General features: G+C 39.2%; 1 protein-coding gene across 3 annotated transcripts; it reads right to left on the bottom strand.

The window, feature by feature from the left end:
- Positions 1–4,951: 4,951 nt before the first annotated feature.
- FMNL2 (formin like 2) lies at positions 4,952–371,292 on the bottom strand. 3 transcript variants are annotated; one of them, XM_036743440.1, is made up of 27 exons: positions 370,499–371,292; positions 160,395–160,478; positions 126,424–126,504; positions 120,730–120,806; positions 111,289–111,372; positions 107,881–108,033; positions 77,598–77,706; positions 75,304–75,380; positions 73,000–73,093; positions 49,428–49,502; positions 45,962–46,072; positions 43,756–43,905; positions 39,026–39,127; positions 36,997–37,315; positions 34,458–34,649; positions 28,725–28,849; positions 27,750–27,952; positions 25,116–25,350; positions 23,801–23,869; positions 23,569–23,649; positions 22,601–22,730; positions 19,998–20,161; positions 18,332–18,433; positions 15,255–15,353; positions 14,303–14,426; positions 9,415–9,461; positions 7,060–7,185 (listed from the first exon to the last, which is right to left on the bottom strand). In XM_036743440.1, the coding sequence occupies exons 1-27, from the start codon at positions 370,613–370,615 to the stop codon at positions 7,147–7,149; spliced, it is 3,243 nt and encodes a 1,080-aa protein (XP_036599335.1). In that variant the 5' UTR covers positions 370,616–371,292; the 3' UTR covers positions 7,060–7,146. The 3 variants fall into 3 exon arrangements, with proteins under 3 accessions (XP_036599333.1, XP_036599335.1, XP_036599334.1); XM_036743439.1 differs by having other exon boundaries at positions 7,101–7,185; positions 9,368–9,461; XM_036743438.1 differs by lacking the exon at positions 9,415–9,461 and having other exon boundaries at positions 4,952–7,185.
- Between the last annotated feature and the right edge of the window lie 102,432 nt (positions 371,293–473,724).

Raw genomic sequence — 473,724 nt, 5'->3', positions numbered from 1 at the left:
TATCTTTCTGAATTTCTCAAGGATATTTTGCATCAACTTAACTCATTAAATCCCTGCTAGACAATCTGTATGGAATTTTCTAAAATGGGAACTGTTAAGTACCCCTAGTTTCTCTTTCTAGAGCTTATATCAGCCATGGAAATTATGTAAGACTTAAAAAAATAGTTGTGTGTAATTAAAATTAATATTATAATTGAAAATAACCCTGCTGCATCCAGCTCCAAAACACTGGAACCTCACTATTCCTTTCCATAGCACTGAGGTTTTAATGACCAGAAATTATAAGGCCCTGGGTAGACTCTAACTAGTCCTGAGAAGAATAGTTAGACAAGCCAAAACTCACTTAAGCTGGTTTTTGACCAATATGCTCAAACAGTGAAATTATGAATGTGGAAATTAAAACTCTTCAATTTACCTTTGTAATCTTGCCTTTATGGGAATCTTGAATATTGATTCGAGCGTTTAAATTTACTGTAGCTTATTAAATACTGCATGTTTGTTTATTTGATCTACCTCTCCACTTCAAAGAGTTAGCATTAATTTGTCCTCAAAACCACTAGTACATTTTTATATTTGTTATTGACTTAAATACTGAAGCATTTCTTGTTCTTGAGGGAAATGACCCTCCTTGTCATTAAATTCAGTTCTTTTATAAGAAAACTGAATTGGTTTGAGAAGTGAGTTATATTTCATTAGGAAACATAGTAAAACAATATTGCCATGCAAGTAATATGTTAAGAAACATTTCATCTAATTTCATTTTATGTGATTTAATACACTCCTTAAAATTCTTAAATAAGAGTGCCAGCAACTGAGGTTTGTAAAAGCTCTAGACAGCATTGCATTATCATTTCTTAAAACAGCTGCAGATGTGATTCTCTATTTGCTCAGTTAGGAATTTGTTAGCATTGAATAAAAAGAGTACCCTTCTTTAATCAAACTGATATAACTGTTTTCCCCCTGAAAGGCATGCTCTGCCACTAGTTAACTGTGTGACATGCAAATCACTTTGTCCAGGCCTCAGGTTTCCTCAACTATAAAATGGGGTGGGGGGAGGGGGGCTGAACTTACAATATTTTTAAAAGTTCCTTCCAGCTATTAAGATTCTGTGAGTTCTCAGTGCTGGCTAGGTAATTTTATAACTGAATATGAAAAGGGAAAAGTCTCTTCACATAGTGACTGAGTCTTGACTATTTTTAATGAACTTGATAAGAAAATACTTTTCTTAATCAAATGATGGAAGCAGGACTAAGTTTTGAATTATTTTAAAACAGGATTTTTAAAGTACATAATATAAGTAAAATATGAACTGCGTAAGTAAAGAAACAAGGTTTTGCAACAAAATAAAAGCAAGGTAGGATGAAGCACATTAATTCTTCCTGGTTTCAGCTTGATGTGGGAACTTTCATTTGCCTGAATATAAATGTAAAGGCATACTTTTACCTACACCAGGGATGCTTCTCCAAAACCAGCAATACATACATATTAAAGTACATTCTAATATGTGTTACTGTCATGTTTATCATTCACTGGAATAGGTGACATTTCACTTATTTTGCAGAAGGGAAAAATAAATCATACGAGTATGCCTTTTCTGTGTTGGAAAGTTAATATCCATCATACCCATTAGTAATGCCTCTCATTTCAAACTATGATTAACCTAGTATGCAGTCTTTTTTCACTAAAATATTTTGATTGGAATTTATTTAGTTTTGTGTTGGTTTTGAAAAGTGAAATAAATCTTTTTCAGTATCTCCATCTAGCTTTCATTTATGTTGCCCAGTAACTTAAATTGTTGAAGGGTTTAAAAACCATTAGTGCAATAAATCACGTTCATAAATGTTTAAAACTTAAACTCTACTCATGCCCATATATGCACTACTATACTACCTGGTTTAGGAGTATTGGCTTAAGATAATAGAGTTGTACCTGAGGGACATGACCTACTTGCTCTGCCCTCTTTTCTGGACTGTTATTCTTAAGTCACTTAATGAGAATAAATGCTCGGCTCCTGCTACCTTGTGTTTGGGTAAAGAAGATAGGAATGGGTTGGAAACTTCATAAACATGGCTTGGAATCTCTCAAATAATAAGTAATTTTTCTTTCACACTGCCTTCATCGTACCATAAAAATAGAGGTCAAATCATTTTCTAGGTAGATGTTGCAATGGATCAGTCCAGCCAGGTCTCAAAATCCACCCAACAAAGTTCAAGCTTCAGGACTAGTCAAAGTTCATTTTTCCAAGACACCACTGAAGTGGAAAAAATCAGAACAAAGTGGAAGTCTTATTTGCCCAATTCACAAAGATATTTTACAGAATGTTTTGTTACCATCATCACAGTTACTTCCTTCATATTTCCACTTAAAAATCCCCGTATAGAAATGGAGTATTAGGCTGTCAATAGAGTCCTTTTACATTCACAATCTAGTGTTTAAAAATGGTATTTTGTCTTTTGTAATTTTTCATAGGACCCAGTACAGTGCTGCATAAGCAATATAATATTGGTGATGAATTGACTGCTAATATCACAGCTGACCTGGTAAGGCAGAACTTGAGGTGGCTTTGTAGGAATCAGCCAAGCAGCTAGAATGACTTGAGTAGCTGCCCATAGCTACTAAACAGGACCAGATTCAATATGACCCTTTAAAAAGCAAACTGAGCCATTTCCTACTGCCAGTCTCTACTTTCTGTTGTTCCCCGGGGATATGAATGTGATTGTTTAAACTTGCTTTGCAAAACCCCACTTTAGATAGGTGGTAGTCTCACCTGATAAAATTGAAGACTTGCTTTAAAGAAAAGGCTGAGTTATGGGAAAGAGTGGTTTCTATTTTCTGTGTTTGTAATTGCCAAATTTTCTGTTTATATATTGTTCTGATGTAATTAATTTAAAAGCCTCATAGTTGTTAAATAAAATTAGACCTTTTGTAAATAAAAATAATTTATTAGAAAAAGGTATTGCAACTTTTACTAAATAAAAAGTGGATATGCGTCTTTTTCTTTTCCTTCAAAGACCTTAAGCCATTGCGCTACCTACTGGTCACCCCAGTTAATCTGCACCTTTTCAGTGGATTTGCTTTTTTTCTGTTGAGTGCAACTATTCAAAGCAGAATGAACAAAAAGATAACCTGTGTTCCTGTAACTCCTAGAACTGGATAGACCACTCCTCTTACAGAAGAGGAAACTCAGGCCCAGATTAGTGAAATAAATAGAATCCTGTGAGGAGCTGGGATTATTGCCTCCCAACTTCATTTCTTCCACTATACTATGTAACTTAGTGCTTCTTTGTGGTAATAAGGGCAAAAAGATGACTTTAGTTGTTGGGATACTTCAAACAAGCATGAACCAAATACATGACTAAAGATGACAAGAAGTAAAATATTAGTGTTAAATGAATAGACTGGCATCCTGTACAGTTGGAACTGCTCATAAATGTAAACATGTTTTGGTGACAGTTTAGTAGCCTCTGTAGTAATTCCAGCCAAATAGCTATTTATTTTAGACATTTTTCATGGGATAATTTTAAAACATTACATCTTAGCTTAAAAAGTATGAACTTGTATTCCTCAGGCTCATTATTAGCCACACGTCTTCGAATCTTTTTTTAAGGGGTCTTTTTGCTCTCATCCAGCAACCTCTTCCATTTTGTCACATCTCCACCCCATTTTCTTTAACCCTTTGCCATGTGACTTCTGCCCCTCCCACTGAACTACTTCCATTTCATCAAAGACCCACTAATTGCCAGACCTAATGGTGTGTTTCTGCTATTTAAAACAATTATCTCCATATACTAGACATTCTTCCCTTTACTTTAAAGGCGCCACAGATAGTCCTATTTTTAAGTAACTATTCTTTCTGGACAGCATTCTCTTCCTGACATCCTAAAATGGACGTGGCCGAGTTTTGTCCTCTAAATTTTCTCATGGTGGTCTCAATCCCTCTCACAATTGTCAAATAATCACAGAGATAATATACATCCCACTCAACATGTCCACAACAGAAGTTGTGTTTCCCTTTGCAGTTGCCTCTACAATGTTCCTGTTTCTATAAATGGCACTACCATTTTCAGTAATTCAGCTTCAAAAATCAGTAATCTTGCTCCTTCCCTTCCCTTTCTCTTACCTCTGGTATCCACATCCAGTCTTCCACAACCTACTGACTCTACATACATAACTATTCACACTGCCACTATCCTAATTGAGGTTTCATGTTTTGCCTGAACTACTGTGCTAGCCCAACTGGCCTCCCTATGGTGCAGTGTCCCATCTTTCCCAAAGCTGCCAAAACATCTTTTAATGTTCAGGTTTGATCACATCATTTGACTCTAAGAAAGTTTGAATGGCTTGTTAGGGATAAAAAATCTTTCTGAAATGCACTGAGCCTCTTCCATCTTTACCTGTCAAAATCCTCTTCAAAAAGTGCCACCTCTACAAAGGCTCTAATCTCAGGTAAATGTGTTCTTTGCCTCCTTGAGTATTCTTTGATTATTTGCTATTTCTTTGTCTCCATCATAGCAGAACTTGAGTTATACTTACTAAATACATTGTATCTATCCTCAGTAAAGTAGAAAATCACTGCAATCAAAGGACTCCTAATCAGGACTCATTCACTGAAGTTTACATAATCAACTTCTTGGAGTCCTATTTTGTAACAGTTTCTAGGTATGAATTGCTTTTTGCTCACAAGTTTCCCATATGCACAAAACACCTCAGTACTTCTTGTGTCTTTGTTTGAGAGAAGTAGGTTGGCAGGTGACAGATGAAAGGGTAGAATCAACATTTTTAAACATGAGGTCACAAAATATCACAAAAAAAACACAGTAGACAGGCAAGAGACTAGCAACATCCTATGGAAGCTGTTTATAAGCTATGGGCAGCAGTTTGACATTGGAAGGGTGAGAGGACTTGGTGTAAGATGATGCTAATGATAAACTGACCAATAAAAAGCAATGCATTGCTGTATAGTAGTGTAAATAGTTTATTTGCTCATATGCCATGAACAGACCAGAAAAGTAACATGAACTGCTTTATAAAACACTTCTAATATTGCTAAGAAGCAGGCCCATTACAAGAAAAACAAAATAAAACAAAAAGAACATGCCAACATTACAGTCCATTCTAATTGTAGAATAATAAATACAGGTGGTATGGAAATTTATTTGTATGCTTGTTAGCACTAAGCTTTAAAACACTTGTGTTGAATATAAGCCAATAATTTGGATTCCATTTCATAGCTAAAATCATTGCTTTTTAGGCACAGTGTCCAATCAATGTCGACAGACATAGACACAATCTTGGCATGTTCTTTTGAGAGCATGTAGAATACACATTTCTGGAGATGTGCTAGCAGGTGGGAGTTTGAAATGAAACTTTCTGCAAATAGGTAAGCAAAAAAATGTGACAACTTTGATCCCTCAACTGTCCTCATAGTTAAATATAAAAAACAAACTATAAGTTAAAATAACATTCAGATTGTATAGCACAGGCTGATGCAGTTTTTTAAACAATATTTACAATATTACCCAGAAGCTAAAGTGGGAATTAAAAGAGGTGTAAAAACCATAAAAAACGGCACCAATTTTGTAGCAAAATATCTGTACATTTAAAAACAGATTATCATATAACTACACATCATCCAAGGAAAATGAGACCTTCACCAGGGATTCACTTAAGCACAACATAAAAGAAAAGAAATTCAGTGGTTAAATACTATACAATAAATTTTACAATTAACATATTGATGAAATGCTACCAAGAAAGGTAAGCCGGAAGCAGAATTTATCTTTCAAAATGACAATTTTAGCTTCAGTCCAGGTTTTGACTTTGGACTAGATCAAGTGCCCTGCCCTAGAAGAAGCCAAGTAAAGCAATGGCTTGCCCTGTACCTGCAGAGTGAGCTTGGCTTGCCTTTCATTCTCATTTTGCATATGTCTTTCCCTCGCTTCATCCAAATACAAATATCCCAACAAATCAATTCCCAATTTCCCCCCCAGGAAGGGAGCATTAGACTAGCCTTTAGAATTTTTTTAGGTCCAGTGGTCAAATGCACCCCTCACCTCCAATTAAAAAAGCCCAAAAACTCAAATGCGATTGTCAAAGGAGAACAAGGCCTACTCAAATCAGCACTCTGCCGATAAAAGATGAGATCTGAATACTCGTCAATGGGCCTAGAAAACTTCTTTCTGACAAGGCACATGACTATTCGCTGTGCTCAGAACTGAACCATAATGGTCCTTGAAGATTTTAATACTGATTACTGAGATGTTAATAGCTTAATGCTAATTAATAAATATATTTTGTGTTACCTATAAGCTGCCTCTCTCTGAAGAACATGGAATCATAAATGTGTCTTGCATGATATTCCCATGATTTTGTGTAGCACTGCAGTCTTACCCTTCAAACCATCCCTCATAGGGCATTGCACAGAAAAAGTCATACATGAAAATGAAGACTGACTGGGTGAATCTTCATGTGTTAATGAAATCACATCCTCTTTATACTTCAACAGGGTTTGGCTGTGACTAGAAGGAAAAGTCTCTGAGAATGGCTTCCCTTCACACAACAACAAACCTTTTGATATATAACCTAGAGAGAATTGCTATTTGAAGCTCAAAATAAATTCCTTATTAGATAGCACAGAGACATATGTAAAAGCCAAAAGGGATCCACAGCAGATCTCACCCAAATATTTGTTATTTACAACCTGTCAAGAAACCAAGGTGGGCCATAAGACAATCATTAAGTTGCAGATAACAAAAAGAAGATAACATGACATTTACATTTTGGTTAAAAACACTGAATAACATATTGGTGTAAAAAGATACCCAATCAAATCAAGTCCTATTGCTTTGATTAATTTGAGCAGGTACTTTCATCTTAGGCACTTGTTAACTACAGTTGAATGGAGAGCCCATCTTTTTTATTTTATTTTTAAAGTTCCTATGCAATTTGGGGGCCTCTTGGCCCTTCAGAATGTAACTGTATTCAAGGCTGCATTAAATGGTAGCCGAAAGAGTTCCCACAGACATGGTTATCACTGAAGTACACCCTCCACTTTACACATGTAGGCAGGTCTGGCTCACATGGTTATCTCAGCACCATTAACAGGGCGCAAATTCTGATCATCAAAGCGTCGCCGGACACTTCTCCTCACCGCATCGGCTCGTCTGTACGGCTGGTTTCTAAGATCTGTAAGAGGGAAAAAGCCAGTCAGAGGGAGGTGTTCTTCATGCCTTGTGTCTACTAGACAAAACAAAGTCCTGCTGGCAGCCAATCAAAGCAGCTTGTGTAGAAAGATTAGACAAAAAGCTTAAGTGAGGCCAATGACAAAATGAACGGGTTCTAGTTTAATACTGGTGGGTTGTGGGCTTTGAGGAAGGAAAAAATTGTAGGATACTTCAGTCACTGGCTGGAAAGTCTAACTTTATATTTTGAAATGTAGCAACAACTGGAAACAGTTGAGGCTTTAAATAAACAATCCAAGAAGCAGATAATCTGATTACAAGTCATTGTAATGAGGGTAAAGGTGACCAAAAATAAAAAAGAAAAATTGTCAATTTCCCCTCTAAGATTAGAATCAATGGCAGAGTTACTAGACAGCTCAGTTTGTAAGCAATCTCTCAGGCTTGAGTTTCCCAAGTTACCAAAGATCACTGGACAAAAAAACTGCTTCCTATTCTGGGAGGCAGCTTCTGCTTGGAAAATGAATGTTATGTGATAGAATTTGATCTTTTAAGGCCTGAAATCTGCCCCAACCCTAGATTCCACCCTTTCACAGGAGGAGGAATTCAAATTTCTTTAAACTGATCAATTCTGAAGCTTTATGATGACCATATTCGGCAAAATCTTGATTAACCAGAACCTTAGATTAAATTGAATTTTCCCTTCATACTTAATTTTAGAAGAATAAAAAGGCCAATGAGAAGAAGAGACTCACGTCAGGGATATATTTTTAAAAAGAAAAGGGATGGTGCAAATTCAGCCTGATGTGCTACGTCCTCTAAGACAAAAGAACATGTTTGCGCCACTACTCATCTATAAAATGGAAATAATAATCATGTTACCTCTCAAGCTGTTGTGAGGATCCAATGAGATACTAACTGTAAAGTGCTTAGCACCACATCTGGCACACACAAAGCACTTGGTAAATGTCGGCTCTCATCATCATCATCATCACTATTGTTGTCTTTGCTATATTGTAATAAGGCAGGAAACTGATATTAGGAAGATATTTAATAACAAAGCTTGATATAGAAAAAAGTTGGGGGAGACTGTCAGTCTTCAGTTACTCAGAAGATTCCAATTAATACCAACATTCTGGTTAATCAATGGTTTGCTACAGCTAATGATCTGCCAGCCATCAATGTTTATTTCTACATATATGTATGTGGGGGTTATCAGGCTAAAAAGGAGGAATTTATGGGAGCATGCTCAGAATTCGGTGATGTGACAAAAGAGGTTCTGTATCTAGGCTACCACTTTTGGACTGAGACAAGAATTAGGGGAATGAATGAAGTAGGTTGCAGATTTTCATCTTTTACTTCTACTAGCTGTTTTGCTCTTGTTGGAATTGTTCACTAATGGCTCATGTTAGTTAAGACTAATCCTCCAAAGGAGAAAAAAACAAAACTAGAAGAAAACATTAGTAGAAAACTTCATTGGGGCCTTTATATCCCATCACCTACCTCCTGTCTCCTGGGGTTATGCAGGCAGTACGTACATACGTACGCATGTACGTACGTACGTACACACACACACACACATACACACAGACACACACCCCTGGACTGTTTCCCACCCACCTACCCAGCTGCCCTCCCTGCAAACTGGCCCTATTTTCATAGTCCCACAAGGGCAAAAGCATATAGAATAAGCTGTTTTTAAGCTTCATTGTGCAGAATGAGAACAGAAAGAGATCTGACCCCTTTCTTTTGTCTAGGCTGGATCTTATCATTGGTGTCCAAACCACCCAAGTTCTCAAAAAACCTTGCACCATAAAGTGTTGGAGGTGATTTCTCTAGTCATGATCTTTCCTTAATTAATTGAGATTTGAGAAAGAGATTGGGAGAGGAGAAAAATTCAGGAGCATAAAATAAGTGGCAGAGGAAAGTGGAACCCTTGTACCCAAAGCAAGTGAAACCACCATCAAATACCCTCACCCAAGCCACCATATTATGGAAGTGTAGTCTCCATAATAAGTATTTAAGTATAATAAAAGTAAAGGAGCAAATAAAGGCCACATCTTTAGAAAATGAGATGGGATGATTTCTCATGAGATAGACTGTCCCCAGCATTACCCTCAGTCATATTAACAGTCATTGGTCTGGCATATACAGAGAGAGGAGGAAGCTAAGTAAAAAGTGATGCTTGCCAGCTCTGTGTATCCTCCACCACCGGTGTGCTAGAAGAAATCCTTACCCTCGAGTGAACATTTGGAAATTTAGTGATATTATTCTTCTTTAAGGCTAAACAGAAAAAAAAAACAAAACAAAACACAAAATGATGGTTAAGTAAAAATGGGATGAAAATGAAGAGCAACTCAACTCAATGTTTAAAAATCCCAGGCGGGTTAGCCAACAGAACAAGAGAGTGGTAGAAGGTCACCACTGTGAGCTGGGGTTAGATACAGCAAGAAAAAGGTGAGATGGACTTCCCACCCCCTTGATCTCTGACTACCCAATTCCAAGCTGCTTTGAAGATTGGCTCCAGGAAAATAATCCAACAAATTCACTTGACAGAGCAAACAACAGCCAAGCAGATTAGAGTCCACAAAGTGATTAATAAGCACTGGGGAGTTAGGTTCACTACAGAGCAAGAACACAGTTGTTTTTGGACCCACCCCCACCCCTCACTTGTTGCTTCCTCAAAGACAAAATGGAAACACACAGAACACAGGTTAAAATGCATTCTCCAAATAGTTAATACAGCCTAATACACATGTGCCCAGCTCCAAGTCCATTTTGCTAGGAAGCTTCCCCTGAAGACATGTACACTGAAAAAAGAATGAAGGTCACCATTTCTCCTTCTCAGCCTATATGTTTTATCCATTTTCCATGGCCTATATTATCTGGCATCCCAAAGAACTACATCTCTTCTGTGGCTGAACACCAGTGCAGACTAAGTCACTATTGTGGGAGGTTGAATCATTTCCTAGGGACTCCCACAATGCTGATGTTTCCTGGGATGCACTGGGAGTTCATTCTCACCACCACTCCTACCACTGCCTTCTTCAATACTTCAAAAGATTAGTGATTTCATTGGTATGGATAAATAGTAATCAGGACTGGTACCTGCTGGGTACTTTGAAAGTTTGCAAAGCACTTCATGTATAATATCTCAGTTGATGTCTAATGTATCAACAAATTGAGAAGTCAACCCCTTTGCACTTTTTGTAAACAGTTTTCATGAGTTATTATAGCCAAAAAACTTCATCACCCAATGGCCAGTTTTCTGGTGATAAGACCATGATTCTTAGCATTGCCACCCAAGAAATCACCATGAAGCTGATTTAGCAGAAGTATTCTGGATGTGGCACGGGACTGGGCACAGATGATGGCACGATGAATGACATAACCAAGACATTTGTCTGATTTCCCCTCTTCTAAGGACACTCGTACATGCACATGCTGGTTAGCCAGGCAAGACAGTACACATGACACTGATGAATGGGAAAGATCTTGGATGACTCTCACGAGGCAAGTAGGGAACCTGTATATTGTCTCTGACAGTCCATGCACATAACTGGTAGAGGGGGCTCATTTATTCCATGCTCTATCAGATCTACTACACAGAATTAAATACCTAAAGGCTGGGTGAGGTAGCCTAGGAAAGCAAGTGAACTGTCACAATTTAGAACTAGCCATGGCCTCTTTTGAAAGTGAGGAAAAAGAACATTTAATAACTCCACAGCACTTTGCCTTCTAAAGTATACACAAAAAAAATCTTCTTTTACTGTCAAAGCATCCCCAGTAAAGTGTGAAGGAACTAGTATTATTCCCATTTTTAGGGGAAAGTCAAATAGAGAAAGGTTAAGTAATTGCCCAAAAGTTTTAAAAGGGGTTGGTTAAGTCAGCACTGAAACTAGATATCCTGATTTGAAGTCAAGTGTTCTTACAAACTTTCTAGTTCTCAGCGTTTCATCTATACAATGAGAATGCTAGAGAATTTTTAATGTATGGCCCCTTCCAACTCTTATGACTCCCACAAACCATGATCCTGGCCTCCCTTTTCCCCAATGAGATACTTGACAATTTCAAAACTTGCTATTCCATGGCTCTGTCACACAGACCAGAGGCATCTCTGGAATGTGAAGATGAATAAGGTCATCATGAGGGTGGTGATGGGGATTTCAGAGGTGACTGAATGCAAGTCCGTGCAACATGGGAACAACATGAAACAGAATTCCACATGGACATCAGATACATGCTATCCATTTACAATTCATCTGACCCTGTTTGATATCCACACAGATAGAGATAATGGGTCAAAAATCTACGGCAACCTTTTAAGAGCATCAGGTGTGAAAAAGTAATAGTTTAGTAATGGAATTCCTCAGTGAGAACAGGTTCGCAGAAAAACCGAGAGCCACGCTTGGCCGTACGAGCTGTAAAGGGCACAGTCTTCAGCACTGCATGGAAAATAACAGCCAAACAAGACAAACAAAATAGAACAGAGTAAGAAGCAGAGATTGACTGCATTAGTTAGTGCTTTGTTAATGATTTGGGTAGGGGGGGCAAGGAGTACAGGGGATTACAAAAGGCCAGTGGTCAGCTACTTAGGGACTGGAAGATTTGCAAATTCTGACATGGGATGAAGAGGTGGTTAAAAGGCAGCTATTATAATTAGAGCATTTAAAAAATCCTTTTAGTACTGCCTAACAAATAGGCATTCAACCTCTTCACTGTGGTAAATGATTGATAATGCCACAGGTGAATCACAAATGCACATTTGATTCATTTCACCATTTATCAATTGGAGACTAGCTCTTATTTTTCTAAGTTTGAATCAGTTCCTTATAGATCTCAGAAATGAAGCCCTTATCAGAAACCTTGCTGCAAAGATTTTTGGTCCTCTCTATCCCTTTTTTGGTCATGAGCTATTCCTTCTTCTTTAGATCCTTGCTCCTCTAATCTGTTTAGGACATCACCCCTTTATGTCTAAGTCATACAGCCTTTTGGATCTTACCTTGGCATATGGTGTGAGATGTTGGTCTAGACCAAGTTTATGCCAGACTAATTTCCAATTTTCCTAATAATTTTTACTGAATAGTGAGTTCTTACCTCAGCAGCCAGTCTCTTTATCAAACACCAGGCTTCTGTATTGTTTTGCTTCTATACAGAATGTAATCTGTTTCACTAATTAATCTCTCTATTGCTAATCAGCATCGAATCATCTTGAAGACTTACTGCTTTGTATATAGTTTAAGATCAGGCACTGCTGCAGCATGAGCACGTGTATATGCACGTGTGTGCGTGCATATATGTGTGCATGTTGTGTATGTGCGTGTATATGAACATGTATGTGCACATATGTGTGTGACATGCATGTGCACGTGTGTGTATGTTCATATTTTATAGGATTTAGAGTCAGAAGGAACATTAAAGGTCATCCAGTCTAAGTTCCTCATTTGAAAAATTGATATCCTAAAAGAGGTGAGGTCACTCCACTAGACAAAGTGGGATTCGAACCCAAGGTCCTGTGACTCGGTGTGCTGCTGTGGAAAGGGAGGCTGTTAGGTGGTGCTGTGGATAGAACACTGGGCCTGAAGGTCAGGGAGCCTTGAGTTCAAATCCAGCTTTAGATACTGACAAGCTATGTGACCCTGGGCAAGTCAGTTAACCCCTGTCTACATTAATTTCCTCAGCTGTAAATTAGGGATGAGAATAGCACCTATTTCCCAGGGTTGTCATGAGGATTAAATGAAATATTTGTAAAAGTGCTTAGTTCAGGGCCTGGCACATAGTAGGTGCTTAATAAATGCTTGTTGCTTTCCTTTTTCTTTGCAGTGAGATAACCTAGGTTTCAATCCTGGCTCTGTGATCAATCACTTCACCTCTCTGAACCTCTTCACCTGTAAAATGAAGGGGTTAAACCAGATGTTTCTAAATCTATAATCCTATGATTCCAAATACGGTGCTCTATTACACATCACCATGGACACACAACATATGCCAACAGAATGTGAGCTCCTTGAGGGCAGGCCCATTTCATTTGTTTTTGCATGTCTAGCACCTAAGCACAATGACTCACATACTAGAGGCACTTAAATGTTTGCCTGAACTACATATACAAGTTTTCCCAAAAGTCATAGCACAGTTTTAAAATGTAAATAGCTCATCCTGTGCTAAGACTTTTAGAACATCCTGTCTGAGCCTTCTCTTGAGGTACTTTTGCCTCCCTACCAGGCACAGTGATGCGGAAGGGGGAGTAAACCCTGCCGATTAATTTGTTTCTTTTTCCTGCAAGATTTGGGGGCAGGGAGTAGAGGTGCAGAAGTGACAAGTTTCTGTGAGTCTGTTAGCTAGGGGCGCTTATTTATAGGGTGGAATTTGTGATGTCAAAGAAACAAAAGCCAGAGAGTTGATGAACTGCAGAGTGGGAAGTGAAGGAAAGTCTCTTGTCACCACCATAAAAACGGGTGTTTTTTCTTGTATATGGAAAAGGGAAAACTTCTAAGAACTTGGGGCAACAGGAAGAGCACAGATTAGTCTGCAGGGCTCAATCTGACAGGAACCACTCCTAGAGGTAAATCATTGAAATCTGACTGAAACCATCGGTCCCCAGCTGTGTGTTAGTTATGGGACTAAAACCTTGTTAGTGTATTTTCTCATCCAACAACAGAAGAGTTCTGTTATCTCAGGCAAAGGAAAGAGGCTTTCTGCGAATGTCCTGAAAGGCATGCTGGGATACTGAGGAATAATCTGTTTTCTCTTCTAGTACTTAGAAGGTGGTGGAGGGGAGAGGTGCTCATGATAACTCAATGAGAGAAACAGAAAACCATTCTATGATGGAAAGAGCCCCCATTAAAGGTTCAGAAATAAGAGAGAAGTCAGAAAGAGGGGGTGAAAGTAGTTTGGGAGAAAGTTTGTTGGGTTCAGATAGGTGGGCTTGAGATTTGCAGTATATAAACACTGCTGCACACCTGAGGAGCCACTGTCCACAGGTAACACTGGAACATCATCAGACCCACTGAAGGACGTGCAAACACCAGGTACGTATGGCAAGAAGGTCTGCTGCATGCAGTCGAGTGAAGGTGGACCCAGTGGGGGAATCTCCATTGGTTTAGGACTAAAAAAGGCTCATTTACCTGTAATAATATCCTCAATAGCACCATCTTTCCCTTCATATACATGTCGGTTATCCTTGACTTGCCGCCTTCTTAGCTCTGCAATTAATTCCTGCTGTTGCCTCTTGGTTTTATGAGAAGGAGACTGGAATAAAAGGAAAGAGATCAGTGGGACTCCATGGCCTACAGGAAATTCAGGAGAATTCAAAATACATAAAGGATTGCTTGCTAATCAAAGGCAAATGGCCCTATTCTACCATCTGGAACTTAAAGAAAAGAAACCTCATTAGATCACTGGAAGGAAATGGAATCGAGAGGGTATTTTAGGAGAGGGGAAGGAAAAATACAATTCTGGATTAAAATTTTTTCTAAAAAGGTAAAAAAAAACCGAGCTGGTCCACCAAGGTACAGAGTCTACACAAAATAACCGATAATTCCTTATACTGGGGGACTTCAGAGATCGATGAGGAGTAATCTGCCTCCATACTTTTGTTCTTTCTGTTCTTCCCAACTCAAATGTCCTCCCTGACCTCTATGCCTCACGCTGCCTTGTACTGTAGTTATGAGTGTACAAGTCTCATTTTCCTACTCAACTATGCAAGCAGGACCCAAGCCTCACCAGGGCTTAGCATAATGCCTTGCATACAGTAGGCACTCAATAGATGTTTGCTTAATAATTAAAAACATCTAGCTATAAGGATTTTTAGACAGCAGAATGAGTTTCCAGGGAGGTTAAGCAGTCTTCTTCCAAGCAGATTATATATGGCAGGAGAGGGGCCTGTTAAGTGGGCTTAGCTGGCCACCCAGCAGGGTAGGTAGATGAGATGATGTCTCCTTGCTCTCTGGCTTCATAACTAGGAGAGGTATGCAGCATATTCAGGGCAAGATTTTCTATAACCTTCCATCAGGGGTGGCAAGGGGTCCTCACCGCTCATCAGGCACCAACTAATGAGTTCTTGCATGGACTCCATACCTTTGGGTCCTGCTGCTCCATGAGTGCTTCCTGTTCCAAGAGCTTTTCCATGAGGGCCTGCTCCTGCTTTTTCCTCAGCTCATTCTCTTCCTCAGCTTGCTGTTTAAAGCAAAAGGACAAGGGAAGTGTGTCTAAATAGCACATGACTGGGGGCTAGATTTTGCTCGGCAATGATTTGAGAGAAGCCTGGCCCAGAAACTGAAAGCACAAATGAAGCTGAATTCAGCAGCTTCCACACTTTCAGCCCAGGGTTTACCACTTACTCTGTAGGATCTCCAGTCCAGATTACTCGCTTTTAAAGCCTAATGCAAAATACATGGCTTCTAGGAAGCCTTCCTGCCTTGGCCTGAATTCACTGCAATCCCTCCCCTATTCACATGGTTCCACAATCACATATGACTTTTGTACCACTGTACATTCTTTGCATTTACAAGTTTGGGGTTCAGCAGAAACTCTCACGCCATTTTAGAGGCAAGGAGCCTTATCTCCCATTCACCCTGATCTCCTCACCAAGACTAGGTAGCCCCTGAACACATGCTGTGCTTTCCCATCTCCATAACTCTGCTTCTTTTATTCACAGGATCAAAGTATGATAGCTGGCAGGGAACCCAAGAGGTCATCAGGCCCAACCTCACTTTACCCATGAGGAAACTGAGGCAGAAAGACAGTGTGCCCACGGTCACACAGTTAATAAGTATCTGAGGTTAGATTTGAATCCAGGCCCTCCTGACTCCAAGTTTGAGACTCTATGTACCATACCGCAATGTCTCTATGACAGATTTCCTCTGCCTGGAATGCTTTCCTCCTTCATCCTTATCTGGTGAAATCCTGAACACTATCCAAGACCCAGGTCAAATGCCACCTCTTCCACGACACCTCTGATCCTCCTGAAGACCTCAATTTGGAGACTGGCTCCCCTTCCTACACTCTCTTTGAGGTCTTTGCAGCTGTCCTCTAGCATACCTCACAATCTACCTTGGATTAAAGTTCTTTGTGTCTTTGTCTTATTTTTCACCTGCTAGATTATATATTACTGGTAGGGAGGGACTAGGTCTATTCCTCTGTGTCCTTTTCACAGGACCGAGTATGATATGATCCCCTATACGTAAAGGAGCTCAGTCAATGGGGGTGTGTGTGTGTGTGTGTGTGTTAGAATTTGAATGATGAGAATCAGCGAACCTGGTTCAAGTCAAGTCCCAGGTCAGTCATTAAGGATGCGTGTGACCCTCGACTTCCCTTTTCTGGGCCTCAATTCATCTATAAACCAAGAGCGGATGGACTAGATAATCTTTACATACTTTCAAGGTATGGAATTTTGTAATTTCATTAAGTCTATTTTGGCTCCCTAGTTAGACTGCGCGGTCCCTCAAAGCAAAGAAAAATGTTCTACTTCTTTTGTGTCCTCCCCTAAAGTGGTACCTAGGACAGTGCTAGGCATACTATGGTTGCTTTCAAATTTCTCGTGAAAGTATCCAGAAAGGTGAGAGACACGAAGATTCTGCCAGAGGTGGATTGACTGAAAGAACTGAGATCATCTCTGTGCCCCTAGCCCTAAGATGAGTGCTCAGTAAACACCAGTCATTCACTAAACATGTGTAATGCAGAGAAGTTTGTGGGGGTTTTTTGGTGGGGGTGGGGCACTTGAAGGGGAAAGTGATAGCTGTCTTCAAGTATTTAAAGGACTATCATGAAGAGGGACTAGATTTTCTGCCCCCTGCTTGGTGTCAAGACCACGGAACTAGGAGTAATGAATAAAAGTTCCAGAGGTTTGATGTGAGAAAAAGCTTCCTAACAGAGCTAATCCAAAGTGGAAGTCTGAATTCCAGCAAAGCCTGGCTGACCACTTGTCTGGGATGAGGCAGGGGTATTCTAGATCACAGGGACTGGTTCATCTACAAGGTCATTGAGATCTATTCTAATTCTGAGTCTCTGTCACTTACACCTCGGGCAAGTAATAGGAGCTTCCTACTATTATCACTATGGGGCAGCTAGGTGGCACAGTGGATAGTGTACTGGGTTTGGAATCAGGAAGACCTGAGTTCAAATCTAGTCTCAGACATTTACTAGGCACATGACCCTGGGAAAGTTGTTTAACCCCTATTTGCCTCAGTTCCTCATCTGTGAAATGGGAACACACTAGAGAAGGAAATGGCAAACTACTCCAGTATCTTTGCCGAGAAAACCTCAAATGGGATCAAAATGATTCAGACATGACAAAATGACTTCACAACAACAAAAGTGATCACTACAAGACAAACATCATCCTAACACACCTCACAAAAGTGGCCAAAGGCGATCTAAGAGGCCCCTAGCGGCCTAAAGTCAGGAGAACCTGAGCTCCAATCCAGCCTCAGCCACTTCCTAGCTGTGTGACCCTGGACAAGTCACTATCTGTAAAATGAGGATAACAAGAGCACCCACCTCCCAGGGATGCTGTGAAGATCAAAGAGCACTGAGCATAGAACCAGCAGAGAGGCACTTAATAAATCATTATTCCTCTCCCTTCCATTTCCTGGAACTAACTGCCCTGGGATGAGAATACTTTGGAAAGCAAAAACGTCATCGGTGACCACATTCTTCTCCTCTCAGCCCCAAAGCCACAGCCATCTCCGGCCTCACATCACCCCCGCCGAAACAATGTCCTTAGCTGGAGTGCACACGCTCTTTTCAGTCATTAGAGACAAGTTAGCAATTGTTTGTGCCTGAGCTACAGAAGCGGCCACAAGGTGTCACCGTGATTGTCGGAGACTGCGATGCTGACGGGGGCTCACCAGCTTGATGTCTGACTCAGTGGAACACACCCAAAGATACACCAAAGAACATCTATTTCCTAGTAAACCTCACGATTAGCTTGTTGGTAGGATGCCGCTCACCCTTTGCTAAAAGCAGCAGGCATTCAGTCCAGCAAAAGAAAGCGAAACTGCCTGGGAACGTTTAACCCCACGAGTCAGGGCGCGCAAAGTCTCTGCGGAAGCCAACAGATCTGCCTCCTGACAGGATTCTGGATGTCCCTGTGCCCCAGGTCTCAGCCAATCAGACAAACTGTACAGAGAGAAACACCAAGTATTCCTATTTACCTTATAAGCTTTGACAAACCGGACAAAGACCGGGAAGAAGACGGAAGGTGGCGTTGTCTTGGGATTTTCCCCAAAATATTTTACAGCATCATCAAAGGCATCCTGCAAAGAGGCACATTTCGAAGTTTCATGAATTCCAGGATTTGCTGTCTTTTTAAAAAAATATTTATTATAAACTTCTGAATATCAATATAGTACTACTTACTTCACAACGACCTAACAACTGAATGAATAGAACTTATCCCATAAAAGTCACTGCAACTTATATTTCACCCTCTCAAAGTCTCCACTGGGATATTTTTGGCATATTCATTCCCATTCATTTTTTTTCCCTCTCATATGACCACAGTGAATTGCTTTCAGTGTTCATCTCTGCCAAGGAAGGTGGGCTGACTGAAGGAGAAGCAATGAAGACATAAACTTCACTGGCCACAATCTGCTGTTCTCCCTTTCCTCTATCTTTTTTCCCTCTAGGTTTTCTCACAGAGATCCCATCCAGAATATTCTGAACAATGCAAAAGAATATACACGAAACCCAGTGGGAGCAAAGAGAAAGTGAAGTTCCAATTAAAATAATAGTTAAATAAAGACTGTAACAAAAAATAAATAGATAAAATACTGGAAAGACTATCTACCAGGACATACACAGGAACTATATAAACACAAGTATCAAACATTTTTTAGAGAAATAAAGACAGATTTAAATAACTGGAAAAATATTAGCTGCTAGAACCTGGAAGGAAAAATCACACAAGGATTATGGCCTAAACTTTCCCCATCTAATCTAAGTGACTTGAGTCTGAGAAAACACTCTCAGGACAATATTACAGGGGCAACTCGTTCCACAGGAACAAGAATGTAAGTGGGAATTATGCTCCTAGGCAGTCACAATTCATACAATCTAAGTCCTATCTAGTCTTCTGGAGGAATGAACTTCAGCAGGGAATAACTGTCCCAAGGGTGATCTGAGTGGAACAGGGCCTGGGATCGGTGGAGGAGTATCAGGCAGAAGGCAGGTACGGGCACTACCACTGCTGCAAGCTCTGTGGATGAACCAAAGCCATTCACGTGGCTGCATTCAGGGGGGAATGTTTTGGTTATGTTATCCCTCCACCTCAAGGGTCAGGGAGCAGCAGAAATGAGAGGGGAGCCAAGCACCTTGACTGAGTCCCCAAAGACGAAGGGGCCAGATTGGCATCATCTGTGAGAGAAGAAAGGCAAAGAATTGTACCACATCAGCCATCAAAGGAAGCTGCATGTGGTGATCAACTTCCTGGAAGTATTTATCACAGGTCACAGGTTTGACCACATCAAAGTATGCCTGCAGAGTCAGGTGGTAGAAAAAAATCTTTTACCAAAAAAAAAACCTTTCATTGTTTTCAGTTGATTATAAAGCATCATTCTGATTTCTCACTCTGTGTCTTTGGCAATTGGTTGAGGGGGATGACTTTATGGCAGGGCTCTGTAACATTCTGTTGGACTTGCTTATGACTAGTTTGGGGAGCGTCATCCATCCTATCTACACCTTCATAGCTACTCAAGTAGGTTAGCCACTGGGCAAAGACATAAAGATGGGGACCAGAGGAGAGAGGGGAGCTACGAGGAGGGAGCCTTCCATATTTTAGGGGAAACATTTGGGGGACAAAATGGGAGTCACGCTGCATGCCTGTGCAATCTTGGCATCATCCTGTAGCTTCTTGAGCTTCCCTTCATTGTTGTGGATAAATTCTTTCAGCATCGTGTTGTGGTCATGCATCGTGTACTCTCGTTTGGTCAAGTCCATGCCTCTCTGGAGCTCCTTGACATCAAGAAGGACATTCTCCAGAGACACTGAAGTAAGGGAAAGAAAGGGAAATGGGCCATCAATTGAGATCAGCAAAAAACCTGCCTTGTGAGATTCTCAATGACAAATAATTAGTTGGGGCTGAAAATGTTTTCCTTAACATGGGCCTACCCTTTGGCATTCTGGTGAAGACTGGATTCCTTCTCAAAATCATACTTCTCAAATGAATAAAATAAAATACACAGTCTATGTCAGATAAAATAAATTGTACTAAAATACAGTTATCAAAATAATATGTATATATTTTAAATTTTATTAACCCCAAGTTAAGAATTCCTAACTTAAAAGATCTAAAAATCCAGTGACTGGCTTTCAAGGCAGCACTCCCTTTCCGGATCACATGTGATTGGCTGAAAGGTATCTTATTCCCTAATTAAAAAGGGCTCATACCTAACCCAATGGATCCCATTCCCACAGCTGTTGAAATGTTCAATATTTGGTCATTTTTCCTAGGGTAAATTATGAATCTGGGCATAATGAGCCTTTCAGGGAAGCTCCTGAGATTACATCAAGTCTATGTTACTTGGCATGGGGGGGGGGGGCAGGGAGAAGCCTGGGTCTGATAGTATGTATTTATTTTGAATATATTTTGTTTCTATCTATTGATCTATCTACCTATCTATTCTTCTCCTCTCTGCTGACCAGCTAAAACTTAAGCTCCTTGAACACATAGGCTATTGCCTTTCTCATTTGTATTTCCAGCACTTAGAGTAATAGATAGACTACTGACCTTGAAAAACAGGAAGACCTAGGTTCAACTCCTGCCTCTAATAAACATCACCTACATGATACTGGGTAACCCTCACAATACCCTATGCAGAAGTAGCAGATAGGGTGCCAACCTGTATTAGTGTAAGGAGTACCCTAACAGAGGAGTTCTCTATATCAGTGAAATCACAGATCTAGTGCCAGTCCCTGTCTCTCACACCATCATAGTGCCCAGCACATAGTAGGTACTTAATACATGAGAGATGAACTGAACTGCTAAACTGAAAGACTTTGTGAAGATGACCTCAGGACAAAAGGCCACATGCATGGAACAGACCATGGAACACCAAGAGGCAAAGGCCACCACTAGGGAGGCAGTCAATAAATAAAGAAGCTCAGCTGGGGTGTGGCTCCTAGGGGAAAGATTGCTATGTGGTAGCTTTCCATTTTGATTCTTGCTTACTAGGTGGTCATCTCAATTACTTTTACGTGCTCAAGGAGCACAAATGTAGATCACCCCACACTACTACCGAGGGCTGGTTACACTTCTGGGCCATGATTTCCCTGCTACCTTCTGGAATCATGAATCAACCAATCATTTGCTTTTTAATGCATACTCCTAGCACTGTTTCCCGGTTAGGGACACCATACTAAAGAACAGAGCCCAATTTGCTGCCATCAACAATGACTCTCAAGTAAGAGGACCTGGATTCAAACCTCATCTCTGATGCTCACTACCTGTGTGACTTCAGGCAAGAAGACACTGTGTCACCTGCCTGGGCCTACAAAATGAGATGAGGAGGCCTTCGAGGTCCCCGAAAGCTCGAGATCTATGGTTCTAAGATGCAAGAAAAATAAGTAAGTGACCAAATAAGTGACCAAGAAGTTTTCTTGCTAGAAAATTTCAAAGACCAGCAAAGAACAAGAATGGTGTCCTGTTAATTGGATGGAAAAGTAAACAAGACTCAAGCTTCAGACTGGTTGGATTAGAATTAGATGGTCTCTTATGTCCCATTAACTGAGATTCTGTGAGCTTTATACACAAGACCTCAGAAGGGTGCCGTTTTCATTTCTACAGTATCCCTCTGAAAACATTTTGCTACCTGAGAGTAGACAATGCCTGTTCTGATTTTACAGCAAGGCGGCACAACAGATATAGCACTAGGCCTGGAGTCAGGAAGGTCTGAGTACAAATCCTACCTCAGACCCTAACTAGCTGTGTAACCCTAAGCAAGTCACTTAACCTCTGCCTCAGTTTCTTCAATCCAATATGGCAATTTTTAAAAAATTGTACCTACCTCCCAGGGTTGTAAGGAGGATCAAATGAGATATTTGTGATGTGCTTAGCCCAGTGCCTGACACATAGTAGGTGCTTAATAAATGCTTGTTCCCTTTCCATCTGACCCTGTGCCAGTCACTTAACTTCTGCCTCAGTTCTCTCAACTATAAAATAGAGATTAAAAAGAGTACCTATCTCCCAGGGTAGTTAGAAGGATTGCCTGACACACAGTAGGAACTTAATAAATGCTTGTTCTCTTCCCCTTCTGAATTTGTCCTTTTGAAAAAAAGAAAGCACCTGAAAACCCTGCTGCGTAAGGCTCTGGTTAAGTAAGCCCTGGCTAGCTAGTTGTCTGAGCAGTGACCAATCCCCAGATAATGCAAGAAGCCACATCACATCAGGTTATAATCCCAGGACACAATCAAACAATATCCTTTACCTGAAGCAGCTTTCTCCACATAGTGAAGTTCATTATAAAAGAGGGATACTTGATGATACTTCTCTCTTACAACATTGGATATATAGTGCAACAGGGTTTGCTTTCGGTCTGTTGACTTGGTGTCTAGGAGCTGAAAACCAAAGGGAAGGGTTTTAGGTTCAGGTACAGAAAACCTGGATCATAAGAACCACACTAGCTCAGCACAAGTGTTGTTCTTTCAGAACTGAGAGAAACACAAAGGAAGGAAAAAGCGGCACAGCAAGGTGACCACTCTCTTGGGCATGTCCAGATGAGATCTGACAAGGAGTTAATATGGAAGCCAAATACTCTTTAGCACATGAGTTCATTGGTTTTAACACACAGAACTTCCCCAGCCAGTGGGTATTTTAACTTAAGTGGCTGATTCTGATCCCCTCTATGTACTTCACACATCTCTGCTTTGTTTTGATTTCCCTTCCCATTTACCTAGGATAAAAACTGAAATAATCCAAGGTCAGCTTTTTTTCCCCCAAAAATAACAGCTAGATGACCCTGGTTCAAGCAGATAAGGAGGAAGCAGGCATTGTGCAAGCGTCCCCCACTCAGCTGTGCTTTAGCACCCTTCAGTTCTGACCTTCTGACCACCCCCGGGGCCTCCTCGGAGTTGAGGGTGGTAAACATACTGGCCCGTGACAAGGCAGAGCTACAGCAGTAACAGGCAGCGTCTCACTCACTTTCAAACTGACGTTTCAAAAGACTCACATTGCCTTTAAATGATCGCTTCAGCCTATTGCTAGATTCTATTTGCCTGGCATCCATCCCGTGATCCCAATGGAGAATATGCAACATGAAACCCGTCCTAGTCCTGCTCACATAGCTCAGGTGACAATGAAGAGCGCAGTAATTCTCCTCCTTTCTCACCCCACCCCCTTCAATCTCTGCCACCTGTTTTCCCTTTGAGATGATTTGTTTTCTTTTATTCCACTTACCAGATCTAAACTCTGGAGTTTAAATCCATAAACTGCTCCCCGTTTACTGCTATTCATATAGTTACCAAGAGCCAAGATGATCTGCCAAGTAAATTAAAAAAAAAGAGAGAGAAGCATGTTGGTGTGGTGCCCCAGGCATTCCTATATACAGGCACATTAGGGAATGTGACTGACAGGCAGCTTTTTAGATACATGTAAGGAAAAAAATAGGGGGAAAAAATCCTTCACTTGCCTCCAGAATTTTCTTGAGTTTTTGGGATGACTTGATCGAGACAGATGCTGCTATTATTGAGTGCAGTTGCTAGATTAACAACAAAGAAGGAGGGAAAAAAAAGATGTTACCATTTGCAAAATTGAATTGGAATCTAAAATTTGACACAGGAACCTGGACTTCAATTCAGCTCTCAGAATCTCAACGCTGAACTTGCATTGGATCTGATTTCAACCTGTATGTTTTGTGTCTACTGCAGCTATATCATTATATATAAACACTGTTTTAAATCACTTTCTTTAAAAATTCAATTTTCTCAAAATATGGAACTAGCTACTTGGAACACTCCCCACGATTGAGAGTCAACAGTACCATCCAGGGAGCCCTCATCTTCCCAGCTTGGCATCTCATCGTGCAATATTTCTACTTGTAAACCAACGGAGAAGAGAAAGGATGGAGAAAAGGGGGAGGGAGGGGCAAGGTAGATAGGATTCTCCTTAAAAGGCAGAGTCATATTGCAGACGGAGATTTGATTTTGGAATCTGCAAGGCCTAGGCTCAAACCCTGCCACACAACTGGTTTGACCTGGGCCTGTTTCTTCATCCGTGAAATGGGGATAATAATGTAATAACCACAGTACAGGATTGGTGAGGGTCTCAAATAAAAATGATCTATATCAAGCCCTTTGCAAACCTTGAAGCATTGCACGATGGTCAAGTGTTATTCTTTTCAACAGAAAGATTCCCCTTGGCAAGCAAGTAATGTTCAATTTTGAATTAGAAAATGGTTTTGAAAAACAATCTACAGTTTTTCCTACTACGCAGGTGACCTGTTTGTGTTAAATTACTCTATGCTAGACTATCTGAGTTGGCCAAGAAATCAATGGCTATATGTCTAATTAGGCACAAAGAGAATTTAACAAATTCCTACTTTTAAGATAATTTTAAGAATTTCAAGTAAAATGCCTATTTCCAAAAGAAACAGGGTTGTAGTGGGGGACGGGAGGGTAGATGCCCATCATGTTTTCAGTCTGGTCAATCTAGACAAGAGACACGGTTGTTTTGGTGAATTTGACAATAACTGAGGAGTCCAATCTCCATCTGCTCTTTCTCCTCATTGCTTTTAGGGCTACCTTTGAAGTCCAAAGGAGTTTTGTGACCACAGGGAAAGGTATCCCATAGGGGGAATTTTATTACCAACGAGCAAAGGAAGCTTATCAATTGATTTGATTGGCTGAATAGGCAAGCAGCACGAGAAAAGTTGCAGTTAACATTGAAGTGCGTTTCAGAGGACTTCTACTGTTTAGGGCTGGCACCCAGCCTATTGCCCCACTTACAGGCGTGAGCATCTGGATACTTTCCGAGAAGTTCCCAATGAAGGCCATGATGGTCATCTTCTGCATGAGCCTTTCAATTTTGCTGAACTGCATCATGAATCGATCCTCATCAGACAAGTTCTCCAAAGGTTTTCTTTCCCTCTCGTAGAGCCGCAACACTTTCACTTCATTTTCAGTTGGCAGGAACCTCATCAAACACTCCACGAAGTCTACCGGCAAGGTCTTCAAGTCAAATCTGTGGCGCAGACAAATGTGAAAGGGGCAGCGCTGAGAGAGAATGGGGAAAAAAACCCAACCTTCTCCTTATTTCATGACCTCTGCTAACCCTGCCTATCCCCCAGGACTCCTAAATGGGTCAGTCTTTAAGCATTTCTGGAGGTCTGAGACTTTGGAACCTCCAAACAACACAAATACTGGTAGAGATACCGAGGGAACTCAGAATCAACCTATCCCAATCCAGCAACTGTGCACAGTACACTGGGAAGAACGTAAGACTTGAAGTCAGAGGAACGAGGCCCAAAGTCTCACTCCAGACCTTACTACTGTGAGGTAATGAGCCAATCAATCTCGTCACCACTCTATGACTCAGTATTCTCATCTGTAAAAGGGAGACAATAACACCCAGAGTGCCTACCTCGCAGTGGGGTGGCACCGTGAGGAAAGGAATCTGTGAGTAAAAGACTCTGTGAACGACTATAAATGTGTGCTATTGTTAGGAACCCTTGATAAAAACCTGAACCATACAGAAGGCCCTCATTCTCAGTTCATGGGATCACAGATTGAAAGCTGGAAATAGAGGACTTCAGATCACTGACTCCAAACAATTTATTTTACAGATTATAAAATTGAGCCTCTGAGAGGTTACATGACTTGCCTACGGTCATAAAAGCAATAAAGAGCAGAGCCAGGATTGAAACCCAGGCCCTCAGATTCCAAATCTATTGTTCTTTCTATTAAACCACCACACTGGCTTCATTTTCTTGGGAGGTCAAAGACTCTCTCTACCAAGAGCACATTCCAAATGACCTGCAGGGATACGGCAATCAAATTTATTTTTAACATGGTAAAGACATCCAAATAATTAATTTCTTTGACTGAATTAACTAAGACTAGATATTTTGGTCTAAGAGTCACACATGTCAAGCTGAAGGGATTCACCTCTGTGAATATCCAACTCAGGCTCCAATTTTAAATCTGAACTACCCTTATTTAGAGAAACAATGAAATTATATTTAATAATCACTACATACCCGATTCACATTTTTTTTTTAAAGAACAAGCCTAAATATCAGACACTAGCAAACCAAAGAAGAGGTAGAACTTCTGTTGGACAAAGAGCGGAGAGATAGGACAATTGAGGTAGTTTTTCTAGGGATTCCTAGATGTTAATGTTTGTAAAAATCAACACTGTTTACGTGATATCAGAATCCGTGTTAAATTCAGTAAAATAGTCCATCAAATTTATTTTACCTTGATAAAGACATCCAAATAAGTGAATTTTGTTTTGACTGAATCAACTAAGACTAGATATTCTGGCCTAGGAGTCACACATGTAAAGCTGAAGAAATTCACCTGAGTATTCAATGTGTCCTTTAATTTTAAATCTGAACTATCCCTGTTTAGAGAAACAATGGCATTATATTTAATAATCACAACATACTTCAATCACATAACGTTTTTTTTTAAAAAAAAAAAGCTTAAATATCATAAACTAGCAAACCAAGGGAAAGTCTAGAATCTACTCTTATTCAGCTGCAGGACACTGAATTAGATGAGGCTCCTTCTAGCTCTAAAAGGCTATAATGATACACAAACAAGATGTTATAATGGCATCATATAGTCCAAGTCCTGAGGACTTTTTAATCTCACAAAACACTTTTAACAAGTGTCCTATTCCCACATTAAAGTCACCATGACCTTCAAATGACTGGTTTGATGTTCTTAATAATCAAGTAAATTAATGTGATATATTCAATGCAATCTAAGGCCGAAAATGAGCCGGGGTTTAGGTCAGCCTAAAATGTGTCAAAGAACATCAAAAAACACATTCCGCTTCTTACGAATTTTCACAGATGTCTACGTCATATTTGCTTCTGGTACTCAATTAGATCATTCCAAAGACATCAGGTAGCTAATGTTCAACAAATCTGGCTTAAATTCGGACACTTTGGAAAAAACTGACCACTCACCATTTTTTCCCTAATACATGCAATCCTTATATTGCATATGTTTATAGAACCACTGTACAATACAAACATAAGATAGCACATTCTATATTAATTAATATAGTAATATATAAATTAATATATATAATTGTACATACTAATAAAAGAATAAATATATTTTTACATTAATATAAAGAGAAAATAATCCAAGAGACATTAATTACCCACTTCAATTCTCTCTAAGGTAATTTTTGCTCCACCTGCTTAACGTTAGGATGTGATACGACTCAAAAGTTTATGTTTTGTTTTTAAAGGAAATCTGTTATTCATAGATACCAAGAACAGCTGAGTCTTCTTATCCCTATAGAATCATTTCTGTTTTCTGCCAAGCCATAACTGTTTTATATATCTTTTTGCTTCCCCTACACCTACTTGAATGTGTTTTTACAGAAACATGCCTTTAACTTACATGTGAATTGCTTTGCATATCTCATCTGCAGTCTTTCCAGCTTTTCTCAAGGTAATGGCAAGATTTTTGGCCCGATTTGCTTCTAGTAATGTTACTTTGTTTGATCCTTTCTGAGTTATCTTCTGTTTGCTTGAAGTAAGATCAATAGCAGGACCTTGGGCTTTTGTCTTGAATATTTCCTCAAATTCATCCACATTTAAATCCTGAAGGAGAAAAAATTAAATTGGAAAATTGGTTCTATGTTTTTAATTTACTTAGAAAACCCCTGGAGAGTTTTTCAAGTATTAAACATTATGCTTATCAGAGATCTAGGAGTTTCTGCTTAATATTTTGCCTGCAAGTGGGGCCTTGGATCTTTTCCTAGTTTAAATTAGAATGAGACTTCAATCACAAGTGCATTAAAAAATAGTGACTATCTGTAGGTAACAACTGATTATTTCAAAAAGCTGATTTAACTGACGTAACATGGCCACGACTATGAATTTTGATTATCCAAAGTAGTTGGTTCATATTTGGATATTTGGATCCTTATGTATTTGCAGGATGGATAAAGGAGGCTTTTCATGTCATCTTAAAATTTGTGAGAAACAAGGATTATGTCATACGTATGCCTGACACAATATATTTCAGGAGCCTAATGAATAATGAATCCTATCACCTGAAAGAACACTGGCTCTGGAATCAAGGACTGGGTTACACGGATTAGGATAAATTCCTGCCTCTGAAACTCACCACCTGGGTGACCTTGAATTAAGTTGCTTAGTCTCACTGAATCTCAATTTCCTCAACTGTAAGAGGAAGAGGTTGGACCAAATGGCCCATGAGTTCTCTTCCAGCTCCAGATCCATAACCCTATTTCTCCTCTGTGTAACTGGAAATATCACATCCATGGTGACATTTATTTTGGCTGAGCCTGTTATTACCTTGGCTGGGCAGATGAGAAAGCAAAGCTCTACCCGCTAAGGGCATCATTACCTCCAGAATTCTTTCATCATCAATTTCATTGAAGACTGTCCCATTGATCTGATTGGGTTTCAGAGCAACCCAATTAAAGACGGGCATGCGGAACTTTGTCTTGATTGGCTTCTTGATTTTCACAGCTAAAGGCATCAGAAGGAACAAAATTAAAATTCTGCAAAGAAACTGGGACCATCTGGAACAATCAAACAACAATCCTTGCAGATGACACTTCATCACTGGAGGAAAATGGGCAAGAGTCATCCAAAGCTTTAAATCCTGAAAATAGGATGTGGCCTCAATGGACAAAAACCAGAGGGATTTTTAGTTCAATTTTCAGTTGGCTGATGGGCTCGAAAACTGTCTAGGAACTAAAAAGTTGTTAGTTCCCCAACCCAACCCCCGATTCAAGTTAGGCAATTGGATTACTGTATTATATTGTGAATGAATAAATTCACAATAAAAACAGAACAAATGGCATTTTTTTTCCTCTGAGTCCAGAAATTACTGCCAAAAGTACTGGACAGGAGAAAATGTGAGTGAGCCCTCTATGTGACTGAGCTCTGCCTTGCCAAGTGTAAGCTGATTTGTAATGTTAACTTCCTAAATCTTTGGTGCCAAGGTTCAATTTTCCAAGCTAATCTTTAAAGGTTTTCATTAAATATTACAGATAAAGCTGTCCAAAATGCCAAGGATGTACACTCAGGAAGGACAAACCTTCAGCCAAAGCCATAAATTCCTGTGGATTGTTTGCATAATTTGGATTATACTGATGGAAAGATTAGTTTTGTTTCTGAGAACTAAATTCAAGGCAAACTTAGCTGGAACAGACTAAGTCCTATGAAGTACTGAAAAAAAAATGTTTAAGCTCACAAAAAGCACCAAATGACCTTTACCTCTCTGGTCCGGGGTTTTCTTCATTGTTAAAAAAGGGGTTAAGGTGCTTTCTAACTCTGTAAGAGGCAATGCTCCTCAGATATTAAAGAATGAGCTAGGTTCTCAGGAAGGGATTCCATACTTTCTTCCTCATTTCGAGAGCAAATTTTCAACAGGATGTCAAGTATTTTCCACATATGACTATAAAGTTTTAATAAAAATACTGATTTTCATTTCTTCTCATATGAAGAGGGGAGGTCAATCCAAAGAAATCAAATTAGTTTTTCTCAACTGAGGATAGACTGTGTGACCCACCAAAGATGCACTTAGTTAATTAAAAAACATGAAGACTTTCAGCTACAGTCTTCTTCTGAAGTGTGTCATCTGAGGCACATTTTACTACCGGGCAGTTTCAACATTTGTCATCATCAATAAAGTAGGGATGGCAAGCTTGAATGTTCCAGGGCAGAAAATTCAGTATACAGACATCTGAAGGATGGTTGTTGTTTGTTTTTCCTTATTAGCCATTTTCCTTGCTTGTAGCTAATGGAAAGGGGGAGAAAACATGCGGCCTCTCATTCCTCCAGTGTCACAAAGGCCATATAAACAGCAGGAATGTCATATATAAATCATACAAAAGCATGCAGGAACACAGACACAGCCTTTACCAAATCAGGCCATTATACCACAAAATCTATCACTATCTCCCACCAGTTCTAAGTCCTGTGAACTTCAGTTCTCCTTCCTTCAGGGACAGAAGAATTTAGGCCCTGCATGAGGGTGGTATGGTGGTGGGAGGGGAGGGGGGAGCAGAGATGGGAATTCCACTCAAGTTATCCCTTGTCTCTTCTCTGGAGTGTGAAATTTTAGCAACCTAAGAAAAGCTTACCCTCTCTACTCGGGGTTTTTTTGTATTTCAGTTTCAAAAATGATACTGTTTTTAATCCTACCTCCTCATGTCGTCAGTGAGGGAAAGTCACCATTGGCCTTAAGTCTCTTATCCCTCACAGAGGTCCTCCACATGAGTGGATCTTTATAGAATGTAAAGGAACCACACTTTTGCTGTGACAGATGCCATTTCCAACAGAACTGACAAGAGGGTGGAGGCGGGGGTAGAGGGAGGGTTCAGAGAAATCGAAATACTGTTACCACCCATAAACTTTGACCCCTGCCCAAGCCAGAGGGAGAAGCTTTGCTGGTCTAACAACTGACAGAGTAACAGAGCAGTAGAAGGGTGAGAATAAACATATGCTTTTTGGTGTGTCAGCATATCTTGGCACTGCCAGCAAGTCTTCTCCTATGCTAAAAGTGTGTGACCCTCTCAGAAATCAGAGGCCTGGAAATTCAGGGACTCAAAATGGCTACATCTAACTAAGAACACTTCCTTTTTTCATGAGGGAGAGAGTCTGCCTACAAAATCAAGAAGGACAGCCCAAGAAAGAAAGAGAGAGAGGGAGGGAGGGAAGGAAGGAAGAAAGAAAGAAAGGAAGGAAGGAAGGAAGGAAGGAAGGGAGGGAGGGAGGGAGGGAGGAAGGAAGGAAGGAAGGAAGGAAGGAAGGAAGGAAGGAAGGAAGGAAGGAAGGAAGGAAGGAAGGAAGGAAGGAAGGAAAGGAGGAAGGAAGGAAGGAAGAAAAATCTTATCTACCAATTCAGTTAAAGAAGTCTGGGGCAAAACTGTGGGGAAACAGTAAGCCAACATAAGGACTCTCCTCAAACACAATGTCAGAATGTAATGAGTCTGTCCTTAAAATAACATGAAGTGGAAAGATGTTAAGGCACAGAGCAACTGACAGGAAGACGTGGATAAGTACTTAAAAACACTCAGTGAGAAGGAACCTACAGAAAAGCTTGATTGGCCCATCTTTTGTGGAAGCAGAGGACAAAGGAAATAAAACAAAAATTAGACATGGTTAGAGTCATCCAGTTCATCAGTTCATGCACTCTTAGTATTGTATACCATGCTTATCCTGACACAGCATTTCACAACTAAATGCTGAGTGAGCCAAAATTGATGAAGGCCTGCATCAAATTTTTTTTTTTTTACCTTTTCTTCAGTAGACTCTTATTAGGAAACAAACAGACCAAACACTTAATTGTATTTCACAGCAAGGACCTTCAACAGCTATAAAACTATGAAAACACGGGGTTGGGGACGGGAAGGATGCTATCAGTCCTATAGGATATGAATAGTCTTTTGTTTTTAAACAAAGAATTCAAATGAAGTGAAGCCCACATTTCACATGAGGCCCACACAGTACATTCATATATATGTATTTAACTTTATAACTTTATAACCAACTGGAGAGCTCCAGACTTCTAGGCCAGAGCATTAATGTAGGCTCAATGCAGATGCCTTAGCCTGGGAGAAAAAGCCAAATACGTTTGGTAGGTGATGCCCAAAAGGCACTGGAAGTTTCTTGTCCCCTCAAAGATTCACAGATTTATGGAGTGAGTCTTTCACTTAGGCGTAAGTAGTACTAGTATCATATCTGCAAAGGCAAATAAATACTCCATATATGGGCTTTTATAAAAGCCTTCTTCCAACCCAACCTGGCCTTTATCTAAAAGGAAAACACTCCACTGTTGCTACATATGAGGGTATGGCCTGCTGTTTCCTGTGCTGTCAAAGTCCTAATGAATTCTGAGTTGCCACCAGATTCACGATAGGGACAAGTCTATGCCAAACAGTCCAACCTCTCTGCCTCTCATCATTAAGAAAATTTATTCTGATAGACCTCCAAAACACACGGAGAGAAATGGGTAATGAAAACGCCAGCCACACATACTACAAATCTAATAAGATGCCACCAGTGCTAATGGACACTATTACCCACCAGGGCATTGGGCATGGGCAATCAGGGGTTAAGCAACTCCTTAAGCAATCTCTCAATTCCACAAGCTAGTGACCCATAATTTGGAGGCCCTGCTACCCGTTCACATCCTTCTAAATGACAACTGGCATAGTGGAAATAAGACTGATTGTAGCAGCTTTGAAAATAGCTGTGCCCAGACATGAAAATGGCTGAGTGAGAATTAAACTCATAAGGGGCATCTGTGCCCCATGGTAGTATCAAGGAAACTGAGATTACTGGTTTAAATTCTTTTTAAATCATGGGAAGATCAGAGATCACTTAGAAAGTCAATTCACTGAGCCAATGGTCAGCTGGAAGGGAATCCTTCATCTGACCCTCCCTGCCACCAAGCTCATTTGTTCTATCACTGCAGGGCTGAGTGATAATGTTAGGACAAACTCAGGAGGAGAGAGAGGTGAATGTCAGCACATATGGTACTGCATCACACTCTACTAGCCAGAAAAGATTCAGAGCCAAATCAGCAATTCAACAACAGATGCCTCTCACAACTTGGGTGCTCTTTTCATAATGCTCTAATGGAAAGCCTAATTAGGAAGCTCAGGTATGCATGAGGGGTTATAGTATTTCACATGTGATCATTAAGACAGGCCTGTCAGCTAAATGGATTCCAAGGGGCTGGTTCTGGTGGAGGTTTTGGAGGCTGTCATTCTTAAAAAACATTCCGTCATCCACCAGGTCCGTGATGAATCAGCTTCTCCGTCCTTTTCTCTTTCAGAAGAAAGAAAAATTCTAGGAGAAAGTGGTAGATTGGAAGAATATGAAGAGGAGAAATAAGTCGTGCATTTCTTATGAATATTTTGGGCAAGGTCCTCCACCTACCTCTTTAATAAAAGCTACATAAAAGGAAGGGTAAAACCCAATAGTAGTGGTCTGATGATGCCCGAGTTTGGTGGTAGCAAATTTGTGCTACCAAAAGGGATGAGCCAAGTAGTCCTAATGGCCTCCTGGTGACATGGTTAAGCACTTTTTAAGGGATTAGGAGTTTGAACATGCACTGTTATGTGTATGGCTTTTCCGGGATACTGTTGCCTTATGGGCTTTGGGCAGGAAATTGAGAGATGGAAGCTAGGGTAGTGAAGTTTCATCCTCCAGAAAAAGCCCAAACAGGTGCAGATGGCCAGGTGGGGAAAACCCCAACAGAGCCAGGTGAGACAGGCCTATTTGTCAGAATAACGTCCAACCTCTTGAAGCTGATCTGGGCGGGAAACACTCTCTTATTCTACACAGCAGGTGAGGCTCAGAGCAAGTCTGAACACCCAAATGTGTGTGCACCTGTGAAAGGCGTGCTGACTGGTAAAATAGATTCCATTTCCTAAAGAAAAACAGTCCTGTGAGTCAAAATTAAGGATTTATATTTCAAAGCTTAAGGGTAATCTATAGAAAATATTTCTGATAAAGAAAGAAGCATAGAATTTACTTTTTTTTTCTTACTGCCTCCTGGTAAAGCTACATGTAACATGAATTCTTCTAAGGCAGCTGAAGGAGCTGAGAGAGGCTGCTTATTGGCAATCCTTGATCCATGGGAGCAAACTCTAATGCACTCAAATAAACTAATGTGATGCCTAAGGGTCTACAATATGCAATTACTGTGAGCTCTTTCTTCTCTGAAAGCACCTAGATAGGCTTTGCAGGAAGTAGCCACGCAAAAAAAAAATATATTTGCTATGTGAATGAACAAAAGTGTATTCACCTCTGAACCTGGACGTTATCCCCTTCCATTGGCTTTGGCCATAGCAGTTGGGGAGGACTTGAACATCTGAGAGGCAGACTTATGAGAGTTCATGGACCATCTAGAAAACAAATTTGGCCCTAGAGAGAAGAGTATCGCTTGGGAATGGACAAAATAATAGCTAATGACATTCTAACAGCAGGCATTTTCATTCCAAGCCATGAACTACCAAGGTTCCTTCAAATATGACTCCTGTCCTCTGGGAGAACACATCAAAAAAAAAAAAAAAGCAAAGCAAAGGGATCCTCCTCTAGACTAATTCCACAATCTTACCTGCTAATCCTGAGTTGAAAACCACTGTGGGGGAAGCTGTGCCAGGCAGTGGGGGTGCCGATGGAGGAGGCGGGGGTGGTAGAGGAGCTGGTGGAGTGTCAGCAGCTGGTCCTGGGAGAGGAGGTGGTGGAGGTGGTGGTGGGGGCGGAGGAGGGGGTGGTGGCACAGGTGCTGTCACTGGGCCATTTTGTACTAACAGGAGGAAAGAAGAAATGATTTAATTGACAAGGTGGCACACAAATGAGAAGGTTTACTCTTCAGGATCTTCTCTCAGCATGACTGAAAGCAAATATCTAAGGCAGGAAGTTCTTAATCTTTTTGTATCAAGATCCCCTTTGGCAGTCTGGTGAAGACTATGAATCCCTTTTCAGAAGAATTTTTTAAATAATCAAAGGAAATGCAAAATTTTCAGTTAAAGGTTAGGGAAAATAAAGATATAATTGTTTCCCCCAAGTTCACAGGTCCCCTGAAAGCTATTCATGAACCCCAGGTTAAGACAGTTGATTTAAGGAGGATAGCAAGTTTCCAATGGATTCTCACTGCATTAAAACTTCTGAAGTCAAAGAGTAACAAAAAGAGATGAATTAGACAAGCATTTTAAAGCCCTCAAATGTAAGAGGCAAAGAATATGTCCCGTATGTGGTATGACTACAAAACAATTGGACAGTTAATTTATCTTTAACACACTCTGCCACTTCCAGGACCATTTAAGTCAAAATTGTACAATTCTTTGTGATGTGCAAGTTCTTAAGGGCCATGATGTCTGCATGTAAACTGTCAGAACCTACAAAGCAGGAAAAGTTCTGGGGTGGGCCTGGCGGTACTGATTGGTCTGTTGTGCAAGGATCAGCCAAGCTAAATTCAGAGAGGCACACCCCTGGGGTAGTAACCAAGTGAGCTGTTCTATCTAAAGCAGCTCATTAACACCAACCGTCTACTAGGCCACAGAGGAGGTTACAGTCTGCACCGACAAAAAGCATCCCCAGAGCAATGAAGCTTTGAACAAGTATACCAGAATTTATATATCCAAATGTACCTGATGAAGTGGTCTTGGAAAACCTACACACTTACTGCAATGATTCCGCCACTGTTTCATCCCTCCTTCATTCTGCCCCCCTACCCCTAAAAAATACTCCTGAAACTTCCTCCTGGAAGCTGCCCAAGAACCAGTTTAAATTCTCCCACCTCCACACATTCTCTGATTGCTGTGTAATAATAGCTAGCCTTTACATAAGTTTGCAAAACACTTCAAATATTATCTCTTTGGACGTTCAACAACCTTGGGAGGTAGGGGCTATCATTAGTCCTATTTTACAGATGAAGAAACTGAGGCTGAAAGCAGTTAAGGGTCACACAACTAGTAAGGGTCTGGGAAGGGATCTGAACTCAGGTTTATCCTGACTCGAAAGTCCAGTGCTTTTACACGCTGTACTGCCCAGATGCCTCATTTCTGACACCAAACTGTAAAAGCAGACCTTAAGTATCCAGTTACTTATTAGACTTGACTTTGAATTATTCTTGGCTATTTCTAAATATAAAGAAATTCAAGTGCATGATGTGAAAATATCAAGGGTTATCAACGAGGAAGATATTCAAAATAACAATAACATTATTTATATATGCGTACATATATTTATATAGTGCCTTAAAGTTTACAAAGTACTCTTTTTAAAACAATCCTGAGGTAGGCAATACAAACAAGATTGGCCTCACTTTATAGAGGAGAAAATTGAAGTTCTGGGAAGTTAACCACCTTGCCCATGGTCATGCAGGCACTAAGTGGGCAGGCGGGGATTCAAATCCAAGGCCTCCTTAACTCCTACGCTAGAGCTTTCTCCCAGCTGCACCACAAAGCACATTCTGAAGATAATTTTAAAAGAGGAATTCAAGAGGTAACTCCTGTGAATGGGGCCAATGGTTAGATGGCTATTCCTATTCAGTTGTTTCAGTTTTGTCTGTCTCTTGTGACCCCATTTTGGATTTCTTAGCAAAGAGACTGCAGGGATTTGTCATTTCCTTCTCACACTCATTTTACATATGAGGAAACTGAGGCAAACAGGGTTAAATGCCTGACCCAGGGTCACACAGCTACTAAAAGTTTAAGGCTAGATTTGAACTCAGGAAGATGAGTCTTCATGACTCCAGGTTCAGAGCTCTATCCACTGTGCCACCTAGCTGTCCTGGTTAGATGGTTATGATCTGTTAAGTTTCTTTTCCTTCTTTCTTTTTTTTAAAATCGGTCACATTACTTTACCTTTGCCAGTCATATCTTGTATGTGCTGCACAGTGCTCAGGGCACTGTGAACATTCAAATATTGCACAAGATTTTTATTTTTTAATTTAAGGCATTCTTTACATGAGAACACAATAATAGCAAAAGAAAGACCAAATTTTTAAAAATGGGGCTACCTCTTTAACCCCTTGCCCTTTAGAGGCTTGCCAAAGGTGAGACTATGAACTCTCAAGACTGTTACAGATAAGAAGTCCAGCAATGACCTTTCTGCTCCTGCTACTAATTTCAGTTCTTGGGGCTTCTTACCTGTTTCTGATGCTGCTGTGGATGGAGGGAGCGGTGGGGGCGGTGGTGGTGATGGTACTGAGGAAGGGGTTCCAGAGACTTGTCCCACGTAAGCATTAGGATTAGTTGTTGCCTCTGACCCTGCCGGCAATGTCCCAGAGGCTACAACTGGCAGGATTGAGATGTCCCCATCCCCTTTCTTCTGAATTTTAATGGTCCCTTGTTTCTCCAGTTCATGAATCTTTTTTTCCAGGGTAGACTGCCTTTGAATGGCTTCTTCTTTTTCTTTGACCATTTTTCTCAATGTGTGAACTTGGGTGTTTGCATCTTTGTAGATTTCCTGCAAAAAAACCAGTCAAGAACCTGTGACAGGAGAACCAAGACTGCTAGCAGCATTGCACTGGGGAACAACTGAGAGGGTGGCCCCTGTGAAGGAACATTTCTAAAATCTGAAGGTGAAGATATAGATGCCAATATAAATTATGTAGAGCTCTACAAGAACAAGAAAAGTGCTCATTACTGATATTCAATATGCAGCATATTTTAGTCCAGTGTTAATTTGTATGTAATAGCACTATACACTACAACAGTCAATTGCCAATTAGCCATGGGTGGAAAAGAAGCAGAGCACAGATCATCCAAAAATAATTACAAATTTTCGGTTGACTTTGGAACAAATCGTATGATTTTCTTTTTTCAAATACCTAATTGTCTTTCCTAATTGTGCTTTGCATCAGTTAATTATAAAATTAGGTTTCCCTTCCCAGGATTATACTAGGTGAAAAACGAGGGAGACGGCCCAAGAAGCAAGCTGGAGGGAAGCCAGGCTGGATTCAAAATATACCCAGGGATATCGCACAAAATAGATCATCTGTTCATGAATAATCAGAGGTTGACTGCCCTTGGTTTGTTGCATAGATCCTTATAATTTCTCTCTGGCCAAGATTCAGAGCTTACTGTTGCTTATCCTCATTTTCTACATGGTGATGTAGATAACAAAGTAATTCAAAGACTGTCATTTCTAGAGTCCAGGTTTTAAACAGAAAAGAAAGTTCCTACCACTTTAAGCAAATGAAACCCTTCTCCCCCAACTTCAGTGCCTTCTTAGGGGGGCCTGAAGAGGGCCCTGGGAGAAAGTTCATCCCTTGCACAGATCTTTCTTGCAGGGACTTGCATGTGTGATCTCTTAGCCTAGACCTCCAGCAGACAGTCAAACATTCTTCACACCCTGTCTACTATTAACAGTGTGGGGATCTCAATGTGAATTAAGTCCATATGTTAAAACTTGGTTTCTATGGTGTGCCAGAAAGTAAACTTGCTGGAGTTAACTACAGGACATATAAAGATATATAGCAAAGTACCTAGACTTGATAATCATTGCATAAGACCTGTGTCATTTTATTAACAGTGGTGTGTGTAAAAAGCAGGCCACAGACTAGAAGCCTTTGACAACCTTTGTCTTTGTATGCTATGCGTAGCTCCAAGCACACAGCTAGCACTTCAGAACTACTTAAATCACCATGGAGAACAAAAGCAATGCCAAATAAAATATCTGAGGTTGTTGATAATAAAAGGGATTTATTTTGAATTTTTTGGTAGATGCCACTGTTATTGTTAAATCAATGTTATGATTTCATTGTTTCCATGGCAGCCAAGAAATCTGGTTTCAAACGGAGTTAAAGAAAAGCAATGCAAAGAAACCTAAATCCTAATAAAAAACAAGTGGCGTCAATCAGATTCACATTGTGTTTATATTTCCAACCAAATGCAATACTGCACACAACTGGCTCATGCCAGTGCCAGATGGGAAAGGAGGGCTAGTGCCAATCCTTCGATAAGAAAATACTGAACTCCTAGTACCATGTTTCACACAGTTAGGTATATCAGCTTTTGATCTACATTTCCACTTACCTGTATGCCATCTCATCCCATAAACATATTATATTATTCCATTCTCTTGAAGATAATTTATTCTACATCCAACTGGATGAAAGCTCAAAATCACCCCCTGGAATTTTGCATCTGGGCAAACTGTCATTGTCACACTTACTCGGACGACATCCAACTCCTTGTTCCTCTGCATAAGCTGTTTTTCCAGTTCCACAATCTTGGCCATGGCTTCATTCTCTGTGTCTTGCAACTTTTCAGACAACTGGAAGAGTTTGAAAAGGAGCCACATCACTATACCACATGGTCAAGATACACAAAGAGTTACCTGCTTCTTACTATGTTATCCTGCCTTGGGACAGTGATTCTCAAAACGTATGATCAGTAGACCATGAGAGTTTTCCAAGTCATCATTGGATTATCACAGATTATTAAGATTTATAGTATGACTATGTCTGTTTTTTCTATGGGCAAGTATAATCACTTATGATAATTATGAATAGAAATGCGTTCATGAGTATTTCATCAAAAGCGGTCTTCTTTCTATTCGTTCTGATGAAGAACAATGACCTATGGGGTTTCCTGCCCCTACTAAAGTGGGCCAAGAGGTATTTGAAAATTGTTGATTTGGGAAACTTTTGGCACCTAGAATAACAGTTATCGTAGCTTAGGATCTACCCAAAAACTAAAGTCATACTTCTGGAGGGCGGCCCAGATAAAGGCCTAACTTGATGAGTCTAGACATAAATGTAGGTTCACCAATTCAGCTTAATAAGCATTCATGAATACCATTAGCTACGAGGTACTGTAATAGGCACTGAGGACACGATGACAAAAACAGAAAAATAGTCCAACTCAACAAGCTTTCATTTTTCTGATGGGGAACAAATATACCTGGATAATCAAATACAAAATATATGCCAAGTAATTCTGGTATAGGGGATGCTAACAATGAAAAAGGTCATATGGCATGACATTTGAGATACAACTTGAGTGGAAGATGGGATTCTAAAAGGTGGAGGCAGGTAAGAAATGCATTTCTGGCATGAGACCTATGCAAAGATAAGGAAGCAGGAGACTGAATGCTAAACACATGGAAAAGCAAGTAAGACATTCTGTACAGAATGCAGAGGGCCATGGGTTATCTTAAGGATACAGAGTAAGTGATGCTAGCAGCAGTTTTATAGGAGGGGGGGAGATTCCATCAGTCAAAGAACTGCTTTAAAATGAAGTACTGATAGCTTCTTTCAGTTTCCTAGGTCTCCCTGCTAATGAAAAGTATGCCACCTCTCTTTTTTAGACTGATTTACAACCCGAAAATTAAATATGGAAGATAATGATTGGAAACAAAGAGACAGACACAACACACACAGACACAGAGAGAGCAATGGGAAGAGGAAAGAGAGAAGGAAGAGAGGGAAAAATGAGAATTTACAATGCTACTCTTTGGAATGGAGGTCTTTCAGGAAGGAAATACTGAGACTGAATTCACATTCTGAGGATGGTGTGCCAACTAAGTGACTGTATCATTTAGATATATAGGGAGGTGTTACTGACTCATCTACTTGGTTTAAATACGAGCAGTAAAGATGCCCCATTTTCAGCTTGCTTTGATGTGCTGTAAGGGTGCAATGGTCGGAGGCAACAGTATTCCTGTAAGGAGGGAAAATGCTTCAGGAGAAAGAAAATAGAACTTTAATTTGCATAACATTGAAAGAAACTTCACTTCTTGTCAATAGCTCATATTTACCCATGAAAGGGTCTCATAGGGCTTTTAGTTAGGTTCCAATTTTCCCCTAAACGTAAGCAGTCTGAGATGAGTTGCTCTCCTCCCACTTCTAAAAGGATATTTCCTTCTCATCTTGAAGCAATCAAAACAGGCAGACAAACATAGCATCATAAGATCGTAGGTTTAGAGATGGAGGGGCCTTTAGAGACCATCGATTGCAATCTCCTCATTTGACAGATGTGGAAGCTAAAGTACAGGACCAGGATCATCCAGCTAGTAAGTGTCTAAGAGTGGGATATGAACCCAAGAATTCCTGACTTCAAGACCAATCTCCAAAATATTACACACTATGTAGTGCCATGGACAGCTAGATGGTACAATGAATAGAATGCTGGGCCTGGAGTCAGGAAGACTTATCTTCCTGAGTTCAAATCTGGCCTCGGACACTCACTAGCTGTGTGACCCTGGGAAAGTCACTTAACTCTGTTTGCCTCAGTTTCTTCATCTCATAAAATGAGCTGTAGAAGGAAATGGCAAAACCACTCCAGTATCCTTGCCAAGAAAACCCCAAATAGGGTGATGAAGAGTTGGCTACAACTGAAATGACAGACAATTACAACAAATATAGCACCTTATACATCAAAAAGTGTTTCTCTCACAACAACTCTGTGAGGCATTGATATTACAAATATTGTTTTTTCTATTGTGGGGTAGGGGGAGAGCTGGGACTTGGACTTCTGATTTCATTGTTAAGGCAAATTCATGAAGATTGGCAATTCATAGGTAATTAAGAGTTTTCAAGTTTCCTGAGGGTACTAAGAGATGAACTCGACCAGAGCAGACACAATTATTTAATGTCTGAGGCAGGTCTTCAATGTAGGTTTTCCCAATTCTAAGGTTGGCCATCCCCATTTTACAGACAAGGAAGAAGAGGCTCAGAGAAGCTGTGAATGCAAAGACTAAATTCGAACTCAGGTCTTTTGACATCAAGCACAGGACTTCATTATACTACATAGGTTCTCAAAATTAAGCCTTGCATTTTAGAGGTCCTAGTTTGACTCCTCAGTCTGCCTGCATTCAAATGAAAAGCCACCTAGACTTTCTCAAACTGTTTCTGCTTTAGTGCACATGTTCGTGCAAGAAGCCACAAGAACTCCAAGTACATTTGTATACAACACTAAATGGTGCTCTGCCCTCCCATGAGGAATTTGTAATTTCTACACAAATGAGAATTTCTGGTCCATAAGACAACACTTTATGGCTCAGGTTACCAAGTGATTCCAGCTGGAGCTTCAAATTAAATGAAACAAATAATGTGGGGCCCATTCACATTCTCATCAAGTTAACTTTAGTTAGCAGCAACATTGCCTTCTGTGAAAACTCTCAGCCTCAGAAGGGAGAGATGGTCTCCAGTCCTGGACTTCATCCCCATGCCCTCTGGACTCTCATCATTCTACAAGATACATCAGCCCTGAATCTCACACCTCCCCAGTACCAGCTACTCTTCCTTCCCTCATGTCAGAGAGGATGGAGAGTGATGTGGAGAGCCTCTCCCAGATCCTCCACTTAAGGTGGGGGCAGCAATCTTATCATTTCCCCCTAAGCTACACTCCTAGATTTTCTCATGCCCCCTCAGCAGGCACCCTTCCCCCCTTCCTCTCTTTTAGCTTTTTTTTTAATGTGTTGGCTTTCCAATGTAAATTGTGAGCTCTCTGAGGACAGGAACTGTTTTTTGCCTTTCTCTGAATCCCAAGCACTTAGCACAGTGCCTGGCACATAGCAATACTTAATAAATGTATGGAAACAGGTCAATTTTATCCAAAGAAAAGAATCAAGAGACGGGCCTATTGATTTCTTTGAATATTATATCACTGAACCAAATCCATTCATGTCTTAAAACAAGTGCCTGGCAGAAATGGGAAGGTGCTCAGCGTGGTACAGATGATTTGTGATGTATGCAGAATCACAGATATAGAGCATAAAGGTAGAAGGCCTTCATTTTAAGATAGAGGAATCTGAGTCAAATGACAGGTAGCAGTACCTAGCACAGGTGGGATCTAAAGCCAAGTCCTTGACTCCAAATCTAGAACTCTTTCCACTAACCCCCATGCAACTCTCTTCATAGACTCTTATGTACAAATTCATGGGACTGTGATTTACAACAATCACATAAGTTCATACATGAGTTGTATTTTTTTCAGTCTTCTTGGTTCTATCACCTCCCTCTCCTACAGCTGCCATCAAAGAGTTAAGATCATAGAATCATAGATCCAGAGCTAGAAATCACCTCAGAGGTGATCTAGTCTTACCTGTACTTTTTATCAATGAGGAGAATGAGGCCCATTAAAGTTAAGTGACTTTACCCATGATACAGAGACACTAAGCATCAGAGGTGGAATTTGAACCCAGATCCTTTGATTCAAGAGCCAAAGCTCCTTCTACTTGCTGAACTACAGCTCTTGCCTAGTCTGCCTTGGTCAAAGTAAGCCTATTTCAGAATAGGAAAACTTGCCTACTTGGAATGAAATCCCTGGAATCTTTGTTGTTCTTGTTCAATGTGTACGATTCTCCATGACCCCATTTGGGGTTTTCTTGGCAGAGATACTGGAGTACTTTATCATTTCCTTCTCCAATTTAAGGCAAACAGAGTTTAGTGATTTGCCCAGGGTCACGCAGCTAGTAAGTATCTGAGGTGAGATTTGAACTCAGGGAGAAGTCTTCCAGACTCCAAGCCAGTCACACACTCCACTACACCACCTAGCTGCCCACGGCACTACAGAAGTGTGTAATAGGGGGCAGCTGGGTGGTGCAGTGACTAGAGCACTAGCACTGGAGTTGGGAGGACCTGAGTTCAAATATGACCTCAGACACTTGACACACTTACTAGATGCGTGACCTTGGGCAAGTCATTTAACCCCAACTGCCCTGCCTTCCCCCCTCCAAAAAAAAAAGAAGTGTGTAATATCTGGAATCTACCAGAATGGTTTTCAGTGTTCCCCCTCAGATGGTCCTGGGCCCCAACTACCCTTCTACTCTCTTCCCTCACTCTGCATGTTCATTTCCTGGAAGATCCATCTTGTTCCCAATTTTAATCACAGTGAAACATGAGTGAGGCCTGTTTTTGTTCCTCTTCTTGGGGAGGACGGGGGGGGGGGGGTATTTACATGAGAAATGTTTTCTTCCAGTTCTTCGACCCTCTCCAAGGCTGCATTCTTGGTTTCTGCATCTTCCAGCAAAGCTCCCACATCAAACACATTGTCCAGGTAAGCCTGAATCTGCACCTGCAGCTTGTCACTTTCTGTATGTTTCAGCTTCTGAAATTCAAAGCACATAGTCAGCAATATAGGCTTGGAAAGAGAAGGCAAACAGCGGGCACCCATTCCACATGTTTCGTTTGTTCTGTTGGCCTTCCCTCAGCCCCTCCACATGAGTTACACAGGGTCATCTCCAAGGCCATGTGGTCATTCCTATAGGGATATGGGGCCTAATGAATCAGTGCCCTTCACCCCAATCTGGAATGCTTTTATACAGGTGAAGCAAGGCTAAGATGAAGTATCAAAAACAGCATCGAAGAAGGGGGACAAAGACATCAAAATGGGTAATCCGGAATCTAAGGACATTTTTGTATTGAGCAGGGGTTTCTGGCTGAGTGAAAGGCGGGAGGTTAGATGGCTCGATTGTATATTAGATGAACACCCTCTTGATTACCCCTGAGTCACGACATGGCACCAACCACTACGGTCCCTCAATGCATGGTTCCTAGGAAACTGCTACCAAAGTCACCACAACCAACGGATGCCTCTAAGACTAAGCAAAAAGAACTTGGCCGTTCTTTCCCATACTCAGTGTAAACTATTCCTTGATGCCAATGAGGAGTAAAGAGAGTACTGTATAGAGTGCCGGACTTAGAGGCAGAAAGACTCAAATTAGAATCCTGTCCAGACAGCGACCAGCAGTGTGACCCTGGGCAAGTCACTTAACCTTTCTCAGGTCGGTTTTCTCATCTGTAAAATGGGGATAGTCTCAGAATAGTACTTCATTCTACCCCTAAGAGACCAAAGTCATCAGATGGAGAGTGAGATAGAAGTCTTATACTCTAGGAAAATCCATGCTTCTGGTCCACAAACACCTTCATTTTGTTTCTAAGGACAAGGGGGAAATAAAATTAAGGGAATGGCTACTGTAAGCATTTCTTCCATTCCTTGGGTGTGACTAGGTTCTAGTCCTGCAAGCTTCAGTAAAAAGAAAAATTGCCGAATTAGCTCCTGGCAATTTTCAATTTTAATTTCATGTGTGAAAAATACATTCAACACTAAGGATCAAGATCTATGACCTCTCTGCACTGGGTTGCTTGTATACCCCCACTGGCTTAGCTTGCAGTCTTCTGCCCCTTTGTTTAGAGCCTATGTAATCAGATTAATGAGTGTATGACTAGTAACCAAGATTTAGACAGTTGCAGATAGATGAGAAATCAAAAAGGAAATTTGAGTTTGGGAGCAGTGCTCTAGACTATTCATAAATAAAAAGTCAATACAACTGTTGGGAACAAGCTGATGGCATAATCCACTATGCTTTATAAGCAGATTCTGCAAAGTTATACCCTGTAGATATCCCAGGGGCATTTAGGCTCACTGTCTCAGCCCATTTGGGAAGTTTCAACCAGATTTTCTGAATCAGATTCCAGGAGAATCTAAAGTCTAAAGCAGGATATAGGAACTCCAGGAACAAGGTGGGCACTTTGCAAAGGAGCATGAAGTAATTAAGATATGGGGACATGCATGCCTCTTCACACCCCAGCTCCCAGAATGAAAAACTTCTAAAGCAATAACTGCCATCTAAAATGAAATGTGTTGATTCCTGGATAGGTTTTCCAAGTCACTTCCAGCTTTATCTATATGATATAACCACTTACTATCCACTTGCAGTAGTCACAGTCTTTGGCTTTTACTTCCCAGAAGGTGTCCTGGTGTAGCTCACAGCTTGCACAGTCCAGTAGTCTGGGTTCAGAGTGAGAACAGAGGCTGGACTGGGCCCTTAGAAGCAGCTGCAGCGGCTTAGGGCATGTGTGGGGTTAGCTAACTCTGCTACTAAGAGGCTGCTGCTGGCAAGAGACAGTCTGAGGTCTCAGGAGCTCTGAAAAGGATCCAGCTTTATTGGCAGAGAAACTCCCAGAAGCAGAAGTTCACGCAATGCCCCAATTCGATCCCTTTAGCCAACATGGCAGCAGTTTGCTGGACCATACTGAGGTCCTGATTGGCTGATTAAGAATTGGAGAGTCATCAAATTCCTTTCACTTTGGAAATATGCTAATTAGAAGTGGTCGCATAAATCAAATACCATAGTACAGCCTGTGGTCTCAGTGATACTCACGTCCAAGTATTCATCCAGGCCTAATTTGGTAAATTCATACTGGAGATGAACTCTGAAATTCATGTCTTCCACTGAATGGACTACAATGTTAATGAACTGCATAGATGCCACCTGAAAGGAAATGAACTAGAGGTCAGAAGCACTCCAGCCCCAGCCCCACTATATGCCTTCTCCACCCATTCCTGTGGGGAAGCTTTTCCAAGAAAACAATTTCCCATCTGACAATTTTGCAATCCTATTTTCATTCACTTCTCATCCTTGCCAGTGTATTATGCTGAGCCCTTTAAGCTATCTCCCCCTCTTTAATGAACTCCTAACCACAACTTCATATAAGAGATGATTTTAGTCCCAAATTTCCCATCCGCAAAGACACTTTCTAACCCTAAGACCCTCTCAAAATTAACCAGATCTCCACTGTGGAAAATGCTGTGATATGCTTCAATCAATTCTATTTTCCTTTTGTAATAAAGAAAGATATTTTTACAAAACATACTTAAAGATAACTTGCTATTATTCCCAAGATTGTCATGTAGCACCTTTCTACCAAGAAAGCTTCAGCCCTGGAGGAGAACTTACATTTATTTTCCCTCTAAGAATGATTCTCACCTTCTGGGTTTTATTAATGCTTTCACTGGTACATATTCTTCCTGTAGGTTATACATTGCTTAGTTGTAGTTGCTTTCCTTTAAGGTACATAAACAGTCTCTCAGGCCACAAGGGTACTTATTAGTTGTATAGAATACTACGGAGTAACCCCAGGGCCTAGGAGAGTCTGGTTCCCCACCTGCAAAATGAAGGGACTGGACCACATAACCCCTAAGATTCCTTCCAGCCCCAATAGTCTGCATTTAGATCTAGGCTATTTATTCCATAACTGGTTTGTTGCATGTTTCCACGCTGAATGTGGACAAACCAAGAGAATCTTACTCTACTCACAGAAATCAGAGCTAAAGGGGAACTTGGAGGTCAGTTAGATCAAGTCTCTCATCTTACAGATGAGAAAAGTGATGATCAGAGAGGAGGAAGGACTTGATCAAGGTCATCAAGGTAGCAAAAGGCCAGGATTTGAACCCAAGTTCTCTGACTTCAAATCCTATGCTCTAGATTGTACATGTATGAGCTCTATCAGATTGCTTGCCATCTTTTGGGAGGGCAGGGGGAGGCATGGAATTTCCCAGAAGGAAAAATATCCGGAACTCAAAATCTTATGAAAAATGAATGTTGAAAATTATCTTTACATGTAATTGAAAAAATAAGATGCTATTTACAAATCCTCTGCTCCTTGCAGTTTATACTATTCTAAGGGAAATGATTTTGCATTATACCTTGTAGGAAGTACTTTCTGGTGCTGATGGTATTTAATTAAATCTCATCACCAAGGCAGGTCATACAATGTCCTATTGCTGGAAATTTTAAAGAAAAGGGTCAATAGGTTTAGGGGGTCTTCTCATTGTTCTGTGAATGAGCTCCTCCTTTTTATAAGGAGGTTTAAATGACCTATTGAGGATCCTTCCCTCCAGCCCTCTGATGAGGGCAACTGGAGAAAACAAGAATCCAGCTGCATTTCAGGAGCACCCTTGACTTTCCTTTAACACAAGACTCAGGCTTTCTTTCCCAAAGTGATTTGTTACATACCATTTTAAATAACATGTAGCTCTAGTTAAGACCAGATGGTGGTAGCAGGATTTCAAATGTTCACCTATTTGCTATTAACCATGTACCGCTCTGCACAGCAGAGCTGCCATATTTTTAGTAAGCTCAATGACAAAAGGAAACAATCCCACTAAAGAGCAGAATGAGAAACATAAATTCATTTGTGAGTGAAGGTACAAGCATGCCCTTGGAGATACACATTTCATAGCTTTATGTGAGCAGCTTTCATTCACACAATGCCTGCATATGTACACAATGGAAGGGATGAACACTTTTCTTTTTGCAAGCAAAACAGGCAATCTACTGACATGTAGATGTTCAAACATCCCTAATATAATTAACAATTTTGGCCCAATTAGGAAGGCTCAAAGGGGCTTCTGAATTGGACTAAGACCCCAAACTACTGGGGTGAAATCCAGAGTGTGTACTCTGTACCTCTTTAGAAACCAATGCCAATATTGTTAAAAATTCACTGAAAAGCATTAAGTCATCTCAGTAATTTCCACAGATTAACAAAGAAACTCAGTGTATGGTGAATCCTATCGTCATGTTATAGAAAGGTTTTTAAAGGAGAAGCACACATACTATCAGATTATATACCTTTTCGAAGCTTCTCTTTTCCTCTCTGATTTAGAGAAGTGATAACAGCAAGAACACACGTACAAACACACACATGCACAAAACTGAGGAACTTTAAGCGGCGAAAATAAAACTATACTATTCTGGAAGTTAAACATCTGTGATGCAGCTTTCCCATAGTTTGCTGTTAACAGTACAAACCACAAGAAATTTCACTAAGGTGAATTGGTCCTTTGTCTGATGTCTCATACCCAGGAATGAATAAAGTGGTGACTTTCCACATGAGTGACCCCAGGTGGCTCAGGGGCTGCCTTGGGGAGTCAAGCCCAGACAATGTCATCTCTGGTCCAGAAGTTTCCCCAGAAGAAACCGAGCCAGGTCATGGAGAATCTGGCAGTCTGGGGCTACTTCTACTCTGAGGTCCTTTACTTTGGAAAATTATGCTCAGTGGTTAACTTATGAGGATCAAGACATTAATTAATGTGGTATCCTATTCTTTTACTGCCTGCTGGTGACTCGGATAGTGTTCCATTATACGTTCTTTCATGTGCACTGGCCTGTTAGAGAAGCCTGGTAAATGACTGATGCCTGAGTGAAACTATCCTGTGTGTATGGAAAAAGGAAGGGGGAAAGGGAGAAGGGGAGCAACGCAAAGCTATTTAAATCTTCCAATACCTTCCAATAAAACTGTAGTCATTGGATTATTAAGAGATGTCTATCAGAAGCTCAAGTTACAAAAATGAATCCTCCATTTGAAATGTTTATCAACATATCCACCTCATATGCCAATGTATTATATCATTCTTTACATCTCGTGGCACCATGATTTTGACGGTTTATACTACCATCAGCTTGGCTAGTACCAACCAGAGAATGCAGATGTTGCTAGATGATACCAGATCTTGCACAAGTGCCATGTCATGACAGATGTAGGATCATGCATGCCTTTGTAGGCAAGAAACACTGGGTCCGAATTCTCTTTTTCCTAACTGTGAATCTTCCTCCAATATGCTGCAAAGTTGCTCCTAGAGTCCTTTTTATGATATCATGCAACATATATGAAACAGCAAAACATAACCAAAGGAAACCGATAAAACAGACATTCTGGGGTCTAACAATAACATGCCGTATTCTTGTTTCATGATGTTTACTATGAATACATCATCTACATGTTTTCCCAAAATGCAGAAACTTTGTGTAACAATACATTCAATTTGTGGCTAAAATAACTTACCATAAAATCTATGTTATTATCTTCATTTCTGAAATGTTCCATCAGCTTCTCAAAGCGCTGTTTTTCTCCACAAACCTGAAAAGACACACATATTTTCACCATGCATGTAAAAATCTCTTTCCCAGGAGTTCCAAAATCACATTCAGAAATGATTAGAATTAACAGGCCTTTCCACAAAGTTGGTATTTTTTCTCTTTTCTCATACTATTCTTCTCTAGGCTGCCCTAACTCCCATATCTAAATGTGGGCCAGGTTAAAAGTATCACAAAGCAATATTAAGTTTTCTCTGCATGTTGCTTTGATATTCCAAAACTCTTTTTCAATCTGTTTTTGTTTCATTGGCTGCCTATGTGGACCACCTAATTCTGAAATATGTGCCTAGACCCTAGAAAATTGTTACATGGTAGAAAAACAAAGAGCAGAAGTGTTTGTAAAATCATTTCTAAAATTCTTGCTTCTCAAAATGCTCAGACTCTTAGGGATGACTCTGAGACGGATTCTCCCAGGAGGAGTCAATTAGGCATATTTGAAAGTGTATTAACCCTTTTAGTCCATGTATCACTGCAGTACAGGAGAGCACTCCACTAAGTATTATCCCTAAGTAGTAGGGGCTTGAAGTGTATGCACATAGCTCAATAATGAACATGTTAGAGGACTGTATTTTAAAATTGAACTTCTCATGATAGCCAACTATGTCAGTCAGCCAATCAATAATGTATTAAACATTTTGTGTCCCTGCCCTCAAGGATTTTACAATCTAGTAAGGGTAACATCACATAAATCAATAGATATATGTAAGATACAGAGAGTCGATGGCAAATGATTTCAGAAAGAAAGATTCTAGCATCTGAGAAGCCCAGGAAAAACCTCCTGCAGCAGGCAAAACTTAAATCTTGAAAGAAGCCAAGGATTCTAAGAGGCAGAGGTGAAAGCAGAAAGGATTTCAAGTATAGTGGATGAGTCTGAGCCAATGCAAAACTAAATTATGGAAGGGTGGAATGTTGAGTTCAAAGAACAGACAAGTGGGAACAGTATGGCTAGCTAGATCACAAAGCATGTGGAGGGAAGAAAAGCGTAGGAAGACTCTACTAAGCACCAAGATGAGATAGAGTAAGTGGTTTTGCACTGCAACCTTACAGAGACCTCCTCTAGTCATCAAAAAGCCTCTTTAAAAGTTCAAATGAAACGTAATGGTTCTTTTTTTTGTTGACTTCCTCATATCTCCTTTTTCTACACATATCGCATCTCTAAAAGCTGATACTAACGGATATCACTAATAGCTGTTAACAGGTCACAGATTTAATCCGAGGGTTCCTATCTGTAAAGTGAGGAGGACCTCCAAGATCCCTTCTTGATTTAACATAAGCCTATATTAAACTGACACCCAAACCATAGAAATTGTCACCTGGCAGAAAAACAAAGGATTCTGGTTAGAGCATCCCATTTTCTAATTCAATTTTTTCAATACTTAGAGGATCTCTGATTTTATCTGCATGAGGGTGCCCCCCTCCACTGATGCAACTTTTGACCCCTCTATACTTCAGGAGATGCCTACTGTAGCCAAAACATTCATTATCTATCTGTGCTCTCTTTGCATGATATTTCCTTTATAATCTCCCCCAAATCTTCATTTATATAACACACTGGATCTTTGAGTTTGATGCTACTGGATTATGAACTCAGAATAGATTCTATCTTTCTTTAGGGCAGGGACAGTCTTATTTACCTCTGTTTCTCCTTTAGTAACTAGTAGAGTGCACTGAACTCAGTAGGAATTTAATTTACATTTGCCAATTGAAAGAATGGTCCTTTGTTGTACAACATGGGACCTATATTTAAAGTTTGTCCTAATGGTAAGATTTGCCAGAACTAATGGGTCTCACAGAATCTAGGGTCATCTCCCATGCTACAACGAGGCATTGTTGTAGGACTTCAGCAAAGAAAACTCAGGGATATTATGTCTTTAAAAGTCATACCTGAGGAATTCTCTACTGAATATGAACTCTGCAGTGATACTTTATTGCTATTTATTTATTAAGTTAGGAAGTGAGGTTATATAGCTTAGAGAAGGGACAGCCAATATCCAATAACCAAGTTCCCCAATGGGGGACTTTATAATTACCTTAAAATGTATGAAGGACTTATTACATTGGAGGAGGAGAAACTGCTAGTCTCCATTTTTTCTAAGGTTGTAACAATGCTTACATTTCAATAAAGACAAAATTAGCGCAAAGACTATTGGACACAGGAGTGGGTTACCAGAGCAGGTCATGGGGTCCCAAGGACCATACATAGATCTAGAACTGGAAGGAACCTTAGAGGCTATCTAGCCTCATCTCCTCAAGAGAACAATTTCCTGTATTAACATTTAACAACAGATAGATCCATGCATCTAAATTAGTTTAGGAATGATCTAATATCCTGATCCCAAATCCGAGGCTTGTCCTTCTATTCTGTAACCACTGGCATGCAGCATGTGTTAGATCAGTTTTTTCTCACCACCAGATTCCATCCCCAAAATGCAAACCAAACAGCCCCTCAAATGAAACAAGAAAGGAGTGTGAGGCTGGCACGCAACAGGGTTCACCTGAAGGTAACATATGCAGAAGCATTTGGTGCCTTTGTCATCAGGCCCAGCAAAGAGTAAGGAAAAAGCACTAAGTCCAAGCCTGAGATTGTCATCCTGATCAACACCACCCCTCCCCTCACCAAAAAAAAAACCCCGAAGCAAAATTTATTATCAAAGCTACCTTTCCAATAGAAAGTAATGCTTTATAGTCTATAATATATTTGATAACTTCCAGCTTTTTCCATAAACATTCCAATGATCTGATAAATTTAAAATGTGAATACTCCAATAAAGAGTTTTGTATTCCAATGTGAGATGACGTGGTCTAACAGAAAAAGCATAGGACTTGGAAGCAGAAGACCTTGGTTCAAGTAAGGACTCTGCCACTTACCGTCCATGGGATTCTGGACAAGCCATTTACCCATTTGAACCTCAATGCCTTCATGTGTGAAATGAGAGTAATAATATTTGCTCTGTCTCGCAGTATTGTTGTAAACTGAACATCAGTTCTTATTGCCATCCTCTTCATCACAGAGCAAATTTCCCTGGCATATGATCTGCCTTAACCAGCTTGCAGTGTTAGAGGAAGAAGACCAATTAACTTTTTTGATTAATTCTATGCTATTAGTATAAATCAGATTCATCACTAGCAAAAAAAAAATACTTATGACATTCTAATCCCCCAAATGTTAAAATGTCAACTTATTAACCAATTAACACTAGCTAATTTAGGTTAGGTATAAAAATGACTGATTGTTAAGTGGATAACTAATCACTTTTGCTCGTGGTCTAATTAAGGCAGGATATCCAACTGTCTGGGACAGTCTAAGCGTTGTTTTGTCTGTACATCTTTTCCAGGTCAATAATTCTATGAAGCAAGACTCCTTTTCAATTGCTTGCTGCTTTTGTTGATTTTAAACTCATGCTCTCTTCTAATGCCAACAATGAACAAATCCCCCTGCATCAAAGGACTCCTTCAGTTTTATTTCGAAGGCTAAGGACATGGTGTAAGGTAAGGACACTGTTTTCATCTGGATGGTAGATAATAATAATGGTGTCTATTATATCTATATAAACATTGCAAAAGTTTCCAAGTGTTTTTCCTTCTGCTATCTCACTGGATTCTCACAACAAGCCTATCAGATAGGAAGGGACTCAAGCTGTTGTACTAGAAAGGGCATTGAATCTGAAATTAAGTGATGTGAATTCATATATCCTGGTTCCAATAATTACTAGCTATGGACAAATCAACTTAGCCTAAAAAGCTTAGCTTAAAAGCTTCTCTTTCCTAGAATATAAAATGGAAATAGTACTTTATATAAGTTATATAAATATGAATCATTATCTCCATTTTACAGATGAAGAAATTAAGGTTCTAAGAGTTTAAGAAATTACTTCTCTAAGGTCACCCTTAAATAATCACACAAGTCACCAATCATGGATCAGAATTGATACTAGCACAATATATACTGTAAGTTATAGAGAAGTTGTTGACTTGCAGAGGGATTTTCCTCATCATGCATTCCCCAATACCTAGGAAATTATTTGTCTAGACCAAAAACAAATAAAATGCCCCCCACAAAACAGTCTGTATTTCTACCAGTCTTTTTGCTAATTAACTGTAAAATAGTTCATCAAAGCCCTGTATTCCCCTCTCAGCAATGTAATTACTCAAAACAGGCATCACAGGAGCTCAAGAGAAGCTGACCTAACTCTAATGTGTAAGCACACCCAATAGAGAAACTAACAAATAATCAAGGATCCAGTCCAGAAGAGTTCATAAAACTGATTCCATATGGATAGTCAAAGAAAATGTTGACAAAAGAAAAACAGCAAACTATTTATAGCCTGCTAAACAAATTAAAAACCATCCAACCCCAGGGCAAGTGATGCCACTGGCACAGTTCACACTAGGTGAAGTCAGTAAATCACTGATGCTAGCCCAGTGGAGTGAAGTCGGCATTTAGCAAACCCTTGGCTGTCAATGTTTCTTCCCAAATCTCTCATTCTGTCATCAGATGAATCAGTGTTAGGAACATGTGTGTTATGAGAAGCAGAAAAATGCCTTTAATCTTCCAAAATAAATCGGATTGTTTCAAATAGTCTGTAGATTTACAGATGATTGGGATTTTATGAAGTGAATCCTCACTGCATGAAACCATATGCTATCACTTAGGTCTCAATGCAATTCCAGGCTCAGGTGAATGAAAGAATAATCTAATTGACTAGTATCATTAGGTTTCCACTGGGAAAGGGTTAAAGGGGCCCTAATTAGCTCTCCAAATTGTTTGTCTATACAAAATTTTATATTGCTGTACAATCACTCGTAAGTAACTGGCATCTGAGGACCCTGTTTGCTTGTACTCATTCATCAGAACAACCCAGTTTCAAGAACCACCCACCACTTTTCAAGGCAAAGAAGTATCTTATCAAGATTCACATTTATACCCACATTACCTCAGTGTTCATTAGATAAATGTATTATGTAATGCCATAGGAAATGGCAAGATATATTTAGTGAAGGTTGGTAAGAGACATATCCCACATCAAAAGAAAACAATATTAGCTCATATAGTACACATCTGGACCACACATAGTTAAAATAAAGCAGTCATTATTAAAGTGCCTCTTTTTACTTTTGCAGTTGATTAATTTCTTGAAAACTGGTCAGAATGAAAGGAGTAAAAAATGTGAATTTTAAGTGGTTTTCAGAATCTGAGAAGTATTTGATCAGTGACCCTCAGGAGGATTTTCCCAAGGGTCTCCTCAAAGTATATAATATATTTCTCCATATTTTATAGATTATTTACATTGCAGGTCCCACTACCTCTTACAAGTTTTTAGATTAAAATTTTACATAATAATGTTACTGAACGTGGTCATTTCCCACTTTTTAAATTTTCTTTTATCTTTCCCTCACCACCACCCCCGCCCCCCCACATACAAACATATTCCATCTAACCATTGCTCTAGAATCCCTTTATCAGCTGGGTACCACAGAGAAGGGGACTCACAAGGAAGGCTGGAGGGCACAGCTTTTGCTGTGCTGGAGGTCCTCTCAAAAAGCAGAAGTCTCTCTTTTTCTGAGGTCAATATATTTGCAAAATTTGAGGTCCAGCAAAGTAGCACAGTGAATAGTGTTGGCCTTGGAGTCAGTGAGACCCAAGTTGGAATCCTGTCTCATTTATTGTGTGATCGTGGGTAAGTCATTTAACCTTTCAGCCTCAGTTTCCTCAACTGTAAAACTGGGACAATTATAGAGCACCTACCCCTCAGGATTGTTGTGAGGAAAGAGGTGTGGAATATTGACATAATAATGTTAAGCTCTTTACAAACCTTAAAATGCAATACAAATACAATTATTGTTATAGAGATAAAACTGCTGTTGGTAGGAGAGATGACTAGAAATCAAGTGAGGAGGTGTTAATAGCATACCGTTAATATCCAGCTATTCCAGTGAGGAGAAAAAGAATTAAATGATATGCTCATACCTCCACACAGGCATGGAAATACACCAGAGTGCCTCCCAACAGACCCTCAAGGAAAAAAACACCACACGAACCCGACTCAAGAAAGAGGTTTAGCCATGTTGGCTAAGGGTACAGAACACAGCTGCCAAACCACTATCTCCTTCACATCTGGTACTCTCATGCTTATGAAGCTGGGAAATTCTGCCCTGCCCAGATAAAAAAGACCCACTCCCAGGAAAAACAAAATATATTTTCACTTAAAGGAGAACTGAAGTAAAAAGCAAAACTGTTGCCAAAAAGCAACTGAATTATTTTCTCAAACATCTGTGGAAGAAATTTCTGAAGTCTCCCAAACCATTTTGGATCAACCTCGGGCCCTTACTGAATAGGAATTGATGTTTTAAAGTGCCGCTAACCCAGAGACCAAGTTCAGAAGATGAGTCTTCCTACAGCCAAGATGAGTCTGTTTTACAAGGCGCCCTCAATAAAGACTATCATTTTGCTGGCCAGATGTGAAAATGAACAACAGAGTTCAGTGCCCCACCCAGCCCTTCCCTCAAACACATTTCAGGCCCTGTGCTTTCTAGGCCCTTCCCAGTAAACTCTAGCCCTTGGCTTCCCTGAGAACAGCAGTTACCAATGGCACCACCAAAACCCCACTGCTGAATTGAAGGCTACCTCTTGTGAGGTGGATTATAAATATGCTTCTGGGTCAGTTGTATAAAAATTAAAAGGCCTCTCGCCTAAATGTTGCTTCTCTGCTCTGCTCCCCAGCTCTCCTGCCACAATACTGTCTTTTTCCCTCTCTTACAATAGGCCCCTGTGATCAGCAGGGCTCCCAGCAGGAAGGCACTGTTTTAGTGGCCTAGTCTGTTTTGATTGCTTAGACTGCCATTCTTAGGATATGTCGGAGAACAAAAGTTCAATTTTCTTGTGATGGCCTACTTAGGTAAATAGTTATTTCATATTTAGTCCTAGGTAGGAAAAAAAACCTAATATATCTTTTACCTTTTATTGAGAAAACTAGCAACATGGGGATTACTGACGCCACCACAAAACCCTTTAGGGCTGAGAGAAGTGGGGAAAGCTTTATGAACCCTGAGGAGTTGTTAGCATTTTTCTCCTCCAAGCTTTTCTGTAGTTCTTAGAAAAATAAATGACTGGAGTGACTAAAGGGCATCCTTAGGACTTACCGCTGACAATAAAGTCTTCTTGTGATTTAAATGCAGGCATTCTAATCTAAATGAAGCATTTAGAGGCAGAGGCTAAATAACCTTATCTTACTCCAATGAAGCAAATATTAATGAAAGGTAAACAATGGGGGTTTAATCGGAATGCCATTCCCTTTTAGGTCTCATTAAATAGAACACAGGATCAATCCTGGCACAGTAAACATCCAATTAAGACAAAGAGGTTGTAAACCATATAATGCCAAACCATCTGATGAAAAGAATCACTCATGCAGATGTTTCAAAATATCCAGATGTTTGGCATCATGAAAGCAAAATATCCCATTCAATTCAGATCATTTGCAATAGATATACACTGAGTGCTTATTATGGCAGAGCCCTGGGCTCTATAAGTACATAAGAACTGCAGTAGTTTTTGGTGTCTTAAATACAAGAGTCTAACTTAGTAGTCAAAACAAAATAACACCGCTGCCCCCCCCCAAAAAAAAACATCTAAGCTATCTAGGCTTAGCTTTTCCAATAAGTGGCTATCTCAGGCCTTTTCTCCTAAAGGCAGCTAGATAGTACAGATACTACTTACGGCACTAGCTGATAGAGGGCTAGCTGATAGAGGGCTAGGCCAGGAGTGAAAAAGACTTGAGTTCAAATCTGGCCTCAGACATTTACAAGCAGTGTGACTCTGAGGAAATCACTTAACTTCTGTTTGCCTCAGTTTTCTCAAATGAGGATACCTACTTCCTAGAGTTGGTAGGAGGTTGGAGAGCCCAACCCATAGTAGGCACTTAAAAAATCCTTCATTCCTCTCCTCCCTCCCTGGCTGTTGCACGCATTTCTTATCTGCTCTGTAGAGTGGGATAGAACCCAAGTATGCCACACTAAACAAAGGGAGTGACCAGAGATATTAAGACAGGATGTCAAAGTAAAGAAGACGCTTCTTCTGGATTCTTTCTTTTTCCTCTTGTCATTTGAAATCAACTCACCTGGGTTGGTTGTCTTTCCAAAGACTGTAATCCAGATATATACTTTGCCTAGAACCCACTGTTCTACGTCTCTTTCCTCTTGCTGCTGAATGTTTCAAGTTAGGTCTCATGCCTTCTCTTGCATAAATTAAAATACACTGAATAATGACTTCTTGCTTTTAGCATCATTTAGTACTTTTCTCTGAAAACCTCTAAGTCCTCCAAACCAGCTTCGATAGACTGGGACAATATCCTCCTGAGCACAGGTGTATTTTAATTCTTCAGGGGGATTTCTTGGTACCAGAAGCATCCAAGATCCAAAAGAGGAATTTGTAGTAGCAGAATGAGAGGTGGCACAGAATAGTGAGTGCCTAGAGGCACCTGACCTAGGAGTCAGGACAACCTGGAGTCAAGACCCACCTTTAATAGTCGGGCAGCCCTAGGCAAGTCAAAACATTTCAGTGTCCCATGTAGCTCTTAGGACAGCAGTCGTAGTTAATATTGCCTCACAGGGAGCTTCCAACACCAAAACAAAAAATCAGAAGTTAAGATACATTGGGTAAAAAATTATTAACACAGAGATAGTCACTGTCTATTCGATAATTCCAGTGTTGCTTTTATCACTGAGGTGTATCATAGTGTTGGTTCTCTGACTTAAGGGTCATAGAAAAAAAATATAGGATATTAGAACTAAAAAGTCTCTTGGAGATCATCTAGTCCAACTGCAAGACAGATAAAGAAAATGAGGCCCAGAAAAGTAGGGTGACTTGCCCACTGTCACACAGTTTAAGGCTAAAGAGTCTCAACTCAAGCACAAGGCTTCTGGCTCGAAATCAAGTGCCATTTTCATTATGCTAGGCTACCTGAGACAAAGACTGGGCTTAATTCTCACTCCAAAAGGAATCTTCTACATGATTACACTAGGCAGGGGAGAAAATCTCTCCCCAGCAGGTAGGTATAATCTATTCTGCTCTTACGTTAGGTGTTTAGGGGCTATGTCTAATCCTTGGTCTTAAGGCAGCTATTAGCCACATTAAATAATGTTTTTCTTTGTGACTCTGAAAGACGTGCAGAAAAACCAGCGAATTTCTTTCAAAATTCTTTACAGAAACTCAAATTTGCCTAATGTGAATTTACGTAAAATGAGAACTGTCTGCACATTAAAACATAAAACCTGCTGGGTATCTACCAAAGAGAATACATTATTTATTAGTTATAGTGGAAAATACTCTGATATGTTAGATTCTGTTAGAGTTAGGCAGGGTGTCAATGAATCTAGATGCCTCTTAAGCTACATCGGAAATTGGCAGGAAATTGATAGGAAAGGAGCCCTCAGCAGCAGCTGCCAAAATCCAACCGTCAAAATGCAATAGAGCCGAACACTCAAATTACACTGGCCATTTCCACTGTCTGAGGAAAAAGGCTGTCAGACAGCTCAACTTCAGAATGATAGGTGACTGGCAGTAATTAAGAGCTGCTGTGACACTTTCTTCTATGGACTACACTGGAGTAAGTCACCAGGAATGAAAACAACATTATTGTGTATCTTTTAACGGGGTAGAATATAAAAGGAGGGAGCCCGGAATGAGCCACATTCATTCCTCTGGGCATGTGTAAGTAGGCATATATAGGAATGAAGAAAAGGATAAAGAGCAAAAGAATGAAGAACAGCGCTCTGCCCACAGTTGGCAGGATGGAGTTTGGGATCAATCACGGGAGTGCGGACATGAAGAATCTAAATATTGAATTTAAACCAGGTTTACTCCTAAATAAACGTGGATTTGCTGGCCACCAAACACCTGGCAGGGAACTTGGTTCCTGCATTTTCAATTCACTTTCTTATCCTGTCTACAAAAGCAGAAAACTTGGGGGGAAGGCAGAGGAATACACTTTAAAGGGAAATAAAAGAAAGACACTTAGGCAAATAGCTTGATTTAAGTGACACTGGAGGCAATGTGTTGCAGTAGAAAGAGTGCTGGATTCGGAATCAGGGGGCCTGGGTTCAAATCCCAGCTTTGTCACCTACTATCTGTGTGGCCTTGGATAACTCAGTTAACACAGGTGATGTGGTGAACAGAATACTACATTTGGGATTAGGAAGGTCTAAATTCAAATCCTGCTTCAGACACTTACTAGAAATGTAACCTTAAGCAAGCTACAGCCTCTACCAGCTTCAGTTCCTCATCTGTATATGGGGATATTAAGAGTTAATAACTTCTCAGAGTTGTTGAAAGGATAAAATGAGATGATATTTGTAAAGTGCTTTGCAAATCTTAAAGCACTATAGAAAGACTACCTATTATTATTACTCAGCCTCACTGGGTCATGGTTTCTTCATCTGTAAAATGAAAAATCTGAGCCAGATTCCCTCTAAGGTCCCTTCTTTCTACAATTTTATGATCGAATTTGATTAAGAGGTGTTGAAACCTCTACCCTCATTTATATCTGTGGCTCTTACACTCTCCTTGCTTTCTAGTCACATTGTTACTACCTTCATCCTTGATTATTGCAGTAGTCTCCTAATAGGTCCCCCTAAGGCTCTAACCACCTCAGTCCATGCTACGTGCTACCCCCAAAGCAGCTTTCCTTAAGTACAGACTTAACCACAGGACTCTACTAAAAAACCAACTCCAGAGTCTTCCTGTTCCCTCCAGAATCAAATATAATTCCTACGTATACCTTTGAAAGCTCAATACAACCTGACTATATACCCTACAAATCAGTTAAACCGGTATTCTCTGGGTTCCCCACACGTGACATTTCATCTCCCACCTTCATGCCTTTTCACTGGCCATCCCTCATGCCTGGAACATATTACTGCTTTACCTCCTCCTCAGAGAGTCCTTCTCCCTTTAAAATTCAGATCAAACTTCATCTTCTGCGTAAAGCCTTCCCTAATCCTCAATACTACTAGTGCCCGCCTTCCCAAACTACCTTGTTTGCATATTATTTGTATTTATCTGTTTTATCTTGTACATCTATATATATGTGCTTTTCGTCTTCACAGCAGAACGTAAGCCCCTTGCTCCTTGAGTTTGTTCCTTTTTTTGTACTTGTATCCTTGTAGCATCAAGCACCTTAGCACACCCAGCATGGCCTGCTAGCACAGGTTCTTTGATCTGCTTTTCTAGGAAAGACTGCTCAAAAAGGGGTTAACAATCCTACTTAGCAGAGAAATTAGCGTAAAGACCAACAGACAGGACTCTGACTGCCTGAATCAAAGCAACATTGCTATACACTTTACATACAGGGCTTGAGAGAGCCTCTACATCTGAGCAGTAGGGGAATTCTGAACATACAGCTACTCAGAGTCTCGATGAAGGAATCACAAGACATTTCTCATAAGTGAACCCCCAAAGCAAAATACCAACTAAGAGTATATATACATCTGGCTCATAGGTTCAGAGCCAGCAAGCATTACAACCCTTGTGACTTAGTGCCTAATTAGAAATTAGCGAAAGGTGTAAAAGCCTTCCTACAAGCAAGCTTCTCTTAAGCAAGCTTCCCTTAACAGGCTCCAGGTGAGGCCTATTAATGGGAGGGGAAGATTTTACATCCCATTGACATTACAATCCTTAGTGCCTAATACAGTGCACAGTACTTAGAGCTTATTAAATGTTCTTTGATTGATCACTCTGAACTATTTTAAGTCTCCTACTTGTTCTCTCTTCCCTGTTCCAATCCATTCTCCATATAGCCATCAAATAGATATTCTGAAGATATAGATTAGATGATGTCATACCCCCTCACTTCAAAACCATCAATAATTCCTTAGAAATACAAAATCCATAGTCTGTAATTTAAGATTTCCTATAATCTAGTCTCAACCTAAGACCTATTCAGTCTTATCTCCCATTCTTCCCCTTGTCACACTCTTTATTCTATTCAAACTGGACTACTAGGTGCCCTCATACATAACGGTCTAGCTCTGGCTTCCTTGCTGTTGCTTAAGTGTTCTCCTCTGTCCAGAATATACTCCTCCTGCATCTCCAACTCAGAAAATCCTTGGCTCCTTTCAGGGCACAGCTCAAGTGTCACCTCCTACCAAATGGCTTTCTTAATCCTCTCAGTTTTGAACACTCTCTGCCTCTCACAATTGCTTGGTACAATATTTTATCCTCTTGTATTTATTTATCTGTGTATCTGTCGTATCCTACTGGTAGGATATAAGCTCTAGGAGGGTAAGGACTGCTTCATTTTATCTTTGTATCTTTAGCCCAGCACACAGCAACTAGTAGTCACTTAATAAATGTCTGCTGAACTGAATTTGAAGTGAACAACTTTGAACTAGGCACCAAAACAATCACTACCGTTTGATGAAATGAGCTTTGGCAATAATACTCTGGTGACCATAAGGCACCTATAGCCTTAGATCTGAGATATTTCCTTTCTATATCCTTCAGGCAGTTGATCTGCAAACGGATAAAATGATGACTGCCTTTCTTAAAGTTAACTATTTATACAAAAATACACATCTATATGTATAGTCTTGGGTGTGTAAAGAGCCAAGATTTGCTTTCCTATGGTTTAGGATCATAAATTTTGAAATGGAAGGGATCTCAGAGGCCATTTATTCCAAATTTGTCATTTTACAGCAGAAGAAACTGAGACCCAGGGAGGTTAAGTGACTTGCTTAAGGTCACAAAGGTAATTTGAACCTAGGATTGGAACCTAGGTCCTCTGAGTCAATGCTTTCTTCAGTCTAGCTGGCTGATTATTAACGGAGAACACACCAATGCAGGGGCTTATGTACTACAGTAGTTGAGGCTCAGTCCCTGAAGTTTCTCTGAGAGCAATAATTATCCCTCTGGGGACCCAAATTTCTAGCAAGTTATAGAATGGGTGCTGTATTGTATTTCCACATTCAACAATAAACTTGCCAAAGGCAAAGACAGCATATATTGTTCTTTTTTTCAAACTCTCAGTATATGTTACAGTGATCTTCTTATGGGCCCCCATAAGACTGAGAAGTTAAAAAAAAATTTTTTTTAATCTGGAAAAGGAAGGGTTCAATGACTAAGTATCTTCACCAGTGAAGGGATATTGTACAAAAGAACCTGAATACATACTGAAAGAATAAGAGGAAATGTCTCCCCTGTACCCTGAAAGGAAAACCTAACCATCTGAACCGGGAATCCACTGTAATGCACTGCTGTTTGAAGCTAGGAGCCCCTCTCTCCCCCAATAAACTTATTTAGTGGAATAAATATCTTTCTGGAACAGTTAACTTCAAACCTGGGGTCAAGAGATTAAATTAGTTGACTTCTAACTAGATCTTCTGATTTTGTGAATCTCTTCTTCCTCGACTTATTCTTTGGCTGTCAATAGTCTCCATTTTCACCCTATATAAAACTACTTAACAAGGCTGATAAAGCAGATTAAGCATACTACACAAGGCAAATCAGTCCCTGTCTCCCAAAGCACATCTCCGATTTTACACAGCATCCTTTGATGGGGTCAGCTGGAATCAGGTGAAGAAGAGTAGAAAGTGGGTTCTTCAAAAAGAAGAAGAAAACCAAGGGGATGTCAACACAGGTCTTCAACATTTAACTGCTGAAAATATGAAAAGGTCTTAGAATCTGAGAAAGCCAGCCAGAGAATTAAAATGTCCCCCTATATGGGTTTACTTTTTAATCTTGATAATGGCATTGCCATGGTTATTACTGCTTTTTTTTTCTTCTCAGCTCCATCCTCATGTGCCTTGTAATCTTTAAAATACATCTAAATGTCAAAGACAACAGCTTCTGGAAAGACCACTTCTAATCTGAGGCCCAATGCCACGCTTCTCTGTTTCAGATTCTCTGGGGCTTACATAAAAAACATTCTGATTTTTCTTTTCATTCTCTTCAGTATTTTTACTTTTCCTTTGTCATCTCTTAAGGATATGAAAGGGAACAGCAGACACCAGATAAAAGGAACATTCTTTTGGTCCCTTATTTTGCAGTTGGCAAAAAGCTAGGGTTTTAAAGAGATCCTTTTCATACATACAGAAATAAAACAGGATGACAAAGGAAGCACCTTCTCCTAGAAAAACAGTGGCTGCTGTGAAATAGACAGAGAATGGACCTCTTTGTTTGTAATATAAAATTTCACAGAGGCTTGAGGGCAGAGGGAGGGATATAATTAAAGTGGAGTTGCGAAGCAAAGCAACCCCACAGATGCGAATCATGATAACATGATCATTTAATCTATTCCTAAGTAATATTTTTGCAAGGCACCATTATCCCTTTGTGCCTTGAACATATCTATTTTTTTCCACATCAAAGAGGGCTCTGAAGATTATTAGAAGTGAATGAATATAGCAGCTGATGGAGCAGAATACGATCAGTAGAGGAAGGGGAACCAATGGCATTTTGCATACTTAGGGAAAAATTACTATTATAAATATAAAACATTGCATCTATGCCCTCATCTGTCAAAGTAACCTCACTTTATGCCCATTTGACAACTAATGGCTGCAACAAAATTTACTCCAGTTCATGGCTGGCAGAAACAATCAACTTCAAATGACCAATGCTATAAGAAGTTTGGAGGGTGTCCTTCCTATCAGCTTTCCTCATGGCCTTGATGCCACAGAGTCACAGCATTAGGGCTGCCTGCAACTGTACCAAACTGACTTTCTCCTTACTAATCAGAAGGGTGGGAAAATCCAAGTTGTGCAAGAAGTGAAGGAACCTTTTTCTTTTCTTAACCTGTGCCTGGCTATCCTGGGGCAGTTCTCCTTCCTTGGGCTTTTGGACATATTACTGATTACACAGTAGCCATAAAGGTGGCCTGTTTTTCTAGCTTTTTAAAAAGCAAAGTTACAACACTCCTAGGTAAAGTTGGGAATCCTGCAGGTCATGTGATTAAGTAGATGCCCATCGTGCTCTTTCTCTTCCCAACTCAAGGCTCTCTCCCCGTAATGGTGGCACACATAGGGTTCCCAGGCAGATCATTTACCAAAAGGAGCACAACATTTTTCTCTATGCCTTAAGTATATGCATCAGCTATTCATCTCAATTTTTCTACTTAATGTCACCTGTACCCAAGCACATAAATGATTTTTTGATGATGATGAAAGAGGCTAGATTATCACAAATGAGTGAAGCAGCTGTGATGTAATACATAGAGAACTGACCTAGAAATCAAGAAGTGCTAGTTTCAAGTATAACCTCTAACACTTTTCATTGACCAACTCCAAGCCTGGAATGCACTCTCTCCTCCTCATAGAGTCCCTTTCTTCAAGACACAATTCAAAAACCAGCTAAGACAACCAGAAACTGAAAGTAACAGATAAAATGAAGCTCTAAAATTTAAAAGATTCTACACCTCATTGCTGTAGTAGTATATATTGGTGGACTTTGATTTGTATAATAAATATGTAAGTATATAAAAAAGATGCAATTCAAATACCACTTCCTACTTGAAGCTTTTTCTGTTCCACCAACTGTTAGTACCCTCCCTCCACAGCTACTGTGTATTTATTTAGATGTATTCTTTTCTTTTTTCCTATTTATTCTGTGTGTGTGTGTGTGTGTGTGTGTGTGTGTGTGTGTGTGTGTGTGTACACACTTGACTTCTCCATTAGAATGTAAGCTCCTAGCAAGGAGGGATTCATTCTTCACATTTGAATCCACAGCACTCAGAACTGTGCTTGGCATACAGCCGGCACTTAATAAATGCTTGATAAATGATATATTTAACAAACACTGTGGACTAGGCAAAGTCAGTTATTTTCTCACCACTTTAGTTGGCTCTCTAAATAAAGTTGAAGACTAGCTGTTGATCTGTATTAACAGTGACTTTCCTCATCAGGCATTCCCTATACCCATGAAACCACTGATCAAAAACATTCAAAAAGTCATAAAAGGTGACACTTACAAACTCTGGATAAATGACCTCATATCACCCTTTTTTTGGATCATTGCTTATTTTGTTACTGCTAGGAGGTTACAGTCCCATCCAATAGTATGAGGGCCAGATACGCTATCAGATGCGTATACTAAATACCTCAATGGAACAGCCTGCCGGAACAGCTATCATATACTTCAGGCTTTCCTACGGTTAAGTTTGCAAAAAAGGGTTCACCCTTTGGGGGCCTATGAGTGGTGTATTTTGAGAAATGTCACAAGGAGCCTTGCTCTAGAACTGAAGGGATGAAGCACAATGAAGCCCTTTATTCCTATTTATCTCTACCCCTGGCACTCCCTTCCATGGAGTTGTCTATTATTGTTTAGAAAAAAACTATGAATAGTCTAATTCAGACTCCACACTGTGTAATTAAATCATATAAAGCACATTACTATACAATGCAAATATGAATTAATCATCTCAATCACTGAAACTATTTCCTGGCTCTTAGCTACAATGGTAAAGGGTTGAATGTCCTATCTTCTGTTTTGTCTAATATAAATAACAACTAATTCCCTCTATGGACTTGCACACTTATCATTATCTATGAGTCTTGCTTGATGGTACCTAAAAAAGGTGAAGTCTTGCTTTTTTTAATGACATAGATTCATTTAAAAACGTGCAAACCTGTGCCATATAACGGTCAAGTTTTAATTTTCCTCACTACTGAAATATTAAGAGAAATCTCCCAGAGATCTTAATTAAAATCAAATACTACGTTTGCTTAGTGATTACTTTTTGAAATGTGAGGAAATTATTCCAACAGTAAGTTCAAAAGCTTCTAAGGATAAGGAGAAACTAGATAAAAGGTTTGGGGACTGAGGAAAAGGTGAAGGAAGAGAGAACAGAGATCAAAAGAAAAATTATATGAGTTCTGGCCAGATCTAAACAACAAGGGAGAAATGAGATGGGAATCAATACAAACTTCCTTAGGAGCTATCTTAACACCACCCAAGTGGTAGGGCTGGTGTTTAATGAGCCAACAGTAAACCAGGCTAATCAGATCCAAATTGGGCAGTCATAAGGATGTGCATTTTTCTCTTAATAAGAGAAATGTACCTCTAAACAGGTACATGGTGTGGTTTTGAGAATGAGTCCCTAAATTAAAGAAGTTCTATAAAAGCATGTGAAAATCATTCTTCATGCTCTTCATATTCAAAGTCATGCGTGACACTGAAGCAGCTGGCAGGGCCATCCTGTGCCAGATGTAATCCTTCTATCCTGAAACATTAGAGAAGCTGGATTAGGTGGTATTACACTCCAAGGGATGCTGGAACCAAACCACAATGTCTGCTCCCTCTCCTGCCCAATTTGGCCTATTGTAAATTAAGCCTTACAGGCTTCTGAAATCCAGTTAGGAAAGTGTAGCACAAGTGGCTTCTGATGCCCAACTGGCAAACCATGTAGGAATTCCCAAAGAAATCTTCTGTCCACGGAAGGAAGAAGCACTGGCCCCTTGTGAGAGGTACTATAGCTGGCAAGGAAAACTGTGACCTTGGGAGACATTTCACAAGTTTTTCACTATTTATATTGACAGAAGAAAAGGAGGAGGGAGGTCAGCCTTTAAAAACCAAACCTGGTCATTTTACTTTAAGGCCAGATGTTAGCATTCTGGAAGCAAAGGAGTACAGTGAATTGTACTACATCCTGATCAATTCCAGGTGCTTCCTCAATAAATCTGGACAATCTGGTAGACTTGGAGCTTCCTGAAGATATTACTGGTGTCACAGGAGGCAATTTGGTGTCAAGGCCATCAAGCTGCAAATGATTTTTCCTCATTTTCATTCTCCCTACCCCCACCCCCCACCCAGATATAGGAAAAGACAAGATGTGAGGTTTTTCCACACACAAGGAGAAGAGACTAGGACAGGCTAAATGAGGAATGGGCAGAAAGAAGCCCAGAGTTTGGGGTTTTTAGGCACCTAAGGGAACTGAGAAGCACTGAGACAGGACTGGGGAACCTGTGGCCTTTAGGCACACATGTGGCCCTCTAGGTCTTTAGGTGTGGCCTTTTGACTGAATCCAAATTTTAATTTATCAAATTTAATTTAATTTACTTAAAATTAATTTTATTTAATTTCTGTAAAATTTGGATTCAGTCAAAAGACTGCACTTAAGGACCTAGAAGGCCACATGTGGCCTTAAGGTTGAAGATTCCCCACCCCTGGACTAAGTGATGTGACTACTTCAGGCTAAGGTTGTTTTACAAAGAAGCAGGGGTTATCATAACTATGATCCTATACCAGGGGTGGGGAACTTGCGGCCTTGGGGCCACATGTGGCCCTCTAGGTCCTCAAGTATGGCCCTCTGACTGAATTCAAAATTCACAGAACAAATTCCCTTAATAAAAGGATTCGTTCTGTGAAACTTGGACTCAGTCAAAAGGCCATACCCAAGCACCTAGAGGGCCACATGAGGCCTAGAGGCTGCAAGTTCCCCACCCCTGTCCTAGACAGCCACCATGATGATTGCTGGGAAACAACATCATGTCTTCCAGGACAAGGGAGACATTTTCTAGGTTTGAGAGATGCTATGATAATTGGGCAAAATTGAGACAGGCAATAATCTAAGAGCTAAACCAAAGATATGAGGAGAAGAAGGTTTGGGGTTTGCACAAACCTATGAACTTTCAGTAAGATCTATTTAGGAGAAAGAATGGTTCTGATAGCTTAAAGTCTAAAATTTTATGCACGATTTATTCATTTTGTAAAACATCTTTCCTCACTAAGAGGCACTGTTTATCTTTACAAGTTAACATGCCCTTTTGCTCTTTCTGAGACTATCTAAGATATATCTTGACAGTGGAACTTAAATGATGACACTTTCTTACATGGCGTGAGATGAACGTTGCTTTTTTTTTTCTTCTACAAAAATAACTGATTGAAAGGGAAAAGATAAGATAGTGGGGCAAGGCTGACGTGTTCCCTGGTGGGAAGTATATGTGTGTTTGTTTTTTTAAGTGCTGTGATGACTGGAGGCACCCTAGTCACACAGAGGAACTAACACCAAGAGAGAAGACTGCCACATAGATGGGATTATGAATAAGGGGCCATCCTGCTGGAAATCCATCCCTAAACTCTTTCTATGTCAGTGACTTTGAAACTCTCCATAAGATCAACTCCACATATTTAGAGCCAAATGCCCTAAAACTTCAGCACTGAAAACTAACTCAAGACAGAAGGAAAACTAGAAGAAAAAATGGAAAAGAAAAGACTTGGTTTCAGCAATACAAAAAAAAATATATGGAATGAAGAAAGGAAGAGAGAACTTCTAAAAAGTTTTTTTTTGAGTTTTAAAAGTTTCTAAAAGCTTTCTGATGCCCAGGAGCCAATTCACGTAGGAATTTCCCAGAGAATCCCAATGAACAACACTAACCTTATCCTAATACTGAGAACAGCTTCATCAAATAGGAGAGAAGAAGTTACACAAATAAGTAGTTAGAAAGGAATGAAGGGGAGGTAGTGGTGGTGATGGGGGAGGGATAAGGAGGGAAACTAGGCCTCTCTAATCTGACTGCAGGAACTAAAAGACTCTGATGATCTGTAAAAAACAAACAAACCAAAAAAAAAAAAAAACAAACCCAACCACATAACAATGTGCAACAAATCAGAGATAATGACAAGATCCAGTAAAAAAAAAATTAGCCTTGGTCTCATCTTTTCAACAATAAACAGTCATTAGAGTGGGCATTACAGAGCATTATGAGCTCACTTGACAAATAAATTGTCTTGTATAAATACCGGGTGTCCCAAAAATCTTCATGCAGTTTTCTGCATTAATAAATAATGGCTATGAGCTTACAACCTTTTTGAAAGTTTAATTATTTAAATTTATTTTATACTTATTAAGTTTTCTGAATTTTGAAGAATAAATTTTTAGTTTTAATAAGATGGGACACCCTATCACTATGCATTGTTTGGGTGTGACAGTTTCCGAACGACTCTTTCTCAGACCAATGGATCAGTAGAAGAAGGCCTCTTGCTTGGCCACTGTACTCTTGATGTGTCCCATTAGACTTTTTTTTGTGGGGTAACATCAAAACTGTCACATATTCATCTAAACCTCTTCTTTGAATGATCTTTAAGCCTGGGACTACAAATGCAAATCCTTTCAGTCCCTGAGCAGCCACTGGTGAAAGTTTTTACAAAGTTTGAAAACTGACAAGAGCAATGTATAGTGCAAGACAGTCATTATGTTGAACTGTAAAAATCATATCAATATTTTAAAATTTTATATAACTTTTCAAATGCTGTTTTTTTTTGAAGTTTGTAGCATTTATACTTCTGAAATTAATAAAGTTTAAAACTACACTAAGACTTCTGGGACAATCTGCATATGCCTGGCCAGGTCAGGTGATCCCTAAGTCTTGAGAGATGCCTCTGTGACATGTGATGTTTATTGCAATTTTTTCCATCTAAATCCACGTAATTAAATTTCATTTACCATAATGCATAATGTTTCATAAATGCAAACCAGGGAACGCTAAGGCTCAGCAAGGAATATTGTGCCCCTAAGTGACATCTAGGTTTAGCACTCTTTAAAATGTCAATAGACACTGTTCTGAAAGCACTCTCTATTATTAAAAAGAGGATTGCTACAGATATAGTAAAAAAAAAACAAAAAAAAACACCTCTGGTTTTAGTAAGACTCTCTTAAAACAATAGAAGATTCTGCCCATTTTGCCTTGGAATATTAAATACCTATAAGAGAATGATGGAGTCTGGTAGAGAGGACAATCTCAGCAAGGACTGGAAGATGCCTCCCTTAGTATTCCATTTTGAAACAATTAGTGGTGGGTCAAATTAGACATGAATGATTAGTTTGTTGGCTCTACTGAAAGAAATGCTGAAATAATTGCTAGATGCTTATTTAAGATCCAGAGTCTCTAATTTCCTTTGAGCATCTGGTACCAAATGTCAGCAGTATGTTCCTCTGTATTATTACACTGACTTGGGAACTAAAGGTTTCAGTCCCTTGAAAAAAGTTGCCTTACTGGGGAAAATGGGCAGCCATCTCTGTTGAACTCCAGGTTCAAATCTGAGCATGGATAATTAAGTCTTTATCCCTCTGAGACAGAGTTTCATCGTAATGGAAGAGGTAAAAAAAAAATTGAGGAACTGAAGACTTTAAAAACTAAGCTTCTCAAGAATAGTGTTTGTTCTTTTGACATCTCCATAGTACAGTACTCTACACAAGATGACAGCCAAAAAGAAATGTTAATGAGCTCCAATGTGCAGAGATACAGCAGGCCTGGTAGAGAAGGGTTTCCCAACCACTGGGTAACCAACTCCTAAGAAATATTTTTTACAAACCTTCCAAGTTTTTAATAATAATAAACTAAAAAAAATTCTGAGTATTCCTTCTCTCTGTAAACTGCTTCTCTCAGATACAACCTCCTCTGTCTCCTAAGTTCTAGACCCCTGCCCAGAATTTCAATTTATTTAAATGCTGGCCTGGGCTGGGAAAGACTGTTACATAAGACTCTACGGTCTAGCACCTCAAGGCCATCAAAGCCAGATATATGTCATGCCTTTCATAAAAGGGCTAATGAACACTTCATTCCCTTCATGAAACAAAATCTAAAGAAAGATAATGTAAAAGTTCTTTGTAAATGAATATTATAAATGACAGTAAGACATAATTTCAAATATAACAAAGTAAAGAAAAGTGGGGTGAAATGAAATGAACATCTTACTTATATCCATATGCAGAGTTTCTTAGAGAAATGAAATATTTTCTGCCCTCATTCTGAAAACTAATTATTTTTCTCTTTCTTTGGCACACTTGTACAAAAGTTCAGAACTAATGGAAGCTAAGAACCCCTACAGAAACAAGTTCTGTCCAGGCCTCTTCTCATGGATAGATGGCTTCTTTTAGAAGCAATACTTAGTTTCAAGGAGGATCAGCATCTAAACAATCTTCATTCACATTCAATTATTTTAAATGAGTCATATTTTACTTACATGTGTATGATTAAAAAAAAATGAACACTTAGACTGTTCAAGAGATGATGTGGATTTAATTCAGCATCTTAAAACCCACATGAGTTTTTAGGAGTATTTTTAAATCTAAGACTATAATCTGTTCCATAGGGTTAGACTCTGAAGTTAGGTAATACACAATGGAAATCCTTTATAATACTCATGTTGAGAGATAGGATTAATGCCTGTTTTCTAAGTTAGCAATGTCATATGAACAATATTTCCTCTATGTTGTTAATACTTCTGCAGACCATAATTTGTCCTGTAGTATGTCCAAACTCAGGGAAACAGAGAATCATGAAAAGGAATTAATGGAGTGATGCTGCAAGTGCTTCCAGAGTGGACAGTACCTGGTTTCTGACATTTTAAAGTCTCATTTTATCAAGTGTTTCAAGATTAGGAGTTATGTTAGGCACACATGCTGCACTTTATTTCTCCACATCGATATTCTTGGCTCTAAAAGTTCTGTTTAGAAGACACAGTATGGATTTAAGGACTTTCTGTGATTCCGTATTGGAAAATGGGAGTTCTCTTCATGCTTCCTAAGCTTAAACTAGAGCTGAGATCAATTCAATGGTTACTTCCATAGCTATGGCTTGCCATTTGGACATCATTTGGGCTCTTGAAACAGTAGAAATTACACGTGAAGGGCATAGAAAAAACACCTTCTGCTTCTACATGTCTACCAAAAAAGGCAATATGCCAAACTGAACATTTAAAAAGCAGAATGGCCTGCCACATTTTACCACCGCGAGCAGCACTGTGTCATTTGGCCCCCTCTGTACTCCTACCCTTCTTCCACTGTGGAGCCTTAATATCAATCATCAGGCCACAAGGCTCTACAGCTCAACATCTCAGTACTGAAGGGAAATGTAAGCTCCTTAGGGACAGGGAATGTGCTATGATTATTGAAGGCTGCTTTTGTCTGCAGTTACCTACGAGGAATATAAGGCACAGTATGTCCTAAGGTCATTTATGGCATGAAGTTTTTGGCACTGAACTATTTCTCTAATCTCCATTCTTGCTCATACTTGCGCGCTTTCTTACAGTTTGCCTATGACAAGATCACCTGTTTTAAATTACAAGCTCCTAAAATCAGGGATTGTGTTTATTTTATTCATTTTGTCCAATACCCAGCAAGACCATGTAATAAATACTACCTGATAATGACAGCAATGATGAAAAGGGCTTATAAAATTTTATAGAGCAAGCCATCAAATATGGGTCCTAATGAAAGCCACATATATCAAACTGGCTATCCCATTCTCATGCCACCTGAAGGTAAGTTAATAATATAAGTATTCTGAATCACGGTCTGAAGTGTAAAGGAAGACTAGGAATCATTGTTCTGTCGAACACATCCTGAAGAATATTGTAAAATTTAATTATTTATATAAATTAATTATCTTTAGGCTCCAAAGCAAGGGAAAAGATAAATTGTTTAGCATTGTTCATACTTAAAAGAGACCATTGCATGCACATTCCACACCACAAATTTGGAGTCTCCTACCTCTTTAAAGTTATCAAATGCTGATAAAATGATTTCATGCCCTCCTCTTACAAGACAAACAGCTGCCAACAGTTCTAACACAAGGGCTTTCGTTCTGTCAAAACAACAAGAAAGAAAAAAAACCCAAATCAATGAGAACATGATTAATTAAATCCTCCTAGGAAAAATGGACGCAGTGATGTGAAATACATGTCTGTGTTCTGAGCATGTTTTTAATTTTTACTAGCTTACAATTCTCTCTATGATTTGTCTAAGATAGTAAATTTATGACCCATTTGACAGACCTGCCCCATTTTCACTAACATAGAAATTAGATATTAATGAAAAATCGAGAAAAGAGTTACACTCGTTATTAAACTCTGGTTAAGGACATTGTCCCCCACTTTTAATGTTGAGTGATAACAGTTCTGCTTGGCTTTAAAGTAAACAGATTTATGAGCTGAACAGCAATAGGAAATTTGGAAACATTAGGAAAAGAAATCATTGGTTAAATATTTTCTCCATGGTCTGGAAACAAAACTATTTCATTTGTCTAAAAAGTTCAAAATCAAATTAAATAAATATTCTCATGCTTCAAACGTGCTCATTTGCAGATGGCTCTGAATAAATCCTCTGTGACAATGTGAGCTTGTAACAAGCTTACTTTTCCTCCCTATGTAGGTGACTTGGAACTAGCAAATAACAGCTGTGCTAATATACAGATATTTTCTCTGTCCCCAGAAACAAAAATAAAACTACATCTGAAAATATTATTGGAAGGAAAACTTGGAGAAAAAAAATTCTAAACTTTCAAAGTAAAATACAACAAGGGCGTATCATATGCCAGCTACTGGTGCCAATGTATAATCTGGCATAGCATCCCTTAGAGAAATGCTCCCTCACAGCACTTTAGACAAAGGTTCTTGTGACAGCCAATGATATAAAAAAATCTTAAACAAAAACAAATGGGATTTTGGGGCATAGAGGCTAAGAATGTACCAGTAGGATCATACTCAATTTTAATGCAAATGGAGGAAGTGAATCTGCCAACTCCCAAAGCACCCCTCACTTGAAATAAAAAATGGTGATCCAACTGGAGAGGATCTCATTTCAAATTAGATTCTTCAGGGGGCAAATAGTTCTTAGGTATATGATCTATTTATATCTATCCTTAGAAAACTGACAAAATAGAATGTAACTAGGAGATATAAAATATTCTACTGGAATATTAATTATCAGGGGGGAATTTGGAAGTAGATAATTAAGAGATCCTTCTGGAAATAATCTGTGATTTAAGAACACATTCACATGAATTATACACACACGTGTCCAAGACATGCATTCAGACATATGCACATACATGCATTGCATATAACAGGGATAAGGATGGGGATTGGAACTGGGATTTCATTTCTATAGAGAATGCTAAGGTGTCCTCTCTACTGATGCATCACATCAGCATCTTCTCTACTATTTACTGTTTTCAAGAACTGCCAAATGCACTACCAGGTTGAATGATTTCTCCAGGGTATGTAGCCAGTATATGTCAAAGGAGGAACTTGAACTCAGGTTTTCTTTGCTTTTATGTTATGTTAGGCCAGTATGTTATGGTGCCTCTCATAATAAGAGACACACATGCCCACATGCATGCACCGGTGGAAAGAATACTCATAGCAATGAGATCACAGATCCATTTAAGCATACATATGCATATATACACATATATAGACATATACCTATGTACAAAGTTATTTACATTGATACAAATATACACACATGTGCTCTGAAAACAAACTAAAAGAACATACCTTCCTTTTATTTTCCAAGGTTCAAGACTTTAGACACATAGCCCTAGTTTCCAGCCCTAATAAAAATTATTCCATGTAGACTTTCTTGAATAACCCTAATATCAAAGTCCACAGGTCTCAAGGTGATATAATAGGAGGAAGGGAGTGCTCTTTCTGTAAAAGCATTCCCATTTGAGGGATGACACTATTAAGTGATGACATATACCAAAGGCAGAAGTAGAGATTCCCAAGATTCTACCCACATCATGTTCTTGGATCTCCCCACTACATCCAATAGACTTGAAGATGAAGATACTGGGGGGTGAGGCCTCATGAGTGATAAAAACTAACGAGATCTAAAAGTGTCACCATTTAACTGTGCTATATGCAATTGCTACAATAAAAATTTTTAAACTTACAGTATCGTGTTTCATTCTAGAGAGAAATATAGGTAGGTTCCACAATTTAACTAGACCAAATAGAGTTTAAGTCTATGACTTAGTTTGCATTAGTCTTATATATCACATAATAAACTTACCTGGGGTTTTTGTTGTTCAAACTTAGTGCAATTTCATTAACAGCATGTGGATGTGACATGACCATATTGAAGCCATACTGAAATCAACAGAAAAACAGAACATCTGCGGTTCAGTTTGAGGGCTGCCAAATGTTTATTTTTTCAAAAGAGAAATTAAAAAATTTAAAGCCTATCCTGTTTCCATGGAAACCATGACCAGAATATCTAAACACTAGATCTGGCAATTTTTGTAATTTCTGTAAACTTTTTGTAACTTCTGTAAAATCTGAATGATTAAGAACATTCTGGCCAAATCACAGAATTAGCCAGAGGACTGGGAAGTCACCACTAGCTAAGTCACAGTCATAAGTTTTCAAATTTTGACCCCTTTTGTCATCATGTCGCCATTTCTTCATTTAGCCATCCTTATAGTAATTATAATAAAGTGGCTTTGATTATCATTTTTATTGTATACAAGGGTAAATGAAGATAAAAGGATGTTAAGGGTTATAACTAAAGGTCCCATAAGCAGCTAACGACATTAGTGCTAATTTTTAGTCACAGTTTTTTATCTCCTTTAATTTTCTCAGGATGCCTTCCTTTTTTCCCCTTTATTTTTACTTTTGCACAATTCTTCTTATTGGACTTCTAAATTTGTTTCTCTACAAATCTTTTATGTTTACCTTTTGGTAGGGTTTCAATTTGATGTCATCAGTTTGCCATAAAAAACAATTACATATTTCTAAAGAACTCTTAGTTGGCTATACCATATCACTGTTTAATCCAGGAAAAAATAAAAGCTCTATAAACCTAGCTCTCTATTACCAAAAGATCTTGCTCATCCCTTTTATGACTGCATGGCATTTTGCTCCTGCCTGTCACAACTATGGATATTTGCCAAAGACTCTAGCTGGGTATCTAACTATAATCACAGCCACAACCACCCATGGAAAATCCTGCCTTGACTGGGGAGCAGCACTGCCCTTTACCACAGGCATGAAGGAGAATACATTGCTTCTGGACTTAAATGATATTCACAACGTCTCTATCCCAACACATTTCTCTGTCTAGTTTCTTCTGCCTGATTTAAACCCTATAACCCAAACCTCTGTTCTTAGACTTGGACTCTATTTCTGCTAGTGCTCTGTTGCTCATTTTGTATCTATAGAAACTGAACCTTGTCTATGTAGCCCAGTTAGATTCTCTTGCCTAGTTCATGTCTTTGGAAACTTAGCCAGAGTCACCTACTGAGACCCTGAAGCTTGCCTATTCCCTCTAGTATGACTTAACCCCCCTAGACTGTGACTTCCGCTTTGCCTACATTAATGGGGCTTGCATGCCCATTCATCATACTTGCGTTTATGCTAGCTGATCTGCGGGATAGGAGTTCTTGGCTATACATCACACTTTCTACTAAGTCCCACAAACAAGACCAAGGTCTCAGTGCTTACTACTCTGTTTAGCATCCAAAGCCTTTTTATAACCTGATCCCTTCCTCCCTTTTCAGTTTTATTACACGTTAATCCTCCTCCCTCCAAGTACTCTGTGATCCAGTAACACTGGCCTCCTTAACGTTTCTTGCACAAGACATTTCATCTCCGAACTCTGGGCATTTTCCCTGGCTGTCCCCCAATCCTTAAATTCTCTTCCTCCTCATCTCCATCTCCCAGCTTCCCTGGCTTCCTTCAAGTCCTGGCTAAAATCCCTTCTTCTATGAAGTCTTTCCCAATTCCCTGAATGCTACTGCCTGCTCTTTGTCGAAAATATCGAATTCATCTGGTCTTTATCTTATTTGTACATAGTTGTTTGTGTATTGTCTCCACCATTATCGGACTATGAGCTACTTGAGTGCTGGAACACTTTGACTTTCTATGTGTCCCCAGATGCTTAGCTCAGTGCCAGGCACAGCAAAGATACTTAATAAATTCTTATTCACCTGACATCTGGCCTGACCTTTCCCACTGCTACTCATGTCCTGACAATGACACTGCTAATTTCAGAGACAAAAAAAAAAAATCAGTTTTTTTTAATAGAGGAAAAAAAATGTTCCCCATTACTTATTTCCCTCCAGATTAGTACATAACATCAGAATGAGAGGAGAAGACCAAATTTTAAGCTTCTAAGTCATTGGAATTTTCTTTCTGACCATAATATCATATTAGAAATTTGAGGACATTTAAAATGGAAACAACATAAAGAAGAAAATTAAAATATGATCTAAGTTCAATTTGTCTAGATGGTCAAGAGGACCTTTGGGGGGGGAGTGAAGAAGGCAGAACAAATCTAGCAACAGTTCCTAAAATAAGAATACATACCTGGTAATTCATGATGGCACGTAAACACATGATACAGACGTGAACATCATCTTTTTTACTCACTAATCTTGAATTTTTCAGCGTTCTTCTGCTTGGCAAAGTATTATAGCTGCAATTGAAAAGGGCAACTTTTATAAAACAACAGACTACTTCCATTAGTTGGGGAATATGTAACTACAGAAATGGATTTTCCCTACCTTTTACCAGCTAATGACTGGTTTTCATAATGTACATAACATGATTATCCCAGTGCCCAGTGCAAAACAAGTACGAAGTGCAAAAAACCAATGCGAGAATGGCCATCACAAAGCCTTCCTTCTAACAACTGCATTGTTTGACATAATGGCTTAACACCTTGACATGCTCAGTTGGTTATGCACAAGACACTAAAATGCATCCTACATTGATGGTACACATTCAATGGATGCAAGAAGCCTTAAGACCCACATGAGCAATGTTGGACAGCTACTGGTTCCTAATGAATAAGCTATGTTAGCTTTGCAGAGGTGACCTGAGGCAGGATGCATGCCATCCTAAATGCAGCAAAGAGGTGAGAGGCAAGAAAAGCCTTAGCTTCGTGACTCCATCACTCTTTGAACATGTGGCACATCTTAAACTTGCCATCTGTGCCATCTAGAAGCTCCTGTTGTGCTACTGCAGACCTAAGCAAAGCAGCACATTCAGGCAGGACCAAAGACTTAATGGTGCCAGGCCCTTGAACTCTTAACACTGTGCAAATGATTCTGGGGGCAGTCACTCACCTAAAGGCAGGTACAGTAGCAGAATCTTGGATGAAAATATGGAATGTGGGGGCAAGGAAGAGAGAGAGAGAGAGAGAGAGAGACAGAGACAGAGAGATTTGCCCATGTTTTTAATATTGGACTTCCCTCTTTATCACTTAAAATGAGAAACTTTTCATTATTAGGAGATGTTGAAGAAAAATAGCCTAGACAATGACCTTATATCAGGGACACAAAAACAACTCTGCAGGAACCACACATCACAATTCTATGATTTAAATGCTGGGTGTGCACATAGGTTCTCAGGATAGAAGCATAGAATTCTAGTTTTCTTTCCAAGACCAAGACAAAAACAAATATCAAAAATGGAAAAATTATTTCCTGAGAAAGAAGTCGATGGCAGAAATGCCCTCCCAAAACAAGCTATATCCCCTCCCCTGCCCCACTACCATACTAAATTAGAACTGTAGATGAATATTTTGTGATTAACATTAACATATTTCTCAAAAAAAACCTAACAGATGGTTAACGATTTAAAATGTCCATGGGTATTTTGACAGGTAGATGATTATCTAAAATTCTCTTACTGAGCATGCCAATTGATTTCAATTAATGTTCAAAAGCTATTGAAGGGAGTAGAGGAGAGAGCCTTAGTCTTATAAACAAGCCTACTATTTGGCCAAATTAATTTCAGGAAAGAATTGCCACAAAACACCTTTTTCCAGATAGTAAAATTCTCAGCTATCAGACTGTCTTGATTCTGCTAGTGACTGTATTTCAAAATTTCTTGGTTTGTTTGTTTGCAATTGGAAATAAAACCTCCAAATTTCACCAATTATGCCATATCTTATTTCAATTGTTTATATGAAAATAAAAGAAGCTGAGGTTAAAGAACCAGGTTCACTATATTGGGGTGGGAGGGGGGAGGAGGAGTAGGAGGCAGAGAAAATTTGGAACTCAAAAACTTGTGGAACTGAGTGCTGTAAACTAAAAATAAAAAATAAACTAAAAAAAGAAACAGGTTCAATATATATATATGTGTATATATATATATATATATGTGTATATATATATATATATACATACACAACTCAATATCACTACCTAACTTTTAAATTCAATTATCATCTCACTAGGACACATCATTCACAAAGAGCAGCTAGGTGGCACAGTGGCTAGTGCGCTGGGCCTGAAGGCAGGAAGCCTCATCTTCCAGTGCTCAAATCTGGCCGTAGACACTTCATAGCTGTGTGTCCCTGGGTAAAGCCCGTCACCCTGTCTGCCTCAGTTTCTTCATCTGTAAAATGAGCTGGAGAGGAAAATGGCAAACCACTCCAGTATCTTTGCCAAGAAAATCCCAAATGGGGTCATGGAGAGTCGGACGTGCCTGAAAAATGACTATATCACTTCACTGTAACCACAACAAGAGCACGATTGCTAACACATTTCTTGGAAGTCTCACAGAAACTGGTACTTCTTTAAACAATTACCATGCTGCCAGTCTGACCCAACCATGTTTAATCTGCATAATCTACAAGTTTCTCCTTTTCTCCTACTTTCCTTCTGTTGTTTTTCCCCTAAGTATTTATTTTCTAGTTGAACTCAGTCCTTTAAGTACATAGTAAGCAATGAACTAGTGAGATAGTACTCATCTCTCTGATTGAAAGCACTTCCTGCTACTTGAACAAAAGGCCTCCAAAACCACCAAGAAAGGAAAGTGCATTTTTGATAAAAGCCACTTCCAGTTGTGAAACTCTCTTATTTTTAGCCATAAAAGCTGAAAACGTATTCAACAATGTACAAAAACTCATCTGTGGATCCAAGATATGTCATACTAGAGAGCTTCATTTACCTCTAGTCCTTCCAAATAAATGTTAATTATTTTAGCAAGTGGAACAAGCTAATATATTTCATGGTCTTTCCCAGCAATTAAGCAATTCACTTAATAACTATGGATGCTATATTAATTTTTATTTATTAATTATTATTAACTTTATTTATTAATTAATTTTTTCCTTTATTGCAGTTCTATCAATCCAATACTAGGGATGTATGCAATAAGTACCTTTTTATAAAGCCAAGATGTGTTTGTAATGATTCAAAAGGATTTACAAGTCATACTTGTGTGGCTTATATTATAACTTACATGGTTTAAATTACAACCTCCATAATTTATGCTACAATGAAGATTCTTGCAAAACTATTTGACCAGTATAATCTCATAAAACTACATGTTTAAATAAAATATCTCCATTCATACCAGTAGTAAGTTATCCCCAACTTTATTTTATATATCATTTAAAACAGAAGGGCAGGCTCATGCTGATAGAAAATTGGCCCTGAATCCAAGTTGACCTTGGGTTCATGTTCCAATTCTGACACATACTAGCTATGTGACCTGGGACAAACTACCCAACCCCCATGCAAATCTTTAGGATTCTAAGTTGCAATGGTTCAACCATTCTGGAGAACAATTTGGAACTATTCCCAAAAGGCTACAACACTACCCATACCCTTTGACCCATTAATAATGACACTAGGTCTGTATCCCAAACAGATCAAAAGAAAAGGAAAAGGAGCCACATGTAACAAAAATATTTATAGCAGCCCTTTTTGTGGTGGGAAAGAGTTGGAAATTGAGGAGATGCCCATGAAGTGAGGAATGGCTGAACGAGCTGTGGCTTATGATTGTGATGAAATACTATTGTGCTGTTATATGATGAAGGGGATGGTTTCAGAAAAACCTAGGAAGATTTACATGAGTTGATGCAAAGTGAAGTAAGGACAATTAGAAGAACACTGTACATAGTAATAGCAACATTGTAACAATAATCAACTGTGAAAGACATGGCTACTCTTATCAATACAATGATCTGAGATAATTTCAAAGGACTTGTGATAAAAAATGCTATCCATCTCCAGATAGAGAATCAGTGAACTCTGAGTGCAGACTGGAGCATATTTTTTCTACTTTCTTTCATTTTCTTGCTTTTTTTTTTTAGCAACATGACTAATACGAAATTTATCTTGAATTATTTCACATGTACATTAGGTATCATACTGCTTGCTTTCTCGATGGATAGGAGAGGGCTGGAAGGAAGGAGAGAATTTAGGACTGAAAAATAAAAATTTCTAAAAAAAACTGCACTGCCAAAAAATAAAAAGACTCTAAGTTGCAGAAAAGTTGGAAATCTGAAATGGCAGAAGGAATTTCCTTATTTAGGGATTTCCTATATCAATGAAATTATAGGTCTAGTCTTATCCGATTATTTAAAATATATACTATACATTAAAACCCATATGAATTATTATCAAAGCAAATATTTAAGAGGTCAATACATTCTATATGTACAAAATGTAACTACGAAGTGATAAAAGTTGATTTTGCTATCTACTCAGACAAATCAGTTTCATTAATTTATACATACACCCTTCCCCACATATGTATATATGTATACATACTGAATAGAGTGGGTATACACACACACACACACATACACGCGCATGCGCTCACACACTCACACACCCACACACACACACGAGACAGCAAGTCTGAAATAATGGATACAGGGTTAGTCTTGGAGTCAAGAAGAGCTAGGATTAAAGTCTCAGAAACCTACTAGCTGCGTGAAGATGAGGAAGTTAACTTTAAACAAGGAGCATTTATTAGGCATCTACTATGTGTGAGTCACAGGAGAAACAGTATCTGCCCTTGAGGAGTCTATAGTCAAGCAGAGGGAGACAATATGCACATAGACAGGTAGACACAAGATGGACAAAAGTTATTTGGGGAGCGGGGAGTAGATGTCAACAGCTAGAAAGATCAGTAAAAGTGGAACTTGAGCTAAGTCAAAGGAAATTAAAGCTTTCAAGAGACAGAGGTGAGACGGAGTATATTTCAAGGAGGAGGGGAGGGATGGAGTAGGGAGGAAAACACCAAATAAAAATAAAAACATGAGTAACAGCCTTTAGTAGCTTACTTAAAAATGACACTTGGTTGCTAAAAAAACAACAATTCCAAGTATTTTCTTTTTTCTTTCTTTCAGAAAGAAACTGGGTTTAAGTCACTCACCCAGGGTCACAGAGCTAATAAGTATCTGAGGTCATATTTGAACTTAGAGCCTCCTGACTTCAGGGCCAGTGTTCTGGCCAGTGTTATAACCACTGTGCCACCTAGCTATCCCTAAGGCCAAGTATTTTTAAGGTGTACTGTATTATATAATTAATCTATACTGGGTTAGCCAGAATTAAGGATAAAAAAAAACAGGGTTGGAACTTGACTCAGTAACAGCCAATCAAGTTCTCATGTTAGAACCTTACTGCCTGCAACCATATGTGCCAGCTTGTTCCTTGCCAAAGTGTTTATTTCCTGTCACACAGAAATAGCTTTTTTCTTCAGTTATTTATGGGTGTCATTTTTTTTCTGGCCACCAATTATTTCAACCACTATGGAAGCTCTGCTTGCCATAGGAGCAGGGGTTTTTTTGGTGTTCCTTTTATTTTTTTCCTGTATTTTGTGTCAGAATGCAGAATGATGAATTTACTTAGCTCATCTGAGGGGATCATTTTAGATTTGAAAGACACAGTGCCCTGCTTAGATTCCTTTGTGAGCTTCTCCCTAAATAGAGGAAGCCACTTGTTTCTTATCAGCCCCACTCATTTTGTGTCTTCTTAATGACAAGAAATGTTATTTTAAAAAATCTTTTCAGGTAGATTTTTTTCTCACTAGTCATATGATAAAGAACTAGACAGGGACCACACCTGTAATTTCTTTGGTATAAGGAATTCCTGGATAAAGAAACTCTCCTGCCCAAAGTCATATCCAGTATGTGTCAGAAATAGGACCTGAATTCAGATTTTCCTGGTTTCAAAGTCAGCTTTCTATCTAGTACACCAAGTTTCCTCTTTTATAGGACTCAATATTAATCAGTAGGAAATTCTACACTATATTTGGGAATTCTTATTCTAAAAGCATCCTCTCTCCACCCCCAATATAGAGGTATCTCAATTAAATGCCACAAATCTTTCTTTCTAGCCAAACAAGAGGCCTCTAGAGGACACTCAATAGGGACCTCATTAAATCCAGCAAGCTAGATTTCACTGATCATTGCAATGGTATGAGGAATATATATATCCCTTGTACTCAGTGGGCACATTTTCTTAAGTGTGACAACTTTTGCACTTGTGTATTTTGTTCATTTGCTTTAATTACCTACTGTCTGTACACCCCTGCTTTTGTCCGACTAACATACAAACAATGGTAGAAAACATTTGGTTTTCTTAATAGCTGCCCTAATACACTGTAGTCATTAGCTTGGAATACCTTTAAACATCAATCAATATTACAATGATTATTTAATTCATCTCTTTACAATTCTATCCTAATTTATTGGCATAAGTTTATAGACAACCAGTGTTTTTGTAAGGGATCATTTAGAGCAGGTCAGCCTGAGGTCCACAAAAGGGGTCTGTTGATACATTTCAGGTGAGGTCTGTAAACTTAGATGCAGAAAAAATTATATCTTTATTTCAAAATGATTGGTTTCATTTGTGATCCTATGTATTTTATGAGATTATTCTGAGATGGGGTTGATAGGATTCACTAGGCTCCCACAGGAAGGAGCTTTAGAACCCCTAATTTAAAGTAATGAAACATGTTGTTGGAGTTTTCTAGTGTAAGGTACTTTCATATGTGAATAGTTTGGCTGCTGAAAAGGGACAGAAAAAAGAACCTGTGTGTATGAAAACCTGACAACATCCATATGTAAAGAAATACAGATGGGTAAGAGGGATAGAGAAGTGCCCATCAGATGAATAGACCGGGAGCAACTGTTGGAAGGGACAGAAATGACCCAGGCTGCAGGGCACTGTATAGTCTCTCAGCTCATTTATAAGTGATTGTTTTTCATGTTTAAGAGATTAGAAGTGACAAGGTGGTAAATCAAATAATGTTGGAGACTATGGAAGATTAAATAAAGACCATGGGTCTCATAATTGACAGGTGGATTTCATTAGTTTTACCTCACAAGGGAGCCTCTATGAACCTCTGATTTGAGGCACGAACAGTGAAGAAACCAGTCAGTGGAAGAAACAGCTGTGATGAAGCAAAGTAAGAAGCAAGAAAGAGAACAGACAGAAAGCAGACAGAAAAGTTTCAGCTGCTATGCTTGTAGTAGGGTAATAGGAAGGGAGTCATTCCTGGTCATATTGGCTCAGTAAAAAAGGCACTGATCATGCTGGAACACTCTCGTTAGTTGAGCTATTGCTCTCTACTGCCCCCTCAGGTTTTAGAGGGGAAAAAAGAGAAAACTGGATTCCTATTTGTTGTGCTAACTAAAAAGAACCTTGCTGAATGAGGAGGTGGCTTCGCTCGTTTTCCTTGCACAGTGCCAACCTGAGGAGTTTTGTTATAAGCTCTGCTTTACTATAATATAATTATAATATTATAAACATATTATAACATTATAAACATATTATAAATATGTTAAGAGGTGAATGGACAGCCTAGAACCTTGTTGCGTGAAGCACTGGCTCGATCTGTCTACATTGTACAGAGAGCCAACCAGAAACATTTTAAATATTCTCTGACTTAAGGAAACTGCTTCTCACTTCTCATTAGAATATTGTAACACGATTTTGGTACCTTTTAAATGGCTAATTTTGAATTGAAAGAGATTGTACTGTTTCATCAGTTCAAGGAGTGAAAAACACCAGATTTGCTCAGCACAGCAACAAGGACCAGAAGGGAAGCAGTTAGCAAATAAAGTTTGTGTAGTGTATATTGAGGGACCTAAGGATTATCTAGGTCTGAAGTCAAGAATTGTGAGTTGTTCTAAGGAAATGGGTTTCTGTATCTGTGCTCCCTTTTCTCCCAGGAACGGTGAATTTGTAGGTGAGTGAGTGTGACCCAAATTTATGTGCGGAATGTGATATTTTGGTTATTACCGATTTGCTTTGAGTAAGTGTGATGTTATAATTATCATCGCTTTTGTTGTATCATATATAATAAATGTTAAGAGCTCATGATGTCATGGTGATTCATTTTGAGTTAAACATAAAACATACCAGTGGGTAGTCAGAAGTTTCAGTGGTAAATAGCAAGAATATTCTTTCCCCTCTGCCCTCAACAAGGTTATTCTTTTCCTTAGCATTTAAAGTCCTTCAAAAATCTTGTTTGAGCTTATCTTTGCAGGCTGATTACACATTATTACATTCATGCCCTCTCTGCTACAGACAAAATGTCTTGCTTGTTGTTCCTCATAAGATATTCCACCTCCATTACATCTCCATGCCCTTGCTTACACTGTCCCCAATCCCTGAAATGTTTTTCCTCATCTCTACCTCTTGAAATCCTTAGTTTCTTCAAGACTCAGGTCAAGTACCACTTCTTTTCAAGGGGCCTTTCTTAATACTGCAATCACTGTATTCATATTCTATGGCATGTTTAACTATTTCTGAACTGATTGGCACATATTTTATTTTCTGTTTTTTGTTATTGCAAACAATGCTGTGATGAACATGTTGGTACATTATGTATTTTTCCTGGATGTCAACAACCTCTTCAAGGTATAATCCCTGTAGTGGAAGGCCTGGGTCAAATGGTATGGCAAATTTAATGCCTTTTCCAGCATAACTGGGAATTATTTTCCAGAAGAACTAGGCCAATTCACAGCTATCCCAACAATGCATGAACATGCCTGCCTTCCCACAGCCTCTCCACTATGGAATTTTCTTATCTTTACCACCTTACTGATTTAATGGATGGGAAGTGATTCATCAGAGCTGCTTTAATTTTAATTTCTCTGAATATTAGCGATTTTGAGCAACTGTTCAGAAAGTGGTTAACAGTTTGGAATCCCTTAAAATCCATTATTATAAACTTAAACAACATTAACAAATAAGAAAATTTCAAAATTTAAAGGGAAATACAAAAAGAAGGAATTATTGAACTGGGAAACTTCTGTGATGCAATTTCCTCACCCCCACACCACCCTATCCACACACTATGTATAATTTGGGTTCAAATTTAACAATGCAATTCTAAACATTCTCTATTTTCCCATATCCCCTCTTCTGCACTTCTTTCTGCTCTCTTGATTATTAATTTTTAAATGATTCATTTATACTCTTGTCTTTGTTTTTGTTTCTTCCTTTTTATTTTTTTAACTGTCCTTATACTTTACCCAGCTATTTATTGGGAAATGGGGCTTGCTCTTATAAATCTGTGTCAATTCCCTATAGATTTTAATGTCAGACTTTTTTCCTGAGTTACTGAATACAACTATTTTTTTTCTCCCAGTATCCTTTTAAAATGTTTCCTAAAAGGGGGCATCGATCAGGAGTTGAGCCTGATGTATACTGACAAAGCAATGCAGATAAACTGATAAAATTATTTGAGTAATTCAGTTCTAAATGCTAGGAAAGCAACCAATGCCAGAAATTGCCACGTTACTGCAGCTCCAAAGACCTCTGCCCAAAAAACCTCACCCACTGAATCTGCAGACTCATGTTTGGATTTCCCCCCAAGGTTATATGGAGTAATTAGCAATTTTAAGAGTGAATTTCCAAGAAATGGGATGAGGATTACACACCTTATCAAGGATATGAGTCATTTTATGACATGCAGGTAAGAGCTAGAAAACACTACAGTAATCCATAACTGATCAGAAATTCCCCTAAGGATCAAATAACACCCATCACTCCAGGCCAAATATGTTTAAGCTATCATTGTTCTTCCGAAGCCACAGGCTGTCATAGACAAACGAAACCAAAACTAAAAGAGAAGATACGCTTGGGCTTTATGCCATTGCCCTTTAGGCTGTACCATCATCACTTTTTATAAGTCATGATCACACTAAATTAAATGTTTGAATAGTAAACTTCCTGTAAGACTTGAGCTCTGCAGGAAATAATACTGGTGACTCAGTACATGGTGCCAGTGCCTAGGACTTGTAAGCTAATGATCTTGGTTTATGTTCTGTTACTATATTACATAAAGTTAAACTGACTATAATACTTTGTTCCTAGAACTATTCACTGAGTTCTATAGATGGCAAAATCTATCTAAGCAAAGCCAAAATGGGAGGATTCAGTTTCTGCAATTGGCCTCACTTCATTAAGGGGCAACACCAGCTGGTTTTTAAATGCCCACCTTGGCTTAATTTAGCTACATGACATGTTGGTTATGTCTAATATAGTTTATTCATTTGTAAAGACACAGCTTCTGATCTATAACCTTAACTTTGTCTTTTTTCCTAAAAGCTCTTTAAAGTTTAGGATTCTTCATTTAGTGAGAACAAGGAAAAAAAGGCACAATAGGCGCCGCTTACTTCTGTTCTTGAGTACCCACATTCCCCATTTGCTTTGTGCTTCCAACATTTGTTTAAGGAAAAATAATTTTGATTGTGACACCATTCTTTGGATGCTTCATGGGACTAAAATGTTACCTTGTGGCTGAATCAGATCACGTGATTCCTTTCGTAGTACAGCTATTCAATGCTTGGCCATGAATACATTTTTTTCACAAAAGATAAGCCTTTAGAAATTATCTTATGTATAAAATAACATAAAGGAGGGGAGGTAGAAGAGAACTAGACCAAAACTACATAAATGGGAAAATGTGTGCATAAATATAGAGAGATGAGTGGACAAAAATAAAATGACAAGGAAGGAGGTACTAACTTGTAAGTTGTTACAGACATTTCACATGATAAAATTCATGTAATGTAAACAGAATTACAGAATTTTAGAACTAGAAGGGACCTTGGTGGCAAACTAGTCCAATGAAGCCATCCCCAAAAAGGAACACACATACCCCACCCCACCCCATGTAAAATACCCATTCAGTGTGCTTTCCACCCCCTGCCAGAAGATCTGTAAGGAACACAACCCTACTACCTCTGCAGGCAGCTCATTCCACTGTTACTAGTCAGGAAATTTTTGTAGATTTTAAACCTAAATTTGGCTCTTGGCAGTTTCCACACTGCTGCTGGGTCAAGCAGAGAAAAATCAAATCCCTTTTTCACATGATAGCCCTTCAAATATTTGGACTCAGCTATCACCTTTCTGTTTCGCCTCCCCGACTCCATTCTTTTCTTCTTCAAGCTAAACCACCCCAGTATCTTCAATCAATCCTCAAAAAAGACATGAACTCAAACCCCATTCATTGACAAAAATACTGATATTGTTTTTATCTGGATGATTTCTAGTTTACTCTTTCTTGAACTACTGAACCTAAGACAAATACAATACCCCAGACGTGATCTGAGTAGGACAGAACACCGAGAGATTGTCAGCTCCTTAATGCTAGAACATATGCCTCTCTTAATGTACCAAATTAGCTTTTTTGCCTACCCCACCACACTGCAGACTTACACTGCTCTTGTTGTTCAGTCGTTTTCAGTTGTGTCCAACTCCTCATGATCCCTTTTTGGGGTTTTCTTGGCAGAGATACTGAAGTGGTTTGCCATTTCCTTCTCCGGCTCATTTTACAGATGAGGAAACTGAGGCAAACAGGGTTAAGAGACTTGCCCAGGGTCACACAGCTAGTAAATGCCTGAGGCCAGATTTGAACTCAGGTGGCACTTTCTCCACTGTGCCACCCGTGCTACCCAGTATTGCGCTTACAACTCATTAAAACCCCAAGACCTTTTTCCAAATGACCTGCTGTCTAAACCACATCACCCCAATCTAGTTCTTGCAAATTTTTATTAGAAGCCAAGTGAAAAAATTTGCACTAATTCCGCTGAATTTTATCTTAATAGATTGAGATCAATGTTCTAATCTGTCAAGACCTTTTGGATCCTGACTTGGTAATGTGGTACGTGAGCTATCTCTCTGCATTTATGTCATCTCTATGTTTGATGAGTGTGTCATCTATGTTTTTTTTCAAGCCACTGATCAAAATGACAAATAACAGCTGACTGAGACATTCCACTGTAGATCTCCTGCCAAGGTGACTCTTTGGTCTAATCAATCAATAACCCCTTGCTAAGCACCCCCTATAAAGCACTGTGCTATGCCTTGGAGATACAAAGACAAAGGTGAATCACTCTAGGCCTTCAATGATCTTGCATTCTACAGGGGCAGACAAAATGCTTGTGTCTGTTGTGTGTATCTCACACAAAAAGCAGAAATGAGATAACCTTGGAAAGGAAAAACCTCATGCCAGAAAGTGACATGACATGTGAGCTGAATCTTGAAGGCAATAAAAGATTTCAAAAGGTGGAGTTAAAGTTCATTCAAGGCAAGGGCAAGAGCCAGTACAGATATAGCAACAGAAGATGGAACATTGTGTGTGACTGAACAGCAAGGACCAGTTTAGCCGAACAGAGAGAGTATGTGGAGGAGAATAATGCAATAAGGCAAGGAAGGTTGGGAGGGAGCCAGGCTGTGCTGAAGGTCTTTATATGCCAAATAGAGGAGTTTGTGGATGATTCTCAAAAGTAACAGGAAACCACTCAAGTCTACTGAATAGGGGTATCCAGCCATTCAGTCAGTTAGAAGGTACATTCAACCGATTGTTGAGTTGTTGATATTTTAAGTTGTCAATAATTTTTTTTTATTTAAAAGCATTTCACATACAATAGGTTAATGTCAGAAGCATAAAACCAGTGGCTATAGGAATCAAACCTAAAGGATGTCATCAAAGAACTAAGTTTCCATAGTGATTAGGCAAGAATTCAACACGCAACCTCACGTTGGGGTGTGGGAGTAGGAAGTCAATGAAAGGCTCTTAACCCGATGCTCAGGTTACTTAAGATGTTTTCCAAAAACTGTATACACCACTCTCAAAAGTCTTTCAGCATCCTCATGGCTAGAAGACCTGCTGATTCCCATCACTTGAGTTTTAGGCAGTCTATATACAGAAAAAGTGCATTCCCTAGTCTGTTCTATACACTAAGGAAAGCAAGGGAGAAAATGCAGAGCTGATAGTTACTAGAGTTCCTGTGGTTTGGAGGTGTGAGAGTAGGAATATAATTCTTGAAAATTATACCTAGCCAGTAAGTATCTGAGGTTGGATCTGAACTCAGGTCTTCCTGACTCCAAGCCCAGGACTCCATGTACTGTGCCACCTAGCTGCCCCACCCCAAACCTCTAGAGAAACCCAGTTCTGTGAATAGTTATTCTGTGATACACATATACACAGAGTGGGCAGTTTGGTGGCACAGTGGATAGAGTGCTAGAGCTGGAAGAAAACTCAACTTCCTGAGTTCAAATGTAGCCTCAGACACTTACTAGGTGTGTGACCCTAGGCAAGTCACTTAACTGTTTGCCTCAGTTTCTTCAACTGTAAAATGAACTGGAGAAGGAAACAGCAAACCACTCCAGTGTTCTTTGCCAAGAAAACCCCAAATGGAGTTCCAAAGAATCGGACACAAGTGAAAAATGACCTACCAACAATATACACAGAGTACAGGAGTAATACAAAGCACCAAATTATTCAGTCAGTAGACTATTCATTATTTTGTAAAACATTTATCTAAAACTTATTCTATGTGATACTATTACTTGGTGATGAAGCTGTTCACCACACATCCCAGCTTCAAACAAGATGTTTGCAAAGCTCAACAAAAGCAAAGAAAATGAAGGGACTGTACACTTGTAGTTCCTTATGGGGCCATATGACTTATGGTTCTAGGCTGAACACAAGCCTATTTTTATTCATATGATGTAATTTTACATTTGTACTTAACAATTATATATGTGTGTGCATTTACATTGATCTATATAGATATAACAAGTAAATGAGAAATGATTTTTCATGGCTAAGCAGTAATCAAAGATATCCATAATCACAGTGAAAATTTTGGAGTCAGAGGACCTCAGTACAAATCCTGACTATGCAATTTACTAGCTGTGTGAGTTTAGACAGATCACTCAAATGCTTTGGTTCCTCTCTATTCTCTTAGGTGCCTTCTAGCTCTAAGCCTGAGGCCTATGAAACACTGCTAAGCAACATAGGATTGCAGATTTGTTTCTGGAAGGGATGCAGGGGTAAATAAATTGACAGACAGATAAATAAAAAGATGTTTTATCCACACACACATATAAATATACATATACACACACATATAACCCTTTTTAATAATCCCTTTTCTAATAGACTATTTGTACATATAGCTCCATATCATAGCAATGGGGGCTCTGGGAAGTATAGTTTTCCCAGCTGGAAGGAGAGACTAAAGGATCTTAAGAGATGGGAGTCAAGGACTTTGGAGCTCTAAAGAAAGGGGCAGAGCCAGTGGTGGAAGCCAATTGAAAGGGAAGGGTATTGCTATCCTAGGTTGCCTCTAAGGATCAACCATAATGGCGAGCATTTGGATTTATTTATTTTTTTATTTTTGCCTTGCTGATCTGCTTAAAGAATGATTTGTCCACACAAAAAATTTGCTGTTTGCCTGAATGTGCCTGCTGCATGGTGCTTCTGGGGTCTTTATTCACTATCCATTTCCTCTCTCCCTGCCCCATGTCAATTCAAATATTTATTACTCGGGAATTTATTAAATAAGAAAATATCTAGCCTCAGACACTTACTAGCTGTGTGACAATAGGTAAATCACTTAACCTGTCTGCCTCAGTTTCCTCAACTGTAAAACAGGGATAATTAATAACACCTATCTCCCAGAGTTGTTTTGAGGATAAAATGAGATTGAGATGTATGTGTGTGTGTATGTGCGTTCATATATCACTTAGCACAGTTGTTTAATAATTGCATGTTTCCTTCCAACTATCTATGTATACCCATTTCCAGAAGCCTTACTGCTATGCTCTCTTGCCTCCACTTCCGCCAATCCCTAGCTTTCTTTAAGGTGCAGAGCAGGTGCCACCTTTCTACATGAAGGCTTTCCTGGTCCCCACAGCTACAAGTGCCTTCCCCCCAAAATGATCTTTCATTTTGTAAACAGTTTTCTATAACTGCATATGTGTGTATTTTCCCCTCCCTGATAGATTACAAGCTCTTTGACTGATTCACTTTTCTCTTGTCATTCCCCCCTGCCCCTACCCCCCGCCACCAGAGCCTACGATAATGCCCAGCATGTGATGGGTTGTAATGTTAATGGAATACGAAGATCTTCCCCATCCATTAATAGGTCTATGTGACCACATGTGTTCAATCACAGATGTCTTACTGCTTTGAGCACCAGCCCAGCTGTGACACATCCTGAGTCACATAGAGTCCATTGGGGGAGGAACTTGCCTAAAGGGAAGCTTGCTTGGGGAGGCTTGCTTGTAGGAAGGCTTTCACACCTTTTGGTACTAAGCTTATTCAGCAATGAGTCATGAGTGTTGTGATGCCTTCTGGCTCTGAGCCTATTAGCCAAAAGTGTGTGTGTGTGTGCACGCACATATATATATATATTCATATTCTGTAGTTGGTATTTTGCTTTGGGAGTTCGCTTATGAGAAGGACCTTTTGATTCCCTGGATGAGACTCTGAGTAGCCATTTGTTAAGAGGCCCCCCAACTACTCAGATGTTAGTGCTCTCTTGATCTGGTGGTATATGTAGCTGGTTGTATTACTTTGTTCAGACAGTTGGAGCCCTGTCTGTTGATCTTTATGCTAATTTCTCTGCTTGTATTTTCTCCACATTCAGGGTGCTGACCTTTCCTTTGAACTAGTGAATGTAATTAAAGTAAGATTGTTGACCCCTTTAAAGTTGCTTTCCTTTAGAAAAGCAAATCAAAGACCCTGTGCTAGCAGGCCATCCTGGATCTGCCAGGGTGCTTGCTAATACATGGGTACTTAATAAATGCTTGATGGACAGGTACATGCAACTGGGGGAGATAAAGATAAATAAGATATAACTCCTCCTCTTAAAAGAAAATATTCACATGCCACCTACTTAAGACAACACAAAACATGATAAGTGCATAAGAAAAAGTACCATGAGAAAAAAGGCAATAGTACTACTAGCTTAGGCAGTAACCAATCAATAAACACTTATTAATGATTTCTGTGTACCAGGCACTGTGCTAAGCCCTGGGGATACAAAAAAAAAAGCAAAAGTACAATCCCTCTTCAAGGAGCTCTACTCTAGTGGAGAAAACAATATGCAAACAACTATGGACATAAAAAATATTTTGTTGTTGTTCAACTGTTTTAGTTGCGTCCGACTCTTCATTTCCCTATTTGGGATTTTATTGGCAAAAACACTGAAGTGGTTTGCCATTTCCTTCTCTAACTCATTTTATAGGCAAATAGGGTAAAGTGATTTGCCCAGGGTCACATGGCTAGTAAGTGGCTGAAGTCCAAGGTCCAATTTGAATTCAGGTCTTCCTGACTCAAAACCCCAAGATCTATCCACTGAACCACCTAGCTGCCCTTTTAGACATATACAGGATAAACTGGAGGTAATCTCAAAGGGAAGGCTCCAGCATTAAAGGGGACCAGTAGATACTTCTTGCAGAAAGAGAGATTGTAGCTGGGGCTTGAAAGAACTCAGGGAAGTCAGGAGGAGGTAGAGCATCCCAGGCATGAGGGGCAGTCATTGAAAACTGAGCGTGGGGAGACAGATTCATGGAGAAAGATGTCTTTTAGCTAAGGGCTGTCAAAATTTCAACAAGTAGAAGTTGGGGGTAGGGAAGAAGGAAAGAATTCCAGGACTAGAGAATGACTCGCAGAAAGGCAGGAAAGGATGGAACGTGCCAATTATCCTGTTTGGCTAAAGTATAAAGTGAGTGACAAGAGCATGAGATAAAGCTCCAAAGATACTTTCCCAGCACCAGCTTATTGGAATGACAGTGGCTCAAGATTTCAGGAGCAAGTAGTGACCTAAGAAACAGTGCTTGGATCGGATGGCTGGTGACATTAGATGTGCAACAAATAGATAGACAGAAAGACAGAGGGACAGACAGACAGACAAATAGATAGCTGGGTCTACAGACAACTCCTTCCATCACTGGCCTCTCTTCTAGTGAATAAATGCTTTAGCTTCCATGCTGACCTCTCCCATACTCCTAGACCATCGCCCACAAGATCATTTCCATGTGGAAGCATAAATAGGAAGCACATCTTTGGAGTGCATGATACTGCTGATTAAATCCTTCTGAAAGTAACAAAAAAATCATACACACAGGAAGGCACCAAGAAATCTCATGCACCACAACTATCCTCACACCCTGGGCATGAGATTATACCCAAATCTTGTGCAAATAATTTTAAGTTATTTCCAAGTCAGCACTTTTACAGTGCTGGGGGTCTATACCCTGCCATTAGAGAAGGCAAGAAAATGGAACAAGCATTTATATAGTGCCTATTATGTATGTGCCAGGCACTGTGCTAATTTGATCCTCACAACCACCTTGGGACATAGGTGCTATTATCATCCCTGTTTTATAGTTGGGGAAACTTGGGCGAACAGAGGTAAAGTACTGTGGCCAGGGTCACAGAGCTAGTAAGTGTCTGAGGCCACATTTGAACTCAAGTCTTCTTGACTCATAGCCCAGAACTCTATCCATTGTACTGCCCGGGTACCTGGATCATTCAATCAATCAATCAATCCAATTACTGCTCCCCGCCTCTCTGGAAATAGAATTCTTCCAAGGTATCTTCCCCCTAAATAAGTACCTATGTATAACTTGTTGCCATTGAAAACAGGGTTTGAGTCTCCTATGTCCTTTTTGCTAATGGGATGGTTTTGATGCCAGGTGGACTTCATTAGGAAGAAAATGGGGAGCCTCAGAAAGTTTCTGAGTAGGGCAGTGACGTGGTTAGTGTTTTAATCATTGTACTCCTGCTACGTGATCAGCACTGTACTATTCACAGAGGGCTGTTACAAAAGTAATACTATTTTGTCCAGAAAATGTTGCCACGCAATCCTTAGATACAGCTGTTAAGAATCCATTTTCTAATAAGCTATTTATGCAGCAACACATTCAGTTATATTTACATCAATTTTGAAATCCCCTCAATGATGTCATTAGAATCAGATACAACTTTTTTTTTCAATGTGGATGAAATAATAAAATGGAAAAAGACCTAATCCTATACAAAGAGCTGATTAGGATACGAAGAATGAACAGAACATGAAGGAAAATGTCTTTGACACTTAGTAGCTCTCCCTCCGCTGTAGGGCCCTGGTTTTCTGCAGATTACATCTATTTGATATTCACTCAGAGACTCCTGAGAAAGAAATTTGCTCAGGCTGTTAGCTCACCTGCTGTCTTAATTACTCATGTACCCTTCCAAAGGCATAATAAAATCTGAATATTAGCAAGCCCTGTTAAGAACAGCTAGCTCAGAGCTCAAGATGCCTGTGGTTGAAATAACCCTTAAATGTACACTGGTATTCCCTGAGAAGGGAAAACCTTTCTTTGAAGGTCAACAGCTGCAGGCAACAGGTACAAAACCAAGATTGCTAAATGTGACAGAATTTGACTCCGTACCAAACAGAATTGGAGTTGGAAGGTCTCTTCACAAGGAACATTTTTTCTGAGACGGAAAGACCACGGAATTATGGAAGGAAGCAGTAGGTCCGGAAATAGGTCCCTTATTCCCTTTCCTTCCATGGCCAGAAATCTTCCAAAACTCTGAAGCTTTCAAGTAAGTTCTTAAGAATTAGCTTTTGTTTAATTTCACCCTGGGCATTTTTCCTTTCCTAAAATCAAAACATTTATCTGATCTTTGCTGTGAATTCTTTACCATCAGAAACATGAATGGACAGCAAGTAAAGTCATGTAAAGAAAGGATTAAATGAGCAGTCCTGAATATCATTCATAGTTTGAAATTTAGTTCCATCCTTGCCTTGGTAAATATATAAATACATATATGTTTATGTATGTATATATGTGTATGTACATGTACATGTACGTGTGTGTGACACCCAATGGCTATCATTTTGCACAAAATTGAGAAAAGAGAACTCTATTCTATCTTGAATCTGGTGAAGACTAGATTATGATTTCTCAATAAGAGCTCCCTCTAACAAAGCAGATTTGGCACCTACTCTGTAACCAACAGTGTTATTGACTGGGACAGCTGCCCAGGGGTCACACAGTCAGACTGTGTTAGAAGTGGACTTGAATGGAGATCCTGAGGCGAGTTTTCTATCCACGATGTAACACTGCCTGCCTCTCTACCTAATTACATTCTGGAAAATGTTGGTCAAAGTTTAAAGTTGATATGTGGTCTTTCTTTGATTTTAAGGCACTGAGTTTATGATGAATTTCTTTTTCTTTTTTAATAGTTACCCATCTATATAATAACTCAAATTTATATAACTATCCCTGTAAGGCTTACAGAGTGTCTCCTCACAATCCTATAATAAAGATTTGTGACAGTATCATTAGCAAGCAGTATTTCACAAATGAGGAATCTGAAGTTTAGAGAGAGTAAACGATATCCTGGAAAGTGTAAGCACCCATGAATACTACTCTTTTTACAAAGAGTGACGTCTGCAGCACCACATTTCTGAAGAGCAGTACAGTCATGTACGTTGTAATAAATCATTGACCGCACCTTTCTAACACCCTGAATAAAGGATTTCGTTACAGAATACTCTCTGAACCTTACACAGAAGGCCTTATAAGATTTTCACTCTTGTTGTCATTATGTTGATTTTTAGTCACATCCTACTCTTTGTGGCCCCATTTGGGGTTTTCTCGACAAAGATACTGGAGCAGTTTGCCATTTTCTTTTCCAGCTCATTTTGCAGATGAGGAAAACTGAGGCAAACAGGGTTAAGTGACTCGCCCAGGGTCATACAACTAGTAAGTGCCTAAGGCCAGATTTTAACTCAGGAAGATGAGTATTCCTGACTCTAGGTCCAGCACCTTATCCACTGTGCCATCTAGCTGCCCCTGTACCTTTCTAACACCCTGCATAAGGTTTTCTTTACATAATCCTCTCTGAACTTCCCATGGAAGGCCTCACAAGATTTTCACTGTCTAGGTCCTAAAGATACCAAGAAAGAGAGAAGTCAACTTGTATTTTCAACTTACAAAGTAAACTGAAATAATCCAATAAAATTATCTAAGAATTGAGAGATCAAAAATTAGGGAAAGACTGACCAATAATTAGGCATAAAGATTAAAACCTCCCTTGGAAGATGATGTTGCTGCTCAAGCCAAACTAGGTACCTGGCCTGCAGAAAGAGAGGACATCACATAATTAGACTGGATTGCGTTAGTAGTCCCTTTTTGTTGCCAATGTCTAGGCTGAGAGGAATTTTCTAAGGATTTTGGATCTGGGCTTCCCTTCTCCTACCCTGCAGACATTATGTCACCTAAGCCATATTTAGTCTATCAATTAAACTCATAAAAGATCTGATCCTACAAAATGAGGTCTCAACTTTTTTTACTGTCTCTATAAGCCAAGAGAAACAGAGTTGAAGTGGATGAATCCAGATAATTCAGAGGGGAAAACTCCAAACCGTTCTTGTCTAAACTACAAAGATCATTTGGGTAAAAAGTAGGTCTAAATTTCTGTCTAAATTTTCTGGAAATTGGATTCAACTCTCGATGTCCCAGTATTGCCACTGGGGACCTGATTTCATAATCTAGGTAAATTAAAGTTAACACTTACTTTGAGGAGACCAGACACAGCGACATCTTTTCCAGAACAGTAATTAGCATCCTTACAATTCTTGGGTAGCCAGGCGGTGCAATGGATAGAGTGCTGGGCCTACCTGAATTCAAACCCTGCCTCAGACACTTCTTAGCTCTGTGGTCTTTGGCAAGTCGCTTAACCTCTTTCAGCCTGGTTTTTAATCTATAAAATGAGAATAATCATAGCACCTACCCCACACTTACTGGGGTACCTGTTGCGTATTAATAGAGTACAACAAAGAACATGACACGGTCCTGCTTTCATGACACACAAAGGACATGTTGTTAACCTGGGCCCTTTGGATGTCTTGGTCCATACATTCATTGGAGGAAGCACGGCCTCATGGATAGAGCATTAGTCTTGAGTCAGGAAGACCTGAGTTTGAATCCCACCTCTGACACTTACTAGCTACATGACCCTGTCCAAGCTTGGAAGCTTGTGGCTTCCATTTTCCTTGTAAAAACAAGGGAGTTGGATTTGATAACCTCTAAAATTTGAGCCAGGATGACCTGAGTTCAATTCTGCCTCACTGTGACCCTGGGCAAGCCCCTTAATTTCTGCCTCATTTATCTTATCTGTAGAACAGGAATAATGATTGCCATCTACCTGGAAGGACTGTGGTGACATATGTAAAGTACTTGACAAATCTTAAAGCCTTCATTATCACGCCAGCTCATCATTACTGTTGTCGCTGCTGTTACGGAAACCTGTGTTTAGGTCACACTAAATTAGTTAAGCTGTACAAAAAGAATCAAAAGAAAATATTCTTAAACATAACACTGAGAGATTAATCTTCATAATTGCTTCCTCCTCTACAATCCTGTAGCCTCGTATTATCCTTTGGTACTTCACATGAGCTATTTTAGAATCACTGAAGGTGAGGCTCAGAGGAGACCTCAGAAATGTTCTTGTCCAATTCTCCCAAATACACACGGAGAGTTAGGGCCAAGATAGGGCTAAAATTTGTTTCTCATTTCCCAATCCAGCACCCTTTCTAAAACAATTTCCTCTCCAAAAGCCACGTTTTACAGATTTATGAGGTAACAAAGGCCTAACGAGGTTAAATGACTTGCCCAGAGTTCACACTGCTTGTTATATAAAACAATGTCTTATGCTTCTTTGTATTCCTGCACACCGTAAGGCCCTGCACACAGTAAGCACCGACTGAATGCTTTGGTGACGAGCATGGCCCAGAGGAAAGAGCACTGGATTTGGAATCAAAGGATCAGAGTTCAATCCCTCATCTGCCATCTCTCGTCCGTATGACCTTGGGTAAATCATTTCATCACGGCCTTCTTCTTCCACAAAATGAGAAGGCCGGACAAAATGGCCTCTGAGGTCCCTCCCTCCAATACTAAATCGATGATCCTGTGGGAACAGAGCAACCACAGGCTTGGACAACCAGGATTCGCCAACTCAACTCCTCTGACACACTGCCCAGCCCCACCTGTGGGAATGAGTTTGGCCAAAAGTACAGTTTCCATGGTCATTCCAAGCAGGACTTGCAGCTCTGCCTGGTCACAAAGGGGCTTGAATTACAAAAATCATTCTGCAGAAAAGACCTTCAGTGAGATGAATAAGAGTCCAAGGGTTAGCATCCTGTGAGTTGGCGCTAACCTCATTCTCAGACCATCCTTTTCCTTCCACGTGGAAGTTTTTCTACCCCTGGGTACCCCTGGGCAGACCAAGTATCGATAAAAAGTCTCAAGCTTTTGAAACGCTCCTACAACACCTCTCCAAGTTGCCCCAACAAGCAGGATTTCAAACTTCTCCAGATGACTTAGGAGAAAGACTGCAAGCACTCTAATGCCCAGGGTAGTTGTGTTTTTCCTCCACTAGACCAGTGTCTCTCCTCTCTGATCTCAGGCAGTTCTGCAGACAGGCTTGGGAGGGGAACTATAAGGATTTGGAACAAGTGAAAGATGACCTTTCTCATTCCAGGAAGTTTTGAAAACCTGTGAGTAAGTGGTATATACCCACAAGCAGGCTATAATTAAAGCCTATCATCATTTTCATTCTAACTGGGCTGTAAAAATATGCTCTGAGTTGAAACTTTGGAATGTACATTCTTGGTATGGATGCATCTTTTCCCCTTTTTTACAATTCTTAGACAAAAAAAGAAGCATATACAAAAAACCCAACACTTTCAGTTGTTTCTTGTTATGGATTTGCTAAAAAAGAAAACCAGAAGGTCATAGCTTATAGAGTGTTGTGCGGAAGTTTTCTGAATTTAGAAAAACTTTGGTGTTTTATTTTTCTGGATAGTTATGGCTTTTTTCTGAGACATAAAACTTCAGGCCAAGAGTACAGGATCTCTAGCTCCATAACCTTACTCCCCCCAAGATGGAAGAAATAACTTTTTGACGTTCGCTTTGTTCCTCTGTTTCCTTTCTGTCCACCACCTTTGTTTTTTCTCTCCCCTCCTCTTGCACCACTTCACTCTCATTTTCTTAATTTGGGGTCAATGAAAACGTTACAGGATCTACCATCCCATCACCTAAAGAGATAAATTCAAATTTTGTGAATCTTTGTCATTTATGCCTTTCTCTGTCATTTACATGTGGGTGTGCATGGGTGCGTACACGTGTGTGTGTGTGTGTGCACGCACGCGTGCACGCGCATGTGCAGAAATATTGACCAAGGAAGTTGTCAAGTTATAAGGATAGTGAGGAAGAGAACCATATGAAAGTAAACTGATATGCCTTTTCTAGGAGAAATGACCGTTGATTTGACTATGGTTCAAGAACTAGAAACGGGAAGGGAAGTAGAGGGCATAAATTCAGTAACAATGTAGTTGAAAAAAAGATGATCTGGGACTAAAGTGAGATATGACTGGAAACAAGCCTAGATATAGTAAACTGAGGAAAAAACCAATTATGACAGTGGAACCACAGGGCAGGAAATTCTGGGAGTGAAAAGGTTAAGTCCTCCAGGGCATGGTTTCACACTAGTGCTCCCTACACCATGAATAAGGTCCAGTCTTATTCCTCTTGAAAACTTAATACTGAACATCAATGCAACCACCTAATCTGTTTAATGATTGCTTACAGCCGAATTTCAATTAATAAAACATCATTACTTTTCTCTATGTCTGTTACCACCCATCAAATTGCCTTATTCTCCCTCAATACCAAATAGAAATATTTCCTCAATAACAAATATATACATATGTGTGTCTGTGTGCACATACATAAACATGCATGCATGCACACACACACGCACACACACGCGCGCACACACACACACACACACACACACAATACACTGACCCTGTCAGTGGATACCTGTTGTTTCTGTACCCAGAGTACATCACTGCCCTGCCACAGAGTGAACATATGCTTAATCCTCAATCTTTTTCAAGTCACAATTGATCAAAACCTTTGGTCCTCTCGGAGCTGTTTTGTTTCATATTCTCCCATAAATTGTTCTGGTTCTGCTAATTTAATTCTGCCTGAGCATCACAAGTCTCCATCACATCCCTCATTTCTTAGGGTGAAATAAAATGCCACAATTTATTCAGCCAGTTCTTTTTACAACAACAACAAAAATTGTTGCTATAAATATTCCTGTACACATGGATCCTTTTTTCCTTCCTTTACCTCCTGGTGCTACAGGCCTAATAGAAGACTCAAAAAGCATGTGTGGTTTAGAGATTTGGGGGGTAGAGATCCAAACTATCTTCCAATATGGTTGAACAAATTCACAACTCCACCAACAGTGCACTAGTGTGCCTGTTCTGCCATGATTCCTCCAGAAATTGCAACTTTGCTCTTCTGTCACTGTTTTCTATCTGATAGGTATGACAGAAAACCTCACAGTTCCTTCAACTTTCATTTCTCTGCTTACTAATAACTCGGAGCATTTTTTCCATACGGTTATCAATAGCTTAATTTGTTCATTTGAAAACTACCTGTTCATTTCCTTTGACCATTTATCTACTGGAAAATGTCCCTGGTAACTTTCATATCTTGAAGAAGAGGACACTATTTTCCAAATCAGTTATGCTCGAGACCTCTCTGTTGCCTCTTTAACCCCTTTAGCAAGCCATTCAATAAGTGCTGTTCATCTGAAACATCTCTCACACCTCTGTCTTCCTCACCATTCTCACTGCCACCACTGGCATTATCATCATAACTAGCATTTATATAGTGCTTTAAGGTTTTCAAAGTGCTTTACACATGTAACAAATACACATGTATTTGATTCTTTCTTTCTTTCTTTTTTTTAATTTTTGGAGGGGGGAAGGCAGAGCAGTTGGGGTTAAGTGGCTTGCCCAAGGTCACACAGTTAGTAAGTGTGTCAAGTGTCTGCGGCTGGATTTGAACGCAGGTCCTCCTGACTGCAGGGCCTGTGCTCTACTCACTGTGCCACCTAGCTGCCCCCTTTTTCTTTTTAATCACTGTATTTGATTCTTACAACCCTGAGAGGTAGATACCATTATCTCCATTTTCCAGACAAGAAAACTAAGGCCAAGAGAAATCATGTGACTTACTCATTTCTCTTTTCTTTGCCCTATCCTATTTCTCCTTTGAAAGCTATTCTGAACTAAATGTAAATACACACACACACACATATCTATATCTATATCTATCTATATATATATATCTACATCTATGTATATCTACATCTATATATATATAGACAGATAGAGAGACAGATTGATTTATTTATTTATTCCACTGCAACAGAATTCAACCTGAGACACTTTTGCAAGTTAGAATTAGAACTCAATTCCCAGAAGACTGTGAGGTGTTCTAGATGTTCCTGACCGTGGTTGACATTATATTGACTGCATCAGATCTCAAGACATTGGACAGCCTTCTGGAAGAGATCTAGAATCACTTAAAGGAGCCTGGCCTGTCCCAACACAGTAAAGACAAATGAATAAAGAATGTCTGCTGCCCAGATTTCAAATGAGTCCTAAGGGGAACCCTACAGAGCTTATCAAACAGTATGTGTACTTGGAACAGTTAAGGACAATGAGGCAAACCTAGAGTTGAAAAATAGAAGAAAGAGCTGGATTGATTTTGGAAAACTGAAAAGCACTTTTACTGACCTCATATTTCCCATAACAGCCAAGACTCATCTTTTCAATGCAAACATATCAGTAGTGTTGCCATACTGTTGAGACCTGAATCACCACTGCTTCTGAACAATTAAAGATGAGTACCACACAGCGGGTATATGGTGGCTCTTAGCAGGCTGCAGTATAACCAAAAAGGAACTTCAAAGAAGAACAGGGGCAAAGGATGTCATCGAAGAATTTTATGATAGAGAAGATGTGGTAAAACGAAAGGAATGAGAGGTAGATGACCAAAGCATTCCCTCCACTGCTACCCTTGTGATGTTGGAAGAAGGTGAGGAAGGTCTCTAGAACTGGGTGGAGGATGCCTGTGGCAGACTTTCAGAAGGAATTAGATGAGAGTTACAAAGGGACAAATGGGTTATGAAGTGCATCTTTGGAAGGAACTCCTGAACTGATGAAACGACAGATCCACCTAAGTATCTGAGCGAGAATTAACACACTTTTATTTTCACATTTCCATAATAAAAAATTTCCATGTTATATACACATGTAACCATATCCTTTGTGTATATTTAATGCATTTGATTAAACTAATTGGTTTTGTGTATGTTCTTCATTAAGCACAAAGATATTTTGACTGAAGATAAAATGTACTACAACCTTTAGGACAGGGCCAAATCCATATTTTCTATAGTAATGATTCAACATTTTAAGTAACAAGAAAAAAAGTAGTTTTCATGTACTTATGATACAAAATGATACATAATTACATGTTACATAATAATATACCATGTATACTAATAAAATATATAATAAATGCAAATGTAAAGATTAATTCATGCTTCAAGAATTCATATAATAGAGGTACCTGATATCATAAGACAAAATCCTTTTCCACATTATCATTTCCAAAAGCATTTCTGTTAAACTTGAATTTTAATGTATTTGGATTCTCTTGATATCTAGTGTTTTAGTCCAAGTCCTATCAGTCCTATGATACAAAACATTCCCAAGCTATATTTGATTATAATATTAGCTGTTAGTGTGGATTAGAAATTCAATTAGAGAGACTTAGTAGAATGTAATAAAGTATCATTGTCTCTTAGACCCTAAAAATGTTTTGGATATAAAAGAAATAAAGCCAATAAAACATACGTTAAAAGAATAAATTAATGCTTCTACTACAGTCACATGATTCATTAAAGGGTTTCAAAACATAAACTGAAATGTTTATAAAAACTAAGCATAACTAATAAGGACATACTCCGTCTCCGAATGATGCATCTTTGGTCCCTCAGATGGTGAGTCTTTGGGTGATGTCCCTAAGTCATGTGGTTTTTATATTATAATTGGATGAAGAACAAACTAAAATACCCTCCCCCATCATATACCATCAGTTCTTCTCAGAAGAATTTTATGTTCCTGATTAATGAGGTGTTTTTTAATTTGAAGCTTCATCAACACCATTTGAATTGAATCTGCTTCAGAAGCAAAATGTCAAAAGCAGCTCTTACGGTATTTTAACTAAAGATCTCTAGGCAGAGAAACCAATCTGGTGGTGGCATAAAAAATGAATCAAAAGAGGGTAACAGGAAGTAAATGGGTTAAGAGAGCAAATAGGGAAAGACAATCAGAATGAGGCAATTGTGAAAAAGAAGAAAGGGTCACAAAAGGAAAGCATAAAATGTCAAAGAAGCATAGAGGACAAAGAAGAGAAAGGAAGATGACAAGAACTCAAAAATCAGTTTATTCTTATGTAAAATTCAACATGTAATACATCTATAATTCTGATTTTTTTCCTTTTCAGTCTCAAATGCTGTCAAATGGCAAAGTCCAAAATTGACAGCCAGGCAAACATCTGTGGATCATAATTCTTGGACTGGACTCTAATTTATATACATTGTTTAAAAGTCTATCATATAAACCAGCAAGTAGGCCTGCTCATAGCAATCCTCATTTGCATCATAAGGTTCCGTGAATCAGTTTCAAAAGAAATTCAAGAATCACCCCTGAGCTTAAGCCTTTTCTGCAACACATTTTTTTAAAAAAAATAAACCTAATTGGTTTTTTTAATTTTTGCTAATTTCAAGTACAGCTGCCTCCAGGAAGCAACATCTTGTTCTCCTGTGTTAACTCTTTTCAAGTAAACTGAATTTCTATTATGCTTGATTTCTAGGCAGAAAGAGTGTTGACTGTAGAACCAGAAGACTTAGAATACAGTACTGGGCCTAAAAACCGGAAGACCTGAGTTCAAATGCTGCCTCAGACACTTTCTAATTGTGTGGCCCTGGGTCCTCGTTGGCCAGTTTCTTCACCTGTAAAATGAGATAGCAGCACCTACCTCCCAGAGTTATTGAGAGGATCAAGTAAGTTAATGTGTAAAGCACATCTACACATCTTAAAGCACTCAACAAATGCTAGCTATTGTTATTAATATTACTTCACCTCCCTGGGCCTCATTTAACTTCTCTGGGTAAATCGGACTAAATTATCTCTAATGATCTTCTCATTCTTTTCTTTCTGACTTAAGAAGTTGATGTAGCCCTAAATAAAAAGATGACTAGGCCAAACCAAGCTTGACCTGTATTCAATGTTTTGTTAGACTAGGTGCTTGCATGAGAACAAAGGGCCCTTTGACTTTTCTGAGAGGGGAAGAGTGGAGAGGGGTAGTAAAGAACTAGATATGACTCAAATTCTGATATTCCCAAGGGGAAACCCTGGATTCGGGCATGAAGGAAAAGTGAAGGCAAAGGAGAAAGGGAAAAGGCATTTATAAAGTGCCCACCTATGTACCAGGCACTGTGCTAAATGCTTTACAAATATTATCTCATTTGATGATCCTCACAGCAACCTTGGGAGGGAGGTGCCATTAAATTATTCAGTTGAAGAAACTGAGGCAGACAGAGATTAAGCGATTGATCCCAGATTACACAGCTAGCAAGTACCTGAGGCTAGATTTGAACTAAGGTTTTCCTGACACCAGGCCCAGGGCTCTATGTGTTATACCACCACAGCCCAGATTATTACTGAGAAGCCTTCAAGAGTGAACTTCAAGGTATGCAAACCTGCAGCTTTCATTCTGGGCTTAGATTATACTTCATTTGACTTCCCTAAAGTCAAATAGTCCATATTACAATGGAAATATATTGATTTGAATGTCAAAACCGTAAGATCTTGATTTAATTATTAAGATCCTCTCCTATACATAACCAAAAAAATCAAGAAAATGAGAAAAAAGACAAAATAAAGAGGAAGAAAAAAGAATTAGTAGAATAATGAACATCCAAGAGTTAAAATTCATATACCACTGACACAATTCAACCATCTTGACTCTGCAACAATTTGTGAAACTATGTCCTAGACATGACCATGCCTACAACAGTATCCAGTCATGCTAGCTTATCAGCTCTCACAAGTTTGATGACATGGGACTGGTTAGTGAAGATTTTTAGTTCAACTCAGTGAACTCAGGAACAGTCATGAATGGGGTAAATATTTCAGCTACTGCTATTGCTCATCAGAATTTTTTTTTTCTCATGGGGAAGAGGAGACATTAGTCATTAGTTTAATCTAATGTTTCGTCAGTAAAAAGATACTAGAACTGGCTTCTTTTGAAAGAACCATAAAGCACGACATTCCTTATCATTAAAGACAAAAACCACTCAAGGCTAAAAGACAGAACCTACTGAAGGCATCTCCTTGTAGTTCATTACCTAAAGCTGACAAATCTCATGAATTTACCCATTACACCACCCACACACACACACCCACACACACGTACACACACACCCCCGAGTTCCCGTTGAGTGAGGGGAACCAAGCAAAGCTGAAAATGGGAACAGAAAGCTTTCTTAATTCTCAAGGTACTTCCAAAATTCTCCCCCTGATAAATTTTTTTTAATGTTTCTGTATCATGAGCCCTTTATCTTCCCACAGATCACCCTTTGTTTCCTTTTTGTGCAGAGTCTTGAGTAACTGCTTCAGAAAGCTTAAAGAAATTTAGCTGATGTGATGCCAGCTTAATATTGTACACCATTTATCCAAATTCATCTTCTACATAGTACCCCAAGTGATTTTTCTAAAGCCCAAGTCTGATCATCTCATTTCACTACTCAGTCAACTCTGGTGGCTCCCTACAAAGCTGAAATTCAAACTCCTTTTTGGTATTTATAGCCCTTCATAATCTGGTCCCAACCTACCTTTTCATACCTTATTATACATTACTTCCCCTCTCACTCTACAGATCACCCAACCGTCTTTTTTGTTATGCCATAGCTACCATCTCTGTGACTTTCCACATGCTATCCTCCATACCTAGAATTTCCACCTCGCAATGCCCCTAGTTTCTTTCAAAGTTTACTTCAAGCATTATCTTCCATACAAAGCCCTTCCTGATACCCCATGCACTAGCCCTCTCCTCAAATTTACTATGTACGTATTTTATACATTACTATATAGGTATGTGTTGTTTCCTTCAGTGGATTGTAACTTCTTTGAGGACAGAAACTATTGCTTTTTCTTTTCTTTTTTTTTTTTGAGGGGGGTTGGGTGGTCTTTGTATTCCTGTTGCCTAGCACAGTATCCTGGCATATAGTAGTCAATTTATAAATCTTTGTTAATTGATCAATAAATGCCAACTCTGACTTATGGTTTGATTAAATGACTGTATCTCATTTCTTTCTGTTGAGTAGAGACAGAAAGAGTGGTAGCTCACTATGCTTCATAACGTGGGTCCCTGGAATGGCAGCTATCTCTGACAGGAAAAAGGACTTCAATGAAAATGGGCAGTACTATTTTATAAATATAACAGTCACATTTCCGGGAAAAAAAAATAAAAAACAAAGCAAGTACTCTGCATACCCAATAGGCTTTTAATAAATGTCTGTTGAGCAAATGCATCAGAGTACGGATATGTCCTTCCTGTCTGCTTCCTGTTCCTATGTTTGCTGCCTGATTAAAAGGTCTTACCGTAAGGTTGAGTGTCTTCCAGAGCGAGAGATGCTATTTCCAACAGGTGAGGGTAAGTTGCTTCCTCTGTGCAGGTCTTCAATGGACCTGCTCCATGGTTTAGATTTCTCCACTGAGTTTTCCACATTGTTCTCCAAACTTTCAAAGTCAAAACTGAAAAGAAACAGATTATTATCCTGGAGGCCTGCAAAGTGACATACAAATACACACATAGATGTGCATAACTTCCTCTTCCTATTAAAAATCTATCCTTCCTTCGTTCTTTCTATACATTTTGATAGGAACAGTAGTAGTATGTTGCATTTTGTTGGCGTTCAGTTGTTTCACTTTCGCCCAACTCCTCCTGACTCCGTTTTGGGGTTTTCTTGGCAAAGAAACTGAAGTGGTTTGCCATTTCCTTCCCCAGTTCATTTTACAGATGAGGAAACTGAGGCAAACAGGGGTAAGTGACTTGCCCAGGGTCACACAGCTAGTGTCTGAGGCCATATTTGAATTCAGGTCTCCCTGACTTCAGGCCCAGCACTCTATACCTTTGAGCTCCTGACTCCACCTAGTTGCCCCTATATGACATTATATAGCACTTTAAGGTGCAAGGCTTCCTTTACAATATGCTATGAGGTCAGTAGGACAAACGTCATCATCTCATTTTACGTAAGAAAACTGACTCTCGGGAAGGCTGACTTGTCCACAGTCACAAAGAGATGTTCAAACCCAGAGGGCCTAACTCCAAATCCACAGCTTTTTCTACTATCCCACATGGTTTTCTTTACTACACTAAGTCCCAGCTGGAGTGAAATAGCAAAACAAGTTATCTAAAAGGAGTTCATGTGAACTGCAATAGGGTATTAGTTTGAAAAACAGACTGTGGTAAATAATGAACCTGGACAAAAAGCTAAATGAACAGTCCAGGGATACAATCTAGGAACAATTAAACACTCGCGTGTTATTTTTATGTTTGTGTAAAAAAAAATAACAAATGCTGATTTGCCAAGTCATGACATTGCCATAGTAGAGGGGGAAAATATAGATCTTACAGCTGTCTTCATTTTCCTTTAACAAATCAATACTTTGCGTTTGTACTAATTTATTCCTACCCATCAACTGTGACTGAGTATTTCTCCTGGTGTGCTGGCAAAGGGACTCTCCAACCATGTGTGATACATTACCATCATAGTTATAGATTCTCTTTGATTTTTTAAAAAACTCTCCTCCCAATGTGTTGCTGTTTAAAGTAAGAGACTGTTGTTTCCCTGACATTTGTTGAGGTCTTTATTAATGTTAGCCATGTTGGAATGAATGGCAAGTTAACTTGCTCACACATATACCATTTTAGAAACAGATTTTTTTTTTAAAGAGGCATAGTTTTGTATCTAATGCACATTTTCTAAATCTTGTTTCATTAACTGTTTCTGTGTGTGGTTCTAATCATTCCATTTTACTAGAATGAGTATAACTGTTCAAAAAATATGATCGCCCTTCAATCACTAGAAGCCTTCAATGGATGGGACAAACTGAGTGGGCCTGGTAGAACTCTGAGGCAGTGTGCTCACAGCTCTAAAAAGAGGGATGCTCTATGGCTTTTCATCATGCCACTGATGTGGCTCCTCTGAGGCCCTGACACTGCAAAGACCTCTCTCTAAGATCCTTTCAGCTGCCAAAAGAAGCCACAAGTATCAAGGTCAAAGGAGCTCTTCTCTGTTCCAAAAAAAAATGGGGCATGCCACTGATCATAAGAAATCCTTTTGCACTCAGATTCTTCTTGTTACCTACATTTCAGGGAAGAAGCTAAAAGTATGCCTTCTATATCTAACAGGAGTAAAATATAAAGACTCCATGAACAAAGTTCTCATAATACACAGCACATAACTTCTTTAAAGCCAATAACGCTTTTTTTTTGTCTTTGTATCCCTAGTACCTGATACCATACACAAAGGTATTCTGTAGGCACTTAATAAATGGTTGTTGAATTTAACTGAATTAACATAAGATGTGGAAATCTTTAACTGAAATATTATAGGAAAAAAATAAGAATATGAGATTGGAAACCAAGATTTCAAATTTTATTCCTTTCTCTGCTATAAGTTCAATAAATAGCTTAGAAATGTGGTACTAGGTGCCCTTGTCCATCATACGTAAAGGAATATATGCAAGACAGCGTGGCATAGTGGACAGAGAGGGGACCCTGGAATCGAAGTAATTTGTGCCTCTTATATATATAATGGTTGTGTGACCCTGGGCAAATCACTTCTCTCTCAGTGACCTAGGTAACTAAGACTGTAAGTTGCAGAGTATCTGCTGGCTTACACTGGTAAGGGGAATTCCCTCACCAGTATCTCTTATACCAATGAAATAACTGTTCTGGTCCAAAAAAGGTGGGGAGGGGTGGAAATATTTGTGAGAATAATCAAGTAAGTATGGCAGAGAAGAACTATTATTATACACATAAAGAGTTAAACACAATGTATACATAATATATAGTATGATATATTAAAAAATGTGCCTGGACCTACTTAGTCCTTTCTTCCACTCCATAAACATAACCCCAAATTTAAAAAATATGGACCATACATAAGAGGGTAATGTTATTTTGACACAGACATGCAGTGAGAGAAGAGGAAGTTGGCAGCTGGTTACAATGGAAGTCGATAAGAAACAAACTTTGGAAATGAAAACTATGAAACATGGCTTATATTTTATAGGATAATTTCTCAAGAGAGCAACAACTTGCTCATTTGTTCTTCTGGGTCTGTCCCATATGATTCGTGGGAGGCATCAAAGCTGAAACTCACTAAGCAAGTTTTGGTATTTCAGTTTCTTCATTTGCCAGGTAGGAATAATTATAGCTTTCTCCAGACTACCTCTCGGAGAAATTATGAAGATTAAAGAGATAACATTAGTTAAGGACTCGAAACATCACACAAGGCATTGTTATTAAAAGTAGCATTAGGAAAAAAACAAACTACCATCAAATTCTAGATGAAAGTTCTTTCAGTGAGGATCAAGATGCAACCACATTTCCTCCCTAATTTGTGCATGTATATATTTGTACATAGAGAAAAAGATCATTTCTCCTTCAAATGCGGCTTTGTTGAAAATCTTACCAATAGTCCAGGTAAAAGGAGGAATCTATAAACTAAAACACAACATATTTAGCCATAATTTTCAACAGTATTTTTAAAGAGGAATGGATCCTCCTCCAAGGGCCCTTTTATCACCTGTTAGATTCCAGTCTTGAAGTCACCTATAATTCCAATTAGATAATTTGTTCCAAGCTACAATAAACTTCTTTAAAAACCACCACATCTGCTTCTACATTTCCTCCTCCTAAAGCAGTACAGAATTGTGCCACTGAGTTTCTTCTTCTGTAACCACATGAAATCCCAATGCATACAAGCTTATTGTACTTACGTTACCGCGTACTGTGCAAATGACAAATATTCCACCAGAACATCAAGACCTTTGTTCTCTTCATTCAAAAACTCTCTGACCCATCTGTTAGAAAAATCATTAGAGAGCAGTTCACTTTATGGTGTTCTACTGAAGGAAGGGAACAGTGGAAAACATTTTCTCAGAAACATTCATTGTATGAAAGGAAATGTGGAATAAAGCCCTTAATCTTTCACATGAGTTAAAAGTAGCCTTTTACTTATGGAAACCAAGGCAACCAAATCATGACACATGGAAGGGTGTAAAATTTATACTCGTGCCATGCATACGTTTTACTGCTTGGAAGGCTTTAGGAAACCTCTATGGAACTTTCTAAAAAAAGAAACCTGGTACATGTACTTTTTTCTACCACAAATTGATCTGCAGCGTACTTGGTGAAGGGGCCAAGATTATATGGGGAACTCAGCAAGCTAGTAACATGACGACACAACCACCAAAGTACAGGCCTTGTTCCAAATCCACACTCATCTCCTTTCTGGCACACCAAGCTGTAGAAACCACCAAACTATCCAACGTCAGGCCAGTGTTTATGGGCTTCTTGAAATTCAATAGGCATAATGATTTGGCTTAATTTTTTCCATGAACATGAAAAGCTTTGAAAAAGTTACAGGCACCACATAATATTTGCCAGGATATGACAAATATAATCTTTCTTTTTAAAATGTATTTTTAAAGCATACATTATTTTTCTCACTGAATTCATTAGTATAAGTTGGCATGATCATCATTCAAAGAAGTAGTCAGAGAAATAAGTAACTAAGTAACTAAGCAAATAGTGTATCAGATCCATTGTGGTTCAGTGCTCCAATCCCTCTTGTGTCACTGGCTTTAGGGTTAATCCTGAAGGATCTGCTCAGGGGTTCCATGTATTTATTTTCTCACCATCTTCATCTCTGGAAAGGGGATGACTTAGGATGCTTGGATGAACCTTAGCCAAAAACCAAGACCACAAAGGTTAACTAATGAAATATCTACTGAACTGATAGCTAGAAGTCATTACTGCAAAATGGGTTCCAACAGCGTTGCATTCCCCTTGTTATTAATCTTCCTAAGAAGTCAGGGCCCTAGTTACTATAGTGTGTAGTGATATCTTCTGCAGATGATGCAGGCCAACGACATAAGACCTTTCATTCACCCAGAATGGGAGTAGGGACAAGAAGATAAAGAGATTGCTTAAATGACTGATGGATATTCATGAGTATAGGCCCGGCCTCCAAAGGAATTCTACTAAGTCCTGTGTTTTGCTTTGCCTGAAGTTTTCAAAGGTAGCTGGAGTTTGCTCACCTAGATTAGAATGTCCAGATGCTTTTGTCTACTTTGGTATAAATCTCTATAGCCTCTAACATCTGTAGGCCATCCGGAACCAGTCAGTGACCTAAACTGAGCTTGTTGTAGGGACTTTAGCTAGACATAAGTGGCTTCCCAAAACAGGTCAAAACAAGGGTTTGGGATGGCCACGAAGCAATGAAGCAGAGGGCCCATAAAGCTCATTATGAGTATGTGTTCCACTGATGGTTTTTATATTATTCAATAAATGCTGTCAAAAAAACAGTGATGTGAAAATGTGATAAATCCATGGTTGACCTTGAGTATAGACGAATAACAAAATGACTGAGCTTCCTACACTGTAGGGTTCCCATCTATGCCTGCTGAGGGAGGAGGCCATAGGGGAAGCCTGGAATCCGTCCTTCCCATCTTCTCTTATCAGCCTTCAGCTCTAGCCCATCTGGTTCTATCCTGCCCATTGTCTGGATCTAGGCCTATGGCGACCTCTAGAAAAAGAGGTTGAATTTGCCTCTTATTTTCCACTTAAGCTATTCCGAATAGGCCCCCTGTGATGCTCATAAGACTACAGTATTAGTGTGAGTCTCTGATGTGTACATGTTTGTGTGAGATGTGAGATTGTGACATACTCTAAGAACATCTAGGAAACACCATTGATTATGACTAATGATATGACTTTGTCATGAGAACTATACCAAACCAGATCAGCTGAACAACCAGTTATGTGATCTGACAGTATCTATTGCCAGATTTTTTTTTAAATGTAATTTATTGCAACTGTTCCTCCAGTGATTAGGCCTTGGGGCACATGGACAACTTTTAAATGTTGATAATTAGAGGTTTAGAAATCACACACACACAAAAAGAAAAGAAAATGGCAAGCAAACTGGAGACAATTAGACTAACTCTCAAAATCTGATTCTCAGTTTGCTCTTTAAATAAAACCTCTTGGCTTTCCTACCATTCCTACTGATGGGCTGGGGAAAAGAAGATTTGCATACAGATTTCAGTCAAAGGTGGACATTTAAAGCAAAGTACCAAGGCCTTCAGCCCTTCTAGAACATCTAAATCTCAGTCCTCTGAAACCGCACGGCAGAAATACTGCCAAAGGTTACCAGGACCCTCCACCCACTTAGTATATACCTTATATATACACATGGCTATTTATACACTATCTCCCGCGTTAGAATATGAGCTTCTGGATGGGGGAACCATATTTTTGTCTTTCTATCCTCAGGATTAGCACAGCACCTAGCACATGTTAATTGCTTAATGAACGCTTTCTGACTGACTGTTGATGTGACACTTTCTAAGCTCCTCCTGGGAGGGTATCTAGATCGCAGAGCCACAGCTAGTGAGAGACCCTCCCCACCCACCCCAAAAAAAAGCATAAGGTGACAGAATGACACTAAAGAAAGAACATTGTAGTCAGAGTCAGAGGACCCCAGTTTCATTTCCTGGTTCTGTTGCTTACTATGCTGGCTACTATGTAACCCAGGACAAATCACTTAACCTCTATGATGCTCAGGTTTCTCATGTGTAAAATGAAGAAGATGGACTAAAAGATCTCCAAAGTTCCTTGAAGTTTCGATCTTTATGGTCCTCAGGAGGAAAAGATAAAGCACGCTGACTGAGGAATACTATGCAATCAGACTCAAATGTCAATTTGTATACACTTTTCATACATCTGCATACCAAAGTCCTCACTCTTTATAAGAGTTAATTACTTCTAAGTGGCATTCTTGGTCCTTTCCCACCCTTGGGCATCAGAAGTCTAAGTCTGAATGAGGAGTCTCCCCCAGGTACATTGTTGTGTTGTTGTTGTAGTAATAGTTCATCCTTAGTTCTTGAAAAGGACCAATGATATCGGCAAGGTGGTGTCTTGATTTGGTAAAGTGGATTTGAGTTAGGCAGAGCTGTGCAAAGTCATCAGCCTCACTCTCTCCTCCAGAGTCATGGGAGTCCAGTGGCAACACATAGGTCAGGACAACTGTCAAGGGCCCTGGATGCAGTGGAAGACCTTGGCCTTTCCCAGGTCTCAGTTTGTCTGAGGTAACACCCATTCAGTAATTAGAGGCTGGGTAAGAACTGAGGCAAAAGATGGCCTAATTTGCCTTCACAAAAGAATCAACCTAGGAGAGAAAGACCCTCAGAGTTCCAGGCAGAATAAAAGGATGGAGGATGTTCCTGTATTTCTAATGGGCATTCATGCTATGGGTATGAATGGGTATGCATGCTATGTAGACCAGGGGTGTCAAAAAAGAAATATATAATTATGTGTAGCTTTCAAAGTCAGTAAGCAGCCTGCAAAGATCCCTACGTCCAGTTTAGTGATCTCCATTTGTACTGGAGCTTGACAGCACTGGTATAGATTACAGGAGATGGCTGCCTTTACTGCTCAGGTGTAGTTCACAGTCCCTGCTCCACCTCCAATCCAAGATTTACCCACACTGCCCTGGTACTGTGGCCTTTCAGTAACCAATTCTAATCACCATATGGTAGAACAATGACCGGGTCCTGAAAAAGAAGCCACAATTTACAGTGACGGGGGATTTCAGAATGACTGCTGGAGCAATAAAGGGACTGTTACGTGATCAAGATAGAAAGCAGTTTTCCACTTTTGCCCTTCATCCCCTGAGGGTGCTCAATCCTTACCTCACTTCTTCTAGTGTATGACTCTAGGGTGTTTGGGGGTCTTTCGTTTGATTGCTTTATACTGAACCTTAAGTGCCACTTTCTTTATGAAGCCTTTCCTGGACAGTCTGCATCCTGAACTAGTACTCATAAAATGTCAAGAGACCTAGATAAAGGCCCCTTGCATCCTAAGGAGACCTCCTATGGAAAATTCTGAGAGGACACATACAAGACTTACACAGGTTCGAAAGGTGTGGGTGGGTTATGATCTGAATGGTTGGAAGGAGTACCCACTTTGATGAAAGCAGATGCATTAAAGTATTTAAGTTATTGAGTCTGTTGAGGGAGGTGAGAAGAAAGAGGGAAAATAAACAGATAAGATACCAGTCACATACTACTTTATTGAATATAAATATATGAGGAGAAGTTGCCTCGCTTTTGCAGATCTGGGTAAATGATTCCTCCCCAACTAACACCATACTCCAATTCTTCATGGTAACCCACAGTAGGGAAGGAGGAGGGTTTCTTAGGCTATGCCAGAGGGGATCAAGTTCAGGCAGGTTCTACCAAGTTGCAGGTCTGTTTCTAAAGAGCAGCCAGGCTAAGTTCAGAGAAACTCTTCATCACAGGGTTGGCCACCAAGTGATTCATTTTCTTTAGCCAAAGCAATTCATTAAGTATCTACTAAGGCTTGGTGGGTGGAGGGGCTGTCATCTACACTGGTGGAGTCATAACCACATGGATGAAATCACACATCCTTGAAGTACCGAAATATGTAAATAATCATGCAAATGACTTAGCCATAAAATCAGGGTTCCCACAAGCAATTGCTTCTTTTTTTTTTAAACCACCATGCATGTTCCACACATTTTCCTATACATCTCTCTTTACAAAAGGATTAAAATTAGGTAATTATACATTTTGGAAACTAGAATTATTCCTGGCTCTGACGGCACATTATTTACTCAATACCTCACAGCTTCAGGGTAATTATCTTATGTCATAAATTTGCATTTGGGCATGTCCCAACTAAAAGAGGGGTTGTCAGGAAGACATGAGGGACAAGAGAAGGGGAAAAGGAGAATTAAAAAATAGCTGGGACAAAAAGTAGGAATGTGGGGCGAGTACAGAAGCCACTACTCATTGTTTCTGAATGGTGTTTAGGCCAACATTCCTCAGTTGCTCTCTCTATGACCCAGGAAGGGATAGTAGAAGCATAGAGCTGAAAGCAAATTCTGGACATATTCTCTCCTTTGGAACATATTCACCTTCATCCAAGACTCTACAGGCACCAGTGGTAACCAAGTCTGCTGAAAAGACATGGGCCAGAATTAATATCATTATCATATTGGTGGCCAGCATTGGACATTCCTCTCCTTCCTTCCTCTGTCCCAGCTATGGTTCTCATTGCAGCCTGTCAGAGAAGGCGGGAACAGGCTCCATGGTTACCTTCTTGGGCTTGCCCTCCTTCAGCTAGCCATGGCCCCCCACAGCTGCTTCCTTCATCTCCCTAGAACAGGGGCAGCTGGTAGCAGAGTAAATAGAATGCTAGGCTTGAAGTCAGGAAGACTCGAGTTCAAATCCAGTCTTGAACGCTTACCAGCTATGTATCCCTGGTCAAGTCAACCTCTCTTTGCCTCAGTTTCTTCAAATGTAAAATGAAGAAAATAATAGCATTGTTGTGAGGATCAAATGAGATAATATTTGTCAAAGTGCTTAGCATAATGCCTGGCATATAGTAGACACTATATAAAATGCTTATTCCCTTTCCTTTTCCTCTTTCGCTCTGGCCCCGGCTGTGGGCTATGAATAGGGAAGAGGGGCCAGAAAGTAATGAGTGGCTTCTAGAACTTCCTCAACCTTTAGCCCAAGTTCCTATAAAATGAATTTCCCTCATCTGTTGTTGCAGATAACTACTTAAAAAAATTTAATTCTCCCTGAGGAAAGAGTAGTTTCAACACCACAATGGAAGAATCATATGAAACAGCAAGGTGGCCTAGTGGATAGAGAGGACTGGACTTGGGAGTTAGAAAGACTGGGAATTCGCATCCTCCCTCAGACATTTAATAGGCTCTGATCCTGGGCAAGTCACTTAACTTCTGCCTCAGTTTCCTCATCTGTAAAATGACAGGTAGGCAACTAAAACTTATAAAGCTCTTGCTGTCTGCCAGGCATGGTGCTAACCAGTGGAGATATAAGTGCCCTACCCCCCCCCCCCAAAAAGTCCCCACCCTCAAGAAGCTTACATAATAATAGGGGAAAGCGAAAAATAAAAGCGAGCTGAAAAATCACATGAATGGGTGGGTAGAACCCTAACTGGGTTGTTGAGAAGAAATATAGCCAAAATGCTCTGAAAAATTTTAAGTGCTATATGGACGTTCATTGTTATTATTATATCATCATCTGACTCATTACATTTACCTATTTATACTGCAAGGCTTTCATGTTAACACCTTTTGGTTTGGTTCAGGGGTTTTTCAGGACACATCAAATGCTTTTGTGAATTATAATCCCCTTTCTTCTCTACTATTCCTAGGCCCTAAAAAGAAGGGAGCAGCATTATTTCTAGCCCAATTTCTATTAATGTAATTTATCAAAAGGGAAATTGACTTCTTTTCTCAAGAATCAAACCCATCTTAATCCCTGAGATGTAGAGTCTCAGGTTTACATATAAGCACCAAAGGGATCTTCCCTTTTAAAAATCTGCCACTTAGAGCTGTTAACTCCCAAAGTCTCACACCACCAATTGCAAAAATCCTCCCTCTTCGTGAGTTTAAAGCACAATAGGAATATTAAAAGATCTGTGATTTTGTCAGTGTGGGGAAATTATTCAGCAGAAGGAACCTGTCTATGGTTTAGCAGATAAATACAAGTGAGCGGCTTGAGGCACAGATGTACAGGTTCAGTGATTTGCCCAAGTAATCACAGCTAGTTGAATGTCAAAGGAAGGATCTGTATTCAAGTCTTGCTGACCTACACCAAGCACTCTATACAGCAGGGCATAATTCCTCTATGCCAAGAATAACTATTTCAAAACAAGTATCCAAGAAAGCTAGCTTTTGATTTCCTCTTTGGGGAACCATAATCCCTCAGGCAAGTAGGATATAACCAAGTAAGATGCTCTACTCTAAAAGAGTCCTGTTGCCTGTAACTTCAAAGCACCTGACAGCTTTCTTGATCCTGGAAGCACTTTGAGAGAAGTCTTTTCTGTAAGATGCAAAGCATCTTACATGCCAAGCATAGACATGCGAGACACTGACACAGGACCGCCCAGCATGGCGTGCCCACATCAGAGAAGGTGCTGTGTTCTACGAGCAAAGCAGAATTGAAACAGCTCAAAGGAAATGCATTATGCACAAATTTAGAGTATACACCCCAAATGTTCACAGAGACTATTTGTGTCAGACCTGTGGTAGAGTATCCTGAGCTTGTATTGGTCTGATCAGTCATAGTCAAGACACATTGAAACTTGACTCAAGCACAGTGATGTCATTTTGGTCCTCGAGAACAAAGGACAAGAACCAACCCCTATGCCACCTGGCATAGGTGATGGTGCTAAAAATGGAGGCAATTAAAAAAAACTTTAACCTTTCAAATTAGATATCAAAAATCCAGTTCTCCCTGGTCATGTTAAAATATATGTGAATGTTTCCTTTTTCTTTTCTGTCTAATTGGAAAGTGAAATGCTTTTGTCATAGTATGCCCAGTCCGACTTCATGTATAAGTATCCCTGCATTTGTCTGGACATGATTATTTAATTCACCTTCATTAATTTCTTTGCAATTACATCTGAGACTTTTGGAGATTGTTTCACATGGCTGAAGACTGCAGGGAAATTGCAAGGATGTACACTGGACAAAGTCTGCACTTCTTCTGAAATGCCAGCTCTCTTTTGAATAACCAACCATACCAATTGCTTGCAGATTGTTCCAGCCTCATTCCAACCAGAGCCTCTTCCATTCTGCTAATTCTGCATTAGAAATGATGGTTTCGCCTTGGTATGTGATGGTCAATTTCATTCCATTTTAGCAATGTTTGAGAAATACATTCTGACATTTTGTGGAAATCCTGAACTCAACTTACTCCACCATACTCTGTCAAGGAAAGATGCCAACTTCTCAGTCTTGGCCCGCAGAGTAGATTGCTGATCCTAATCCACAAATAGCAAAAAGCACATGAATTCCCTGAATTTAGACTATTGGACCCATCAACTCACAACCACTGATACCCCACAAACATATCTCATCATCTTTGTTCCTCAGCACTGGTATCTCAGTCCTGTTCAGAGAAAGAGCTTAGAGGATGCATGCACTTCCATTCCTCTTCATCACAGTCTCTCAGGATAGAGGTAAATGAACAAAAACTGAGCCGGACTCAGCCAGGCTTCTGAACAGCTCAGTAGATGACATACTGAGGAGAAAGGCAATTTTCAACTTTGCTCCACCACTTTAAAACAACCCTTGTCCTTTAAGGAAGCTTATTATAAAGGTCCCTATCTTTTAGAATGTCTGTATAGTTAAACCATTTGTAGTTTCATAGGCTCAAAGGTTCAGTGCTGAAAGGGACCTTTGAGGTAATGGAGTACAAGGTTCCTTATTTTACACATAAGGTAACTGAGGCACGGTGAAGTTTAAAACCATCTTAATTTGATTAAATTGAAGCCCAGAAACCTACAGTCTACCAAGGTTGACTCTGATCATCAAGCCAGAGACCTCAGGAGGAAGAATCAGGCTTAGAACCCAGGTCTCCTAACTTCTAGGCCACTACTCTTCTAATTATACCATGTCACTTCAGAGTCTTATTTATGTCAATCACCATATTGTTAGGAACAAGTATCACCTATTTACTAGAGGAAAGCAACTATGCTGTTACATGGTAAAATTTCCCATGTTGTTTAGTTCAGGGTTCCTAATCTTTCTTTATAAGGAGGGATCCACATTTTGGTGTCACTATAGGGCAGGATCTGATAGTAAGTTTATAAGTAGCAGCAGGGACGATTTCCTCCTCATCACACTAGGACTCCATCAAACTGGGGAAAGCAGTAGCGCAGCAGAAAGAGGTATATGTCATCTACAACCAGGCCGGGGAGTCAATAAAGTTTTGAGATAAGCCAGTCTACAGATGTGAGGCATCTACTGCAATTTGGCACATGAGATGACATACTCACCTTGAGCCTAATTCTTTTTGAGTTGGCTTTATTCACAGCACCCTAACATAGGATTGTGGAGTCAAGATTGCCCTTGATCGACAAATCAAGGGCTACTGACCCTGCTTCTTCTCTTGATGTTTTTACAGGAAACAAGAAAAGAGTTCATTTTCCCAAAATAAACTATTGGCGCCCTCACCACCAGTTTTTTTTTCACTTGTAATGACCAGAAAGGAAACTATTTTATTCCTTAGAATTGATGGTTTCATTTTTACATAATGAAGATTCATCACCGGAAGGTCTCAGACGAAGCTACAGAGTTAAAATATGACACTTACCCAATATGATTTGTTCTTAAAGAAATTTCCAGTTCTCTTAGCACTTGTGTAGATTCTTGGACTCGTCTCCTGAATTTCTACAATTCAAGCAAAAAAACACCCTCAAGAAACAGACTTATATACTTATGCAGATTGCCAAAACTGTAGGTTAATTGTAACAAGACTGATGCAGCATGAAAAATATTACCACTTCTAGAGTGGATTTTCTCATCTTTGATTTTGTGCAAAGAGTATACTAAATCTATCTTTCAGTAAGTATGCATTTTAGGTTTCTTTTTTTCTTTAAAGGGAACATCAAGATAATGGGGAAACCCTAATATTTATTTTCATGAAAAAAGTAGTTTCCAGGCCTACCATAATCTAACCCTATGTAAGCTCTGTACTATTACCATCCATGATTCCAAAGGACTGATGATGAAGCATGCTATCCATCTCACGACAGAAAGGTGACGGATTCAGAGTGTTATGTGTATATGTGTGTGTATGTGTATGTGTATAAATAATAAAAAATTAGCAATGGCAAAAATGGAAGATATGAAGGAATAAATTGTGTAAAAACTAGAATTCAGCAAAAAGTAAAAGTTATATTTATAAACAATTTTTTTCTAATTCTGACAATGTATATTTAAAGTCTTTCCTAGTCAAGCCAAGATCCTCAATATTCCATAAAACACACTACACTCCCCTGTACTAGCCAAACCTTTGCACATCCTTCAAGGACCAGTTCAAATCTCATGAAGCTCTTCATGATTATGCCAGTCAGTGCTTACCGAACTCCTTGTCTTCTAGATTTACATAACATTTATAGCTTGTATGACTTAATTTTGCACTAAATTATAAACTGTGCTATATTCTTTACTGTGCTTTTACCTTTTTACCTTTTCTCCTAAGGCACAATGGAAGTTCCCTCATTACATACATTACATACATTACATACACACACACACACACACACACACACACACACACACACACACTGATTTTGTTGTTGTTTGTACTCTCCAGTCTTACAAACAAAAACTTGGGAGGAAGGGGGCATTTCTCACACAACTGAAAAGCTGAGAAAACTGATGTTACTCAAATACAGTTCTGATCATGTAAGTCCCTTAGTCAAGAAGCTTTGATGACTTCCTGCAGCCTCTAAGAAAAGACAAACTCCTCTCTCTGGAATGCAGAGCCCTTCATAGTCTGGCTCCAGCTTAACCTTTCTGGGCTGATCGCACATTACTCTTCCTCACATACTTTACGATCCAGACAAAGCATCTCACTTGTTCCTTGTACACAGTATCACATCCCCTGCCTCTATGCTCACCTCATGCTTTTCCATGTCTGTAATGCACACTGTCGTTTCACTGCTGACTCTGTGAATCGGCTGACCAGAGGTTCTTAAACTTTTTTATGTTATGGACCTCTCTGGGGGAATGGTGAAAACCTATAGATCCCATCTCAGAATAATGTTTGGTAATGCATAAAAATACAAAGGATTACAAATAAAATCAATTATACTGAAATACAGTTATTGAAATATTTTTGAAGAGAAGTTCACATACTCCAGGTTAAGAACACCTGTTGTAGAGCCATCTCAAGAAACATCAGATACATAAAACCTTTCCTCATCCCCCACTTGTTACCCCCAACTCCTAAAAAAACTTTGTATCATTTTGCACATCTTGCATTTATTCATTTGTAAATCTGTTGTGTCCCCTTTCTATATCCTTCCCTCATTAGTAGTCTCCTCCCCAAGAAATCATTTTGTAATTCTTGGTATGAAACTTTTATGTATCTATACCATTTACTTATCTATGAGCAATTACTTGACCCTCCCCCACCACTATTAGAATATAAACCCCTTGAGGTCAGGGACTATCTTTTTTTTGTATTATTATTTTTGTATTATTGCATTTTTTTGTATTATTTTCCCCAGCACTGAACAGTATATAGCATTTAATAGGTGTCTAATGAGTGCTTAATGACTGATTGACTGATTTCTCTATAATCTCTAGCCAGGTCTTCTTCTAGACTTTGTATCGTAAAGAGTCAGCCTTAGGAGTCACTTGTCAATGAAATAAATACCAAATAATAATGCATTCCATTTCTATAGATCACTCTTCCTAGTAAAAACTCAAAGTGCTTAAAGGACAAATAGTGAATGGCACAAGAAAGTATACGCTGGGATTGGGAGGCAAGATACCACACTCCAGAACAGCCCTTGTTAAAGGAAGAAAGGTCCACTGGGATACTTTTGTGGCAAAAAGCAAGGTATTGGAGGGTAGAGATAACAGGTTTTATTTCACAACTCCCAAAACTGCAGCTGCCCTTAGAGAACCAGACTCAGCTGGTTTGTGGTTTGTGGTCTTTTTTTGGTGCCAGACATCAGCACAAACCTCAATGCACAGACAACTGCCTAGTGCATGGGGAAGCTGGCTTGGCAAATTCTGGTCACTGAGATATTTAATTTGGCCTCTTCCTTCTCTGCTCCAGTGGGTTTCGTTTTAAGCCATCAAAATAAATTACAGGAAAATATCTAAACAAAACTTCCTTAGACACATTTTCTTTTTCCTAAAGAGAATTAAGTATCTTCTATTTGATTTGAACCAAAGATTAATGAATGAAATATTCTGTGACTCCAAGGACAGTTAAATGGAGGCAGCTCAGCCTAGACTGTCTGGCTGGGATTTAAAGCCCTGGTTTGAAATCTTTTTCTTTCTATTTTTTTTCCTCTCTCTATAACACAGCTGAGAATCTTAAACTCATTTTAACTGCAAACCATGCCTTATTCCAAACAAAATCTCCTTCTTTCCTGGCTTTAAGCATTACAATTAGGTTGTGTGGAACTGAGTGTCCCCTGCTGCCAGATCCTGACAGAAATCTTTCTAAAACCAGGGAGGTTTGATTCAATGTCTATTTAATTTTTTTTTTTCACTGAATTAATGAACAGGGAAAATGGAACACAGACCAGCAGCCACAAAGCATTTCAGGGTGAACAGACAGCATCCAAGGAGGTAAATTCAAGAGTAAAGGTCAGCTCAAACAAACCCTCTTTGTTGTTGACTTCTGGATTTTATTTGTTAGAGAGGAAAAGTTTGTTTTTTGTTTTGTTTGCTATGTTTTGTTTTACAGTACAGGCAGGAAGCAACAATTCCAAGGAGTGTCCCATGATGAGGCTGGGAACCAGATGGGGATAGCCCCACCCCTCAGAGCTTCTTCCTCCCTACTATGGTTCTGGGTAGAGAGCCAAGTGCTCCTTAATGGGTTTTCAATTCGAATGTTGCAAGAGTATAAAAATGTTTTCACTTGGTAAAATTTGTAAACCATTGAATTATTAGTCTTGAGATCTGATTTACTCTGATCTTGGGGCTCTGAGAGCCCAGTCATAACCTTGGAAAGACCACAGTAAAGGCCTCTAGGACGACAAGGTTTAACTTTAGATACAGCTACATGACATCTCACTCCAAGTTCCCAAACTTCAGTTCCAGATACTGGGCTCAAAATGGTCTACTTTTGTGTATTGCAATTTAGGTATTGTTTACAATTCATATTTAAATGTTCAGCCCTAAGAAAATACTGTTGACAGCTGTCAGCAGAAAAACTGTACTATGCCAGTATGTGTGTTATTTGTGGCCTTATTCAATTTTTATTAACATACAGCTTATTTTAAAAAATAAATTTAAAAAGGCAGAATCACCACTGCCCTGTCTATGTCTCTTTCCTAGACTTCCTTTTGACCTCTTCTATATATGTTTAAATGCTTCCCTGTTGCTTGCTTCTTCCTTTTTTCCATTCATGTCACTACCCCCTCCACCCCCCCAGACTCTATACTTCCCAATAAAAGTCTTGGTAACAAATAAGCACGGTCAAGCAAAACTAATTTAATTGTATTAGTTGTGTCCAAAAATGTTTATCTCCTACTACACCTACAGTCAATCTCCTTTTCACCCAAAAGATGGGCACTATGCTTCCTTGTCAGTATTCATGGTTGGCCATTGCATAGATCAGAGTTCTTGAGTCTTTCAAAGTTGTTATCATGGAAAACAGGGGTGAGGAGGTTCCCCACATGTGGCACGATTCAGTCAAAGGGCCTCACTTGAGGACCTAGAGGGCCACACATGGTCTCACAGCCACAGGTTCCCCACCCCTGATTTAAAATATTTGTAACCTTAAACTCTTCAACTGTCTGAATTCATGCAGCTCCATGAAAAGCTGGCAAAGTAAATTAGAGAAGGAAGCAAACCACATACGTCACTCATCAATTTAAGAACTGAGCAGCACTCACATAGTGGTCATTTAAGGAACCAATTCAGCAATATGTCCATACCTGATCTACACTACTGAATGAGTGATACCCGTATGCTATAGTGCCTGCTATGTGCCAGGCATTGGGCTAAATGTTTTACAAATATTATCTTCATTTGTTTCCCACAACAACCCTGTGAGGTAGATGCTATTATGAGCCCTATTTTACAGTTGAGAAAACTGAGGCAAAGTGACTTGCCCAAGGACACAGAGGTAGTAAGCGTATGAGGCTTTATTTGAACTCGGGGCTTCCTTGACTCCAGACCTAGCGATCTATCCCGTGTGTCACTTGCCATGCCATTGAGCTGCTGCATAACGTATTCTCTCAGATGGGCATCACTGTGCCAGGAGTCTCTTAAGAACAGAACTTAGTACATTATAGACACTCAATAAATTTTAAAATGTACCTAGTATTTTTTCTCCCCTTACTAATCACAAGCCACTCTAAAAATAAAAGTTCAGAAAAAATTTAGAAGGGAGCAAAATCTGATCTCATTTGCTAGCCTTTTTTTTTAATTATTAAAAAGCACAAGAACAATAACCCATAGAGGCAACGGCCCTTAAGCCAATAACAAGTGAAGTTTTTCTCTTTTTTTTTTCTTCTGGGTCACATGTGGCAACAACAGAGGGACTGTAGCTGAAGATATTTTCACTGCAGCCTTGACAAGAAAGCAGGGGCACTAGGTCAACAGGAAAACAAACGTTATCTGGTGTAAAGCCCTTTTGCCCATCTTGATTGAGGCCAGCTTTGCCCTGAGACAGCCAGGGATTGATCCAAGGCCCCAAGGGCTGTGCCAGGCTACACACTTTACCACAAGGCATCTGCCCAAATCAATTGTGTGGCTGCAACAAAGCAGGGCTTGTTTGGAAAGAAAGGGAATGAGTTGAGAATGGAATCGGACATTCTCTCCTCACCTTCTTAAGGGAGGAAGAGGCTGTTAAAAGTAGCAACACAGGATATGAATACACAGCTGGGCTGACAAAGCCCCAGTAATTTTCAAGGTCTCTGGAAGCGCACCAGTGCATGACAAACATCTTTCCTTTCTGCTAGGCACACTTTTCTCATGTTTTGCTATACCTTTGGGTTCTGCCCTTTGCGCATTGTAATGGGAGCAAATGGCAATAACTGAATAGCCTTTCTCTGCCTGGCTTCCTTCCTTCTCCACTAAATACCACCCCACCCCCCACCCCCAAAAAAGCCAAACTTCCAAGGTGATGGGGATTGTCAAGGGAGGCGGATTCTTTTCTCTTTGCTCCCTTCTCATTTTTTCAATTTCAAAAGACTGTTTCCCGGAGGATCTGGCAGAGGATTTGTGTTTGAGGAAGGAAGGCCTTTTCAAATATAAGAGGATTCTGGCTGCTGATGAGGATATACCATAACAGCCATCACATTCATCTTACCTTCCTGGTTACAGCTGGATCCAGATAGCCTTTTAGCTTCTGGATGTATGTGTGGGGAGGATTCTTGACTTGAAATCTTTCCTGCAGGGAACAAAAGAAATCAGAAAAATATTTAAGCTGTGAAGAATGACGCATCCTCTCACATTCATAAGGATAAATATCACAGCTCAACACCAGAAACAAGTCTATGAAAGCAATCCTACAAAGAGCCAATTGGCAAAAGTGAGAAGCAATTTTTGTTTGGTGTGAACTGAAGCTGTAGTTAAGGATCAGAATGCTGGAAAAGCCCTTAGAGATCTTCTTGTTCAAATCCTTTCATTTTGTAGATAAAGAAATGAGGCTCAAAGAGGGTAAGCAACTTTGCCCAAGCTAATCAGCTGTAGACCTCTGATTGGAGCCTAAAGCTCCTGACTCCAGGGGCCAGTGCTCACTGCAGCACCCATTTTACAGTGTGTGCAGTTAACACACACACACACACACACACACACACACACACACAGGCTCATCAAATTTTAGTATAGCAGTATGGACATACATCTCATATATACTATGTGACTATGCATATATATGAGGAGAATGTGTGTATATGTATGTGTGTGTGTGTGTGTGAATTTATTGTAAGCCAGCCAATCAGCAAGCATTTGTTAAAGACCTACAATGTGCCAGGCATTGTGCGAAGTTCTCTAGTGCCTTCCCTCTCTTAATTATTTCCTATTTATTCTGTATATTGCTTGCTTTGTATATATTTGTTTGCAAATTGCGTCCCTCATTAGATGGTGAGCTCCTTGGGGTTAAGAATTGTCTTGTGTGTCTTCTGTATCTCCAGTAGACACTTAATGAATGTTGATTGATTGAGTGAAAGGCAAAAAACAGCCCCTGTTCTCAAGGAGCTCACAGGCTAATGGGAAAGTTATTTATTATACATATTTCAATATACCTCAAGCTAAATTATTTCCCCTCCTCAACTAACTACATACATGGCTAGCATACCCTGAAAATAATGAGACTGATTCAAAAACAAACATGGCAGAATTTATATATCTAAAAGAACTCCATCCCTTTCAAAGTAGTGACCTCTGAAGGCATGTGTTCTAACAGTCTTTGATTTAAAAAAACAAAAGCAAACAAACAAACAAAACCCATTCTGGAGTTTCTCTTTTAGAAATGTCCCTGGAGATAGTTGTGAGATACACCAAATCAAGCATTTTACCTTGATAGTCACCCCTAATTTTTTCCCTCCTTTCTTCACCAGACTTGTTTTCAAATGCCTTGGAGATGTTTTTAAAAGTCAAAATTACACTCACAGGTTAAATATGTGCCACCCCTAAGGATGTGAAAGCACGCGCGCGCGCACACACACACACACACACAGAATTGGCTCTAAAGGCATTTCCAAAAGGGATGTCCCTTCCCTCAAAAAAACAACAGTTTTTAGAAATGACAGCGTTCTTACAATAAATGTACTAATATAATGTTTTCTATTCCTTATCTGAGGGAACTTAGAGATACTCTCAATAATAAATACAACAAACACTTATCAGGCACCTACTATGAGTGTATTACTGTGTGAGGCATTGGGGAAAGGTACTCTGGATAAGACATGGTCTTTAGTTTATAGTTTTGTAGGAACACAAACACAAATAACCACAATATACAATATCTCACAATAGCTGCAAAGCAAATGCTGAAAGAACTTTGACTGGGAAGGTCATTACCAACTCAGGGTCCAAGGGAAGGCTTCTTGGAGTAGATTTCTTAGGGTAAGGGGGGACAAGCTTTAACAGATGGGTTAGAATTCACTGGGAAAGAAGATGAGTGAGGACATTCCACGTATAAATAGGGAACAACAAAAGGCATGAACATGAGAGAATACCATAGCTTCCCTGGGTGGCAGAGAGTAGTAACATTTGGCCAAAGCCAAATGAGACAATAATAAAAATGTGAGATGATGCCAGGTTATAGGAGGTACCTTGAGCATCAGGTAAAGGAGTATGAACTTCACTAAGTAGATAAGAGGGAGCCAGTGACAACTGCTGGAGAGAAAGACAAGCTGACACCTAAACATGAAGAAGATACATCTTGGCAATGCTATAAAAGGCAGATGGATTCAGGTAGGGAGGGAAGGTAGAGCCCTATTAGAAAGTTCTATTAAACATGCTGTTAAAATAGTCAAGTTGGGTGGTAATGATGGCCCTACTACAAAACTGAGAAGGCAATATATGTAAGACATAGTGAAAAATTAAAATTGATAGGACTTGGTTACTGAGTGATTAGAAGAAGAGTCAGAGGCGTCACTAAGGTTGGGAACATTGACTTCTTTGTCAATACTTTCAGTTACATTTTCTTGAGTGCTCAAAGCCTTTGAGGTATGCCTTTAAGTTTAATAAACTTTTAACAATTGTATTGTAGAAGCCATTCCCCAATTGATTAAATGGTCAAAAGAGATAAAGAGGCAGCTTCTAGAGGAATAAATCTAAGCTATAAATAACCACTTGAAGAAAATGCTCCAAATCACCAATAAGGAGAGAAATGTAAACCGAAACAACCTCATGTTTATCAGACTGCCAAAGTTTACAAAAAAGGAAAAGGGTAAATGCTAGAGGGGCTATGGCACCATGATGAAACATGGCCTCCTGACAGAGAGGCAATGGATGGACTCTTGGACCAAATTGGGGAATTTTTTTTTTTTTGCATGTGGACAACACAGAAATTTGTTCTGCTAGACTATCTATATTTGTTACAGGGTTGTGTTTTTCTTCTGTTTTTGGTTTTTTTGATGGTGTTTTCCTCCCTCCAGGAGGAGGGAATAAAAACAGATTATTAATTTTCAAAAATTAAAAATTACATATCTTATAAAATGCCTAGAATTTGAATTGTAAGAATATATTTCCTTAACTGATTTTGAATTTTTAAAAATTTATTTCTATGAACTAGAAAATGAATGTTGTTAAGCATTTAAAAGCATGTAAGTTTACCACCAGGTCTTCTGATCATTATGACATGCTTCTCTCCTGAGAATCGAATAAAGCTATTGGAGGGAAAGAATGAAAAGCTCCATGAATTTTCGTATTGCTTCGGACTGTCTGGCTAATCTCACAGGAAGCTAACATTTTGGGTTATAAGCACAGCACTTGACATGGCAAACTCTATGGCTAAAAAATTTTTTTTCCTGATCAGTGTGAACAGAGACAATGGATACCAAATCTACTCCAGCTAAATGGTTAGTATTTGGAGAATTTCAGCACTACTCCCAAAAGCACTCAACTTGAAGCAATTCTTTTAAGCTTTCTTCTTATTCACATTCACAAGGGTTTTATCTCAGTTCCTGAGGTTCAAGTTTCTCTGCTGAAATTCAAAACTGACATTTTCTGGGATAACTTTTTGATCATCCTTTCTTAAAAAGCAGCTTCACAACAAATATGCCCTTATCATCGCGCCCTATTGCCCTTTCTGTACACTCAGAAGTCATTCTTCTTGTTATCTGTCTATTAAGCATCATCATTACTACCCCTGGGGTTAGACCCCAAAGCAAATCTCCTCCCCGCCCCCACAATCCTCCCCCCACGTGGGTTGTTGCAGAGTTAGCCATACTTTTTTATTCTGATGATTTTCCAACATGAATAAGTACATTATTGCAAAGGACTTTTAAAATGTAAATTGCTGTAGAAATTTAGAGCAGCTCAACCACTTGGATATTGTGCATAGTCAGATGAAATCAGTCTTATTTTGTGCCAGGCCCAGTGCTAGATACTAAGGATACAAATACCAACAACAAAACAATTTCTACCTTCAAGGACTGGAATGAACATTGGATTTAATCAGAAATCCTAGATTTCAGTCCTGACTCTAACACTTAATAGCTGTGTTGACAGGAGCATTTATATTCTGAATCTATATTTCTCATTTGGAAAATGGGAAGAAGGAATGTTTGAACTATTTGCCTTTGAGGGTTGTGATGAGGAAAGTACTTTGTAACTACTAAATATGTTATTATGATTGTTTTCCTGATTAAATCCCATTCTGATAACAAGTTTGGTTACTCTGGATTCTCTGAGGCTCTGGTACTGAAGTTCAAGTGCTGGCAAATGTCACCAAGGTTGAAAGGCTTTGAGTACAGCCTGCTGAAAACAGGATCACAGATTTATATATCAAAGGGGATGAGGAATCTATAGAGTCCAGCCCTTTAATTTTATAGTTGTAGAAACTGGGCTGCAGAGGAAGTTAATTGGTTTGCACAGGGTTGCACAGTAACTGAGGCACGAATGGAACCCAGGCCTTTCTGACTCCAAGTCCGGAGCTCTACCCACTGCTCCACGCTTCTTCAACACAGATTGTCGATGCCCTTGTCATACAAAAACCAACCTAGCTAAGGTAGGAGAGCACCAGGAGAATGGATACCAGGTGATGGAACTTTTGGCAACAGCAATTCATAAAGACCATCTACTAGGAGGCAGAGGACTCACAATCTGTCTGCATTCACTGAAGGTACGTACTTGTCTAGGCTTGAAGTATTATTAATATTCCTATCATTATGGCTGATAGGTACAAAAATGATAATAAATCAATAATCTAGGATCTTTGCGTGTGAGAAATGACAGAAAAGTCTTTGTTAAAGAGAACTGCCCACATAATAAATGAAAAAAGAACGGGCTGATGACTCAAACGCTGTACTGTTATCCCTTAAATAATACAAGCACCAGAAAAAAAGAGCCTCAAAACATACATGGCTCTTCTGCCGGGAGGATTTGTAGGAAGACATGAACGTAATTGATAAGGCATGGAGAGGCTGAAAATCTTGATTCACATAAGTGGAAAAAGGCAACAGTACTTTCAATGCCTTTCATGGAGAGTTAAATTAGTTATTTTCGTTGAAGTAAACACTGCTTATAATCCTAAACTTCAAGGTAGTTGCATAAGTTTTTCTTCTCCAATGTCAATGATGTTGCTCTTTTGGTGATTCACAATCCTCAAATGTCCTCTGTTCCTGAGAGACCAAAATTGATGAAGATTAGAATGTTCCAAAATAGTCACAAATAGTGGTTTGGAGGCTTCCCATATTCAAATGTGATGCTTTTGAGGACTCCTCTATCATAGCAACGTAAGTTTCAGAGTTGGAATGGACCCAAGGGACCATCTAGTCCAACGCTCTCAACTTATGGATGAAAACAGCGAGGGCCAGAAAGGTTAAAAAAATGCCTGCAGTGACACAACGAGTAAGCATCAGGGAGGGCGAGTAAGCACACTCCTCTGACCAGGCAGTCTGTGCTCTTTCCACAGAACGTTTGATAATTATTCTGTGTGTACACTTCCATCAGTATCAAAATGATAACCATAACTGATTCACTTATACTGCAATGTACTCAATAAAAACAAAAGCTTCACTACATCATAAATCTTCTGATTTCAAAAATGTTTCAATTTCCTATTTAATTGAAACAATGTTTTCAAAATTTCACCTCTCAAATAACAACCTACACTTCAGCATGCAATGGGTTCTGTATGGTTCATACACCATCCTTTACAAAGAACTGCAAATATTCAATTCAATGAATTCTTCTTACTAAAATTTACAATTTATATTAACTATGCAAAGAAGTCACTTCAGGTCTTTTTTTTTGCTAGAATCCACACTGAATAAAGTTGTGTTTCGGTTCAAGAGAAACGTGAAAAGGAAATGATGGAGGTGATGGTTTCTGAGAATACTGGGAAGATTTCTATGAACTGATATATGAGTGAAATGAGCAAAACCAGGAGAATAATTTTAACAATGACAACAATATTATAAATACAAAAACTTTGAAAAAACTTAGGATAATGCAATGACCAACCATTATTCCAGAGAACTAATGAAAAAGCACTGGAAACAAGCTATCTATTTTTTTTTGTTTTGTTTTGCTATATTTTAATTTTAAGACATGCCCAATGCAGAAATTAGCTTTCCTTGACTATAGATGTTTCTAACAGGGGCTTTGTTCTTTCTTTTTCATTTGGGAGAAAGGTAGAAGGGAGAAAAGGCAAATTTTTGCTGACTGGAAAAACTAATCTACATTTTAAAAAAACTGGTTAAGGGTATTTCTGTCTTTGACAACATAATTTCTGCCGAGAGAAATAAAAGTGGATGAGTAAAGACAGCATGAGATTCCTTCCCTTCAGGCACAAGTTCCCCATTCACTAAATAAACCGAGTTAGTACTTATTAACATTGACTTAAAGTAGAATTCAACTTAACCATGAAGAGACAGACTTTGAAGCTTTTAGATTTTAAAATGAATGGACCCTTGGCATCAAGTTCTGAGGTATCCGAGTTATGAACATAACTTTATAGTTCAGGGAGACCAATGCTGGCACTACTCCTGTGGTGGTGGTGGTGGTGGTGGTGGTGGTGGTGGTGGTGGTGGTGGTGGTGGTGGTGGTGGTGGTGGTGGTAGTGGTGGTGGTGGTGGTGATGGTGTTTTGTTTTCTTTTGGTTTTTCGGGGGGTGGGAAGGGAGGAAAAGGTCAATTTAGTGCCCCTGACTGCAAAATTCTCATCAAAGAGAAGGCAGTCCTAAAGCTCCAGTCTACACATCCTGTCATGAGCAGGATAGGCTACCTACATAGACATGGCTCATAAAGAGAGAACGGGGGAAAAGAGCTAGATCTTATGGCTACAATTTTAAAATCTATTTTGGCCATTTTTCAGAAATATAGTGCTCTTAACATGACTAATACAGAAATATGCTTTGCATGATTGCACAAAAAAACCTATATCAAATTGCTTACTGTCATAAGGAAGAGGGAAGAGAGAGAGGGGGAGGAAATCTGGAACACAAAATTTTATTAAAAATGAATGTTTAAAAAATTAAATTAAAAATTAAAATATATATATGTAGTGCTCTAAAAGTGGCAAAATGTGACTGGCTTAACTGAATGAGTCATAGGAAACTGAAACCACTAGCCATATCATAATGCAGCTTATCTTTGGCAAAGAAACAGAACTTTGGCCTCTTTTTAATCAAGAATTACATCATAATTTAATTCAGGGCTTTCATCAGCTATTTCTGTACTTGTACATTAACCCAACACACACATACCCCCCCAAAAAAACCTGCTGAATCTTTGGATCAGCTATATGTATGTGTATATTTACATGGGAAATTGCTTAATTGAGGCTAATTTGATGTTAATTGGAACTGCTGCTAACACATTAAAACAAGTATAGCTAGCTGCAAATGAAAGTAAGGAGCTCAGACTAATTCTTTATGACCCTAACAGAACTTCCAGACAGGCAGCCCCCTAAACTCTGAAGGGAAATGGATACTCTTAGGTTCATTTAAATGAGCTACAGAATTCTGGTGTTCAAATTAGGCAAACTAGAGAGAAGACAATCCAAGAGAAGTAAGTAGAGGAGATTTCTTTCTCCCTCCCACACTTATTTAAATTGTTCCTGGCTGTATTTCAGTCATATATTAACTGAGTTGGGTAAGCTGATTTGACATTCTCAGGGATAAACTGGATGTCATCCTCACTCTACCATTATGAATGTTTTACACTTTTGTTTTTGAAACAGCTATTTTGGATGTTTTCAGTTTTCACAGGGTTGTCTTTTTTCTTTTTTTCCTCTCAAGTGAACCACCTGAGTTTGTTTTCAAACAACTAAATAGACAAACCAAAAGTAAATAAGCAATCATCATGATCATCATGGTGAACACAATACCACTAGTGAGCATTTACTTTTCATGACATCACAAGCTCTTCAGAATAAATGTGAAACAAACCCTATGCTCAAGAAGTTGACTATCTGGAAGACAATATTGACACAGACCTATAGCCAACATATAGGGGTAGGGAACTGTAAGGGCAAGCAAAGTGAGACTTTTTACTGTTTTTTCTTTTGGAGTGCTTCTCAGCACTAAGGCGATAATCAAGTGCCTTTGATTGAGTCTTGCCTTTGTTTGTAGGAAGGCCCACACCCTTTTGCTAATTAGGTCAGGAGAGGTGTGAAGCCCTCAGATGAAAAAAGTTATAAATACACAGAGGATAGCCACTGAACCCAGAACTGAGAATCAAGAACTCTCAGAACTGTGGGAGGTAAGGTATTGTTTTGGGGGCTCACTCATTAGAAGAGTGTTGGTACAGAGATTCTGGGTAGCCATTAAGGAGCCACCATCCCCCCAACCCTGGCTTTGAAAAAACAGATGGTGGTGCTTCTCTCTCTGGTAACTATGTATGGAATGTCTTGGTCAGATAGCTAGAAGCCCTGTCTGCTGATTTGTGTTTATTTGCTCTGCTTATATAATTTCTGCTTGTATTTTCTCTTAAGTTCAGGGTGCTGTCATTTTCCTCTGAACTAAGTGAATGATATATGTATGTTTAATTAAAGTAAGATTATAAACCCCTTAAAGTTGCTTTCCTTAGAAAAGCAGATCAAAGAATCTGTGCTAGTAGCCCTCCTGTGTGCTGGTGTTATTGGCCTTGCCTCAAAGCCACATATGGCCCTCTAGGTCCTCAAGTGTGGCCCTTTGACTGAATCCAAACTTTACAGAACAAATCCCCTTAATAAAAGGAGTGTTCTGTAAAACTTGGACTCAGTCAAAAGGCTGCACCTGAGGACCTACAGGGCCACATGTGGCCTCAAGGCCACAGGTTCCCCACCCTTGGACAAGAACCTAGAGGATCAATAAGACTTACAGATAACAAACCCTGGAAGACAATCTGTATAAAGAGATAAAAGAATCAATTTATTACTATTGTAGGAGGATATGAGGATAATTGAGGGCAAAGACTGATTTATTTTTCTTTGTATCTGTGGCCCTAGTACAGGGTTTTGCACATAGTAGGTGTTAATAATTGTTTTGTTGAATTTAATTCAAGCAGCGTCCCTGAAGCCAAGGGAGGGCAGAATACTTAGAAGAAGTGAATAATTAACAGTGCTCTATGCTGTGAAAAGACAAAGAACAAAATCTCAAAAGTGGGTCAAGGGGAATTTTTAATCCTCAGTAAGTTTGAGATCAGTAAGTATTTATTAAGCACCTACTATAAGCCAGTCATATTTGAGGTTGGGGATTTAAATACAAAGAATGAAATAATCCTACTCTTAAAGCACATATATTCTAATGAAGGAGGGAACAAGTACATACACACTCACACACACACACACACACACACACACACACACACACATATATATATATATATATTACAAAGCTAAACAGAGGAGATTTCTTCTTCTATGACCAGTGGGAAGTTACCTACTTGATGTCATTGAAAGAGCAATGGATTTGGAATCAGATGACTTGGGTTCAAATCCTGGCTCTGTCTGCTCTGGCTTTCAGTTTCTTCATCTATAAAATGAGGAACTGGACTAGGCTGCATCAAAAATTCCTTCTAGCCCTAAATCCTACAATCCTACATGTATTATGCAAGGAAATAAGAAATGAGTGAGAAAGGGAGAAGCAAAAAAATTAGAATAAGATATTCTGTCTCCACAGCATTGCAATAACCAGAGAAAGTCAGCTGAAACCTTCATATCTGAAAGGTATTTGCTATGGTGACTAAATAAGGTGGCTTCTAGAGTCATTACTATTTGGATATGGTCCCCTGAATAGTCCCTTGTCTCTAGACACCTTAAATCATATCATTTTCACTGAACCTTTCATTGCCCTGTTGCCTGACGAAGGCCACTGTCATTTTAAATCTAGGCTCCAACAAGGTATATGCTATGGTACATGTGCACTTCCTTTCCCCTCATTCCTATCTTTAAGAGTTGGCTAGTTGGCCATCCCTGTACTAAATTGTGTTTCCTCTCAAAAAATTTAGCACATCAGATCCATTCCATGGGCACAGATTTTTGGAACATCGTGTAGCATTCTTTAGCTCTGAAAATAAAACACTTTTCCTATTCAGGGAAAGGATGAAAATTTCCAAGTGTTCCATTACAATTCTCAGTCTGAAAATAGCTTTTGGTGACACTTTTCCAAATGATTTCCTTCTATTTAGACTAGGAAGAATATCTTATGGTTAAAGCAGGTCTTTTCTGATCAAAACATCCTCCAACTTATTTTCTAGTGAAGTAGTATATATTAACTTGAATTCTCTAATCCCAGGCATAGCTTTCAAAAATTTCCAAAACAGAAAAGTGTTTAATTTAATTTTGAAGTAAATGTGCCAACAATATAGTATTTCATTAGTTCATGAAAAGTTTTTAAGCCTCAGCTTTTAACCTTTTGCTGTCAAGCAAAGATTTTAGTCCTTTTAGGATAAACTTTCCATTTTTTATATAGGAATCACTTTCTTAATCAACCTCCAGAAGAATGGAAAGAGGCAATGCAAATAGTGCTCAACTTAAAGTGAGGAGAACTAGGTTAAAATTCTAGTTGTGATATTTATTACATGTGAGATTACGGGCAAATGACTTATACTCGAGGCAGCTGGGTAACACAATGGATAGAGACAGCACTCCTCTCTCAGGATTGCTGGGAGATCAAATGAGAAAATATTTGTACAATGTTTATAAAGCACAGAGTCTGGCACTTAGTAGGCATCATATAAATGCTCATTACCTCCCCTACTCAGTTTCCATATCTGTAAAATGGGGCTAGCAATATTGGCATTGCTTTTTTTCAAAAGACTGTTGTAAGGAAAGCATTTTGTAAACCTTAAAATGCTATATAAATGAAATATTATTATTACTTGGTAAGTGAATGATATTGGAATTTTTTTCTATGTTACTTAGAGGATAAGAAGGAAAATATGTCAAGCTACAGGGTCACATTCACGCCATCATACAGCTGTGTGGGATTTTCCTAAAGCACAAGTCTGACCACATCACTCCTTTACTAATTAAATTCCAGTGGACCCCCATCGACTCTAGGATGAATTACAAACTCATCTGTTTAGTATTTAAAGACCTTCACAACCTAATTCGAACCTATCTTTTCAGTCTTATTTTATACTGCTTTTTTTCAATAGGCTCTATGGCCCATTCTTGCTCACCTCACAGTTGACAACCTTTGCAATGGCTATCCTCTATGCAATCCCTCCTCACATCCATCTCTTGCAATCCTAGGTTTCCCTGAAAGATCAGATCAAATGCAACCTCCAACATGAGTCCTTTTCCTGATCCTCTTTGGTGCCAGTACTTCTCACTCCCCAAAGTACCTTTTATTTCTTTTGTATTTCATTTCTGGTTGTTTTTCAGTCATATCCAACTCTTTGTGACTCCCACTTAGAGTTTTCTTGGCAAAGATACTAGCGTCATTTGTCATTTCTTTCCCCAGCTCATTTTACAGATGGGGAAACCAAGGCAAACAGGGTTAAGTGACTTGCCCCAGGGTCGCATAGCTAGTAAGTGTCTGAGGACAGATTAAATACTCAGGTCTTCCTGACTCCAGGTCTGGAGCTCTATCGACTGTGACACCTAGATACTTGTATATGTACATATTACCTCCCCTCTGACAGAATATGTTTTGAGGGCAGGGAAAGTCTTCATTTTTGTCTTTGTATCCCTAGCAGTAGGTATAAGCATGACTCACATCAGAAGGTATTTTTAAATAAGAGACACTAATCAATGGATTGAGAATTGGGCAGTGAGACTTTTCAGTCACAAAAGCACAGCTGGCTTGAGAAAGTCCCTTAAATCCCAGTTCCATCAGCAGCAGAATGGCTATGGTTATCAAGTTCCTCTTTAATCTTCACCCCTCTATACATACACACCCACACAAACTCATTCATTCTCTCTCTCTCTCTCTCTCTCTCTCTCTCTCTCCCTCTCTCCCTCTGAAAAGTTATCATGAGCTCAGATCCAGCCTGAGACACTTACTAATGTCTGCGTGACCCAGAGTAAGTGGCTTGTCCCTGTTTGCCTCACTTTACTCATCTGTAAAATGAGCTGGAGAAAGAAATGACAAACCATTCAAGTATCTCTGCCAAGAAAACCCCAAATGGGGTCATGATGAGTTGAACAAGACTGAAAACAACTGAACAACGGCCATAAATTTTTTTTAAAAAAATTATATCCCCAAGTCCTGGCTTAAGTAGCTAAACTGACAATTCAAAAATTTCCCACCTGTCATTGCTACCGCTTCACTCTATTTGGCCAGTCGCTCTCAGGACAAAAAGAAAAAGTAAAATCTTACATTGCAACATTTATTGACAGGGACAGAATACAGCATACTCTTTCTTCTTTGATTTTGTCCTTGGATATCTACAAACTATTTCAAACCAACTCTCACTTATTAAGATCATGCTAGACAGGATGATAACATAAATAAAGCACTTTGCAAACCTTCAGTGCTAACAGTTATTAGCCATTATTACTCCAGGATCTCACACTCTACTAAGAGGACATAACATGTAAACAAATAAGTCTAGGCATAATAATTTGAGAAGTAGAAGAAAACTAACAAGTATGGGAAAGCTTTCCTATAGGCCATGGCACAGACCCTAACACTTCAAGGAAGCTAGCAACATTAAAAGGCAGAGGTAGAGGCAGGGAGAGGAGGCAATACATTCCAGGTGTGGGAACAAAGACTACAAAAGCGTAGCAATGGGAGATGAGGAACTGCTATGTTAAGAGTAACTGCTGTGTATACACACTTCAGTTGGCTTCTTTTCAAAGCTTCATTCACTCAAGGTTCATATATACCAAAACATTATAACAGAAGTTTTTGTAGTAGCAAAGAATTGAAAACACAGTTGATGTCCACCAGCCTGGGATTGGATAAACAAACTGTGGTACACGAATGTAACAGAATATTATAGTACAAGAAATGATGCACATGAAGAATTCAGAGAAGAATGGGAAAAATATATATGGTCTGAGGAAGTAAAGTAAGCAGAATCAGGAAAATAATATATACAATAATGATTATAATGGTATTAAGAGAAAAAAAATTAACTGAACAGCGTAATTATGATCAAACTTATTCCCAAACAATAGATGAGAAAATAAACCTGATTCCTTTCCTAGCAAAAGTGGACTATGGGTCAGAATGATCCATATTCTGTTAGGCTACACTGATATGATAATTAGTTATGTTGAACTACTTTTTCTCTTTCTATTTTTTACTCTTTATCAAAGAATGAATCTCTGGGGAGGAAGTGAGAACCTGAAAAAGCCTTAGCCTAAAAGGGCCAGGTTCTCCCAATGCATCCTGGGCCATCTCTAGTCGTCCTGATGAACATCAGGCCACTGAACTCAGGTGGCTCTGGAGGAGACAGTGAGGCTGGTGACCTTGCACAGCCCTCCCTCCCTCAAATCCAAGTCAACTGCAAGTCATGTCATCGTTTCCCTGATGTCATGGTCCTCTTCAAGAATGAAGGACAAACACACAGCACAAGAAGGGATCTTCAGGGAAACCCAGACAATGTAAAAATAAAAGATTTTTTTAAAATTCACCCTAGCACAAATTCAGTGATATTTATTGATATACTTTCAGTATGAAATGAGAAAACTCAGAAGAATCTCATTTAGGAACACCATTTAACCAACTATGTCTTGAAAATAGGCAGACAGGGACTGAAGTGAAGAAGCTAACTTTAAAATCCACATCACTGCTGTAGGATAATCAACAAACTCCCAGTAATGTTAGCAGGTAATCTAAAATATGGAAGGAAGACAACCTTTTTTTTTTGGGGGGGGGGGGGGAGGTTAAAACAAAAAAAAAATGTCCAAACAATTGTGCCCTTCTAACTATGCCACTGTCATTGACTCTGATTTATTAGTGATACAGGATCCCAATGGTTCTGATTAACAATGGAGGCTACATAAAGGCATCTGGTGGCAAAATAGGCTCTTCATACAGTCAGCTCATCCTCCACCACGCAAAGATTAATAAAGAATGAGGTCATTCAGATAAAATCAACACTCCATAAAACAATTGTTTTGGCCAAATTATATTAAATACATTGTAATTGAGTGTGCGTCTTGATCTTATTCTTGGCTTAACAGGGCACAATTAAAAATAAAATGGCCAAATACAAGCCAAACTGCCATTCAAAGTCGGACTAATAATAAACATCCCCCGCCGAATGGTACCATAAATTCCTTTTGCTTTCACATCCTTCTAAAAACTTTCCCATAGTGAGTCATTTATTCATTATATTTTATTTCAGGCATATGCAAATGGGACCACCAGACTTTTCATGAGACTAAAATTTTTAATCAACTTCTTTCAATAACAACAATAATTCACATTTTACATAGTGCTTCAAGGTTTCCAAAGGACTTTCCTCACAGCAACCCTTTACAGTAGGTATTGAAATGATCATCATTCCCATTTTACAGAACAGAGAACCAAGCCTCAGAGAGATTAAATGACTTATCCCCACAGGTTAAGTCACACAGAGTTTCACCCCCCAATAATGCCTCTCATCTGTCCAGAAGTAGAACCTTTAAACCTCTCCTTTCTAGAATCACTCATCAGTTTCTTCTGTTTCTTAAATCACAAAACTAAGTAAATAGAGCAGAGAGTCAACAAATTTAACAATCGCGGAGAATTTTTTAAGCGCAGAGCACAACACTAGGCACTCAGATCCTTTATTATTCTCATCGGCTGTCTCCTTGGATCTTACTCACAAGCAAATGAATGAAACAGAAGAAAATCAGGAAGCTGATAACTGGGCTGTCTACCAATTTTGGTAATCTAATCTCAACTGGACCCTCACAGTGCCAGGCACGCAGCAAGTGCTTAATAAATGCTCATTAACTGACTGAATAGCATATTGTAAATCAAATGCTATTTGCCGAACCTAGAAAAGTACTTTTTTTTTTTTTGTCGTTCTCAAAATTAAATGTTTGATTTGCAAACACCCTTTTTTGCTGGCCAGAGGAACTCCGCATAGACACAGACTGGTACACAGACTGAAATAACAATAATTTTTTAAATATTCATAGGGATTTTCAAATGTACCTTACATAGGCAAATAGCCACCATATGATGTACAGAGCCTCTGTAACACATAGTTTACTTATACAACATCTCTTTTATCCAACCCTTTCTCTCCACTCGCATGGCCCTCACCCCAGGTCAGCACTATCAGCCAGGACTCCTGAAATAGTCTCCTCCTTGTTTCCCTCAAAGTTCTTCCCTCTCCAGTATATCTCCACAAAACTGCCAAAATGATATCCCTAAAGCACAGGTCTGACCGAGTCACTCCTTTGCTCAATAAACTCCATTGCTCCCTCTCACCTCAAGGATCAAATATAAACTTTTAGAATGAAATAAGATTAGATCAGATTGGACAAAATCAAATTAAATCAAACTAGAATTAAAAGCATTTAAACCCTTCACAATCTGGCACCAATCTACATTTCCAGTCATTTTGTATTACTCCTCTTCACACATACTATGGCTGAGTCAAACTGAACTTCTCAATGTTCTTCATACATGACATTTCATTTCCCACCTCCAAGTGTTTGTATTAGTTGTTCCTTGATGCCTGAAATGCCTTGCCTCTTCACCACCCGCCTCTTAGACTCCCTAGTTTCCTTTAAAATGAAGTTTAAATACCTCCTATATCAGAAAGAGGTCTGTGCTGATCAGCTAGTAGTGCACCCCACCAAAATCTTATATTTATCTTGTGTTTACTCAAAAAATTTGCTGGTATTTGCACATTATCTCCCCGTGTTGGAAGGTAAACTCTCTGAGGATAAAGATTGTTTCCATTTTGTCCTAGCACTTGGCTCACAGCAGAAGCTTAATAAATGCTCACTGACTGATTAATCTAGATATGCCATGTGTAAAACTGTGGCCCCCCAAAGGAAAAAACATCCGTACTTATAATAACCTGGTGAGTGGGCAGCTAGGTGTCTCAGTGGATAGAGGCTGGGCCTGGAGTTAGAAAGACTCATCTTCGTGAGATCAAATTCAATCTCAGACACTTACTAGCTGTGTGACCCTGAGCAAGTTGCCTAACTCTACCTCAGTTTCTTCTTCTGTAACATCAGCAGGAGAAGGAAATAGCAAACCACTCCAGTATCTTTGGCAAGAAAACCTCAAATGGGGTCACAAAGAGTCAGACTGAAACGACTAAACAACAAACCTGGTGTGTCTATAAGGAAAGCACCTGTCCTACCTACTAACACCAGCATTTCCATTTGAATCTGCACTGTATATGCAGTGTTACTACTTCTATGCTGTTTGACTTTCAGACCTTTCCTTACTTGCCACTACATGACCCATGTATGTAAGCCTTCCCTAGACTCATACAAATCAAGACCCACCTCCATCTTCTCATACACTGGGACTTTTGGTCAGTACTTCAAGTCCTCTACAGAGACTCTCCCTAATGTCCTGGAGACCTTCCTCTGGTTCTTAACATTTTATAGGTAACAGGGTAACACTATGACTGTCCATCTGTTTGTTATTCCTTGGTCTCCACTTATTTTTTTTTCCCAGTCCATATGTGTTACAGATGATTTTTTTCCTACTACTTCTTACACATACGCTCCAGGTTACTTAGAACCAAATCATAGCTCTTCCCCTTGTTCTTTGGGTTACTTGAAATTTAGACATTCTACCGTGCATGAATTCATACTTTACACCTACAGTTACTACTGCAGACTACACAGAATACGTGCTGATTTGAATGTTTTGCAGCATTAAGCTGTGACAAGGCCCAACAGGACCACTCAGCATGGCGTGCCCGCATCAGAGAAGGTGATGTGCTCTATGAGCAAAGCAGAATTGACACAGCTCAAAGGAAACACAGGATGCACAAATTTAGAATACCCACCCCAAATGTTCACATGGACTATTTGTACCCAACCTGGGGCAGAGCATTCCAAGCTCACAGTGGTCTGATCAGCCACAGTCGGACACAGTGAAACTTGACTCTAGCATAGTGATGTCTTCGAGAATGAAGGACAACAACCAACCAACCATTTAGGATGATAGAATCAAGAAGATTCAGGCTGGAAGAGACCTTGGAGTTCATCTAGGTGGATAACCCCTTCGTTTTACAAAGTAAGGATACTTGGACGTAGACAGGGTAAATTATTTGCCCAAGGTCACAGGGAGATAATGGCAAAGCCATGATTAGAACCCAGGTCTCCTGACTCCTTGTATGGTGTTTTTTCCACTACTTACATAGTTGCCTCAATAGTGATTTGGTAGAAACAAAACAAACAAATATTTCTTGAGGAAAACAACAACCTTGATGCTAAACCACTGGTTTCCATGATTGAAATAAAGAAAATACTGCTTTACAACTTTGGCAGAAATATAAATCAAGATACCTTTGTCTTCTACTCCCTCAACTCCTCTCCTTCTTTCAGGAAACAAGTATTATTGAAATGGTTGTAATACAGACCATGTTTCCAGCCCCTAACTGCCACGCCTCCTCCTTAAATCTGGCTTGTATGAAACCTGAGTGCCTACTATAATTGGCCTCTTAGTATACAGATGCTCACAGCTGCAGAGGCAGTTCCTTGGAAGTCGCTATGGAAAAGTAAAAAGGAGTTGGGGGTGGGGAAGAGGTATGGTGAATCCAATGGAGTAAAAGGTTTCCAAGCTTTGCAAATAAATGAGTGGCTGCCCCAGGAACAGAGCCAAGGAAGGGAGGACATCGAGGGCAAATAACAGTGATCCATCTGTGCTGGCCTTAGCCTTCTCTCTCCTCACTCCTGAAAAGCCGATAGGAATTCTTCAGCACAAGGACTTTCCATCTTCAAAACTAACATAGGAGCAGGAAGCTTTTCAATGGTCCAGGTGTGGGAAAAGCATTGTCTTCAGACACAGAGTAGAAAAGCAAGCTTTACACAATAGATATTTACAGGTTCATGTACAGTCAAACCCCTTCCATTCTACAATGTGCATGGAAATGCTTTCATTTGATATTTAAGTTCAGAATTTTTAAAAACTAAATAAAAATTCACAAAGAGCCCAGATACCAGCCCAAGCTAGGGAGGAGTGAAGTGAGATTAGGGTTGTTTAGAGGAAGCGGGAGGAAGTTTACAGTAGATCCCACAGCTCAGGACTTTGCCAAACCCATAATGGAGATGGCAGGATAAATATGGCACTGCAGGTTACAAGGATGCTGTGAATGACTGCAGAGGGGACAGGGAAAAGAGAGAAAGGGTGAGGAAATGCCATCTGTTTCACCACCATAGTATAGAGGGGGGCAGGGTGTCACTATCAGATGGAGGGGAGAAGTGGCAAAACATTTTTTTCCTCCACATTAGCCATATTGCCAAAAAAAAAAAAGGCAAGAAAAATAAAGTGAAAAAATATGCTTCCATCTGCACTCAAGAGTTCATCAGTTCTCTGTAGAAGCAAATGGCATTTTTCATCTTGAGTCCTTTGGAATTGTTGTGGGTCATATCAATCAGAGTAGTAAAATCTTTCACAGTTAGTCAATTATATTATTAGATAATTATATAGTCAAAATATAGTCAACTGGTAAAATATTGCTGTTTCCATGTATAACATTCTCCTACTTCTGCTCACTTGACTGCATCAGCTCACATAATTCTTCCCGGGTTTTTCTGAAGCCATGCCCTTCATTGTTTGTTACAGCACAATAATATTACATCACAATAATATATCATAACTTGTTTAGCCATTCGCAACTGATGGGCATCCTCTAAGGTATCTTCCAAGTGGGAAGAATTTCACACTACAGTAATATCACAGTTCCTGGATGAGGTATTTATGTATATCTTGTCATTTAGCAGGAAACCTCCTCAGTCTCCAGTTATGTTTCTAAAACAATATGCCTTCATGTATAGTGCCAGCCACTCTCAATAAGCTATGACTGATATGATTAAAAAGACTATCCCTTAGACATGCTCTCTTAGTGCCTACCCATTCTCTGATAGTAATAAAGGCACTTTTGAAAACTTCATTAACTTCTCCAAAGCAGCTAAGTACGAGTTGTAATTAGCATATCAATTGTTTGTATGCAAACATACTTCCAAAGGCTTAAGGGTGCTTGAAAAAGTTTGTTCTCTAAATAGTTTAACACTGTTCTAACCAAAATATTGTTTACACTATCTGCTTAGCAAACAAGTTCTTCAAAAGGGAGCACAAAATAAACCAGCCCATTCGAAATGCTCACAAATTTCGAATTAGCAGAAGCTGCTTTAATTAGACATGGTTCTCTTCATTTTCACTAGGAGGGCTCCCAACCTTCCAGGAAAAGCTCTTACTTACTTTTATAGTTCTGCTAAACCATCCAGTTTCTTTTGACAGCCCATTTGCCTGTGTGTGCATTTGCGTGCGTGTGTATTTCTTTAAAGGAAAAAAAACTCAAATTCTCCTTCCAGGGCCAGATGGGCAGGCACTTTGGCAAACACAGCACATGGCCTGAAAGACACAGAATTTGACTGAGCTCTGGGCTTCTGCTCAGTCTGGCTGTCGCTGAGAAGCACGTTTGACAGACCACTTACTTCTGGCTGCCAAAAATGAGTTAAAAAGGGAACACTTTATTTCTCCTTTCTTTGCCTTTTGTCTTCTGTTTTTTTCTTTTCCTCTCTGTAGTACTGACAGGCTAGATCTTTTTCTACTATAAAGGTTGCGTGACAATGGGAAATCGGTAGAAATCAAAATATGTAAAATAAAGCTAGTTTTGGAGGTTCAGCATCAACCTTCCCACACTCTACAGACCACAAACATGACATAGCCCACAGCCCAGTCATTGATCTGTCTGATTGTTGTCCCGAATTTTAGCCTGGGACTGGAGTCTAGTGGAGATCAGAGACTTCTATTTTTTTAATACACAACTCTCGGTAGCCTTCCTGGAACTGATAACCTTCAGTTCCCCACACCTTATTTAATAAGGAAAAGAAAACATGCCATTTAAAATGCTAGTTACAGAGCATATGGTATTTGAGGCAAACAAAGTGTCTGTCATTTTTAAACTTCAGCAAAAATGACATTCTTTCTCACCAATTTCCTATTCTATCCCAGCACACAGTACAATAAAAAAATAGCACATGATTTTTGAAAACCTGGATTCAAATACAAATTCTACCACATACTGCCTGTGTGACCCTGGTCAAGTCACATAACTTCTCAATTTCCTCAACTGTAAAATGAGAAAGTTAGGCTAGGTTAATCTTTAAAGTCCCTTTCAGCTCTAAAGGTATATGTTCTTAAATCCACAGCACACTGCTGGCAAGTTTCATATGGATACTCTTACAATGAAAATTTACAAACAGATCCATATACAGAAATAACCAAGAGATCTCCTCTCTTCCCAGTCACTTCCTAAGCTCACCCCCAAATTAATTAACAAGCATTTATAAAGTACTTAAATTGTACCAAGGACTATTCTCAGCACTGCTGCTACAAAGAAAATTTAACCAAAAAACTCAGTTCCTACCCCACCAAAACATATTCTGAAAGAAGATCTATATCTACATATAGATATCAATATCAATATATGTGTATGGATATGTTGTTATTCTTTGTCCCTCATTTTCAAAGAGGACCAATGACAGGATATAGATACAGACATACAGAACTTCACTGAAGGGCCTAATTCCTTTGCAGCCAAATACAAATACTTAGCCTATGCTTTCCTACTCTCTTAATGTTTTATTACTCTGTTGAATATCTGTAGCCATAAGGGAGGGTCCAGAACAGTCATGGTTCAGATCTGGGAATACGGTTATTGAACATTAGTGCTTGTTAACAGCACAACAGCAAAGGTAAGAGAGGATAAGAAGGGGTAAATTCAAACTGATCCCCCAAAATCAAGAATTATCAAAAAAGGAAAACCTCACCTAAACAATATAAAATTGATTTTTTCACAATCTTAACATAATTGGAAACAAGATCAAACATTAAAAAAAACAGTTACTAAAGGATGGGGCGGGGAACGATATGTAACTCAACAGCTGGAAACAAAGAGAACAGATTTATATGAAGTCAGAATTTGAGAGTCTGGAGGTAGTTGTGTTTAAGAACTAAACTCTAGGGCTGCAAACATAGCCAAAGAGGGAAGAGCTAGCTGAAAACAGGATAGAGCAGTCGTGCTGAGGTCAATTTGAAGCTATAGTCCAAGTCACAAATTCCAGAGCTGTTCGGGATCTTAGCATGTCCTCCAAGCCCCTCATTTAACACATGAGAAAAGCAAGGCTTAACCAAGAGAAGTGATAAACCCAATGTCAGACAGTGGTAACAAGAGGCAGAATACAAACCCAAGACTTCTTACTGCCAATTCCATGCTCTTTCCATTACAACATGGTTTGTCTTCACTAATGCTCAGTAACCTTTATAGCTTGGACCAGACTACAATAAGGGAGACAACTAAAAATAAAATTACCTAAGCACAAAATGCCTACTATTATTATAGTTCAGTGACAGCAGATGGACCGTGAAAATACTCACTTTTTTTTTTATAGCTCTAAGATTTACTTGCAACTGAATCTTTTGGATGAGTGTTTCAACTGCAAAATCTAGATTAACTGTAAATAAAGGCTGTCTACAAGCTCTTTCTAGTGATTACAGGAAATGAGGAGAGAACATTTGATGACTATTGATCAAATGAGTTAATATGTAAAGCGCTACCTATTATTACTACTACTATCAGAAAATTGTGAGCATGGCTGCAAAGGCGCTAAAGGTCCCAGACCTTCTGATCACAAAGTTACCCTCTTGTCTTTCTTCCCTTTTCCCTCTCTGACCTCAGCTACTGTTTCAAATCATCAATAAACTACCCCGCTCAGGGAACTGTCTGCTCCATCTTTCTGCCTCAGCATTTCTCTACCAGCCTTGGTCTTTGCCTGAAACAACCAGTGAAATAAAAATGCAGAGTTCTCTTTACAGTCATCAGCTATGGGTATTCTTCCATAACCATAGCCTCCAGTCTCAACAAAGGCACCAAGCACAGTGCCCTAAACTGCAGTAGAGGCTTAATAAATGTTAATGAGAGAAATCAGATAAGCACTGCTAAGCACTTGCCTTCAGTCTCCAAAGATCTTATTCAAGGACAGCTCTAACTTCTGGTTCTCAAACACTCTCACAGTTTCCTGGGTTTTCTGACCCAATTTCACAAATGAAAAAAACAACCAAACAACAATAACTAGCATTTGTATAAGAGCTTTAAGATCTGCAAGATGCTTTGCACATATTAACTCATTTGATTCTCAAAAAAATCCTGGAGATAAGTGCTATTCTTATCCCCATTTTACACATGAGGAGACTGAGGCTGAGAGATATTAAGTGACTTATTCAGGATCTGAGGCAGGATTCAGATTCAGGTCTTCCTGACTGTAAGTCCAGCACTCTAAACAATGGAGGACAGAAAAACCAAGGCAAAGTTGTTACTGTAATATAAATATGGAAATGATTCTGGGTGAAGTAAAGATTGGCTATCTGCCATTGCCAGACAAGAAGGAGAGTTTAATAATTAATTATAGTCTTAATGATTAAGTCATTAAAAGGACATGGGTAGGTCTTGTTCCCAAAGGAAGGAGAGAACAACTCTTTTTGTTAGAGAGGATCTTGACACTTACACAGTGTAACCCCCTGACTTACTTCTTGCTGCACCAAAATGGCAGGGGGGGGGGGGGTTCTCACCTTTCCCCCTCCCAGGCAGAATGCCAAGACTGGAAGGGCAGGAATTCCAATCTCTGAAGGGTTTGATACAGGAAACAAAATCTGAAACAAAATTCTAGCCACCTCTTCATCCTGGACTTTATAAAAATTTTTTTTTCTTTTTCCTCTAAATCATTCTGTAGAAATGAAGTAAAATATACTCTTCCCCTCTCCCACAGCCATCACATCCCTCTACATCCCCCACCCTGGCTGCAATGCAAAGTCAAAGTCAGCCATTAGAGGGCAGGGGAGAGCCATGTGAGGGATACCCCCACAGAGAAAGGTACCCCTCCCACACCTGAAAGACCTGATTTCTGAGATAAGAATTTTCTCATTCATTCATTCGTTAATTCAACATTTATTCACTTCTAATTGCAGGATAAGTAAGACATGGCTCCTAATCTCAAGATACTTAAAATCTAAAAAATCAGTCATCTAGTTTCAGATCTCAGTTACCAGAGTCCACATCAAACAACACAAGAAATTGGTGAATTTGTCCTGTCCCTCAACTTAAAACTTTCTGATTTCATGCCACTTCCCTTCCCCAAGTGGCTAACCTTTTCAGGTTTACTTCTCAACACAGGCAAGCTACTAGTCAAATAGCTCTGGGAAATTCTATAGAACTGAGGCTGATGGGATGATAAGAAACCAACTGAGAAAACTTGGTCAAGGTTCTAAGGAGATAGCCCCTTATTTACTCACAGGTCTTCTTACTGAACAAGGGATCTCTCCATATGCAATATGATATATTAGAAAACAGCAGTGGGACTTGGAATCAGGAATCCAGACTCCGAGATCTGCCTAGTGTTTGATAGAGTCCTTGAGGAAGGGACTATACTTTATTATTCCCAGCACCTAGTACAATGCATTGCACAAAGCAGAAGTCTAAAAAATGTCTATTGAACAAAAATGAAGACCTACCTATAGCCTAATCGCACCTTTTACAGTAAATATTTTTCATTGTAAAACTATATGAACCTTATTCCAAAAGGGTAAATTCTTTGTAGTGCCAAACAACTGAAACTAAAGAGCTGCCTATCAATTGAGGAAAAGCTAAACAAATTAGGGCATATGAATGTAATGCGATACTATTGTTCTATAACAAATAATGAAAGGGGGGGTTTCAGAAAAACCTGGGAAGACTTGTATGAATTGATGTAGTGAAGTGAACAGAACCAGGAGCACAAATTATGCAATAACAACCATACTATAAAAACAAACAACTTTGAAAGACTTAAGAACCTTGATCATTGAAGTGATGAGCCACAATTCCAGGAGACCAAGGACGTTTCATGTTATCACTTCCTGACAAGGGAGGTAATATACTCATGATGCACAGAGACATATTTTTGGTCATGTCTAACATGGGAATTTGATTCTGCTTCACTATGCACATTTATCACAAGAGTCTGCTTTGCTTTATTCAGTGGAGTACGGGGAGGTGGGAAAGTAGCCTCCATGGAAAATAAACGTTTGTTAAAGGAAAAAGAAAAAAAAGAAAAACAAAAAGGAAGACATATGGAACTCCATGTAAGACTTAATCTACTCAGCTTTGGAACTCCTACCCTGTTAGTGAAACAAGCATTTACTAAGTGCCTACTACATGCTAAGCGGAGGGGATACAAAGAAGGGCAAAAAAATTCTCCGTCCTCAAGAATATGTATTCTGGTAGGGGAGACAACATGCATAAAATTGATTACATAAAAGATATGTACAGCAAATGATAAAATTTGCTCTGATGGGAGAAGTGACTTACAGCTGTGATGACCAGGAAAGGCCTCTGGCAGAAGAGAGGATTTGAGTTGATTCTTGAAGGAAGAGAGGGAAAATAAGGGGCAAAGAAGTCAGAGCCTTCCAGAGCCAGGGAAGGCCAGTATAAAGACACGGCAGCAATATAACAAGGAGAGCTGGATTGTGTTTAAGGAACTACAAGAAGGCCAGTGTAATTGAATCACAGAACGCATAGAAGGAAGTAAAGTGGAAGAAGATCATAAAGGTAGGAAGGAACCAGGTTATGAAAACCTTTAAATGCCAAATAGGTATTTATAGTTGATCCTCAAAATAACAGGGAGACACTGGAAGTCATGGAGAAAGGAGGAGACTATGATATAGTTGGCCCTACAATTTAGAAAAATCACCTTTGGCAGCTAAGTGGAGAATGAATTAGGAGTAGGGAGAGACCACCAGTTAGAAGGCTTTTGCAATGATCTAGGCAAGAGGTAATGATGGCTTAAATCGAGATGGCAGCTCAGTGAGAGAGAAAGGATCCATACAAGGGATGTTGTGAAAGTGGAAATGTCAAGATTTGCAAAAGAGATTGGACATGCTGGGTGAGTGAGAATGGATAGTGAAGGATGACATCGAGGGTGAGGACCTGAGTGACTGGAAGGCTGAACTGTTCTGATTGGTGAGTCAGCACTGTAAGACTCACAAGGGATCTCTCCATATGCAACACAATCTATTAGAAACAGCAGTGGACTAGAATCAGAAAACTGAACAAGAACAGCAAACTCATCAAATTTACTAGATCTAGCCTGTCTCAGAAGAGACCAAACTTCACCATCCATCCATTCTTCCTCTCTATGTTCTTGCCATCCACCCTGCCTTTCCTACCTCATTCTATGAGGACTATAATCAAATAAACAGCACCAAGGCTTCTTGAAAGGGGATAAGGGTGTGTCAGTAGACTCCCTTTTGGCTCCATTCACCACCATTCCAGTGACTTCAGGGCAAAAAAACAAGGACCTCCCTTCTCAGGCCATGACTCCCCTATGTGTTGTCTTCTCCATTAGGATCTATCTTGCTTTTTTATTTGTATCCCCAGAATTTACAATGATGCTTGTATATGCTATAATATACCTTTTATAGTCTCTACCAAAAAAATGTTTTATTGATACTGCCTTGCATTAGTCTCTTAGGAATGTCATATATATACAATTTGCCTGAACAAGTAAACTAGAAAGTAAATTCATGGAAGTCAGGATATTCTGTACCTCTTCATAACACTTTGAACAATGTTGAGCATTTAGTAAATGTTTATAATTGACGAACTGAATGAACAAAGGTACAGTTGCTACCTCTAACGTCAGCAAAAGGACCGTTCCACCTCTAAATTCCTTTCCCTGCTATAGTTGGAAACATCATCATCTTCCTTATCCCTTAAGAATGATGATTACTTTCTGTTTCTGCTTCCATCACAGAGCCTGTTGATCAGTTTTCAGATTTTGTATCCATATTTCTTCAACTTAATGCTTTCACTTTCTCCATGGATGCCATGCTAGCCCAAGCTCTCTTCCCATCACCACCAAGGAACTACCATATAAACCTATTCCTATTCCTGGGACCCCTCCTTGCCTTTAAACTCGCCTTCCCTCACACTTCCTACTTCTGGTAAATCAGTTAAATCCTAATTACCACACAGCACTCCCTATGTAAACATCTGCCTCTGTCCTATAGGTTGAATATGTACTATGCCTTCTACACTGATTTGAATTTTATATTATCTTTCCCTTTATTCAAAGATCCAAGTATTGACCTGGGAATATTTTCTGTGAATAAAATTTCTTCATTATAAACAACAACTTTTTCCAATTTTCCTGGATTAAATTAGAACTGTCATCATCTTAAAAGTACATAAATCTGCCGTTCCCAATTAATTAGAAAGTATAATCGCATTATGCACACGGACAATACTTGATCAGTTTTCAGATATGGTTCACCCTTTAAAACTTCAAAAGTAATAATATCACTTTAAGAATTGCAAAGTATTTTCTCTGTCATCATTTCATTTCCAGAATGAAATGGTATGATTGAGAATTGCTTTCTAATGGCAAACTAAACCTGTCTAGCGGAGGAAAAAGAGAAGAAAGGAAAGATGAGAAGAGGAAAAAGTCAGAGAGGGGGAAAAAAGACAGAAGGATGCTCTGGAGGCCAAACTCTTGGTGGATTTCAAAGTTCACCATAATCTCACACAGCCTTATCTATTAGACAGGAACACTCAGCCCCAGTGAAATCAGCCTCCTTACTTTTTTCCACAAATGCTGTGCTAATTTCTACTGTGTCATTGTATATGTTAATCTTCCATTCAAGGAATGTTCTTTACCTATTCAAATTCTGCCAGGCCCTGTCTGCTCAGGTACTCAGTGGTCTTTCCTTTGTCTTGACGCCACAGAATTTGTACCTCAACACTTAGCATTCAATTATACACAGCCATTTATTGGCTCAAATTGTTTTATTTTTCAAATCTTGTGTCCACTGCAAAATCACGTAATTTTCTAAAGGGCAGGGATCTGTCTTTTATACAGTTCTGGGGCCACAGTAGAGGTTCAACAAACACAGGCCTATTGATTGATCAAATACATTAAATTGTCAAGAGTTCATGATTCAGAGTATTACTCAAAATTAACCCAAGAAGACACAGACAAACCACTAGGTGTTCACAATTTGATATAAAGATATAGAGCAATACAAAGGAAAAAAATGTATACAAACATATGGGAAAGAAAAGGTGACCCCTTACAAGGTAGGGCCTATGACATTTTAAAACTTTGTGTCCACGGTGCCTAGAACAACACTTTGCACATAACAGACAATTAATGAATGCTTTATTATATTGAATCTGCTGCATCTCTAGGCCATGGGGTGCCTAGAGTGTCTTGTCATAATGGAATTATGCCTTGTTATAATGGAATTCTTGGAAATTCCTGTGCCTAATATAGAGTCCTACACCTGGTACACATGAAATCAATTCGCTGCTGTTGATGAAGATGAAGAATGTCTCATACTCTAATACTCAAAACTATGTCTCAGACTTCCTCACTGAAAACGCATAGAGTCATTACATTCATTTGATAATATAGGAACACATGCTGTCGGAAGATTTGATGAGAAGGAGGTCCCAAAGGTAGATATCTATATTGTCTTAAGTCCCAAAGACACTAGCATTTATCTACTAGTATCAACTCTTCATATGACTGTGTTGTAGGGTCTGTTAAACTATGACTCTCATGATTCATTTCACAGTATCTAGGGTTTGTGGTTTCTATGACTATTCTTATTATATGTATGAGGATGTGTTTGCTTAACTGCAAGTACCATCTTCGCTCTAGGGAATGTAAATGAATCAATACTGCTTGCTGTAGAAATACATACATATAAACACGCATTTAATAAATAACTATATTAATTATTAAGAGTTTTTTCCACCTATTAGGACCTTTGTGTCTTGGGAGGTTATCCATAGAATTTGAATTAGCATTTCTATGTAGAATTACAAGGAGCACACTGATAAACACATTTAATTCTCACTTGAGAAAATACTTCAAACGCCATATCCCAGGACTCCCCCTGAACTTCATGTGTATATCATGGGATCGTAGACTGAGAGCTAAAAGGCACTTTAGAAGTCATCCCGTTCAGCCCCCTCATTTCACAGATGAGGAAAATAAGGCCCAGATAGGTTAAGTTACTTGCCTAGGGTCACACAGCTAATAAGTATCTGAGGCAGGATTTGAATCCAATTATTCCTGATTCTAAGTCCAGCACAGTATACTACACTGCTACCCCAACAGCAAATCCGGTTCAAAATCCAGTTCAAAACCAAATGAAGAAACCAAAATGGAGAGGAGAAACTGACCAAATCTCCTGCTTTTAAATGCCTCAAATTCAAGAGTCCTCATTCTAATTTCAGTTTTGACTCTTACTTTAAATAGACAAGTTAAGCTCCCAAATGCGCAGGCCAGAAAATGCACATTACCTACTCAAAAACCTTCGGTGGTTCCCTGTTGCCTCTAGGACAAATTATAGACTCCTCCAGTTTTCTGTAATCTGGCTCCGATCTGTCTTTCCAGCCTTATTTCTCTAGATCTTCTCACATAGTTTACAATCCAGGCAAACTGGACTACTAGCTTTTGCCTGATTTTGTTCTGAAGACCCCACCTCCATGTATTTGTACTAACCCCCGCTGCCACCTCCTCCTCTTCCTCCTCCTCCTCCTCTTTCTTCTTCCATCTTCCTCTGTCTCTCTGTCTCTGTCTCCCCCCTCAAATGTCTGGAATGTACTTCCCCTTACACATCTAATCCTGTTGAAATTCTCTTCCTTCAAGGTCTGAACGATGTGCCTTCTCTTCCCTTCCCAGATAAAAGTGATCTCTATGCTCTCAAAGTTTCTTTTCTTTCTTTCTTTCTTTTTTTGGAAGCAATTGGGGTTAAGTGACTTGCCCAAAGTTATTTAAGAGTTTATTTATACATATACCTATGTACACATACACACACACACACACACACACATATTTAAATTAACAGTAAGTGTCTGAGGGCAGATTTGACCTCAGGTCTTCCTGACTTCAAGGCCAGTGCTCTATCGACCGCACCACCTAGCTGCCCCACCTCTCCAATTTTCTTAGAGCACTATGCCTGCATCTTTACCCCCTATCACACTCCACCTTGCATCAGACACATTATGTGTACCCCTTTCTACCTAAATAAAAAGAGAAAGAGACGAGAGATTCCTTGCAACAGGGACCATGTCATTCTTCATGTTTGTATCTTCACTTTCTAGCAGAGTACCTTACATACAGTAGGTGCTTAATAAATGTTGTTGAATTGAATTAGACTGAATGAATAGAACAGAATGAGCTAACTGATGTTAGTTATATGATAATATTATTACAGATATAAACTAAGGTAACACAGGGAGAGGAGAAAACAACACATCAAGTACCTGCCCAGGCCACTGCAACAAAGAGATTATAGAGAATGAAAGCACAAAAGCAGAAGCCCACAGCATATGTTTTCATTGTGACTAAGCACCAGTCATCACTGTCAGATGACAGGAGACTGGAACAGCAGTCCCCGAACTAAGGAAAAATTGCTCCAGCAATGCTTCGTGTCAACAAGGCTGCTGATGAGAGAGTGAAAGAAAAGGCATTCTTTTTTGAATGTGTTCTGCCCAAGTCTGGAGATGACACAGCAGTGTGGGCAAAGAATGAAAACTCGAATGATTGTATGCTGATCAAACCACTCCCTGAAGAGCTAAGAAATCCGAGCAGCCAAGCCCGCTGAAATATTAGTTTACTCTTTTACACTGATTCAGAATCCACTAGAAGCAATAACTGACGGTGGTAAGCATCTGCCAACACGATTCACATGTCTGTAATTCTTTAAAAAGTAAAAAATTCAAAAATGACACAAGGTAGATTAAATGTCACTCTCCTGAAGTGAAATCTGGTTGCCTTTTCACTTACGGGAAAAAAAATGTATTTAATGAATCTTTCCAGATAGGATTCCATTGTTGTATCTTCTGTGTTTTTTTTCATTTCCTCCTCCCCCCACAAACTTAACCTGCCTATCCAAACCCAACAGCTCAAGTCCAACCTTGTCTGATAAGACTTCCTTGGTGGCTATACTACGTGTATCACTCATATCGCCATTTAACACCATTCATTGCTATGTAAATTGCCTATGTGGTAGAAAGGCAGCAAAGTATACCTCAGAGGTCAGAGGTTCAGGTTTGAGATCTAACATATAATGGCTATGTGGACCTTGGACAAGTCACTCAGTTTCTCAGTGCCTCCAAGGCCACTGTACTATAAATACCGTAAATTGCATAGCATTCCCTGATCTGCATAGGTAGTTCATAATTAGAAGTTAATGACATCTCAAGTCCACTTCTCTCTCCCCCTTGAAAAAAAAAACCTTTTGTAATGTTTATGTCTTAGTTTCTCCCACTCAATTATAAAGTCTCAGAGAGCAGGCAGCATTGGTGTACTAGGAAAATGGTTAGGATTTGGCATTAAAGATCCAGGTTTCACAATTCAGTTCAGCCTCTTATAATCTGTAAAATGAGGGCACAGGGTCACACTAGATGTTTTTTATGTTCCTTTCCAACTCTATGATCCTTTAAATGACTAGGAACGCTCAAAGGACATGAACTAGCAGCAAGACAGAGTTATTTGATGCATCAAATGGACAAGGGGAAAATGTATTTCTACTGAAACTTCATTATCAGAGAGATTTATTTGAAATTAGGGACATGACTATTAGTTTCATAATGTATCATGTCTATGTTAAAACTTTTGATTTTGCTATTTCGTATTTATGGAGTCTCTCTTCTCTACTTCTCTCTCTCTCTCTCTCTCTCTCTCTCTCTCTCTCTCTCTCTCTCTCTCATATTCCATATCTGCTCAGACATAAGTATGCCAGGTTCACTGCAATTCATTTATCCAATTTCTAAAGCACTAAAATAATGTGGGCACACTGTGGATTCACTTCTGCTCTCAGATTACAGAGTTGTTTGAAAATTACATATCCTTTAACAAAATGTCATATTTTGTTTACATGTACCTTGCATGTAATATGCACTCTACAAATTATATTTGAATTTAATTGCATTATCTGGCAAGTAAATCAACCAAATGCACAAGAGAATCAATACAGGGTTCCTCATCAAAATGACATATATCAAAGTCAAAAAAGCATAGTCTAGTTCTTCTCTCAAGAGAATAGGTAAGAAATGTGCCATTTGGCTGAAGTTTTACAGGCCTGAATGTTTATGTTCATACTTTTTAGCTTTGTTTGCTCCTCATTAGTTCAATTCAGTAACCATTTAAATAGGCAGCTAGGTGGGGCAGTGGATAGAGAGAGCAGCCGGCAGTCAGGAAGACCTAAGTCCAAATGTGACCTCAGACACTTACTAGCTACGTGACCCTGGGCAAGCAGCTCAACCCTGTTTGCCTCAGTTCCTCATCTGTAACATGAGGTGGAGAAGGAAATGGCAAACCACCCCAGTATCTCTGCCAAGAAACCTCAAAAGCAATCACAAAGACCTGGACACAACTGAAAATGGATAAACAACAACAATAACCATTTAAATACCCACTCATGCAAGGTGCGATAATTTTCATATGTAAGCACCCAGGTTAACCACATCACAGGGTCAATCTGAGGAATTCAGCCATGCATGAAAAGTTCCTTCTCCTGACTCTTTGTGGGAGACAAACTGACAAGACAGAAATAAAGGACAAAACTGTTGGCTCAGCATCTTCGCCAAATGTAGTGTCACAGGCTCTTAGTACACTGGCCATCATTTACTAATGTCTTTCATTCGATTACTAAGTATGTACTGCATGCTATAGGCCCTGGTGGCTGTAAAGGTGAAAAGGATGGTCTCTTCCCTAAAAAGACTTAAAATTTTGAGTGAGAAATAAAAATAATTCAGAGCATGATGATGATGGTTAGCATTTACATAGCACCTTAAAGTTTGTAAAGTGCTTTACAAATACCATCTCATTTTATCCTCACAATAATCCTCATGGTAGACGCTATCATTTCCCCATTTTACAGATGAGAAAACAGATGCAAGCACCAAAAGAAATTCAGTGGCCCACATCACTTCAGTGACTCGGTCAAGGTCGCATAGCTAGTGTCTAACAAATTATTTGAACTCAGGCCTTCCTGACTCCAGGCCTGGTACCCTATCCACTGCATCACCTGACTCAACATTGTAACCACCTAACTATAACCCCAAGGTCGTATGAGATAAATGCCATGAAGTACCACATGAATCCGGAGAAGGAGCAGAATAGATGAAGAGCTAGAGGTATCATGATCTAAATAATGAACCAAATTTAATCATTTTCTTTTTCTTTTTTTTCGGGCAGGGCAATTGGGGTTAAGTGACTTGCCCAAGGTCACACAGCTAGTACATGTGTCTGAGGTCACATCTGAACTCAGGTCCTCCTGACTCCAGGGCCGGTGCTCTATTCACTGCACCACCTAGCTGCCCCCAAATTTAATCATTTTCACTGAACTCAGTGCCCTCACATTTCTTCTTTTAATCACTGTTATCTTTCCCTTACTCCCCTTACCATTTTTATGAGTTTGCATTTTTCTGCTTAAAAAATGTTCATTCCTAAAACATAAATAACATGTGTATAGGCTATGACATATGTGTAATGTTGTCTCCCCCAACAGAATATATGATCCTTCAAGGGAGTGTGCCATCTTTAATTTTTGCATCCTCAAAACTAAGCACAGTGCCCAGCACATAGTAGGTGCTTAATAAATACTTGCTGATTGGATGATTAATTATAAAGTCTCTCAAAAGCAATGACTGAATGCGTACTCATTTTTTTTTCTATTTCCTCATCCTCTCCAACTAAGTAGGTGAATAATAAATGTGTTTCTTACTGAAGAAATACATTTTTATTTTGGACAGAATCTGATTCCAACAGTGTAAAGAGCTGTCAGGCACACTATGAGGTTAAATGACTTGCCCAGGGTCACACAGCCTGTATGTATCAAAAATAGTACTTGAACCTAATTCTTCCTAACTCCAAGGCCAGCTCTCTACCCACTACAACACGCTATCACTACAGGATTATATACTATGGAAATTCAATTGAACAAACATTGACTGTGCTAACTACTGGTGATATAGAAACAAACAAACAAAAAAATGAAGTCCCAGGCCTCAAAGTGCTTATATTTTACCTCTGCATGCTAAGCATGCAAAGATTGAAAGATGGGTACGTGTACACACACACACACACACACACACACACACACACACACACAAATCCTGTATGGCCTCCACAGAGGAAGAGTGCTATATGAATTCAAAATGTGTAAGAGTTTTAAGTCTCTCTGCACCAGGGAATGCATGATTCCCATTCACGAAACATCAAACCTTTTTTATTTTTTTACATCCCTTTGGCATTCAATCCTCAAAAGAAAAACACAGGAAATTGATCTAAGGAGCTTTTAGGGGCTATCATTTTGTTCCCCAGAGAATTTTTCAAGCAGTGTGCACAACTTGTGTATACCCTCCATGTAACAGAACTAAACAGATATAGAGCGTTTCTTTCCTCTGCAGGTTGATGGGGTAAGGCAATTTCCTTCAGAAATCTTCCCTCTGAAACCTTTTAACAATCCAACTGACCAGCCATACAAACAAGTACCCAAAATTGAATTTGTGTTTTTCAATGAGAAAACCCTCCTCAATGAAGGAATAATGGTGGTAAAGACTTACTCCATTCATACAGCACAAACTACTCTATTAGGTACATGGAACCATAGACTCACTGTAAGAACAGTAAAGGTCCTCAGAGAGTAACTTGTCCAGCACTCTCATTTCACAGAAGAGGACACTGAATAACAGAGTGGTTAGTCAAAAGCTGACATAACCACTAGCTCAGGTTACCTAGGAAGTATGTAACAAGTAAAAATGTCTAGAAAATTTTCCATGATAAAGGAAAATCCAAAGCCAGGCTGGAAAGAAATGTTATTTTCCAGCTTTTCACAAGTCAAGCCCAATGAAAGGTCAAAAAGTCATAATACACAAGAATTCATACTTCTTTTGATGTATCACTGACATATTCAATGAAGACATCTGGCTTTTCCTTTTTTTTTCCCTTTTCCTCCTGACAAGAAAACACTGAGCCACTCCTTACCTGGTCACATATTAGTTCCCATTTCTTCTCGTTATCATACTGGCGAAGCAATCTGGCTTTGTCAGGAGGTAGGTTCATTGCATTCTGTAAAGAAAGGGAAAACATGCTTCAGATACCACAACAGACTAAAAGGTCAGAAGTGCAGACCAAAATAACATGATTGCGGTTGTTTAAATTTTTTTTCCTTTGAATTCCTGGCAACTGAGTTTGCCCAAAGCACACTCTCCCCCACGAGGAGCTATTTAAGCATCAAGTGGCCTCAAATGGAGACAAATCCCCAAATTCCACATTAGGACATTTGAGGAGTATTGGCTTGAAGAAAGAGCCAGATGTTTCATACAATGGAAATGAAAAGCTCTTTCTTTTAAATGGTCAGCTTTTGCCACTGGTCATTAGAATGTCACCCCTTGTCGTGCTAATGTTACCATTCCAGTTTTGTGTGAACGTGAGACAGCCTTACAGAAAGGCAATCACCAAAGGAAATTCAGTGGCCCAGATCTCTTCAGTAAGCAATAGCAATAAAAAAAAATTAAGTGACATTTAAGAAGGAATTTAAGAGAAAAAAAGTGCCACTAAGAAAATTATTTAAAATATATTATTTCCCACACAAATGAAACTCTGGTATTAAATAAAATATATGGGCTAGTCATAAAGGGAGAGCAGTGGATAACTGAAGGGCAACATCCAAATGATGGACAGGCTCTACTGAAATTCACACAATTTCAAGAGAATGAAAGGAAAGTCCTCAGTATTTTGGGTGTTTGGACCCCTGTGGTAGATCTGTGGGAGGACATGTATAAGAGTTGTACAGACTGAACGTCATTTGGCGAAAGTATCCACATCACTGAGATCACAAAACCATTGGAGAATTGGAATATAAATTAAAATATTTCCCTTAGAATGAATGCCAAGAGAAACAGCTACTATTCTCTGCTTCATTGATGACGAGGGTTGACATTGGGAATCAGTCTACATACTTGGAGAAATGTACACAAACACTGCTTTTATACAATAACACTGAAGCCATCTCCTAACTCCCCACCCCTGATCATTCAGACTGATTTTTTTCTAATGGCAATGACAGATTTCCAAAGATCCATTCATAATCTCCCACACATTTGCAAAATAGCCAGATCATACTGTAACTGCAGACTCTGGCCAAACATAGATAAAGCTCCCTTGCTTAGTCTTTCTGGGCCTTAGTTTTCTCATTTGTAAAATGAGGGTGAACTCAATAGTCAGTAAGACTTGTTCTAGCTCCAGATCAGGGGTTCTTATCCTAGGGTCCATGAATTGATTTAAAAAAAAAAAGAAAACATTTTGCCAACTATATTTCAATAGAATTGATTTCCTCTGTAATCTTATGCATTTTATTTATACATTTAAAAACATTATTCCAAACTGCCAAAAAAGGTCCATTAAAAGGATAAAAACTCCTGCTCTAGACACTATGAACATAATATATAATATATGGTCCCTGAAGGTATAAAATCTATAACTTTATAAGATTCTATACTCTAACTGACTAAGCTAAATAACCATCCATTGGATGTTTTAATTGTACTCTTTTTGTGACCATTTAACTCTTCACTACACACATATATTTCTCCCCATTTTTCCTTCTCTGGGCTTTCATATTCCTTAATCTCCACCCCCACCTCCCATACTATCAGTTTAATCTTCCTAATGCAGAGTCCCTCATGATGTTCTCCTCCAGATCAAAAGCCTCCAATAATTTCTACTGTCTACAGAATAAAGTCTGAATTGCTCAGTCAAGCATTCAAGGCCTTCTACAAGCAGGCTTCTGTTTATCTTTCCAAACTCATTACCTACTACTTCACCATTATATACCCTAAGATACTGCCAGACTAGACTACTGGCCATTCCTTGAACACACACCACTTTCTCCCTCCACATATTTGCTGGTGTTATACCTCTTACTTGGAATTCAGTTTCTACTCATCTCTACCCATCATTCTTCAGAGCAGAGCTCAAATACTACTCCCCGTAGTCCTTAATCCAGAATTTATCCTTCCTTCCTCTAAACTTAAATAAGACTTTAACAGTAAGTGCTTAATGAATGTTTGTAAAAGTAATTTTATATTTCTGCCACATTATTACCTATAACCAGAAAACGCCTTAGATTCCCTATTAGGTCATAGGTAGCTTGAGGGTATGGACAAATCTTGGTCATCTTTAAATTCTCAATGGCATCTAGCACCATATTTTGCTAATTGTAAGTGTTGTATTGTAATATTTTTACTTAATTTACTTAATTGTAAGTTTCTTTCTTTCTTTCTTTCTTTGTTCCTTCCTTCCTCCCTCCCTTTCTCCCTCTCTTTCTTTCTTTCTTCCTTCCTTCCTGTGCAAGAATGAGATATTCCAAAGGCAGTAAATGTGAGAAAGAACGCTATAACTTGGAAAGAGCTTGAAAAATTTTCTCTATTTTTGTATCCTTGTCCATTAGGAGTGTGACCATTCTATGGCTAATGCTATGGCAATTTTCTCAACAGAAACTAAGGGCAATGATTAATAATTAACCAGACAAGTCATTGTGGAGATAATACCAACATACATAACTGGATGTCACAAATTTTTTTTCCTCACTCACCAAATCCTCACAAGGTGTGAATGTTGACCAACAAAAAAAAGCCCCACAAAATTTCAAATACTTAAAGACAAACTTCCAAAGGTCCAGGGCCTATTTTATACTCTTGTTTTCCATAAAAAAAAAAAAAAACAGACTTATGATCTTACTGCCCAAAATTCTAAATCTCTCCTTCTGTATAGTTTTCCCCTAAAGACATAGTCAATTGGTAATCCTGCCCCATCTCTCTGGAAACTAATCTAGTGACACTCTTATAATCCAATAATTCCAATTATCCCACCTCACTGTCTAATTTTCTTCCTGGTTAATGGCCCTGCCTTCCAGGTTGTCTATCATCTTACCTTGCTCTAACCAGTATAGACCATAATCAATCTGGCTCCCTTGCTAACACATTTTCAAGCCCTCTTCTTCCATTCCATTCCAAGCCTTCTTCCTCAAATGGAACAGACAAAGAAGCTCATAAATTTCCCCACCATAAGATGCTGGACTGATATGTTGCTGCCTAATCCAGATGAGCTGGGCTGGACTGATCCTAGCAGTGTTAGTCATACAGTAAGCACAGAAACACATAATCACCTGGTGCCAAAAGCAAATGGATGCATCTTCTTTGGCATCATAGCAATCTAGAATTTTAGAGGTAGAAGTAACCTGTCTTCCTACTATTAGATCCATAAAAGTAATTAATACATGACAAGAGCAGTGTTCTTTCCACTGCAACAATTTGACTTCCAGCCTGAGTATGGTCTTGATCAGAATTGTTAAAAACTGGAAGCCCACAACACTGCTGAGTACAGGAGAATCAGATTAAAATGTAATTGAGAAATATTTAACAAAATAAATCAAAATACAATAAAACATAGATAATGTTAATGTGTGGTTCTCTAACTAAATATGTAGTACGTGGGGATCCTTATATAAGGTTTAACAGGCCCATTTCTGCTTGACTTTGACACCACTGGTCTTCATAACACCTTCTAGTGCCCATTCACAAGTCCACCAACAGTATACATCAATGTGCCTGTTTATCCCCAGCTCCTCCAACATTTATCTTTTTCTTTTTTGTCATCTCTGCCACTCTGGGTATGAGGTAGAATATAAGAATTGATTTAATTTGCATTTTTCAATTAGTGATTTGGAATATTTTTTCATATGGCTATAAAGAGCCTGGACGTCTTCCTTTGGGAATTGCCTGATGGACCTGTGAATGGGTAAAACCGCTCTGGAAAGCAATTTGGAACTGTTGATGGGCAACCCAAAAGAGATCAAAGGAAAAAGAAAGGGTCATTTATGTACAAAAATATTTTACAGAAGCTCTTTTTTGTGGTGTCAAACAGGAAACTACGGGAATATTCATCAATTGAGGAATGGCAGAATAAGTTTTGGCATGAGAATGTGATGGAATACCATCTGTAAGAAAATACTATTTGTAAGAAATTAGGAAATAGATGATTTCAAAAAGTCTCATGGCCTATGATAAAACATGCTATTCATACATGAAGTGACAGATTTAGAGTTTTCACACACGCACACACACACACACACACAAACACATACACACACACCTGTTCATTTCAGTCATGTCCAATTTTTCATGACTACATAGACACCTATGTGTCCATGTATGTACATATACACATGCACACATGTATATTTATACATGTACATGTGTGTAACATACTGCCATTAAGGGGATTTGTTTTGCTTGATTCTGCATATTTGTTGCAAGAAATTTATTTTTTCAATGGGATAGGAAGAGGGCAAGTAAGTAGAAGGAGTACTACAGATGTGAAATGTCACATCAACTTTCAGAAAAGGTCACTGTAGTATTTGCTTTACTTAACTGTTTTACTTTGTTAAAGAGACCTCTTAACAAATGGACTCCCCTTTGTAAATGTTTGTGATATAAAAACAAAACATCAATAAAACTTCCAAAAATGTTACAGTGACTAAATATTTTACTGAAATATGGTAGGGGAGGGAAACAAATACACGTAGATCCTGATTTCTCAATCCTCCTAAATGGCTTTAACATCAACTGTCTAAAAAGACTTAGCTTTCAAAAAGTGAGCTCCCCCAGAGTCAAGAGTTATTTAGGCCTTTCATTCGCTTATCTGCCCAATGGCACACTCGGTATAGGTAAAGATGAACTATGCTCTCAGACCCACTGCTTTCATCAAACAAGAACATAATTTACTTCATTGGAACTCAACTCCCTGGCATGATCAATACAGAGTATACTAGTACCTGAGATGACTGAGACCAATGTGATATGATAGCTTTATAACATTATGTTATATGTAACATACTATCTAAATATTCATGTGACACAAAAACATGAGGGAAAATTTGAACGCAAGGTTAGACAACATTTCCACTAAGCTTTAATCCCTAGAATATTTAGATCAGAAAGACTACTTTCCCACATCTAATCGCTCCATTAAAAACAGCTTTAAAAAAAGAAGAAAATATCTGGTAAAATTCGTTTATTGTCACAAGTCCAAGAGACCAGCATTATAAACAATTTAATTGCACCTTATGGCTTACCACCTCCGAAATGTCCAACTAAAATACCCAGAGTGAAAGTGTTCATTTCCCCTTAATTTACTAATTATTATGAGTTTGATCACATCCATAATAGGAAAGATTATGGAGAGAAGATTATGGCAGTCTTTATAATTTCATTAATCTTGTCAGATGTAAGTAGCTGATACTAAGTAACTCTGTTCAAATCACTTTTTGAGAGTCTTCCTTTGAACTATGTAAGAACATAAAAAGAAATAGGTTTGACTGGCCCTTTGCTGGGGGAGGACCCTAAGAATTCAGTATTAATAAAGACTGCTAAGAAGCAAAATACCTAGAAAAGTCATCAAGACAACACCAGAAGTGAAATTTACCTGACACTGTCCAAAGGCTTATTTATTTAAAAAAAAATCCGCCCTTAGTAATTCATTTCTTAAGAAAATGGGATGGAAATAAATCCAACTGGGCAACTTGGGATTAACTATGATAGACAATAACGAACATAGATTTTGATGTGCTATTAATGATAACACTTTCCTCACAACAACCCTGTAAGGTAGGAGGCATAAGTCGTAGTATCCAGCTATTGCCAAAGACAGCACTTTTGCAAGAACAACTAAAGCAACTGCCTCTATTGAGAAGTTGTTTTCTCTCCATTCTACAGTCCTGGGATGGTTCCTCCATGTTCTGTAGATCTCAGAGCCCTTCCAAATGGAAGCCAGTAACTCTAAGCAACCTAACATACCTGATCAATAACTCATAACTTTTAAAAAAAATACCCTTAGAGATATCCTGCCAGCAGATTTATAGAAAGATACTGAATCTGTCTTGTGTGGTGTACTCTAATCCTTGACAAACAATTTATCTTAATGAATTTTAAAATGTACTTTCCCCTAGGACAGACAGAAATGTGGCCTACACTATTTTTAAAAAGGTAACTCTTCCCCTAATTAAAGACTGACTAATTTGCTGGTCATCCCTTTAATATAGTATGCTCACTTTCCCTTCCCTTTCCTCAAATTGCAGAATTGCAGTTTCCTAATTTTTATCCTGACTGGAGAACATTTGGGTATGAGGCACAGCCATTCCATGACTGATCAGTTACATAATCATCTTCTGTTTTCATGGGGAAAACAGTTAAGAACTATTTGTGCAACACGGGGCTTGTGTACACAAGAAAGAAGGAGATAGGTGCAGAAAAAGCTGGATTTGAATTAAGAAAACCTAGGTTCAGATTCCCATTGCACCACTTACCTCTGTGACATTGGGCAGATCATGTGCCTTCTCTGGGACTCAGTTTCCTAATCTGTAAAGTGAGGGGATAGCCTGGATGACCTCTTAGGTACCTTTCGGTTCTGAATCTATGATCTCTGGGCCAAACTGTAGAATCTCAATATAGGTCAGAAGCTACTTTTTAATGCTTCTTTGAAATCTGTCTAACAATACTAACAAGATAGATGTTATGACCAGATAGAATCCCCACTTGTAAACGGTGGGGTAAGCCCCAGTTCCCCCTCTTTTAATTTTCATCTAAACAATTTAGTGATGCTTTCACTATGATTGGAGGCGTGGTTTTTTTTTTTTCTCTGCTACAGCAAACAGGAAGACAAAGATCCTCCTTTAGGATACTGACAGTTCTATTATGTCTGACTAGCAGAAGCAGCATGGCCCAGTGGGTGGTAGAGTGTTGGACTTGGGATCAGGAAGATCTGAATGTGAATTCGGCCTTTGACTCTCACTAGCTGTTTAACCATAGGCAAGCCAACCTCAGCTTCCTCAACAGGCCTATGGGACCTCCTTCACAGAGTTTTTGTGAGGTTCAAAGGAGATGTCAGTAAAGAGCTTTGCATACTTGCTAGTGCTATTCAAATGTCAGTTATCATTAGAAGCTGTCTTAAGATGGAATTGAACTTGTTGGTTAGATACTTTCAGCAGTTCAGTAGCATTTATGCCTAAAGGAAAACTGTTGTACTTGGAAGAGGTTTTAAATATTTAAACAAACAGAACTGTACATAGTAACTCCACCCTGGGTCACAGTAGTGAGCTAACTCAAGATTGTAGGAGCCAACCAGGACGTACTTAGACTCAGATGCTTCTCATTGATGGTATTGAGGTTTCTTTGTGGATCAGGTGATCTGTTGGTAATGCTTATCCTTAATTTTTCTGGTTTCTCTTTTATGTTGTGAGTTTGGAGTATTCAGTCAAATATAATGTAAGGATTTAAAAGGATTCAAAGCTTTTTTGGTAAGAAAATACAAATGAAACCTAAAAGGCCTCCTCACCGCCACCCCCCCCCCCCTTATTCTGCCTGTATCCAATGCCGAAATAGGTTGCCTCTCCCTATGGGCAAGAATTCTAACTATACTTTGAAAATTTCACAACCAAATGACAACTCTGTTTGCTCATGCCTAGCATCTAAAGCATTTGGTTCTCATTTTTAACCAGGAACTAAGAATATCTACACTAAAGGGAGGGAACTGCTAGGAAACTAAGTCATTAAAAGAGTGAGATTCATCACCTGCCAAAAGTTTGTTTTAGCTATCTGATAAATGAAAAAGATAATCTAATGGGCATGGTTATTCTTCTAGATCAGAAGTTTTCAAAATTTGGTCTGAGGACCTGTGGGGGTCCACAAAGTCAAAACTATTTTTATCATAATAATAAGATATTATTTGCCTACTAAAATACTGCTCCCTTTCCAAACCAAATATCTGTGTCAGGCCAGATTATCTTATATACTTTCACCAAAATAACAGATTGCAACAGATTGCATGCAGAAGTAGATAGGAGAATTCAGCTGTCTTCTATTAAGCCAAACATTAAAGAGATTCACAAAAATATGCAAAACAATACCACTCTTCCCACTAAATTTTGTTTTGGAAAATAGTGTTATTTTTCACAAAATTATGTCATTTATGTTAACATATAATAGTCCTATTGCTATTTTAAATGAATTAATAAATATTTTTAAAATTTTATGAGCTTTAATTTCTAATACAGAAAATATAGCTAACTATAACCTGCATAAACAACAGCTCTTTGAGGTCCCCAAAAAATTTTAGGAGGGTAAAGCAGTCTTGAGACCAAGAAGTTTGACAACCACTGTTCTAGGTTCTCTAAGCCATAACTTTAATTATGTTAGAACACCAGAGAGAAAAAAAAATTACCATGACCAAATCGACCCAGCCCCCTAGAAAAATTCCTCACCAAGCATTGATTTAATGTTATGCCTTCAGCCTTAAGGGAGTATTCATAAGACGCATACATTCAAATAACACTTTATGATTTTTTCAAAAGTATACTTAAAGATGTCCACTACATTACCAAAAACCCCTATAAGAGGAACCAGGTGGTAAATTTCTCCTTGAGCTTAGTTCCAGAAATAAATTCCTCTTGGGTTGTTCCTGTTCCCCTTCCCCACCCTTTTTCTTTTACCATAATTATATTCCCTTTGAATTATCTAGAAATTTGGATAATTGAAAGTCTACTGTTATTTGTTTGTACTTTATATTCCTAATTCTAAAATTTTTTTATAATTTTTTTTTCAAAACTGTACCTTAAGATGTCCACGACATTACCAAAAATTCCTATAAAAGGAACCAGGTGGTAAATTTCACCTTGAACTTAGTTGCAGAAACAAGTTCCTCTTGGGTTCTTTTTTCCCCATCCTTTTTCTTTTACTATAGTGATATTCTCTTTAAATTATCCAGAAATTCGGAAAACTGAAGATCTACTATTATTTGTTTCTACTTTATATTCCTACTTTTAAAAGGATTTCAGATGACTTAAAATCATAAGTATTGGGTAGAACTAGACAGTTATACTGGTAAAAAGAAAACATATGTTTTGAGGGTAGGGAAGAATAGAAAGAGTAGCCCTGGTATGGGGTGAGCTAATTGCTTACTATAGTTGGGGCACTAAATTTAGCACTCCCGAGCAGTTTAAAGCAAAAGGATAATCTCCACATGTGAAGCTGTTCTATAAATCTGGCACTACAGTTAGCATGCCAAGATCGATTAGCTCCAGATTCTGGAGGCTCAGTACGTTATAATGATGACCCTCAAGACTACTACTATGCCTGGAAAGCTATATACTCTCTGCCTATGCTACTCCCCACGTATCACAGAGAAATGCTCTTGTTTTTTCTTGCTTTTCCTGTATTAGGTTACTTCTCAGTTTCTGTAAAATGACTGACTGTTGCCAAGCTCTGAGGACACTCTTCTTCCTGGTAAGGGAATTAAACAGTCGCAATTCTGAGTCTTATTTTGTAGTTGGGACTGCTTCTTCACCAAAGAACTTTGTTTATTTCTGAGCTTGAAGTCTTTGCATACTTGAGGCTATTGGAAGGTGTGATTCCGGATAACCATGGCTTTATTATAGTTCAAAAATTTCAGCTACATTACAAGGTAAATAGACTCTTGTGGGTTGGCCAAGGAGCTTAACCACCACTAACAATGTTGTCTTCACAAGGGAAACTGTGCTCTGAGTTCTAAACAACTAAACAAATGGAATTTTGTCTCTTTCAAAGCTGGGGACTTCCTATATGTATTTGCTTTTCTTCATACAGGAAGATGACATGTTACTATTGGAAGTGAATGCTTTCTGAGTTATTTTTCCATTAGTGATACTATATTTTATACTGGTCAATCTACACTCCTGTTACCCAGTTCCTTTTGGGACCAGTGACACAGACGGTCCAGATTACAGATTACAAATTCAATTCATGAATACATGATAGAAACACACTATCTGGTCTAAACAGGATTAAGCCCATAACTTTGGCCTCATTAGAAGCATGCTAACTACACTAGTCAGAAAGAGGAGCACTTTTGGAGAGCAGTCAAAATATGGTCATGAAACCAATACAGACTCCCTGTCTCTTGTATCCTAAATTCCCTTTTATCACAGAACTTCATTGTGATGCTCAAAAGCAAAAACAAAAGTAAGTTGTCAAAGTACATATGATGTAAAACATCTTTGTGTTCATAATCCCTGAATTAAAGCTTTTAAGCATTCAGTCACCCACTTCTACAATAGGAGCTCTTCTATCACATGGCTACCTATTTAGAAAAAAAAGGGAAGGATGGAAAGCTTTCAAAGAGAATTGGCTGTTAAGTCAAGGCCAACTATATTTGTCATAGAAAAAAATACTTGCGCAACCCTTCAGTCAGGAGTCACACATTGATATATTCTGAACTATAATAAGGGAAACTAATCAAAGGTTGGGGCCAGTCAGTGTGTACTAAATATGGATACTTAGGGTCAATGTCAAGCCAAGTTTCATTTGAAGTTAAATAAGAATGATGTGTTGACCTGAACTATTTTGCCTTGGAGCTGAACAAACACTTTGTTTATGTCTTTGGAGGCTCAGCCTCCAGAGTGTCAGTGTAAACAAGATGCCTTTTATCACATATACATTAAAAATATTGATTCAAAGCCTCAGAATACTGAGTGCAAACAAGGAGGCTCATAACTCTTACAGGGGAGAAGATCAGTGTATCAGATTCTTATACCATTTATAGACCTAGCTACTTACTAACATCACTTTTATCACTCAATGGGGCTAACTGATACCTTTGTGGAAGAATGTTTGTTTCTCGGGGATTCTCCATTTATTTTTCTGTCGGTGGCTATATAGTGCCCTCCTTTTGCTCTTTAAGCTTTCTTTGGGCCTTTACAGCAGGACTCTAACTAGATCTGCTTTCCATTCTCCAAAGCTTCCTGACTCACTCCCTCGATCAAAATTTATGTATCGTAATCATTGTTTCTTGAAGGTGCTGTAGGTGATGATGACAGTACGTTAACCCTCCAAGATGGCATACTGGCATATTAATAACAGCTTTAAACCAAAGGTATGACAACAGTGGTAGGACACTCAGGAACTAGTGAGGAGGTATCATGTGACATGTAAGTCTCTCAGGACCCTTCGAATCACACTATGGAAAGAGAATTATCTAAACAATCTACGCAAATGACAAGTTCTATTGTGACCTAACAAATACAAGTGATCCTGTAGTCACTGGTTGCACTGTTAGAAGGAACAATGACTTGGAAGATTTGGTAGAGTCTGGGTGACTTGGTAGAATGACTTGTTCATTTGACTTTAGACAACTTTACTTAGTAAATGTATTCTTTACCATTATTACTATGACAACTATTAGCTGAAACAAAAAATCTATCTACTTACCCCTTCACATTGTCGGCTTTCTTCTGTGGGGCAGCTATTAGTTCTATTCCATTCTATTTCATTATTCAGAAAGTCACCCCAGTACCTCTTGAAAATCATAAGCATTTTTAGCTATCACCCCCCCCACCTTTATCTCTCTAATCAGCAATGAGGAAGTGAAAGGCTACTTTGTGAGGCACTGTCTCTTTCATTTCAAATCAGAGATCAAATCTCTCTTCTTCTGGTTCCTTCAGGTAAATAGAAGTTAAGATCTTTGAAACCAGTGACCAAAACACTCAGTATTTCAATTTCCTCCTTTATAAAATAGGATTACACAATTTGCATTATTCTGCCTCATACCAACCCGTACCAACCCTTCTCTCTCCTACACGTCTCCATCTTCTTTAATCCCCATGTTACCAAGCTAAAAGATAATGCCCACCCACACCAAAGGGAATTCCAGGGTCACCCTCCTTCCCAAGATAAAGATCGAAATTAACCACAAGCAAGAAGGGATCAAAAATGAGACATTTCACACTCAGTTTCTTTCAAATCTACTCTCACTTTCGTTGTGCCTTCTTTATTTTTTAGGCTTAAGATACCAAGCAATAACTAATTATTAAATGCCTACTGTATGCTGAGTACTACAGTGAGTACTGAGGAGTACATAGGAAAAGGATAAGAAAACCTTTGCTTTAGAGGCCCCTCTCTATTGAGGGCAGGGACAGGGGAGGAAGAAATATACAAAGCCATTGAGAATATTCAGGTGTAACTCTATGTCTCACACATAAAAGATGTTTCACATCATATCAAAGAGCTAGAAGGGGCCTTCAAGGTCAGGGACTACAAACCCCTCACTTCACAGATGAGAGCAAGAAGAGAGGCTGAGTGCTCTGCCTAAAGTCACACATCCATTAAGAATTAGAGCTGAGATTTGAACCCAAGCCCTCTTACTCCAAATCCCACCCTTTAACACTATATAACATGTTTGTGCTTTTTGCTGAATACATGCTGTTTGTTTTCATGGTAGATGTCAAGCAGCTCCATGAGAGGAAGAATGTGCTAAAGTGGATAGAACACTGGATCGCCAGTCAGAAAACCTGGATACAAGGCCCAATTCCCACAGTTCCCACTTGATGACCTTGGGCAAGTAACTTATCCGGCCCTCAGTTCTCTCCCCTTCCCACAGGTAATAAGACTGTTAGGAGCTACCTTGTATAGAGTTGTTGCAAGGACCAAATGAAGTGTGGGCAAAGTGCTCTGTAACCTTTAAGTGTGTAAATGAGAATTATGAGAAAATTATCATCACAATGATGAATGTGCCTTTTTGAAGATAAAAGTTACCAAAGAAGCAATGCATATTTGGTGGCATATATCTGGACAACCTTAGAGGAAATGGATGGTAAGGTGAAGTTATCTACCCCTCCTTTCACAACAAGGCCCAAGGTCACACAGGCAGTAAATGTCAGGGGCAGGAGTGGGGTTTGGTTCCTGGTCCTATAACTGCAGAGCCCATGCTTCCCACAGTACCACTATTTGGATCGCCTGTTTCTGCCATGATCAAGTGACAAGATATTGATTTCACAATCACAGAATGGTAGAGTTGGGAGAGACTTAACAGAAATTGTCTAGTTCAGACCCTTCACCTTTTAGATGAAGGAACCGAGGTCCCAGGAGGCGATGGCCTGCCCAATATCATAGAACTGATGAGCGGCAGGGCCAGGATTAGAACCAAGTACTCCAAGTCCAGGATTCACTCCACTCCACTATAGGACAGTTTCTAAAAAACAACCCCTCAGGAATCTCCTTAGTTCATAAGACTTGTTTCTCTACAGGTCTCCATCAGACTAAATTTCTACCACCATCAAAAGTCCTGACATTATTTCCTGTTCGTTCAGTCCTTTGACAATCCTTTCACCAAAGAAATAAACAAAGTTTAAGAAAAAAAAAATAAGTCTTCTTCCACCTTGGCATGTTTGAGCTTTTTACTATAGATGTCCAAACATAGCTCCAATCTAATTTCTGGAGCTCTTGGTTTGAAAATTATTGCATATGTACACTACAATTCGCACAGGAAGACTTGCTAACTATCTAGTGGCTCATACCATAGGTCATGTTCCTCTTTTGCCCAAATCCATATTCCAAAATTATTCATCTCTGCTTCTTGCTGACAAGGAAAAAAAGAAAAACTGACATGGTTTCCACTTCACATTTTCTAGATTCACAATTATCAAATCTAGATCTTAATTACTATACTACTATCATAACAAAAATTACTGAAAATTGAAGAGCTCATCAAGGAGACATACTTAAATAAAATTCTACTCTATCCAAAGCAACACACTAATATTGGTACAACTCTTCTCTACTTCGACACTGCCACCAACCTGATACAGGCCCTCAGTGTATCACACCTAGACTACTGAAATAGCCTTCTAGCTGTTTTCTCTGCCTATTCCAGTCCATCCTCCACTCAGCAATCAAAACGATCCTCCTAAAGTGCAGGTCTGACTATGTGACAAACACTACCCTTCATCCAATAAATCCTACTGTCTCTCTACTCCTCCAGAATCAAACGTAAAATCTTCTTTTTGGCTTTTAAAGCCTTTCTCAATCTGGCTCATTCCAACCGTTCCAGTCTTTTAACAGTTTACTCCTTCCTCTCCCTCCCCAATGTACTCCATAATCCAGTAACAGTGGCCCCCATGCTGTTCCTCAAAGAAGAAATTCTACCTCTCATTTTCATTATCTGTTCCTCATGCCTGGAATTCTCTCCCTCTTCACTTCCAGCTCCTGACTTCCCTTATCTTCCTCCCAGTCCAGTTGAAGTCCTATCTTCTGCAAGAAATCTTTCCCATCTTCTTGAATCTTAGTGCCTTGTCTCTGAAATTATCTCCAATTTTTCTTCTGTGTGTGTATGGGGGGGGGGGCATTGTTTGTACATAGTTGTTTCTGTGTCCCCATCACTGGACTCTGAGCTCCTTTAGGGCAGGGATGGCTTTTCCCTTTCTTTGCAGACCCGAGGATTGGCACAGTGCCTAGCACATAGTAGGTACCTAATAAATACTTGTTAAATTGACCTGGTACATTTTAAAGCTTCATTTCATACCCACAATTAGTTGGGCTGGGAGCAGGGATGTTCTGGACCCAGCGTGGACCAGCTTTGCCAATTGTTAAATTTTTAGCATATTTACACCTCAAAAATCAGCAAACATTACAAATCAGGGCTTAAGTTATTGTTTTGTTGATTGTCTAGACTTACCAAAGTGGTGGAAAAATACTAGTGATGCAGATTAAATTTAAAAGCTTATTATGTCTACACCCCCCCCAATCTGGTTGTTAAATATTTACCTGCACCCTCCTGGCTGGGGGAAACTGTACTGTGAGAACTATAAAGTCTGTGTTCATAAACAAATCCAACTAGAAGAGAAGCAAGAATGATCAAGCTGAGCAGGAAAAAAAAAAAAAAAAAAAACAAAGCATGGATACAGTGGCTTCTGAACTCTTCTCTTAGCTCTGCCTGCTCACTTTACCATCTTGACACTCAAAGGAGACAGAATGCCAGAGATGGAAGAGACCCCTGAGATCTCAGCTAACCCTTAGTTTTGCAGGTAAGGACATGTGTTCAAAGCACTTAAGGGACTTGACAAAAGTCACAGTGTGCTGGAGGCAGCAAGAACAAAAGCCCAGCTCTTGGTGCCCCGGCTTCCACAGGGCCTCATACTTATTTTTTTTCCTGTTACCTACTTTCCCCAGCTTTAACCTAAAGCGGAGCATTTTGATCCTTACTTATCATTGGTAAGAGGGATTAAAAGGCTAAAATTCACCACCTGCCTTGCTGTGTGACACATGATGGATGGTGCTGGAAGCACTACTGTTTCCAGTACCCTACTGTTCGGCAATCAGCAAATGAGTAGAAGTTGATACTTGTGATCCCAAGTGAAGGATGTCTTTCACTGGCCTCTTGGGAAAGCTATGAATACTCTTTCCTAGCAACAACAACACCCCCCCCCCACCCCATACAATTTCACCTACAATTTAGGGACCACAAATGGTTTACCATTGGCAGTGCTGGACTAATAACACTATTGATATATAATTAAATGACATTATATATGTAAAGCATTTTAAACCTTAAAGTACTATATAAGTGTTACCTATTATTATCTTTTAATAATCCTGGCTGTGCTTTAAATGGCCAAACCATTAAAGCTTTGAACAGAAGTGTTAACATAAGTATCATCTACTAATTTGTTAGTGCTGGATGGCTATATCAGCCCATGCTTCAGCACTACAGTATAAAGCTTTCCTTTGACTTTTCTTCCTTGACATTAGTGGTCATAAAAAGCATTTTCTAAAATACCTACACCATCTATCCAACCCCATCCAAAACCCATCATTAACGGCTCAGTTTGTTTCTCCCTTCTCTCAGAGTAGGCTTCTCAGCCCCCTGGCTATTTTATTTTCTACAACGTTCAATAGATTCAATCCCACTCATTCAACAACCAATTATTAAATCCTATAACGTGCAAAGATAATATGTTATTCTCCAACTGTTTCATTTATGTATAGTATCTCCCCAGTGAGATTATAAATCATTTAAGTGCTCAAAATCACAGATTTAGAGCCCAAGAGGATCTCACAGCAAGGGTTCTTAACCTTTTGTGTATGTCACACACCCTGCCCCTTGGTAGTCTGGTGAAACTTATGGACTCCTCAGAATAATGTTTTTAAATGCATAAAATATAAAATAAATTATATGGGATCATGAAGGAAACAAATGAGGTTGAAATACAGTTATAAAAAAATTTCGTTTTAAAAAATTTTTTTTAAGTTCCTAGATGCCAGGTGCTTTAATCTAGTCTAATCTAGTCTAACCCCATCTTTTTACAGAAAAGGAAAATGAGACTCAGAGAGGTAATGAGCCTTGGCCAAGGTCACAGGTCTCCTCAACTGCAGGCCCAGTGCTCTTTGAACTCCACCACACTACTGCTGTGGAGGGTCCCCCGAATTTGTTTTCTGGAGTAGTGACATCTCCAAAACATTCCATCTTCCTTTTTTGCCCCATCATAGCAACAAGCACAGTAGGTACTTAATAAAAACTTGCTGGATTAAACTGCTTAAAAATAAACTACACAATACTAGCAAAACAAAAACCTTTTTTCAATACTTTGGTCCAGACAGTTGCCAGATTTACTGAGTATAACATATAATTTTCTCAACCAACTAATTGCTTTATTTCGGCACTTAAACCCTTAGATACATAGTGATAAAAAGAAGACCTTTGTTTGTCTTCTTGTTTGATGCACGAAAGGGTTCAGCCTTTGTTGTTTGCAACCACCCTGTGCTAGGATCCACAGGAAATCAAGTGAATGTCACTTAACTCACCCCCATGTTTTATGTTTTCCCTCCTAGAGTGTTCTTTCCACTGACCAAAACCCTGCAAAAGTGCATGTTCTGTTACTGGCCTAGAGACAAGGAAGGATGGTCTCATTTGTACTGCAGGGGCCATCAAAGGGCAACAGGAAATAACCACAGCAAAGAACAAAAAACAAACTCTTTTCCAGGGTGAGTGCACACCTATATTTGCAGGGAGCCGGCTTCTCAGAAGCAAGCCCTGGACTGAGAATCCTTCAGTTCCAAAGGCCAGGTTTGGCAGAATGCAAAGGGGAGTGAGGGTCAGCTCTGACCATATCCAATCACTTTTCTTCTCAGCTGGCCAAACCCAGACAGTGGACTGTGGGGACATGACCCTAGGCTGCTGAAGTTGGTCAACCCACTAGATGCACTCAGGATGGAAACACTTGTTCTGTTTTCAACAAAATAGTATTAGTTGTCCCTCTCTGAGAGAGCTCTATGTATTTGGAGAGATGCCAAAAATACTCCAGTGGCGATTTAATTTCTGCATTCTGATATCCCTCCACTCCTTCATTCCCCGATCCCTGCTCAAGCAGGGAGGCAACACACCCAAACTAAGTGAACGTATTGCCAGGCAAGCATAGTATCAAGTCCTATCGCAGTCTAAGGTAATACTGGACAACACTCCCATCTACCTGGTGCTTATTTTGTTTCTTCAGGGCTTTCTGTCATCCGAACTCTGACTCCCTAACTTGGATCAGTCTTTTTCCTTCTGCTAGGAATTTAACCACAAGATGCAAACAAAACAAAATTAAGAAATAGCTAAAGGTCACACTAAAAGGGGAAAATGACAAAGACTTTACAATTTACTTGAAAGAAATAATAAAATAAATAATACATAATAAACCTGTAATACTCTCACTCCTAAAAGTGACTTTGAAACCTGCCTCTAAACTGGGCGCTTTTTTTCCTCCCCTGTTTCATCTCACAGATTCTCTGGCTTATTTTAGTTGTTGGGTTACTATACTTAGCATATGTTGACAAACAAGTTGTTTTTCTTGAGAGGAAGATAAATAAAACTATAGTTAGTTCTCTTACTTTGCATGGGTGAGAAATGAGGTATTCTGCTGAATAGGGAAATGACTTGGTTCAAGGCTCTATTTTCTCTCCTCTTCTCACTCCTTTCCTTCACAACCTCTCTATACAATCTCTCCCACAGTGATTTCATATATTCTCATGTCTCTGATTATCACCTCAAGAAGAATGACTCCTAAAACTCTCTCCAGTTCCTTGCAAGATGTCTCCACCTGGATGTGGAATACACAAACAGGTCAAGTTCATAGGATCATATATTAAAAACTGGGAGGGTACATAGAGACAACTAGCTCAACCTCTTCGTTTTAGTTCAGTCATTTCAGTCGTTTGTCCAACTCTTCATGAACCCATGTGGGATTTTATTGGCAAAGATACTGGAGTAGTTTGCCATTTCCTTCTCCAGCTCGTTTTACAGATGAGGAAACTGAGGCCAAGAGGGTTAAATGCCTTGCCCAGGGTCACACAGCTAGTAAGTGTCTCAGTCTAGATTTGAACTCGAGTCTTCCTGCCTCCAGCCTCAGCTCTCTATCCACTGTGCCGCCTAGATGCCTCTTCATTTTACAGAGAAGGACACTAAAGCCAGAGAAGTTAAGGTCACATAGGTACTGAGAGGTAGGGCTGAAATTGGAACCAAGTTCCTCTGACTCCAAATCTACTACTCTTTCCACAATATCACATTGTCTCATGTCTAAAGCAAAATCATCTACACCCTCAATCATCGCCTCCCACGTTAGAACCCTTGGAACCATCCTCAATGTCATCCTCTCCCTCATTCTCCATATTCAGTCACTAATGGATTCCTGTGCCAAATATTTCTACAACATACCCTTGTCTTCATTCCTACTGCCACAGTCCAAGTTCTGGTCTTCACTGCATTACCTCTTCCCATGACTACTGCACCCCCTAACTAGATTTTCTGCCTCTAATCCCCTTTATTCCATCATATACGCCACTGTGAGGGGTTCTGAGGACATCACTCCCCTGCCCCCAAAACTTCAAAAGTTCTGAACTACCTATCTAATCAAGGACAAACGCATCAGTCTAGCAGACTCCATAATTCAGCTTCAATCTATCTCATCTAACTTTCTAGCCTTACCTCCCCTCCAGACTCTTTATGATCTGGCCAAGCCGGACGCCTCAAATATTATAAACGTATAATGTGCTAAAGAGGTTAAATGACTTTTGCCCATGGTCATATAACTTTTTAAGTGGCTGAGCTGGGGCTTGAATCCATTGCTCTTTCCACTGGGTCACATGCCTTCTTTCAATATTTCTGCTGTTCTTGAACAAAATAAAACATTTACTGTTTACTATGTGCTAAGTTCAGGGGTATACAATTAGACAAGAGAGTCCTTGATCTCAAGGAGCTCACATTCTGATGGGTGATTCAACACATGGGAAGTTTCAACAGCAAGTCAGATAGAAAGGTCCCAACATCCTTATAGTACACTGACAAAGCAGATGATAATGTCTCTTCTTTAGTGTCACCTCCATTGACAAAATGCTGAACCATTTGACAATGCCAAGTGCATCTGTGACAAGGGCTTTCTTTTCTGGGTCTTCAAAAGCTACAGCTGTAGCACCTGCGGGAGGAGGTCCCAGGCTGCATCTCCACAAGGGTTGCTTCCCTCACCTCCTCACAGAATCTATTATTGCTTTTTGCATATCACATATTTATCCATGTCTTATCCACCCCATCATTCTATAAACGCTAAGAGTGAGCATAATGTTAATCTTTTAATCTTCCATTCAAAAGAGAAGAAGAAGGGGAAAAAACTGCCTTTATATCTTGCCAATCAGTATTCTTATACTACACCCAATAGTAAGAAGAAAAGTATGAACAGTAGAAATGGGCAGCATTTCATTAGAAAATTACCAGCCATTAAAACCTAAGGCCCCAAATGTTAATACATAAATGTGTAAAATAGAAATAATAAACAAGGTGAATTAGAATTGCAAGACATTCATGGGTGGCCCTCTGGTCAGCAAAACTCTTGAGTGCCTGGGAAGCCACATTGTGAAGTAATTGAGAAATGTTTAACAAAATAAATAAAAAGACAACACAAAACAGATAATGTTAATTTGTGCTTTCCTAAATTTCTGTTTGAGTTTGATACCACTAAGCTAGAGAATCTTAGTGTAAGGAGGTAAATTTGACCTCATAGTTAAAACTGAGAATTAGTGAGATGAGACTCATGATTAGAATACGGTTCCAGAAAGGTATACACACTATTCAAAAGAGAAGCATTGTATATTAAAAAGAAATAGTCAAATAAGGAAATTCAGAAATCTGAGGATGGAAGCACAGCAAAAAGCATTTGGGTGAGAAACAGAAGCAATACTGTCAGGGGAGTAGTCTGAATACTTGTACAGAAGGAGGATACAGGTAAGTAGTTTAAAATACATCACAAGCCAGGTATGAAGACATGACATAATAGTAATCAGGGCTTTCAATTATCTGAACATCTGCTAAATTCTGTCTCTGACCAAAGCAGAGCAGCTCATAAATTATTGGCTTACTTTGATGATAATTTCAACCTTCAAAAGGCAGAGGAAGCAGCAAGGAAAACTGCTATTCTTGACCTGTTTGATAAACAAGGAGGAAATGATAGCTGAAGTAGAAACAATGGGAACCTTGGGGGGAAATGGACACTATCTTAGAATTCGTGACAGAGAAGAAGCAGGGCAGACATAGTCTGGCATGTACGCTAGATTTGAAATAGAATATTTCAAAGGGTTCAGAGGAAGGATAGGATTCCATGGACTAAGTTTTATAAAATTCAGGCCAAGAGTGATGGGAAATTCTCAAGAATAAAATTATGAAGACAAAAACAATTTCAATAAGAAATGGGGAAGCTGTCTAAAGACAGATGTAAAAAAAAAAATCAACCAATTTAGATTTTGAAAGACATATACAAAAAATGGAAACAAAGGCAGGTAATGAAGAATGAATACAAAAGTTTAATTTGGCACAGTAAGAGAGGTATGAGTACAGAAACGCTGGTGTATTGTTGGTGTAGTTATAGGGCAGTCCAATCATTCAGGATATCTATTGGGAATTATGCAAAGGAAGTGACTAAATTGTTCATACAGTATGACCCAGCACTTCTTTCTGTGGATAGGCGAAAAGAACAAGCCTCAACTGGTCAGACTGGAATGGGATATTAGAGGGGTAAAACTAGTCCCAGCCTTTTTTGAGATAGTAGTTCTGAGCCCCCCTTAAGAGTATATCCTCAGCATAGCACACAGGGAAGAAGTGAGTGCCCTTAGAATAAAAATAATGGTATTATTAAGGAAATAGTGGTAGGGGAGAGGAAAGAAAACAGTCCCTTATTAAAAGAAAAAAAAAGTGTCTAGGTCATTGATCCTATGACCCCATCTCTTCTACTGACCTTACTGTTTTCAGGAAGATATTTTATACCAAATACCTTTAATACTCTAAACTTAAAACTTAAGTCAGTATGTGAAAAATACATTTAAGAGCTTGTTAATAAAGCCAATCTAGATTCTTCATATGTAAAGAATCACTGATAAAATGAGAACCAAAGAGGACCTTATAGGTTTATCTTGCCTTTAACCCCTTTATTGTAGAAATGAAGCAATTGATGCCAAACTCACACAGCCAGTTAGGAGGAAGAAGTATATATATTCGCAGTATGTGTGACTTAGAGCTATCATAAGACCAATGAATCTTCCTCTAAGCATTTGCCAGACACAAAAATATCACCAGTATATGTACTAGCATCACCAACTAAATGTACGATAGCAGACAGTTCTTTACAATGTCTGTAAATGCAGGGTAATTTTCTGTAATTTGTTGAAGTAGGGCTCCAAATCAAAATCTTTAAGCCTAAACACTTAAAAGGCACACTCATGTTTCAAGCACAAACAATACTTGGATGCAACGAAGTCATATGATTCAGAAGCTTAGACTTAAAGGAAATTTAATCTCTACAAATCAGGAGAGTATTAGGCTTTTATATTCTCTTTACAAGCAAATAGCTCTTTCTTGAAACCTAACAGATAACTAGGTTTGAGTTTTCATGTTTCTGAAAGTAGACTTCCCTTCTAAATTAACATTTATTTTCTTAATAAACCCTTCCAATGCAATTACTCCTTATGTAATAGGTTTCATTTTAATTCATAACTATTAAACAGGAAATCAAATGGCTCCTATTCAAACCCAGAGGAGTGAATTTATTAGACAACTTCTTAAGTTCTCAGTCATCATCTTGGGTTTGGTTTTGGTTTTTTTTTTTTTTTGCTCATGCTGCAAACAAGGTAAATTTGATGACATTTAACAGCACTAACTTTAGCCTCTTATAAGCAAACTACAGGGATATATAAACCAAGAAGTCACTATCATGTTAAGTTCTATGAAAAATAAAAGATTTTTTTTAAAACCTCATTAATTTGGAAACCACTTAGTCAAAATCTTCATTTCAATTAGGGCACTGTCATATAAGCCAGAATCAGAGGTAGTGTAGCTCAGGATGTAAGCAACAAGGGTCAAAAGGAGAGAAAAAATAAGTTGGCCCTACATTTCTGAGATTCTTATAAATGTGTTGAGTAGATAAGAATGACCCATAACTAACACATAATGCTAGGATCATATTTACCTCAATATCATTAGTGAGTTCTCAGCTATTGTGTAAAGTATAAACAGTCTTGGAAGTAAGGAGTGTTGTCTACTTCGCAATGAAGTGGAATAAGCTTTTTTTCAAGAACTTTTAAGAGTCTTTCAGTAGCAATTTGCATACCAAATTGCAATTAATGTGTGAACTGTATGATTATCTATTACTTATGGGAGTAAAATTAAGCAAGAAAAGCAGCTAGTGAATGCAGCTTACTTGTTTTAAAAGTTTGTTTTTTAAAAGGGGGGAAAACACTAACAGCATTCTGCAATTCTTTTAAAATATTTTACCATTCTGACTTTTCCTCAATTCTTATAGGATTTTCATCCCTATCCCTCCACTACTATTTATTTCCCAATCAGTAAAGTTTTCATTCCTTTCTTCATTCAACATGCACTTAATATTAAACAATACTGTACTTTCTTCCTAAGTAACTCAGTTGCTGGCCAGTTTTCTCAAATCCAACATCAATCTCCCTTCAGAAGAAAAAAAAAATTATACAAAGATTTCCTTCTCATAAAGTCCCCAAAGAACCAGTCATGTGACAATGAAGGGGGTGGGGAGGAGAAGAATGTATTCTACTGCCTCAGCAAAATCCAGTCTCTTAAGGAAAAAGAATAAAGATGTTTTTGCTTAACCTTATATGACCAGTCACGACATAGAAATAATTGTGGTTTTAAAAAAGTGGATATCAGCACATATGATATAGACATGGGCAGAGTGAACCTCTGACATACAACTTCTGGGTCACTGTTTCCACAATAACAACATCACAATAGAGAATGGTTTCACCTTAGGAGAGCTTGGCTTCTTTAAAAGAAGAGCTGAGATAGAGACAAAAAGATAGAGATAAAATTCAGGGGAAGAGGAGGTGGAAGAGAAAGAGGAGGAAGAAGAGGAGGAGGAGGAGAGGGAAACCTGCATGATAACAGCATGACTTTAATTGTCCTAGCTGTTATCTATCACAATCTTGGGAATTAAAGCTACATGCAAAAAAAAAAAATGTGGTTAAAAGATATTCTCTGAAGTGGTTATTTTACTTCCGAATCTGAGTCTCTATGTCACTCATCTATATGTGGTTCTCTACAAAGAATGAAGTCCTTAGAGACCCAACTTCTCACAAGACTGAACCAAAGTGACTCTATGGACTTGGATGAGAAAGCAAAAAAAGCAAAGGTAGACCCCCCCCCCCCCCCACCCCTGAGAAAGGGTTTGTGCAGCAAAGGTGAGTTAGCTGCAGCTAGTGGTCCAGTGATTTCATCAGGCTCACTGGTTTGTTTGATCAGCAGATCATAGAGTGCCAGGCTAAAATAGTCATTCAATCAAAGCAAAGAGGACAGAATCCAGGAGGGAAGTTAGTTTTATGCCACTGGCAGAAAAACACTAACCTGTTTATATCCTTGCCTTCCTCAACCTACCAGTCAAAATAAAGTAGCCCTCTGACATGAATATAAATAGGTACAAAATATAGCTTCCAATGAACTATGATCTTGTCTGTGATCATTTGCAAAAGTGTCCCGTCACGTCATGTATAGTTTATATGGTCACATACGTTTGCAGTGCATTCATATCTTTAGGCTTATATGTAAGTTCACCTACCATGGACCTGGAAGTATGACAACAAACTTTATTTCTGCTTTTTTTTAAACTATCTTATAATTCAGATTAAGTCAAACTAGGAAGGAGTTGCTGAGGTATTTGTGTTTTTATGAACCTCATTAATATAGAAAATTGTTCTATACCACTTTATCCAGGGAAAGGTATAAGAGTATGAAAACGTGCTCTTTTTTGTCTCTTTTTTCTTCAACAATATATGGTCCATTACCAATGTCTTTTCCAGGGACCCCACGACTAATGCAATTCACGTGACCTCGAACATTGTGATCATGTCCTAGGTAAGGCATCTGGCAACAAGGGTATGTTACTAATATGTATCTCACAGCAAGGGACATAAGACTGCACTTAAGAGGCAGTTTAATATTCTCATTCAAAAGACTTTCTTTTTTAAAGAGGACACTTGTGAATCCAATCCCATTACCCACAGGCACAAGAGCCTTGATTTGATCTGTTTTTAACCTGGTTTGGTTCCACCTTCCTTAGGCAGCCCACAAGGACTACACAGTGATGGTGTTGAGCTTGGTAAAGATATCCCATCAGCTTAGCCCACTACATCTCAGAACTCCAGAGCTCAACCAGTGACCAGTCTCTGCCTCTCTAGTAGCAGAGTCTACAGGCATGGGCCACCATAGGGTCCAGAATTTTTTTTTTTAAAGAAATCTTGATAAACATACCTGACAAAACACAAAATCTGAGGAGGCTACAACTGGAATCTTTTTTGCATCATGCCCTATTACTTCATAAATACTAAATACATAAATACTAAATCCAATACAGTACTCTCACTCCGTTGGTGGTTAAGGAAATTTCCTTCAGCCTGCAGTGAGACACGACCTAAATGAATTCCTATACCAACTTTTCATTGGAGACAACAGAAAATGGATGGTTAGTTTTGGATAGCCTTATGTTCCATGAGGCTCTCTTGAGTTCTTTCTGATGTTAGCTCAACAGAATTGGATCAGCATAGAAAGACAGAATAAATGTCTCTTGCAAAACTGAGGCACATTTCTGGAGTTGTTTTGAGCAGATATCTTGCAAACTGATATAAATAAAGGTAAAAGCAATCATAAAGCTTCACAAATTAGATTCACTGGCTTAAAAAAATCAATTTGAGGTAAATTCATTAAATAAATTACTATTAATGAAGCAATCTTTGGAACATATATTAGGTTCCTTTTACAGAACAAAAAAAAATCCTCAAAAAACCTTAAGTCCAGTTCCTGATAAAATATGAAGCTTGCTAGAGACTTATTTTTCCCAATGTATTAAACTGAAGAATGCACATTAATGATGACCAGTTGGGCTCTGGACTGCTAAGAACAGCAGAAACATCCTGCTGGCGTGTAACAATTGTCCATGAAGTGGCTCGCTTGAACAAAGCTGTCACGTAGCTGGAAAGAAGACCATATCCTGCCACCTGGACTTGGGTCTGGACACAGAAAGGAAAAGTTAGTAGGATATACGCTGGTCTCTTCTACCACACTGTTTCCTTAAGTCAGGAATACATTTTTTATGATATAAAGCATATGGAAATGTAAAGGGGGGAAAAAGTCCAAAATAGAAAAGACTGCAATTAGAACAGCTCCCTGTGGAGCATCCTGAGAGCCTTTGCTGAATAACATGCATCAGAAACAACAAGATGAATTTAGTATACAGTCAATCTCTCTATTACCCAGGGTCTCTTCTAGGTGAGATTATCAGTAACAGCTGGGTCACCTAGACCCCTTCAGGGAGCTGAGTGGTAAGAAGACCTACCACCAGGGAGCCCTTCCTCCTTGACCTTCCTTCTTCCTCACCATTTCCCCCTTCTGAGAGATCTAATGGGGCTGCAGGTTAGGAAGAGCAACATGACTGCTTATATAACATCACCTTGATGAGTTTAAGGTGACAAATTCTAAGCCTTTTTATGTGATGGAGGACTAACAAGACTTAGCATTTGCTCTGCCATTGAATCCGAAAGTTCTCTAAGACTTCATGTCTTCATTAACTCTTTACCCACCAGATCCCCTGGGCACTGTCATCTAACTTAAAGATACATTCTAAGGACCCCTCTATCATGCTATCATCCTTTCTACTGAGCACTGAGGGCTTCTGGGCCTTTCAATTCACTCTACAGTTTAACTTTCTTTTCTGTATCATTTTCCTCAATTAAAGTATGAATTCTTTGAAAACAGGGAGTCTTTTTCTATTTATATCCCCTGCACTTAGCACAGTACTTGGCACATAGTAAGCATTTAATAAATGTTTAATTCATTCATTCATTCATTCCAAATCATTTTACATATATTATTTCATTTCAGTCAGTCAACTAGCATTTATTAAGTGCCTACTATGCGCCAGAATCTGGGAGTGCCGAGATTAAAATGACTTCCCAAGATCATTCTGTCAGTATGTGTCAAGAGGTGGGGCTTGAAGCCAGGTGTTTCGACTCCTTACCAAATCCAACTCTCTAGTTACTATTTCACATTGCTTCTTTTGTGTAATTAAGGTCTGTAATTTAGAAAATAAACATATCAAATTAAAACAGAGGATAGGAACCAAAGTGGAACATTGTTTGTTCTATCACATATAGGCATACTAGCCATTTCACATTGGGTGGGATGGGGGGGGGGAGGGGGGAGGGATGGACCAAATGCAACCTCATAGTAGAAATAGTTAACTTATTTGGGGAAGACTGACACAAATTTCAGACTCTGACTTTTTAGATTTATTCTACCAGCCACTATTGAAAAAGAACAGGACTTTTGATGAAAATGAAATAAACACTCTTGAATTCGAAACTAGATTCAAATTTGCCCACCTCAAAGCTTTCTACCTAGAGAGCCTTCCACTTCCATGAATTAGGGGAGTGGTGAATGGGGAGGGAAGGAGTGGCCTGGAAAACCCACACTGTCAGCCACTATTTAGAAAATGGTGAAAGGAGATCAGCTTTCCTTCCTAAGTATATCAGTCAGAGTGCATCCTACATGATGGAGTTCACTCTTCCACTCCTACTATCCCCTGCAGGAGATACTTGGCCTGTGGGGGAAAAATGTCAGTGGGAGTGAGAAGTGGAGGAGGGGCTATAAAAGAAGGCTGGAGGAACCAGTCAGTCACCTCAGTTCAAATCCCTCCAAGGGACAGCCCAGATTCTCTCACATGCATATGACCAGCTAAAAGCCTGTGCCTTAATGCATGAGAAGAAATCAAACTGATAAATCTCTTAGTCTTCTTGGGGGAGAAGGCGCGCGGCCAGTTTGGGGAACAATTTAACAACTTGTTCTCTTAGTGGTGCATAACAATCTAACAAGTATGATCTCACTTTTCATTTTATCTCTGGGTATTGACTATAATAACATGTGACCTATCTTCAGGGTTATCCTCCTCTCTCACCTAACTTGTTCCACAACGTAGCACTGCTTGATTCACATTCGGATGCTTTGTAATATTGGGCGAACTCTTAAAAATTAAATCTAACATTGCTTCGTAACTCAACTTTGTTAACTCCCAGCCCTGTGAAAGTGAAAGCAGACAAGGGCTCTTCTCCTGGCTGGAGGGAGCCTGAGACTGAAATTCAGACAAACTCTTTAGTGGATCCAGGTTTATTTTTTGGCAGCATAATGTACCTCAATCTTTCCAGAAACCAGTATTGGGAAAGCCAAACACCAAATTCCCAAAATAACAAAAACAGGAACTTGAAACTGAATGTACTAATAGCTATTTATCTCTCTCTTTATTTCCACAGATATACATACTCTGAACTTCCTGAAGAATAAACTTGAACTCCTTAATCAGGCAAAGTCCTCCATGACCTGGCCCCAACTTAACTTACCAAGCTGACTTCACACTATCTTCATTTGTACACCTTGTGCTCCAGTCACACTGTTCTATATTCCTTACACATGTACTAGGTTCTCCCACTTATTTGTTTTCACTCACATTTTTCCTTATATCTGGAATGTGCTCCTACCTCTGTTCCCGCTATCCAATATCTACCTATGAACACTCTACTTACCTTTCAAGGCCCAGCTTAATCTCATCCATGAAGCCTTTCTCAATCTCCCCTTAATACCTTCCCTCACTATCATTCAGTCAATAAATATTTATTGTGCCTAATATGTAGGCTTTATTAAGCAAGGCACTGTGCTGGGGTTATCCCACTCCAAAAAAGGCTAAAGAAAGTCAGTCCCTGCCTTCAAGGAGCTTAAAATCTAATGGGGCAGAAAACAACCAGACAAATACGTAAACATGAATTATACAACGGATAAACAGACAGTAAAGGGGAGACATTAGAATTAAGAGAGGTTAGGAAAGGCTTCCTATAAAAGACTGGATTATTAGTTGGGATTTAAAGGAAGTCAGTAGGCAGAGATAAGGAGGTAGAACACTCTCAGCATGGTAGACAGTCAGAGAAAATGCCCAGAGCTGAAAGATGACGTATCAGCCAGGAGGCCATTGTCACTGGATCAAAACATAGATGTTGTAAAGTATGTTGTAAGGTATAAGAAGATGGAAAATTAGGAGGGGGCGAGGTTACGAAGGGCTTTGAATGCCAAGCTGAGGATTTTTTATTTGATCCCAGAGGTAGGGAGCCATTGTAATTTATTGAATAGGTGTATAGGGTGTGTGTGTGTGTGTGTGTGTGTGTGTGTGTGTGTGTGTGTGTGTAAGACAGACATAGCCAGACCTATCAACAGGTTACTGAAATAGTCTCTGCATGAAGTAATGAGGATCTGCACCAGAGTGATGGCAGTGTCAGAGGAGAGAAGAGGACGCACTGGAAAGATTTTGCAAAGGTAAAATCAACAGGCTTTAGTAACAAATTGGATAGGTGGGAGGAGGGGAGGGAAGAGGGGAGAGATAATGAGGAGTCAAAGATGACTCCTAGGGACTGAGAAAATGGTGTTGCCTTCAACAGTAATAGTGAAGGTAGAAGTTGAAGAAGGTTTAGGGAGAAAGATAATGAGTTCAGTTTGGGATATATTGAGTTTAAGCTGTCTACTGGACATCCAGCTTGGGATGTTTGAAAGGGAGTTGCAGATGAAAAACTAGAAGTCAACAGAGAGGTTAAGGCAAGATAGGTAGATCTGAGAAAAGTCAGTGTACAGATAGTAATTCATGGGAGCTGATGAGATCACCAAGTGAAATAGTATAGGAGAAGAGAAGAGGGCCCAGGATAGAGTCCTGTCTGGTATCCTCACTGGAAGTGGATTCTTCGAACTCTCAAAGTCCTTGTATCTTCTTATGTACTTATCTTTGAATTATATTTTCATTATAGCTATTTGTACAGATCTAATATCTTGTAATAGATTCTAAGTTCCTTGAGGGGAGGAACCATGCCTTATTTGTCTTTATGCCATCCTTAGAATCTAGTAGAGTTCATAGGAGGGAGGGAAGAAAGGAAAGAAGAAATGATTATCACTGAGTCTCTAAAATCAAAGGATTAGAAGAGCAATCATTTATTCTACCTATGAACCCCCAGACAAGAACCTAAACACATCCATCACATTAATGAGGCCTGAGTCTAATTTTAAAGGCCTGCGGCCTTAAAAAAGTTTATAACCTCCATTGGTGATCCATTTCAGTAATTAGCAACACTGCCAGGAAAGTCTTCCATATATCTAGCCTAGAACCAGCCGAGGTCCTTTTCTCATTTCTTTCTTTTGTATTCTTTTATATTTGTTTTAGAGATTTATTGTTCCTTTGGACTGCAGTTCCTATGGAGGTCTGCAGTACTTGTTAAAAACTCTACAACTAATTTATAAAAAGTCCTACAAGTCAGTCACCTCAGCAATTAAAGTATCCAATTAATTCCAAGAGCAGAAAGTATGAAAACGAAGAATAAAAAGTGCATGTTTCCATACAGTGTGTCTTAGTGCTGTGCTAGGGGAAGAACACATGACGTAATGTTCAATATGTTCCTACCGACTGACAGCTAGAATCCCTCCCTCCCTTTGTCTATCTGTCTCTGTCTGTCACAGCCTCCTTCAGCTATCAACTAGCTAGAAGAGAATTCCCAAGAGTGGACCTTCTAGTATCTGAAATCTCTGTGCCAGTTCTTCTATTGACATAGACCAATGCACAAAATCCATTCTCCAAACTCTTGCTCCTTTTCACCTGGGGTCACAACTCAACAAACTGCAAAGAGGGGGATGGCTTCACAATCAATTCTAATTTTCTGATCTAGCTGCTTCCACTCCAAATAACATGAATCCTGTCCAGTTATATAATAAGGAATCTCTACATATCTTTTCCTTCCATATATGTGGCATCTATTGACTAACATGTACCTCTAACATATACGTATATGACCCTTTTTATAAAAGACTTCAAAACCCTTAATTAATCAGATGCAGGAAACTTTGATATTTCTCAACAATCCTCACACATGGAAAGGCTCTCAAAGTGTAAGAAAATCTATATGTCCTAAAATTCAGGTTACCCAACATTTTTAAAGATTCCTGGCATCTGAAAACATCTTACCTCTCAAAGCATCACCACACCAATGATCTTCTAGGAGACAATGAACTTCAAAACCTAGAGCTAGAATCTAATGCATGTCCTATACTCCACCTTGACTTTCACCCACATAGCAAGTATGGACTTATCCACAGGCTTGGTCTAGAAGTAGGGAGAAAGAAAAGTGTGTGCGCTAGAGGCAGTTACTAATTTACAAGGAAACAGGGCCACAACTGAGGAGAAGGACTAAGGACCATACTGCTATCACAGACTCAAGAGAGCTAGACATCTATCTGTCTATAGCTGGCATCCATATCCTGGCATCAGTCCATTTAATACAAACGTTTTGTAGCACTTATCATCTATGCCATTCATTTAGAGGAAAAAGTAGGGGACCTAGGTTCAGATCCCAGCTCCAACACTTAGCTGTGTGACAAGAGGTAAATTATTTAAACCTAAGACCCAGCACACTCATTTGTAAAATAGGTATCACAACAGTTACACTATTTTATCTACTATTTTGAGGAAAGATGCTTCAGAAAACCTCAAGCCCCTATGCAAATTTAAGGTAACATTAGTTGCTTTTGATTCAGTTATTATACTTGTATCCCCAGACCTATCAAAATGTCTGGAACATAGTAAGTATTTAATAAATGCTTGTTGATTGACTAATATGCTCTCCTACGGTATTTCCTATATTACACTGTATACTCCTTGAAGGCAGAGGTAGTGTGTTTTAGACTTTTTAATATCCCTGGGGTGGCAACCAGATGTTCTCGCCAATTTGGTCCAGAATCTGGGGAGTAGTAAGGTGGGGGAGAAAGAAAGGAAAGGTAAGGAAATCAGGGAAGGTCTAACTGAGATTTGGCGGGCTGTAACAAATATCTGTGGCTCAAGGACAAGAGTCATGGTGCTGCTAGGTTGAAATCCTGGTAGACACCCCTTTCCTTCCTCTATGAACTTTCACATCTTCGTGATAGTATCTATGTAAACTCATGGCTGAAAGGCCAAGGACTCTCAGGTCATTCCTCTAATAGACAGACAGCAATAAAGTGAGTGAAAGTTTCTCAGCAAAAAAAAAAAAAAAAAAAAAAAGAAAAAGAAAAAAACAACCCCAGCATGAAGACACAGACCCAGATAGCTGATTCAACCTTCAACAGTATTTTGTTGATCTCAAGAAGCTCCTTACCTCAAAATACGTGTAAATGGCTAATTGGAATCATTATGTAGTAATCAGAGCCAACTAGGTAAGACTAAGTTAAGTTGGTCCATAGATCTTACAGGCAATCATAACTATTATATAGGAAACCTCTGGGCAAATAAAGATCTTTGTGCCCTAGAATGTTTATTTAGAAAGTCTAGTACTAATTAAAAAAAAAAACAAACACCAAAATCCTTGGCTCCATTCTCTCTGCTTATTAGACAAAAGCTAAACATAAACACAATCTCATCATTATATTATTAACATTGTAGGATCTTGATACTAAAACTGTATTTTCTTCTAACTCTACTCCCATCTCATTTTCTGGGAGGCAAAGGATTACAAACTGCGTAATTAGACTCCTTTTTCATTTAATAGCTTGTTGTCAGCTGTGTCCCTAGTTACTCAAAAGCTACTTTATACTTTAGGTCAGACCCCAAGGCTGAAATATGAAGTACACTAACACATAGGTCAAAGGCCTTTTAAAGTTTGAGTTCAACAAAAAACTCACTATATAAAAGGAGTATCTCACTGCTTAGAAAAAATAATCAGCTCCCTGCATTCACTATTCCAGTCATATATTGCATGAGGATGAACACTTCAGTCCGAATTAACCATCTGTATCAAATTGTAGTTTCCACATCCATGAACCAACAATGTTGGACAAAGGGTAAGGGAACTGGATAGAAAATGATGCTATGCAGGGATTACAATTCCTGTGAAGTACTGAAAAGAAGGAACAAAGCATCAGTCCCGCCAATACAATCAATACACTTTAGACAATGGGCAGTGTATTTCCTTTGGTAGCATACTTGCCACCCATTTCCATCATTCAGTATTTGCACAGAGAAGCCCATAAGATTCTCCATTTTAAAGCTAGAAGGTACCTTGCAGATCCCTCACTATCCTCATTTCACAGATGAGGAAACAGAGGCCAAGAGAGGTAAAGGGATTTGATCAAAATCGTACAAATAAGTAGTAGCAGAAATGAGATTTGAATCTAGTGCTTCTGACTTCAAATCCATTGTTCCTTTCACTACATTAGGCCATATGCATTAAAGAGAGACTACCAAACTAACAATGGTTCCAATTTAAAAGAAGCTATGATGTCATTGAGAATGCCCATTTCATCACCATTTTTAAAATTTTTTTTTCCTCTTCCCAGTACTAATATTCTTTTAGAGAAGTAAGGCTAATAATAAATAACTTTTCCAAAAATGATCTTCTTAAAAAAAACTCAAGCATCCAGGCTGATCCTGATAGTCCTGTTTACAGTCCTGTTTACAGAGTCAAAGGATAGCATATACTTTGATAACTGGAAGTTACCTTAGAAATTGGCGAGTCCGGTCCTGAAATTTATTTTGAGAATGGGGAAGAGATGTCAAATATTGGGTTATCAACCTGACTGCAGTTACCGATTGATCTAGGACACCATAAATTATTAATTCCTAAAATAAAAAATGGATTCTAGTGAGAAAAATATTTTTATTTTCCAGACTGAGTCCTAAGCACCCCTGCCTTCATGAAGTCTTCTGTCACTACTCCCACTGCCTGCTCCTCTGAACTCTTTCCTACCTCTAAGTGTTTAAGTGACTAACCAACCATACTGCATACTTTAGTTCTTGAAAATATTGCTTTACTTGTCCATTAGCTTCATATGTGTATGTCTTCTTGGCTATATTGTCTATATCTGTATCCATACTGCCTCTAGCACCGAGCGAGAGTATAAGTGATGACTGACAAATGCTTTGGCATTGATTATGAAATTTACAGGATAAGCCAAAAAGAAAAAGGAAAAAAAAAGGACTTATCTAAATAGAGATAACTAATGGAATTTGTTGCTGTTGTTCCAACCTGTAAGTTCACTGTTGTACAGAAGCTCCTAGTATAGAAACCCTACCCCCATCCCCTAGTAGATGGCCTCCATCTGTCTGTAACCTGAGTCATAAAGAGGCACCTGGGAAACAGAGATTAATTGACTTGCCCAGGGTCACACAGTTAATAAGAGTCTAAGGCAGGATTTAAATCTATGTTGCCTGACTCCTTTATCCAGTACAACATGATGCCTCTTAAAGGAAAATAATAACTCATACGCTAACTGCATAAGATCCACAGCTTACATGCAAATACCCTATATTTTGCACAGGCACTGCAGATGTACTATAAACTGGACCAAACTAAAGACAGAGAAGAGAACAGGGCTGGTCCATATCTGGGAAATCAGAAGGCACTTCTGACAATCCAAGCTGCTATCTGACATAAAAACCCTTCTTTTTAACACCAATTCTCTTCCAGTGATGCTAATGGGAAGGAAGCACCTTTATCAATGATCACAGATAGACAGGTGTTTTGAAAAGTGGAAGGAGATGTCAGTGTATAAACAAATTTATCAGCACTGCTTATGAGTCTAAAATCAGCTAGAAAGGTCAACCCAGCCACAGACAGATCCCTTCCCTATTCTATTTATTACTTGAGAGAAAGGGGTAGGGGAGAATAGTTTGAAAAGGAGCCAAACAGAAAATTAACACAGAAAAATACTTAGGTACCAGATCTCAAATACCCACCAATGAGCACCAGATAATATTAATACAAACGCAGAAGAAAATGATGAAAAATAGGAAAAATAATTCAAAGTGAATGTCACAGGTTTCAAATCACTCTATGGATGCTCGTTTACTAAACATGAGATAAAAGTGGGGGTGGGTGGGAGTGGATGGGTGGAATTCCAAAGCATTTGACCTAAGACTGCCCTCCAGCTGATAAAAGCAAAGCTGTAATGACCATACCACATTATCTAGTACTGGATGTTCAAAGATGACAAAGCCAAAAATGTTGAACCAATTTCTCTTGTGAAAAGAACTTTCCTGAAAAGATATGCATGGATGCTATTATTTCACTGGGAAAAAATAATCCCTACCAAACCTTTCCTGAGAGGGAATTATTTTTATAGGCAGACAGTTGGTCATGATATAATCCATCAGAGGGCAAAAAATATGAAAACAGAAATCACATGTGAGGTGAGGGAAATAGATCTTTAATATACAACATTTCATCATAGAATCAGAGCTGGGAGGAAACCCTGAGGTTTTATAATCAGGAAGAGATCCACTGCAAAAAATCAGTTTACTACCCTGTCCTTTAAAACAGGCAGAAAAGGAAATACCATAGCAGTTCTTAGGGAGGTATTTATCAGTGTCTCACAGTCCTAAGTTCTTCCTAATAATTAACCAAAATATCTAATTACTTCAGCTTAGCTGAATCCCCTGTATTCCTGTTTTCAATAGGAAAAGGATAGTCTCTCATCATAATAATCATTAATTAACAATAACAACAAATAGAAATAGTTTAAGGTTTGCAAAGTACTTTACAAATATCTTGTTCTATACTCAGGCAGAATCTACTATCCATTTTGTGGCCATTGTTGTTCAGTCTTTTCCACTGGGGCTAACTCTTCATGACCCCATTTGGAGTTTTCTTGGCAAAAATACTAGCGTGGTTTACCATTTCCTTCTCCAGATCATTTTACTAAGGAAGAAACTTAGGTAAACAAGGTTAAATTACTTGCCCAGGATCACACTTCTATTAAGTGTCTGAGGCTGAATTTGAACTCAGGTCCTGACTCCAGGTCCAACACTCTGTCCGGTGGGCCACCTAGCTGCTACTGCGATACTCTGAACTGTCACTAATAGCGTATATAATGCTATATAAATAAGACAGCCCTTTAATTTCTATATCATAGACAACCTTGTGGAGATCACTTTTCAGGAAATAATTTATGCTTATGGACCCAATCAGAGATTTTTTTTTAAATTAAAAAAAAAACCTATTTCAAATAGTTCAGACTCTGGAAATAGTTAAGATTGTCCTAATTCAGATTTTTTAAAAACAGCTAAGTGTCAGAAAAGATTCAAACTTTGATTTCCTTTTGGACTCAGTAGCTTAATCCCTACTCAGAGAACCTTTTCAAAAATTCCAAATGAGTTTTTCTCTGTATGGATGTATAATACACATGCGAACCATGGAAGCTTCACAAAGTAGAAATCAAATAAAAGAGGATTTTTTTTTGAAGGGTAGGCAAGGGAAGCAACCCAAAAAAACACAGCAAAGTGATTTTTGGACAAATCAGCAAAGAGTTTGGATTAACCCTTATAAGCACAACAGCTTCTAGCCAACAATTCACACCCACTGTTCTTTCAGAAAATTGCATTAGGACAGAAAACAACAGCATCCCTGGCGGTTGCCACTGCTGATTGGAGCTGTTTTTCTGGCTTAGGCAGCAGGCCCAGGGTGGGCCTCTCCCCACCCCATGCACCCTGACCCTGAAACAACTGAGCTGCACATCTCTCCAGCCAGTCTCTAGTTTAAATTTGAGCAAAAAGGAGATCATAAATTTGGTGAATTTCCTCTTAAATCAGGATAGTTTCTTGACCAGATGTTCATTTAGAAAAGGTTGGGTTTTTTTCTTCACATAACAATGGAACAAGAGATGAGAACATGTCCATGACAGGCCAGTAACTCATTCAAGGAATTTGTTTAGTGAAGCTGAGACTCAAATCAAAGTCAAATAGGCGTTCAACAAGACCCCTTCATTCTACTCCCCACCAAAGAGGGTGTCCTGAAATGCCTCCCATTTCCAATGTTAAGAGGACTGAAAACAAAAGGCCCCGTTGGAATAGGTCATAAGGGAAGATATGGTGCTCAAGAAGAAGACACTGTTCTAGAAACCGAGCAGAAGGGGTGGGGGCGAGAAGGCACATAGCTGCCTTTGAGATGATTATTTTTCCTCAATTTTTTTTTCTCCTCTACACAGCCAGGCATTGTTTGGCAGACTGTTTATCCCAGCATTTGCCTAGACATTCTGGCCCATCTGTAAATCTTTTTCCATCAGATAGTTTGCTCACACACATACTAGTGTGTAACAGACTTGCTCTGACACTGATACCATGCAATGCCAAGCAGGAAAGTTAAGAGGGAGCTGCTTGATTTATCAATTGATACGAGGTATTTCCAAAAAGCAGCTCTTATTTCCACTTGATGGACAAGGTCAGGTTTTTAGCCTGGTTCCCAAATTTGGACCAAGGATCACACATACTTTACTTGGTTAGAAATCACTACCTAGTTGCATATTCTAAGCCAATTTTCTGTTTATCAGTTAGAATTTCTTTAAAAAGAAAAAAGAAAGAAAGAAAAAACAGGGGAGAGCAAAGAGTGAAGAAAAGCATCTGCAGTCTCTGCATGCAGGAGAGTTGTTAAAATCTTGGCTCATACACAAGGGAACATAGTCAGAACAGAGGCCAAGATCTTCCAGGAAACTTAAGTTCAGTGTATACAGCATCAACTGTTAGGGCAGTAAACCAAAATATGCACAGAGTCTGTCTCTCTCTATAATTTAGCTGGAGCATGTCAAAATGAAACTTTAATTGTGACATAGTCAGATGACACAAATGCCATCAAATAAGTGCTTGAGTTCCATGCCCTCATCAACAAAAATAAGGATTCACTGAAGTATAAATAAGTGCAACTTGTCCACAAGAAATCCTCCTCTGGCCCCATCAGGTCACATCTCATAATAACCCAAACCTAAAAAGTCACATTATCTACAACTCCACATATTTTTTTTTCTTCATGTCCCCGAATCTTTCATTGATGTTAACAGGAAGAACCCTGTCCATGACATTTGTCGACTATTTCAAAATTTCCCTCAGTGAAAAGCAAAAATTAAAGACTTAACTCTCCTTTTCTCCAATCATGCGGACAGTGAAAATATACATGGAATGCAATTCATTTTTCCATTCTCCATTTAATAAGTAACTACAAAGAAACCGGAACAGATTCTCTAAGTTTTGCAGTTTATCATAAAAACACAGGGAACCATATTTTATATTCCTGGTTATATTATTTCTATTTTTGTTAATGTTACTGAGAAAAATTCTCAAAATGTGTTCTGAAAGGCAGTAGAAAGAACAATGGCTCTAAAGCTAAGAGGCCTTACATTTACATAGTGACCTTGGGCAAAACACTTAACATCTCAGAACCCCACAGTTTCTTCATTTGTACAACATAAAGGGTGCATTAGATGCCCTTTGGAGTTCCTTCCAGTTCGAAACCCATGATCTCAAGAAAATTGTATTCTTGGAGAACTGAGAGCAAAGCAATGTTTCAAAGCCTTGCCTTTGTGGTTCTATCTAATCATACCATAGTAAGAGCTATGGACTTTTCTTCCATTTTAACAGATGCCAGTGTGCAATGCTTTCTTTAGGTGAAGATGGCACTTGAGGAACCACTGACACTTCGAATACTTTATCCAACAGGGGACTGCCTTTGTGGAGCCACTAACACTCTGTTCTCTGTTCTACCCTATGAGTCTCTGATTGTTTCACATCAGCATGACCTCTTTCAAGGCAGCCACTACCATGACTATGCTGCTTTCAATGAACATCCTGTCATCCATCAGTGGAGCACTTGAGCTTGTGGTCTCTCTTCCCCTCTCCTCTCAGTTCATACCTATTCCATTTTCATAGAAGTTTGCATTACTGTCCTTGATATTCACTGTGCAGCAGCTACTTCTGTACTTCGTGATGTTTGTATATAGGAACAGAGGATTATAATATTAACAGCTAGAAGACAGCTTAAAGATCACCTAACCCAACCCCCCTTCACTTTATACCTTAGGAAACTGAAGCCCATAGACGTTAAGTAACTAGCTTAAGGTCACAGAAAATAGCAGAAGCTGGATTCAAGACAGTCCCTTGGACTCCAAATACGATATTCTGCCCACCACACCACAAAACTTCTATAATTACAGTAATAATATTAATAATAATAAATATAAATAGTAGTAGTAGTAATAATAATAGTAAGAGCTCGGATATATATAGTACTTAAAAGTTTACAAAGCACTTTACAAATATCACATTTTATCTGCAAGACATTATTATCCCAATTTGATAGGTGAAGAAACTGGGGCAGAGAGAGGTTAAGTGACTTGCCCAGAGTCACACAGCTAGTAAAAGGAGTTGAACTCAAGTCTTCCTTACTCCAGGTCCAGTGCTCTATATACTCTACCACCTAGCTGCCACTAAACCAAGAAAGAAGGGAAAGAAAAGTTAGAAATCACTTCTATGCAAACAGAAGCCAAAAAGAGACATCCTTCATTTATTAAGTTGTTTCTTAACAATCTCAGTTCTCAGTGCTATTTACCACCAATAGAAGACAAGTCACAAATTCTCTCCTTAGAAAGTGAAATAAAGTTCTCATTGACATTTCTGGAAATTGGGGCTAGATATTAACTAACTTAAAGGGAAAACAACCCCAAACTTCTCACTCACTTCTCCACCTTATGTTTAGAGAAAATACCCAAATTCCTAAGCCACTATATTTTGTGAAGAATTCCTAAGTGCATAAATTAAAAAAAAATTAAGCCTACAAATAGGTCAAAAGTAAGTGAATCAGTGTTGCTATGCCTACTATCACTTCAGATTCCATCAAGGACAAATTTCTCTCCCAGAAAAATGAGCTATGTATGCAAAGGTTATTGGAGAGTGATATAGTCTGGCTATGACAATAAAACTATCATGTAAAGAGTAATACAACTTATGGAAGACACAAGCCCAACTTTACAAACTAATGTTATCAAATTATAATACAGATGTATTACACAGGATGACCCACTAAAGGAATACTCCATGGCTACCATGAAAAATGTAAACTTCTGTTAACCCAAGCAGTTTACTAAATTAGTCATCCATTAGTGTTGTGATCATTCATCTGCTTCAAACACAGGCAAGTTTTACGTGATGAGGACTCAGGGTAAGGATAGAAGGGAAGGGTAACATCATCCATCTAGCTATATGAGAAATATACAAATAGAAATTAAACAAAATGGCAACAGGGATTTCTCAACAACAACAAAACTAGTTTCTGCTCTGGGAGAGCACACCCTCACCCAAACCTCCTACACATTCTACTTACATTTGCAGCTCTGTAATACCAAAAGATGCCCTTCAGACACCAGAAGACCCTCATTCATCAAATAAACACTTAATCATGTGCCCTCTGCATATGACTTGGGTAAAGTTGGAAAGTAAGAAGACATTTCAAAACAATTTCTAACACTGCTGAAATTGGGGGCAGGGTGGGGGGGGAAGTTGCAATGGTTAACCTCCAATTCACTAGAAAATTCAATTAACCCAAACACCCCATTTTTCTCAGCATTCTGATTAAAGAGGTTTTATTCTGATGAGAAGTCCACCGCTATTTAGAAAGCCATGATTTTCTAGTCCAGTTTGGTAATCTTCAGCCCAGTCTTCCAGGGCTCTGTTATAAAGTAGCTTCAAGATTAAACTGTCCAAATGCTTCAGAAAGGTCAGATTTTCATTCCCCAGTTCATAAGTAGTCAGAGGATGTGAGCAAGCAGTTTTCAGACAAAGAAATCAAAGCTATCTATAATCATATTTAAAAAATGCTCTAAATTACTATTGATTAGAGAAATGCAAATTCAAACAACTCTGAGGTGCCACCTCACACCTAACAGATTAGTTAATATGACAAAATAGGAAAATGTTGGATATTGGAAGGAATGTGGAAAAACTGTTTGTTGGTGGAGTGGTGAACAGATCCAACTATTCTGGAGTCGAATTTGGAACTATGCCCAAGGGCTATAAAACTGTGCATACCCTTTCATCTAGCATATCACTGTTAAGTCAATATCCCAAAGAAATCCAAAAAAGGGAAAAGGACCTATTTGTATAACAATATTGATAGCAGCTCTTGAAGAGATGCTCACCAACTAGGTAATGGCTAAAGAAGCCATGGTATAAGATTGTAATGGAGTATTATTTTGTTATAAGAAATGATGAGCTGGATGACTTCAGAAACACCTGGAAAGACTGATGCACAGTAAAACAAACAGAACCAGGAGAACACCGTACGCAGTAACAGCAATATAGTTCACGAACAACTGTGAATGATTTAGCTATTCTCAGCAACACAATGATCCAAGACACTCCCAAAGGCCTAATGATAAAGCATACTATCTGCCTCCTAAGAAAAGAACTGATAATGTTTGAATACAGACTTGAAGCATGCTATGTTTCACTTTCATTTTTTCTTTTGTTCAAATCTTCTTATACAATATGACTAATATGGAAATGGTCTACATAATTGCACATGTATAACCGATATCTGATTGCTTACTGTCTAAGGGAGGTGGGAGGGGAAGGACAGAGGGAAGGAGACAATCTGGAACTCAAAACTTTAAATAAAAAGTGTTTAAATTGGAAGGAAAAAAAAAAAAAGAAAGGTCAGACTTTGTTGCTTTGAATCATGAAAAGTTTTCCTCTATTTGCAATGACAGAGAAGGAAGGATGTGGGGGAGTTGTAGTGGTGAACAGTCAAGTGTGACTGACTCAACAAGCATGTATTAAGGATGTACGTGCAAGGCTCTGGGGACACAGAGACAAAAAGGAAACAATACCCTGAATCAAAGAATTTACATTTTCCCTACTCTGTTGTACTAGTCAGAGACCCAGTGAAGTGGAGTGCCAGGCCCAGAGTGAGGAAGACCTAAGTTCAAATCCAGCCTCAGACAATTACCAGCTGTGTGACCCTGGGCAATTCACTTAACTTCTGTTTGCTTCAGTTTTCTCAACCTAAAACAGTAATAATATTTCATTATTAAATATTATTATTAAGTAATAATTTTTTTTACTAAACTCTGCTTTGCAGCGTTATTATGGGGATCAAATGAGATAATATCTGTGAAGTGCTAAGCACAGTGCCTGGCGTAGTAGGTGACATAAATGCTTATTCCCTTCTCCTTCTTTCCCTCCCCTGGACTACTCCATCTTGCCTCAGAAGCCTTTTCATCTTGCAAGATCACTTCAACCCTCCAACTCACACTTCATCAAAACCATCTTCCCTAAAGTCCCTCCCTGTGACTGGGAAGGTGGAGAGATCCTCCCAGAACCCCCCTATAAAGAGGGGGCCCAAGCCAGCCATCTCTTAATTTCCCACCCAGCTGGACTCCTCTGGATTTCTCCATCATTTCTCCATCTCCATCTCCCCTTTCTTCTCCCCTCACCCTTTTCAGCTTCCTTTTATGTACTGTATTATCTAGGAGACTGCCAGCTCCTAGAGGGCAGACTTCCTTTTTTGTATTTGTATGCCCGTTTGGCACATAATAGGCACCTAATAAATATTTATTGACTAACATTCTTCTAACAGAAAGCAAAGATGAACACAAGTAAATAAACAAAATATATGCAAAGTAAATACAAGTCATTTTCAGACTGGAAGATTAACGTCTGGGGGAATCAAAGGTTTCCGGAATGTCATGCACAGGGACGAGGTAGTAGGCCAATAACGAGGTAGTAGGCTGTGTGTGCAATAAGCTTGGAAAAGTGGGCTGGAGACATCATGAAATGCATTACAACTACACCAGCAACATTATTGTAAGCATGGTACAGCTGAAGAATATCTTACAGGTTATTTTAATTTCACAACTGTTTCTTTTATCAAATCAAGAGATGGAAACAAAATGAAATAGAACAGAGGAGGACCCTTACATGGGTCTCAGGATAATGACAAACCACTTGAGTTTGACGTTATGAATATGACAGTGGTAACCATGGGGACCAGCACAATCCTTTGATATGTATTTATCCTGAGGGCTTCCAGTGATCCATGTACAGTCCTCATGCTTCAAAATTGTACAATTACTAACAGAGATAAAGAATTTGCCAATTATGCAAGAGAAACCTGTCTGCAATCCCGTTTTTTTTTTTTTCCTGGAATGTGTATACTTCATAAGTGCAAGCACAGACACAGCATACCAGGGTTTGACAGATACCGTCTATTCTTCTAAAGGTGTAACAGTGCAACTTAAGACCTCGTAACAGATGTCATACCAGAACTTTGCTGTCAACACATATGCACACAAGGCCAAAAAGAGATGTGACCTTCTGAAAGAAAACAAAGTTTATGCAAATCCACACTTACAAAATAGTGAGCGATTATTCATATTTTGGGAATCTTTGCTTCTCCGCTCCTCACCTCCCCAAATTAACTACTTCGCAATCCCTTTAATTAACAAATTCCCCTTTCCAGAAACACCTATTATATTACGTAAGGTACAACTGTCCTACACTTGAGAACTCTTCTCCCAATGAGCACCATGGATTCTGTGAATAGATAGCAACCATCTGTTTCTTTTAGTTCGAATGCTACTTTCCTAGGTTAGAGAGAGTAAACGAATCTAAAATGCTTTGGGCTTTTCTGGATAGGTGTAACGCTGGCCATCACACCCAGTTCTTCCAAATATAAAGGCTACACCGAAAACTAACCACACTGTTTCTGCTAGAAAACTGGAAAAGCAGCTAGGTATGATTCACTTGGTACAGAGGTTAGCATGTTGGACTTGCAGTTAAGAAGAGATACAATTCAAATCTTCATTTAGTCACTTTATGCCTCCATGTTTTCATATTGTATAATGAAGATAATTCTATTGTAGTACCTACCTCACCAAGCTGTATATATTACATATATTATATATTTAGGTATATATTTAGGTATACATAGATATATAGTACATATATTACAAACTGTATATATTATCTCAAGTGAGATAACATATGTAAATTGCTTTGCTAAAGTTAAAAGTATCATAGAAATATTAGCTATAGTCAAATACAAAGTATCCTAAAAGTTTTCAGAACATCTGGTATAATTCAATTCAATAAATGTTTATTAAGTACCTACTATGTGCACAGAGCATTAAGCTATGTGGGAGATATAAAGTTTATTTTAGACACAGAGAACCTACAATCTAATGATAACAGCTAGCCTCTATATAGTTCCTACTATGTACTAGGCACTGTGCTGAGCACTCACTTAACAAATATCATCCCACTTAATCCTCACAACAAATCTAGTAGGGGGATAAGAAACAAACACAGAATTAAAACACACAATGTGTGGATTAGTGAGTCAACAAGTCCATACCTGAGCCCCAATGTATCTCAAAGACCCTAAGATATAGTTTCAAGTGGAAGTTTAATTCATTTTAAGAGTGGAAAAATGCAAGTTCCTGAATATTTCTGCTTTGCTGCCTGTAAATTAATAATACTGAACCAAGACCAGCACCTGGTAGGGTGAGTTCTTGCTTGACCTGAGTGAACAAAGGAAGGAAGGTCTCTTTCCTATTTGCAGCACATACTTCTGTGCCACAACACTCCAGTAACCCACATGAATGTGTATCTGAAAGGAAGTAAGGCCTGGGATTGGTGAGTTATGTGTTAACCAATTCCTGACTTCTCGCTCTGTGGCACAGTATATACTGGCTATTTAAACATTGTACAAGCAAAGACTGAGAAGAGGCTTAGCAAAATTTTCTCTCAGTGACCACTAAAAACCTAGTGCACAGAGACAGCTAGCTCATTCTCCTTCCTCTTTAGCAAAGGTTAGATTTGAGGGAAGAGCGGAAAAGTGGGCACATATGGCTACAAAAAGATAAGGAAATCAAATTGAGTAACTTACATATCAAAATGCAATTTGTATCAGGGATGTGGAGCTAACGACCTTTAGAAATTCAGTTACTGGCTCTCTGACTTACATAGCAGGCAACCTGGAGGGGCAGAAAGAGCATCCAATTTGGAGTCAGAGGATCTGGATTTGAATTCATTCTGGTTTCCTGTCTCTGTTACTTACCACCTGTGTGACCTTGGGCAAGTCATAGAATCTCTGAGTCTCAATTTTCTTTACTCTGTAAAAATGAGTGCTCTGGACTAGATTTCTAAGGTCACTTACAGCTCTAAAGCCTATGATATTGTATGGAATTCTAACTAGAAATTCTTTTCTTTGGGGTTTTGGGGGAAGGGGTGACACAGAGAATTGCTGGTGGCCAGAGGATGTGACAGCAGAAGCACAGATCAGCCTAGGCCACCAGGAGAGGGCTCCTGTGGCACTAGGATCCTCTGGGTGGGGACAGGTGATGAAGTATGGTTCTACTGCCCAGAGCTGGGAGCCTGAGGTCTCTGAACCAATGTGATAAGAAAGATCACTCCTTAGACATTGTCATTCTGGGTCAAAGGGCCAATAGTTCTTTTGCCCTAGTGAGACTCTAATGCCAGGTGTCCTAAATACACAAGTAGTTGGGGAGGGAATAGATTCCCTGAACCCTGAAAAACAAAAAGCATTTCTGACCTTCCTTTTGTGGAGTAGGGCTAGGATGAAGAGAGGTAGCATATTTTAGTAGAGGAAAGGGGGAAGGAAACCTTATTTCTTGACAAACAATAACCATTTAACAAGGCTGGGGTGTTGGGAAGGAAGAATATATTTTCCAGAGAAAACAAAAACAATGTCTTTCAGTTAGGTTAAGCAGCTTTGTGCTTTGGTGATCAACCTAGGCAGTAAGCATAATTTAATTCTTTTTCCCCTATGGGAAACGGTCCAAACAAGTGACTTACAAATGAACTTTTGTAACAACTAATTTTTAGTTTGGAACAGCCTATATCACAATACTTGGTAATTCTAGAACAGCATTGCTCAGAAAAGCAAGAATCCTTTTCAATTAATATCCCTAGTCTGCTGAGTGGTTAGTAAACATTCTCAACAAATGTCTATGTTTCAAAGCTTTCAGAGGCTGTCACACAATATCAACCTCTTTTTCAATCCCCTAAAAGGCTAGAACAAACGACCTCCTTTTCCTAACTGAAACAGTTATAGATGGGCCTGGAATCAGGAAGAACTGAGTTCAAATTTGACCTCAGACACGTACTAGCTCTGGGACCCCGGGCAAGTCATTTAACTGCTGTCTGCCTCAGTTTCTTCACCTGTAAAATGGAAATAATAATGGCGACGACTTCCCACAGTCATGAGGACCAAATGGTAATACACATAAAGTGCTCAGAACATAGTAGGTGCTATATAAATATTAGCTATTATTTATTATTATCATTATGGTTGCTATTCACCTGGCAGACCAAAAGATTACTCCTTGGGCATTGTCATTTATTTCTCCTCAAACCACAGATACTTTTTCCCTCACGTTTACACATTGCAACATATGACAAGAGATATTCTTCAAACACAAAAGAGAGGACAGAATAGATTTGCTGCCATACTCTGGCCTTACATGAACATTTAGAGCTACATTGTGACCCTGAGGTTTCTAAGAGAAATACCAATGAGACCCTTAGCCACACACTCATGGTCCCTGTTATAAGTCAAGACTTGAAGGAGGAAAGGCTCAAGGAAACCACACGTGGAGTACTCTGGTCATCATGATGAAAACTCTGCTCAAGTGGGAGCTTCTGATAGCAGAATTTAATTCATTTTGACAGAAACCAAATCTAAAAGCTCCTTCTTTTAGACCCTGTCTGTTTGCAGAAACATTATTAGATTTAGAGTCAAAAGATCTAGACTCCAGTGCTGTTAGCTTTGTGACAAAGGCCAGTCACAACCTTAGTGTGCCTCAGTCTCCCCACCTATGAAATAGGAATAACAGTATTCGTACCACCTACTTTACAAAATATTAAGGATCAAATATCCAAGTTACTGATTTAAAACAAAAAAATGACTCAGAAATGTGATGAGAGAGGCATGGGCAGACAGCAATTTCTAAAAGGATTTAGGAGTTTTCAGGGATTATAAGCTGAGTATGTCAACAGTGTGATGTGACAGCCAAAACAAGTGTGTTTGTGCTGCAGTAAGAGGGACACAATTACCAGAAATAAAACAGTGACAGTCCCACCACAGTACTCTGCCCTCATCAGACGCCATCTTAAGAATTGTGTTTGGTTCTGGGCACCACTGACAGGTTACAGAGTGTCCAATAGAAGGCAATCAGGATAATGAAGGACTGAGAGAGGTGTATGAGGGATGGTTGAAGGAAACGGGCATCTTTAATTTGGAGAAGACGAAGCAAGAGATGATCTTTGTCTTCAAGGGCTGTCATGTGGAAGAGAGATTAAAACCTCTTTGTTCTCAGATGTCAGAACCATGTGCAATGTTCAAAATTTTCAGAGAGGCAAATTTAGGTTTGATAGCAAGAAAAACTTCCTAAAAATTCAAACTGTCTAAAAGTGGAATGAAGTACCTGAAAAGGCAGTGGGTTCCCCCTCACCTGAGGTCTTCAAGCAGAGGTTGGTATGTTTATAGTGACCTTAGGCAAGTCCTCTACTTGGATTTCCTCATCTATAAAATGGAGCACCTATCCCTTAAGGTTGTTGTGAGAAACAGATGAGATAATACTTGCAAAGCACCCTGCAAACCCTTATGAGCTATATAAATATTAGCTAGTAGAAGTAATGATAGCAGCAGCCACAGTGGTAGTGGCAGTAGGACTAGATAGCTGATGACAGCTCTACTGACTCTCAAATGCTGCAATTCTGTAAAAAGTGATATACTTTTTTAAAGTTCACATAAAGTATTTAGTAACTTCAAAGAGTTAAATAAAAAATTATCATGATATATAGCACAACAGAGAGTTGTACCTAACACAAACAAGCCTTTTGTCCACAAAAGCAGGAACCTGAAGCTTATACTTTTCATTTTTAACAGTGGCCATTTGTGGGTGTGTTTCCATTTTTTGAGGAGGAGAATGCTACTGATTAGTCATAACCCGATGGCTTGGAAAGAGAAATACATCATTTTATAAACATGCGTGTAGAGTTACATCCAGAGCTGCAGAGGAGCTCTGGCAGGCTCTGTCCCAGACAGGGAGGGTCTCAGAGAGCTCTCTATCTCCCTACAGCCGGAACTAATGAGCAGCCCAATCCAGATGAAGTTGATTTCAGCAGAAGATGGTGGCCTAGCCCTTTTCAGCTCCAAAGCATCACACCCAAGGGCTATTGGTATGTGTTTGAGAAGGAGATGGCAGACATGTGGGAGGGGGGATTTCACTCAACTCCACAAACATTTTAATCAGCATCTATTATGTAAGAGAAGAAAACCATTCTTTCTCTCCCCACTGGCTGGATGCCCATTTCCAAATATCTGTATCCTTGGAATGAACCAGTTGTTCCACTCAGTATATTTTTGTGTCTCCTAACCAAGAGACTTTAGGTAGCTAGATGGTACAGTGGATAGAGCACCAGGCCTGGAGTCAGGAAGACCTGAATTCGAATCCAGCCTCAGACACTTAACTAGTTGTGTGACCCTCGGCAAGTCACTTAACCCTGTTGGCCTAAGTTTCCTCATCTGTAAGGTAGCTAGCTAGAGAGCTAGAAAAGGAAAATGGCAAACAACCACTGCAGTATGTTGAAAGGAAGGAAGGAAGGAAGGAAGGAAGGAAGGAAGGAAGGAAGGAAGGAAGGAAGGAAGGAAGGAAGGAAGGAAGGAAGGAAGGAAGGAAGGAAGGAAGGAAGGAAAAAGAAAGGAAGAAAGAAAGAAAAAGAAAGGAAGGAAGAAAAGAAAGAAAGAAGGGAGGGAGGAAAGAAGCAGAAAAAAAAGGGGTAAAAAAGAGTCAGACATGACTGAAATGACTTAGGAACAACAACCAAAAGAGAATACTCTTAACTATACACCCCAACGCCAATTTGACAGCTCTACCGTGTACTGCTCTAGTACAACAGTGCCTTGTTCAAGCTATTGGAAAGAACACCACACTTAGAATCAGGACGACCTGAGGCAAATCTTGCCCTAGACACTTACTTATAAACTATGTAACTCTGGGTAAGTTACTTAACCTGTCAGCCCCGGTTTTCTTCATCCGTAAAATGGGGATGGCATTAACAGCATCTACCTTATTAGGTTTCTGTGAGGAAGAAATGATACAATATCTGCAACTCTTACAGCACTATATAAATGCATGATGATGACTATATAAGATAACTCAGACAGTCCTGAGTCTGATTAACAAATATGCTATGAATAAGCCCAAAAGGGAAGAAACTAAACTTTACGAAAGTCAGCAGTGTAACGGAGGAAAGAGATAAGAAGTTTATGCTCTATTTAAATAATTATGTGAAATGATACACATGTTCAGACTTTGTATCTTCTCTGCATTAAAACTGCATATTCATTTATTTAAAATATTTACCTGTCATTAACTATTTACACAGACATCTGGCAAAGCAAGGTAAAAGAAAGTTACTTTTGGACTCCTTCACAAGACTCCACTGTGTTCGGTGTTACTGAGGTCACTGGTACAAATCCACTTGGGACCATCCTCATAGTGGTGGAAAGTTCACAGCGATTTAACTTAAAAAGTTTTTATAAAGTTGCCTGAGACAGTGTGATTTAAGAGCATTCTCCAAATGGCTAGAGTCATTTGGAAGAAGGTCATCTCAAGGCTAGCATTAAGGTTTTATTTATAGAACTAATACTACTTTTTTTTTTCATTAGTCCAAAGAGAAAGATGCTAAAACAGTTTCCTGAAAATAGGCAATTAAAGACTGTTCCTTAAGGTGAACAATGCAGTGGAGATTTTGCCCTATGTGATCCATTTCATCGACATACGTAACCCAAGTGGATCTCTCTGGACCGAAGGTAAATTTTTATTTGAAGCCTTAATTATCTAGTTCAGAAAATTTATCTATATGTATCTATATGACGGGACGGAAAAATCAACGCCAAGTCCATGCTTCTAACAGCTGCAATTCATTTTATGCATCTTGAAAGAGGAACTATGGCATAATGAAAAGAGCACAGCTTGGGTTTAAATCCTGGTTCCAATATTTACTGTGTGAGCACCAGCAAGTCACCTCGTCAATCTGAGTCTAAATTTCCTCATCTGTGAAATGGGGATAATAATCCTTACTAGTCTCAGTGCCTGTTGTGAGAAAAGTATTTTCTTAACCTTAAAGTACAGTGGAAAGTTCACTAGACATGGAGTCTCACAGAACCCAGATTCACTCCCACCTGTGTGACCTTGGGCAAGTCACTTAACTTCCCCGGGTCTCAGATTCTTCATCTGTAAAACAAGGGGCCTCTGAGGTCATCTTTCCAACTCTGGATCTGTGATACAAATTTTAAATGTGATGTGTTTTTTAGAAAAAAGTAATGCTATTCAATGTTGATCTCATCTACTATGAAGACGAGAAGTTAAAATATACCAAAGTGTGAGATCACACTCTACTTTTAGTATTTATGTTTCCCAGTCATCACAAGATAGCATGCAAAACATGTATGTATGTGTATAGATGTATTAACATATATAATATATAAAATGCTTGTTGACATATATAACACATGTTTACATATTATATATGTTGATATATGTCATATATAAGTCAACAAGCATTTTAATCACCTACAATGTGCTATGTACTGCGCTAATCTATAGAGATACAAAGGTAAAAACAGTCCCAGCCCTAATGGAGATCAAAATGATCAAATCAGGGATGCAAATAATTATGTAAAAACAAACTATAACAAATAATACAGGGAAAGGCTGCTCATGGGAGGGGGGATTTTTAGTTGGGACTTCAAGGAAGCTAGGAAAACCGAGAGGGAGGGCGTTCCAGAAGTGGAGTATATGTACATATATGGCATATCTACATAAAGAGATTGATTAGACACATATATTTAATATTTACATGCAAATGTAGGATGGGGCTTGTGCATGTATCTGTGCATACATCATAAAAGTGTAACTGGCATGTGTATATATATTTTTAAAATATCCCTACTAGAGAGGTCCAAATTTTGTTCCTACTATAGTTCAAGAATGAGTCATCCAGTAAGAAAACACAGGCCTTCTATTCACAGTCTCTATGGTGGTCTCACTGGAAAATGAACAGTTCGTGCTAGGCTGGTGATAAGTTTTTTACTGCCCACATCTGGTTTCCGTGGAAGTCGTGCTCACAAGAATACCTACTGTAAAGAATGCTAGGTTACTGCTGGGGCCATTTAGCCTTGGGTACTTCGTACTGTAACCAAAGTTCTTTCTTAAAGCAGACCTTGTCTATGTGATCTGTCCTGGTGTAGCTACTGTTTCTGCTGATTCTGACAAATGAGAAATAAAATAATAGGCAGGCAATTGTGGTGTAGGAATTGCAGCAGTCAGATGCTATCTGCTGTGCCAACAAATCTGAAGGCCTGGATTTTTCCACAGATTTGTGGATATACTAATTCTTAGAATCCTCCTTGGGAGCAGAGACTAATTCCATTTTGTCATTATATTCCCCCATACCCAGCACAGTGTCTGGCACACAGTAGGAATGTAACAGATGTTTGTGGACTGATTAAGAAAATACATTCATGGGACCACTCCATAAACCTGCCCTTCCTCTAATGAGTCCAGCGAGCTCATATAATTTCTTCTTTCTAGATCATCTAGATAACTTGCTAAAAAAAAAAATCAAAATTTGGGCTTTGTGAATGAACATTAAAATGAACTGAACCATAAAACCTCAGAAATGGATTGCATCTCCAATGCCATCTAGATTCAGTTCATATTAATTTTCCCCCCACCTAACTTAAATGCTTTCCTGGCAATTAATCAGACTCACTATAAGGTTGGGTAACTTGGTTATTTAAACTGCCAAAAATATTGGCTTTTTTTTTTAAGTCTTGTGTTTAATGTCTAGGCTTGAATATAAGCACAGCTTGGCTATGATTGGCTTTGAACAGCTTAAGTTCAGCCCCAAAATAATTAATAGTTTTTGGTGACATTTTTTCTCTAAAGATCCAGCAATAACTAGTTTCCCAAAAGTAAGAGTTCTGAGAAATATTCACCCATCTTTACATTCCAGTTCAACATTTTTTGTCTCTTTAAGAATCTTTAAGAGAGCACTAATTTCTTGCTTTGAAGTCAATTCTATACTTCTTCAACTGAAGAGTCTTCGCCATTGGGTGTACATCCTTTGCTGTTTTGCCTGCTTGTGGTTCTACCTGCCTTAAGTTTCTCTCCATTCCAACCCACCCTCCATTAGACCACCAAAGCAACTTTGCTAAAGTGTAGGTCCAACCATGTCACACTCCTCTACTCAATAAACTGCAGTGGCTCCCCAGGGCTTCCAGGATCAAATATAAAATTCTCTGTTTAGCATTCAAACTTCTTTATAACCTAGACCCTTTCCAGTTTTCTTACACTATAGTCGCTACAATATGCTCCAATCCAATAACACCAGCCTCTTTGCTGTTTCATGAACAAGATACTCCATCTCTTGGCTCTGGGCATCTTCTCTGGCTTTCCTCCATGCCTGGAATATTCTCCCTCCTCAGTTTCACTTACTGGCTTCCTTGGATTCCTTCCAGTCCCAATAAAAGCCCACCTTCCTTTCTTAATTCTAGTGCCTTGTCTGTTATTTCCTATTTATCCTGTACATAGCTTATTTGTATATATGTATTTGTTTATCGGTTCCCCCACTAGACTGTGAGCTCCTTGAAGGCTGGGACTGTTTTGCCTCTTTTTGTATTCTTAACCCTGTGACTGGCACATAGTATGTAGTTAATAAATATTGACTGACTGCTACCTACAGCTTTCGCCTTTATCTAGCATACCCAATCTATCAAAAGATTATGAAGAAGACTCTTTTTCACTTTCTTATGGGATCCTCATTTAAACAAATACCCAAGTTGCCTGCAATGTGTCATTTTGAAATAAAAACCAACCTTAATAGATTTGTCTAGAATACTCAGAATGAAACATAAATGAAGGATCTTTTCAAACAGAATCTGCAAAAAAACAGACTCTATATATAGTTTTTCCTCTTTGTGGCTACCTATGATAACAAGGAATAGTGAACAAGAGGCTTTACTTTAGAAGCAGGAGAGATGTGAGTTAAAATTCTGCCTCTGTACACTTATTTGTTATATGATCATGAGCAGCAAATCTCTTAACCTTTCAGTTTCAGCTTTCAAGTCTATTGAATAGGGATGATAATAATAGGTGTTGAGACCTCATGGAGGTAGTTGTGAAGATGAAATGAGATAAGGCACGTAAAGAACTTCATAAACCTTTAAACATTATATAAAGGTCCGATATTATTAGTCTGAACAAAATAATTAAAATAATCTGTAATGTTTAAATAGATAGGATCTTAAAAACCAGGTGACCTTAGAAGTAATCTAGTACAGTGTCTTTATTTTTACAAAGAAACTGAGGCTCAAGGAGATTTACCCAAGGTCATTCAGGTAATAAGTGGAAAAACCAGAATAATATAGCACTTTCAGGTTGACAAAGCTCTTTAAAAATATTATCTCACTTCATTCTCACAACAACCCTTGGGAATAAAAACCATTATTATCTCAATTTTACAATTTTGGAAACTGAGGCAGAGATTGACTTGTCCAGGGTCAGACAGCTAATAAGTACCTGGGGCAAGATTTGAACTCAGGTGTTCCTGACTCTGTCTCCTGCACTCTATCCACTGCACCACCTCACTGCCTTCCAACTCCCAAACCCAACACTCCAATTCCAGTGCTTATTCTTCCACATCCCACATAGACCCAAGTTTCTTGATTCCTACTTTTGGATTTCCTAATAACATGTCAGATACTCTAGTGATACTAACTATCCCTTGTGTAAAGTCAATGCTTTGGGGAAAAAGATAAGGGCATAGGGTTGTAATACAAACAGTACAGTCTAGGAACCTCAACTTTTATCTTATTACTTTAGAAATAGAAGGAATCTTAGTCAAATCCCCTTACTTCAGAGATGACATAATAAGCCCCCAAAGAGATAAAGAGACTTACCCAAAGTTACAAAGTTCCAGCCGCAGCTGGAGTTCCAGTCCCAGAGTTCAAGGTCAGGGACAGATATTAGGTAGTGCTTTCACACTTCTGGAAATTCATAACTTTTATAATCTTACATGAAATCTCTAGGGAATAAGTAGGCAAAAAGAGTATTCATAGTAGATACACTAATTTCACAGATAAGAAAATTTGCCCTAATGTTTTTGGGGCCTGGAAGCAAATGGCAGGTGTTCTTGCTGTGTAGTTCTCATTTGTCTTTATTTCTCATCAGCTATGGAATAATGGCCCTTGGGATTAACTGGTCACCAATTACACCTACTATAAATATATAATTAAAGAACACTTATGGAGCACTTAGAATATATAAGGTATTGTTGTCTTTCTGTTCAGCAGACCAGAACAATTTAGTTATTCATTAGCCGGTACCCCCAGGTGCTAGTGTCCAGAGAAAACGAATTACACAAAGTGCTTAATCTACTGCTATATACCAAATCAAGAAATCAACAAGAATTTATTCACTGTCTCCTACGTGCCAGGCACTGTGCGAAGCACTGGGGATACAAGTTCAACCAATGAAGATCATGATGATGATAAGCATTTATATACTGTTTTAAGGCTTGCAGGGTGCTCTACAAATATGATTTTATCAAATAATCCCTACTCACAAAGAACTTACAGGCTAATGCAACTAGTACATACATAACTATCTATAGAAGAAAACACAGGAGATACACAGAAAGAAAACTGACTGCATCCCAGTTATATAGTGAAAGTTACTTATCTCCTCCATTTAATTAAAATGTTTTATGTTTAGGGCACAGCTCATCTTCAGCCAGAACTCAGACTAGAAGCAATCCTCACCAATGAAACTAATGGGCTTTCCTGACGTCAAAGTAGAGTGGCATTGAATCCAGATTATTTGATAATTGCCCTGCCTTCAAGGCAAAGGGTGGAGACCACTGACAGCAAATTACACCACTGCACTGCAGCAGTCACTACTGCAATTGGGTTTAAGTAAATTTTGGCCTAGGATTAAACTGAAGGAGGTGAAAGAGGGAGAGGGAAAACTGGGGGGAAGGGGAAGGTTCCAACTGCAAGGAGTTCCATGAAATTCAATATGAGCTTTTATTTTAGCCAGGGTTTTCCAACAGAAGGGCATTGTCAGTATTTTCTATGGACAGTTTTAGACTGTGCCTATATATGAAATATGAAGTAGAGAGTTGAGTCAACCACTCAGATATTTAGAGCCAAAATTAAACTGCTGGTCACAGTTGCCTGGATGTCATAGCCAAAAGGTAGGTTTGTTTTGTTTTGCACAAATTAGATAGCTATCTATTTTCCACTTCCTCTTATGAATGCAATCAATACATGTGTGTATATAGCCTATTAACAACAACTGGAAGACTGTAATGGTTGGAATGAATATTTAGGAGGAATTTCCCATTTGAAGGAACCTCCCCCAGCATCCCTTATCCATAGCATATTATGGGTGCATTCAAAAGATAGCAGTGCTCCTTTACAACACAAAAACAATTTCTCCTAGCTTCTGAAAGCTACTCAAATTACTCCTCTCTCACATTAGGTTTAGTAAAGCCACACCACAGATGGGAGAAAAAGGAGAGGAGTGGAGGAAAAAAGGAGGGAATGGGAGAGAAGAAGAGAGACAAATACATAAGGGCTGAGATTCAGTGACCATGCCAAAAAAATGTGGATTAAGGAACCCTCTTAAAGCATCGTGACCAGAGTAGCACCCCGTCACAACTTAGACATCTTCGGGATACAGGGATCAGTTATTATTATTGCTAGTAATTCAGAATGTACCACTCTAAGAAGCTCGTCACATCAAAAGGAGATTTCTTATACCAATGGATAATTACAACGTACCTGGTTAATAATGTCACACGTTATACTGTGCTTGGGCCAGGCTAATGTGAGCAATAAAATCATCACTTCCCATACTAATAACATAATAAAAAATATTCCTGATGCAGTGCTGCCCATTTGAATTTAAAAGGTTAATCATCTTCCCTTCTTTTCTTTACTGCAGTTGCTACAATTCTGCTTAATCCACTTCAACTATGAAATGTTAACAAAGACACTTGCTGCCTTGCCTCTCTTCACCCAAAAGAGATGTTCTAACTAAATGCCCAGTGAATAAAGTAGCATGAATTCACAAAGATCACAACAGGTAGAAGTCCTGAATTAACCAAATAAGTGGGATTCCAATTGAGCTCATATAATAAGAGAGTACTATTTAAGGACTGAAGTGGGAGGAGACAGGGTTAAGAGTTTCTAAATCCAACCACAACAAAACAAGAATTAATTCTAGCTCTCCTGAGCACGAGGCTGCTGGGAGCTGCTCTCCTTCCTTTTCCATTTCTGTCCTACCAGTGGGATAGAAATCCCCACCTCCTCAAATTCAGCTGAAGGATTATACTGAGAGCTTATTCTTTTGCTTATTTTTGGTCCCCTGCTTATATTAAGCACCCTGCAGACAAGTGTTGGGCACAGGAAACTGAAGAACTTTCTGATTGAATTGGGAAATAATTTAGCTTTCTTTATGAAGACTAAATATATTTTACTAATACACCAAACCATCTTTTACTTCTAAGTACCTCCCAAAGAATTTGAACAAGCCTACTTTGTTTTGTTTTTTTTTTAAAGTAACGTGTCTATTTTCAAAAAGAACCATTCTCAAAGAGTTTCTTACCTTAAACCGTTATTGCTAGAATTACTGACAAGCTCAGACAATGCTAAGAAAGGAAATGTAGATTGGATCTCTAGCTTCCTTCTACTACAAGTAGGTCAGAGAAAATCTTTCTGTTTTTATTTTCACAGCATGTTTCTGAAAACTAAAAGTTTAAAATGTTAAGACTAAGACACAATCAGTTGCATTTTCTCCATTCCTTTCGAAAAGAAGAGCAGGAGCATTCAACAGAGAGGATGGGAGAAATTCTCTCAACTTTTAGGGCAGCTTTTTTTTTTTTAACTACACACACAATTTTTGAAAATCTCAGCTGATTCCCACTTTTAAATGGATGGTCACTACTTTCTCTTAAGTTTTCATTTATGTGATTAGACTAACAGGTTAGCTGAGTGGGCTCTTTATCCTGTTCACATAAACAACCAGAACGCATGATCACTTGTTCCTGGAATTGACTGTGATGATTAGCATGGCTTGATTCTTACAGCGTCAGCCAAACTCTAAACACTGTCTGGCATCGGCAGTGCAAAGGGAACCAAAGACTTGCGCTTGGCCACTTTGAGGTCTTCAGCCAACGAAAGTTGAAGACAGCCAGTCACAAGGGATATTGCTGGCTCTCTGGTAACCTATAAAGGCTTCTAAGTTTTCTTTTTTACTTTGTCTTAATCAAAGCAAGGGCAATGCTTGTTTTAGTTCCCCTTTTCCCATTAAGGTAAGGAAAAAAGAGATGGTTTGGATAGGCGTATCATTCGAAATTTGTTTTTAAAGACCAAGGGCAGGCATTCTTAACCTAAGATCTGGGACTAAATTATACAAGTTCCATGAGCTTGGATAAGAAAAAAAATTACATTTATTCTAACTGAAATTTAGCACTTCAATTACGAGTGTAGGCAAGAAATTATTATTCTGAGATGGGGGCCCATGGGCTTCAAATTAAAGGCCAAAGGGGTCTCATGACACAAAAAAGGTAAAGAACCAATGACCAAAAGTAAAGGATTTAGGCATATCGTTAGAAACAATCTGTCCAACTTCTCCACTCTTTTTCTTATTTCCCAATTATTAATACTAACAATGATCATTTTAATCCTCTACTAAAGTCTCAAACTAATGATTTACCCTGGGTTCTTAAGTATTACATCAACATTATACAAATTCTGAAAGACCTTACCAGGCTCAACAGCCTCCAAGTACAGAACTGGTGAGGGACTGTAGATCTGCCATTTAAGGAAAAGCTTAATTTTTGAGATCATCACCAGGAGATTGACTAGAAGGTGATCAATTTTTCAAGCCCCAAAAAACTCATAAGTCTTCTCTAAGACACAAAAGCACTGGAAACATGGAAAACTGATGTAAGAGATAATATAATAACAATTTGCAAAGCACTTTAGAGTTTACACACCCTGTGAGATGGGTATTTAATTCCTTAAATCACAAAATTAGCATGTGTAAGGGCCAGAATCAAATGAAGACTCTGCTTCCAAATCCAAATGCTTTTCAATACTACCTGAGATGAGTAACAAATTACACCCGTTATGAACCCATTATGAAAGACCGCGAGTATGGCTGAACCCTCCCCTCCTCCGGAGTCAAAAAAAAAAAAAAAAAAAAAAAACAACTCATTTGTCAGATACTGGCTGTGGGACTGCCTGTGGGGCAGATAACTTGATATCTCAGTGCCCCAAACCACAGTTTAAGACTCGATACATTGCAAAACCATTGATGATCCGAGAATTCTTTGCTACAGTAAAATGCCGAATCAAGTCCCCCACCCCTCCTCCAAAAACAATGCGCACAAAATATTTACAATCATTGAATCTTAGCCTGAGAGAGGTCATTAAAGATCTTGGACAACCATCACACAGAGATTAAGCAGTAGAGATGGGTAGTGGCAAAGCCCAAATTCTGATTTCATATCTGAGGCTTTTCCCACTATGCTCCCTGTGCAATCTGAAAGCCAGGTGGCTCTTATCTCTTGCTGGAGACACTTGCTTCAGAGTTAGTGATCTTGTGCTCCCTGAATACTTCAAAGTGACAAAATTCCAAGGATCTTATAAATAATCTAATCCAACTTCCTCAGTTTACAGTTGGTGAAACTGAGCCCCAGAGGTTAAATGCCTTGTCATAGGCCACATCAGTAGCTAGTGGAAGAAACAGGATTATACTCAAGACTTATAAATGAAAATTATGGAAGTCATAATTATTTACTTCCAAAATTATTACCTTAGTCCTCTTCTCTGAGCAGAAAAACTTCTAGTGGGGAAAAGTAACATACGTGTGTATATGTATGTGTACTTGTGTGTGTGTGTACATACATAGGCATTGTTTGTGTTTATAGGTGTATGCATATACACATTTATATAGCACATATATACAGGCACATATTAGATTCATATATACATGTAGACAAAGATAGACACATGTATATATGTGTATCTCCTAGACAAATACCAGACGTGTATATGTATGTAATGTGTACATATACATAGAGTATATGTGTGTATCTAGTTTTCAATACTAATGACCTATGTGTATCTAACAGTATTTATGAGCTTCTATACTTCAGAAGAGGGTCTGAAGGCTCTAGAAAAGAGGAAAAAGGAAGAAGGGAGAGAAAATGCAGCCACAAGAGATTTGAGTTCCAGGAAGATAAGACCCACACTGTACTCATTATAAAAAGGAAATCTGGGTCAAATGCTGCCTTTACAATCATACTTGGCTCTCAGATAAGTGATTCATCTTCAAAGAACTTTACTAAGAATTAAATCCCCTGAGTGTGGTCCCTTCCTCTCTTCATGTTTGCAAATCTAGCACATCTGTGAAATTTAGATTATGAGCCCAGTGGTAGAAATGGCAACTAATCTGAGGCTCAGTTTCAAGCCTAGGATGTTGTTAGTACTGCATAAATTTAAATGTTTTTAGTCATTTGAATATTAGACTCTGCTACTATGTAGCTTTGAGATCTTGAGTAATTTACTCTGGGCCTCAGTTTCCCCAATTGCTGTTATAATTTTAAAAAAAAAACTTCTTTAGAAGAGTTCTGGAAGAAAAGAACTGTTTTTACTTTACATATGGAACAACTAAAGCACTAAAATATTAAACAGTTCTTCCAAAGGCCATCACAAATATGTCATTATCAAAGACAGGATTAGAACACAGATGTTCCCTGGATATTAATCCCAAAGTTGGTTTCTTATATAATCAAAGGGCCTTTATTTATTACATCTAAGGGATCAGGCCACAGAGGAAAACATAGAATTGTAACTGTTATAGCAGCAAATAGCACTAGTTTGACCAGCTGATGATGGGAAGTCCAGACAGAAAAGGACATTATCTCAGTGAATGAGTCACTGGATCATGGGATATTAGAGGCAATCTAGGAAGCAATGAGATGGTGCAGTGGAATGCTAGGTCTGGAGTCAGGAAGACCTGAGTTCAAATTCTGCCTCAGTCACCTGCTACCCTGGGTAAGTCACTTCACCTCTGCCTGAACTGGTTTCCCCATCTGTAAAATGGGTGTCATAATAGTACTTACCTCACTATGTGGCTCAAGGGATCTTCCTGAGTTCAAATCTGGCCTCAGACACTTCCTAGCTGTGTGACCCTGGGCAAGTCACTTAACCCTGTTTGCCTCAGTGCCCTCATCTGTAAAATGAGAAGGAAATGGCAAACCACTCTAATATATTTGCCAAGAAAACACCAAATGGGGTTGTGAGGAGTTGGACACAACTGAAACAAATGAACAACCACCTCCTAGAGTCGTGGTAAAGATAAAATGAGATAATATGTGCTTTGCTAAGTTCAAAGTACTATATAAATGGCTGCTATGGTGGTGGAAGAGAAGGAGGAGGAGGAAGAGAAGGAAGAAGAGAAGGAGGAAGAGGAGGAGAAATCCACCTTTTAACACCCAGTACCAATACAATTCCAGAACCGACACAGCACTTCCTCATTCACTGGCTGTGCCTGAGGGACGGTCCAACTTCTAGTCCATGTGCTGAAGTCATATTCATGAAGCCAATATTTCAAAGAACGACGAGCTCCCTGGAGAAGACACCTGTGGCAGCTATAGCTTTATTCTGGAGAGCTTGGCAGATCATTGTAACCCCCACGGCACGGTGATCTGCTTGCTCCTGTAACAAAAGAAGCTAATGATTCCTATCTAGCTGCCTTACAGGACAATGTGAGTTACTGCTGGCAAAGGCAATGTAAAAAGGGTTAGCGAGCTAGATAAGGTTGCCAAATCTGGCAGGATATCACAGATTTTGTACTTTATTTCACTTTTGTCTGTGTCAGCATAAATAGTATAGCTCATAGTTGAACACAGTGTTTCAGTCGGAATACAACCCATAGTCTCCAAAATGGAATCTGGGGTCCCTAGAAGAACTATCTTCCATGTTGTTACACTCCAAAGACTCTTCATGGCTGCTCAGGGCACCCAGTGCGCTGACAGAATGCTTCATTGTCACAGCTTGAAGAAGAATGAATGAAAAAGTATGCATTAAGGACTGTGTCGAGACTGCTAAATGCTGGGGATACAAATACAAAAGAAAGGGACCTACCCTCGAAGAGTTTATACTCTAATAATTGGAGAGACACATATGTGAGAGGTCAGCAACAGGGTGGATGGCAAGGCCCTGGAATCCACAGGGGTACAACAGTGTTAGGGAGTATTGTGCACTGTTCCAGAAGGGATACTTCACTAAGATTCAAAAAACCTAGGGCAATTCCCTTTCCCTTTAAGAACCAACCCCATTTTCCATATTTGTAAAGTGAGCACGTTTATCATACGACCTCCTTCACAGGATTGTTCCAAAGATCAAATGAGATAATGAACGTAAAACACTTCATAAATTGAAAAGCACCATGTAAAGTGCTATTTAAGGTATGAGCTTGGGGAGGAAAGCTATACCTACACCTCATGAAGTTATTATGAGAAATTAATAAGATAAAAAAACACACATATATATTCTACAAATATGGTTTATTGCCATTATTAACACACTAAAATGTGCCACCACCTTCCTCAAAAAGTAACTAGGCTCCAATAGTTCTATCCATAGGGTTTACCTTCTAGCCGATCCTATATAATAGGCTTCATCTCCAAGGCAATGAGAGCACAGATCAGTTAGAACCCTATTTGTCTACACTCTGGGAGCAACATAAATCTGGACTCTTAAGTGACCAACACTGGATACAGGAATCTCATTAGATATACCAGAAAGATTTGGTTTTTAATGAATAGGTGTCAAGGGAAGTAATGAAGTCAGAATTCCTCAGAATGGTTAAAATGAAGATATCTCTGGTTAAATCAAAGTTATTGCTTCTCTGGGCTTCCTCAGTTAGAGAGTTAAATAAATCCCTGAGATGGTAATTAGGTTAAACAGTTTCATCAGGCCTTCTCAGAAGCAAAGTGTGGCATGGAATGAGAATGAGTGCCTGTAGGGATTGTATACAGGCTGGCTCTCCCTCTCTTCCCTTCCCTGTTACCTACTTCCTCTCCCCCCTTCCCCAACTCACACACACACACACACACACACACCCCTCTCTTCCCTTCCCTGTTACCTACTTCCTCTCCCCCCTTCCCCAACACACACACACACACACACACACACACACACACACACACACACACACCCCTCTCTTCCCTTCCCTGTTACCTACTTCCTCTCCCCCCTTCCCCAACTCAGACACACACACACACACAAACGCAAAAGCTCTCAGGCAGCCCATTATGAAGATGACAAGCAGAATAAATCCTACAGGAGATCACTGTTGCCACCACCTCAGCCCCCAAGCCCGACTAAATAAAACATTTGCACAAGACAGCTCAATAAACAGTTCACACTGTCTAAAAAGATGGCATAGGTTTAAAAAGATGTAGCATTATCACTCATGTACATGCAACCAGAAAAGCTAATAATGTTCATAATAGCAATGCTATTACAACGGTTTATTTATAGAACGTAGGGGCAAAGGGAAGAAGGGGACATAGGGAGAGCAGTACAAAATAGGATAAACCAAGTTCTTACTATGAGCACATGTGGTATTTATTAAGAGTGAAGGTTCTGTTTCCATCTATTCTGGGAGGTTTGTGTTTTATTTTGTTTTGTTTTTCCAAAAGGAGTGACTGTCTATTAGAAAGTACGAACGTGCTAGTTATTCATGTAGAGAAATTTGTCGGCACTTCTGGTAAAAAGACAGAAATACACACGCATCCAGAGCCTAACCTCTCCAGGAAAGAAGAGACCAAAAAATATGATTCTGCCTAGGAGCAGCAGAGCGAAGTGTAGTGGGTCTCAGCCCTGCTAACAGAAATATGGAGCAAGGCCCCATACTTAATACACAGGGCTGGCTTCAGAACTGCATCCTCCAGCCTCACACTGTCCCTCAGGCTATGGCAAGTCTTCTCCGTTTCTGGAAGAGGGAGGAGAAGGATGAATAATTATCTACAATGGAAAAGCTTCAGGGCAGAACACTCTGGGCAGCCTGGGTGCTTTGCTGGCCCAGCAGCAGCCTCTGTGGCACCAACCAAAACCATGTAAGAGCTTTGTTATGACACTTCTCCCAGAAGCGAAGGGAACCTCAATGGGAGCAGGGGCTTTGTTTGGTTGCTCTTCTTCCAAGGATGACTTTCTGGCTCTGCCTCTGGGGGCAAGAGGAAAAAGTCACTTGGGCTTCAGTCTGAGAACTGGAAGAAATCTTGGCAGTCATGCAGTCCAACACCTTCATTTTGCAGAGAAGGAAACTGAGATGAAGAGAGATTAAAGAGGACTTGTATCAAATCACTCAGGTAGTACACAGCAGAACCAGGATTCAGACCTACATGCCGGGACTCTTACCACTGTGCTTTGGGTTCTCAGATCCTATTATGGCTAGTATAGGAGTCCAAAGACTCATGAATTAACTGCTAAAAACCAAGGCACCACAAATTATGTGAAATTTATACTTCCAATCATAGAACTGCAAAGTTAGAAGGGCCATCAGAGGCATCGAACCCCACCTCTATCTATGAATCCCTCTCTAAAATATACTAGAACAGTCATCCAATTTTTGCTTAAAGTCCAGTCACAGGAACTCATTAGTCACTGAAGTGGCCCATTCCCTATTTTTTTTTGAAGGTAGGGGAGAAGACAGCTCTATAATTATTAGGAAGTTTTTCCTTATGTTGAGTGAGGGAAAAATGCTTCCTTATAATTTCTACCCCAGTGGTTCTCACTGTGTCTTCCATCACCCCACCCTACCCCACCCAAAGAAACCAAGTCTAATTTTTTCCCCCATATGACAACCCTAAATGACAGATAACTCCCAAGTCCAGCACATGTTAATACCCTAATCAACATAACTTGCATCTCTCCCAAATGGTCCTGAAGAGGTCCTGGGATATAAATGTGTTTTCCTCCTTTGCTATGTAAGTACAAAGCATCAGGGCTTATATCCTGGAAAGAGTCTGCTGATATCACTCTTCCATGGAAGTAGTCTGACTGTTCTAAAGAAATGCCCCAGGAAGGAAGCAATTCTGTCAACAACACTGAGATACTGAACCATCTGTTCCCAACCCACACCAACTGTTCAGCCTGGGGCAGACTGCTGCCAATGTCTGAGAGTGGTACTGGAGTCCAAGGTGGGACACCTAATAGTAACAAATCCTGCTAGGCACTGGTGTAGGGAAGAACCACAATACCGTATCTGCAATTATTGCCCCCAAAATCTTCCTCTTGGTCTGTCAAACCAAGCCTTTTATTCCTACCCAATTTTGTTTGATTATAATAATAGTTGCTTTTGCATATCACTTTAAGGCTTGTAGTTTTTACATATAATATCACAATTAACCCTTACCACAACACTCTGAGTTTAGTACTACAGATAATATTAGCCTCATATTACAGACGAAGAACCAGGTTCAGAAAAAACAAGTGACTTGCTCATGGTCACTGAGCTAACAATTGTCAGAGAGAAGATCTAAAAACAAGTCTTTCTCTATGTTAAGCGAAGCACTTTTTTTTTTTTTTTTGGTGCAGTAGACAGTGCACAGTATTTACCTTCTAAGTTCCCTCATTTTAAAAATAGGGATAATAACAACACTAGGGCAGCTAAGTGGCCCAGTAGAGTGCTCTAGTCAGGAAAACCTGAGTTCAAATCCAGCCTCAGACACTTAATAGCTGTGGGACCCTGGGCAAGTCACTTAACCGTGTTGGCCTCAGTTTCCTCAGCTTTAAAATGAACTAGAGAAGGAAATGGCAAACCACTCCAGCATCTTCACCAAGAAAACTCTAAATGGATTCATGAAGAGTCGGACATGACTGAAATGACTGAGCAACAACAAACACCTATTTCAAAGGATACTTGTAATAAGGATCAAATAAGTTAATATATAAAAGCACACTTCAACCTTAAAGCATGATATAAATATTAGTTATTATTATTATTATACTTTAACTTAGAATTCCTGCCAAATTCTACCTATCCCATTTGTGACCTTGCTGAAATCCAACCTTCTTCATGAAGTCTTCCTGAAAGTTCCTGAGTAAACACCAAAATGTGAACAACTGTCTCTACTTTTACTACAGGTACATTACAATGTACAGACAATGTATATTACAGTGTACAGGTACATTAGGGTCATATTCTAGTCAGCCACATTCCATCTGTTTATTTTCTATGGAAAGTCAGAAACTTGTATTAGACGTATATACTATCATATTATAGTTTCAATGTTTTAACATTTCTCCAACTGGACTGTAAGACTACTGGAGTCAAGGATCACGATGCCATCTATTTCTTCTCTATAGTTTCAACTTTCTGGTTGAAATATTCATTACAGCGGTGCGTGCAAACACACTTGGCCCCCAACTAGGGTTACTGCCCGCAGGAGATGGAAGAGTTTACTACGAAAGAGTTTTGGAGGCAATGTAGTTCTCGTGTCAGCTCTGTCACTAAACAGTTTTGTGACCCTGGGCAGGTCCCTTGGCCTTTGTATTTCTTAAGCTTTTTTCATTTTAAAAAGAAGTTGGACTAGACGATCTCCAAGGTTCTGTGCACCTCTAAGTTTCTGTGATTATGAGAGGTTCGGAAGAGAGCTGTTCCAATGTCACAGACCTTGGTGACACAATAACAGCATTTATAGCTCTTTAAAGTCTACAAAGCGCTTCACAAAAATATCACTTAATCTTCACAATCTCCCTGGAAGATAGGTGCTCTTATTAACCTCATTTTACAGATGAGGAAACCGAGGCAGACAGCTGTTACATGACTTGCCCAAAGTCACTCAGCTTTGTAATACCTAAGACTGGGTTTGACCTCAGGACTTCCTGACTCCAGGTCCAGCACTCTATCCCCTGTGTCTCTAGGTATCTTCACTTGAGAACTCTGCTTACATACTAATCTGTTTCTGCTTCCTTTATGCTATATCATTTTATATTCAACCAATTCTAGGCTAAGAACCATGGTGATACACAAGGGTAGCAGGGACAGTGAAAGGAAAACCATGAGAACTTATCAATAATATAGAAATGCTAGAAGAAAAGGCATTTTCAATGTTATCTATTTTCTTGTTCAGAGCAATTTCATTAGTGTGTATAAAATTCAGTTCAACAATATAGAATTCTGGGGAGCAACAGAAAGATTCTAAGGGTTACAAAAAGAGAAATGGTAAATCAAACAAGGGTTTTGTAAAGAAGCCGCTTGTATAACAAACTCACCCACAGCTTCCTAATTCCACCATGATAATGAAGTCCCATCCTCCCAACAAAAGCCTGAGGCTGTCCTTGGAGGTTGGCCTCTAAGAGCTTAGTCCCAGACAGTCAGGAAACCAGTACCTCTAATGTTATTAAGCAGACAGAGTAAGTACTAAATCCCATCTTGAAGATTTTCCTTAAGCACAGAGCTGAGCAATCATTCCCCCTACTCAATCAATTCCAGTGGCTCCCTACGACCTCTAAGATCAGACACAAATTCAACTGGCTTTTAAAGCCCTTCACAAAACCTGACCCCAACCTATCATATATTACTCCTGCTCTTGCACTCCCTGGTCTAGACAAACTAGCCCCCTCTCTGCTCTTCCAACATAGCCCACCATAGCCTATTGTGTTGACTTTACAATCTCTATGACAGAAGCAGATTCTCTCCTCCCCTCTACAGCACAGAATCCCTCAATTCCTTCAACGCACAATTCAAAAGACCATCTTCTACTCAGACAGTCCAGTTCCTCCAAATGCTAATGTCCTCCTCCCTAACCTTGCATTTAACTACCCTGTATTTGTTCTGTATGTCTTTATTTTTTATATGTACAAATCTATAGAATATCCCAAAAGTCTTAGTGAAGCTTTAAGCTTTAATAGGTTATTAACAGAGATGAGCAATGCAAAAGGCAAAGTTTTTAAAAACTTAAATTTTTTTAAAAAGATAATTACTAAATGGCCTTCTTATGGAAATAGCATTTACCATCTTAAATTTTAATGATCACAAGAGCAAAGGCAAATGTGTGACTCCACTTCCACAGATGTTTTTATAAGAAGGTAGGCTTTGGACAGATCTTCAAGGGGATGTTGGGGTGAGATCTCTCTCCAAGGAAAGAGAAACTGCTTCCATTTAAGGAGCTTTAAAGACACTTGCCCTAATTATATCTCTTGAAGTTATGAAATTATAAGAGGTATGAGAGCTGAGCAACAGCAGGCAGGGCAGGAACTCAGGTCTCCCAAATCTTAACAATGTTCTCTTAGAGGACCATTAATCATTTTTACCACAAAAACCAAATTGTTGTTGAGCTTTTTTTCTATATATCTAAAACAACAACAATAACAAAAGAAGCATTCTTTGATTATCAGGACAGGGGCTCTATTGTGAAAGGGGTGCGGAATGCATGCCACAACTGGTGAAGGCTGGTCATTCTACTGCTGTTAGGACATCTTACCGCTTGTTTGTTTCCTTCTTCCTTTGTGCTTTTTAAGAAGTAATGTATCATATAAAAAACAGATCCTAGGCAATGCAAGCTTGGACTGATTTTGTTCATGCTGTATAATTCGTAATGACCTTCCTCTTCTCTACCTGTCCAATTCCTATCGATCCTTTTATCTTACGTTCTACTTCCTCCATGAAAACTTTGTGGGCCACTACAATCTACCTTTATCTCCACCTTCTCCAAACTCCTAAGTCCTTTTAGACTCCACCACACAATTTAGTAATGAATGGCCCTTCAACTGTGCTCCAGATGTTTGATGCATGTTTGCATCATCTACAAATACATTATAATTTCCTTGAGAGTAAGGGACATGAAATATTTATCTTGTATTCCCTTAAAACATTTAACACATTGCTGGGTACATAAAACATGCTCAATAAATACTCTTGAGTTTACTTACTACCTTAATGGCTCCTGAGTCTGAGCATACAAAACTAAATTACTGATTTTGATTTCTAGAACAAATTGCAGATTTCCATCCAGAGGAAATAAAAGCGAAACTGTAGTGATAATGTCAATGGTCCCTTTCTTTCCAGAATTTCATTTTATTTAATTTGGCAGGATACTGCATCACATGATAGTTGTTAAAAAGAACAAGCATATGAAACTAAAGAATTACTTAACTATCAAAATCATTAAGTTAGATCTTTAAAAGTACAGATTAATCGCAGCTAATTCATGCATAGAACAACACTCAGACCCTGTTGATTTTGCATTAGTTTATACTAATTCCTATGTAATACGGGCCTTACCCCTGGTAAAAGAATTGGGCCTAGTGAAAAATACGCATCTAATTGATTACTTGATAGCTGATTGCTAGTCATCACTGAGGAGAGTACCAACAAGTTGAATGAAAGTGAAAGCTATTTTTAAATTGCCAAGCACCTTAATCTCACGCTAGATCTTTCCCTTTGGACAACTAGAATAATTGCTTCTATAAAACATGACTTTGTTTTGTTTGGTGGTTAGGGTGTTAGAAGGAAACTTTGGTGCTTTCCAATTCACACGTGTTACCATGGTGATAGCTTCCTACTTAGTAGAAACACCTGTTATCCTTAAGCTAGTCTTTTCTTCTGGCCCAAACTTTATACCTTTAATTATTTAAAACATGTAGAAATTCTGTCATAACAAAAAACAAAACTTCTCTCCTAACAAAAACACATGATCTGATCTGCTATCTCCTGTAAAGTGGATTGGTAAAAGAATAAAAACTTAAAAATATGAAAAGAAAAGAAAAAAACCAAAAGTACTTTTTTCAGAAGGGCTTTCCTCTTACTAGAGCTTCATATTGATGTTATAAGACCCTCACAAATATGAGAAAACAAAAATAAGTTTTCAAAAAGTTAGGCAGTTGGGCCCAAACCCCCAAGGGATCTAGAAAATAATGAAAAATAATAGTGACTTGATTCCAAGCTTAACAAGAGAAGAAATAAAAAATCATGGCATATTTATGAAAGGTTGCCTTCCAAAAACTGCTTTGGTTCAATGGGAATTCAGACTTTTTGGTATTCTCTGCATTCCAGTCGTCACAAAGAACTAGTAAAACGATCATAACGAAATCTGAAATTACAAAGTTCCTTCTGAAGGCGCCTAAGAAACAATGGGCTTCATTTTCTAAAAGTCTTCAAATCCTCCCAATAGGATTCCTACAATTCAGATCCTTTAAGTTGCAGGAAAAATGAAAAGAGACAAAAGATCAACAAACCACTATAGTGCCTCAGAGATTTCACCTTCCAGACAGGTGGATTCCAGAGTCTAAACTATACAGTTTGTTTTACTCAGAACCCCAGCCCTTGAGGCACAGACTGGGTGGGTCCCCTTCCACATTTTCTATGGTACCAACTGCAATGGATGTTGTAAGAATCCAAACAGGATAAACAAGCTACAGGTTATCTCCTTTAACTTTTTGTTATAAATTTTTGCAAGTTTACATCTTTTTACATTTCTACCTAGCTTCAGGAGGAGAAATGAAAATACCCTCAACCAGCCTTCACCAAAAAGAAAGATACTACCATACATACATTGTATTAAGTATGCTAAGGAATACAATGGAAATATTCCATGTGATTTCTGTCCTCACAGAGCTTACAGTTCATAAGACGACCATGAAAAATTAAGTCAATAAGGATGATATAAGGACAAATGAATGACATACAACAAATAGATGTTTCTTTAAGTAACTAATCTGTACAAATTGCTTCATTTGGTAGGCACTGGGTATGTATGTAAAGACAGGTAAAGCACAGGCCTGGCTTGCCAAGAGATTTATAACGTAAGAGAGACCTGTAACAGCTCAATATATACAGAGAAAAATCAATAAATGCAAAATATAGAGTTGTCAAGGAAAGTTTCAAAGAAGATCAGGGACCTAAACTGCATCTCGAAGAATAAGTATGAGTTTAATAGTTGGAGAGGAAAAGGAAGACATTCCAGAAAGAACTGAGTAAAGGTATCGACACACGCATGTACACAACATGTTACAGTGACAATGAATACTGTACTCTAATAGTTAATTATAATAGCTAGCAATTTGGATAGCTTACTATCTGCAAGGCACTATTTCAGGAGCTTTACAATTACTATTTCATTTGATCCTCACAATAACCCCAAGAGTTAGGTGGTATCCCCATTTTACGGATGAGGAACTGAAGCAAACAGAGGTTAAGTGACTTGCCCAGGGTCACACAGCTAGTAAGTGTTCAAGGCTGGGTGCATTTCTTGTCACCAGGCCCAGTGCTCTATCCACTGTCTAGCCACTTAGCTGTCTTCTAGTCTCATCTAGCTAGAATGGAGACGTCTTCTGAGTAAGTGAAAGACAAAGGTGGAAAAGGCAGAGGAATTTGAACTTCATCCACTAAAGGAGTTTGAATAGGGAGGGGCATAAAAAAGGGTGCTTTAAGAAGATGAATCTATGGGTGGTGTTTAGGATACTACACAGAATGTGAAGAAGATAGAGGCAAGGAGGTTAGTTAAGTGGTTTCATCTCTTTTTATAAGTAGCCATATAGACTGCACCTCCTCAAGACTTTCAAGTCTCACTAGCGGGTGGTGTGATATGTTTCTAACCTAAAGCAAAGGTTAAAGTAAGGGATCAAGGTTTTGTATGACAAAAACCACTACATACTAGCCTTCTTTCCTCTCTTACTGACCCCCACCACCACAAACTGAATTTCCAATGGGATTCTTAAGTGAAAAAGGAAGCATTTCCAACTCAGTAAAAAAAAAATAAATAAAAAAATAAAAAAAAAAGTAGGCTTGTTAGTGCAATAACTGCTGTTTACTTTGGAAGCTGAGGATGATCCCAAGAAGAAGCAGTATCTGATCCAAGCTAGCATCAAAGGCAGTGACTCTAAGATAGAAAACCATGTCTGTATTTTTTAAAACATCTCATCCAATAGTCAACTCACTGCCTTTCACTTCAACTCCAAAAACAATAGAAATTAGTCCTCTTCATTTCCAGTGTTTTCTCTACAACATCTTTCTGAGATGTCCATATATCTTCTCTCCAAAAGCTTGTCTTCCAAAAGGCCTCTTTATCCCCTGCCCACATTAGAAATCAGTGGCCTTCTAACATAAATAATGTCCTTCAATTAACATGATGACTTTTTGGAGTCGGTTCTTTTCTGTAGATACCGCATAAAGCATAGAACTTTAAAATTAAAATGGATCTGAGAAGTCAGCTAATGTGGTGCCCCCTCATAAATGAAGCATGAATCCCCTCTATAATATCTCTGACACGTGGCCAATAAATCTCTGCTTGAACAGCTCCAAGGAGCCCATCTTCTGGTTAGCAACACAATGACATTTGGGTGTATATCTGATCTTTCTTTTAGCCCTTTCAGCGATGTACTTTCCCTCATCCATAAAAGGTGGAGCATATTGTCCCTTCTGAGTTCCCCTCAGTTTCTTTGTTGGGTTGATGCCTTCCATCTAGGAGTTTGCCCTCTTCTTTGATTTCCTTATTTGTTCTTTCTTTCCAGTCTTGTGCTTCTTCCCTTTTGCCTTTCGAGTCTTTTTTATAAAGGACTGCTTCCCTTCTGCCTTTCTTTCTTTCTTTCGGGGGGGGGGGGGGGAGGTCGGCGCAGGGAGGAGGAAAGCTTTCTGCTTGCCTTTATTGATTTCCCTTCTATTTTCCTTCTTGACATCACTTCTCCGTTTCAGCCACAGTTCCTAATCTATACAGAGCAGTGAGGCAGCTCTCTGATTGTCACCAGGTCAGTCTTACTGAGCAGCCTCTACCCATCCGTAGGAGCAGAAATACCATAGAAAAGTCTGAGACTCTTCTTAGTCACATCACTACATCAAAGGAAGGAACCGGAAATAGGTTTTTATGAGGCATCTCTGAAGAAGTAAAACACCCCAAGGGACAAAGCTGGAGCTGAAGGATCTACTGTGGGGATCTATCTCCATGGTCAAAAAGCTTTTTATAAGACATTCCAGTGAATCAAAGATTTGGGAGTACTCCATGCCAAGCCAAATTCATAGCCATACATATGCTCAAAATCTCCCTTCTCCTCGAATGGAAGCTTTCCCCCTACCATTCCTCACTTTTTGCCTAAGAGGTAGCAAGATTTTAACAGCAGTTAATTTTCAAATGATATGCTCACACATTTCCCCAAAAAACAGATGCTTTAAATTTCATGTGTGAAGATTTGCACCTAGATATCTCTGGGGAGCTAGAAATGAGACTTGATGTATCTAAATTTAGATACCTGATGTATCTAAACACATGATACTATGAGAAAAAATTATAATAATTGGAGACCTAGCGACCTATATAGCATTTCACTGTTTAACCAACACAATTTCATTTTGATTTCAAAACTGCCTTAAAACACAAATTTTAAAATCCCCTACAACACAAAATCCAAACTATTTCAAACATCATGAAGGTTAGAAACTTTGTAGCATTCTTCTCTCCATTCGACAAGTAGTAGCAATAACAGAAAAACGTCACCACCCTACATTGAGATTGATGCATCACGATGACATATTTTCTGGCCCTTGGTCCCCAAACTGGAGCTAACCACGGTCCTGAGTTGTCTTAGAAAACCATGAAGTTCAACACAAATTAATTCTGCCTTTGTATTTAGAAGGGCTTTCCCCACGGAGACCATGGCTTGGCTAAATCTAATTGAATCATGGGTGGTCTAGTGGATAGAGCAAAGGGACTGGAGTTGGGAAGTCTCCAATTCAAATGTGGTCTCAGACGCTTACCAGCAGTGCGTTCTTGGTCAAGTAACTGTTTGCCTAAATGGCCCTACTGTTGTAGGGCATTTCCTCTCCCCAGCTAGACCATGATGTGCCAGAGAAAAGGGGTACCATGTATTTCTTTTGTTTGTTTTCAAGTAAGTATCATTCTCATTGAGCCTACTATAGTGCTTTTTCAAGAGTTAGGTAGGGGAGTTCTGGGGGCGGAGCCAAGATGGCAGCAGGAAACCAGAGACTAGCATGAGCTCCCTGCCGAGTCCCTTCAAAAACCCATAAAAAATCGCTCTGAACCAATTCTAGAACGGCAGAACCCACAAAAACAGCAGAAGGAAGTAGGGCTCCAGCCCAGGACAGCCTGGATGGTCTCTGGGTGAGGTCTATCCCACACGGAGCTGGGAGTGGAGCAGAGCCCAACGTGAGCAGCACGGACCAACCAGACCAGGAGCCTGGCGGAGCATGCCCTAGCACCCTGAATCAGTGACCTGCGGCAGTTACCAGACCTCTCGACCCACAAACACCAAAGACAGCGGAGAAGGTTAGTGGGAAAAGCTGTGGGAGTGGAAGGAGTTCACGGCCCGCGGAGGTGGGGCAGCTACAGCTGCTGTTGCTTCCAGCCCCAAGCCCACCTGGTGGGAGGAATTAAGTGGCGGATCAGAGCAGAAGTGCACAGCCTGCTGAAGATTTAAGCCCAGTCGGGGTTGGGGGTTCTTGGGGAAGGAGTAGTGCTGGTGTGGCAGAGCTGGTACCTCCCCCCCAAACGTGGAACACACTCTTTAGTCTACAAGCAGTCACACCCCACTGAAAAACTCAAGGGTCAATTTAGTTGGTTGGGAATATGGCCAGGCAGCGAAAACACACCCAGATTCAGTCTCAGACTTTGGATTCTTTCTTTGGTGGCAAAGAAGACCAAAACATACAGAGAGAAGAAGTTAACAAAGTCAAAGAGCCCACAACAGAAGCCTCCAAGAAAAACATGAACTGGTCCCAGGCCATGGAAGAGCTCAAAAAGGATTTGGAAAAGCAAGTTAGAGAAGTAGAGGAAAAATTGGGAAGAGAAATGAGAAGGATGCGAGAAAACTATGAAAAACAAGTCAATGACTTGCTAAAGGAGACCCAAAAAAATACTGAAAAATACAATGAAGAAAACAACACCTTAAAAAATAGACTAACTCAAATGGCAAAAGAGGCAATTGGCAAAAGCCAATGAGGAGAAGAATGCCCTGAAAGGCAGAATTAACCAAATGGAAAAGGAGGTCCAACGGACCACTGAAGAAAATACTACCTTAAAAATGAAATTGGAGCAAGTGGAAGCTAGTGACTTTATGAGAAATCAAGATAATATAAAACAGAACCAAAGGAATGAAAAAATGGAAGACAACCTGAAATATCTCATTGGAAAAACCACTGACCTGGAAAATAGATCCAGGAGAGATAATTTAAAAATTATTGGACTACCTGAAAGCCATGATCAAAAAAAGAGCCTAGATATCATCTTTCAAGAAATTATCAAGGAGAACTGCCCTGATATTCTAGAGCCACAGGGCAAAATAGAAATTGAAAGAATCCATCCATTGCCTCCTCAATTAGATCCCAAAAAGAAATCTCCTAGGAATATTGTTGCCAAATTCCAGAGCTCCCAGATCAAGGAGAAAATACTGCAAGCAGCCAGAAAGAAACAATGTGAGTATTGTGGAAACCCAATCAGAATAACACAAGATCTGGCAGCTTCTACATTAAGAGATCGAAGGACTTGGAATACAATATTCCGGAGGTCAATGGAGCTAGGATGAAAACCTAGAATCACCTACCCAGCAAAACTGAGTATCAAGCTCCAAGGCAAAATATGGACTTTCAATAAAATAGAGGACTTTCAAGCTTTCTCAGTGAAAAGACCAGAACTGAATAGAAAATTTGACTTTCAAACACAAGAATTAAGAGAAGCATGAAAAGGTAATCAAGAAAAAGAAAAAGAAATTGCAAGGGACTTACTAAAGTTGAACTGTTTTGTTTACATTCCTACATGGAACGATGACATGTCTGATTCATGAGACCTCAGTATTAGGGTAGCTGAAGGGAACATGCATATATATACATATATATATATATATATATATATATATATATATATATATATATATAGAGAGAGAGAGAGAGAGAGAGAGAGAGAGAGAGAGAGAGAGAGAACACAGGGTGAGTTGAAGATGAAGGGAAGATACCTAAAAGAAATAAAATCAAATTAAGGGATAAGAGAGGAATATATTGAGAGAGGGAGATAGGGAGAGATAGAATGGGGTGGATTATTTCGCATAAAGGTGGCAAGAGGAAGCAGTTCTGGGGGAGGAGGGGAGAGGGCAGGTGAGGGGGGAATGAGTGAATCTTGCTCTCATCAGATTTGGCCTGAGGAGGGAATACCATACATACTCAATTGGGTATCTTACCACACAGGAAAGAAGAGGGAAGAAGATAAAAAAAGGGGGGGGATGATGAAGGGGAGGGCAGATGGCGGTGGAGGTAATCAAAAACAACACTTTTGAAAGGGGACAAGGTTAAGGGAGAAAATTCAACAAAGGGGGATGGGTTGGGAAGTAGCAAAATACAGTGAGTCTTTCACAACATGAGTATTGTGGAAGGGTTATACACAATGATACACATGTGGCCTGTGTTGAATTGCTTGACTTCTTAGGGAGGGTGGGTGGGAAAGGAGGAGGGGGGAGAATTTGGAACTCAAAGTTTTAAAAACAGACGTTCAAAAAAAAAAGTTTTTGCATGCAACTAGAAAATAAGATACACAGGCAATGGGGTGTAGAAATTTATCTTGCCCTACAAGAAAGGAAGGGAAAAGGGGATGGGAGGGTAGTGGTGTGACAGAAGGGAGGGCTGAATGGGGAACTGGGCAACCAGAATATACGCCATCTTGGAGTGGGGGGGAGGGTAGAAATGGGGAGAAAATTTGTAATTCAAACTCTTGTGAAAACCAATGGGGAAAACTAAATATGTTAAATAAATAAATTAAATTTAAAAAAAAGAGGTAGGTAGGTACTCTGTAAGCTCTGTGGATTGATGCTAAAATATTCAGAATCACTTGCCTGATCCTCTCTCTTTCTTTTTTTTATTTTTAATTTTTTTTTTTAATTTGTTTTGGAGGGGGGGAAGGCGGGGCCATTGGGGTTAAGTGACTTGCCCAAGGTCACACAGCTAGTAAGTGTGTCAAGTGTCTGAGGCCAGATTTGAACTCAGGTCCTCCTGACTCCAGGGCCAATGCTCTACTCACTATGCCACCTAGCTGCCTCCTCTCTTTTTTTTTTTAAAGGCACTAATAACTCTCAATTAATCTTCATAATAAACGACAGAAAAGTATGGATAATTTAAATCCAGAATCCTCCCTTTCTTTGACTTGCCCATTTCAGCAGACAGTCACACCCCTGACCTTTATAGGTATAGCACTCCTTTATAGAAGTGCTGCTAATAAAAGAATAAAACTGAGGACAGTTGATTTTTAACTTGTTTTATCTCCCCTTCTCACATTCTGACAAAAACAAGGAGTAATGAAATAGCCAGAAATCTAGGCAGGAGGAGAGAGAGGGAGGAGTTAAAACAAGAGCAGTGGTCATCTCTGAAAGTGAACTCTCTGTAATGAAGGGTTAACTGTGTCTTTATAACCCTCTATCAACCTCTCCCCTTCTCAAATTTAATTCAGAAGAATCTGAATCTCAAGTCTGACTAAAAATTGTGACAAACGTTTATTTCTTGGAGCAGCTAGGTGGCACAGTGGATGGAGCACTGGGCCTGGAGTCAGGAAGAACCAAATTCAAATTCAGCCTCAGATACATACTACCTATGTGACCCTGGGCAAGTCACTTAACCCTGTTGACTTCAGTTTCCTCATTCGTAAAATGAGCTGGAAAAGAAAACGGCAAACTACTCCAATATCTTTGCCAAGAAAACCCCAAATGGGGTCATGAGAATCAGACATGTCCGAAACAACTGAACAACAACAATATTTATTTCTTACTTAAACTCTGACCCAAAATCACCAGTATACAGTTGGTGCTATAGTTTAATTAAATTAGCCTTATAATTTCATCAACCTTCTTTCCAAGTAGTATACAGTTTCTCAGTTGCTGGCAAATGCTGACAGTAGGGTTGGAAGGTCAGAGTACGGGGGTGGTCAATTAACTACAAACTGCATTTAAAGGAATGTCAGAGTCTCCCAAGAGAGAGGAAAAAAAGAGAAGCCATTCACTTTCTATGAAAGTAAACACAACTTTCAACTATAATCTAGCCTGTAGTTAAAGGAGTTGCTTCCTTGCTTTCCCAGAAAAAATCTTAACTGCCTACTCGTTTCCCAAATGATTTGACTATATACTGCCAAAATACCCCCCAAGTAAGCATCCCAGGGAAGGTGAGAAATGGCCAATGTGGTCATATTTCTTCCATTACAAAAATGCCCTTATAATGAATTATTTATTTATTTTACTTGCAGATTCTTACAACCCACGTTTGTATTTGCGCAGAGGCCATGGCTCCCCTCTCCCCCACACTCAGTGGTCTCAACCCACCAGAATGTGACAGGACTTCACCCCCTCCAATGGTGAATCATAGGGCCAAACTTCCATGTGAGTGAAACACAGGCATGCTTTTGTTGCTCTGAAAAGCTATCAACAACAAATGAATACAAGGCCAGTCGCCTTTTTGTCCAGCTGTTTAAGGGAAAGTCTGTGGGCTGAACATGGCTTGTGGTTGAAACTATTATCTGTTTGATCCAGCGAATATTTTCCTTCTTAATGCCCCACTTACCCCCCACCAAAAAAAAGCTCTATCTTTTCATTGGGGGATCTGGTGAGGAGGGACTGGAAAGTTTCCACAAAGAAAGTCTTTGGTCCTAGAAGTTCTCCACCATTGGTCACTGAAGTAACTGATTCTGTTTGGAGTAAACAGAGGCACGGAGATGGGGGTGGCACAAGCACCCTTGGATTCTACTTTGACAAGTATTTTTTTTTAAGTGGCTTGAATATAGCAGTTGTATAGAGGCTACAAAAAAACCTTTCAGCTCTATGAATCATAAAACAACTGTGAGGGGTTTGAACACAAACATACACACACAAAATATGCTGGACCAATGTTAAAAATCTGAAACAATACAGAAAACGCATAAAGAAACTCAGTTAGCTATTTCTAGCTTGGGGTATATGTATGGGGGTACATCAGCATATTTATTTAAGTTGCTACAGTTTCAAGCCCATTAGAACTTCTGAGGGTGTGCTATCAGATTTATCATATATGTTGCCTACACCCATCTCAAATCAGTTCACATATCCATTTCTAACTACCCTAGAAAGAGAAGGCCTCCCTATCCAATAGCATACTAAATATTCAAATAAGAGGTTATATTCATTTTTCTCCAGTTGTACACTTTACATCAAATTTACATTCTGTGCAACAATCTCAAACATAATGAACTGTCCCCCCAAAACACAAAATGCAACTCCCCTGTGCTGATAAAGTAGAGAAAGAGAGAAAATTTTGCTACTAGGAATCCAAAGCAGAGATGCTTTGGATTCAAATATTCCTGGGCTCTAACCACACCTATCCAATACACCTGTATCTTTCCCTGCCATTTGAACACAACATTCATCATTACTACTGATTGGATGGTTTTGTGAGGCCCTTCAATTAGCTCCACAGGCACTGGCCCAAGGCCTTCATACCACTTTTCTACTTTATTAAAAAAAAAAAATTTACAACTCCTAAGAGTTTCCAAATGCCTGCTAAATAAAGTATACCCTATCTTGACACTGAAAGCACTATACAGTACACAGCTCTGATCTATTTTTTCCTCGTGAATGCCAGCATGGCAGAACGTATAGAGAGCCAGCCTCAGAACCAATAAGATCTATGTTCAAGTTCTGACTCTGGCAAATATTGACTATGTTACTCTGAGCAAGTCATTTAACTTCTCAGTACTCTAGGCAATTCTCTAAGACTGTAAGTTGCAGAGAAGATACTGACAACGTACACTGATAGAGGCAGTTATTTCATCATGGAGTCCTCTACCAATAAAAACAACATGTCTCGTCTCTATCCTTACCCCTCAACTCATATTACTCTTCTTCATGTTCTCTATGTTCTGGACAAACTAGACCATTCACCTAACCCCACAGTCTCACCCTATTCTCTCCCATCCCTGCCATACTATTTCCCAAGACTGGACCTGATCTTCTCCCCTGACCTCATCTCCACCTGCAGAAGTCCTCTTCTTTTAAAGCCCAACTCAGGGCTCAAGAACAAAGATTCCTCTGAAGTTCCCAGTTGAAAGTGATCTTTCCTTCCTCAAATTTTTCACAGCAATTTGCCTGGACCTCTCTTTTGTACTTAACTTATTCTCCCTCGTCTCATTTATTTCTGTACTTACACTCTCCCCAGAAGGGAACAACCCTGTTGGACCTGATTCTAAAAACAAGGAGAATGTGGTTGCTGAAATAGAAACAACGGGAAAAGGAACCTTGTAGTGGAGAAAAGCCAGATACAGGATGTCACACACCCCAGATTTTAGGAAAACAAATTTCAAAGAGTTCAGAGAAAGGTTGGTTATGACAGCATGACCTTACATTCTTCTCAGAGACTAACAATATCATCCTCATTTTTTTTATAAGAAAATAGATTCCACAAAATATAGACCAGTGAGCTGGACTTTGAAGGCTATAAAATTCTTGCTGGCTTTTCCCCATTCCTGAAATGCTTTCCCCCTTTTTTCACCTCTCCCTCCCTGTTAACCTGGCTTCCTTCAAAACTCATCTCAACCCATGTTATGAAGGAGACCTTCCCTCTAAAATTACCTTCCATTTACAACACTGTATATCTTGCCTGTACATAGTGATTTGCATATTGTCTCTAACCCTGGAATGCTATCTTCTTGAGAACAGGAATTGTGTGTTTGTCTTTTGACAGACTGACTGGTTTGTGACCATGTTGAAAAGGAAGTAGTGAACACAGATCCAAAATGGCTCAAGGAAGACCATGAAGACCATCTGAAGGGAATGGAGAGGTTCTACCTGGAGAAGGGAATTAGTATTAGGGGACCAATGATTGCTGTTTTCAAGTTGCTAAAGTGGAAGAGGGATTAGCCTTCTTCTGCACTGACTTGAAAAGGATGGGACTTACAAAGAAACAGATTTCAGCTCATGGTATGGAAAAACTTTGAAATAGGCTATCCAAAAGTAGAAGAGGCTGAAATAATAAAGTAGTGAGCTCCTCATCATAATTGGAAGACTTCAAATGACGAGGATAACGATCTGTTGGGGTTGTTTTGGAAGGGATTCTTGTTCAGATAAAGACTCTTGTTCAGATAAACCCTTCCTTGTCAGATTCTGTGACTACATCACTGCCTTGAGTATAGTACTCACTTAATAAATGTTTGTTGGACTGAACTATGCCTAAAGAGGTAAACTGCTTAAGGCCAGATGCTAGTAAGGCTAAAATGAGTAAATAGTTCAATGCTTATATCCACCCACTAGCTTTGGTATATTTCATATTCATAGGCTAACGCTAACCAATCACTTTACACAGGACACTTGGTCAAAAGGAATTTTGGGAGCGGCCATATATAAGCTAGTCCCACTAGATCACTAATGCTGTCCAAAAAAAAAAAACAAAAACAAATCAACAATTCAAAGCATTTTCTCTAGTCTGCCATAGTTCAATTAGCATAGAATAAAATAGCAGCATGGTACACCGAGAAGAGTACTGCTTTTTGACAACAGAAGACCTGGGATGGAATCCTAGCTCTACTATTTACTTATTACACGTGTGGTTTAACCTCTCTAGGACCAGACTTCTCCATCTATAAAATGAAGAGGTTGGACAAGATGACCTGGAAGAGCCCTACCAGTTCTAAATCTGTGGTGTCATTTGGTATTAGAATCTATGATATCAAATAATCAGAAGTCCACTACCAACCTTAAAAAGTAATGAAACTTCAGAGACAGACAATAAGCAAAATGAACAGCTAATAGTGAACTTTGATTCTCTCTGCTAATGGAGGAAGGCGCTGGCATGAATTAAACAGAACATATACTTCTGAACACTGCGTATACCCACTGAGATCCAACCAGAAGGATGAGGAGCAACAGAGGGAAAACAGTCTGGGATTAAAAATGTTGCAGTTACTTACAAAGTGGATAATCCACACTCTCCTGATTAAAAGTGTCTATATTTTCTGAGTAGCAGTAGCATATTTAACATAGTACGGTAGTGTATTTTCTAAATAGGTAGAGGAAGGGGGGGGGGAGAAATAACAAGAGAAAGTAGAATAGGTCTAAGACTGTGACCCTTTAAATTGGTTGAAATAGTTGAAAATCTTTATTTGATAGTAAGATATAAAACCATGAGAGGGGTTCATTATAAAGCTATCAAGAAATGGATATACATGATACTGCAATACACTTCCATTCATATTTTATATGATTTACTTGTCAAGTATATATCCACACCAGAGATCTGACAACCATATTTGAGGGAAAATAGAGGGATGAATGGGGTCTTCCTTTCTCAAAAAACAAACAAACAAACAAACAACAAACTACTTTTTTTGTATTTTGAAGATGGGTTTATGGTTTTGGTTGAGTTCTTCGTTTTTTTAAAAATGAATTTCATATGAAACTTAGGTAGATACGGCACACGGACAATGACCAGAATTAAATAAGAGGAAGACAGTGTGCTGGATTGCATTTCACAAAATTATGTAGGATTGTCAATGACCTCAAACTTTTTTCCCCAAAACAAAAACTATCTTTCTATCACTGATACTCTTCTATTGATCCTATATGGCTAAAAAGCATAAAACATTACACTACCAAAAAAAGAAGTGAGTCACTGAGAAGGGAAGGGAACAAAACAGAATGGCTATGAATAGTCTAAAGATGTACAGGAAGTCACCCAGAATGTTGGGTAGATATCCTATGGAGGATTTATAAGAAAATGTAGGAAAAAAATCTGGAGTCAGAGGACCAGAATTCAAATACTGTCTCTATCACCCACTCTTTGTATGACTTTGGGCAAATCATTGAACCTCACTGAGCCTCAATTTCCTCATCAGTAAAATCAGCTAGATGACCTCTAAATTCCTTCTAGCTCCATATCTATGATCTTCCTATCCAAGGAGTTGTACATAAAGATAAAGACAAAGAAGCATGGATGGGTTGCTATCTGCATTCCTGGGGAGAATATCCACATCCTAAGACCACAGATCCAACAAAGAACCACAGAAAGCTTCTCGATTAAAAACAAAAAAGTCAGAAGCCAAAGGTCCCCCAAATGTCACATGAACATATTGAATCAGTAGAACCTGAGGTAAGGAAGTCACCCTCTAAGTTGGAACATTTAGTCTGCTCAACAGAAAACTTCCTCCCAGACAATACAGACCTGGCCCATGCATTTTTAGCCAGAAGCAAATTGTGAGAAGGAAATTTTAAACACTTGAAAAGAGAAGAGTTTGCTGTGGAAACTTTGACTAGTCCCTTCCCTGCAAGGGCAGGAGCCATGCTGCTCCAGTCATAAAACAGCAGATTATTTCAGGAGGGGAGAAGTCATGGGGAAAAAAAAGAGAGAAACTCTATACTGTTAATTAATTTTGCAGAAACCCATCAGAAGGTAGGAAAATGCTGAAAGCAGATTCTTTCCCATAGCCCAAGAGTAGAGAAAATGGCATCCTCGTATATATTCTGTTCCCCTCTTTCATGTAGCTACTGATTAAATCTTGAAGGTCACATAACTAAGGGGTTACCAACAAATAAAGACCAGAGAGAAACAGAGGACGGGAAGTAAAAAGAAATGGAGGAGAAAACTGCATGTGTGTGAAATGTAAACTCTCCAGCTCACCAATCCTTGATAGCTGCTCAGAAGCACAGGGCACATGTGCTTCATTAGTTTTTCCAGCACGGGAAACGCTGACATAGCCCCTGCGCCCTTGCTAGGTGAAGCTGATGCTGTTAGACATGACAAGTGAATGCCAAGTTAACCAGAGAATATTATGGGTTTTCCTTTATAGAACTGGTCTTTTATTAATGCTTCAGTTAGCAATCCTTTTTTTCTCTTAAAAGCTAAAGTACACAGCTAAAAATTCTCCCTTTTAAAAACACTACCCAAATTCTTATTTTTCAGGGATCTTCAAAAACAATAGGTTAGAGGTCCTCATTTGAGATACATACAGCTGACAACCTTGGGAAAGGCTCATCTAGCTTAGAAAAACAGTTCAATTGTTAGCATTTTATTATTTACACTCCCTCCTAACTTCATCCAAGCTAGTTAAAATGGCATAATGGGCACTACCTTCATTCCAATATTGTTACTAAAAGAAAGGTATCAAATCACTCAGGGACCTACTATGTGCACATTACTATTTTATAAGCATTCTTCAGTCCTCAATAAATGTTTGTTGAATGAATAAATGGCATGCAATTGTATGATGAAGCCAATTAAATTACTCCCCAAAGTCTTACAAGATGAAATCCAAGAAGTTTCACTCCATGCTTAGTCTGTTTATACTCCAAGATCAGTCAAAGAAAAGCTTATCGGAAAGTTCATGTGCCTTATCATTATGAATTGAGAGGGGCAGACCAGATCCTGTGACCAAGAAAACATTTCAGGAGGTACTGCCTTGGGAAGAATTTTTCTTCCAGGGAAAACATCTTCCTGAGGATTATTTTATGTGATTTTTTTTTTTTTTTTGCACATTGCTCCAAACTTCATTCAAGAAAGAAAGATACCATCTATGTCCCTTAGCAAGAAAACCCCCAAGTCAGGTCCTAAAGGGTGAGAAGACCTTCAGTGTAACTTGCAAAAAATTTCAACATACCATCTTTAAAAGTCGCTTAACTGTTGGGATAGGAAAGCAAAAGCAGTAAATATTTTATCTATATTTTTTATTTATTTATATAACAAAGTAAAACTTCCCTAGATATGTGGTTGGGGGTAGTATGCATTTCAATGACTTCACGGTCTCCAAAGGGAAAAGTTAGAAAACCCACTTATATCAGAACAAGCACGCCAGGTTGAGGCAAGTCATTCTAGGGAAAAGGATGACATATTATATGAATTTATTATGAGATTTAAGATGAACAATGAAATTAAGTGGAATTGGTAAGCCTTGTCCCATTTGGTACAAATATTCAATCATTCAAGAACTATTTGTTGTTTCACGTGCCCACAACTGTGCTAGGTACTGTGACAGATTAAAAACAAATATAGAATGAGATATTATTATATTCCAGTAGGACGTAAGCTCCTTGAGGGGAGAAGCCATTTCTCTTTACCTTTCTGTTCCCACTTAGTAGAAAGGCTCGCACACAACAGGGGCTTAATAAATGCATGCTGAATTTAATTTGAATAGTCTCTGTCCCCACAAAGTCTATAGTCTAGGTGAGAGACAGAACTAATATTAAATTGCTAGGTAATAAAGTTATGCAGTCTAAGTGCCACAGAAAAAAATCATAAATTGAAGAACACAGAAAATTTCATGAGAGGGCTGGGATTTGAACCAGATCTTAAGGATAAGTAGGATTTCAATCAAGAGATGGATAAGAAAGGACAATCCAAACAGGAAGGAACAAATAGCACAGGCAAATCACAGAGGCAGGAATGAGCATAACCTAAGGGGGTATAACAATAGGCAGTCAGTCCTACCTGACAGGAGTTTCATAAATCGCTAAGTATGGGGAGAGCAGCGGAAAATATAAACTGGATGGCAAAGATGAGATCACGCTGGTGAAGAATTTGGAAAACCTGGCACAGGAAGATGGACTTTATGAGTTTGGTGACAAGGAGCCACTGTAAGTTCTTAGCAAGGAAATGACATGATAAAAACAGCATTTTAGGAAGATCAATATGGCTGCAGTGTGGGAGATCAACTCGGAGACAGACTGAGAGGCCCGAAGATCATGAAAGAAACAGCTGTAGTAATTAAGACATTAGGTGATAAGGTCTCAGACGAAGGTAGCAGCGTTAGGAAAAGGAGAGGAAAGTGTAAATGAAAGAACTACTTAGAAAGAAGAAAGAGTAAGATTTGATAACAGATGGAGAATTTCCAGGGGGAGGGATAACCATGGCGTCTAAATTATTCTGCGGTTCACTGTCCCTACTGAATCCATTCGTCTATCTTTCTTTGTCATCGCTGAATAACACGGAATCCCTTTCAAGAGATTCCTTCTCTAACGGAGGCAAAACTGAGCAGCACCCTCTCATGTGTTGAAATATGTGTTGAAATTCATGCGACCCTCAGAAGATCCTTGAAAAGCTTTCTTTACTCTGCTCTTGAGTATCTCAACTGGACTGGGAAAATAAAATCTGTTTTTTCAAACTTAAACTAGCCCTACAAAATCACTCAGTCTGCTCCACTGGGTGATCAGAATAGAAATAATATGGTGTTTTCAGGAGTTTTTCTTAATTGGGAGCTTTTACCTAAAGAAGGAAAGTGTCTATTAGGTAAATTTCAAGCTGAGCATTGTCATTTGAGACAAATGACAAATTGCCAAGAGGAAGCAATACCTGCATCCTGCATAGAAAGTCTTAAAGAGAAAAAAAAATACTGCTGGTAATTTTCTCCCATTAAAATTCTGTTAATAGTGACTTTTTTAATGCCGGAAGAACCCCCATTGAGATGAGAATGGTAGGTTGGTACAAGTGGAAAGTACATGGGTCAGGGAAGCAAGGGACCTGAGTTTTTAATCAATCAATCAATGATCAGCCATTAGTTCATTGTATGACCTTGGGTAAATTGCTTCACAATCTCTGGGCCTCACATTTTTCATTTGTAATGAAGTGGTTTGCATTAGATAATTTAGTTCTAAGCTGTCAGAACATTAACATTAATATGACCAATGTTTTCTAATGGCTCAGCTAAGAATAAGTCATAAGACCTTAGGTGATATGCTTTGCCTTCCTGTCTCAATTGCCTCATCTTTAAAATAAAGGGGTTTGACTAGGAGATCTCAGCCTTTTCCAGCTCTAAATTCTATGGCTCTGTATTTAAATGACTGGCACCTTTTTCCAATTTATTCTGAGTTGCCTTAAGTCACCAGAGAAGCAAAAATAATTTCCTATTTGAATGTCAGTTACTGAGAACTTCACCAACACTCACCCAGTGCTTTAAAAACAAATTTTCCCAGGAAAGTTGTAGTCAAACTTGTAGCTCTATGTTTTTCATCAAAGAGGCATCTGTGATTGTGAAAATGAGTCATTTTTATTGTTGTCTTACCAGTTAATACCAGCTAAAATAATGTTATTCTGGTTTTTAAAACAAGAGGCAAAAACTAGTGGATCATCTATTTTAGTATTGGTGTGCTTTGTGATTTCATGGTGTAACTATCACTATAGAAATTCCCTCTACCAATGCAGATTATTCCTAATGACAACTGGTCTGTGGCTTTGGGTATTGAGAGGTTAAGTGACTTGTCCACAGTCATATGGCCAGGATATCTGAGATGGAGGCCTTAAATACCTTCTGCATCTATTCTGGTAGTGGAGAGTAGTAGGCAGGGAACTGGCTTTAGAGTAGGAAGATTTGGGTTGAAGGCATAGCTATACCCTTCACACAAGGCAACCAGAAACACACATACGCAAAGACATATAACCTGATATATTTAAGGCTGATGAATGAGTCAGACTACATCCTGAAACTGAGCCCAAAGAGAAAAAATTAAACATAATCTGCTCAAAGCTGGATTCAATCCCAGGTGATACCAAAGATGGATTACAAAACCAATGCGGTGCCTGTACCACAAGTTGACTTGCTCAGTTTTAAGGGGTAAATGTGGGGTTTGGAAAGAAAAGATGTGAACGTTTAAATTTAAACACACCATCTCTTCTATAGCACTTGGTGTATATTTATTCAGGCTACTGAAGCTCAGAGTCATTAATGGCAAAATTCCTATGACACTGGAAAATGGAGAAGTAGAAAGGCTAGGGAAATGCGTTATCTTGGGTCTCTGGGACATTGTGTACTTTAACCATATCTCTGTAGCTGACTCAGGGTAAAGGACAAGACACCAACATCTATAGTCTTATGAAAGGCCAGCTTATCCCCTACTACTCTCTAAGTTTAACTTGAACAGGGCTGACCCTAGAGAGAGCCATGAAAGAGGCATTTCCTCTCACTTCCTTTTTTGGAATGTTCTTCTCTTCCTCATCAGAGGGATCAACTGCATTGCCCCATGTTACAAAGAAAGACAGTCTAACAAGCCACTAATACCTTAGTTCAATAACAGCAAGTTGCTAACACAGTTTAATACCGAGAAGCAATGTGGCTCAGTGGAAAACTCTGCAGTCAGAGGACCTGGGTTCAAATCCTACCTCTGATGCTTACTAATTTGGGCAAGCCACTTGACCATCTTGGGTATCAGTTCTCTCATCTATAAAAGTAGGGAGTTGATCTGGATTAGGGGTAGGGAGCCTGCAGCCTCAAGGCCACATGTGGCCCTCTAGGTCCTCAAGTGTGGCCTTTTGACTAAATCCAAACCTCACAAAGTTTGGATTCAGTCAAAAGGCCACACTTGAGGACCTAGAGGGCCACATGGGAAGTTTGGGTTCAGTCAAAGGGCCACACTTGGGGACCCAATGGGTCAGATGTAGCCTCAAGGCCACAGGCTAGATGATCTTTAAGATATTTTCCAGCTCTAAATCTATAATGCTATGAATTAATGGTTACTTTCCCAGAAATATTTCAATTTTCTTTATTTATAATTGAATTTTTTTATTTTTAGGGATTCTTTTTTGAGGGCAGGAGGCAGGGCAATTGGGGTTAAGTGACTTGCCCAAGGTCACACAGCTAGTAAGTGTGTCTCTGAGGCCGAATTTGAACTCAGGTCCTCCTAACTCCAGGGCCGGTGCTCTACTCACTGTGCCACCTAGCTGTCCCAAATATTTCAATTTTCAAAGAAGATCCATAGGGAAAAATACCCAAAAGAATAGAATTATATGTATGGAAATTCTAACAACAATGACACGCAGATATCATTAGGCAAACGAGCCTTCAAATGTTAAATAACCAGTTACTCTTCCTATTAGCGAAACTGGCTCTGAATCTGGAGGAGAGAAAGCCCAATGAGTGGTAAAGCACTTCAAAGAAGATCCAGTAATAATTTCTCTATGCATGGGCTCAAGGGCAATAATACTCAGAATAATATTTAAATTAGAGCTGTATGAAGTCACACCTAGCAAGCACCAACCCACTTATGAGAAAAAAGCAGAGAGTACGGCAGTTTCATTCTTTCCCATCTGTCCTCTTTATTTTCAAGCCTCGAATGGTCATAACTTGGGTCTTACTCAGCAGAACCAGATGTCCTCATGGCCCTTGGACAGCCTGAAAGAGTCCTAAAGGGCAGTTCCCTCCTGCTTGACAATGAAGGGCTCTTTCATTCATTTGAAGATAACAGTACTTTAGCTGACTCCTAATGCACATGCCTGTCAACAGGAGGAAAGATGCACAAATGCATGTCATATAGGATCTCTCTGACAGATGTGACTCCTGGTGGACCTCACAAATACCCACTTCTGTGTCATGAACTCTATGTAAGTAGAATAGCCCACCAACTAAAAAATCTTTGGAGAACTTGCTTTGAAAGGTTTATAAATCTGGTATCAGCTGGAACATGAACCTGCTCAACTCTGAGGAGTTCGGTAGCTCTATGTAAGAGGCTTCGTTCTTTTATCACAGTCTCATAATGCCCACCCACTGCACAGACATCCTAGGAAAGTGAAATGATTCCTGTTTACCCAGAGCTGACGGAAATCCTTTGATGAAGAAGATTTATTATTAGGACAATTATTTCAAAGCAAAGAGCTTGGTTTTCTCCTAGAAATTAAAAACCTCAGAGTAATTCAACTGCTCAATTATTCCAAAAACAGTGCTGGTTGTTTATAAACTGTGGAGATTTGAAGAAAGTTGGGATTGGGGCAGCAACTATAAAGATTACTAAGCAATTATTCTTTGCCTTCAGAGTAGGGACCATAAAACATGTCACAAATTAACCACATACAATGCAGAATGTGCACAAGTGCCATAAGAAAGGTATAAACAAAGTTAAGTGAAAGAAGAGGTATCTAGAAGACCTCGTAGGAAGTGGCAATGGTGCTGGGCCTTGAAGGAAAGGGAGTATTTTAGCCATCAGAGATTGGGAAAGTGTGGGTGGGGGTGTTTGAGGCAAAGGAGAAAAATGTAAACAAAGATATGAAGGCTGAAAAGTATACCTGAGGAATCTGAACTATAGGTTAAGGAGTTTGAAGTTGACTTTTAGGCAGTGGGGAGCCTCTGATAGTTTTTGAGCATGGACATGACATAATCAGAGCTGCACATTAGGGAGTTTTTCCTGCAAATCATATGTAAGGCAAATTGGAATAGGTGAAGAAATAGAGAAGGCACCAGGTAAGAAATAATAAGGACATGAATATGGGTGGTAGTAGCAGGAACAGAACAGAGATGAGATAGATGCAAGAGACATACAAATTTAGAAAGTAATCCAATTGAAGGATAATGAGTGTTCTCAACATGGGGACCTTAAATTCCTTTTAAAAAAATATTCTGATAGTTGTTTCAGTATAATTGTTCCATTTGTAAGCTCATGTACTTTGTGTATTTAAAGTCATCATTCTGAGAAGGGGTTCACAGGCTTCACCAGATTGTGAAAGGGGGGTCCACAACACACCAAAAAGGTAGAAATAAAAGCAGGGGGATGTAACGTAATGAATATTTCAAGAACATTTCAAGACTATTTCAGAATGCTTCAAGAAAAGTGACAGTGCCAAATACTGCAAAGAGGTCTGGGAGTCTGGGGGCTTAGGAAAGATGAATGGATTTGACAGGATGACAATGATTACCTTGAAGAGCCATTTCATTAGAGAGGAAGGGGGGGAGGAAGTTGCAAGGAGTTAAGAAATGAGAGGGTGGAAACGGAGGAGAGGGGTACAACACACCAACATCTTGAGAGAAGTTTGATGGTAAAAAGAAGGGAAGAGGGGGCTGGTAGCTCCAAGGAGTGGAAAATCCAAGACTCTGTTGTTTTATTTTGATAAAGGAGACCTGAGCATATTTGAAGACTGACAAGAAGAGAGAGGGATTGTAGATACAAGAACAGGATAATGATTGATGGAGTAAAGTCCTTGAGGAGATACAAGAGAAGATCAAGGATATACAGGGACAAGTTAGCCTGCGTAGAGAGGAAAGATTCATCTGCAATTGCAACAAGAACCGCGGGGAATAAAGGGACAAGGAAATATTAAGGTAGACGAGAAGAAGGAAGTTGAGGACACGTTCAATAGATGCCATGATGATTTCAAGAAATAAAGGAATTTATTTCTTATTGTTTTAAAAGCTAGACTGAAAACCCAGAGAGTGCATTCATTCAGCACTAACAGTACCCTGCACATAGTAGGTGCTCAGTGAAGGTTTGCTGAGTAAATTCACACTCGAGTAACAAAGGATCACAGATTCACAACAAGAATGATCCTCAAGTCTTCTATTTCAGTTGCTTAATGTTTCTTATAAGGAAACAAAGGCCCAAGTCACTTAGACCTATTTGCCTCAGTTTTCTCATCCACAAAATGAGCTGGCAAAGGAAAGGACAAGTCACAAGTTCTTTGCCAAGAAAACCCAAAATGGGTTTCACAAAAAGTTGTATATGACTGAACAACAAGAAAATGTTCATAATGAATAGAGTGAATTAATACTATTATATAAAATTATCTTCCAGTTCTGTTTATACCTCCCTTCCCATCTCTCTCCATGAGACAGAATTATGTCTGTATCACTGCTGACATCTCATTCTTCCTTCATTTTCAACTTTACCCAGGAAAAAAAATAGCACAGTTCAACCTGAAATTCTGACATCTTTAAGCATGACAAAATAAATATTTTCCATTTTAAAGCACTAAAGAAATCACAGCTCATACAAACAGTAATTGATTGTTCCATCTAAGGGCATTCAAATTTTTTCCAGATTTCTCAAATTGTCCTTTGAAGGCTCTACCAACTGCTCACCCCCACCTCATTTCTTATTACTCCACAATTCCTATCCATTATTCCAAGTCTCTGATCTCTTTCAAAACTTAATCCCCTCAAAAACACTGCCCCCCACTTAATCCACCATCAGCACACTTATCCACTATTTCTCATGCTCTCAGCATTTGTTTGAAGAATATATATTTGCAATCATTAATACATGCCTTTGTAAGTCATACTGTGTATATGTCCTATCCTGTCAAATATTCTTAACCCCCTCAAGGTCAAGAATGGATCTATTTCTTTTCTTTCAATTTTCTCAGCTGTTTAAAATGAAGTATTCGGACTGTGCATTCTTTAAGGTCTTTTTCAGGTCCAACGTTTTATGACCTTGTATAATGTTTTATTCATAGTATGATTTCTATGCCTTCCCTACTCTTTTTTTCCTCCTGGATTCCTTCAAACCCCAGCTAAACTCCAACCTTCTAGAAGAAGCCTTTCCCAAGCCTCCTTAATGCTAGTGCCTTCCTTCCTTCTGCTGTTTATCTCCAATTTATACTGCCTAAATCTTAATTGTACATAGTTGTCTACATGTCCTCTCCCCAACCAGTCCATGAGCTCCTTGTGTTATGCCTTTCTTCATAGGCCCAATGATTAATACAGTGCCTGGTGCATAGTAGGTGACAAATGTTTGTTGACTGGGTAGAGTTCCCCAAAACTAAAAAAAAAAAAAAAAAGACCACAATATGGATTCTGCCTTTCAGATGCCTGCTTCCCTATCAAAGATAAGAAAGGATGCTAATTATCTTCCTTCGGTGGGGATATCAGAAAATCTTGTCTCATAGATTTCACGGGAAAGATTTTCTCATATCCCCACCATAACAGCTACATCCAAATGTGCCATATATGTTTGCATGGTTTACACACACATCAGACCTTAACCGCTGGTCAACAATTCCTCTTCTATTGGTCCTTATATTTTGGAGGGAGGAACCTTGGGGAAATTATTCAGATGAGGAAAGGGGAAAAAAAAAGCCAAAATCTGCATATGTTTTTGCTCTCAAACATCTGTGAATCCATTAGTTCTACACGGTAGGCACTCAGAGGAGCAGGAGTCAGCAAACTTTGAAAAGTGGCTTGCCAAGATGCTGGCTTTGCCCCTTCTTTGGGGAGAGTAAAAAAGGAGATTAAGCTCCTCTGACCACCTAGCAAGCAGGAAAGGAGAGTGTACCTTAATGCTAATATGGAACCAGCAACACCTTTCAGCAGCAAAAGCTCCTGTGCTAATAACCAGTCATCAGTAGATGCCATGCACAATTTTTGAGAAGTACTACAGGAGACCAGACCTAGAGAAATTAATTCTCCACATCCAGTTGGTTTAGCCTATAGTAAGAAGGCTAACAATTGAGAAAAACCCCAGAAACACGTTGGGGGGGGGGGGGGGCGCGGAACAAACAAAAGTAGAGGCAGCACTACAAACTCAATTTAATATCCCAAGAAAAAGCTGCTCTCATTCTGGGGTTAACTGAAAGAATGCTGACCTCAGACTCAAATCTGGTCACTAGTAGGTCTCATCTCATGTTTTTTTTTTTCCCTCATCAATAATGTATATGAATGTTAGAATGTAGGGTAGCACAAAAAAAAATCCTAACGCTAGTAACTAAAAGATTTTGCATTTTGCGTACATGAAATGATACCACACACACACACATTTATCAACCTTATCTTTTCCTCATTCATTTCCACAGGAGCTGAGATAGCAGCTGTTTTAGTGCCAAAGAAACATCCCAGAAAACTTGAACGCACTTCCATCTGGCAGAGCTGGGCTGGCTCGGAGCTAGAATTATGGGTTCATTTTTCATCCTGTGGCTTACCCCTGGGCTCTCATTAGCTTCAGAAGGGTCATCAGTTCAGCAGGAGACGTTAAGTTCTCACCTGTCTACTGCCGGAAGTCAAAAAAAATGGAGGCCTCCCTCCTTTCCAGGAAGACTTTGTGAGAGTTTGGGAATGAAAAACTATATTCGACACCTGCTCCATTACAAGAATCACAAGAGTGTCCAGGTGAACTGGTAACGGCAGCAAAATAATTACTGCCACTACAAACACTGCAGTTGTTTGGCCCAAAAGGGAGGCCTAGCTCAAGACATGTCCTCAGCTCCTTATTCTATACTGATATATTTGGAATAACTGACTGACTAGTGCGGAAATCTTAGGTTATGGAACAAGGGGAGAAACATCCTCTTCTTGAGGCCTTCACGCTGCATCATCTTCATGCCCAAACAGAGGGATGGGGAATAGAAATCCATGAAAATGGGGAAATAGGCTTTCTTCTATATCAAATGTCATTATTTACATGATGGATTTTACACACAATTTATTGAAAAAAATTACCAATGCTGGTGCTTGGTTTTGGTAAATTTTTGTTACCTTAATAGGAATGAATCTTATCTAAATTTAACATGGCATTCTCACCCTGACATGGTGTTGTTTTTTTTTTTTACCATTTTTGTTTCCTTTAAAAATTAAGCTAACAATCCAAAACCTGATGTCATCTCTCTGACTTTTGCCTGCTGTTTCAGCCTTTGCTTTGTCTTTGACAACAGCCGTGCAGCACCTGCTCCTTAAATCTCTATCAAATAGCAGTTAGCTTCCAGAAATTCCTCATTCTCCTTGATATCTCTATAGCCTTTGACACCATTGATCATTCTCTCCTTAATACTCTCTTCTCTCTACGTTTTCGGGCACCACACTCTCCTGTTCTCTTCCTAGCCATTCTACTCCTTCTCTGTCTCCTTTGCAGGATCCTCTTCCAGATCACTCATTCTACCTACGGATGTCCCAAATCAGCTGAACAATGCTGCCTGAGGACACCTCTAAAAAAAAAATCAGCCCAATTCTCTCTGTTCCTTCCCTGCCCTTTATTTGATTGATGAGGAAAGTGAGGCACAAAGAAGTAAGGCTGAACTAGTACTGAAATCCAGGTCGGCTGAATTCAAATCCAATGCTTTCAACAGAACATCAGGAAGGGACAAGAAAAGCACATTGCTCACTGCCCTTATTTGCTGTTGAAGCCAAAATATCCATCACTAGAAAAAAACTCTAAATTGTGCTTTCTAAATGCAAAGGGAAGAGGCAGAATGTGGACAAATGTTTTTCATTCTTGAATCACTGAGAAACGGGATATCAACATATGATACTTAATTTGTATTATATAAAAGGAAGGCATTTCTATTTGTGAAATGAATCTCAACAAGCATTCCATTTTTGTACTACTTTTCTAACTAAAGGAATGGGTTGAGGACATATTACCACATCCTCCCACTCCCTCTGTTTACCCAAACTTCCCTTTTCCCAACTTTTCAAATGCTAGTATTTAGGCATTTTGCCCACTCAATTTGGCATTCAGGAGAGAAAAATAACTGGCCTCAAGGGCAAAATTCACCCCAAACAGCTACCAACCAAAGCTGCCATGGAACTCTTATTTTGTTTGCCATGCTGAAGCTAAGTCAAACATCTTCCTTGTTCAGAGCACACATTTCCCGATCACTCTGTTTTGTCTTCCTCAGGCTTTTTAGTATATCCTTTCAGACTGAAGTGAGTGGTGTGTAGAGCTGAGTAAACTGTTTTAAAATGTTCATGCAGATTAGGTAAATAATCAGAGAAACAGTAAAAAGGTAATGATATTCGAGGGCCAATGCTGCAGATCTCTGTAAGCTTAGTGTTTTCAATTTTAAATCTAGCTGTGGCCTGGAGTACAGATGAGGGGCTACACAGTGTTCCTTCTGTTTGGGGCATTGTGTACATCTAGCATTCTTGTCCAAATGACTTGGTATCCTGGTGATAGGTGCGATAGGGGTTACAGCAAGAGAAAGTTGCTGCTAACAGGTACCCCGAAATAGCCTAAGTCAATGACTGGTCATAAGACTTTAAGCCTGGAGGGGAAAAACAATTGTTTCAAAAATCTAGAATTTTGTTTAAAAAAAAAAAGCATGGGTGAGTGAGGGTATTAGAACAGGTAGCTCATGATCAAAAGAAAAAAAGAAAAACAAAATGGTACCAAGTTGTTGCTACTGGTTTACTAAGCACAACTAACTGATCTCTGTTTCAAGGGCCTCTTTTCTAAGAAACCATTTACGTACAATTCAGATGTCTGCTAAGCCAAATGGAAAAGTTAATACTTGCTGTCTTTTTATTTAGTGTTTCAGGCTATTTTCTAAGAAGATCACCAATGAAATAATTCTTAGCATTTTTTTTAATCCTTGTTGGTCTATCCTTTCACAGGAAGTAGGAGGAGGCTTCCTTCAGTGGGATGCCCCCTCATTACCTTCAATAAGCATGTGTCTTCCATGGAGTGAAGACTCAGGACCCTTAGAGACTGGCAAAGTCAATGCTGATGTACTGATCTAAGTGGGAAATATTTGCCTTCGTTTTATATTTACACATATGAAAAAGCTTTCAAATCTTGCCTCATTTAATCTCTATTAATCTCCACTTTATAGATGAGCAAGCAGACACTGAAAGTTCAGTGATTTGCCCAAAATCATAGTTATCTAATCTTGTACCTAGAGAGAAGAGAATACACCTAATCTTACCCTGATCTTCCCATTAGACCATGCTATTAACACATCTCTTGTTCTCTGTCCAGAATAGGGTAGAACACACTGACTAGAGAAGAAACATGCCAAAGCTATCCTTCCATGACAGCAAAATAAGCTTTACAGAGAACCCTTTATGAAAGGTTACATCCATCACCTTTCCAATCAAGACCCTTATCTGAGCCTCTTGAGACAACCCTACCCTCTTCTCCATACGGAAGCCAGAATTAGGTTAATTTATTACCCTCAAAATTCAACTACCATGTGCTTTATGACTTGATTCCTGTCATCGAGGAACCTACAGACAAAAACACACATGCACCCGTCACACACAGAGACATGCTTTCAGGAGGAATTCTTAGTGAGAAATGCGATGGCTAATTATTCCTCAGGTCAAGACCGCGTGATATCGCAACCTAAAACCTGGCAAAGCCAGACCTTTATCCACCTTCCAAAACAATATGAAATTTCAGAAACTAATAGGAAGCAACATGATAAATTGTCCACTTGAATTCCTTTGTTTGGCCTGTAAAGCTTTTCATAAGCTGGCCCCTTCCTACCTTTCCAGGCTTCTTAACACTCTCTTCCCTTCCACTGGCTTATTTACAATTACTTGCACAAAACTCCTCCATATCTCCAGTCTCTGCACCTTTTCACTGACAGTCCCCCGTGCTTGAAATGCTCAAGTCTGCTCACCTCCCCTGGCTTCCTTGAAGATTCAACTGAAGTCCCACCTTCTGCAGGAGGTTTTTCCCAATGTCCCACCCCCACCCCAGCTGCTAGTAACTTCCCCTCAGACGACGTTCCATCTATTCTGTATATTCCTCGTTATTTCTATATTTTCTCTCTTCAGTATGTGGTCTCCTTTCGGGCAAGGACTGTTCTTTGCTTCTCTCTATATTTCTAGTGTCTAGCACAGTGTGGTGCATAGTGAGAGCTTCATGAACACTTGTGGACTAACCATAACAATAAACATCTTTACATACCTATACATTTCAAAAATTAAAACCAGTAAGGTCTATGCCCAACTGGGCTGACTCTCTCATAATGCTCATCATCATGGTAATACCTTATAGTTGACATTCACACAGTACCTTAAGGTTCGGAAAGCACTTAACAGATGTTATCTCATTGGATCTTCACAGCAACCCTGGCCAGTAGGTGCCATTATTATCATCTCCATTTTACAGATGACAAAATCAAAGCAGACAAAGGTTAAATGACTTGTCCGGGGTCACACAGGGGATAGGTATCTGAGGCTAGATTTGAACTGAGGTCTTCCTGACTTGCGGTCCAGTGCTCTATCCACTGTGCCACCTGAAGGAATCACCTTAATCGCTCTTAACTTGCCTCAACCCAAAATTCAGTCAAGCCTGATCATCATCTAAAGAAATGTGGAATTATTTTCTTTTCTTCCTGATTCTAAAATTCATCAACCAGAGATAAGGATCTCTTGGCATAAACCTGACAACAGCCCTGAAGACCCTGACTCTTTCATTTGTTTCTTCTACTGTCATCCAAAGTCACAGATGCATCATCACCTTTTCATCATTTCTATGCATATGCATCCTTATCCCTACTTGGCTGCATTTTTAACCTTTTATGTTTGGACTCCCTGAGGTCCTAGATTGCATCACCTGAGATTAAGAAACTAGTATGAAAAACCATCTATCCTATAGTGCCACACCCCATGTTTCCCATGCATTGTGCCAAATTCTGAATACCAATGATGAAATATGAACATATACCAAAGTGCTTTAGCTAGCTAGTGTTCCTGCATCCACTGAGTGACCAATCTATAATCAAGGTGCTTTAGATTAATATAGTGCTCGCTTTCCTAAGGACTTTCCCATACACCATCTATTTTCTGCACCATAAGGAGGTATTGAGAGATAGGCATTCTTAGAAGGCCATAATAGAGCACAAGCCATTACCTCTTTTTATATCAAAAGACCTCTGTGAAAGGAACCCAGGAGGCACAACACCAATGCATCTTCCATAGACACATCAGCTTCTAGTCTAAAGATCTCTATGTTCAGCCATTATTTATGGTTTTGGCAAAAGTTCAAAACCTCCTCAATCTTAAGATGTCCATTCTCGGAGTGGTGAGTTGAAGCCTGTTCAGCATTAATGGGCATATGTTTGTGGACTCTGAATGTGAAAAACAAACATGCCAGCACATTGCTCTGAGGGACCATCTCAGGGATTAGTATCACATTAACTCTAATCCTGCAGCTGGCCTGGCCAAAGGAACTCCCACTGGAGTCCAGGAAAACCATGCATGAGGTCTCTGGAATTCTGAGCAAGACTAAATTTTCTCCCAAATGATATTAATAATCAAAGGGATCACACCTGCCTAATTATAGTTGTTTTATTTTGTTTTTTTAAGTTCAACAAAAAGCCTTCTTCAAGTCCAGTCTGATTAACACAGCCGTTTCAGATGTTGGCAGATCTCTGTTACTACAGCAATTTATCTTTACTAAGCATACTTGAATAATATAACACAAATTAAAATTAGTCTCTTACTTTTTCTACCATTTTATCTTAGCTAAGGAGTCATTCTAGTTTTTCTGTATACTCTATATTATGTGTATGTACACATTATTATATATATGTAGGTGTATGTGTATGCACATATGAGTATGTACATATATAAAATCAAATATCTAATTCTTAGGGATTTAATAATATCTACAGAAAGAAAACCTTTGGCACTGAGACCTTGCTACACATATAAGCAGAAAACCTAAAATTCAAGGTCATTCAGCTTTCAAAGGCTACAAGATTACCTGGCATCATATGATACCTGCATCCAACCCCCTCACTCCACACTTCCAAATTTTTTGCATGGTTGTTCTCATGGAAAAACATACTGCTTCACTTTCTTGGCACACAGAATAGTTTAAAATAAAATGAACTTCTCTGCCTCTTTTCCTAGGTCCAAGTATTCTTTTATTAATGGTTACTATGCTAACTACTGACTGCCTTCCAACAGCTTGAAGGATTCTTTTTCTTAATCAATAGAATTATAGCTAAATTTCCTATTGTTCAAGTTTCCCAACCTTTTTCTTCCTCATAAAATACCCTTCTGTTTAGATCAAATGGACTTTTTTTTCTTACATGATAATAATAGTACCAGTTTTCCTGTATAGCACATTTCAGGCCATATTGCTTCAACTGATGCTAACCACAATCCTTCCATGTCCTCTCATTGTGCATGAGTCTGTCACATTGTTAAAATGTAAAATGTGTCAGGGATTGATTTCACTGAAAATAAAAATCCTGAAGTTTTACAAACTCCTGTTCAGGTAGCAGTTAAAGTAGGTGGCTCTGAGGCCCCTTTCAATTGTCAGATTCTGCAAGTCTGTGACATCTTCCAAAGAAGAAAGATCTATCAAAAACACATTGTCCATATAAACTTGGAAATTAGCGTAAGGGAAGACAATGCAATTTTTCTTTTGTTGGCATCAAACCCATTTTCTCCTACTGGCCTTTGGGAGAATGGAGCCTCACACTTCCATGTGGCAGGGGATAAAATAAGGAGGAACAAATACATAAAAGGAATATGCTGTCCTTGAACTCTCCAATACCCTCTTATCATAGATCCCTACCATACAGGTCTAATGGGCCTGCAGGGTTCCCATGGAAACACCCAGGCCACAGCAATCCTTACCATATTTCTACTGCCATTCTTTCTTCCCTGGCCTCACACAGCTAAGCATGTTGTTCATGTTAGGACCAATCTTGTTTTCTTGTATTATTCAGGAGAGAACAAAAGGACAACAGAAAGTCTTAGAATTTCTTTTTTAAAAAGTTACTCTGCAAAGCTAAAAAGGACATCTGAGAAAAAAAAGAACAGGGTTCTATTTATTTATACTTTTTTTATAATTGGTATCCAGATATTATGCAGCTAGATAGAGTGCTAGACTTAGCCCAGAGTGATTTGAATTCAAATCCTCTCTCAGACTCTTTTTAGCTATCTGATCCTGACCCAAGTTCAGTTTCCTCTTCTGTAAAGTGAGGATAATAACAGCACCTATCTTACAGGGTTGCTAAAAAAAAAAAAGATACATGAAACATTCTTCAAACTTTATAGTGCTTAAATTTTTGCTAGTAAATTTATTTATTTCAATGAAATCTTTTCTGGGACCTAGGCACAGCATATGCCAACCATTATGACTTCTTCCACAGGATGATTCAAAACAACTGACTCGATTTCTCTTTGAAAGTAGCTTCCCATGACTTTACAGTATTAGTAAAGTGTACTCAAAGGATGTACGAGGTAGCCTAACAGCTAACAATCTTCTCACTTCCTTTGTTGCTCTCTGCACTTTCTCTGTCTTCCTTTGATGTGTCCTAGCCTTGCTACCTTTGCTCATAGACTAGAATTTAAAAAAAAAAACCTTTAAGGGCCCCTAAGAAAAACTAAAATCTGCAACCCAGACCTCAACATTACAACTGTTACAGTGTCCCCTTTCCTATCAGCGTCTGCAATGCCATGAATCTGTTGCTGAATCTCTCTGCTGTTTCTGTTTAATGAAATTATGAACATCTGAAGACATCTACTCTTCCAAGAAAGTTGAAGTGCTATGCATTAGGCTGCTAATTAAAACTTTCAAAGGAACAGCCGAAGACTTAGCTATGATTTGGTTTATTTACATCAAATACAAAAAGGTCCACCCACCTGAGGTACTCAGAAGTCCTCTGCCAAAGGACATTTACTTTCCTCTATGTTAAAGGTCACCCAATATACAGATTTAGCACTTGTACAGTCAATATGTTAATGGGTCCAAAAAACAAAGGGAGGAGAAAGAAAAAGGACAAGAGGAAGCCAAACCTTTCCAGAGATTGCATTGTGCAGTGTGTGTGTGCGTTTCCTGCTGCATCCTTAAGACAATACTATAAATTAGGATGGGTGTGTTTGGGGCCTTAAGAAATTTGGCAAAATTCTCTCATGATGCTTCCACTACAATTTGAATTATTGCAAAATCAGACAGTGATTGAATCAGCATGTCAGGCTGTAACATGTTCAGGAAACACAGACAATCTAAAAGCATGGGAGTCAGGGGAAACAGAAGGTTGACTCTTGTGAAACATACAAAAAAAGTACAAAAAAATATAACTGCTTAATAGTGGCCACTATGCCAGGACAAAAAAACCTTCATACTCCATCTCTGAGTATTTTCAATAGATTAAGAATCCTCCCTTTCTGTAGATATATTAGCCTACCTTAGTAAAAAAAAAAAGTTTATTAACTAATGGAGGCTGAGTGGCTCAGAGGACAGAGCACAAGATCTGAATTCAAATCTAGGTTCAGATACTTACTAGCTGTGTGATCCTAGGCAAACCATTTAACCCGCTGTGATGTGTAAACGTAAATAATAACAGCATCTACCTTCACAGAGTTGTTTTCAGAATAAAAGGAGATACAGCATTTTGCAAACCTTAAAATGCTAGCTAACATTATTATTCTTGTTAAACAAATTAAAACAGATAGCAACCAGAAAGCTTTGTATTACGTCGTGACACATACAACATATAGGGCTTTGCACCAAAGACCCTCAGATCTCCTCTTTCAGGGAGTCTTAAGAAATTTAGAAATTTAGCACATGAGTTCCTGTTCATGTAAAGAAGCAAGTGCAGTAGTGTCGAAAGCTTTGCATGAGTACAAAACAGATGAAGGAAACTGACACTGGAACCTAAAAATATCACCATTCCTATTTAAACAGGGTTCAATTCAAGTTACAATGGTTCCTAAAATGTGCTGCTGATTCATCAAGGCAACTAGAAGCCAATTTTTTTATGATTTAAAGAAGATCTGATCCATAAAAATAAGCATCTCCCCTTCATTCAGGTAGATGCCAGTTCTTTTATGCTACCTACTCACCAGCAGTGGTACCTGGTAAGAATGTGTAGATGTAATACATCTTAAATAACCTTCTGTTTTGAGATATCCTGAAATACGCAATCCTAAACAGACATTTGAAAAATCATACCAATTTACATTCTACTTAACACATCGATACTTTTCAAAGTGCTTTCACATTCATGAGCTCATTAGATAGTTGCAAGAATCCTAATTAGAGAAAGTATTATCACTCTTATGTCATAGAAGAAAAATAATTACCCAAGATGAATAGACCGTACAAGTTCATACTGAAAATTAGTGACATATTAGGAACTACAGATGGGTCGAAGAGTCTCTCTAAGGCACCATGCTGCTTCCTTAAGATCAAGATGTTTTGCCATTTGGACTGGAAATTAACAAATTCTACTTCAGAATTAGTTGCAATTTTTCAAAACTGAATCTCTAGGATAGACTGTATTTTGGAAATCATACAGTGTTTTCAAATAGTCCATACTACTGGCCGCACCAAAAGCCTTTGTCTTTAGACAATCTTCCCTTAATGACTCTACATGAATGGAAATAAAGGAATATCAGAATCTCAAAAGAAGAAAAATTATAATTAACCCCAAATAGGAAGGGAAAGATGCATAAATTAGCACGTTACTGATGACAATTTGTATCTGAAAGGTGATGTAAAAGACATTATCATAAACATATACAACCGGCCACATGATCTAGTTAGAATGAGAAACTAGAGATAGGCAGTGCAAAGGGTATCCCAAGTTACTAAAAAAAAACAAGAGTAAGTCTGAGCCTGTACAAGAATTTTATAGCAGGAGTAGTCATGGAGGGGCTGGGATCTGTACCCATTCCCATACTCCTATCTTCTATTGTATCACCTCATTTCATCCTCAAAACACTCCGTATAGGACTAGAAGCAGCAATTCTGATTTTTGTTTTTGGATCCATGCCCACCCATGGTAGGGAAAGCAGAAAGTGAACTAAGAAGAACCACTGTTCTATGGAAACCTGGAGAATCAACTTATCCCATCAGCACGAAAGGATCCGATGAACCAAGTACTCAATCCCAATGGTCACTGCATGCCTTGAGAAGCAAAACCATCCAAAATAAACAGCAAAGTGGTGGGGGAATTTCATCTGTGGAGCGATTTTATTCCATTGACTCAACAAAAATCATGGGCTGTGACATTCTAGTGTTTTTTTTTTAAAACAATGGCTAATTCAAAAGCCTAAGAAAAGGATGGAAGATGAGAGGGAGGGTTGGGATACCAACAGTCACTTGCAATGCAGGGTCATTCTTGACAACATCCTATGGCACTGGATCCTAACTGTGTCATTTGGGCCCTTCTATACTGGTGTAGGCTTTGGCTCACACTGATTGAACTGAGCAAAATGTTCCACTTGAGAGCCAGCCTAGCTGAAGGTTAGCAGAACTAACACAAGGAAAAATACTAGAAGGGAGAAGGACCTGGACCTTGCCAAATAAAAGGCCAACAACTGCATTTAGAAAGAGTTCAGGCTGACCTGAAGATTCACCCTCTGACCTTGGGTGGATAGGTCACAATTTCTTAATTCCCTCAGAGAAACAAGAGGTCACCACATTAGGCCACTTAATCTGCAGCAAGAGAAAGACTGTTCACCATTGTTTGATGATTCTGAACTTTGAGGGGAAATACTGTATTTGCTCCTGGAATATTCATTTTCAGCCACATTTTTTTTTCTAACTGCAGCAACATGGACTAAAAACCACATAGAGCACCACTGAATAGTACTTGGGCATCAGTCAAGTCACTTCACTGCTATTAGCCCTACTTCTCTTCCAAGTAAAATGGGAATAATCCATCTCAGGAGGTTGTTGTGAAACTCAAATATGAATGTACATAAAACATTTTGCAAACTTTAGAGCCCTGCATGAGTGTCAGCTGCTGCTGGTATTATTATAAAGATCAACCGTGTCATTTTTTAGATGAGAAAACTGGAACTGTCTGGTAATGTGACTTCCCCTTGTTCCCAACCCCAGCTAGTTAGGCTAGAAACCAGCCTTCTGATGCATAGGCCATTGTTCTTTCAACACCCTGCCACTGCAACCCCTGATGTCACCCATACTTAAGCCATTAAATATCAGTTGCAGAGACTGCATTTGAAAAATTTCTAATTTATACACACAAAAAAAGATATCAAGAGGTTTGCCGAAAAGCAGCACAGCATAGTAAAAAGAAGAACACTGAATTTGGAGTCAGAGAACCTGGGTCACTTCTATCAATCTGGCCAATCCCTGCCCCACTCTGGGCCTTAGTCTCTTCACCAAGGAAATATAAAAGGAGAGGTAGGGGTAGATGATCTCTAAAATCCCTTCTACCTCAAAATCTGATTCTATGATTGAAAACAGGATTAAAGATTAAGAGCTAAAATTCCCTTAATGGGAAGAAGGGGGAAAAGTCATGTCATTTTAATAGTTCTCAGCAAACGTAAGAATAAAAATCATCATTACTGGAGTTTCCCTAGCATACAATCCATTGGCCATCTTCTGGAGCCAGAGACATTCCCAGACAGGATCCCCAATATCTAAGCCATTTCCAGGGCTTCAGAGATACTCCTAGAAATCCAATCCTGGCTAAATCTACGCAGACAGCCCTATTTGGTGCCAAGATCATCCAGAGGTTTGTAGAGGCTGGGAGGATAATTTTGATCTCACATTCTCCTATAACATCCAAGCCAGTCTCATGGCTCTTGAACCAACTTGGCTCTCAGAGTGCTCCTGACACCAGCTCAAGACCTAATTACATTGCTGGAACAGAGGAGACATAAAGATTAAATTTGTCTAGACTGTAAGGTTGTGGGAGATCTCAAAGATATGCGATGCTCCAAAGAGTTCACAGTCAACACCCCGAAACCCAGGAGTCTAGGCCAGACACATCTAGGTAGCACTGTGGACAAATGCTGAACTTGAATTCATGAAGGCCCAAGTTTGAAGTCTGCCTCAGCCACTTAAAAGCTGGGTGACCTCAGGATTTCTCTTGGCCTAAGTTTCTTCATCTATAAAATGGCAATAATCACATCTACCTGCAAGTGTTGTTGTAAGGGTCAAATGAGATAACATACTAACGTATGTGAATGCTGTACAAATATTAAAGCATTCTACATGAACGTTGAGCAGCTAAGAGGTGCAGTGGATAGAGCACTGGGCCTGGAGTCAGGAAGACCCACATGGCTAAGTTCAAAGCTGACCTCAGACACTCTACTAGCTGTGTGACCCTGGGCAAGTCACTTAGCCCTGTTTGCCTCAGTTTCCTCATCTATAAAATGAGCCAGAAAAGGAAATGGCAAACCGCTCTGGTATCCTTGCCAAGAAAATCCCACAAGGAGTCACGAAGAGTCAGACACCACTGAAAAAACTTTAGAAAAATAGGAATGCCAGCTATTATTACTGTATTCTACCCACACTCACTAGGATAAACTATTCTCTAATAAAAGCTACCAATGTATCCCCAGTAAAGTAAACTCCACCTTTCTCCCTTTACATTTCCACAAAACATAAGTCAGCACCTATAAGGAAAGAAAAGAAAAATGAATTACCATAAGCAGGAAACTGTTACTAGGTAGTTCATACTCTGATTCATCCATCCATGACCAAAGCCCCAGTCTATTGGAAGACCACAAATTTAGTCCTCAGAATTGTTACATACACCAATGTTTTGGTATAAAGCAAGGACATGAGCCAAGGAGAATAAGAATAGCCAACGTGTGCTCACATTAAATAAATTCACCATGCATTTTCTGCTTTAGTCATTTTCAGATAGCTGTGTTGGGTGAATTTCCAGACAGACTAGCAGAACAGCAACAAACATGTGAGCTAGCTGTCTAAGTAGGAAGAAGCTAATTGTGACTATGAGGAACCTTTACTACTCAAAGCCTCGATCTATTTTCATCTGTGTGAATGATCTGATGACTAATAGGCAAAAGTCACAGAATGAAAGTACAACATAACTTAATTAAATACAGTATTTTTCCTACACACTCTTTACCCTGAGGAATTTAATAATCTTCTCCTCCCTTCGCCCCACCCCAAGTTGTAAAAGATCAGAGATAGGGGAAAAGGTGTTGCTTCAGTTCAGTTTTGAAAGGAATATCTTTACAGAGACAAAAAAATGTTATGTATATTCAAGACATCCAGAACTTCAGAAAAAAAAAAACATTTGAATCAAAAGAGATCACAGGTGGCTGGGTAAAGGAGGAAGATTATAACTGAAAGGAAAAAACAAAAAAAGTATTGAATTAAATGTTTTTCTTCTGCATTTCACAAGATAAGCAATACATTTCTGCTTAATTTTAAACTACTTTAAAATACAACAAATATTTGGAACGCACCTTAATTATTTTCATAGCTTCTCCAGCACAGTGCTTTTCATATGATAAGCATGTCAAAAATGTCTGCTTGGCAGAATGAATGAATAAATGAATGAACAGCAACAGTGGTGGAGTTAATGAGCATTTCAAGCCAGATAGTAGTAATTATTAAGTGTCAGATTTGATCCTTTCAAGACAAAACGCTTAACAACAAGCCAAGAAAATCAAACTCAGTAAGTACATCCATAGGAATGAAGGCATTCCAGACGGTGAAGTATCAGAAAGTGACACCAAAGAAAATAAATTAAAAAAAAATTTTTTCCAGGTCTCTCCCTGAAAAAGCTTCCCCCTTTCACATCTTCTAGGAATCTGTGATTAAAATGTCAGTTTTCTTTTCCCTCTTCTTTTGGACTTAATCAGAATTGTTTCACCTTTACTGAATTAAAGTTAACAATTTCAAAGTAGAACTGTGGCTCCATAGAGCCAGGGACTAAAAAAAACTAAAGAATACTGACTACATGTACTCAGTCCTCTTCCCTCAACTATCCCCCACTGCTTCACCTCTACCACATCCAGGCAGGTACTGATCAACTGGCACCTTCTACTGCATTCTTGGTACCAACAGTTCCCTGAGCTTCCCAGGATTTGCTGAACATCAGAACCACTCCAGGGGAAGACCACAAGATTTTTCTCATTCTTCTCTTCTCCCCTTCTTCCTACCCCACTCCCTCAGAGCAGTTGTGCACTATCCTTTGTAATTTACTAATAAAACTCTAAAGAGGAAACATACAAGAGATACAAGGCTTGGATAAGATAATGGGTGAAACTGACAAGTCCACAAATACCACTACAGCACACTAGGTCTAGTTTTGTCTAACCTTCTGAGTGGGCAGGGGCTGTCTTTTACCTTTCTTTGTAGCCCTGGCACTTAACACAGTCCCTGGAACAAAGTAGGCATTTAATAAATATTTATTAACTGACTGATTTAAGCTCCTACATGGTCTTCGCTTTGACAGGAGCTCAGTTCTAACTTTCTTACTGTGGATTTGATTGCTCATGTTGCTATACCACTTCCTTTCAGAATCTGTTTCTCTAGTACTCAATTATGGGTAAAAGATTCTAGATCCTGCAAAGATGCTTTCCATGGCCAACACCACAAGAATGGCCTGGGACACTTCACCCTAGGCCCAAGTGACCTGAGAAATTCCCCTGCTTCACTAAGTCCCAGAAAGAAAGATGCTTCCATCCCTGGGCCTGCAATGCTAGGAGTTTCAGGTCTTGGCCCTTCCCTCATCTCTTATCTGAAGATCTCCAGGCTCTGACTCCTAGAAACTGCTCTTTCAGTTCTAGTTGATCCACCTGAAGCAAATTCTACTAATCCAATCACTTAACTAATTTGGCTCAATGTTGAAATTGCCTTTTCCAATGAGGTCCTAGCCCCGACCTTGAGCTCTTTTTTCAGAGCTGACTGGCGTCTCTGGGTCTGGGCTTCCACCCTATTCACAGCATGTCCCTTCCTTCCAGGCTAACTTTCTCCCTTGTTGTGAACCTTCACCCCCTTGTTACTTTCTTCTTTTTTCCCACTTTTTGGCCCAGCTCTGCTGACAGATGGACTTCACAGCCAATTAATATTGGACATTCTGCCTTGTCTTTAGGTACTGGCTCTGATCACTTCCTGGTTTTAGAATTGTGAATCTTTGGCTTCAAACCTGGGCTCCTTCTCATGGGGCTACATCATGAAGACTGCAAGTATTTACCATAATTACAAATGAGAATACATACTGAAATAGAAATATATTATCAAAAGTCATTCTCCTCCTCATGAAAAAACAAAATTAACTTGCTCCTCCAACACACATCCCCTTTGTTACCCTCTCCCTTTCCTCACCCCTCCCCCAAAACTTGGGCAAGACCATTTCTACAACAAGTGAAAAATAATCTAGTTCGATGTAGTTTATTCCCATATCCATAGAAAGAATATGTTCACTGGAGAAATTGTCTGTACTAAGGTCACATATGCAATATGTGACAATGAGGTAAAAGTAGAACATTCATTGTATAGGCAATTTTATAATAATTTATGCCTTTAAGGCTATTTCACATTCTATTTGTAGAGTTGCCCTTTAAAATTACCTTTCCCGCAGCTATCTTCTTGTCTCTTAAGTGTTTATTTTTTTAAAAGCTGATAGATGACTTTTTGATTTTTTAATGCCATAAACTTTCCTCTATAGCATTCCTCTCCCATGAAATGTTGCCTTGTTAAAAGAAAAATAGGTAAGCAAAAACAACCAATGCAACAACTACCCAGAGAGAACAAAAAACATTTGACATCTTTCATCTGAGTGAAAGGACTTACATTTCATCATTTGTCCCCTGGAAATAATCTGGTGAACTCAATGCATATTTTTAATGTTTAATAATGGTATCAGTGTAACCTACAAGTACCATGAATAGAAGCATACTTATAATGGTGAACAATTCAGAATCACAGAATTTGGGAGCTGGAAGGTACCTCTCTACCCAAAAAGAATTTCTACTAAAACATACCCAACAAGTAGTCATCCAGACTGCTGGAAGAGACCTCCAGTGAAGGAAAACCCACCTCTCGAGGTAATTCATACCACTTTGGGGCAGCTCTAATGGTTAAGTAGAATTTACAACTAATTTTGTCTCTTTGCAACTTCTATGCCATTATTCTTGACTCTACCTTTGTGCTCCAAGAAGTCTAAACCCTTCCTCCAAATAAGGGACCTTCAGATACTTAAAAATAGCTATCATGTTCCTCTGAATCTCCTCCTCCTCTCAATGCTAAATATCCCCAGCTCCTTCAATCAGTAAGATTAGACTGTGGATTTCTGAATTATCAGGGTCAAAAAATTAATCACACAGTGGCCAGCCTTTTGGTGATGAACACTTCCATAATTAGTGAGGGTAATCCTTGGACGGCAGACATAGCCTGCCCCAGGATTGTCCACTTGGCGTTTCCAACATGATAAGACCTGCTAGGTCTTCTCCTACAAAGGCAGTACCTTCAAGACTCTGGTATGACACAATAAAACATCAAAGACTGTGGATAAACACACATCTATATTATTGGACATTTAAGATTATGTTACTGGTAACCCCTGAAAATCTTAGAAGCATGTGTATAAAAAATTTATTGAAGGGGTGATGGAGAGGGCTTTGGACCAGAGTCAGAAGATTTAGGTCTACGTCCTGGTTGATACTTACAAGCTGTGTGACCTGGGGCATATAACTTAACCTCTCCACATCTCAATTTGCTCATCTTTACAACAGGTATAATAACACTTGATCTATCTAAAAGGGATTTGTAAATCGTAAGGTGCTACGTAAATATGAACTATGCTTATTATTATCAAGTCCCCTGTTGCTTTGTTTCCCAACATATATGTGCTTAGCTAAGATGTTGAAAGACTAAATTCACATTTAGTTTGCATCTATTTCCAACATACTCTTTTTGAACACAGATTTCTTGGATTATAAAATGTTCCAACTAGATGGAATAAAACTTTATTTCAAGCCTTTCACTTTACAGATGGAGCTACTGAGATGTAGAGCAGGTGAATTGACTTTTTCAAGGGCATACAGCAAGCTAGTGGCAGAGAAGGACAACGTTCCACAGGGTTCCAGAGAGACCTGAACCCTGGTCTCCTGACTCAATCCAGAACAGATTCTTTCAGTTATGTGGGAAAATGACAGCTAACTCTAAAAGTAGCCCAGAAAATAGAATTAAATTAAGCGTTCTCCTGGTCATTCCTGATGGCTGCAATTACCTTCTCCTTCTCAATGGTTTTCATTCCTTTCAAGTCTGCACTGCTGACCCATCTCCACAGGACTTTCTCTACCAAGCCAGGGAAGACTGACCACCTAGAAGTTCAGTCCATCCCTAGACTACTCATACTGCAAATACTTCAACCTTTGTAGCTTCTCGGATTCCTCCTAGAACGTCCATTTTAAGGATGCCCAGACCAACCACGTCGTCATTCCTTATAGGGTTGCACAGCCGCGTCATATCCACATGCCCCAACTCCTCCCCCTTTTCATTTTCTTTTTATGTGTTGTCTTCCACCACTGGAATGTAAGCTCCTTAACGGTAAGGACTGTCTTTTTTTTTTCTATTTTTATTTGTATTTCCAACCCATAGTACAATGCCTTGTACATAGTAAGTGCTTAATAAATAAACTGTTGGCTTAACTATTTCTCATTTTCATGTCTTCAGAGTACAACCTGAAGAATTTCATCTTGTTGTCCCAATATTCCAGGGTTATTCTGAAGGGAAGTCACAGTGTTATGTCACCACAAAATAAACTACAATGAGCCTTAGCTGAAAGTTCTTTGCTAAAAAATGCAAAGGAATGGTGAGCTCCTTCTTTCTCCTCTTTCCCTGGCTTCCACATCTAGTTAGTTGCCAATATGCTTGAATATTTCTGTATGATTGCAACAAAACAGATGAAAAAAGTTTTTAACATCTCAGAAATTACCTGTCCCTACCCTAACTCTGTCAAAGGGCATTACTGAAAACTGATGGAGACCATACTCAGACCCAGTGATGTCAAAAAAGCCACCAGTGAGATTCCACTAGGATGTGAGTGGCCTGGAAAGCCTACCTGCATCTTGTACCCAAAACTAACTATTGGATTCTTGGTGCAGCAATGAAATCAGGCAAGATCATTTGAAGACAACCTAGACATATCAATCAGAAACATATAGCAAACCATCACCTTGACGTACTTTAAGCTGAAGTCTGATTTCATGTCTCACTCCTGTGCCACAGAAAATATAGAACTGAAAAACTTTTACTCAGAAGTTGATTGTGGATGTATATTTCACAATAAAATGTTAAGTGCAGTACAGACTGTTGAATTTTAATTAGAGTTGTTAGCGTGTTTGGACAGAACTGGAATTTTACCATTTTATTTTGACCATAAAAAGTACCGTGGCTGACACAATTATAATTAGTGTTTCTTGTTATCCACTTTTAATTATGGCTTCAGCTGAGGAGCTTAAAGCACTGATTACTGGCAAGCCAGAAAAAGAATAAGCAGATTTATCAGAAAACATTAAAATGAAATTTGTAAAAACTTTGACCATCATTTTATACAGTATACACTGTCATTTATACAGAATATATAGACAAGCTTACATCATATTTTGGGATAATTATTGATATATATGGGACAGTGGCTATCAGTGGTAGAGAAGAATTTTGTTACCAAGTACTTTGTTTCCCATCTGATGCTCACAATGGCCCTAATAAGGTTAATAGTGCAAGGATATGGGGTGGAGCCAAGATGGTGGCTGGAAAGCAAGGACTTGCATGAGCTCCCCGCCAGGTCCCTCCAAAAACCTATAAAAATGGCTCTGAATAAATTCTAGAGCTACAGAAGCCACAGAATAGCAGAGCGAAGCAGGGCTCCAGCCCAGGATAGCCTGGATGGTCACTGGGTAAGGTCTATCCCACAGAGCTGGGAGCGGAGGGGAACAGAGCCCAGCACGGGCTGTGCCCAGACCAACCAGACCAGGAGCCGGGCAGAACAGGCCCTAGCGCCCTGAATCAGTGAGCTGTGGCAGTTACCAGACTTCTCAACCCAGAAACACCAAAGACAACAGAGAAGGTTAGTGGAAAAAAACTGCGGGGACAGAGTGAAAGGAGTTTGCGGTTTGGCCACAGCCCCAGGGGTAGTGCACCTACAGAACTACAACTGCAGTTACTTCCGGCCCCAGGCCCACCTGGTGGGAGGAATTAAGTGGCAGATCAGAGCAGGAGTGCAGAGCCTACTGAAGATCTGAGTCCAGTCCGGGTTGGCAGTTCTTGGGGGAGGAGAAGTGCTGGTGTGGCAGAGCTTGCTGTGTAGAAATAGCTCTGAAAACAACAGCACAGCCCCTCAAGCCTGGGACAAAATACTCTCTACATACCCCGATGAAAAACTCAAGGGTCAAGTAGTTGGCTGGGAACATGGCCAGGCAGCAAAAATGGACTCAGATTCAGACTCAGACTTTGGAATCTTTCTTTGGTGACAAAGAAGACCAAAACATACCAGAAGAAGTCAACAAAGAGCTCAAAAAGGATTTGGAAAAGCAAGTTAGAGAAGTAGAGGAAAAGCTGGGAAGAGAAATGAGAGTGATACAAGAAAACCATGAAAAACAAGTCAATAACTTGCTAAAAGAGACCCCAAAAATACTGAAATAAATAACACCTTAAAAAATAGACTAACTCAAATGGCAAAAGAGCTCCAAAAAGCCAATGAGGAGAAGAATGCCTTGAAAAGCAGAATTAGCCAAATGGAAAAGGAGGTCCAAAAGACCACTGAAGAAAATACCACCTTAAAAATTAGATTGGAGCAAGTGGAAGCTAGTGACTTTATGAGAAATCAAGATATTACAAAACAGAACCAAAGGAATGAAAAAATGGAAGACAATGTGAAATATCTCATTGGAAAAACCACTGACCTGGAAAGTAGATCCAGGAGAGATAATTTTAAAATTATTGGATTACCTGAAAGTCATGATCAAAGAAAGAGCCTAGATATCATCTTTCAAGAAATTATCAAGGAGAATTGCCCTGATATTCTAGAGCCACAGGGCAAAATAGGAATTGAAAGAATCCACAGATTGCCTCCTCAAAAAGATCCCAAAAAGAAAATTCCTAGGAATATTGTCACCAAATTCCAGAGCTCCCAGATCAAGGAGAACATACTGTAAGCAGCCAGAAAGAAGCATTTTGAGTATGGTGGAAACACAATCAGAGTAACACAAGATCTAGCAGCTTCTACGTTAAGGGATCGAAGGGCTTGGAATATGATATTCCAGAGGTCAATGGAGCTAGGATTAAAACCAAGAATCACCTACCCAGCAAAATTGAGTATCATGATCCAAGGCAAAATATGGGACTTTCAATAAAATAGAGGACTTTCAAGCTTTCTCAGTGAAAAGACCAGAGCTGAATAGAAAATGTGACTTTCAAACACAAGAATCAAGAGAAACATGAAAAGGTAATCAAGAAAGAGAAATCATAAGGGATTTACTAAAGCTGAACTGTTTTGTTTACATTCCTACATGGAAAGATGATGTGTATAATTCATGAGACCTCAGTATTAGGGTAGCTGGAGGGAATATACATACATATATACACACGTACATATATATATACACATCACATATATACACATACACACACGTATATGTATATGTGTATATATATGTATGTGTGTGTGTGTGTGTGTACATATACGTATAGACAGAGGGCACAGGGTGAGTTGAATATGAAGGGATGATACCTAAAAAAAATAAAATCATATTAAGGGATGAGAGAGGAATATATTGAGAGAGGGAGAAAGGGAGAGCTAGAATGGGGTAAATTATCTCACATAAAAGTTGCAAGAAAAAGCAGTTCTGTTGGGAGGGAAGAGGGGGCAGATGAGGGGAAATGACTGAATCTTGCACTCATCAGATTTGACCTGAGGAGGTAATAACATACACACTCAATTGGGTATCTTACCCCACAGGAAAAGGAGTAAAGGGATAAAAAAGGAGGGATGATAGAAGGGAGGGCAGATGGGGGAGGAGGTAATCAAAAGCAAACACTTTTGAAAAGGGACAGGGTCAAGGGAGAAAATTGAATAAAGGGGGATAGAATAGGAAGGAGCAAAATATAGTTAGCCTTTCACAACATGAGTATTGTGGAAAGGTTTTGCATAATGATACACATGTGGCCTATGTTGAATTGCTTGCCTTCTTAGGGAGGGTGGGTGGGGAGGGAAGAGGGGAGAGAATTTGGAACTCAAAGTTTTAAAAGCAGATGTTCAAAATAAAAAGTTTTTGCATGCAACTAGTAAGTAAGATATACAGGCAATGGGGCATAAAAATCTATCTTGTCCTACAGGAAGGTAAGGGAAAAGGGGATGGGAGGGGAATGGGGTGACAGAAGGGAGGGTTGACTGGGGAACAGGGCAATCAGAATTTATGCCATCTTGGAGTCAGGGGGAGGGTAGAAATGGGGAGAAAATTTGTAATTCAAACTCTTATGAAAATTAATGCTGAAAACTAAAAAATATTAAATAAAGGAAAAAAAAGAAAAAAATAGTGCAAGGATTTTCATTCCCTTTTTACAGATGAAAAAAGTAAGGCTCAGAGATCATAATGTAATAGAAAAAGCCTCAGATCTGGGTTCAGTCTTAACCTCTGCTACCTATTGTGTGACCCTAGAGAAAGTCACTTAACCTATATGGGTCTCCATTTCTTTAGTTGTAAAAATGAATTGAATCAGATTTGATTATCTCTAAGATCCCACTTAGGTCTGACATTTTGTGCTTTCCAGTCCCACTTTATAACTAGACAAACTGATATTTTAGTAGGTTAAAAATAAACCAAGATAAAATTCCAGATTCCTTCATGCCAGAAGGAGACAATACAACCAATCTACAGCTCTAATCATCTGGCCATTTATTTAACAAATATTTATTAAGTAACTCCTAAGTACACAGCACTGCACTAGGTATTAATGAATTAGTGCTGATGGAGAGGTTTTCATTCTTCCACAAAAAAATTATGCATAAATATGAAGAAATATAAAGATGCTGTTCACTCAAAATAATTTCATTGCTCACATATTTTAAGCACCCCAAATGAAACCCCACAAAACATGGGATGCAATATAGGAGTCAAAGAGAAAGAAGTTCATTATCAAGAGTCAGGGAAGATGTTTGGCTAATGAGTCTGGGATCAGGCCAAAGGATTCAATCAGAACAAAGACAAGTGTTCTCATTTGAGTTAGTGCAGCATATTGGAAGGAACACCCATCTGGAAGAAAAGAGCAGGTTTTATGCCTAGTTATTCCACTGATTTACAATGAGTAAGTACAGTAAATTGCTTTACTTCTATGTGCTAATAAGGATAGAGGGGTCCTATTTCTTCATTCCCTGCAAAAAGCCTCAGTAATGATATGAGAGTTAAAAGCTTAAAGGTATTATATAATTACCTTTAAAAAATAAAATGAAGAAATAGCAACCTTAAACAACGCTATAGTAACAAACCAATGTGAAGAAGAATATGTTTTTGATTAAGGAGCACACTTTTGCTGCTGGCAATTTTCAAACTATAAAAATATCCCATTGGTCTCAATGGAGTATATCACATCCCAAAAAACTCCTGGAGCCCACTGTCTTCAGTGCCTCTTGGCCACTTAGTAATCTCTGACAATGATCTAAGAGGGGCTTTAATTGAATCAAAATGAATCAGAAGAGAAGCAAATCACAAGCTTTCTAAGTCTCAATTTCTTCTTCTGAAAAATGAAGATAAATTAACAGATGTACTATCTACGTAACAGGGTTGTTTTGGGGATCAAATAAGATTATGTCTATAAAACTCTCCTTAACCACAAAGTGCTATTTAAATGTGATTTATCATTATTTACTTAGGAGGATAAAGTGCTATTCAGCTAGAATAAGAGATTTTGAGGAAAACTACAATATTTTATGATGGTGAAAATCAGATATATTGAACACCAATTAAAAAAAATAATCTTAAGTGTTTGCCATGTGCCATTAGATTATAAGTTCCTAGAGGCCAGGGACTGTCTTTTGCCTTTTTGTATCCCCAGCACATAGCATAGTGCCTGGTACATAATGTTTATTGAATAGAACTGCCAGGTACTTTACAAATGCTATCTCATTTGGTCCATATGCCAGGTTATACTGTGCTAGCTATACATCACCCCCACTCCCACACCCCTCCCCTCCACAATCCAGCAAAACTCAATTCGTCTTCTCTCTGTTCCTCACTCATAACACTCCCTCGTACATATCTGTACCTTTACAACAAAATCAATTAGCCCTAAAACTGGCTCTAGAAGCCAGGTTTCTTGACTCCAATTCTATTGCTTTTTACACTACCAAAAGGCCCAGACAATAGGTTAAAATTGGGGGCGGGGGAGGGAACAGGCATATATTAAGTACCTACTATATGCCAAGCACTGTGCTAAGTGCTGTAAAAATACTATCAAATACACATCAACATGGCCAAGATCAATCAAGAATTGCCAGCAAAGAAAACATTCTTAACTTGAGTTGAATTATGAATGGAAAAACCTCTTGTACACTGTAACCCCTTCTTTTCACCAAATCAGCACAGCTAATGATGGGAATGAAATGAACACTCAGCTGTGAACTGCTATGGCCTGTCTAAACCTAGGAGAATCTGTAATCTGTGATCCAGTCTGGTTAAAATAAATGGTCCAAAAAACCACACACCTATTATATTCTCAATTTCCTAAAGAATGAGTCAACTTCCCTCACTAGCTAGGTGACTGTCAATACATTTTAACAGGAAAATGTTTCCCTTTAAACAAATCTCCTTCATGAAACTATGGAAGGTGACAACACATTCACATTGTTCCCTCTCCCCACCCCGCAACCCCAGGCCTGACTACTATATTTCAGCCTCTCTTGTGTATCTAGTATTATTCCTTTTATCTACAATTTACACCATCTTATAAAGCATAAGCTGTCCATTTAATAAACCCTGTACATGGCTCTAATTACAAAGGGAAATGAACTTCAAAAAAAAAAGGAAAAAAAAGCCTGCCAGCAGCTTCAAAAACCTGAATTTCAATGTACATTTATGTACCATTTCACATTTCTAAAGGCTTCTAGAGGAATTCAATATCCTTCTAAGAGAAAATTGAAGAGAGTCATTTCAGAAAAAGATTCTGTTCCTTATCAAGGACATCTTCAATCAATCTACAAAGATTCCCTTAACTAGCTATTTCAGTTAAGATGCCATTGATTCCTACAAGTGTGGATAGTGATACATGTTTTGGGATTTTCGGTCTATTTCCCCACACTCATTATCAGGGATTGGTTGTCTCAACTTATTAAACGCTAGGAAACTGTGACTCAATACGCCATTCATGTTGCACCTGCAATTCTAACATTGTGATATTCACAGGAAAAGGACTGTTCAAATGGCTAGTAAGTGGTGGGGCCAGGTCTTCCTTCAGCCTCCAAATAGCATTCTCTCTCTTTTTTAAAAAATGTATTTTGGAAGAGACCGAGGTTAAGTGACTAGCCCAGGGTCACAGAGCTAGAAAGTGCCTGAAGCTGAATTTGAACTCAGGTCCTCTGTACTCCAGGACCGGTGCTCTATCCAGTGCAACAACTAGCTGCCCCTAACATTCTCTCTCATTAGACCACACTGCCAGTAGTAGGTCTGCATCTGTAGTATCAAATTAATTTAGTGTTCTATACTAACTTGCACAAGAGGCTTCTCATCCACCAAACCCTTCCCCCAACTCTACCACCAATGATCAGTCAACAAACACTTATTAAGTAATACTAAAAACTGATGCTAAATCAATTTGGTGTTTAGGAATGACAGGGAGGTAAAGTAGTCACATAACTTAAGCTCTTACCAACATTTTACCCTTTATATTACTTTTTATTTGGATAGGTCTTTACCATTTATAAAGCATTTTCACAAACATCATCTCACTTGGTCTTCACAACAATCCTATAGGACTGATATTATTATTATATTATAGGAAGATATTTAATTAAAATTCATTAAGTAACCTTTATAGTTTGCTAAGAGGCAAAGGCAGCAATAGAACCAGTATCTCCCAATCAAGTACCCTCTCTGTTAGGTCTATTGTTCTAAAATCGCACAGAATGAGCTAATCCAGGTGTCTTCCAAGATGGATTTCAAAATATCTTTAAAAAACTGAATAAACATTACTATGTATACCTGATCATATGTTACCTAAGTAATGAAAACATACTAGCACTATTATTAGCCTGGTGTCTACCACATAGCAAACAAAAGCAGCCGTGGCATAGTCAAATCATTGGTATTTGTAGCTACGCAAAGAGCAAGCTGCCATACACTGTGATTGAACAAGTAGCAATCTATAGACTGTTACTGACCATGCCACAGTGTTTCTTGGTGTCACAGATGTGGCCTTCTTGTAAACTGCTTCCATGAGCAGTACATCAGCCTCTGTGTAAGCTTGTCACCCACTTCATTCCACCTGAAGGACTGCCATTTCGAAACACCTAAAATCCATAATACTATTTCCATTTTAGTCTTTGTAGCTTCAGCACTTAGCACAGTTCTTGAAAATATAGCTGGTGATTAATAGAAATCTGTTGAATTTAAATGATTACTGAAACAAATTCATGGCCTGATTGAACTAGGAAGTATTTGATGCTATGTCTCAACAACCAGAAAATTGGAATCTCAAAAGCACTTCTAGAAGCTCAGGGCAAAAGAAGATCTCTTCCCTGAAAACACAAAACCTTCTTGAATTTGTCATACTTTCTTTTGCTTTGTGCAAGAGAATGAAGAAACTTTTCCAAACAGGCTCTAATTCTGAAAGCTTATCTAAAAAGCAAGCAAACAACTCAGTCATTTTCTTAGTTCATGGCAGAGCTTTCAGTGTTTAAGTTATTAATAAGGTACAGAGAGTGAGAGTGAGAGAGTGTGTATGTGTATGTGAGAGAGAGAGAGAGACAGAGAGAGAGAGAGACAGAGCACGCTCTGAATTAAAGACAAGTTCCTCTGTCCATGCTATGGAAACCATTTCCCTTATCCAAATTACTTCCTATACTTTCACAATCTTCAAAGTCTACTAGGAAGTCCAAGAATCCCCAGGGCCACTACACCGGCTGCCAAGGCAGAACTGTGATTCCAGGTAATATCAAACTTACATAGCTCCTCATTGGCATTACACAATCATATCATTGCCCAGCATTCCTAGCACCACAGCATATGCTAACCATAGCATATGCTAACCACAGCAAAAGGATATTTTGCTTATGCAGCCTCCATCCAATACCTGTCAGCTGATCAAGCTTGCAGAAAGAAAAATCATTTTCCATGCATGTCAAAGTTACTCAGAAACATTTGTTTCCCTGTGCTTGTTCGGTACAAGAACTAAAGAGATGAAATACAGCTGCATTTCATGTCTAGAGGTAAAGGTTCAATGTGTATCCAAGCACAGAACAGTCAATACTTAATCATCTGTTCTAGTGGAGCAGAAGAATAACAGAGATTACCAGGGATCCCACATCTCTTCTTCCATGTGGCTTTAAAGAGGCAGAAGAACTCTGTGCACTATAAAGAGAAACAGCCAGACATACTGAATGAAGGGCTGCCTTGGGTTCCCCCTCTTCCACTCATTAGCTGCATGACTCTGGCAAGTCACTTAACACCCCAGAAGCCTAGGCAACTCTCCCATAATAATAACAATAGGTAATATTTGGATGGTTTTTACAGTGTGCCAGGCACTTTACAATTAATTGTTCATCTCATTTGATCCTCACAACAGGTTAAGCGCTCTTAAAATCCCCATTTTACAGACAAGAGAACTCAGGCAAACAGAAATTAACTGAGTTCCCCAGGGTTACACAGTTAATGTCTGAGGCTAGATCTAAACTCAGGTCTTCCTGACTCTTGGCCCAGCACTCTATCTACAGTAATACCTAGGAGCTGATCTGTGAAATCAATAGAGGAGGTTTCCACACTGGAAATTCCATACATGAATAAAATAGCTTGTACCCCACCATATCCCATACTCCCCAAAGTACTATACAATTTGTAATGTTATCAGATTGAATAGAATGAAGAGATTGGCAGCATCACATCTGGGATACTGGGTAATGTTTTCAATGATCCTAACCCATCCTGTTTAAAAAACCCCCCACATCTTTCTATCATCAATATTCTTTGGATGTTAATAATGGAATATCAAGATCTCATAAAACTAGAAACTGCAGGTGTGTGTATGTGGGAGGGGGGTGTGCAATATAAGAGGGAAGGGAATAAGAATTTATTAAGCACCTACTATGTGCCAGGCAAATGTGCTAAGTGCTTTACAGATATTATTTCACTTGATCAACCCTAGGAGATAGGTGCTATTATTATCATCTTCAGAGTTATAATTAAGGAAACAGAGGCAGACAGAAGTTAAATGATTTGCCCAGGGTCACAGCAAGTATCTGGGGATAGATTTGAACTCAGGTCTTCCTGGATGTAGGCCCAGCACTCTATCCACTGTGCCATCTAGCTGTCTAATAGACCCAAAGAATAATGGATAATCTTAAGGTGACTGTAAGTAGGCTGCAGCATATTATCAAAGGTAATCTACATGAAAAGTGGCATTAAAGACACTGTTGAGAACATTTCTGATCAGAAAAGGAAGGGCAAAGGTGAGGTAGCAAGAGGAAGTCAGGATAAAAATGCCATCCCAAAAGCCATGAAATACTGAAGAACCAAAGAAGGGCTTCTGGCGCACTGGGTGGATGGATCCTCCATGGAGAACTCAGACAAAGGAACAAACAAAAATCACGTGGGAAGAGAGGCCTAGATGGCTCCCATATGCATGGAGAATATGCCCTTCAATAACAGAGTTGACCACACATCTTTTAGCAATACAAACTTAATAATGTGAGAGAAATGATTTTTTCTCTCCTATTTTAACAGCCAATTATTGAATTAGGACTAAGGTTTTTCCCCTTTTCTACTTCCTCATTCAGAAATCAGCCCCTGTAGGTTATTCAGGCAGCCTTTGAGAAGGAAGGTAGAGAAATTCTAGTTCAGGTGTACTGACGGATTCCAGCCCACTGGTTTTTTCTCAGACAGGTCTGGAAAAGAGTAGAATCTCCTTTTTGTCTAGATTACCCTAGACAGGGTGATATGAGTATAGATAAGTCCCTCTGACCAAGACTGAGTGATCAGTCCCATCCCCCAGACCTTGCCATTAGAATAAGCCCACATCTCATTATAATATTCATTCTCTCATTACTTGTTAACCAGTCAGAGTTGATTTCCACCCTCAGGGACACCCATTCTTCCAAGGGCATGTAAGCATTGGGTGGATTCCATGAGAAGTGTCTGGCATTTGAGAGTGCCACTGACTTCTATTAATTATATGCTAGCATGATTAATAAAATTATTAATTACCCAGAAACTACATCTCTTGAACTTTTTATACATCACAAATGGTAAATTTATACATCACAAAAGGCTCTAGGATCTATATAGTCGGTACAGAAGGTACATTTGGTTACCATTCAAAAGTAAAGATTGGAAGACAGCTAGCCTTACTGATTAAAGGCTACTTCAAAGGAAGTTTAAACTCTCAGGCATCAAGGGGTTTTTATATAGCACTAGCCTACTTGGCCAACATTTGCATGTCTTGGCTGCAACACTTGAGAAATTGAAACTTATCCCAAATAGGGTATGATTAAAAGTTAAATATAGCAGCTAAAAATGAATGTGTTTAAATCCTCATCCAAATCACAAAAGCATCACTCAATTTGGCATGACTAGAAGTCCTAATAGGGAACCAGAAGCCAAGTTTTAGAAGATTATAGTTGAGTTGCATTTGTAAAATCGAGAAGGGATGGGGGTGAATGGAGTTTATATTAAACCTATCTGGCTCTAACTAGGTTATTAGTCTCCTCATTTTATAGAAGTCATAGGACTTGAAGGAAGCCCTGTGGAGCCAAAAAAAGAATGTAAAACCCAGGGTCTTATGTTTAAAAAAAATACGTAAAATCAAACATCTCAATTCCCAAGAAGGTTAGTAAGAGAATGTGATGACGATGATGATGATGACATCGAAGACATCTGTATGGCACTTTAAGGTTTGTGAAGCACTTTACAAACATGTCTTATTTTATACTCACAACAACCTTGGAAGATAGGTGCGATAGTGTCCCCATTTAATAGACGAGGAAACTGAGACAGAGGTTAGGTGATGTCTAGGGTCACACAGCTAGGCAAGATCTGAACTAAGATTTTCCAACCTCCACATCCAGCACTTTATCCATTATGCCATCTAGCTGTCTCTGTATCACACAGTTGCAATACCATTTGTTTCTTTTGCTTGAAGATGAAGAAACTGAGGTGAAAGGAAGCCAAGTGACTTGCCCAAGGTCTCGCATCTAATCAGAGACAGAATTTGTACCCAGGTCCTTTGACTCTTAGAGATAGTAAGTACTCTTTCTATTGTACCAGGTAGAGAGGAAAATATAACAACTCAAATGTCTCTGCATGCCTAGTATAATGTCATGTTAAAACCACCACTTTATCTAGCCATAGCTCGAAGATAAATCCTATATTCCAGATGGTAGGAGCAACGACACTTCCATTCACCCATGCTTGGACAAAATCCTCAAGACCACCCGATGGTTCTCAGAGGACTCTAACTCTTGGTTTTCCCTAGGGAAAGGCTGATGCCACTCGTGTCTGCTTTCACATGGTAGAAGAAATAGCACTGGAACCTTTCTTTCTCCATCCAATTCACATCAAGGCACCGGTGGAATTTTTGGTTGTGCTACTCATCCAGCTGGGTAACTCTGTATAAAGAAGTAATTTCCTGCTCACCTAGTCTTGAGAAAGCTTTGCAGCACCTGCAAGGTGGTACTGCCTCTACTCCTCCTTTCCTCCTTCCCCAGCTAGCACAGAGCCCCAAACTCCAGCTCATTAACAACCAATTCTCAACTAGTAATGAGGTGGAGGGGGAAGGCCTGAGGACTAGCATGCACAATGACAAACTAACTTCAGTGTTAATCAGGAGCTTCTAGCTCCCCTTGCCCCATCAAAACATTTGTGAAAGCTGCTATCAAGACACTAAGCTGACTGAATCTGGTTGTTTCACTACTCACTACAAGGATTTATGCTCCCAAGTGCTAAACAAACAGCTCACAAGTAAGGGGGGAAAACAAAGCTCTGAGGATCTGTGAGTCATCCTCCCCAGGAGAATATCAACTCCTCAAGGTCAGAGAGAAGTCCTTTTTTCCTCTTTCTTTCTCAATGCCAAGCACACAGTTTGTTGGATTGACAGTTAAGTGTGGAAACGCAGTGTTAGTAAATACAATGTTCTTAAAGCCAATTGTGTAACTGCCTTACAATACTGGTTTGAATGGCCAAGGATAACAAGCCTTTAAAGGTTTGGGTTTTCCATGTTATAAAGGGGATAACTAACATTCATGTAGCACGCACTATGTGCCAGACACTGTGCTAATTACATATACTATCTTATTTAGTCCTCCCAAAAACCCTGGAACATAGGTGCTATTACTATTCTCATTTGACAGATAGGGAAAATGAGGTAGACAGAGGTTAAGTGACTTGTCCAGGGATAACTAAAATTCAGTTCAGTCATTTTCAGTCATGTCTGACGCTCTGTGACCCCGTTTGCAGTGTTCTTGGCAGATATACTGGAGTGGTTTGCCATTTCCTTCTCCATTCTACTGATGATGAAACTAAGGCAAACAGGGTTAAGTGACTTGCCCAGGATCACACAGCTAGTAAGTATCTGGGGCCACAATGGAACCCAGATCTTCCTGACTCCAGGCCTGGACACTCTATCCACTGTGCCACCCAGCTGCCCCCAAAATAGATGCACATTAATTTTACATATATTACACATATATATATTTTACTGACATTCATAATGGCAGTTTCTTACTCTCCATGCACACACCTGTGTATACAAGGGGAAATGTGTGTTAATCAGCGAGGCATGGACATGGAACGAGACATGAAGAAAAACCCTTCATCTAATTGCAGCGGGCAGATGGGGGTGACTAGAATGGTAGACTTTTAGAATAATCCAGTTTACCCTCAAACAGTACTTAAGTAAACTCTAGAGTCTGGTTTAAGTAGTTCTCAGGGTAACTGGAGAAAAGAGGATCCACAGCTGGAAAAGACCCTTAAAGATAACACTGATTTTGCCATGAAAGAAACCTTAGATATTATTTAGTCACAATAATCATAATTCTAGAACTGGAAGAAACCTCGGAGGCTAACCAGTCCAACCCTCTCATTTTACAGATGAAATAAATGAGGCTGAGGGAGGTAGAGTGACTTTCCTAAGGTCACACAAGCAGTAAGGGTCAGATGTGACATTTGAACCTAGGGTACTCTTGATTCCAAAGCTACTATTTTTTCCACTGGACTGTGCCCCACCTTCATTTCATAAATGATTTAAGAGAAGCTCCAAAAGGTGAATAAAGTAGTTTACCCTAGTAAATGGCAAGTCTTCCCACCACGTCCAAGATACTTCCTTTGTTGCTCAGTGTCACTTAACAGAACCAATCATCTGAGTAGCTGCCAACAACACCTCAGCCTAAAGCCTTGTGGCAGCTCTATTCCAAAGGGTAAGATAAATCTGACCCTATGCTTTACGGAAGACAGGTGGTAGTCTTGAAGTTTCAAATCTACAAGTAGCCCAAGAAAATACTAGTGGCTTATACAGGAGACTTTGAATAGGAAATGATAAAGATAAAATACATTCCATCAGCCTGTGAAGCCCATTAAAGACAGGGTCCCGTCCCCCCCCACCCCACCACCACCACCAAATGAAAGCAATAAACTACAAGGGGGAAAAAGGCTAATTATATTACAGAAAAAGGGGAGGGGAGCCAGAAAAAAAAAGCCCTCTGGCTTCCATCTTCTTACTGGAAGTGACGAGGAGCCTGCCAAGTGTATTGCATCCCCCCAGTCAGTCCACATCCATATCTTTTACAACTGATTTGTTCCCCCTCCATGCACGTTAAGAAAGCAAATAACTTGATGGGAAAGAGCCATAGAAAACATAGCACACTTGCTGATTCTTCCAGAGAAGGCACTTGTTCCTCACGGCTAGGAATAATTCATTTAGTGCATCACTGCATAAGCACATTAGCCCCACTTCTCATTGGGATGACTGTATTGTTTTATTAGACACTGACAAACTCTAAGGGAAGACAGAGCAACCCACCTCAGCGATTGGTTATAGAGCCTGATAAACTTTTCTTCCTATGTTCTCCCCACCCCCACCCTCCCACCATTGCCCCTGTTCTCCACCCAAGTACCAGGCTCCATTAATACAGCAATAAAACAACCACTGTTTGGCTAGCTCTAAGGGTTCTATCAATGGAGTGTTTCATGGAGAAGAACTATTGTCAGGCATGGCAAACTTTTCCAGCATCAATCAACTACAGTAGATTGTAGCAGCAGTTTTTTTTTTTAAACATGTCAGGAATGCAATGAAAAATGTCATAATCTGTGGTCCCCAAGGACAGCTGGAAGTAGTTCAGAAAACCAACCAAAATACCCAGAAAATAAATGCACTTATTTTAGTGGAGGCTGTTTCTACTTCACCTTTGGCCTAAAAATATGACTGTAATTAATTTGTCCTAGGAATCTTCCAAGGCAAAGGGGAACTGTAGTCAGTGAGCCTCTGTTTGCACCACCTTGAACAGTCACCTGGATTTGGTGGAGTACGCAAACTAAAGAGTCCTTTAAAATGGCCAAATCTCCATGGAAGGGTACAAAGGAAGAGACAGAGATGAAAGTAAAATATCTTGATCTTCATTTTCTATCTGCTTCGCTTGAGGAGTTGGGGTTAAGGGAAAGATTTCTGCTTAAGTAAAAATCTCATTAACCTTTCCAGGTTTCAGCTTCCTTTTGCGGAGGGGGGTTGACAGATTAGGATTTCCCCAACTCTTTTCCACGACCTGTGACTATGACAACAGAGGTTTCATGAGATAATAATGATGCTAGCAATATTTCCCCTACTAAAAATAAAATCATGGGGACAGCAAAAAAATTTACTCTGTGTAATTTTTCAGCATCAAAACAGGCTTCATTTCCTCTATTTTGCTCCAAAATTTCTCTGACCTTCCCCTTCATACTGGTAGTATTCAATATTCCTAGGTCCTCTAGGCCAACATTCTGTCAATATATTTCAAACTAGAAAGGTTTCAAGGGCCAAGTTACTAACACTGTGATTCTGTGATCACTGAATGGTCACTAAGACCCCCTTCCAGTGCTGAAATTCTATACTTTATAAATAGGAAATTAGAATTACTTGAATAACACATATGGAAATAAAGTAGGTCATTAATGATCTTTTGAAAGATTTCATCACCCCTTTTCAGAAAAAATAATACTTATTATCAAAGCATAGTGAAGTTGGGAAATTTATCTTGCTTGGCCAAAGACTTTCCATTTACAATACTAAAAGGGCTCACAGACTTTTCACTGCTTTATGGGGTGAGGCTTATGTGCTTTCATATGAAGAAATACCAAAGAAGGTTGGTAACCACTTTAACATCATATTGTCCAGTCGAGTTGTAGCCTATCTTGGCTCTGCACACAGGCACAAAGGAAAAGAAGAGAAGGGGAGAAATGGAAGGAAGAGAAGAGAAGGGGAGGGTGGAAGGGAGAGAGAGAGATTTGAGATGGAGGGCTTGGGTTAATTTGGAAATACTTCAGAAAGAAATGAGAGAGGGAAAAGAATGAAAAAAAAAAAGCAGACAGCTTTCTGTAAAATATCCCTAGGTTATTCTGAGCTTTTTGCATATCGAATTTGTCACAAATCCCTATTTTGAAATTGATGCCTGAGGATTAGATAACATTACTTGTATTCCCTGCACACCTGTACTTTTATCCACAAAATTAGTCAATCTCAGATTCTGGTAAACATGGTATTAAGAATTAAATAAAAGAAAATTCTTTTCCTCATAGGAACTTTTGCAATACTATCAGCAAAAAGTCCACATCTTTCTAAAACACTCACTTTGAAATAATTAAATTATAATAAATTCAGTAGTATACTAGCAACAATTGGTTACTGCTATTTCACCTCCTCCAAAGAAAAAGAAATTCTAAATAAAATTGATTTCTGAATGCCCTTTCTCCTCTCTGGACCTCAGTTTCTTCATCTACATAGATTAATAAATTAGACTAGCTGATTTCTAAGGTACCTTTCAGCTCTGACTTTATTTGGGGCCTCTGAATATGATACCCTTTCCTTAACATACACGAAAAGAGAGAAGGAAGAAAAGAGAAAGGGAATAAGGACAAAGGTCATATACAAGGTGGAATAATCTACACCCTATCCAGAGGAGCTTTAGCCACAGTCAAATGTTGAGTTTTCGGGTTTTCATTAGTTGCTTCTTGGTGGAAAAGTTAGCTTTCTTCTTATCTAGGTTACTCTTTCTGATTGTAAACAATCCACAGAGACCTGGGGACCCTCACATACCTGTCACACTGCTGAACAAACTCAAACACAGACTCAAATGACTCAAAAAATTAAAGACAAATTTTTTATATTCAAATCATCCAAAGGAAAGAACTAATTTAGTGACAGGGCATTCACAAAATCACAGAATGTTAGACTTCAAAGAAGTATTAAATGAACCACCCATGGTTACACAGGAAGCTTATGGAAAAGCCAAGATGTCAGAACCCAAGTCTCCTGATACGTAGGCTTGGGGATGGTTCTGCTCTACCAACTAAGTGCTTCTCCCAGCATGAAAAACTCAAATTTCTCAACTGTCCATCACCTTAGTGTACTGGGTAAAACACTTAGGCACAGAAACTCAAAGGAGGAAGGGAAAGAATAACCTTCCCCCTCTAAAATGACCCAATATTTGACTTCAAAACAACATTCCAAGTCTCCCTGTGATCTCAGCTGTGGATATGAGGGTAATGGGGTCATCGACACCAGAACTAGAGTGCCTGGCCCACAGAGCTGACAGATGTCACCTACTCACCAACCAAGAATCATTAGGGAATTACATATAATTTCTGTTGAAAGCCCAAAGTTCACAAAGGGTGTCCAGGTCATCTGACAGAGCTAAATAAAAGAGCTACCATGTGCTCACTTTAAGCACATGAGGGTCATTCAAGTGAGTGAGCTGTGTTTCTCAGAGAGATTGGAGGATTGCCGAGCTTTACGGGGAATGAGACGGATGGGAAGAAGGAGGGAGGGACTGTACTGGGGTTAAGCTGGAATAATGGCTTAATGAACAAGCCTGTTACCAATACGGATGTGGTTTTAATCCCACTTAGGATATTTAGAATAAATAGCTTCATAGTTCTTTTCTCCCCTGAGGCTATGTGCTATACAGTCACAGCTGTCATTGTTTACTACAGAGGAGCTCCTCCTGGGAATGACAGAGGGATGGCACCAAAGTCATCCCTCCTCTCACCCCCACCCATACACATGCACCCAGCTACTAAAGCTGCACAGATGGACAGAACACAAGCAAGGCTGACCATGGACAGAACTGGGAAAGGAAAGGATGATCTGCAGTGATCTTTCAATCAATCAGCAAGCATTTTTAAAGCCCCTACTATGGGCTAGGCCCCACTTCCCTTTCTCTTGGCAAGGTCCCATTTTTCCATGCCCCACCCAGTGGTCCCCTCAGACTGTTTTTGGAAAGCCCACAGTCCTACAATTTGTTCTACTCAGACTTGCTCTTCCCAAACGCCCAATTTCTCTTTCCTTCCACTTTAAACTCACGCACCTGAACTGCAGCTAATGATCTCAGACCTTAGCCCTTAGGAAGCTATTCTTTAAAAAAAATCATTTCCAAGTGCTAATGGCTTCCTTTACACAGCATCCCACCCAGAAGTGATCACTTTTTAAGAGAGAGGAGTCAGGTAAGGATAATTTAACATAAATGAATGAATCTGTCATACTGAGACAATACTTAGACACACTGATTCAGTGGATAGAGCACTGGGCCTAGATTCAGGAAGATCTGAGTTCAAAACCAGGCTCAGACACTTACTAAGCTGTGTGACCCCAGGCGAATCACTTAACAGCAGTTTGCCTTGATTTCCTCAAATGTAAAATGGGGACCTACTTCAAAGGGTAGTTGTGAAGATCCAATGAGATAATACAATACTACAATTTTGGGTACCAGGAGACGTTTTTTTTTGGACAGAGAAACTTTTGTGTCTTACTGCACCTCCCATTATACTTGCCCTGAGCAAAGCTTCTATGTTCACAACACAGGTTGACACGCTAGTCACTTTGACAAAAAGGAGTTTCAATGAGGAGTAACTTTTTCATCTTCAGAACGTGGTGAAGCAAACATAATTAGCTTGAAAAAACTGAAACTGTTTTACCTTTAATCTATCAGATTTATAATCCACCACAATTTAGTTAACAAACTAATAATTTACCTGAGGTAATAATGGTTGAGTTGATCTCCCAGGGTCAACTAGTCCCATAAGCTAGAGATGACCCCAGATCTTTCTGGCTCTAAATCCTGATTAGTGTAAATAATGGATACCATGGAGTGGTCACATTATTTGAACACACACTGTATATTCACATAATTATAATTTCAAATATTGTGAATTCGAATATATTCAACCACTTTACTAACAGAACCTAGCTGTACAAGCATAAATTTAGGTATATGGACTCCTAGGATTTAGAGTTACCCAGCATCTTAGTGATCATGTGGTCCAACTTCTTTATTTTACAGATGAAAAAAATTGAAAATCAAAAGGGAAGTAAATTGCCCCAAATCACATAAGTCCTCTGGTGCCAAATTGAGTCATCTTTCCATTGCATTATGTTGCCTTCCTACACATAAGAGACACTGAAGAAGATAACCCTGGGTTCATCAGGGTTGGCTCAATGTTGAAAGAACATCACAAGACTCACAATGTAACTAGTTCCCCTTCAGTATGTAAGAAGTCTGATTAGCTCAGTCATTTCAATTTGTGTCTGACTCTCCATGACCCCATTTGGGGTTTTCTGGGCAAAATTTTCTTCTCTAGCTCCACAGATGAGGAACTGAGGTTGTTCCCAAACATGTGCCTTGAGTTCTCAGCTACAGTAACCTTTTTAAAAAGCTAAGTAGACCCAATAACAAGGCTCATCCACGCCATCAGACACCACTAAAAAGCTGGATCTTCATATGGTCACAGTAGATAGCTGGCTCTGGAACAGTTACTGTTTTGAAACTGAGTTGTTAGTCCGCCACTAAAATAGACCTCCGTGTGGAAGCTTCAGTACAGTCTGCTGAAATTCCCATCTACAGAAAGGGCTCAGCATTCCTGAAGACCCTATTTCAACAGTCTGAAAGAAGACACGCCTATCTACAGAAAACCACTCACTCCTGAATTAAATTTCCAACATCCTAAGTATGGCCAAGACAAAATTCATCATCTCATTGTGGAAAGAACTCTGAATTTAAACGAGTTAACCTGGCTTCAAAATCATCTTTCTGCCACTTATCTCCTATGTGACCTCTGTCAAGTCTAGTTACTTCCTCAAGCCTCATTTTTCTCATCTGAAAAAGGAAATGCTTGGAATGGATGGTGATGATGTCTCAGATGATCCTTTCTAGCTCCAAATCCTCCAATCAGCACCACTATCCTTCCTATCTCTTCTAGAGGATTAAGACTGCAGTCACCTCCACTACTAATTTTCCCAGTTTCTCACATCAGAGCCATCATTCAGCAAGCTGCCGTGGAAAGGTTGGTGGCTCTAGAGTCAGGGGATCTGGGTTAATTCTCTCTCTGATGCTTACTAGCTATTAACTTTGGGCAAATCACAACCACCCTGGCCCTCGGTTGCCTCATCTATAAAATGACAGAGTGGCCCTAAGTGGCCTCGGCCAACTCTTTCAGCTCCAACTCTAGATCAATGATCCCAGTTTTCATAGGATCATGGAATTCCAGAATTAGTTGGGACCACTGAGGTCATCTAGCCCAAACTGCCCCTAAAACAGGGGACCTCCTCTAAGATACACAGAACACGTGGCCATCCATCCAGCCTCCAGTTATGACCTCTGTGTTCTGAAGAAGTCTTCAGAACTGTTGTTACTTCCTCAGTATTTCTCCAGTCCTCCACCTCCTCTCCAATCCAATAATTAAGCCTTTATCTGGGTCCCAATTATCACATTCCTGGCCTTGGGCAACTGACTCCTGGCTAGCCCCTCTCTTTTCCAATCCATCATGCATACTAAAGAAAGGATAACCTTCCTCTAGTACACAGCTCAGTTCAGAAAACTTTAGCAGTTTCCAATTATTTCCAACATCAAACAGAAACTGTATATGAATGACACATAAGACTTTAAATGATATTAGGCAGTAATCACAACAACTATTTGGCACTTGGTTTAAAAAAAAAACAAAACGCAGAACAGCCAATCGGTGGAATAGACTAGACTAGATAGAACTAGAAATAACTAAAATCAGCAGCCCAGAGTTTGGTAAATTAGGAACAGAAATTATTAGTGAAAAGATTCCCTTGCTGACAAGAGCTGCTGCTAGGAAAAGGCAGCTGGGCAGAAAGGTTTTGATGAACAATTTGCACAGTCTATTACAATGGGCTCAAAATGGACATGAGACCTAAATATGAAAATCTACATCAAGGTAAAAAAAAAGAAAATAAGAGGCACCTTTCACAACTACAGCCAGGAGGAAAATTCTTAAACAATGCAAAGAGGATAACACAGAAGACAAAACAGACAATTTAGATTATGTAAAATTGTAAAGCTTTTGCACAAGTAAAATCAATGAAGAGAAAAGCAGAACTATGGGGCAGGAAAAATGTCTGCATCGCTAATAAAAGTCTGACATCCAATATATAGGGAACTGATACAAAGAAATGAATGGTACTAACCACAATTTCCCCAATGGACAGGTAGTTAAAAGATATGAACAATTTTTAAAAAAAGAACTGCAAACTATAAATCACCATTTGAAAACATGATCCAAATCTCTAATACAATGAAAAATGTAAATCAACACAACCTGGTGGTTTCACCTTACCCCCTGCAAATTGGCAAGATGGCAAAAAATGGCTAGTCTCATTGCTCTGGAAGGCAGGCACACTGGAACGGAGAATTTAACTCCGCATATCAATTTGGAATGAAGCAAGAAAGTTGACTAAAACTAAAGTTTAGCCCTTTAATCCAGCTACTACCACCTATCTAACCCTATTCCCACAAAAGAGAATGTACCTCAAGGAAGTAAAAGGCAGAAAACAAAGGTTTAACATACACCAAAATACTCAAAACAACAGTAGCAAAGAACTTAAAAAAAAAAGTGGGGAAAGAAAGTGGTAAGGGAATGAGCTGAGCATTTATGTAGTGCCTACTGTATGCCAGGCACCATGCTAAGTGTTTTCCAAATACTATCTCATTTGTTCCCCACAACAACCCTGTCATGTACATGGTGGTGTTGTTCAGTCATGTCTGACTCTGTGACCCCATTTGGGGTTTTCTTGGAAAAGAGACTGAACTGGTTTGCCATTTCCTTCTCCAGCTCATTTTACAGATGAGGAAACTGAGGCAAACAGGGTTAACTGACTTGCCCAAAGTCACACAAATAGAAAGCAAGATGGTACATGAATTCAGGTCTTCCTTATTCTAGGCCCAGTGCTCTATCCACTGTACCACCTAGCTGCCTCACTGAATGGGGAACAATGGAAAAAATAAATGGCATGTGACTGTAATTTAATATTATTGTACAGTAAAAGAAGGTAAATATGAGGAATTCAGAGCAGGGGAAGAACCTGATGAACTGATACGGGCAAAATAAACAGAACTGGAATACAGATATATACAATGACCATAACCATACAAAGCTAAAGATCATTTAAAGAGAGTTGAAATCAGAATAGATGAAAAAATCAAGACAGGCCCCAGAGAAATGATAATGAAACATACTAGAACACAATGTCACAGCATAAGATATTTTTGCTTGTTTTTCTTCATTATAAAGGAGAAGGGAAGGGAATCTTTTTTTTTTCTAGAAACGGCTGTAAGGACAAAAGCACCCCCTGGGCCCCGCAAAATGGTATTTAACAAAAGAGAAACTTTATACAATGGACTTCATAGCACTCCACCAACTGCCACCCCCTCCTACTGCCTGACATCAGTTCCCTATATATAACCTCCTCTCCAGTCAGGCAACCTCACTGCTTCCTGCTCCTGCTCTGCCTTTAACGGCCTGTAAAAAACATCCCAGGCAACATTTCCTTTCTTGCAATGTCCTTCCCACTAATCTATGCCAAATCCCATTTCTTTCATTCCAAATTCTACTCAACCCTCCTTCTGGATCCATTACTTCCACGCGCTCCCATCATCACTGTGGATTATAAGGAGTTGGACTAGAAAGGACCTTAGAGACTATCTAGCCTGTTTCATTCTAAAGATGATGAAGTAGCAGCTCAGAGAGATTAAGGGTTATGCCCAGGATGATAATGACAATAATAGCTAATATTAATATGCGGCTTATGATGCACCAGACATCGTGCTAAGTGCTTTACAATCATGATCTCACAACAGCCTTGAGAGTGGGTGAGAGAAAGATGAAGAAACTTAGGCAAAGAAAGGTTCATTGACTTACCCAAGGTCACACAGCCAGTGTGAGGCTGGCTTTGAACTCAGGTTCTTCCTGACCCTAAGTCAGCTGCACCATTCTAGCTGCTAATATCACATAGTGGCACGGCGACTGTTACTTTAACCCATATCCTCATACTCCAAATCTAGGTTTACCACTATACTCCCAAAAGCAAAAAAAAAAAAGGACTAACATATTTACTTGTGTAAATGCAGACAGCTCTCTCTGCAATTTTATGTACATATTCTATTATATTTAAAAGGAAAAACTAGCTATACATAAAAAGATATTCAGTTTCATGTCTAATCCTATTTTTCTATTTTATTTCATAGTAGAAATGCTCATTTTATATGGTGTTTTAAGTTCAGAATAAAAAAATTAAGTACAATGTATCCTATATTTGTATACATTTTAAAGACAGGAGCCATTATGTTTACTTCTTCATCTATGGTATTCCCATCCAGTGCCCAGTATAACGCCATACATGTAGGTTAAACTGAACAAGTGATATTAACAGCTCAAAGAGGCAACTAACTGCACCACTCATGATTGTCATACTCCTCCAATATACCTCAGGTTCCATCCAAAGTTCCACACAGCAGCTGGACAGCAAACACTAGGGCTTAGCTGCATTTTTTGAATGATTCTGTTTTCTTTTCCCCTAACATTATAAACACCTTCAGGGGTAGACTACAATAGATTCAGCTTGATAGTTCATCAAATGAAATTTGTATGTTATTCAGTTATATTTTAAAACCTGCGAAAAAACAAATCAACCAAATTGCAAACACTTCTTGCTTGTCAGACAAGTAAACTTCTTCTCTTGTGGATCACGACTAATTTCACTGGTCTAAGAGTTTTTATTCCTCTACCACTGAAGATCAACACCTATCCTGCAATTTAAAATCTACATAAAGTGACCAGCCCAGGGTTACACAGCTAGTATTGAATCTGTCATAAGTGAAAGATGAAACCAAGTCTCCTTGACTCTGAGGCCAGTTCTCAACGTCATCTCTGACCCTCAACCAATGAACTTCCCAAGCTGTCTTTTAAGTGTCTAAGCAGGTCTTGTCAGTAAAAAAGCCAGTCTGACTGTGTGCAGCATTCATCTAACCTGCCTTTTCTCCATTAGGCTCTCCTCCTGGAATGAAGAAAAGCAAACCACTCCTGCATTTTCACTTGACTCCTGTTTGCTTAAATTCCAATACTCAAAGAAGATTCTGATCCACTAATTTACCAGCTACTAGAAGGATGGTATAGACCCAGATATTTTCCTAGATGTCTCATAAAGGTCTAAACCCCATAAAAGTTTTATAAACAAACTGGCAGATGTTGACTACAGAGTCATTCCAGCAAACACAAAAGATCAGAGGCAAGGAACACAACGATTTATAATGACAATGAAGAGTGGGTTTAAGTCACTTCATTTAAAGTATTTTCTTTTAATAAAGGAAACTTAAGATCTCTGAAATGAAAAGGTTTTCATAATTTCTAGGTGTTGGCCAATAGCAACTGATAGTATTATCACCAATAGTTCTCCCTATCAGCTTTGCCTCTTATTCCAAGTCACCACTAACTTCTTTGTAGTTTAGAATAAAGATAAATTGTTATCATGAATCAGGAGACACCAATACCTCTACTTTGCCAATGTACTGCAGAGTTGCACTCATCTATCCATTTAAGTTAACTTGCCCTGTATTTCCACAGCTCTCAGCTCCGACTCATGGGCTTATAGAAGAACTGAAAAGAGTTGGTCTTTCATAACAAAGCCCCTATATTTGGTCCCCATTCTCACAAAAGGATTCTTCAATCTGTCTCTCTTCTAGCCACTGAAGGTTTTGCTGAGACTTCTAGGCTGAAGCTCCTTATAAGAATCAACCAACCATTTAATCATCAAGAATTTATTAAGTACTGTGTTCCAGGAATTATGTGAACAATCTTTACATCACCATAGGTGGCCAGAGGCAAGTGTGCGGTGCCGTAAATAGAGCACTGAGCCTAGAGTCAGGAGGACCTGTGTTCAAATATGGCCTTAGACACTTACTGGCTAAGTGACCTGGGCATGTCACTTAACTTCTGTCTGCCTCAGTTTCCTCAACCAAAAAATGGCAATAATATTAGCCTTTACCTCCCAGGGTTGCTTTGATAATCAAAGGAGATAATATTTATAAAGTAGTTAGCACAGCAGCTGGCATATAGTAGGTGTTTAATAAATGCTTGTTTCCTTCCTTCTTCCTTCCAGAGTCATCTTTGCTTGGGAACGCTTCAAAAACTACAGAGGAGGTGGTACACTGCCAGAAAGTGGGTAAAGAATCGATCTCTGATATACTAATTTATATCCTATGAATACAAGTAAAATTATCTGACCAGCTTGGAGACATGACAGCAAGGAGCCAGCAGGACTGCACCAAAGATACTCTAAGCATCTACCAACATCTGTCTTCATGGCCAAGAAAAATGTAAATGAACATGGAACCAAAAAAACAAAGCAGAATTCTGTGAAAGAAAAGATTTTGGGGACCTTTTCCAGTGAACAAAGAAGGGCAGGCAGGAAAGGAAAAGAAGGAAAAGATATTAATTAGCATGCAATCTCCATCTCACTCCTTTATGGCAAATACCCACTAAGCCTCCACATCAGCTTGTAGTCGCTTACTCCAGGCAGGGCTCTTCTCAACAAGCAAGAAAGGCCTAAGAAGGTGAAAACTGAGAATAAGCATTCTTTATTGATGAAAAACTCATCATGTAGATAGAAGTTTTAGGGCATGCTCTATCCTATAAAAAAAGTTGTTTTTTTTTTTTTAAAAGCTACATGCAAAAGTTAAAAATGTTTTTTTTTTTCATTCTTTCAATACTCATTTAAGAAGCATTTAAAGAATCCCTACTATTGCACTGCAAGAAAAAAGAGAGAAGAAGTTTATAATCTAAAAAGAAAATAAAGGAGACAAAAAGGATGAGGCAATCTCTGCTCTTAGTCATCCCTTTTAAAACAAAGGATGTCAATTTCTGCAAGGGCAAGATTTTCCCACATTTCACAGAGAAGGAAACTAGGGAACAGAGAGAGAGGTTTAAAAATGTGTCCCATGCCTGTATCTAAATTCTTGCAGACAAACCAATCAGAAAAATACAGTGGAGAGAGGACTGCTCTCAAGTCAGGGGACCTGGATTCAAGTCTCAGTTTTTTTGATTACTAACCATATAACTCAAATTACTTGGCCTACTTGGGCCTCAGTTTCTTCATCTGTAAAATGAGGAGATTTGACTAGACGACCTCTAAGGTTCCCCTTCCAGTCCTAACACATTCATGCAGTATTTCGTTCAACAGGCAAAATCAGGCCATGGAATATTATTGATAATAGGTATCCAATGGAGGGGGCAGGAGAGAGATCCAGTAATGACAACCATCTAATTACTCTTCTCCAACCTTCACCTAAAAATCGGTGCTCTACTGAAGAGCAAGAATGGAGGATCACTGAAGAACCATCTCCAAGGAACCTGTCATGTTTCTTCCTTCCTATTGAGCCCCGCACCTCCAACTCTAAAATGAAACACATAGAAAAAAAAGTGGTTTGAGGCTTGACTCCTACCCTTCTATTACTATCCTTCCCTCACCATTCCACCTGCCTCTAGTCTCTAGGTACATGTTTTGATCCCTGGAGGCCCTGCTGTTACCTCAGCAACAATCAGGATGCAACCTAATATAAGACAGCCCTTTCACTGCGAGTGTCATTGAGTACAGGAACTTTGGCTCATAAGGGCAGTTTTCTTTATGACAAAAGGCTCAATTCCATGGATTTACAACAAGATCACTTCCCCATAAATACAACTGAAACTTTATATTGGAAGAGTGCACAAGAATAGCGGTCATATTTTACGTTTAAGGAATCACTGTGAGATGAATGTATCCTCTATAGCCATAAGCATGAGGGAAGGGGAAATCATTCAGTATGAGATTTGTTATTCAGACACTACACTAGCTGTGCAACTGGGTAAATTATTTAACCTCTCTGAGCCTCAATTTTCTTCAATCTAGAAAATCACAAGTCTGGACTAGACAATATCAAAGGTCCCTTCCGGCCAGTATCTATCTGTCGTGTATGTGTGTGTGAGATATATAATTTCATGTTTAATTTTTAATTAAATTTATTAAAATGATGATAATTACTATTTCGTGTTTAATTAATTTATATTGATACCTATGAAAATAACAATATATCCTATATAACATATTGGCTTCATTAGCTTTTTGCTACTCTATGTGCAATTTTAAACAATCATTAATATCAATTCTAATCTTTATTCGTAGGTCTAAAACTCATTCACCTACTTGACTAGGCAGCCAAACAAACAACTAATCCTTTGGAAACTGAATAAAACCAAATCTCAAACTCTAGGCAAGTAGAGAGCCAACTGGAACATGTGAGATGCTTCCACCGAAAACTCACATGACAATAAGAATTATTGGACTTTGAAAAAAGGCTTACTTTCCCTTTGAAAAACACAGAGCCCTTCTGGAGGGGTAGAAGGGGTGGGGGGTGGGAGTGAAAAAAACAATTCTCCTTCCCTGAGATAAGGACCGGATGTTGGGAGCATGAGTCATTGTACTGACATTCTGGACACTGGTCTTGGTCACTGAGAGGGCAGGGAGGGGCCAGACCAGCTTCCTAGAGGAGAAAATTTCTTGTTTCTTACTCCTTTACCTGCTTACATGTTCCCCTAGTTTTGATTCCTCTATTATAGATCAAATACCCATGGAAATGTGTGCAGAAGATAATAGCTAAATATTATATCACTTTTAGAAAGCTTTTCTTTTAAACTAGAACAGTGATTTTATTAGCTTAGGGAACTCCTAGGGAAGAAACTACTCCAACAAACTAGATGTGCAGCTGGTAAGTGACATAGAAATCTTGGAGGCTGCCTGCACTGAGGGGTGAAGTGAAGTCACAGGATCACACAGTCATTCTATGTGCCAGAAGCAGGACTGGAACCCAAGTCCTTCTGAATCCAAGGCCAGTTCTCTAATGATTTCAGTTATGTCTCAGCATTTTGTGCTTTATAAAACACTTGTCTACATTAAGGGCATACCCTCCCTTGATCATATTTCTTCCCTCAAACAAGTCTTTCACCTCAGGAAATAATACTTCACTCTTATTTTGAATAAGGGAATGTGAAATTTTTTCCTCAATAATTCTAGAGCCTTAATTAGCAGCTAGCCCAGGGAGTCAGAAGAGTCCCCTAACAATTGAGGAGTTGACAACTCAATTACTGACAGCCATCCATAATATCTTCCCCTACATATCATAGTAGCTCAAGGATCTAGAAATGAGGTTGTGTGAGCGTAACTTCACAGAACACCCAAAACAAAACCAGTGGGGACACTATGTGTTGTCCTTCCAGAGTAGAATGTAAACCTAAAGTCAGGGGCTGTCTTTCTGGCTAATATCTGTATGCCCAGTGCTTAGCACAGGATCTGGTTCACAATAAGTGCTTAATTAATGTTTCATATATCAATGTCTAAACAGTGGACAAGTGAAACAGGGAAGTGGAATGAAAGCCAAGGAGGAGGCAGCAATGCTCCTGTCCCACAATGACCACCACTCATATTGATATTTTCAATGAAACTCTTACAAAAGCATGAATATGTGATATCCTTAGGGACATGTTATTTTTGAAGATGACAGAAAATATTACGTTTGAACAGTCCCCCTTTTTAAAAAGCCTCTGTCTGTTTACATAGCTGAGAGCATTCATCCCCAACCCCAAATGTAGTCAGCTATTCTAATAAAGTTTGTGTTATCTTCCATGCAATCACTACCATAATTCTATTTTGATTCCTGAACCACCCTGAGATACTAGGGGAATAGTTCCTGTTGAGTTGAGCTCAACAGGTAATTCTTTGGGCTTTCTTTCATTGCCCAGAATACCTATCATTCCAAACACTCACCATGCATGCACTCATTCTTTCAAATATTTATTCTGTGCAAACCCTCAATTACTAATAAAGAAAAGGAATTTTCAAGGTTGAAGTAGGAAGGAAAAGGGGTAATTTTATTCCCAATCTTCCTCTTACTGCTAAAGTTTTTCCCCCTTTCCTGCTCTTTAATTAAGGTTAGTTGTCATTTTATCTCTTGACTACATTCCTTTGGGCTTCATGCTTCTTTTAAAGGCAGTGTGAGTTTTAAATGGAAAGCGCTCTAGATTTGGACTGAGATTCAAACCAGGGCTACAATCTTAGGTGGACTCTTGGAGCCTCCATTTCCTCATAAAATGTGGTTACTGATAACATCTTTGCACCTTCTACAAGGGCAGGGCTGGGGAGAACAGAGAAGGGCAGGGAGAGGAAGGGAAGGGAGGTTATTATTCCATTTTATAGTTGAAGAAACCAAGGTAAACTGAGGTTAAGTGACTTGCCCAGGGTCACACAGCTAGTAACTAAGACCACCAAATATGAACTCAGGTCTTCCCAACTCCAGGTCCAAGGCTCTATAAAACGAGCCAGCCAGCTTCCTAGCCACTGTAAGAAAAAGTCCTTTGTATACCTTAAAGCACTATACAAATGTATTATTATTATTATAACTATAATCCAGTAATTATACCTCTTAGGTGTCTTCTACGCACAGACCTCTATAATAGGTGCTGAAGGATGATAAAAAGAATATAAAAAATCCCAAAGAAGTTTACATTCTGAGCACACTGACTAAGCACACAACTAAATTCTTAGGACTACTTAGAAAGCAACTTACAAATTTAGTACTACAGCAGAGTGAGGGATAATAGGAGGGAAGTATGGTGTCTCATGGAAGACTTCCTAGAGGAAATATGCTGTGAGACAGGCTTTTGAGAAGGTGACTGCCCACCAACCAATCAAAAGCAAGAAAGTGAGAAGGCCTGTGTATCTGCGATTATATAAGGCACAGTACAAAGATCAGGATTGCCAGAGTCAATTTAAAAGCTTTTGCTTTGTCTCTCTTTGCATATTCCTTTCTCAACCTCTTCATCCTCCTACCTTGACTATCTTAGGATTTTATTTTGTTTTTCCACTAGACTTGAATGTAAAATGTTCAGCCATATTAATAGTTTCTACCTTCAGGTCACTGTTAAGAAAAAAATCCTAGTTCTAACCAGGGCTGGATACTTCAACTCAGGTCAAATGAGGGTTTTGTTGTGTGGTTTATGACATAATTAGCACTTTTTGCTTTTTATTCAGGACAGGAAGCAGCAGTCCTTATAAAATCCACCTGGCACACTGGGATCCATCCAACCTCCTTTACAAAGGGAGCAGTTCATTTCTGCCTCTGCTCCTACCTCTCGCTGACCTTGAAAAAGCTATTTCACTTATCTGTACTGTCACTGAAAAGAAAACAACATTAATAGAAAAGACTTCAAAGATGAAAAACACTCAAGGAAAACATTTCTTTAAAAAAAATGTCGATTTCTTTTTAGTTTTTGGCTACTTTGGTAAGACCCAATTAACAGTTTGCAGTGTGAAAACAATTCCTCTTATTCTACATCAAGCTCCTGTCAAAAAAAAAAAAAAGTCCCTTCAGGCTCAAGGGCAGATGAGCACCTGAGGCTCTGGAAATTGGGGAAATGTCCCAACCTGTACCAACTTCCTCCCCCTCTGATTTCACAAGCTCCTCTCAGAATTCGTGTTTTTAAAAGGTATAGTTCAAGTAAAATTGGGAGCACAACTAATGCAGTGACTAACCCATCCTTTCCTTTGAAATGCTGCCCAGATTTAAGCTCAAGTTTTTGCCTCCAGTCCATCTTCTCCTTTCCCTTTCAAGATGAAAACAGAATTATTCATTCACAGCTGGCAGCAAAAAAAGCACTGGGATATCCTAGGTGGCTTCTGTCAACCCATTTTTGTGCACTGCTGTGGTTATTGCAAGCTTTCAGAGGACTGGGATGGGGAGGAGGGAGAGGGGGAAGAGACATACACAGCTAAGTAATCTTTTAGACAAAATCTAGTAGAGTACTTATTTTCATCAGTAGTTTACCCCAAAAGGACCCCAGGAAGAAACAGACAAGGGCTATCTGAAAGCAAACACACTTCTCTAAAATAAGGTCCAGAATCATGTAAATAGATAAAATCCCCAAACTTTCAGAGCTGAAGTTTCCCTTTTATTCTCCTACCCATAACTACCCATAATTCCACTTTTGCTACAGGATCAGGAATGCCAAGAACAACCCTGTTAACTACTCAAGTGACTAAAATGACTTGAGAGCTTGTTGAATTTAGCCCTTCTCTAGTACCGTCTTTTCTAGCTCTAACATCCTAAGCCTCACAGAGGACTTTTTTCCAATACCTGGCCAATTAGTTTGTCAATAAACATTTATCAATCACCTACTATGTGTTAGGAAATTATGATAGGTCCTAGGACTACAAATATAAAAAACTAGACAATCTTTACTCACAATGAGCTTACATTCTAATCTGGGAGCCAACAAGAGCATCTAAAAGTTTATACAAAAAAAACTTAAGGAGAATAAATGCAGAGTAGTTAAATACAAGATGATCTGAGAGAGAAGGCAGCAGCAGTCAAGGGGATCAGGAAAACACGATATGTAGGGGATGCTGCTTGAGCTGTGTCTTAAAGAAAAAGAAGGATTCTCTGAGGAAAAGGTAAGGAGAGTGCATCCCATGCATTTGTGACAGCCAATGCAAAAGCACCAAAACAGAAGACAGAATATTATATGTGAAGAACAGAGAGAAAGAAAGCCCATTTGGCTGGATCATGGAGTTTTGAGGTCAGATAAAGTACAATGAAGACAGGGAGATAAGGGGGGACAAAATTAGCAAAGGTTTTAAAAATGAAAAAGAGGAGTTCATGTACTTTGCAGGCAATAAGAAACCAATGCAGTTTTAATTGAGTATGGGAGTGATATGGACAGATTTGCACTTAAGGAAAATCATTTTGGTAGTAGAGAGAAGGATGGACTGAAGTGGAGAAAGACATGAGGCCAGGTGACCAGTTAAGAGGCTGTTGTAATTATCAAGGCTAGTGGTGATGAGGGCCTAAGCTAAGGTGACAGCTGGTAATAGAAATAAGTGGTGGGATGTTGTGAGGGTAGAAATGACAATAGATGGCAACTGATTGGATATGTGGAGTGAAGAAAAGCAAAGAGTTGAGGATCACATCAAGATTACAAACCTGGGAGAATGGAAGAATGGTGTTGCCTTCAACAGAAACAGGGAAAACCTGAAAGACAGGTGGGTTTGAGGGGGAAAGAAAAAGAGTTCTGTTTGGACTTAGTGAGTTTGAGAGTTCACCAGAGTTCTCCGGAACACCCAGCTTGAAATGTCCAATGGGCAGTAAGTAATGCCTTGCCCCGCCCCCCTTCTCACTCTCCAGTCTTCTTCTCTATTTCCCTTTTATGTGTTGTCTTCCCCTATTAGAACATAAAATTCTTGATGATAGGTTTTTAAAAATATTTTATTTTTTCCCAATTACATAAATGAAAACAACACTAAAGATATCAGAATTTAGATTAAGTGCAATGACCAATCTTGTTCCACAGAACCACTGAAGAAACAAATTTTCCTCCTCTCAGTAGAGATGTGGGGAACGAAGGACTCAGAATCATGCAGAGGCTACCAGTTATAACTGAAATTTAGGATGGTTTTAATTAACTGTTTTTCTTTATTCTGACGAAGGGAATGGTTTTGAGAGGTTACTAGGGTAACCTCAAGCATCAAATGTATTTCTTAATTATTTCAAACCTGTATGTAGTCTTTGAGGAACATATCAGTAGAGACCACTGGCTCAATAATTTTGGAGTTTTGATCATTTCTCTCAAAATTATTTCACACCCAGGAAATTGTTTAAAAGGTTTCTTTTTCTTCATTTCCCCCAGCATAACTACTTTTACCCCTTTGAATCATATTAAAAAGTTAAATCTCTCCCTTTCCAATGTTTATTCTGGAAAGTAGGAATAATTTGCAGCCAATTATACCAGGTAATTTCAATCTTCAAAAAACAATACAAATAAACCAACTCTACTTTATTCCAAATGACTAGTCAGGGTTTGATTGAATTATTTAGACAACGTTCAACGCCCTCCCCTTCATATTAAGATTAGATTCCACTAGACGTTAACCTAATGAACCATGAATGTCTTATATGAGTTTGTTTTAAAAACCAATCTTCTGGATTCAAATATCCAGCAAGTCTCTCCACTAACATTTTTATTCTTTCGAAAAGATTTCTTCTCAATTAATCTTTCTGAAGAACCCAGGTAAGGCGGTTAGGTTAACTCTAACTCAACATTTCTTGAATAGGCGTCCTCAGGTGGAATGCATGAACAATTTGCAAATATCACAATGCAATCAGCCAATTTTATAGCAGTACAAATAGTGATTTCAAGGATAATGAAGTTTTCCAGCCCATGTAAGAGGCAAATAAAGAATAATAAATAGATTTAATCTTAAATGCTTGGCTTGTCCAATTCACTCTACTTCCATGATCCAGTGATCTTTAAAGGATGCTAAACATTTGGGGACCTGCAGATAATGAGGGGGGCAGCTATACTGAATAGCACAATCAAAGTAACATACTTTTCTAAGTAACTTATTCCAAACAGAAAACAGGTCTTTCATATGAGGATGGGCTGAAACAAAAGAACATTTACACAAAAAGCAATGTGCCAGCTATTTCTGGTCTACCTTTGCCTAGATTGAAGATATGCCTAGAAAACATCAATGGGGCAGAAGGGAGAAACGCATAATTAAATGAAAACATACTTGACTCCAGTCATTCAAGTAGTAAGAAAGTCTATTTTTAAAAAATTCCATTTGAAGAATGAATAGCAATGAGACCTTGCCTTGATATGACTGCCTGGTCAGGTTCAATAGGGCAAATCTCCCCTAACAGATCTTTAGGAATAAAGATCGAGTTATCATTCCCGTCAAGAAAGATATCAGGCTTGAAATACAAGAAAAAGTCCTTCTACTAGCTTTTGGAGTTTGTTAGGCAATAAAAACAAGCAAATGGTCAATGAAAACCTTGCCCACTTTTGTTGGACTAAGTAATTATGAATCAGCTATCTGATTTTGGCAAACAGAACCATTTTTGTCCATCTTTGCTACTCAGAGGAGCCAAAATGACCAGTATGTAATGTCCTTTCCAAAGGGGTCAGAGGAGAAGAGAGAGATACAGAAACAAAGAAAGAGAGAGACAAACATGGAGAAGGGAAGAGAAGAGAAAAGAAGAGAAGAGAAGAATTCCCTTCCAGGAAAATCAGAAACATATTTAGTTCTTCTTGCTGTCCAATGTGGAAATACTTAAGGAGGACTATACAAAAGCTTAATCTAAACCTAAGTCTCTGAGGAGAGCAAGATGGGAGCCCAAGTCCATTTTTATAGAAATGCCACAATTAAACAGGAAGGCTTACATTTACATAACCACATTAAAGAACTTCAGAATCCTCCTCCGTCCAGCCCATTAGTGCTCCAGAGTGACAAACATGCTTAAAGCAGAGGCTTTCAGGCTTTGTCAAAAGCCAGCAGCATTTCAGAATTAGCAGAGACAAAAGGGTCCACATGACTGTTTTTCTTTCAAGTTTTTTTGACTTTTCTTTTGTTGGTCCTCCTAACTTCAATTGTGCTTTAAAGTGTTCATTTCACAGTAGGTTCTTCTGTTGAAGCATATGCGAAGAAGGAATAGATGCTGGAGCCAACTACCCAAAGAACACACTGTTTCTCTCCCCCAAAAAAAGTCTAAAAAACAATAATAAATCTGGCTTGCCCATAGGAATTCAAAGAGATTTCCACATTGTCTTTAGTTTCATGTAAGGCCAATGATCCTTATATTACTGCTATCCTCCACTTAATACATGTTGGGCAGGGAAAATGAAATATCAAATAGAAGTATCAGATGACCATAATTTAGTCTTAATATAAGCACACACTTAAAAGCTCCATTCAATTGATCATATCAAATTTCATTTTTATGCTCTGAGATCAGTGCAGATGGTTGTTAGTGAAGAGTGTGGAAGACTTGAAAGTTGGAGCTTATTTTCCAAGTGAGCTCATGGCCCATTTGGTGAGCCATACAGCAACAGATCCTACTGAAACTAAAGTTACTCAGGCATATTCCATTTTGAATTGAGACATTTACTTCGTACTCTTGCCCAGAAGCTGTTGGCAAACTGTAGGTCTCACGATCCATAACCCAAGCACTAGTTGTCCCTTTAACTCTTCTACTGGTTTCGCCAACTCATGTCATGAGGTACCATGGCAACATAGCTTGGACATACAAGCATGCTTGAATTTGAAAGAGCACAATAACTACAAATACAGGCTGACTAGAAGCAGTTTTTTGCAGCAGGAATGTCAACAGATTAAAAAAAATCATAGCTCTGATGTACAAAAATATGTTTAGGCGAGTCCGGTGCTGACATAATAGTTTTATGAGAGGTGGAAACTCTTTGCTAATAGCTATACGTTAACTGAGAAAGATGTGTTTTTATGCCATCTGAACACAAAAGTGTATTATACTTCACGGGCAACTGATTTGGGAAAAGCAGACGTTCTCAAGGTGAGATTTGAAAGGGAGAAAACAGATATTCCTGGCAAAATGACTTCTGTAATTTTCAATATAACTGCTTTTTCCCCCCTCAAATTGCACTGAGGCAATTTAGCTCAAAGTAAAACCTAGCAAACAATTTACCAAAGCAGAGAATTCCTGTAAAATCAGTCTTAATAGCCCTCCCATTTCATTTTCAAGTCACCTGCAAAGAGAACTTTATTTAAAATTCAGAGTATAGTATTTCACTGTGTGCCAACAAAGAATCAATGGGTGAATGTTTCATATTAGCAGATATTAATTTACCCACTCTATCAAACATGAAGGAGGGAAATTTGTCACTTCTCATTAAAAACTATATACGAACAGGGAATAAAAGCCAGTTTTTCAAGATCAACCATTCTTCTATAGGTATTTATTAGAACCAAGTTGGGCACAGAGTAAGCACTTAATAAATGCTTTCTGATTGATTCACTCACAGAATCTTAGAGCTGGGATGGACCTTAGTTTAGGCTTACTTCTTTATATCACTACTAAGTACCCTCAACCACAACTCTGAAAAGTTCAACACGATTTACCAAGCTTCCAAGTGACTATTCTGTACATGCCAGACTAAATGAGAACAAACATGCCAAAAAAGGAATAAAGCAACATCCCTACCTCCTGAATGCTGTCGCCATATTTCTAATGCCTAAATGGCTAGTGAAGAAATCATCATAAGGCAAGACTGAGCAGTGGAGGCAGGCCAAAACTTTCTCCTCAAACATCTGAAAGTTGCCAGTGCTCATTTTCAGAGTGCTCCAAGAGTAGTCTGTGACCTTCTGGCCTTCTTAAGGACAGTGCTTCCTCCATAACCCCTGACCTCTACCCCACTCTAGGTTGATTCCTTCATTCAATTCCAGGCTACATTTGCCAAAAAATACCTAGCCTCATGCCAGAATTTACAGGAGGGTCAGTGTTGTTTTTAATGAGAAAACAGTGAGCCACACCCTGACACTCTGATGAACATTAAAAATAAATTAATTCATTCCAGAAACAAAAGCATTGGTTCCATTATATTGTTAATATTAACACTACAAGGGAAACCTGATTGGAAGACACTTGTAAACTAAAACCAGTCCATGACCCCACTCAGGGATCTAATCAATGGAACACTGGCACATCTCAGGACATGCTGATCTAGCATACAAGAGGAAACCAGTGTTTCCCACTACATGGATCAGAATCTCTGGAACCAAACCTCCCACTTAGAGGTCCGTTGGACCTAGGCCCAGAACAAACTTCTGAGGATATTTCCAGACTCCTGGGGTGGTCCTGAGGCTTCAAGGGCTCCAAAAATTGGCCCAAGCTCTAGGAGAACTTAACTGGCTATGCACCATGCTGTGGAATGTATCCAGGGTTCCCGTACCTTTCATCCTTCGCTCCTCTGCCATAACCAAATGTGGTTGACTGTTTAAATATCCCTAATGGACTGGTTAAGTGCCTCCCTTTAAGGATGAGTTTCCAAAGTAGGAACCAGGTTGTAGCTGTTTCCCATTTGAATTCCTTGAAGCCCAGTTCTTGGAGGTCACCACTTCAAGTTCAATGAAGAACTATATTCTAAGAGCCAAAATACCAGGGAACATATTGGTCAATATCTACATTCACTTCCTGAGCCACTTCATGGCAGAAGATTACTGTTGTGGGGGAAAAGCAAGCCATGTGGGGGTGGGGAGAAAGCCAAACAGTAACAAAACGTTTAGAATCCTTGAATTCCCAAACTGAAAGGATGGCTTCACCGTGACTTCAAGACCATTGGTCATGACACTAAATCAGCAAGTATAATGGTCCATTTCTACCTTTTCAAGACATCTGTTTGGGTCAGCATGCTAACAAAGCCAATGGATTTAAATACATAAGAATGTCATTCACAAATGAAAACAAGAAGCTCTACTGCTTCTCCCTTTAGTTTGACTTTGGACACAGCTCTTGTATAGCACAAAGGAGTGCTCCAACCTCACTAGATAATCAACAAGCATTTATTAAGCACACGATGTAAAGACCTGGAGACTTCATTCCTAGTCTGTCATTACACCTGAAAATATTCACCAGTAAGATGAAAAAGCATTCACATGCAATATAATTTTCTTAACTCGGTTTTCTTAAATGACTCATGGGCCAGAAAAGGACCTTGAATAGTTTGTTTAGTCCATCTCTTTGCTTTCAGGAATGACTACACCCAAATTACACTAGGCAGGTGAGAATTGTAGCTTGCTTTTAAAGACACTTAGAGAAGGTGATTTCATAACAATCCTTAGGAACCCACTCCAGCATTTATCAGTTCTTATGGTAAACCAATCCTTCCTTGTATTAAATCTAAATCCCTTATGTTGTAATTTAAACTCACATTCATAAGGCCATGAAATCCCTTCCTTAAACAAAGCATCCCCTATGCCAAGCTGTGACATAGTATCTCCCAGAAATTAGTTAAGAATGACTAGAATCATCATAGGATAGCTGACATTTATATGACAAATTTACAAAGCTCCTTATACACTATCACATAGGAGTCTCAAGAAAGCCCTACGATGTACTTTCATGCAAATATTATTTATTCTCATTTTACAGGAGAAAATTGAGGGTGAGTAAAAATCAAACAAGGTACTATAAAAGAGCTAACTACAATGAAAATGTCCGACAGACCACTCGACATCAGGTGAGTTAGTAAAGACTCTTTTCATCCTAAAGTATTCATATTCACCAGCGTCGTTGAAGATGTTCTGTGAAAGTTCCAAGCAAAAGGATTTCTTAATCACAGATGGCATTGTAATAATTGCATCAAGCTTCAGAATACTCCAAACCCTCCTCAGTGAAATCCACAGCATGTGAAAGAAATCAGCCTAACCATCAATGTTAGAAAACAAAGTAGATAGAAAACCAAACATTACCAGGCTATTATATGCAGCTGGATAGACAACTCATCAAATTAGGATATCAATATGTATATCCTGGGCAGGCCTTGCCGATGGACAATGAATTGAGCCAGAAGCTGAGTGGGATCCTTGTACATCAGAACGGTGCACATCTGGAAAACTCTACAATGCTTCCGCTGATCTCCAACTGCTGTGCACAGCGGCCCATCTCTAACACCGACGCTGTACTTAGAGCATACCACAGTCTCAGAAGAGTCGCTCCATCACAAAAAAAAGTCTCCATCACAAAAAAAAAAAAAGGCAATTAGCCCACAGGACAATGGAAAAATCACGAGGGGAATGAGTGGGCTATAACATGTCACCAATAATAAGTCATGTAGGAGGTATAAAAACCATTATCAAAGACGTGTCTGACCAGAAAAGGATGTGGGTGGGTCACGTGAAGAATGAGAGACAACAGATGGACATCTGAGTCTACAAATGGAAGGCATCCAGTACATTGAGTAGATCCTCTAAAAAAAGGTGTCTGGGAGAATTTAAATAAGAATTATATAGGATGAGAAGACTTGGGACCTGAGTCAGTGGGGGGATTACCCTGCATGGATCAAATCCCATACTCAAAGGATTGTATGCGTCATCAGATCACAGATCTAGAGCTGGGAGGGTCATCAGAGGCCACCTAGTCCAACCTCTTCATCTTACAGATGAGGAAACTGAGGCCTACAGAAGTTAAGCAAGTCATCCACGATCATAGAGGGAGCAGTACCAGAAGTGGGGTTTGAAGCTAGGTTCTCTGATGTTGGAGCCAGCACTGAATCCACTACACTAAGTATTAATAAAGAACATGGTTAAGTCACCTCACAACCTTTTCTTTTCCAGGTTAAAGAGTGTTATTATCATTATTCTCCCATAATTAAAATAGCTGGCATTAAAATAGTGCTTTAATGTAAATAAACTGCACTACTCACATCAACTCATTTTACCTTCATAAGAACCCAGTGAGATAGGTGTCATGGACCCAATTTTATATAGGAGAAAAGAGCATCAGAAAGGTTAAGTGAGTTGCCCGCTAGTTGCACTGGAGGTGGGATTTAAACTCATGTTTCCTTTAAATCCAACATTCTTTCCACTACATCATATTGCTTCCTTTCCTTCACAAGTGCCCCAGATTTGTACCAAGATATGGCTCTAATTGGAGTCAGGGAGGCTTGAGTTCAAACCTGACCTTGGACATTTACTAGTTGTGTGACCTTGAGCCAATGACTTAACCTCTGTTCACCTCAGTTTTCTCATCTGTAAAATAGAGGTATCAATAAAATAATACCTAACCTCCCAGGGTTTGGAGATAAAATGAGATATTTGCAAACTTTAAAGAGTTATATAAATGCTAGCCATTATTGTTATTCTTATCATTCTATTATTTAAAAAAATCACTGGCCTAGTCTCTATCCCTATTCCTATGTGCCAGGTACTGAGCTAGATATACAAAAACAAATGAGAAACGGTCACTGATATCTAGGACCTTACATCCTACTGGTGGGACACAACACATTCACACATCTTAAGTAAATACAGGAAACTTGAGTAGAGTCTGGAATGAAGTAAGAGGGATAAGGTGGCAGTGTATGTCAAGAATAGGAACAACCTAAGCAAAGACATGGAAGTGGCAAATGGGAAGCTGTGTCCAGGCAATAACAGCAAGGAGAAGAATTTAGATGTAATGTAGAGTGTGCAAAGGGGAGGAGTAAACTATAATGATCCTAGAAAAAGAGGCTGGAAACAGATGGGGAAGGACTTTTAATCCAAACATAGAGGAGTTTATATTTTCTACTAGAAATATTTGGGGGTCTTTCTGTAGCTTCTTGTAAAGGAACTGATACGGTCAGACCTTTGGCAGCCGTGAGAAGGATGAATTAGATAGAGATGGCAGAGAGTGGACACAAGGAGACCAGGAAGGAGGCTACTGCAATAGTCCAGGTTAGAAGTGATAAGGGAATAAACCTTGATGGTTGTGGTATGAGTAGAGAAAAGGGGATGGAAACAAGATTATGGAGAATCATAGACTTATAGATTTAGAGCTAGAAAAAACATTACAGGAATGAGGGTTTCCATGTCTTACAATCAACAGAAGAACAAGGCCCTGAAGAGTTGGATGATTTTACCATAAGCTCCACAATAAGTCAGAGGCCGAGGGCCTCTCCAAACAGCGCACAGCTGAAGAGAGGTCATATAAACAGGGATTTGGAAAATAAGACATGACTAACTTTGCTTTGTTAAGCAAGGGAAACAAAGGATTTCCCACAACGTTTAGGTAAAACCAGCAAGTTATCCAAACAGTCTCTCAGCTGTAGGTCTGATTCAAAGGGGAATCTTATATAAGCTTTGCGTAAGTGGAGTCAAATACAGAAGATGAAACTAGAGCATTTGGGGCAATATGTTTAAAAAGAAATGAGAGACTGAGGCATAAGTTAAATGAAAACACACACACACACACACACACACGCGCGCGCGCGCGCGCGCGCGCGCACACATCCCTATCAGCAGGTCCTACTGACTTCCCTGGCTTTCTCAAGTCCCAACTAAAATCCCGTCTTCTACAGGAAGCCTTCCCCAACCCCTCTTAATTCCAGTGCCTTCCTTCTGTTAATTATTTCCTACTTATCTTATCTATAGCTTGCTTTGTATATACTAGTTTGCATGTTGTCACCCACATTTGATTTTAAGTTCTTTGACGGTAGGTACTGTTTTGTACCTACTTTTTGAATCCTCAGTTCTTAGCACAGTGCCTGGCACATAGTGGGTATTTAATAATGTCTATTGATTATTGATTCATACTGTCTTCTGTGCTTTTTTTGAACCTATCTTTCTAGTTTGATTCTATCGAAAGCATTTCTACTTCAGCTAAACAAAGATAAAAATAAGCCAAGGCAAAACATCAAGCAGCAACACTCTTAGTTAATTAGTAACATGAGCCACAGTGATAGTAGTTCTGGATTTCTCCAAACTACCAATGCTCACTCCCACCACATGCCATACCATTAGGAAACCCAAGAAGGGAAGGTGATGATGGACCAGAAGGAAAACCCATCTGCAAGGCTGGCTTACTGCAACTCGCATGAAGAGGGTATGTACTAAATGTTTCCTGAACATATGAACTTCATTTGATGATGTGATCCAACAACTGCTTCTGTAGGCACTGTAGCCCCTGCCAACCCAGCAGACACAGCTACTGAAGACCTGGAAAACTTAGCAACCAAATCTTTGGCATTATCAAATGGTTCAACATCAGAAACACATATGGTTTTATCAGTGGAAATGATATTAAACAAGCTGCTCTACCACCATCTTTGCCACTGTACCCTGAGGACCATGGAGCCTTTCCATCTTACTTACAGCTGAAATCTCATATAGGTTACATTCCTCCAGTTAGTACATGAGATCCTTGAGACTGTCACGTTTTTCAGTTTGTATCCCCAATGCTTATCATAGTGTTTTCCATTAATAATTTTTTTTTATTCACTTCCAATTTCCTTCCTATAGTAACCTTGACACTGGCCACGCAAATCTGCTGGCTAGGCGAAGCTCATTTCTACCCCTATGGCTTTTACACATGCTCTCCATTCTCTCCTACGTCTCCTCTTCCTTTAAAGCCTGGTTCGATGCTTACCTCCCCATGGCAGCCTTCTCTGATTATTTTGTTCCAACTTGCTCACTCATTTATTTGGTATAATTGCTTATGATAACAGTTTACATTTATATAGTGCTTTGTGATATAAGAATTTCAGTATCCAATATCTGATTTGATCCTCACAGAAGCCCTGTTATATAAGGAGTATTATGATTCTCATTTTATATATGAAGGAAATAAAGCTCAGAGAGGTGATATGATTTGCCCAGGGTCATAAAGCTGGTCATTTACAAGAGCCAGATTCAAAACGGGCTCCCTTTTCATTATTTTCTACACTCACGCATTGCTTTTAAAAAGATCTCTAAATGTTGTCTTTTCATGTGAAACTATAATAAATCTTTAATTGTATTATTAATTCTGCGGACAGCATATTATTTCCTTTTGTTGTTGTTACTGTCCTCACATCTCCCCTGGCAGAGCTGTCCAGCACACAGTGGGGTACTTGAAAAAGATATGCTTCCTTTACCAAAGCACACTGAGCCAGGCAGAGAGGTGAAGGGGTTTGTGCTTTAGCTGCAGCCTGAAGAATAGATGGGCCACACAAGCAAAAAAAGTCGGGTATGGTTAACATCCTCCCAGTATTCATGCTAGGGACCTAGTCAAGAAAGCACCAACCCTTCAGAGTAGGATAAGCTCACAAGAAGGTTGGATCTGCCCTACAGCAATTTCGAATTGTCATCTCATTTCAAATGTTAGTCAAGCAAAAATTACTTTGACCATGACCACTGAGCAAAAGTAATGTGGACCCAAATGAAATTCCTAACTTCCCTAAAGGATCCTAGATAATTAGGTCAAACACTGGTATCTTAGTTTAAGAAAGTCTCTGTCATAGCCTTTTCTGAACATGCTTTTTCTTACTACCCAACAGCTCATTTTAAAGAGAGACGTGCATTTATGAGTCATCAAAGAAGCCTGAGACATTATTCAACCCAATCGTTTTCCTTTGGTTGTGCCTCATTTTCCCTCAACTCCTTCTTCCAGTTGGCCTCCAATTAAACCACCTCAGGTCTTAGCAGCCATATTCGGTGAAACAACTTTTGGTACCGTTAGCTCAGAAAACTGTGCCGCAAGTACTTTGAAGGCAGCCTGTCACAAATAACCCAACCAAATAAATACCTAATACTTACCCCTCATTATTTCAGTGCCCTGAATACAAAGATATATGAATTGCTTAATGTTTCTGCTAAAAATCATACAAAGGGATGCCAAAGGTTTTGGACTATTTTAGGAGAATTACCATCTACTATTGTATCAATAATTTTAAAAGCACCAGTAATTGGGGAAGCAAACGATGATGTATTTTTTTCACTCAATAAGCATTTATTAAATCCTATGTACAGAGCACTATATTAGGATTTCAGGAAAAGTCAAAGATAACTAGATGTGGTCTCTGTTCGTTGAGTGTAAGGATTGTTTCATATTTTGTATTTATATATATATATATATACAGAGCCTATCACAATGCCTGGAAAATAACTGGTATTTAATAAATGCTCAATGATTAACTAATTAATGAGGCTTACTATTTAGACATGAATAACAAATTATTTACATGAAGGTTGATAACACACAGTTCACACAAATTACGAAGCTAGGAGTCGTTTCATCTCTCCACTTCATCAAATTCTATTAATGATATACAGGTTAGTACAGGGGTGACACTTTAGACACTAGACCTGAATGAAAAGGTTATGTACAAATAAAAATTTTACACACTAAAGAGCATTATGAACTAGCAAGAGTTGTCTAATCAAAGGAAATCTGGAGCACATAGTTTTGCAGAGATAACCCTCTGATTTTTATGTGTTCAGATTTTTTAAATCAAGTCAATTCAGTCAACATTTATTAAGCATTTACTGTGCACAAGGCATTGGCTAAGAAAAAGAAGGCATTTTCTTAAAATCAATTACACTTAAAACTACATAGACATGAAAATAAAATTCATATAAAGTTAGGTATGAAAGAGACCTCAGAAATCATCCAATCCAACACCTACTTTTTATAAATGAGGAAACTGAGGTGTGGAAGCAAAGTGATTTGCCCAAGTTAGGGTCTCACAGCTATTTACTTAGTATTATAGGCAGGATTAACTCTTAGCACAGGTCTATTTCTAAGGCACTTCAAAAACAAAAGTACCAAGTTTTCAGAAGAACATGAAACAAAATAGAAATTCACTAAAATTCTTCTCCCACTTTATATTGGATTTTTCTACTGTTTAGATTTTTGGCACTATTTTCATTGATAATCAGTTGAAAAGCATCTAAGTGCCCATATGCCAGGCACTGTGCTAGGTGTCCAGGTCACAAAGCCAAAAAATGATCAGTACTTGCCCTCAAGAAGCTCTTGGGGAAACAACATGTATGTGTATAAGCAGTCATGGTTTGGTTTCAGCTTTTTTTTTTTTTACCGAAACTGATTTCATCAGGATAAGGTGGGGACTTTCCCCTGCCAGGGTAAATTGGCATCTTCTCTGCATTCACACAGAGCAAATCTACTTACAAACTTGCTATGTATATTCATTCATTTCCTACTTTACTAGAACATTCAATGAGGATTTTTTTTTTCCAAAGCATCACTAGAAATTATAATACACTAAGTGAAACATTCATCTTGAGCACAATGATTTTTGACCTGTGGTCCCACCTTGGGGATCCCTAACACCTTAATGCTAATTATGCATTTGGTTTAAACTGTGTAAATTTTAAAATGAATTGAAAACTAATCTGTCTGAATGGTTCATAAATGGAAGACATAAAGGTTTCTACAGGTCATATCAGAATTTTCTTCACTAAATTTTATCCATTTGTTTTGTGCCTCTTGCTAAAAATACAAAGACTTGAGTTTTCAAGGCACAGTATTTCTCATTAAGCTCCAATGGGGCTTAATCTTTTTAGACCTTGATTGCATGCTCAAAAATATTAAATTCAACAAATTGAGCACATAACTCTCAGCAAGGTACCATGGTTGGCACTTCACTGGTTAAGGGATTTAACTGAACAAACATTTTTTTAAAATTTCCACTGTGTGTCCAGTACTATGCTAAGGCTATAAAAGTTTAGTTAAGGCGAGGTAATTGGTAGAGCAAACCCCTCTTTTTCTGGAAACATAGTTAAACCAAACTTGGAAGACCAGATAGTTATAATATGTGGCTTAACGCTATACATAAAAGCTCTGATACTAGATCTTTGATTTTAAAAAAAAAAAAGCCTTTTGAAAATCTAACATGCTTTCTCTTAAGAAAAATCCCACTAGAACTCAAAATTAAAACAATTAACTAACTGACATAACCAGAATCTTCCTGAACTTTTTATTTGTTGTGTTCTGATCAAATATAGGTATATATACTTACTACTTAAGATAAAATTGTAGGAGTGCTATCTTTGATTCCTCCCAACCTCTTCACCCAAAAAAACCAAAAAATAATTTTTAGTAAGTGCTATTCCAGAGAAGAGATAGAGATAAATTTTCAATTAGGGTGACCTACCAAAATCTTAGACACTCATTTTCAACTCAGTCTGGTAAAGTGGAAATGTGCCATCATAATATTAGGCTCTTTAGAGTCAGCTGTCTGGTTTCCGATACTCAACATACAGCTTCCATGGCACTGACCCAACAATGTAACTAACCTCCAGGGCAGAAAAGAGACCATTTCTATTCCATAGTCTGGGCTTATCCCCAACTGAGACATGAGGACAAGCAGCACCATTCAATGTAAACATCTGTGTGGCAGAGTCCTGCTTCATTTAAATAAGTTTCTCTTCCTCAAGACTCTTAAAGGGGGGAAAGGTCAGATAACTACAAACTTCACCCATTGCAGCGCCCACAAGTGAACAGTTTGTTTTCTCCTACTGTTTGATAATAATCAAACACTGGCTTCCAATGGGGAAGAACTGGATTCAAGTACTCTCCCGGACACATACTCGCTTTGTGACTATGGGCAAGTCACTTAACCTCTGAGTGCCTCAGGCACATCTCTCAGACTTTAAATTGAAGGAAGCTACTGATTTACTAGGTGAAAGAAGTTTCTGAAGAAGGGAGTTCCACTCAAAACTGAAATCTCAGATCTGAACTACAACAAAATCAAAGTAACCAATATTACTATTACTATGCCTCGTATATCCAGAAGATACCACTCACTAATGTGTCCCTACAAAACACAGCTGATTAATTGGTGAAGGAAAAAAATAAATACAGGGAAATGAGTAGAAAGTGATTTGAACTCATCCAATTAAGTGAAAAATAACCCTGTGAAAATAAGGAACTCTTCTCTCCCTAAAGTGAAATATCAATAACAAAAATCGTTGCTCAGTCTGATCTGACTCTTCCTGACCCTATTTTGGGTTTTCTTGGCAAAGATGTTGGAGTGGTCTGCCATTTCCTTCTCCAGCTCATTTTACAGATGAAGAAACTGAAGCAAACAGAATTAAGTGACTTGCCCAAGGTCATATAGCGAGTAAGAGTCTAAAACCATATTTGAACTCAGGTCCTCCTAACTCTGGGCCCCTCACTCTATCCACTGCACCACCTAGCTGCCCAAAAATAAAAATACCTAAGCCTAAAAGGGGGGTTGACAAATGTTGGAAAACACGAAGTTGAGTCAGGAAAGGAAAAATTCTCTAAGAAGAGAATGTGTAGGCAGCCCTCTTAAGCTAGTCGGCAATAAAAAGCTGAAAATAGTTTTAAGCGACTGGGTATGTTGATGTTCAAATTAAATTCAAACACTCAGTCTCCTACCACCTCTATTCACTCCAAGCAGCACTACTAGGTGGTAGAAATAAAATACTAAAAAATATGATGGTGCCTGCCCTCAAGGGCCCTACAACCTGAAATGAGGACAAATAAGTATCAAACTATTTACCACTTAACAGGACACTTCTAATTGCAAAGCACTTTCAGAATCATGTGAAGCACAGCTAGTTCTTTCTAATTCTGAAGCAGCCCTTTTCTCAAGAAAAGAGAGGGTATAGCATCAGCCATGTCAAGCACCAAGAAATAAGGAAGGGGAAAGTGTAAGAGAGAAGAGGAAGAGAGGAAGGGGAGAAGTTCAATGCACAGCTCTGGGAGGTCAAGGAGCCTCCCATAAGTAACTGGCAAAGCACAAGGTGTCCTCCTATGGTACCGCCAAAGATAAAGAGGCGCAGGAAGTAGCTGCTCCCGGGTTACAATACATTCCCTTACATTAAATCAACCTAATTACAAAGAAATGAATTCCAAGAAAACCACCCAAGATGATATAAATCCTACAAAAGAAATGCTAGAAAATGCCAGGCTTGTTTCATTCTGTTGCCTAAAATTATATTTTCTATCCTCTACTCTTCCCTACTATGATTTTTTTCCCCTGTTATTCACCTCCCATTAAGACTGATCTTGCACAATGAGCATGCCCAGCTGAGGGACCGCTGTGAAGATAAGAACAGCCTAAATTCAATACCAACAGCCAAACAATTATCCAGTCCTATTATGTCTACTTTTACGATCTTTTTCACATTTCCCCTTCTGGACACTCATACTGACACCACCTATATCATTAGCTTCCTTAACTTGATCCTAGGATTTGGGGCAAGAAGGGTTTTAGGACCAGAAGCCTTTTGGTGTGGCCCCTTTATTTTACAGATGAAGATTGATACCCTATACAAGGTGAAATGACTTGTTACAAAGGTAGTAAGAAACAGAGTTAGGATTTGAACCTAGTTCTCTGATTCCAAATCTTTCCAGGTCACTATGCCAACCTTATCCCACTCTCTCCCCTTTCTAACCTATCCTTCACACAACTATTTATAGTGGTGTGCTGGTAAAGGTTTAACCACCAGCTCTCCAGGAAAAAAAAAATGTGTATCACGTGAACTTTTAAATTTAATATGCTTTACTAACCTTTTCTCCATCACTTTCTAAAGTCTAGAATGATCATCACCAAAACAAAGTTAAGCCCCAATTTCTATGGTTTGCAGATTTCTAAGATTTAAATGCTCCCACTGAAAATTTAACAAATGGTTTGTGGATTCAAGTTGGCTCCAGCACACCCAAAACAATTTCTCTAATACACAAAATCTATGTCATCCTTTTCCCCCTCTCCCCCCAAATACCTGTAAGTGGCTCCCTACTCATAACAGGATAAAGTACAAATTACTTAGCCTAACATTCAACGTCCTTTCCAATCTCTTATTAACCTTTTTCCCTTCCAGCCTTTTTCTCTAGAAACTACATATTCTAGCATCTAGGAGACTTCTCAGTTCCACAAGGTTAAATACTGTTCCCTAGAATGCTCCCCCCTTCCTCTCCCATCTCTGTGGGTTCAGTTGGAATGCACTCCCCTCCCTGCCCCTGACTTTGAAATTCTCTTCTTTCCAGGTCCATTTCAGGAGCTACCTCCTCTATGAATCTCCTTCTTCCTTTTCCCTTCTTCCCCCACCAGCTGAAAATGATTTCCACCTCTTCAAAATCTTACAGATATTTTCAAAGATCCCTCTTCTGTGTTTTCCACATTGTATTTTAGATTATATTTATTTGTGTATCTGACCTACACCCTACTCCTTCCATTAAAAGCTCTCTGATGGGAGAGATAGAGTAATTATGCATCTTTATATACCCAGTGCCTAGCATGATGCTAAATATAGGCTTATTCAACAAAATTTGTTCTTTACTTACTATGATGTTGTTAATGCTCAAAGAAAGATCTTCCCTGATATATGAGAAAGGGGAGACATTCTGACTTCTTCAAACTAGTAATGAAAAATATTTGGGGGACAAAAATCATCATAAGACAAAAGTGTATCATAGCCAGGCTTCAAAGCCCAAACCTAGACAAAAGGAAAATCAAGGACGAGCTGATAGTTGCCTCCTTCAATCTTTGGCAGCAGATGCATTAAAGCATTTTCAGTCACAAATTGTGAAGTTCATCACTTGAGAAAAATTTGTGGCATGAGAACAAACTTTTTTTAAAAAAGCAGAGTGCATCCATTGTGATAGCTCCTGTAAGAGTCAATTAAATAAAAACCTCATGAACAAGACCACAAAGCCTATGAATAAAACCCCAACTAATAGAGAAATGCAATGAATACTGACAGACCACTATAGTAAATCTACTCATTGACCAAATCAGTTGAATACCATTTAATCATTTCCGAACAGATTGTGTAAACCACCATAGAACAGTTAGAAGAGACACACCAGTCTTAATCTACCATTGTGCAAACAAGGAAAAGTCAAGGATTTTTTTTTGGGATTTTGGGATTTTGGGATTTTTTTAAACTCACCAGGATAGTGAATATTCTATTACTATCTGGTCTGACAACATATATTACAGATTCACAGAATATGGTTCTAATCACAGTACATATTTTAAGCAGCCACGATAGACCTCAGCAAGGTGCTCTTTAGTGGAAGAATTTTTCTCCTTTGCCTTTTAATCTGTTTTTATTGGAAGCATATTTTTGAGAGCACCAAGACAAGTAAAATGCTTTTGCCTAAGTTACAAAGTCACAAGAGCCTCCAGAAACCACTGGGCACATTTCCTCTTCTCCTCCTTCCCAGTCAACGCCTGCCTTTTTCAGCTCTAGGGATTTTATCTTGCCTGCCTTTAATCTGCAGAATACCTTGTACCCCAAGGCACAGCCAAGATCAAATCACTTCATTCCCAGTTTAAACATTGTGTATTAGATAATTTTCATACACTAGCACCAGTGCCACTTGGCTCCATATTCAAGGAGCCACTCTTATACTGTCAACCAATAAGTACTGAGTGAAGGACCAGCCCTACAACTAATACACCCATCCTTGAAAATTTCGTAAGAGTCATTAATGGCTGCACCACAAAATGGGGGAGGTGAGGAAAGGAGACCATAGTTTCCATAAGGTCTTAGTGAGAATCAACATTTATATTGAGAGCCAAGATGATAGAATGGCAAGACAAAGGGCAGTGAGCTTCCCTCCTCACAAACTCCTCCAAATACATTTAGAAAACTTAACAGACTGAATCATGATCAGAAGATCCAAGGAAAAAATTACAGTGAAGCCTAAGTCAGCATAGGAAGACAGAAACAGAGGTCTTCAGACATTAGGGATGGGGTCGGGCTAGAAGAGTGTCTCATGGAGCATCCCAGTCCAAAGAGAGGCCATGTACCAGGGCAAGAAGTCTCAGATCCAGCATAGCAAGACCTAAAATTGTGTAGGGTGCAGGAAGAGGTGGCAATGGACAGCTCTGTAACTAATTACCCAGTTCCCAAGCACAGAGCCAGGGTAGAATGAAGAAGGGACTTGTGCCTATGGGGTCCCAGGAGTCTCAGTTTTAGCTTCCATCCCAGTCTGAAGCCTATAGAGGAATAACTAGGGCAGCAAACCTAGACCAAAGGGAAGTCTACAGTTCATCATTATCAAACAACAGAACTTTTCCAGGTGGCTGACTATGACTGATGGTGACAGCCTATTAAAACACCAAAGCAGGGAAGTCCACAGGTACTAATCAGACCCAAATACAGGTCAGGAATTTGCAGCATTCAGATGGGGGGGGAGAGGGGAGAAGGAAGGGATTTGGGGGAGGAAGTTAAGAATGATGCAGCCATCCCCAAAACTCACCTCATGATCTTCAAGGGTTCTGTTGCTATAGTGTTGCATCAAACTCTGTGACAGAGCTGCTCACTGGAAGAAAGGATAACATTTCCCAGTGTAAATAAACCAGTGGTGGTGCTATCCTTGGCACATCTCCCTCAACTAAATTTGTCCCAGGTGCAGAGAGGGCAACTCACTAAGTGCACCCTAAGTGACAATGGCAAACCAAGTTGTTGATAAAAGCTAACATTTATATTCTTCAAGGTTTGCAAAGAACTTTAGAAATATTATCTCATTTTACTCTCAACAACCCAAAGAGATAGGTTCTATTATTATGTACATTTTATAAGCTAAGGCTGAGAGCCCTTAAGCGCCTTTTCCAGACTCACACAGCCAGTAAGCATCTGAGGCTAGATTTGAACTCTGACTCCAGATCCAATGCTCTATCCGCTGCACTGCCTAGTTGTCTCAAGTTATCAAACTTATCTCAATTGAGTCTGTACAACAGATCTCAGAATCATACTAAATGAAGACTGTCGATAAGTTCACTGCCAGTTTACTTATGATCAAGACACTACCTTTCAGTCCCTATTATATTGAATTTCTTAGGCTTATAAGATAAGAATAAAGCCAAATTCTCAGCAATTTACCTTCTGGAAAGTCACAGAAGACTCAGGTATCCCAATTATCTACCTTAGGGATGTAAAGATTCATTAAAAACAACCTTTCTTCAAAAGATTGTCAAGAAGAAAGCATTTTTTTAAAACTTTTGGAGTGCTACATAAATGTGAATTACTATTATCACTGCAATAAAACCCAAAGGGAAAAATTAAATTCACTTTGTGAAATGAATTTATAAAATTTAAATAACAATCACCATGAACAAACTCTTGGTTTGCCACATTATCTTCACCTCCGTGAACTACAGCCTAAGTATCCATGTTTTATACACACATTTATATGCTCATTATGATCCCTTTATCCAAGTTCAATCCTGATGCCTAATCACACACTTAAAGGCAATGCTACCAGAGTCTAAGCTTGGCCGGTCTTACCAATCTGGAATTGATGTAAGTATGGACTGGTGATTAACTCGGAGTCTGTCAGCTGAGGACCAGCCCAGCTGATTTCATAGAGCCTCAATACCAGAGACCTGGCCATCTAGTGATGATTTTTTTCCCCTACTGTAACTCTTTAAATCATTTAAAACAGGGGTTGGGAAACTGGAGCCTGAGGGCCAAATCCTGCTGCCACACTATTTAAGAATGTAAAAAACAAAACAAAACATTCTTAGCTCATAGGCTGTACAAAGGTAGACACAAGCCAGATTTGGCTCATGGGCCAGAGTCTGCTGACCTTCAAGATTGAAAAGACAATGTAGAAAATGTTAAATAAAAAAAGCATGACGTTTCATCTCATACCCAGCAACCTGACAATAACAAAAGACGCAACGGTCAATGCTGGACAGGCTGGAGACAGACAGGCACACTAACATACTTTGGGTGTTCTAGAAAGCAACCTAGGGGTGTGCTTTAAAAGACTACTAATCCCTGCTACTTACCAAAGTTTACATTTATTTCCAGCAGAGAACTGGAAACAAAATAGAGGCCAGCTAAACAAATTGGAGTACATTAATGTAAAGGAATACTACTGTGCTGTGAAAAACAATGAATGTGGAGAATTCAGGGAAGATGAGGACAGAATACAGGAACTGACACAGAGTGAAGGAAGGAGAACCAGGGACACAACATACACGATGATTAGAACAATGCCAATGGAAAGCACATATATCTATGTGTGAATATATATACATAAACACACACATATACATAAACATACACATACATATATACACACAGTAATAATAAAGCTCAAGCTTGGGTCTGAAGATATGATGAGAAAATGAAAGTTCCCCAACCCCACCCCACCATTTGCAGAGGTCAAAGGTAGAGAAGGAGAAGGGAACATGCATTTATTAAGTGCTTACTATGTTCCAGGCTCTTTGCTAAGTGTACATTAGAGTGTGGATGTAGAACATTGCATCTAGTGTCAGATTTTGTCTTTGTGTTGGTTAATTTTGCTTAACTGCTTTTTTACAAACCTTTTTATAAAAAAAATTTATTTGTTACAAAAGATGGTTCTCTGGACAGGGGAAGAGAGAAGGATACATTCAGAAGTGATTATGCAAAAACAAAAGATTTCAATAATTTTTTTTAAATCACCTTAACATAGGTAAGAATAATTTGGAGTTAGAGAATCTGGGTACAAATACTGACTGTGGTTATTACCCATATGACCTTCAACAAGTCACAAAACTTCTCTTTTCCACAGTTTCCTCAATTGTAAAAATGAAATGATTGGACTAGAACCATGAAGCCCCTTCAGGCTTTTGATCTTTGATTGTAAAACAATGTGGAGAGTTTATAGTAGGCATCAACAGAGGGAGCACCAACAAGGATGATACCCTAACTCCCTAAAAGGGCACAGCTTGAAATACACAGTACAGTTAGTATCATTTCACTCATACACTGTCTTCACCTAAGAAGTTTCCTTCTCCTTTCATTTCCCAAACTCCACCTGGCTACTTTCCTACCCCAACACAGTATTTCTAAAGAAGTTTTATACCAGATCCTTTCTTTCCATAAATGACAACTGCTAATTGTCTATCTACATTTTTTGTTCCTTCTTCATCCTCTTATCCTCATTCTGTGAGATGATGAAAGAGCAGTCAAGGTTGAAGCTATCAAACCTCCTTTCATCACTCAGACTCTGCTGGCAGCCTGGCACTCAGAGCAGGAAATGGAACCTCTGGGCTTTGTTGTGCGATCCGCCTTGTACTGGGGCCTGCACTAAAGCAGCTTCGAAAAAGACCTCCCAGACTGCATTAATTCCCTTCTTACAATCTGCCCAAAGCTCACCCTGGAGAATATGGTACAGCTTCATGACACCACCCAGGCTAACTGATAGCTGTCTGTCATGAGAACCAAAGGATGCTGGGACAAAAACAGACATGCTTCCATTAATGCCATTCTCCTCTTTTATCTCTGTAAAAAACTGATTAGCTGATGCCTCTGGAAGAAGTAAAGGCTATGAGAACCTCCATTCAAAAAAGAGACTTAATCATAAGTATTTTTTTCAGGTGCAACAAAATGGTAAGAGTTGCATCCTTGCACCAGTTAGTTCAATACACATTATTTAGGCTCTTAGGAGATTTTTCAATCAATTGGAATAAAGTGATTACAATTAATATAGAGTTCAGTTTTTATTATGCTAACTTACCCAGGGAGTCCTATAGATTCCCAGACTTCTTTGCACATTTAGAATGTAACTGTGCTTTAATTTAATCTCTTATAAAGTGTGATAGCCACTGGGCTGGTCAAAGCAGTCTGGGAGTTTAAAGAAAGTATTTCTCACCCTGATGAAAGTGTGAAATATGTTCTTTAAAAATAAGGCACTTGCTATCTCTATATCTAGGGTGACTCCTGGCTCTGGTGACATCATGCAGAGCAGGCATCTCAAAGGCAGCAACAGTAAACCATTTCCCATTCTGCTCTTTTGTTTAAGAAAAAAACTTCAAACGAGATTTCTGCTGTGAGCAAGCAGGGTCGAAAACCATGTCCTTCCCACTGTTTGACTAGCATTTCAGCAGCAAAGAATCCCTGGATGTCTGGCTTTCCTTCCCAGATGAAGTCATGAGTAAAAAAGATGGGTTTTGCATGTGCTCATACACTACCTTCCTAAGGGAAGGCCTGGCCCTGAGGGTTCTATATTTATCTAATGTGTGATAATTGCAATTTTCATCCCAATCTTTGCTTTCAGTCTCTCTCCACTTTTCATGAACTGAGAGTAATAATATCAAACAAACCAATCAGAGAAATTCAAACCAAAAGAACTCTGAGGCTTCACTTCATACCAGCAAGCTGGCAAAGGTGACAAACGATAGAAATAGTGATGAAGATGCTCAAGAAGGGTAAGAACACATATGGATTGTGACAAAGACATGAACTAGTCTGACCATTCTGGAAAGCAATTTGGATTCATGCTATAAAAGTGAAAAAAATTACCCACAGATCCCACTGCTAAGAATGATGCCCAAGTTGATCCAAGATAGAAAGAAAGGTCCCTTAAACACCAACATATGCACAGGAGCATTTCTTGTGACGTATCAAACTGATGCAAAATTACTCAGAATTTCAGTTGGAAAGGACTTTAGTAGCCAGCTGGAAAGGAATTTATTGTCAAATCCACACCCAAAAAAGAATTCTTTTTACAGCATACTCAACAAGTAATCATCTAATCTTTGCATTTACCCTGCCTTAAGCCTTCTTTGTTGTAGAAAAAGTGGTTAAATATTTGGGTTTCAGTAGCGCTCTCTGTATACAAAGTAAATAGATGAGATGTTAAAATAATTAAATATATTAGGTGTAGGCAGCCAATTAACTTGAAAGCAAAATATGCCAGGGGATAAACCAAAGTACAGATAATTCCTAGTAAACAATAGAGTTGTCAGGCTATGACAATGACTGTATCCAGTGAAAGACTGGTCTAGCTCACTTGCTATGATGGCTCAGCTCTTTAACTGTGAGACCCTTTAATTGACCTAAATCTATTTAATTCGATACAAACCAGCAATACTTTAAAGAATTTACTGCAAAGTGATCGTTCAAAGTTTGTACTAATGAATATCAGAGTTCCCTGACAAAGAAATTGTCCTTTATTGGGAACTATACAATAAACAAAATTAAAGATTCTGCTTCCAATTCAAGATTGTGCCCTAAAGCAGGAAAGAGGTTTCTGAATGAAGTGGCACCTGTCTAACCCCTAGACACGCAACATATCTTTTAAAAAAAATAGCATTTTAAATCATTGGTCTAAACAAGCCTCCCTACACCACCTTCAAGGCTCAGCATCACCATTTTTCTTCCCACACCGATGTTTCCACTTCACCAACACCCGAGCTTTGGAAATGCATAAGACTAGCAGACACAAAAGTGACTACCTATGTTCTGCCTAGACCCGTTTCACATCTGCTCCATTTATTCCTCCGCCTGACTCCCACTTTTGCCTGTACACCTGGAATTGTTTTGCTCACTTCACTGGTCTGAAAATACACACACACACACACACACACACACACACGCACGCACGCACGCACACGCACACGCATGCACACACACTTTTCAAAGTCCCTTCTGGACAACTCACTCCTCAGAGATTTTCTGCTGATAGTCACATTCCATTCGTGATGCTGAGCATACCACAGTATATTTGACTACTGATTTATAGCTGCTTTTCTCATGTGTTACGCTGTTTGCTCCTTCAGAACAACTCTCTGAGGCAGATAGGACTGAGCGCTATTATTTTCTCCACTTTACAGAGGACACTAAGATTCGGGGTGGTTGTGACACACCAAAAGTCTGTCTCCATCATTAAATCTTATTTAGGGTATTAAAAGTAATTAAGAAGAGGCAGCTAGATGTTGCCGTGAATAGAGCACCAGCCCTGGAGTGGGGAGGACCTGAGTTCAAATGTGGACTCAGACACTTATTAGTTGTGTGACCTTGGGCAAGTCTTTCAACCCCTAACTGCTTCCCAAAAATTTTTTTTTAAAAGTAGTAAGAAAACTCATCTTTGAATCTCAAGAGCATTTACTGGAGACTCATTACATACTCTCTACATAACATGTATGTACATATAAAAACACTGTTAGAAAATTATCAGCGCAAGGATAGGCTGGGGTGTTAATAAGGATGCTGCTCATATAATATTACTATAATAATAATGGAAGAGGCTCAAAGGCCCAAGGCTTAGAAAAATCCCCTTAATAAAAAGATTTGTTCTGTGAAGTTTGGATTCAGTCAAAGGGCCACACTTGAGGACCTAGAGGGCCACAGGTGACCTTGAGGACATAGGTTCCCCACCCCTGGTCCGAGCTGTCTCTCTTGAATAGTCCTCAGCTGCCAATGCTTGTGTACCTTGCTTATTCAGCTGAGATAGTCAACTTCAGATTATCTGGAATCCAAGGCCAGGCATCTTCCCAGAGTTGCTAATGTGGAGATGTTTGAATAAATGGAGGCTGTTCAAAGACTTAAGAATAATCCTCATTAATTTTAATTACCTATCACTGATGAAATCACAGATCTAAAATCCATCCCCCTCCCAAAAAAAATCACCAAAAAACAATACCTCATCTTTTCATCTCACTACCACCTTGTGACCTCTTGTTTACATATTAATTCCTCCTTTAACTTAAGTCAACTCTAAGAAGGAAATCCCCTTAGCTGATGAGATATGTCCACTCCAACTGACCATACGACAAAATATTAGCCTGTTTCTACTTGTATGAAACTTTAGTGGGATATGAAGAGCAAATGTCGGAAAACAAACAAAACTGTAGGATAATAGAGCAAATACCATTTAGTCCTGGACTTACAGAGTAGAGGTAGCATGTATTTCCAAGTGATAGGATAAGAAATGACCACTAAAAGACATACACACAGAAAAAAGAGAGTGGAAGAGATGTGCTTTATTCCTCTAGTCCCAGATCCTCCGGTGAAGCTCCCACATCAAAATTCATGAGAGCAAAGACCATGTCTCATTTGTGTATGCATTTCTCCTAACCCCTAAACACAGAGTTTGGCACGTAAGTATTAATAAGTGAATATTCTATTAAATGGAGGGGAAAATGCAGTAGCTTCCAAGAACGAGGGGTGTTCAATGTAAGAGCAAATACTGAACTCTAAAAGTCTTTTAAAATAGGGACAGATGCCCTTGCAAGATACCCTTCCACAGTATTTTAAAATATGAAAGAACCTTGATGATTATCTATCATGATAAAACCATGGCAACTCAACTCAGTGCTTTATAGCTTACAAAAGGCTTTTCTTTACATCATGCTGTGGAAAGAATGTAGGTTTCTTAGTCAAGAGAACTACAGTTCAAATGCCAGCTCTGCCACTTACTACCTGTGTGACCTTAAACAAGTCACAGGCAAATAGGTGGTGCAGTTGATAGAGCACTGGCTGTGGAGTGAGCAAGATCTGAGTTCAAAACAATCATCAGATACTTAGCTATGAGACCCTGGGCAAGTCATTTAATCTGTCTGCCTCAGTTTCCTCTTCTGTAAAATCTGGATAATAACAGCACCTACCTCAAAGGGCTGTTGTGAAGATAAAATGAGATACTATTTGTAAAGTACTTTTCCAACTTTAAAGTGCTATATAAATGTTAGCTATTACTATTATTACCAAACTACTCTGGGCATTCATTTCCTCATATGTAAAATTAAAGGGATATTGGGGTGAATTCTGAGTAAGGTCCCTCCAGTTACCCAGACCTCTGATCCTGTGAAGCCTGTATGATACAGAATGAATGCAGCTCAATGTAAAGTATCATATTACATGCCCTGACGTTTTTATCAAGTAAGAACACCTATTAGATTCAGTTAGAGAATTAAAGGTGTAAAATAGGCATGAATGATTTCTAAACACCTCTATCTACTGAATCGAACTATCAATCGAAGGCATGGTCTAGATGAGGAAACCTCTATCGGGGGCAGCAGTGGCCAGGGAGAGTCATGCTTGATCTCCTCCCCACATTATGGCACTGGGGAGATGAGAACTCTAGCCAAGAAGGCATCCCACCTGGAGCTTGAAAAGACAAACTAGATGTGAGAAGGCAGCGGCAGCTTGAGAACTCTCCAAGAAGCCCAATCCTTAGGCTTCTGCAGGTAGTCAAAGGGAGTTCAGGACTCTATTCAGTCAGGAGGTGCCACATGTTCTCTCCAAGCTTCTGCCTACTTTTCTTCCGGACTCTGTACGTGTTGGTGGAAGAGTTAGTCCCAGACTTCTGGAGATGAATTTTTGTACCACTTGTTCTTATGATACTTGTTTAATATCCCTAATTCAAAGCTAATTAAATCTCACTGGCTAATTCATAATTAATAGGATGTACAATAATGGGGGCTTAAGAACAACAGTATTAGAAAATCAACCCCTAAGGGTGACCCAGTAGAACAATGAGTTAAATGCCCTCTGGGTACCTAAGGCACATTGCCAGTGGCAGTGGGAAGTGAGCCCAAAGGGAGGGCTACAGAGGCAAACAGTACAGATATTATCACTCCCATTTTACGCACGAGGAAACTGAACACCAAAGAGAGTAAATGATTTTCCCCGCGTCACACAAGGTCAGAGGCAGAACTCAAGCATTCTTATTTCTGATCCATTTGCCTCTTCCTACATACCTCATGCCAACTCCAAGACAGCTTAGGTGAAAGTGTGACTGGCATAGCTAGGCAAATGAACCGGGGAAGCCCCATACAGGCCCTTGATCCTCTCACACTCTCAAAATATGCATGTCATAGGACTATGAGAACATGAGATCATAGGCTTAGAGCTGGAAAGCATCTTATAGGTCATCAAGTCCCACCCCCTCATTTTACTGATGAAGAAACTGAGGCCCAGAGAGGTTAAGTAGCTTGCCTAGGGTCACAGAGCTACTAAGCTTCTGAAACAGTATTTGTATACGGGTCTTCTGGACTCCATATCTAGCACTCTATCCAGTGTCACTCCAAATCAGAAAGGTTCTAGCATTAGGAGCATAGACAGTAATTCATAAGAAAACTTCTAGGAGTTATATATATGCCTGACAAGAGACATAAACATTAATAAATACATGATGGCTTAAATGATAAGGTCCTTCCTAACACAGAACAAGGGAAACCACAATCCCCAAACTGCGATGATCACTTGCACTTCTATGTGACATCTCCAACTGAAGGTAAGCCTGAGCCTACTACAGTACTCTGCACCGAGTAGGCATTCAAGAGACATTTATAAAACTTCATTTAATAGAAAGCTATTATACTGCCTTAGCTGCTGCCATGAAACCACTCACTTGTGTGTGGCTGTTTGTTTGGGGTTTGGGGGTTTTGTGCAGGGAGGGGGAGCTTAGAAGGGAGCTATATGTGTGTGGAAACACTTAACATTTACTATTTAAACCTCACAACAGTATTTTGCAAGCAGGTGGGCCTTTCAAAGGAGGAGGGGTAGTATGGTGTGGGTCAGCATCCAACCCTGCTCTACAACAGATAAGGCAGGGGGATAGGTTAAGTGCCCAAGGCCACACTGTAGGGTTATAGCTAAAATGAGCTGGGCCCTCAGACATTCTTGGCCCTCGGTAGCTTACTCCCTCCCTCTCCCCACAGCTGTCTATATCCCAAGTATACAGAGAGGCGTGGTTCTCTCTTGCCTCAAACTTCAGAGTGAACTTTTTCTCCTCTGACATTCTCACTGGCGTTTTCTGGGTCCACACCAGAGCAGGAAAGATCAGAGGGTTTAAAGCCTCAGCTGGAAACAAAGTGAAAACAACTCCCAAGATAACCACATAATCATAACAAAGCGATGACATGAGCCCAGCAGGGATACAACTCAGTTCAACTCTTTGCAGAATCTCAACTGTTTATTAAAATGAGATAACTCCTTGGTATTTACATAAGCCTTTCTTCCACCCAGCTCAAAAACACTTTATGAATGTCCTTTCATTAACACTTGAGAACCTCCTAGAACGGAAATTGAAAAAGGAATGCCCATATTGTCTCTTTTCTAAAGATGGGGAAACCAAGCAAGGTCTAAGCACATTAGACATTAGAAGAGCTATACACAGTTACAATAATTAAAAAAGAAGAGTCTCAGACAGAATTCAGTTCAATTAACATTTATTAAGTATCTATTGGGTACAGAGAATGGTACAGAATCATGGAGGCTATTACAGACTAGCAGGAAAATACAATACAAATCACTATAATAATAAATCAATAGGAAAAAAAAGTTTTGAGTTTGGGAGGAAGGTTAAAAGGATAACTTCACTATCGATTAACGGGAGGTGAAAGCTTTCTAAAGAGTCAGCACATCAATTTAGCTTTAATGGAAAAACTGGAATTTAACAGCTGAGAAAGGGAGCAGTGAAGTATCCTCCAGGTAACCAAGACAGAGTCAGGAGAAAAAGGCACCATGAAGTAAGGAAAATAAGTGGTCCAGTTTGGGTGGAGCAAAGAAGATCAAAATTTCTAGATTAACCAGAAATTTAGTGGGCTTTGAAGGTTAAGGAACTTAATCTTTACACAACAGATGACAGAGGGCGATCAAAAGCTTTTCAACACAGGAGAGAGAGGACAAGGTCAATGCATAGGAATGTCTTCTACTACTCGGTAATGTTCTTATCACATGATATCCCCTATAATTATCTGTGTTTGTCTTGACTCTCTATAAGACTGTAGGCTTCATGATTTCTTATCTAAATTTTAGATTTCCTTAGGTCAGAGTTTTGTACACAATAAGGGCTTAATAATGAATGAATAAGGAAAATTAATATGAAAGCAATATGAAGACAAGAATAGAAGAGATAAAGCATTAAGCACTTAGACCTTTCAGGAGACTATTATAGTAGTCCAAATCAGTGGTACAGTAGGGTGGTAACAGCAGGACTAGAGAAAAGAACAGGGATTCAAGAGATATTTCATATGTTGAATTGACAGGACTTGGTAAACTGGTTAGCTATGCAAAGTGCAGGGGAAGAAAGAATTAAAGCTAGCACCAAGGTTTTGAATATGGGTGACTGACTGACAGTCCTACAGACAAAAATATGGATAAAATAGAAAAGGGTTTAGACTTAGTTTTGATATTACGTGTTTAAGAGGACTATGGGATCATTCAGATGAAGATGTCATGTAGGCAGCTAGAGATGAGGTAGTGGAATTGGAGAGAAATGTCAGAAATGGAAATATAGATTTAGAAGTCAGCTGCGAATAAGTGATAGTTGAAGCTCTGGAAGTGAATGAGATGGTCAAAGACAGAGTGTAATGAGAACCCTGACTAAAAAAGAATTTGCAGTCCAAGGAGGAGGCCTAGTCTTAATCTAGAACACCAACTAAATTCAAGTTTCCTCCAAAGTTTAGCTCAAGCACCACATTCTGCATGAGGCTTTTCCTATGTTCCTCATCACTACTACCCCAGCTGCCAGTTCCTTCCCTCGAAAATACCTTTATCCTAATAAAACACAGAGTTGATCAAATCATTCCCCTATTCAATGAACTCTAGTGGCTCCCTATTACCTTTAGGATCAAAAATAAAATCCTCTGTTTGGATTTTAAACTCTTCATAACCTGGCTGCTTTCTACCTTTTCAGTTTTCTCATAGCTTACTCTCCCCTCCATATATTCTGCAATCCAGTGACATTGCCTTCTTTGCTGTTCAGCACACAACAATCCATCTCTGGATTCCAAGCATTTTCACAGCCCGTCCCGCAGGCCTTGAATGATCTCCCTTCCCATTTCCACATCCTGGCTTCCCGAATTTCCTTCAAGCCTCAACTAAAGTCCCACCTCCTACAAGAAATCTTTTCCTGTCCTCCTTAATCTTAGTGCCTTCGCTCTGAGACTAGCCCCAATTTATTTTGTATATATCTCGTCTGCACCTGTTTGCATGTCATCTCTCAGATTAGTCCCTTGAGAGTAGGGACTTTTTTTTCCCCTTTGTATCCCCAGAGCTTAACAGTGCCTGGCACATAGTAGGCACTTTAAAAAATGCTAGTTGGACTGAATGACTACACCATTATTGTTCAGTCATTTTAGTCATGTCTGACTCTTCATGACCCCATTTGGGGTGTTCTTGGCAAAGATACTGGAGTGGTTTGCCATTTCCTTCTCCGTTGAATAACTATATATCGTACATATTCCTACACATTTAAAATATATCCTTCGATAGAATGTGAGCTCCTCAAGGGCAGAGATTCATTTTTATCTATGTATCCCCATTGTCTAGCATAGTGTCTGGCACCTACTAGATGCTTAATGAAAAATGGTTGCAGATTGATTCACTTACGAAAGTGTCTAAGTGGAACTCTCTAACATGGCCTGGTCTATGTTTTTAATTACTCAGGTCTAATTCAGGATATTCAATAAGCCAAGAAAGCTATTAAAGACAGCAAGAGAGTCTATCAAGATTATAAAGATAAAATACATCTACCTCATTTTCAAAGCCATGAGCTATAATTATTGAGTTCAGAGATAAGGCAGAAGCAATGGTGATTTTCATACTCACATCAGACACACTCCTACATGTCTTTACAACCAACATGAGACTATCATTAGTTTTACTTTGGGTATATACATATAGAACATTTCAAATGGCATTTACCTTCCACATCTTCCTAACCCTCTGCTAAAAGACCTCTTAATCACCCCCCTACCAGAAACAGCAGTAACAACAAAATTAACAGGCAAGCACCATGGTTAGTATTATACTGGTAATGCTCAATTACCCTTTGGTCAGAATCCACTTGAGAAAATAAATGAGGCCTCCACCCTCATGGGCTTGTCCATTCTCCTGGCCTGAAAGGCCTTTCCCTTTTAAGACACCTCAACTCAGCAGCTTTAACTTATCATCAAGCTTTTTTTATTCTTTCCTTGGTTTATTCAACAAATCTTAATGAGTGCCTGGTACATGCACAACAGCGAATTTTTTCTTCTCTCAGTTGTGAAGAGGTAATCTGAGGATAGACAAGAAACATTAGCACAGTGTCTGGCACATAGTAGGTGGTGAATAAATGCTGGCTGACTGACATTATAGGTCCTAAGAGCTTGATCCTTGAATTAGATTCTCCCACAACTTGGGTTTGTAGCTATTGAAAACACCCTTTTACAAGGTGGTTCTCTTAGTTATTGCTAGAGCTCAAAGTCCTAAAGATGGATATGGATATGGATATGGATACAGGTCTATACGCAGCAACAAGGAAAGTATAATATGTGAATGAATGTCATAAAGAGCGCAAAGATCCCAATTCTACTACTCCAACTCAACCAAAAATCAATCAATCAAACTTTCCAAAAGGTTTAGGGGCAGGGGCAGGGAGAAAATCCTCCAGAGACTTCACCTGTCAATGAAGGAAGCAGATTTTCTCCTGTGGGCTTCTTCTTTTATTCATGCCCCACCTCCTTCATGAAACAAACATGCACACCCAACCAAGCTTAACATCTATACAAGTAAGAAAAAAGAACCAAATAATATTTCTCTTTTATAGAAATGTAAACTAAAAGCACAGCCTGAGCCCAGTCCAGTCTCTCAGAACACATCCGTGGGAGGTGTAACAACAGAGCGGTTTCTCACCCTGCTCTGCAAATTTCAGCTATCACTGTAAGTCACAAGGCCCAGGGTTGGAATAAGGTGCATGTACCACTTTATATACCACAGTTTCCATTGTGATGCTCTTAAACCACAGGAAACAGCTAGAGTGTCCAGGGCCCATACTGGTACTTCCGTACAAGTACTGTATTCAGCCAGCAACATAGCTGGGATAGCTTGAATCAGACCAGTCTACAGGTAGCAATAAGGCAAGTATAATACATGAATGAATGTCATAAGGGTAGATGATAGTTTGAGAAGAGATGGTACTAACAGACACTTTAAGGAGTAAACGAGGAACCCCAATACTTCAAATGTATCCCAGCTGTGCTCCTAATTTTCCAGACTTCAACCCCATACCTCATCTGCAGTCTCACCTTGAAACATCCCTCTGCTATACCAGCCCCCTTTTCCTACTGGTGATAGCCTCGTGGGCCCTCCATTTCGGAGAGGGGCCCAGGCTGGCCAACCTTCACTCCCTTTGACTCTCTAGACTTCAAGACCATGCCATTGGCACTGAGTACCTTCACTTTCTCCTTCCCAGCTCCTTGTTAGTGTGCTATCTTCTCCCATTAGACTGTAAGTTCCTTGAGGGTGAGAATTGCATATCTCCCCAGTGCTTAGCACGGTATCTGGCACATGGTGAGGGCTTAATACATGCTTGTCACCTGCCTACAGGTGGATAACATTGCACACACTGTTACGTGTTCACTGTCTACTGTTTGGGATTAACTCTTTTTCTTCATAACATAAGGGTTTATTGGTGGGGAGGGGTTGCATATTGGGAAATGACTGTGGAATAAAAATAAAAGGCATCAATAAAACTTTTAAAAATGACTCCCCAAAATAATTGAGAGGATACCCCCATGTCCAAATTACTTGGTGGGTCCAATGGACATATTCTTCTCTCTCAATGACAAACTGAAACACTGGAAGAGGGGAAAAGTTATAGACCAAGAATGTGAGGTATAAAGGAAAAGGCCAAAGAACTCAGAGTTAATGCAGTACCTATTAGGTTGGAACCTGGCTCTTTTTCCCTTTATATCTTTACCATGGTTAATGAGGGTGCTCATAGACGTCTATGTAGACTCTGGTCAAGGCTCACGCTACTCCACTGTCCATGTACAACATAAACAAGAATTAGCTGAAGACATGATGAAGCTGCTTCACATCAAGGTGAGAACTGTCTGTCTGAATTGTACTGGCTGAACTTCTTTTCCATCCTTATCCCTAGGGAATGTTTGCCTAGTGATGGGCATCAGAAAGTGACAGATTTTGAATTACTCTGTCTTTCAACATGGTCCTGCTCTCAAGAGAGATGCCTGCTTCTTTCTCAGACTTCATCAATTAGTTAAGCAGTGAGAGAAGACAGGGAGCTAAAATAATCTTCAATGAAAACAGAGAAAGCAACTGTCTCCAATGACTAGAATGCAGGTTATGAATTAAAAACAACCCACTGAGGAAAAATTAAAACACATGCCTCCAACTGATAGTAAGCAGCTATTGTTCAGGTTGCACAGAGGAAACAACAGAGATCTCAAAAGCCCAAGGCCGGCCAAGCACTCCTTGCCAAAGTGAAAGAAGGGAGAAATTCAAGGCCTTGATCAAGGCAAGTGAATACGAATCAGTAGTAAAATTACTTTATGTTCAATGGATGAGGAAAGCCAAAGAAACTTCTAGAAAGGCAAGTCCTACCACATGCCTGGTCTCAACTTTCCATGTGCAGGAAGCTTCTCAGGAGCACAGAAAGATCTGGCCTCACTCAGATGCATGTGACTTCATATGAGTTCTTTCCCCTTTACAGACCTGTTTCCTTATCTAGAAAAATGAAATGGCTGAACTAGATCATGACCAAGGTCCCTAATAGCTCTAGCAATTTAAAAATCCAGTGTTCATACTTCCCTATAGATCAATGTGCCCAACAGAAAAGTCAGAGAAGAAGTCTAGGTCAACCATACAAAGCCAGCAAGCTGGTACAGAAAGTGCACAACATGCTTATCATGGTCACATCAGGTGCCCTTTGAAGGGTATGTATGCACTTGTCACAGGAATATTCCAAATAGTCAATGTTCACTATAGGAAGTTGCTATAAAGGAGCCTCAAATGCTAGCATGATCAAGCTTAATATAAACTTAAAAACATCTAGCCTCTACCCAGAACACCCACCAGGCTCAACTAATGCAACAGATGAATAGACAATCCAATTAATACAATTATTTGTATTAGTTGAAATAACGTCACTGGCAGTTGGGGAGTGTTTCCCCAAGGCATGTGACATTTTTCTATATAAGTTGAAGCTACTTTTCTCAAGTGCATAAACCTCTATTTTGAGTCAAGAAAGCTCTAAATAGGTGTTTCCCAATTTCTGTCTAATTACACCACACAAGATTCATAGGAGAAAATTCTCACTGTTTTCCCCTTTAAGTTCCTTAGTATACAAAATATAGTGCTCCTCCTATTTTAGGATGCCTCGGAATTTTCACTTCTTTCCAAGAGAAAGCACTGTTAGTGACTTCCCTCTCAGATTATCTACTATCGATAAAGTATATTTAATATACTAACAAATAACTATGTGCATAGTTGCTAACATGCTATCATCTCAGTTGGTAAGATGCTTTGGGGTAGGAACCATTTTTTTACCCTTCTTTGTATCCCCAGAGCATAACATAGTGCCTGGTACATAGTATAAGCACTTAATAAATGTTTAGTAGGTCTTGTATATTGTTGCCTTGTACATAGACAGAACTTAATAAGCATCTGTTTGAACTAAAATCTTCTACAGAAAGTTCAGCATTCCTAAGTGACTTACGTCACTTAAGACTCATAACTAAACCCCATCATTTGAGGAACACTGTCTTCAAAAATCAAAAGACCCTGGTCTGCTTATTTCCTTTTGTTTTTAGCGTTTTTGGAGACTGGGTCTCTATCTCACTCAGGCTGCAAGTGTAGCAAGCCACTGAGAGGCCTCACCCTAGTACTGATGGGCACAGAAGCTTTAGCCTGCTCCATGCGGCCAACCTGAGTCAGTCTGCCCTTCCTGAAACAGCCTGCTAACCTTTATCTCTTATTTCATAGAAACCAATTTAAGTTTTTTGGTTTTTTGTTCTCAAATGACTCCTTCAAAGTACAAAAGGCTTCAAGGATACTTTGAAGGGTTAGATAGACATGACTATACTCTTTAATTCAATTGGACTGAATAATATTTGTCAAAACAAGCGAGGCTTTGCCATTCTTAAACTGCAGCACACTCAGTCGTTTCCCCACCATTGGAAAGACAGGCTCAAGGGTTACTGGGAAGAACAAATATGGAATGGCAAAGAAATACAGTGAAAATGAAAAATCACGCCAATTACAGAATGCTAGAACTGGCAAATTGCTCATTCAACTTAGACGTTTCGAAGATAAGGTCCAGAGAGGTGAAACAACTACCTGAGTGATAGGATCAGCAATGGAAATCAAGGCCCTGAACCTTAGTCCATCACTCTGTGCTCCATCATAGAAAAATGACCAAATAATTATCAGTCTTTCTCATCAACAAGGCACATGAGGAGAATGAAGTGCTGCTCATTATTGCTATCCATATCCCTAGGAAACAAGCTCCTTTCCCCCATTTTAGGGGAATTATGGAAAGGAAAAGCAGAGACAAAACAATTTTCCAGAGGAAACTGAAGAAGTATAAGTCACTTTTGGATTTTCCTTCCTACTCCCCTGATTTTCTTCATCCTTACTCAGATTCTATGTGCCTCCTAAGGAAAACAGATATATGCTTTAAAGTCAGCTATAAGACATATCCCATCAATGATCTAAATTACATTTCCTATTAGCCTATGAGATTGGCATGCACTGTCTTCATAACAGAACTTCTGGAAAATTCACACTAGCTTTCCCATGCAGTAAACGGCCAAATTTTGTGGAGTAATAGGTATACAAATATATCCAATAAGTATCCAATAAAATGAAATATACCCAATAATATTGTATATACCCAAATTATATAAATGTACATATATGTGTAGATATGTAGATATAAATATATACAAACATATATACCCCCCAAATATACCCAGTAAATACCCAATAATATGAAATATCAAAGGAAGGACATAAAACAAAGGGACTTTATTGTACAGTGAGGATGTCAGACTGAAAGGTGAGCTGTAACGTGAAAGCATAATAGGTACATCCCCCTAAGGAAGTTTGCCAACTATGCAAGCCCAGATCCTGTAGAAGTAAAATATACATTTGTGCTTCAGTAAGATCAGGTTCACTAAATTGCAAATCAGAAGTCATCTTGTCACCCACCTTTTATCAATGTTTTAATAAAGAACCAATCTGGAATACAAAGCAAATTAATGAAAAAAATATATATAGTCATTCCCTCTGGGTCTGACATTTGAACAAACAAACCAGTTTAATTACAAAGCAGACTTGCTGTGTGCCTTAGTCTTTTCTGACACTGTACTTTAGAGAAGCACTAATCACTCTGCAAGGAAATGGGACATACCTAAAAAAATCCCTTTTAAAGGACTCTAGGCAGTTTTTAGCTATTCTTCTTGCTAAAAACTGGAAAGCAGACACACCATTTCTATGCTCCCAGACTCTCCAGAGTACTAAAAGTATTTCATTTAAGTCTACAGCTTCAACTGAATTCAAAGGGTATTCCTCTAGACAGGAGTGGGGGATTGGTGGGAAAAGGACACACAGGGAGAAGAATAAGGCCCAGCTACTACTTTAGGAAAATAATTGTTACTCTAGCAGAAATGTGTAACCTTTTGCCCCCCACACTTTACCAGAACTATACTTATTTTGAAGTTCTAATTCTTAGTCGAAACTTTGACATTCATTGTTAAAAGAAACAGAAAATTTAGAACTTTCAAAAGCCCTATTTTACATTCTGAAAACTCAAGCGATTGGGGTACAAAAAAAAAAACTGGCTTATTTCTCATTGTCCGTCCAATTGAATAACTGTCAATATGACCTTTCAGTTCGGATCATGAAGCTACTTAGAGTCACAGCACAACATGGCAAGCCCATAGAGTGCTGGCCCCAAGTTCTGCCTTTGACACACACTTACTAGATGAATGACCCTAGAAACATCACAACTTTTCTGCTCCTTGTTTCCTCTTCTGTAAAAGAGAGGTAATGATACCTCCCATAATCACCTCACAAGGTCCATATAAGCCTCAAATGAGACAATGTACATGAAGTGCCCTGCAAACATCAACAAGCTCTATAAATTTTAATTGTTGTTAATGTGTTACTGTCTATAATCAGGCTAAAGTGCTGGTTCACAAAAGCTCCAAACACTACTGATCACAATTTTTTGTCCCTTCTAAAAAAAAAAAAAAGGAGAAATGGTTTCTGGGGCAATGATACTCTATTTCAGGGGTTCCTAACATAATTTTTTTTGTATAATGGACGTCTTTGGCAGACTGTTGAAACCTATGGACCCCTTCTCAGAAAAAAAAGTTTTTAAATGTATAAAGTAGAATCGAATTACATAGGATTACAAAATAACACCAAGAAATGATTGGTGCTTTCCATTGTTACTTTAAAAAAAAAAACTGCTGTACAAAATGAAACTAAAAACATTACCAGATAACCCTAGAGTATATTAGCAAAAGCCTGAAAGAGGACCCAGAAGCCATTCTGTTTACTGAACAGCTACCAGACCCTTACTAATAATATTTTTAACATTCCAGAAAGGATGTAAACACATTGTAGAGTCTAGAGATTAGTTACCAAAATGGCTGAGGGTTGAAAGGGTAAATAATAGTCTTCCTTCGGAGAGAAAATAATGTGAGCTCGAGCAACACTCTGAAAAAGGGGTGACAACTATCACGTCTACAAAGGCATTTATTAAAAAAAAATAGCAACCACTTATTTCTGTTGAGGAAAAGATAAAAGGGAAATAGATTTATACCTTAGTACAAACACTTCAGGTTGCATTCATCCAGGACAGGTGTGAACACCAGATCCCACCTACCTACTCTTTCTGGTTATTAGTTATTGTCACAACTCAGAATTATAGAATTTGTGAGTTGGGAGGGTCCTTAAGAGCAAAAGAGTCCCAACCCATACAAAAAAGGGACCCCATTATAACATAACCAAATGGTCATCCGGGCAGCCTGAAAGTATCCAAGGATAGGAAGCCCACCACCCCACCAGCTAGGGCCTTCCACTTTTAGACAGCTCTGATGGTCAAAAAGTCATTTTCTGGACCTCAATGTGCAATTGCCTCTTTGTAGCTTCCAGTCATTTGCTTCTTGTTTTGTTCTCTAGGACCAAACCCAACAAGTCTAATGAGAACTCTCCAAATACAAAAATGGTTATTGTGTTCTCTCCTGAATCTCTTCTTCTCTGGGTTTAAAATGTCCAATTGGCTCCCTCAGCCAATTTTCCTATCGTATAGGCTCAAGGCCCTTCCAGTTCATGTGCACCATCACACGAGTACTTTGGCTGGGACTGGGCCAAATTAGGCAGATGGGCCAAATCAAGAGCTCTAGGACACCTGTCCCTGCATAGATGTGGCCCTGAAAGCTTTCTGATCCTTTCCAGAATCAGATCTTTATGAACAGGTCAGAATCACCTTTTGGGTCCATCATGGGGTATGAAGATGGACTAGGTGACTTAAGACTTAAGAGATTTAACAATCTCATTCTAATCTTTTTTGGGGGGAGTGGGGAAAGAGAAGAACAGAATTCTTTCTATTCTCAGGAGCCTAGTAATTTGCCATTGTCCTTTCAGACAGTCTTTACATAATAGTTTTATTTATGTCCATTCAAACATGGAACACCTGAATAGAAAGCTATAACTAGTGTTGCAAGAGAACATATTTCGACTATACCCCATCAGCATTTTAGTATCACACTGAAAAACAGACCCCAGCACTTGTTCTACACTGAGCCCTTGTACAACTGCTTTGTAAATATGTTGAGAGAGTAAGGGCATGAATTTTTGAAATCCAGACTGGAAAATATTCCCCATCTAGTGGAGCCTTCTGTACTGAATGAGGAAAACAGAGCCACTGGGATGGGTTCCCAGTGTGTTGTACTGTGCCTTCTGCAGTCAGAGCAGGGTCACTCAGTTGATTTCTGTCATGTGTATATAGACCCTAAGTCACCCAGAAAATTTTACATGAACACAATGAAGGCATTTATCACATAATCTCTGCCCGTAGGTCAAACTCTTATGTTTACTTCAATATTTCAAGAATTGGTAATTTCATCAGTGTGGCTACTTCCTCCAGTTATGCAGATCATAGCCTTTCTGTAACATAGTAGATGGTGTTTGAGTATTGCTATACCCTAAAAATTCATCCCTTCCTGTCGAACTGATAAGATAAGGTGATATTTGATAAAAGCCTATAACATATCTGTACTTGAAGTCTTTCCTGCTTGGTAGAACTCAACATGTCCCAAATCAAGCATATCTTTGTCCTATAGCAATAATGATTCTCCCATTTTAAATACCCTATTTCTGTTCACTGTACCATCATTCTTCTAGTTCAGAAATCATGGGGATAACTTTGATTCTTCCCTCTCCATCATCCCAGATAGTAAATCAGTCACCAAGTTCTGTTGCTTCATGTTCTTTTTCTTTTCCATTCCATTTCTATCACCCTAGTCCATCCCCTCATTACCTAACATCCATATTAATACAACAGTATCTAGCTTTTCTAGGATTTCCTCTTCACTCCAAACCATTCTGCACAGTGTTTCAAGATCAACTACCCTACAGCACTACTTTGATTTTGTCACCTCCCTTAAAAAAAAACCAACAACCCTATAATGGCCAAGTTATTATCTTATCCTATTATATCCAAATTCCTCTACTTGGCTTTCAAGATCTCTATATCCATAATCTATTGTAACTCTCCCTAACTAAGCTAATATCCCAGTACTCTCACCACCTCAACTCACACTTCAGTAGACTAGTCCACTCATCCCTCTCCTCACCGCCACCCCCCCACACACACAAACACTGTTAGTTTCTACCATTTTCAAGACTCGCCTCTTCCACAAGCCTTTCTCAGCTACTTCAATCTACTCTCATTCTCTAAACTCTGATTATATCTCTTGAAAGTATAATAGTTGAGCACCCAATTCTAATTCTTTGATGTGTTTATTCTTGCAATTTTTTAACATGAGACCCTTGAGGATGAAAGATAATGTCTTATCTCTGGCACCTAGCACAGCGCTGGGAACATAGTAGGCATTCTATAAATACTTGATTCAATTCCATTCAATAAGTATTTATTAAGCAGCTATTGGGTGCCAGGCACCGTGGATATAAATAAACAGAACAGTCCCTGTACCTACAGACAATTCATTCCATGAGAGGCTAACAATACAGACAAGCATGTTCATAATACTTATATGTGTTCACACACACATACACACAAAATAAATAGAAAGTAATGGGGGGTAGAGGCAGCACTAATAACTGTGGGAATTAGAAAAGGCTTCTAGGAGACACTTGAGCAGACCCATGAAGGAAGCTAGCAATTCTAAAAGACAGAGATGAGACAAGGAAACATTTCAGAATCTAGGGAACAGTATAAGTAAAGGCACAAACACAGGAGATGGAATGTTGCATGTAAATAGCAAGTAGCTCAGTTAGGCATAAACGTATAGTACAGGAGGGGGAGAAATATAACATCGGACTACATAGGAGACAGACTAAGCAGGGCTTTAGAGGTCAAACAAAGGAGTTTGTAATTTATGCAAAAAGTAACAGGGAACCTCTGAAGATTCTTAAGCAAGGGAATGGCATGGTCATTTCTTAGCTTTAGCAATAGAAATTTTGCAGCTTATGTGGAAAATGGGTTGACAGACAGGTCTTTGAGTTCCTTGATCTGGTCCCATGCTACAGATTTCTGAGGAGAAGACAACCAAGCATAGGGGAAAAAAAATCAGGTCACCAAAAATAATTAATACTGCTTTTGGAGAAGTGTTTTTGGTTCTAATCACCATTTAAGTAGCAAGCAGAGCTGAGAGCAGCAGAAAGTACACAGAACTTGGAGCCACAGGACTTGAGCTAATGGCTCTGATACTTATTACCTGTCTGACACAGTCAAGTCATTTAAATCGGGGTTTCAGTTTCCTCCCCTATAAAACAGTTGGGGGGGGGGTTGGAGTAGATTACTTCTAAGGCAGTTTTCAGCTCTCCATCTATGGTCCTAGTAAAATGAGAACCTGATTTTCTTGAACTCTGCTGAATTTATTTCAGAAACTAAGGTGAAGTGGTACTGAGGAAGCTCATCTATGTGGAATCAAAGTTACACACTTTAACTCAAGTATTTGGATTAGATATTTGATCTCCTCTATTCGCAAAGTTCACAGTCTTGGCAGGAAAACTCTTTGAAGCATTCCTAAATTACATTAATTTATTGGAAAGGTTGGTCAGAGAATTGCTTCAGAGATTCTGCCAAACTTAACTTTTTATTGTTTTAGTTAGAGTGTCTCAAGAACTATGTCACTGTTCAATAATGTTTTAGTTAAAAACCCTTGTGCCTCCAGCTAGACTCTGATAAGGATTGCTTTACCTACACAATCATACCAGGAGAAATGAGAACACAGGCTACAGACATTGCCAGAAAACTAAAAGAACATAAAATTACTGCCTGGCTTAGAATATTTTTCTCCATTTTAATTGGTGGTTTAAGATATTACTAGACAACTTGCCAATTTATACATTTCTTAAATCTTTTAATTTGGCCTGAAATATATACAATATTTTTATAGCCTAATAACAGTTATAAGATTCAGTGTCCCATACAAACATTTTTAAACTGACAAGTGGTGCAGGAAGCATTGCTTTATTAGGCTTTTTAAAATATAAGTTCTTATATTTTAAAACATGACAGATGTCAATTAATAAATTTTCACTGTGGTATAACTGGCATGAACGAATGAAAAACAATTTATTAAGCACTTACTATGTGCCAGGCATTGTGCTAAGCACAGGGGATGCAAATTCAAAAAACAAAAAATAGCTTCTTGAGCTTATATTCTAATAGGAAAAAGACAACACACACAGAGTAGTGAGTGAGGGTGATCAGGGAGGGGTATTACGGTCTCAGAAGACACCAAGGTGGTGAATGGATTCATAAGGAAGGGTGGAGCATAAGAGCATGCAGGGAAACAGCAGCAGTGCCTTCAAAAAAGAGATTTCCATGTTCTTAAATCTGGCCAATACCAATAAATCAAAAGCTGCATCCTGATATTTTGGATGTGTCTAAGAACTAACAGTTTTCAAAACAAGTTAAATACTAGACAGAAATTGGATACTTGGAAAAAAACTGTCACCACTTATAGCTAATGATACTATAATAAAATTACTAAAAGATTTGAAATTAAATGATTAGTAACCGAATCTAAGAATCATAAGGTCAATAAACCAGTAGTGTCAAACTCAAATAAAAATGGATCCCTGATAGCCACACATGACTTAGAAAACCACAAATTAACATTATCTATGTTATAGTGTATATTTATTTGTTAAACATTTCCCAGTTACATTTTAATCTAGTTCAGACCACATACTAGAGTTCCACAGGCCCTTGTAGCCCTCTGAGAAATTCATACCTCTACACTAAACAACGGGTTATCTTGAAAAGTTTTACAAAATGATTAATGGATGCAAATTAAGGGCATTAACAAGAGGGAATCTCAGAGGAGACTGCCTCATAACGATGAGCCAACCAAAGCTAAATTACACAAAGATTAGTAGAAGGAACTGTGTAGGTTAAACCTGAAGAGAAGCCTTGAGGGAACAGGATTGGGGTGGTGGGATATAGTATGGTGAAGTAAAAAGGTCTCTGGATCCAGAGTCAGAAGCCCTGGGTTCTAATCTCAGCTCTGCCAATGACAAACTGAGTGACCTTGGCCAAGTCTTTCACATAGTTATTTGCATGCTGTCTATCCCCATTAGAAAGTAAGTTCCTCAGGTGAAGGGACTAGTTTTTCTTTTTCCTTTCTTATAACTCCCATCAGTTAACACAATTGGCAGTTGGTAAGTGCTTAATAAATGCTTGTTAACTTGACTTGACCCTATGGTCAGAAGTCTTTTCTGTAGAGGGACTAGGTACCGTTTAGCTTTATAGCTCTGATTCTATGATCCTTAGATGACTGTCTTCACATTTCTGAGGCACTGTCATATGGAAAGGGGAGTGAATCTCACTCTGTTTGGCCCCAGCAGATAGAAGTTGAACCAATGTCTATAAGTTTCAGAGAGGCTTATTTTTAGTTCCTCAACATTTTATCAAGACTGTCCCTAAATGGAATAGCTACCTTTGGGGATGTTGAGTTTTCTATTACTATTAGTTTTCAAGCAGAGACTAGATGACCACTTTTCCCCCTCAATTAGATGGTGTATCCGTAAGGCAATAATAACAATGTGGGTGATAATTGTCAAAATGCCTATGTAGTTCTGTATGGCAAAGTATGAGAGACTCTCCATATAGAAGGTGGAAGAAGTATAACATTTATTCAGACACCAGAGCACCATATTTCATAACCAAATGTTCAGCTCCCACAGCCAGTCAACCCACTTCATCATAACAGCAAGGAACCCAAAACACGGTATCACAACATGGAGCCTCGCCATCCCAAAACCTCTCTGACCTCCTGCTGGGGTCTTCCCCAAACACATACTCACAGTACAGCCAGGTCAGCTGTTCAGTTCTATCACGAGGACCGCCATTAGCAGCCATTAGCAGCCAAAAATGCTCTCCTTAGGCTTCCTGTGATGTAAGCAGGTCACATGGCCTATTAATGGGTGGGAAAGATCTTCAAATCTAACTTGCTACTATAGATGGTGAATCCTTGACAGCAAGGACTGTGTGTGTGTGTGTGTGTGTGTGTGTGTGTGTGTATGTGTGCACGCGTGCGTGTGTGTGTTTTGTCTTTCTTTATACCCCTTAGCACAGTACCTGATACTCGGTAGGTGCTTAAGAAAATGCTTATTGATAGGTTATGGGTGAAATTCAAGTTAAAGGGTTAGAGTTGGATTTAGATGAAAAACTCTACAATTATATTACTGTATGAAACATGCATAAAATATCATGACGACAAGGAGTATTTGAGAGAATTAAATATGTGTCTGTATGTTTGTACACTATGTGTACACACACGCACGCAGACACTCTCTCTCTCTATATATATACACGTACATATATATACATACATATATATATATACACACATACATATATATATATATATATATATATATATACACATACATATGTATATATACATATTTAGTGTTGTTGTTGAGTCATTTTTCAGTCCTTCAGACTATTCATGACCTCATTTGGGGTTTTAGTGGCAAAGATACTAGAATGATTTGCCATTTCCTTCTCCAGCTCATTTTACAGATGAGGAACTGAGGCAAACAGGGTTAAATGATGTGCCCAGGGTCACACAGCTAGTAAGTATCTGAGGCCTGAATTGAACTCAGGAAGATGAGTCTTCCTGAATCTTCCTGACTCCGGGCCCAGTCTCTATCCACTGTACCACCTAGCTGCCCTGTGTGTGTATGTATTTAGTATCAATATGAGTCACTAGTAAGGAGGAAATAACACATGACAGAAAAGGTTCTAGAGTAATACTGTACTTCTTGAGGCTACTGATGCTCACTGACAACAAGGATACCAAGCTGTGGTTTTGACTCATAAAAAGTACATGTTCAACTTTTAAAAAGCTATTCGAGAAGAAGCATGATGTAATGGATAGAGAGTTAGCTTCAGAGTCAGGAGGACTATACTACCCTATACCACTGAACTCACAGGTCCCTATCAAAAATAATTTCTTTGAAAGATTGACTTGGCAGTTCTTGGTACTTCTGAAAAGACTCAGTGAAAAGATTTTTGTCACTCCATATAAAATTATCAAACGTTTGAACAAGAAGACCTGAGAGATTATCCATCTAATCCAAAGGTGTCAAACACACTCATACAAGAGATCAAAGCATAATTGGAAAATACTGGATAAAATAAATAAAAATACAATAAAACATAGATAACATTACATTTTAAAACTAAGGATCCTTATGTTCAGCTTAGTGGCCTCCATTTCTATTTGAGTCTGACCCCACCGATCTAGTCGAACTCCCTGATTTTATAGATGAGAAATTGAGACCCAGAGAGATTAAAGGACTTACAAAATGTTACAGAAGACGGGCTGAAAATCAGGGCTTCTGATTTCCCATCCAGTGCTACTTCCAATACAATGAGATGCCTCCTTTCACAGTTTTTAATCTTACTTTATGAATTTCACACCTGGCTATGAACATGCCAACTTTTTTTTTAAAACCACAAGAAAGAAATCACAACCAACTGACAGTACTTTACCCGTTACCTCACTGTCTGTTGATGAAGCTCTATGTTTTGATTACTGAGAACACAGTCTGTAAATTCTGTAATTAAAGGGGGGAAAAAAGCATGTAATGAGGAGGTTCTGGTTAATCTAAGCTTTTATTCTCATATATCCTGTAAAAATGCATAAAGAATAAGAAAAGTTGCCTTCAAATGGACTAATGATGCTTTCAGGGAACGTACTTTGCAAGGGGTTTGATTTGGCAAAACAAAGTATCAGCTGTGTTTTTTTTTAATGGATGAATATTGATAAAATGGTTCTTTTTTAATTCTCCAAATTCTCAAGTGTCTTTGATATTGTTTAATCATTTCAGTAACGTCCAATTCTTTTTTTCCTTTTTAAGTTATTTATTTTTAGTTTACAACATTCAGTTCCACAAGCTGTTGAGTTCCAAATTTTCTCCCCCTTCCTCCTTCTTCTCCCCCCTCCCCCCACAAGACAGCATGCAATCCAATACAGGTTCTACATATACCTTAACATTAAACATATCTTCACATTAGTCACGTTGTAAAGAATCATAACCAATGGAATGAACTACGAGAAAGAAGAAACATGTCCAATTCTTCATGACCCGCGTGAGGTTTTCCTGGCAAATATACTGGAGTGGTTTGCCATTTTCTTCTCCAGATCAATTTTACAGATAAAGAAAGTGAGGCAAACAGGTTTAAGTGACTTACTCAGAGCCACACAGCTAGGAAGTGTCTGAGGATTTGAACTCAGGTCCTTCTGACTTCAAGGCCAGCACTCTATCCACCTAGTCATGTCACTCCAAGGGTCCTAGTTTTATCCTATTTCAAACTATTTTTTTTTCTGAACTTCTTTTGTAGTCACTGAAATATCCAAATAGGAATAATGCCCTTACAGAGAAAGGTCAAATGCAAGAGGCTGCATTTTTATCTCCTTAATAAGGAGAACTCAGTGGTCAACTATCTTAAGAAGGAATGATTCATTTCCACTTGACTACTATCACCTCTCCCAGGCAATTAAGGCTTGGACAGCCACTAGACACTACTGACAACCTAACACTGTGTAAGTGACTATAAATAATACTGATTGACTTTTATTAACAGCTAACAGCAAGCTGTGCTGAACATGAAAATGCAATGAAAATATACGGTGTAATCCCTCTGGATTCTAGTGCCTTCCCTCAGTTGATTTATCCTAGATTGTTTGTACATAGTTGTTTGCATGTTATCTCCCTAATCAGATTGTAAGTTCCTCAGGGGCAGGGCCTATCTTTTGCCAGTCTTTATATCCCTAGTGCTTAGCACAGTAGTAGTAGGCACTTACTAAGTGCTTACTGATAGTTGAGCATCAGTTATTATTGTTAGAATGCACAAATTGCACTTTCACATTATATACAAAAATAAAAGAATGAAAAACAGATAGTAAAGTGATCAAAATACTGGCTGGCTTTGGAATCATCCAACAACTACTCACTTATCTTTTGGGGCAGAGGAAGGATTTCAGGAGCATTGTTGAATAATGGAGGCAGATCAGAAAATTAAGCGTATCTCTTTGGTGAAAATCAGAAAAAGAAATTCAAAGTTGGGAGATTAGGAATAAAATAGCATGACAGTTTTTTTTTTCTTCATTTTGTTGACATCATAATTAAGGCAAATTTGAGGAAATAATTAAGGCAAGTCATAGCAAATCCTGAAAAACAAAACTATTTGCCATTCATGAGGAGGTTACCATAATAAATGTCTATTTAAGTAGGATTCAAACAACTAGGAAGTTGAAATAGCAAATGGACTTTTTTTTTCTGCACTGGACTTTAAAAGGAAAGAAATAATAAGTAAACAAGATACTATGCTAGATTTATCTAGTTTTGTTCCCTTTTTTCCCCCTAAGTTGAAGGTATGGCCTGGGTTCTAGTCTAGGCCCTGATACCAACAAAGTATATAGCTCTGGGCAAGCCATTTAATCTCTTGGCTTCTTCTATTTCTGCTTCTGTAAAATAGAACTCAATCTGAGGAAAGTGTTTTGTGAAGTGCCACATATATGTGAATGTATTATTAATGCTCACAAATATGATCCTAAGGCACTGGAGGATCATAAAATGCCATCTAACTGATCCTAAAAGAAAATCAGATCTTAGAATCTTTGAGGTAGAAGGGAACCTAGAGATTATTTAATTAAATCTACTCACTTTATAAATAAAGAAACTGTGCTTAGACATAAGAGACTTGTTTAAGGTGACACAGTCAGTGGTGGAACTATGACAAATGCCAGGTTTCTTGAATTCCAGTTATGAGCTCTCTTTCCTCTACCTTTTTATTGCCTGTAGGCTTAGTTCTGTGAGCTAAACAAGTTGTGGCATATGATTGTGATGGCGTATTATTGTGCTATAAGAAATGTTGAGAGGGGGAGTTTCAGAAAACACATGGCAAGACCTATATGAACTGATACAAAGTGAAGTGGGAAGAACCGGAGATTATTGTAACACATTAACAGTAATGTTGTAATGATGATCAACTGTGAAAGAAATGGCTAGTGTGATCAATGATCGAAGACAATTCCAAAGGGCTCATGATGAAAAAATGCTATCCAGCTCTAGAAAGGAACTCTGCATGCAAATCGAAGTATAATTTTCTCATTTTTTTTTTTGCTTTTTTCTGTGATAAGCCTAATATGGAAATATTACATGGAAATATGGATAATATTTGTAAAGCTTTCTGCAAACCTTAAAATACCCCATTACTATTGTTATTGTTAAAATTTTAAAAATCCACTTAATTGATTTTAACAAGAAAGTCATTAAAAACATGTTCACTGAACTTAACTAATGACAAACTCCACATTTCTAAATTTCACTGAACAGTACTGCAAATCAGCTTGAGCTCCTAAAAAAATGAGATGTGTATTTCTAATTTTTTCTTTTAAGAGTTCTTCTCAGATAATAAAATGGTTTTTTGGGAAAATTTTTTCTAGGAAGATCCTGCATCCCCATCTCAAGTGTACAAGCATCATTGTTTCAAAGTAGTTTTCCATTTCAATTCAGTCATAGCTTCCAAATTTTTCTTACGTTCCTTCCTATTTCCTTTGATCCACAAGGAGTAGTTTGAGAAAGCAAAGGTTTTCGATCTTAGCATAGCCACAAAGCAAAATACATTTGTAATTCTAGAGAACACCAAAGGAGTCTTACCTATAAATCACAAGAGGTAAACACATCCCTTCAGTAGCCTTCCCCCATGTACCAAGACTAAAAATGACATCCCTAGGGCTGCTACACTGAACTGCAGGCCAAGTTCAAGAGCTTAATTATAATTTCATATCTTTTCCACTTAACACATCAATACTTCGGATTCTCTTACAGTAACTAATATTTACTTGCTTTAAGGGTTAACATGTATACTGACCATTAATAGAGGAGGGAAATGCCACCAGAATTCTGAGAAAACAGCTACTGATCAACACTGGGCAGATGAATATGTAACCTAATTTGTTGTTGTTGTTGAGTTCTGTCTGACTCCTCATAACCCCATTTGGGGTTTTCTTGGCAAAGATACTGGTGTAGTTTGCTATTTTCTTCTCCAGCTCATTTTACAAATGAGGAAACTGAGGCAGACAGGGTTAAGTGACTTGCCCAGAGTCACACAGCTAGTGTCTGAGGCCACATTTGAACTCGGGTCTTTTCTTCATCTGTTGCACTACCTAGCTACCCTATAACCTAATTATGTGAACTTAAATAATAAAGAAAATTTGTGACTAGAGACTATGTGTAGAGGCAGTCTCATTACTACATAACCATGCTTTATATATTGTCCTATACCATTAAAAATCCAGAGCTTCTAAAAAGAACTGACTTTGGTAACTATATTTCTGAAACTCCACCAACTGACTTAATCCCTTATCGTGTACCATTTTGACTATTAGCAAAGCACTTTCACTTCTACTACTTCGCACTATTTTTGAAATAATCCTATGAAGTAAAAACACATGCTTCATAGACAATCATGTGAAGAGACAATTCTGAATTTACAGTCTACAAATTGAAATCTAGTCTTCCCCTCCCTGCAACTTCCCAATCCTGCCTAGCCATACCCACCAATCTCATCACATTTCCATTATGAAAGGAAAGAAACCCTTTCTTCAAGGCTAATAGAAAGGATAGAAGATTTTTTTTTCTAGACCTTTTCAATTGATGAATGTTACAATCTGATGAAAAAGAATTGGCTTATTCTTTTCCCTAGAAGATGGAAAGGACTGGATTAAAGTGTCTAAACAACAATGGCCTCTTCCTTATGGACTACCTCATTAACTTGTTCCCCATTAAAAAAAAGCATTTCATAATTTTTTTTTATTTCCCACTGCATGAATCTATAACTTGTGGATTTTTATTATATAGTACATATAAACAAAGATGAAATCTTAACCTATATGACACATATGAAGTGGAGCAACACCAAGTAGGTATCAAGTCAAATAAAGACTTTCAGTTAAAATATAAATTGAGGCAAGAGGATCTTTTTGACTTCAATTATGCAGATTATCACCTCGATTTTCCACTTTACGTATAAAGCCTTCCTCACTGCTCCAGCCCATAATAATCTTTCCTTGCTCCAAGCTTCTCTGGCACTCAGCACAACACAGTTCAGTACTCGTTTTCCTGTTTCATCTGTATGTGTCTTGTTTGTCTCCCCCACTAGGTTGTATAGACTGTATGCTCCTTGAGGGTCAGGAGCCAAGTTCTCTATTTGGATTTGCCATTCTCCATAGCCCCTAGAGGGACAGCTGGAATCCTGACCTGGAAGCAGAAAGACTCATCTTCCTGAGTTCAAATCCAGCCTGAGACACTTATTAGCTGTGTGACCCTGGGCTTATCTTCTCACATGATCCTGTTTGCCTCAGTTGTTTATTTGTAAAATGAGCTGGAGAAGGAAATGGCAAACCATTCCATTATCTTTTCCAAGAAAAGAGTCACAAAGAATCAGACAGGACTGAAAAGACTGAATAACAAAGCATGTAGCAGAACATAGAGAACATAGGAGATGCAAATACTTGTTGACTGATAGGATGTCTACATGTGAACCAAGCAGAAAATAATACATCATTTGGAATTTTTTCTCACATCTCCTTTTTGAGATACCTCAAAAGATTCACATTAATGAAGGAATGATAAGAACACAGATTTACAATGAAAAGCTCTTGGGGATAATCCAGTCCTAATCCCTATTAGATAATACATCCTGTCTTTCTCTTTCTGTCACCACCTCCCACCCACCCCAGTGGAATGTAAGCTCCTTGAGGCCAGACACTGTGTCATTTTATTCTTTGTGTCCACAGTCCAGAGTAAAGTGCCTTACATTCTTGCCTCTTAATATATGTTAAACTGAATCTTTGAACTGAATTTTACAGATGAGGAAACTCACCCAGAGAGGAGAAGTGATCTAAGGTCACAAGTAAAGCTAGGATTCAAATCCACATATTCTGATTCCAAATCCAGTGTTCCTTTACATCCCAGTGCCTTATAGGAGGTGAGTGAATGGAGAAAGACCGAAAACACAAAGCTATAGCTAACCTAAATTAGGAATGTAGCTTCAGAGCATTTAAACAGCATGCTGGGGTATAACATATTACAACCCCTTCTTTACACAGAAGGGGACAATACCTGAACAAGGGGAGATGAAAAAGAAGAGACAAAGGGTCAAATTTTTATTTCCAGTTGAACCCTGTGTATCTTTTCCTTTGAAGCTAATGGGAATTCCACACACAGAATAGCTATACATAAAGGAAGGGAGCTAAGAAAGGGTTCAGAGCCTAGGAGGGTGTGAAAAACAACCAAATGGAAAAACCTAAATCCAATTAGTTTTGGGTTCTCCAAAGAATAAGAGAGAGGAAAGAGAAGAAGGAACAGGAAAAGGAGAATAAGAGAAAAAACTTGGGAAGTTCGGTTCATTTAGTCAAAGACACGGAGAAAATTCAGCTGTTGCATACCATTTTTCACTAAGTCTCAAAAGCCAGATAATAGCGATAACTTCCTGGGACACTGTGAAATGACATCACCTAGTTCCAAACTTCCTTTTGTTCAAATGAAAATAAAATGTTTGTGATGCTATTGTGTGTCATTTTTATAATTAGTCTCTTCATTCACTTTTGGCAACTACTGCCTTGAGCATTAGGATAAAGTCTAGCACCCAGCCAAGAATATTAGCACTGAGCTTGGAGTTTCATTCTAAAAGGCTGTCAGAATGGATACTTCAAAAGAAATGACTTGCATGCATGGGCTGGGTCATGCTAATACTTCTTCACTGTATTATAATCCTTTTCATCTGGGTCTTTTTAAAGCAAGCTTATTACTTCCTTTCATGCAATGCTAAGCTGAGTAAAAGGCTACAGTCAATGAAATATGCAGTTTGACAGAATGGGTTCATATCTTCATTACTAAAACCCAATAAATTAAGGCAATTTTTTAAAATATGAAAATATGTCACCAAAAAAAGCATGTATGCAAGCATCAGTCTTCACAATTTAAAAACCTTTCAAAGTTCTCTGAAAACCACAGCTTCATCTGAGACTTTGAAGTCTACCATTCAAAAGTGTGCTATTTCCCCTATCAAATATTCTTTTATCTCAAAAACTCCAAACACTTTATTGCTGTTTTAAAATTCAGGGCAAATGTGACATTTACCAGTTTTTTTTCTTGATGGGAGGAGGAATAATGATCAATTTCGTTCAGTAGAGAGTAAAGCAGAAAGAAGAATTAAATGATCTCTGTCCTACTCCATAAGTCAGACCTTATGATGTTAGCCAAGTCCTAATAAACAACATCCTGGAAGAGAACCACACAATGAGTTACTAAGCCTGTTGTGGCCATGGATAAACCAGTTAGCTTCTAGATCTAGATCATGTGAGAAGATATGCTATTACTGATTTCAAAACATGGCATTATGGAGCAGAAAGTATTTTTTCTAAGTGAAGTCAAACAGTGTACAATATACAGAGATCTGCATTTCTATTAATATATGCAATAGGATCCATAGAAAGCATACAGGGACATGATTCAAATTTGTAGAAATAAGAGCCATTCCCCAATTGATAAATGGTCAATGAATATGAATAGGCAGTTGTCAGAGGAAGAAACCCAAGCTACGTAAGAAAAGGGGGTAGGGGTTAACAGAAGGGAGGGCAGATTGGAGTAAGGAGTAAATACAATGCATGCTGTCCTGGGGTAAGGGGAGGGGAGAGATGGAAAAAAATTTGGAATTCAGAATCTTGTGGAAGAGAATGTTGAAAACTGAAAATAAATTTCTATTAAAAAAAGTAAAGCTGAAAGACATTAAAAAAAAAAGAAATCCAAGCTATCAATAGCCATATGCAAAAATGCTCCAAATCATTAATAATTGGAGAAATATAAATCAAAGCAACTCTTGAGGTTCCACCTTACTTCCATCATATTGTCAAAAGTGATATGAAAATGGGAAACTGACAAATGTTGAAAGGGCTGTGAGAAAACAGGTATATTACTAATCAAGTGACCATGACCTTAAAAATATTTCCTTCTCTAAGTTCGCTAAGTTACAATGTCACATGCTCCACCACATGCTCTCGTTAAGAAAACAGTCATCCTTCCACTGGTAGACAGAACAGGATGGACTAATGCCTTGAAACAGTCATGTTCATTTTAGACACAGATCACAAAATATACCCTAAGATGTATGCAACTAGATTCTATTTATAGGGCTCTTACCTTCTCTTAACATGGACATTAAAAAATGTCTAACTACAGACAAATGTGGCAAGAACAGTAATCATTAGGTAGAATTATTTTCTATCATGATTATCCTTCCCTTGACATCTGTCACATGTGAAGTTGATTGAATTCAATTTAACAAGCTTTTATTAGGTGCCTAATAGAGTCCAGCCACAGTCACAGATACTAGGAATACAAAGACAAAAAACAAAGGCCTGCCTTCCAGAAGCATACATTCTCTGGGGGTTGGGGAGCAGGAGGGGAGAAGGGGGAAAGGAGAAAAATAAAAGATCTATAGAAAAGTAAATACAATTATGTACACAAAACAAATAACAAGTCATTTATTAACACTTGGGGGGAATCAGGAAAGGTCTCTTAGAAGATGATATTTGTGGTAAGCCTCTAATGGAGCTAGGAGTTCCAATAGTAAGAGGACGAGGGAGACCATTCTATGCAGAGAGAACAGTCTGTTCAAAGGCCCAGGGATATGGAAATGTTACATGCAAGAAACAGTGTTTAGGCCTGTTCAGTTGGAATGTAGTATGGCCTCAAGATTACCATACACGCATGAAAACTGTAGCCTCACACGGACAAAGAATAGTTTTAGAGTTGAGTAGAAATCTAATTTGGGCAGCTAAGGTGACGCAGTGGATAGAGCCGAGGGCCTAGAGTCAGGAAGACCTGAATTCAAGCAGACCTCAGATGCTTACTAGCTGTGTGACCTTGGGCAAAATAATTAACCCTGTTTGCCTCAGTTTCCTCATCTGTAAAATGAGCTGGAGAAGGAAATGGCAAACCACTCAAATATCTCTGCCAAGAAAATCCCAAATGGAGTCATGAAGAGTCGGATATGGCTGAGAAACAACTGAACCTCTCCTTTTGCAGAACACAGAGTTATTATCTGCCTTGGATTATACTAAGTTTCATTAGCAATAACAGATATATACAGAAGACATGAGCCTTGCCCTCATGGGGTCTATCATTGTTCCTACCCTGAAACTGTATCACCATTATGCCCTTTCCAAGAAAACTGAAGGGAAAAAAAAACTCTTAAAAAAAAAGTTAAGATTCACAGCAGCAAGTCACAGGAGTAAGAACATTCATATTATTGAATGTCTGCCTTAAGCACTGCCTGTGGGTTTCAAACAGATCAAAAACTGGCATGCCAAAACACTACACAAAAGACCCTGGCAAAGTAACCCCAGGAGGAAATCTATATATTCAGTTTTCTAATCCTAGGTGTCAGGAAAGTTTCTGGACCTGAAACCATGAAAATCTTGAAATAAATAATTCTTTTGAAAAATTTATTTGAATTCTAACCCAGTGGCAGAAGTGCTACTGCATAAATCCACTTCCTAGGAACGACTTTATAATGTGCTCCTGGAGCCAGATTATTAAAGTGAATTGCATTAAGGAGAAAAAAAAAAAAGGCAGGCCCAGCACATGCCGGTATCTTCATACAAATAAAAGCAGAAACCATCATATGAGCCAATGAAGAGGCAAAAAGCAAACATTTATTGAATACCTACTATGTTCAAGGCAGGTGCTAGTGATAGAAGACACGGTGATGAAAATGAAAAACAGTCCCTGCCTTTAAGGGGTTTATGTTCAAGTGGTGTATATAATAGTCTTTTATCATCCTGGATACAAAGTCAGGAAGAATGAGGTTCAAATCTTGCCTCTGATATTTATTAGCTATGAGAGTTATGTCACTAAACTGGGTTTTCTTATGTGTAGAATTAAAATAATGTTACCTAAACTTATCCCATTATGTTTTTATAATACTCAAATGAGATAATATAGGTAAAACACTGCTAAAATTTTTAAGCACTATGTAAATATCAGTTAGTAATCATCATTATAAGTTAATACAAGAAACGTTTAGAAGGGAGAAACTGATGAGATCAAGAAAGGCTGAGAGGAGGAGGTAGGTGGTCCCTCAATTGAACCTTGAAGGATGCTAAGGATTCTTAGAGGTGGAAGTGATGGGGGAGTGTAGCCTAAGCATGAGAAACTGGTAGGGCAAAGGCCTACTGACGGAACATTGTGTAAGAGGAAAAGCAACTAGGTCAGATTAGCTGAAATACAGAAGCAGAGGATAGGAGTTTTTAGGCAGCATCATATCAGCAGAGCAGCATAATACAACACAGTGAAACATGTGGACCACTTGCACTAGGAACCATTTAGCATCTCAGGATTCTAATGCCTGACTCAAGACTCAGGTTTAAGACCTACCACCTTAATCAAGTCTCCTTTAGCAGAAAGTGATAACTCCTTCCTCCCAAATACTTCTTGTAATGTATTACCTATTTGGCATTTATGATTTTCATTTTTCTACTGTTTCATGATTAACTTAAAATCTCTCAAGGTCAAGCTCATACTTCTTTGCTAGATACTGTAAAGTATAAGCATAGGCACAGGTGTGTAGATAGATACAGACAGACACATGTATATGTAACGTGTTTGTGTGTATACATATAGACATATATACTTTTTTGTATTCTGTAATGTGCATTCAATAAGCGTCTGTTGAAAGAACAAATAAATTCCTCCTAAATACACTGAGTACAAAATTTCAATGATATTAACTCAGAAGACAGACACAAGGCTAAAACTTTATCAATGTCTCACACCAAACAAACCAGAAAAGTGCTTGGAGGGAAGATTTTTTTTTCCTTTATGAAAGTCTTCCCTAGTACTTTACCCACTTGCTTCACCACATTACAACACAGCCTACCAATCTGGCAAGGCTACAAAACCACTGCTGTTCTTTGGCCCTTTCAGTTTCCCTCTTCCTCCCCTTCTCCAAATCCACTGGTCTTCCTGTAAGTGACAATGAAACATGACCTCCATTTCGCTGTCACTATCAACCTAACAAAGTTTCATTTCAAAACAATAACATATTATGCACACCCAGCAATAGGCAGCCCAATGTGGTGAATGAGGTTGTTTTTTACATGCATCTTAGGGCTATTCTTGCTACTCTTCTAGGTACTACTTTTATCTAATACTTTAACACTTTAAATCCAATTTGATATTAAGCATATAAGGACCTGATACTTACTTGGTTACACAGTAGGTAAACTAGGTGAACAAAAAGAAACCTAAGACTGAATCCTTGACCACAAAAGGTTTATATTCTCTAGTTGGTCATATTAAGACACAGGCATACATGTGATGAGATAAAACATATGAAGCATAATGGGACTAACTGAGAACTACACAAAACCAGTCCCATCTTCACAATCACTGTTCATACTTGGGCTATAAATTCTAAGTACCATCACTGTGGTGATTATGATACAAACAACACGACTTACAGTAGAAACAGAGGGAGAGATCACTTTGTGCTATGATGATCAGGGAATGTCTCTGCTGTCCATAAGCAGGGATTTAAACTGGACCATGAAGGACAGCTATAAGTTGAATCATCCAAAAGGAAGAGATCTGGCACTCCAAGCAAAAGATCTGATGCTAGCAAAACGGTTGGAAAGATACCTTGTATTCATTTTGTGTATATTGTGTACACATTGATATATGCACATGTTATCTTCCTCATTCGAATGCAAGCTCCTTGGAGGCAGGGACTTTTTCCCCTTTGCCTTTATGTTCTGAGTGTTAAATGCTAATTGGCTGACTGATTAGACATATACAAGAGACAATAAAAAGACCAATTTGGCTAAAGTAGAGGCTCAAAGAAAAGGCTGAAAGGGTAAAATGGTAGCCATGGGGAATCGCTGAAAACAATAGTGACCCAATCAAAGATTTCTAAAATATACAGAATATTAGAGCTAAAATAAAATTTCCAAAGTCTAATCCATTACCTTCATATGACAGATGAGAAAAAAGGCCCAGAGAAGTAAAAGAATCAACTTAGTAGCCAACTCTCTCAGATCTCCTGACTCTTCTAACTCTATATTGTTTCAACTATATCTTGCTGGCTAGAACCCACAGATTCCTGTGTCCAAGTGTGAGTACTAGGGGAGGAAGAGAAAAAGAGCTAAAGAAATTGAGAGATTCATTTATTCAACAAACATTAATTCGGCATCTATTGTATGCAGAGTACTAAATTACGCACTAGAAATTAGTCTGGAGGAAAACAATATCAATTATTTCCAGCTGTGGTGGTGTTGACCAGCAAATGGCCTTCAGAGAAAGAAGGGGTGGCAATGTGATGCATAAAGGAAAGGAGCATGTTAAGTATTGGCGCTCTCAAGTTGTTCCTGAAATCATATTGAATCCCAGCCAAGCACTGAAAAGACATATACCCTATTCATTCTCTTAGTGTATAAAGTCCTCTTAGGTGGGTTCCTGAACTTGTACTGAAAATCTACAACATGGTATGTATAAGTTGCTTTCTGATGACCTTTCTGATGACCTACTATGCAGCTTGGCAAAAACCCGAAAAACCTAAATAGTTAAACATTTCCTGTAGCTTCACTTTCAATAATGATATAAGTGGATGCAATAGGAAGACAATGAGCAATGGAAAACGAGTTTGAATGTTAGTATTTCCCAATAATGAGGGTAGTTGGGTTTGGAAGTCTCCCAATAGTAGTGGTGGAAACCTCACTGCTTGGATCATTTAGAAGAGGAGCATTAGGAACAATCCTGTGGCAATTTTTTTTCTTTTAGGATATGTTTGTTCACTCAAAATGTGGAGTCAAGTAATTTATGAAGAGGATCAAAGATAAGGGGCTAAGTCTAATTCAACAAAACTATTAGAAAATATAAATAGAATTTCTTTTCTAGAGTGATCTTTAAAAATTCTCCAACTTCTACAATTACCAACGAAAAAAAGGTAGGAAAACGCAGCCTAAGAAATTGTGGTATCATTTTGGGGATGATAAAAACGACAAGTTATTTAATAATAATTAATCTACTCATTTTAAATGTGGATTAGGGCAAGATAATAATAATGGCTAACTTTATGAAGTACTTTAAGGCTTTCAAGTCACTTCATATATATACACATATGTGTGTGTGTACATATATACACATTATCTCATTTGATCCTCCAAGCGATAATGTGTAGTAAGCATGAAAGGTTGGACGCTTTGCCAAGAATCACACAGCTGCTAACAAGTATCTGAGGCAGCTTTCAAATTCAGATCTTCCTATCTATCTAGATACTACCTAAATACAAACTAATGCAAAAAAAAAAAATAAATCCAGATTTGTTTTCCTACTTTTAAAGGTGGAGAAGACAACTAGGTGATGAGTACTACTTTTTTCTAGTCCTTTTCCCAACTAAAATAAAGCCTGTCCAAAAAGAATTATAAAACTCAGAAAATTTAGTGTGTATATAAAAATGTATAAGGGCAGCTAGGTGGATAGAGCCACAGGCCTAGAGTCAGGAAGACTCATCTTCCTGAGTTCAAACTGGACCTCAGACTTACTAGCTGTATGACCCTTGGCAAGTCACTTAACCCTGTTTGCCTGAGTTTCCTCAGCTAGAAAATGAGCTGGAGAAGAAAATGGCAAACCACTCCAGTATCTCTGCCAAAAAAAAAACAAACAAACCAAATGGGGTCACAAAGAGTCAGACATAACTGAAAAATGACTGAACAACAATAGATTATATAGAATACAGAATTTCTAAGATAATCAGAGACAAATGAATGACTCCCAATACATCCAAGGCTGAGCTAGTTTCAGTTAAAGCTGGTCTCAGAAACAATCTTTTGGTCAGAATCAAAGAATTTCAGAATGGGAGGGGATCTCAGGGATTCTATAGTGGAACCCATATCTGAAAAAGGTGACTGACAAATGGTCATCCAGTCCTTGCTTAAAGAGCTCCAACAAGGGCAAACCCACTACCTTCTAAGGCAGCCATTTCTCTTTAGGATGGCTCTAGTAGTTTGGAAGTTATTCCTTACTCAGGTTCAAGAATTCCTAAAGATCCTCAGATTAATATAGTTTTCAGACAAAGGCCCTCTTGGCAGAATTGAGATGTGCTGAGCTTCTACATGTAAAATGATCTCCTAATTCCACTAATCAAAAATCCTCGAGTATAAGGGTGATCCCAAGCTAGTTTTTAAAACTTTCCACTTTTACTACCCAATGGAGAGGTTCTTTTGAACATTCCCAGGTCAATTCAGATTTGCACTTGGTTGGTTGCAATCTCTCCCTTCTCTCTGGGGTAGAATAAAGGGTTGGAGTAGATCATTCCAAAGTTCCTTTGCTACATTTAATTCTAAATTAATGACGGTCTTCCTGCTACCTAGAAATAAACTAATTCAAGGCAAATTTTAATTGAGCAAACTGTATATAACTTGTAAAGGTGCCGCTTGAGTACAAGTCTAATCCTGTTGCCTACATTTAATTTTTCCAGCTGATATTAGTTCCCACAATACTTCGTTTTCTGATGCCCCAAAGCTGAATGAGATCACTGTCCATGGATGGCAGAGGAGACCTCCCATAATTCTCTCTGCTTCTAAAGCTAGTCATGTACATTCTCTTACTCATCCTCCTCTGCCACCCACCTCCCTTTCCCCATTCCCCACAACAATGAATCTATAATCTATAGTCCAGTATAAAAAATGTTCCTCTCCTTCGCTTTTTATCATTCTATGGCCAATTACAGAAGGGCCTTCTTTTATCATACAGACAAGCACCATTCTTCAAGGACTTACTGAAATCCCTAAGTGGAAATGAGGCTGCAATTTTCCCTCCTTCTACATTTCTGCCACACACACACACACACACACACACACACACACACGCTATCTACAATGCCCAAACCACTAAAGATGACGAATTATAGAAACGGGTATTTGCCAACACATCATACCAGCTAATGAGAGCTGACTAATGAGGTGATGTGGTGTAGTGGAAGGAAGTCAAGAGACCTGCATTCTACATCCAGCTGTATCACTAACTAGCTAGATAACCTTGAACAATCACCTCTTCTCTCTGGGCTTATCTATAAAATGAAGGGTTGGATCAGATCATTTCAAAGGTTCTTTCCAGCTTTAACATTTTATAATTCAGTAGGGTCCATGGTAACAAAGAATAACCATTCAATTTTTGACTTGTTCTACTAATATTTCTTTCCCTAAAGATAATTACTTCTCTAAGTATGAATATGTCTACATTACACACCCCTAATAAAAAAACTGTTTGCATTTCACAAGTACGCTTCAATTTCACAGGCCTTATATTTTCAAACCAAGAAAGCAGGCTCAAATATTATCAAGTCTCAGATCACGTAAAAGGTCTGAATAAAAACCAACAAATAATTAGCCTTGGAAATAGGAATAAATGCCAAAGCATAATTAATTCATTTGTAACTTTTTTTCCCCTGCTGTGGTCAGGAGGCCAGCACTCAGTCTTTAGCCATAATACAAAGAACTTTTATTAGATGTTTGTATTACTTCTGTCCACTTTGGACTGAAAGTGGAGGAAAGACCAAGTCCAATCGGCTTTGCATGGTGGCTAGCATGGGCACCATATGTAGTGGTCTCTTTGTCCTGCTTACTTGTTATTACTTAAATAGCCAGATGAATGGCCACTATTCAACCCACTATCGAGCGTCCCTTCTATAATTAATTCTTAAGATCATGGAATATTTGAGCTGATGGGATTTTAGAGATCTTCTAGACCAAACTCCTTATTTTTTAAAGGAAAACTGAGCTCCAGGGAAGGTAAGTAACTTACTGAAAGTCACTCAGATAATGGAGGTCACACAGATGGATGAGAACTCTAGCATTCTGCAGCAGAAAAAAAACACTGAACAGAGAACTAAGGTTCTTGGGTTCTGATCCTGGATCTGCCTCTAACTAGCTGGGTGATCTAACAAGGAAATCATTTAATCTCTCTGGGCTTCAGTTTCCTTATCAGTAAAATGAAAGCACTGCGTTAGATGGCCTCTAAGGTCTCTTTCAATTCTAACATTCTATAATTTTTTAAAGAGGAATGGATCCTCTCTTTAATTTCTCTTTCATTTTTCTAATTTGCTCTAATTTCTTAACTGAGTGTTCAATTCCTTACCCTACAATCATTCACCTTTTCACTCTGGTTCAAAGAATTTGTGGGACTCTTTTAAAAGCCATTTCTCCTGTGCATCCCTTTCATTATCTTATTTTATGTAATAAGTAGCCCATATTCTAGATGGTGTATTTATATGACCAAAATACAAACAAACAAAACAGAAAGAAAAAAAGGAGTCAGCCTCCAGAATTACACACTTAGTCTCATGGAGAAATTCAGAATCTTAGTTATTTCAAGCAGCAACTGTCATACCTGAGCACTTCAGCACAGGGCATAGAGCCAAAAATGTGAATAATTTGATAGCTTTACCAAAGCCAAAAACTTAAGATAAACCAAGCCATTGGCACCATCTACTGCACAAAAGCAAATTGAGTAAGATTACCCCTAGAGATAAATGGATCTAAACACCATTGCTTCCAAAAGCCAACAGCCACAGGGATCTATATGCATAGTGTTAAGGAAGAGAGACAGAAACTAGTACTGTTTCATCCTTAACCCCTTGCAATGCTCCCTTCAAGGACTTAATTTATTCCAGGAATAAAGATTTTAAACAGAGGCTGCTGTGGCCTCCCTTAACCCAGCTGGACACAAAGCTTTTATAATTCAAACAGGAGCAGATAGGCTTTGGATACTTGTGAAACAAAAGTCATTCAAATCAGGTACACATGACAGAGGAACACTGTAGATCTGATCAGGGGAAACATTCAGAATTTCCACAAAAGCACATAAAGTTTGCCACAATGGTGGCCACCCACGAGCCCAAACCCCCATGGTCCAAGTTTCTTTTCAACACTCCTTTAAAAAAAGGTTCAGAACAACATTTGGCTTTACCAAGTTATATTCCAAACAGGAACAAACATGGAATCTCACATGCCAAGGATTCAGGGTTACTTCGGCATACATTTATGGGCCAGTGGTCAATGGCAGTTCATTAGGCAAGGCTTTAGCCAACCAGCTCCTCCCAGATAACATTTTCAAACTGTGGTATCAGTGTGAAAGAGCAGAATGTTTGGTTAAGTATTTTGACAAAAGGAGAGAGGACCACCCTGCATACGGAGCAGACACATATTTTAAACAGCAGGGAAGGGGGAATAAAAAAGAAAGGTGTCTCAATACCTTGAGTTCCTACAGTTTGAAGGGATGGAGGCACACATTTCACTTATACCCTGCTGGAGCAGTCTTATATGTGACTCTTTATAGATGAGAACCTAAAGCTTGTGGACACACTTATTCATGATGTGAAAGCCAGAAATTTCCCAATATCTATTAGAAGAAAAGCCTTGGCAGGGGAACCTATTTGGGCAAAAGGTTCCTATGTTTGTTTAATTAATGACCTAAGAGGTTTTCCTCAAATAACCACATAGCTTTTCACTCACACCCTTGTTCCTGAAGTCTTCTTTCTCTTCGGGATGAGCCATTTTCTCCTCGGAAATTCAGAGATGATCAACTAAGCTTCCCAGTTTTGCTGCCATATTTACTGTCTCAGCATTACTTATTCAATCTGAAAGTCAGGAAGAGTCCCATCTATACATAACTTCACCTTTTTTCTGGGAGGATCATGTATTCATCAAAATCAAGGGACTGGGGGGAGGGGGGTTTCTGTCAGCCTTTGCAAGCTATTTGTTGTTTGTTTTAAGTGACTTTTTCCCCTCCCCTTTAACCCACAGCTCTTCAGTCATAAGATGACATCTAAGATACCTTGCAACTTTCAGATTTCATAACACCAGAACTTTAAGGCGGCAGACTTGCCCCTTATCATGGAGGGACAGTATCCCTTACTTGAATAAAAGAATTAGACTATAAAAAGCTTATAGGGCATCTAGTCCAGCCTGCCACTTCGTATCAGAATCAGTTCTTTAGTATTTCTCCTTCAGCTAAATGCTCAATTTCTTCCCCTATAATTATTCACCATTTCCCTTGGGTTCCAAAATTTTATGGGAATTTTTAAAATCATTCTTTCTCTGCATTCCCTCAGCAACTTATTTTAAATAATTATATCATGCTCTAGCTGAAAGTGGACTGAAAGATGGGCATCCATCATTTTGATGGGGAGCTCACTACTTTGGGAGGAATTATGTTTTAGAGTAATTACACTTGTTACAAAGTTCTACTTCAGATTTAGCCAAAAGCAACTTCTCATACTGGCCCTAGTTCCATCCTCAGGAACAAATATAGAAAAAGACTATTATTTACTCCACAAGATAACCTTTCAAATAGTTGGAAAAAAGTTAATGAATAAAAACTTCCTTACATTTTGTATAGTGTTTTATATGCTTCAAAATGTTCTCATAATCACTCAAAATTCACAGCAACTCTAGGAATAAGAAGACAAGTAGTAACACTCCTTGTTTTAGTCCATATCTCTGAGTTCATGAGTTCGGGGGATGTCTCAGCCTGCAGCATGACAATCTGGTTGTATCTTACAGTACTGGAGAGTTGTCCAGGGCAGTAATTTGCCCAAGGTCACACAGCTAATATATGTAAGGGGCAGGACCTGAACCCAGGGTTTCCTGATTCCAAAAGCAGCCCTCTCCATGTACTACGCCAAGACGCTTCTCATATCCCTATTTACTGCTGATGAGACTGAGACCCAGAAGTTGTGATTTGCCAAAGGTTACATTAAATTAATAGCAGATATGGAATGAGAACCCAGGTTTCTTGACTCTTGCAGAAATACCAACCTCTTTTCCCTTGCCTAAAGTTGTGCAAAAACCTTCAATCACTTTCTTCTACTGGAAGCTAGTTACTGAATCATCTCTATAACTATCCCATATTCATAAACAGATCACTGTTTTTAGAGATATAACCACAGAAGTTTAATAATTCAATTTAATAGGTGTTTATTAAGAGCCTGCTATGTGAAAGGCACCATGGCAGATGAACACAGAGGTAAACAGGACACCATTCCTGCACTCAAGAAGCTGATGATGATGATGATGGTGATGGTTATGATGACTAACCTTTATACAGCACTTTAAGGCTTACAAAGTATTTTATACATAATCTTATTTGATATAGGAAGCAGAAAGGGAGAAAAGACACAAATAATTATAACACAAAGAAGGATATGGTGTCATAGGAGAGGGAACAAATAACATCCATTATTTCAGAGAAGAGAGAGCTCCTTCAGTTGGCATGGATGAAGGAATGCATCTTAGAAGAGGTAGGATTTGATCTGGGTCTTGAAAGACAGGTAGGAAAAATAATAAATGGCTCTCATTTGGAAGGCTTTCAGATGATGCTTGATAATCCCTAACATCTCCAAGGATAAGATGGCTCCGCTTGACACTATCTAGAGAAAGTCCAAAACCGGGTGAAGGGAGATGTCTCTCTCTCCCAGGGTATGCCTTCCAACAAATCAGCGAGTAGAAGCTGATGGTTCAATGAGTCCCTGCCAATCCATCTGCGAAACAGACTTCATGGCATTTGCTTTCCTTGGAAGGTGTTGAAAGAGAGTAATTTCAGAGAGGAAAACTTAACAAATGTTACAACTTGACCTTCCTTGTTCCTTTCACAAGTAATCAGTATTTGGAGTTTAGGTATCTGAATGACAAGCCCAATGACTGGAGACTTCATGCCCATTTATTTAAAAGATTCAGCCCAGAAAGGACAGGGAAGTTTCCCATACAAGGTACTTCAATTCTGCCATTGCAGAATAACCCCTAGACTAGGATACTAGATTCATTCCATAGTGAAAGTTGCAAATGAAATTAGAGACCAGGACAATAGCTTTATGACGTCAATCTACTGAGACCTAAGGTAAAAAGTCCAAAGGTATTTCACTTAGGGCACCAATAAAACCAACTTTTAAAAAATCCTTAACCTTGGACACAGTTCTAACTTAAGCCCAAGTGATTAAAGGCTTCGTGTCCTAGTCTCAGTGTCCTGAACCCTAAGTCTCCCTAAGAGCAAATCACAGGATTCCTGGGCCTCCTCCAAGGTGTCTTTTCTTTAGCACCCTGAGCTTGACAACCTCAATTTACTATTAGTGGGTTAAGTATAAAAACTAAAAAGGGAGCCCGGTAAATTTAATTGAAAGCAAAAGCAGTTCTCATTATCCAACATTAGAAAGCCAATTCCCTAAGCTATCCAGTAGCTCTTAACCTATATTTTTAGATCTGCTTGCATGAGCGGCTTTATTCTTACTCTCTTTAGCTGCTCCATTTTTTTCTGTGCTACAAGAATGGAGAAATAAATAAAAATGATCCTTCCTTCTGAAACTCAGAAAGGCCAAAATATTGGGGGATGGCTCTTTCTGGGCAAAGGCCTTGAAGATTGTATTGAACCTAGTCTAGATGCACCGAGCAAAGTGACAAACAGTACCCAGGCTCAGGAAAAAAATGCCCAGTACAGAAAGGAAAGTTAGGCACATAATATTTGTGCCTGTCTTTTCAGTCACATTAACATACTTAGATAGGTGTTACCATCCGTCAGAGCCGCCTTGAAAAAATGCAGACTAGGGACTACCACTTCACAGCCCTGGAATAAAGATAAATTTGATACCTAACAATAATAATAGCTAATATTATATATTGCTTTGCATTATATAAAGATTTGCAAAGCACTTTACATAGATTATCTCATTTGATCCTCACAATAACCCTGTGATATAAGTGATGGTATTATTTACATTTTACAGATGCCTATTAAGTCAAGCTATCACATAAAGTCATATACAATCTTTTATTTTTAAACTAGGGATGCTGGAGATCATGAACATTACTATATTTTGATCTAGATCACACCTAAAATAAAGCTGAGGAGAGTTGACTGTGAATGGTGATTTCCTTCTCTAGCCCATTAGTTTTTTTAAAATTTGGTCATCATTTGGATGACCCTTTGCCTATAAGAACTACTACTACTAGTTCATTTATCCTATAAACCTGGCCTTCCCATAAACTTCACTGATCCTAATACAAGAGTATACTCTTCACTCCACTTCCCTTCCGCCCAGACCAACCAATTCAAAACAGACTGATTCAATTAACACATATAATCATAATACCATTCTAACTGGAACACTGTTGGGAGGCTCATTCACTGAGGAGGTTTCGTTCTCTTTTATGATTTGATAGCACTGACTGCATCTAACCAGAAATAACCTATGTATTTGTCACCTTATCTTTTATTCTCCTTTCCCCAGGGGTGTAAATAATCCAAAGGCCAGAGGGAAAAAGGAACTTTTTCTATGGCAAGACTGCTTCAAATGTTGACGTTGCCTTCGTGTTACAAAGGCACACATTTTTGAACAGCATTACTAGCTTGTTTTCTGCACCACAGGTTTTTGTGAGCTTTACTAGACATTAGACATGGAAGCTAATAAAGTTATGTTGATATGCCAATATAATCCCTTGGCAGTCTCTCTACAAATCTTCCACCTCGGCCTTTGTCCTTCCAATTTGATGCCAAAAATTAAAATAGTCTGACTGAGCAGTCCTCAAACATTTGCCTTTGCAAAGTATACAGGGTCATATGTAGAAATTTCAGGAAAACACTCACTGGGAGGAAAACTGTTCTACGTGGGACCACCTTCAGTGCCTTTAGTGCTCTAAGTGTTGCTCTCATCCTATTTTCTCAGAGAGCAGCCTGCCAGGTTTTCTAAGACCACTAAGCAGGGCTCCAGAGGCTCAAGTATATCCCTATAAGAGGCCCATAAACCAAGACTTCCCTAAGTTTTGTCCATCCTAACAAGAAGGTCAGATTTGATGTATTTTACTTTTAGAGGCTAAAAATTTTGTAAACAACTAAGAAAGAAAATGTATCCAGCAACTGTGCGTGACGCATCGTACAGCAGAAGTAGCCACAGCAACAACCACTGCCCCAAGGTACTCTGAACATAAAAACACGAATGGTCACATGAGGAATCTAACCGCTTGAGAGAACATTAACAAAAACTCACCTCCCTCATCCCTGGTCATCCATTTCTTAAAGATTAATCCATGCCATATGTTATTAATTGACAGAAATGCTGAAGGCTCATATAAAAAAATAATTGTCCAGATGAGCCAAAGTTAATTAAATTGCTATTATTATGGCTGGTTTGTTTGTGTCACTGCCCCTTCTACCACAAGTATCCACACACACCCACACAAACCCACAGTGGGGATAGGCAAACTACATAAGACCAGGAGGTGAGATAGGGACCACATGTTTGTTGGGAAGAAGGTTTTGTACAGAGAACATGCTTCTCTCCAAAAAGGCAGGTCAAGAATGTGTCCAGACTGCCCAGAGAGGTAATTAGGACTATGATGTTTCACTTCCTAGTAACCCATCTTTAACTGTGGGAGCAGCTGCAGGAGATCACAGAAGGTACAGGGCAAGACAGTGAATGCAGTCTCACCGCCTCACTACAGTTTCTAGGTGGTGTAAAACAGCATTCTCCTGTATGGCTGTGCATGCAGGACAGAAGAAAGTCACAGTTCACAATGTTGATCTCCATAGCAAATGGCCCCCTTTTAAAGGCCTATGGAATGGGAATAAAACGTCACAGACAACAAAGTCCAGGGTACAGTAATCCTACACCCCAGAAAATGCAGTTTTATCTCCAGTGGCTTCCCTCAGAGGTCCTTCTTCAAAGCAGACACCCTAAACAACCAGGAAGACGAAAGACAGCGAGGCAATCTATCATTTGCCTTTAGCCAAGTTTTTCTCAAAACCTAGACTCTCAGCCGCTTATTGACTTCCAAATAAGAAAGGGGGCAGAAGCTGAAATAGCACACCTAAAGATGAAAAGAAAAGGAAGCTATAAAACCCTGCTTGTACCCTCTTCCTCCACAGCCCCTCCCCAGAGGGTCTAGATGCCTTTGGGGCACCTGACTGCTTAAATATGTCAGAGTCCAAGAACTTGGACCCAGTTCCTCTCCACATCTCTGAATGGAAAGGGGAAAAGTGTTGCCATAACCTGTTCTTTCTAATCTGTTCTCTCCTAGGCCAACAGCAGGAGATGGTGAGAAACTTTGGTGCCAATAACCAAAAGAGAAGGAAAGGTTTTTGTCAAAGGGGCAAGATTCCAAGATGCTAGACAGCTGAGGAAAAGAGTTGGGAAGGAGAGGAGTTGAAAGGAGACTATGGGAGGAGGACGGGACAGGCTGTTTAATGAGTTAAGACAGAGAGAAACCTGAAGCAGCTCCCCGCAAAACTACACATTTTTTGTGCCCTCAAAGCTTAAGACCAAACAAAGCCCATTCAATGCAGAGCGTCTCCCTGATAATTTGTTTCTTATTTCGGATCAGCCACTCCTAACTTTCAGGGGGGCTATGCTTAGGGATTGTCCTTTTCTTTTTCCACTTGGCAAAGGAGATGCAGACCACTCTTCCTCCGAGATGAGGAGGAACTAGCGGCAGGGGGCTTGGCCACAGCTGCGGAAAGGCCGAGACAGAATAACTTTGCTTCTCCCGGGTGGCCCCCATTCGCGCTTCTACAGCCACATGGGCCGCATCTTCCCCAGTACAAAGCCAGTCAGAGGCCAGCGGGCCTGGGCGGGGACCCCATTGGTCAGTGCAAAGTGGTTGGAGGTACAGACGGTGGCATTTGCGGGTGCTGTCTGGGTTTTGTGGGTGTTTAAAAAGAAAAAGAGCTCCAGGACAACAGCCCCCCTTCTCCTCATGCCAGGGGGCCCCTCTCCGCCTTCCTTATACACACACACACACACACACACACACACACACACACCCTCCCCCGGGCGCACGATCCGCAAGCTGCCTCCTTTTCTCCAGACAATGGGGGGAAGAGAGGCTCGCAGGAGCAAGCTCGGCTCCTTCAGTGAAAAGTGCCCGGGACTAAGAAGCCCAGGCAGTGCCACCCTCACCCACCTCTTGGGAGCCTCGGTCTATGGGGAGACGGGTCCAGGGGCGAGGAAGGAGGACTAGGGGAGAGGCGGTAAGAGATAGTGGAAGGTGGAAAGCAAGGAACCTCCCCCGGCTCCCCTCCATTCCTCTCTCCCGCCCCCCCCCCAAAATTGTTTTTTCAGGGAAAGAGGAGAAAAGAAAGGAGCAGTACCGAAGGGGAAAGGGTTCTGCTTCACCATAACCTAAATGGGCATTGTTATGTGTACAACATATTTGGCCGCTTCTTACTTACCAAGACCACCGCAAATCTCTCCTCCAGTTCACCTGGCTCGGGCATTGGCAGCTTCAAAGGCATGTTGTGCGCCCTGAAATCAGTCTGCTGAGAATCCATGCTCCCTGCATTCCCCATGGTGAGCCGCTTTTCGGAGCCGGGGGGGATTTCTCCTCCAGCCCCCCTTCTCGTCCGTGTATGAGATCAAAAATGCACCGCACGAGCCCTCCCCTCGCTCTCTCGCCTTCTCTCACTCTCTCTCTCTCTCCCCGTTATCCCCCCCTCCTCCGCACCTCCCTATCCCACCTCCTCCGTCGCCCACCCGTAGCCCCCCTCCTGCTTCAAACCCCCCTTCCACCCGCCCGAGAGAGGAGAGAGGCGAACGTGCTGGTCGAAGAGCGAGGTCTCCCTCTAGCAGCGCTCAAAGTGGAACCTGCCTCCTTCCACCTTCATGCTTTCGCCTGCGGTTCTCCCTCCTCCCGTGCACAACCCGGACCTCTTTTCTTCGGGAGGTATCGTTAAGGCGCCTGGATCCTCTCGGCATGGTGCACCATCCTCCACGCCCAAGCCCAGCTAGCAAACCGCGGGAGCCGACACACGCATGGCCCCGGGCGCGCGTGGTCCTCCTGTTCTTTCACACACCCTCTCCACCTACGCCGACCCCAGCTAATCAGTCTCCGACTGCGGTTGCTGCTGCCACCGTTGACACATTCACATCTGAGCCCCCGGTCCGAAGATACCACAAAGATCCGCGAGCGACTGGGAAAGCAGACAAATGCAGCAGCAGCAGCACCTCGCTCCCAGCACAATGCCCCTTTTCTCCAAGGCTCCGCCCCCCAGGGCCTTGGGCTCCGCCCCTCGCCCCAGGGCACGCTGGGACTCGTAGTTCCGGCCAGCTGCGGTTACACGCGGTAACCACGCCCCCTGTCGGGAATCTGAACTCCTCCACAAAGCCTGATTGAGCCCACCCGCTGGAAAGTCAATTTGCGCCAACTCCAGAGTTTCCCTTCCGATCCCTTCTCGTAGCAGAGGAAATGATAGTTATCCAGTTAAGGTCGTCTCGGTCGAGACTGAAGCGTCTGGAGAGCCTCACTAACAAAAGGAATTAAGTACAAAGGGACCAGATGATTTTGCGATGTAGCCTCCAGCTCTGTCTTTGTACAGTTCTAAGTGGCTGCCTGAATACCGCGTTTGTCCTAGGAGCTTACACAGGTGTATGAGACACAGTCCTGGTTCTCTTATAATAACAATGTATAGGGTTTTAAATTGTTCCTTGTCAGTGGTAGCTCGCTACCTGTGCTCTCCTGTGGTTTGTATGTTCCGGCACTTAATAATATGCGTAAATTTAAACTGACTATAAAAAGTCACGAACCTGTCAATGACACTACATAACAACATAATTAATGATAATATAGAGCATTAAGTTTTGGGAAGCACTTTCCTCACAACAACTCTATGAAGTGGATAATGCTAGTAGTATTACAGATGATGAAACCAAGGTTTGGAGACCACTAGTCAGTGGCAATAGATGTTGAACCTGAACCCAGATCGTTTGACTTCAACCCCCATTGGCTCTTCCCCCACCCCCCCCATCAAGCATTGCTTTCACAATCTAAAGACTACTAGGCAATACTACTGAGCCAGTGAAGTATGTTGAAGATCAGAGGTCAGCCTTATCAACAGTCATTAGTATGACTTCCCTAGGAAAAGTTTTATGGTTTTATGTTTATGGTTGTATCTTTGTGGTTGTATAGAGTAGGTAGTTAATAAATACTTTTTTAGATCCTATTGGATTTAAGGCATTGACCCCCGAGGGTTGAAATGAAAATGTCCTGGGTAAAAGTAATACTTTAAACTTTGCCATTTAGACTTCAATCTGAAAAAACTTCATCGAACTTTTTCTTGAAAGCAGATTTGATCAAGGGACAGGAAAGAAAACTGATTTCACCCCAAAAAGGGAAAAGGAGTGCAGAGGAGAAGCTGGGGGCACCAAAGAAAAATATTGTCTATTTCAAGATTTGGCTTCCGATCTTCCTACTGAACACATGTATATAAACTACAAACACAATTCTTTTTTTTTTTTTTTTGGAGGCAAACAGGATTAAGTGACTTGCCCAGGGTCACATAGCTAGTAAGTATCTGAGGCCACATTTGAACTCAGGTCTTCCTGACTCCAGGGTCAGGGTTCTATCCACTTCACCACCTAGCGGCCCCCACCCAATTCATTTTTAGAGATTTTTTTTTTTAATAGCATTAACATTGTTTCTAAGTTCAAGGAAACTGCAATGTTAGTATGGCAAGTGGAAGAAGAATAGAATTCTTTATTTGGAGAATTGAGAAAAGGCAGAACAAGTAAAGTGAATTTACTGAATGAAACATTTTTTTTATTCGAAAACAAGAGCCCCAGATTTGGATCCTTCTCATCTCTAAATGCATGTGTCCTAGGACACATATTGCTATATCTGTAAGTTTTAAATACATACACAGTGTCTGACTTGGAGGACAAGATTGCATTTGCCTAGGGGTTCTTCCATCAGTGGAATGGTAGGAATGATTTTCTGCCGTTGAAAAATCCTAGTTTGTTGCATTTATGACTTCCTCTGGCCATATTTCTGCCAGTGACCAGGGCCTTTTTTTCTCTCTTAAGTCTTATCACATTTATTTTCTCATACAAGCTCACTGCCAAGGACAAAGTGTGTAGTACATTTTTTACCAGTGGAAGTTCAAAGTCATTGACAGGTTTGTGACCTAAATAGTCAGTTTTTTAAATTTACCACATATTATTAAGTGCTAGAACATATAGAACACAGAAGAACACAGATTACTATCTCCGAGAGGGAGCATATTAAAGCTTACATGAATTCTAAAGCTCATGGGAATTCCTGAGATTGTAGTACAGTCACATTAGGAGAGGGAGGAGGGGAATATTCATACACACATACTTAAATATACATATATACAGACAGACCCCAGACAGACATATTACAGGGCGTGAAGGAGGTTACTTTAATGACATAGATACATAATAGCATTCCCTCAATTAAAACCAGGCAACAAAGATTTTGCTAAGTATTCTTTTTTGGAGCCCTATGTTATAACTATGTCTGCTATGTTGTAGATGTTGCTACAAAATGCGGAAAAACAAGAAAATTTCCCAGAGAACCAGCTTTCTCAATAAGTTGTTCCTGTTGCCTGTGACTGCCACTGAAACTGAAACTCTGAATCATTTGCCTACCACCTCTTTGACCTCTATCAAACTATGCCAGAGGAAGCGAGTTTGGAGACCCCACAAAAAAGTGTAGTCACTTTCAAAGAAATTCTTCCTTCATGCCTAACAAATGTTTCCACAAGATTAGCCTCTTGAGGTATTTAGACTCTCTTCAGCTTTTAATATAAGGAAATACTGTCCATCTTTTATCAAGACTGAGCAGCTTTCTAGTGAAGCAAAGGAACAACCCTCCGAGATTTTTATTTGGTGTGTTTGTACACCAAATAGATAAGCGCTCATAACAGGTCATAAGCTGGGCCCAGAATATTATATGTGATCTGTGTTTAGGAAAGTATAAAGTGTTTTCAATCATCCCAAACTGCTCCTTGACGCAAAAATCCGTCTCTTTACCACTGGTATTGTCCACCAGGTAAAGCTGCATGGCAGCAAATTATGGGACCTGGTGATGACAGAGGAATTAAAATTGTAAATGACTCAAAGGGCAATAGAAAGATGAATGGTGGACATGAGAGTTGTAACTAGCAATTTTTACACTAGGGACGAGCATCAGGAAACATTTCTTCAACTCGATTTGTTAAGGTAAATTTAATTTCTGGGAAGGGAAGAGCAGAGGGGCCAGGTTGGAGAGGACCCCCTGGGGTGTGGCCACTGGGGCCAGAGGAAGAAGCCCACTATCTAGTAGCTTCCCATTTCAACAAGTTTTTTCCCAAAATTTAAATTTATTATTTTGTTCTGATTAACAAACATTTATTTTTCTCTCCCACTCCCTTCCCTTAAGCAACTTAAAAAAAGAAAAAACTCTATAATAAATACGCATAGTCAAACAAAATAAATTCCCACATTGGCCTTGTCATAAGCTGGATGTCTTATATATACAGATGTATGTCTTGTTCTACATTTTAAGTTTGTCAGCTCCCTGGCAGGAAGTGGGATGCATGATTCATCTTCAGATTCATTCTGGAATCATGGATTGTAATGATATTGATCAGAATTCTAAAGTCTTTCAAAGCTGTTTTTCTTTATAAACTAGTATACGTAGTTGTGAGGATTGAAAAACTGTCTGGAACATTTACAAACCAGTAAGAATTCTAAGCTGTACCACTTTTGACTCATATAACCTCAAGGATTTATCTGGCATAACACATCTTTGATACAAGAAAATCAAGTTCATTGATTGCCAACATATATAGGGAGTTTTTTTAGTCACTGTACACAAATTAAATGGATACAATTTTTTTAGAATATTGTACAAGTCACTTAACTACTCTATGCCTCCATGTTCATGTCCATAAATTAAAAATGTAATTATGTTTGCTCTTTCTGTCTTAGATGATAAGAGGCAAGCTATGAAAATGTTAATGTATGTAAATGTATGTCATCCAAAAGACAGGTAAAGATTCTCCTACCTGCTGTAAAATTCTATGGCAGAGCCAAACGTATGGTAGGTACAGTTGGCAAGACAGTGTGGCAAAGATTTGGAATCAGTAAACTTGGGTCCAAATTATTGGAAAAGTCAATTCCCACCTCTGGATTTCAGAATTTTCATCTGTAAAAAAAAAAAAAAACAAAACTGGAGGGGAAGGGTAGATAAGCTGGGAGTTGGGAACAAATGTTATACTAGATAATCTCCAAGGGCCCTTCCAACAAGAAATAATAAACAAACTAACATATACAATTAGTGGTAATTTTAAAAATTAAATTAACCAACAGAAAAGAGGTACCCAGGGGGAGAAAATTCTACATCCGTTGTCAACAAATAGTTAATGAAATGTTGACAAAGTGTACTGTACTAGATACATAGAGTACACACTGCAGAATACTTTCCCTACCCTCAAGAAGCTTACTGCCATCTAATTAATATTTCTTTGGCACCCCAAAATATAAAAGAATCATATAACATTTGTAGAGCAAGGACTTCATCAGGATTTCTATGGACAAAGAAATGTATATACTAAGGAGGAAAACATAATGCAAAATGTTTCTATTGATAAATAATATGTGGGAACATCAATCTATAAGGGTCTTTGTATAGGATGTCTAGGCTCAGGGAAAGTATTTGTCCAAGGTCACACAGGCCCTAAGTGTCAGAAGTGGAAGTTGAACTCATATCCTTTGACACCTTAGATGATGCCTATTGTACTTTGGAAAGAGTAATTTTTCACACCTAACAGCTATATGACTTTTGGCAAGTCACAAACCCTCTGAACCTATTTCCTTGTTTGTAAAATGGAGATCATGCCTGTACTACCCACCTCATAAGGCTGTTATGATGAAAACTCTTTGAAACCTTAAAGCTTTATATAAACTTGAGTTATTATTTATTGTACAAGCCAATTGAAAAACAAAGGGGAAGGAAGTTCCCTATCACACATTTTGTGTCAGGAATCAAAATGTCTAGGCATGTCCTTGTCTACTAGGATCCACTAAAATGTGTGAGGTAATTACCTTACATTATAGACCTTCTGTGAACTATTAAGGTAGGTACCGCTTGGATAGACTAAATGACATCCCCCCAAAAAGTAGATGACAATCTATTGGGGAATAAATGGTGGCATATGAAGATAATGGAATATTATTACATTGCAAAAAATGATTAATATAAAGAATTCAGAGAATTACAGGAACAGCTAAATAAACTAGGATAGAATGAAATAAGCAGAACCAAGAGAACAGTGTCCACCACAGCTATAGAAATGTAAATGAAAACAACACTAGAAGGCAGCCAAACTCAGATTAATCAAAACAGCCAATCTTGGTCCAAAAGAACAGATGAAGAAACACATTTCCATCCTCTCAGTAGAGAAGGAGGGAAACTAAGGGTGCTGTCAAATGATGTGGGTTTGCCAAGCTATTTGTTATAAGAGAAGGTTCAGTGGGGGGGAATATGTCAGAAAAGGAATGTGATATAAAAACCAAATGGCATAAATAAACTTATTTTTAAAATAAATTTAGACTTCATGTCTTCATATGAAATTATAATGCTGGAAGGCACCCAGACATAGTGGATCGAAGTTTGGGCCTTAGAGTCAACAAGATGTCTTGCCTCTGACACATACTGGCATTGTGACCCTGGGCAGTCATTTAACCCCTCATTGACTGTTCCAATTCTCTAAGACTATTAATAGCAGCTGAGCTGCTAATCTGCATTAGTGAAGGGAGTTTCCATCCTGAGAGAGTTCCCTGTACTAATGAAATCACAGATCTGAATAATAACAAAGAAGTGAAAAAAATGCTCCTGTCTTGATAGTTAATGCCTCTTCTCAAAGAGGCTAACATACAACCTGCGCTACAGCCAGAGTCCAGCTCAAAGAGTAATAATAATTACAACAGCTGGCATTTGTATATAGCCATTTAAAGTTTACAAAGCATTTTCCAATTATTATCTCATTTAATCTTCACAACAACTATGGAAGGTAGGTGCTATTATTATCCTCATTTTACAGAAGAAGAAACTGAGACAGACAGAGCTTGAATGACTTAGCTGGGGTCACATAGCTAGGGAAGGATCTGAGGCTGCATTTGAACTCATCTTTCTCACTCCACAAGGCCATCCAAATGTCTAGAGTAGTCTTCTTCGGGTGAAGGCAATTACTAGTGTTGTTAGATGGGTTTTTATCTGAATTAATGGCCAGCAAGCAGGCTGTTTTCCCATTTCTAAGAAGTGGATAGAAAAACATGTACAGCACTGGTGTAGTGCAGAGACTGTATTTCCTCATGTCAAATAGAGTGTGTCCTTTGTCTCCCTCCTTTTCTACCTTTTGAAGGGTAAATGATGTATACAATTAGATTGAATCCGTACACTATAGTACAAAAGCTGGGTATGGGTCCTAGTTCTCCTATAACTAGTTGTGTGATATTAGGGACAAGTACCTTAACCTCTGGTACAGTTTGCTCATCTGTAAAAATGGAGATAATATTGTCCATGAACAACTTACATCACAAAGTTGTTGTGAGGAAAGCCCATTGTTAGCTGCTATATTAACAGGGCAGATTATTATTGATGGTTCTGCATTAAATCAGATCTTATGACATTTATAGTATTATTCCAATTAGTTTAATGCACTCCTTTATAAAGATTCCAGAGATTCCTGGTCCTGCTTATTTTTATGATGCCAGGACTTTTCTTTTCCTATATTCACTTTTTTGTCTACATAACCCTCCCATCCCCACCAGTATGCTTCTTGTCTCCTTACTATTGGCCCTCTCAATGTCACAACATTTTTTTTAAATGAAGAAAAGAAAAGATTTTCTCCTCCTGATCAAAGACTTCACAGAATGACTGTGAGGAGAGAGCTTCGAAAATCTCCAGGTACTATATAAATGTAAGTTACTGTTATTCTTCTTCAGTGTTGTCTCTTTTGCTAGATTCAGAAGAAAAGCTTCCTTTATCTTTTGCTTTTATGTTGTCTGTTTGAATGCAAGGAGCACACTTGCATTGCACATTGCCCACATATATGTATGTTTATAATCCATATATGTATCTTCACATATACATTTGTATGCATAGGCGTGTGTATCTACATGCACATGCATACTCTTGTGTGTGTGTGTGTGTGTGTGTGTGTGTGTATGGCTAGGGACTAGAAATGTGATTTCATTGATATAGGGAACTCCCAGATGAGGAAACTCTTTCTACCAATACAAGTCAGCCCTTTTCTTGCAATCTGCAGTCTTAAGAAGTTGCTTAGAGCATTAAGAGGTTAAATGACTTAGATAGTGTCACATAGTTACTCAGTGTCAATGTGTTCAACCTAGGTGTTCCTGAATGTTGTGTGTGTGGTGTGTGTGTATGTATGTATGTATGTATGTATGTATAGAAGCCTGAGTTCAAATCCTGCTTCAGGATTACTAACTGCATGACTTTGAGCAAGTCACTTGACTTCTCTCAGCCTGTTTCTTACAAAATGAGTGTTGGGCTTAATGACTTCTGAGATCCCTTCCAGCTCCTAATCTATGATCCTATGATTGTCTGCATGTCATATTTGTGATGTAAATAACAAAGCCTTCTTTCCAAATAGTTGATATGACATATAGGTCTGTCTCTGAATCAATATTTTACATAAAAAATAGTGATACTAGGCAAACGAAGAGGGGGAAAAGTATCTTGGATGTACCATGGGTATGATCAGTAGAAACGCTGACTTGAACCACAAACATATGAGCTTAAATTTAGCCAAATTAGAAAAGCTCCAGTCTGCCTGATGTGACTTGGGTACAATTTCCAAGGATTTTTTTTTCACATAAAGTATAGGTAACACCAAAAGAAAAGTCATCATCTGGTAAATTAAACCCTTAAATGGGACTGTTCCATTTAACTATTCATTGTGGTTTCTCCTCCTTCCCCCAGCTAGCTATTTTACACTACACCCCCCAGAAGGGTCCACCTAAATAGCCTAACTTTAAAAATTGCAGGATAACAGTATCTTGAGTCTGTAGAAAAACAACAATAAAGGAGCTTGCTGCTGGCCTGAAGCCAGTGCCCTCTTTTATTTCAGTGAGCACCTTTAAGTCCACAACTTAACATTAGCTCCCTTCCAATGGCTTGAGGGCTTCTAAGTTGGGTCGTGTGGGATGCCCAGTCTGCCCCTGTCCATACTTGCCTTCTCTGTAGATAAAAACAGAACTAACAGGCTATCCATCTGGCACCTTCCACCAGTTCCCAAGCCTGAGAAAACAAATCTTTTTAAAAAGGGTTTAAAAAACAAGAAAACTCAAGAAAGTTTCCCGTACCTCCCCCGCACCGCTCCCCCGCCCCAATACTTCAACCAGAATAAACAGCATAACGGTAACAAGCAAAGGAGGTCATTTGAACAAAAATGCTGCCTAACATAAATTTAGCATGTATATACATTTCTTCATCTGGGAAATGAAATTTTTAATATGGCCTTTGGTGAACTGTATATAGAAGAAAACTGTAGTTAACAGAGATTTACTTTTGAACAAAGGGAAAGGAAATTTTTAGTTCATTGAATCATGGGAGAAAAAAATGAGAAGTCTTCTGATCCATTCATCTGCTTCTGTAACATAGTCAATTCCTGACAGATGAGAAATTGTCCTCATTTTAATACTTTCAGCAAAGGAAATTTCAATAACCTGTTCAAATAGTAAATAACTCTTGATCATTCTTCCATATTGTGAACTTAGATCCCTTGACCTTCAAGTCTTTTTTCCAGGTCTTTTTTTCTGCCCTGGGGGTAGAGAGGGTGGAAAAAAAAATCCAATGCTTATCATTTAAAGAGGACAGCTTGTTGCTTTGCCTTAATGACTAAAGAAAGACATGCTATCCCGCGGTGTTTCTAAGATGCTAGGTAGATCTTAAAGACTTCTCTTTAAAAATATCACTGATACTCAATGACTAGATTCGCCCATTGACTAAGCTATTTTCTAGTGTCCAAAGGAGCATTAGTTGAAGGTACCAAAGTGTTCTGAGAAAGTTAAGGCAGTTTTAAAAGGTGCTTGGCTTAATAGAAAAAAATAGTTTATACCCAGGAGAATGACTCAATTACTGTTATGTAAGTAATAGCTACACTTACAACGAAGAATCATACCAAGTATTTTTTCAAAACATCAATTGAAAATTACTATATTATGATCTAAATATGAGACATAGGTATATAGATTCATTAACAAAAACCAAAAAGTTTGTTTTGTTGGGTTATAAAAATACATTATTTTCTTAATTTTTCACGTTATGGATTTTAGAGTTCACAGATTCTTAGAATCCTGGAATGTAACAACCTTAGAGATTAAAAAAAAGAATCCTACCTCCTCATTTTACAAATGAAGACTTTTATTTGTATCCTTGATAATTGTTTATTGATTGATTTGTGTTGTAGAAGGGATTAATGTATGGGAAGGAATGGTGGACTAAGTGACCTTTTCAACTCCTAGATTTTTGAGATTCTTTGAAAATCCTTTGTTGTGACAATGTTTTACCCTTTGACCTTCCTCCTTGACTTCTTCAGTAGTTAACACTGTGGACCACATCCTACTAAATACTCTCTCTTACCCGTCCCTGGCTCTTGTGAAATCACTCTTCTGGTTCTCCTCCAACCTCTCATTCCTTTCCTAGCTCATCTTCCTAACACTCTAATGTTCATGCTCACCAAAGTTCTTTCTTCAACTCTTTTTTCTTCTCTGTCTTCTCTGCCCCTTAGTAATACATAATATTTTTTGTAGTTTTAAATGACATCTACATGGATGATTTGCCAACCTGTTCTTCAAGTCCTGACCTCCTTACCAATGTCTAAATCTGTATCTCCAGTCTCCTTCAAATATCTCTAACTGGGAGTTAAATAAATACCTCAAATTCATCATGAGCAAAAACTGAACTTTTTATCTTTTTCTCTTTGCTCCTCTCTTGCAGAGATTGTATACTTTTAAAACCATAGCTGTCTATGTATGTGTTGTATGCCAGTATATAAACTCCATCAAGACAGGAACCATGTCTGACCCAAACTTTATATCACCTTAATGATCTAATACATTCTTCTGCACATAGTAGTCCCTTAAGAAACTCTTGTTAAATTTAAATTTAATTTATTATTATTATTATATTATTATTTATTAAATTTAATTATTTAAAATTAATTAAATTTAAATTTAATGCATTGGAAAGGAGTGTAAATTTAAATTGTAAAAAGTGGCTGAAGGTCATTTGGAAATAAATCTGCTGAATAGGGTGGATGATTGTTCTGAGTCATAACATCTTTGGTTTAAAACAAAAACTCCAAATCGATAAATGGTGTGTGTGGGGGCATTTGATGAGAATAGAATTTCAGATTTAAAAGGGAATATAACTTTTATTGACAAGGAAATTGATCCCCAAAGAGGACTTCTGGAAATGTTTGGGACAATTAGTATCATTAGACTAATTTTCTAGCTTCCTCACATTAATTTGATGTATAAGTTTCTAAATATTTGCTTAAAGGAAAAAGAAGTTGCACTACCTTAATGTCCCACATTTTACTGAGAAAATACAAAGTGGAGGAAACTCAATTAGCTTTTCAGGTGTTTTCCTTAAAACCAAATGCCTGGCTGCTTATAGGGGTACTGTTCATGCTCGAATACAGGAAGGATTTATAATTTTGTGTGGAGAAAATCTCAATATAACAACACCAATATAAATCTACATGGCACAACTAAGCTATAACTTAATAGGTAAATCCTAGGTAGTTGCTTGAGGCTCACAGAGAGATAAAGTGACTTACTGCGTCACGTAGTAAGTTTCAGAGGTAAGATACGAGGCCAGGTTTTCCTGATTCCATGACTAGTACTCAAAACTCTATGCCATGTTGCAACAGTGTTAGTACTTATGGATTTAAAAACAATGTATTAACTTTATGTTCATTCACATGGATCTTGATTCCTTCATTCCATAAAGAAAATATGATAGGATAATAGCTGGCATGAATGATCAGATTAACTTCCTGTAAATGGCTAGGCATGTCAGTCCAAGAGGAATGAGAACCTCTCAAGAATTAAGTTCTAAAGGTACAAATAGAAATGTGACTAGACAGAACAAGGCGGAACTCCCTAAAGAGACTGATGTCACTACACAGAAAACACACTTACCAATTCAGATTTTTTATAAGATACATATGAGAGAGAGAAGCTAAGTAACCAAGTATAAGACAGTAACCCAGAACAGTTCACTTTTCTGGGGGACAAATTTGCTCCTGGAAACAGTAGTTGCTGAGTTTTATGCCTAAACAGTTCACTTGTCTAAGGCGTAGATATGCCTTGGGGTCTAAAATAAGCAGTTCCTGAGTTGATTCTGACTCAGAATTTCGAGACAGGAATTGCTTATTTGCATATGACTAGTATAAACCACTGAATGAATGGGAAAACACTGCCTGCCTCAGTGATTTGCATTTGAGAACTTTTAGATTAATAACTGGAAAAATAAGGACATGAGACAGTGCTGTGGTTATAAGACAAATGTAATCTACCTGATCACAAATTGAAGAGGAGAATTTGATTACTAACCGTAAACTTAGGTGTGATTCTTCAGAGAGGACCCAGATGCTGAATCAAGACAGGTTAGAAGAGGGAGAGAAGTGAAAGGCTGGCTTTCAAACCCTGTCAGAGAGCTTCAGCTCCCTTTCCCCTGCCCCTTGCTGGCCAATGAGAGACTGGGATGCTTTCTACTGCCACCTGCAGCTGAGAAGAAGAATTAGAAGTAAAAGAGATTATCCTCTAGTATGACTGGTTGTAGAGAGTAATAAAAAGAGTAGAATGAATATGCTCTTCTCATTTGATCATGAGAAGGAGAAAGGAACAGAAGAAATAAGATACTTCTCTGCATTGCCTCCTGTCGGTGCTGAGAGGTGTGGGAAAAGGACTCCTACAAAGGAGCAGAGTTGGAGAGGCTTTTGCTAGAAGCTACAAGTGACGAATTCTACAGTTATTGTAAAGGAGTCAGTCCAGATGAGTAGAGGATCAGCTTGGGAGCAGAGAATCAGAGAAGCGGATAGAGTAGACGGGCTGAGATATCATGCCCAGTAAGGGAACAGAAGGGAATAAGCATTTATATAGAGCCTACTATGTACTAGGCACTGTGCTAAGCATTTTAACAAATATTATCCCATTTGATCCTCACATCAACTCTGTGAAATAGGCACCGTTATTGTCCCCATTTTACAACTGAGCAAACCGAGGCAAACAGAGGTTAAGCGATTTGCCTGGAGTCACACGGCCAGTAAGTATCTAGACTGTAATTGAAATTAGTCAAACAAGTACAGCATGAATTAGCTTAACTTAGCAATAAAAACATCTGTTCAAATACAGAAGCTACAATCAAGTTCTTGAGACATAAAAAAGACATTAAGAGTTGTGAGTTTCCCTGACTGTATTTCCTACATGTGTGCTTTACTACTCCAGGGGTTTAAGTGTGTGGCCACTCTCCCCATGGTCACTATATGCACTGATGGGACAGAATTACTATGGTTTATGGGTAGAAACTATTATGTGTTGGCTTTTCATTGGGACAGAATTACTATGGTTTATGGGTAGAAACTATTATGTGCTGGCTTTTCATTTTTGCTAAATATTTTGGTTAAGATTGAGTACATTGAGCTGACTTGTTGACAAGAAGTACAATGGTGTTTGCTCATGAACTATGGTGTTAGTGAGAATATTCACCCCTAAGGTTTACTTCTAGAACCCAGAGACTAACTGGTCGCCTCCCTAGGAAACCATGCTGACCTACTGAAATAGGTACAGGTGTGATGAGAGATCCAGCCCTGATCCAGGGAGAGAGCCAGCCTGAGGAGATTTGGAGGTTGTGCCACACATGGGCTACATAAAGATGAAGACAAAAGAAACACTTTCCTGAAAAAGATAACCAAGAGGGGCAGCTAGGTGGTACAGTGGCTACAGCACTGGCCCTGTCGTCAGGAGGACCTGAGTTCAAATCTGGCTTCAGATATTTATTAGCTGTGTCACCCTAGGCAAGTAACTCAATCCCAATTGCCTCCAAAAATAATAATCAGGAGCAATAAATTCCCCAATGAGCTAAAGGTCGCGTGAATTTTAAAGACAACTTTTTTCAGTTATGATGGAGGCAAGAAGATCAAAGCAGAACCACTGCTCAAGACAGATCAAAATATGGTAAAGAATCATGGTAAGAAAGCTCAGCTGCTCAACTGTTTTCACTTCTGTTTTCTCAGCTAAGGAAAATGAGCTTTGGTTAACTGGGGAGTGAAACCCTAGGTAAGCGAGGAGATCATGAGATGACATTGAGCTGCTCTAAATGAAGTCAAGTCACCAAGCCTAGATGAACTACTAAGGTTGAGTTTTGCTTCCTCCCAACACCTGGGGAACACATTCTCTCCTGTACTACTGCTGTCCCTGAGGAGAGTGAGCAGAGACAACACTTAATTGGTCCCACCAAGTTTATGTCCAAATGTGATATAGGTGCTAGATAAGTCTGCATCTTAGTTATTGTCGGGCTGAGTTCCGAAGATTGGTCCTTGCTCCTTGGGGCTTCAATGTTGGACTGGCTGGCTATAAAACCAGGAATGGACTCCACTCACAAACCTCCTGGTGGGTCACACTCCTGACTTTTTGATACTTACAAGGTCATAGCCATCTCCGATCTCTATCATCTAAAACAGGAAAGAACTAACAAGGAAAAAACCAAAGCCTTCATTCATTGGACACATGTTGGCCTCAGATGTAGAGAGCCTGAGGCCTCTCCCTTTGTAACATTGTCTTGTTTCACTGCAAGTAGGAGTAGGTGAAAGTATGGCTTGGAGAAATCAGGATAGGAGGCTGGAACTGGAAGTTCCAGGTGGGTCTGGTCCCAAAATGGCTTTAGTACTACTGGAGAAAGCCCTGGAGCAAAGGGAAGTACAAGGTGGATAATCTTGATTGAGGCTGACACAGGAATCACAGCAAAGGTTCTGGAACAAAGAAATCAGAGGCACATTTTAAGCCAGGAGCTGGACCAGGGCACCCCAGAAAAAGATATATACAATACCAACAATGTAAAAAAAAATAGCCAACTTTTGGAAGACTTAAGAACTCTGATCATTGTAATGACCAACCATGATTTGAAAGGAGTTGAGTTAAAACATGCTATAGAAAGGTAATAAACTGAAGGTACAGAATGTGACATATATTTTCATATATTTTATATCCATTGTGGGAATTAGTTTTTATTGCCTATGCATACCTAACACAAGGGTTTTATTTTTCTTTCTTTGAATTTTGGTGGAGTTGGGTGGGAAGAGGAGCTAGTGATGAGATTACCAAAATGAAGAAGAAAAAAGCAGGGCAAAAAGAATGTAATAGAGAATTTAAAAATACAAGGAAGTAAAGTAAAAAGAGGGTAATTGAAACACTTTTAAAACATATAGAACAGAACTTCAGTCAGTAGGAAAGATAGTTTAGCTTTGAAAAATAACAATTAAAATGAATACACCTAAAAACAAAAATAAGCTATTCAAAATACACATATTCACAGTCTCATGTATTATCCTCTTTTCTGTGCTGTTTTTAATATGGAAATGCTCATACTACTTGGTGTGGATTAAGTCTAGAATTTTTTTTTTAATTACAGAAAATCATCAGAAAATGTCTGCCTTTTCCTTTTTCATATGTTCATCAGTGAAACCTCTCAATGTATGTGTAGGTCATTCTCATAAAGATTTTATAGAGATGAGAAAGGAAACATGGGTCAGTGGTAATTGTTACCCTCTCAATCACCATATTATTTTTTCTTCCAGTTCTTTTTTATTATCCTTTCCTTTAGTCATCTTGAAAATTGATTCCCTCAGTGATTTCAAAATTATGTTGCATCTAAACATAGACTTGGTTTTAACTGGCTAATCTCACCACTGTATGCATTAGCGCCATTTCTACTGATGTCACGATGGGGACTGGAGTTATAGTCAGAATTCAATAGCTCCACTATCACCGATGAAAATAATCTGTCACAGGAATTCTAACAAATCTGCTATATTTTTCATCTCTTTGTGGCCTTTCAGTTGTATACATAAATGCTGCTGGGATTATCTGGATTAATTAGGTCTCATGCCAGTCTTTAGAGTTGCTTTCTCTTCAACCCCTCTTTACGATTTTATAAAGTAGTAATTGCTCATTACCTTCTGGCAACCTTCTGTATTATGTTTTGCAAATGAGTGAGAATACATATTTATTATAAAATGAATTTATATTCTAACCTGGCATTGCCTTTTGCTTCTATGTTTATCAACTTGATGAAATTATTAAGTATTGGCTAGTTGAAGTGACTTCTGGGCTCTTTTGGCATTCTCATTGGGGCATTCTCTATGATGGGTTAAATTTCTGTAAGAAATTATAATAATCCATATGGATATATTTCCTCTATCAATGTCCTGTTTTTCAGAGTCAATAGCATTCTTCAATAGGTCAGGTTGAAACTGTAGTAATTAGATTCAGTATGTTCTAATCATTAGCCTTCTAATTTGACATTGGTTTTGACATTTGCTGTAATGAATTCAAGGTCTGTACATTGATAACTGATTTAGAAATGGTTCTCATATGGGTAATGGATCATTTCCTTACTGTTAAAACTTGGTCAATTTCATTTTTGTGATGTTATTAAATCTTTGTCAAATTTGAAGATGTCTTCTGATTCTCTTCTTAAATAAAGTATTCAGGATATAGAGGTGTGAAGCCTCTGTATAGTCTTCAAGATTTTAACCCTTTGATTTCTTAATCTTGTCATTGTTTTACCTTTTTCGCTACTGTTCCCTATACACACCTTTGTATCAAAACAGCAAATATTAGCCTAAATTATAACTTAGTTTGGAAGATACTACCAAGTTTTTTATAGAATTTCACCACTACTCACCCTGTGCAACCAATGGTAGTAAATAAGCTGTAATTATTTTCACAGTAATTTTTTTCCTTATGCATATGTAGATCACTGCAAGGTTTGATGTCCAAATGTCTCATAAAGTATTTTTGATGCTAATAATGAGAGAAATGAAAAGCAAAAGAACTTTGAGGTTTTAAACTGAACAAATCATAAAAAAATGACAAAAGATAGGCTATTCCTGTAGCCAATGGTCATGGGATGATAAGTACACTATTGCAGTATTGGTAGAATTATTAATTGGTTCAACCATTCTGGAAACTAATTTGTATTATGCTGAAAATGACTAAAATGTTCATATTTTTGTCCCAGTTATATGACATTCTTGTTGTGTAACCTAAGGAGGTAACAGATGAGAGAGACAGAGAGAGAGAGAGAGAGAGAGAGAGAGAGAGAGAGAGAGAGAGAGAAAGAGAGAGAGAGGAAGGAAGGAAGGAAGGAAAGAATGAAAGGAGAGAGGAAAAAAAGGAAGGAAGGTGTTCATAATAAGCTATTCATAGTACATACAAGGCTGTTGTATTAACATTACCGTTGAACAAGCTGTTCAAAATACATACAAAAAGTACTGCCCCATATATGTAAAAATATTTACTGCAACACTTTTTATGATAGCTAACAAATAAAAATACTTGCCTATCACCTGGGGAAAGACTAAATAAATTTTAATGTTAATATTATCAATGTAATATAGTAAATGTCATATAATATTGTGCTATTAGAAAGGATAAACATAAAGAATTCAGAGAAATATGTGAAAATGTATACAAGAGCTGATGCAAAGTGAAGGAAGAAGAGCCAGGAAAACAATAGTTATCCGTTCCACATTGGTGGGGTTAGGAGTGAGGCTCTCCATGATCTGGAAAATTCACATGAAATTTTTTGGCCCTCCCTTTGTATCGGAGAAGAAGTCTGGATTATTATGGTGTTAAAAGAGAAAATATGTTGATATTATATAATACTATACTTATATTTTATGCATTTCTGAGTTTCTAAACTTCTTCTGTGTCACCTGCTCGTCCTCTACAGCTTTGGCAAAACTCCTCCCAAACCCCCATTTAATTTCTTATGCCAACCCATGACATATCAAAACCTTGATGCGGAAAGTCTTGATGTGGAAGGGATAACTGTATATACAATGGCTACATCAATGTACATATAAAGCTAGAAAAAAAGTTGGGAGCTGAATATTGTTTAATATTGATGAACAAGTCTGTTCTAAAGAATATATGAGAAAATATACTGCCTCCCTACTTTAGTATTGATGTTAGTTTTGCTGAACTGCTTTATTTTTTTCTTTCATTTCTGTTAAATTTTTTTTGTTAAAATGAATGGGTCATTGTGTAGAAGACAGTGGGATGGATATATTTGGAAATGGAGGTGATACAAAGACATAAAAATCAATATGAAAATTTAAAAATGTTATCTTTGGATACATAGTGAATCCAGTTCTGCCAAATTGTTTGATCTTCCAAGAAAACCATGAACTATCCTTTTTTTCATTTAGCTGAATTTCCTTATATTTTCTAATTAATATATAGTAATGACACAAATACTGGTTCTGTTCCTCTGATAGTAGTTCAAATCATTGGTCTTTGGTCAAGGATCTCAAGTTTAGAGAACCAGTAGTTAATTTTCTTTTTTTTTTTTTGCAGGGGGGGAAGGCAGGGCAATTGGGGTTAAGTGACTTGCCCAAGGTCACACAGCTAGTAAATGTGTCAAGTGTCTGAGGCTGCATTTGAACTCAGGTCCTCCTGACTCCAGGGCCAGTGCTCTACTCACTGCGCCACCTAGCTGCTCCCCAATAGTTAAATTAACATTGAAAGAGGGTAAAAAAAAAAAAGAGTTGTGATTCTTAGCATCTTATATCCCCTTTCCACAGCTCTACTAATACCCTGCCTTTTAAAAATTTTTCATGCATTGCAACAGCCAAACAATCCATTCTGAATGGTCAACCAACCAAGACTATTGATACTTAGCTAGACTCGTCCTTAGAAACCAGACATGACCTTTCGCCAAAATCATACTCAAAATCTTTCCAGTTTGGTAGGACCTGCCGGAGCTTATGATTTGTCAACATAGTCTTTGAGCACTCAGGGTTATGTCCATGTCATGATGAGTTATGATAGTATAACTTTTAAAAAAAAAATAAACTAAGTCTTTCTATATCACCCAGCCTCACAGTACTGAGGCGACTCCCAGGCCCAGACACTCCCAGGCCCTCTGATTGGCATGAGAACTTTGAATTGCTCTGTTTCTAACCTGAGCTGAATCACCCTTCCTTAGGCAGCCTGGATGCCCCTGATTACAGGGGCTTACCATGTTGGTGGTAGACTTAGTAGGGACACCCTTTCAGCTTAGCTCATTGCATCTCAAACTCCCTAGCAGCTTAAGCAACTTGCCAGGCACAACATCTTATTAGCAAGGGCCATAGGAATGGGCCACCATGCCTGCCAGAATAGAGCTTCAGTAGAGGACATTAGAGTTAATTAATTTAAAATATGATCTGAAAAATGACATGTACTGCCTCTTCTCTGTCATCTTCAATGATGCTTCTCTAACTCAGTTTAAGAATCTAGAGATGATATGTCATATTTTGTTTTTGTTTTTTCCTTTGCATTCTCCACAGTGTCTGGTATGATTTAGGCCAGGTACTGTGCACATTTTAATCTTCGCATCCCCATTTTATGCCCAATTTAAACTTAGTAGGCCTTTAATAAATATTTGTTGAATGAATGAATGAATGAACCAGCACATAGACACACAGGTCGCTCTCAATAACTGCTTGTCAAATTAAAGAATTAAAATTTTAACTTTATACTAATTAAAGAGAAATGCATACTTTTCTGGTGAAATATTGTAATTTATACTAAACAAGTTTTAAGGCAATAATAACAATGTAGATGATAACTGTCAAAATGCCTATGTGGTTCTGTGTCGCAAAGTATACCAGACTCTCCACATAGAAGGTAGAAAAAGCAAACCATTTATTCAGACACCAGAGAACCATATCCCACAAGCCATTTACCCCAATCTATCAGAGCAGTAAAACATTCCAAATGTAATATCACAACATAGAACCTTGCCATCCAAAAAACTCTCCAAACCCCTCTACTGGGGTCTTCCCCAAAACAAACTCACAGTACAGCTAAGTCAGTCTGTTCAGCAATAACTATCACCACGGCGGCCGTTAGCTGCCATTACAGCCTTCACTTGCTCTCTCTCTCTCTCTCTCTCTCTCTCTCTCTCTCTCTCTCTTTCCCAGCATTTTTGTGACATAACTTCAGGAAGCTCCTCCCACCTCCCCATGATTTAGGCTTCCTGTGATGTAAGCAGGTCACATGGCCTATTAATGGGTGGGAAAGATCTTCAAATCTAAATTGCTATTACACAAATCTACAATAATTTTTATATCATTCTTTATATCAAGGTTACAAGGACCTTGGCATATTATTTATTTTTGATCTCATAACCCTTGTGAGGCACATAGGACAAGTATTAATTATCCCCTCCCCCTTTCCAGTTAGGGAAACTGAGGTCCTGATACTGTAAATTGTTTGTATGAGGTCCCGATAGTAGTAAGTAGGAGAGTTAGGACTTGAAACCACATCTTCTGAATCTAAACCCAGTGTTCTTTCCACTAGACCTATTATAATCACCCTTCAATCTACTGCTAAAAGGCTTCATGGGGATTTCACTTCTGGCAATGATGGCTTCAGTGATTTTCAGCCTGTTGGGAGAAATGTAATTTCATCAAATGAGAGCAATAAATATAAAACTGCCTAGGTTTTTTTCAGCATATACCTCAGTCTCCAATGATTGTCTTCTAAGGTAGAGAAACTTCTTCATTTTGTTTGCAAGTTGCAGTTGAATATCATAACATTAATAATCTAGGTACACACTGATATAGGCACCACCATAAAGAGTAAAGTGTTTAAAAACATTACTCATTCATTGAACAAATATTGATTGAGCACCTACACTTTGAGCCGTTATCACAAATAGTGTTCATAATGAGCCATTGAGTCTCTAAGCACATGCTTAATCAAGATGTTAAGAGCCATTAGGAACTGCTTTAAACACAGGTTAAGGCATAGCAAAACAATAATAGGCGGCCTATTATATAAGGAGACAACATGTTTTCAGCATAACATAGCCCTTGATTTGACTTTCGGGTATAGACCGAGTGAGAAGAGACCTTAAAGGTGATTTAGTTACATGATAAGTTTGTTGTATATTTAAAAGGAATAGCAAGTTGTACATAGTAGACTTGCAGTTTCATGTGCAATCATCTTTTTTTTATTATGTTATGGAAATGTTTGTTTTATTTTATTAAAAAAAATAAAATGCTGTCAAACAGCAAAAAAAAAAAAAGTGATTTAGTTCAACCTCCCATATGTAAAGTGATTTCCTCTGATCACTCATACTCTTTCATTCAGTTACTCATATTCTGGGCTACATTTGTAAAAATAGGTGATCGAGGTGGAGAATGAAACCTATGACAATTAAACAGAACTCTTTTTCTTTATAAGGTCATCTGGTTAGGATTGAAGTGATTGGATTATGACCTTTGGCCTCATCATTCCCTTCTTTAACTGATCTGAGCTTCCCAAATATACCAAAATAGTCTCTTGCTAAATAGTACCATTGTGTTCTAAAAACAACTGACATAGACTACATACCAATATACAATAATCTTATTTTCATTAGTAAAATGTCTATGTATACACACAACATCATCCATTTCAACCTGTTAATTTTACAGATGAGGAAACTGAGGTCCAGAAAGCTAGTGGCCACAACCCAAATCAAATTCATTCCTTATGGTATTTTTTTTTTAGCATGCTGCAACCTAACCCATCATATATGTTTAAACTGATGTCAGTTTTCTAGAAAGAACAAGGTCTTTTCTTTCAAAAACAAAATAAAAAGAGAACTCCAATTCATGAATTTTCTAATAGTTCTTTTCTGTTTACCATTAGTCCAAGTCTCGTCTTTAGCTTCCACATAATTATTATGTTTAGACATCTTCCTACTATGGTGTACTGGAGCCATTTTGTACTATCTTACAAGGGCCAATTATTAAATTTTCAGTGTGAGCGTTGATATCTCAAAAATCAACTACAAATCAAGGCTTGATTGGTTGCTTTGTTCATTGTTTAGTCTTAAGAAAATCATGGAGAAAATGCTAATGCAGATTAAACTTGAAAGTGTGTCATGCATGCATTATTTTTCCCAGAGAGTCAGTTGTCAAACCTTTACAGATGTGTACCTGCCTATGTATATAATAGAGTTCTCCATCACTACAACCACTATACAGAATGATGGTGGGTTATCACAGATTTTTGGAGAGAGACCCTCAGTGTTCCCCTTGTAGCTTTTTCTGTGAAAGATAAAGATGCTATTTCCCTCTATTTGGATCCTGTGACTTCCAGATAAAACTTGAATAACTTTTGGGGAAAATATTTCCCTCTCAAGTGCTTTGCACGTAACAGGTAATTGAGAAATGAATTGAGTAAGGTGTCTTTTGTTTAATAGCTAATTTCCTTACTTCCTTTTATTCCTTCTTGCTTCTAAAGGGATCTAAAAGAAAGCTGATGCAGTTTATATAAGTCCAACCATGCCCCTCCTCCCCCACACCCATGTGATTTCTCATTAAGTTGTTATTGCTAGATAAATATATCACAACAGTATTACTATAGTCATTTTATTTCTCAATGGTAATTGGATGTATTGCTTGTGGGAGAGAAGATTAAATATATATTATTAACTAAAGAGTTCTTTGCCATAGTACATAAGTTTATTATATACAAAACCATTTTCACCAGCTTGAGTATTAACAATAACTCATTGGATTAAAACAAGCAGTCATTGAAAACAAGCAATTTGTTAGTAATTGTTAGCTTGTTGTTTGTTGTTTGTCCTTTGTTCTGGAAGAAGACCAATGACTTCAGAAAGGTGATGTCTTGACTTGCAAATGAATTAGATTTAAGTGAAGCAGGGCTGTGCAAAGTCATTACCCTCACTCTTTCCTCCAGAGCCATCTGGGTTCAATGGCAAGATATAGATACACAAGCCTGGAGATGCCCCCAGATGTAGTGGGAGACCTTGGCCTTTTTAAGCTAAATTCTTTCCCAGATCTCCGTTTGTCTGAGGCAGCACCCATTCAGTGATTAAGGCTAGGTAAAAAATGAGGCAAAAGACAGCTTTTTTTACCTACTAAAAAAAAAAAAATCTATCCGGGAGGGGAAGACCCTCAGGGTTTCTGGCTGGAACAGAAACAACTGCTATTTATACTCACTTTGAGCCATCAAAACCCAAACAAGGAAGGAAGGAAGGAAGGAAGGAAGGAAAGAAGAAAGGAGGGAATGAAGGAAGGAAAGAAGGGAAGAATGGAGGGAGGGAAGGAAGAGAGGGAGGCAGGAGGAAAGGAGGGAAAGAAGGAAAGAAGAAAGAAAGGAAGGAAGGAAGGAAAGAAAGAAGGAAGGAAGGAAGGAGGGAGGGAAGGAAGCAGCATTGACCAACTGGAACTGGCCAGTTGGGTCCCCAGTGGGGCAGTTCCTACTACTCATGGTAATTGTTAGCACAATCAGGAAGGCTAGGGTAACAACTAGTACCAATAACCCTGACAATGGCATCAGCTTCTTTTCCTTTCTCTGCCTTTAGCCAGACTATATGAAGCAAATTAGACTAAGCTTCTGGGCTTATCTTTCTTAACTGGCCCATATATTGCAATTGACTGTGATGCCATGAGAAATAAAGGAGACAGAGGAGACCTCTATGTGACAAAATAATACAGTTTAGGAATGTATAAATTATTTGGCAAAGTATTTGGTAGGGCCTAGAATTTGTTCAAATCTGGCCTCAGATACTTATTAGCTGTGTGACCCTAGGCAAGTCACTTAGCCCTATTTGCCTCAGTTTCCTCATCTATAAAATGAGATGGAGAAGAAAATGACAAACCACTCCATTATCTTTGCCAAGAAAACCCCAAATGGGCTCATGAGGAGACCAACATGACTGAAAAATGATTGCACAACAAATTATTTGGGTGGCTTTCTCCTGGAACTCTGTGCTTGTGTTTCTCTTTATGATATGTGTCTTTGGGGAGAATCTAGTATAGTGGGCTGCTTAGCAAACTACTAAACATCTAAGATAAAGTCTATAGGAGTAAACTTCAGTAGTTATGGCATTGCACCCTGTCAGTGACAGATGTGTCCTTGTAAATACTTTCTGAGCTTTCCCTATTCTCTGAGGTGTGGCTCTCTCTCTCTCTCAGGTCATACAGCTCTAAGAATCAGAAGATACAAGACCCTGACAATAATTGACCAATTCAAATTAGTTGTGTGCATAGACATGGCCACAGTAAGCTTTCAATTCTCCATGCTGGTCAAGGGGGAAAAAGCAAATTACACAGACTGGTTTATACTTTGGAATTCATACACAACACCCTTTCCTTATTAATGTGCAACTCAATCCTGTCTTATCTCAGCCTATTGTTGATAATCTGTGGCAAAATTGAATGGCTAAGGGGAAAGGAGAAGAAAATTTTAAATTTTCTCAGCTGTCAGGATGGTCCACTCATGGCCTCTGTGTAGTATCAATTATACTTCTAAAAATTATAAAAAGAAGCTCTAGCATTAAAGCTATTAAGGCAATCCCAATGTTAAGTGACATTGAGCATCATGTATCATACTTCCCCCCTCCTAGGACTCCCTACTCCAGACTCAGAGTCAGGAGATTTGAGTTTTAGTCCTGGCACTTTCAGCTAAGTTATTGCTCTAAATCTCAGCTTCATCATTTGTAACATGGGAATAATCACACTTTAAGTAGACAAATAGGTAAATAATTTATATAGCACTTATGTGCTATGCACCATACTGGGCACCAGGGGTATAAAACCAAGAAAACAAGATGGTTTCTACTCTCAAGGACTTTACATTCTAATAAGGAAAGAAAATTTTAAAGGGGAGCTAGAAAGTAAGGGCCTGGCCAGTGTGGAGGTGGAGAGTGAGCAGAAAGCACTATCTCCAGCAGAAGCGACTAGTGAAGGAAGCACTTATGAAGCTGAAAAAGCTTAGAACTGCGTTAAGACTTTGGGGACATCCCATCTAAATGTGAGCTATTACTATCATTGCCACGCTGTCCATTTTGCTTTGCCATTAATTCCACAACCTATTCCTATGTGGTCAATGTACTGAGCAAATCATTTCTTAAAGTATGCTTTTAATGAGTTCTTGGAAAAGAGAAGCTGATTTGCCAAGTCAACATTGGGTCCTGCTCTGGGATTTTGCCAATGGGATAATTACCTGCCTCAATGATGAAGCATTCTTGGCTTTACCTTGCAAGTGTGAGTGTATTAGCATGCCCACAGTTGTAAACCTGAAAGCAGCATTGAAGAATAAAAGGTATTGTTTTGTGTAATGGGTGTTTTATTTTTTATTGGACCCAATGCAGATCTTTTCATGATGGACAGAACCAACATTTCTGTCATGAAGTCAATACCTCCAATGACATCTCTAAACTATGTTTGGCCTAAGGCGTGGGCACAGCATGCCAGTAGGAAGGGAGGCAAAGAGACTCTTTTCAAATAGTGCCAAGATCGTGGGTGATCCAGGCAGCAATTTAGATTTGCTTCTAATGCCATCCTGCCCCAGATAGAGACACAGCATTCAGCATGCAGCTAAGATGTGTGGTTCCTACTTTCTCTAGGCTGAGAGCTACCCTAACTTCTTTGATAGAGTGAGACACTAATGAAATCACTTGTTAATTTTATATACATTTTTCATGCAGAAGAACCTATTTATACCTTCCTTTATTAACTATTTAGCTATTTCAGGTGAAAGGCTTGAGGGAATTTGGGACCTTAATTGCATGGACAATTGCCCAAGTTTTTCCCTTCATGTGTAGACACAGCCATGTTGACACTGTGTGGGCTGTTCACTAATCCTGCCTGCCCTTCACCCCCTTTCATTCACTTTTCATTATTCAACTAAGCTGGAAAATCCAGCTGCAGGTTTCACTCCTGCCAACGTGGCTGGAGGGTTGAGGAGAAAGGATATCATCAATCCTGTAACAGAGATGTCAGGAGGGATTTTCTTTAGATTTTCTTTTCTAATTGTGAAGTTAAAAAAACAAATCTCCAGCCTCTCTACAAGGCCGAGTTAATATTTGAGTTTACAGAAAGAGAGGGCATACAGTTGGGATTGTCTCCCTTATTCCCACTTAAGTGGGCTCACCACTGCCTTTTACCCTTTCCTTATGCAAGCAATTCCCAAAGTTGAATGGTATTTTTTATGTTTGGTAAAATGATATCCAGTCCGTGGTTCCTCTGCTTAGTCTCCCAACCTGTTTCTCTCCAGTGGTGAAATATAGAAGCTATTCTTCCTTATGACAACCAAACCCTTCCTTTAGCTTCTGTCCCTGCCCACCCCACTCATGACCCTTCTTAGCCATAACACCTCTGAAAGAATCACACAGATAATTTGGGACAATTAAATCTTCTTTGGCCTTATCGGTGCATTTGAAGCAAAATTGTGTTTACACCTGAATTATCAAATAATTGCCCCAATGGTCTTCCTTATTGGTATAGACTGGCAACTTTTGAAATTTGAGTAAAAATATACAGAACTAGAGAATCTATTGGCTAGGCTATCCTGTTGACTTCAGCAATGCACCTAAAAACTAGTCTGTCCAAATAAAGCAGGTTTGGGATCTAGTCTATGGGATGTGATCAGTCTAGTGTAATGGAGAGAAGGCAGGATGTGAGGTCAGAGATCCCAAGTTCACATCGCAGTTCTTTTTGTTGCCTGTGTGACCTGAAAAAGCTCATTTTTCTCTCTGTGTCTCAATTTCCTGATCTGTAAGATGATGGTCTTATATTCTAATTATCTCTTGTTCCCGATGCTATAACAATACTTGTAAAACTGATGAATACGTGTCTATGTCCATATGTCAGACATATATACACATACATTTACACCTGCAAGAAGGTACAAATGTGCATTGTGCAAGTATAGGTTTGTACCCATAAATGTATGCATGTGTGTGGGTATGTGTACTGTTTACAGACACGTACATATATAACCTGTGAGTAAGCGAATGTATGTGCATATGGGTGGGTTTGTATGTGCATTTTACACACATGTCTTCACATGAAGTAGGTACGGGTGCATGTGCACTGTGCACGTGCACACACATGCTTACATGTATATCGTGTGAGTATGTAGATGACCATACATACACGCATATATGCATGTACACATATCACCTTCGTCTAGCGACCCTAATATCTGCTGCTGTTGTTCAGTCACTCAGTCGTGTCTGACTCATTTGTCCACGGGTTTTTTTTGGAACTGAGGCAAATAGGAGTTAAGTGACTTATCCAGGGTCACGCAAATTAGTAAGTGTGTCTGAAGTCAAATTTGAACTCAGATCTTCCTGATTCCAGGCCCCGTGCTCTTTCCACCGTACTACCTCGCTGCCCCATTCTAATCTCTAGTCAGTTTTTAAAATAGCTAACTGGCATTTATTTATCTCTTTAGTGAGTTCAAAGTGCTTTACAAATACCTTCTCATTTTATCCTCACAAACACCTGGAAGTGGTTGCTATTATTATCTCCATTTTACAGATGAGGAAACTGAGTCAGAATTTGTGACTTGCCTGGGAGCATGCAGCTAGCAAGTGCCTGAGGCTTGATTTGAACTCAGATCTTCATGATTCCAGGTCTAGCACTCTATATAGCACTGTGTCACCTAGCTGACTACAATCAAAATTTTTAAAATCACTTTTTAAGCCCCGTTTTTCTTGTCTAGACAAGAAAGAATACGGTTCTCCCTTCAGTCAATGTTGTTGTTATTGTTGTACGGTTGTATCTGTGACCCCATTTGGGGTGTTCGTGGCAAAGATAATGGAGTGGTTTGTCATTTTCTTCTCCTGCTCATTTTACAGACGAGGAAACTGAGGCAAACAGATTTAAGTGACTGGCCTGGGGTCACCCAGCTAGTAAGCATCTGAGGCTGAATTTGAACTCAGGTCTTCTTGACTCTAGACCCTACATTTTAGCCACTGTGTCACCTACCTGTACAGTGTACAAGGAAATAAACTGACTAGCTGTATTGTGCTGAAATTGAACTGAGAGTGGGATGATCTGGCTTAATTTTTGGTTTGTGTTAGCGTACAGCTGAATTTGTCCATTCTTACATCAGTGGATTCACACACAAATCAGGCCCAGACATGGGGCAGCAGCTGGCTTGTTCACCTTCACCCAGCCCTGAACAGACTCTGCCCAATCTAAGTATGTGTATACCTGGGTATTTTTGCTGCCTCTATGGAATGTTCATCGGCTCCTGTGGTGGAGCCATGTCCTGTGCCTTATCATGAAGGCACATGAAAGGATTCCTGTTTTGTAACAACATTACTCTATTCAGAAATATTGTGAAGTATGGAAGGAAAAGCTGCCTGGTGGAAGACCAGACACCTCAGTTGCCCTTTCCTGCATGCTAAAGAGGTTTCTGGAATAGGATTCTGTCTGACAGTGGCAGAGTATTGGCTTAACATCTTTAGGCATAGTAACATTAAATGTCTGTTTGAAGAACCAGGGAAATATCCCTAAAAAACTAGTTCTTGATGAGGTCCCTTATGGTCACTTGGACAGAGACAGAGTAAGATAGCGTCAGCTGAAACTTCAGATCACAGAAAATGAAGAGAGAGTATTTAGTATTTTTTGATAAGTTTGGTCTATTTCCTGACAGAGAAGTGATAGACTCAAGGGACAGAATGGGCCATGTGTTTTCAGACACAGACAAATAGAAAGGACATTCTACTTGTGGATTAAGGGTCTGTAGTCTGAGATGTTCAAGACATGTTTGGGGAATTGTAGTAATCAAGATTATAGCAAGTGTGAAGAGGAGTGCTAAGAGAATATTGGAAAGATAGATTGGAACACTTCTTTCATCTCCATAGCCAGAAGGGAGACTATGAGTACTGTACATGAACACATTTGCTATTTATTTTGCCCACTTTGTGATTAAAATAAAAAAAACAAACATTACTGGACCCAGATGGCTCCGGAGGAGAATGTGAGGCTGGTGACTTTGCACAGCTCTCCCTCACTTAAATCCAATTCACTTGCATGTCACCTCCTTGATGTCATACTGTGAAATATCTGGAAATATCTCTCATGTGAAAAAAAAAACAATGCTGAAAAGTTTAAAACTTTTAAAGAAAGTGTTTTGCTAACCTTAACAATAATAACAAAAAAGGTAGGTTGGAGCCAGAATGTAGAGAGCTTTGAATGCCAGCCTAAGGAGTTTGGAATTTATTTGATATATAATGATGAGCCAGTGAGGTTTTTTCAGGGACTTACAAATAGCAATAGGATAGATTCCATGGGGAGAGACTGGATGTGGGAACTTTTAATAGTCAAGGTAATGGGGGTATGAAGGGGGGACAGATTCAGGAAATATTGCAGACTTTACAAATGAAGAGTTGATGATTGACTACTGTTAAGGACATTCAAGAGTGAGGAGAAGCTGGTTTGTGGGCAGATGATTAGTTGAATTTGAGAAACACAAAATAAAGAGTAAAGCATTGAGGTAGAAAATAGCAGGAAGTTGGAATTGGAAGATTGGAATGTGGGAGAAATGTATGAAGATAGAGATTTTGGAATCATCAGTAGAGGATTGGGAGTAGATGAGATAAGAGAGAGAGAGAGAGAGAGAGAGAGAGAGAGAGAGAGTCAAAGACAGAAACTTGGGGTGTTTCAGCATTTAGAGGGGTACAGAAGAAAAGAGAAACCAGTGGAGAAAACAGAGCTATCAGAGAAATAGTAGGACTAAGCAATGCAGTTTCATGATTTTTCAGGAAGGAAGATGGTATCCATCAGTGCCAAATGCTACAGAGAACTGAAAGAAAATGAAGACTGAAAAAGGTCGTTAAATTCAGGAAAGCATTTGCAATGAAATGGGGAGGATGAGAGCCACTTTTCAAGGGAATGAGGAGAAGGTTGGAGTGAGAAAATGAATGGACTATAGACTATTTTTCTAAGAAGTATGAAGTGATAGGTCAAGGTGTAGAATGAGACCTATGTTTTCAGACATGAGCAATGCAGGGATTCGCTTATTTGTCACAAGAGTAAAAAGGGAAGGAGAGGGGCTAATGATAGGGCTGCAAAAAAAAAGAGAGAAGAAAACAATTGTTTTTGTAGAATTTTTTTAAAAATGCATGGAAAAGAATAGAAGGAAGATGAGAAGGAAACATAGGACAGCTTTGGAAGTTATATGTTGAATTTATTAGAAGGAAAAGCATGTACATGATAAAGATTTGGGATTTCACATGCAATCTTCTTTTTCTGTTTTACTTTATATATGGAAATACTCTTTTTGTCTGGTTCTTGAGTTGAGGATTTTTTTCCAAAATCTTTTTTAAGTTTGGTAAAAGGGAGAGAGGGGAAAAGAATGAGGATAGTAGCAGGCTCAAAAAAAGTTTGTGGTAGGATTTTTTGATTGTTGGGTGTGAGTTTTGTTTTGTTTTAGTAGAGAAAACATGTGGACATCTGTAAGCAAAAGAGAAAAACCACTGAGGAAGAGATATTTTATAGATATGAGAAGTTAATATCTATCATACACAAAAGTCATATTTTGCAGCTATCCATCTGTATCAGGAGGGCCGAGTTTATAATCTCAAAGAGGATCATAAACATGTCTGAAAGGTTCGGAACCGCCGGATATAAGAAACTCTCAAAGTAGAAGGCAGAAGAATCAAAACATTTATTTAGGCTCCACAGTAACCAACCCATGAACCAGAAGCCCCATTTTGATATGTTGATCAAAATCTTCCAGGCCCAATAAGTACGCCTTGCAAGAGTAACCAGGAGGCTACAGAGAAGCATGATTGCGTAAAGCAAAATCATGCTTCCCCCTCGATGGTAATAAGATTACCCACTGGCCTGAAGTCTTTGTTCAGCTTCCTCCCGTAGATCAGCTCTGCTACTGGCAGCTCCTGCCTCAGCTGTGTCTGTGAGTCTGTAACTGAAGCTGCAACTGAAACTGACGATGTAACGGTCGCTGTAACTGACGTAACTGTCGTAACTGTCGCTGGCTCCAACCGGAAAAGGAAAAGAAAGCTCTTCGAGCTGTCCTCTCCCCTCTTATAGGGTCTCTGACATCATCAAGCTCCGCCCAAATGACCAGGGCCGATTGGTTCTTGAGTTGGCCCCTCCCCCTAGCATAGCCGCCAACACCTCCCCTCAGCCAGCCCCATGACTCCTCACACAGGAAGCTGTCTGCTTCCCGGCATGCTCCCCGGGCCTCCTGCCCCGGAAGAGCAAGCCACAGTGTCCAGAGGCTCAATGAGGCAAGCTGAGCCATTCAAAGAAAACAAAAGCCATTATGGCTACACTCCACCCCTTGTTATAGGATACATAATCTAATCAGCCATGTATCCTAGAACATACATTGTGATCCAATTACAAAGGAAACTAAAACATATCATTCATTATAAAGCAAAACATATCATTCAGTGACATTCCTAAACATTGGTTAACGATTCAAATGCGATCCACCCCTAGATCCCAGCAAAATAATCTCTTCAATCAATCATCCCCAAAATAATTATTAATAATTCAAATGTCCACCCCTAAATCCTTGTATCCATTACATAGGATCAATAATATCATAACAATAAAACAACACAGCAAGGATAACACAAAATAAGTAAACAGAACACTATCATCATTTCCACCCCCCTTGAACGATTGGGGCTCAAAATCTTGGGGTGAGGGGTGAAGGTCTCATTTTCCATAGCTTCTTCATGCTGAAATTGGATGTAGAGATGGCCCTGCCCCCAAAAAGTCCCATTCCAGAGGTCATTTCTTTAACAAGCTGGCAGGAATTCCAAGAATGCTACATGCTTAGGCAGTCACCGGAAAGTGCAGGGTGCTTAAGCCTGAAGGAAACAAAACTAGCAACAAGGTTAGCCAAAACAACGGACAAAAAGAATAGTCTGTGAATCTATTATTATAACCTATTCACGGTAAAATATATGGTTCAGGGGTACGATTTGGTAATTATTTTCCCCTGAATAGACAACTGTTACAGTGTTGTCCTTCCCATGGGCTATAACTTCTGCAGCCTTTGGAATATCATCTGGCTTCCGTTTTACCCATACCTTAGCTCCTGACTTTATTCTATCAATGGAGCAAGACCCTTTTGCCCCTCTAGTAGTTATTTTGGGAGGAGGGTCAGTTTTCACAAAGGGTATTTTTTCACAGGGGATAATAATGACTTGAACCATCCTATCATTTCTACAAAATTGTACAGGTTTTTTACCCATATTCTGGAGTGTCACAACAATTTCTTTTTGATAATTAGAATCTATCACTCCAGCCAATACATGTATTCCTTGAGCCGCTAATCCTGGTTTAGGTAATATCCGTCCAAGATGATTCTTGGGGATTCTCATACATACTCCAGTAGGGGTTTTTCTTATCTCTTTCCTATTTAACCTAAAATTCTCTATGCAATGTAAATCATATCCTGCTGAACCAGGTGTTCCTGGACTTGGTAGTGGGACATCTTCCCTCACAGTCCAAAATTCAGTGTTTTGGATCTCACATGTTTGCTGTTCTCTGATCTGCAGATTTGGGGTCATCATTCTGGCTAGAGGTGTACTCCCCCCTAAGGGTCTATTATTCAAATTACGTAAGGCAATAGACAAATTATCCTTCCAATGTCGATATGAATTATTTGAGCTTAATTTTCTCAGCTGTTCTTTCAACAATCCATTCATTCTTTCAATTAGCCCAGATGCTTGTGGGTAATATGGAATATGATATATCCATTCTATATTATTCAACACACAATATCTTTTCACTTCTTTGCCCTTGAAATGTGACCCATTGTCACTTTGAATCTGCATTGGGGTTCCATAATATAAACTTACAATATCTAGAGTTTTACAGGTGTTTTTCTGAGTTGCGTCTTTATAAGGACAAGCCACTAGTACACCTGAATAGGTGTCAACACACGTACATACATATTTACATCCTTTATCCTGAGGTAGTGGGCCAATATAATCTATCTGCCAAATTTGGGCTGGAACTTTTCCCCTTGCTATTTCTCCAGTAACTATCCTAGGAAGAGTTCGTTCTTTTTCTAATTGGCATATACAACACTCCTCTGTTATTTGTTTTAACAACGCATGAGAAATACTGATACCTCGATCCTGTGCCCATCGATGGGTGGCCTGGACCCCTAAATGGCCAGCAGTCTGGTGGACCCATCTTGCTAAGGCTGGGTCATCAGTTGGAGTCGGAGTAGGGACAATACATTCAGTAGCAATCTTTGCTAGTCGATCCGCATGTGCATTGTACTCACGTTCTGGTGTGGTCAGGGTTGCATGAGCATCAACATGAAAAACTGACAGATCTGTAACCAAAGACATGTCCCATATATTTTCCCATAACTCTTTACCCCAAACTTGTTTGCCATGAATCTCCCAATTCTGATTCCTCCATATAGGCATCCACGTAGCTAATCCATTAGCTACCGCCCACGAGTCAGTAAATATATGACACTGTCCTCCTTTCTCTGCTCTGATGGCCTGATGCACTGCCATCAGTTCAGCATATTGGCTACTTCCACCTATCCCAGAACTTTCCAGAGTTCTCCTTGTACAGGGGTTATAGGCTACTGCTTTCCAATGTCTCTTCTGTCCCAAATATTTTGCTGTCCCATCAGTAAACCAAGCATGTTTCTTCTGTTCTTCATTTAGTCCGTCATATCCATTATTCCATTTCACTAAGGATGGTACCATCTGTTGCTTAGATTCAAGGGGCTTTTCATTGCTCTCAGTATCAATGTTCGCCACAGATTCATGTAGAGCAGAAACTCCATTTTTGCCTGCTCTGGACCTATTCTGAATATACCACTTCCATTTGATTATGCTTGCCTCTTGTGCGTGTCCAATTCTGTGAGAAGCTGGGGTACTCATTACCCAAGTCATAATTGGAATTCCAGGCCTTAATACCACTTCATGACCCAGAGTTAGTTGCTCAGTTTCTACTAAAGCCCAATATGCAGCTAACAGCTGCTTCTCAAAAGGTGTATATTGCACTCCAGATGAGGGCAGTTTCCTTGACCAAAAGCCTAAAGGTACACTTCGGCTTTGTTGTTTTTGCCACAGACTCCAATTTGCATAGTCATCTTGTACAGTCACTTGTAACTCCACTGGCCCATTTTGCATAGGCCATAAGTCTAGAGCTAATTGAATAGCAGCCTTTGCTTCCTCAAAAGCTCTACTTTGTTCAAGTCCCCAGTCAAATTCATATTTCTTTCTGGTGACTTTATACAAGGGTTTTAAAATCTGTCCCAAATGTGGGATGTGGTGTCTCCAATAACCAAACAGCCCTATGAACTTTTGGGCCTCTTTCTTATTGGTAGGGGTGGGAAAATCCTGGATTTTTTGTCGAGCTTGTGGGAGAATTTCTCGCAGTCCTCTATTCCACTGTATCCCCAAGAATTTTACAGTTTGAGCTGGCCCTTGAACCTTTGCGGGGTTGATTTCCCATCCTTTGCTTTTCATATGGTCAATTAATAATGCTAAACTCTCCTCCACCTCCTTTATATTCTTTCCCTGTATCATGATGTCATCTATGTAATGTGTAAGCTGTACACCAGGTAACTTTAATTCATCCAAATGTTCAGCTACAATCCTGTGGCAAATAGTTGGGCTATGAATATATCCTTGCGGCAGGCGTGTAAATGTATACTGTCGGCCTTGCCAAGTAAAAGCAAACTGGTTCCATTGCTTGGGGTCTATTGGGATCGTAAAGAAGGCATTGGCCAAATCAATAACTGCATACCAAGTCCCTTCATGTTTTTGTATTCTCTCTATTAAAGTAACCGTGTCTGGAACAGCAGCATACAAGGGAGGAGTCACTTTGTTCAGCTGTCTATAATCTACTGTCATCCTCCATGTTCCATCTGACTTTCGGACTGGCCAGACAGGGTTGTTCCATTGAGTAGTTGTAGGGACTAACACTCCTGCCTCAACACATTCTCTTATAGTGTTGGCAATTTCATCTTGCCCACCTGGCACACGATATTGCCTCAAAGTAATTACTTCAGAAGGTTCGGGCAAAGTGATTGGATCCATCTTGATTTTCCCCACTAAGACTGCATTAATGCCTATTTTCCTCACAGCAAATTGGTATTTCCCTTCAGGTAAATTTAAGGTCATACCCTTCAAAATGTCTATTCCAATGATGTATTCAGGAATAGGCACAATAACCACACTATATTCTTTCTTGGGCAACTGTCCAATTTTCATCATCAATTTAACTTGTCTGGCTGATATTTCAGTCCCTCCTAGTCCTGTAATGGTAATAGGAGTTCCATGGCTGAACTTGTCTGGATTTCCATAAATAAGGGTGGCCTCGGCCCCAGTATCTATTAATGCCTCAGTTACCGTACTTGACCCATTTTTCCAATATATGGTCAAGTTAATGTGAGGTCTACAATCCAGCCTGTGTATTTCCTTAATTTGGGCTGGGGCCTGGCCTGTTCCCTAGTATTCCCTTTCATGTGATTCACTTGGGTATGAAGGTTCAACATCTGTAGCATTTGCAGGAGCAGTTCTGATTTCCCTATCTCTCCTGTTATCAAGGCCTTTATCTCTGTACATTCTATATAATTCATTGGTTGGAATTCCATCTATCATTTCAAAACCTACTCCTGCTCTCAATAAAGCAGTAAACATTTCTTTCCTTGTTACTCTCCTTTGACGCCAAGTTTGCTGGTTATTCACTCTTCTCTCTCGAGGAGATCTATCCCTTCCCCAGTCACCTAAGTCATATAACTGTAAAATCTTATTTATCACTGTTGTAAGACGGCTCCCTACTTCTCCAAGTAATAAATTCAAAATTAGTTGTTTATAAGCAGGGGGAGCTGTCCTAATTATTAAATTCCTATGAGGCAGTTCCATTGAATCATTGTAATATTTGTCTGCAGTTCCTGTCATAATGGCAGTCTTCATTACCTCCTCCTTTAGTCTCATGATACAATCTCTAAGTGAATACCAGGGTCTGTGCTCAGTGGGCCACATAGAATCAGTAGCATATCTCTTATTGCATCCCACAGCGGCTAATGCCAACAGAGTAGTCCTGCTATCACCATCTCCTTGCTGATGATGTTCCCTAAAAGCTTGTTGAACTAGAGGATCATGGCTGATACCTATGAATCTCATGCAGTCTGTCCCATCTACTGATATTCCACCGGCCCCTTGATCACTGAGTCTTACCATCCAAGATATCAATGGTTCTCCTATTCTTTGGCTGAATCTACTCAAAATATCTGTGACCTCTTGCGGTGAGAAATCTTCCTGAATTTCCCTTGTAACTGAATCTTCACCTCGGGTTTCTGTCTTCCTCCTTTGTATGGGTCGAGCCCTTGTCTGATCATTTAACCATCTTCTATTCTCTGTGTAAGGCACATCCTGAACCCCAGTAGTGTTTTGTGCCTCAGCCCCTAACATTGTCTCATTCTCTCCCCACTCACTTCCTCTGCCACCATGGCTAGGACGAAGCAGGCAGTCAGGCTCTTTCTGGGCTGGGTTGAAATGCACTCTGGGCTTTTTTGGTCTCCTGTTGCTCTTAGCCACATTAATAGAAAAGTTCTCATTTGAGTCAGTTTGGTTTCCTGCTATCTGAGATTCCTCTTCTTCCTGTGGGGTAGGAGTGCCCCCATGTCTTTCACTTAATCTCAATCTTTCGTATACTAGCCGGTAGGCTGATAACACTATCCAGCTTTGCCTAGATAGTGATGCCCCTGACTGAATCCCAACTTCTCGTAAACACTTTTCCAAATCCCTAGGATCTCCTCTCCGTAGCCTTGGTTTCCAGTTTTCACAGGGTCCAGCTTTTTTAGCCAATTCTTTTGCTAGGGAGGAATAAAATGGATCCTCCCATCCTGGGATATTCATCTCTTCCTCTGAAATTGTTCTGCTTCTAAATAGAGATCTTATACCTAGCGATCCTGTTCGTGACGCCAAATGTATCAGGAGGGCCGAGTTTATAATCTCAAAGAGGATCATAAACATGTCTGAAAGGTTCGGAACCGCCGGATATAAGAAACTCTCAAAGTAGAAGGCAGAAGAATCAAAACATTTATTTAGGCTCCACAGTAACCAACCCATGAACCAGAAGCCCCATTTTGATATGTTGATCAAAATCTTCCAGGCCCAATAAGTACGCCTTGCAAGAGTAACCAGGAGGCTACAGAGAAGCATGATTGCGTAAAGCAAAATCATGCTTCCCCCTCGATGGTAATAAGATTACCCACTGGCCTGAAGTCTTTGTTCAGCTTCCTCCCGTAGATCAGCTCTGCTACTGGCAGCTCCTGCCTCAGCTGTGTCTGTGAGTCTGTAACTGAAGCTGCAACTGAAACTGACGATGTAACGGTCGCTGTAACTGACGTAACTGTCGTAACTGTCGCTGGCTCCAACCGGAAAAGGAAAAGAAAGCTCTTCGAGCTGTCCTCTCCCCTCTTATAGGGTCTCTGACATCATCAAGCTCCGCCCAAATGACCAGGGCCGATTGGTTCTTGAGTTGGCCCCTCCCCCTAGCATAGCCGCCAACACCTCCCCTCAGCCAGCCCCATGACTCCTCACACAGGAAGCTGTCTGCTTCCCGGCATGCTCCCCGGGCCTCCTGCCCCGGAAGAGCAAGCCACAGTGTCCAGAGGCTCAATGAGGCAAGCTGAGCCATTCAAAGAAAACAAAAGCCATTATGGCTACACTATCCTCCCTCTTCTTAATAGGGAAGTCATATCCTCAGGCTTTCTTGGCAATATTTTCCTTAATGCTTCACATGCAGTCAAACCTGTCTTGAGTCCTTCCCAAACAGTTTCTGGGCATCTGAAGAGAGAGGCATTGGTGGTGATGTTGTGGGTTTTGCAATCGCCTTTTAAAAGCATTCAGAGTAACTCTTAACAAACTTATCAGCTGCACTAAGGAGTTTCTAACCCTATTTGACAATACTCTGTGCCACTGGAAACTGTATTTGGATGGACATGACTTTAAGTTTCCCAGTTTACTGCAATATTTTATATTCTGTTCATAAGATTTCCAAGCAATCAGTTCTGAAGCTGAAATTTGGCACACAACCAACAGTTGTTATTATAAAGGAGGAAACCAGTGTTATTCCTCTGTAGATGCTTCAACTTCACAGCTTCAGAGAATGTATTTTCTCCCTTTTCTTTCATAGTTGTGATCTGAACCAATACTTGCTACCAAGGGTGTTATAACACAATTTCAAATTTTTTAAAAACTAATTTGCAGGAAAGAATTGATAAGGTGACTTAAAAAAATATGGGTTAAGTGGTCTACTACAACTAAGATTTCTGCCTCTTCCTCCATAAGTGGGCAAAACGAATGCTGGATTATTTAGCTAGTAATGATGTTTTAGATTTCATTGTTCGTTGGAAAGAGCACCAAACTGGGAGTAAAAACCATTGGGTTTTTCTGGAGTTGAATCATAGTTCTTCTAGTCACTGCCTAGGCAAGTTAATTAACTTCTTTGGGCCTCAGTTTCCTCATCTGTAAAACAAGGTGGTTGAATTAAGGTCATTTCCATCACTTTCTGACCTTATGAATCATCCCAGCAAGATAAATGAAATAAAAATCAAATATTTAATGATGGTTGCTTTTTTTGTATTTTTTTTCTTTTATCTGAAGATTTCTAAGCACAGTAGATGTGGATTTTGCTGTTTGCCAGTTGCTGGATCACAGTACAGTTTTAGATCTTTTTTTTTTCCTAAGGCTTACTTATATTGAGACTTATCTGACAATCACATCAATAAAAGATACTTAGAGCTTGAAAGAAAGGCATGAGGAAAGTCCAAAGTGTCATTGTCATTCTATCTTCTGGCCGACAGGAGGATAATGCCAGTCCAATGAGCAATGCTGCATTGTGGAGACAGGGCAAGAGGCTGAGCTAGGAGAGTCACAGCGGGGACCAGATCACTATCAATTCTTGTGGATGCCAGAAGTCAAGGTCTCTCTCAGGAGTCTGAAACCAACCTGAAGTTGATAAGTTTAAGGGCAGAGGAAGTGAGAATTCCTTGGAATGGGCAAGTTGTCCAAAGTCTGAGGTGGCAAGAAGTAAGAGCCATGTGGTTAGCAGAACTCAGAGGGGAGGCAGATTTACGGACAAGGAAAGACAAGCAGAAAAGCCGCTAGGAGTCATCAGTTCTGTGAAAACCATACAAGTGTGATACAATAGTAAAGAAAACATTGGACTCATAGTCTAGAGATTTTGGTTCTAGTCCAGGCCGTGCTACTACTGGTTGTATGATCTTCGACAAATCCCTCAACTTTCTCCTGGTTTTCTTTATCTATAAAATAGGTCAATTAAAGGTTTCTTCATCTGTTAAAAAAAAAGGTCAATTAAATTATATCTAAGGCCCATTATAGCTCTAATATTCTATAATACTTTACAAAGTTCTGTCTTTGTCAGAAGCATCATGTATGTTTCTTACTGAAGTGGGAACTAATGAAATACTGTGTATCGTCCAGAGCATAAAGGTGAGGGCAGATAAAGAAATTCACCTGGATAGAAAAGGGATTCTAATTAAAGGTAAATTCTTATCAAGGGACTCCTTTCATTGGGCACACTTGATAAGTGACTCTCTTTATCCAGTAACCTTTCCTTCTAGTTGAATTGAGGATAATCTTTACTTAAAGTGGCAGAATGAGATTCAGATTCTTAACTTCATCTTCCTCCCCCAAGGAATCTTTTATTTTGGCTTCATGTAGGATATTCTAGAAAAGTGATCCAAGCTTCTAAGATGTCTTCAGTTTTTTCCTGGAGTATGGCAATTCTCAACATTCACTTTAATTTAAAATTGAGGATAATGCCACACAGTACATAATTTTAAAATGGTTTTTAAAGAAAATTCCTAAAAGGAATTCCTGGTCTAAAAATTGAACATAATTTTAAGCCTCATAATTGAAAGTGAGCTTTGAGGGCATTTTGTGTTACTTACATGACAATTAGATTATCCTTACTTGCAAGGAAGATTTTTATAAGCATTGTTATTGTAACATATTTCTTAGGTAGGGAAATCAAATTGAGGTATTATTTGAGATCTACCTGATTATAATGCATTGGTAATCACTATGAAGTACACAGTGCCTACTGAGGGTAACCAACAGGCCTTAAACCAGCCAGTGAGGTAGGGGGTGTCTACCCTAAGCGTGCGAAGTCTTTCCCTGTTGGAATAAGCATATGACAACAATTTGTTCCAAAAGCCATGAAGGTGACTGAGCGCTTAGAGCTTGGTCAGACATCAACATCAAAGATGCCAAGGTCATCCACTGCATCCTGGGCCATTGCCAGTTGTCTTGACTTCTGTCTTGCTACTGAACTTTGATGACTCCAGAAGAGAGAGTGAGGCTGAGGACTTTGTGGCAACTCTGCCTCACTTCAATTCAATTCACTCTCAAGTCAAGACATAATCCTGTGATGTCATTGGTTCTCTTCAAAAATGAAGGATGGAACAAAACACCTCTAGGATCAAATATAAAATCCTCTGTTTGGGATTTAAATCCCTTCATAACCTGGCCGCTTCCTACTTTTCAGTCTTTTTATGCCTTGCCCCGCCCCCTCCATGTACTCTGCGTTCCAGTGACACTTCACATGTTATCATGTTGCAATTTCTCCTGTAACACCCTCTATTCGCTGACTCTAGGCACCTTCACTGTTCATCTTCTATTCCTGGAATTCTGTCCCTCCTTATCTCTGCCTTTTGTCTCCACTAGTTTCCCTCAAGTCTCAGCTAAACTCCTACCTTCTCCAACTAGGCTTTTTTGATCTTTTCTAACACCAGTGTTTATTTCTGTTGGTTATCTCCTATTTATCCTGTCTACTAAGACGTTGGCTTGAAAAGGCTAATGTCTCCCACTGCATTCAGGGCCATTACTAGTCATCCTGATCTATATTAGGCCACTGGACCCAGATGGCTCTGGAGGAGAGAGTGAGGCTGATGACTTTGTACAGCCCTCCCTCACTTAAATCCAATTCACTTGCATGTCATCGCATCACCTCCCTGATGTCATGGTCCTCCTTGAGAATGAAGGACAAACAACCTCTGTGAGTAGTAGCTGGAGCTGCCCCACTGGGGACCCAACTGGAACTGGCCAGTTGGGCAACACAGCCCTTCCTTCCTTCCTTCCTTCCTTCCTTCCTTCCTTCCTTCCTTCCTTCCTTTCTTCCATCTTTCTTTCTTTCTTTCTTTTTTTCTTTCTTTCTTTCTTTCTTTCTTTCTTTCTTTCTTTCTTTCTTTCTTTCTTTCTTTCTTTCTTTCTTTCTTTCTTTCCTTCTTCCTTCCTTCCTTCCTTCCTTCCTTCCTTCCTTCCTTCCTTCCTTCCTTTCTTTCTTTCTTTCTTTCTTTCTTTCTTTCTTTCTTTCTTTTTTTCTTTCGCTTCCCTCTGTCCACATAGGGTATCATACCCTTACCTACAGGTACTTTGCCCAAAAGAATGTAAATTTTGATCACTGAAAACCTCACAAGATATCTTGGCTAGATTTCTTTCTTAAGGACCATGCCTTAAAGCTAAAATCACTCTGTCTACAATTATTAGCATGTTGGCTCCCCCATTACTTTGTGGTCTCAGGAGCATGGACTTTTATCTTTGCCTTTATTTTTCCAGTGAATAGCACATTGTCTAGCACATAGTAGGTGCCTAATAAATGCTTATTAATTGATGACTTCTGGTGTTCTCTGTATTAAAAGTTCTTATCCTGGACTCCATTTAGGACTCCCAAGGTATCTGTAAGTAGATTTCAAGGAGTCCATAAACTTGGATGGAAAAAAAAATCATATCATTATTATCACTAGCCTCTAACTAAAATTTAGCATTTCTTTCAGTTATTTAAAAGCATTGTTTCTGAGAATGGATTTCTAGGCTTCAGCAGATTGCCAAAGACAGCTAAGTGGCACAGTGGATAAAGCAGTGGGCCTGGAGTCAGGAAGACCTGAGTTCAAATTCAGACTCAGACAATTATAAGCTTTTATATGACCTCAGGCAAATTGCTTTACCTCAGTTTTCTCACCTATAAAATGGGGATAATAATAGCACTACTATGAGGATCAAATGAGAAAATATTGGTAAAGCCCTTAAGAACAGCGCCTCACTCACATAGTCTGCACTGTATGAATGCTTATTCCCTTCCCTTCCTTACCCAAAGGGGTGCCTGAGACAAAAAAGTTAAAAGCCTCTGCTCCATATGACAGTGCTCTGGGTCGGAGGCTAAGGCTTTCACACACTCAGGGATCAAGTTGACGATGGAAGCTTGTGACCACTTTTCTAAAATGGAAGCTTTTTTCCCCTCACTTTAGTATATATGTGTATATAATTTAGAGTTCTAATTTCCTTTTGTGGTCAGAACACAAGGTTTTAGAATAAAAAATAAAATGTGTGTATGCCAACTTCTTCCATCTTTATGAATTTTCCACACCACTGACCATAATGTTTTACAAGCTCCCTGAGAAAAAAAATCAGCAAAATAATAGTTGTATACACCCCAATATTTCTGCCCAAAGCCTTCACTTTCTGTCATCAAGGCACGACACAGGTGGAGAGAAGGAAGGGCATGGAGAATGGAGAGACTTATTGGGGGAGTGATACTTCACAATAGCTAAGTCTGGCTCCTAGGGCTGATGAAAATGAAATCCCGCAGAATTTCCAGTGTACTCACTGTTCATGGGAAATGACATCATGTAAACAAAGCCTACCACAGTTTTCTACAAACTGCCATGGTAAAGTCAGCTACCAGGCATATAGATGGCACACCAGGTGTAGAAGTTGTTCTAGATAACAGTTTTAAACTTTTTTTAAACTTCTAGGTCCTTGGGTGCAGCTTTTTGACAGAGTCCAAGTTTTACAGACCAAATCATTTTATTAAGGGGATTTGTTCTGTGAAGTTTGGATTCAGTCAAAGGGCCATACTTGAGGACCTGGAGGACATGTGGCCTCGAGGTTGCAGGTTCCCCACCCCTGGTTCAGAATTTAAAGATTCTATTTACATACGAACAACCTTTAGGATTTTAATCCTTTCAGGTGCCAGGCACTTTTGATGTTTATGCACGATTTCTAAACCAAATGGGATTAAGGAGCATGATTGCTGCCTGGCATCTTATTTGAGATCTGACGCCATATTTAAAACAGAGAAAACCCAACAAAGAATATTTTTCCAAATATTTAAAAAAAGAAACAAACATCAATCTATATGTCCATTCTTGATCTGTCTTCTGGGTTCTGATCTCACATTTCTAGTTGACGTCTACCTATGAGTATCTGCATATCCATCCAACACCTCAGATTAAATATATCCAAAATGAAACTCATCTTTAATCTAGGTAAGTGAACATCTAAGGATCTGATTGTTGGTGCCAGTTTCCTTTGTCTCATCTCAAGATGGTAGAGGATGATGCACTTGCCAGAGATGGCTTGTATGTGGGAAATGTGTGAGAGAAAAACAGCCTTGATGGAATGTACACTTGGATCCTGGAAGTGCCTGGGCCCTGAAGCTCTCCTTCTAGACAAGGGCCTCCCAGTGAAAGGCCTAGTTGTTGAGGCAGGGTTCTAGGGTCCTCACAGTGCCTGGTGTCTGGGTGCATTATTCCATAGGGCATAGGTGTTTTCCTCAGATGATTTGAAGAAATCCTCTTTTTCTTTCAAGGACCATCTCCGGTGCCAATGATTCCATGAAGCCTTCCTTGATCCCTTCAGCTGAAAATGATTTCTCTCTCCTCATATTTCTTACAGCTTATTATCTAGATCCTTGCTTTGCCCCTGTGATAGTCTACATTGCATGGGACTTATCTATAAACACATTTCATCTCCACCATGAATTGTAAACTCCTTGTGGGCAGAAACTGCCATTTTTCATCTTCGTATCCCTAGTGCCTAGCACAGTCCCTGCATATAAATAGGTGCATAATAAATATATTTTTTGAACTCTTAGTCTCATGCTTGGAAGTTCTTTGCAATCAAAATCATTTGCCTGGAGGGCTATGGTGAAGACATTTGAAATATGATGTTCCTTTGGCAATTGTCTTTGGCAATTCCTTCTCCCTTCCTGCTCAACTGGTCTTTGGAGCCAGGTAGGGATTAGAGTTGACAAGTCAGGAACTAAGTCAACAGGCTTACTAGGAGAGCAATGAAGCTCCATATCCTCAGCAGTGTTCTTACACTGTCCCCTTCAGGGTCAACAACACACATTTATTTATTACTTGATATGTGTAAAGCAGTGCAGTATAGTGGATAAAGGGCTGGCCTTGTAATCAAGAAGACCAGGGTACAAGTTCTGACATATATTACCTGTGTGACACCTGAGAAATCACTTAACCTATCAGAGACCCAGGCAACTATGTAAGCTTAAGTTACAGAGTTGATCATCTGCATCAGGGGAGAGAGGGCTCATACTGGGAATTCCTCAAGGAGGAGAGAAAGTGGAATCAAAGGTCTGATCCCACCCCCAGGCCCTGAAATGTGCACAGCACTGTGTTAAGTGTTTAGGATAGAAAAAGGCATTCTGGAGTAGTGAACACTGGAGTTTATTGAGATGGGGATGGAGGGAGGTTGTGGCATGATTGGACTGGAATTTTAGGAAAATCAATTTAGTGACTGAATAGAGAATAGATTAAAGAGACTTGGTGCAGGCAGATCCATTATCAGGAGGCTGTGATAATCCAGGCATGAGATGATGAGGGCCTGCGCTAAAGTGGTATTGTCACAGGAGAGAAAGGGGCATAGAGTAGATGTTGCAAAGGTGAAATTGGAAGGCCTTGGCAGCAGTTTGAATGTTGGAGGTGAGAGATAATGAGGAATCCAGGATGACTTCTAGATTGTGAGCCTGAGGGACTGGGGGAATGGTGTTACCTTCTAGTCTAGAGTAATAGACAAAGTAGGAGTGGGAGAGGGTTTAGGAGGAAAGATAATGAGTTCTGTTTGGGCCATATTGAGTTTCAGGTGTCTACTGGACTTCCAGCTCAAGATGTCTGAAAGGCAACTGGAAATGAAAGATTGGAATATATTTTATATATTTTTTGAAATGATGCAAATTTTAAAAAAACTGTTAAAGGGTTAAAGAAAGTAGATTTCTGGGTGGGGGCAGGGGGGGGGTGCTGAGTAATTTTTTTTAAATAGGGAAGTATGCCAAATAAGTTTGGGAACCTCTGCTCTAGACTCTAATGCTCTCAGTCAGATACACAGGAGCTATTTGTTATGGGCCATACCCTTCTAAATAAAGGTTGAAATAGCCACCATCAAACCCAACTGAATGTAAACTGGATGTAGCTGATGTTCGTCCTTTAGTCTCACTGATTAGACCTTAGGCATCAGCCAGATTCTAATTTAAAAGCCTAGAAAGTCCTTACTTGGGCAGACAACATTTAGTCAAAGTTTGCATTCACTGAACTTCTGAGGTAACCTAGTCTGTTGATGGTATATATCAGATCCTTACAAACCTAGTAGGAAAAGACCATTTTATTTTTTTCTGTTTATATATATATATATGTATATATACATACATATGTATATATATTTTATTTTTAGTTTACAACACTCAGTTCCACAAATTTTTGAGTTCCAAATTTTCTCTCCCTCCCTCACCTCCCCCTTAACCCCCAAGATGGCATGTAATCCACTATAGCTTCTAAATATACCTTTGCATTGAATTTATTTACATAATAGTCCAGTTGTAAAGAAGAATTATAACCAATGGGATGAATCATGAGAAAGAAGAAACGAAACCAAAAAGGAAGGAAAAAAAAAGATGAATTAGTTTGCCTTAATCTGCATTCAGACTCTGTAATTCTTTCTCTGGATGTGCATAACTTTTTCCATCATGAGTCTTTTAGAGCTGTCTTTGAACCTTGTGTTGATGAGAAGAGCCAAGTCTATCAAAGTTAGTCCTTACAGATACTCTGCGTCTGTAATAGTGTATAATGTTCTGCTGCTTCTGCTTCCCTCACTCAGCATCAATTCATATAAGTCTTTCCAAGTTATACCATTTTAACAACACTGTGGCTTTAATACAAAAAAAAATCTGAAATTTAAAAACTACGTTCAGTAAGTATGTTCTTACCAGAGTATGTCTCAATCCAGCCTCTCCCTGATCATTCTGATAAATTATAAAATCCCACTATTTTCTCCCCACCCTTACTCCCTTCCCCCCAAAATGAAGTAATATTTAAGTGTATAGGTACTCAGTAAAGTGAAGAGTCACAGTTCTTCCCTCGCTTTTTTCGTGCTTCTTTTAAGCCATTACTTTTTTCTGTTAAAAAACACATTTTATTGATGTAGTTTGCCTTTACAGTAGTCTTTTCCCACTCCTTCTTCTGAATAACTCCCTTCCTTCTTAAAAAAAATTAAACAAAAACGTTTGGTAGAAGGGGAAGGGGATGACAGAAGGGGGGTAATAGAAGGGAGAGTAGATTGGGAGAAGGGGTAATCAGAATGCATGTCACCTTGGAGTGGGGGGATGGGAGAGATAGGAAGAAAATTCAGAACTCAAAATCTTATGGAAGTGAATGTTGAAAACTAAAAATAAACAATTTTTTAAAAGAGAGGGAAAAAAGAACATTTGATGCAGAAACCTTGTCTGACAACATATGTAATGTGCTATCCAAATGATCCCATACCTGTCTGCTGTGAAGGAGTGGGTATATTTTGTTATCTCTTCTCCAGGACCCTCACTGGTTTCTCCATTACTCAGATTTCAGCTTCTTTTCATTACCATTGTTGTAGGCATTATTCTCTTGATTCTGCTTATATCATTTTGCCTCAGTTCATATAAATCTTTCCACGTTTATTCTTCATGTTCATAATGGTTTTTTTTTTACTATATAGTAATATTTTATTACATCTATAAGGTTTTTTAAACCATTCTCCACCGATAAGGTCACATTTTAGTTAAGCAGTTCCTTTTAATAGTAGAACCTTATCAACAGCAACAAAAATATTGGCCTTCCTATAAAATCCTTCTCTCCCCTTCACCCCTCAAGAAGTGACAGAGAGGATAAGGAAAGGAAATGAAGAAGGGAGAGAGGAGAAATGGAATGAGTTTGGCCTGACTCTTCTGACTCCATTGGCGCACCTCAGGATAGCTCAGACAAGTCGTATCTCACTCTTCCAGCCTCAGCCACAAGTATCCTATCCATTTTATTTTGCCTTTTCTTTTTTTAAACAGTGTCAGATTTAGTGATTATCCCCTGAACATGTGCACAGAGTTGCCAAACCATAGCTTCTCTGTGAAATGTAATGAGATATATAGAATATGTGTGGGGGTTGTGGAGAAGAGAGTGGAAGGAGGGGGTGTGGGTGAAAACTTTAGTCAATGGGCTGACTGGATGAGGTGTTTAGTTTGGGTGTTATTTTTAAAGAAAAAAACATGTGGCCAAATGTGTGTCTGAAGATGAGCTCTCTAGACGGAGTGAGCATTCAGATTAAATTTTGCTTCCCTCTGGTCTTACAGACTTGAGACTAGAAACTTAAAAAAAAATGATCGTTAAAAAGGCATTATCCCACACAGCCTGTGTACACACACGGGCCGGAAGCAAGCCCACAAATTGCTCACACATGCTCTGGCCAGGGCAGGCATGTGCTGGAGCCAGCTCTTACCTGCTTGAGACAGATGATTGTTAAATTTCCAGTGTGAGCTTTTACATTGACAAATGCTACAAACCAGGGCTCCATTTACTGTTTTGTTAATTGTCTAGACTTAATAAAATGATGGAGAAAGTGTTAACAATGCAGATTGAACTTTAAAATATTTTGTACATTTTTTTATGCCTCAGAAAACCAGTTCTCAAATACTTCCCGGCACCCCTATCTGGGAGTGCAAGCACTAAGTGAGTGCTTAGACTGAAGGGCAGGAGGGCATAACAGAAATCACAAAGGAGTCACAGCCAGAGGATCTGAGTTCAAATGCTTTCTCTGTTATTGATTTAACAGGGAGAATGAACAACCAGGTCCAGCTGCTCTGCTCTAACAAGAGCACACCCTATGCAGGGCTGAGCCTGCACACTGACCATGTCTAAGGAGACATGCTGAAAGGACTTGGCATTTTGGTATAATACAGCTAGTTGGGTGGTCTGTTGGTCCTTCCAAGGTGGCCCTACTTTGGCGAGAAAGGAGAGGGGTGCCAACCTTCCCCTACGCCTTTTTTGAGTAGTCCAGTGAGAGAGCCACAGCAAGCTAGAATCTGTCTGTCCCTTTTAAAACACAGCACCTTGCCTTCTCTTTGCTTTTGTCTCTGGGTGGGGGAAGACCAAAGGACCACCCAGGGTTTGCTACTCTATAACAAAGGGCTTGTTTTCAGCTTTAAGCCACATGTTTCCCAGGCATTGGACAGGGGCAGGCTCCACACTCCATGAGATGTACTCTAACCAGAGCTGTCTACTTCCCCTCCTGACTCAGCCTTGGAGCAAGTCAGTTTCTTCATCAGTAAAATAGGAGGCCGGCTGAAAATCCTTTGATTCTTAGTACATTAATTCTATTAAGATATTATGCTTAGGTAACACTGGCCTCTGCCCTGATTCCTGTTGGCACTTGACAACAACTAGCTTTTACTAAATGTCTTCTAAATGCTCTGTGCTAAGCTCTGGGGTTACAAAAAAAGGGCAAAATCAAAAACATGCACTGCTCTGAAGGAGCTCACCATCTAATGGGAGAGACAACATACAAGAAATTCTCTATAAACTAGTTACAAACAGAATAGTAGATTAGTGGTGATCTCAGAGGGGAGACACTGAAATTCTAGCAAAGGTTTTATTGAAGAAGGCTTCTTGCAGAAGGTAGGTCTTTGGCTGAGACTTTAAGGAAGCCAGAGAATCCAAGAAACGGAGATAAGGAGGGAGAGAGTTACAGGTATGGAGGGGAGCTATTGAAAATACACAGAGTTGAGAGAAGGAGTTTCTTGTAAGAGGGTCAGCAAGGAGGCCAGTGTCATTGGATTGAAGAGGATGGGGGAGAGGGGTGTAAAGTATAAGATTAGAAAGGTACAAAGGCATCAGGTTATGAAGGACTTTAAATCCTGAACAGAGAATTTTATATTTGGTCTTGGAGGTGATAGAGAGCTCTTGGAGTTTATTGAATGGGGGATGGGGGAACATGGTCAGACCTTCACTTTAGGAAAATGGATTTGACAACTGAGTGGAAGATAGACTGGATTTGGAAGAGACAAGGCAGGGAGATCAACCAGAGGACTATTGCAATAGTCCAGGAATGAAGTGAGGAGATCCTGCACCAGGGTTGTCAGAGGAGAGAAAGAGGCATATAAGAGAGACTTTAGGAAGGTAGACTCAACTGGAGAAAAATAGACAGACAGACAGAGATAGAGACAAATGGAGGGACAGGGACAAAGAGAGGCAAAGAAAAGAAGAAGTCTAGGATGACACCTAAGTTGCAAGCCTGACTAAATGGGAGGATAGTGATACCCTCAACAGTGATAGGGAAGTTAGGAAGAGTGGAGGGTTTGGGGGGAACAAATTGAGTTTCAGAAATCTATAAAACATCCAGTTTGAGATGCCCAATAGGCAGTTGGAGATGAGAGACTAGAGGTCAGTGGAGAGGTTCAGGCTAGATAAACAGATTTGAGAACCATTTGCATAAAGATGATGGTAGAATCCTTGGGAGTTTGATGAAATAACCAAGTAAAATAGTATACAGAGGGAAGAGTAGATAGCTCAGGTCAGAGCTTTGGGGGACATTCACAGTTAGAAGGAATGCTCATCTATTTGGCTTCTTACTATTGTTTTCTTTTCTTTTCTTTTCCATTTTTCTCCTTTTATTTTTTTTACATTAATACTTACTACTAATATTGTTTTCTAATTGTTCTTATGCATGTGAGTTTATGTCTGTGTCGGGAGGAGGGCTAATCAGGAGACCACTGGTCAAATGAGCCCATAGATAACAATGAAATTTTTATTAATTACTATTTATTTCTTAAGATTTTTGGCCCTTAAAGATGTTGAATGGCTGCTGCACAGCTTGTAAAATATATGGAACCACAGAATCTTTTGTGACTTACTCTTAGATTATTCAGAATTGGGAACAGCTCATTTGCACCTTGTAAAGAGTTTTCCCCTATCAAATTTTGGGCAGGGCATGAAAGAAGTATAAGAGATGTAAAGAAATGCATTAATAAATTGATGGAATTTTTGGACAACAAGCCATTGCCTGCACAAGCCTGGTAGCCTTAAAACATTATAAGCAGTGATGAAGAGAATCATTTCGGACACTCAGAGGAAGTCATCCCTTGAGTTAGCAGAGGGAGTCATCTCTGGAAGTTGAACAAAGATTCAGCTGTGGAAGAAGAACTCAGATCTTGAGAAGGAATTGTTCTTCACCTTTTCCCTTGTGCTTCTTCCAAAGTAGGAAGAAGAGAAGAATTCTCTTTCCTTCCCATTTCTTAAAGATGGAAGAAGATGACCAGTAGGAGACAACATGCCCAGCAGAGACCAGGTTCAGAGACCAGCTGCAGAGATGAATTGGGCTGGGTAGAGGAGCAGACTCAGGAAGCCAGTGGAAAGACATGCCCAGAAGAGATGCTGTGTAGAGGAGGAGCAGCAGCATGACAACACCAGAAGAAAAGATATCAGGACCTGTTAGTGCTGGAGGTGTAAGTTTCCTTGGTCGTGGGCATATTCTGTCCTGTGGTATGTGCTTCCCCACTAGTGTGCTATTTTGTGTCCACTCTTCCCACTAACAGTATGTATATTTTTGGGAGAGTGTGCCCTAGGTTTGAGGGGGGTGGTAATGATGTTTTGCAGCAACTTCTCACTATGTCATTTTACTAAATGCTTTTTACGTTGAGCTGTGTGTCAAATGGTTCTAATTTTTCTAGATCTGTGTTGTCTTAATTGCAAGAAAAAGTAGAGAGAATGGATTGGTGTCCAGGATGGCCTGAGAAATGTTGGTATTACTCATCCTAAGCAGTTTGAATCAGTTCCTGGACTTGTTAACTTTTTCATTTACTACTTAGGAGTGACTTAGAAGAGGAGAGAGTCCAGCATTTAAAATTACTGTACTAATATTTGCAAAGAGACCAAATGGCATGGTGAATTTTCTTGAAATATTACTATCATTCTACCATTCATGGAGCTCTCTAGGGGTATTGAGGTCCCAAGGCAACACAAATGTGAGGGTACAAGTTGCCTCCCCCAATCTTCTTGTATACATAGGAAACAAGGTTAAAATGAATATAAGACAAGCTTTGTGGAGGAAGAGAAATCCCAGAAGGGGAATATCAACCTAAGGAGGCTGTGTGGAAAGGGAATGGAGCGTTCATTCATTCAAAGTCTTTAAGGGGCAAAAATCTTAAGTAATAAATAGTAATTAATAAAAATTTCATTGTTCTCTATGGGCTCATTTGACCAGTGGTCTCCTGATTACCAGTCCTCTCGACACAGACATATACTCACATGCATAAGAAACAATTAGAAAACAATAGTAAATATTAATAGTAATATTTCCCTAGTGTGTGTGTGTAGTGGGTAAAATCCATGTTGGGGAAGAGGGAAATATAAACTCCACGTATAAAGTACAGCCAGATCATGTTTCATGGGCGAGCAGTTCAAAGGACTATGATAGAAATAAGGCCTTTGTACAAAATTCCAATACATAGTAAGTGCTATGATATTTTCCCCCTTTCCCTCCTTTCCTAGAATGAAATGTGGTCTCAGCCCCACCATCCAGGTATGCTTGGTCATAGGTGGGGATGGTAACTGGGGAAAGACTAGTGAGCACAAAGGAGAGGAAGGGATGGATGACTAGTGAGGATGGATTAAGAGCAATGGCACCCAGAGGAGGAAAAGGATAACTCTGTAGAGTTGCACATATTTTATGCAGGCAGATAATACAGAAAGTGGAGGCTTGCCTCATCTTACTTTATTTGGCCTGCTGGCCACAGTTGGCATTGCCATTGAGAATCGGTGGAAGATGAAGAGAAAAAGATGGCCTCTCCCACTTCCTCCATCTTTAACAATGAAGCAGGGCTTTCTGGGAGAGGAGCCTCTGTCAGAGAAGCACTCCTATTCGGGATTGGAAATCTCTCTGGGAATTTACACCCATCCGTAGGAATAATGACTGCTCATTCAAGGATTTAGGTTTTGCTTTCTTCATTCAATGAAAGCTTCATTCAGTAATACTGTAACATTACAGTGAATTCAAGCTCATTATAGTATATATTATAGTAACTTCATTATAGTAGGTATGTGGAAAGAGTACTTTCTTTCCCAGAAAGATGTATGTATGGTACCCAAGAGAGAGGAAAAATTCTAATTTATCAAGGACTCTTCATGTCATGGGTCTCAGACACAGGGATTATCCTTCAAAGAGCACCTATGGATCTCCCCTGAGAGATCCTACCTCCTATAACTACATCACCAATTATTGCTCTCCTTATGTCTTGCAAATACTGCTAAGTAGATTTACATTTTAAATTATTTTATTTGTAGTTGAATAGAAACAAAATCGGAGTTATATTTGAATTGGTAAAATCATTCCTGATTTAAACCTTTTTGTGGTAAGCACACATTTGACCAGTAACTTTCCCCTCTTATTTAAAAAAAAATCCTTTTATTGGCTCCATGTGGTGAGTTTGTGTGATTGCATTACAGTGTGCAGTCTGGAGCAATTTCATGTGGTTACACTTGACTGCAACAGATTCAATATATACTATAAGGTTTCTAACAACTTAACCTCAAATGTCCAGCTAAACAGATTTATATAGTGGTTTATTGTTAGTATAGTGATACCGGTGTAGATTATCAAAAAAGGATAAGAATTTCAAACAACTACAGGCAACTCTATAATATAATAGACTTGAGCAGTGGTGCAAATAATTGGAAATAGCAAAAAGTCCTGACACCATGTTCAGTCAGTGAGCTCAGGCCTGCTGATACTTAAAATGGATCAATGATTCCATTGATATGGGTACTCCCTTCAACAGTATAGATCAAAATGCATCCATGCCTTCTAATCCCACATGATTCTTGTCCATGTCCCCCTGTAAATTCTTCAAAGAAAATCTACCCAATCTACTGGAGACCTTCCTCTAGGTCTTAACCATTTCATAGGGACAGTGTTACATTCAGGGTATCCATTTATTATCTCTTACCCTCATCATATCACAATTCCTATTACACATTTAACCTTCTTACTAGTCTCCCCATGGGACAGAAATTTATGGGGGTGAGGGGAGTAAGAAAATACCTGTGGTGTAGTATTCACGTAGAGTTTGGGCTTATATGTGTTGTTGTTTATCCTTTATTTCAAAGAGGACCAATGACATCATGGGGTAATGTCTTGACTCATATGTGAAACTGGATTTAAGTGAGGCAGAGCTGCACAGAGTCATCAGCCTCACTCTCTCTCTTCCAGAGTCATTGAAGCCCAGTGGCAAGAAAAAAGTCAGGACGACTGGCGATGACCTGGTATCTTTGATGTCTGACTGAGTACTAAGTGCTCCACAGCGCCTGCTTCAGCCTCCTTCATGGCCGTTGGAACAAACTGTTCTCATCCACCCATTCCGCCTGGGGAAGTCTTCACATGTTTGGGGTAGACATCCCTCTAACTCATTGATGGGTTTGAGACTTCTTGGTTACGCTCAACCTGGTTTGGCCCATTTGTTGAGATGGTTTGGTGGGGTGTGACCACTGAGCACGCTACAGATTTTTGGAGCCACAGGTATTTGGTTGTTGTCCTTCACACTCGAAGAGGACCAACACGACATGTCAGGGTCAGATGTGCAGTATGTCTGACTGTAGCTGATCAGACTAACATGAGTTTGGAAGGCTCTATTGCAGTTGGACTCAAATAGCCCATTTGACCATTTGGGAGGTAGATATCTAAATTTGTGCATCTCATATTTCTTTTGAGCTTCTGCAGTTTTGCTTTGCTCAGAGAGATAGAGCACAGCACCTTCTTTGATATGGGCACATCATGCTGGGCAGTCCTGTGTCAGTGTCTCACATGTCTCACAACTGATTCCAAAGCTCTTCAGAGAGATCTTGAGAATGATCCTTTGTATCATTTCTTCTGACCTTCCTGTGAGTACTTGCCTTGTGTGAGTTCTCTGTAAAATAATCTTTTAGGCAAACATGTTTGGCCTTCGAACAACATGGTCAGCCCATTGGAGTTGCCCTCTCTGCGGTAGAGTTTGAATGCTTAGCAGTTCAGCTCAAGAAAAGACCTCAGTGTCCAGTACCTGATCTTGCCAGGTGATCTTCAGAATCTTCCTAACACAGTTAAACGTAAGTGATTCAATTTCCTGGCATAGCGCTGGTATACTATCTAGGTTTTACAGGCCTACACCAACGAAGCCAGCACAACAGCTCCATAGACCTTCAATTTGGTAGGCCGTCTAATACTTCCTCTCTCCCACACTTTTCTCCGGAGCCTCCCAAACACTGAGCTAGTTCTGGCAATGCATGCATTAACTTCCTCATCAAAGTATACCATACTGGAAAGTATAGTACCAAGGTAAGCGAACTTATCTACAGCATGCAAAATTTTTCCATTTGCTACAACCAATGGTTCCATATATGGACAGTGTGGTCCTGGCTGGTGGAGAACCTCTGTTTTCTTGGTGTTAATCATTAGGCCAAAATTAGTACAAATGGCAGGGACTAAATCCATATTCTGTTGCATCTCAGCCTCAGAGGCTGCATTGAGCACATAATCATCTGTGAACAAAAAGTCATGCACCAATTGTCCCTCCACTTTAGTCTTGGCTCATAGCCTTTTTAAGTTAAATAATAGAGAAGGCCAGCGTAGCTTCAGAAAGGGCTGTTTGCTGCCCAACAACTCCAGGAGAAATGCCAGGAGCAGAACAGAGGCCTGTATATAACATTCATTGATCTGACCAATGCCTTTGATACTGTCAATCATGAGGTCTTGTGGAAGGTCATGGCAAAATTTGGTTGCCCAGAGAAGTTCATCAGAATTGTATACCAGCTCCACAAAGACATGCTTGCACTGGTTCTGGATAATGGATGATACTCTCATGCTTTCCCAGTCACTAATGAAGTGAAGAAAGGCTGTATGCTTGCTCCCATGCTTGATGTTTTCAGTGAGGTTGTCAGATGCCTTCAAGGAGGACAAAAACAGCATCAAAGTCAGCTACTGCACTGATGGAACCACGGCGTGAGAGACGCAGTCTTGTTCAAATATTAAAATACAAACTTCACTATGCATATTTTTGGCTTATTGCCGCCCCCCCCCCCACATTGGGGTTTCTCAAGTCTTTTCTCACAGCAATCAGTGAGAGGACAAGGTTAGTTTGTGATCACACAATTTTAATAACTTGTGATTAAAATGCAAAAGAAATTATAAATCTTCTCCATTGTACCTATTTTCCCTCTCAGATCTGTGGTGAGAAAGGGAGAAAATTTCCTGTATGTGAGCATCTGTGGCTCATAAAGAGGAATGGGGGAAAAGATGTTTTTAATTCACTGCTTTTCTCACCCATAGATTAAAGAAAATTGGAGAAGGTAATGCTTCTCCCAGGTTATCAGCCTTCTGGCATACAGGATTTGGCAAGGCCAATCCTGGGCAGCATTAGTCATGTTGTGGCATTTGCCCCTCCTGCCTTCCCAGATTGGCCCTGGAGCTACTACCTGTACCCCTGGCAGTTTGAATGGGAAGAAAAGAGAAAAAAAAATGCAGTAACTCCCTTTTTATTCTTTCATGTAGCTTCTGCTCCTGTTACACAAAGAATTGTGTATCTATTGAAAAGGGGCAGTCCCTTTCATGTGCTAGAATCTTGGCATTCGTTCCCCAAGCTTTCCTTTATGAAGCATTTCCTTAGGCCTAGAAAATCTCTCACAAAGAGATGATGCAGAGGATTCTTACACATGTCTGCGATGATGTCTTTTATGCTGCTTTTTCAATCCAAGTCATTAAGAACATGTTTCAATATATAGCCTATATCAGATTGCATGCTGTCTTGGGAAGGGAGGGAGAAAATTTAGAACTCACAATCTTATAAAAGTGAACAGTGAAAACTAAAAATTAATTTTAAAAAAGACTGTTTCAACCTACTATTGACCACCATGAATCTCTCCATTGTCCTGTGGGTTATCTACAATTTTGATTCTTTGGAGGATGTGGTATTCTCTGAATCACAGCCATGTAGCATCCCCAGGAGAATATTTGATGGGATAAATTAATGGGTTTTTGAGTCAGGGACTAGCTTAGGATAACCAAGTACTCCACAGTTTTCCAAATACAACTCAGGCCACTCTCTTCTCCAAACAGTTCTGAGTCCAGATTACTGTCTACCTACAGTGCCTAAAGTCACAGAATTGGAGCTGGAAGGGAACTAAGTAGTCATTTATTTCAACTCACTCACTTTACAGTTAGGGAAAATGAGGCCCAGAGAGCTTAAAGACTTGTCTAAGGTTATATATATAATGGTTGACAAATATCGGTGGATTGCCTACTCAATAAGTCATAATCTATGCCAGTAGTATCAAACTCAAACAGAAGCAGGGACCACTAAACATACATAAGGTTTCCTGAGGGCTCCATTTGACTTAGAAAATTACATTAACATTATTTATATCCTATTCTGTTTTTATTTATTTTGTAAGATAGTTCCCAATTATATTTTAATCTGGCCTAGGTTGCATTGGGGGTGTTACAGCCTGCAGGCAGCATATTTGACACCTCTGGCCCATGCAATAGGTATTTTTTTATCCACAGTATTTGGCTTTTTTTTTCTTTTCTAATTGTTAGGCTGATCACTTTTGAGTGGTTGACCACTTCACCGAGGAGGCCCTCTCATATTCTGGGGTTTGATGGTGTTATGGATTCACTGCCTTGCTTGCTTTCTCTAGCTCACACACTTAGGTACTTGTGCCATGCATACTCTCCAATGATATAGCAGATTCTTCTTTTTCTGTGCGGAGACCATTTGTGGTGGGAAGTGGAGAGAGAAGGTTGGAGAGCAATTCACAGTCATGCCATCCAGATAGCTCATTTGTCAGGGTTCTGTCATCACTTTCCCCAAAGACTGATAGTGCTGCATAGGAGGGCGCCAGGATGCAGAACTATGGCCTTAGGGTTCAAATCACCAGGAGAACATACCAGCCTCTCCTTAGCCCCCATCCCAATACTCCTATGCCACATTCTCTCACAGCTTCACTCACTCTCTGCATTGACTCCATTGTGTCATTCTCTGATTAGACTGCCTTTCTCTTTTGAGAGACTCAGTCACCATATGCTCTCCCTTTTCATCCTTGTCAATGATCTTCCTACCTGCAATAATTCTGGCACACTCTATCACACATAGGCAGGAGCTAGACTTTATACTGCCATGATAAACAATAATTATCCTTACTTTTATAGCCTGTGGTATAATTCTCAAACATGGGCAGCTGTGAGCCTCCTTTGTGTTCAAGTCTAGCACAATCAGCTAAATGTTTTTGTTGCTGCTTAATTGCATGGACCATATTGTCCATAGGGGTTTTCTTGGCAAAGATACTAGAGTGGTTTTCCATTTCTTTCTTTAGTGGATTAAGGCAAATAGAGGTTAGGTGACTTGCCCAGGGTCACACAGCTAGTAAGTTTCTGAGGCTGGATTTAAGCATATCTTCCTGACTCTAGGCCCAGCATTCTACCCACTGAGCCATCTGGCTGCCTCTTTTGTGCAAATGATAGAATGTAATCACTTTGGGCCCAGGTATTTTCATTTTTTTGTCTTTGTAATCTCAGTGCCAGGCACAATGCCTGGTACCCAGCTACCTAGTCAATGTTTGTAGATTGGCTCAATTTCATCTACAAATACATATCTGGAGGACCTCATCATCCAGAACACTTTCTCTTTGGACTCTGTACAGGACATTTTCCCATGACAGTGGTTACTATCTTTGGGAAGCATATGCCTCCCTATTTTATGCCTTGTTTGATCATGGTGATTGGACAATTATTGAATAAAGTTTCCTTCTGTGGTTGTATTTGTCAAGGAATCTTGAATGATCTTTACATATAAAGAGGATACATACTATTGGAAGGAAACTTTAAAGCTGTATTTTGTTCTACCTAGTCAAATGCCTTTATAAAAAATAATAAATATAGTGTGATTTTGTGCTCCTTACAGCTTTCAGCCAACTGTGTGAATCTGAAGACATATCCCGAAATTATGTGTTATGTAGATAACTAAATAGGTAGAAAATCATGTGGAAAAGTCTACCTACTCTTGTCTCATATTTTCATCTAGGGTACAATTAATACGTTCATATACCATTCTCAAAAAATTTTGAGAGATGAGAAGAGTTGCCAACATTCTCTGCCACTTTGGGGGGGGGAGTAATAATGCTATTTTTAATTTTTATGATCATTTAGTGTCTCCCACAATTTGAGAGATTAAAAATGAATATGTCACTATTTTCAAAACTGTATCATTTCCAGCATGATTTTTCTATATGAACCATTTCTCATTCAGCCACTCCTTCCAACTTATGTTCTTAAGTGCTATCATTTTCTTTTTTTTTAATTTTTGCTTCCCTTTCTTTTTAATTAATTAATTTATTTTTAGTTTTCAACATTCATTTCCACAAGATTTCGAGTTCCGAATTTTCTCACCATGTCTCCCCTATCCCCCACCCCAAGATGTGCCATCATTTTCTTGACATAGACATTGGGCACTGAGGTGTTAAAGGCAACGTTTGATGGTTTCATTCTCATTAATGAAAGGACAGATCAACATAGAGACATTAAACAGAATCATAGAATGTTAGGTCCAGAAGGTACCTTAGAGATCACCCAGTCCTACCCTGTTATTTTACAGATGAGATAATTGAAGTCTAAGGAGAAATGACTTGGTAAAGGTTGCATAGTAATTGACAGTCGGGTCTCTGCTTTTTTCAGTATGCTATCTATGGCTTCCCCTACAGGACTAACTCCCTGCTGCACATACCCCTCCCCGCTCTGACAGGAAATTTTCAACCATCTCAAGGACATTGATGTTTTAGTCTCTAAAGAGATATGTGGCCCCCCAGCAATATGATTTAAATGTTCTCATTTCACTGTTAGTTGTCTTCCAGTTGTTTCTTTTTGAGGTGGACATGGTGCTGATTGCATTAAATCCTGCAGCGCTGCATAGCCTCTTAAATCAGATCCATAATCATCTACATGAGTTCAGCCTAAATAACCATAAAGGAAAAAATCAAGGGGATGAAAGAAACCTATTACGTGGTTGGACATTCCATAGACCTGGTTCATCAGTATAAATATATCCAGTACAGCAGGGCTAGAATTGAAAATGAGAAAGATAACATCTGAGAACGTATGGAGTGATTTAGATACATAGTTATCGAACTTTTTGGTCTCAAGACCCTTTTACTTATGGGGACTTTTAAATGATTGAGGAACCCAAACGAATTCTGCTTACGTTGATTTGATCGATATTTATTGATACTTCTCATGTTAGAAATTAAAACATTCTAAAATTATTATAAAAATAGCTTTGACCTCGTGGACTCCCTGAAAAGGGTGGGGGTCTCCAGACTGCGCTTTGAGAATAGTTACTTTAGGCAATCCCAAGTTTCTCTCTGAAACAAAAACCCATCTTTTGCTTTAACACCAATATTCTTTGTGTGATACTATTTGCTTGTGATGTATAGACCAAGTCCAGTCCAGTCAAGAAGCATTTATAAAGTACCTTCTATGTGCCAGGCAGCATGCTAAGCACCAGAGATACAAAGAAAGGCAAAAACCTCCTGCTTTCAAAGAGCTCCCGGTCTAATGGAGAGATATTATGCAAACAACTATGTACAAACAATACAGATGGATAGATCGGGGGTAATCTCAGAACCCCTAAGATTTGCTTTGACACCTGGGTGGACGACTTATGGGAGGATGTGTTGTATAGGATGAGAAGATGTTGACAAGTTGTAGTGTGCACTAACAGGGATGGAGGGAGCGGCCACAGTGATGAGATCATAGGTCTATCAAAGACCTGCAGACTTCTGTCTCTCCAACTAGATTAAGCTCATTGAGGACAGGAAAGCTAACACTTTTGAAACATTATTTTTTGTTGTTGGGACCTGCGATTTCACTTTAGCGTCACATCATATCAAAACTGAAAGGGGGTGATCATCTAACCCTACCACCTTCACTTTACAGATAAGGAAACTGTACAGATAGAGGAAAACTCTCTGTGGCCCAGAGTTGTTCATTGACCTCACAACCTCACACAGCTGGTGGCAGAACTGAGAGCAGAACTGTGGTTTCCTGAGTCATACCAATGCTCATATACCAGACGACCTTTATTTGGTATATCCCTAGCACCCAATGCCCTGCACAAAATAGTATTGTATCTGCTAGTGTCTGTGATTGAAGATGGAGGAGACAGGATAGGGTACTTGGCACTAGGAATTCAGAGCCTCATTGCTCTCCTTCACAATCTGAAGTGATTAGTGCCTTTTACTTTTATTATTGGCTTCTCACTTTTCAAGCATAATCCCTCCCTGGCTCCAGAGACTCGTTGAACAGGAAGGAATTTTCTAAGACAATCAAACAAGGGGCCATCATATGTCAAACATCTGGGTGAGCCATAACCCTCTGGGCTGCTGCTTTTGATTCAAAAGTGTGAGATTAACTCAGTTTTAAAAAATATATTTAGTGCCTATGTGAATAAGGTATGCTATATATATATGTGTGTGTGTGTGTGTGTGTGTAAACACATACATTATATGCATTATATATGTATTATAATACATATAATGTGCATATATACATATGCTTGTCTGTGGTTATGTATATATGTTATATGTATGCATAGTATACATAGAAAATACATTTATGATTTGTATATGCATATATATATATATATACACACAAAGTATATATAGAAAGAGAGGGGATGGGGAGAGCACAACACCATGGATTGAGCAATGGACTAGGATTCAGGAAGACCTGAGTTCAAAACCAGCCTCAGACACTTATTAGCTATGTGACCCTGGACAAGTCACTTAATATCTGTCTGCCTGAGTTTCCTCATCTATAAAGTGGGGAAATGCTATCAATTATCTCCTAGGTTTGTTGTGAATATAAAATGAGATCATATTTGTAAAGCACATTGCAAACCTGAAAGTGCTATATAAATGCTAGCTATTATTATTATTATTGGGGCAGCTAGGTAAGACAGTGGATAGATTGCTGGGTGTGGAGTCAGGAAGACCTATCTTCCTGAGTTCAAATCCAACCTCAGACACTTACTAGCTATATGATCCTGGGCAAGTCACCTAACCCTGCTTGCCTCAGTTTCCTCATCTGTAAAATGAGCTAGAGAAGAAAATGGCAAACCACTCCAGTATCTTTGCCAAGAAAATACCAAATGGGGTCACAAAGAGTTGGACATGACTGAAAAATGACTGCACATTGTTATTACATATATCATGTGTATATGCATTTGTGCTTGGTTTTTGTCTGAATCTGTGTTTTGTCCATCTTGTATAGGGCAGTGCCTGTGAAGAAACTCCTCCCACAGATGCAGATCAGAAATTCATCTGCAATGTATAGTTTTAGTGATCTGCCTAGGTTCGGTGATTGGCCCATGCTCACACAGTCATTCTATGTCAGAGATATATTTGAACCCAAGTCTTTCTGACTCCAAGATTGCCCTCTGTCCACTGCGCCAAGCTGCCTCTCACGTGTATTTAACAATACAAATTTTTTACACCTTGCGATCTGCAGCACTCTAAAGAATCCCTGGGAGCTTTGGAGAAAGTGCTGTGTATAGTCATGACCTAAAGGAACTCCCTCAGAGAATCATGGAGGACAAGCACCTGACCTGGAATTTTCTTTCTTTAAAAATGTTATTTCAGGATGTGTTTCCATTTTATAGAAGCAACTGTGAATGTTGCTCACTCTGCTGTCATTTCTGCTTTAACAAATACATTTTAAAGAAAGGAAAGGTCCATTTCAACAACTTTGTGGTGACATACTTGCATTTCTATAGAGCAAATTTGATTGTAGCAGCTGTGCTTACCCTGTCAGAATGATAAAGCTGAGGAAGCTTTTACTGCTCCTGAAAATCACAACATTTTGGCTTTTAGACACGTCATGTGAGGTGTGTTCTCTAAAGACACAGAAAGAAAAGTTTCAATCTAGTTAGTGCCATCAACTGTCTGCTAAATACGGAATCTGGAGTTGTTGACTTTTTATTAGGGGTCCACAGTCTCCCAGGGTTAAGATGTTTAATTCATGTTTAAAGGGTGAGCTTTTTAACTAGACACTGAGTGAATTTTCCCTGTCCAGCTCTTCTATTAACTCACTGTTACCTCTTTCCCACTCATAGTTGGAGGTAGGCAGTAATTTAAAAAAAGTCATATCCATTCCCTTACATCAGTCTTCATAGGGCTGACTAGGAGAGATCAGAGAGAGATCAGCCGATGCTGTTTTGATACTGAACAGCTCCCCCTAACAGCTGTTGGAGATTTCCTACCTAATCACAGAGTACTAGGGACAACTTCTATAAATCAGACAGGACACGTTACTGTGATGCAACATTATGTAACAGAGTTCCCCCGACTATAGTAATGCTACATTTCCACGGTGGAAGTTTTACAGAAACATTTTCATCATAACAATGCTATGAAGTAGGTAGGACAAATATCACTGCCCCCCTTTTACAAGTGAAGGATCTAGAGCAGTTAAATGACTTCTCCATAGCTTGCCCTGAGGCAAGAATTGAATCCAGGTCTCCTGACTCTAGGGACAGCAATCTTTCTACTCCATCATGTTGCTGGATCCCTGATATTCCCTTTCCTAGAAAAGTTTAAAAAGTATTTCATAGGTCACCAGGCAAGGCCCTTTCATATAGATCAGACCTGAGGAATGAAGGCATCTCTTCTGTTAACTCCCATTATGATCCTTTTGGGAACCCAGGAGCCACATACATAGCAGCTGGTTAGGATGATGTGTTTTTATTTTATTTTGGAGGCAGTTGGGATTAAGTGACTTGCCCAGTGTCTGAGGCCAGATTTGAACTCAGGTCCTCCAAGGCCAGGGCTCTATCCACCATGCCCCAGGATGGCATAGTTTTAGTGACCTGCAGACACAGCCTGGATGTTAGCCAACACCACATATGCTTTCAGTCTATAAACACATGAAAAATACCAATACGTTTTAAAGCATCTCTTTTGTTCACTCAACTTTAACTGTCCCCACCTGTGATTAGTATTGTCATCTTTATGATTTCTCCTCCTCTGGTAACCCTATCACTGAGATAAATACATGCCTGAATCCCTCCAGTTCACTCTCAACACACAGGCCAACAACAATTTAGCAAAAAGATCATTTAAAAACAAGGCAAAACTTGGTCTATTTCTTTTTCACCTGCTACCTAATTTACTTTTGGCCTTGCAATTGAGACCATGCACTAATTCGCATGATAAAGTTAATTGAAGGGGGAAAAAACACCTAGCAACCTAAGGGTATTTGGGAGGGGTCAGTGGGAAAGAGTGCTTCAAATTTCATCTTCTCCATTCATCTGCATATACTTTTTATCACTTCATGGTAGCCAATAAGATTTTTAAAATAAGTTTTTATTGATATCTTTTCTTTTTATGTCACAATAATTTCCTCCAGTATTCCTTCCCCTCCTGCAGAGCTATTTGATATAACATAATATTTTTTAAAGATTGAGAAAAAGAAGAGAAATAAAATCAGCATAACTGACTATATATGGAAAAACTCTGAAAATATGTTTACTCATTGACCTCCCAATTCTGCAAAGGGGTGGGGTAGATATCTCTTCATTCTAGGTATGCTTGTTTTTTGTAGTTTTGCAACATTCGCTTTTGATTTTTTTGTGATAGTTTTTGCCATTTACATTGTTGTAGTCATTGTGTATATTGTTTTATTGACTATACTTACTTCTTTGGCATCAGTTCAAGTAGATTTCTCACGTCTCTCTGTATTCATCACATTCATCAATTCTTACTGCACAGTAATATTCCATTACACTCATGGATCATAAATTTGTTTATCCATTCTTCAGTCAATGAGCATTTACTTTCTTTCTACTTCTTTGCTATCACAAAAGTGGTGCTATATATACTTTTCATATGTATGGGGACTTTCTTCTAAACAATAACCTCCTTGGGGTATAAGTCTAATAGAAGGATCTTACGTATGGACATTTGAGTAATTTCATTTGTGTAATCTGAAATTGCATTCCAAAGTGGTTGTACTGATTCATAGCTCCACCAACAATGCACTAGTGTGCCTATCTTCTGACAACCTCGCCAACATCGACTCTTCCCATCTTTTGTCATCTTTGCCAATTTGCAGGATGTGAAGTGAAACCTCAGAGTTGTTTTGATTTGTATTTCTCTTACTATCGATTTGCAGCATTCTTTCACATTATTGTTTCTAGTTTGGGATTCTTCTTTTGACAATTGTTTGGTGATATCCTTTGATTACTTATCTACTGGAGAATGACTTTTAGGCCAATAAGATTTTATTCCTGCTAGATTTGAATTTCTTGAAGAGTGACTCTTAAAAAAAAAAGATATATACCAATGTCTTTTCAACCGTCAATCAGCAGATTTAATTGAGAAGGTTTGTTGGTTGGTCTGAATATAATATAATATCTAGAGCTGGAAAGTGCCTTAGAGATCATCTAATCCAAACCTTTCATTTAGAAATGACGGAACTGAGGACTAGAGAGATTAAGTGACTTTTATAAGATTTCACAGATAATGAATGACAAACTCAGGCTTTGAGTCTGTGTACTCAAACTCCAAATACAGTGCTCTTTCCAGACAATCAAATACAGACATTCTCAGGGCCGAACTGATTCACTTTTCTTGACCAAAATAAGTATACAGATACTCATTTCTGTCATCTTAATGACTGAATCTATATTGAATCATTTAGTCAGAAATGGTTATTGATTCTTTTGCTAATTTTGTCAAAGGTTTTTGACTACTTCAATCAATTAGAAAATTATCAATTTAATGTGTTTTGTAGAATTCTTCTACAAAGACCTAATCTCATACCACAATGGAGTGAGGAGGCGACCCCCTGAGCTAAAGTAGTACCACTGACAAGCTAGGGCAGGTTCTGCCATGGTGGAAAGGCTTTGAGTCCCAATAACAGATAAAGTTTGCTTTCCACGGACCAATCTAGCTAAGTACAGCATAGCAACCCATGATGCATGTAAAAATACAAAATGGTCCTTATGCCTTCCTTATGCTTCTGTAGTGATGGTAAGAGAGTGGTGGAAAGGAGGACAGAGAATATTTAAAATCACAGGTTTGAGAATATCTATTAACTTTAACTTAGCTATTAGTACTCAGTGTCCTTTCTAATGACTACTGAGTGGACATAACTACAGGGACTAAATCATATTAATCTTAATGTTACTACAAATGAAACCAAAAGAAAAAAGGAAGCAGTAGTTAAATGGGAGCCAATCTCACAGGCTCTCCTTAGAGAAGAAAATAAAGGGGTTGGCAGAGTCAATTTTGCCAAGTGTCCTAAAGCATCAAGAAACACAATGTAGCGCTCATAAGCTACTGCCATGCAACGAGATACACTCATTCCAGTTTTGAGGATTCAAATTTATGAGAAGTTTCATTGAATATTCCTACTTTGGCTCAGTAGACATTTCTTCACACTTAGGAGGATCAATTTGCATTTCACATGGAGCAGCTAAGTATCACAAAACAAGAGCAACCATTGAGACATCTTTGCAGTTGTATAGTTGGAAGGTATTGTATTTAGTTCTCCTCCCTATGAACTTTTAGTTTGCTAGTTTATAGATGTGATAATCTCATGCATCAGGCTTCCTAAAATAAAGCAATTATTCAATTTAGGACCACTGACACAGTCTTTCCCACCTTGTCTTGTCTTCCTGTCTGTCCAATATCGACACGGTATTAACGTGTTGGGTAAGTACGATATCATTTTCATTGATTTCTTTTTAAGTTTGCTGGTCTGAAGTGTGTGTGTGTGTGTGTGTGTGGTTGTGTACGAGCATTACATGATGTATATCAAAGAATGTAAAATAAGTATTAATTTGGGGGTTTAAGAACACATAAAAATTTGTTCCACTGAAGGTAACGGTAATTACCTTTTCAGTTTACAAGAACTCCACCCAGGAGAGGTTTTTCCATAATGAATTACTTTTGGAATGCTGGAAAGGACTGTTTGCAAAAACAAAACAAAAACAAACTACCATGCAAATAATTTCAGCTTATGCATCAACTTAGGGATCAGATAGAGCCAGAAAGAACCTTAGAGACCATGTGGATCACAGATCCAGATCTAAAAGGGGTCTTAGAGGTCATCCAGTTCTACTCTCCCATTTTACACATAATGAAACTGAGACCCAGAGAGGTTAAATGACTTGCTCAAGGTCACACAGTAGGCTTTAGAAGTGAGATTTGAATCATTGTTCTCTAATTATGGTTGATGATTATTCTTTTGTTCAAAGAGGGGAAGATAATGAAGGTATAGGGGGAAAAACCTTGGACATCATTAAAACCAATACTTAGTGACCAAGACAGCATCAACAATTCTCAGCTTATATACTTATTTTATCATTTCTTTAAAGGCTTTATGAAAATAATCTATCTAATAGCACCAATGCATCAAGGATACCTTGGACGAGGGCATCAGTAGAGAATTGGAAGATTTTCACAAGCCATTTACACAACAGACCACATAATTGAAAGAATACAATATGCTTCTCTGCTTATAGTTTGTTGACTATTAAAAAAAAAAACAAAACAACTGGTTGCCTGGGAACACTAAAGAACCTCCTAGATAAGATCTATAAAGACTAAGAGTTTGGTCTAACCATCCACAAAGTAAGAACCATGTGAATGAATAATATCTATTGTTGAAATTGTAACAGACAGTTAAATAGATTACCTATAAAAGATATGGAACTGAAGGGAATTGTTTGGACATGGTAGAGCCAAGGTGAAATGTAAAATGCAAACTGTTTTGTGTTTAGACATTTTAATCTGTTAAAAATATTTGAACATTGGTTTCAATTTTATTTAACAATAAATTGAACAAAAATATCAATACAAATTGTTCGAAATATTCAATTATAATCACATAAATTTTAAAGTTTTAAACTTACATTGGTTGTCAGCAACCAATGCTGACAACCAAAGACTTTTACTTTGCATGAAAACTTGAAGCTTTTTGTAAAGTATTTGAAAAGGGAATATTGATAGCTGCTCCCCATCTTTAAATCCAGCATTTTCTATGGTGCTCCAGATAGTGCTCCAACACATATTCATATAATTGAGAAGGAAGAAAACTAAATCAAATCTTGTTAAGGCAAGAGCAGGCTCAGATATGTTCACCTGGCTCCACAGGCCCAAATGGTGCTGGAATAGGTTTGGTGTGTTTGAGGAATTCAGTGTCTTCCAAACAATGACCAGAGCTGGTCGAAGAAGGGCAGAGAGGAGTCTCAAGACTCCTTGGCCACCTTGATGTCCAGGTTGGGAGAATGAAGCCACAAACATTCAGAAGCACTCTAGATATTTTAATGACAATACTGTTACTGTTAATGATAATTTAAGTTTTCTTGTCAAAGTGTGAATATGAGTCTTTTGTGTTTTTAGGATTTCTTTTGTGTGGAAGAAATAAATAGCTGTCTTATACCTAATTTACATTATTCATTGCTTCTCTGGTCTTTGATTTTGAGGGGCTCTCCAGAGGTGAATAAAACCTCAGCTTCAAGTTATTTCCCCAAAGTCAGGGTGGGTGTGGGGGGATGCGAGGGAGTGACTGTACGTATATATGGAATGGAATATATGTATATATATATGTATATATATATATATGTATGTATATATGTGTGTGTGTTTATACATATATACATACATACATACTCACAGACCCATTTGAGTATAGAATAAATTTTAGCCATTTGAGTATTTTTCTCTCTAGGTAAATTGCAATCTTAGAGAGAAGGTATATTATCCATATAAAGGAGATCTTGACACCATAATCACGTTAGAATACTTAAAATACAATAAATATTTAAGTGCCTACTATGTATAATCATATGTTAGTTATGTATATATTTGGTAGATAAACACATTATGAAATACTGACATCATATTCTTCAGTTAATAACATTGTTTCAGCGTATTCACTTTCCTTCTCTTCCCTTCACTTTTCTTTCCTTGCCTTTCATTTCTTCTTTCCTCCTTCCCTTTTCCCTTCCTTCCTTCCCTCTTTTCTTTCCTTTTTTCCTTCTTTCCTATTTTCCTTCTTTCTTTCCTATTTTCCTTCCTTCCTTCCTTCCTTCCTTCCTTCCTTCCTTCCTTCCTTTCTTTCTTTCTTTCTTTCTTTCTTTCTTTCTTTCTTTCTTTCTTTCTTTCTTTCTTTCTTTCTTTCTTTCTTTCTCTTCTCGCTCAGCCTAGAAATGCCACAGGCATTCATGGACCCAATGATACTGCTAGTTCACATAGAAGCTTTAACCTAATCCATTTATAACATGGGCCTATTTGCCTCTCCTTAGGCAGCCTGGTGCGCCACGCCCACCCCAACCTCCTCCTAGCCCAACACCACCTTGTCGTACTCTAGGGTACCCATGTGTGAGACTTTGTGTGAGACTTACTGTGGATACCAGATCAGCTTTAGCCCAACTGCTACTTAGAACTTCTGAACTCCAGCAATCCATCAATCTTCCCTAGTTGTAGAGATTACAGGTATGCACCATCCTGCCCAGCAACATATTTTCTATCATATGCAATTGTTAAATTGATTTGAAATTTCAATATGAGGACAAGAAGCTTCTTGTTTAAGTATAAGCAACATGCGAAAATCTGAAAACAGCCCTTTCTCCTGTCATAATAAAAATAGCTTCTCAGAATAATGTCGTTATTGTATACCTTCCCAAAGCAGTTATTCTCCAACTGTATGCTGACAGAATTCTGATAAATAGATTGCTTGTATGATTTGAGAAGTGGGAAGTGTATGCTTGTGAGTTGAGTAGATAAGACCTTGTAGCTTGGATGTTTTCCCATTGCTATGGTATCTAAGTGGTGAGCCAAGAAATGGTAAATGCAGTACAGATTGCAATGTAGGTAAGAAACAGTCCAGTGATTGTTATAATGGTGAATTTTGTGGTACTTTTACAGTGAAATAAATCAGATCAGACCATGGTTGGATCACGAAAAATGTACTTTAGATACATCTTATTGAGGTAGTTAAATGGAAGATAGTTGTTTCCTTTTTTTAGAATGCCAAGGCCAAGTGCCTTCAGGACTTGAGTACAAGTCCTATGTGTAGGTCAAGCGTGTGACACTAAATAGTCAATGTGATTTCAGGACTTATGCAAAGACTCTATTGGATCCAAAATGTTTCTTACATGGAGCTTCTATAATATTGCCTTCCCCTTCTATTTTTTTGTATTTATTTAGTATTTAATTTTCCCACAGTTACATGTAAAAACAATTTTTAACATTTGTTTTTAAAACTAAGTTTCAAATTCTCTCCATTCCTTCTTCCCCACACCCCTTCATTGAGAAGGCAAGCAATTCCAAATCGGTTATACATGTGTAGTCGTGCAAAACATGTCCACAATAGTCCTGTTGTAAAAGAAAACATAGACAGAAAAAAATCATGAAAAATAAAGTAAAAAAAGTATGCTTCAATCTGTCTTAAGTCACCATCAGTTCTTTCTCTGGGCATGGATGCCATTTTTCATCCTAAGTCCTTCAGAGTTGTCATGGATCATTGTACTACTGAGAATAGCTATGTCATTTACAGTTGATCATCTTACAATATTGCTGTTACTTTGTACACAGTACATTTCACTTTGCATCAGCCCATGCAAGTCTTTCCAGGTTTTTCTGAGAGCATCCTGCCCATCATTTCTTAAAGTACAATAGTATTCCATCATAATTAAATACCATAACTTGTTCAGCCATTCCCCAATTGATGGGCATCCCTTCAATTTCCAATTCTTTATCTCCAGAAAAGAGCCGCTATAAATATTTTTGTACAAATAGGTCCTTTTCCTTTTTGTTTTTTTTTTTAATCTCTTTTGGGATACAGACTTAGCATTGGTATTGCTAGGTCAAAGGGAATGCATGGTTTTATAGACCTTTGGGTATAGTTCCAAATTGCTCTATAGAATGGTTGAATTAGTTTACAACTTTGCCAACAGTATGTTAATGTCTCATTTTTCCCACATCCCCTCCTACATTTGTCATTTACCTTTTCTGTACTATTAGTCAGTCTAATAGATATGAGATAGTATCTCAGAATTGTTTTAATTTGCATTTCTCCAATCAATAGTGAGTTAGAATATTTTTAATGACTATAGATAGCTTTAATTACTTTATCTGAAAATTGATTATATCTTTTGATCATTTATCAATTGGAGAATGACTCTTATTTTATAAATTTGACACAGTTCTCTATACGTTAGAGAAATGAGGCCTTTATCAGAAAAACTTGCTTCAAAATTTCTTTCACAATTACTATTGTTAACTGTATTTTCCTCCATCCTATTTCCCTTACCCCCATTTATTCTATTCTCTCTCTCTCCTTTCACTCTGTCCCTCCTCAAAAGTGTTTTACTTCTGACTACCCCTGCCCTCAATCTGCCCTCTCTTCTATCACTCCCCCTGCCCCTTATCTCCTTCCCCTTCTACTTTCCTATAGGGTAAGATAGATTTCTATACCCCATTCTCTGTGTATTTTACTCCTTCTTTGAGCCAGTTCTGATGAGAATAAGGTTCACTCACTCCCCCTCACCGCCCCCCTCTTCCCCTCCATTTAAAAGCTTTTTCTTGCCTCTTTTATGTGAGATAATTTACCCCATTCTACCTCTCCTTTTCTCCTTCTTCTAGTACATTCCTCTCTCCTCTTAATTTTATTTTTTAGCTATCATCCCTTCATATGAGAAAGCTCTTAGGAGTCACATATATAATCTTCTCATGTGGGAATGTAAATAGTTTAAGCTTGTGACCCCTTGTGATTTCTCTTTCCTGTTTACCTTTTTATGCTTCTTTTGAGTCTTGTATTTGAAAGTCAAACTTTCTATTCAGCTCTGGCCTTTTCATCAAGAATGCTTGAAAATCCTCTATCTCATTGAATGTCCATTTTTACCCCTGAAAGATTTTACTCAATTTTGCTGGGTAGGTGATTTTCAGTTGTAATCCTAGCTCCTTTGACCTTTGGAATATCATATTCCAAGCCCTCTGATCCCTTAATGTAGAAGCTGATAAATTTTGTCTTATCCTGACTGTGGTTCCACAATACTTGAATTGTTTCTTTCTGGCTGCTTGCAATATTTTCATCTTGACTTGGGAACTCTGGAATTTGGCTATAATATTCCTGGCAGTTTTCATTTTGGGATCTCTTTCAAGAAGTAATTAGTAGATTCTTTCAGTTTCTATTTTCTTGATAATTTCTTGAAAGATGATATCTAGTCTCTTTTTTGACCATGGCTTTCAGGTAGTCCAATAATTTTTAAATGATCTCTCCCAGATTTATTTTCCAAGTCAGTTGTTTTTCCAATGAGATATTTCACATTGTCTTCTATTATTTCATTCTTTTGGGTTTGTTTTATTCCTTCTTGGTTTCTCATAAAGCCTTTAGCTCCCATTTGCTCTATTCTAATTTTTAAGCAATTATTTTCTTCAATGAGCTTTTGAACCTCCTTTTTATTTGCCAATTCTGCTTTTTAAGGCATTCTTCTCCTTTTGCCATTTGGCCTAGTCTGGTTTTTAAGGTATTATTTTCTTCAGTATTTTTTTGGGTTTTCTTTAGGAATCTGTTGACTCTTTTCATGATTTTCTTTCATCACCCTCATTTCTCTTCTCAATTTTTCCTCTACTTTTCTTACTTGATTTTCAAAATCCTTTTTGAACTCTTCCATGGCCTAATACCATTTCATATTTCTCTTGGAGCCTTTGGATGTAGAACCTTTGACTTTGCCATCTTCTTCTGAGTGTGTGTTTTGATCTTCCTTGTCACCATAATAACTTTCTATAGTCAGAGTTTTTTTCTTGCTCATTTTCCCGGCCTATTACTTGATTTTTAACTGTTTGTTAAAGTAGGGCTCTGCTTCCACTGTGGAGGACACATTATACCAAATTTCAGGGATTTTGTGCAGCTGTTTTCAGAGATACTTCTAGGGACCTGTAAGTTTTCAATTCTTCCAAAGTGGTATGATCTAAGGAGAGGTGTTAGCTACTCTCCTGGCCTGTGCTCTGGTCTGTTAATGACCACAAGCACTCTTTTCTGCCCTGGAACTGTGAGGAGCATCCCCTCTCCACTATGGCTACAAGCTCTGTTATGCTAGTGCTCCTCTTCACCTTGGAATTGCCACCCAGGACTGGGACCTGATCAGATTGTGGGCAAATCAACAGAGTACTGTCTCAGTGCTAGCAAAGATATCCCTATAATCTCGTTCTGACCAGTTGTTCGATCCCTTTACCATCTGTGGGCTGGGAGCCCTGGAAGTAGATGCAGCTGTGCTGTGCTGGTGGGGCCTACGCTGGACTGTACTTCTCCCTCAGTCTAGTCCAACAGACCTTTCCTGCCACCCTTGTAGGTTGTCTTGGGCTGGAAATCTGCTTCACTCTGGCTTTTTTATGGATTCTGCTGCTCTAGGATTTGTTTAGGGACATTTTTAAAGGTATTTGAGGGGGTTTGGGGGTCCCTGCCTCTACTCTGCCATCTTGGCTCCACTCCCCCCCAAGTGGCCTAAAATTCTCATTATTAAGATCATCGATGGGTTTGCTAGAGCCATAACTAGGGTGGGATGCCTAGGACTTTTTCCCAGTGTGCCAAAACTTGTAGGGTACTGACATCTCTTTCGATCATATAGTAGCATAGAAACAATTGAGATTAACACTTGTTTATCGGGAATAATTAGGTAACATAGAAAGTTACCACATGCTCTTCCCCTTACTTCTGTGGGTGTATATATTTCCCCAGGAGGCTGTGCCCCAGTAAATTTTCCCACTAGCTCTTTTGCTGCCGGTTGCTCTGAGTACAAAAATTGCTAGTTATGGCTCTAGTTAGGTAATAAATATGAGAGCATTGTGTCCAGAAGGCCTCAATTTTAAAATGTACGTTATGACACCTGGAAAAGATATCTTTAGTTTTTTTCCATAATGACAAATGAGCTTATTAACGATAACAGCTTATATTTTTGTAGTGTGTTCTGGTTACAAAGCATTAAAATTGTATCTATTATCTCATTTTATCCTCACAACACTACTGAGAGGTAAGTTTAAGAATTATCCTTGGTTTACAAATGAGGAAACTGAAACAGAGAAACCCAAGCGGACAAAACAAATAGTGTCAGAGATCATTAGTGTTGAGAGGAGATTCAGATCCCACATAGTTCAGGGGTTCTTAACCTTTTTGCATTATAGACCCCTTCAGCAGTCTGGTAAAGCCCATGGAACTCATCTCAGAACAATGTTTTTAAATGCATAAAACAAAATACATAGGCTTACAAAAAATGTTTTTTAAAGTTGTCCAAATATAGAAAAAAAGTTCATAGAACCAGATCTAGTTCTTATTTTATAGATGAGAAAACTGAGGCCTAGAGAGATAAAGTGGCGTGTCCAGGGCCATGCAGCTGTTTAGTGGCAGAGCTAGGAATAGAGTCCAGGTTTCCTCACTCCCAGTCCAGTATGTTTTCCATGCCATAACATCCTCCAATTAACTAGCTAAATGAAGGCTGGCTCTATGGGAATGAGATATGGGATGAATAAGTTTCAGTGAAGTCAAAGAGGAGGTGGAGGGGAGGTAGAGAGTGTAATGGCTAGGAGCATGGCAGGTTCTGAGTACACAGAAGCAGGGATGGTAAAGATTGATGAGGCTTGGAGTGGGCATGGAGGGAACTTATAAGTGGATGTGTTCACATAGAGGAAGACGTGGGTGCCAAAGAGAACTTTGACCTCATTCATATGTAGGGGCGTCTTTGACCAACTTCTCAATGCAGAAAGCCCATAGTGTAATCACAAGGTGTTATACTGTGTAAAAATGATGTGTAACCATATTTCTGAGTCAAGAAGGGAACAACGCAATTGGCTGAGCAAACAAATTAGACACATCCCTACTGTTATTCAATCATTTCAGTCATGTCCGACTCTTCATGACCCCATTTGGGGTTTTCTTGGCAAAGATACTTGAGTGGTTTGCTATTTCCTTCTCCAGCTTATTTTACAGATGAGGAAACTGAAGCAAATAGGGTTAAGTGACTTGCCCTGGGTCACATAGCTAGTAAGTGTCTAATGTCAGATTTGAACTCAGGTGTTCCTGTCGCCAGCCCTTATCTACTGTGCTACCTGAATGAACAGACACATCCCTTGGAGGGCTTTAAATGGCTAAACCTGGGATGAATTTCAGCAACTCAAGAATTGTAGGCAGTTGTGGAGGAGACTGCTGCAACTATGTCAGAGCATGGCAAGGGAGGTAGAGGGATAAGGGATTTTTGTTTTCTTCTGCTGGCCATAGCCCATCCAGCTGTCTGAAATTCATCAGATAGAGATAAAGCAGAGTGAGTGGAGAAACACCTCCAAAGATACAGAAAGTCACTTAGTTAAGGAAGAAAGAACTTTGAGGAGCCCTGGCAGTAGAGAAGAGAGCCAGCGATGAACTCAAGAGAAAGCTAGCTGTGGCCATGGAGAGAAGCAGTCCCTGGAAACCTGGACTGAGCAACGAGAGTAAGAGCAGTATCCTAATCCTTACCCCTATGCAGCTTAGGCTAATTTTTCCTTCAAAGATATTGAAACATTCCTTGACAGTTGGTTGGTTCAGGGGACAAAGGGCTCAGACTTTTGACATTACTCCCTCATCACCCTAGTACAAAGAAGCCACAAGGATCTGGAGAGGTTTTCAAATGTTTGGCTGTGGATCACACTCAAATGAATCAATTCCAAGAGGCTCACACAGTCTGTCCTTGTTAAATATCCTTCTCCTGCTTTGGCTAAGTAAATCTCCTTTTTTAAATTATCAGATGAGACCAATGTCTCATTTTGTTCCAACATCAGATTTAAATTATCAGGAGAATGGCTTGAGTCAGGCCCAGACCAGAACAGCAACCTCTGCAGCAGAGACACTGCATCCAAGGGAAACTGTAAGAAGACTCTACGAACACAAATGTGACTTCCAGGTTGTGTTGTACCAGAACTTTTTAGTTGCCTTTGCTATACATTTGCCTACAAATATACCTTATTACTGCTTTACTTGAAGTCTGAACCCCCTCTTGCTGTTGGACCTAAATTTATGCATGGGACAGTATACTCCAGGCTTATGGGGGTTATGTTTTATAGCTAGTTTTTACTATGCCTTCTTAGTAATAACTCTGATTGAGAGCTAATTGTGTCTACTAACTAATGGGAAGCATACCAGTCAGCTAAAGTTTTATAAGTAACCAAGCATAGGCTACCCTTAGAATCAGAGGATCCTACTCCCTGAGGATCCATCCAAGTGTACTGAATGTAACAAGTTTGAATAGCCCAGCAAGGGTGTTACATATGATTTTGCCTAGAGCTATACCTACTTACAATACAAATCCCTATTCGGTGCTCTATGGGTTACACAGATTTGGTTTGCTAGTTCTGAGGCCCCCCAAGGGATTAACGGAAGAAGGTGAGAATAAAAGTGATGGAGGAGCTAGTTCAGGGACTTGTGGCGGGTGAAAGATGAGATGACTGAGGAAACAAAGGTTTGATCTTCTGAGCATATCGATTTATTAAGCAATGCATGGTAATTGCCCAACAAATCAGGACTAGACTTCTTCAGCTTAGGCCTGGACCCCAAATACAGGAGGAGACAGACTTTTATACATTAAAAACTATTAATCAAATAAAGCCAATTAATTCAAAGGAAACAACACATCATTAGATAATCTGATTTTTAATTGGATGAAAGATTAGGGACTTTCCAAGTTGGGAGGGGGAGACCAAAGAGATGTAACTCCCTGAATTCAGAAAAAGAAGTGTCCCAATACCAGCAAATGTCTGTGAATAATCAATGGAACATGGAAACAATAACCAATTGATCAGTATAGGGTCTATTTTCAGATAAAACATATGGGTTTCTCGAGATGTACAATTGTGAGAAAACTCCTTGTATCAATCTTTGGATCTGATCAGGATTCTGGTCAATATAACCTAGGTCCTTAGTTAAGGGTCTCCAAACATTAGGTAGGGGTAGTCCAGCTTCTCAGCCATGCAGAGCTAGGTTCAAACAATATAATAGGGTTTTCTCCTAATTCCCACAATTGAATAAAGTTTTCTCACAAGACAGAATTTTGACTAGGCCCATAATTGAATAGAAAGAGAACTGAACTAGCTCCAAAACTGAGTCACAAGATGGAGTCAGTGTGCTTCATTCAGTTCCCACAATTAACTATTTGTTGTCCTAATCCTCTCAATTTCCTTAGACTTGAACTTGGAAAGACACAATCCCAAGGGGAAGAAAGGTAAAGACGGAGGGGAAAAGCAACAAAAATGAACCACAATTTTATATAGCACTTACCTCTTCTACAGAAAAGCAACCAAAGCCTACCACAGCATTCTTAGATGCCTTGAAGACTCCATTTTCAATAAGGAGAAAATTATGTTCCATGATTCTTACCCTAAAGAAGTAGGAGGGAGGGGCGGAGCCAAGATGGTGGCTGGAAAGCAGGGACTTACTTAAGTTCTCCCCCAAATCTGTCCAAACACCTGTAAAAAATGGCTCTGAACAAATTCTACAGCTGTGGAACCCACAAAACAGCAGAGGGAAGCAGGTCTCCAGCCCAGGATGGCCTGGATGGTCACTGGGAAGGGTCTATTGCACGGTGCTAGGAGTGGAGCACAGCCCAGTGTGGGCTGTGCCAGGAGAGACCAGACTGGGAGTCGGCCCAGAGAAGGCCTTAAGGACATGAATCATTGAGCTGTGACAGTTACGAGACTTTTCAACCCACAAACGCCAAAGACCACAGAGCAGGTTAGTGGGAAAACTGCTAGATTGGATTAGAAAGAGGTCCAGCCCTAGCCCTGGGGGTGGCAGAGGTGGTGCAGTGGTGGTGGCAGCAGCAGCAGGAAGCTCCTGAGGCTGCTTCCAGAGCTCCAGCATCAGCTGCTTCCAGAGTCCCTGGTTCACATGGTGGGAGGAATCAAGCAGCAGACCAAAGCGGGAGTACAGGGCTTGCTTTACCCTGCATGGATCTGGGTCACAAATCTGGTTGGTGGTTCTCGGGGGAGAAAGAGCACTTCTGTGGCAGAGCTTGCAGTGACAGTGGAGTAGAAGTAGCTCTGAAAACAGCAGCGCAGACCTTAAGCTTGAATCAAAGCACTCTCTACTCTACAAGCAGTCATACCCTGACAAAAAGCTCAAAGGTTAAGTAGTTGGCTGGGAACATGGCCAGGCAGTGAAAAAGGATGCAGGCTCAAACTCAGACTCAGACTGTAGAATCTTTTTTTGGCGACAAAGAAGATCAAAGCATATAGCCAGAAGAAGTCAACAAAGTCAAAGAGCCTACATCAAAAGCCTCCAAGAAAAATATGAATTGGTCTCAGGCCATGGAAGAGCTCAAAAAGGATTTGGAAAAGCAAGTAAGAGAAGTAGAGGAAAAATTGGGAAGAAAGATGAGAGAGATGCAAGAAAACCTTGAAAAACAAGTCAATGACTTGCTAAAGGAGATCCTTAAAAAAATACTGAAGAAAATAGCACCTTAAAAAACAGACTAACCCAAATGGCAAAAGAGCTCCAAAAAGCCAATGAGGAGAAGAATGCCTTGAAAGACAGAATTAGCCAAATGGAAAAGGAGGTCAAAAAGACCACTGAAGAAAATTAAAAATTAGATTGGAGAAGTGGAAGCTAGTGACTTTATGAGAAATCAAGATATTTATAAAAGAATGAAAAAATGGAAGACAATGTAAAATATCCCCTTGGAAAAACCACTGACCTGGAGAATAGATCCAGGAGAGATAATTTTAAAATTACTGGATTACCTGAAAGTTATGATCAAAAAAAGAGCCTAGACATCATCTTTCAAGAAATTATAAAAAAAATTAAAAAAAGAAATTATCAAGGAAAACTGCCCTGATATTCTAGAGCCAGAGGGTAAAATAGAAATTGAAAGAATCCACTGATCACCTCTTGAAAAATATTCCAAAAAGAAAACTCATAGGAACATTGTAGCCAAATTCCAGAGTTCCCAGGTCAAGGAGAAAATACTGCAAGCAGCCAGAAAGAAACAATTTGAGTATTGTGGAAACACAATCAGGATAACACAAAATCTAGCAGCTTCTACATTAAGGGATAGAAGGGCTTGGAATATGATATTCCAGAGGTCAAAGGAGCTAGGATTAAAATCAAGAATCGCCTACCCAGCAAAACTGAATATAATGCTCCAAGGCAAAATATGTATTTTCAACAAAATAGAGGACTTTCAAGCTTTCTCAGTGAAAAGACCAGAGTTGAACAGAAAATTTGACTGTCAAACACAAGAATCAAGAGAAGCATGAAAAGGTAAACAAGAAAGAGAAATCGTAAGCGACTTACTAAAGTTGAACTGTTTTGTTTACATTCCTACATGGAAAGATGATGTGTATAATTCATGAGACCTCAGTACTAGGGTAGCTGAAGGGAATATACATATATATAGATGAGGGCACAGTGTGAGCTGAATATGAAGGGATGATATCAATAAAAATAAAATCAAATTAAGGGATGGGAGAGAAATATATTGAGAGAGGGAGAAAGGGAGAGATAGAATGGGGTAAATTATCTCACATAAAAGTGGCAAGAAAAAACAGTTCTGTTGAAAGGGAAGAGGGGGTAGGTGAGGGAGAATGAGTGAATCTTGTAATCATCAGATTTGACTTGAGGAGGGAATAACATTCCCTCCTCAAGTCAAATCTGATGATTAATTGGGTATCTTACCCCACTCGAAAGTAGGGGGAAGGGGTTAAAAAAGGGTGGATGATAGAAGGGAGGGCAGATAGGGGGAGGAGGTAATCAAAAGCAAACACTTTTGAAAAGGGACAGGGTCAAGGGAAAAAAATTGAATAAAGGGGGACAGGATAGGATAGAGGGAAATATAGTTAGTTTTTCACAACATGAGTATTGTGGAAGTGTTTTACATAATGATACATGTGTGGCCTATGTTGAATTGCTTGCCTTCTTAAGGAGGGTGGGTGGGAAGGGAAGAGGGGAGAGAATTTGGAACTCAAAGTTTTAAAAGCAGATGCTCAAAAGAAACAGTTGATTTTGCATGCAACTGAGAAATAAGATATATAGGGAAAGGGGCATAGAAATCTATCCTGCCCTACAAGAAAGTAAGGGGAAAGGAGATTGTGGGGGGCAGGGGGAGTGGGGTGACAGAAGGGAGGGCTGACTGGGGAGCGGGGCAATCAGAATATATGCCATCTTGGAGGGGGGCGGGTAGAAATGGGGAGAAAATTTGTACCTCAAAATCTTGTGGAAATCAATGTTGAAAACTAAAATATTAAATAAATAATAAAATAATTTTAAAAAAACCCGAAATGCCCCCAAAACAAAAAAAGCACTAAATTAAAAAAAAAAACAAGCAACAATATGAAATAGCAGCAAAAAAGAAAAAAAGAAGTAGGAGGAAGAAAAGAACAGGGGTCTAGGCCTTAGAAAGACTCCTAGGTGGCATTGATTGCTTAATGAGGGAAGGGCCATTGTTAGTGAAAAGACTTGGTCCTATTGTTTATGATCTCTCTCTAGCTATGATGAACAAACTAGACTCTGCTTCAGTTTCTACATCTGTAAATTTGGATAGTAGCACTGAACCCATCCTATACCTGTCTCCCCTTTCCTCCCACCCCAATAAGGAAAAGATATGGGACAGCATGTTGTGGGATGGATAGGTAGGAGGCTGGTGATTTCTACTTTCTATTCATTGAAAGCCTTTTGCAGATTTGCCAGCGAAACTTGCCTCTTAACTTGTCTGTATATACTGTCCTCCTGTTCTTCCTGTAGCCTGCAGCCTATAAAGGGAGCTGCTTGCTATTCGACCCTCAGAACATATGGCATACATCATGATGGGGCAGGGTTGGGGTGGGGCAGGAACTGGGATGGCGAAAAAAAAAAGACTTTGATGGCTACATCTGGGCATTGCACTGAAAGCGCTCCAAAAAAGAAACCCAAAGGTCCATCCTTAACAAAGCTGGCATTTAAGGCTGAAGACAATGGTTTATGTTTCTTTATTCATTTTAGTCATCCGTTTGGCATTGTGGCTGAGGTCACCCTCCCAGTCATGTACTGCTGCATCTCGGCTGGAGTTCCAGAGGAGAACTAAAACAAAGAGACGCTGAGTCAGCAGGAATCAGCTGGCGATTGATGAAATGGCTTTATACAAAATATTGCAGCTGAATAGTTCACATTGTAAATCTTTTTTTCTTTTCTTTTCTTTTTTTAGCAAAGAAGAAGAAAAAAAAAGAAATCCGTTTTCTCCCTCATTGATTTCTCATGGCCTTGAATCACTGTCAGTCCCCACTCTGGTATGATGCTGAAGGAAAGGGCTAGGACTGAATGATACAACCTCCCAAGTGTCCATTCCATTCCCAGTGGAATAGATTTAGCAACTATAATCCAATAATCTTTTCCTCAACAGTGACTGCAGTGACTTGGACCAGTCAAAATGAAAGTCTGTTGTGGTTTAAGGGTCTGAGCACATATTACTGACACAGGATAGATTTTTAACAATCCCTTATCCAACCACCACCACCCCTGTGGGGAAAAAAAAAAAACCTTGTAGAAAATACTCAGAAATATTCCCTGCTCCTGGAAGAAATGTGACTTAGTCATGTTAAAAACATGTTTGAAAGCTCTGCTTACACTCCTATTTCCTCACTTAGCAGAAACCTCAAAGACAGCTCGGCTGATTCTTTGCCACTAATGACTTAACCAGTGTTATCTAGTTATGGTGTTGGAAATTGGGGGAGTAGTCCTGACTATATAGCATTCTAAAGATTAGACTGATATGAGCTAAATCGTATTTCATACAGATCACTGGTCATAGGGAGAAAAAACTCAATGAATGGACTTTTTAAAAACTTAAAAATATATTATGTCCAAACCTATTTCCAGAGAATACAAAGTAAGTATGTTTAAAACTAGTGAGCCTCATCCTGTTCTTTCTTCAAGGGAAGCATCATTACCCAAACCTATTACTTCAATCTCACACTGAGAAGTAACAAGTCTCCAGGTCCATTTTGTATCACCCTTTCTTTCCTTAAGATTGGTAAGAATTCTTACCAGTTTTTTAAAGCCCAACTCAAATAAGTAATATGGTCAGAAGTTCAAGGAGGACCCGAGCTTCTTCAGAAAGAGGAGGAATGAAGTAGATAACTAGGTTTAATCAATAGTATCTTGCTGATTACTGAATTCTGCCCCTGAGACCTTGATCAGCTTCTGTTTCTGCCAAGGGCTGACTAGTCAGTCAGTCAACAAGCATTTATTAATCACCCACTGTGTGCCAGGCACAGTTCTAAGTGCTAGGGTTACAAAGAGAAGCAAAAAAAGTCCTTGATCTTAAGGATCTCACAGTCAAATAGGGGAGAATACAAACAAGCAGCCAACTACAAACAAGATACAGACAGGATAGATAATCAACACTAGCATTCAAGACTATCTGGAAAGGATTCTAGTGGAAGGTGGGATTTTATCTGGGACTTGAAGGAAGATAAGGAAGCCAGGAGGGGCAGATGAGGAGCAAGACCATTCCAGGCATGGGGAGCAGCCTGTGAAAATGCCCAGAGTAGGGAGAAGGAAGGTAGAGTTTGAGGAACAGCAGAGGCCAATGTTACTAGATCACAGATTTCATGGGAGTGGATACGGAATAGGGAAGTGTAGGGAGTCACTAGAGTTTATTGCAGGGGTGGGGAACCTGTGGGCCTTGAGGCCCCATGTGGCCTTCTAGGTCTTTGAGTGCAGCCTTTTGACTGAGTCCAAACTTTACAGAACAAACCCTTTTATTAAGAGGATTTGTTTTGTGAAGTTTGGATTCAGTCAAAGGGCCACACTTGAGGACCTAGAGGGCCACATGTGGCCTTGAGACCACAGGTTCCCCACCCCTGATTTATTGAATAAATGAGTGGGGTGGGTGATATGGTCAGACCTGTATTTTAGTAAGATCTATTTACAGCCAAGTGGGGGATAGATTAGAGTGCAGAGAGAGTTAAGGCAGTGAGAACAACCAATATCCATCCTATTGGAGTAGTCAAGGCATAATGTGACGATTGACTTCACCAGGATCATTGTAGTGTCAAAGGAGGGTAGAGGACATACACAAAAAATGTTGAGAAGGGAGAAACAACAGGACTTGACAAAGGTTGAACATGGGGGTAAAAGTAAGTGAGGAGTGGAGCATGACACCTAGGCTGCAAGCCTAAATGACTAGGGGGATAGTTTATTAGTATTACCAATATTAACAGGGATGTTAGGAAGAGAGGAGAGTTTGGGGGGAAAGATGATGAGTTCAATTTTAGATATATTGAATTTAAGATGTCTCTGGGACATCCCGATTGAGATGTTCAATAGTCAGATGGAGATTCAGGACTGGAGGTCAGAAGAGAGGTTAAGCCTGGATAAGTAGAATTGAAAATCATCAGCATAAACAAGATAACTGAATCCATAAGAGCTGCAGAGATCGCCATGAAAAATAGGAGAGGGAGAACAGAAGAAAGCCCAGGAGAGTGCCTGGAGGATGCACATCTTTAGCAGGCCTGACCTGAATGAAGATCTAGCAAAGGAGACTGAGGAGTGGTTATCTATATAGGAGCAGAACCGGGATAGAGTAGTGTCACATGAAACTAGAGAGAAGAGAGTATCAAGGAGAAGAGTATTACTGAAAGTGTCCAAGTCTACAGGGAGGCCAAGAAGGATGAGGATTGAGAAAAGGTCATTAGATGTATCAATTAAGAAATCATTGCTAACTTGAAAGAGAGAAATTTTGGCCAAATCATAAGGTCAGAAGCCAGACTGCAGAGTTAAGAAGAGTGAGATAAAAGGAAGTGGAGGCTTCAATCATAGACTTGTAGGCAGCCTTCTCAACTTTAGACATAAGGGGAGGAGAGATATGGGATCATAGTTAGTGGGGATGGAAAGATCAAATGAAGATTTTTTTAATATGGGGGAATCATCGGCATGTTTGTAGGTAGCAGGGAAACAGCCAATAAACAGAGAGAGATTGAAGGTAAAGTGAGACAGTAGGGATGATCTGCTAGAGAAGAAGGGAAGGAAGGGGATCATTTGTACATGGAGACGGATTTGCTTTCGCACAGGCAACCTCTTCATGTAAGACAGGGGTGGAGGAAGAGTGAGTAGTAGAAGGTATCTGAGTGATATAAGATGAGGAGAAGGGGGAGTTCTCAAAGAATGGTTTTAATTTTTTCAGTGAAATATGAGGCAAGGTTCTTGGCTGAGATGGTGGCAGTGAGGAAGGCATGAAAGATTTGAGAAGGCATGAAAATGTCTGGAAAAGCCTCTCTGGTGAATGGGATAGTCAATCAGTTAGGGAGAGGCAAAAGTATTGCCTTGATGTAATGAAAGCCCATTTGAGATCATGTAACATAAATTTGTTGTGGATCCAGTCAGTCAGCACAGTTTTGTGTGTGTGTGTGTGTGTGTGTGTGTGTCTGTGTCTGTGTTTTCCAGCTTAAATCAGCAGCACTTGAGTATGAATAAAAGCAGAAGATGGTGGGAGTAATTCAAGGCTGAGGTTTGGGAGGGGAAGATCTTACGTAGGATAAGGAGACAAGAGATTCAACAGAAAAAGACAGTTAGAGTTGGTTGGTTCACCAAGAGGTCAGGATGAGGAGAGTAGAACAAGTACAGGTTTATGGCCTGGGAAAGAGCAAAGGAAGGGGTCAATGGAGTGGAGATCACAATGTAGATGAAGAACAGAGTTTGTGGTTGCAAGGCAGAGGGAGAGGTAGAATGACAAGTGATTGTGATCAGATAAATGAATTTCAGAATTCATGAACATGGGAGCGGTGCATTTGTGGGTGATAGTAAAGTCAAGGCCCAAAGGAATAGCAAAGAGGTCAATGTTACTGCATCACAGCACTCATGGGAGTGGATAAGAAATAGGGAAGTGTAGGGAACCACTAGAGTTTATTGTAGGGGTAGGGAACCTGTGGCCTCAAGGCCACATGTGGCCTTCTAGGTCCTTGGGTGTGGTCTTTTGACTGAGTCCAAGTTTTACAGAACAAATCCTTTTATTAAGGGAATTTGTTCTGAGAAGTTTGGATTCAGTCAAAGGGCTGCACTTGAGGACCTAGAGGGACACATGTGGCCTTGAAGCTACAAGTTCACCACCCCTGGAGGGTATGACTATGTCTATGTGTAGCTGAAGTGGGATGGAGGAATAAGTCATAGAAAATGAGTAAGTTGAGGTAATGGGAGGCTAGTGTGTTTGAGGAAGAATCAATATGAATGTTGAAGTTCGAAGAAGTTGAGGAGGAAAGAAAGACTGTAAGCCAGGCACTGAACTCACTAAGAAGGCATGAGCCCTAACAGAATTTCGATTGGGTGGTAGGTAAGGATTGAGTGGACCTCAAATCAGGGGAGGTGACTGAGTGGTAGTGTTAGAGAGAGAGCTTGGAAGTGGTGACGGGGAGCAAGGAGTATTCCAACGCTTACACTTTGACCAATGTTTTGAGGGAGAATGAGTGAAAGTGCAACCAGGGTTGGAAAGGGCAGCTGGGGAGACCACATCATCAGAAATGAAACCGGTCTTAGTAAAAGCCCAAAGATGGATGGAGCGGGAAAGGAAAAGACTTATGATGAAAGCAATTTTGTCAACAATGAATCAGACGTTCCAGAGAGTGCAGTGCAAATCTTAAAGCACTATATAAATGCCAGCTGCCGTCATCACGACCATCATCGTTATTACTACTGTTTTTGTTTTTGCTGAAGATTACTAAGTTCAAATCTATCCTCAGACATGTACTAGCTGTGTAGACCTGGTCAGGTCACTGAACCTCTGTTTGCCTCAGTTTTCACAACTGTAAAGTGAGGATAATAAAAGTACCAACTTCACAGGATTGTCTTGAGGATCAAGCTGAGATAATGTTTGCAAAGTGCTTAGCACAATACCTGGCATACAGTAGGTACTTAAAAAGTGCATGTTACCTTCCTTCCTTGCTTATTGCCAATTAAATGCAATGGTTTTACAAGAGAAGATTTGTTAAGTTAACTGCTGACTAAGAAGATGGTGCCTGAGGAAGAGATTTAGATTTGGGGACCATAACTTAAAGCATGGTCTCTTGGGCAGGGATGAGAATTCATCTAATGAGAAACAGTAAAAATCTGTTTTTATCTAGAGACTTGAAAATCTGATCAAGAGGGCCTGATGCTAAGTTAGATACAATAGAAGGTAACTACCTTGCCTTCTTCCTGACTTCCACATTTCTCTCTAAGGCGAGGAAATCTTCATAATCATCCAGGTTCATGATCTCAACTCTTTCTTCTTCCTCATCCTGTTACATCCAAGCAATTGCCAAGTTTCGCCAATTTTCTCTCCACTTCATTTCTTATATCCATCCCCTTTTATTCACTCATTTAGCGCCCTCTCCAGTTCAGGCTCTCCTGTTACTGCTCACCTGAACTATTGAATCGCCTCCAAATTAGTCCTTCCTGCTTCCAGTGTCTTCAATTCCCTCTCCAATTAATCTTCCTCACAGCTCCCATAAGATATTTACTAAAATGCTAACAATGTTAATTAGGTGGCAAAATGATCTGGAGCCAGGAGGACCTGAGTCTGAATCCTGCCAGGGATCCTTACTAGCTGTGTGACCCAGGGCAAGTCACTTAACCTCTCTCTCAGACTCAGCTTTCTTATCTGTAAAATGGGGATAATAATAGCATCTACTTTTCAGGGTTGATGTGAGGCTCAAATGAGTTAACATATGTAAAGTGTTTAGCAAGCCTTAAAATTCTATATTAATGATAGATTTGATGAGGATAATGAGGATGTCATCACTACCCTCCTCACAAAATTCTGGTGGTACCCTATTGCTTCTAGGTGAAAGAAGGTATGGTTCCTAGATAAGGTATCCTGGAGAGAAGAGGAATAAATCTGGACTTGTCTTCCGCAATTGAGTTATTTAAATAATGCAGAAATAATAGGAAACTGAACCAGTCCATATAGGGGGGATAACAGTGGAAGGGCGACTACACCTCGTTCTTTCTTGGGCCAGATGGCTGTGAACCATGTGTTCTTGTAGACATCATTGAACATAAACCGTTCGCTATTACTGTATATGTCCTTCCTGAAATGCAGTGCTCAGACACAAACACAATACAGTGAACGTGATCCGATCAATTCTGTGCTCGTGTTTGGGGATGGCAGCAGTCTAGTTCATCATCCCTGGATGAGAAGCAAGCCCTGTATTTAAACTTGGGTTAGATGTGATCTTGAGATCTGCTCAGGAGGAAAAAACCTGGGCTATGTTCCTTTTAGCTTGGAAATAATATAAACTCCTCACCTCCCCCTCATTTAATCGTCACAACAATCCTGGGAGACAAGTGCTACTGTTATCCTCATTTAACAGAAGAGGAAATTTCGGGAGACAGAGGTTAAGTGACTTGCCCAGAGTCACATCCCTAGTAAGAGTTTGAGGCCAAATGGATGAGAAATTGGGGATATTGATGAGTAGATATTTTGGCCAGCTATGGGTTGAACTAGTTGGACTCAAGCTATTTCTAAGAGTCTGTGAAATGAAACTATTTTGCTTGGAAAAAAAGATGACGTGGTAACTTTCTTCAAAAAATTTAAATACTAGACTAGTGGAAGAGAGAATATAAATTATCTATATTTCAATAGCAGAGGTTCTTAACCTGGGTTCTATGAACTTTTAAAAATGTTTTTGTAATTCTCTTTGTATATAATCAGTTCCATTTGTAATCCTATGTATTTTGTTTTATATACTTAGAAGCATTATTCTGAAAAAGGGTCCCTGACATAAAAAAGGAAAGAAACCCCATTCTACAGGAAGAAAAAACCCAAGAATGTGTTGAAGTTACAAGAAAGAAGATTTTGGCTTCATATAATTAAAAACTCCTTAACAATTAGGGCTGTCTCAAAATGGAAAGGGCTGCCTCATGAACTGCTAAGTTTTCTGTCACAAGAGGTGTTCAATCAGAGGCTGGATGTGATGCTTTTTTGAATGTTGTAGAAAGCATTGGTTCACTCATGACTCAGTTTATTTGATGGCATAATTTCTTAGATCCCTTCCATTTCTGAGGTTCATTGATTCTCTAAGTCCCTCTCCTTCTGGAATCCAAAATGCCATTTGGCTGATTTCTTCATTCTCTGATTCTTCACTTTAGCTGCTGGTATCTTCTATGTGACAGTCTTTGGGATGCTAACTTCTACCTGCCCATCTAGGTTGCAGAGCCTCACTGATCAACCTGCACTCCTGGAATATATTGATCCCCAGATCTTCTTTGCCAGTGTTGATTCTTCCCTGAACCCCAAACCCAGCTTGTCCTGTGGTCACCTTGACTATTCCTCTGTTTCCACTTTAAACACCTGGTTTTCTATTTAGTGTGTAAACCTGGAAGCTGATTCTTGTTCTTTATCTCTGGCCTGGCCTAGAGATATCCAGCCTATTTATTCATTCACAGCCAGTTATCTTTCTTTTGCCTATGTGTCTTTCCAAATGCCATTGACTCCCCGTCCTGAGCTGTGCTCTTTCTCCCTCTAGAGCCTTCACTTCCAGCAGCAGCATCCATCCACTCTGGTCCCAATGTCTCCTGGACTGCCTTGGCATTTCACTGCCCAAGTCCCAGCTCTGATACATATAGAGGGATTTCTTAATTAAGAAATCCATTAATTTTTAACTTTGGATTCTGCCAGACTCAGAACATGCTTGAGGACAGAGCAAAACAAAATATGCCAGCTCCTTAAAAGTTTTAAACAAGAACTGGAGACTCATTCTTCCATGAAAAATCTTGGATAGCTCTAGGCAAATTGGCCTCTTTAATAGCTAGTTAAATCATTCAATTGGGTTAAGCTTAGGTTAAAGAGAGGGAACTAACATTCTGGGCAAGAGAGGCAGGGACCAAAAACATCCCAACAAACTAGAATTAGGCGTCGAATCTAGGAAGATAAAATTTAGTAAGAACAGATGTTGTCTTAAACTTGGATTAAAAAAAATTAATCTAGAAAATACAGAATAGGGAAAGTATGGCTAGACAGGAGTTTCATGTGAAAAAAGATATAATGAATTTAGTGCAATCTCATTTGAAACCAACAGTATGACATAATATACAAAAAACCTAACGTGGTCTTAGGTTACATTAAAAACCAGGGAGGTGACAGTATTATTCTACTTTGTCCTATGAGACTATATCACAAATCCAGGCATTCCTCAGAGATATTGTGGCTTCAGTTTCAGACCACTATAATAAAAAGGATATTGCAATAATGTGAGTTACACTAATTTTTTGGTTTCCCAGAGTATATAAAAGTTATGTTTACACTATACTGTAGTCTATTAAGTGTGCAACAATACTACATTTAAAAATATAAATACTAGACTAGTGGAAGAGGGAATATAAATTCTCTTTTTTTTCTATAGTAGAGGTTCTTAATCTGGGATCTATGAATTTGGTTTTTTAAAAATGTTTTGATAATTCTATTTCCATGTAATTAATTCCATTTGTAATCCTGTATATTTTGTTTCATGCACTTAGAGACCTTGTTAGGCATAGAATGATATAGTTCAGCCATTCTCAGAGTGCGGTTTGTGGACTATTGCAGTCCCTGAGACCCATTCAAGGGTGGTCTATGAGGTCATAACTGTTTTCATAATAATAATAAGACATTTTTGGCTATTAAAATACAATTACGTATCTGTATGAGGCCTGACTATCTTCATATACTACAACCAAAATAATATATTACAATGGATTGAACACAGAAGCAGATATGAGAATCCAGTTTTCTTCTATGAAGCCATATGTTGCAAAAATATGTAAAACAATGCCACTCTTTTCACTATTTTGTTATTTTGGAAAATATATTTTTTTCATTAAAATATGTTATTTATGTTAACACATAATTGATTTATTATTTTTAAATGAATTAATAAATGAATATTTTAAAAGTATTAGTTTTAAATTTCTTATATGGTAAATAGCAGTAGATATGACCCACATATTGGGGTCTTCCATAATTTTTAAGAGTATAAGGGGATGCTGAGACCACAAAGCTTGAGAATTTCTGGTGTAAAAGGATGACATCTTTCAAAGATTCCTAGAGTAAATGGTTAGCAGTGACATCAAACAACAATCCATCTAAAAAAATCTCGGCTTTTTGTTGTTGATGTTATAAACTGAAAGCTCACAATGAGTCAACGGTATGATGTAGCAGCCAAAATAAATGTCATTGTAGGATATATCATGAGACAAAAGTATACAGAACCAGCACTTAGTAGAGTGCTAGACAGAGTTGGTGATTAATAAATCCTTGATGATTGAACTAGGAAGATGATAATTCCACTGCACTCTGTCCTGGTCTGATTGCAAGGGAGTATTGTGTTTAATTCTTCAAGCCAATTTTATGAAGAACAGTAATAAGCAGGAGATTATCCATAGTGTAGCAACTGGAATGGTGAAGGGTCTCGATCGGACCATTTGAAAATCAGTTGAAGTAATGGCATGTTTAACCTGGAGAGAAGACATGCAGGAAAGGAGACACATGATAGCTGCCCTTATGTAGCAGAAGAGCTATCTTGAGGAAGAGGGGTTATGCTAATTCTGTTTGGACATTAAGGGCAATACTAGGAGCAATGGGTTGAAACTGCAACAGTTTAATGTAGGGAAAGAGCCTTTTTTAAAAAAAATAGAACTATTCAAAAGTGGTATAGACTGCCCAGAGAGTTAGTGGGTTATCCCTTCCTAGAGATCTTTAAGCAAAGGTTGAATGGCCAATTGTTGGCTATGTTTTAGAAGGAATCTTTGCTCAAATACGGGATGTACTAAATGGGATCTGAGGTTCCCTCCAATGCTGAAATTCTGTATTCTGGTGTTTACAGCCACAGGGAAGGATAAGACTGACTCAACCAGTTTGACTGGTACATAGAGTACATGAATGGGAGTACTCTGAACTCTGGTAGGGGATGGAATGTGAAGGGCCTTGAATACCAGCCTACAGACTTGTATCTATTGCTATTTACCATATGAGAAATTAAAAACTAATACTTTTAAAATATTCATTTATTAATTCATTTAAAAATAATAAACCAATCATATATTAACATAAATAACATATTTTAATGAAAAAACTAATTTGGTATGCAATGGAGAGCTGATGAAGATTTTAAGTATATGAGTAGTAAACAGTTTTGAATGTTAAGAAGATTGTTTTACAAGAATATGAAGAATGGGTTAAAGAAGAATAGATTGGAGGAAGATAGACCAAGTAGTAGGCTATTATAATATTCTAGAAGATATAGCTGGACCAAACAAAGTAGTAGCAGTGTGAATGGAAAGGAGGTGGACTCAGTGGGAGTTGTTTGAGAGATAGGCAACTGAGTGAATGAGGTACGACAGAGGGCAAGAGATGGGGAGTAATCAAGCATGACTCTAAAGTCTTGGAGAATAGAGTTGCAGTCTCACCAAGACACAAGGAATTTAGAAAGAGGGTCAGGTTTTAGAGAGAAGATGAGCTTGTTTGGATATATTGAATTTTTGTAGCAGTAGGACATTCAGGTAGAGATTCTCAGTAGGCAGTTTAGAGATATGGGATTGAACTTCATGATACATATTGAAGCTAAACATGCACATTTGGGATTCATCTATATAAGGTGATAATTGAACTCTTAGGAATAGATGGGTCAACTATGCTTAGTGGGGTAGGAAATGAATAAGTATCCAGCCAAGAAGACTGGGAATGATTAGTTAGACAGATAGAAGGAAAGCCAGGAAAGAATAGTGTAATAGAGACCAGAGGAGGAAAGGGAATCCAGGAGAGAGGGATTGACAGTGTCAAATGATACTGGGAAGTCAGGGAAGGAAAGGTTGAAAGGGGGCCATTGGAAATGTCAGGTAGGAAGTCTTTGGTGACCTTGGAATGTGTACATGTACACATGTACATGATCTCATTTTTACTCAGTTGTATGGGACACTTGGTTTTCTTTTTTCCCCCTTTTTTGTTTTGTTTTACAACTGGGATCCATATCATCAGAAAATATCCCAAGAGAAAATTATTCTTAATGTGATTTCCTTTAAAACATATTCAGTGTGGCCAAGAGGGGTGTTGGTTGAGGCTTTTTGTTCCACAGAATAGGTTCAGTGCAGACAGCAGAGTGACCTTTCCCACCCTCTCCACTCACATGATTCCACTGGGGGCTCAAGTCCATGGAGAACAGCTAGTTTTGTTCTCTGTGACCATTTAACCCTCAGTCCCTCTGCTGAGCCTACTAATTAGCCTAAATTGTGGCTAGAGTTTTCAGGGTTGGGACAAAGGGACTACATTTTAAAAAGGGCTAAAGGACAAAGTCAGCAACTAAGTTTGTGTCAGACACAGAATGATAGATCATGAGAAGGTTAGCGGAAGTCCTTCTTACAGCCAAATAGTTACTCAAGTAAATCTGAGTGTTGGGAGTTTTAAACCCAGTTCTGTCATTAGCTTGCTCTATGATTGTAGGCTCACAGAGATAGATCTATAAGGAACCTTAGAGATCATTTAGATCAACCTTCTCATTTTACATATGGGAAAACTGAAGCTCAGAGAGGTTAAGTGTCTGGCTCAGGGTCACACTGCTAATCATTATCTGAATCAGGATTGGGGCTAGGTTTTACTGACTCCAAATCCAGCTTCATCCACCACACTAGAGGGTTCAAACATATGGCCCACAACACTCCTAAATGAAGCTGAAGCAGATTAAAATGTAATTAGAAAATATTTAACAAAATTTTAAAATGCAATAGAACATAGATAATGCTCATATATGACCAACATGCAGCCTGCAGAAATCCTTATGTGTGGCTCAGTGGCTCCCATTTTCATCTGAGTTTGACACTATCGCACGACGGATACTAAACAACTGATTCAATTGGCTACTTTCTTTGAAAAACTTTGTTAGCCAGAAAGAGGACTCAATTCCCCTTCAGCCTCTGAAAACAAAAAGTGTTCTTGCCTGAATCAAAAGGACTGGAAAATGTTTTCTTAGTCACCCAGCATTTATTAAGTACCTACTATGTGCCAGGCATAGTACTAAGATCTGGGGATTAAAAAAAAAAAAAGGCAGTTCCTACTTTCAAGAAGCTCACAGTCTAATGGGGGAGACAACATGTAGATAACTATGTATAAACAAGATATATCTCCAGAATAAAACAGAGGTAATCACCAGTGGTAAGGCACTAAGAGTAAGAAGCATCAGGAAAGGCTTTTTGAAGAAGGGAAGACTTCAGCTAAGATTTGAAGGAAACTAGCAAGGACAAGAGGTAAAAGTGAGGAGGAAGAGAGTCGTAGGCATAGAGGACGGTGAGTGAAAATGCTCAGATTTGGGAAATGCAGTGTCTTGTTGGAGGAACAGCAAAGAGGCCCGCATCACTGGATTACAGAGTACCTGGAGGGGAGTAAGGTTTGAGAAGACTGGAAAGGTAGGAAGTAACTAGGGTAATGAAGAACTTTAAAAGCCAAAAGAGAGGATTTTATATTTGATCCTGGAAGTAATAAGGAGCCACTGCAGTTTACTGAATGGGGTTGGAGAGTGGGGGTCAGTGATATGGTCAGACTTGTGATTCAAGAAGATCAAATTAACGGCTGAGTGCAGAATAGATGGATTGGAGTGGGGAGAGACTTGAGGCAGGGAGACCAACCAGTTGTTGTTTCAATCATGTCTGACTCTTCTTGACCCCATTTGGGGTTTTCTTGGCAAAAATACTAAAGTAGTTTACCATTCCCTTCTCCAGCTCATTTTATAGATGAGGAAACTGAGGCAAACAGAGTTAAGTGACTTGCCCAGAGTCACACAGCTAGTAAGTGTCCGATGCCACATTTGAACTCGTGAAGATGAGTCTTCCTGACTCCAGGCCCTGTGCTTTATCCATTGCCTCACCTAACTGCCAGTAGGTTATTCCAAAAACCAGGTGTAAGGTGATGAGGGTTTCAGTGGTTGCAGTGTCAGAGAAGGGGACTTTATAGGAGAGATGTTATAAAGGTAGAAATGACAAGAATTGATGATTGATTGTATACCAGAGGTGAGAGAGAGCGAGGAGTCAAGGCTAATAGCCAGGAGCTTGGGTGACTAGGAGCATGGTGGTGCCCTTAGTAGTAATAGGGAAGTTAAGGGGATGAAAAATGAGTTCAGTTTTGGGTATGTTGATTTCTGTTTCTTTCCTGCATGTCAGCTGCTAAAAATCAGGAAGTCTTAAATTGAAATGAAAAGTCTTGAGTCAACTCAGGTGATTTCGATCAGTTGTTATTTTTTTGTCCTTTGGTTCTCTGAAGAGGACCATGACATCAGGGACATGATGCCATGACATGCAAGTAACTTGGATTTACATGAGGGAGGACTGTGCAAAGTCACCAGCCTCACTTTCTCCTCTGGAGCCATGTTGCAACAATTCTGCTAGCAGCTCACAGAATACTGCAACCCCAGGTTCTTTTAATCTGCTTTACTAAGGAAGGCAACGGTTAAGGGGTTAACAATCTTACTTTAATCCAGCATACAAATATCATTCACTTAGTTCAGGGGAAAAAGCCAGCACCCTGAGCTTCAGAGCAAATACAAAAAAATTACAAACATCAACAGACCAAATACAATCCATAGTTAACAAGAAAACCATCAACATCTAAGTTCAGCTGGAAGGCCCTTAGAGCCTCCTGCACCTCCAGGAGTGAGAGCCTTAAGCTCTGTCTTCCCTTTTTATGCACTCTTTAGCCATCATCAAATGTCATCTGAGTGACCAGAACTTAAGCTCTACTATTGGCTCTGGAGTTAGCACCTCCCTCCATTGGCCCCACCTGGAGCCCCACCTTAGTTACCAATTCACACCCATGTAGGCTTAGCACCTAATAGATAGGGGTTTGGGCTTGGGGCTTAGCACATAACAAGACTCAATCAAAGGCACTGAATTAGTCAAAGGAAACAAAGGCCAAACTCTTCAAGGGCACTTGATTGAATAAGTGCTAAGAGCCCATCTTGATCCCCAATACAAGCCATCTGAATCCAGTGGCAAGATATAGATCAGGATAACTGGAAATGGCCCTGGATGCAGTGGGAGACCTTGATTTTTTTAAGATAAGGTCTTTAACAAATCTCAGTTTGACTGAGGCAATCAGCGATTAAGGTTAGGTAAGAAATGAGGCAGAGAATGGTCTCTTTTACCTAGTCAAAAACAAAACAAAACAAAACACAAAAAAGAACAACAGGGAGGGGAAGATCCTCAGAGTTTCTGGACAAAACAGAAACAATTACTATTTACATTCACTATGAGCCAATCAGGGCCCAAACAATGACCAAGTGGGGCATGGCCTGGGACCTATTCCTGGCCAATCAATGAGAGCCAGTGATTTGGGTTTAAGTCATACTCCTTAAGAAAGAAATCTAGCCTGTAAATGCCTAGATATCTTGGGAGGTTTTGGTGATCAAAATTTACATTCCTTTGGGCAGAGTACCTGCTGATAAGGGTATGATATCCTATGTGGACAGAAGGAAAGGAGGGAGGACAGGGGAGGAGAGGGAAGGGAACTCAGAGGATGCTAACACGATTGTCAGGAAGAGTGCTGCCCCTTCCCACATCTTCTTTCCTTGGCATACCTCTGGCAGTAATCTAATGCCTGGCACTTCTATGTCATACTCTAGCTGCAGCTAGAAGGGTAGAAACCTGGTTGTGTCCTGGGTCTGCTTTCTCTCCCTGGCAACTACACTCAAGGTAAACCTTTCCCTCTCCCTTTACACTTATCCTAGGTGCAAAAATGGCTAAGTATGGCTCTGGTAGGTATTATCAGTGGGTAACTATGTGGCACAGTGAATAGAATGCCAGGTCTGGAGTTAGAAAGGCTCATCCCCCCAAGTTCAAATCCAGCCTCAGATATTAATTAGCTGTGTGAAGCTAGGCAACTGTTTTAACACTGTTTGCCTCAGTTCTCTCATCTATAAAATGAGCTGCAGAAGGATATAGCAAACCACTCCTATATCTCTGCCAAGAAAACCCCAACTGGGGTCAAGAAGAGTCAGACATGACTTAATAACAACGAAGTATTGTATTTCCATTGCAGAGAAAGATCCTTATACTACCTTCATTTGCCTGTCAGAAGGAACCACTTTCCCTAACTTAGAGGAAAAGTAGGTTTCATTTAAATTAGTTAGAGATGCTGCACTGGTAACACAGCATCAAAAGATTAGAGAACTTTAGAAACTCTCACTTAGCCTGAGAAACCAGTGGACCAGGTGGCCATGTTTCAAAGGAAGAAAACGGAGGAAGAGAAAGAGAATTTTTGCCCCCCCAGTTTTGAACCAAGATAGGAGTTGTGGTGGTAGTGGGCCAGAGAAATCCTCATATTTCAGACTATAAGTGGTTTTGCAAATTTACATATAACTTTGGAATTAAGGACAGTTTAATTGAGAGTTTCTGCTTTGTTTTAATCCTTTTAATAAAGTTTTGTTCTGTAATGACGTGAATTACATGCTTGCAAGTAGGGAGGGGGTTTCAGGATACTGGAGGGTAGGGGACAGTGCTATGTATACACTTCCAAAGGTTTCCCCGAGGGCTTATTATGAGTAAAGAGTCAGAGAAAATCTTTCATAGTGTACCAGGGCTTTTCCTTGAGTAATGAAATTCTCTGTCACAAGGGCCCAATGGGAATGTCAATAAAGCGTTAGGTACTCGTCTCCTGAGGAACCAGTAGGCTCAATGCAGAACTGATTGGATCAAGATTGGGAAAGGAGTCGTTGTCACTTTATGTATTTAATTTATATGCAGGGCACATCATGAGAAATGCCAAGCTGGACAAATCAAAAGCCAGAATTAAGGCTGTCAGGAGAAATATCAACAATCTCAGATATGTGGATAATATCACTCTGATGTCAGAAAGTGAAGAATTAAGAAGCCTCTTGATGAAGGTGAGAGAGGAGAGTATGGAAGCTGGCTTAAAGCTTAACATAAAAAAAAAACAAAACAAAACTAAGATCTTGGCAACTGGTCCCATCACTTCCTGGCAAATAGAAGGGAAAGAAATGGAAGCAGTGTCAGATTTAAATTTTCAAAGATCACTGCAGATGGTGATTGCAGCCATGAAATTAAAAAAAAAAGCACTTGCTCCTTGGAAGAAAAGCTATGGCAAATCTGGATAGCATACTAAAAAGCAGAAATATCATCTTGCCAACAAAGGTCTGTATGTTCAAAGCTATGGTTTTTCCAATAGTATGGCTGTGAAGGCTGGACTATAAGAAAAACTGAGTGCTAAAGAATCGATGCTTTTGAATTGTGATGCTGGAAAAGACTTTTGAGAGTTCCTTAATAGCACGACCAAATCAGTCAATATTTAATAGCTTTGACTAACCAATGGAAGGACAAATGCTAAAGCTGCAGTTTAAATACTTTGGTCGCATAATGAGAAAACAGGACTCATTAGAAAAGACTGTGATGTTAGGAAAGATCGAAGGCAAAGGGAGAAGGTGATGGCAGAGGATGAGATGGATATTTATCATAGAAGCAAGGAACTTGAACTTGGACAGACTTCAGGAGATAGTAGAGGCATGCTATGGTCCATGGGGTCACAAAGAATGGGATACAACTGAACAACTGAATAACAACCTTGCTCAAAAAATATTCAATGAGTAACCTGTCTGAATAATAACCAGAAGTAATTAGTACGTCTTTAGAGTACTATGATTAGCATATGACTTTGGGAAACTCATAGGATTTTTCACTGACCCTATTTAAAAACCCATTTAAAAGGTGGGAAAATGAAGAAATGACAAAGATCATAGATCTGGAGCTGAAGGAACCTCAGAGGCTATTTAACCAAATCCATCATTTTAGAGATGTGAAAACTGAGGTCTAGGGAGGTTAACTGTGACTTGCTCAAGATCCCACAGGTAGTAAGCATTGAAGACAAATTAGAACCCAGGTCCTCTGACTTCAGAGTCAGTTGGTTCTCTTTCCATTGTACCACAAAAGTAACTCAACCTGGATGATCTGGCTGGCAGCATAGCTGAAAACAGACTAATAACCAGTAAGGACAGCTCGGTGGTGCAGTGGATAGAGTGCTGCGCCTGCAGTCAGGAAGACCTGAATTAAAATCTCGCCTCAGATACTTACTAGTTATGTGACCCTGGACAAGTCATTTATCGTTGTTTGCCTTAGTTTCCTCATCTGTAAAATAAGCTGGAGAAGGAAATGGCAAACCACTCCAGTATCTCTGCCAAGAAAACTCCAAAAGGGATCACAAAGAGTCAGACATGACTGAAAAACAACAACAAAAGGGTTAGAAAGCATATTCCTCATAATAATAACCCAGTGAAGGAGATAGTGCAAGTATGACTATTCTTTTTTGTTTAATATTAATTTATTTTTAGTTTTCAACATTCATTTCCGCAAGATTTTGAGTTCCAAATTTCCTCCCCATCTCTCCCCTCCCCCACCCCAGGATGGTATGCATTCTGATTACCCCTTCCCTCACTCTGCCCACCCTTCTATCACCCCACCCCCTCTTGTCCCCTTTCCTCTTACTTTCTTGTAGTTTTTTTTAACAGATAAAGAAACTGAGGCTCAGAGAAATTAAATGACTTGCCCTTGGTCATATACCAATTGAATGTCAGAATTCATCAGTTGACTAACATTTATTAAGTGCCTAATATGTTCCAGGCACTGTGCTAAGCACTGTGGATACAAAAATGCAAAAAACAGTGCCCGCCCTCAGGGAGCTCATAATCAAATGTGGAACGTAGTAAGAAAGCAATTAGTGCGTGCGAACGAGGTATATACAGGATGAATAGTCTTCTCAGATTAGGACTAAGGAGGCCTGGGAAAGGCTTTCCTTCTTGTAGGAGGTTCCGCTTGAGCTGAGACTTGAAGGAAGCCCCGAGGAGGCGAGGAGGCGAGAGACGATTCCTGGCCCAGGAGAGTGCTCAGATTCAAGAGACAGTATTGTGTGTAAGGAACATGTTGTTGTTTGTTCTTGTTCTTGAAGAGAACCATGACATCAGGAAGGTGATGCCACGACATGCAAGTGAACTGGATTTAAATGAGGCAGGGCCGTGCAAAGTCACCAGCCTCACTTTCTCCTCTGGAGCCATCTGGGTCCAGTGGCGAGATCTAGATCTGGATGACTAGAGATGGCCCTGGATGCAGGGGGAGACCTTGGCCTAGGAACACCCAGTGTTGCTGGATCACAGATTCAAAAGCAACGTTTGCTAACTCCAAATCCCAGATTCTTTCCATGGCATCACTAACAGCCTGGGACGTCTTCTGACTTTCAGTGCTCTGCTGTTTGCCCTTCTGCTGTACATGTAAAATATCTCCAACGGTTTTGCAGAAGTGAATTTGCGCAATTACCCCTGTGGGGGTAGGGCTGATCTCATCTGAGGTTTTAACTAGGGCTCAGGAAAATGGAGGATCCAATCTGATTGATTGTCACACCTCAGAAGGAGGAACAGGTGAGGAAGCCCAGCACCCAGTTCCGGGTGGTGACCAGGAGAACCTCCCACTTTCTTCTGTAAATACAGCTGGTGTTACACTTCCTGGGGCTGTTTGATTTTAATGACTAACTTATTGGCTGTTCTGATCAGCGTCTTTGTTTCTAAGTGTGAATAGGGTTTTGTTTCAGAAAAAAAAGAGAGATCTTTGCATATTCAGTGCATATATATTCCATTTCTATGTGCTGATCACAAGGCTTTAAAGTGACAGATATAAATGCTTAATGTGGAAATTACACAGGACGAGGAACTCAAAGGCAGCCCACTAAGGTCCAAATGTCTTTCTGCTTCAAACGCCATATCAGAAACAAATGAAATATTAATGCCAGGAAAGCAGAGGCCTCACCTTTACATGGTACCAGGTGTTCAGGCAAGGCGTTTCCTCTCCATTGATTTAAAAAGCTTTTAATTTTACAACTCCAGTTCTCTGACATTAATTACGTTCTACTGTACTCTTCGTTCAGTAAAGATCTTGAGTCAGAAGAGTGGTGCAGTGGAAATACCACATCTGAAATCAGAGAACCTGCGTTCAGCTGCCTCAGTTATTCACTACCTGCATGGCCTTGGGCAAGTCTTTTGACTTCCTTCAACCTCACTTTCCTCATCCGTAAAACGGGAGGAGCATTTGAAATAAACTGTATGTGACAAATTCTTTCACATGCAATTAAAAAAAATCAAAATGAAATGCTTAACATAGATGGTGAAGACCCCTTTCAATTCTCAACCTTTGAAACTAACCGCAAGACGGTAGAAATGATGACAATAACTCACGTTTAGATTGTGCCTTATGGTTATAAAATACTTCGTGAAGGTACATTCTCTCACGTGATTCACGTGACTCTAACACAGGTAGTGGAAGGATTATAATCTTAGCTCGCATGCTCCCTTAATTAGTCTCTCTACATTTACTTGGGATTTTGAGATGTGTAAAGTACACGACCCTGTGAAGTAGGCACTGAAAGTATTGCTATCTCCATTTTATAGATGACAAAACTTAGTCTAGAAGAAGAAATGAGACTTGCCGTGGGGTCACACACACAGGAATCTACCAAGACAGAATTGGAATCCAGGTCTCCCGAATCTAGGTCTAGTATACTTTCTATGCCACCATTCTGCCACAGCTAATCTTGACATACCTAAGGTCACATAGCTAGTCAGTGACAGGGCTGGGACTTGAAAGATGCCTCCTTAATGGAAACGTCCTGCACTTTCCATTACACACACACACACACACACACACACACACACACACACACACAGACATGCACATAGTGGTGAAAACTGAATTATAGCTATAGAAAAATGCTAGGTTAACTCAAACATCTGGATCTTATCTTCAGGTTGTGAACTTAAATTTCTCCTGGTTCCTCTTCACTGCACTCATGCCGATGTGTTCTGACTTACTGATTACTATCCAAAAGAATGCTGTTAGAGCACCTCTCACCTCTCTGGGTCTTAGTTTAACTATAAAATTGGGATGTATGTGTGTGGGGGTGGGGATTGGCTGGATGATCTGGAAGGTTCCTTCAAGTTCTAAAGTTTTATGATTCCGGAGCCATAAAAGAGAACTTTTACTTGGATATAGAGGCTGAATATAGAGGTTTTTATTGTTCAGTCGTTTGTCATGTCTGACTCCTTGTGACCCCATTTGAGCTCTTCTTGGCAAAGACATTGGAGTGGTTTGCCATTTCCTTCTCCAGCTCATTTTACAAATGAGGAAACTGAAGCAAACAGGGTTAAGTGACTTGCCCAAGGTCACATAGCTAGTAAGTGTCTGAGGCCAGATTTTAATTTAGGAATATAAGTCTTCCTGGCTTAGGCCCAGCACACTATCCACTATGCCACCTAGAATACGGAGGAAGGACTCCTAAATTTTTTTGGATCATGAATCCATTTTGCAGGCTGGTGAAGCCCATGGTCCTCTTCCTAGAATGATATTTTTAAGTGCATAAAATAAAATACATAGAATTTCAAAGGAAGCCAATTATGTTGACATGCAATTATCAATATATGAAAACAAAAGAGTTCTCAGAGCCCAGGTTAAGAATTCCTTATTTAAATGATGCTAACAACATTTATAGTCCTCCAACAACTGAAAACTACAGAGTTTAGCTACTGGTTAGCAAGAATAATTTGTTAAAATAAAAGGCTACCAATATGGCTGTTTGGAATAATCTCCTTCCTGCTTCTGTCCCCCAGAAGTGCTACGCCTTGCCCTAGAATCCCAGGATCTTTGTCTACTCTCCTCTAGGAAGTGTTCTCCTTGCATAGCTCTACCCCTTCCTCCTTGCCCCCGCCCCATCAATTGTAGATGTGTTTTATGGCATTTATCCCAGATGCAGTTTGTGGTACTTACCCTGGGCATAAATATTCCTAGTTAATGCTCTGTATGATTTTATTTTGCAAAAATGAGCAGTCAGCAAAATAAGCACAATAATGCCCATTCCAGGAAGGAAGAAAGGAAGGAAGGAAAGGAGGGAGGAAGGAAGGTACGGAGGAAGGAAGGGAAAGACGAAGGGGGGAGGAAGGGAAAAAGGAAACAAGCATTGTTAATCACCTATTATGTGACAGACTGCTAGCTTTACAAATATTGTCTCATTTGATACTCACAACTACTTTGGAGGTAGGTGCTATTATTGTCCTCATTTTACAGTTGAGGAAACTGAGGTAGTCAGAAGTTAAGTGACTTGCCCAAGGTCATACAACCAGCAGGTGTCTGAAGCAGGATTTGAACTCGGGTCTTCCTGACTCTAGGCCCAGAAGCGTACCACTTAACTGTGTAGAGTCTACCATTTCTGTGAATAAAAAAGCATTTATTATTCATTTACTATGTACTTGAGGACACAAATAAAAAGCAACCTAACCTTGCTTGTTCTCAGAGACCTCATATTCTAACTGGGGAAGGTAATATATAAAGGGAGGTTGGGGAGTGGGAGTGAAGGGATGGAAAAACTCAACGATAATAAGAGTCAGTCGGTAGTACAAAGGCCTTTCCTGCTGAGGAAAATTCAGATAAAGCTAGAGAACAGAATTCACCCACTTAGTGCTGGGCTTACTATGCAGGTGCCTTGTTGATGAACAACTATAGCAAACTGGAATGCTCCTGGTCTTGCTTAATACCATATTGCTTACTCTGGACTCCTGAACCCAGAACCTTACCTGCTACTGGCCTCCTTGGAGCTGGTGATGGTCTTCGTTTTGCTCGGGGGTCTTACTTCAGATTCCACCACCACCCCTAATTCTTTATGGCTTCATGAGCTCAGTAACCTCGTAGCAGCCGTGGATTTGGAGTTTAACCAGTCAGTCAATTTAATGATAGCATGCTTGCCCGGGTTCTGAATAATGGACAATGCTCTCGTGCTTTCCCAGTCACCAATGGAGTGAAACAAGGCCGTGCTTGCTCCCATGCTTTTTAGCATGATGTTTTCAGCCATGTGGTCAAATGCTTTTAATGAGGATGAACATGGCATCAAGGTCAGCTACCACACTAATGGTAAATTCTTCAACTTGAAAAGGTTACAAGCCAAGACCAAAGTGAAGGGAGTGTTGGTGCATGATTTCCTGTTTGAGGACGATTGTGCACTCAGTGTGGCCTCTGAAGCTGAGATGCAACAAAGTATGGATCGATTCTCTGCTGCTTGTGCTAATTTTAACCTAACAATTAATACCAAGAAAACACTGATGCTCTATCAGCCATCACCACATCATCCATACATGAAACCATCGTTACAGCAAATGGAGAAGATTTGAATGCTGTGGATAAGTTCACCTACCTTGTTAGTGTACTTTCCAGGGATGTACACATAGGTAATGAAGTCAATACAGGCATTGCCAGAGCTAGCTCAGTGTTTGGGAGGCTCCGAAGGAAAAGTGTGGGAGAGAAGAGGTATTAGTCTGACTGCCACACTGAAGGTCTGCAGAGCTGTTGTGAGGTTGGAGGAGAGAGGGAATAAGTGAACCTTACTCTCATTGCATTTGGCTTAAGGAGGGAATAACATACACACTCAATTGGGTATGAAAATCTATCTTACCCTACAGGAAAGTAGGGGTGAAGAGGTTAAGAGAGGGGAAGGGATGATAGAAAGGATGGCAAATGGCAGGAGGGGGTAATATGAAGCAGACACTTTTGATGAGGGACAGGGTCAAAGGAGAGAATGGAATAAATGAGGGGTGGAATAGGATGGAGGTAAATATAGTTAGTCTTTCACAACATGACTGTTATGGAAGTGTTTTGCATGATTAGACAGGCATAGCCCATATTGAATTGCTTGCCTTCTCAATGAGTGTGGATCAGCAGGGAGGAAGGTAGAGGATTTGGAACTCAAAGTTTTAAAAACAAATGTTAAAAATTGTTTTTACATGCAACTGGGAAAGAAGACGTACAGGCAATGGGGTATAGAAATCTATCTTGCCCTTCAGGAAAATGGAAGCAAAGGGTATAAGAATGGGGGGGAGTGCATATAGAAGGGAAGGTAGATTGGGGAAAGGGGTAATCAGAATGCATGTTGTCTTGGGGTGGGGGAGGGGAGAGATGGGGAGAAAGTTTGGAATTCAAAATCTCGTGGAAGTGAATGTTGAAAACTAAAAATAAATTAACTAATAAAAAGAAAGAAAAGGAAGAGAGATGACTAATGTAGAGGACTCGAGGAATCAGATTTCAATCACCATTCTGGTTGGTGTGATCAAGTCAACCAAGGAAAAAAAAGATTACTATACAGTGTTGGCCAACTTGAGATTAGACAACATAAATCTGCAGTGAACCCAGGTGAACTCAGTTGCAAGTTTCCCCCAATGGTTTTCAGTAGTATTGGGATAGGAGTGAAAAAAGTAATTTTGGATTGGAGTTTGTCAAGGCTGAACATTCAGAGAAACCTCATTTGAGCAAAAGGTAACATGATGGGAAGATTATACTTGTTTTCATTAATAAATGCAGAACATTAAGGACGCCTTA

This window comes from Trichosurus vulpecula, chromosome 2, assembly GCF_011100635.1.
Source record: "Trichosurus vulpecula isolate mTriVul1 chromosome 2, mTriVul1.pri, whole genome shotgun sequence".
NCBI lineage: Eukaryota > Metazoa > Chordata > Mammalia > Diprotodontia > Phalangeridae > Trichosurus > Trichosurus vulpecula.
Note: the sequence above shows the minus strand (reverse complement) of the source record. Positions and strands in the feature narration are given on the sequence as shown.

What these genes read in the sequence shown, in the direction of transcription:
- FMNL2 (XM_036743438.1), bottom strand. Translation starts at nt 370,615, where the DNA reads ATGGGGAATGCAGGGAGCATGGATTCTCAGCAGACTGATTTCAGGGCG. An exon ending in ATATGCAAAGCAATTCACAT is followed by an intron (nt 25,351 to 27,749) that starts GTAAGTTAAAGG and finishes TCTGCGCCACAG; the next exon opens with ATTTGACTTGAAGACCTTGC. An exon ending in ATGATGCCAAGATTGCACAG is followed by an intron (nt 18,434 to 19,997) that starts GCATGCAGCGTG and finishes GCCTCTTTGCAG; the next exon opens with GATGCCTTTGATGATGCTGT.